The sequence below is a fragment of the Mus caroli genome, unplaced genomic scaffold (assembly GCF_978045245.1).
Source record: "Mus caroli unplaced genomic scaffold, Mus_caroli_1 scaffold_15, whole genome shotgun sequence".
Classification (NCBI taxonomy): domain Eukaryota; kingdom Metazoa; phylum Chordata; class Mammalia; order Rodentia; family Muridae; genus Mus; species Mus caroli.
This window is the reverse complement of record NW_028227270.1, coordinates 6104991-6681706: the sequence shown is the minus strand read 5'-3', so window position 1 is coordinate 6681706 and position 576716 is coordinate 6104991. Positions and strand designations below refer to the sequence as shown.

General features: G+C 40.5%; 4 protein-coding genes, 1 long non-coding RNA gene, 1 other non-coding gene and 1 pseudogene across 11 annotated transcripts; 3 read left to right on the top strand and 4 right to left on the bottom strand.

Moving 5' to 3' along the window:
• The first annotated feature begins 103434 nt into the window (after positions 1-103434).
• Mocs2 (molybdenum cofactor synthesis 2) lies at positions 103435-114461 on the top strand. Of its 6 annotated transcripts, XM_085830809.1 has the most exons (8): positions 103486-103528; positions 104587-104708; positions 106015-106159; positions 110242-110369; positions 110875-111025; positions 111859-111982; positions 113126-113183; positions 114020-114461. In XM_085830809.1, the coding sequence occupies exons 3-8, from the start codon at positions 106062-106064 to the stop codon at positions 114028-114030; spliced, it is 570 nt and encodes a 189-aa protein (XP_085686935.1). In that variant the 5' UTR covers positions 103486-103528; positions 104587-104708; positions 106015-106061; the 3' UTR covers positions 114031-114461. The 6 variants fall into 6 exon arrangements, 5 of the variants coding, with proteins under 5 accessions (XP_021035825.1, XP_085686936.1, XP_021035823.1 ...); XM_021180163.2 differs by lacking the exon at positions 113126-113183 and having other exon boundaries at positions 103488-103528; XM_085830810.1 differs by lacking the exons at positions 106015-106159; positions 113126-113183 and having other exon boundaries at positions 103440-103528.
• Positions 114462-121925: 7464 nt separating this feature from the next.
• Positions 121926-214878, bottom strand: Itga2 (integrin subunit alpha 2). The gene is made up of 30 exons (XM_021180415.3): positions 214716-214878; positions 187526-187643; positions 172792-172901; positions 170657-170748; positions 167199-167313; positions 166817-166944; positions 164005-164153; positions 161845-161995; positions 161444-161609; positions 159634-159710; positions 156910-157048; positions 155465-155610; positions 154492-154635; positions 152249-152452; positions 151408-151544; positions 148459-148598; positions 145714-145865; positions 143114-143224; positions 142498-142580; positions 141972-142113; positions 140142-140234; positions 139609-139685; positions 139439-139522; positions 134982-135084; positions 133613-133723; positions 130430-130534; positions 128112-128225; positions 124974-125063; positions 122559-122675; positions 121926-122028 (listed from the first exon to the last, which is right to left on the bottom strand). The coding sequence occupies exons 1-30, from the start codon at positions 214771-214773 to the stop codon at positions 121948-121950; spliced, it is 3537 nt and encodes a 1178-aa protein (XP_021036074.1). The 5' UTR covers positions 214774-214878; the 3' UTR covers positions 121926-121947.
• An 18625-nt stretch (positions 214879-233503) lies between these two features.
• Itga1 (integrin subunit alpha 1) lies at positions 233504-395135 on the bottom strand. Its single transcript, XM_021179797.3, has 29 exons — positions 394629-395135; positions 341872-341992; positions 321904-322016; positions 317565-317653; positions 317341-317452; positions 316474-316601; positions 301571-301719; positions 297786-297936; positions 292612-292777; positions 288125-288198; positions 287411-287555; positions 281002-281144; positions 277887-278030; positions 276410-276667; positions 274205-274335; positions 271725-271891; positions 270257-270393; positions 269138-269248; positions 266789-266998; positions 264887-264967; positions 261352-261428; positions 259336-259425; positions 257840-257942; positions 254197-254310; positions 251917-252021; positions 251662-251766; positions 249955-250047; positions 249035-249151; positions 233504-242179 (listed from the first exon to the last, which is right to left on the bottom strand). The coding sequence occupies exons 1-29, from the start codon at positions 394687-394689 to the stop codon at positions 242135-242137; spliced, it is 3540 nt and encodes a 1179-aa protein (XP_021035456.1). The 5' UTR covers positions 394690-395135; the 3' UTR covers positions 233504-242134.
• Positions 381344-382973, bottom strand: Pelo (pelota mRNA surveillance and ribosome rescue factor). Its single transcript, XM_021179796.3, has 2 exons — positions 382188-382973; positions 381344-381950 (listed from the first exon to the last, which is right to left on the bottom strand). The coding sequence occupies exons 1-2, from the start codon at positions 382911-382913 to the stop codon at positions 381519-381521; spliced, it is 1158 nt and encodes a 385-aa protein (XP_021035455.1). The 5' UTR covers positions 382914-382973; the 3' UTR covers positions 381344-381518.
• Positions 395136-409596: 14461 nt separating the features above from the next.
• On the top strand, positions 409597-409703 carry LOC115029200 (U6 spliceosomal RNA). The gene has a single exon (XR_003834753.1). It is a non-coding gene; the product is annotated as a U6 spliceosomal RNA (small nuclear RNA).
• Positions 409704-412380: 2677 nt separating this feature from the next.
• Positions 412381-430737, top strand: LOC115029095 (uncharacterized). Its single transcript, XR_003834671.2, has 4 exons — positions 412381-412467; positions 412778-412883; positions 429115-429245; positions 430326-430737. It is a non-coding gene; the product is annotated as an uncharacterized LOC115029095 (long non-coding RNA).
• Positions 430738-457533: 26796 nt separating this feature from the next.
• On the bottom strand, positions 457534-458405 carry LOC110307752 (microfibrillar-associated protein 1A pseudogene; annotated as a pseudogene).
• Positions 458406-576716: the final 118311 nt, after the last annotated feature.

Genomic DNA, 576716 nt, shown 5'->3' with positions numbered 1-576716 from the left:
TATAGGAGTGTACCCAACACCTAGTTCTAACTTTATTATAATGGACACTAAAGGAGGAAGCATATAAGTGAGTTTGGGATATACTAGTCACAGCACACTGAGGACACTACCTGGAAACGTTGAATTTCTAAGCACTACTGTTTTCAACTCTAGATAGTGATGTGAAGTACTCATCTCTTTTATGGTAGCCAGGTACTAGGCACATACGCAAATCAACAGGAGCCTTAAGGAGAGAAGGACGAAAGCTTTAGGCCAAAGAGATGATCCGTCACTTTCAAGAGTAAAAGACCACAAAAATGAGATTTTCATAATCCCCCTATCAGGAACTGTATAGGTATGGACCTCAAAGCCTTAAGAATTCTTTGGTGGGCTGGACAGATGGCTCAGACATTAAAGGCTAGGCTCACAACCAAAAAATATAAGAATTCTTTGTTTTGCCCTCAAAAATATCTTATCATAGTGGGCAAAGAATCAACTGTCTTCCTTGTAAGAGGAGTGTTCAAATCTGAAACAAACAAACAAATAAAAAACAAAAAACAAACCTTGCTCATAGAGAGCAAATGTGTAACTCACTGAGACCACATGAACAGCTCACAATGTTGGCACCAACACACCCACTTCACAGTATTTTATGGTCCATGTTACAACATTGGCACCAGCACACACACCGCAGGGTATTTTATGGTTCCTGTACAATGTTGGCACCAACAAACACCCTCAGCAGTATTTTTTGTCCATGTTACTTTAGAGTTTAGATGCAAAAAATAAAACTTAGGGGGGCTAAGTCCACTGACTATCAAGCCATGGTTTATATCACATAAGCCAAGTATACAAGGTTAGACAGACCTATTTTTGTCTTTGTGTGTGTGTGTGTATACATGCCTAAAAATGTATGTGTTCACATTGTGTGAACACAGTCACATACATGCCACATATGTGGAGATCAGAAAACAACTTCTGGCATCACTTCTTGCCTTTCACCTTCTTTGAGGCAGGGTCTCTCATTGCTCACCGCTGTATTCTCATTGTTTATCCATAGTATTCTGGGTCCTCTGGGCTCTTAATGCCCATCTTGCAGTGGGAGAGCTGCAGTTACAGACACACACTATGTCTAGCTTTATATGAATTCTAGAAGTCAATTATAACTTGAGTCCTTACAATTATATGGAAAGTGCTTAACCTCACTGATCCATGTCCCCAGCCCCAACAAAGGCATTTCTCATTATCTACCTTCCTCTCCTCCTCCCACTAAGAGGCAGTAGAGGGGCATATATCAAAAAGAATTAGAGAAGAGCTTTTTGAAGCTAGGTGCTATCCCCTAAGCCTAAATGACCATGAGACCAGATCCTAAAATATGGAGCTAGATCAGATAGCTAGAAGTGTAGGCAGGACAGGCTCTCTGCTTCCAACAGAGGGAGATTCTCTACAGATCTTAAAATCAAAATTATACAAACATGCTCTTCCTGCAGACACCTGTTTGCCTCACACCTAACCTTCTGATTGGAAGATCTCATCAGTATTTCCAGTGTAGATGAAGAGTTCGCTGATCCCCGAGGAGAACAGTGCTCACTGGAGAACCCTAACTGAGTCTAACTGACAGCCCCGGTTTTGCTTGCATTGAGGCAACCTCCAGGAACGGGATTCTTCAACGGATAGTTGAGGATAAGCTGCAAGGTTTGACTGGATTTGCTGGAATACCAAATATAAAAAAAAAATTAGAAAAAAATATATGTTACTCGGCGTTCTGTTTCTGTGACAAATAGCTGAGATAAATCAAGTTATAGTCTGAAAAGTTTTGGAGCTTTTGATCTGTGACCCTTTGGTCCTTTTGTTTGTGCAGCTTAGAGCAGAGCATCATAGAGAGAGAGCATGGTTGAGGAAGCTTCCTGATTAGCTGTGAAGAAAAGGAGCAAGAATTCCCCTAATCCCTTCCAAGAATACACCCTGACTACCTAAACTGTTTGATTAGGTCCTTCACTACCTATTTAACACACAGGCTAGAAGCAAGCATTTGAGTCAGGGCCTTTGTACTTATCCAAGCAACAGCACCAGAAAGCACCAACACACAGGCTGTTGGCAGTTTTTAAGAATAAAGCTGTGTAATCAAAGCTTTGGATAAAGTAGTTACTATTAAGAAAGTATTGAGAACCCTTAATTCACCAAATCTTCATGAGTTACTTCCTTGGCTTAGCGCATTAGACATGTCCAGGCCCGTCTTCTTGGACCATGCAACCTAGAACCCATTGGAGTTGGACTCAAACAGGTCTTCAAACCAGGAAGGATGCTACAAAGCAACTGGAGCCTCAGCTCTAAGTGACTTCTGAATATAACTATCCCATAGCTGATATGAATATCTTAATATCTTTAGAGAGTAACCTGCTAGGAAAGTATTGATTAGCATGGGCCATTGTGCTGGCAATATTTCATCATGCTTTCTATTTCCTTTACTTATTTACTAGCGAAAGGTAACAGGGTGTAGAGAAAGCCTGTCATTGTTAGCATGCTAGCGGGATGATTGTGACCGCTGAGCCATTTTTAGTAAAACCGTAACAACTGGTGATTGACTACTTTAAAACTTACCAATAATTGAGATTAAAATTACACAGTAGAAGAATATAGGCAGGAATGAGCATAACTGTGCCTTCTCTGGGTGGAGAGCTAATGAATACACACAGTCATTCATTTATGTGCTATTACTAAAATAGGAAGTCAGAATGGTTGGGAGTAAATCTCTCTCTCTCTCTCTTTATTAGATATTTTCTTTATTTACATTTCAAATGTTATCCCCTTTCCTAGTTCCCCCTCCGAAAATCCCCTGTCCTCACCCCTTCCCCCTGCTCCCCAACCCAACCTCTCCCAGTTCACAGCCCAGGCATTCCCCTATACTGGGGCATAGAACCTTCACAGGACCAAGGGTCTCTCCTCCCATTGATGACTGACTAGGCAATCCTCAGCTACATATGCAGCTAGAGCCATGTGTTTTCTTTGATTGGTGGTTTAGTCCCAGGGAGCTCTGGGGGGGTGGGTACTGGTTAGTTCATATTGTTGTTCCTCCTAGGGGGCTGCAAACCCCTTCAGCTCCTTGGGTACTTTCTCTAGCTCCTCCATTGGGGACCCTGTGCTCTGTCTAATGGATGACTGTGAGCATCCACTTCTGTATTAGTCAGGCACTGGCAGAGCCTCTTAGGAGACAGCTACGTCAGTGGGAGTAAATATCACTAGGTAAATTGTGTTGCATGAGTGAAATTAGGTTAAATTAATAGTAGTGATCCCCCAAACTAGGGATATTGAATTATATGTTTAAATTTCTCAAATCTCTTAGCAAACATAAATGAATAATAATTATACTATATGATGTAGTATCTCACATATTACGGTTACGAATGCAAGGTTTCACATGTGTTGTGACTTGAGACAGAAAATATATCCTTTGAGATTATGTATCAATAATAAATACTGTCTTTATCCCCACAAGGAAATGCAAACATTTCCTATTTGTAGATACTGTATTGCATAAAATGGGTATAAATTCTACATCTACAAGCTTTTGTTAAAATATACATTTTTCCCCTATGTATTTGTAAAGGGCAAGAACCGGTCTAACAGTTGAGGTGCAAAGAGTTGGACAAAGGCATTTCTCCTTTGAGCAGTCATCCCAGGTTCTCCCGTTTCCAAATGCCAGCAGAACGACTAACCCTTTAGTCACTACTGGCCCTCCCTTCCACATTCTTTCTTCTTAAAATACCGTTTTTCTCACGAACTACAGGAAGCTTGAATTCTTATAGCCATGTAACATACTTCCAGGCATGGAGACAAGCTAGCAATGCTTTCACCACCAAAGGGCAAGTTTTTGGTTTTTCTCTATCCTGTCCAGGTGAATTATGTATGTCAGCATATTCCTGTTTAAAGGAAACATAATTTGGAAACAGAAACTGTCCAGTCACCTTAGTTTTAAAGCATGGACTTAATTTACACCAGAGCAGTTTTCCTCCAAATTATTCTCACTTAAGCGGAATTCCTATTTCCAGAGACCTCGCTGTACCAGCCGCATTCAAGCGCTTAATTACATTTACCTGTTCGTCCTCAGACACATGGAGGAGAGGTTTGAAAGGTCAGCCTACAGAGGCTCATATGTTTTAACCCTTGTTCCCCAGTTGGTAGACTTGCCTGGAGAGAATTAGGTGTGGCCTTGTTGGAGAAGGTGTGTTACTAGGGGTGGGCTTTGAGATTTCAAAAGAAGCACTCCATTCCCATGTGCTCTCTGAGTCCTGCTTTGCCCCTCAAGATGCGAGCTCTCAGCCACCTGCAACCAACACTCAGACATCAAGTATTCTATCTGAAACCATTAATTAAATTCTTGCTTCTGTAAGTTTCCTTGGTTATGCTGTCTAATAACAGCAATAGAGAAGTAACCAAGACATGCTGTTTGGTTAAAGTCATACTCATAGACTCTTCCTTCATCATTATGGTGTTATTTCATGGTATTATTACATTGAGAAAAAAATATGAGAAACATGTTACACAGTAAACTATGGTTGGTTTGGACGGTTGACTGTTTCCACAAACTACTCATACTTAGTATTCTCTCTGTCTCTCTCTCTGTCTCTCTCTTTCTCTCTCTCTCTTTCCCTCCTCCTCCCCCTCTTCCTTCTCCTCCTCTTCCTGCTCTTCTCCTCCTCTCCCTCCTCCTCCCCCTCTTCCCCCTCCTCTCCCTCCTCCCCCTCTCCTTCCTCCTCCCCTCCTCCTCCCCTCCTCCTCCACCTTCTGGTTTTCCAAGTCAGGGTTTCTCTGAACAACAGAGTCCTGGCTTCCCTTAACTCCTTTTTTTTTTCCCATTAACTTATTTATTCACTTTACATCTCGGATCACAGACTCCTCCTTCCTCTCTTCCCAGTCCTGCCCTTAAAGATCCCTCCGTCATTACTCCCTTCCCTTCTCCTGAGAGAAGAGAAAGACCCCCCCCCCCCCGAGTACCACCCCACCCTAGAACATCAAGTTGCTTTTAAGACCAGGCTGACCTCAAACTCATGGAGATCTGCCTGTCTCTGCCACCATGCCTGGTCTCATTATTACTTTTAATCTTACAAATGCTTGTAATTGAGTCCAATCCTCATGGTACCTCAGTAACCAAGTGTGGAGGCTTCTGGACTCAGTGCGGAATGGACTCACTTTCCTCTAGCTAATTCACTCCTTATTGTTTTTACAGTATCTGTGTCATAGGATGTATTTGTCCTAATGGCATCCCATGGAACTTCTCAGAGTACACTCCTTTAAAAACAATATATTGCTTAACAATTAAAACACAACTCAATTAAAAAATTGGCAATGCATTTGGATAAACATTTTTCCAAAGACGGTGTGTAAATTACTAGTAGGCACATGAGAAAATTTTCTGCATTAGTAGTCATTAGGAAATTCAAATCAAAACCACAATATGGCAACACTCACACCCATCAGGACACTACAATAAAATAGACAGGAACATGTGCCAGGGAGGATGTGAAGAAATTGGAGCTCTCCTATACTGCAGGTGCCACAAAATGCTGTAAATGTTGCAATCCATTTAGAAAAGAGATCGGCAGTTTCACAAAAAGCTGAATGTGGTGTCACCATGTGACCTAGCAATTGTATGTAACTAGTTATATGTGAGAGGGGAGCAAGTACCATGTCTACTCAAAAGTGTGTACACAACCAGTCACAGGCTCAAAGTGAAAATAATCCAATGCATAACAGTGGATGCGTCCATGAACACAGTGTGGCACAGTGCTGTCCGTACAGCAGAATGCTCTTCAGACAAAAGAACAAAACAATGTACAATCCATTCCTAGCATACAGGTCGATCTTAAAATAGTCTAACTGAAAGTTCTGAAAGGACAAATGAGGCACAATTTAACTTATATAAAATACTCATATATCCAGAACAAACAAGTTTATAGACAAGAAGTAGATTTTCTTGTTTTCAGGACCTAAGAAAGGGAGAAATGAAGGGTAACTGCTTAAACACATGGGCTGGTATGGGATAATAAAAGCACTGTAGAATGAGATAGGAGTTAGCTGTATTACTCCAGATATACTAAAAAGTATGGTTTAAAAAGTGGATTCTATAGTTTGTGAACTATATGACAATTTTAAATAACTTTATGCTACTGATAAGACATTGGACAATTATTTTAACTTAATATTGATAAATTGATGTTAATGAATTTTGGGGGTTAATGTAACATCCAGAATAAGGTAAGAGGCATGTCGCACATAAGGGAGACTTTGGTTAATTGAGTGCTTGCCTTTGCTGTTCCTACTAGTAACCACACATACACACACATACAGGCACTACATATTACATCCAATACTAGCTGCCACTCCATCCCACCACACACACACACACACACACACCACACACATCATACACACTCAAACACAACCCATCTAAACCAAACATACATGTACACACCCAGACCACATATCACTCATGCTACACATATATACCAATACCTCCATATACATGTATACACTGTGTACCACCACACATATATGGACACACTACAATACCACCACCACCACCACACACAGAGACACACATACATGTGCACACGCACACACACACACACACACACACACACACACACACACACAATTATGCACATAACAAACATATCTTATGTTCTACTTAACCACATTACAATGTGATCACTTCTTTTCAGATTAGTGTCCAAATTTCCTTTTTTCTTTTTTATCTTATAAAGCAGGGCATTCTTTAAGGGTTTCCATTAACATTTTTAAAAAGTTCTTTTTTTTCTTAAAATACTATGATAATCAAAATCCCTGATTTGGGTGATAACTTAAGAAACATTTGACAAAAAGTTTATTATTACATCAGGGCTCTGGAAGACATTTGGCCTATTTAGCAGAATATTTTGTAAATAGAAAGAAAGAAAGAAAGAAAGAAAGAAAGAAAGAAAGAAAGAAAGAAAGAAAGAAAGACAAACATTCCGAATTTATAGCTTCTCTTGAAAATTGCAGCATATCACAAGGACAGGTGTTTCACTATGTTCGTAGCAGCCTTATTCATAACAGCCAGAAGCTGGAAACAACCCAGATGTCCCTCAGTCAAAGAATGGATACAGAAAATGTGATACATTTACCCAGTGGAATACAATTCAACTTTTTATTTTGGTGTTTCGAGACAGGGTTTCTCTGTGTAGCCCTTGCTGTCCTGGTACTCACTCTGTAGCCTAGGCTGGCCTCAAACTCAGAAATCCACCTGCCTCTGCCTCCCAAGTGTTGGGATTAAAGGCCTATTCAGCTTTTAGAAACAAAGACATCATGAATTTGGCAGGCATATGGACAGAACTAGAAAATATCATCCTGAGTGAGGTAACCCAGACCCAAAAGAACATGCATGCACTCACTGATAAGTGGATATTAGCCATAAAATACAGGATACCCATGCTACAGATCCAAAGAAGTTAAACTAGAAGGGAGGCTCAAACGAGGATGCTTAGATCTTATTTAGAAGGGGGAATAAAATAGTCATAGGAGGCAGAGGGAGGGAAGAAACTGAGTTGGAGAAGGGAGGGGAAGGAGAAATGAGGGGCAGGATCAGGTGTGGGGGAGACAGGAGAGAAGCCCAGCTGGTCAGGAGAATGTATGGAAATATGCAGCTGCAGGGGTTGGGGGATGGGGAAAACCTGTAGAAAGTCCCAGACAGCATGGATGTGAGAGGATCACAGGATTCAATAGGGAAACACCCAACAGTGAGGAGATGGAACCTGAAGAGACCACCTCTAGCAGATAGACAGGATTCTCAGTGGAGGGATGGAGTCACCAACCTACCTTCAAAATTTTTGACCCAGAATTGTTCATGTCTAAAAGAATGCTGGGACAAAAAAAAAATGGAGCAGAGACTGAAAGAAAGGCCATCCAGTGTCCGGCCCAACTTGAGATCCATCCTATGGGTGGGCATCAAACCCTTACATTATTCCAGATGCTATGTTGTGCTTGCAGACAGGAACCTAGCATGGTTGTCCTCTGAGAGATTCTACCCACCAGCTGATTGAGACAGATGCAGATACTCACAGCCAAGCATTGGACTGAGGTCAGGGACCTCCATGGAAATGTTAGGGGAAGGACTGAAGGAGCTGAAGGGGATGGTGACCCCATAGGAGCCCAAAAGTGTCAACTACCCCGTCCCCTTAGAGCTCCCAGAGACTAAGCCACCAACAGAAGAGTATACTTGGGCTGATCTATGGCCCCCAGCACTTATGTAACAGAGGACTGCCTTGTCTGGCCTCAGTGGGAGAGGATGTACCTAATCCTGTAGAGACTTCATGCCCCAGGAAAGGGGAATGCAGGATGGGTGGGTGGATGAGAGTGGGGGTGGGGCAGGGAGGAGAGCACCCTCTCAGAGGCAAAGGGGGAGGGGAATGAGGTGAAGAACTCTGGGAAGGGGATGAGGACAGAAAAGGGGGGGCAACATTTGGAATGTAAATAAATAAAACAATTAAAAAAAATAAAATGGACTTCGTAGGAAGTTTTTTTTTTTGTTATTTTTGGTTTTTTTCTTGTTTGTTTGTTTTGGTTTTTTTTTTTTTTTTTTTTTTTTTTTTTTTTTTCCCAGACAGGGTTTCTCTGTGTAGCCCTGGCTGTCTTGGAACTCACTCTTTAGATCAGGCTGGCCCCGAACTCAGAAATCCACCTGCCTCTGCCTCCCAAGCGTCCACCACCAAGCCCGGCTGGAAGTTTTATAAAAACAAAAAAATTGCAATCAGAACCTGACAAAGAAATTTTTAATTAATTCCCAGAAAACAGCTGGATAAGGGTGAGATGTGTCTGTTATATTTGGCTCAGGGGAGAACAGTCTTTGCCTACTTTCTCCTTCTTTCTCTCCTCCCGGTACACAAAGTTTTGCTATGTAATTAGCTTAATCCGAGAACAGTTGATTTAGGCGTATTGATACCTTCCTTTTTCCTGTCAGTGTAGTCTATTTGGATAAGCTATGTATGTAGAAAGCGTCCAGCACGATCTCCTCCACGGTGATTGGGACGATCCTCCCTTCCTTTGTAGCATAGTATCAACTCTCTATAAGCTGCATTATAACGGTACTATAAAAGCACTTCCATTTCCTCTGATTGAACTGTATCAATCATTGTAATGGCCCTCTGTCACATTCTCCCAGCAGAAGCTCGGGGTAGAGATTCTAAGAGCCGGGAGTGACTAATGACTCTAATCACTCGAGATCATTTTCATAATTAGATGGTTGGCCCTGTACTTATGACCTATGGGTTTCACATTGTATACTGTAATAACGCAAAGGGCACCAATACTTGAATCTAAGAGGATCGTGTACTCAGTTTTATGGAAGGAGACTGGGACTCAATTCAGTGTGCGGGATGCTGGCTGAGGAAAGCGAGGGAACCAACTCCCCCTTCTATGGGTGGCACACAGGTGGTTGTGGCTGGCCCCACTAGGGCTCTGGAGCCCCAGATGTCTTTTCAGAGCTGTTTGTAAGATGGTCAAGATGGCCAGCGGACTTCCTATTCCTGAAGTAGTAAGCCATTCATTAGCTCACAGCTGCCTCAATAAAAGGTGTGACACCGTCGAGTGTGGTGGTACACGCCTTTAATCACAGCACTCGGGAGGCAGAGGCAGGTGGATTTCTAAGTTCGAGGCCAGCCTGGTCTACAAAGTGAGTTCCAGAACAGCCAGGGCTACACAGAGAAACCCTGTCTCAAAAAAACAAAAACAAACAAACAACAACAACAACAATAACAAAACAGAAACAACCAAACAAAAAAGTGTGGCTGCTCGGGAGGAGACTTTACAGGTGATACAGAGCCTGAAGAAAATGGCAGCTGTTGTTATCCGTGATCCTTCCTTAAAGAGGCAAGTGTGTGGTCCAGAAGAGTCACCACCAGAATCCCACCATGAAGGCGCTCTCGCTCTCTCGCTCTCTCGCGCTCTCTCTCTCTCTCTCTCTTGCTCTCACCTCACTGTCTCTCTCTCTCTCTTGCTCTCTTGCTCTTGCTTTTGCTCTCACCTCACTGTCTCTCTTCCTCTATCTCTGTCTCTGTCTCTCTTTCTGTCTCTCTCCGTGTGTGTGTGTGTGTGTGTGTGTGTGTGTGTGTGTGTGTGTGTGTGTGTGTTTCTGTCTCAGTCAGGTCAACCTCCGACATCCTCCTGCCTCTCCTTTGGCTTTGTCTCTTTTAAACTGGGGATGGAAGGTAAAACCAAGTCAGTTTGGAATGCCAACCAACAACATGTATGTCAACTTTTAGGAAATCGTAATTAGCCAGTCCAGGAATCCTCTCACTCAAATACCAACATCCTTATTAAGGCTGGGCAGGAAAACAAAAGGAAGCCAATAAAAGCTGCGCAGGGACTATCCCTGATCTGGAGACACACGCACATTTCAGCCTGTGTCTCAGTCCTGAGACATCTGCTTTAGGGCTCCAGGAATTGGGCCCGTGCGAGTCTGGGTGATGTTGAGCAAAGCAATAGCTTTCCTCAGCCCGCTCTGGGCTCCTGAAGCACACCACCGCCTCCATGACTTGGTTGAGTGATGACCAATGATTTCTTTGTTCCTTTTAACATTGTTTCTCCCTGTTTCCATTCACCATGATTTTTCTCCATTAATACACTCTACTATTTATTCTTGTTGAACTTGAAAATTCAATTAACTTAAAACTTTTTTTTTGTATAATCTTGTGTGTGTATTCTTTTATTTCCTTAGAAAATAACAAACTAAACAATTTTTCTCCTTCCCGCCTTTTTCCTTCACTTGAAATCTATGATACAGGGTTTTCTTAAGTAATAAATATGTTATTTTATTTCAAAATTGTTTCTCAGTGCATGGACTGTCTCTGCAATTGTTCTTTTACATAGAGTTGCTTCCTGTTGTATAAACTCTAAATGTGTACTCATGAATCAAAATTATGTTACAATGTGAAGTATTATTATGCTTTCTAAAAGTTTATATTAAACATAATCTGGATATTAATAAGTTCAAAATGTATATAGTCATTTAAAGTAGCCCCCAACATAGATTTAAAATCAAGTTTAAAACTCAAAAGCACAGTAAAACCTTAGACTATGAATTTAAGCCATATAGTATATACCTTATGTCCTGATCTTGAGCCCTCAGGTCCTTGTACATCACTAAATATGGATTTCATGAGTTTCCTTTTCTAATTTCAGTGCCTCTAATAGTTTTGAAAAGAATCTCTTTAACAAGTTCTATTCCTCTCCAATAGAAGTCCTTCCCCACACATTCCATTACACGTTACCTTGGCAGTCCAAAGTGCTTATGGATTTCTATTACTCCACAGTCTGTTCTTTGTTAAAAGATCTCAAAATTTTAAAATAGTGAGTCAGTTTAGACTACGCCTTCACCTTTGTTCTCGAAACATTTTAAATATTGACAGAGTATAATGGGAAACACTTTTGTTCACTATAAACATCCTTTCGTTCATATGGCTAGAATTCATCGTGTATGTCATTTATGAATGAGCAGGAGAAAAGAAAAGGCAGTATTAATTAAGTACAGATAAAAATGCCAATGGAAGCTAGCATGCTATAGGGTATTTGGAGGCAGCGCAAATTTAAATTTTGCCTGAGGTTGATGAGTGGGCTGAGCTGTTATGGGGACACATTGTGTAAGGGGAGTTGAAAGGCTGTTAGAAAATAGTTTAGGAATAGGGGAGCCAAATGACAAATAGAAATTGTTCCTCTATTAAGCTTTGTCATGCTCAAAGGGCAGCAATTTAAAACATGTTCATTTTATTACATCCGCTAAACTAGAATAACTTACTTTGCCGCTCACTCCACCACTGCAGTACCGTAGTTGAGTCTTTCCTCATCTTATGTTCAGGGAAATTCCAGTCAAATTAGGAGAACTGAGATCCTATCTTCTATAATCACTGTTCTTGGAGGGAATAGAAAGAGAAGAAGATTTATTGATGACCATAATTCCCTCTACCTAATCGCTGAGAAAATGTCTCATTTCCAGGAACACTGACACAAAGAGAGAGAGAGCTCATACATTGTGGATGAGTCAGGGTTGGGCGAGGAAGCCTACAAAGACCTTTTCCTGTAGTGAGTCATGTGGCCATGGCATGTTTGGAGGCAGGTCTTCTAATTGCTTTTCGTAATCAGCAGTTCCAGTGGGCAGCTCACACTTTGCAGACGTGAGACACATATTTGTGCTGTTACATAACAGTTAGAATTTGCTTCCCCTCTTCTCAAACCTCAGGGCCTTCGTGTCGTCTCTGTATTAGAAATGAACTTTTAAAACAACCACTACTTCTGCTGCGTTTTGTTCTCTGCTTCTAATTATAAACTTATGTGACTATTTCATTGTAGTTTATCTCAAACAATAAGTTTAGAATGCTCTTAAGTTCTTAAGTACTTTATAAGTAGGACCCACCTACTTCCATGTACTAGGAATGGTTCTCTAGAGGAATACAATCAATAGCATGGACATCCACTATAAAAGGACCCTTATTGGAGTGGCCTGCACAGTAGGGCTAGCTAGGGATTTCAACAATGACCACCTGCATCTTGGAGAGGCAGAGAATTCAGTAGCTGCTTTGTCCATGAGGCTGGATTTTTTTTAAACTTTTCTTTTCTTCAAAAGTCCCTCAAAGTCCAAGGAACTTCACCAGGTGCTTGTTCACTTCAGGGGACTCATCTTTCCTCGTCTGCATCATCCTGACCTAATTTCTCAGCAGTTTTGATTTTTCATCTTATTGAATACGGATCTTAAAGAGGGAAAGGGCCAATCCTGGGCCATGTCTAGAAAGCAAGCCTTCAACTCCCCACAGGTAAAATGTTTCCAATGGAGCCAAGAGTGGGATTGCTGACTTTGGAAGGAGGAGGTGCAGAGCCACCCGTACCTGTTTCAGAATTTTTTGTTTTTCACAACCTCAATGAGAACTGATAGCTCTCTGGGCCAGCTGGTGTATGGTACAGAGACATACTCACATGAGAAGTGTGCTTCTTCCAAAATCCATGTAGTCCCATTGAATGTGGCAGTGGTTGGTGGTTCTGACAAGGGGCCAAGTTCAATGAGTCATTTTGCATGCGCCACACCAGTGGAACTCTTGTACATTTTATTGTGAGTTATCATTCTCCACTCCTAGAAATTTTACTGATGTGGAGAGCTGTGGAATTTTTGGGTTAGATTTATTTCCCATGCTCTGATGTACAAATGCTTAACCAGCAAGGCCAGAGTGGAAGCTTCCTATTGTTCAGTGGATCCATTCATTGGAATGTCATCTATGTAGTGGATGCCTTGTAGAAGAGATAGACAATCATGATCCCTGAAAATGAAGTTATGGCACAGGGGTGTATAATTAATCAGCCCTGAGGTAGAATAATAAAAGGTATATTGCTGGCCTTAATAGCTTAAAGAAATTATTTCTGGTAGGCCTTGTGGACAGGTATGAAGAAAAGATTTTTTGCTGAACGGAAAGCTGAATATCAGAAGTACCTGGTGGGTTAATGTGCCAGGGTAAGAAACTACATCTGGTACAATAGCTGCAGTCGGGGTCATCACTTGATTAAGTTTATGGTAATCACTTCCATGTACCTTCTGCAAAGGCCAAATAAGAAAGTTCAAAGCTATGTATTGGGAACTACCACCATTGGTTTCTGCTAGCCTTTAAAGGTGCATTATTTATGCAAGTCCCTCATGGGTGCAATGTTAGTTTGAATCACTGTTTTTTTCAGGTAGATGCAGTGCTAGCTAATGGTTTCTATTTGGCCTTTTAACCATACTAGCCCTAATAAAAAGATCTGTCAATAAAATTCTTGCCGGGCATCTTCTTTTCGGAAGGTTACTGCTGTTGCCACAGATATTACTTGCTTCAGTCAAGGATGGAAATGCCAATACTTCGGGGATTGAAGGTGAAAGTAGGGACCCATCTGCTACTAAAGATGGAGATGCTACTTCCAAAGGCCAAAATAAACTCATCAAAATCTGGGAGTTCAATGCTGTAGACCTCACCAGGGTCCTCTCACATATCTTCACCTCTGGTTACACGGTCCAACTCTTTTCCAGTCAATGCCCCCAATTTAATGACAATGTACTTCAGCCAAACAAACAGAGAGACTTGTACTGTAAGCCAACGGATTATATAAGGAGTGCTTGAATTTGATCACATAAAGAGAGCTTGAGTTTGGTTTTTGGCAGCTTTAGACCTATGATCCCTGGAGAAAAGATACTCTACCAAGACACTTAGAGTATAACCACTGGGCCCATTCCAGAAATCACCAAATTATTTATACAAACTTATCTTTATAATTTTGTTTCCCTAGAGCCATTCTTGGTACCAAAGGCTGCATTAATTAGGCTACTCTAGAGAAATATAATGGATAGCATATATATGAATCACACACACACACACACACACACACACACACACACACACACCACACACACACACACACATCCCTGTGCAATGGAAAGGGATAATTCAACAGTGTCTGTCTGCATATTGGAGTGACAGAGAATCACAAAGCTCAGTCTATGCCTCCGAGACCCCTTCTAAAGTGTCATTGCTCCTGTGACTTGTATTGTGTCTAAGCAATGAGCAGACTTTTCAAATGCACATTAATGGATTATCTACCATGTTTTGAAAGTATAGGTTCTGAGCTTTTGTGCTAATATCCACTTATCAGTGAGTGCATATCATGTGTGATCTTTTGTGATTGTGTTACCTCACTTAGGATGATATACTCCAGATCCATCCATTTGCCTAAGAATTTTATAAATTCATTATTTTTAATAGCTGAGTAGTACTTCAGTGTGTAAATGTACCACATTTCCTGTATCCATTCCTCTGCTGAGGAACATCTGGGTTCTTTCCAGCTTCTGGCTATTATAAATAGGGCTGCTATGAACATAGTGGAGCATGTGTCCTTATTACATGTTGAAGCATCTTCTGGGTATATGTCCAGGAGTGGTATTGCTGGATCTTCCGGAAGTACTATGTCCAATTTTCTGAGGAACCACCAAACTGATTTCCAGAGTGCTTGTACCAGCTTGCAATCCAACTAGCAATAAAGGAGTGTTCCTCTTTCTCCACATCCTCGCCAGCATCTGCTGTCACTTGAGTTTTTGATCTTAGCCATTCTGACTCGGAATACCCAAGATTCAATTTACAAACCACATGAGATTCAAGAAGAAGGAAGAACAAAGTGTGGTTAGTTTGATTCTTCTTACAAGGGAGAACAAAACACTCATGGAAGGAGTTACAGAGACAAAGTTTGGAGCAGAGACTGAAGGAAGGGCCATCCAGAGACTGCCCCACCTGGGGATCCATCCCATAAACAACCACCAAACCCAGACACTATTGTGGATGACAACAAGATCTTGCTGACAGGAGCCTGATAAAGTTGACTCCTGAAAGACTGCCAGTGCCTGACAAATACAGAAGTGGATGCTCGCAGTCATCCATTGGATGGAGCACAGGGTCCCCAATAAAAGAGCTAGAGAAAGTACCCAAGGAGCTGAAGGGGTTTGCAGCCCCATAGGAGGAACAACAATATGAATTAACCAGTAACCCTAGAGCTCCCTGGGACTAAACCGCCAATCAAAGAAAACACATAGTGGGACTCATGGTTCTAGCTGCATGTGTAGCAGTGGATGACCTAGTCAGTCATCAATAGGAGGAGAGGCCCTTGGTCCTGTGAAGGTTCTATGCCCCAGTATAGGGGAATGCCAGGGTCAGGAACTTGGAGAGGATGGGTTGGGGAACAGAGGGAGGGGGAGAGGATAGGGGGTTTGGGAGGGGAAACTAGGAAAGGGAATAACATTTGAAATGTAAGTAAAGAAAATATCTAATAAAAAAGAGAAAAAAAGGAAATGAAGTGGAAAAAAAAACCCAAGACAGAAAGAAAGTGTAGGTTCAGTATTGGTCCATTTAAATCCGAAAAATCAAGAACTATTTTGGACATAGTGCTAAATATTTGAGATCATCTTCTCAAATTATCTCCAAGAAACTACTTTTCACATCATCTTCATTTTACATCTAGGGAAACTTTACTTTAGAAGAGTTCAATACGTTCCTAAAGATTGCTAGTTAGTAGATGGCAGAGTCTACATTCAAAGTGATGCAGGGACCATAGCCATTGGCTGCTGTCTTCCAGATCTGCTCCTTCAAATCTTACCCTTCCCAGGGTGCTGATTAGATCATAAGATAAACAGTTCCAGAAGAAAACTGGAAGGATCATGTTAGGATTTAGGTTAAAGTGTTACTATTAGGAATAAGGCAAAATTACAAACATTAACCAGCCATGGATTTATTTCTGCTATAAAAACTAAACCAGATGATGTTGTGCCTTGTTATGTAAGATAGAACTACATACTATGCTCTTGGAAGTGATATTTTTCAAACCAAGCAAAAAGCAACATTCATTTTTTTTTATTCTCAGTCTTTTTATACTTTATTAGACAAAAGTTCTTTACAAAATTACCTCATAGATAAAATGTTACACAAAGGGGGAGTTTCGAAGGAGGTCAGTAGTAGGTTGAATGCAGTGCTTCATTCCATAAGCTCATTATAAGTTCAAATCATTTTCCATGGTCTGTTTTATCGTGGTGCACACCTGTGGCTTTTCCCTTGGGCCTGGCCTCGAATGAATGTTTTCCTTAATCACAAATCTGTCCCAAGCATATTTCTCTTGTTAGTGCAATTTATGAAAGCTGATTGTACTCCTTTTTTCCCCTTTTTTCCCTTTTTTTTAAATTACGTATTTTCCTCATTTACATTTCCAATGCTATTCCAAAAGTCCCCAATACACCCCCAACTCCCCTACCCACCCACTCCCACTTTTTGTCCCTGGCGTTCCCCTGTACTGGGGCATATAAAGTTTGCAAGTCCAATGGGCCTCTCTTTCCAGTGATGGCCGACTAGGCCATCTTTTGATACATATGCGGCTAGAGTCAAGAGCTCTGAGGTACTGGTTAGTTCATAATGTTGTTCCACCTATAGGGTTGCAGATCCCTTTAGCTCCTTGGGTACTTTCTCTAGCTCCTCCATTGGGGGCCCTGTGATCCATCCAATAGCTGACTGTGAGCATCCACTTCTGTGTTTGCTAGGCCCCGGCCTAGTCTCACAAGAGACAGCTATATCTGGGTCCTTTCAGCAAAATCTTGCTAGTGTATGCAATGGTGTCAGCGTTTGGAAGCTGATTATGGAATGGATCCCTGGATATGGCAGTCTTTAGATGGTCCATCCTTTCGTCACAGCTCCAAACTTTATCTCTGTAACTCTTTCCATGGGTGTTTTGTTCCCAATTCTAAGAAGGGGCACAGTGTCCACACGTTGGTCTTCGTTCTTCTTGAGTTTCATGCGTTTAACAAATTGTATCTTATATCTTGGGTATCCTAAGTTTTGGGGCTAATATCCACTTATCAGTGAGTATTGTGTGAGTTCCTTTGTGATTGTGTTACCTCACTCAGGATGATGGCCTCCAGGTCCATCTATTTGGCTAGGAATTTCATAAATTCATTCTTTTTAATAGCTGAGTAGTACTCCATTGTGTAAATGTACCACATTTTCTGTATCCATTCCTCTGTTGAAGGGCATCTGGGTTCTTTCCAGCTTCTGGCTATTATATATAAGGCTGCTATGAACATAGTGGAGCATGTGTCCTTCTTATCGGTTGGAACATCTTCTGCATATATGCCCAGGAAAGGTATTGCTGGATCCTCTGGTAGTATTATGTCCAATTTTCTGAGGAACCGCCAAACTGATTTCCAGAGTGGTTGTACAAGCTTGCAATCCCACCAACAGTGAAGGAGTGTTCCTCTTTCTCCACATCCTCGCCAGTATCTGCTGTCACCTGAATTTTTGATCTTAGCCATTCTGACTGGTGTGAGGTAGAATCTCAGGGTTGTTTTGATTTGCATTTCCCTGATGATTAAGGATGTTGAACATTTTTTCAGGTGCTTCTCTGCCATTCGGTATTCCTCAGGTGAGAATTCTTTGTTCAGTTCTGAGCCCCATTTCTTAATGGGGTTATTTGATTTTCTGGAGTCCACCTTCTTGAGTTCTTTATATATATTGGATATTAGTCCCCTATCTCATTTAGGATAGGTAAAGATCCTTTCCCAATCTGTTGGTGGTCTTTTTGTCTTATTGATGGTGTCTTTTGCCTTGCAGAAGCTTTGCAACTTTATGAGGTTCCATTTATCGATTCTCGATCTTACAGCACAAGCCTTTGCTGTTCAATTCAGGAATTTTTCCCCTGTACCCATATCTTTGAGAAAAAGCGACATTCATAAGAGCAACTCATGCTTGTGAAAGCTCTTTGAACCTTCATGATTCTCTTTGAGCACTGATGCTTTTTTACATTAGTATCTATCTTATGTCGTTTTTATACCTATTGTCCACCAGTGCCTCACTACTAAGGCATAGATGAGGGTTAGGCAGAAATGAAGTATCAATTCTATTGTCTGAGAAACATACAAGATTGAGTGAGACGTGATACTCAGACTAGACAGAAGGAGTTTCTTCAGCCTGAGGTTGAGGCTTTCAGAGAATTTAGTCTATAGTCTCCTGGCCTTGCTGGGTTGGAGCTATGGTGGTACAGTATGTAACCATGGGGACACATGGTGGAGAAGACATGTTCATTTTTTTCATTTAAGAGACAGGGAGAGACAGAGGCAAACAGAGAGAAGGGGTAGAAAGGCAGGGAGAAGAGCAGAGAGTGGCATGTCCAGGATTCCAGTATTTATTTCAAATGTTTCCTCCAGTAACCCAATTTCCTTCTGCTATGCTTCACCTCTCAGGGTTCTACTACTATCCCTGGGAATCCCAACTGATACAGGTTGCATTGTTGGGGCATGGAATCATCTAGAATACCTTCTTGATTGTTAAGTATTTGGAGAGGGGTAAGGAGGTCAAGGAACCCATTCTAGACTTACAGCACCCTGCCACAGTTATTGGCAGGATGAGCCATGTGGCCTTGCCTAGCTCTAGAGTGGACTGAAAGATCCAGGAAAACAGATAGAATATTGTGAGGGGCCCTGTTACCTTTGTCTAGGCAAGACATTTCTGAGATATTTTTATGCATTTATATCAGCAAAGGGCATATTGCCGAATACATGGAAAATTCCCAGTTAACTCACGTCCATTCCATTGACTTTGTTAAGCAGTTGGATTCAATCATTTTGCTTGTGTTGTGCATACTGTTCAACAGCTTCAAGGGGCAAACCTGTCTTTTCTGGTGCCGTATTTTGTCTGAACAACTGAGCCTTTATGAACTAGGAACAAATGTTTTGAAACTGAAAACAAAGTTGAGGGAAGGGTGGTAACTGGCTCTCAACATGAAATTCCACCACTCGTCAACATATGGGAGCTCCCCCTTCTGCCAGAACAGCTGTTTGCTCTTGTGTCGACATGACAACTCCATTGTGATCTCCACTCAAAAGGGTGTCATTACATATTGATCCATACTGAAGGGTACATGTGGAAGCTTGTGAGACTTACTGATAGCTCTGTCACTGGGAGGTAACGCGTCTGAGAAATCCTCATTTCTGGGAGAAGGCTCGTGAGTGGAAACTCAGATTTACTCTAGGCGCAAAGACAGGTTTCTCACCAGACAGGTACAGGAGGAACCTAGTCCTTCAGATTGATAGGAGCTCATCTCTGACTGCCTCTGAGCGGAACTGGAAAGGAATTGGGAAAGAAAGGATTGTGGACACTGTTCACAGCCCCTCTGCTTGGAATGTCATTTCTGTTCTCTCACATTCTTCTGTGATCCTGCTTCTATTCTGACTTCTCTAACCATTTAAATTGCATTTTATTCCCTGGCTCTCCATCCTCAAGCTGTGAACTTAATGAACAAAGTCTCTACATCTGACCTATCTCAATGACTTCATGTGTTACCTCTCCATACATACTGTCTGTTCTGTAAACAACAAATGAAATATCCCCCTTGTGCACTATCTAGAATGCACTAGTATAAATCTCAAAGGGTACAAATCTGGTTCTGGTTGGGGTATTATCTCCTGATGTGGTCATGGAATAATTTAACCTCTCTGATCTTCGTTTTCCTTTCATTTAAGTGGAAATAATGGAATTTGCCCTGGTTGATCTTACAGAGCTGTTGTGAGGTTAAGTGTTGATAATGGTAAGAAAACAATTTACTGTACAACACCATAAAAATTACTCTGAATAGAACAAGAAAGAAGTATAAAGTCATTAGTCTGGCTGTACTCCTCAGATATCAGTTCTAAATGCCCCCCCCCCCCGTTTGCAGGGCATCTAGCCTTCAAGCACATTCAAGTCAATTCGATACTCTCAACAGGAAAGTCAACGTCTCTTTCCCCATGTTGTTAACCTCTCCATCCTCTTCCTTCTGCACATCCTATGTTCATGTACGGCATTATTATCCATGTGCTTTCCTCACTGGGGACCTCAGAGTTATCTGCAGTTTCTCTCTCTACTGCATCATCCCTATGCAGTAAGTTTTCACGTCTTACTTTTCCTGCAAATTGCTTCTTCACTACGCTAATCATTGTGTTCATACTGGTGTTGTTCTGTCCTCTCCAGATCCATGTCTGTTTTCTTCTTTGGGTCCATTATGAGCTCCTTAGCTCTAAAGCAATTGTGGCCCATCATGAGAGAATATCCGTGATATCTGTGGACATCCCGGGGTCTGTGTCTTCCGGAGCATCTCAGGAGAGAGTCTGTGGAAATAAGACAGACCAGGTAGTTCATTCCTTTCTGACAAGACTGCCTGCTTCATTATTTTGAGTAACAACAACCCTTTCTGGATAAAGTACAGACCTATTTTTAGGCTCTTGGTACAAGGTTTCAGAGCATGTTAGACAGGAAGAATATTCCTGTCACTGCAATCAACATTTTATCTGTAACTAAGAGAGCAACCATTACAAAGCTGCAAAACCTTACCAACAAACTTGCTTCCAAGTCACTAAGAACCATGAGCTGCAAATGGCAGTTTTGTCCACTTAAGGGCAAGCAATAGGCATTAGGTCTTAAGCTGTCCATCTGTTTTTCCCAAAGCATTCGGCATTGAAAAACAATCTTACATTTGCTCTGTGAGAACAGAAACAGAGAATGATGAGACACACGAGGTAGCTGCAGAGCTCAAGTGTGTTATTCTTTCCTCTGAGCATCTTCCACAAAGCCTTGGTTTCCACTTATTATGTAAAAACTTGTGAAGCAATTAAAAACATTAGGTCTCGGGCAGGCAAACGAAGGAGGACTTTCTTCTCCACGTGTTTTAAATTAATCCTATTTGCTCATCAGTGGAAAACAAACAGTAGACTGAATTCCTGGCATGGTGTAATCTAGAAAATATCGAAGTATTGAAAGATTAATACGGTGTTAAGACAGAGGCCATAAGCTCCCCTTTATTTGCCAAATGTTAAACTATATCACCATGGAAAGACTCAAGTGGAATTCCGACTAGTGCCCGTCAGCGTTCCTGACATGGTCAGATTTCCGGCTTGGGGTCTGAATGTACGAATGTGCAGGCACTGACCTTTCCAGTTTTGAAATGGTTGTGGTTACGTAACCATGGTGAAGGTTAAGTCCTTCTGCCTGAGAATGGTTCTGTTTTCTACGGGATGACAAGATTATAACAACTCATTATGGCTTTAGAAGCTCTTCCATCCTTTACCTGTGTGTACACTTTCTTTTTTCTTTTCTTTTCTCTCTTAAAGTTTTATGTCTACTCATTTTTTTTTTAGTTTTATATATACTATTTTTTCTTTTTTATTAGATATTTTCTTTACTTACATTTCAAATGTTATCCTCTTTCCTGGTTTACCCTCTGAAAACCTCCCTATCCCCTGCTCACCTGCCCACCCAGTCCCACTTCCTGGCCCTGGCATTCCCTTAAACCTGGGAATAGAACCTTCACAGGACCAAGGGGCTCTCCTCCCATTGATGACCGACTAGGCCATCTTCTGCTACATATGCAGCTAGAACCAGGAGTCCCACCATGAGTTTTCTTTGATTGGCAGTTTAGTCCCAGGGAGATCTGGTGGGGGGAGTCCTTTCTTTTTTTACAATTTATTTATTTATTATATGTAAGTACACTTTAGCTGTCTTCAGACATACCAGAAGAGGACATCAGCTCTCATTACGGATGGTTGTGAGCCACCATGTGGTTCCTGTGATTTGAACTCAGGACCTTCGAAAGAGCAGTCAGTGCTCTTAAGTCCTGAGACATCTCTCTAGCCCACCTGTGTACTTTCAAATCTCCCCCTTACAAGTCAAAGTTACAGTAACTCTGCAAGTGGACTCTGTTATACTCATGTATATGAAGCAAAAGCAATGAGACCATGGAGAAACCCTTCTGTACAAACACTGTGTTCAAACATAAAACTTCAAAGATGCTTGTTTGTTGTTTGTTTGTTCTCTTTTAATGACTAACCTCTTCATTCTTATATCTTTCCATTTGTTCATATAGCATAATTTATTCATTCGACAAATATTTAGGTGGGGATGATTAGGCAGATGATTCGGTACCTGAGTTTGGGTTCCCAGCACACATACTAAAGTTGGATAGAGTGGTGCTTTTCTAACCTCATTGCTGTGTGGAGGGAAATGGGTGAAGATGGAGACAGAAGTTGACAGTCAGCCAGACAATGAGGGTAAGACCCTCTCAGGAGATAAAAGATCGGAGGATACCTAACATTTTCCCTGACTACACATGCAAGTAGTACATGCCCATCCAGTCACACCCCCCCACACACACATGCATGCCCACCCATAGTCACATATGCATGCCCACTCATACTTACACAAGCACACACAGACACCCCATACACAGAGAGATTATATGACAAACCAGGTAGGTCTAGAGAGCAGAGGAAGGCCCATCTTGGTTGCAGAAGAGCTCATGCTCCAGTAAGGAGAGCGATGGACCAGAGCAAAGTGAGAGTGGTGAGGGAGTCAATGAAGAAGGTAGAACAGGGAATGTGGCAGAGCAGGGGAGTGGAGAGACAGGGGAAGGAACAGAAACAGGCCTGTCTGGCAGTACCACAGGCTTGATAAAGCTCTGGGTGTTGGGAAGTCAGCTGAGAAAATGGTTTTTGTATCAATTCCTTATTTGCCAGACACTTTGTGTGAGCCTTAATTTCCTTACCTATAAAATAGAGGTGATAGCTACATCAGAGGGTTCTCACAAGAACTGAGGGAGACAGAGTATGTGTACTGGGTTCCTGTGGCTGCTGTACGAACAGATCATAATTGTGTCTTGCCATAGCAGAAATTAATTTTTTAAAAAATAGTAATGGAATAAAAGTCTGAAATTAGTATCGCTGGTTTAAAAGCAAGGTGTTTTCAAGAACTGCCAATCCTTTCAGGAGGCTTTGGGAGAGAAGCTATTCTGCTCCTTGTGTCTTCCAGCTCTTGGAGCTTGCTAACATTCTTTAGTTTGGGAACTTGGTGCTTGAATCTCTGTCTGCACAACCCCCCTCTCTTAGGCTGCTCTCATGCAAACTCACCTATGACTGCTGACACAAGCCACCTGAACCATGAATGATCATTTCCCTTTCTCAAGACTTGTCAGCTAGCATCCCTTCCCATATATGGTAATGCCGAGTTCAGGGAGTAGAATCTAATATTTTGGGTGGTAGAGGGACAGAGGTGGTATTCTTCAGCCTACTGCAATGCATAAAGGATCTTGTTACATCAGAGGTCTTTAGTACATGCTAATTGTCACCATTTCTGCATTGTGCTTTTGTTGGGCCATCAAAAGGGCTTTTATCTCAATCGTCAGGATGTTTTATCCATTCCCTTTTCTTTCCATTTCTAAGCAAGAGGTAGACGTCTTTAGTCTTCCAGACAAGTCTGTCCCTATAAAAACTTTTTTACAAAAAGGATCCACAAAGATAAATAGCGCTGTGTTAATGCAGGAAATAATTTTTGTTTTGCTAAGGCAGCCTAACCCATTAAGATGATTGTGTTGAGGACCCTGTGGAACATTTCAAGGAGGACTTCTTTCTCACGAGTCATCTGGCAGACAGCGCAATGGGCTTTGTGCACAGTTTAGAGTAGTCATGTATTGATCTCTTCTCTTTCCCTCTAAGTGTTGCTGGTTCTCCTTTGCCCATCAGCACTTGGGAAGAGTCATAACGGCGGAGGTCAAGTAGCACTTAGGAGCCATTTGAGAATCAAAGCACCAGGCTGCAAGTCATTACTGCTTAACCCTACACAGACTCACCAACCTTCACATTTATTTTGACAGAGATACTTTCATAACCCACTGATCCTAAGTCAATAGGGCAAGTCCCAGGATGTGACACAAAATGTTTATTGCTCAGAATAAGTAAAGACTGGGATTCACCTAGAAAATTTTTGTTAATTGGACTAATGAGCAATCATATTTCCAAAATAACTAATGACTAAGGGAAAATAAAAGGTTAAGAGTGTGACAAACTGGAGCTTCCGGTTTGGTTGACTTGAGTGTCTTTGGTCATTTGATACGCATAATCACTTGTCTCCTCCAAGAACTGTATCTAGTACTCATGTCTATCAAATATAAGAAATTTGTTTGGCATTTTTACTACACCCATTTCTTTTTAATCAAATTATATCCATAAATATATCCTTTGTACCCTTGCTGTTCAAGAATCGGTAAACTTACTAACAACAAACTCTTAACCCATCTGAATTGAATCTCTCCCAGAATGGAGAAGCTGAGGTAAAAGGCTTGAGATCAGTAGTGTGTTTGGGCAACTGATTGCAAAGAGCCAGGGAGGGAAGTTGAGAAATTAAAACAGGAACTGAAGAACAGCCAATCCAAGGGTGGGGACCAAGCTATAGGCAACTTGAATACCATTTCTGTGAAGACCCATTGAGAACTTGTAAAGAAGACAAGGGCCCAGGACTCTTCAGCTCAGGGACAGTGCAGGGGACTGTTTATCCTTTGGCTTTTGTTCTCCACTGGACAGGGACCTCTCATACTTTCAGGATGACCCATGCTTCTGAATGCCTAGTACTGCAAGCCATGTTGACAGAGAGGCTCCAGAGCAGAAAAAAGGTACACACGGGGTAGGCCATCTTCTCCTAGTCGTAACTGATTGCCCACTGGAATCTGAACTGAGAAGATAGTCCACAAGGTGAGGCTTCATGGGAAACCTTTTTGGTTCCTTTATGTTACTGTGACAAAATGGCAAACCAGAAGTGGCTTATGGACCAAAGAATTTATTTTGGCTTATGACTGCAGTGGTTAAAGCTGAAAAGGGCAGGGATCCATGGCAGCAGGTGTCTGGAGCAGGGAGTAGAGAGATCATATCTCCAACAGCAAACACCAGGACCAGAGATCAAACTGGAAATGGGGCAAAGCTATGAACTCTCAAAGAGTAGACATGCAATACATGTCTTTCTTTTCTCATCACCTTGTTTCTCCCTCCCTTTAGAATCCTTCCTTCTCTTGATCTCTTTCCCATTATCATATCTTACATATAAATATAGACATACTCCATATATAAGAGGAAGCATGCACTACTTATCTTTCATCATCTGGCTTTATTTTGCTTAACATGCTCTCTAATTTCATCAGTTTTCGTCCCGATGCTAAGGTTCCCTTCCTCTTTATGGCTGAGCAAAATGTCATTGTGGATACATGGCACATTTTCCTTCTTTCTTTCTTTGTTGGCAGGTGCTTAGGATGCGAATAGTGCAGCAATACACACGGATGTGCATATATCTCTGTAGTATGCTGACATAGACTCTGTGACTGTTAACACTAATTGTCAACTTGACATAATTAGAATCACCTGGAAAGAGGGAATCGGCAAGGGATTGTCCAGAGCAGGTTGGCCTATGGCCATCTCAGTGTGAATTATCTATCTCGAGTTAATTGGCATGGGAAGACTGAGCTCGCTGTGGGCAGGACCATTCCTTAGACAGAGTGTTCTGAGCTATATAGGGGTGGAACTTTTGAGCTGAGTCCAAGCAAGCAGCATTCATGAATTCATTCTCTCTGCTCCCGACTGTGGATGTGGTGCGGCATCAATCAAGCTCCAGCTGTTGACTTCCTTGCAGGGATGAATTGATTCCTATAAGTGTGAGCTAAAACGAGCCCTTTCCTCCTAAGTTGCTTTCTGACAGGCATTTTAACATAGCCACAGAAATTAAACTAGTATATAGATCTAATCAATTATATGTTGAGGACTAGTCTAACTGGCTCATACCATGTCACCCATGTCTTGGTTTCGAGGAGCCTCGATATTCGTTTCTATAGTGGTTATACAAGTTTTTACACTTAGCATCAGTAAATAAGGATTTATCTTTCACCATGCATGTCACCAGTGCTTGTCATTCTTTTTCTTGATGACAATCATTCAGCTGAGGGAGGTATTAAATTCTAATGTAGTTTTGATTTGCATTTCCTGGGTGACTAAGGATGTTGAACATTTTTCATATCTTTATGAGAGTTCGTATTTCTTTGGTGGGGGGGAATATCTAAACAGTAACTTGTTCCACAGGATGCACCGATGTTGTACTGGTGAATTTATTCTCAAAAGACTCAAAGAAAGAGTGCAGATTTTTGAGGATGAAGTGTGGAGTGCATCAGAAGTAGATGTTCAGACAAAAAAGTGAGGCAGAAAAGGTGGGTTCGATCTGGACTTGGGGCAGAAGCAATGTAGTAGATATGAATCCTGTTTGTTACTTGATATCTCTCTGCATTTTGGGTAAGATCAGAATTCTCTCTAGACAATGACTCTTGTCCTCTTGGCCTATGTGCTGTGGCTTTCCAAAGCTTGTGCCATTCGCCTAGAGAAGCTGAAGCTTGGTGCTCATGGCCACTAGCACTGATGCATGACTTATGAAGAATTGCTGTAATAAAGTGGACTTTGACTGAAACGCCTAGAAAAGAGTGTCTCCCTTAAGTCTGAATTTACAGAAAAGTGGTGGGAAAATAGAGCACTGTAGAAGTCACACTGATCCTTCTAAGTCTGATGTCGCCCAGGGAGATGAAGTTGAAAATGGAAACAAAGGAACTAAAACTCAGAGAATTCCGAATCTCTACATCGCTCAGTGTTAGGAGTCAGCATTCACTGGTCTCCTCAAATATACAAGACAGTAATTTCTTTTCTATGTTTATGCCAGTTTGGGTGGGTTCTCAGTGGCCTCCATGATCAAAACAACAACACATTTTGTAACTTATCTAACTTTTGGGTAGCTTCCCCCCCACCCACCCCTTTCGGTTCTCTCTCTAATTTATTCTGTTTTCCTTAGTCTATTTTTAATGATCTCAGAATTTGATTTCTTAGTTCTTTTTCCACTGAAGAATAAATAGAGAAGGATGACTATAAGATAACACAAAGACTCAAAATAGAACAGGGCAATAACTTACCCCATGTGCGACACTGAGTGCGGTGGAAGGGACAAAGAGAGGATATGAAGTTGGGAGAGGGATTTGGGGGCAAATATGATCAAAATTAAACAGTAGATAAACAAAATAAAAATTTAAAAGACAGGACAATAAAGTTCACCCTGACACTTGTCTATTGAATTGTAGCAGGTAGATTTGTGTGGATGTCATTCTTATGTTTTCTGCCAGCATTATCATGTAGTTGAGTGGTTCACAGACTGTGTACTTCTTCCTTGTCTTTGCTAGAGTTATTCTTATAGATAATTGATCTTATATGCAAACTGTGAAGGTTAAAACACTGACCTAATGCAGGCCATCTTTGACAGATCTACCATTCCAAGTAGAATACAAAAAAAGTGAATCTGAGTTTGCAGAAGGAAAAAAAAAAAACATTTAGCTTGCATTCCAGAAAATCACCAAGTCAATCATAGGTCAAGGGTATATCTATCAGTTACACCTTCTAGACATAGTTGTGTATAAATATCTAGCTGTGTCTTACATTATTATATAATGGGGTATGGTCTATCTTAGTTACTTTCTTCACTGATGTGATAAAATACTGCGCCAAGGCAATTTAATCAAGGAAGGATTTGTTTTTCTCTCACTATTTGAAGGGAAGTCATATGGAAAGGATATCTATCATGATGAGAAGGCTTGACAACAAGAGTGTGAATCCTGTTCAGGCACACTCAGAGGGTTGTCTCCCAGGTGATTCTAGAGCCTGTCAAACTGACAATCCTGTCAAGTTAGCCACCACACCATCTATGATAAAGGTAACAAGAACACCAGGGAAGCAAACAGCTTTTCAAATAAAGCCAAGCAGAGCCAAAGGCCCCAGGAAGAAAACTGCAGAGAGGAAGGCTGACGGAAGGTGCTGAGGGCAAGAGGCCACCTCACTAACCTCAACCTAATCCCACTTTGGATTCTGAGGATGAACTCAGCATCGCGCTGCTTTGCGTTCCGCCACTGTTTTTATGCTCAGAGTTGTCAAAGCTCCACAGAAGTTCTGGGATGCTCTATACAGTCTTAGCCTTTCCCTGAAGTAGTGGGTTTCACTCTTGACCTATTAATGGGTGTTTGAAACCATATAAACAGCCACGTGTGCTGATCACATCTTATCAAAATATACTTACAGGGTGGGCATTACCTTGGCCTGAGATGGCATGAAAATGCAAACATTATATTAGTTTAAAAACAGAGTTTGAGTTAAACTGTAAGGATGGGCTTGAATCTTTGGTTCACAACCTTGGGACACCTGGTCTAGAAACAGTTGTCTAAATCACTTCCTGTTCACCATCTTCTTCCCTACCTCAAGTCTTTGCCAATACTAAGAGATCGCTACATGCTTTTCAGGTAGATAAATGGAGTGCTGTGAACTTGCTTTCTGTAGTCGAGATTGACATCATGCCCTAACATTTTCAATACTTTATTCCTATTTTATTTTAAAATTAGATGGAAGAGATATTTTAGAGAAAATATATGTATTTTTTTACTCTTTGTCCCAACATACAGATACTTAATATAACTCAGTTATTCCAAAAATAAGAAAGAGTTTTGACAATAACTTGTAAAACCTTCAAAAAGAGAATGTGGTGGAACACTTAGGCTGAAACTATAAGGTCAGGACATCAAATAGCAAATCTCCCTCTAGCTGTTGCTCTAAACTATCCAGGAGGTGGCCTGGTTAAACATAATGAATTAGATTTATTTAGGTCCTCAAACCTACTATGTTGACATAGGGAATCATTTTGAAAATTATTTGGGCATTCAAAATTGCTCAGTGAATTACTTTAATCCCTTCTGATGGGAGATTTCATGACATCTGAGAGAAGCTTGATTTCTGTTGAACTGTTGGTCTGTGCTTGGCCACATCAACCTGAGTGTGTGATTAGAGTGGAGAGAGCGCCTCTGCAGACCATGTCACTTTGCTACTGAACCATAGCTGCAGTTCCTCATTTGTTTCTGGATCACATCTGTTTACTGACAGTGGTCCACCCAATGTCCTCATTCCCTCACATGCAACCCCAATGTGGGATGTGCTTATGTTTCACAGTACATCTTGGCCCCAAATACAAGTGGAGCTGCTAGCATACTGCTAGGCAATTGGCCTGGATTTTATCCTCTCTGTCATAAAATCAACTCTCATCTCAGTTATTATGCCAAGGGCTTTACCTCCTGTGGGACAGAAGAAACAAATAAATGGTCACAATTTGATCTCCAGATCTCAAGTAGGTCTATTTTAGGTTAGCCGGGATGATGAAGTTTATCTTTCTAGTGAAGTAAGCTAATTTTGTGGGGAAGTTGTGATCTACAGGGTAAAGTGAAATATTTCCCTCAAAATGTATGATAGTACAGATTTATGTTCCACTCTCAGCACCCAGGAAGGTTTGTTTTTTAAATAGAAGGTTTGTTTTTTACAGTTTCCAGAAACAAAAGTGTGATATGTTGAACAATCTTATTTTTTTATATACTAATTTCTCCAAAAGTTACGAAGTTAAGGCTGAGTACCCTATTGGCGCGTCCTCACAGTGGGGAGCCACTCAGGGCTGATTACCTAGTGCTTATTTTGTCCCAGGCATTGTGTTAAGAGATGAGCCTAGAGTAGTTGTATTGGTTACTTTTATACTTGCTGTGACTGAAATTTTTGACAAGAAATGGCTTAAGAGGGCAATGGTTTATTGCTTACAGCTCAAGAGTACAGTTCATTATTGGAAGAAGTCATGGTCATAAGTGCTTGGTGCTCTTGGTTCCATTACATCCACAGTGGGGAAGCAGAGGATGCTGGGTGCTGATATTATCTACCTTTCTCCTTTTAATCCCTTAGGCATGTCAGCCTAAGGAATGGTGGTCTTCCTATCTCAATTTACCTAGTCATGATAATCTCACTGGGGTCCTAGAGGTTTCCTCGTACATGGCCCTAGATCCTGTTAAGTTGACCATCAATACTAAGCACTAGAAGAACGAATGAAGGAATTTAGGAAGATGAGGTTCCTACCACAGGCAATAAAGATGGAATATAATTCATGAATTTGAAAGGAGTAAAGCATGGTCAATTAATTGTCTTCTATTTGGAGTCTGACTATTGGAAACAGATGTTTTGTGGTTTGTCTTTAACAAAGAGATCTTAGGGACTGTCTCAGTTTATTTCCTTGTTGGTCTGTTTAAATACCTTGACCAAAGCAACTTAAAAGGAAATGGTATACTTGGGCTCACAGTTCAAGGTACAGTCTATCCTGGTAGAGAAGCTGCAGCAGCAGGAGGTCAAAGGAGCTGGTGATGCTGCATCTACTGTCAGGGAGCAATGAATGAGTCGATGCTACTGTTCACCTCCCCTCCCACAATTACACAGTTCAGGCCAGGGAGCGGCATGCCCATAGTTAATGTGGGCCTTCCAACACTGAGTAAAACAATCAAAATAATCCAGCATAGAATGACTAGAGGTCTGTCTCACAGGTGATTTTCTAGATTCTGTCAAGTTGATTACCAAGACTAACATCTTAGGGGCTCTCATCTGAAAGGCAAGATGGATGCTGCTTGCCTAATATTTGAATCAGGAAGATTACTAAAATCAAGAACAGAGCATTAGTATCCCCACACCAAAACTTTCTTTCTTCATACATTTTCTTTTTTTTTATTTTATTTTAATTAGGTATTTCTTCATTTACATTTCCAATGCTATCCCAAAAGTTCGCCATACCCCCCACTCCCCTACCCACCCACTCCCACTTCTTGGCCCTGGCGTTCCCTTGTACTGAGGCATATAAAGTTTGCTAGACCAAGGGGCCTCTCTTCCCAATGATGGCTGACTAGGCCATCTTCTGATACATATGCAGCTAGAGACACAAGCTCTGGGGGTACTGGTTAGTGCATATTGTTGTTCCACCTATAGGGTTGCAGACCCCTTTAGCTCCTTGGGTACATTCTCTAGCTCCTCCATTGGGGGCCCTGTGATCCATCCAATAGCTGACTGTGAGCATCCACTTCTGTGTTTGCTAAGCCCAAGAATAGCCTCACAAGAGACAGCTATATCTGGGTCCTTTCAGCAAAATCTTGTGAGTGTATGCAATGGTGTCAGTGTTTGGAAACTTATTATGGGATGGATCCCTGAGTATGCCAGTCTCTAGATGGTCCATCCTTTCATCTCAGCTCCAAACTTTTGTCTCTGTAACTCCTTCCATGGATGTTTTGTTCCCAATTCTAAGAAGGAGCAAAGCATCCACACTTTGGTCTTCGTTCTTCTTGAGTTTCATTGCTAACAATAAAAGCAATAGTTTGAATGTCTGGATTCCTAAACCTATTCCATACCTATTTCTACTTTTAGGAGACTCTATGATTAGTGGATATTTGATGCAGTCAAATGCTTTCTGCACCTATTGAGATAAATGTGTAGTTTTTCTTATTAGAATATCAATATGGGGACAGGAGAAATGATTCGGCAGTTAAGGAACTTGGTTCTCTTCTGGCTTCCACAGGTACTTACACTCATTTATATATGTACACACACACATACACACTCATTTAAAAACAAATATTTTCCAAAGAACACAGATGTTGTGAATCACATTGATTTTATAAAACTTAAGCAATCTTATGTTCCTGAAATAAACTTTGTTTTAATCATACTATATATAGTAAGACTTGGTTTGCTAATATTTTGCTGAATTTGTGTTTATATGTACATGGAGGATGTTAAGCTTTTGTTATCAGAGTAACACTGGTCTCACAAAACATGGGAAGGTTTCCCTTTTTATGTTATGAAATACTTTTTCTAAAATAAGTATTGTTTCCTTCTTAAATGTTTAGCAAAATTTACCAAAAAGGGAGGACATTTTAAATTATTAACTTGACTTATACATTTTGCATAACATTATTTAGATTATATTTCTGTTAAGATAATTTGAAGATTTTTGCTCTTTTGTGAGCTCACCCACTTCCCCCACACCACAGACTTATAATATAGTACATTATACAATAATATAGTAAACATACAGAGGTAGTGGAAATGTAGAAGTGGAAGGTAGTTACTTATTATTCTTGAGATGTCTTCAGAATCTACCGTGATGAATTCTTCATCCCTTATAGTTATAACTCATCATTCCTGTCTTCTTTCCCTGCAGTATTTTAAGGATAACACTCTCATATCCTCTGGCTTCTATAGTTGTTGAAAAGTAGTCAGCTGTGGTTCTTGTCTCATTTCTTTGACATAGTGAATATGCTTTTTATTTTGAATGCCCTTAAGGTGGCCCCTCCATCTGTGGTTGGCAGCAGTTTGTCTAAGGTGTACCATTTGTATTGGACTTCCCTTTGTACACTTCCTTCAAAGGTTTCTCCTAAATACTTGGGATCCATAACTTGATGGGTTCCACGAATTTGGAGGAAATGTTGCCTGTTACTAATAACTTAATATGGTCAGGACACAATTTTGAAAGAGAAGGACAAAAATTGAAGAAATCATGCTGTGTAATTTTAATATATATTACATATCTAGAGTAACCAAATAATGTAATACTGGGTGAAGAACAAACTACAGATCTTAAATCAGAACCCAAATTTGTAAAAGATTCCCAGATAGTTCCTGTGCATACTGTTAAATTTTGAGAAGCAATGGGCTAGAATAGGAAGCATCCATACTAGACATCTTCTAACATAGAATGGGTTCCATACTAGACATCCATACTAGATATCTTCTAACATAGAATGGGTTCCATTATAGTTTACAGCTCTTAAAGTGCCCTCACCATTTTCTGGTTCCTTTTTGGTGCAAACTTAAGTGTTATCCTTGGTTCTTCATTCCATCTCCATCTCCTTCAAGATCACATCTACTAGTACATCTTGTTGGTTCATATCTCCCAGTTAGATATCAATTCAAGATGGCACTTTTCTCTTACCTAATCTACTCTAAGATGCTATTTTAGTTTAGTTCCTCTGAGCTATTTTTTGCTATGGAGTCATGGTTCCTTGGCATTTCTCTGTTCCCCACAGACAATTCATAAAACATCTATAGTGATCTTAGAACTTTTTATCTTGATGGTGAGGACAAAGTAAATGCATTGCAATAACCATTACCAATTGTGATAAATGTGGTAAAGGAAATCAACACCGTGATGTGAAAAATGGGAAGGAGGCCACACACATCCTGTCAATGAGGAGCATCTGATGAGGATGCCTCAGCAAAGGCACAAAACTCATGGCTTAAGCAACATTCACTTTCTCGTAGCCATGGATGGTACCAGGCCAAAATCCACAAGTCATGGGAGTTGTTTCCTGGTTCTTCTTGCTGTGTTTTCCCATGATTTTACTTACGTCTTTCATCAAAAGAAGAGGAGAGGGGAAAGAAGAGGAGAGAAGAGGGGAAGAGAAAGAGAAAGAGAGAAGAGGTGTTAAGAGACAATTTGAGTCACTTCCTCTTCCTGTAAGGATACCTTCTAAATTAGGGCCCTACCAATTATGTCTTCCCTTAATGGTAAATAACTCCTTAAAGATCTTATCTCTTAACACAGTTGCATTTGGGGTTAGGACCTTGGATTTTAGGGAGAGTACGAGTCCTCCTGTAATAGGGAGGATGGGGAGGCTTTTAGAATTGACACCACACATAATATCTGGGACCTGAGTGAAGTAGCTTATTGAAGAATGAGAAGATGTGAGGCTCTTTCACATCATGGGTTTCGGTTGTCATTAGAAAAGCAAATAATTAAACCTAGCTCTTTCTTTTTTAATGGTAAGAGTTTTGTTTGTAATCAGTTCTATCATCTTCAGATATTTAGCCAAACTAGCATTTAGGTAACTTTGGAAACTTTACAAGGAAATTGATCAGAACTGAAGTTTTGCTTCCAAAGCTAACAGTTCTCTTAGAAACTGGTTCATTTGTACTGTGAAGGGTACGTTCTTGGGAGGTCTTAAGAAGTGGCCATATACCTGCTCCAGTAGTGGTGATTGGCAAACACAGAGGTGGATGCTCACAGTCAGCTATTGGATGGGTCACACGGCCCCCAATGGAGGAGCTGGAGAAAGTACCCAAGGAGCTAAAGGGAACTGCAGCCCTATAGGTGGAACAACAGTGTGAACTAGCCAGTGCCCTGGAGCTCTTGTCTCTAGCAGCATATGTATCAGAAGATGGCCTGGTTTGCCATCACTGGAAAGAGAGGCCCTTTGGACTTGCAAACTTTATATGCCCCAGTACAGGGGAATGCCAGGGCCAGGAAGGGGGAGTGGGTGGGTAGGGGATTGGGGGGTGGGTGGGTATGGGGGACTTTTGGGATAGCATTGGAAATGTAAACTAGGAAAAAAAAAAAAGAACATTTCCCAAAGCTACTATGAAAGAAAAAAATTCCCAGAATGTCCTAACAGTCTCCTTCACTGATAGGCATGGAGATTCTTAATCTCAGCCTCAGTCAACTGAAAAGGAGAATTGAGATCACATGTAGGCAGAATCTCAGTATGGGCTGCCAGTAGAGGCTTTCCGTGGTAGCTTTCCGCTGTTTACCCAAGGAACAACACCAGACAGATTATGGTTAAGACGTGTTCTGAGGCAGGAATGAGGAGTGTAAAACACTGAAATCCTTCCACAAGCACCAACCACACCCCATTTTCATTATCTTCAAGCAGGGAGGTGAACAGGGAGGACGACTAAGTACAATAGGCATGGTTTCTGCTTGATTCACTCTTTCCTACCTCAGACAGTCATTATCACATGCAGCAGAGAACATTGTGCCCAGCTCAAATCCAACAATCGTTTCCCTTTCCCCAGAGTGTTTAGGGATTGATAGCTGTCTCCTTTTCTCTGTGCCATCACACAGTGTCTATGGGAACATTCATTTTAGCCCTCACCTGATCAAGAAATCTATTTTGAAAATTTTATTAAAGTCCATAGCTGTCTGTTAAAAAGGTACACAGGGAAAATAATACATGCTGTATATCCTGCCTCCAAGGAACATGTGTTCTTGTCGGATGGATCGGCTCTGACACACATCCCTGGCATACAACACTACTGGGTGGTTTTCTCAAGTAATGGCCAAGGGAATCTGACATTTAACTTCATTTACATTGCATTCTGCACTGACTGCAATTCTGCAAACAGAACTAATTAAACATGAGGCATATCTACTTTTCTATGGTTTAACTTGTACACATAGCTTAATTTCCCTCAATGGATAAAATTGTAAAGGCTTTAAAAATTTCTATGAAAATCTATGTGATTGTAACTATTGCAGTAATAGGGGAAAAAGAATTAATTATACATTTCCCTTTGTATGCCATCTGTAGATACACAAAATATTTTTTACAATTTAAGTATGTATGTTTAAAGCACATATACTGTCCTTCCCACCCAGGTATGTGTGTGTGTAAGCTATAATTTCTGACGATTAAAGTCATTAAGAATTGTTAAAGCAATATTTAGTGGCCTCTCAATGCCAATGACTTAGGTAAACTATCTGCGTCTTGTAAACGTTTCCAACAAACCCTGTGAACCCTCCATCATTTGCTCCAAGGACTCACTTTAGGAACATTTGGTTTTCAGTTGGTGCTAATAATCTTTTCCCCCTTACAAATAATTCCACGTTTACTTTAGTACAGATGGTATCTGTCTATGGCCAAAAACACACTTTCTAAGATGCACCCTAGCTCAAGTAAGTGGTTCTAAAAAGCATCTTCAGCATAAACACACAGTCACAAGAGAGATGCACCAAACGCTAATCCCCCAAGAGCATCATGACTGGCTTTGCCCAATTTACAGGTCTGAGTAGGTTAATGTTTAAATATCAAATCTAGAAGACAAGTGTGTCAGAGATTGAAAACTGACCAAATGGTTCTACACATAATTCAGTGGGAACAGTAACTTAACAGATCCCCCAACTCCCAATTCCATGTTGAAAACAAGATCATGTATATATCTCAAAACCCTGCCAGATAGAAAGGATCACAGCCTTTAAACGAGCTTAGAGACCAAGTATGGTAATATGAGCCCCAGACACTTGATGGAAAAGACTGGTGAATTCATTTCTCATAATTTAAATATTCCCCTTAAATCCCTATTGGCATAGAATTAGCTTTTTAAAACTTGAATGCCAGAGACTGAGGAGATATTGGTAATACAATAGTGATGATAGCTATATCTGTACCTATGGACTCTGCAGTAATTGACTAAAATACATAAACATCTGGAAGCTAGTTTAGTTCTTGTTCATCTCTCATCAATTACATGGCCAATGAACTGTTGGTTTTTTTTTTTCTAAAAGAGACTATTATAAGAATTTATGAAAAGAACTTCAAGTTCCTTTTTGAAACTATTGTTAGCTGGCACTGGGAGGGTTGTTCTGAACATGTACTGCCACCCAATGGAGAGCTGTCCAAATGACACCAGCAATAAGGTGCCAACAGCCTATATCTTCTGCAGGAGTTCTCTCAAAGTGCCCTTCAGTGTGGTGACTAGGGTTTAGTTTGGCTGGTGTGCTCTGGGTCATGGCACAGAGAAGGGATCTTCACCTAAAACATATTTCTATAAATCCTAACCAATCAGCTTCATCCAAAATGTGATCAATGGTGACTGTAGTAAAATTCAATGTGAGGAACTGAAGCAACAGCAAGTAGGAAGAACCTCTTCAGGACAAGGTAAAGCTGACCTACCCAGGTCATGGAGAAATTGTATCACAAGGAGGTGAATCTGGGAAAAACAAACAACACTGGAACAAAGCACAGATTCCCTCGTCAGCAGTGTGCAATTTTTGGCCCTAGTTTCATTTTCCCAGGTTGATATATCGAGGTCAAGGTTGCTTGAAAGGATAATTAACTAGAATTCTCCATAAGATCCCATTGGGGTCCTCACTATTATATTGTCCATAGCACTACTTGAGTTTACAATGACAACAGAAGTATTTTAAAATGAAGGAAAGATGGCTAAACTTATTTTTTTTAAATTTCTCATAAGAGAGGTCTATTCTGCAAGGTTTGGAAGGGCCCTGATACTTCTTGCATCTTCATTCAGAGCTTGAGAGCATTAAAATTTTGTTCTATAATAAATTTGAGAGAGAGAAGAAGAAGAAGAAGAAGAAGAAGAAGAAGAAGAAGAAGAAGAAGAAGAAGAAGAAGAAGAAGAAGAAGAAGAGAGGAGGGGAGAGGAGGGGAGAAGAGAGGAGGGGAGAGAAGAGGAGAGGAGAGGAGAGGAGAGGAGAGGAGAGGAGAGGAGAGGAGAGGAGAGGAGAGGAGAGGAGAGGAGAGGAGAGGAGAGGAGAGGAGAGGAGAGGAGAGGAAAGGAGAGGAAAGGAGAGGAAAGGAGAGGAAAGGAGAGGAAAGGAGAGGAAAGGAGAGGAAAGAGAAAGGAAAGAGAGAGGAAAGAGAGAGAAAAGAGAAAGGAAAGAGAGAGGAGAGAGAAGAGAGAGGTGAAGGAGAGGAGAGAGGGAGGGAGGGAGGGAGAGAGAGAGAGAGAGAGAGAGAGAGAGAGAGAGAGAGAGAGAGAGAGAGAGAGAGAGAGAGAGACCTGTTGACAGAGGCTTGCTCTATGTAGAAAGTCATCATCAAGAAATACAAAAGGTGAATTGCTAATTCACTGAAATCCTGGTATACAACGCTTCTTTTGTTTGAAGCATCACTTCTTGGTCTTGAAGTAACAGAGGGAATCCAAGCCCTGGGTGGGACCCACACCCACAGGAACCAGAGGTCTTAAAAAACAAAACAAAACAAAACAAAACAACAAAAACAGTGAGAGTTGTCAAGAAGACCTAAGTTTAGCAAGATTGAGAATGCTTTAAAAAAAGAAATCCTCCAAATAGCAATTGTGTTTCTGAATTTAACATTTTTATCATCTTAACACACAATTCCAAAGGGAATAATTACCTAATAATATGTCATGTGACAAACTCCAGTTATAAAGTATGACAAGCAAGATTAAATTGATGTAATAAAAACGTGGTAATAATTTGTTTAACAAGCATCTCTGGTGCTCTGTGCTGATAACATGTTGTGGAGTGTGTATTTAAAAAAAAATGAATAAAAAGTCAGAAAGTCCACCAACTCAAGGAGAAATGCTACTCTGGCTCCACCAGCCTGTGCTGACTTAAAGGCTAAGATAGAAGTTACTTCAAGTTATGAATTCCATCTTCTTAGATGCAAGAGTAATGTGCTATTACACTATCAGATCAGATCGCCACATGGCTTTGTACATTGTCACTATAGAAAGACGTCAGTGTCCTGCACTGAAAAGGCACTCTTAAAATGTTAACAAACATGGTGACAAAGACAGCATCCTTTTTGACAAAAAAGTTCACTTGGCCAGACTAGACCAGCAGTAATAAAGCACTCTGCTAAAAGGTCATAAAAATTGTACACATGTAAGATACACGGTGAACTCTGCTAACAAATTAAACACATGGGAACAGAATTTCTCTGCTGGATCCTCATTAATAAATTTGTCTCTAAGAAAGTTGCTAGAGCATTTCAGGAGGGGGGAAGGGGGTGGAGTGGAACTCAAGATGCTGATCAGGACAAAACTCTTCCAAGCCTCACTTGGAACTCACAGGCACTGTGAGTACGTGGAGAAGGGCGTGGACATTCCGATCTTGCCCAAATCACAGAAAGATCTCTCCTGTCCCCTGATTGTCTCACGCTTGACCAGATTCTCCAAGTGGCTCCCTTTGAGTCATTCTCTTCTTAATTTTTACAAACTCCACAGGGTATCAGTTATCAATTCCACTCTCACATTAAAAGCTTTCAAACAACTTGGGAGTTGAAAAACTTCCCAAAAGGCCCAGCCATCTTCCAGGGAGTAATTTGCAGCTAGAAAGTCATGATTTTAATCAGCGTGGGACTCACTTTATAGACCATAAGGTGAGTTGATTAATAAACATCTTCACAAACTATTTATATTTTGTATGTTTATCTACAGGGATAGGGTCAAGTTCAATTTGCCTAATTTCATTCTGTTATCTATCACTTTTGTTATCTGTCATTAATAACCACAGTTACACATTATTTGTAGAGACCTCTGTCATCTTTCTAGTTTTCTAAAGCCTTTTAAGGGAGATATTTTATTTTCTTTTGTCAAAATTTATTTCTGCTTTTCTTGTCTCCAGTGGAGTGAGAAAACAAAGTGTTCTGTGGAAGAGAGGTATTTACTGTGCAGAGTCTGTCCTGTGACCTCATCTGGACCCTTTAATTTGAATAGTATACAATAAAAGATTTGATTGTTTGGACTGATAAAAACAACAGTGCTTAAAATAATGATTTTTTTTTGATAAATCAGTGCTTTATGAATGGGGAAAACAAATCCCAGAAGTACTTAAGAAAGGTGGCAGTCGTTCAAAAACATGTGGTACTTTACCCATACTTTAAGAACACAAAGAAAGCAAACATTTTAAGCATCTAAGATTCCTCCAAAACTCTCATCTTCCACTCCTCTACATCACTCTTAAAAATCCCTTTTCTTTTCTTTTTTTCTGACTTTGAAGCCTTTTCTGTATCTTTAAGACCATGCAATATTTCTTGTTTGTCTGTTCTTTCCCATGGTCATTGCCCAATGACACCAGGGCCAGCCAACTTCCATCCGCAAGGGTCTGAGTTTGCCCACAGCTATGTCTCCAACTGTCCTTGATTTCTGTTCTCTTCTGTTCTGTGTCCTCAGCTGCAGCTTGTCCCTGGAACTATTCCCAGTTTTAGGAAATAGTTGGGATAAGTTGACCCACAATACAGGAGGACTAGGAGAAAGATTTCTCCAGCCTTTTGTGACTCTTTGGACACGTGTGGAGTAGCAGGAGGAGTCAAGACCCAACCATGCCTTTCTGCTTGCTCCTTGAATCTTCTTCACTACAATCCCAAGAAGCAGATAATCCCCTTTACAGAGAAGGGAAATGAAATGCCAGGAAGTTAAATCACATACCCACAAGAATACAACCAGTGAGACTCAAACCCAAGATTGGAATCCCGGCATGCCTGGCCCCTAGAACCCTGCTCTATGATCTTGGCAGGGCATTGCATTGTAGACATCCAATGCTTACACACTAGAAGACAAATGAAGTGAAAGTCAAATGACTAATCAGTTGTATTTTACCTAACATAAGTAACCATTTGCCTTGTAAATCCATTGTAGCTAGTATTTTTTTAATAGCTATATGCCAGGTATTGGTCTATGTACTTGATCTCAAAAATATGATGTATAAAAAGCTAGATATATTATTATTATCATCATCATCAAAAACTAGAGACAGGAGTACAGAATTATTAAGTAATTTACTCAGGTTCAGAGATCTGAGAGAAGGCATGGAAGTGAAGTGCCTCGCACCCATTGCACTTTGGTTTTAGCTGACTCTACTGTTGGTACATTCTAAAGTTTGCACTGTGGAAAGAATTGTTTGTGCACTATTCACTAAGCTTTCCTATCAGCTTTGAGAGGAAGACTATTCCCTTTTTTTTTTTTTTTTTTTTTTTACAGCTGAAGAATTTTTCTAAAATGCCCCCAAATAACTATTCAGGATGACTGGAGAGGGTATTAATAACACCCCCCCAAATGAACAAAACCCAAAAAAACCTAAAACCCAAAACCAAAACCCTTCTCTTTGTTCTGGCAAGAACATTCATCTCTGGTTCCTCCTGAGGCTCCGTATCCCTTCTGTAGTATTTAATCATTGGAGGAAGGTAGTTATTGGACTGGATTCTGACTCTTGGTCACAGTTAAAGTATTTGTGGTATTCACATTTATTTCTATCTTCTCTTTGAAGGATTAAGAAAGCCATTTTAATGCTTTGAATTTTAATTGCACACAAGTTGACTGTCATAGACAGACCATTAAAATGTCTGTCAGCAGCCACCTACTCCATCTTCCTGGAGTACAAAAATGTTTCTAATGTGACTGGTTTCCAGTAACCTAAGGCTATCTGGTCGACCTGGATAGTGCAACTCTGCTGGCTCTCCTGGAAGTGCTACAGGCTCCTTCTGTGGTGGAATTAGAGGCACTCACATGACTTTGAACCTGCTGTACTCTGTTGTCTGTTTAGTCCTCACTCCACACCCTGCCTCAAATGCTCTTTGTCCACAGGTTATCTGATTTCTTCTCTTAGAAATGCCATATCCTGTTTGGGAATGAGCAGTCTCGTGATTTTTGTTCTTTTCTCTTTCCCCACCCCCTCTCCCTTTCAGGCCAGATTTTTGGACAATTTCCCTGTTTCATATTATAATTCCCAATTGTAACGGCATTCATATTTCCAAGTTGAACCTCACTTTGTGTTTTTATGCCATATTTCTAGCCTCTCTTTTCCATGGTGCAGTACATTTTTCTATTGTTGTAATTTTTAAACAGCTGCCAACTTGATACATTTATCATTCTAGCAGGGGATACTGATACTATTTATCCCTCACCCTTTACCAGAACAGAAATGAAGATATTAAATTAACCTGGTTCCACTCCAATACCATTGAGACCTTACTGGACACCTTCCCTGCTCCAGGGATAGCCATTTATCACTGCTTTTGGTTGTCATATCTTGGCTTGGTTTGGGCCTGTGTGACAGGGCTCCATAAGAATTAATCTACTTCAAGGGAGATTGTTTTTTTGTGTTGCAATCTATTAGCTGTGATATTAAAGGTTGGCCTTTTTTAGGTCTACTGAATTCTTTCCTTCACACTAATTTTGGTAATTCATTCAAAAGAGGGATTAAGTGTGCCTGGCATTATGCACACACTGTATTTTGTTTAGAGTTCCATTATCCCAGATGTTCAGAATAAGCAGCTGTGGGCATTTTCATGAGGAAAATAAAATATTCCCAGGCACCCCATTAGGTTCATAAATTTTAGAACTGGCAGATGACTATAAAACACATATTTTTGCATGTGCACATACACATAGTGATATGTCACTTAAGTACAAGGTTATATTCTAAGAAATGTGTCATTAGGAAATTTAGCCTTGGTGCGAACATTGTGGAATATAGCTAGAGTAGCAAAGATGACTCCAATGTCTCTAGGCAATATCTTATTGGATCAGCATGTGTGTCATCTGTTATTGAGAAAACTGCCATATGCAATGTGTGCTTATGTTTGTGCTGTGTCAGAAACATAGTGACGCATCAAGCTGAACTAACTATAGGCCAGGAGGCCCTAAATACCATGCCCAGGGGTGGGCTCTAACCTAAGGTAAGACTCCCAATCAATATAGCTGTCAACCCAATTTAACACAACCAATCTCATAGAGCCTTGTATATGAAGTACCTAGATGAGTAAATTTATTTCTAAAATGTATCATCTAGCATCTAGTTTAAATATTCTTCTTTTAATAATTTTCTTTCTTTCTTTCTTTCTTTCTTTCTTTCTTTCTTTCTTTCTTTTTTTCTTTCTTTCTTTCTTTCTTTCTTTCTTTCTTTCTTTCTTTCTTTCTTTCTTTCTTTCTTTCTTTCTTTTTAAATGTGTGAACAATGTTTTGAGATTGACTCAATAAATGCATGTGCTGTATCTGGTTCTGTGTCTCCTTTGAAGCCACAGAATAGGGAGCTCAGGCTTCCTTTGAGCAGAGGATATTTTATTCCAGAATCAAGCCACACATTGTTTGAGGATGAGGAGCTGTGGTACTAAGACTGGACTGAGAAGTTCACCCACCCTTCAGGTTGAACCTTAGGATCTAAGGGTCCTTAGAGTAAAACGAAGCTTCCTTGCCTTTTCAAATTTTCTGCCTTATAGACTCAAATAATTTTAGATGTAAGAAGAGACATGAAGGTCTACTCGCTATGCCCCTTGATTTAGAAGACCCCACCCATTTAACTTGCAGGGCAGGGCTGTCCTCCATAAGGGAGGGAGGAAGGGACAAGAAGGCACCACAGGAAAGTGGTTCTTTTCTTCCAGTGGGAGCTGAGAGTCTGCCTTACAGACTGAAGCAAGCACAAGGTACAGATGCATGTTTGGAGACCCTCCACCCCTCAAGGGAGTAGGGAAACATGGCAAGGCCAAGCCAAGTCTCTTTTCCCTACTTCTCCCTCCAAACTACAGAAAGGGAATTTGTCCCTCATCTTGGTCTTTTGTCCTAGGGTTTTCACCAGGTCATAATTTATAATTTAGCAGTAAGACAAATGTTCACGGCCTCCACTCTTGGTGTTTTTCTTTGAGCTTAGAGTTCAGTGAAAGCAAATAGGAGGACAACATGGAGAAGTAAGGGATCATGCCTGCCTCCAAAGCACAAAAGATTTGCACCAAAGAAAAGGGTGCACAGTATCAACATGCCATTTGAAAATTGTTTCCCAGGATAAATTACATCCATTTCTACTACCAATAAATTTCTCTGTCCTTTAATTAAGACATCTGCAATTCACAAAGTAATGAGACATCAAATATTGTGAAAATTATGTAAATTCCCTGCAATCCTAGATTCTAAAAACAGTTCCAAAGTAGTCAAGTGCTTGTGGGTTTTATGTAATTTAATACATCCTAGTTTCCAGAAAGGTTACAACCGTGTAAACTGAGGCTAAACAAGAGCTTGAATGTTATTTAGTAGGAAAGCCCAGTTGTTTAAAGGAAACAAATACAGAATATCTTCTATAAGATGACTATGTAGTTCTTCTTCTTTTTTGTTTTGTTTTTTGTTTGTTTGCTTGTTTGTTTTGTTTTTTCGAGACAGGGTTTCTCTGTGTAACCTGGCTGTCCTGGAACTCACTCTTTAGACCAGGCTGGCCTGCGACTCAGAAATCCGCCTGTCTCTGCCTCCCAAGGGCTGGGATTAAAGGCGTGCGCCACTACTCCCTATGTAGTTCTTAATGTACCTATATTTTAATTTTTAAAAACATTTTGTGTAATATTGGATGCATGGACACACACTTTGGCAGTATGTGGAAGTCAGAGAACAACTTGTGAGAAGACAACGTGGGTCTGTCCTACCGTGAGGTTCTTAGAGAGCCGTAGGTTGCTCGTCTTGGCGGCAAACTCCTTTACCCTTTGCCATCTGAATGGTGATGATTCCGTTTTTAATTGTGGCAAAATATACATAGTATAAAATAAACCATCTTAACCAGTTTGAAATTCAGTGGTATTAACCAGTTCTTAAGTTGGAGAAGCCATCATACACAAGCCATCATACACAGTTATTCTGAAACTATTTTCATCTTGTAACAGTGAGACGCTATACCCACTGAAAACTACTGTTGTAGATTTGGTTTAATGCTTATACTGTGTTAATTGGGTTCCCCAAATTGCACTAGAATCCCGCTTATAATACACTGAGGGCCCCTGCCCCCAGTTGGTTTTGATTGGTAAATAAAGTTCTCAGAAGCCAGTGGCTGGACAGGGAGACAGAGGCAGGACTTTAGGATTCACAGACAAAGGGACTAAAAGAGGAAGGAGGATTTAGAACCACCATGCCCAGAAGGCAGAAAGATAGGCCTAAGAAGTACAGGGGGTTGGGGTTGTAAGAGCCAGGAAAGAACGGCCCCAGTCCCCGTCCTCCAACCCCCGCTGGGTTCAGGGCGGCCAGGATGGAATATAGGTTTTAGTAAGTAATAATTCAGAAATAGTGGAGGGGAAGCCGGGCGTGGTGGTGCACGCCTTTAAATCCCAGCACTCGGGAGGCAGAGGCAGGTGGATTTCTGAGTTCGAGGCCAGCCTGGTCTACAAAGTGAGTTCCAGGACAGCCAGGGTTATACAGAGAAACACTGTCTCGAAAAAAAAAGAAAACACACACACACACACAACAAACCAGAAATAGTGGAGGGGAGAGTGTATTAGCCACATGGATGTTTGGAGTGGCTCAGCCATTGTGCTGATTAAGACATTAAATATAAGGCTGCACATGTGTATGTTTCATTCAGAAATCCAGAACATTGGGGCAGGTAGTGAGAAATTCACAGTTGTCTACTACCACAAACTACAACCCCCCTTGTCCCACTATTTTATCTGCTACCTTTATGATTCTCACTGTATATTTCATATATACATATGAATACATATACATACATATATACATATATTTCATATATACATACACATACATATATATACACATAGTGTTTCTCAGTGTTCACCTGTGCTGTGGCAGATTCCAGAAATTCCTCCTTTTATTGCAATTCAATAATATATTCTTTATGAATTCCATATTTGTTTTTTCCATTTACTTGTGGATGAACATTTGGGTCGGCACCATGTGGCCAGTAATGCTATGATCATAACTGTAATCTTTAGTGTTGTTAGCTTGGCAAGAATTTCGAATCACTTGGGAGATAAACCATCAGGAAGAATTGTGAGGGGACATTTAACCTCTGGGCAAGTCTGTGAGGGAGTGTGTCGATTGGAATAATTATTACATAATATTTATTAAATAATTGGAGACCCACACTGAAGGTTTGTTGGGTTTGGGTCCTGGATGTGTAATAAAGAGGAAGCTACCGGAACACAGGCATTCGTTGCACACCCTGCTTTCTGATTGTGATATAACATGGTCAGATGCTTCAAGCTCCTGCTGCTTTGCATTCCCCATCATGACGGACTCTACCCTTCTATCCTTGACCTGTGGGCTAGAGTGAAGCCTCTCTTTTAAGCTGCTCTTGTTAGGAAAAGAGACTGAGACAGTGGACAAGCTTCCTTTTCAGACTCTGCTTTCTATCCTTTTGAGTTAAGGGAAAGAATTGCTGGATTACATAGTCATTCTACTTTTTCTTTAGGTTCATTGGCAAGTTTTGTTTGTTTGTTTATTTGTTTTTTGTTTGTGTGTTTGTTTGTTGTTTTTGGAAGAACTGCTATTCCATTCTCTAGAGTGGCTATACCTTTTTACAACCTCACAAACAATGCAAGGGTTCCAATATATACACACTCTTAATGTATTTATTCATAGTATCCCTCCTAATGAATGTAACACGGTATTATGTGGCTTTGATTCATATTTCTGCAGTGGTGATGTATTTATCTTATACATTTGTGGATTTCTTGATCATTTGCATTTATTTGAAAAAATAAACCATCTAAGTCTGACCATTTTAAATCGAGTGTTTATGTGGTTGAATTTCAGGATTTAATATATTAATGTAGTAAATTATATCTTGTACGTTATCAAGTACATGCTTTGCAAATATTCGATGTTCTACTGAGTTGACTTTATGTCTGCTGATATTGACTGTCTTCTGGTATGTATAAATTTTTACTTTTCATGAAGTACAATGGATATTTTTTATTTTGTGATCTGTGTCTTTTGGTCATATCCCAATATCACTTTAAATAAAATTCTATGAAGCCTCCCGTGTTTTCCTCAAGAACTTTTATAGTTTCAGAGGTTTTGATCAAATTCAGTTTTGTTTATAATGTTAAGTGCCCAACTTTGGCATTTCAGTTCATTTTAGTTTTTGTTTGTCTGTTTGTTGTTTGGTTTTGGTGTTTTGGGTTTTTTTGGTTTGTTTTTTGTTTGTTTGTTTGTTTGGCTGGTTGGTTGAATATTTTGCACACAGCATTAGGAACATAGCTTTGATCTTTTATATGTGGGTATTCAGCTTTTCCAGCAGCATTGTTGAAAATGTCATTTTTTTTCCTATTGAATGGTCTTAAACTCCCCTTTTTTGAGGATTTTTTTGATTGAATATTTTCTTTATTTACATTTCAAATGTTATCCCCCTTTCCTATTTCCCCTCTTCCCAGAAATCCCCTATCCCATGCCACCTACCCCTGCTTCTATGAGAGTTTTCACCCATCCACTCACTCACCCCCCCCCACATCAATTCCCTATACTGGGGCATCTATAGAGCCTTCATAGGATCAAGGACCTTTCCTCCCATTGATGCCTTACAAAGCCATCCTCTGCTACATATGCAGCTGGAGCCATGTGTACTCCTTGGTTGGTGGCTTAGTGCCTGGGAGCTATGGGGGATCTGGTTGGTTGATATTGTTGTTCTTCCTATAGGGTTGCAAATCCCTTCAGCTCCTTCAGTTCTTTCTCTAATTTCTCCATTGGGGACCCCATGCTCAGTCCAATGGTTGGCTGCAAGTATCTGCCTCTGTATTTGTAAGGTTCTGGCAAGGTCTCTCAGGAGACAGCTATATCAGGCTCGTTTCAGCAAGAATTTCTTGGCATCCACAATAATGTTGGGTTTTGGTGACTGTATATGGGATGAACCCCCAGGTGGGACAATCTCTGGATCACCTTTCCTTCAGTCTCTGCTCTACACTTTGTCTCCATATTTGCTCCCATGAGTATTTTGTTCCCCTTTCTAGGAAGGACTGAAGCACCCACACTTTGGTCTTCCTTCTTCTTGAGCTTCATGTGGTCTGTGAACCATTTGTACATGTGAGTTTATGTCTAGTCTTTCTATTCTATTCATTGTTTGATATACTTGTCTTTATGCTAGTTACACACAATTTTTGTTCTCCTTGTATTTGGTTTTGAAGTTGGGTAGTATGAGTTCTCCAGTTTTGCTCTTTTTCAAGACTGTTTTAGCTATTGGGAGTCCCCTGGGACTTTCTTATTACCAGCACTCTGTTAAAAAAAATCACTAGAAGTTTGATAGGAATTTCAGTGACTCTATCATTGCTTTGAGTAGTACCAACATCGAAGCAAAATTAAGCTTTCTTATCCATGAACATAATATATGTTGATTATTCTTCTTCCTCTTTATATTTCTTAGTAATGTTTTGTAGTTTTCATTATGTAATGCTTTTACCTCATTGTCTATGATGAGTTCTGAGTATTTTATTCTTTTGATGCTAATTTAAATAGAGGTTTCATTTCTTTTTAAAGATTGGTCACTTTTAACTTATAGAAATGCATCTGAGTTTTCGTATGTTGATTTTGATTCCTGGTAACTTTGCTAATTCTAGATTTTTTGTGTTTTTTTTTTTTGTGGAATCTTGAGGCTTTTCAACATAGATAATTATACCGTCTGTGAAAAAGTAATTTTTGATGTCTAAACATTATTCACAATTTCAGAAAATCATGCTGCCACAAAACCATTCTTGATGTTTTTGTTCTCAGAATGTTTGCCTGTGTCAGTCAGCATATGTAACTGTCACATGTATGATTCAACATACATCTATGAGCATCTGGCTACTTTATTATGCCTTCTATTGTTTCAGGCATTTACTAATGGTACCTACAGTATTTTGTTATAAACTCCTTTCTTTTCATTTTTCTTTCATCACATACTAGGAACAATTCTCCTTTTGTCTTTTACTTATGTAAAGATCATACCTACCTATGAATTTTATTAATAAAAACATTGCAAAATATTTTTTAAATTTTGAAATTTAAACATTTAATTTTTTTATAAAAAATGGAGAATGAACAGCTACTACTAGCCCAACAATAATGTTACTGAAGTGATTTCTTTGTATTACTTAACACTTATAATTCTTTCTTTCCCTGTGAGCTCAGATATCAGCAAGCCCCCCTTTCTATCCACTTGCAACTCATTAGTACAACTGAAATTTATTGAGTAAGTGGGCCAACGGCACTAGATGTCTCAATGACTTTACTACTGAGTAAATTATAAATAATAAAAATGTACTTGACTAGCAGGTATGATTGCGAGGAAGCATGCATGAGACAGAGATGAAATGAAGGGGCCGCACAAAGCTGAGCAGCTCTGATATCATACTTATCTACTCCTGAAGGCTCAGGCTGTGACCTTGAAAGGCACATCTTTTAATAGGGTTGCAATGGCAATCGAATTTTAACAAGAATTTGGGGAAAGACCTCCAAACTATAGAAATTTTGGTGATGAACTGTTCATCATGCCATTTATAGTCTCAATAAATTATATGATTAACTGTTTATCAAAAACATCTTTTGATTGCATTGCTGTTGCTATTCTTTCATTTTGTTTTCCGAGACAGGGTGAATGAATATGTATGGAACGTGGGAACAGAGGATAGCCTGATGATAAAGGATTGGTACTTATGGATATATAGACAACACGGTATACCTGGTGAGTATGAGAACAATGAATGGTAAACCCAGTGAATAACTAAGAAAGGCAAGAGAGAGGATGCTGACAATGAAGAATAAGACATTTAGTCAACAGAGGAAAACGTCATAGAGGTCTACGAAAAAGCAGTAATTTGGAAATTAGAAATTTTTTATTCAATAGAAAGGATACTGTAGAGTTATCTAGAACAGTGTCAAAGGCCCCTAAAGCACAAGAGAGTTGGAATGTGACTGAGAATTGAAGAAAGGAATCCATTGAGCATAGACTGAGAGAGAATACATCATGCATTGTAGGTGAAGAATGGATGGTTTGTAAAGCAGAAAGTAACTATGGAGCTAGTTTAAGTGGAAAAGGTAGCCAGCCATGGGCATAAACACAGCTCATCGAACAGAAGCCAAGGGTGAATCCCACACATTTGCATTGGCAGCAATCAGTGAGAGTTATATGGTTTTTTGGCTTTGTGGGGAGGTGGGCAAGGGTTCTTGGGCAGAGACAAAGTTTGGAGCTGTGACGAAAGAATGGACCATCTAGAGACTGCCATATCCAGGGATCCACTCCATAATCAGCTTCCAAACGCTGACACCATTGCATACACTAGCAAGATTTTGCTGAAAGGACCCAGATATAGCTGTCTCTTGTGAGACTATGCCGGGGTCTAGCAAACACAGAAGTGGATGCTCACAGTCAGCTAGTGGATGGATCACAGGGCTCCCAATGGAGGACCTAGAGAAAGTACCCAAGGAGCTAAAGGAATCTGCAACCCTATAGGTGGAACAACATTATGAACTAACCAGTACCCTGGAGCTCTTGACTCTAGCTGCATATGTATCAAAAGATGACCTAGTCGGCCATCACTGGAAAGAGAGGCCCATTGGACACACAAACTTTATATGCCCCAGTACAGGGGAACGCCAGGGCCAAAAAAATGGGAATGTGTGGGTAGGGAAGTGGGGGGGAGGGTATGGGGGACTTTTGGGATAGCATTGGAAATGTAAATGAGGAAAATACGTAATAAAAAATATTAAAAAATTTTTTAAAAAGAACCAACCCAAGGTTTTCTGGCAGTCGTGTGTGCATGTCATGTCAATTAGCATGGTTCTTTCTTATCATCAGGAGCCTCACTTCTGCTTTCTTCTTCCAGGCTCCACAGCTGGTAAGAAGAAAGCACCGTCCCAAGAGTGATTGCCAACTCCCCAGGTAGCTTTTGCTGCCCCAGCTCCGTCTAACTCTGAGCTCTCACTTGTCACCTTATCCTGCACTATTGTGACTCTGGAGTGAAACTTGGTTCTTTAATGTTTTCACCGAGAGATCATCCGTAAAACAGAACAAGTTAATCCCTGTTTTTATAGAGTCAAACCTCACAGATGATTCATGGAAAATCAGAACAGTTTATAGAATGTGTTTATGTGTTTCCGGGAGAAGGAAGCCATGGTCTCAGTACAGGTGTACTTGACAGACTCTAAGATGTCTACCTAGACATAATGAGATCCAAGTTGGTTAATATTTTTCACAGGTACATAACAATGCAAATACAATTATTCTCTACCCTTAGAAAATCTCTACCAATTCAACTTGTGAATTGAATTATAAGAATGTGGGTAAGGAACCAAGAGTAATAAGTAGGTTTTTGTTGACAAACCAACAGATACAACATTTCCTACTCATGTTTACGTGAGATTATTTTTATGGAGAGGATGTTTTCTGGACAGTCCTCCAGTATTCTCTTATCTAGCCTGAAGAAACTGAAAAAGGCTAGACTGTCAGTGCCATGTATGGCCCTCTACAGCACTGTTATAGGAACAAAAGAACTTCAAAAAGTTTACAACTTTTATCCCGTGAAGAACTGGGAGAGAGAAAAAGGAAAAGATGTAACATCCAATTCTTCTAGTTCTATTACAGGGGATGATTACAGGGACTACATTTTGCAGCCACAATTGAGAGTTTGCCTAGTGAAATAAAGTGTTCTGTCATTTATCAGGACAGAGAAGCACACAAGGGAGTCTGTACTGAGAAAATCTATCTATTAAGCAAGTGCGCATTACTTTCAACTTCTACCCCAATAATCAGATTCCTCATAAACGAATCAGTGGTGCCTTTATTAGTTTACGTAGATGAATACTATTTTGGCAAATTATGAAACAGTTTGTTACACTTTTCAAAAAGCTAATAATACAACATCTGATTCTTTTTAACAAAAAGTTTCTTCCTTTGACTACTTTCATTATTATTTTTTGTCTGTGGATTATAACCAGTTTGTTATTTCCACTGAATAACCCAACTTTCCCAGTTTCTGGCTCCACCTAGCTGGGACCCAATATCTTTAATTACATTTAAAGAAGATTGGAGTTAAGTGGCTGAGCTCTGCCTTTGCTTGAGACTGAATGTAACTGTGTCTTGATACGCATTAGCTGCCCCGTCACTTCACTGGCTGCATACTGTAGGAGATCTCATCTGGGTGTTCTCGTGAAAAGTAACTGGGTAGGGTCCAGAAGAATACCCAACAGATTCCCAAATCATTAATCTTTGGATTAGGCCTTTACTTTGGCAACATGTGTACAAATAAACAGACATGACTGGAAGTAATTGATTGCATTCAAGAGACATCTGTAATTCTGCAGTTACTCTAGACGAAAGAATTAAACAATTTCATCTTTGACCATTTCCCTTATTTTTCAGCTAAACAAACCCACCTTCCAATATTACTCACATTGTCTCTTCCAGCTGATAGGAAAACAAAGGGCCTTATAATGGGCATTTGCATTTAAGGACATATAAAACCAAGATGACCAAAACAAACAAACAAACAAACAAACAAAAACATACAAGCCCATTATAGAGAGGAATTCAAAACTTATGCTTTCCTCCTGGAGTGGATCTTTCTTGTTATGCCAACATTGCCAGCACAAGCCAGGAGACAGAAGTTTGACCTCTGGTCTAATGGAGACTGATGTCATCTCATCCCTGTAGCAGCTCATGAGCCTGTGCAGTTAAATTCAACATGGCTTCATTTCAAATTCCCTTAATCTTTTAAATTTTAAGAAGAGTGGAACCATGACAGGAGAAACGTGAGACAGTATGGCAGCACCGTCACTCTTTTTGAGACTCAGCAAAGCTGCAGAGCTGGCTGGTGCCAGTACCAGCTTCTTTAGGTCCACGAAGAATAACGAAAGGCCATAGAATGGCCATAGGGTATCTAAAAGAAATGATGAGTCACATTCCTAATTGTATAACTACCCAGCCTAATGTTTAGGGGTATTATTGTGGACTCAGAAAGACTGATACTTCTCTCAAGTCAGACTGGTGACCGGAATGAAAAAGGTCCCCATAGGCTTATATATTTGAATGTTTAGTCCCTATTTGGTGTTTGAGAAAGAATAGGAAGTGTGGCCTTTTTAAAAGAGGTGTGTCACTGAGGGTGAGCTTCAAAGAACAACAACAAAAAAACAAAACAAAACAAAACAAAAACAAAAACACGTAGCTGTCTCACTGCCTCCTGCTTGTGGGTGAAGATGTAAGCTCTGAGCTACTGATGTGGCACTAACCCTGCCTGAATGCTGCCATGCTCCCCACCTGGTAGTCATGGATTCATGCTCTGAAACTGTAAGTCCCCAATAAAGTCTTTCCTCAGTCATGGTTTCTTCACAGCAATAGAAACATAAGTAAACAAGTCGGCAAAAATATTTAATTCCAAATGACTATGGGGAAAATGTTTATGGTTCTCACTTATGGTTACTAGAAGGCCTTTAGGAAGAAGGGGAAAGAAGTGAAAGGAAGAATGTTCACCCAAATAGTAGAAGAATAGAAGAAGAGAGGAAGCCATTCTATCATGAGAACTGTATAGGCGAAGGGAACGAAGACCAGTAGCCTCAGAAACTCAGACTGTTCAAGAGGTTTGCATGGCCAAACATTATCATTGATTTTCTTATTCTGGCTGGAGTGGACATTCACAGACAAAAAGATATTTTAAAGGATTTTTTTCTGTTTTTGCACAAGAATCATTTCATGCTATTTGGTACTTTCTTCAGAGTATGGGAAGAATAAAATTACTAGGACAGTATTCAATCCTGAATACCTATGATATACTTGTCCTTTCAGCAACCAGATGTCTCTTAATATCTGGATTTTATAGACAAGAAACTAAATATTCGATAAGTGAATATGTCAAGAAATTTCCTCAAGTCTGGTAAGAAAATAAAAGAACCACACTTGCTCTTGAGTTTGGCTCAAAATCCTGATTAGTGTACTGTGCTTCTTCCTCCAGTCACAAAAATTGTCCCCAGACATGAAGCAAATGTGTCTCATTGCTCAAAGTAATTAGCATTTTTGAGAAAAAATGATATTTAATTATATGCACTTTGCCATATTCCTGAAGATCAAAAAATGTCTGACCCAAAGAATTTCATTGTCTAGATTCATTGAGGAAAACCCAGGGGCGTAGAGGATGAACAGAGCAAAAAACTAATACAATAGTGTGGAATCATCTGGATAATTGCATGACTCTATTTGCATTTTAATTTATTTTGTCTTCTATTAAGCTTATACCACTAAAAAAAAATGTGAGTTTATATTGACTTACAGAGTTAAAAACAATTTGTAAACCATTCTAGAGAGGACATCAAGAATCATAGTTAGCTAAGTGTCTCCATGCTCACAAATCTCTCTTTACCAGACTCTCCAATCCTTTGGACCAAAAGCTGTTCCCCATCATTACCCAGTGGTGCTTGGTATGGTAGACAGCCAAGATCCATTGAATTCATTCCTGCTGACATTTTTTTGGTGGAATATATAAATGAGAAAAGCTTCTACAGAAAAGAATCTGATGGAAGATCTCACAAAAGAAATAGAATGTTTTAGCATTGTTTTAAATGCAATGATTCAAGTGTAATTCTTTTAATGAATTAGAAAAGAGCCCTGCTGGATCTTCACATATTAATAAGTCTCCTCAGAGAGAAAACACTGCTACATTTTAAATGGCTTTTATCTTATTTTCCTGGATCAGCAACAGTTATTGTTTTACTGTTCTAACAGTTATGAGTCTGCACTTTTCGAAGATGCACCGAGAGCGAACACAGAGGGCTATCTGTAAGGTGTGTGTTCTTCTTTGATCCATCAGAATGATGTAGGGGTGACTCTTGATCTCTATGGGTTTTGGCCAGTTGTCTGTTGAATGCTCTTATTAATTCTTTAAGAACAGAGGGAAGCAGAAACCGGCCTGAGTAGGGCCACAGGCCTCATCCGGCCGGATCAGCGCCGGGGTAGCTGGAGCGCAGAGTTGCCTGACACCCGCCAGCTACCCACGACCCCCGCCGCAGGATTTTGGGACTGCTGGTGAGTGGAACACAGCTTCTGCTCCAGTCCAATCACGCGGGACCTGAGACTGCTCTGGTTGGGGAGAGAGAAATCCGGCCTACATAGGGCCACAAGCCTCTTCCGGTCAGAAAAGCACCAGGGCAGCTGGGGCGCAGGGTCGGCTGACACTTGCCAGCTACCCACAACACCCGCCACAGGATCTTAAGACTTCTGGTGAGTGGAGCACAGCTTCTGCTCCAATCCAATTGCGCGGGACCTGAGACTGCATTAGTTAGGGAAGCAGAAACCGGCCTGAGTAGGACCACAGGCCTCTTCCGGCTGGACCAGCACCGGGGTACTGCCAGCTACCCACGACCCCCTCCACAGGATTTTGAGACTGCTGGTGAGTGGAACACAGCTTCTGCTCCAATCTTTAAACAGTGACAACGACAACAACTAACCCCAGAGATTACCAGATGGCGAAAGGTAAACATAATTATCTTACTAACAGAAACCAAGACCACTCACCATCATCAGAATCCAGCACTCCCACGTCGCCCAGTCCAGGGCACCCCAACACACCGGAAAAGCTAGACACGGATCTAAAAGCATATCTCCTGATGATGGTAGAGGACTTCAAGAAGGACTTTAATAACACACTTAAAGAAATACAAAGGAACACTGGTAAACAGGTAGAAGACAATAAAGAGGAAACACAAAAATCCCTTAAAGAATGGCAGGAGAACACTGCTAAAGAGTTACAAATCCTTAAAGAAAAACAGGATAACCTAATCAAACAGGTAGAAGTCCTTAATGAAAAACAGGAAAACACATCCAAACAGATGATGGAAATGAACAAAACCATACTAGACCTAAAAAGGGAAGTAGACACAATAAAGAAAACCCAAAATGAGGCAACACTGGAGATAGAAACCCTAGGAAAGAAATCTGGAACCATAGATACCAGCATCAGCAACAGAATACAAGAGATGGAAGAGAGAATCTCAGGTGCAGAAGATTCCATAGAGAACATAGGCACAACAATCAAGGAAAATGTAAAATGCAAAAAGATCCTAACTCAAAACATCCAAGAAATACAGGACACAATGAGAAGACCAAACCTACGGATAATAGGAGTGGATGAGAATGAAGATTTTCAACTCAAAGGACCAGCAAACATCTTCAACAAAATTATAGAAGAAAACTTCCCAAATCTAAAGAAAGAGATGCCCATGAACATACAAGAAGCCTACAGAACTCCAAATAGACTGGACCAGAAAAGAAATACCTCCCGACACATAATAATCAGAACAACAAATGCTCTAAATAAAGATAGAATACTAAAAGCAGTAAGAGAAAAAGGCCAAGTAACATATAAAGGCAAGCCTATCAGAATTACACCAGATTTTTCACCAGAGACTATGAAAGCCAGAAGATCCTGGACGGATGTTATACAGACACTAAAAGAACACAAATTCCAGCCCAGGCTACTATACCCAGCCAAACTCTCAATTAACATAGATGGAGAAACCAAAGTATTCCACGACAAAACCAAATTCACACATTATCTCTCCACGAATCCAGCCCTTCAAAGGATAATAACAGAAAAAAACCAATACAAGGACAGGAACCACACCCTAGAAACAACAAGAAGGTAATCCCTCAACAAACCTAAAATAAGACAGCCACAAGAACAAAATGCCAACTTTAACAACAAAAATAACAGGAAACAACAATTACTTTTCCTTAATATCTCTTAATATCAATGGACTCAACTCCCCGATAAAAAGACATAGACTAACAAACTGGCTACACAAATAAGACCCAACATTTTGCTGCTTACAGGAAACTCATCTCAGAGAAAAGGATAGACACTACCTCAGAATGAAAGGCTGGAAAACAATTTTCCAAGCAAATGGCATGAAGAAACAAGCTGGAGTAGCCATTCTAATATCTGATAAGATTGACTTCCAACCCAAAGTCATTAAAAAAGATAGGGAGGGACACTTCATACTCATCAAAGGTAAAATCCTCCAAGAGGAACTATCAATCCTGAATATCTATGCTCCAAATACAAAGGCAGCCACATTCATTAAAGAAACTTTAGTAAATCTCAAAGCACACATTGCACCTCATACAATAATAGTGGGAGACTTCAACACACCACTTTCACCAATGGACAGATCATGGAAACAGAAACTAAACAGGGACACAGAGAAACTAAGAGAAATTATGAATCAAATGGATCTGGCAGATATCTACAGAACATTCTATCCTAAAACAAAAGGATATACCTTCTTCTCAGCACCTCATGGTACCTTCTCCAAAATTGACCACATAATTGGTCACAAAACAGGCCTCAACAGATACAAAAATATTGAAATTGTCCCATGCATCCTATCAGATCACCATGGACTAAGGCTGATCTTCAATAACAAAATAAATAATAGAAAGCCAACCTTCACGTGGAAACTGAACAACACTCTTCTCAATGATACCTTGGTCAAGGAAGGAATAAAGAAAGAAATTAAGGACTTTTTAGAGTTCAATGAAAATGAAGCCACAACATACCCAAACTTATGGGACGCATTGAAAGCATTTCTAAGAGGAAAACTCATAGCTCTGAGTGCCTCCAAAAGGAAACTAGAGAGAGCACACATTAGCAGCTTGACAACACACCTAAAAGCACTAGAACAAAAGGAAGCAAATTCACCCAAGAGGAGTAGACGGCAGGAAATAATCAAACTCAGGGGTGAAATCAACCAAGTGGAAACAAGAAAAACTATTCAAAGAATCAACCAATCAAGGAGCTGGTTCTTTGAGAAAATCAACAAGATAGATAAACCCTTAGCCAGACTCACTAGAGGGCACAGGGAAAGCATCCTAATTAACAAAATCAGAAATGAAAAAGGAGACATAACAACAGATCCTGAAGACATCCAAAACACCATCAGATCCTTCTACCAAAGGCTATACTCAACAAAACTGGAGAACCTGGATGAAATGGAGAAGTTCCTAGACAGATACCAGGTACCAAAGTTGAATCAAGATCAGGTTAATGATCTAAACAGCCCTATATCCCCCAAAGAAATAGAAGCAGTCATTAATAGTCTCCCAACTAAAAAAAGCCCAGGACCAGATGGGTTTAGTGCAGAGTTCTATCAGACCTTCAAAGAAGATCTAATCCCAGTTCTTCACAAACTATTCCACAAAATAGAAACAGAAGGTACTCTACCCAACTCATTCTATGAAGCCACAATTACTCTGATACCTAAACCACAAAAAGACCCAACAAAGATAGAAAACTTCAGACCAATATCCCTTATGAATATTGATGCAAAAATCCTCAATAAAGTTCTTGCTAACCGAATCCAAGAACACATCAAAACAATCATCCATCCTGACCAAGTAGGTTTCATCCCAGGGATGCAGGGATGGTTCAATATACGGAAATCCATCAACGTAATCCAGTATATAAACAAACTCAAAGACAAAAACCACATGGTCATCTCGTTAGATGCGGAAAAAGCATTTGACAAGATCCAACACCCATTCATGATAAAAGTCTTGGAAAGATCAGGAATTCAAGGCCCATACCTAAACATGATAAAAGCAATCTACAGCAAACCAGTAGCCAACATCAAAGTAAATGGTGAGAAGCTTGAAGCAATCCCTCTAAAATCAGGGACTAGACAAGGCTGTCCACTTTCTCCATACCTATTCAACATTGTACTTGAAGTCCTAGCCAGAGCAATTCGACAACAAAAGGAGATCAAAGGGATACAAATTGGAAAATATGAAGTCAAAATATCACTTTTTGTAGATGATATGATAGTATATATAAGTGACCCTAAAAATTCCACCAGAGAACTCCTAAGCCTGATAAACAGCTTCGGTGAAGTAGCTGGATATAAAATTAACTCAAACAAATCAATGGCCTTTCTCTACACAAAGAATAAACAGGCTGAGAAAGAAATTAGGGAAACAACACCCTTCTCAATAGTCACAAATAATATAAAATATCTTGGCGTGACTCTAACTAAGGAAGTGAAAGACCTGTATAATAAAAACTTCAAGTCTCTGAAGAAAGAAATTATAGAAGATCTCAGAAGATGGAAAGATCTCCCATGCTCATGGATTGGCAGGATCAACATTGTAAAAATGGCTATCTTGCCAAAAGCAATCTACAGATTCAATGCAATCCCCATCAAAATTCCAAATCAATTCTTCAACGAATTAGAAAGTGCAATCTGCAAATTCATCTGGAATAACAAAAAACCTAGGATAGCAAAAACTCTTCTCAAGGATAAAAGAACCTCTGGTGGAATCACCATGCCAGACCTAAAGCTCTACTACAGAGCAATTGTGATAAAAACTGCATGGTACTGGTATAGTGACAGACAAATAGACCAATGGAATAGAATTGAAGACCCAGAAATGAACCCACACACCTATGGTCACTTGATCTTCGACAAGGGAGCTAAAAACATCCAGTGGAAGAAAGACAGCATTTTCAACAAATGGTGCTGGCACAACTGGTTGTTAACATGTAGAAGAATGCGAATCGATCCATTCCTATCTCCTTGTACTAAGGTCAAGTCTAAGTGGATCAAGGAACTTCACATAAAACCAGAGACACTGAAACTTATAGAGGAGAAAGTGGGGAAAAGCCTTGAAGATATGGGCACAGGGGAAAAATTCCTGAATAGAAGAGTAATGGCTTGTGCTGTAAGATCGAGAATTGACAAGTGGGACCTCATGAAACTACAAAGCTTCTGCAAGGCTAAAGACACCATCAATAAGACAAAAAAAACACCAACAGATTGGGAAAGGATCTTCACCTACCCTAAATCAGATAAGGGACTAATATCCAATATATATAAAGAACTCAAGAAGGTGGACTCCAGAAAGTCAAATAACCCCATTAAAAAATGGGGCTCAGAACTGAACAAAGAATTCTCACCTGAGGAATACCGAATGGCAGAGAAACACCTGAAAAAATGTTCAACATCCTTAATCATCAGGGAAATGCAAATCAAAACAACCCTGAGATTCCACCTCACACCAGTCAGAATGGCTAAGATCAAAAATTCAGGTGACAGCAGATGCTGGCTAGGATATGGAGAAAGAGGAACACTCCTCCATTGTTGGTGGGATTGCAAGCTTGTACAACCACTCTGGAAATCAGTCTGGCGGTTCCTCAGAAAATTGGACATAGTACTACCGGAGGATCCAGCAATACCTCTCCTGGGCATATATCCAGAAGATGTCCCAACCGGTAAAAAGGACACATGCTCCACTATGTTCATAGCAGCCCTATTTATAATAGCCAGAAGCTGGAAAGAACCCAGATGTCCCTCAACAGAGGAATGGATACAGAAATTATGGTACATTTACACAATGGAGTACTACTCAGCTATTAAAAAGAATGAATTTATGAAATTCCTAGCCAAATGGATGGACCTGGAGGGCATCATCTTGAGTGAAATAACACAATCACAAAAGAACTCACACAATATGTATTCACTGATAAGTGGATATTAGCCCAAAACTTAGGATACCCAAGATATAAGATACAATTTGATAAACGCATGAAACTCAAGAAGAATGAAGACCAAAGTGTGGACACTGTGCACCTTCTTAGAATTGGGAACAAAACACCCAGGGAAGAAGTTACAGAGACAAAGTTCGTAGCTGTGATGAAAGGATGGACCATTTAGAGACTGCCGTATCCAGGGATCCATCTCATAATCAGCTTGTAAACGCTGACACCATTGCATACACTAGCAAGATTTTGCTGAAAGGACCCAAATATAGCTGTCTCTTGTGAGACGATGCCGGGGCCTAGCAAACACAGGAGTGGAGGTTCACAGTCAGCTATTGGATGTATCACAGGGCTCCCAATGGAGAAGCTAGAGAAAGTACCCAAGGAGCTAAAGGGATCTGCAACCCTATTGTTGGAACAACATGATGTACTAACCAGAACCCCGGAGCTCTTGTCTCTAGCTGCATATGTATCGAAAGATGGCCTAGTCGGCCATCAATGGAAAGAGAGGCCCATTGGACTTGCAAACTTTATATGCCCCAATATAGGGGAATGCCAGGGCCAAAAGAATGGGAATGGGTGGGTAGGGAAGTGGGGGGCGCTATGGGGGACTTTTGGGATAGCATTGGAAATGTAATTGAGGGAAATATGTAATAAAAATATTAAAAATCAAAAAAAAATTCTTTAAGAACAGAAGATTAAGTCACAGGTTGGTTTTATTCTCATTGTAGATCCTAGGTGTGAGCACTATAACATTCAAGGGACAACTGCAATTCCACACCAGCTACATTAGCTGCGGCAGCACAAGGTAGATTGAAGATTAGCAATGGTGGCTTAAGGGATAATCTTTATAAACACCTCTTGTAGTCTCAGTTCCATAAGTCACTTGCTAGCTGTTCGTTTACTTTATATTAACCTCATATGCTTAAAGTGTGCAGTTGTACGTTGTGGACTTCAAAAATAATTTAGAATCTAATTCTAGAAAGGATTACAAGGATGTGGCTTGAGTCACAGTTAGCTTTTTATTTATTTACCTAGTTACAATTTTAAAATTCTATTGACCTATAGATCAATTGTACTGCTTTTTCATGCATCAGTTTTAGCATCTGAAAAGTGAGGTGATTTCATGAAACTGGGTGGTGTGAGTTAACTCACCCCTTCTGTCTGTCTGCCAGAGTGACAAGTTACCTGCATTTGTGTAAGGTACACAAATGAGCTTGGAATACAGCTTCCTCTGTCCTGTTTTTCTTAACCAGAGGCTAAATTCAGGGTAAATTAGATTAGGAATTTGTGTGCACTATTATAAATATTCTTCATCCTACAGCTGTCTAGGCTGAGTTGGGAGGGACTGGAGAATGAGTTCATTTGGGGGCATCATTTCGCTAAAGAGAGAAAGAGTTTCCGAAAAATCTCTGCTCATCCACAGTATTAAAGTAATTCTTTAAAAGCTCCGTAAAGCTATCAACAAGGGGAGGAAGTAACCGGCGTCCAGTAAAGTCCATCTGAACGCATACGCTAGGCCACAGAGAAGCAAACTTTGGAGAAACTTGAATCTTTATTGGGTTCCCTTCCAACAAATTCTTCAACAAAACATAGCTGTCATTTTTCGGAATGGTACAGGATAGTAGGTTATATGACTGCCAATTGTAATATATGAGCTGTGAGTCTGAAAATCACTTCTAAAAGATTGTTGATAACAACCTGTCATTATAAAGAACAAACTTACCCTGAGACAATGATTGGAATGGATATCTAGCATCACAAGTCTGTATGTCTATGTGTGGAGTAGATGGGGGGAGGCATAGAAAAATTACCTTATAAGCATTCAATATAATACAATACTCGTCACACCCCCCCTTCCTTTTCAGATGAACAATGTAAGATTTCTTTTCCTTTCTTCTATGTCTTCACTCTCCTTACAATAGTGATGCTTGATCAGTGACACATTTGTTCAAGAAATATAAGTGTATTAAAAAAGCCAGGCAGGACTTAGCAGCTCACACTACCCAGGGTACCAGAAAATATATTTCAGGTTTTCTGTGATTCTCGAGCACACTGTGGTTGTCCTTTTGGCGACAGCTAGCTAGCATTTTTTCATACACCCCACCAATATATGCAGATACCTTTATCGACTTACAGAAAAGTTTCTGGGTAGCCACTGAGTTAGCCAATTGAACAGAAAAGTTTGCTGTTTCTTCTGTCAGCTGACAGTAAAATGTTTGTTGATTAGTGTGGTCCCTGATGCTAATTAACTCTAGAAACTATATTCCAAACATATCTGTGCCTTTTATAGAAATCAGGATTGCAAAGAGAGTCGGTGTGTTTAGATTCGGTGTGTTCTCCTATTCACAATGTGAGAGTGGAAATTTGGAATTAAAACTTAAGTATTTAGGAGAAAAATACAGATAGCTTTGATAAATGTCCCATGGACAACTGAATATGTGGTTGTTTCTATCATGTAAATATAATTCTGTTGTAGTCTTTCTAATAACCTGATCTGGCACTTCTTGGTGTTGCCAAAAGAGGACTAAGCATGTTATACTGGCCAGTTTTGTGTCAACTTGACACAGGCTGGAGTTATCACAGAGAAAGGAGCTTCAGTTGGGGAAATGCCTCCATGAGATCCAGCTGTGGGGCATTTTTTTTCAATTAGTGGTCAAGGGGGGAAGGCCCCTTGTGGGTGGTACCATCTCTGGGCTGGTAGTTTTTGGTTCTATAAGAAAGCAAGCTGAGCAAGCCAGGGGAAGCAAGTCAGTGAGAAACATCCCTCCATGGCTTCTGTGTCAGCTCCTGCTTCTTGACCTGCTTGAGTTGCAGTTCTGACTTCCCTTAGTGATGAACATCAATGTGGACGTGTAAAATGAATAAGCCCTTTCCTCCCCAACTTGCTTCTTGGTCATGATGTTTTATCCAGGAATAGAAACCCTGACTAAGACACATATCTACAGAGGGAACTTCCTATACTGGAAGCCTGATTTTTGGAAGATTTTGTTCTCAAAGATTATATACAATTCTGGCAGTCTGTCTCATGAGGAGAGTCTCTCAAAGACAAACAAACCAAATAGCACTATCCAAAATTTGGTCACCAAGAAATTTGCAACCTCAAGGGGCCGAAGTGCAGTTAGGACTGATGAGTTATTGGTCTTATATCCAGCAAGAAGTCTGATCTTGGCCCAGGAGTAGGGGAGTCAACAAACACATATATCAGAACATGGATGAAAACAGTGATGTATGATAGAGCAAATAAGCAGGTGGAGAAATGTGGCTAGGTTGTACTTACCAGAAATTGTTTATGATATCGATTAAGTGAACCATAATGAGAAATAATTATTTTTATAAACATTCTTCCCAACTAAGCTTTACTTTCTCTATGTCTACAAGAAGAATAGGTATTCAGGATACTCTCAGGGCCTCATCAGGGGCAGATGCTGGAAATATTTTACGGCTCAGTGAAACTGGCAACAACTCTTGCCCTAGGGACTCTGCTTGTCTCTGCAGAAAAGTGTCCAGGCTTGGTTGGTACCCACAGCCATCAGATGAAACTTAGCTTGTAACTGCTGGTTCAAGCCAAAGAATGGCTCCTTCTGTTCACAGTGATATCATTGTAGGTAGAGTAAAATTATGGTTCAAGGTTATGTCGCATGCATCTGCTTTGTATAAATGCTTTATTTCACTAGAAAAACATTCAAATGTTCAAGAGACCTTTTTTTTCTTTTCTTTTTTTAACTGTTATAGTCAGACAAAGGACGCTTTGGGTCTTTCATAGATAATAAGGAAGTGTTTAGTTTTTTCAGGGATAATTTAAAAATGTCCCTTTTATTTATAGAAGATATGGTTATTGTAGAGGGCACATTTTGTTTGCTTTCTTCCTACTTGGAGCCAATATACATATCACTCTGATTTCCTGAAGTTTCTTCCTCCTCCTTTTGCCACATTTCATCCTAGTATCCTTGTAGAACTATATTTGACATCCACGTGCTTCAGGGAGCTCTCCGGACTGACCCTACCATCCTCTACATACTCAATATTCCTGTTGGATTTTCCTTTTATTTGTAAGACTTGTTGGCTCATTTAACATGTGGGTCAATCATAGACGTGGCACTTTATATACACATATATAAAGTTACACCCATCCAATTAATTTAAAAAGTATGAGGAAAAGGCTAATGTTATGCCAGGAGGTGATGTTAAATTTTTAATCCCAGCAACTGCAAAGTAGCAACAGGTGGATCTCTATAAGTTCAAGGCCAGCTTAGCTTTCAGAATGAGTTCCAGGCCAGCCACAGTAACTAAATGAGGTTATTTTTAAAGACTGGGATCCTTGAGTTGTCGGGATTTTGACTTCCAATTGCCTTTAGACCTGAGCAGTAATATCAGCCCTGCCCTGCATCCTCAGATTCCCCATCTCTCTAGTGAGCCTTGAAGAACTTGAACTCTGTAGCCCTCATAATATTGTGAGGCAAGCTACAGAACAAACAGTCAATCAATAAACATATTACTTGATGCATCTAAACACTCAGATATGCATCCTATTGTTAATTGGCTTTGATTCTCCGAGGAACCCTGACTACACAGAGAACCATACCTTGTAATAGTGATGGGGGTGAGGAGGTGGGGGGCATCTCCAGGAGGAGACAGAGACCTGGGATAAGGGAGGCACCCAAGAATCAATGGAGGTGACACTAGCTGTAACTCACCACATTGGGGAACTGAACTTGAAGAAGCCACCTCCTGTATCCAAGTAGGAACCCCAGTGAATCGATAGAGACACCAACCCACCCACAAAACTTTCTACCCAAAATTTATCTGTTTACAAGAATTGTAGTCGGGCGTGGTGGCGCACGCCTTTAATCCCAGCACTCAGGAGGCAGAGGCAGGGGAATTTCTGAGTTCGAGGCCAGCCTGGTCAACAAAGTGAGTTCCAGGCCAGCCAGGGCTATACAGAGAAACCCTGTCTCGGAAAACAAAAAAAACAAAAAAAAAACAAAAAAAAAAAAACACACAAAAAACAAAAACAAAACTGTAGACATGTGGGATGGAGCATTGACTGAGGGAATGGCCAATCAATACCGGCCCAACTTGAGACCCATTCCATGGGCAAGCACCAATCCTTAACACTATTAATGATACTCTGTTATGCTTGCAGACAAGAGCAAGTTGTCCTCTGAGAGCAGCTAACTAATAAAGATATAGAGAGCCACAGCCAAACAGTGAATGGAACTTATGGGCTGTACTGGCTAATTTTGTGTGTCAACCAACTTGACACAGGCTGGAGTTATCATAGAGAAAGGAGCTTCAGTTGGGGAAGTGCCTCTATGAGATCCAGCTGTGGGGCATTTTCTCAATTAGTGATCAAGTGGCTGTCAAAGGCTGTTGCCTGTCTGTGGGATATGTTCTTTTACCTGGGCTGCTTTGTCTTGCCTCAGTGGGAATGGAGGCATCTAGCCTTGCAGAGACTTGATGTACCAGTGTTTTTGGTTTTGTTTTTGTTTTTATGGGGGGAGGTTACCCAGGGAGTTCCCCACCCACTCAGCAGAGAAGGAGATGGGGGAATGGGGAAGGATTGTCAGAGGGGGTTACTGGGAGGGGGGAGTGAGCAGGATGTAAAGAGAATGTTACAAAAATGAATTCAAATTAAAAAATAATGAGCATAATAACTAGGTACAAATTAGGGGATATGAGAAGGCGATAGGTGTGAAACAGCACATAACAGAGCAGGCAAACAGGAGACTGGAATTGTTGATGGGAAACCGGTGGTTCTGCATACGAAGGAAAAGTTTCGAGAGACAATGTGATCTGAGGAATGATCAGAAGACACTGGGAACAGCAATGAGCACTTCAGGCAGTGCCACTAACAGAGGCAGTGGTCCTGAGGCAAGACTGTTGCTCGATGTGTCCCAGAAACAGCAAGAGAGCTGGAGCGGCTGGGGTGGCAAGCACAGAGCACTGAGTAGATGGGATTATGGGAAGAACAGTGATGTGAAGTCACCACTCTAGAGATGTCCGAGAGTTTACACTGTTGGTGGATTGATGATGTGATTGTTACTGTGTTTTTGGAAAGTGGCCTCTGTCTTCTGCACTGAGGATAGATGAGTCTACCCAGGTTATCCAGAGAGATGTGTCAGGAGGTTGTGTCCACTAGCTTTGCTGAGTTACAAAGCATCTCAAATTTTAGCTGCTGAAAGCAAGAAGCCCTATTTAGCTCACAATTGTATGGACTGGAAATTTCATCTGGATTCCAACAGGCAGCTCTTCTGGTCTTTGACAGTGAGTAGTTTTAACAGGAATTCAAACCTGACATGTCTAGAACCTGGTTTCTTCCTTCCTCCCTCCCTCCCCTCCCCCTCCCTCCCCTCCCCTCCCTTCCTTCCTTCCTTCCTTCCCCCATTCTCTCAGTTCCCCAGATCTAATCTGTAAACCACTTATTACTCATATTAAAGCCTTACTTCTGTACTATTTCTCCATTGAAAACATCCAGTAAACGCTGCTTTCCAGCAACATCCATTTGATCCCCACTCAGTGTGGGCAGGTTGGCTAGCACGGGCAACAGCATTTCCAGTTTTCCCCGTTGACATCCTCACTGCAAAGGCTGGAAAGGCTGCAGCTTTCTTTCCCTCTACTTCAGTCCATTGACTCAGCTTTGGACACTGTGGTGTAAGACTACTGGAGGACTGCAAGGAAGCCTTTGTTCTTCTCTTCAAGGAATATATGTCATTGCCTTTCTCCCATCCTAAATGTAGGCATGCTGCCTGAAACTTCTATCCTACAACCAAAAAGGAGACACAATAGAACATCCTTGAAAATGGCACAAGACAAGTAGAAAGCTTCAGTCCATTGGGATTCTGTTGACTTGCTGACACAATCCTGGGGTTGCCTAATTCTGGATATTTCTTTTTTACAATTAAAACAAACAAACAAACAAATAAAAATACCCCCCAAAATCATTTTTTGTGCTTTAATCAGGTTTCTGTTAATTGAAGATGACATTACTACTAATTAATTCAGCCTGCTATTCAAATACCTACACTACCTTTTTCAGTGCTTCCTTTCCACACACATCTACCTTTACCCTGATCCCTGTTCAGACTCTTCCGTGGTTTCCATTCCTGTAGTACTTCCTGCTCGCTTTCTCATTGAACCTCAGGCTACTGCTTCTCCAGGAATTCTTCTATCTTCCACCAATATCATCCACCTACTGTGTCTATAGTTTGCTTTCAAGTCCTCAATGTCCAATGAACATCAACCTCACCTCCTCCTGAAAACTTTCCAGATCTTTCCAGAGGTGATACCTTAAACAAATGACAAAGGTGGAATTCTTAGAAGCATTTGGCCTTATGTGATAGAGACAAAAAGAAAGCAAAGAACAATATATCAGGCTGGAGAGATGGCTCAGTGGATAAGAGCACTGACTGCTCTTCCAGAGGTCTTGAGTTCAATTCCCAGCAACCACATGGTGGCTCACAACCATCTGTAATGGGATTGGATGCGCTCTTCTGGTGTGTCTGATGACAGCAGCAGTGTACTCACACACACATACATACATACATACATACATACATACATATGTTTTAAAAAAGAACAGTATATCTATGCAACCTCATTTAACAAATTTTAATTCTTGACTAAAATTTGATATTTCTGCTTTTCCCCTTGGGATGGGATGGAAATGCTACATCCACCTCTGCTTTTCTCCTAAATGAGCCAATGAATGAATAAGGATAAAGACAATAAGTGTCTAAAATGTAAAGTTAGGTTAGAAGCAACAGAATCAAGAAATGGTAAAATCCACAGGATTCTATAGACAGGGTCAAAGAATAGAGTAGTCAATTGCTATCCAGAGGTCAGGGAAAGTTCCATGGAGGTACAGGACAGCCTAATTGACATTAAGGTCAATGGCACAGAGTGAAATAGCTCTTTGGTCTCAAGTCACATTTTGCTGTATGTGGTAAGCTTTTATGCATTGTTCCCATTAGCATTAATGGGAATTGGGTACATAATTCTATATATTGTACAAGGAAAACCAGACCATAAAATATTCTAATTAAAAATGGTATCCTTTGCTGCTTCATTCACATGTTTTCTTTGTATTATAACCTAATACGCTTGCTTAGGAAAACACATTTCATTGTTTTTGAGTCATTTCCCCATCTTGAGTTTATTAAACTTGAATTAAAATAAATTATCCTAAAAAACAAAGCTTTTTTTTTTTGCACTGGCACTTGAAAAACCTTTGAAACTAAATAAAGTTAAATTTCAAAATATAATTTAAGTTTTAAAAATGGTAAGTTCTTGTACATCACAAATATAGACATTCATTGTGGTCACATAAGAGTCACCTTTCTCTCCCGGTCTTTCTTAGTTAAGGCTGTTTGATTAGCATGATGTTAAATAGCTAGTATTAGATGATAAGTTACTTCATCCTATGTCTAGCCTCTTCCACCCATTCCTAGCCTCATCGGGTAGATGAGAATAAATAAATAAATAAATATTATAGATGTGTGCTTCAACATGTTGTTTATCTTAAAGAGAAAGAGAGAAAAATAGCTTTGGGAGAAATACCTCAAATGTTTCTCTCTCTCTCTCTCTCTCTCTCTCTCTCATGTTTTATAAATATGTATTACAGAAGAAAAGAATTCTCAGCAAATTAGGCAAGCCCACTAGGAATCCCCAAAGACTGTTGTCACTACTGGATCCCGATGACAGGCAGCATTCTGAAGAAATATATCTAAATTGTGGGATTTTTTTTTTCTGCTGGAAGTTAAGAAATACAGAAAAGTCATAGGTTCTGATTGCAGATTCTGGCACAATCTCAGCAGGCTTGTAGACATCATGTCCTCTCTGTTGTAAACCCACATATGGGCCCCTCTCTAGCCAAGTTTTCATGCAAGCCTGGAATCCTACCTACTCCTTTCTGATCTTTCAACAGTTTCAAGGAGTCAGCCTTCCTCCTTTCCAGAAAGCAGCCACCCACCCTTTCAACCCTGTGTCACTAACATTACTCATCACCAGAGGGGAATAGACTACGACGATTATGTTTTTAAGCGTTGGGAACACAGCAATGTTTTAAATCTCTCTGAATATTTGTCTAAGTACTTCCCCGGTCTCTGTTAATTTACTCAGATGTCATTCAATGTTTTCTTAATTTGCTCTTCCATTCACTTCTTCACTCAACACATATTTATCAAGCACCTACTATGGGCCAGGCACTGTTGTAGGATTAGGGGACAGAGCAGTAGATAAAACCCTAAATGAGGTATGCAGTCTCTTAGGGGGATAAATGGTTATATGAATAGATAAATGCAAAGAAAATCTGCCAGGTCCTGGTAAATGATCTGGGAGCCACAGTCATACTGATAGGGAGCAAGGCAGGATGCTGAGCTGCTGATAGGCACTGAGAGGTTCAGAAGAGGCTAATCTGAGCAAGATTGAAAAAAAAAAAATAAACTGAAGAAATCCAGTGGGTGGATGTTGGGGAGGTGGAGAGGACAGAGAGGGGATGTTGGACTCGTTCAGGACATGGCTGAGAGGGCAGCATGTCTGGCTCTAGCAGATGAGTAAGATGGTTAGGGATGAAGCAGATGACACCAAATAAGGAAATCGAGGACAGATAGGGGACCTTGACCTTTTAAAGGCTCTGGGATTGGTTTTTAGATGAAAAGTGATCCCTGGAAGTTTATAGCAGAGACAGTGATATAATCAGACTTAAGTCTCTAAAGTATGGCTTTGGTCTTGTGTTCAGAACTAAACTGTAGAGGTCAAGTTCAAATTCAGGGAGAATAATTAGCAGGCAACTGAGCAATGCCAATGCCAGATGAGTGTTCTCTTGGAAATACACAGGTCCCTAGATGGAAAGCTACAGGGAACTATTGGCTGCTGAGAGAGGGAAACTCAGTCTTCCTCAGGAACCAGCCCCATAGTTGGTTATTCAGTACTCAGCAGTCGGTTCTAAAATAAAATAAAGTAAGCAACACTATACAGACTTATTAGGTTACACTTGTATATTAATATCTATGTGCATGGCAAAATACTTTGATAGGGAGGTCACAAAGTGGAGCATAGAGGACTTGGAAGGAGTTGGAAAGAGGTGAAGGAAGAGAAGAAAGACTGTAAATACAGTACTCATTAAAATTCCCCCAAAATATTAAAACTAAGAAATGCACAGATCCAACTCGGTTTGATGTCCAAACATGATGCTCACCTCCTACTCGGTTTCTCCGAGTAGCATTTTCTTAGAACCACACGTAGTTGACTCTGATCTCATTTCTGTAAGTGGGCCAGCTCTTGTCCAGTCCACCTCCACCCAAAACACTGTCCAAGGAGAGGAAGACATTTGGCCTTTTGGCTCTAAATGAATTTTCTCTGTGCTTAAGAAAACTTGCATTTGTAATGTTTTCCTCGCCCAAGGTATCCCTGACACTGGAGGCGTTCATGGAATTCTGTCTTCTGCCTGGGTTTATCTTTTCACTTTGCATCCTCTTGGTCTTAACTGAGGTAGACCCGGATTGGTAACATGCAGGTCACCAAAGCAGATGCTTCAGCTGGCGCTTGGTCTCCCTGCCCATCCCAGGGATGCCTGAAAGAGGCATTCTTGCAGCTTACATGTGGTGAGTTACATCATCCTGGGAGTACCAGTACCTCATTCTTCAGCATTAGTAGAATTTGACTGGCTTCTCCTAGTTTTCAGACCTCCTACAATGTTCTTATTTCCAGCCCGGGAGTCGTCCAGAGCCCATTTAGCAGCAATAATGATCAACAATCCTGGAGCCTTCATCCCATATTTCAGTTCTGACCACCTTCTCCCATTACCTATGCCAGAGGCTGCTGGCAACCCACCAGCCATATCAACCCACAGATGTGCTTTGTTTGGCCGTGATAGTACTTGAAATGTTTTGAGTAGTTGCCAATGCTTAAAAATAATAAAATTTATATGAAAAAGTAAAATTTTCATTTATCTTGAGAAATTGGAAGACTTGGCTAAACCAGGTGTGATGTTCACATGGCAACAGTCAGCAGGAACGGAGTAGCAGCTGCATCCTTTGACAGGCACTCTGGAGTTCTCCGCAGCCCACCCACATCTTTTACATTCTGTCAAGATCCCAACTAGCTAAAATCTCCCTACATATTTCAATGAAACACCTATGGCTTCTTCTCTTATTGGGCCTTATCACATCACCCTTTCCAGAATTATCCCATGGTTCAGTGATCCTAAGAAAAATCACCAGGGATAAAGAGCATTACATTTTTAGAATTAGACTTTAAATTTTAAAAAATAATGTCTCCTAACATATAGAAAAGAACAAGAGACATAAATTACATGCAGGAAAAGTGGATTGTTTTCTCATGTCTTCTCAAAATGAAGGTCTGTATTGATTCTTGATTAGCTGTCCAAGCTAATGCATCCTGAGCAAGCATTAGACATACACTGTTATCTCTCTGTGGCCCTCTCTCAACCAGATGTCTCAGAAGACAACCAAGGCAGTGCAGCTGTGGATGGGAAGGTACCGGTGCCACATTCACTATGGCTGCTTCTAATCTGCTAAGGTTTTTGATTGTTGGACCATTTTCTGCTGCCGGAATGAAGGAGACGTTCTCCAGTATCCCCACAGAGCTGATGAACAGTTCGCTCAGTGTGGTATAAATACATAAAGGATTTATTTCTTCCAGTCACTGCCTTCAACCATGCCTAATCCATTCTTCATTTCTTGTCACTTAATACCATCTGGGATAGATCCCATAAATTTCCAGTCACTTTGAGCCACTAAAACTCATTACACTTACTTTAAAGCATCAATCTCAATTTTTATTTTAATCCCTTCCCTCCCTTGGGAATCTTTCTTGTGTGGTCTTCATACAAGTCAAGTCTCTGGGTGGGTTCTGGAGGACCCTTCTACTCTGTGGTTATCTGTCCGGGAGATCCAGCTCTTGACTATATGTCTTCTACTTTCACCCCTCATTGCCTAGTGCCACAAACCTATAGCTTCTTATTACCAGAATTTTGTTCGGAACAGTTACCACCATGAACAAGGGCAAGAAATTTGAAAGCTGGCTACTTTTTGTAATACCTACTTGGCCTACAGTCAGCTCAGTTGTCTTTGCCACAAGTGACGGTAGAGACGATCTCCCTCTTTGTTTGTCCCCTGTCCCTCTTCCTCTCCTCTCCCACCCCATTTCTCTTTGGTGGTACTAGGAATTGAACACAGTACATGTAACTTACCTATAGGTAGGTGCTCTACCATTGAAATATATTCTCAGCCTTCTTTTTACATTTTATTTTGAGATAGCTCTCCCTAAGCTACCTAGATTAGTTTTAAACTCACTTTGTATCCCAGGGCAGACTTTGAACTTGTGACCTTCCTGCCTCAGCCTCTTGAGAAGCTTGGATTACAGGCCTGTATCACAGATCTAGTCCTGTTGACTGTCTTTGGCTGTTTATTTCCCAACCCAGACAGAAACACGTGCAAGTTAAATAGTAGGGCTCACTCAGGCTTCTAGCCAGGGACTCTATCTTCTTCAAGAGTAAGAATCTGCAGGCTCCAGGCTCTGAGCCCTTCTTTTGAACCTTCTTGTTTTTGTCTCAGTGGAAGAGTACCTTCTTGTTCTCCCTGGCTAGAAGAGGTGAGTTATTCTGATCCCAAACTGTAAAGTTTCCTCAAAGATAAGGAGTCCATTGAGCCCCACCCTTTCCTCTCAGTACCCTTAGTTTGTAAAGACTAAACAAGCGGTTGCTTCAGATCTTCAGCCTTTATTTATATCCTAATTGATTGAGTGATGCAATTGACTGATTGTTGACCACTCTCCCTAGAGTCATGTCTGAGAAAGCACTGCTCAATAACTTCATAGATTGTTCCATTTGAGCGTGGTAAATGAACTAGGGCACTTTTCACTAGGAGGGACAGAAAATCTGATCAAATATACTCTAGTAGTGAGGAAATGTGTTTATTGCCTCACCTATCTTACAAGTCTAAGCAGAAAAATGAACTTCATGCGACAATGATTCCCATCTCCTAAACCCCTCCTTACATCTTTCTGTAGATGAAGAAATAGTTGATCAAAGAATCACAGGGCTTTTGTGGAGGCCCCCAAAACTCACAGCATCAAGCTATCCCTGTGTTCTTATAAATACCCTGGAATGTGACCTGGCTTTTGTACATGTCACTGACCACACTGCAGTGCTCAAAGATAAATTATGCTACCTCGAGAGTGAGTTGAAGTTTGGAAATTGCTTTCCTCCATCCTTCCCATCAAAGAAGGTCATGCATCTTCCACATCCAACCATGCCCAAACATATTCACCTAGACACATACACAGACAGCAATGCATTTAGCAGAATTTGGACACAAAACGGAGGCACTTAGTGCTCTTGTTTTGTTTTTGTGTTTAAAGCAATACTGTATTTGTCCAGTTTTTTATTTAAACAAATTCTAATATTGATAATCACGTTAATTCATATTTTTAACCTATATGTCCCACAGCAGCAGCAGGCTGGCCTGAAACTCACTCTGCAGCCAAAACTGGTTTCTAATCTTCCTGCCTCGGCCACCCAAGTGTTGGTGTTACAGGTGTGCACCGTCATGATCTGTTTAACATTTACCTTTTAAATGAGATAATGCCACATTTAAATTTCATTTTAAGCAATCCGAAATGTTACTTTGAAGGAGAGAATAGTATCAAAGTTAATCTTCCCAAGTAACTATATATGTGCATTGAAGATTGTGCATTACAGCATAGATACGGTAACAACTCACTATATCAAATTAATATTCTGATGATAAGATATCAACTAGCTCCCTCTTGTGGCACTGATTATTTAAGCTGTTGGAGAAGAAAAATCTATAAAACAGTAGTGAGGCTGTCATTTTTTTTTTTGAAATACTTTTGATGTCTTTGAATTAACTACATAGGTGTTTTAATGCAAAAAGTCTAGAAAAGGAGTTAACAAAGGAGGAAGAATGTCTGCACAGATTTATACTCTAAGCCTTTTTCTTCTTTTCATCTGGCATTATTTGACTGTCTTAATTCAAATTAGAGCTTGTTTAATTAAGTACACTTATATTTCATCTCGAAGTTGAACTAGATTAAATTCATTACAATATAAGTGGAATGCTTTATGAATCCTATGGTAGAGATTCTGTGGGGTCTTCATCTCTATTGTTCTCCTATAGCATCTGACCTATCGAAGATTCTCTTGATGCCCTTTTCCCTAGCGAACGGTTCTCACCGAGGGCTGAAGGAGTTCTCAGCAAGTGGGCAACCCTTCAGCAATGTCAGCAGCCACATCCACCTCCAGCTTCTTGATATAGAAAGAACAATCCTACTTGCTCAAAACTGAAAGTAATTTTTTTGACTGTAGAATTGTCTGGCATTCAAGATACTTGGTCAGATGCCCAACAGGTACTTTGGAGAATATATTCAAGTTCAGTCAGTTGTTTAGACTAGATAATCTTTCCTGTTTCAGATGATTCCCAACCTTACCTTTTTAACCTAGCATCTAACATTTGGGTGAAGTAATGTCTGTTGACATTGTTTTAGTCCTAACATGGTTAAGATGTTTCAAATCATACAACACAAATCTGTACCTTTCTCTGAAATTATCCCTCTAAGAAAACCCTTGGAATCTTGAAAGAGACATTTCTAGTGTACCCTGATGGCCAGTGGAGCATGGTAGTGATGGAAGATCCTTTCACCATAATTTTTAAGTGGTTGTACTTCAATGAGGTGTATATTGGCTGTCCTCGCAGCAAGGTTCCAGGTATGGATAAGGGTGGCATTTTAATTCAGACCGATACATTGGGCAATATGAAAGGTAGATGCACACTCATTCCAGGGCCACATGGGAACATCCTGGGGTTATGGGTAAGTGCTGCACCTGAAGCACAAATAGACCTGTGCTTTGTTCTTGTTAGATGAGAGGCCTTGAGTGTTTGCCTTCTCTCTTTTGCTTATAACATGTAAGCATGATCATCTCACCAGGCTTTTGTGAAATGTAAATATTACTGAAAATTGGCTGCACAGAGTATGGAGTCTGACATTTAAAAAAAAAGACTCTTTAAGGCGCTTTCTTCTCTTAGAGAAGGGAAGGAACAGTTTAAAAAGTGGGGTCATGGCAGGAAGTCCTTGCTCTGTCTAAGACAAGGAAGGCAGATGACACGCTAAACACAAATTTCTTGTATATGATTAGATTGCGTCCACGAATCTTCCCTGATAGTATTATCTTGTGAATCAAAGGATAATTCCTCCATCTTTCACGCTATTTTGTAATATTCTGCGCTGGGTTTACTGTTCGAGACACTTTTTCATCTATCAGGTTTGGCTTGGCACAGTGGAAGATCCTTAATTGCCCTGAAATTTCCATCTGTATGAACAGAATCCCATGTTTTGTACCTACCTTTCTTTGCTCTGGGAACAGCATTGAAAGACAGTAGCAAAATCTGTCAGGAAACCTCAGCTTCCAACTTATGCTCGTGATTTATCTATGACGATCTACTGGTATTCAAAAGATGCATAATTAAAGTCAAATTTTAGAGGCTAGTGTTTGCAATTGTTCATTGAAATGGTGCCATCATGTGGTGTGAGCAGGAACAACATGCATTCAGTAAGCCAGTACTGCAGATAGCAAGTTGCTTTTAGTTTTTTATATATTTAATTTCATGTGGACAACAAATGATAAAATGAACCCCTGAACCAAGTGATTAGCTATCAAGAATCCTGAACTATGTTCACAAAGCACTGTGCTGCTTTGAACTGTTTAGTAATTTGATTTTCTTCCTTTTCTTTTTATAGTTTATTGAGTGTCTTTATTTATTTATTTTTACTTATTTACTTTACATCCTACTCACAGTCCCTCTTCCCAGTCAGTCCCTCCCACAATACTTCCTCCTCTTCCTTTCTCCTCTGAGTGGGTGTGGGTCCCCCTGGGTATCCCCCACACCTTGGCACATGAGGTCAGACAAGGCATCCCAGCTAGAAGAACATAACTCATGTATAAGCAACAGCCTTTGGGATAGCCCCCCTCCAATTGTTCAGGACCCACCGGAAGACCAGGCTATACATCTGCTACATATGAGCGGGGAGGCCTAGGTTCAGCCTGTGTATATTCTTTGGTTGGTGGTCTAGACTCTGAGAGCCCTAAGGGTCCATGTTAGATGACTCTGTTGGTCTTCCTGTGGAGTTCCTATCCCTCTGGTGGTCGAAATCCTTCCTCCTGTTCTTTCATAAGAGTGCCCAAGCTCCATCCACTGTTCGTTTTAATAGTTTTACATTTTTTAATCAAAAGATAATTAAATCATTTGACCCTTCTCTTTTCTCCCTCAGATCCCTCCCACTGGTCCCTGATTTCCTTTCAGATTCATTGCCTTTCAGGTTCATTGGTTATTTCTATTACATTTACATAGGCATAAATATGCAAATACAACCCACTGAGTCCATGTAGTACTGCAGCACTCAGAGAGGAGCATCGCAGAAAATGACAGCTTGTCAAAATACAGGAACAATTGATCATGGGTGCCCTAACAGATACATCTACGACACAACTCCTGTACCTAAAGCTAAGGGGCAGAAAGGTTGTAAGGGCCAGAGAACCAGGAAGTCTGCTGCGAAATTGTGTCTCCTAGGAATGGCATGGAAGTTACACTCATAATCCTGTAACAATATGGCTACCTAAGTAAGACCCTAACAAATCATCACCATTAGACATGCTAACATGGAAGCGGGAAATGTCAAGTGACCCAACCCCTTCACAGAGAACTATGGCAAACTAAGGACTTTGGAAAGACAAGGAGTTAAGAGGGCTTGTCCCTGAAACAATATATCTAAAAACAAATTTATTAATAATTAACATAGTTGACCAACATTAAACACATAAGTGTGGTGTTCTGTGGTCTACATGATAGATTGACCATATCTTAATTTAAATGGCAATGAAGAAATTTAAACATATAAAGGGGAACCCCCTGGCAATGGGAAAGGTGAAACACCTGTTGTTGGTAGTGTTCTTATAGCAGTCAAGGGCAGAGCAGATGGCAGTCCCTTGTTCATCCTAGCCTGATGCCTGCTTTGGTGGCCAAAGCTGTTTTATGCCTGAGACTCATAAATATCAAGTTGAAGAAAATAAAATCTAATCAGACACAGGCAGCTCAGTGAGGGAAAAGGAAGAGAGACAGAGCCCTGTGGACCACCATGGCACCCACAGACCTGCCCTCCTGAGTTTGGCACAGGCGGGCCATTAACACCACTTACCACCACACCACAAAACGTGGATGGGGTGTTGTTACCCAGGGGCCACCAGCTGTGTGGCCCTGCTTGGAGCAGGAACCACCACAGTGTGCAAGTATGCTGTGGTCAGATGGGAGAGAAAGAGAAGAGAAGAAACTTGAGCATTATGAAGAGAGATGGAACTGGAGACTTGGGAATGAAGTAGCCTGTTATGAGTGGCCAGCCCTGCCACCTGGGGCCATGGTGAAGTCCCAGCTGAAGCTGCCTCCAAGGGCCATGTCTGAGTCCATGGCTCTGCAGTGCCAGGGGTCAGTGTTGATATCTGTGGCTCACATTACCATAAAGCTTCTTACATGGTCATGAGCTTGGAAGAGCTATCCTTGCCCTTCATCAGCTGCAGGACTTGGGGGAGCAGGCTCTGCACCCTACCTGGGTAGCACAAAAGGGCTGGCCATGGTCAAGGGAGCATGTGTGATCCAGCTCCAAGGGTGAGAGTATGGGAGAGTTGACCCTGCCACCCATCTGCTGTGAGGTGGCCTGTGTGTGTGTGTGTGTGTGTGTGTGTGGGTGGGTGGGTGATGCCCTCTTGCCCCTCATCACCTGCTGCACTTGGGAGAGCTGACCCTGGGGTCATGAGAGGAGATGATCTAGCCCTGTCCCTCACCCACTTACAACACTAGGAAGAGCAAGTCTTGCATCTTGCCTGGGCAATCCAGTGAGTCAGACCCAAGGGTGTGAGAGTGGGTGAGATGTCCCATGCCCTTTCTGCCTGTAGCACTTGGAAGAGTGGGTTCTCGAGTCTTGACTGGGCATCCTAGCAGAGCTGGCTTTGGAGGTGTGGGTGCAGGTGAGCTGGCTCCAAGGGCATGAGGACTGGAGAGCTGACACTGCCTCCTGTAGATGATGGCACTGGGTAGCCTAGCTGGAGCAGGTAAGGGAAAGCCCGAGTACTGACCAGCTCAGCTGCCACCCAGGCCCAGATCCAGGGCTCTGAGTTGGCCCATCCCAAAATCTGTATCATCTTCAAATGGTTGGGACTCATCAAAGGGCCGGTCCTGCTGTTCCAAAGTTTCAGGATCTCCATGACACAGGGCAACAACAACAGGATTGTTGTGAGGATTCCCAGTGAGGATCTGTGATGGTTTGTATATGCTTGGCAGAAGACCCCAGCATATTGGAGAGCCCAGTACCATGGGATAATCAACAAGAACAGCAGTGGCAATGGAGTGGCTCAGCTTGAGCTTAGAGTGCTACAGAGGGCAGAGCTAAGTGACACCAGCCCTTTGGAGGAGCCCAGAAAATCATGTGTGGATCTCAGACATTGGAACAAGAAGCTGTAACGTTGATATCTGCTGAGGAAAGATGCTAACAGGGAATGAAACCAGAGCAGGAGAGAGGAGTTTGTTGCAGTCATCAAAGATGAAAAAGGAGTTGGAGATCTAACGACCACTTTGACATTAGAAGGGAGATGAAGAGTTTGGAGTTTGCCCTGCTGATTTCTTGTCTTGCTTTGGGGATTATAGCTAAGTGATTGGATGAATCTCAGAAGAGACTTTGAACTTTGGACTTTTAACATTGTTGAGACTGCTAGAGACTATTGGACTTTGGAAGTTGGACTAAATATATTTTGCATTATGCTATGTTTAGGTATGCCTCCCCCAATAGACTCAAATGTTTAACAAGCCTATGGGGCCAGGAAGTAGAATGTGTTGGTTTGTATATGCTTGGTCCAGGGAGTGGCACTATTAGGAGGTGTGGCCCTGTTAGAGTAGGTGTGTCATTGTGGGTGTAGGCTATAAGACCCTCACCCTAGCTGCCTGGAAGTCAGTCTTTCATTAGCCGCCTTCAGATGAAGCTGTAGACTCTCAGCTCTGCCTGCACCATGCCTGCCTAGATGCCACCATGCTCCTGCCTTGATAATAATGGGCTGAACCTCTGAACCTGTAAGTCAGCCCCAAATATATGTTGTCCTTTATAAGATTTGTCTTGGTCATGTTGTCTGTTCACAGCAATAAAACTCTAACTAAGACAGGATCCAATATTCATGTTGTCACAGAAGCCAGAGATCTTGAACCAGACCAATGGTTTAATGCAATGAACATTTGCAAGAGAAAATGTGTGATCAGAGAAGTATACTATAGGACAAATGTGATACACTACAGCTTCCATGATGAAATACTTTCTATACTTTGGGTTGTTTTGTTGTTGTTGTTTCTTATTGTAGTTGTTTGTGTGTGTGTTGTGTTTTGGGGGAATAGGTTGTAAGGGTGAAGGATGTATATGAGTGGAGATGAGCAGGGGTTTGGGTGCATGATGTGAAACTCATAACGAATAATAAAAAGTTTTAAACAAAATAAAGAGGTGGGAGAGAAGGGAGAGACAGAGGGAGAAGTAGAGGACTGATGGGGGAGGGGAGAGAGTAAACAGGAGTAAGAATAAATGCTAGATGGGACATGGGACACGGAGGAATAGGATATAGTAGGTTGTGGCACAGTCTTGAGTATTTAAAGAGACACATACACTGATAGGGTTTTAATTAGGCCTCAGAAACCCAAAGCTACAGATTAATGTGCAGCTGTATAGGTTAAAAATGTAGTGACATCAAACATGGAGAAAGTCTAGATAGGGCCTAATAGAAGTCTTACCACTAACAGCTAGTGTTCATGGTTCAAGGCATTCTGTGTGCTACTGGAGAAAAAAGGCAATCCTATTCCCCCAGGTACAAACTCTGACCTGCCTGTGTACACTGGTGTAATAGTGGTACAAGTGTTATAGGAGTTAACCACTTTCACATTGGACTTAAGCCACATTCTATGAGACAGAAGCCGTACTTGACACTGTTACAGTGTCAAAGAACTGAGACTAGATAGGTCATGGGCCCAGGGAAAACTTAATTCTGTTATTCTGCTAAAATAATATGGCAATAAAATGACTCCTAATTACATACTGCTGTCTCATAGATCAGTGTCTTGCTCAACCACCACCAGAGAAGCTTCTTGCAGTAGATGGGAAAGAACAGAGACTCACAAAGAAAGTGAGAGACCTTGGAGCACTCAGCCTTACATAGGATGTCTTCGTCAAAGCCATCTCCTCAAGGCTCGGGGATAATATGGAGGAGGAGGCTGAAAGACTGTAAGAACAAAGATGACGGCTTATGTCCAAGGAAACAGTGTACTTCAGACTGACAGGACTGATGCACATATGTACTCACAGAGACTGTGGCAGAGCACACAAGACGTGCACAGGTTCAAGGCGGATGGAGTCCTGGCACTGAGATGGGGAAGTGGACACCAGCTCCACCAAGAAGCTGTATGCAACTGGTACTCAATAGCAAAGGAAAGATCAGTTTTCTCCAATAAAGTCTCACTGAATATATTAACCAAGCATCAGCCAAGGTCTAGTTGGCCAACACAACACAAACTCGGTGGTAACTTGGAGGCACTTGGTTTCATTTTATTTTGTTTGGGTATATTTTTGTTTTACCGGTCTTTGGCTTGTTTGTTTCGATTTCCGTTGTGTGTGTGTTTGTGGGGTTTTTCTTTGTGAGTGTGTCTATTGTTTTTGTTTGTCTTGTTGTTTTGTGCTTAAAAGGAGTAATAAGGAACATAAGGTTGAGTAGGTAAAGGAGGAGGTAGGAATTGGGGAAATGGAAAAACATGTTTAAAATATATTGTATGAAAAAGCAGGGAGTTTGCTGTTTGTCTGTTTCTTTGTTTTGAGAGAGAAAGGCTCCCATTGGCTCACATGTTTAAATACTTAGTCTCGAGGTGGTCAAACTGGGAACAATTAGGAAGTATAGCCTCATTGAAGGAGATATGTTACTGGGGGTGAGATTTGAATTTGCAAAATTCCATGCCATTAGTAGATCTGTCTATCCTCTATCTATCTATCTATCTATCTATCTATCTATCTATCTATCTATCTATCATCTATCTATCTATCTACCTACCTATCTCTGTCTATCCACCTCTCTATCTCTCTCTCTCTCTCACTTCTGAATTAGTTTTTTGAGAATTTTATACAAAGTATTTCAATCATATTCACTCATTCTCTAATCCCTCCCTGATCCAAGCCTCACCTGGTTTTGAGTCTTCCTCTCCCCCACCAAGTGTAATTTGTGTGGCTTGTATACAAAGGTGTGTGGCCTTACACCAGAGCTGGGATAGTCTCCCAGAGGGTCACATCCTGTGACTCTCCATCTCCAAGAAGCCACTCACTGCCAATAGGGCCTTAGGTACCGGTGAGACTTCATGCCTGCATCCCCATCCCCACTTTTGTCCAGCCTGAGTTTGCAAAGCTCTTGTGTGGAGAGCCGTGAGCAATCGCCATTACAAGATGGCACCGGCTTCCGCTGTGCCTAACTGATAAACAAGCAATGTGCGCAGGTGCAAGAGTGAATTCGTGCCAAGTCACTGCCCATGCCGGGGCATAGCAATGAGGTGATGGGCGAGCAACAAATCAGGTGCTGACACGCCACGCTAAGGTGTATATAAGCAGCACCATTTTCTGGGGTTGGGGGTCTTCCTCCTGATGAAGCAATAAAAGCTTTGCTGCAGAAGAATCTGTTTGTCCGAGTGTGTTCTTGCTGACGAGACATTAGCTCGGGACAATTGGCGCAGAGAACCCTGAACGCTATACCATCGCAGGTGCGGGGCGGATTCAGAACTGCAGGACCAGGTAATCTCTGTAAGGTATGTTCGGTCTTGAATTTTCTCCAGTGTTAGAGGCCTTTTTGATTGTTTTCACGGGGCTCGTTCTTTTTCTTTTGGTTGCGTTCTGCTTCCACCGGTGGAACTGCTGACTGGTTCTCAGTCGCGGTCAGGCACAGTTAGATAAAAGGGCAGTATGGGAACTTCCCACTCGGTGGTGACCACCTTACAGTCGGTCCTGAGGCAGCGTGGCCTGAAGATCGCCACTAAGACTCTAGAGGGCTTTGTTAAAGAGATAGATTGCATAGCGCCGTGGTATGCGTGCTCAGGGTCCTTAACTATTGTCTCCTGGGAGAAACTGAAAGGAGACCTAGTTAGGGAACAGCAGAATGGCAAACTTAAAGCAGGGGCCATGCCGTTGTGGAAGCTGGTAAGATCGTGCTTAAAATACGAGGAATGTCAGCAAATGGTTAAGGCGGGGCAGAGAGTACTGGAGGAGGTTCAGGACAGTCTATCAGAGATAGAGTGGGGAGAGAGGTTAGGAGTTCAGAGAAAACGAGGTGCACCTAAGAATAAAAGCCCTTCCGCGGACCTTGAGCCCAAGGAAGAGAGAAATAAGGGAAAGTATGCCCTGGGAGAGATTAGAAAAGGGGATGGGAAGGGAGAGATAAAGAGAGATCGAGCTGGGGAGGCCCCTAGGGAGAGGAGCCTCTATCCACCGTTAGATGAGTTTAAGGCTCTAGGTTTTTTTGTTTTGTTTTGTTTTGTTTTGTTTTGTTTTTTTGAGACAGGGTTTCTCTGTGTAGCCCTGGCTGTCCTGGCACTCACTTTGTAGACCAGGCTGGCCTCGAACTCAGAAATCCGCCTGCCTCTGCCTCCCGAGTGCTGGGATTAAAGGCGTGCGCCACCACGCCCGGCTTCTAGGTTTTGATAGCTCAGAATCGGATGAGGAGCTTGGCCCCTCTGAGGAAATAGACTTAGAGGAAGAGGCAGCTCGATATGAGGAAGAAAGATACCATCCAGATGAAAGATGAGCTAATCAGTCACAAAATAAGACAAAAGCAGCCAGAGACAAAAGTCAGCTCGCTGCACGTTCTCCGGGCCCTCGACCTCTGGGTCCTAGTGCACCTCCACCCTATGTGGAGAGGTACCATTCAGACTCATTCATTCCAAAAGAGGAACAGAGAAAAGTGCAGCAAGCGTTTCCGGTCTTTGAAGGCGTCGATGGCGGACGCGTTCACGCTCCAGTGGAGTAAATACATATTAAAGAGCTTGCTGAGTCAGTCTGTAACTATGGAGTCAACGCCAATTTTACTATAGCACAAGTCGAAAGACTTGCTACTCTGGCTATGACTCCCGGGGATTGGATGACTGTTGTGAAAGCTGCAGCCCCTAATATGGGAATGTATCTAGAATGGAAAGCTTTGTGGCAAGATTCCTGACAAGCACAGGCAAGGGCCAATGCCGCCATTGAAGGGGATCAAAGAACATGGACTTTTGAGTTGCTTACAGGTCAGGGACAACACGCTGCTAACCAGACAAATTACCATTGGGGAGCGTATGCCTAGATCTCAGCTGCCGCCGTTAAGGCATGGAAGGCACTCTCTAGGAAGGGAGAAGGAAGCAGACATTTGACAAAGATTATTCAGGGCGCCCAGGAGTCGTTCTCAGACTTTGTGGCTAGAATGACAGAAGCGGCAGGGAGAATCTTTGGAGACCCAGAGGCAGCTATGCCTTTAATTGAACAGTTGGTCTATGAACAGGCTACACAGGAATGCAGGGCAGCTATTACACCCAGAAAGAGCAAAGATTGCAGGACTGGTTAAAGGTTTGCCGTGAGCTTGGAGGGCCACTCACTAATGCCGGTTTTGCAGCCACCATTCTACAAGGGCAGAAGCTCCCTGACATGGCTGAGCTCAAACTCTGCTATAATTGTGGCACACCAGGACACTTAAAAAAAGACTGCAGAGCCCTTGTCAAAAGGAGAGCACCAGGACTGTGTACTAAGTGTGGGAAAGGATATCATTGGGCCAGAGATTGTTGCTCAGTCAAGGACATTCGAGGCAGGCCCCTGCAGCCAGGACTTCCTCAAGCAGTAGAGAATGAGGGCATTCCAAAAAACGGGTATCAGGGCCCCAGGTCTCAGGGCCCCAAAACATATGGGACCCCGGCAGGCAACAGGTGGACCCCACAGTCCACAGGGCAACAGAAGGCTCAGAAGGATTGGACCTCCATGCCACCACCCGATTCATGCTGATTCCCCAAATGGGGGTGCAGCCCATTCCTACTGACTACAAAGGGCCTCTGCCACCTGGAAGTGTTGGCCTAATACTGGGCTGGGCCTCCCTTACCTTACAAGGCCTTATTGTTCACCCTGGAGTTGTAAATCAAGATTATGAAGGAGAACTTCAAGTTCTCTGTTCCTGCCCTCAGGGTGTCTTTTCTATTTCACAAGGGGATAGAATAGCTCAGCTAATAATTTTGTCAAGCCTACATCGCTGTTTTCCCTCCTCTGGTGTCCCTCAAGCTGCCAGAGGGATTGGCTCTACTGGAAATGATTCTGCTTACTTAATAATGCCTCTTGACTCCAGGCCAGTTATAGAAGGGAAACAATTTAAAGGGATTTTAGATACAGGAGCAGATAAAAGTATCATCTCTTCCCACTGGTGGCCAAAAGCCTGGCCCATCACTCAGTCATCACATTCTTTACAAGGGTTAGGCTATCAGTCCTGCCCCACTATTAGCTCCCTTTCTTTGAGCTTGCAAGCACCTGAAGGTCAAATGGGACGATTCACTCCTTATGTCTTACCACTCCCAGTTAATCTCTGGGGGAGAGACATTTTACAGGCAATGGGAATGACCTTGACTAATGAATACTCGCCACAAGCTGTTCAAATGATGAAGAAAATGGGCTATAAAGAAGGAAGGGGATTAGGGAAAGGAGAGCAGGGTAGACTTGAACCTATCCCTCAAGAAGGTAATAATGGGAGACAAGGTTTGGGTTTTTCTTAGGGGCCATTGAGGGCTCCATGCCCATACCATGGCTTACAGAGGAAGCTGTATGGGTTCCTCAATGGCCTCTTTCCTCTGAAAAATTAGAAGCAGCCACAAAACTGATCTCTGAACAGCTACGCTTGGGTCATTTAGAGCCCTCTACCTCACCTTGGAATACACCTATTTTTGTAATCAAGAAAAAATCTGGCAAATGGCGCTTATTACATGATCTTAGAGCAATTAATGCACAAATGTGCCTGTTTGGGTCAGTTCAGCGAGGGCTACCATTGCTTTCCACCCTACCCAAAACTTGGGAATCTATAATTATAGATATTAAAGATTGTTTTTTCTCTATACCTTTATGCCCTCAAGATAGGCAAAGATTTGCATTTACCATCCCAGCCATTAATCATTTAGAGCCTGATCAAAGATACCAATGGAAGGTCCTACCTCAGGGGATGGTGAATAGCCCCACCATGTGTCAATTGTATGTGCAATTGGCACTTAAGTCAGTTAGAAATCATTTTCCATCATTACTTTTGATACTTTACATGGATGATATTTTGATTTGCCATAAAAATTCACAGTTATTGCAAGATGCATACCCTATATTAATAAAAACGTTAGGGCAATGGGGATTGCAGGTGGCCACCTAAAAGGTGCAAGTTGCTCGAATGGGAACTTTCCTAGGGTTACTCATTTACCCTGACAAAATTGTTCCTCAAAAATTAGAGATTCGCAAAGATCAACTAAATACCTTGAATGAATTCCAAAAATTGCTGGGAGATATTAATTGGCTGAGACCATTTTTGAAAATTCCATCAGCAGAATTAAAGCCCTTATTTGATATATTAGAGGGAGATACCCACATCTCCTCCCACAGAGCACTTACCCCAGCTGCATGTCAAGCTTTACAAACTGTAGAAAAGGCCTTACAAGATGCTCAATTACAACGCATTGACGAGTCGAAGTCATTTGAATTGTGCATATTAAAAACCGCACAATTACCAACAGCAGTCTTGTGGCAAAATGGACCCTTATTGTGGGTCCACCCTAATGCTTCCCCTGCAAAAATCATTGAATGGTATCCTAATGCAGTTGTTCAACTTGCACTTCAGGGGATAAAAGCAGCCATTACTCATTTGAGGAAAGAACCTCATATGCTAATTGTGCCTTATCCCTCTGCTCAAGTTCAAACTCTGGCAGCAACAACTAATGATTGGGCAGTCTTGGTTGCCTCCTATTCAGGACAAATTGATAATCATTATCCAAAACATCCAATCTTACAGTTTGCCTTAAGCCAAGCCATAGTGTTTCCAGTAATGACAGCCAAACACCCACTTGCGGATAGGGTGGTGGTGTATACAGATGGATCCAAATCTGGCATAGGTGCATATGTAGTAAATGGCCAAGTAACATCCAAACAATATAATGAGACATCACCCCAGGTTGTAGAGTGTTTGGTGGTACTGGAGGTCCTTAAAACTTTCCTGGGACCGCTCAATATTGTATCTGATTCCTTATATGTGGTTAATGCAGTTAATACACTTGAAGTTGCTGGTTTAATTAGACCCTCTAGCAAGCTTGCTCACATTTTTCAGCAAATTCAGTCTGCCCTGTTACATAGAAGACATCTTGTTTATATTACTCATGTCAGGGCTCATACTGGCCTTCCTGGCCCCATGTCTCATGGAAATGACTTGGCAGACAAAGCCACTAGAATTGTGGCTGCTGCTCTGTCCTCGAAGGCAGAGGCTGCAAGGGAGTTTCATAAACACTTCCACGTGACAGCTGAAACTTTGCACCGCCGTTTCACTTTAACCAGGAAAGAAGCTCATGACATTGTCACCCAATGTCAAAATTGTTGTCAATTTATGCCCACTCCTCATGTAGGGGTAAACCCCCGAGGCATCAGGCCATTACAGGTCTGGCAAATGGATGTCACTCATGTTTCCTCCTTTGGAAGAAATCAATATTTACATGTTTCCATTGACACCTGCTCTGGTGTTATGTTTACTACACCTTTAACAGGTGAGAAAGCCTCTCATGTTATACAGCACTGTTTAGAAGCTTGGAGTGCTTGGGACAAGCCCACAATCCTTAAAACTGGTAATGGGCCAACATATACCTCTACTAAATTTCAGCAATTTTGTCATCAAATGGATGTCACTCACTTGACTGGCCTTCCTTATAATCCTCAAGAACAAGGCATTGTGGAACGTGCCCACCGTACACTCAAGTCTTATTTTATAAAACAAAAAGGGGGAGTTGATGAGACTCTGCCCTTAGTGCCAAGAGTAGCTGTCTCCATGGCACTCTTCACACTTAATTTTTTGAATCTTGATGAGCAAGGTTGCTCTGCAGCTGATTGACATAGCTCAGACCCTGATAGACCAAAAGAAGTGGTGAAATGGAAAGATGTCTTATCTGGTCTGTGGAAAAGCCCAGATCCTATTTTAATAAGATTCAGGGGAGCTGTCTGTGTTTTTCCACAGAGTGAAGACAACCCATTTTGGTTGCCAGAACGACTCACCCTCAAGATATTAATCAAGGATGGTGTGGAAGATGCTGACCTCCTGAGGATTGCTTCTGATTCTGACAATGCTGAACTTGTCTCAGGTTCCTAGTATGACGGGCGAACAGAGATGGGCCATTCTTTCGGCCTTTCCTAAACCAATGCCAGTTCGCCATGATGCTATAGTTTTTCCAAAATTCTTTACTACTAATAAAAAACTGGATTTACCATATTTGCCATTTGACCCTTTACGGGTCCCGTTAGGAGAAAATCGCTCCCTCCAAGAACAGGGTTCCCTATGTTTTCAATTATCGCAAAAAGGGGACTGTATTCAGCTCAGTATTCGTATGTTAGGATCATTTAAGGATAGTGGGACTGTAAATCTCACCCAAACCCGAGGAAAAGGAAATAATAGTATTATTCATGTTGCATGGTTTTGGTAGCAATTGACAGTCTGGCTAAATGGTACATTCCTGTCTCCCAATTGGAATGAGACGGAGCGTCCTCGTCAACCCAGAATTGCTCCCCATTGCGGTGGAGAGGATGAAGGGGAGTTGCTGCCATGGTCAGACTGCCAGTCGTCTGTAGCCAGATGGATTGATGAGCACAAATATTTTACCTTCTTCACCAATATGTTGTTTGGGACTGAAGAAGAATTTGTAATGAGAACGGGCCTCTTTTTGCAGGACCGCAGAATGAGCCCTTACCACAAATGGCTACTTTGTGGGATTAATGGAAGCTGTACAGATCTTAATCCCCTTGTTTTCTTAAAAGGAGGTGCCGTAGGAAAGGCCATTTACACTGGTGTCTCCAATTATACCAGGATTGGGGTAGATGGACAACCAATGAGATATGTAATTCATACTGAAGAGATCTCTAGTTTAAATAAGACACAGATTGATCAAACCAGCTATATATCAAATCCAGTATGTGTCTATCCTCCCTTTTAGTTTATTTTATCTAATGATTCATTTGAAAACTGTGTAAATGATTGGATTTCTCAATGTTGGGATGCAACAAAAGACACCCGTGCCATGGTGGCCCGGATCCCACGTCGGATCCCTGTTGCGGTGGAAATACCCTCTATCTTATCCCTGTTTCGACAAAAAAAGAGATTTTGGCATTACTGCTGCCGTGATCATAGCAATTTCAGCCAGTGCAGTTGCTGCTACAGCTGCAGGGTTTGCTATGGCTGGTACGGTCCAAACAGACACAAAATTAAATCAGCTTTCAGTCAAAGTGACTGATGCCATCAATGTCCAAACTTCTGCTATTGCCCAGTTGAAGGGAGGGCTGATGATTTTTGAATCAGTGCCTTGATCTGGTTGAGGAACAGATAGGTGTCCTATACCAGTTGGCCCAGTTGGGTTGTGAAAGAAAATCGGGTGTTCTGTGTATTGCCAGTGTTCAATATGAAAATTTTACTCGTGCAGCTAATCTGTCTAGACAGCTTTCCTTGTATCTTGCAGGAAATTGGTCCGAAGGATTCGATGAGACTCTTGAGGCCCTGAGGGCGGCAGTTCTAAGGATCAACTAGACGTGAGTGGACCTGTCATTGACAGAGGGCCTCTCCTTCTGGATTTCATCTGCATTTTCTTATTTTAAGGAATGGATGGGGGGAGTTTTATTTGGTGTTGCCATCTGCTGTGGGCTTGTGTTCATGCTCTGGTTGGTCTGCAAGCTCAGAGCCCAACAAAAACGTGACAAGGTCGTCATTGCTCAAGCACTTGCAGCCATTGAACAAGGGGCCTCCCCCGAAATCTGGTTATCTATGTTGAAATAATTAATGTTGTGGTGATAAGTTTAGGAACATCATGATCAGCCCTTGCGCACCGCTGAGGTCTCCTCATTGCACGTGGTAGGGTGGTCTTGGATCCTTCTTCCTCATCACATTTTGCTTTGGCTAGCCTCTGATATAGAGTTCGCCCTAGGCCAATTCTAATCATAGCATAAGTACTGTGGTATCCAGAGACGGGCAACCTTCCTCGTGTGCGGACCAACCTAAGACATGGGGCCTGGTGGCGATAAGGTTTCCTTATGACGGGTAAGGCCGTAGCATTAGAGGAATGACCTAAAACAGGAGCCACAGCCGATATGCAGATCAACAACTCAGGCCTAGACTAGCTTTGATTTAGTAAAACAAACTCTTGCTTTAGTAAAACAAAAAGGGGGAGATGTGGAGAGCCGTGAGCAATCGCCATTACAAGATGGCACCGGCTTCCGCTGTGCCTAACTGATAAACAAGCAATGTGCACAGGTGCAAGAGTGAATTCGTGCCAAGTCACTGCCCATGCCGGGGCATAGCAATGAGGTGATGGGCGAGCAACAAATCAGGTGCTGACACGCCATGCTAAGGTGTATATAAGCAGCACCATTTTCTGGGGGTCAGGGTCTTCCTCCTGATGAAGCAATAAAAGCTTTGCTGCAGAAGAATCCGTTTGTCCAAGTGTGTTCTTGCTGGCGAGACATTAGCTCGGGACACTCTTGTGCATGCTGTCACTTCTGCTGTTAGTTCATATGTGCAACTCTTGCTGCATCTGGAAAGCACTGGTTCCTTGTAGTTATGGGGGAACCTCTGGCTTTTTCAATCTTTCTTCTCCCTTCTCCCACAGTGATCACTGAGGACTGAGGGAGGAGGGGTTTTGAAATAGATGTCTCATTTGGGGCTGAGCATTCTGCAACTGCTATTCTCAGCATCTTGGTCAGCCATGTGTCTCTGCTAATCACTGCTTACTACAAAAAGAAGTTTCTTTTTGAGAGATGCAGTAATATACGGATATAATGTCATTAGGAGTCTTGTTTAATACTATACCAATTTGGCAAAATAATAGCAGTAGGTTTTCCTTTAAGGCATATGACTTGTTTAGCCACAGATTCTTGGTGGTTTGAGTAAGAATGGCCCCCATAGGCTCAAATATTTGAATGCTGGTCACCAGGGAGTGGCACTATTAGGAGGTGTGGCTTTGTTGGAATAGGTGTGGCCTTGTTGGAGGAAGAAGGTCACTGGTGAGCTTTGAGGTTTCAAATGCTTAAGTCAGGTCTCGTTGGTTCTGTCTCTGCCTGCCTGCCTGCCTGCCTGTCTGTCTGTCTGTTGTCCCTGTCTCTCTGTGTGTCTCTCTTTCTTCTGTCTGTCTGTCTGTCTGTCTGTCTGTCTGTCTGTCTGTCTGTTGTCCCTGTCTCTGTGTGTCTCTCGTCTGTCTGTCTGTCTGTCTGTCTGTCTGTCTGTCTGTCTGTCTGTCGTCTCTGTCTCTCTCTGTGCATCTCTCTTCTAGTGCCTGCAGATCCACTCGCAGAACTTTCAGCTACTTCTCCAGCAGGTGGTACCTATGTTCTACCATTCTACCCCACCAGGCTGATAACAGAGTAAAGCCCTGAACCTGTCTGTAAGCAAGCCCTAATTAAATGTGCTCCTTTATAAGAGTTGCTGTGGTCCTATTGTATCTTCACAGCAATAGAACACCCACTAAGACAGAAGTTGGTAGTAGGAGCAGTGTATTGCTCTGAAAGGCCTGACCATGTTTTTGTGTTGGTGGAATGTGGACTTTGGTACTTTGGATTAGGAAAGCAATTGAACCTTTAAGAAGAGCCTAATAGTTCATACTAGTAGAAGCTTGGTACTAAGAGTGATTTGATCTGTGGGGGCCAGAGAAGAATGAATATTAGTGAGTAGCCTAGAGACCATTCTTGTGATATTTTGGCAAAGATTGTGGGTGCTTTTTGCCCTTGTCTGAAAAGTCTGCCTGAGGCTAAATAAAAGAGTTTTTGGATTTAATTGCATTGGCAGAGATTTCAAAACAGCTTAGTATTGACTGTGTTGCTTAGTTATTAGTGGCCTGTCTTATGCAGATCTATAATAAAAAAGAAAGTAAGTGAGGAAAAATACAAAATGTACAGTCTGAGGAGCAAAAGGGCACCACAGAGCTAAATCCTGTGCTCAAGGAGATAAACAGATTAAAGAAAAGCCCAGTGCTAAATGAAATAATGGCAGAGGTGACCTGGGGACCAGACTCCAGCCAGCTAAGCTTCCAACTTGAAAAAAAAAGAAATTAAAGAAAAGTTTATGGCTGGGTAGGGTGGCACACACCTTTAATCTCAGCACTCTGGAGGGAGAGGCAGACAGATCTCTGTGTTCAAGGCCAACTTGGTCTACAGACCAAGTTCTAGGACAGCCAAGCTTGGACAGTGAAGGAAACTGTCAAAAACAGAAAACTAGTGAAAATGTATTTGAATGATGGGGTCATGTTCGAGCCTCAGCAAGCAGCAGAACTTGGTAGCTTTGTTGCATGGTTTAGCTTTAGAGTGAAGTATACCAGACAGGCATTATGGAATCTCCCTCTGTTGCCGAAGAAAGCCACCAAGGCTAAGTGTGACAGGCGTATCCCTGTACAGAGGCAATCCTGGATCGCCTTGGAGACCCCCAGATGTTAGACATGCTAGAGTCGTGAGGGACCTGCTGAGGAAAGCTGCTAACAGGGAGTGGAATCAGACCAAGAGAGAGAAGTGTGTTGCAGTCAACAAAGCTGTAAGGAGTTAGAGATCCAAAGAGTCCTCTTGGCATTAGACATGGAGATACAGAGTTTGGAGTTTGCCAGGCTGGGCTTTGATCTTGTTTTGGTCTATTATTTCCTCATTGTGCTCCCCCTCCTCCCCTTCAGGATGGTAATGTGTATCCTGTCCATTGTGTGTATATGGTTTGCTTTCTTATGTTAATTTTACACAGGAAGATAAAGTTAACAGAAGAGACTCTGAACTCTGAACTTTCAAACTGTGTTGAGACTAATAGAGCACGGAGACTTATGAAGTTGGACTGAATACACTTTTGCATTATGATGTGGCTACCAGACTATGGGGGCCAGGGGATGGAATGTGGTGGTTTGAATAAGAATGGCCCCACAAGCTCATAGATTTGAATGCTTGGTCACCAGGACATGGCACTCTCAGGTGGTGTGACTTTGTTGGAATAGATGTGACCTTGTTGAGGGTGGGTTTTGAAGTGTCAAAATCCCAAGCTAGGCCCAGTGGCTCTCTCTTTCTTCTGTTGCCTGCAGGTCCAGATGCAGAACTCTTGGCTAAGTTTCCACTACCATGTCTGCCTGTGTGCCATCAATCTATGTGCCATGCCGATAACAGACTAAACTTCTAACCCTAAAGGTAAGCCCCAAAGAAGTGTTTTCCTTTATAAGAGTTGTTGTGGTCATCATTTAGCAATAGACCATTGACTAAAACACCACCTATGGGTCTCAACTTAAGGAGTAGGCTTTAAATTGAATCTGAAAGTGGCGGGTTCTTACCATGCTACTTGTCACTATTGTATAAGTGTTCATGTCTTGGCGGGTTGGGCACTATTGTAGTTCACAGGGCTCAAAGCTGGCTAAGACAGGTGATTGCCTTTCTCCCCTGGAAGCATACTTAGCACTTAAAGTACTATGAAAGCTACCCAGTATGATTGAAGTTTCCAGGTCAGCAATGATTTCTTCATGGTATATGACACAGGTATGTGGTGCCTTCAGCAATAAGGTCTTACTGTTGAGCCTGGAGGGTATCCAAGAGCGTTGTCAATAACCCATAATGTTTGGGGATCTACGGGACCTCATTGGCCAGCAACTCCAAAAGAGGCGGTACATTCCTTGCACTAGCCAGTGTAGGGTAACATGGTCCAACTCTAGCCTTCCAAAGAAACAGCTAGAAAGCTAGTCAAAGCCTTTGAACCATTGTTTCTTAGGATATTAAACATCAGGCAATCAGGACTAGTCTATCATGAAAATTGAGAAGCCATTGAGGAGTACACTAGGACAGAGCCTCTCAGAACTTTGTTAGAGCTTCTATATCAAAGCAAAGAAGGAGAAATCATGGCAGAAATCAATGATCTTCTTGGGTTAGAGAAGATAAAGCAAGCTAGACACTGGGATCCTATAGCATTGAACCCAGGCAAAGCAAGAGTCCTGAAGACCCACTCTGTTAAGCATTCCGTTGGATATTGATCAGTGTGTGTGTGTGTGTGTGTGTGTGTGTGTGTGTAATATGTGTATGATTCTCTAACCATATAGAGAATCACTATAGAAGATTAAAAGAAAAGATGCTCAGAGCCAGGGTGAGTATCTATTATACCTAGGCTACTGGGAAATTTAAAAATTGATTAGACAGAGAAACCCAAACAAAATATGAACATGTTCTTTCCTAACAATGCTTTAACTTGCCCAAAGTTAACATCTTTCCAATAATCCTACTTTGTTCCAGGAAAAAAAAAATTAAGGAGTATTTGTAGAAATAAAAAAAAAAAAAAAAAAAAAAAAAAAAAAAACCTCATCCAAAAAAAGTAAAATTCACTATCTGGCACCTAATAATAATTTTCAGATGTACTGGTGATTTTTACATTAGAGTGACTAAAATGCTTCTCAGAAACTACTTAAGGGAGGAAATATTTAGTTTTGCTTGTAATTCAGTGGATCCCAGTCCACTGAACAGGAAGCAGTAAGGCAGATAGAACCTGAACCTGAGCTAACATCTCCAGACCTGTCTCCAGTGCCTCTTAAGCCGACTAGGCCCCACCTTCTCAAGGTTCCACGGCCTCTCATAACAGCTCCACCACCCCAAACACCACCACTACTATCACCACCACAACCTGCCTTTCTCCTGGGTGTTTTTAGGCTGCAAGCTTGGGTTCTAATTGCTAAATAGATTCAAAATATGGAAGACATTACAGATTTAAACCATATCAGCAGGCTTCCAAAAAGATGTATATGGTAGGGGAAATATAATTAGGGAAAAATAAATCTATCAAATTAGCAGAAATGACTGAGGTGACAAATTTGACAAAAGAAAATCTTAAAGATGAAAAGTCAAATATTTGAAATGAAAAATAAACTGGAGTATATTGATCATAAATTGATATTAAAAATACAAAAAGTAGTGAACTTGAAGTATTAGTAATGGATACTGTCGAAAAGGGGGAAATTTAAAGGTGAAAAAGAAAAAAGGAAAGAAATGAGGAAGAAAGGAAGGAAGGAAGGAAGAAAGGAGGGAAGGAAGGAAGGAAGGAAGGAAGGAAACTAGTCAGTGATCAGAATAACAGTGGGCACAGGGGAAGCTTTAAGTATAACTAAATCAATCTTTTTATCTAATCATAGTCTACACAGGAAAAGGGGACAGGAGATGAGGAGAGAGAAATTATTTTTCATTAAAAAACTTCTAGAATGTCTAAAATCTAAATGCGACCAAAACTTCAAACCCAATTTCAATGAAGCCCAGTGAAACACGGGGACAAAAACAAAAGTGTAGAGAAAGTATCTTGTGTATTGTACAGATGCATCAAGTTTCAATTTAAAAACAACAAACAAACAAACAAAAACTATGGCCTACAGAAAAGGGTAGAATAGAAGGTGGGACATCCAAGAGGCAGAAAGAATTCTAGGATAGATCCAGGCATGGGAGATTCACCAGGGAAGATTTGACAAGATGGACCCATGGTACCTGAGCACAAGTAACCAGCCATGTGGCAGAATGTAGATTATAGTAAATGAGATATTTTAAGTTATATCTCGTCAAAAAATGAGTCTAGCTAGATGGTCAAGGTATTTGTAAATCTATTTTGAGTCTGAGTCTTATTTATGGAGGCATGGGGCTAGAAGGAAGAATAAGACCTAAAAACAACACAGAATGGGGCTTCTCCCAAGGGCAGAGCACAGTGGTGGCTGGGGGGTGGGGGGAGAGAAGACCAGGCTCTGGATTACAAATGGGCTGAATGCTGCTAACACAGTGGCAAATGACAGACTCATGGAGACTTCCTGGAGACCACATTTGATGCATAAGCCACTTCAGGTTTTCCCTGCTGGTCATCCCAGTCCTGTCTTCTGGAAATTAATGCTCAGGACTCATGGTGAGCAGAAATGTAGCTCTAGGTTGGCTGCTATAGCCAAAGTCAGTGGAAGGCCTCTCCCTATAAACTTTTCCCTGTAAACAAGGAGACAGGAGTATGGCTAGGTGCAGAACAACAGCCTCTGGGCTAAAATACAGCAGACACAAGAGACAAAGACAGACAGATCTCTAAATTCTAGACCAGCCTGACCTACAAAATAAAGTTAGAGGGTAACCCTCTGCTGATAGATAAAGCCACTTACAAACGACAGTCTAAAATGAAAAATGACACATTTTTTTCCTTAAAGATACTATATAGGTTTTTGCTTAATAATAAAAATAAGTAGGAATGCCCATACTTATTTAAAAAATAAATACACATCAACCTTAAATTTATATGAAAAGAACCGAGGATATAGGTTTATTTATCCACATACAGTGTGTCTATAATTTCAACTTGAAAGCTAATGCTTTTTCTGTTGCCAAAAAAGCATTTTTCCCAAGTGAACATCTATTCTGCTAGTCAGTGTAAGGACCCAGAGTTAGGGCTCAGACAGGGTTGTTTGCCCTTATCTTTTCAGAAGAAAAGCGTCCAACTAAGGAATCCAGAGACCCCCTGGACAAGAGAAACATCTAAAGAATAATACTGTTAAGTTTATTAGCTGTGTTGCACGTTAATTATCAGATTGGCAATACAGAATGCAAATGCCTTTTGACAGAGGAGATAAATAAATCAAATAAACACACCAGTCATAGAGACAATGAGATATTGTTTTACAATATGCTTGAGGGTACGCTTGGACACTAAGAAGGAACGGAATTTAAATAAAGTTGAATATGGGAAAGAATGTTAAATTAAGAGGGGGAAAAAAAGAAGGATAAATAAATCCACATAAAAAGCAAATCTCCAAAAAAGGGAGAAAGAGATAAAATCGACATAAATGTTTTCAAGAGTACAGAGATACTAAATAAATAAACTCATGACTCATATCCAATCCTGGGCAAACAAAGGCGGAGATGGATAGGTTTCTTGTGAGTTCAAGGCCAATCTGATCTACAGAACAAATCCAGGACAGCCTGGGCTACACAGAGAAACCCTGTCTCAATAAATAATAAAAATATATTTAATTTTAGGGGATATTTGGACTCCACACAATCTTGTTTTGAATCATCAAAATATCAAAATGAAAATGGTTGTATGTTCAATGGTAGGTAATATTGTACCTCTCTTTGAGAGAGGTTTACATGGGGCAGATTGATTGGATCAGTCTATACGTATAATAACTCCAAACTGCTGGACCAAATATATATATGTTATGTGGGGAGTGAGGCTTTTTGTTTCAGTCAACAAAAAAAGGAAAAAAAAAAGTTTTGGGTGCCCTCCAAAATAATAAGAATCAGATTTGATAGAGGGAGACCTCCTGAAAATTTTGGCTTCAGAAACAAAGGAGAGGAAAGAACATGGAGGTAGAGGAGGTCACCATGAGAGGAGATGGACCAGGGGCACAGCCAGGATTTGGGGTACACCACTGGGAAGTAGAAAAGCAAGCATCTAGAAAAGTGGATTTAGGGGTTATACCCCTCCCCAGTAACTGTCCAAGCCAAATAAAATAACCATAGTCTGAGTCTTATTCATTTGTAAGCTAGACGGGGAAAAGTTTATGTTGGTTCAACCACACAAAGGAAAACCACACTAAAACATGTTATAACTGACTCGCTTGAACAAGCAACAGGGGAAACCTTTTAAAAAGTATACAGGAGGGAGATGAAGCATTCTATGCAAATACATAAAGTGAAGTGAAGGTGGTTTATAAAAGAACGAATGAGAAAGCACACTGGAAAAGCACCCAAAAGGGTGGATATCATTAACCAGAAACTATGTAGTTGTTGGAAATGATATGTGTCAATTACATCAAGTAAGTTGCTAAGTCAGACCTGTATGCCCACTGGGTTTTGGCTCTCAGCTAAACTGTTGCAGATCTAGCTTTCCTCTTTGTTGCTGTGATGAAACACTATGATCAACTGCAACTCAGGGGAGGAAGGACTTTCTTGGCAAATACTCCCAGGTCACAGTCCATCACTGAGGGGTATCTGGACAGGAACTTCAGCAGAAACCACAAAGAAATGCTGCTCTCTAACATGCTTGCTGGCACTCTCCCAGGTTCATGCTTACATAGCTTCTTATTTAGTCCAGAACCACCAGCCCAAGGAATGGCGCCACCCACAGACCAACATGAGCTGGAAGATTCCTCTAGGAGACTGAGGCTTCTCATTTCTGATGAGTTCTTGAACATATCCCCCACTATCCATGGTGGATACATTTCAAGACCTCCAAAGAATGCCTCAAAATGTATAGTATCATATGTATATATGTTATATATTATATATATTGATAAGTTACCTTGCATATATAATATCAACTAACAATAAAACAGAAAAGTTTTAACTGCAAATTGTAATAAAAGTTTCATGAATATAGTCTCTCCCTGTCACAACTGTTCTGTAGTGACTTGCAAGTGACGAAGCAGCACTGTGATATCCCGACAGTCACTCTGATAACCAGAAAGGCTACTATGTGACTAATGGGCAAGTGGAGATATGCTGGCTGAGGGACAGTTTATGATTCATAGCTCCGGGAAAATGAAAAGATGACAAAGATTTCATCAAACTATTCAAAATTATGTACAAAGCAAAAAAAAAAAAAAAAAAACCACCCTGGAATCTCCTCCCATGTAATATTTTTGGCCTGCATGTAACTGAGATTAAAAAGTGAGGTCATGAATAAAGGTCACCATGGTGACCTCTCACTGTAAACACACTGAGGACTTTCCCCTGGGAAGAGGCTTGCTATCATCCCTGCCACACCCCCATCTACTATTTGCAGGCTGAAAATTTGCAAGTGATTATTTTATTTATTATGGGCTGCAATAGGTTTCTCCCTTGTTAGGCTAGTTCACATTTTATGTTTCTATGTTATGCGAACTAGCTGAAAAACTTACCCTCACCTACTTATTCTAATTTCAAGTTCTTCCCAAGTAGCTCCTTTTCTTTTTCCTCGTATTTTATGAGCTATTCTGAAAAGGTTATCAGAAATAGTCTGTGGGTCAAGTGAACTCCTCTTTTGTTTGTAGCTGCACTGAAAAGGCAATGCCTGTTTACTCCTCTTATGGGCACTGGCTGTTCTCAGACTGTAATAGCAGAACTGGGGTTGAGGAGACAGATCACGCGGCTTGGGAAGGTTAAATTCGTATGGTCTTATGCTTTACAGAAAGGTCTGCTGACCCCTAAAGTACAGGGAAGAGACACACCCACCTGCAATCTAAGAGCAGAGCAAGGGTAGGGTTGGAGAAACTGCCTCAGCATATTGGCTTCACGGTGTTTGTTCCAGCCTTTAAAGGATATTTAGTTCATCTGCCTCACAGTGTGCAGTTGCCCTTAGTATCTGTGGAGGTGAGGAGCTGAGCAGCTGGTTCTACAATCCTCCAAAGCTGCACAATGCTGTACAAGCTCAATTCCCTTATATAAATAGCATAGTATTTGCATATGATTTATACCAGTCTGGGGACAAGGCTGACTATATTATAGTACTGTTGGCTTATGAATAAAGGAAATTTATTGCTCACAGTTCTAGAGGCCAGAAGTCTGAGGTCTAGGTTCTATCAAGGGTCTTCTTCATGTTGTAGACTGACATCTTCTTGCTGTATCTTCCCAGGATAGAAAGAAACATCTGGTTCTGTAGGCGCCTGCCTAACCCCTTTAACAGGTTCCACTCTTGTATGATCTATTTATCTTCCATACACCTACCCCAAACGTCATCATCTAACTGGGTGCCGGGAGTGGGGTTTCAATGTAATGCATCTCGAGAGGATGCAGGCATGTAGTGCACAATGGTGGGCCTACGCTCTTTGAGTCCTGAGAGAAACCTGGGCTTCGGATGATATCCAAACTCTATACCTATTTCAATCTTTGGAGTTTTTTTTTTTTTTTTTTTTTTACCACATTTAAGGAGAGACATCCAGCTTGTGTTCTTGTCCTGTATTCCAGAATCAGCCACTGCTCCTGACAAAGGCTGAGATGTGTGCAAAAGGTGAGTGTGGCTTCCGTATGGAGCTGTTTGAAGACTTGGACTTGACATGAGCTATTCACCAAGACCAGACATAGCCTGTACCCTCCCCAGAAATGGCTCCCAATCCTGTTCTCTTTTATATCTTCTAGGAGAGTTGGTCTGCTACTTTTGGCTCATTGCTTTTTGAGTTTTCTTTTCCTCAACTCTCCCTCCTAATGCTTCTAAAAAGTCATTGGTTGGAGCTTTCTAGAATCCATACTATGGTCCTTAAAGATTTGGTTTTCATTGGCTAACAACTCTTTGACCAACCTCCTCTCTCCCCTCCCTTCCTTCCTTCCCTCCCTCCCTTCCTCCCCTCCACCCTCTCTCCCTCCCTCCTCCCCTTCCCTCTCTTCTTCCCCCCTTTCCTTACTTGTGCCTCTTGCATATCTCTATGTGCAAATCTTAGATTTTCATACAACAAAAATTTGAGATCCAGACTTCTGTTGCCATCTTCAACTGGAAGATTGTGTATTGGAAAAAAAACAAACTGTTTTTGAAAATGACCACAGGTGTCTTTAAGAGCTAGCTCCCTACTTTTTGAGGTGAAAGATGTGTAATAGAAATGACTAGCCACAAAGGCATGCTTCTTTTGACCTTACTCCTTGAATAAACTAACAAGGATATGGAGTTTATGTGGGGTTTATTCTTTACAAATTACTAATGAATAAAACAAGAAGTATAGCATAATTTCAAACACTCATTTGATCACAAAACCAACTTGATAATATGTATACACCTACAAGGTGTGGTGTGTAAGGCATTGTGAAGTGTGTTCAATAATACATGCCTTGCGCTGGACATGCTGCTTATAGCAGGCCTTAATAATAAATCTGTTTTCATAAGTCATTTGTGTAGATTGGTGTTGGAAGTTTTGGGTCACCTGTAAAGATGCATAATTTCATGTGGGTTTATGTAAAGCTAGCATTTCAAAGCATAATTACCATGTTATCAGTTTTTTAAAAATGGCATTTGAAATTCTTCAAAGACATTAGTGCAGTGTCTCTTTATCTTATACCAGCTCCCGATCATCTTCAGAAATATTTCTGCTGAGCATAAATTCTATTATACTCAAAGAATTGCATAAAGACTGAAATTTAAAGATCTACTTTATATATTTTTTCACATAGCATATGATCATAGGCTCCATGTTTTCCAATCTGTGAAGCCAAGTCACATTCCAAGAGGGGTCCTTGACAATGAGCAGTAGGTACCTAGGGGCTCTTAGATTTGAATTAATAACTAAAAACAGGTCGCAGAAAATGTTTGGACAAAAATAGAGATAGGCTGTGATGAAGGTGAATACACAAGACATCCAGATTGCTTGCTTGTTTGTTTTAAACCCCTGAAGTAGGCAGATAAATTGCCTTGTTTGTTTTATAAACAGAACATATTTTTTTTTTTTCACTTCAGGCTCAGTTCGAGTAGAGACTAAGCTGTTATTCTTGTTGTGAAAAAACACCCTGACCAAAAGCAACTTAGGGGAGAAAGGGTTTATTTGGCTTGTGGTTCCAGGTTACAAAGAGAGTCATAGCAGCAATAAGCTGACAACTGGTCACTCCACATTCTCAGTCAAGAGCAGAAGAAATGTGTGCACCATGCCGCCTGCTTGCTTGCTTCTGGCTTTCTCCAGACTTATAAAATTCAAGGCCCAGACCAGGGGACGTCACCAAGCCAAGGATGGCCAATTACCAATCAAGGCGTTCCCACAGACATGTCCACAGCGCCTGATCTATATTATTTTTAGATTGGAGCTCCTTTTCCAGTTTATTCAAGGCTGTGACAGGCGGACATTTAAACTAACCTGCACAGCAGTAATGTGCAGTAGTAATGGTGGGAAGTATTTACACAATATTAATCAGACAGGAAATGATGTTACCTGTGCATTCAAAATTTGTTGGCAAATCTAATGAACATAGACCCTGACAGACATTTTTTGGAAACATTTTGGAAAAGGGAATGAACATTTTTGGAAATCCAGTCATCCCTGAGATATCTTCCTCAAATCAATAGATCCTTTTGTGAGGAGCCAAAATGTTCCTACATTTCTAATATCAGAGCTTAGATTCTTTTTTTAAATCTAGAAATAAGGCGGAAATGTCTTTATCTAAATTTATGTCCGTATTTTTAACTAAATGGCATTTCATTTAGTACAGACTGAGAAAATAGTGACTAGATTTTTTTTTATAATAAATTGTAACTCAAGCAAAATAATAACCTCGCTACTAAAGAGGTTAGGCTATTCCTAGCAATTTATTATGTTCCATTCTAATTACCCACTTATGTAATTAATGAGTTTGTAACTAAAATAACATTAAAGTCTTCAGCATAACATGAAAATATCCTGGTATTAGTCTGGTTTGCAATCAGAACTTAAGAGAGGGCTGTATATATATATTTTTTTATTTGAGTAACGAAGTAAAAAATGAGTAGAAACTGGAAGTATTAGGCGCCAAAAATCTTGAAAAGACTCACTCCACAAATAACTCAGAAAAGAGACAGCATGTTTCCCCAACAAGATTTGGGAAGAGGCTGACAAAGAATTTTTTTTCTTTTTAACTAAGTCATTAAGTTAAAACCATCAACAGAAAAACTGCAGGAAAATGTGTGCCATTTGAAAACATTATTTATTTTAACCTGTAAAAGAATTTTTAACAATTTTACTGTCCAGTGCTGTGGATTGTGACTTTACACTAAGTGACATTTCAGCCCTAAGAATCTTGTAAAATAAAGAGGCATCATCATGAAAACTTTCATTATGATGTTTTGTAATTACATACTTCAATTCTGGGCAATTTTCATTAATATTTTCAAAATGAATGGCATTATCCTGATGTCATGGTCTCATAATTGGATTTTTAATATTTGAGTAGAGTAAAACCTTATTGAGCTTTGTCTTTGTCATTGTTAAGATTTTATTTCTTATGTGTGTGGGTGTTTTGCCTGTATGAGTGTCTGAGCACCGCCTAGGTGGATGCTGGGAATTGAACCTGCGTCCTCTGGCAGAGCAGCTTAGCACAGGCTTAACCCCGTCTCATCTCTGAGTCCACCAAAAGAAGTTTTTAGGAAGAGCTCTTAGGCAATTTTTGAGGTCCCACCTGCCCTCTCCGCCTCCGAGTAGGAATGATAGGCTCTAGCCTTTATATGCACCAGTTTGGTTGCAAAACCACATTGAACTATGCATTGTTTCTTAGCCTATTGAAGATATTGCTCATTGCTGTCAGTGGACACGACCCAGGAGCCCAGAGTGACTGTCAGTTTCTTTGTTTACCTAACAGCATGTGGACATAAACATTCAACCTTAATGTTTAGCAACCTTATCAAAATATATGTTGATGCAAATCATAATCGGGCTTATTACTCCCCTCAGCCCACCCTTCCCCTTCTGCATTTCTATTTTTTCCTTGAACTGGATACGCCCATCTTGCCAACTATTTTCCTTCTGGGAATTTAGAACCCAATTTTTACGTTCCCATAGCTTGACACAGAACGTGAAATGTCCTTTCCTTCCGTATTTGTTACTATTTTGGCAAATGTATTTGGCACAAGAATCTCCTTGGTGAGACTTCCTATAGCAGGTGACCCAGCCACGCCCCACCGCCACTCTCAACTAAAAGGTACGGTTTTTACTAAGATTACACTTGGAACACAGTTAACCCGGACTGAGCGCCCAGCGAGGGCCATTTAAATCCACGTACCCATGCGACAACTAAGGCAGAGATGTGTGCCTATAAGTCTGGATGGGGTCGCTGGCTCAGAAACTCCTGAGCGCCTAAAACACTGAAGTGACAGTCAGATACCGTCTCCACGCTGCGAATAAGAACCCGAATCCCACACGGAATGGAGAGGCCGCCTAGGTTAGCCTGGGGAAGGCCACCCTGCCTGGTCACACAAGAGGTCGCAGCAGTGGGATCCAAACGCCGAGCAAACTTTTGCAGGTGCGGAAGGCGGGGCGGGGCGGGGCGGGGCGGGGCGGGGCGGAGCGAAGTGTACGCAGGCGCAGTGTCCACACGCCGGGGGTTGAGCACCACCCAGAAGGTGGAGCATCCGGCTGCGCATGCGCCCTGAGTCACCGGCGCCTCTCGGGGTTGGAGAACTGGCTCCGCGGTGTGTAGCGGGATGGTTCCTAGGTGCCAGGTAAGAGTTGGTTCGCGCGGACGAGCTAGCCTGGGTGTGGGGCTCCACCACAGCCCGGCCCTGCTGGGGCGCCCCTTCCTCTCTAACTCCTCCCGGGTTCCGGGTCTTGCGCCTGCTGCTCGCTGAATGTCAAGTTCTGTCCCCGAACTCTGGAGTCCAGGTCATGGCCTTCACGACCGATTCCCTTCTGGAGGCTCCTAGACGGTTTTTTCCCCTTACCATTCGGGATGATTCATTTTGACACTTTTTAAAATTAAAACGCTCCTAGTTAGGAATTATTGTGAGGAAATGCGCATCACCCATGGATTGACAGGCTCAGGATAGTTTGCAGCAGCCGTGATTATTGTGGAGAGACCGAGTTGTACTGAGTGACAGGTGAGACCTTGTGCACAGTCAGGTCCCTTCGTTCCCAGGCTGATTACACGGGTTTGGCCTAGAAACTACCAGTTGATCCTGCAATTCAAGCCCATTTGCTTTGCGACATGTCAAATGTTCTGTGTTGTGTAACTTAATCGTAATGTAGGACGGAATCAAAGGTCATTTGACCACTGTGAAATGAAAGCTAGGCCTTTGCTGACTGGGTTATTTAATTTACTTGTGTAATCCATCCCCTGACTCAGACCTCTGTCTCTGCTTCGCGGCTGATGGAAGAATCGATTCCGTGTCAAGTTAAGTCAGACTTCGCATGTTTTCTAAGGAAATGTAGTAGGATTTTAATGCTGCTTGTGAGAGGTCTGAACGGTAGGCAGAAATCAGAAGTGATTTTAAAGCGTTTGTCTCAAATATGAATCTATAGATACATGGAAATGTTTTGTTTGTTTGTTTATGTTTTTCGAGACAGGGTTTCTCTGTGTAGCCCTGGCTATCCAGAACTACACTCTGGTAGACCAGGCTGGTCTTGAACTCACATAGATCTGACTGTTTCTGCCTCCCAGTTCTGGGATTAAAGACATGTGTCGTCACCACCAGGCCGATACTGAAGTTTTCTGAGCCATTGCATTTGGGAAGCGAGGAGACTTCTTGGTGCCGGCTATTTAGACGATCCTCTCTCCTTTCAGATTGAAGTGTTGTATTTTGCAAAAAGTGCTGAAATAGCCGGCGTTCGCTCGGAGACCATTTCTGTGCCACAGGAAATCAAAGCATCACAGCTGTGGAAGGAGCTCGAGAGTCTCCATCCTGGGTAGCTAACGTTGTAGAATGCATATGATGAACATGTAAAGGTTTCTAAAATGTGTAAATTATGTGTGAGTGTGCGTATGTGTGTTCTCACACGAGAGTACTAGTTCTTTAAAATTCTTGAAATTTTAAAACTCTGGTATTTAGAAGCATTCAAGTACCACAAGGAACATCACAGATAATTTACTAGAAAGACAGTCAAGTGGATGCCCCCTAGATATGTTTATGTAATTTACAATCATTTTTCTAATTTCTAAGACGGAAAAATGCAAGTTCTGCCTTTTATAGCCTAAGATGAAAAATTGAAAGATGCTGTTAAAAACATACATTATAAACCTTTCTGTCCTTTTCTCTCTTTTAAAATACTCAAAAGTTTCTGAGATAGAAAGAAAAATGAAGTATAACAGACCCTACATGCTTCTGAGCTTGGGTTTTATAATATTTGAAAATTTCTCACTGGTCCCTGAAAATCTGAAATGAAACTTATTATTTTTCCCTGAAGCCCTGTGGGGATGAACTATAGAATGGCTGGAAACTGTCCCAAGAACACCAGTGGTGCTGCTTCAGCCTGCGGAAAGAGGTTTCCCCCAGAGCTCAGCTCTGTGCGGAAGGTGCTACACTAGTAGCTCTCAACCTGTGGGTGGCCACCCCCGCAAGGGGTCGAATGACCTTTACACAAGGGTCACCTATTAGATAGCATATCAGATATTTTCATTACAATTCATAACAGCGGCAAAAATGACAGTTATGAAGTAGCAACGAAGTAATTGTGTGGCTGGGGGGTCACCACGATGTGAGGAACTGTATTAAAAAGGGTGGCACCATTCGGAAGGTTGTGCCACACTGTATGCTCAGAAGGACTGGATGCTTCTCCCTGGCTGGGAACCACTCAAATCACTCACTTCCTTGTGAAAGGTTGGCAAGCCCTTTGTGCTGTTTTACCTACCTGTAAGCCAGCAGCCGGCTTCATACGAAAAGGCTGTGTTCTGGTTGGGAAGTTTTTGTTTTGATTTTTTTTTTCTTTTCTCCAAAGTTTTGAATATAGGTCTGTAAACTTTTCTGTCCTTTTCTCTTCTCTAGAATACTCAAAAGGTTTCTGAGGTTAAAGGAAAAGCGTAGAATAAGTTTGTGATATTTGCTATTTTCCCACTGGCCTTGGCTTTAGAGCAACCTAACCTATGTTTGGGGTCAAGCGTGCTGTACACAGTGAGAGTGAGGTCAGTGCCTCTGTGAGTGAAGTATTACTTAATGCAGCTGAGGAGGTGTGAGGAGCAGCTCACAGGGTCTAACCAGGGCCACTTCTCCTTCAGGTTGGCTGATGTTAGAAACCAGGTGATATTTGCTGTTCGTCAAGAGTATGTCGAGCTTGGAGATCAGCAACTCCTGCTTCAGCCCGGAGACGAGGTTGCCATCATCCCGCCAATCAGTGGAGGATAGTGCATCTGAGCCGTCCGGGTATGTGGTGAAGGACCAGCCTCAGGATACCTTGCCTATGGTTTGCTCTTACTGTCTATTCTGTGTGAGTCTGACTGCACCAGTCCTTTGCCAAGGCAGCAGCAACTGGGATTTCTATACTGATGCGAGGTCGTGATGAACACTGTCTACCGTCTCCCATGACCCCTAGAGTAAGCAGTTTGATGTGTTCATTATATTCATTTAACATTTCTCATTGAGATCTTATAATGCATGTGTTTTGATGGTGGGAAAACAAACTCAGAGAAATTTAAAAAGACCTTGTCTTTAGGGACTGGGGAGGTGCCTCTGTCTGTGAAGTGCTTGTATGAGCATGAGGGCTTACATTAGGGACCTAGAACCCCTGTAGAAGCCAGATGTGGCAACACATTCTTTTAGCCTCAGCCCTGGAAGGCAGAGACAGATGGATCCCTAAGGATGTGCAGGCCAGTGAAGTCCAGATTAACTGAGAGACTCTGTTTCAAAACATAAGATGGAAAGCAATTGAGGAAGACACCCATGTTGCCATTTGGCCTCTGCCCAAATGTGCATGGTGTTCAGGTTCATGGACACACACACATACATGCACACACATACATGAACACACACATACATGCACACACAAACGAAAGCTTGCTTTGGCCACGTGTGGCCACACATGGCCTTTCCTCACAGTGGCAGGACCAGAATTTGAATTTACCTTTGTAGTATGACTTTTTTTACCTTTTAACAAATGTGGTTGCTTATACCTGATAATAGCTTCCCTGGATGTAAACTGTACAAGTAGGAAGTTAAAAGGATTGTCCCTGAAGAGACAATCAACTACTGTCCAGCACAGAGGAGCAGCTTCTCAGCTGTGTGGTCGTGGGACTCTAGGGTCAACTTAGTCCATGGAAGAGTGGGATGAGTATAAACATTCTTCAGGGTAGTGTGGGAGCGCCCGGCTAAGGATTGAGTCAGAACAGCTTGTTTTATTGTCAACTGAAGAATAAATACACTGCAAGGTAAACTGTTTTTGAATAAGAACTCTTTAAAGTATAGATAAAAAAAAGAGAGATAGAAAAAAAAGATATCCCAAAAGCAACAGTAAATATCCTTCACAGAGGCAAAGGTTCAGCCCCATTAAAGACAAGCCAGAGGGGTCTGTTTTCTCTGCCTCCCTTTCCTGGAAAGCTGTGCAGCAGATGCCAGCATGTTCACACTTAGGGAACTTTCTCAGGCCTGCTGTCTGGACACACTAGGATTCCCTGTGGAAGATGTATCTTAGTTTCATGATCATGTTCTGATCAGCCCATCTCAGGGAGTTCTAAGATGCTAATTTTCAGAGTTAATTCAGAGAGCAAGCATACTGCTTTTAAAAGCCCACGCGTGTGACCGCAGCAATTCGGAAAGGTGAGAGCGATTGTTAATAGGATTGTACAATGTTTGAGTGAGCTCGGCCTGAGTTATCTTGGCTGGTGTTAGAACCCGCAAGCCATGTTTGAGTTGTCTTTACAGTCAGAGGTGTGGGAACTCAGTATGGTTGGAAACACGATTTGGGTTTGGTGTTTTCAGAAAGAAACAAAAAAATGATGTGTCAAGCAATGGTTCTTGGCCCCTTTGGGATCAAACAACCCTTTCCCAAGGGTTGCATAGCAGATGTCCTGCATGTCAGATATTTACAATTTTTAACAGCAGTAAAGTTACAGTTATGAAGTAGCAACAAAATGATTTTATGGTTGGGGGTTACCACAGCATGAGGACCTGTACTGAAGTGTTAGGAAGGTTGAGAGCCACAGTGTGGAGGGTGTAAGTTCCTCAGGTGGCACATAGGGAAGGTGAGAAATCTGGGAGCCACATGCTGGTTTGCTTTTTGTTTTTGTTTTATTTTTGTTTTTTTGTTTTTGTTCTTTTTTTAGCTGGAGATAGAGAAACAAACACTGGGTTAAGACTTCTTGAATTCTCAGCACTTTGCCCAGGTCTCTGATAAACTTCTCTTTCGTTTTTTTTCTATTCAGATGAACTTTCACAGGACTTCTAATTATACATCTCATGGCATGTAGCACAAGGTCCCCTTTCTTGGCCAGCCTCAAACTAGCCTCTCTCCTTTACTCCCGAGCACATCGTATTTTTTATTGTCCTATAATCTGAAATTTGCCACTCCCTTTCATCACCTGCACCCTGTCTCTATTTATCCGTGTCACTTCTTATTGCTCAGATCTCAACTTTGAACATTACCTCTTAAGAAAGACCTTTGGGGTCCCTTTATCTGCAGTAGTCCCTAAGACCTATCACAGAAGTTTACTTATTTCCATTAAGTTATCTCAGTGTGGTAGGTGTGTGTGTGTGTGTGTGTGTGTGTGTGTGTGTATAAATGTACACATGCCACAGGGTGTATATGAAAGTTAGAGGACAGCTTATGGGAGTCAATGTTTTTCCTTTCACCATTTTATGTGGATGAAGCTTGGTAGTTAGCTTTGGTGACAAGGACCTTTACCTGCTCAGCCACTTTCCTGAACCTGTGGCTCTTCATTGGTTTGCTTATCCTATTTAAAGACAAGCGCTCTGAGGTCAGGAGCCTGAGCTTTTGGTACTTGCAGATCAGTGCCTAGGGTACGTCTGGCTCGTAGTCATTTGTCGTAGTGAGGATTTCTATTCCTGTGATGAAACACCGTGCCCAAAAGCAAGTTGGAAACTAAGGAGTCTATGTCTGCTTACCACTCTGGGTCACACGCCATCACTGAGGGAAATCAAGGCTGGATCTGAAGCAGAAGTCATGTTAGAATACTGCTTACTGGTTTGGTCCTCATGGCTTACTCATTATGGTTTGCTTCATCTGCTTTCTTATAGCACCCAGAACCACTAACCTAGGGCTGGCACACCCCACAGTGAGCCGGGTCCTCCCACCTCAATCATCAATAAAGAAAATGCCCCACAGGCTTCCTTACCTACAGACCAGTCTTTTGGCAGCCTGAGGTTCCCTCTTCCTGGCTTGTGTCAAGTTGGCATAAAGCTACCCACCATAGCATAAGCAGATGGCACGGGAATGCTGTTTAGTGAGTAAATGTAAAACTCCAGAAGACTTCATACCATACCTGGAGGGTAGGTGCCCAGTTTCCTTTTTCCTCTGTCACTTACTTGGCTTGAGCTAGGTTGTGAAGGGCTCATTGTTCCCGTAGAATAACCATCTCTCCCTTTTCCCGTCTCTCGCTTGAAGGAAAAGGCCATTCTGTGTGTACGACAGGCTTACGTCGTGGTTAGTGATGTCCTAAATGTGGGCGGGGTCCCTTACCAAGTGATTAGTGGTGTTCTACCTGTATGGCCTGCTTACACAGTGGTTACTGATGATCTGGGTGTGGGGCTCTGTTGAGGCTGGCCAGCGGCCCACATGTCTGGGTTCTAGCCTGGGAGGCATCTTGGAATCTGGAAGAAAAGAGGGAACTAGGTGGCGCGAGAAAGAATGGAACCAAGACATCAGTCTGATCAAGGTTCAGTTTTACTATTCGGAGACACCGGGTTATGAAGAAGTGGGAGGGACCCATTCTCGCCAAATCATCCTTGGAGTCCAGTTTCAGGTGACCACCTGTTGGCTCCGGAACAGCTAGGCGGCAGGCAGTAGCAGTGGGAGTGGCAGAAAAATAGGGTGGCAGGCTCCACCCCGGATGCTCTCTTCATGCTAACAGTCAAACCTGATCAGCCAGATTTCAGGCTGAGGAGGGGAGGTTACGGGGCTCCCTTACACAGTGGTTGGTGGTGTTCCAGGTGTGGGGCTTGGTTACACAGTCATTAGTGATGACATACATACAGCTATAAGTGGTGGTACTTTGTGTCATGCTGAGAGAGATGAGCAGCAGTTCCGTTCTTTGGTTATATTGGCCTATCCCGTGGACACGTGTGAGTGATGACGCTTATGTAGAATCCCTGTAGATTCATGAGGGGGTGTGATAATTGTTTTAGTTTATTAAAACCTTGGACTTAATTTTTATCACTCAAATCAAATCCTCGTCTTCCCACCTAATGTAGAAAAGTGGGCGTGGAAACAATGTGTAAGTCGAATGTCTTACTTCTGCCACTCTTGCTAAGGGTCGTTGACATCTTATTTCTAGGAAAGATGTGGACGATGTTCAGGAGGAACCTAAAGACATAATACAGTTCACTGCCGAGAAGCTCTCTGTGGGTGAAGTGTCACAGTTGGTGGTGTCCCCTCTGTGTGGTGCAGTGTCTCTCTTTGTAGGTGAGTTTGTGATTTCTGAACTTCTACAGAGTAGAAGCCAGTGAGTGCTCTCTATGTTGGATGTACAATACTGAGTGACAAGCCAAAACTGCCCACGGAGGGGACAGAAACTTCCCAGTTTTACTTTTATCTTAATTAGTTTTTGATTAACAAGCCATATTAAATTACAGGGATGACAAAGCATGATAAAAATCAACACTAAGAGAGAAATTTTGTACATTCCAAATGTTGAGATAAAGCATGTATTTATAGATATAACAAATGTTTTCCTTTTAAGTGTGAAGTGCTGCTGGTGAGAAGCCAAGTACAGCAGTCTGTCCTACGATGCTGTCAGGAAGCTTGCTTAGTTATTGTTATTATCATCTTGGAGCAATTCTTGTTTGCTCTCCTAGTCAAGTTTCTTTGTTAGAAATAATTCTTTTAAAAATATGTAAATGAAGTATTTCTGTTGTAGGGGAAATTTTATTCTCATTGTGTGATTTTTTTTGTTTGTTTTGTTTTTTAGGGACTACAAGAAATAACTTTGAAGGCAAGAAAGTCATTAGCTTAGAATATGAAGCATATGTACCGATGGCAGAAAATGAAATCAGAAAAATCTGTAATGACATTAGACAGAAATGGCCCGTGAGACACATAGCGGTATTCCATCGGCTTGGGTAGGATCTTTTTATCTTCTGAATGGTGAATATGGTTTTCCCTGAGGGCAGTGGAGAGGGCGTCCAGCATTCACCTTGATTGCAAGTTGGATTGCAGCTTCAGATGCCCTCGCCACCTCTTCTGCTAAAACGAAATGTGCCAAGACCTTCAGGTCCCAGCCTGAAGTGCCTGTGGGAATGGCTGCCTAAATCCTTGACCATAAGCAGTCGCTCTGGGCTCTTAGCGCAGAGTATGGTGAGAGTTGGCTCCAGATCTGAAGCCATTAAAAATAGTTGGCTTCTTATCCCACCAAAAAGAGTGGCGCTCCAGGATTTCAAAGAAGTCATCAATTAAGACATCTGTCATTGTTATTAGCTATAATTTTATTACTGACCGCTAATGCTACTGGGTGTTGCCAGTCCTGTTGCTTAAGATTCATTGGCATATATATATGTTTTTAATGCTGCGTTAAGTATCTGTGGTCACTGTGTAGTCTGTTTTAGACAGCATCTCATGTTGTGCCTTGTTTGAGTCAGGTTTATTGAATTATAGAGAAGACCTTTTTGTCTTAATCCCCATCAAAGAGTTTTTATGGATAGATGCTAATTTCCACTGAGTATAACTGAGATAAATTACCATTTTCTAGTTAAACTAGATATTTAAATACAATAAAATTACTATATATATATATATATATATATATATATAGTAATTATATATATATATATATATATATACACATATACATATATATACATACATATAATATATATAGTGTTTTTAACATTTTTAGTGGTTTCTTTGCTGTATGAGTCAGGAGATAATGGTAATTTTTTTCACCATCTTGTTAAAGTTTGGTTCCAGTGTCAGAAGCAAGCACAGTTATTGCTGTGTCTTCAGCTCACAGAGCCGCGTCCCTGGAAGCCGTGAGCTACGCCATTGATTCTTTAAAAGCCAAGGTGCCCATATGGAAAAAGGTGAGTGAGGAAAATACCTCATTTTGTCACAGGGAGATGATTTTATTCTTAGATAAAAGACTGTTCAGAATTTGGCTTCATATGTCTTGCTTACCTATAGAATCTTGTTCTTCTCAGCTGTAAAATAGCACATTTATGTAGTGACTGTTTTCCAAGTTTAACCATATATATTATATATATATATATATATATATATATAATATATGGTTATGTAACATATATATATGTGTGTGTGTGTGTGTAAATATTTGTACCCCAAGGAGCACATGGTATAGAGCAGGCCTCCACAAGGGCTGGTGGTTAGAATCTCTAATCCACACTATTTCCGTGGTTCCTAAGGTAAATGACCCTTCAGTTAGGATTTTATTCAACTAGAGGTCTTTCTTTGGAAAGTAAGAATAATGTTGGTTTCTTAGTCTCTGGCCAAAAAGCAATCCCTCAGGGCAAAAGAGCATTTGCCTAGTGGTTTTCTTTTCAGGGAGTAGACTGTGTCTGAGAAAATGCTTAATGGATGGATTAGAAAACAAATAGGTACCAGACACGGTGTCACTCATCCACATCCCCTGCACTGTGAGAAGAACACAAGTTTTAATCTGCCATAGGCACATAGATCCCATCTCAGAAATATATATAAAAATTGAAACCATCACTAGGACTTTCTGCCTTTACGTCAAGTCAATCAAGAGCAAGTCACTCTGGTTAAATGGGCATTTTGCATGGCCAGCCTCTGCTCCCCACAGTAGAGTAGCAGCACTGGGGGACAGTTCTGCACTTGCAAATGTGTACTTATGCATCTGAGTCTAAGACCCCCAAGTGGCCCTCAGCAGTGTGGCTGTTCCCAAAACCAAGCTCCAAGGTCAGAAGAAGCTCACACAGGGCCAGGACTATCCTGAAAGCAGTGGCTGCCTCAGTCAGTGGGAAAGATGAGCAAGCAGGACCGTGGTCTATGAAATTTAGTGGATGTCGTATTTTCTGAGTGGGCTAAAGACTTTAGGAACTACGTTGGAATTACAAGGTAGGGTATGTGTCCATGGAGGTCATGATTCTGAGAGAATATGAGGCAAGCCCAGACAAGGGGAAGGGGTTGAAATTGCTCCAATTGAGGTTCCACCCAGATGGCAACAATAGCTGTCTTTTCTGCAGAGGAGAGGACGACAGGGAGGACCGCAGAGGAGGCTCTGCCCTGAAGTGAGAGCAGGAAGTGAGTGAGCACACACTCTCACTTTATGCCTGGAGGGCTGGGGCAGTGCGGGTGCTCAGAGGCAGGCAGACAGGGCAGGGAACCCGGACCTTGTCTGGGAACAAACAGAACACTGGTGACCTACGCCACGAGGTGCAGCGCAGACCTGACACACCAAGGATTTCCATAGCGGCTGTGAGGAAACCCAGAAAGAAATTCAGCAGTTTAGCAGAGAAGAGACGGGGCGGGGCGGGAGGGGGAGGGGAAAGGAGAAGAGGTGAAAACCACAAGAACATTTAAGGGCAGTCGCACTTGGGTTTATCCCACTGCAGGAATGAGATCGGGCCAAGAGGTGTTGGCTTTCTACTTCCTGTTCAGAGCTCAGGCCGGATTCTTTGCCTGGCCCACACGTGGAGATCATCTGAGACACAGGAAAAGGGGCTGTAGGCAGGTTAGGGCACTGCACAGAGGTCACAGCAGACTGAAGCGCAGGCCTCTTTAATTACTTCCCTGTTCTCATGTAGCTTCATGACTGATGGGAATCCAGTCCACCCTTTCTCTTAGTGATGTTCACGTAGGTGCGTTTGCAGAGAAGTACAGTTTAAAAAGCTTATCCTCTTCTGTAACTGCACCATGTCTTGTGACAGCTTCTGGTCTGTCACCTCCTGATTGGAGTTAGAGGAGCCTGCGTAGGGGACATGTATTTATGTCCATGTTCTCGGTGCCTCATGTCCCTTATGTTGTTAGAAAGAGTGCACATCTACACATAGATGTGCTATTTACTGGGCTCATTTGTTCAGAGTATTTTATTCTCATTAACATGCATTTTGAATACCTGCTCTCCTTCTGGTTTTTAGGAAATATATGAAGAATCAACCTCATCTTGGAAAAGAAACAAAGAGTGCTTCTGGGCAGCTGGTGACTAGTCAAGTGTGGTGCGCTAAGTCTAAAATTTGATAATCTCATAGCTAACACAAACGGAGAAGTAGCCAAGTGCATGAGTGTGTGGGATGAGGGGCTGCCTAGGACCTAAAGATGGGGAGAAAGGGCTTGACCTAAACCTGTGATAAGGTGTCTGCAATAGACCCAGCCTTCTGTGACTAACTCCTAACTAGCCAGCTCGCAGTGTGCTGCAGCCTGCCTTTTACCTTCAGCTGTCTCAGGAAGACCTCGCTGTCCCAGAGTGTACTGACAGCTTCACTATCAGGCATGTATTACAAAAAACCTGGCAGAATCAGAAACTCATTTACATAACGAAAAAGTGAATCTAAATAAATCATGATTTAAACAGTCTAAAAATAGATCCTATCTCTTTTTTAGTCAATGATAATACCTAAGGGATTTTACATTACAGAAACTGCTGTGACTTCAAAATCTAATTATACAGTAAAGCCTTTTATATTTCATTAGTTGTCAATATTCTCACCACTGTACAGATTAGCATAAAATTGTTATAAAACTAACTAGCAACGAGGTGGTTTATGTTAAAGTGATGTATGTTTAAAAGTTGGCCCACAACTGCTTAAGGAGATTGTGCAGTTATTTATTAAAGTAGTTTAGATAGTTTTCATAATGTTTATGTAACAATAGCCTGTGTGAAGCTAATACTAAACAAATTAAATTTTCTGCAAGATATTTATACTAAGCATCCAGTTTTTGATTGGTGAATTTATCATGGCAGGTTTGAATATACAAATCTCGTACACTTTGTGTTTTCAGCTTTATTGACATATATTCGACAAGTGAAATAGACGTAGGTTCTATAACGTGGTGTCGTGATGAGATCATCACAGCCCAGACGGTTAACATGTCCATCACCTCAGACAGGTTCACTGGGAAGACTGAAGGTACACTCTAAGCTCAGAAAGAACTAAACTATAGCAGGGCTGGAGAGATGGCTCAGCAGTTAAGAGCACTGGCTGCTCTTCCAGAGGACCCAGGTTCAATTCCCAGCACTCACTTGGCAGATCACACTTGTCTGTAAGTCCAGTTCCAGGGTTTCTGAGGCATATATATATATAATAAATATATAATATCAAAATATGTAATAAATTGTGTGAATGTATACACACATACACACACATATAATCATTGTCATAGAATTATCATTGCTCACAATGAGAATAAAAACTACTTTTAAACACTTAGATTGAAAGGATTTTTCTCTTGCTTTGAAAGGTTATCCCTGTGATATCCAGGAAAATCACATTTTTACCTAATTAGCGCATATATTCAGGGACTGTTTTCAGAATGCCTATGCTCTGACAACCCTGCCCTCCACCTTTACTGTCATGGGAAGATCATCTGTCCCGAGTGGCTGTGAGTGACAGGACAGTTGTGCAGCTTCAGGAATCTCTCCGTTACTTGTCTGTGTTCTTGGTTCATCCCTAGGGATTAGGTACATAGGACACTGAGAAGAAAGAAAAAGCCCCATTTCCCCTTCTTTAGTGATCGAGGGCCATCTGTCTGCCTCAGCCTTCTCTCAGTCTAGAACCTTCCTGATCTTCCTCCGAGCCTTGGTCTTTATGTGAGGGATCAAGGGCTGTGGGTTGGAGTCACTTCCTCTACACCTGAAAGCAGATAAAGTTAGTAGACCTGTGTATATCATTAGGACTTCACAGCTGTGGCGCTGATATGTTGCTTTTAATGTTCATGTAAGGTGCTTTTAATTTTTAAGCTATCTCTACTAGAACTGGGAATGGTAATGCATGCCTTTAGTATTAGCTTTAGAGATGATCTCAGAGTGTGAAGCCAGTGTAGTCTACATAGTCCCAGAACAACAGGGCTACACAGAGAAACAAAACAAAACAAAACAAAGACAAAAACAAAAACAAACCAACCAACAACAAACAGATTGTCCTATTCAAATGTTCTTTAAAAGGACCTTATTGAAGATCATGTTTTTAAAGAACATAGAGCAATTAAAAATGGTTTTAAAGAATTGTGCTATCATTAAGTAGGCTTTATATAGTGTGGGACCCAGACTGTGCTTTTAAGTCTCCGGCATGCAGATGTAGGATGTGACCTGAGACGTGCTGGAAGAACCAGAATAGAACATGGTTGAAAGTTTGCAGGGCCCAGCACTGGAATCCAACAGATGATCCATTAATCCTTACCATAGCAGGGGTGGCAGAGTGGATTGGTTCCTGAGAGATTGAGGGGCTGACATCATCCTGACACGCAGCAGCTGCTAGTTGGCTCTTAAAGCAGGTAGAGGAATAGTTTTAAAAAGGAGCAGCGTCTTTTACAGATTGCTCGCTTTGGACTGTGGCTGTGGTTCTGAGGAGACTTCCCTCAGGAAACACGATCATCGTGAGCTCATGTTTATGCTCCAGATGCCCTTGAGTGGTAGAGAATGGACAGGCTCGTGTCTGCGCACAGTAGCAGATGTCCACTCATTGATGACATCTAGAGCCTCTAGATTTTTATCCTTTGAGTAAGGTCACGCAGGGTCACAATATGGCTTCAGAATGTTTTGAGAGAAGTGGTTACAAAGCTGTCATTTGGATCCTGGTTTTGACTGCTTGAGTGTGAATGCCTGGGCTAACAGGATGTCTGGGTGAGGCTTGAATCTCGTTTCTTTACCCACCCACCCCTTCATAGTCCAGGACTCGTGGATTACAGGCATCACCTAATGGCCACGCTGCCTCTACCACTTCCAGCCTAACACATCTTTCTAGTGAGGGCTTCTCACAGGTACTGGGACCCCAGGTCCCAGAGTTACCTCTGTGATCCAACAGAGTTAGCCTTCCTCCCAGCTCCCATTCAGCTCCAGGCTTGCTGCTTTGCTGAGGCTGGTGTGGGCAGGCTACACCTACCTTTCCTAGGTTAGTCTTCCTTCTGAGATGTATGTACCCTGCTTCTTGTTCTAGTCTCTGAATGTTATTTCTAAAGAGAGCCTTCACAGACTTCCTGGCATGAAAGTGGAATCCCGTCCATTTCCTCCGTCTCATATTTGCTACGGTACCTAATGCTACCTGAAGTACTACATGCAGTAGCTTATCACCTCCGTTAGCCTCAGCTGCACGAGATCAAGGGCCTAACCAGTGCATGAGGCTATAGTATGTTCTCAAATACTTACGGAATGAATACTTGTGCTGTTGGTTTCACATACTGTGTCTCAAATGGAACACACTTGACATGGAAGTTGTACCACATACAGATGTGAAACAGCATCTGATTAAATTTAATTGGGCAAGCATAGCTCTTCTAGACGACTGTGTGTTGTAGTTAGTTGGATCATCCAACAGAGGGCAGTAGATGCAGGGCTATAATTGTGACTGACTTAAATCCTGTATTGACTTGAAGCAAAAAGTTTAGTTAATTGTAGCCATTCTATAAGGCTGGAGTGGTCTTTAAGTGAGATCTAATGTCTGATCTTTAATTGCTATCTTATTAAAAAATGAAAAGTTACAATAGGGTGAGGGAGAGGCTGTTAAGGAAGTGTTTATACTTTTTAATACTAATATAGAATTAATAAGAGGAGTCACTTACCTTTTGCACATGAGTAAATATAAAATTATACAGCGACCTGTCTGGGACCAGATGATGGCTTTGACATAGGGTTTAAATGCCCGCATTGAGAAGCAGACATGAAGTCCCACCCTGATTGACCAGCCGTTTGCAATTGACATCTGTTGGGACATTAATGGACATTAATGGAGCGTCACTCAGTTTATCAACCACCCTCCAGGGCAGACCCTGTGGTGGTCAACACAGTGGATTCCATGCTTTTTTGTGTGTGTGCTACTTTTGTTTTATTTTATCTTTTTTTTTTTTTTTTTTTTGAGAGAGAGAGATAGAGAAACAAAATTAGATAAGTAGGGAGGTGAGGAGAATCTGGGAAGAGTTGGGTAAGGGGAAAGAATATCTTGAAAATACTTTATATGCAACTTTTTAAATTAAAAAAAATCTGTAAAGGAAAAATAAAAACAAACCCCCAAACCAGAAAACTAAAACCAAAACAACTTTTTCTTTCCTCCAACATTGTATCTTAAACACAGTTTCAGGGTTTGGTTTGGTTTGGTTTTGTTCAGGTAGAAGACCACATGAAAGAATGCCTGATACCTAAATGGGAGCTATTTTATCATTGAGGGGAGGTCAACACACTCAACCTTTTCCCGAATTCTGCAGCAGTCTGGCATGCACACAGTGAAGGCAGTCTGTAACTGTGTCCAGCTTTAATCTGCAGCATGCTCATTTCAGTGTGTGTAAGTTCTTAAGCACTTAAGCCCCTCCCCCCACTTAACATTCAAATGTTTAAATTGTGCTGTGCAGGTTGCAGCGCATCAGGTGCTTTCACTTTCTGTGAGAACAGAAACTTATGCTGCTGATGGCCTGAGTTGCCTAGAATTAGATTTTGAATGTGTGCTGAAGCGAAAGCGGTCCCTATATGTGTAGTGTTGCAGTAAAAACCCAAGGAGAGAGCAGCATACTGTCAAAACACTTTTAATGATATTTAACAACAGGGTATGAAAAGGACAGTTTACAGTTAAATAAGGCGTTTCTGTCTGGTTCTTGTGCTTTTCTTTATGTCAATTACTACAATTGGATTGTTTTTAGGAAGTCAGATAAATTCACCAAGTCGATGTACAAGCAAACACATCCATCTTATATACTTTTGGTGGAGAGAAAAATGACAAGACACATTTAATTAAAACCAGCAAATATTACATCTTACCAGGATTACTTATCACTTGAGAAATAGGACAGTTTCCTCTTTAAAAAATAGACAATTCTAAGACAGCTGTGCAATATATACATTTACGTTTCAGCTTCCTTTGCCAAAACCAAGTACAAACAATACAATCTCTATATTTACACAGTGACTATGTCTTTATACTTTAAAGTAGTAAATCTTGTACTTCCAACTTTCCCCCCACGTTTATCTTTTGCCTCTGGATGTTTTTCCTGCTGATGGCTCCGCCCTTCCTGAAAGTACATGAAGGGCGAGTCCTACGAGATGGTGTGTAGAGTTGTCCTCTGTGTGCACGGAGAGAGATGAGGGAGCTCAGCTGAGAATCCTGCCTTCTGTTCAGTGAAATCTTGGTGCGGTTCTCACATGTCGGGTTCAGCTATGTATCAGGAATAATCACTGAGGTGACTAGAGTAAATTGGCCTAGTTGTCTTTCTTCTTCACAGTTAAAAAGGCAAGTTTCGCTGTCGTGTAAAAACAACACTGCTAACTAGAAAGGCACCTGCCCAGTTAGACGTTTATAGTTTGCTGCTACAATGAGTGATATGTGACTTTTAAGTGAGTCCCATTTCTTTATTAGACTGTGTCACTGTGTTGCTGTTGTGTAGTGGCCATGCAAGAAGCCACTCAGGTTCTTAAGATCACATTTTATGATCTACCATTTATGAGATGTATCTTTCACCCTGACAACTTTGAGTCCTGTAAAGCAAAGCTGTGGTTGAATGGACCACATCATTTCCTCTCAAATACAGTCTACCTGCCCCCACCCCCATCTTTGCTTAAAATTCCTTGAAAAATACAGGTGTCATTTAGTAAGACCTGGGGATATATGTTATTGTCAAAATCATGGGAGAAGGAGTCAGTAGAGGCCAGGGATGACTGCTTAAAACCTTGTAAGGCATAAGGCAGCCCCTTCTCTCCTAAAACTGTCTGCTTCAAAATGACAATACTGCTAAGCTCAAAGCACAGAGGGTGGGTTGAGAAATGGCTTACAGGACTGTGTCTGAGTCTTAGTTGTAACCCAGGCTAACACAGACACACACACACACACACACACACACACACACATGAGTGTGCAATAAATTAACATACTGTGTGAAATATTCTCTAGCAACCTAATGACTGGTTTCTGCACCCTTTAAAATTTTGGTTAGAACGACACAGCCGTTAAAAGAATCTGGATCACGTAACTAAAAGAGTACCAAGCTGTTTTTGCTGTACCCCCCTGACATTTACAGCTAATATTTTTTTCCTTGTTTATTTGGCTTTATCAAGGCTGGAGTGAGCTGTTAAGTGGTCCAAGTAGCTCTGGACTGCCACCCAGGGGCTTGGCACGAAGGCAGTCAGAGCCATCCATCCACACATGGACAAGTTGGTTTTTTCTCTGACATCTCTAGGTCTTATCCTTGGAGGATATAGAACAGGACGTCCTTAAGGGTGGCTTTTAAGATTGAGTCACTGCCTAGCCCTAACCCTGACTTCCTCTTTCATAAGGAGAATAATGAAGTTCCTAGAGACCAGGCCAAAGCTTTTTGCATAAAGTGTGTGACAAAGTGAGTTTTACAGCGGTTCCTGAGCCCTGCTCTCCCCACTCTCTTCTAGAGAATGTATAGTCTGGGAAATGAGGGGCAAACAGTAGGAAAGGGCCACGCTTCCCTGGAGTGAGGTCTGTTTACATCGCAAGGACTGAGAGGTTGTTAAAATACAGGCTGTTGGACCTTCTGTCAACCCAGAGTTTCAAGAGTTAGGGCTGAACAGTTGTGCCCACCTGAATCCAGCACAGAGGATGCTCCTGCCAAGGTAGTGATCTCTGCTGCTGCTCCAGCTTACAAACCCCCGAGCCTTTCCAGTTATGTATTATTCTTATATCTAACAGGAAACAGCTACAAATTCAGGGGTAGTTTAATTACTTGTTTAGCAGCAAATGAAACTAGCTCCCTAAAGTTAAGGAGTGTATAATCACACAGGTGTGGGAGATAAACAGAGGACTTTCTCAGCCCAACACCTGGGATTGTGTGTGTGTGTGTCCATGCTGTAGGAGATGTAGATGGTGGATAGAGGAAAGTGGATAACTGCTGGGGAGAAAGGCAGGCTGCAGGGGGCTTCTGTCACAGAGGCAGCAGGAAAGGGGAGCAGGTTAGTTAAATAAAAGGTTTCTCTTGGTTATCTGAGCATTTCAAGCATGCTCATAGTAAGAAAGCATACCGTTTATCTACTTCATTTCTTTTAAGAAGCCACTAAACAAGAACTCTACCATTAAGCTAAGCCCTAGGGGTCATTTCCTCCTTTGCTTTTAGACAGGGTCTTCTTAAATCGTCCCGGATAGCCTTGAACTCATGCTACAGCTCAGGGAGACCTCAGACTCCAGGTCCTGTCTCAGCTTCCTGAGTGGTAGCTGAGATTACTGTCTTTTTTTTCTTTTTAAACTTAGTTAATAAATAAGATTATCACTTAAAGATATCCTTTAAGTGGCATCCTTTGAGGAGCAGCATACATTGAAAAACAATCTATGCTGGTTGTCTCTCTTGTCAACAAACATTCATTTTTTCATTACAATATTAATATATGTCTGAAGAAAGTACTCAGTATATTTATACATATACATATATACATACATATAAATATATAACCTATTATCATTTATGTCAAATTATATATGTTTAATATATATGCTATATTGATAATATATAACATATATATTATGTATAATATACACACCAGTTACTTTCCACTTTAAATGTTACTGATAAGCAAATTAAAAAGAACATTCCCCATGCACTTTTCCACCCCCAAATCTGAAAAACATTTCCATTTTCTTGAAGGTTTGTCATGTCTAGAAGTATCCCATCGCCCTGTTAGAAGGTAAACGCTGGACTAGCCAGTCTGAAAATAACTTTCCCCCTTTCTATATGATGTCTTTGGTCTTTCTACCCCTAACCACACCACCCACAATTTTATCATCCTCAACTGACCAGGCTAGTTTACCTATTAAATTTTTTAAAGGTGGACTTTAAAAGAAGTCCATTCACCACACCAGCGAGCCCTGGCAGGGATGCTGCTAGCCCCCACACAGTGGTATCCACCAATGGTTTAGCTGTTGAGTTCTGTGGTCTCATCCATTTCATCTGGATTTTGGCCCATTTTCTTATATTGTCTTTTGAAGAAGCCGAGCTGTAAGATGATAACATAACCTGTTACCAACCTGTAACTAGTTATGTTGATATGATCATTACCTAACAGACACATGCATCCACACCATACTGTGTCCAGAAAATACCCACAATTAAAGGAATGACATTACCACCCCTGGCTCATTCGGCAAGCAGGTGCCTTTGACCTGTTTTGCTGCCCACTTCTCTGCAGCCCCTCTGGAGTGCCTGGCGGTTTGGGGGACATGCACAGGTACTGACTAATGTCTTCACACCCGTGTGTTGGTGAAATTTATATCCAGAGAGTTAGGTTTCATTTTGTGTGAAACTGAATTTCTGTCATTCTATTTATTTGCAGCTGAACAAAATCTTCAGGGTGCTGAAAAACAATGCCTCTATTGGTTTTCAAAGACTTAAGTAAGAAAGTACATACAATCTTGTATTTCTTTTCTCAATGGTAAGAGGTACTATGCCGTATTCAGGTTGGTATTTTGTACGGAATTCAAAACAGGAGCCTTCGGGAGTGCCACGTTAGCCATGAAGTTTTCTTACCTTCCACAAACCTGCAGTCATCGCCAACAGCAAAAGGATTCCCGCAATTATGCTTCCTATGATAACCCCTGTCGGTACTTCTGCTTTCTCCGTGGGTTTCATTATCATGAGGGGAATCTGCAAATGAACACATGCTCCAAACTGAGTTATCTACTTAGCAGAAAAACAAAAGTGCCTAGTGCAACTCAATAATTGATAAATACAATCCGCAGTGGTAGAGGGGAGCCGTCACTTCTCCTGATGGCATTCACCCCTCAAGCATCATACAGAACACATTGTAGAGACAATCTAAAAACTCAGGGAAGCATAGCCTTTCTCCCTTCTCTTCCTCAGCCATATTAGTGTCTCAGGGCTATGCTGAGCTGAAGGCACTTTGTTTAAGGCAGGCACCTCAGTTTCTGGTGCACATTTCTGTGATCCAAGGAAATTAAAGCACCCTAAGAGTGGGGCAAAGCATGGTCTCTTTCAACCCTCCCTCCTCTCATCCAGTAACATTGCATTGGCTTGTTAAATACTGATTCCAGTTTCATTCAAGTTTGATATAAAACACTGGAAAGTAGAATGGATATCTCAGGGGTGAGGTTGACATTTTCAGTGGTCATATTGTCCTGGAATGTATTTATGACTCTATGCCCATGTCCCTTGTTGATCATTGTGGCAATTAGCATGCAAATGGCAGTCCCAGGGACTTGAACAGTGACCCTTCACATTCTTTTTCTTGATTTGAGAAATGGATCTTCATAATATAGTCTTAAGGGATTACAGAGCAAAAGGGGACAATAGTTAATTTATTTACTTGATAATATGTTAAATGTCAGTGACAAAAGAGCTGATTTTTAATAAGCTATGGAGCAAATAAAAAGCTACCCTCCGTGACTTTGTTTCTCCTTGCTTGTATTGACACGCTAAAATGTTCTGAATGAAATTACTATAAATTCCATATAGTTCACTGCTCTGTCGTAGCACAGTCCCTTGGCCATATTTCCGAGCTCATAGACTGGCTCTTGGGTTCTCCCTGCACCCTTGAGCACAATATACTTCACGTATCAGATTTCGAAAAGAACCTGGATATCTTCATATACGGGTGTGCCAATATATGATTTGGATTCCAAGTATTCCTCAGAATTTATCCAAATTATTGTTTGGATTACAGAATAATTTTGCAGACACACGTAGAAGTCAGCTTCTGGTACTAATTAGTATTGCCCACAGAGAAACCAAGAAAAGAAAAATTTGATAAATTCCTGAAAATAAAGCTTTGGATTTTCAATGACTATGTTCAAAGGCTGCTTTCATGAAAGAAAGACTTTAGTAGAGTTCACATATCACTCGAATGTGCATTTTCCTAAACAGAGCTTTGAAAGCAGGTATATTGCTTTCTCCCATGACTGGGTTCACGGCAGTTCCAGTTTAGAGTCTGCTCTTTCTTTGGCTCCATTTCTGGCTTTCCATGCCCAACCTTTGCAGAGAGGGTGTAGGCTTTTGCCAAGGTTCCCAATCCAGAGGCAGAAAAGCAGCCTTTATTGTGTGGATCATTTTTCCTGGGGCAAAAGTGGGACAGCAGTGTTGTGAACTCAACACAGGCATTGAGAAAGGCCCAGAGTTCACGGGGCCCTCCGCTTTCTAGCCGTTCTGTAGGATGGAGCACTGGACAGAGGCCAACTGTCCAGCTGGCCTTGGGGGCAGAGTCGTGAACTGGCTTCCAGTTCTTAAACAAAAGGCTTGGGAGGAAAATGCTCAGGGCTCTGCCAGCAGATTCGCTGGGTATGGAAATTCTGTTGTATCTAAAAATGGCACATGCTAACCAGAGGCTCACTGCGAAGGAAGGCTGCCTGTGCCAGCCTGTGGAACAGAGAGCCTTTGTCTTCTGTAAAGGGACACTTCTCTATAGTGCCCCCCCCCCCTTAAATGAAGGTTTCATTTGTAGTTCCCTAGAATGCAAGGCAGTGAATGGACATGTCGCTGTCTGGTTATAAGAAGCACTTTTAAAACGTTTTAAAAGATGCCTTATTTACATATATATTTACAGTGTTCTAGATCCAATTCAGGATTTTAGTCACAATGATGGAGGACTTATGCCTCAGGTCCTGATGGTTTCTCACAGCACAGGAAGAGGTGATCCTGCTTTAGGCATGACACATCACCATGGTATTCAAACACAGAGCCCCTCTGTTTGTTCCTTCTTGAGGGGATCCTCACTTATAGAAAGCCAGCTTTGCAATATGAGAGGCTGGGAAGAAGGCAAGCACGTCTGGACTTTCTGAATGTCAGACACTCTTACCAGATCTCAACCTAAGAAAGCCCAGACCTTGAGCATTGCAGTTAGAGCTTTCTCTGTGCACACAGATGAGAAGAATGATGGCTCGTGTTTCATGTACTAGAATGTCTGCCCAGGGAGGGACGCCACACACTCACCGTGACAGCATTTTCCTCAATCACGAAGAGCTGAGGGTTATGTGTATCGATCTCTGCTGCTGCTGTCAGCTGCACAGTCTGGAAAGTCGACTGGAACACAGAAAACCAATATTTTACCCTCCCAGCAAAAAGCACGGGAAACCTGCGATGTTTAAGATTATTTAGTTCCTGATGGAAAGTCACAAGAAGAAAAGCCAGGCCTGAAGATTTAGTCTTTTGCATGCTTGAACTTGCCACAAAGACCCATGAGAAGTTGCTGAGCAGCCTTTGAACTGTTCAATGATTGGAGCCTGTCTCTGCACATTAAGCCAAATTTAGGGTGACACCCAGACAGGAGCCTTGGAAACACATCCTTACATTTTTTCAAATTTGAAAATGAAGGCTTGTAAGACCTGGCTTTAAATGGACAAGCTGGTCACCCAGACTGTGTTTTTCCTTAAACTAAATGAAGCTTGATGCATAAAAGAAAATTGCACACAATAATACTCTTTTACCTGGCTCTGATCAAAACACATAAAGAAGTGAGAAAAGCAGCCTTTGCGTTTCCTCTTGGGCGCACAAACTCTCACTACCTAAGAGCATCGCTGAACTTGACAGCACGCGTTGGCAGCAGAGACCTTCAGCCTTCTGACATGTGACATCATCACATTAGGAATGATTCTTAGATTGGGACATGTGGAATCATTCCGATCAGATGGTACTGTCTGTGGAGAAGATGTATAGGAGGGACATGTATGTTTGCTGGTGCCATGAGTAAGAACATAAAGTAAGTTTCCATGTCACCATCAATGTCTTTACAGAAAAACAGTCTGCTCAATGGGAACACGATTGGCACGCATACAACACAAACTGTGAGCATCGTAATTATGTGAGGCAGAACCCAGCACTCAGATATTAGAGCCATTCAGATGCTCTGGCTATTAGGACTCTGTTGTTCTGGTTACCAAGGTACAACATCTTCATGAACTAATTTGCTGACTATACACAGGAGCCAGCTAGAGAGAACATATTTCCAAAAAGTGAGCGATTTCTTTCCTTTCTGCTGGCCCAGTCTCTGGTTCTTCTTAATTTTCTCAAGAAGGAAGATTGGGTCATCCATTACCCTAAACGCTGATCTTTTAAACATTATTAGAGGTGAGTATTTACACGGGACGTGTGTTTGGAGAGATGGCTCAGCTGGTTAGAGTCCTTACTGCTCTTGTGATAGACTTGAGCTCAATTCCCACCCGCACCTCCAATTACAGAAATTCCAGTCCCCCTTTCTGACCTTCAAGGGCACCTACATGCATGTATTACATACATACAAATTCATGCAGGCACCTCACACAAATTAATACATCTTTTTAAAGTTTTGATAATAGTAGAAATTTAAGTGGAAAGTGGCAGTGACATTACTATCCCCTGTAGACTGTGCGATGAAATAATTGCTCTTACAAAGCTAATCTGGCTGCCCATTCAGAGCTGGCTGGTCTTACACATACCAAATGTCCTACAATGTTAACCAACAGAAGCAGGTGTGCTTCACAGAGCCAGGAGAACAAAGTTGCACACTTGCTAGCCTTCACCAAGGTTTTCCACACAAAAGGCAGCCAATGCTGTTGTGAAGTCTGAGCAGTCAGTATGAGATCAGTCCTAGGCTGACGAATACTGCATCACAAGAAGGAATAAGAGGAGACACTGCATCGTGGGCCGAATACTGGAAATGAGACCTGAATCTCAGACTGAATCATCTATTTGGCTGTTAAAGTAAATCAAAGTAAATCTCAGGGGTCAGGAAGGGCCTGCTGGGCTTGACACCTAGTGACGCTGAGCAGTGCTTTCTTGGTTTACCAACTGTAACTATTGTGAAAAAGTAAATTCTCTCCCTGCTTAAGAACTTGGCTTCCACAAAAGAAAGGCTGCCTCTGAACCCGTTGAGGGGGCGCTTTCCACAAAGCCTGATGGTTAAACTGGTGTAGCTTCAAGAAAACTCCAGAAGACCCAAATACTTTTCACAGAGCTGGAGAGACGATACTTTCATGTGCAAAAGTCAGTTTTCCTTCCCACTTGGCAAAGATCGTAATGAAAATATTTGCTCCTCAGATCTAAGGAGCCAGGAACCAATTGGTAAGACTGAACACTAAGCTGCAGCAGCTGGCAGGGGGGCGGGGGGCAGGAGGTTGCATCCAACTCAGTGTGTCACATCTTAGGACACAGAGTTGTCCCAGAGGCTCCAGCGCCCATGCAATTGACCAGCAAACAAAAGAAGAGAAGGTTTTCAAAAGGAACCCCAACTCCCCAGTTCTGTAATCTTTCCCTAAACTTTCTGTTTTCATATTATATCTTGCCTCAACCTGACTGCGTTTTGACTCCAGGGCCAGTTAGGAGGGCGCTCTCTAATCAACAGAGAGAATGGAGATTATTGATGACTGAAACGGTGAAAAATGGAGGGAACAGAGTATAAAAAGAAACATCCACCGAGAGCCATACAGAGCCCGGGAGATTCAGACTAAGATATCTTGTCAACAATCAGAGCCAACATTGGAGGAAAGAGTCGCTAGTCATTCAGGCAGCCAGGATCACAGAGGCTGAGGCCTGCCCCTTCTTCTGTTGTCCCTCTTTACATTGTTGCTGCCAGACCAAGACACTGGCTTCTCAATCCACATTCAATTGTTCTATCGTACGCTCACACTTGCTGTCCAGAGAAACCATGCTAATTTTTTTTGGTACTTTCTTTTTCAATGAGATTGAAATAGCCTAAGAGCTGTAGACTTTCTGGATTTACTCATCAAATTAAAGCTAAACCAAGACAGTAGAGTACCTGCCTGTTTTCATAGAGGGAGACAGACCCTCCTGATGGATTTATCTTCTGCATGGTTTAAGAGCAATAATACACTTAGCTAAGAACCCAAGGATAGAGACAGGGGCATGGCCATTTTGATTCAACTGTAACTGCAAATAGAGAACTGTGGGGACATTGGGTGGGAGACCGAGAAGATGCTCTTTATGGCAAGGACAGCAAAGGCATCTTTGATACTATTCATGGAGATGCTATGGCTGGAGTGGCATCTAAGAGACAGACCTCCGGATGAGCTCTCCAGATGATCCTGAGGCAAAGCCAGGAAAAGTATGTGGACTTACTGTCTGGCTTGTACTTACAGCAGCAAAGGTCCTGTTCCAAACTCTGGTTGTCACGTTGATAACGTACTCTGCTTTCATGTGAAGGTCTTTCAGCCAGCAGGTGATGTTACTGCAGGAAGTGGTTCTGCAGTCCTTTCAGATTAGAGTCAACAGGAGAGAGGGGAGAGGGGAAGAGAGAAGGAGGGGAGAGACCGGTGTTACTAATGCTAAAACTTTACAAAAAGATCAGATGCAGCTCAGTGCTAGGAAGGACCCTGGATACAGGCACTGTCGGGCTCTATTGCAGTGGTGTGCAAGCTTCCTAATGCTGCAATCCTTTAATACAGTTCTCCATGTTGTGCTGACTCCAGACCATGAATTTGTTTTATAACTATAACTAATTTTGCTTCTATTTTGAATCATAATGTAAATGTCTGTGCTTTCCAATGTTCTCAGGTAACCTCCGTGAAAGGGGGTCATTCAACCCCAAAGGGGTCACCATCCGCAGGTGGGGAATCTCTGAGGTATTGATACGTGTAACTCTGCTTCAAGAGATTTTGGTATCATGTTTCAGAATGTAAAGAGAGTTGGCAGGTCCCCCACCCCCACCCCAGCTATTTCCTGTTCATACGGATACCTTTGGAGATAACAGGAATATGTGAAATGTAGGGCTCACCTGTTCGTTCTACTATTTATGACCATACAGGCAAAACACAGTAACTAACTCATGTTACCGGCAGTGTGTTGCTAACATATAAAGGCAAGCAAATTATTGAACAGAAAGAACAGTTAGTATAATTTAATTATTAAACTTAATAATGCATTTCTTAGATTAAGATATGTTAGTAAAAGAATCAGTAGTTATCAGGTGTTAGGGGAGAGAGGGAGATGTGACTACACAGAGCATAACAGATTTTTAGGGTCGTTAAGCTCCCCATGCGGTGCCATAATTAACGAACACAAGTTGTTATACATTTTCAAGCCCCATAGTGTGAACACTGGAGCCCCAGTGTAAAATGATTTCAGGCAAGGACATGTTAGTTCAGCTCTGTCACTTGTCACACTTGTGACACATGTACTACTCTATCATGGATTTCAACGGTGGGCGAATCCATGAATATGTGTCAACAGGAGGTATATAGGGAAGTCTTCTACATTCCACATGATTTCATGATGAATTGCTCTAAAAACTAAAGCTTCTTTAAAAGGGTCTATGGGAGCCAGGAAGATACCACAGTGGATAAGAGCATTTGCAAGCACTAGGACCAGAGTTCAAGTCCTCAGCATCCACATAAAAAGCCTCATCTGGCTTGTGTGCCTGTAACCCCAGTGTTGGGGAGACAGTGCAGGGACAAGTGGATCCTGAGAGCTCTCTGGCAATCTAGCCTGGGCAAAATGGTGAGCATCCAGTGCAGCAAGAGACCTTGTCTCAGGATAACATGATGGAGAGCAATCGTGTAGTGCCCCAACCTGTGAATCATTCACAGGCGAGCAAGTCCTTATACTTGTTGTGTACCATACAGCCACATATGGACACACAGACACACATCATGCACGCACATACATACATACATACATCTCTCTCTCTCTCTCTCTCTCTCTCTCTCTCTCTCTCACACACACACACACACACACACACACACAAACACACACACACACTCCACATGCAGGGATGGCAGAGAACTTGTTTAGAGTTTATTGCTCTCTTACCCAGTGACTGAGTCTGTGCCAAGAACCATGCTAGGTGGTACACTAACTCTTCCTCCGAGGGCAGGCAGAGATGGGGAGCAGGGTCAGTCATCATACAGAGCTCGGTTTTAAAGGTTAGCGGAGCAGGCGTTGGTTCTGCTGATCCTGCTTTGCTCACCATCCCCTGACCCTGTGCACCCTCCATGTTCTCTAGGCTCACTTTCACCTCCATATTAACCGCACGTGTCCTGTTGATGCTGCAAACTGCCGACCTAAGCTTGAAAACGTATTTGCTGTATCCTACTTCACACTTGCCGTTATAGCCAGAAGAACACTCTAGGGCAGTGGTTCTCAACCTTCCTAATACTGTGACCCTTTAATACAGTTTCTCATGTTGTGGTGGTAACCCCCAACTCTAAAATGATTTTTTGTTATTACTTCATAACTGTAACTTTCTTACTGTTATGAATCATAACATAAATACCTGATATTTCTGATGGTCTTAGGCAACCCCCATGAAAGGATCATTTGAGCCCAAATAGATTGCAACTCACAGGTTGAGAACCCCTGCTCTAGGGTATCAGCTGCTGAGGTCAAGTAAGAGTCACGATTCCAACAAACACCAGATCACTAAAGGCAAGCTTGGTGCAACATCGCTTTCTCCTCACCAATTCTTTCGTATGCCGGAAGTTTTCACTCTTGAAAGATACAGAAGAGGCGGTGTGTGGTAGCTTGAGTGGATTTATTTCTGCTGTGCAGCTGATGTCACCAGCCTACAGAGAAGAACACCACATCAGACTTGGAAAGCAAAGCGGTGGTTGTCAGTGTTTTCAGCCTGCCAGGAAATCCTGCTGACATGTGGGGTGCAGGGTGGGGCCCTTAGGCTCCTTTCTCAGAGGCCCAGTGGCCAAATCTTTTGTTCTTTCAGTAAAGGCTCAACTGTTGCAGTGAGCTGATGTGACCCGATAAGGCAGGCCAGCTTCTCACAACCTGTCATGATTTCAATGTGGTTTGTACTTCATAGTTCACCACATTAAAAGAGTAGTCCTACCCCATCCCCCCAGAGCCTAGCTAAATCATCGTCAAAGAGACCAGAGAGTCTTCATCCATCAGTTGATGGAACAGATGCAGAGAACCATGGACAAACATTGAGGAACTCTGGGAGTCTTGCTAAGGAGGCAGAGGAAGGATTGGAGAAATCAGAGGAGTTAGGGACATCACAAGAATATGGTCCAAAGAACCACCTGACAGGGACTCATGGCAGTTGCAGGGATCAGAGAGCCTGTAGGGGTCTGACCTAGGTTCTCTGCATATATGTTATAGCTGAGTTGATATGGGAATTCTAATAGTGAGAGCAGAGGCTGTCCTTGACTTTATTTCTGGGACCTGTCTCTTCCTACAGGATTGCCCTGTCCAGCCTTGATGTGATTGCATGTGCCTGGTCTTATTGTAGCTCATTATACTATGTTTGGTTGATGTTGTTGAGCGGTCTGTTATTTTCTGAGGTGGGAGGGAGATTCAGGGCATGGGTCTGAAGGAGAGGGGAGACAGGCAGGGGAGAGTGGGGGAGGTAGGGAACAGAAACTACAATTGGGGTATAATATATGAAGGAGGAATAAAAAGAAAAACTGTGGTCCCCAAAGTGGCAGTGTGGAGAGAGGATGAGACCTTTAAGAGTTGCTGGGTGGCAGAGGCAGGCAGATTTCTGAGTTCAAGGCCAGCCTGGTCTACAGGAAAAAAAAAAAAAAGAGTTAGGTCCCAGTAGAACATCTACCAGCTAATTAACTGGAAGGATGTCCTAAAAAGGGGAGTGGAGAATTCTCTCCAGTTTCCTACTTGGCAATGAACTTCCATTTCCCCTTTCTTTCTTATACCAACTACCATGAGACACTCACCAGAGATGAAATAATGCTGGCAGCTATCTCTGAATCTCAGGAACTAGGGGTTAAATAAGCCTCTTTATCTGTAAAGTTTGGCTAACCTTGGGCATTTTATTGTAGCGATGCAAAATGAACTAATACTTTGCTCATATGACATTAGATCAATTTGTAGTAAAAATAGATAGACAGACAGACAGACAGACAGACAGACAGGTAGGTAGATAGATAGATAGATAGATAGATAGATAGATAGATAGATAGATAGATAGATGAAAACATCATGAGTGATTTAGTATTCTTTTCTCTGGAACTATTTAGGACTTTAACTCCTTTAGGTCTACTATGCACATTACAGAAACAACACTATTATAAGACCAGCTAGGTGCCTAACTTAAGGTGAGCCAACGTTATGAGGTTTGGCTATGACGCACACTATCTCTTGGTCCAGGCTGCTTGGTCTGGCCTTCTATTTACATTCAGATTTCATTGCCTTGATGAATACTCCTCCATTGTTGGTGGGATTGCAAGCTTGTACAACCACTCTGGAAATCAGTCTGGCGGTTCCTTAGAAAATTGGACATAGTACTACCGGAGGATCCAGCAATACCTCTCCTGGGCATATATCCAGAAGATGTTCCAGCTAGTAAGAAGGACACATGCTCCACTATGTTCATAGCAGCCTTATTTATAATAGCCAGAAGCTGGAAAGAACCCAGATGCCCCTCAACAGAGGAATGGATACAGAAAATGTGGTACATTTACACAATGGAGTACTACTCAGCTATTAAAAAGAATGAATTTATGAAATTCCTAGCCAAATGGATGGACCTGGAGGGCATCATTCTGAGTGAGGTAACACAATCACAAAGGAACTCACACAATATGTACTCACTGATAAGTGGATATTAGCCCAAAACTTAGGATACCCAAGATATAAGATACAATTTGCTAAACGCATGAAAACTCAAGAAGAATGAAAACCAAAGTGTGGACACTGTGCCTCTTCTTAGAATTGGGAACAAAACACCCATGGAAGGAGTTACAGAGACAAAGTTTGGAGCTGTGACGAAAGGATGGACCATCTAGAGACTGCCATATCCAGGGATCCATCCCATAATCAGCTTCCAAACACTGACACCATTGCATACACTAGCAAGATTTTGATGAAAGGACCCAGATATAGCTGTCTCTTGTGAGACTATGCCGGGGCCTAGCAAACACAGAAGTGGATGCTCACAGTCAGCTATTGGATGGAACACAGGGCTCCCAATGGAGGAGCTAGAGAAAGTACCCAAGGAGCTAAAGGGATCTGCAACCCTATAGGTGGAACAACATTATGAACTAACCAGTACCCCGGAGCTCTTGACTCTAGCTGCATATGTATCAAAAGATGGCCTAGTCAGCCATCACTGGAAAGGGAGGCCCATTGGACACACAAACTTTATATGCCCCAGTACAGGGGAATGCCAGGGCCAAAAAAATGGGAATGGGTGGGTAGGGAAGTGGGGGGGGAGGGTATGGGGACTTTTGGGATAGCATTGGAAATGTAATTGAGGAAAATACGTAATAAAAATATTAAAAATTAAAACAAAGTAATTGGGGTGATTTAAATGGATAACTAGGCCTGAGCACTACTGGTCTTCAAGCATATGGCTTGAAGACCAGCTATTAATTGCAGCTTTCTAGACCTACTATGTGCCCATAGTAACCCGAACCTCTCTTGTCTTGGTTTTCTAGGAGGGTTCTGAGCAACTTGAATCACCTCCTACCAAAAACAGAATAATTGCAACCACCTCTGACCACTTAAAGCAGGTTGTCGATTTTTCTTAGGACATATGGAGTTTGATGTTAGTTTGTTGGCATCTGGGATGCATAAATTGTCTCTCTTGTTTTTCAGCTTTCAGGTGCAGACACACTCATCCATAAGCCTTGAGTCACTTCTATTTGTGTGGCCAGGTGTACTGTCCTTACCTGGTCTGTTTGTATCCCAGTCAGATACAGGAGTGGATTCTTTTCCTTGGTGTACTGAGGAATGTGAATGGTCACCAATGCCATGCTCACTGGAGCACTTCCTGCTGTTACCTATGTAGACAATAACATGAGATGCAAATGCTGTAAGAAAAACTATCCATGATGCTATCAGTGATGCTGTCCATGGTGAGGGGAATGGAGAATAGCAGTGTGGCTTGGGCAAGGAACTGAACCTCACTAAAGATCACGTTTTCACCCGAAGATTAAAGACCATCAAAAAGTCAGTGGTCATGCACTCCCAAGCTGTCTGATCCCACTGGTGGGAATTAAGTTGGTAGTGTGGAAGACACTTGATACAATGGCTCACACCTATATTCTTAATACTGTTATTTATTTATTTATTACTGTGAATTGATTAAAAATTGTATGAAGTATGTGGTGGCCTTCCTCACTTTCTGAAATAAAAAATCTGGATAACCAATCAAGATTCTTTACTCATTTAAAGACATGAAGCTGAACTTCAGGGCTGAAGCTGTTTCTGGACTAGTGGAAATGCACAGATGGAGTGGCGATTGGCTCAGGGAGACAGGCGTGTTCCTATTTACATTCCAAAGATTTTCTAGCATTCTTTTCTCGATTAGCTATTCTTTCATAACTCAATTTTACTCTTTCTTAGTCATACTCTGTGGTCCTCACTGGCTTTAAACTTACACCGATCTCACCTCAGCTTCCCAAGTTCCAGGATTACAGTGTGTTTTTGTGAATTTCTCTAAATACCTAATCTCGATCTTTAGATTAATAGTTGCTTATCCTTACAGTTATGTTATAGTGAATCCTCTCAGAGCATTTTTAGATACTACTTAGCATGACCATACAAAAGCCCTATTTGTACCATATTGATGAACTTTGCAAACAGGCCTGGTCTCCAGGCATAGAGTAGTGTAACGGACACTCCCCCCTCAGTAACACCGTTGTAATAATGCCTTGTTAGGTAATTGTATTTGCTTTGAAAATATATCATTTCTTCTTTACCTAGGACACACAACTAAACACAAATCCCTCAACTTATCTGTCATCTACCTTAAGTTCTCAGAATCCTTTGCACTGCCTGTGCTGCAGCATCTGCAACATCGTGTGGACTCCTCAGCAGCTCACTTCCTGGCTCACCCCAGCCCTTCTGTGTCAGACAATCGGGGCTGAGGCTCAGCTGTGTGTGCATGTTAATAAGCTCTCTCGGTGGTGTTACTGCACACTCAGGACTGACAGCCATCGGTACATTGAGACCTTACTTCACTTCTTCCTCAGCCTAGACTTCTTTGTTTCTCTCTTCCTCTTCCTGGATTGTCATCCTTATGACAAGTTTACCAACCTTGAGGGAGAAGATGAATTTAGGACCAATATCTTCAACACTCTTGATGACAGAAGGAGCGTTCTCATCCGAAGAGATCTCATAGAAGTTGATGTTGGTGGATCTGTTGGGTGACAGTGGTGAAGCCGATTATTTCGGTTCTTCTGTTTCCCTTGAAGCATCATATTTATTTTACTTATGTGTCTCCTAGCTTGTATGATCACCAAAACAGCTCACTGTTGCTATAGAAACACTGAATGAGTCTTCTACCTGCTCAACAGTGTTTTAAGATTCCACATGAGAGACTATGGATCTGTTTTTCTGCTTGACTGGTGTTGGGGGAGGCTAGAAATAGCAGTGCTACCTATCCTAAATATTAGCGGTATACATCATCTTTATGTCAAGCCCCATACATGTGTAGAATTATTAATTAATATTGTCATAATACAAAAGTTACTAAATAAATCAATATAAAAGTTTTGAAAAATACTAAAATTACTTCAAAGTACTTCCTTTCAAGACATACGCCTTCACTCTCTTCCTGAGGAAAGTCCATGTGCTTATCAGTAGCCAAGTTTATCTAACTAGGTATGAAAGTATTATCTTAGAACTGACAATTGTGTTAGTCTCCCGACTGCTGTTACACCGGCAAGTATGTTAATAAAGGTAGACACTCCAGCTTTGGTGGTTGGATTGGATTTGTGAGCTCAGATTTTTCACTTGTGGATGTAGTAGAATGATGTGTAACCAGCTACTGGCTCCTGCAGTGTGCATCACTAAATGTCTTTCAAACGGAGCATGGGTTGATTTTATGAATCTTTCTCTTGTTTTAGACAAATTCTAATAGTTGACAATAAGTTGAGGGTTGGTCTAATTTGTTTCCAACATTGAAGGACCACTCTTTTGTTTGTTTGTTTGTTTGTTTTTGCTTTTTTTTGTTTTTCAAGACAGGGTTTCACTGTGTGGCCCTGGCTGTCCTGGAACTCACTCTGTAGACCAGGCTGGCCTCGAACTCAGAAATCTGCCTGACTCTGCCTCTCAAGTGCTGGGGGATTAAAGGCATGTGCCACCACTGCCAGGCTGCGCAGGACCACTCTTAAAACCCAAAACTTTTATTATGATTGATCACACAATTTAGGGTTCCTGACTAATGCCTGCAAGCACAGACAGGCCCAGGCCAGAGGATTCCCCAGGAATCCCTTGCAATGTGTGGCGTGTGAAGGAGCTCATAGCCAGAGTAGGATTTTGAAAAGCACTCTGCATTGCTTTCCATATATTTCCAGGGGACATCTATAATTTATCTAAATTAAAGAATATTCAGTTTATTTCCCAAAAGAATGGACTAGAGATTTTCTGAGACAGAATATTTTTTTTAATCTTCTGGGCACCCCCTTCTCTCCATCTCTTCATCTCTCCCTTCTCCCCTCTCTGACTGCCCCCATCTCTCTCCCTCTTTTAAGAATGTTCTTCCAGATTTTCAGAAGGAAAACCTGTCACATAAGAGTCAAAACTATGTGGGTATTTGTCAAGGTTTTGTGTGAGAGGAAACAGTGATGTGTTAGCTTTGTATGGAAAATGGGAAAACACAAGGATTTAAAACAGAAAACCCAGCTATGATATTTTCTTTGCTTTCCAGAAGTTTATGTAATCCCCTAAACAGAGCCAGCTCCTAAATTGATGGATATGATCTGCTTTTTATTTTTATTTTATTCTATTTTTTTTTTGTATTTTAAGGAGATCTGACATTTTTCTACTTCACATAAGTTTTCTCAGCATTACTTATGTGTTACAGTATTAGTGTTTTAAACTGAAGAGGGTCCTGTTCAAAATAATTCTATTTGTATTTATTATATGCATAGACTATAGCTGTATTTATACAGTATTTCAGTAGCTGCTAAGAGTAATGCTTTCCTCAGAAGTTTATAAAATATTAAAGCTTTTTTTTTTACAGTATTGGTTTTTATGGTTGCACAAACAAAAAAATGTAAACCAACCAAATATCTAATGAATACTGGAGTGGGTACATGAACTATGACTCATCCAGTCATAGAATAAATTAGATATGTATATCTTGATATGAAAACAACATGAAGATAGGAAATAATATTTAGCATTGCATATGAGTAAGAAAAATGAGGACATGTGTGTATGTATGTGTATAACCTGCAGATGGATGAACTACTTGTTTGGAAGATACTCTAAAATAGCCTTGTTAGTCATTTGTGGGGGCTGTCACCAAGCTGGTGGAGAATGCTAGCCTCATTTTTCATTTTGAGTCTTACTGTAATGTTTGTATTTTCCAAATCCACACATGTAATGCTTTTACAAACGAGTCTCGTGGAAACCTATCTGGGTGTAGGATCAGAAGTCCTTACTTTAAACATCTCCATCATGAAAACTTTGACTATATACCTTCACATCGTAAGCACATACTATAGATGCTAGTCCTAGACTACATTAGAATAAATTGCGATCACGAACATACATAGCTAAGATGCCAATATATGCCCCAGTACAGGGGAACGCCAGGGCCAGGAAGCAGGAGTGGGTGGGTTGGGGAGCAAGGTGGGGAGAGGGTATAGGGGTTTTTCAGGATAGCATTTGAAATGTAAATGAATAAAATATCTAATAAAAATTGTTTTTTTAAAAAAGAAAAGTCTTATTTTAATCCTCTATTTCCTGTTAACATATGTGAAAACACATAGACTTTCATCAAATGTGTTTAAGAGAAAATAGAATCCTAAACATTAGAAAAAGTTTCAGTGAGATGGGAATTCACATCATGGTAGCTTTGTCATCAATCCTTTTTTGTTTGTTTGTTTGTTTTAGCAAAGAAACTTTTTCTTTTCTCTTTTCTCTTTCCTCTTTTTCCTTTCTTTCTTCCTTCCTTTCTTTCTTTCTTCCTTCCTTCCTTCCTTCCTTCCTTCCTTCCTTCCTTCCTTCCTTCCTTCCTTCCTTTCTTTCTTTCTTTCTTTCTTTCTTTCTTTCTTTCTTTCTTTCTTTCTTTCTTTCTCTTTCTTCCTTCCTTCCTTCCTTCCTTCCTTCCTTCCTTCCTTCCTTCCTTCCTTCCTTCCTTCCTTCCTTCCTTCCTTCTTTCCTTTCTTCCCTCTTTTCTTTTTTTTGTTTTTTGTTTTTTTTTTAAACTGTAGCTACTGAGTGTCTCAGGACTGGATAACATGGGCCGTGTTTTGTTTCAACTTGTGTCTTTGTGACTCACTTGGTACAATGTGTTGTTTTTACCTTTGCTCAGGTGTCTCCAGCTTCAGACAGGATAGCACACACTCCTTTTCAGGTTTGTTTTGTGGTTTATTAATGAGTTGTATGCTCCATGCTTCCCTGGACTGGGCTGGCGAGGCCCTAGTCAAAGAATGTAGTTACCCAGAGAATTACTGGGAAGCCAGTATTGTGCTTTTTCAGGGGTCTTTGGTTTTCAAGAGGAAGTGGCCCTAGTTCTCAGAGTGAACTCAGATGGTCTGTAGCCCTTGTTAGATTTGTATATCATGCATTTCCCAAGACACCTGCTCCTTGCGACAAGTCAAGCTAATTGGTGTCTACTAGTTACATTTTAACCACTGTCCTCCCGTTGACCTGTGTTTGGAAGACAAGAAAAGGGAAGAAAGCCTTTCCTCGTGGATGCCTTCCTTTGGAAAATCCACCATTTTTTCCTGGTTGGAAGAAATCCACCATCAGTCATGTCTGGGGTTTTCCATTTAAGGAGCTAGACTTAGGCCAGTTTCCATATCAGCTTATTCGGCCTGTGACTCTGTTTTATATTATTTGTGCTCTGTCTAAGATGTGGTGCTGGGGATTTCTGTGCCCAAGAGCAGGTATATGGCTCAACATCCAGGATGCATTTAATGATCAGGGCAGTGAGAAATACAGGCAATTGTCAAAGCCCCAAGGGTATGATTCGGTGTCTAAGGATCAAGGGTATATTGTTTTTTGTTTGTTGGTTGGTTGGTTGGTTGGTTGGTTGGTTTTTTGATACAGCTCAGGCATCTCACCACCTTTAGGGGGTGTTGACATACGTTACAATCATAAACATATGTAGCTAAGATGCCAATGAAAGTAAGGCCTGATTTTAATCCTCTATTTAATGTTAACATAGGTGAAACACACAGACTTAAACCTTGTATGTTTAAGAGAACACGGAATCCTATACATTAGAAAAAGTTGCAGTGAAATGGTGATTCACATCATGGTAGCTTGACCTACATGACATATGTTGACATATGTGACAAAAACATTCTTCCTCTGCAATCCTGGTGCTATCCTGAGTCAATAAACCTCAAAGGTCAAAATGTCCCTTGGCATTGGTTTATCTGCATATTTGTCATCTAGTTGACTGGTGGGAAATAATGTCATAATCTAAGACTGAATAAAGAGAGGATTGTCTGTGGTAATGAGCTAAATGGTTTACGTACCAAGGTGCTCTCAGGGGTAAAAAGCTACCCACCCAAGTAGCAGTCTGCACCTACCGGGTTAAGTGAAGTTCAGCATCATACAGGAGAGGAATCGTGAGACTGACCGAATTGTCTGCTTTGTTTGTTTCTTGGCTCTCACTATTGAAACAAATATTAAACAACACTTAAAGAGAAATCTCATAAAAAGCTCCCGACCAGGAGTTTATGATTCCATTGCATCTTACCTGAAGGCTTTGAAATTGATGGCCGCCTGGTTCTGGAGGTTTTGAAGATTAAAGTCGAAGTTAATGGTAAACGTCACCTACACAGAACATTCAAATCCATCAATGCCAGGAAAATGTTCTCTAGCAAGATAAACCCATTCTGGCAGAATTCTTAAGATTGTCTTAAGATGTTGAGTGGCTTTAGCTTGTTGATCTGAGAACAGAGCTTAACTTCTCTCAGATACACGCACTGTGGAGCTACGTTTGTCAGAACTGCCAAGTTTTGTGCTGACCTGAAAACTTCACTTCTAGCACTTTGACTAATTAATATTGGTCACCATAGCCACACAAAAGAACATTCTGTGTTGTATGTGCACACGGGAAAAGGTACATGTAGGAAATGCGACCTTTGCTAGCCATTTAAGCAAAGTAACCTCAGCGAGGGAACCCTGTCCAGGTATGGAGCTGCTTTGTGGTGTCTGTTAAATGATGATGTCCAGGAAGGATAGCGCTCTCAGCTGTGGAGGGCATGGACTAGAGCATGCACACTGTACCTGCTGTTCACTCTTTAAGGCAGGGTATCCCACATCACAGGTAACAGATTTCTGCGATGAACCAACCTCACATGTTACTTCTGTTCCATCGACCTGAACAGGACCAAAGAAATAACAATTAAGTGTGTGGTGTGTGTGTATGTGTGTAGTGTGTATGATGTTGTGTGTATATGTGTGCATATATATGTGTGATGTGTGTATGTGTATATATGTGTGGTGTGTATATGTGTGGTATGTATATGTGCAGTGTGTATATGTGTGTGTGTATATATATATATATATATATATATATATATATATGAGTGTGTGTGTGGTATGTGTATGTATGTGTGTATATATGTGTGTATATATGTATGTATGTGTGTGCATACCCACACTGAAATGTATACAAGGACATCTTAGTGGTGATATTGTTTTTTATTTAAATATTTTATTGTTCTCAAAGACTTGAATATCTTGTAGTATCCAAATGGTTAGCATGCATTTCTATTGCCAACTCTAAAGGTATACTCGAGAAGCCAAAGGATTGGCAAAATGCACACTAAGAAGGAGATCACCTTTTGTCATTCAGGAGCACAAATATCTTTAATATAACAACCAGAAGGCTTATCTTTAGTAATACCTTCTCCTTAATACTTTTGAAAAGCATATTTTCAAAGGAAGAGAAATACACATTGGTATTTGTAGTATATAGATATATGTATATGTATATATATACACACACATATATATACATATATACACATACATATGTATACATATGTATGTATGTGTGTGTGTGTATATATATATATTTTTTTTCCTGAGACAGGGTTTCTCTATGTAGCCCTGGCTGTCTCAGAACTCATACTGTAGACTAGGCTGGACTGGAACTCAGAGATCCACCTGCCTCTGTCTCCTGAGTGCTGGGATTAAAGTGTGTGCCTCCACTGCCCAGTGGTATTTGAATTATAAATATCTAGCAGATTTTGCCAGTTTCCTTACTTCATTTTGTGTTTAATGTAAGAGGTGCTATGTGACCAGGCCATTGAAGCATGGGGTCAATATAAGTTTGGATTTCTAAATCTATAAAAGTTGACATTAACTTAAGATAGGAAGAAACTTTTTTTATAACATTTAATCAAGCAGTCTACTTGGAAAATAGCTTTTCCTGGTTTTCTTTTTTTCCCCTTCTCTCTTCATGCGTTGAGAGCAGAGGAACTAGGGCTCTCTTGGTGAAGCTTATTCCTGGTTTAGTGATCAGGTCAGCTTGATAGAATGGCTTTGCAGGAACATGTCATCTTGGCAGCAGAATCCTCAGCAGCATCTGCAAATCTAGGACTAAGCTGCAGGACTCACAATGGCCCTGAGCAAGTGCATCGTGTCTGTCTAGCACCAGGACAGGCGGCCTCCTCACACAGATGGCTGGAAAAGCTATGAGCTGCTGCTGCCAAGGCCTGGGGTAAAGGAAAAAGTGACCCTCACTGGAATCAGAGCCGCCCTAGATCTAGTCGGAGCCAGACTGCGTTCTCTGGAGGCTTAACTAACTGGAAGCCACGTGGTGGCTCTGAGCACGCCCAGGGTCATAGCTGTTTTGTTTTGTTTTGTTTTGTTTTGTTTTGTTTTGTTTTGTTTTGTTTTGTTTTGTTTTGTTTTGTTTTGTTTTGTTTTGTTTTGTTTTCAGACAACTTTGAGGACATAGAGGGATGAGTATCAGGGACAGTGATTGTCAGGGAGGAAGGAGGGAAGAAATGCTGTGCTGGCTTGGGGGGTGGTGTGGGGCATGAGTGTGTGTGTGTGTGTGTGTGTGTGTGTGTGTGTGTGTGTTGAGGCAGGGTTGTCCTCACATACCGGCATGGAGAAAGAAGCAAAAAACAAGTTCTCAGAAAACTCAGCCAGGACCACAGTGTTGTACGCGCTTTCCCCTCTGTTTTTCAGGATGACTGAAAATGTTAACCTTTTGTTTTTGTTACTGACAATAAAGGGTTGAGTTCTGTGAAAACAAGAAAAGAAAGATAAAGCCACCGAGGTTAAGACGACCCCACTGTTGAAAAAAATGTCTTCGATTCAACAATTCTTTGCATTTACTTGAAGATTGTTTAATAATGAGGAGGTAAGGAAGCAAACGCTGCTGGCTTGCGTTCTTTGTCGCTTCTGACTACACTGCAGGGACAAGAGCTCCGCAAACCCAGCCAGTTAGCACTTCTCATTGCTTTGCTCTTAGGGGAGTGGTAGAAGCTAAAATTCAGTTTTGCAATGTTTTAACTACATTCACAATACTTCTTCTTTAAAGAAATCCAAATTTTTATTCTGAGTGGGGAGATGTCATGGGCCTTTTATTTCTATATTTTACACGGAAATGTAAAGTCAAACATACTGAATGGCTGGCAGCTGTTGGACATCCAGGATCAGGTCAGAGATGCAAATTCCATCGCTGCCACACTCCTTATAGAAAGGGATCTATACAACAAAGGAAAATGCGTCATTCTCTTGGGTGTGCTTAGGGGCAAAACAGAGAGATTATATACACTACTATTATTCCATTTACATAAAGGCCAAAGCTATGGGAAGCTGAACAAAGTTGTAGGAGCTTGTACATGGTTACATAATCCTAAAGAAAAATTACTGAAAAAATACAAAATTCAAGGTAACAGTTCGTTTATGGAGACCTAAATTAAAATAGGCACAGTAGAGAGAGATGAACAACTTTACAGGTATCTGATATTTTTTAAGTGGATGGTGAGTACAAGCAATTTGGCCTATTTTATTATTTATTTCTTCAAGATGCATTTTTTGAACTCCCTTGGTTACTTGGCACCACTCTTGGGCCCAGAAGCAGAGCGGAGAGGAAGCCATCTCTGCCTTGTAGAATTGATATGCCAGTGAACTGTGTGCATCATTTCATTCAGGCTGCATCCTTAACATCTTTCCCACCATACTGACTATGGAAGCTGTTGGCCAACCTCTATTTGGGAAGGGCAAGCCCCACTCACACTGAAGACTTTGACAGTTTCAGAATAGGCTTCAAGGGCAGGGCTAGTGCCTGGGTTTTCCAAACTGATGTCCACACGCAGATCCAAAGGGTTGACAACATCAGAGGGCTTCTAAATACAGGAGAGAGATTGATTACTTAGTCATAGTAACTTGTAAACAAAGTCCATCCACAATTGCTCGTAATTAAGAGGACCATCAGTTTCAGAGAGTCATCTCTTTCTGACTGATGACTTTGGTCCCAATTCTGCTGTTAGCCTCAAAATTAAAAACGACCTAAGGTGACTCAATTACAGTAAAAATCTGAAGCAGCAATTCCTACTGGGATGGTAAATAATCTCATTGTTTACACACAAGCAATTGTAAATATTTAGATGATATATCTGGTTTTTTTCAACAGATGGGAGCTATATCAGTGCCCAGCTCTTGGGTGGCCTTGCTTCTCATCCCTAGCTTCATCATTCCAGCGATGATTCCACAGAAATCTGTAATTCCATGAGTAATTTGATCCCCGTCTAGACAAAGTCAGGGAAGAACGGAAGCTAAGTTTCCTCGCTGCCTCCTCTTCTCCTTCCTCCCTCCATTCTTATTCTATACTTCAATCCCCTTTCCCCTTCTCTTTCGTTTTACATTTGGGGTGTGTGTGTGTGTGTGTATTGTGTATGAATGTTGTATGTGTTTTGTGTGTGTTGTGTGTATGCATGCGTGCACATATGTGTATGTTGTGTGTATATAATGTGTGTGTTGTATGTGTATGTGCATGTGTGTGCATGTTGTATGTGAGTGTTGTGTGTGTATTGTATGTATTTTGTGTGTATGTTATGTGTGTGCATGCACGTGTGTATATTGTGTGTATGTATGTTGTGTGTGTGTGTTGTGTGTATGCACACAAGTGTATAGTGTGTGTATATATGTGTGTATACATATAAGGTGTATATGTATGCGTGTATTTGTGTGTGTGTACACGTGCATGTATATATGTTCCTGTGTGGAGACCTGAGTTCTACTCTGAGTATCTTCTCCTATCAGGTTTTATTCACAGTTGCTAAGGAAGGAGGAGATGTTTCTTTTTTTTTTTTAATTAATTTATTTTTTTATTAGGTATTTTCCTCGTTTACATTTTCAATGCTATCCCAAAAGTCCCCCAGACCCCCCCCCAATCCGCTACCCACCCACTCCCCCTTTTTGGCCCTGGGGTTCCCCTGTACTGGGGCATATAAAGTTTGCAAGTCCAATGGGCCTCTCTTTGCAGTGATGGCCAACTAGGCCATCTTTTGATACATATGCAGCTAGAGACAAGAGCTCCGGGGTAGTGGTTAGTTCATATTGTTGTTCCACCTATAGGGTTGCAGTTCCCTTTAGCTCCTTGGGTAATTTCTCTAGCTCCTCCATTGGGGGCCGTGTGATCCATCCAATAGCTGACTGTGAGCATCCCCTTCTGTGTTTGCTAGGCCCCGGCATAGTCTCACAAGAGACACATAACTTAAAATAACTTTCTGGCTGGAAAATTTCTCCCAAGAAGCATTTTTCATTAAAGATTTCCAAAGTCTATAAGAACTCTAGCAATTATGGCCTAATGTTAGAACTAGCAATCTTTGCGACACAATCTACCAACATTCATTTAGTATAGCAGTTCTCAACCTGTGGGTCATCACCCCTGGGAGGTCACATACCAGATATTTGCATTACAATTCACAATTAGCAAAATTATAGTTATGAAGTAGCAATGAAATAATCTCATAGTCGGGGGTCACCACAACATGAGGAACTATATTAAAGGGTCACAGCATTAGGAAGGCTGAGAACCACTGACCTACTACTGTAAAGCAATCCTAGAACCCACAGTTGAGATTTTCATTCTCAGGAGCTTAAAATGGATACAACTTTTACCTGACTGAAAAGATGTCAAAATAAACTTGTCAATGGTAAGTTCACCCTGTTAGTCATTTAAGAAACACTGTTTTTCACTTAAAAAAATTAATCTACTTATCTTCTTTATTTAGTGCATGTGTGTGTGTGTGTGCGTGTGTTCACCTGCACACATACATGTGTGTGCTGTATGTGTACATATATGTGGAGGCCAGAGAAGAAAATCAGGTCTTCTGCTTCGTTATATTCAACATTTTTTCCCATTGAGACAGAATATCTAGATGATCGTTGAATAAAGTCTGGCATCCAGCAGGCCAGCCCCAGAAACCATCTTGTCTGCTGTTCAGAGTGCTGAGGTTGTAGGCACACGTATAGCCACACTTGGCTCTTTTACATCGGTGTTGGGGATTTGAACTCAGGTCCCATTGCTTATGCTGCAGGTGCTCTTACTTGCTTGGCCATCCCTCTGGCTCCAAGCCTTCCATTTCTTTAACAATCTTTTAGGCCTTTTGGTTGCAATTCCTAATAAAATGTCATGTCACCAACACATATAAAATCTGAATGTGACCATAAGTATTAGTATAGAAGAAATGTGCTTTGTGTTCACAGAGTTAGGCAAGACATAAGGTCATTAGAAAGACAAGCATCTTCTAACAGATAGATTCCATTTTAGACTTCCTGTACTCATTCATCTTTTAAAAGAAAAGCAGGGTTGGGAACCCAGAGACCTCACCTGTATGGTAATGTGGTGCTCAGAACACTTCTGCACTTCGTTTACCACCATATTCTTCTGCAAGAATCTCTCACTGTTTTCTCTGAACATCCCCCTGGAGGTTACCCTGGATGAATGTCCGTCCGCATCAAGTGTCATGTTAAACAGGATGGCTGTGATAAAACCACAAACAAATCATGTCAAGTATGCTCTGAAGAAGAAAACATCATTGTTTCCATTGGATCCGATTGGAGGAAGCCCCTGATATCAAGAAGATGGGAAGACTATCTCTATATCAGTGGTTTATGTACAAGGGAAGACTATATGGCATTTGTAATTTCATGGGATTTGGTCTAAGTGACTGTGAACACACCACACCACACATACACACACACACACACACACACACACAAGCTAGCCAGAGAAACATGTCTTGTAACAATTAAACCCAACACCTATTGGGCTATTGGGCTTGCCCTGGGAAATCTATTGGATAAACTTTGGCAAATTCGTCCCTTTCCTGTGTATTAGTTTCATCTTCCATAATGTAGGGCCCATGCAGGGAACACGCGCAGGATGAGTGGTGTTAAATGGAGAAATTCCAGTTGACCTCATCTTCATATGCTAAGATCTCTATACAACACCTGTACAGTGGATACTCTGATGCTATTTTTGAGGTTACGAACTAGATTAAATGAGGCAGAATAATTGGCATGAGTTCACCCAGCTTGGACAAGGTCAGAAATAAAACTTAAGGAAATTTGTAATGAAAGTCCATGTCCTTTCTATTTCCATGCCATTACAAGGACTAAGTGTTACTATAAGAATGAAGTGTGACCGTCGAAAAGAACACGTACTCTGCCTGACACAGTCTAGATGCTTACGTGGAGAACGGCGTGCGGCATTGCAGCACCGAGCTTTGAGTCAGACATTCTTAGACTGGGCAGTCATTTCACAGTTTATGTCCTCTTTGACTTGAGGACTCTTCCTACCCTCTTTGGATCTCTGTTTCATTGGCAGTTTAATAACAACTCAGGGGAGTAGAAATGAAAAACTACCGTGTGATAAAAAATGATGACAGTAACTGAAGTCCAAATAATCAGGCCAGCTGCCTTTAAAAGAATCCATTGGCCACTCAGAAATTCAGAGCTAACCGTACTGCTTAGGGCAGTTGCCTTATGGGGAATTACTTTATCAGATTTATTCAGGATTTGAAAGTTGAATACACTTCCTAAGACAATATATCTGTTACTTTTAATGTATCTATTAAAGAAACTGGAATTTCTGTACTTCAGTGACTTAATGAGACCAATAAACATATCAAAAACATGAAAAAGATTGAATGGACAGACTAAAAGTAACTGATAAAAAAACATATAAAGGGAAAACTAGTAGAGGGGACTAGGTAGCTATAAAAAAGGATGAAGTCCGTAAGCAACACATATTTTTCATGTAGCTTGAAATAGATGTATAGTTTCATAGATTATCCAGTTTTAAAGATGAGATTTATTTCTTATGTGCTGTTATTGCCAAGCAACGAAGTGAAAAATTATGGCCATCTCATCAGGGTGGATCTGGACACAGCAGGAGAGAGTCAAAGGGACAGGTTCCCAGTGGCAAGAAAGGCTCCCACATCCTCACCAGACAATCAGCGGGAATGGAATTCTCTGGAAGTCCAGGTTTTTCAGTGTTCGCCAACATAATATATGAAGAACATTCAAAAGGTGGAAGATCCACAAGGCACATTCATGCTTTAGGGCCAAGACAGCTGGGCAGCCAGCCATGTCTGCCAGAGGACTACATTTTCCATTTTAATCTTTTATGCAGACTAAAAATGTTTGTATGGTGATGGTTTTCGACTTGTGATAGCTCCTCAGGTGGACGTGCGCCTCAAGGCACACACAAGTGTCATACAAACAGCTGACCTAATTGTTTTCAGCCTTTAAGCTAATTTTCTTGCAATTAACTGAAGTACCACTAGGAACTAAGAATTCTGAAATATAGAGCCAGAACCTTATGGAGGAGAGATTAGAACCCATTGACCAGGAACAAGGGAAAATATGCAGGTTTTAATGAAGTATTGCTTGGCTTGCTGTCTGCAGAGGATGTTGAGATACCAGAGGTAGATGGTTACTTAGAAATGGCATCAAAGAGGATGCAGCATCTCAGCCAGGTCCCACAAGATTGTCTGGCCTCTTGGGAGACAGAGGATGACAGTTTCTGCTGGCATTTGCCAACAGTCCTACCTGGGCTTTTTCCCATCTGATGGGACACACTCAGACTCATAGGTAGAAATGGCAATGCAATGGAACAGATTATATGTTCTTTTCTATTTTTCTCACTTCTTCTTTGGAAACGGAAATAACATTTAGTGCTTTACTAAGGACACCTATACAGGGAATGGCTTAGACAGTAGGTAACACACTCACTTAGAGCTCATAGCAGCACAATAAAATCTGTGTGTGCTAAGCATCTCCAGAAAGGATCTGTGGGTAAGAGAGACTCAACAACAGAGCTCGTGATTATACTACAGTGATTAAAGTGTTCTCCAGGAGAATGCCAGAATCTAGACCTGAGCAAGGATGCTTGCAACAACCTCCCATGCCTAATGAATGACTCTTGGATACTGCATGTGTGCAATTTAAGCATGTCATGTAAAGATCCTTTTTTTTTTTTTTTTTTTTTTCCTGGTCTGCAAACCAAAACTTCTAGCTAAAGCTATCAAGGCAAACCCATCAGTGTACAGGTTATTTTAGGTCTACCTACCTACTTGACTGTTTTGCCCAGCAGGTCTAAATGCTGCTCTGAAGCAGAGCTTTAGGGTTATCTTAGCATCCTTGTTGAGCAAAGTGATTTTGTCTGGAGTGAACGAAGCTTCTATGGAAACGTCAGCAATGCTTTGTGACCTGAAAGACAAATGCAAACAGGGAAACAGATGCAAATTATTGCCCAGTATACATATACAGTTTACATAGAGGACCTGGGGTCAATATTGTTGACCTTTCTCTCCATTGTCTTAGAATTTGAGAGCATTATTTCCTATTTGAAAGCAAACGATGGCAGTGAGGTGAATGGATTTTTGGTTGATAACTGTATAGCACACAGAATGAATGACTCTATCTATCTATCTATCTATCTATCTATCTATCTATCTATCTACCTGTCTTCATAACACTTGAACCTACATAGAATAAAAGCATGGAGCCTCTCTGCAGATAATATGTAAAGTCACAACCCGTCTATGTCTTCCCAACTGGGGTCAGTGTTACTCTCAGTCCTTGAAATGGCAGGAGAGAGAAGGAAAGAAGTTGGAGGTGGCAGAGCTGATGAATATTGCCATGACCTGTGATGTGCTATCTCCATGGTTGGCATCACTGGTCCAAGATGGTAGGAACTAGCATGATGGCTGAGGAATCCATCACAGGGTACCAGAGTTTTCTACCTTGGTGTGGCCCTTCGTATATCTAAGCCACAGTCTTATTTGCTCCTTCAGCATTGGTGTAAAAAATACTTATTAATGAAAATATCTGAGACATGGGTACTTGGAGGCTTACCACTTCACTGGGTACTTGTCAGTGAGGAAATGGATCCTACAGTCTGAATCCCTCCATTACTAGAACTTGAACTTCAGTACAGTGACCCCCTTGTAACCTTCCCCCATCTCTAAGGTAGCAAGCAGTTATTACAGATTTCACCCTTTTGAAAAGTACCACAAACAGATCCAAAAAGCATGTCTTTTTATTTTCTGGCAAGGCCATTTTAAAGGTTGCTATACATCTGGATTTCTCTTAATCACCAACCATGACACGAAAAATGTAACACGGCTCCAGGTTTACAACCATTTGTCATGATTCAGTGAATCTTAGGCCAGTTTTTGAGAGACCGAGGATCATTCTGATACAGGTGACATTGATTTGCATGTTTTTTAAATGTATTAGACATTTTTTCTCAGAGTTATCCAGAAAGAGCAGTTCAGCACTTTGTAGGAATGTGACCACAGAATATTAGCTTAGTGGGAGCAGTCATCTCAGCACATTCATTTGGTCCCATGTTGTTGACTTTTCTGAAGAATGAAATCCACCTTTGAAAACAGCAGCTTGGTCAGGCCACTGACTAAACTATATCATAGTACAGTAAATGTCGAGCCACTGCATGGGAAGCCTACTGAGGCTTACACGGTTCTCTTTACTGTCAGGTCTCTTGTTTTCTTACGTTATTTTAAATGAAGCCGAATAACTAGGTAACATTCCAAGTATGCCATTCTTGAATTATTTTACCCAGTAAATGTGTTTTTCAGTTTTTCAGTCTTAAAGCTATCCTTGGTTTTCCACATAACAGTTTCATTTGTCAAAAAACTCACTTTACTACTGAAAAGCATAATTCAGATATAATAATAATATATGTATAGAGTAATAATATGTATAATAATATAGAGTAGCATCAAACTCAGGAAACATAAAATATCAATGGACTGTGTTTCTGTCCCCAGTATGTTTAGACAGTTAAAGCATATATTTTCAATAGAGAAGAATGAATGCATAAGTATTCTTGACTGAATAATCAATTAATTTTTAATTCCAGTAGCTCACTAGATCATACACCTAAATGTTTGCTATTTGTGTGTATGTATCTGTCTGCTTGTGTGTGTGTGTGTGGGTGTGTGGGGGGGTGCATATTTATGTATGCATGTGTACCTGGATGCCAGTGGTCAACCTTGACTGTTAGTCTTCAGGCACCCTGTTGCTTAAGGCATGGTATTTACTGCCCTGTAACTTGATATTTAGTCAAGGCTAGCTAGCTAGCGAGCTACAGATATTTTCTCTGCCTCACCATATGGGACTATATGTACGTGCCACCATGCCTAGTTTTTTGTTTGTTTATTTAAATGATCTAAATATATAGCTACAGCTGATCTGGAATACTCTATGTTTGAGGCTGGCCTCCAACTCACAGATATCCACCTCTGTCAGCCTTCCAAGTTCTTGGATTAAAGGCATGAGCTAACTCACCTGGGTATGTCTGGCTTTTCAATATGGGCTCTGGAGACTGGACTCAAGTCCTTAGGCTTACACAGCAGGCCCTCTAAGTAACTAAGGTATCTTTTCAAGGCCTTCATAGACCTGGCTTTTCAAAGCTTGAACCATATTACCTTGGAATCCTTTCTTGTTCCCTCATCTTTGATGCCTATGGAGGTTAGTGGAGAGGTCAGCACAGCCAAAATAATGGTTCTCCTTCATGACTTAGGATTTTAATGTGTGCCTTGTAAGCACACAGGAAGTTTTACTTTGTGTTTTGTGAGTGTGCTCTCATAAGGTTTCCTAACTGGAAGCTGAAATGAGGCTGTGTATAAGAAGATAACATTCAGAAATATGCAGGATATCATTTAGGGTGGTTTTTCTGCACACTGAATCTTTTCACATAAGGAGAAGAAAAACTTGACTCTCATGACAAGGATCTCTCTCTCTGAGAATTTGTGTATGTGTGTGTGTATGTTTCAAAGATACATGCTTATCAATACCTCTCTCTCTCCCTCTCTCTCTCTATATATATATCTATATATATATATAATATGAAAACAATGAATATCCCTTTCTTTATGTGAACAGTAATAAATACATTTCCTACAGCCTTATAGAAAACATTGGGCATGATACACACTACACAATAAAGCAAGGCGTTTGTTAACTAGTCTGAGTCTCACACTTACTGACTCACCAGAGTTGAATCACTTGCCCCAAAGCACCAATGGATACATCAGTGATGGAATCCCCGTTTAAATCACCATAGCCATCCAGGGACCTTCCAAAGAACTGGAGATGGCTCCTAAAGGCTCCATCAGATCCAAGGATTTTCTGAAAGAGCAGAATTAATGTGGCGTTGTAGTAGACACAGCGGAATCACAGAACAATGGCCTTTATCTTGCCCTTTACATTCCCTGTAGTCATTTTTCAGGTTGTCTGGTCCAGGAAACTCCATCCTTTTCTTCAACCACATTCTATCTGATCTCTTTATTATTATTACTGTTTTTTTTAAAACAATGATTCCTCCATCAAGGAAATAGCATGGATTTTTAGTTCATAATCACAAAGCAGCACAAAACGGTGAGAAGTCCATGGGCAGGGAATGAGCTGAGACAAGTTCAGGTCTTTATTCCTGACCTAGCTAGCTCTCCTCAGAATGAACACAAAATTGCCTAATAGTAAGAAATCCTCAATCATTCTTCAGCTATCTGATACCCTCCATCCATGAAATTTACCCTTACTTGAGTTTAATGTTCTTAGGTTTGATTCTTGACCTTTGTGATAATCTATACCACTGCAATTTATTTCTTTTTTCATATGTCCTCTATTGGAATATAAGGTCAATTTTGTCTGTCTTGCTCTATATAGCATTATCAGCATTAACTAGAATAATGTTTGACATATCGTGAGGCTTCACTAAGTTTTTTTTTTTTTTTTGATGGAAAGAAGGTGGATTTAAGAGGCATGGATTGGATGATGCGGTCTAGCTCCAGCATTTATGTGCACAATACATCATCACATTGTGCATGGGTTACCTGGGAGTACTTGGTGCGAATGGTACCCTGGTGACCGTTGTAAATGTACACAGCTCCAGAGTTCTCATTCTCTACAGGTGAACCGACAATCACATCATTAAAGCCATCCATGTTGATGTCTGACAGGGCTGCAATTGCTGAACCAAACCGAGCATTTCCAGTGCCTTCCGGACCTTCAAGAAACTGGTGCTGATTCAAGATGCCCTGGCAAAGGGGAGAGGGACCGTGACAGTGAAACTCTCAATGTGTATCATTAAAATTCAAAGCAGCTATGTCCAGACAAGATTTCAAAATGTGGATAGGGTTTTAATCTTAGTATTGATGATTCTCCATGTGTAGTGAGAGTTATAAATAAAGATTTTAGTGATTAGGGTCATGAGATATCTGCTCCTAAACCAAGATGAAAGGAGATAATAATCCTTTTTATTGTATGAAAAAAAAACCTACATAAAATGTCCATCCCTATCTCCACTTTCTCTCAGTATGAGGATCATCATCTCTTTCCAAATCTTTGACTTAAAAGTTTTCTAGTAGGAGTCTAATGACATGGATGAAATTAGGATAGATAACAAAACTCAATGAAACTTGATAATCTAGATCTTACTTAAAAACTGCTGCACAGTGACATAATTATATTGGGGTAAGAGGTGGAAAAAGAAGTCACTAGCATTCCATAACAGGAAACACTAAATGACTCTGCAAAGGAAAAGACATTTCCTTATAAAACACAGATTTTCCTTCTGAGTTTGTGCTCTAGTATGAAAATATTTAATGGCTTTGCAAGAAATCAAAGTGTCTCAACCAGGAAACTAGGTCATTGTAGATTCTTTCTACTTTATAGTAATTTATGAAGATTAATTTTTTTTACTGTATTAGAGAAAGCATTAAGAGAGAATGTTACTGGGGCTGGAGAATTGGCTCCATGGTTAAGAGAACTTCTTGTTCTTGCAGTGGACCTGGGTTCATTTCTAAGCATCCACATGGTAGCTCACAACCATTACTACCTCCAGTTCTAGGGATCCAACACCCTCTTCTGGTCTCCTTGGTCATACAAAATGTACATGTGGTAAACATATAATCATGCAGGCAAAACAGTCATACAGATAAGAAAATAAAACAATCAAAACAAAATTTAAATAGCTATGTTCATCAACAATTAACGATAGTTCAGAATAGTTTGCAAACAAGAAATTCAAAAGAAACTAGAGACTTAAAAAAAACCTCTTAAGAAGGGACTATATAATTCTATCTGCATGTGCTTCTACATTGTCTATGTAAAGTTGTAATTAATTTAGCTACTTGTGTTAGGCGGTCAGTTTTTACATTAACATGTAGCAAGCATCCAGCATATAAAACGCCCTAACAACTAGATAGAACTTTGCCTGCACTGACTTCTCTTCCCCTACACTTGCCTGGTGTTTCATGTCAGCCGCTGACTTTCTTTTTTTTTTTTTTTTTTTTTTTTTTATTCGAGACAGGGTTTCTCTGTGTAGTCCTGGCTGTCCTGGAACTCACTCTGTAGACCAGGCTGGCCTCGAACTCAGAAATCCGCCTGCCTCTGCCTCCCGAGTGCTGGGATTAAAGGCGTGCGCCACCACGCCCGGCTCAGCCGCTGACTTTCATTTGCTTTTCTTTCTGTTCTCATTGAGCTCCAGAGTCCTAAGGAAATGAATGCAGAGTTTCGACTACATACTGGAAAACCCGTGCCTTGTCTTTTTGAGTGAGCTCAGTTTTATGGCAAGGATCTGACATTCCATGAGTTGAACGTGCACTTAAATGTGACACTAACAGCTGGAATTTTCTGACAAACTAATGTAGAAAGCACTCTAGGTCATCTGGGGGTTGTGGGAGTTGCTGGGACGATGACTTTTACTGTGAAATGCGGAGGTTAGAATGCCCAGTGACTACTAGCATTTCCTGTGAAATGATAATGATAATAACTAATATTTGTATGTACATGCATGCCATTCATTATTTGTGCTCACACTGGCTTTATTTGCATAGGAACATATATCCAAAGACCTCTCATGGAAATGGGATATACTATATATTAAACTCCATCCCTTTTAATACATTTAAAAATGATAATGATGGTGATGTCTTGAGTCTGATTAAACATATGCCACACTATGCATGAAAATAAGTGTCTTTCAAATTTCAGGTTAATTTGCTTAACAGTACTAGAGTCAACTTATTTATCAGTGCTTAAAGTACTAAGCTGTTTTCTTAATGTTTATTTTTACCTTTGTGATGGTAAATAGGTAGACTTTTCCCTCTTCTTTCTTGAGGTCGTTCATGTATGTAGGAGCACCTACCAGGAGCACATCTGTAATGGTGTCTTTATCCACATCAACTGAGCACAGCACACTGCCAAAATAGGAGCCAATCTAGAGGAGCAAAGCAAATTAATTTGAGGAGTTATATATAGTCACATATGTGTTCTAGGTATTTCTGATGCCAGTGAGCCAGAGCTTATGAGAGGAACCCTTATGAGCTATGTGAGCTCTGATTTAGAGAAAGACAAGAAGGATCAGGCCAGGTAAGGACAGAGAGTAAACATGTTACCATGGAAAACAAAACAACACAAAACAAAACAAAACAAAATATTGTAACAGACACTTTATCAGAGTGTAGGGAGCAGGTAGAAGGCTCAGGGAGAGAAGTATAGCATCTTCAAGACAAGTTTAAATAACATCTTAAAGACAAAAGGAGTGTTCTAGGTGGAGAGAAATGCGGGTAACTAATGCCAGTGTCATGGTCCAGCACAGTTGATGTTGCTGCATAGAAAAGGTAAGAGAACTAGGTAGAGATGAAGTCAATTAGAAGGCCTGAGGCTCTGAATGCCATCCAATTCAGCAATGTTCAGTGAGTGTTGGTGTAACATCTATTAAGGATTTAAAAATTAGTAAGTGATTTCCTCTGTAACACTGTCATTGTTTTTCTCTCAGAATAGACACCCCATTCTTTATACTACTAAAAAGAAGGCAAAAGTATGGTATGAATGTTAGTTTGTGGTCTCCTTACCCCTAGAAAATCAATGGCAATAGCAGGATCAGACTTAAGCCCAGTGAACCTTCCTCCATTAGGGTTTGACAGATATGAGTAAATTGAGATGACTTACTCAAATACATTAGAGCCACTCAGTAAACACGTTTCTACTTCACTTGGCCTGGTTATCCATAAAATGAATTTCACTTACTTAGTAATGATATTTACCTGGTCCCCTCTGTGAGACTGAATCACAGTCACATTGCCTTGCTTGTTAACGCCGTACAACACTATCTGGCCAGTATAATTTGCTCGAGGAGCACCAGCAACAAAATGGACACCGTTTTCAGTAGAAATTGCAGCCACAGAGTAACCTAGGAGAGAAGTAGTTCTAGATAGAATATCACTGTCTCAGTCAGAGAGAATTTTCAAAGGTAACAGAGATGCCCAGAAATCTTAATGTTAGATGTTATGTCTATTCATGCTCCTGAAATGAATTTTTCTGCCCTTCATTTATAGTTCTAGGTAGCATAGACAGGACGTATAAAGCTGCCCCTCAGTTCTGGGTTACTCTCTTTAGCTACTTACTTACAAGCCTTGCTAATTGTTCATTTTAATGGTCAACTTGACATAATCTATTATTACTTGGGAAGAGAGTCTCAGTGAGGGGTTGTTTAGATTAGGTGTGCTCATGGATATATCTATGAGGAATTAGGTTGATTGCATTAACTGAGTAATTGGGATGGGAAACCCACTGTGGGTGGCATCATTCCTTAGGCGGGGGATCCTGAACTGAGTAAGAGTAGAGGAAGTGAGCTAAGAGCAAGCACGCATCCATTAAAGCACTTCTCTCAGCTTCTGACTGTGTATATTATGTGAATAGCTGCTTCAAGTTCCTGTTGCCTTGATTTACCTGCAGTGACGGAGTGCAACCTAGAATTGTGAGCCAAATAAGCCCTTCTCCTTTGAGTTGCCTTTGTCTCTATATCTTATGATAGCAACAGGAAACAAAACAAAGATACTGTCCTTTAGTTTAATGAATCAGCGAATGAAATTAAGTGATGTTGCTATTTAACGGAAAGAATACAGGCCCTGGAGTTAGGGGTCTGGGTTTGAATTCTGGACTGGTCCTTTGCTAGGTTGTTGACGTTAATAAACATTATTAAAGTCACTGGCTCTGAAATGATTTTCAAATCCTTACTTATAGAATATAAGTAATTTCCCTCAGGTACTGAACATCACTGGATGCTCATCATATGTGTACCAACAATAACAAACACCCTAAGACCTCCAAAACGACAGGTGGCTACTGCTCAGTGTATTATGTTTTAGGAACAACTTCTGTTTTGGAGACCCAACTCTGCCCCAGGGATATCTGCCTGGACAGACTTGTGTGGTTTAGAAATATTAGTGTTAAGTAACATCATAGATCACATGAGCTTAACGGGCATCTACACGAGATTTGTGGGGAAGGCTCAGCTTTCCTTACTTGTGGGCTGAGGCCTGACTGGCCAAGAGGTCACTACTGGATTAAAACCACACTAATGAGAGGAGAGAGCTCACTGTCTGAGCTGAACTGAGAGTTCAAAGAGGGAAAAAACAAAAACAAAAGCAAAACAAAAACCAACCAACCAAACCCGGAGTTTTCTGAGCCAACTATTGCTGTGCCTCACCTAAAAACGAACTGTGGTTTCTATCCTGCAGAACCTGGTCAAAGGCTTGTTTAGGAAAGATCACGGGCTTGTGAGATGTCTCCTGGACAAGAGTTCCACTCCAGTCAAAAGCCCCCACTGCACCTAACATCAGAATATCCTGAAAAGATTGGAGAAATGAAAATTAAGACAAATCACCTTTAAGGCAAAAGAATTCAGGTGAGTCAAACACTGAAAGAAACTAACAGAATATAAGGAAATTTGCATACTAAGTTAAATATATATCTTGGAATTGTTTTGTTTTTCAAGCTTGCCATGAGCTGTGGCATCCGTTCTCATCTGTGGATCATGACCCCTTCAGGGTCCAATGACTCTTTCACAGGGGTCACCTAAGATCATTCTGCCTATCAGATATTTAAACTACAATTTGTAATGGTAGCAAAGTTACCACTATGAAGTAGCAATGAAAATAATTTTGTGGTGGGGCCATCACCACAACACGAGGAACAGTATTGAAGGGTTTTAGCTTTAGGAAGGCTGAGTGACACTTGAGCTATGCTCTCTTGGAAGAACTTACTATAGTTCATTATGCAGAAATCTTTGCAATAGGCCATGGTACAGGATGGATGCATAGTCACTTTCAATTCGAAGGCAAGCATTTGCAAGTGCTGAACCTTTCAGAGCTTACAGATGAATCAGACGAGAGCTTCTCCTCCCACATATTTATAGGAAAGGCTCAGGATGAATATGAGGCACGCTAAAGCAACAGAAAGTGCTGACCCAAGAGGAGTGAGGGAGGGCAGCTCTTCCCTAGCATGTCTTGGGAGACCTTCTTCTGACTGGCTGTATTTTCAACTCTCTTCCTCGTATATTTGTGGTGTGTGTTTTATGCTGGGATGTGCAGGCTCGCGCACACAGAGACCAGAGGTGCTCTGCTCCGACACTCTCTGCCTCATTTCCTTGATGTGGGGGTCTCTCACTGAAACTGAAGCGAAGATGGCAGCCAGAAAACTCTAGTGATCTTCCTGTGGCTGCACTCTCCACATTGCTAGGGTTACAGGTACTTGGGCAACCATGTATTCCTTTCCACACTGTGTGTGCTGGGATCTGAACTCAGATTCTCTTGTCACAAACTCTTTTAGCTTCTGAGGTATTGCTTAAGCCCTACAGTTCATCATTCTTTTTTTTTTTCTGTTCCTTTCAAACATTCTGGCATCTATATCCCTTAATCCCATGTGTTAAATCATAGCACAGCTACAAAACTCACTTGTAGCTGTGACAGTCGACATAGGGCGTGGAAAGTCAGCCTAATTCAGAGATGGATGGGGAGGCCCAAGCTGTGCATGCTCTTGTGCATTGACTCAAACTCAATCTAAATATCAAAGGCTTCAAGTCCTTAGGCACACAGGCTTGGTCAGGATGAAAGATGTTATTGTTAAGGGTTTTTTTTTCCCCTTATATATAAGGAAACAAGGATATGATGTGGGATTAAAGTAAAAAATAGGAAAGACAATGCCATTCTGTGTAAAAAATATTAAAAATTTGAGAATGGTGTAATTAACATAAGCACAGACTTTAAGCTGAGGACATAGGAGTGGCCTCCAGGGGATGGCAGTAACCTCACAGACTTGTGCAACAATAATTCAGTAATCTTTTCCTATGGGAAAGGTTTTTAACTTTTGTCAACATCTCTAAGGGTTGTTGAATCAGTAAAGTTAGCATCTTTTAGTCTAGACTAATGGTTCTCAACCTGTGGGTCGAGACCCCTTTGGGCATTGAATGATTCCTTTACAGGGGTCCCATAAAAGAGAGCCTAAAGATAAGGTATTTACATTATAGTTCATAACATTAGCAAAATCACAGTTATAAAGCAGTAACAAAAATAAGCTGATGACTAGGGGGGGGGTCACCACAACACGACCTGTTAGAGGGTCACAGCGTTGGAAAGGGTAAGAACCCCTGCTCTACACTTCCTGATCTTTAGCTCTGTGTATTGCCCCCTCTGGTTTCAAATTAATCCCTAAATATTTCACAGAATCTGGTCTCTTTTGGTTTTGCATCCTTCCATGTCCTGGGGAAGAGTTAGAGTCCAGACCTAGAGATTGTTCCTAAGAACACCTATGGACTGATCCCCTGAGCTAGGCAGACCGGGGACCACAGACACCCTTCAGATTTCATGAATACCTCATTTCCAACAATTTTCTGTCTCTGCAGTGAACAGTATGCTATGAAAATGTAGTCTGCGACTCTGTCAGGGATACAGTGGTCTTGTTTCTCTGACAGATGTTTCAAGTCAAGTAGTTAATTGATTGCCATGAAATTCTTATACAGATGGTGCCTGGAGTTAGTATAGCGTCTTTCCCTTGGGAGCTCAATCAAAGTCTTTATTGTAAATGATATTTTTCTGTTACATAGGAAAAGAAAATTTTAATTGTTTTTCATTTATTTTAATTAATTAATTATTTTCAAGACAGAGTTTCTCTGTGTAACCCTGGCTGTCCTAGAACTCACTCTGCAGACCAGGCTGAACTCAAAATTCGCCTGCCTCTGCCTCCCAAGTGCTGGGATTAAAGGTGTGCGCCACCACGCCTGGCTATTTTTTTTTTTTAAACTTAGTAGCTGGGCCCAGGAATCTGAATCATTTCTCAGGGGATATCTGCTTTTCCTTCTTTATGTCTAAGCTGCTGTGTCTGTGTGTATTCTGGCAAGCGATAGTATTGGCTTCAACTTATCTGATGTACACACATTTTGAGGAGTGTAATCTGCACTGAATCCGACTTGTGCCATTTCCATCTGGAAGTTGTCTCCTCCTTGAACAGTGCCTGTAGAGTACCATTTTCAAAAAAGATATTATTGTCAGCAATCAAAATTTCAAATATGGACACATTGAAAAATCTTTCCTCCAGCATACACACACACACACACACACACACACACACACACACACGTGTGTACACACACACAAATGTTCTTATATCAATGTAAAACTATAGCTTGGAGTATTCTAGGAAGAGGAAACCCCAAAACAAGTCACCAAAGTAGTGTTCAATATTGGCTTTGATCCCCACTAAACATTAATTAATTTAATGAAGTATTTATGCTATTCCTGATATCAAATTAGCCTCAGCAAAATGAGAGGATTAGTTAAGGTGGAAATTGAGATGAGAGCATTGTTATAAATTCATAGTTATTGGCCAAGGAACAATTTGGATTTTGCCTTTAAATATTGGCGCCGCTAATGCACAAACACTTCAGAAGCAATGGAAGAGCATGCAATTACTTTGCACCATAGACTGGAGAGAAGGGAACCTGTGCTAGCCAACGGACACCAGGACTCAAGGGTAAAGTGGCTGGAAAGTTGCTTTAGCTGTACTTAAGTATCGGTCGCTGTCTAACACCACAGAGTTTTATTGGTGGAGATGTTATTTTCAGCATGATCAGAATGGTTCCAATAATGTTCATAAAAAGCAAGCCAAACTCCTACATAGACACTGTAATACGATAACAAAGTGTACCACTGTGACATACACTCTTCCTTAGAAGATATAATTCACACAGGCTGTATGCAGACAATTTAGGGGAGAAATAGTGTTATGCTCCTCGAAAGTCCTCAAAGATAATTTCAAGGAATCCCTAAATGACATTGCACCTATTCTTACTCATGGACTTTGAGCAAATTTTCTAGTACAGATGTCTTCGTAGTTTCCAATTGTTGCAGGAGGCTTTAGTTTTTGGTGATGATTTGAATAACTCAGAAACACTACACTTGAGCAATTACATTTGCAGCAGGATAGAAATTTCTCTGGCACCACCAGAAGATTGAGGCTGGACTACAAAATCCAGGTTCTAAGACAGTGTCTGATATGTAGGTGAACAACTAAACACCAGCTTTATTGCTAAGAGATACTTGGAATAAGCACCTGGAACCAGAATTGGATCTCCTGTTACTTTTTTTTTTCTTTTTTAACCAACTGGGAAAAGTGTTCCAATTCTTGAATCCTTAGTGTCTGCTTGGATGACAGTTCTGCCTGGAGGGTGTTCCCAGGCTATGGAAGCACATCATGAGAGCTGCAATAAGGAAAGCCTTTCCTGCAGTAGAACTGCTGGATATCATCACCAATGATATATGGTGTATTGTCACCATTTTAAAGGTATATACAGTTATTATAAACAAATTGGAGAGTTTCTGTTATTATGTAATTTATAGAGAAAAACAGTGGTGTGCTCTCTCAAAAACTGTAAAAAAAATGATCATCATATCAACCATGTATGAGCTTCTCTGCACCTCAGAGGTTTCTGGAAAATCAAACCGTACTGATGTCTCATCTTTTGGGCAAAACACAAAAGTGGTTGGATTCCTAGTTTTCTCCTGCTTGCTAATGCCTTACATTTTCCCTTATAAGCTATGTATGCGTGTGCTTTGTCTATCTTTCTTGGCAACATAACCTGAGCTGGTTTTTCTGAATGGTTTATGAATTCATATCCATATGACAAATTATACAAAGTTACAAATTCTCCAAAAACTGGCATTTGAAAGAAAGTGCTGCCTTCTTACCTTCAATGCTGAATATTTGCTCCCCTAGAGTTCCAGCCTTCTCCAGAAGAGCCGCTTCGTCAGCCACATTGAAAAAGTATCTCTCTGTTGGAGTACTAGCAATTGCTTTTATTTCTTTGATTAAATTTTTAGTATCAAGAGCATTTCTGTTTAAATACCCAAGAACCTCGAGAAAAGAGAGAGCAGGGGGCAAAGGTCATGTTTAGCCTACATAACTTCCCCCATCTGTTCATTTCATCGTAAACTTTCTTGCACACATTTCTGCAGCCCTTTATTTAGTTGGCATGACTGAAAATCTGCAGGAAACAGAGAGACAGTACAAACTGCAGACCTGGAAAGTGTCAGCATGTAGGGAGGTGTACCCATCAACTGACAGACAAATCCAAACAGAAGTCACTTACTGCTATGCCAAACCTCAGAATCTTGTCATCATTGCATTGCTGGATCACAGTTTTCAGCTTCGACCCATCATGGGACTCGCCATCAGTCACAACGACCATGACTTTTGTAGCACCTGGGCGCCCGCCAGAAGTCTGTGAATAAGCGTAGTTTCTGCGATGGATACAATTACTCATGGTTAACAGAAGCTAACAGATAGACCCCTGCTTTGAAATAAAAATGGGAAATTAGCATTTTTAAGCACATCAAACATGAATGATGTCTTATTTTTTATGTCAGTGTTCTTCTGTGTCAATGCCAGTGGCCCGTTTAAGAGCATTCCTCTATCTGTAGCTTCCTCAGAGAAATATAAATTATAATTCATGTTTAACAGTAATTTCAGTAATTTCATGGTGTGTATGTGTTGTGTATGCATGCATGCACATGTGTGTGTCTGTTTGTGTTTGTATGTCTGTGTATTCTGGGTTGTGCTGGTTAGAATTTGGGTGAATTCTAATTCTTGTTCATTTGGAAATTACAGTGGTAAAGGAAAAATCCAGGCCTTTAAAAAGGTACTAGAAGCCAGACAATCCACACCTAAACAAACAATAACCAGGCCCTATTTTGGAACACTTGCCAGGACCCCAATTTTTTCCCTAGGGGATAGATAGGCCCCAGCTACATTCCCTGCTGAAGGCAGGCATCCTCCAAGGTTATTTTGACAGCATTCTTTCCTCAGTCTGGGTTACTGGACTGGAAATGGCTCTCCACTTAATGACAAGTGACTCATGTTTATGGCCTTCAGTTTATGACGTGGTCCAGCCACCAAAGAGACAGAGACAGGAAGGATGAAGCCAGTCACATCTTCTCTTATGGACACTCTATTTCGAGACATTTGAAGAAAATCTTACCAGTCAATGAAAGCTTCTACTTCAGTACACAGAAAAATGAAGGGTCAGATAAGACAGGGAATGGCGAGACAGACATGGCAAGTGTGGGCCAGATATGTATCTAAGAGGGAGTGGGAAGATGACAATGAGGGTTTTGTTCACCTGATGACTGGGTGAACAGACACCAGTATCATAAGCAGTGTGGGAAAGGAATTGGGCTGGTTCAGGACTTACTGAATGTGTTAAGTGAGTTGGTACTTGCCCAACAGAGATGCTCATCTTCAGTGAGAGTTGACTGATGACTTTGGGGAGAGAGTTAAGAGATGATATAAAGCAATGGGTAGCCCACACAGGGCTGGCACTCACAGCAAGGATAGGGACATTATTCTTAATGGAGCGGACAGTGGAGGAGACGAGAGAGGGCTTTGTTCAGTGAAGAAAAACCAGAAGATGGAGTCAGTGAAGAGGCCAGAGCTGTTGAGAAAACATTGGTGGGGATCTCAGAAGTCTGTGGTGTTCAGTGAAGACTGAGTTCATAGCAGCGTGTCTGTCTGTCCTTATCAAATGTTCAGAGTTGCTCAGGACAGTGGGGCTCAAGGGGGAAGTGCTAGGATAGCTGATGGAGACACCATGTTCACTTAGTGGCAGAGCTACAACGTTCAAGGAAGAAGAGGCAAGAAGATGTAGGCAACTTGTTTTAATGGTGTTTGAAGGAACAAAACCAGGAGATGGACAAGGCTGGGATCAGGTGTAAGGGCAAGCACATTTGTTCTCATCTTTTTAAAAAAATGACAGGCGAACATTTAGTAAAGGACTATTAAAGCTTACAGAATTGAAAAAGAGAAACTGAGGTAAGAAATGGGTGGAAGCCATGCAGCTGTGAAGGTCACACTCCATGTGGGTTGCAGCAGACATGACAGATAATCTCAACATTCAGATTCTTATGTGTATTATCCCATGAGCTTCATTAGTATGTATAAAATACCATATTAGCTTAATTTGTTTGACGTTAATATGAACAGTGGTAGATTGTTTCATCTATAGTATTTTAACCTAAGGCCTTTGCAAAATTGTGCAATTCATGAAAAAAATCATATAAACCATTCCATGTCTGGCAGTCCCATGACTATGGTGTGTAGCTTGATTTCCTCTGGGTCCTGTCAAGGTGAGCAGATCAGAAAGCTCAGGCTTGGTTCCACCCTTGTCACTCTTCTTTTGCCTTTTCCGTTTTCTTTTCTTTCTATTTGTCCTTCCACGTTGTCAAAGTTTTTACCTGATAGCTGCAAAACTTACCTTGCAAATTCGATAGCTCCAAAGGTGTTTGTGAGGTCCCCACCATGTTGGCGCGTCTCAGATGTGGCCTGGACCATATCCTCTTTGGTTTCGAAATCGTTCAAGTTAAATATAATTCTCGGGTCATTGGCATACTGAATTAATGCCACCTGGAAAAGAGCAAAAGTTTATGACTGCAATTAGCTTATAAACATCTCATACTTAACCAATATAATAAGAACTCAAGGTGAGTTTCAATGTGGGCCAATAGCTTAAAGGAACTCATTTTAATTCTGGGCTTGACAATTATTCCTCTTTCTGTGGAATGAGCTTTGTTCAAGGCCATGAGTGTGTGACAGGAGCATGACTACCAAGCAAGATAACCTGTTACAGTTTACACTTTTGGTTCAAAAGTAACTATAGATTCTTAAAGCACTTCCTTAGTGTATTTAATGCAAATGAATATTAGGCTCAGGTTTCTAACACAAATATTAAAACATATACAAATAAATAAGCTCTTTTGTTATCAATGGGTAGAACCTCGAAAACAGCTATAAGTAATCGGAGGTGGAGACTAGCACCTCATTAGTTGAGAGTAGTTATGTAACAGAGTCGGAGTTGAATTGAAGAGAACCTCACACACCCCTAAGTAATGTACTCTATTTGATTGATGGTGGTTGGAGTTCCCCTACTGTGGGTTTGAGCATTGTCAGAGCAAGGGTGTTGGATGCACATATGGGGCAAGGAACTTCTGACCTTTAGAGGATACAGCATCAGAAAAAAAACTTACTTGAGAGAGATAACAGAAAGATAAACTTCTGAGCAGGATGTTTGGGGGAGGAGCATAGTCTAATCCTTTGGCTTAAGAAACATACATATTTCTATCAATAAGCCTGTTCCTGAGCATTGAAAGTATTTTCCCAGCCTAGGAGATGTGTAACCAGGGAATAGGAATGAGGGGCAAGAGACTCTCTAAGAGACACAAGAGTCTCTGAGGTAAGGATATCAGGGCTGTCGCCCTTGATTGTTGAGTCCAGTTTGTAGCATTGCCTGGGAGGTGGTATGACAGCCTCGGGGTGAGGGGGGGGGGACATGAGAAACATACTGATCATCCTGTGCATCTTTCTTTAAGAGAAGATGTGCAAGCAATTCAAAACTGACTGATGATGTCAGCCGCATGTGATCCTCTGGATGCAGCCGAGGCCTGAGTGTCAGGAGAGGAGGGTTTATTACCTATGGGCTTGAGTGGAGAGACAACTCAGCTTCCTCTAGGCAAGGGGACAATAGAGGGTGGCAGGAAGATGAATCTGAGAAACGTCCTGAAAGCTGGCGACTGTCGAATCAGCTGTGACAGGTGTGATAACTGACTCATAGGCAGAAGAAACAGACAAGCGTGAAAGCTTTGTACTTCAGGAGATTTAAAAGCACTGTTCTCCAGAGACCAGTGTGATATGTAGTCTTCATAACTAGAAGGTTCTAGTGAAACTAGTGGAATTTCCATGGTCTCCGAAAGCAGTTTGCTCACTCCCCTGTCATAGAAAAGCAATGCCCTTTTAAAAAATAATACCTTAAAGGGAACCAGAAAAGTGAATTTTCAACTAAAGATATCTTCAAAGAATAAGGAAAACTGTTGCAATAGCTGTGACTAGGTGTGAGGTTTCAACCTATCAGATGCCAGCGAACTGCTCTCCGGGGATGCTGCTGCTCGGCCAGAAGGACCTATGAGTAGTAGATTGAGTCAGACACCGGAAAAAGAGAAGAGGATGGTGATGGTGATGGTGTTGTTGTTGTTGTTGTTGATGATGATGATGATGATGATGATGATGATAGTGAAGAAAAAAGCAACTCAAAATATCTAGGAATTACCCCTCACTGTTCTCTCTCCTTCCCTCCCCTACACTCTCCTTCCTTCTAGGTTTTGCTCTGTTGTCCAGGCCTGTTTCAGAATCTTGGGCTCCAGAAATGCTCCTGCCTTTATCTAGTGAGTAGCTGTTATTTTTTTTAAAGTGTGTACTATTTAGTCATGGGGATTATGAAACTTTTGTGCCTGAGTTTTAGGTCCATACATCAAGAAGATATAATAGCATCCAATTAGAGACTTCTGAAAACATATAAAACAGTTTCAAATCATTGAAAATACTTGCTCCTATGTTAAAATACAAAGCAAATTAGTCTAGATTATAAACTAAAGGCTATAAACTAATGTTAGAATTATGTTTACTAGATTATTGTTAAATTTCATACAATTCACATAATTCTTTTTACCAGAAAGGTGTAAATAAGAAGAATTCACTATTGGTCAAAATAGGTATTAAGAAAAAATATGTGTCCAATTTAAAAAGTTATATATATATATGCACATGTATGTGAGTTTATGTGCATCATGTATGCACAGGTGTCGGTGGAGGACAAAGGACCTTGAACCTCCTGGGACTGGTTCTGTAGTCTGGGAACTAAACCTGGTTCCTTTGCAAGAGCAGGATGTATTCTTAACCTCCAAGCCATCTCTCTATTCCCTTAAAATGTATTATTAATTACCTCATGGGTTAAAAAATTTAAAAAAGCAGCTTTGAAAGAGACTTAAATGCTATACACTATTTTTAATGCCTCTGTCAAATATAAAACTATAAAATTAACAACATTGAACCAAGTCATATAGGTAGAATACTGACCTTAGAAATATATAGTTCAATTAATTTTCCAGGTTACCATTACATTCATTTAATATGAATATTTTGACAAATGAAAATTTAAAACTTCATATCTAACATTATTTTCTCCGAAAGCAAGCTGTGAGCTTGTTTGTTTGTTTGTTTGTTTTTGATGTCCTTACCTGTGTCTTTTTAGGCCCTATATGCAGGCCTTTCACAAACTTTACCAAAAAATTCTTTACTGCTTCCCAGGGATAAATACTGTTTGATTCATCACATACAACTACAACATCTACGAGGGAAGGGCAAGCTGTGCAGAAAGAGATGACAAAAACACATTTTTTTCAAAGATAAGTCAAATGTCACAATCACATAAACTTCAGACTCACAGAGAGGTTGGGTGGGCCTCCCCCTTTGACTGTAACCCCTCCCACTTTGATTGTAACTCCTCCCCCTTTGACTGTAATCTCTCCCCTTTGATTGTAGCCCCTCCCTCTTTGACTGTAACCCCTCCGTCTTTGACTCTAAGACATTGCTCAGATCTCTTTGACATTCATGACTTACCCTGAACTGCAGGTGAAAAGCTGGCCAAGAACTGCAAGTCTGGACTAACATCAGAACAGATCCCAGTTGCATAATACTGATTTCCACACTGATGTGCCCAGAGAGGACCACAGGTCTTCAAAGAAAGGAGAAAATAATATACACACAGGCAATGTAACTTTCTACCTCTACTTTTATGGAATTAAGGCACCATATTTTCCCAAGATTCACCAAACATATAAGTGTGTGTGTGTGTGTGTGTGTGTGTGTGTGTGTGTGTGTGCATTTGACCTGTATACATTTTTGTCTATTACTTTTGTGCCCAGTGCCTTGGAGGCCTGAAGACAATGTTGGGTGCTGGGAATTGGGCCCAGGTCCTCTGGAAGGGCAGCCAGTGATCTTCACTGATGAGACATCTCTCTAGCACCTGATTTGCCAACTGTTAAAACTAGTGAGTCAAAAATGCATTTGAATGACTGGAGAGATGACTCAGTGGTTAAGAGCGCTGGCTGTCTTTCTAGAGGACCTAGCTTCAATTCCCATTCCCCACGTTGTAGCTCACAACCGTCTATAACTCCAGTCTTAGGACATCTGACACCTTCTTTTGGGTTCTATGGGCACTACTGGCATGCACCTGGTGAGCAGACATACACATTCTTGTGGTTGAAACAACAACAACAACAACAACAAAACCCTCTCCTCTCAAAAACATCTTCTTAAAATGCTTTTGAAGGAACATCCTCTGGGAAGGCTGAGAGCACAGGAGAGGGCATCAGCTGTGCTCCCACGTGATGGGACCATTGAGGGTAACTTTCAACGGACAGAGAGACCATGGGGTCCCTCACCAAACTACGTCTAGAAATGCCTCCCAGGGAGAGTGAACGCAGAGTGGGCATTTTGTCTCTTAGATATGTGGGTCTCACATGGCTCGTTTATAAAATGAAGGTGATCGTGCCGCTTTTGCTTGTAAGCTTGTTGTGATTATCGATGTTCGAAGACCATAATCATAAAATACTCAGAAGTCAGGAGAAGAGCAAGTGCTGTGCCCGCACGTCACCACACTTGTTTGAGCATCAAGTGTCCTCTTGTCCACTCGGTTTTTAACAGGAATCCAAACCCCAGCAACCTCTAAGGACAAACAGATCCTCAAGCCTGCCTGAGCTGTGTATAGACAGCATGGCAAACAAAGAACACACTTCTTGCATTCAGGGGTGGGCCACTGTGTCCCTGCTCACCCAGTGTTTCAAAACCATTTCCCCCTGAGATTATAAAGGCAAACTTTGAGTAAAACCCTGTGCTTGTAAAGTCTATTAACACACTAAACAACACCAGTGAGGTTGTGCACTGCTGCCTTTTAGCCTTGCTATCAGCTATTTCTTCACTTTGAGCTCCAAGGTCCCTTATTTCCACTTTCTATTTATTTATTAAGCTAGCAAAGGTGGCTGGTATTTATTTCCTTGCTCAAAGCGTACCTATTCTAACTCAACCTCGCCATAAAGACAGCACCAATTCTCTCCTCGGCAGCTCTCTGATAAATGAGATCTGCTGGTTCAGTCATGACTCAAGCACATGGGAGACATTAATATTAAGTTTTCTGGATGAAACGAGGGAGCTTAGAGAGACAGAGTCAGAGAAGGGATAGGTCAAGTCTAAGGATGCTATAAGCTACCTGAAGAATTCTACATGACTAAAACAGTGATCATAGAGCACTGAACTTATTAAAACTGAATAGAGGTGCATGGAAGTCATTGGAAAAACAAAAGGGATTTGTGTGACCCGTTTTAACTGTTAGTGGCTTCCTCCTAGCTGCTGTGCTCATATTTCGTGATCAGTGAGCAAGCCTGGTTTTCCTCCCATAAAACCAGAACAGTTTGCCAATCAGAAAAAAGTCATTGTTGCTTCTGGCTAGTACACACACACACACACACACACACACACACACACACACTCACTCACTCACAATAACAATCTTTGATGGCCATGTCTGCACCTTCAGTTGTTTTATCACCACAGAAAATAGCTCATCAAGTGTTAGAGCATTGAGGTTCTTTTTCAGAAGAATTGGAAAAGAGCATTTAAGAAGCTGAAGTTACAATATGCCAATTGCTGATGCCAGAACATTCTTGCTTTCAGCCCAGAACTTAAGAAGGTTCAGAAATATGTGATGAGCGCCAGTCTTTTCCACATTATTCTTCAGAGGAGCTCAAGACTCTGACCTTTTGAATGTTTAAAGAAAGTCTGGTCTCTCCTCTCAGATCCCTCCCAGGGACTACTAATTCTCTTATAGATTCTTTTTACATCCAGAATTAAGATCAAACAATTTAAAGTACAGCTATAGTCCGTAATTTTCAAGATATTCTTCTGACCTAGGCAGCTGCAAAAATAAACAAAAACCATGAAATCAACCCTATTATAAAGATCGCCAAGGATATTTAACTAAGTACAGAGACTCCTTTCCATAGTCATTTATGCCCTGATAGGACAGACATGATAACCAGTATTTCATTTGCTTAGTGGTAATTAGGTTGTAAGAATGTAAATATATGTTATTCTAAATGGAAATGATATTAGCTACATTTTTTAAAATCCAGTTTTAAAAAAGCAAGACTTCAGGTTAGCCTGTCAGTAGCACAGACAAACTAGGCTTTTGAAGAGCTGTCAAATCTTCCTAATACTGTGACCCTTTAATACAGTTCCTCCCAACCATAAAACTGTTTTTGTTGCTAAAACTGTAATTTTGCTGCTATTATAAATTACAATGTAAATATCTGATATGCAGGATATCTGATATGTGACTTCTGTGAAAAGAGTTGTTCAACCTTTAAGGGGTCACAACCCCACAGTTTGAGAACCTCTGAACTAAAATATTCTTATATGAGCCAGAGGAAATTTAAAATATGATTTTTTTTTTAACTGATATTCTAACTTTGGGGGCTTGGCATGTGATTTTTTTCACTTTTTATATAGTCAAATATTTTAAATAATTTCCTATATTAAATCTAAGCTCAGAAATTCTTCCCTTTAGAAAATTTCCTTTCATAACACATTAGGAAATAAGTGAGAGGACCCGCAGATGTATGACATGAGAGACAGTTTCTCACTTCACATAGGATCAGCTTAGCCAGAGCTTTGCTTTGAGCCCTGCCGGTGGAACCGAAGGGCCTCGCACATGCTCCTTGAGGAAGCAAAAACAAGCTGCGAGGTTTTGATGGTTTCCACACCTACTCAGCACGCTTTCCAAGGGCTAAAGACTTCTTACTCTTCCCATTTCATTCAAAACATTCATCGTTTTCGCGAATAATCAAGAAGGCTCTATGCAAATACTGTTGTTTTTCCTTGGATGTCCAAATAGCATAGTTGGTCCAAAGGCAACCTTCAGTGATTAAATTTCCCGATTGTATTTGATAAGGAGGATGGCAGGAGGACACTGACCACAAATTCTCTCCTGAGGAGTGAGGATCTGAGAGGACAACACTCACTAGAAAGCCTCCGGTCCCCGGATTCCTGGTGAGGGTCAAGCCCAGGCTCATGTTGGTCTTTATCTCGGTAACATTTGAGATGCTTGATGAATCTTTTGGAGAGAAAGAGATGTTATAAAGTGTCAGATATTTACCATTTACTGAAGGCTATAATAAAGGATCCAGGCACACTCGGGGTTTTACACAGGTTGGAGTATAGTATAGCATATCCCGGAACAAGCATTATATAATGCAGGGTGGAGATGTGGATCCTTCAGCCATTCACGGCTCGCGCTGGTGTGTGAGGCCTTCAGGGCATTTAAATATGTATTTTTAAAAGAACAATGTTCTGATCAAGTAAAACCTACCTGAGGACACAGGTGTTTTGTCCTTTCCTCGTGGTTTTGTCTTTTGTTTTTTGTTTTTTTTAAATCAGGAAAACAAAAACAAAAACAAAAACAAAAACCTCTTAATGATCACCATTTGATAGACTCCGGCTCAAAGCAGTAGGAGAATTAAAAATAAAAATTAAAAAAATAAAGACTAGTCAGGTAAAATAATAAATCAATCTGCACCTCCAAACTAAGACACCAACTGCTACCTGACTATTTCCTCTCCTTTCTCCTTGGTATTCAATTTATTCCTGTTGTCTAGACTCAGGCAAGCCACAGCCACTTTCATTACTCCTTAGCTGGGTTGCTTCTCTCACTTCCTGGGGCAACAGCTCTAAGACTTGTCTTCTTTGACCTTCAATGGAACCCTCATCCTGTCAGTGTCCTGGAGAAGCTGCACACTGTGGTGCAGGCTCACACTCTTTGTGACCTTGGCTCCTCAGGACAATGAGGGTCACTGCTGGAACACTTCCCTCCCTGCTTCCTTTCTGTCTTAGGGAAGGAGACTTCTCTGAAGATTCGCTCTCCCAGGCGCCAGGGAAGCTGCTCTGGGCAGCTTAATGCTGCACTGTCCTTGGCTAATACCCATTTCCTTCTTGACACCATTTGATACTCTGTCTTTTCCTGGAAAGAGTTCTTAATCTTGCTGCCCAATAGAGCTGTTCTCCCACTTCCTGTATTATCTAACTTCTAGAAATGGCGGCCGGATCTCAATCCTCATACTCCTTTCTTTCTGAATTCTTTCTTCTTCTTCTGTTTTACCCCCTCACACCCCACTGGACTTAGAACTGTGTTAGTTACAGATGGTTTGGAAGAGTACAGAAAGAAAATAATGGAACTTCTATGTTTATGCTCTTATTTTTATGTAAACATCTTGTTACTAAGGCAATGTGCCAGGGCATGCGTTAGCTTAAAATTAAATATGTGTGTGTGTCTTCTAATCTCCCATGTTTTATTCAAAACACTCTATGACTGTTTTGCTCAATATCCAGCTACACATCAACACTGTTATTTTTCCTCTGCTATCTATACAATATAATTGACCCCAAAGCAAACTCCAATGTTGACATCTCCAGGTTTTCTTTGATAAGAGGAGTGGCGGAAAGACAGCAACCACAATTTCTCTCCAGAGAAATGTGGTTCTGAGAAGACACTTTACTGGAAAGCTGCTACCTACAATGGATTGAGATGATACAATAAAAATTGTGGTTAATTATTTTTCCCTGTAGAGCTGAAGATTAAACCCGGGCTCTCACATATTTTGGGATCTACCATTCCGTTATCTCCCCAATTGTTATAATAAAAATTCTGAATATCAGTTCCATATATGGCGGGTGTTTAGGACTCTGATTACCCACATCCCTTTTATGTCAACTGAAAACTTTTGCTTCACACTTCAGTCTCTAGCATTTGCTGTCACTGACCACATGACTCACTCCAAATATGCTTTTTAAGCACCTACTGTGAGCCAGATATGGTGTTACAAATTTCTCATACAGAGATATACAAGGGCACTCCTGCTCTTTCTTTCTAACAGGGGTGTGCCTACACTTGTTCCCATGCACGTATGTTTGTGTTTGTTCAAACGTATTGAAAAATTTGGATGCAATCTGGTGTCCATATGGTTAAATAAAGCACAAAGGCATAAAGCTATTTACATTTCTTAAGACAAAAATCAGGATCTGTTTTGGTTTTTATTGTCTGAGTTTATGACAAACGATATTTTGCTATTTATAAAGAATCCCGTTGCTAAGTACAACTCACTTTGCAGATTCAGCTTTTCACAGGTGGCAGTGGGTAGGTCCACAGGGCACTTGTACACATCTCCCATTCGGTTCTCAGGGAAGCCACTCCACGGTGAACCAACCAGTAGCCTAGAAGTAGGGTGTTCTAATGAGTCACAGCATGGTGTGGACGACTTATTAAAGAGAACTGGCAAAGCTTGGCAAGATTCATCCCATTTCATGTTAATCTTATATAAATTCATAGTTCATATGCATTCATTTAAAAGTTGACTTGCTTCCTGTCATCAAAGCTGACCAGGACACTTTATGAATGTCTGTGGTATGACTACTTTATAGAACACCCCTAGATGCCTCATTACAGCAGGCAGAGAAGCATAATGCATACCACAGTATGAGCCATACAAGAAATTTCAGGTTTTTACTAGTCAGTCATATTAATACAATAAAAGTGACAGGAAAAATTGATTTTAATAATGTATTTTTAACTTCACATGATACAAACCAACATACAGTCAGCATAAAAATATTCAATAAACTATCTTTAATTTCTCCCTTCAAAGTCTTTAAAATTCAGTGTATATTTTATATTGAGAACCCATATCAATGTGCAAGCAACATTTAAGGACCCACAGGGCTCATATGGCTACAGACTATGCTATGTATAGGCATACTGCTGGAGAATGACATCATGTTCACTGACACCCAAGAGTGACAACTGACATTTTTAGAGTACTTTTTATGCTTTTAGTGCTGCCACAGGCTATGTCATTTAAGCAGCAGGTGAGTTATCAGGGTGGCTTTATAGAGAGGATACTTAGCAGAAATATTGAAAACATGCATCTTGCAGATCTCCTTACTGAGATCAATAGTGGGTGTGTATCTCAAATACAGGATGAGTCTGGTATTCACATCCTTCCTCGGGTCAGTTTCGTTTCCTTCTAGAGCCTTTGCTTCTTCTTCCAACCCAAAGACTCATTAGGTGTTTATGGTCATAGGGTAGTGAACAGAAAGAGACCATGTGCTGTTCAATCATTTTTCTCTTATGCATGTGTGTTCATATGTGTGCAGATGCATGCATATGTGCACGTGAGTGTGCATGTGGAGACCAGAGGATGGCCAGTTTTGAGACAAGGTCTCTTATTGGCAAGGAGCCCCTCAGTGAGGCTATGCTGGCTGAGGGAGGCCAGGGAGGCCTATGTATTCACATTCTCTGCCTTCCTAGCACTGGTAACAAATGGGTTGCCATGGCGAGCATTTTTGCATGGGAGCTGGGACTCAAGGCAATGAGAGAAACATGTTACCAACTTAGCTGTTGCCCAACCCCACCAGCTTGATCTTCAGAGGTCACAGAAGGTTATTGATTGCGCAGCATCCAGTTGCTAAGGAAGTGCATTTGTTTTATCATCAGTTGAGAAGATTATCTATGAAATGTTCCATGCCTCTTCTCTGCTAAGTATTCCTCACTATCAATTACACTTGTGCTCCAAGCTAACGTAATGTACTAGATAAAAGAAAAGTCTAAGGCAGATTACTGTCTACGAAACCCAGCATACCTGTTTAACATACGTAGCCAGCAAAACAATTACATGAGAGGGATGAAAGACAAGAATTAATCTCTTCTGTGAAACAAATGTGAAAATGGTCAAAGGATGCAAAAATAGACAGGAAGGATGAAACAGTTTGTAGTAAAATCATTCTTAGAGAGCATTCTGAGTATTTTAATTCAATTATGTCTTATTAAGGTCACAACTGAAATTTTTTTGTCCACTCATAAACAGATAATTTAGTATCACTTATTAAAATGTTACTGGTACTCAATGTTTCAGTCATATTAAGCACATAGATTAAGGTACTTGAACAGTCAGAAATCTGCATTATGGGTCTAATGTTGTTCCCATATTCACTTTAATGGTGGGGACTGCAGGGAGCATTTGACATGCATGTTTGAGCATATCTTGTGTTCCTCATGACCACTCAGAGGGAATTAGGAATCTCCTTTGTGAAAACTGTCTCACAATGGCTCAGCCTTCTCCATCTCTAGTAGCCTCTAGTATTCCCTTACAGGGGGTCCACATGCCATTCTTCTAATTTGGGTACACAGACATATCTTAAGGAAGCAGGTAATATGGCCTCTAATTTCCTGTCTAGCTCTATCTCATCCCTGTATTTTCCTGGGATTGAAGAGTCCAGTCTTATGGAACTCAGTTCTCCAGACCAGAGTCTCTTCTGCATCCAGACCTTCATATATGTGACACCAGTCCAGCAAAGGCAGGTTCTACTAATCAGCTACATAGCCTGGTGGTTCATCCTCCTCCTCTCCAAACTCTGAGGACGAAACCCTCCAGTATATGAAGGTTGATGAAAAGATTCTGTGCTTGAAGATCTAAATATTTCTTAAACAAATTAATGGAAAAAATAAGAATTTTAATTATTGATCAGAAGAACTGTCTTGGAAAGGTTAATTAATGGTCTATAATTATCTTTTAGTCAAAGAACATATTTTTCTTGTCTAAGTAAAGGTACAATTAAAGATCTTTTATATACATATACACACACACATATATACATATATACATACATATACATATATATAAATGTGTATGTGTGTAGATAGATACAATATATGTGTGTATATATATTCTATATACATATATATGATATATACACACATATATAATATATATACACATATGTTATATGTGTATATATATATATATATATATATATATATATATATATATCTATATCTCCAGAGCCAAGAGAAAGGAATACATTGTGACTGTTCTGTCAGCTATTTCTGATTCAGCATCTACATCCTACTGTATATTAAAATTCTACTTGTAAAAGCATATACATAGTGTTTTAAATCTAGTATTTGAAAATTTCACGCACATGTACAATGTGTGCCTTTACAATATGTCTTGATCTTAACCACCTCCCACTCACTCCCAAGCCAACGCCCTTATTCCCAGTCCATCCTCTCAACTTCCCTTTTCAAATAACCTACTGAGTCCAATTAGACCTACCCATAAGTACATGGGGGTAGGATCCTTCACTTAGGTTTTGACAAACCTACCAGTAGCCACACCCCTGAAGAATATACGTTTACTTCCCCAACAGCTGTCAGTTTCCCATAACTCTTGACCAAGGCATGAGTTGTCATCTGCCCTTTCTCCATCTATGATGGACGGTTGACTGCCTTGATCTTGTGCAGATAACATGGAGATAGAACACAGCTGCTGGGAGTTGATGTGATCAATAACCATGCAACCCAAGAAGTCGTCATTTCCCAGCTGAACTTCCCCTCCAGTGACTGTTACGTTCCATTGCCTCCTCCCCATTCTCCATGGTTTCTTGAGCCTTAGATAGTGAGAAGCTGATATGGATGACCCATGCAAAGCTCAGCGCTCAGTGGGACTTACACTTGGCACTTTCACAAGTCATGAGTCTCCGTCCAAAATGAAGCTTCCTTGCTCAAGGTTTAAAGCACAAAGAGGACGTCACCCTGGTTAATCTTCAGAGTCACACTTGATTGGACTTAGAATCACTGTGGATTCACACCTCTCGCTTTGTCTGCACAGGTTATTTCCCAGAAGGTTGGCTTGAAAAAGGAAGACCCACCCTAAATGTGGGCAGCGTAACCCATACCTAGGGACTTTGATCCCACAGAAAGGAGAAACATAGGTGAGTTCTAGCAGTCATGACTCTCTGCTTCTTGACCATAGGTGAAATGGGACAAGTTGCCTCTTGTTCCTGTCCCCATGCCTTCTTCCCACTGTGAACTAAAGTGAACCATTGTTCCTTAAAATATTCTTGCCAGGGTCACAATGTGGAGAACAGTAACTGCTAGAAATATCTAAAGATATGGGTCATAGAATGTGTGCCTCTGGACTTCGGCATTCTGGGAACTCCTGTTAATTCTAGTAAATATTATAGTTTAGAGTGGGTGTAAGGTTTCCCAAAAGTTTTCTTACTTGATCTGCAAAACAAATCTGAGATTACACAATTGTCATCTTATAAATGGAAGCACCAAGACAGAGATATGAGCAAGTCACTCCTTATCAAATGGCTGGCCAGTGTCAACTGTGACCTTTTTGAAGGCATGGCTTTTACTCTTCAGGGAATCCTCTTTCTTCTTCAGTGCAGGAGGCAATGCAACAGTCAGTGGAGTGGGGAGTTCAGCTGGGAAGTGATGACTTCTTGGATTGCTTGGTTTTGAATACATCAACTTCCAGCACCGTGTTCTGTTTGTTCTGTTTGTTTTGTTTTGTTTTTTCGAGACAGGGTTTCTCTGTGTAGCCCTGGCTGTCCTGGCACTCACTCTGTAGACCAGGCTGGCCTCGAACTCAGAAATCCGCCTGCCTCTGCCTCTCAAGTGCTGGGATTAAAGGTGTGCGCCACCACGCCCGGCTTCCAGCACTGTGTTCTATCACCACATGATCTGCACAAGATCAAGGCAGTCAACAGTCCATCATACATGAAGAAAGGGCACATGAAAACCCAGGACAAGGCTGGGAAAACCCTGTTAAGAGATGATGTAAGTTCTACAAATCAGATTGAGTAGAAACTGGAAGCAGAGGGCCAGCTCACACTTACTGGGACTGGGTGATGACTGTGTTGTATTAAAGGGAGCCAGGATTCTGACACCTGATGTGGTCATCCCTGTGGAGCACATGCAGACAGCAGGGGGGAGGCCATGCTGTTTGCAATGACTGTCCAGGACAGAGGATGACCAGTAAATACCAGATTGAATCATACAGGTGACTTCTATTAATTTATGTTTCTACACCTCTTTGCCAAAGCCTATGAGAGATAGACTGAGAAGTTAAAATTTAGCATTACTGAGCTAAAGTATTCTGTTTCTCAGAGACATGGCACCAGCTCTGTGCTTATCTCCATGAGAAGAAATAAGAGGAATTCACTGCTTCCTGTCCCACTGGGAACCTTGATGGGCAGCTCGCTCACCTCTCCTAAGAATTCATAATTAGTTACCCTTGAAATTAGAGAGGACTTAAGATGTCATTGTTATCATTGCTACTGGAAAGGTGGCTCTTCTAAGGCAAGCAGACACAAAGAAGGAGAGGCATACTCTCCTTCTATGTGTCCCACTCAATAAGGAGTACGTAAAAGCACTAAAAGGTTTGGAAAAACCCATAAGCTTATTTTCTTCATCTTTTCTCTTAAAATCCTAACACACAACAGGAGAAAACAATGAGAAACCTCCCATTTGAGGGACACTTGACAAAACACACAGACTCATTCTATAAATATTATAGCACATCAGGTATCCACCTCCAGGCCAACAATCCCAGGGAAACTTCTAGACCACTGCCACGGCCTTTACTGGTAACATTTTCCCTCTCTGCAGCAGACACCTCCTCACACCAACGGGTTTTCATGGAATCCTGTTCCTGACAGCTCACCCTCACGAGAGGAAGCTGTGAAGTCACCAGAGGCCACTCCTAGGGAATCATGACCTTACACTAACCAGAAAGGAAGTTAAGGAGACTGTCACAGTCAATGGTAAACTGTTATGTACATATAGCTGTAACAGGGAGAGGTTCACCAGGACAATTGCTCCAAAGGGAGGGATGCCTTCCACAGGTGAGAAAGCGATGTTGAAACATGACAGGAGTTCTTTGTAGCTATAGATTTCATTCACTCTCAATAAGAAAAATAAAGTTGTGTGAATAGCCACGAGTGCTGATTATCCAAACGTCACAAAAGCCATGATATAAACTTCTCCTTCCCTACAGTGAAACTGGGAATTCTTCCAAGACTATCTTAACTAACACTTACTGTTCAATTATCTTGTGGGAAAATAGTGATTATGCAGACTCCCAAAACGTAGCCAATTTGCCCACCTCCAGTGGAATTCAAAGTGCTTTGTTTAGTTAGTAAACAGTATTTATGGTGGTGTAGGTCAGACAATTTTAAACCCACAATCCAGGAGTGCTAAAAATACCCATCTTTGGTCTCTGAATCTCTATGCTCTCCGGGCTTTCTTCAAAAACAGTAGGGGATTTTTTAGCGATTGACAGTAGACATGCAGTTAAAACAACATAGTATCAAGAAGTGTTTAATGAATGCATATGGAATGGACATGTCCCACAACTCCATGAATCACCATTCTCATGTAAACTGTGTGCCCTGGCCTTGTACAGTAGACCACCTGGAAGGAAGGTTGTGTATGGTGACAAGACCTACTTTGTTAGTTAGGGGTACTATTGTTGTGATATCATACCATGACCAAAAGCAAGCTGGAAAGGGTTTATTTGGCTTCCACATCCACTTCCTCACAGGAGGAAGTCAGGACAGGAACTCACACAGGGCAGGAACCTAGAGGCAGGAGCTGATGCAGAGGCCATGGAGGGATGCTGCTTCCTGGTTTGCCCCACATTGCTTTCTCAGCCTACGTTCTTATAGAACCCAGGACCACCAGGCCAGGGATGGCCCTTCATATAATGAGCTGGGCCCTCCCCCATCCATAACTGATTAAGAGAATGCCCTACAGGTTTGCCTACAGCTTGATTTTAAGGAGGCATTTTCTGAGTTGAGGAGCTCTCCTCTGATGACTCTAGCATGTGTCAAGTTGACATGAGACAAGCCTTTACACCTATGATGGACCATACTCTATTGTAGGATACCTTAGTGAATAAGTCGCTAAAGAAATACCAGCCTCGGATTTTATGTTCTAGGGAGAATATAGATAATAAATCTAGTAAGTGAACCAAAAGATGAGTGAAAGAGAGGTAGGGGTGTGAGGTGGAGTGTAAGAAATCTTTATTTGAATGGTTAGAGAAGGGGACGGACACACACACACACACACATACACGGTGATATTCAAGACTAAAAGAAAAACAGTCAGGAGATTGGAGATTGGTGAAAGAGTAGCCTGGGGGAGGTGAGGAAAACACAAGTTCAGGGGCTGAGGGAAATGGCAGGGGGTGGAATCAGTTTGGCAAGGGGACCTGATCACCGATAGAATTGTGTTCAATTAGAAAATCCCTGGCTTGTTTGTTTGTTTGTTTGTTTTTCTTTAAGTAAGAAAGGCCCCCGGGGTTGTTGAGTGAGTAATCATAATGTGATATATTTTGGGAACTGTGACAGAAGCTTCATCAAAATGTTTGTACTGGAGCCACGGGGAAGTAGGTCACGTGTTTGGAAGGAACTTGCAGTCTCCTAGGTAAAAGGGAGCAGAGGCTCATAAAGGCTCAGAGAACGGCAGGTGGTGAGCACTGGTCTTATTTAACGTAGTTTGTCAAGGTAGGGCCAGCAGGATTTCTTTAGGTTGGCTTTCACAGAAAAGTTAAACGGAGGAAGGACGAAAGAGGGGCAGAGGGACCAGAGGGAGGAGTAGGAGAACTAGGGATGACCCTACGAGCTGAGAAGTTAAGTACAATGAACATCATGAAGGATGCCGTCAGTAGAGGAGGATTCTACAATAAAGAAGAGCTCAATAACTGTGTGCAGACACCTTGAGTTGGAGATGTCTTTTAGACCCCAAAGGGGATACCTTCGTTGTGACCAGAAGCCTACTCTATGTAATATCTAAATGAACATTAGGAACGTCAAAGCCCACACTGCATGAATAAGACCATCATTCTCACCCTAGGCTATTGATAATACAGAGATTCCGGCAAGTTCTAAATAGATCCTTGCTTCTTGCTAGTGAGTGGGAAAGGTGTTTGTGAATAAAGGAAGTCGTCCATGAAATGTTGCCCCTTAGGGAAGGGGTCCAGTCTTGCTTTTCCAAGCTCAGTAGTCAAACGCCTTGGCCTAAGTTAAAGCAATGTTATCATGTCAGCCTCCTTATGTGACCACAGACTCTCCAGCTTCCAGCCTGTTTCCTGAAGTGGTTAGGTGGAAAAGCTTGCAAGGTCTTTCAATGTCACAACATAGCCCACCAACCTCACTATTGCTAAGGCATCTCACACCTGTTCTGTTTCAGAAAATCCTTGGAAATTAATTTTTCTTCCTGGAAATAAGAGAGTGAATAGACACGGGTTATTGCCTCAACTCATCCTCCATGAAGTTTTCCTGAAGTTAAAACCAAAAGCTGAGATATTCACCATAAAGCATTACGATGCTACAGATCTCACTTTTACCCATTGTACTGGCTAGTTTTGTGTCAACTTGACACAGCTGGAGTTATCACAGAGAAAGGAGCTTCAGTTGAGGAGATGCCTCCATGAGTTCCAACTGTAAGGCATTTTCTCAATTAGTGATCAAGGGGGAAAGGCCCCTTGTGGGTGGGACCATCCCTGGGCTGGTAGTCTTGGGTTCTATAAGAGAGCAGGCTGAGCAAGCCAGGGGAGGCAAGCCAATAAAGAACACCCCTCCATGGTCTCTGCATCAGCTCTTGCTTCCTGACCTGCTTGAGTTCCAGTCCTGACTTCTTTGGTGATGAACAGCAGCATGGAAGTGTAAGCCGAATAAACCCTTTCCTCCCCAACTTGCTTCTTGGTCATGATGTTTGTGCAAGAGTAGAAACCCTGACTAAGGCACCCATCCAATATGATTTCTAGGATTGCTACACTTCAGATGTCAAACCCCAGTTCTCTCCTGGCAATGTTTTCTTCTTAATTCAGAGATAAACACTGGAATAGCGACAGCATTGTAAACCTACATTATGGTTTATAAAGGATTCATATGCATTTTTTTCATGTGGTCCTTATCATTGCCTGTGAAGTATTAGACCTATTCCTGCTTTTGTATGAAGACACTAGCTCTAAGTGTCTGTGCTGGTTTGAGTGAGATGCACCCTCCTCACATCCAACTCAGGCATTTAAACAGTTAGTCCACAGTTGGTGGTACTCTTTGGGGGAAATTTAGGATATGTGGCCTGATTAGAGAAAATATGTCACCAGAGGCAGGCTTGGAGAGTGTATATCCTCACCCTACTTCCTGCTTGCTTTCTCTTCTCTCTGATTCTGATTGCGATATGACCTCTTAGCTTGCTGCCCCTTTTGCTTGCTGCCATGTTTTCTCATCATGGACTCTAGTCAGAGCAAACTCTCCTTCCCATAGATTGCCTTGGTCATGGTATTTTATCACAGCAACAGAGAAGTAACCAGTCTCTATGACACTCTCCTTTCCTTCCAAATGCTCAATTCTATCATGCTGGGTCCATTTAGAACTCTTTTAGACAAGAACTCAGTACTGGCTTATGATAGGGTACCTAAAAATGTGAACAACTACCTCTCATCTATGCCACTTGGCCCTTCTTAAATCTATGTTCTGATGGAGGGAAATGTTTGGATGACTGGGGACCAGAAAGGTATATGTGTAAAAGCTCTTTGCACTTGTAAATAAGCTTTGTTCTGGAGCCAGTAATCAGTATTATCATGGAGGAACCTCTGACAGGTCTTGGGATCATGGATGATTTCCCAAGATATGTTCCAAACACTCTAGAATAGCAGGCATCTTCCAAATATGAGTCACAAATGTGGTATGCATGTGTGTGTTTGTGTGTGTGTGTGTGTGTGTGTATCACAAATTCATGTCCAGAACAGATGATGGGAAAAGCGATTTAAAGCATAGGAAGTTCAATAACACACCCTTTTAATATCTATTACAAAATTGAATCCCACTTCTATAGACCTTTCTATTTAAATTTCTTCCACAGAGACATTCATTGGGGGGGGGGCTATCATACTTATAGTAAATAAAGACCTTTAATAAAATTTATTAACCAAAAAATTAGAATAGTAATGTGCCCATACATTAGATGCAGCAGATTTTCTCTCTGATGCTATATTCATTCATAGTTCTTCTCTCTTTATAAGGAAGTAGGACGTACCAGTCCTTGAAAAAAGAAGAAAATACATTTTCATGACTGGAAATACCCCTTATTCTTAGTCAGTCTTCATCTAACCAGTGATTTTAGTTACAGTGCTTTTGAGTCATAGAATGAACTCAGATTGTTCTTGGGGCAAGCCTTCAGATTACACAAAGAAATAGTGCAAATCACAACTAGTTCCAGGAAATGATCTTAAACATGTCTCCAGCCCTTGTAGATTGCTTGTGATAAGGATTGCATCATCTACACTGAACATCCGGTGTAGGAAATTCAGGCTGGAGGCAGGCTGGCTCGCCTCTGCTGCGCTGAAGGAGGAGACGTTACTCTTATCCAGAGGGCTGCATGGCAGCCCTACTTGGAGGTCACCTTGCTTTTGAAAGGATGCAGTTCATAGGAGACAGTGGGAAAAACTCAAGAAGTAATAAAGAGATGTCATGAGATCATTAAAGTAAGAGTCTAGAGTGTAATAAAAAAATCCAATAAACAAAACTACTAAAATAGCCAAGATTGCTTCATTGAAATCTAGTAGATCTGGTAGTAAAACATGCCTATATTCTTGGAAATGCAGGACACACCGGACAGCTCAAACTGGACTCTAAAATAACAGTTTAAGAACACTTGGACTAGAACCTTGAGTGTGTTAGAAGAAAAGAGATGGAGTCACGTGTAAAACAGATCATTAAGAAAGTTCAACTAAGTGGAGAAAAACGGTGGCAAAACCTGCTTCACCATAAGCAGTGAAAGAGCCATGAGCTAAAGGATGTGTGTGCGTGTGTGTGTGTGTGTGTGTGTGTGTGTGTGTGTGTGTGTGTGATGTGCTGACTCAAGAACAAACACAATTTATTGAAGGAATTCCTAGCAAAAGTTAACTTCATTAGTATCAGAAGGAAAGTTAATGTTGAAACGGTTTGCCCACATCTGCTACTTCCATAACGTCTGGGCAATGGTCATAAATTACAAGTGGAGAAGGGCACAGCGCCAATTGTCAAAACAAACAGGCAGCTCTGGAGCCCAGGGCTCGTGCTTCATTTTTCCTCCTTGGTGTGAAGGCCACTGACCGAGGACTGCCTAGCATTGGCTTGCTGTCCCCCTGGGAGACTGACTAGGTCAGGCCAATGACGTAGGCCATGAGGAAATCTTCTATCACTATTGTCCCTGCCCTTGGAAAGGAAAGTTGTTCCCTTACCATTGAGTTAATGGTGGTAGAGGCAGGGAAGCAACAACAGCACCAGCGATTTAAGGCCTGGCACTGAATGAGCCCTCTTATCTGAGCATTCCCAATCTGCATACAGATCTTCTCCCTAGACTGTTCCACACTCCAGAGGGCAGGCCCCATACTCTGGATTTTCTGCACCCCAAGTAGGCACATTGGCCAGTCCATGGTGGATTAGATAATTTTGTCCATGGCTTAGTCTGTTCTATGTCTTTTCTTGGTAGCATTGAGACAGTGAGAGGATTCAGACAGGCTGACCAGCCCACAGTCCTCTCTTCCCTTCTGTTTTTACCTTCCTAGGATTCAGCCCCTTAAACAGACAGGAATCCTCTCTTTTCCTCCCTCTGCTGCAGTATGCCTGTGCAGGCTGGTGGGTTTAGATACTGGTTAAAGGGAAGAAAAGTGAGATCCTTAGCTAAAAGCTGCACCTTACCAGAAAGGTCCACATTGGTATCCAAGGCACTAACCTAGCCAATTATAGCCATTGTCTCATGCTTACAAGAAATGTTATAGGAAGGCTAAGGCAGGATTTAGATATCTGATTATCTGATATCCCTGGTTTTGACGTCATCGGATCAGCTCCAGAGTATCAACGTAATCTGCTAGTACAAATACCTTTTAACGGTGTCTTGAATTCGTATATACTGAGAGAAGCCATGGGGATGACTCTCTTTCCCAGGATCCTACCTGTTCTGTCCCTGTCAGATCTTTATTATTTTAGTCTTATTCAAGGTCCCACTGCCACATAGCCAGTGGATGAGTTCCTCTCCAAACAGACTCACCACCCCTAAGAATATCTATTATAGATGGCGGCTTTTTCTCTTAGATTTATTTTGCCTCAGAAAAGTTGAAACTGAGTACAAAACAGAACACCCACCTTGAACTCAATGCCAGACTGTTCTTTGCTAGGCTGTGCCTTTCCAGTAGGCAACTGGCATTCCTGAGGAGCTCTGCCTTAGCCCCTACATCTCAATGTTGTCTCAAATAGTTAACTTCATAGGCTAGCTGTGGTGAATCACTTGTAAGTAGGCCTTTCATTAAGTCATTCAACAAATGGTTATTCTTTTAAATTTTCTAAGGTGTATTTTAACTATGTGTTTATATCTGTGTGCAAATAGGTGTATGAGAATGGAGGTGTCAGATACCCCTGGAGTTGGAATTATATGCCATTGATAATCATCTTATATGGGTACTGGGAACGAAACCCTTCTTCAAGAGCAGTATGCACTCTTAAGTTTGGAGGCATTTCTCCATCCTCCCCTCCCCCCCCCTTGCTGCCTATCGCCAACACATCCTATGAACTACATCTCAAAGTCAAAAGTCAGCCTGCATCACCTTTATAGCTTGCTTTCTTCTCTATGATAATCCAAGAAAAAAGTGATAATGGGCAGGACTTCAGTTCTCTCCTGTACTCCAGATGATTACAGTAAGTGCTAGGCTTTGTACTTCTAGCCTGATTCTTCTCCTCCCTCAGACTGACAAACTATTTCAAGCAGCAATTGTTTTCTGGATCTCCTTGCAGCGAAGTTGTCCAGGTTCTTCTCCAACCCACCAGTCTCCATCACTTAAATCCCAGCTCAATTTTGCATCCTCTAAGTGCCTTCTGCTAGGAGCAATGATAGCTACATTTTGTTTCCTCGTCAGTGAGATAAACAGGTCCCAATGTAGGAACAACATGGATTTAACATAGTTTTTTTTTAATTCAATGGATTAGAGAATTAAACATAAGTTCACAACATGAAGGTAATACATAGTAGTCCCCATGTGAGAAAGTCACATGAAGCCCATGTTATTGTTTAAAAGTATCGAGAAGGTAAGGATCAGGACCTAAAGCTCCAGGCTGAGCCGGCAGATCTTAAGTCTTTGTGCCACAACAGAGGTATGGTCCCAAGGGTATGTCCACAAATGGGCATCAGATTGGACGGAGGTGAGATTTTCTTTCCTCAATATGATTTTCCAAGTCATCTGATTTTCTTGAGTTTTTCTATTACTTTTACAGGAAACTTAAATTAGCAATAAATGGATATCTATATCTATATTTATCTATATACCCAAGCAACATATTAATATATCTATATATCCCTGTTTATCAAAAGTAGTCACTTTTCACAAGAGAATAAAGCTCTGGTTTGTAAATGTAATCCTTTGTATTAAAAGCCTTCAGTACTGTTCTGGCACAGACAGTAAAGCACTGTTTTATGTCAACTTGACACAAGCTAAAGTTATCTGAAAGAAGGGAGCCACCATTGAGGAAATGCCTACATAAGATCTAGTTGCAGGACATTTTCTTTTTTTTTTTTTTGGTTTTTCGAGACAGGGTTTCTCTGTATATCTCTAGCTGTCCTGGAACTCACTTTGTAGACCAGGCTGGCCTCGAACTCAGAAATCCGCCTGCCTCTGCCTCCCGAGTGCTGGGATTAAAGGCGTGCGCCACCACGCCCGGCTGAGGACATTTTCTTAATTAGTGATTGATGGGGAAGGAAGGGTCTAGCCTATTGTGGGTGGTGCCATCCCTGGACTGGTGGTCCTGGGTTCTATAACAAAGCAGGCTAACCAAGCCATCATGAGCAAGCCAGTAAGCAGTACCCCTTCCTGGCCTTTGCATCACCCCCTGCTTCAGGTTCCTGCCCTGCTTAAACTCCTGCCCGATTTCCTTTGATGATGAAGTGAGATGTGAAAATAAAAGCTGAGTAAGCCTTCCCTTCCCTGCTTGCTTTGGGTTATGGTGTTTTAGCACAGCAGTAGTCATCATAATTAAGACAAGCACTTCATGGCAGAACACAGTGCTGAAGGAAGGCAAATTTGTATGTTTTCTATGGATTGATCTAAGGACTCTTGCTACCTGGGACACTGAAAGCTGACTCAGAGCAGAGGGGGCAAAGCCCTGCAGAAGGAGGATATTTAGGAAGTTGTTCTGCCTTCCAGAAAGGACATCAAAATAAGGTCAGTGAGATGATTACCTTTAAAGCTCAAGGAAGATTAGCTCAAAGCTTAAGGAACGAAGGCGAAATTCATCTGTCTATTTTTTTAATCTACCATGCTAATTATCAACACTGGTAGTAGAATTTTTGGAGGAAATTTTCTATCTGGGCTTTCTCCCTACAAAAAAGTATCACTATGGTATTGTGGGAAGCCACATACGCCATTACAAGGTGGCGCTGGCTACCACTCATAAGTTTGGGTAAATGACCAATGTGCGCATGTGCGGTAGAGATTTTGCCAAGTCACTGCCTGGCCCAAGGCATGCAAATGAGGTACTGAAAGCATAACCAATCGGGTGTAGACACGCCTCTCCTAGGCCTATATAAGCAGTGCCAGTTCTGGGGCTAGGATCTTTTCGCCTCTGCAATCAATCTCTTCCAATATACGTGTGCAGAAGGATCCTGTTGTGGCATCTTTCTTGCTGGCGAGTCGGACGCTCGCATGCTATCCCATTAATTATCAGTCCACAGTTATCAATAGTCAAAGGAAATGATTTTAAAAAGAGGAAAAGCAAACAAAAGAACAAAAGAACCAAGTGCACTTTAAGTCCACCCAGCACATCTTGGAGAGAGAGGCAAGCATATACCTAAGGGTTCTGGGCCAGCCAGAGTTACCCAGTGAGACTGTGTAAGAATGATTTTAAAGCACTATCTATTAACAGTATATTCATTCAACTATTTGGATAAACAAATGGATTCAAATATTCCATTTTACACAATCTTTTAATTGAAACAGTGAAGAGGAGAATAGTCTTACCAGTTGCCTTGTGGGTTCGTAAGCTGCTGCACTGAATACCCAAACTGTTCACTTGAAGGCCCGGAAAATATTTTCGCTCCTGGGAGGCCAACATTATACGCCAGACAACTCAAAATACCTATTCAAGAATTAAAAACATAGTCCATATTTACAGGTTTTAATGTAAGGGCATAATATATTTGTTACAGATGAGTTTTTAAAAACCAACCTTGTTTGACATGATAACTAATCTCTTTATCAGTGTTGATAAAAAATAATAGGCACTTCATCTAAAGTACTTATGTGTGCCCTGGCACTGGTCTAGATACTCATATGCACAATTCACTGCCTTCATCTTCCTCAAAGCAACCCCTGGAGACTGTCACCAATGGTACCTTCACTTCACAGAGATTTTTGAGGTTCCAGGCAGGTAGGTCTCTCATGTTGAGTTGTAAGGGAAGGCTCTGGATTTGATCAAGATGCTGGGCTTTTACCTAGTTACTATCTTATAGAGTGGCTTAAATTCTATTTGTCTTTGCTTACAGAGTAAGATTCTAAGCTACTCGTGCACATGGTTTGAAGGGTGCCCTGTTCTTGACATGGTTTTCATGTGAAATGTGTGTTAAAAACTCCGTGATGAGGAGGGAGGAAAGTCATAGCCCAGGAAATCAGTATCATTTTTCCTTTCAGAAAGCAATGCTTTGTAGGATAGAAGGTTAAGGGGATGATGCATTGCTTTAAAAAAAAAATTCTAGATGAAACTGCCCAAGCCACTTTTGCATTTTGATTTTTCTTCCTTCATGATCAATAAATGCCAACCATGAAAAATAGAACAAAGACCCAAGAAGACAACAGCTAGTGGGCTTTTTTGCTTGTTTGTTTGTTGTTTCTGTTGGCAATGGGGAGAAAAATAAAGGGTAAATTCTTCTGCACCTACAGCGTTAATGCCAGAGGAGTGCTTCACTCTATAGAAGCAGGGCTTTGTAGATTGGGTATGGCTTTACTGTTTATCTTTGCAGAGCCTAGACTCTTTACACTTTTCTCACGGCGCCTGTACCCTGTGCTTTCACAGAGGAAGATTTTACTTTGTGGGCACCCTGCTTCAGCAGGGTGATTTAGAAGTCTGTTGTTCTAGGCACAGGGCGCCTGGATGAAATGGCTTGTTTTTATCATTGTGCTTCTGAACTTATGGGAGGAGACTCTACAGTCTTCTCCCAAGGAAAAGTGAAGTCAGCGACAAAGCTTTGGGAACTTGAAGTAGTCAATGTGCCTTTTCAAGTGCCAAAAATACTCTACTGGGCGTTTGCTCACTCAAAAAGGGGAAGAAAAAAAAAAAACAGCCCAGCTCATTATTTCTTAGAAATATAAGCTTGCCAGGACAAAAAGGGCAAATATTAATTTTGAAATACTCTGTGACATAATCGGCACAGCTCAGCATTTGCAAATTTGACCTGTAACTCCTGTCTCTTCATAGCAACCTCTGTTCCTCTTTACTGACGAAATTCAATGCCAAAGAAAATAATAGCAATTTAAGCAGAATACCAAACTTGGCATTGAGAATGCTGGTGTTTCTAATCCATACTTCATCTTCACCCCATGGTGCAGAACTTAGCAAACACTGTTGGAACAGTTATGAGTTTTTAAGTATATTATTATATTATTTAAAGTTTGAAGAGGTAGTGTCAAACTAGTGACACTTCAACATATCCAACACTGGAAAGAATGCATGTGAATATGCGATAATGCAACTCCCTCCCACTACTAAACTAAATTTGGCAAATCACGTATTTAAATTAACATGCATTTCTAAGTGACAACTTTGAGTATAAAACAAAAACAAAAACAAACCAAACCAAACCAAACCAAACAAAACAAAACACCTAGGGGATAGATAGGACAATCTAGAGTACCATTCCTCACATGTAAGTGAAATAGTTTTTTAAATATTTCCTCCCAATATTTTTCTCTTTATAGTTTAAGTCATAGACATATTCTGCTATCCACTATCCCACTGGTCATCAGCAGCCATAAAAGCCAGCTATGCATCAATATTCATATCCAGGGAAGGTACAGCAATGACCAAGGCACAAGGACACTATGAGGACAGCAAACATTTTCATTTCTAGGAGAACAGTGTTCAAGGTTCAGTGGGATACTCTGTTCTCACAGACTGCAAACTCAGTGCCTAGGCACCCACACTCCTTTGTGTTATATGACTGAACCACAGGAAATGGTACATTTACACAATGGAGTACTAATCAGCTATTAAAAAGAATGAATTTATGAAATTCCTAGGCAAATGGATGGACCTTGAGGGCATCACCCTGAGTGAGGTAACACAATGACAAAAGAACTCACATGATATGTACACACTGATAAGTGGATGTTAGCCCCGAAACTTAGAATACCCAAGATACAAGATACAATCTGCAAAACACATGAAACTCAAGAAGAATGAAGACTAAAATGTGGATACATTATATATTTTATCATATAGAATTTACATAATATATTTATATTTATATACTTATATATTTTAGGCGTTACATGTAAATTATATATTTATATATTTATATGTAATATGCAAACTACACACACATTACAAATAAATTATTATGTATAATATAAATATAAAATGACATAAATAAATATCTTATATGTAATATATAACATAATATAATATACAAATAATATAATAACCCTTTATTGTTCAAGTACTCTAAAAAATTATTCCATTATATTTTGTTTGTACTCCACTGACAATTTTGCTCAACTCAGAGATGACATTTGGAAATTCTGCTCTTTGACTTTGCATCCAAACTCCCAAGACTGTGTTCTCAGCCTTGGAGACCCTGCCATCTAGAACTGAGTAGGTTGTGTTCCAAGATTCTTCCTTCTCCTGGCTTGCCGGGTTGTGGTCGCATCCTCCCTTCCTCCATTACATACCTTGCTCATCTCCCCTTTATGTACGCACGACCACCACTTTCAATCTTAAAGTTATTTTAAACAATATCATATGTGATATATGTTTTTTAAACATCAGTGCTGGGAATGAAGGGATTTCTCTGATGTTAAGAATTACTATTCTTGCAGAAGACCCAAGTTCAGTTCCTGGCATCCATGATAACAACTCACAAACCCCTGCATCTATTGTTCCTGGAAACCTGAGGCCCCTTTCTTGTCTCTGAGGATGCCTGCATGCACATGGTGTGCATAAACGGACAAACACATCAACACAGATAGAAACTATAACATGTGAACGCTATGACTAATTGCTATTTGATGGAGGAACGCTTATATAGCTTATGGAAGAACTATCTTTGTTTAGGAGACTTCATGATTAACTGCTGAAGAAACAGAAGTTGTAGAACAGTGACAACAGAAGCAGAGCTAGTGAGGAGACAGCCACAGGAGTGTGGAGCCGGTGAGAGGGATGCGGAAGAAAGAGAAAGAGCGGCAATGGAGGGAAATGATGGAAATCATATAGGAAGATGGATGTCACACATGGGAGCTCAGTCTGCCATTGCCATTGGCCTACCTTTTGCCTTACCTGTCTACACACAAAGATCCGTGTGAAAGACTGCCTGAGAGGTCAAAGGACTCAAGATTTTAGTCAAGATAAAGCAACTAGCATAGGACTAGTGTTGGAGGAGACAGTCTCTCTGGGTCTCTTGTCTTTATGTGCATAGCCTATGGATATATTCCATTCCTGTGGCCACAGCAGAAGGTTAACACAAAGCCAGTGGCTTCAAACAACAGAAATGTGTTCGTTAAAAAATTGACAGCCAGGGTGTGAGCAGCCTGTGAGCCTTCATGGGGGCTCTGAAGAAAAATCTATTATTTCCTGCCTCTTTAGCTTCTGGGGAATAACTGCACACTTCGACTGTTGCCTGAATTGTTCTAATCTGCCATAATGTTGCTTAAACTCCTTATTCCTATCGTATCTGCCTTTGCGCCACTCTTATAGGGACACTTACTGTTGGGCCTGGGCCCTTCTAAGTAAGAAAGGATGCTTTATTTTAAGAGCCATCACTTAATTGCATATGCAGAAGCCTTTTACCAAATAAGGTAGGACTCGCTAGTTCTCGTGGTTAGAACTTTGACACATTTATTTTTTTCAGAAATGACCATTAAGTCTATTACACTCTCTTGCTTGCCTCCTTGCCAAGTCACACCCATGCTTCATGCAAAAACACCTCACATTTCTCGAAAAAGTTCTCACCCACTCTACACTAACTATAGGCCCCAGATCTCACCTATTATCAACCCATAGTCCCAAATTTATCATCCAAATCAGAATTGAGTGATGTTTCCTTGCTCGTCCTAATGGTAGCATTTCTACTGGCACAACATCCTTAAAAACTTTGTAAGCCTGTGATACTCATCACAGCGATCCATGCCAATAGGTAAACAATCATTAAGAGTTCTTTCCTGGGTATCATCTTTTGTGCTGGATAATCTGACTGGAGAGATGGTTGAGGGTTCATGAATTCTATCCTAGACTGTCTCAGCAAAACTATGTCTAGCCAAACATTGGCCTTCTTGCTAGGCATGTGTTTGTAATGGTGAAATTCATAATATTGCTTTGCTTGGACTGCTATTTCCAAGCCTGGGAGCTCATGCCTCATAGTTCTGAAGGCTGGAAGTCTGACATGGCGGGGAGGGGGGGCTGGCATGGCTAGGTTACAGCAAGAGCCCTCTTCTAGCTTTTAGATTGCTGAGTTCTTGTTCTTTCTGGTTCACTGCAGAAAAAGAACAAGCTAGTTGTCTAATCTCTGTGTAAGGATACCAGATCCTTACATGAGGCCTCCTCCTTATATATATATATAGGTTATATTATATAACCTATATATAACCTATATACCTCCCATAGGCTCACCTTACACCATACACACCACACACACAATCATACACACATACTATTTCAATACACAAAACTCAGAGGGACAGACCCACTCTGAAGATTTTGTTTTGCCATCTGCTGAGGCTCAGGATTCCCTGGCTCATCAAGGATGATGGTTCTCGGTTCTTCTTCAGCTTGTCTCTTCTTTTCACAGCCGCTATGGTTAGCAAGGACAAGACATTCAACATTTTCCTCAAGAAACAATACAAAGAGCCTCTTCTCAATTAAGACAATTGTCTTAGGATTTCTATTGTTGTGACAAAACAATTGTCTTAGGATTTTTGTTGCTGGAATAGCCAAAAGCAATTTGGGGAGGAAAGGGTTTATTTTGCTTTTACTCCCTCATAGTTCATGTGTAAAGGTCGTCAGAACAGAAAACTGGAAGCAGAAGCTAAGTGGGGACTTATTTTTGAGGAGTTACCATTCAACTTAATAAAATTGGTCCAGTGAGAATATAACACCTTTGGTCTTGTTTTTCACAGGGTGGGGCTTATAGTGAACCCATTGGTAGATAAATATATCCCCTCAGGACAGTGAATATTGCAAACCCTCATAGTGAAAAAAAACAACTTCACAAGTTCATTGCCTCTTTCCTGTAGACAATGCACTATACACGCAGATGTTCACCTAGCTGCTATGAGACTAGTGGTAGTGGGTGAAGGGGAGCCGATGTCAGTGCAGTCAGGCTACTTGCTAACCTCTGAGTGGAAGCATCTTTTCTCTCTGGTTCATAAATATTTGTTTGCAGCGAATGCATAATGTATTGCACAATTACACTATGATCACATGAGAGAAATAGCATCACTCTCATGATCAGAAATAAACATCTAAATATATTATCCAAGCTCAGGAAATGCTATGGGCTTCATTCAATAGTCCTGCAGGGAACCTTTAGCTTCCAATGCGAGTACAATTAAAGACTGACAAGGACTGTCAGGAAGTGGCTCAAATTGAAAGGGGCCATCACAGTGGAACGCTAATTCAGCATGACCAGCGTCCTCCCAAGATAGGAGATACCGGAGCTATCTCTCTCAGTGTGCTTACCTGTGTGTGTGTGTGCATGGGCACGCACACATACACACACACAAACACACACCCACACACCACACCACACACAAGGGAAGGGCCATGACAAGACAAAAGGAGAGGATGGCCATCTGCAAGAGCCCCACCCACTACAGTACTTGTCCCCAAAGCATTTAGACTGCTGGCCTCTGAAACTATTAGAAAATACATTTCTGTCATTTAAGCCACTTTGTCTTCAGTGTTTTTTATGTTGTGCTTGCAGATTAGTGAAAGGAAACTCTAATTCTATCGGAAAATTTCAGTATTATTGCTCTAGGTTTCAAAGATTCTACTCATATAGGCACACATATAAATATGAAGAAAGATATAAATGTATACCAGATGTTTTACATCATGTTCATTTTTTTAAAAAACATTCAAAGTGATGTGTGGTGTGTGTATGTGCACGTGTGAGTGACACTGTGTGTATGTGTGTGTGTGTGTGTGTTTAGGGGATTAGAGGAGTAGCAAGGAAGGAGAAAAAGAGAAGAGAAACTGCATCAAGTCGCAGAGCATGTCTGCATGTGCTAAGAGCTTTTCAAAGCCTTTTCACATTTCAACAATTCGATTTTGAAAGCAAGAACCATCTCAAAAGTCATTCTGTAATTGTTTTGTGCATCCATTTACTGTGACTTGGTGCCGTCTAGCAAATCTGATAGATTTTCTTCATTTTCAAAAGGGATGCAGGAGGGCGAGCTACATTTGGCAGACTCTCTGTCTCCTGACAGTTGTGTTGGAGACAGTGGAACAGTCTGATTGGCCCGAGAGTTGCTGGGAGATAGCCTTCAAATTCCTTCATCCAAGTTTGATGTTTGTTTCGACTTCTCCCTAAATGCCTTCTGTGTGGAAGAGAAACCCCTTTCCAGTCTGGTCTCTCTCCCTACATCTCTCTACCTCACACCCTCATGGCGTTGGCCAGACGGGCTGTTACTGAACTTGGTCATCGCAAAGTGCGTTTCCCACAACTGCAGGCAGTAGATGATGAACTGATCATAATTAAAATGAGCACTACGTGTTAAGTTAAGTTGTGAGTCACGGGGCACTGCTCTAAAGTCTTTTTAAAAATAATTTTTCATACAATATATTTGATCCTACTTTCCTCTTCCAGTCCTCCTCTCAGGCCCTCCTCACTTCCCCTCCTTCCTAATTCCACACCCTTTCTTTCTCTATAGTCTTTTTTATTTAATTATGTTAAGATCATACTATAATTACATTTCTTCCTCCCCTCTCCTGCAAACCCTGCTATATACCCTTCCTGTTCTTTTTCAAGTTCATGGTCTCTATTTTCCACTAATTTTTATTGCATCAACATATGTATATATATGTATATAAGTATATGAATATATGTGTTTATAAGTATAAATACATATTATACATACATACACATACATATTCCTAAAATATCTTCTTCAGTCTGAATAATGTTACACACACTGTGTGTATGAATGTGTGTGTGTGTGTGTGTGTATTGTGTGTGTATAGAGTATGTGTATGTGAGTATGTGGTGTGGTATGGTATATGCGTGTGGTATGTGTGTGTATGACTGTGTGTGAGTGTGTGTGTGTTTGTGTGTGTGTGAGTGTATGTGCATATGTGTGTGTGTGACTGTGTTTATGGTGTGTGTGTATGACTGTGAGTGTGTGTGTGTGTGTTTTCAGGGCTGACTCTTTGGCACTTGGCAATCAATTGGTGTGCTCTTCTCTGGGAAACCAGTTCTTGCTCTCCCAGCTTCAGTCGCCCATGATTCTTTGAGTGGTTTTGAGGCCTGGTGGACTTCTCTCCATCCCCCTTCACCTGCCCATTGCTGTCATCCTTGTTGAGATCACAGTTTGCATGCTGATGATCTGAGCCTTCCTTCACACACCTTTTAGTAACCCCTTCATGAGTCCCCACTCTCCAATAGCATCCCATGAGGCAGTTTGTCTCACAGCTGCTTGCATACCCATTCTCTACCCCCAGGACAGTGGTTCTCAACCTTCCTGATGCCACAGCTCTCTAAATAGTTGCTCATGCTGTGGTGACCCCAAACCATAAGCTTATTTTTATTGATACGTCATAACTGTAATTTTGCTACTGCCAGGAATAGAATTGTAAATATCTATATTTCCTGATGGTCTTGGGTGACCCCTGTGAAAGGGTCATTTGACCTCAAAGGGGTCGCAACTCCCAGGTTGGGGACTGGTGCTCTGAGACCTCTCCTCCCACTGACCTCAAGCTCACACAGCTGAGAGCCTGGCTCCCTCACACACCTGAGCTCAAGCTGCTCCCTTGCCTTCTGTGAGCTTTTTTCCACAGAGCCATGTCTTCGCATTCGTTGCCTCTCCACCATTTTCACACACCAACCTGGCAGAGTTTCTCCCCCCATCACCTGTGGTAGACAGACTGTAATGTTCCCTCTAGTGATCCCCCATCTCCTGACAAGCGTGCCTTTAGGTCAAGGTAAGACCGTCAGCTTCAAACATATGAAGATTAATAGCAAAAATAGAAGCAGATGTCACGGTTAATACCTGCCATCAATATGAGGAGCAGAAAGGCAATTATTCTTCAGGCTGGCAATCAAGTGAGATCTATCTCTACCCAACACCAGCAAAGCCATGTCCAGACTCTGGTCCTCAGAATCTCAGTAAAGTGCATAATATTGTGGTAATTATCATACCATAAAATAAGTAATACAGAATCTATTCACAACATATTGTCCCGTTTGTAGGAAGCATTCTCTGCCTTCTTCATTACATTCTATTTATTTATTCATAATCAAGTAAAATTTCTATGTCATATGCCTTTATTATCTGCCTAACCCATGGAAATGGGAGACATGATGTTTTGCAGGGATAGAAGCTTCTAAAATTTAAGGAAGGAAAGTTCTTCAAGAAAACAAAATGATTTTTCCTAGAAAAAATTATAGATAAAACATGTATTTGAAATGAGAAAAGCAACACTAGGGATTTTTTTTTTCACTAACAACAAAATCAACTCGGTCTACAGTAATCTTTTCCCACAGTTTATGGCTGCACATTTTTTATCATGTTTTCAAATGACAGTTTATATAATAATTGTTTAGAGGCAACAGCATGATTTTTTTTTAAGCAGGGTAAAAGTATACCATTCAAGTATGTCCCTTCCCTCTGTACATTTTTTAAAAATGTCACATAAAGGTCTGGAATAGTTTCCCAATGGCATAAGAGTTAGGACATTTCAAGGAATTTAAAGTTTTCTTTTATAGGAATTAATCCATAATTCTGCACCATAAAACTTAACTATGCCCTGGTGGTTGATGTTTTTGTTGTTGAAATATGTTGGAAGGGAGATCAGAATTTAGCTTTTTGCATATTTAATAAAAATATCAGGCTGTGTAAATGTGTGGGACAAGGTCTGTACAGATATCTCTAAAATTGAAGCTCTGTGTATTTTATACTTAGTCTTCTTTGTTTATAAAAGTAGGGACTGTGTTTAATTTATTAACTGCCATATGGCCCAATACTTAGAATAGTCCTCAATCAGTTGTAATTTTTAAATGAAAAAAAGCCAATTATTTTGCCTTTCCTCCAAACAATAAATTTCTTACATAATCGTGGATGGACAAGAAAGACCTTTTTAATTAAAAAATGACTCAGCGTTCTGGCTGGTTCAAAACAAGGGCTGGGCATGCAGGGTGCTCAGCTGATTTATAGATAGAGAGATTCACTAATGACTATGTGCTGTGTAGTATTCTGTATAAATAAAATTTAGAAATGCATGCATTAGAAGTATAAACTTCATATCATATGTCCATGCAAATATACATAGTTTGTTTTCTATTTAGAATTCTATGGAACAGTGATTCTCAACCTTCCTGAAGCTGTGACCCTTTAATACTCACGGTGTGGTGACCCCCCAACCAAAAAATTACTGTGTTGCTACTTCATATCTATAGTTGTGCTACTGTTATGAATTGTGACATAAATATCTGATGGGCAGACTATCTGATATGCAACCCCTAAAGCGGTAGTGACCCACAGGTTAAGAATATGCCGTAGCATATCTAACTTCTTCTTATATAATTTCAGAAGACCCCCCAAAAGAAGATTGTTCACATTTGATGGTGGTAGCATGGCAGAATTATGCCATAGGTAAGAGTTAATTTTTTTTAAAAGTGAAAAATAAAATCCACTAATGGAGCAAAGATGATGGTACACTATGGGATCTAGGAGCTGTGCCTGTGGGGTTTGAGCAGCCTTGTGATCAAGCTTTTTAGCCTATGACAGCTGCTGCTTTCTCACTGTAAACTAGCTCAACACGTGAGTCTCCTGTACTTCAGATAATGCACGAGAAACTCTCAACGAAGTGCCTAACGTGTGATACCCACGTAGGAAAGCAAGCCAGTTTCTCACTGTTTTTACTCTTGGTATCACTGCACATGCAGAGGCTAGCATACACTTCTTGGCTAGCACACACTTCTTGGGAAATTTCACAAACCATACTACTTGGTTGGACACACCCACTTCCCCCCACAGACAGAAGAGCATATCCTGAACTAATTTGCATTTAATTTTCTAAAACTGCTGCCTCATGAGTGGCCAGATGATATGTGGCTGGTATTTTGCTGACACACAGAAGAAGCATACCATAAAACCCAAGAAAATAGTGTCACTCTGTGAACCTTCTCAGGAAGCCACACTGGCAGGAAGTGGGTGGTGCAGACCCTACTACGGAATTGAGCAAACAGACTTCAATTCCAAGTGCAGGTAATCATTACCCAGAGTACACATGGCTATCATCGGGAATGGTCATAGGTCACATGAGATCTACACACACACCACGGCAGGAAGTCTGCTTTTCAGTTGCATAGTCTTCAGGATGAGAAGGGTCATAAGGCATCAGGTAGACAGGACACTTCCTTCTCACAAAAGCAACCAAGTGAAGTTACAGTCTATTGGAGATGAACATGGGGCATGGACAGCTGAGATGTGGAATGCTTGTACAATGCACACACACAAAAAGAATACAAGTTACAAGTGGGAAATTATTCCTTCAACTGCTCGTGAATGTAGCAGTATAACCTGTTCTTGGCTTTCATGAAGAAAGAAAAATGCATCGGGAGAGTGTCACATCCAATAATCTTAGCATTTGAGAGGGAGAGACTGCCTCGGCTCTTCCAGTTCCCCAGTGTTGGACACTCAAGTGAAATATGATAAGCCTACCATTATTTTAATGTTCCCCTACTAAGTAAATGAATGATAATAAAAACTAATGAATAAGTAAATCAATAAATAAATTAAGAACAACAGCAACAATAATAATGAATGCCCAGCTATGGATTCACAATATACAAAATATTCACCCCTTTATAAAAATTACACTCGATCCTCCTTGTGAATGAACAACGCAGAAAACAATGTGCTTGTGATTGATCTAAAGTCACCTACAGTGACAGCCTGGAACTTACTCTTCACAGCTCAGTTCTGTGTGGCCATGACCAGGAAATGCTCTCACCACAGGCTTCTCTTCTTCAGTGGCTTCCCCTCGGGGGACATTTGGTAAAGTCTGATATATTTTTGATTGTCACACTGGGGCTGCTCTATCTAGTGGGTGGAGGCCAGGCACACTACACAGTATCCTGCACTTCTCATTCCCCCCACCCCACCCCCACCCCCAGCCTAGAAGAATCATCAGGCCCCAAATGCCAGCAAAGTTGGTGTCTGAACTGTAGTCTAAACAGTGAGTGAGGTCTGGTAAGCAAGGTTAAGTTGTTTAAGTTTCATCGGTGAAATATTTTGATACTCATTCATCAGGGGGTAGAGTCTCATCTTCCTTCCCCTGGTGTGAAATGGTACTTGCTCATTGCTTGGATGAATAGAGGCGGTGGTGTGGCTTCCAAGTCAAAGGCAGTGAAGGCCACAAATTGCTCGCAGCATCTCTTAAAGTCTCTATTACTTTAAATTGTGTGTCTACGTGTGCCTCTGTGTAGCTTTATACACATCCGTGAAGGTGTCCTTGGAGGTCAGAGGTATCTGGTGTCCTTGGATTGGGTCTCCAGAGCTGCATCTGGTTATGAGCCTGTGAGTCACCCTACGTGGTGGCTGGGAGCCGAATTCAGGACCTCTCTGTGAGCAGAATGTTCTCCACACCACCGACCCACATCTCCCGACTTCCTTCCCAGTATGTTTCTGAGAGAAGTCACCACACATAAAGTCAAGTTACTTAGTAGGTGCTTTGCTGTAGAGAAAAATGGATGCCCCACGGGAAGAGCAAGCTGCTTACCGTCTGACAGCAGCAAATGGCCAGAATCTCCAGCCGAGACACCCCTTAAAATCCCAAGCCAAGAACTATGAGAGAGTAAATGATAGATAAGCTGATAGGACCCTGGCTTTGGGTGACTCTGCACAGTAATGGCAAACCAGTGCAACCTGTAGACTCTTCACCATCGTGAATCACTGTGGCGAACAGAATCTCTTCCCTCCCTGCTCAAGGTTTCTAAGCCACAAACGTGTGATGTATCCTCTTTGAGTGACAGCTGTTGGGCCTGTGTGTGCCAAAATAGAAGTTTTATTTTCAAGGAAATTTTCAGAGGGCAATCAAGAGGCATCTTGAAAACACATAGAGAACATTGCAGGTTGGGCTCCTGTGCATGTGTGTGTATGTGTGTGTGTGTGTGTGTGTGAACTAGATGAGCTTTTGAGATTTCTTTTGGGCCCATATCAGAGGACACTAGCTCTAAGTTCTTTGACCTGAATATATATATATTTTTTTTTTCACAAAATACACTTCCAAAACTGTAACATAGAGGCAGTGACTCTTTGTGAGTAAAGAGGATGAAGGGACCACTCCATATCTAACCAATTACAAAAGAAGATGAAAAAGATAATGTTGGGGAAACTGATACATTTCTACATCGCAGATGGCTATGCTACTGAAAATGGGACAAGAGCAAACACACATACACAGAGACACAGAGAGACACCCCCACACACATTTCATACCCACATACCACACACATTTCATTACATACATACCACATACCACATCCCATACACACACTCTACATACACATACACACACCACACACACACACACACATTACACACACATACATACACACCACATGTACCATACACACACATATGTACACATACACACACATATGTACACATACACATACCACTGTACACATACATAAACACATCAACACACCACACACACAAACTCACAAATACAGACACACATATAGACACACATGCACACACCACACACACACATATGCACTCAAACATGTACACATACCCACACTACACATACAAACACACACACACACACACACACACACATGAACAAACACACGCACACACACACCACCTTTGGCAATGTACTGCTGCCTTGGGAAATCATCCAAGAGGAAACAGGAGGAAAAATGTGTATAATGACTTTATAGTGCCATTATATACAGCAGGGGTGAAGGAATTCCCACAGGAAGCAACCTAAATATCCAACAAAGGACAATAGCCTGCCTGGAGAAGGCAGGATATACTGATTCATGACTGAAGGAAGAGTGCTTAACATACAGATTTTTTTTTTCCTTAAGATGTAGCATTAACTCTTTCATACTTAGCCTTCAATAAAACTTCAGCACTGCTTCTGGAGGCAGTGGTAACACAACAAAGTCAGCTAAAAGCCAAAGATACACACACACACACACACACAGAGAGAGAGAGAGAGAGAGAGAGAGAGAGAGAGAGAGAGCTATGTGTATGTATGTGTACATATACACACATATACATATTACATATCAAAGAATAGTGTGTGTACTGTGTATGCTAGGAGAGCTGAGACAAAAAGGCAGAATCCTTCCCTGCTGACTCAGTTGGGAAAATTGCATGGGGAAACCCAATGTTTTGCTTCCGTGTTCCTGTCCTACCGCTAAACTTCCTCTAATATTGATTTTGGGGTTCTAAATATAGCGGCTCACCCTCTTCTGTAGTTTCTCTTTCACAGTTTCACATTCCCAATGGGAATTTTTAGAAACAGCGTGTGATTCTTAACTTGCATGCTAGTCTAAGTAGCCCAAGGAGTTCTCCTCCTCTGTGCTCCAAAAATATAAATTATCCCGCTCCCCAGCATAGACAAGCTACTTGCCTGCTAGCCACTCTGTTGCCATCTCATTTGTGTCTTTCATGGCCTTGCAGAGGCTGTGTTCAGGTCACCCTGCAGCCGGATGCCATATCATAGTCTGTTTATTAGTCATCTCACATTGCCCATCACATAGACATTGCATCATCTCAAAGGAAAAGGTGGAGAGATGCTATAAGATATTTGGGAGACCACTCAACTTTAGTATAGCACTATTATAAAAGTTCCTTTTTATTATTAGGTACTGTTCTTAAAGTATTAGTATTTTCTGTGCCCATTTCTTCTCTGTTTGCAAGAAGACATTATTGTCTCAATACATCATGTAGAGGGTGACTCAGAACTCTCTCTTTCTTCCTAAGTGTTGGGGATTTCAGGTGTATACCACCATAGTGGTGCTTAATTTATAAATAAAACCACCATACATATTTATATAGAAGAGAAAACAATACACAAAAGGTTTTGTAATAGCTGTAGTTTCAGATGTCCCTGAGAGGTATTGAAATATGGATGGCAGAAGACACTTTAAAGGAACATCTGGCAAGTTTGCAAATAAAAGATTGTGAGAAATGGAACATCAATCTTATGTGTGACTGATGTCAAAGAAAGAGGGAATGAAAGAAAATGGGGCTGAAGAAATATTTTAATTTCATGAGGAAAAAATAAGGAAAACTATGAAAATGAGACCTCAAGTTACTGCAATGCACGTAAATATAACATGGAAATAGTAAGTGAAACAGAACAATTCTTCTTTGACATAATTTGACATAACTATAAATTTTATAATCTCCTGATGGGGCTGATCAGGAAGAAGAGCAGCAGTGAGTAGACATGGCAGACATTACACTAATTAAAAGCCGAGGTGATGAAAATCATTCCTGTCCACTTAAAAGGTTATGTGAACAGGGTTATAAATAGGAGCAACTTGTAGATATAAGGAGAATAAAATATCTATCCAGCTGGATTTGGCTCTACAGCTCAGCTCTGTGGCCTCCACATTCTGCACCTCACTTCTACAGGTCGACTCAACCCTAGCATTTGATTCAACCCTGTGACCCTGAAGCTTGGTTCTGCAGCAACCTCTTCAGCACTTCTCCAAAAGGGTTCACTACCTAACTGTCTTAGTTAGGGTTTTACTGCTGTCAACAGACACCACGACCAAGGCAAGTCTTATAAAAACCATTTCATTGGGGCTGGCTTACAGGTTCAGAGGTTCAGTCCATTATCATCAAGGTGGGACATGCAGTATCCAGGCAGGCATGGCACAGGTAGAGCTGAGAGTTCTATGTCTTCATCCACAGGCTGCTAGTGGAAGACTGACTTCCAGGCAACTAGGGTGAGGATCTTAAGCCCACACCCACGGTGACCCACTTACTCCAACCAGGTCACACCTATTCCAACAAGGCCACACCTCTAAATGGTGTCACTCCCTGGCCCAAGAATATACAAACCATCACACTAACCTCCCATGAAGATCCTATGTGTGTATTTGCCAGCACTTTGTCTCTGACGTCTGTAAGGCATCTTGAATTCTGATGAAGCATCTTTAGCCATACTCAATAAATTATATGGATATAATTTTCTGTGTAGTATGAAATGTTGTGGAGGTTTAAATGAGACTGGCTCCCATAGGTTCATAGATTTGAATGCTTAGTCCTGAGTTGATGGAACTGTTTGGGAAGGATGAGGAGGTGTGGCCTTGTTGGAGGAGGTGTGGCCTTGTTGCAGAAGGTGTGTCATTGGTGGTGGATTTTGAGGTTTCAAAAGAACATGTAATTCCCAGTGATCTCTCTCATTCTCTCTACTTTGTGCTTGTGGATGAAGATGTAAGCTCTCAGCTATTGCTCTGCTGCCATGCCTGCCTGCCTACAGGTCGCCAGGTGCCCTGTCATGATGGTCATAGACTCACTGTAATCCCTCAACAAACTCTTCTATAAGTTGCCTTGGTCATGGAGTTTTGTCACAGAAAAAGAAAAGTAACACATTTGAGAGTTGAAGTCAATAATTAAGATTGGAATAATTAATGATAATAATAATGACAACCTTCTTCTTGCTAATAACCAATTAGCCAAACTCCTTATCAAATGACAACCAACAAAATTAACATACTTTATGAATTTATTTTTACTTAAAGTCTGACATAGTGGAAAGAAAAAAAATTATATGGCAAAAGGTCGATAAATATTAAACGTTCTAAAACTAGTTCTAATATCTACGTTGTTATTTAAATTTACACACTAAAAATGTAAGGAGAAACAATTTTCCCAGAGCTTCTTATCAAGACTATGAAAAGAGGGCTTGTGTCATGGCTCCACAGTTAAGAACACTTGCTGCTCTTCCAGAGAACCTGAACTCAGTTCCCAGGATATAAGGTGGATCACAACCCTGGCCTTCAGGGTGTGTACACACACACAGACACACACACACATTTTAAAAAGAATATGAGAAAAATAAGCTACATTTACACAACTTTTTTATAGAATTGCGGTCTATGTGCACTTGTCCATGTGTGTCTGCATGCACATGTTCAGGACACAGTAGGAATGTGGGAGTTGAGGACAACATTCAGAAGTTGGTTTTCACCTCCCCCCTGCAGACGCAGGATCTACCTTGTTGTTTCTGTTGCTCTCTCTATTCCAAGCTAGCCAGCCTGAGAGCTTCCAGAATATTCTTTTTCCCACTTACAATTTCCCAATAGGAGTGCTTGAAGTTACAGCTGCAAGTCACCACATATGGCTCTCTGTGGGTGCTGGGGATGGAACTCAAGACCCTTGTGTAGCAAGTGAGCCATCTTATAAACTCACAGAATTTTATTTTTGAGAGATTCAAAACAGAGGAAATGGATTCCAGTTTATAGTAATAGTTCAGTCTTGATATCAAAATCCAAAAGAGGAGTGCATAAAAATCTAATAGAAGATAATCTCAATCATGAACTGTAATCCAAAAACACAGTAACAATGTTGATCAGGATGGAGACAGTTCACTAATACAAGGCTTTCATCATATCTAAAAAGCAAACGGTCTAAATTGCCATGTTAATGGATTTTAGAAGGAAATGTATATTATCACCAAGATGCAGAAATATATTTATAAAATCAAATCATTTGTCAATTTTAATAAATACCTTGGCAAAGTAGCAGGGAAGAAGAATCCAATGATGAAAGAATATGTGTGAATAGCCCACAGTAAACATCACCCAGGACTCTGAGAGGCTGAAATCCTCTCACAGTAAGCAATCTTCTCTTCCCTTTTCTTTTCAATATTTAACACAATATTTGTTACTTTGTATTTGTTACTGTATTAGAGGCCCTGCTTAGCTCAGTATGGCAAGAAAAGGTTGATAAAAGGAAAACAAAAACAAAAGTCCAAACACACAAAAAAATCCAAACCAACCAACCAACCAACCAACCAACCAAACAACCAAACAAACAAACAAAAACATTTGGGAATGGAATAATGCATACCTGAACAACTAAAACTAAAGAGAATTACAGGGTGCTAGAACAAACGAATAAATACACAATAATTTTAGTATATATGTGTATGTGTGTTTGTGTATGTTTCTGTGTGTGAGAGAATGTGTGAGCTTGTGTGTGTGTGTGCATGCAGAATGAATAAATGTGGCTAAGACTATTGCTTGCTTGTCTGTTTTTTTTTTAACTCCTATTTCATGTACTACAGGAAAATGTAAGTCTATATGAAAATACCAAATAAATATTGTTTAACGGACTGCAGGAGAGTATCTTTATGGCCATGAATTAAGGAACCTTCTTTGAAGTTATATTTAAAATAAAATGAAAGCAACTGAGCACAAAATCTAAGTTCCACGATATTGACACCAAGAATGTCACCAGAACACATCACTGAGAATAAAATCCACCAAGTGGAAGACTGTCTTTGGATCACACGTAACTGGGTGATGACATCCTGTACATCAACACAAAGATAGTCAGCTCTACAGTGGTTCTCATATTCATTTGTGTTTCACAAACAGGATGTCAACAAGGCTAGCAGCAATGTCCGCAGGCTAAGACTCTTGGTGCCAAGCCTGGCGACCTGAGTTCCGCACTCAGAACCCACATGGTGGAAGGAGGGAACTGAACTGACTCCCACAACTCCTCCTCTGATTCACTGGTGCCTTGTCATTGTAAAGCTTACAGGTTATCAGCGCTAACAGGGATCAGATGTATCACGTGACAGCTACTGGAAGAATCTACGTGAGAAGTGGCACTAAATTACATGAGGGATGGCAATGTGTCCTGAGACATAAGTACTTCAGTGAAAGAGAATTAGATGAATTGCAAAACAGAAGTCTAGAGCTTGAGGATATCTGAACAGCAGGGGGATGGAGGGGAGGGGAGGCGAGGGGAGGGGAGGGGAAGGGAGCGGAGGGGAGGGGAGGGGAAAAGGAAGGAAGGAAGAAAGGAAGGAAGGGAGAGAGGGAGGGAGGGAGGGAGGGAGGGAGGGTGGGGGAGGGAGGAAGGAAGGAAGGAAGGAAGAAAGGAAGGAAGGAAGGAAGGAAGGAAGGAAGGAAGGAAGGAAGAAAGGAAGGAAGGAAGGAAGGAAGGAAGGAAGAAGGAAAAGAAAGAAAGAGGGAAAGCAAGCAAGCAATCATAGGACTGTATGACACTAATAGTGTCTTAAGTCCTCAACCCTTTCCCCAAAAATACCGTTAAATAATATCACAATGATACTGTTACAGCCTGATCATTTGGGGACAAACATTAAGCATTGTAGTAATAAAGGAATTCCTCTATTTTAATTACTATGATATTTCTATAGATCTTTTTCAATCCTGTACTATGTTTTCATCAGGACTATATATTACATTTTTATTCTAAAAGAAAAAAAATCACGTAAGTCTTATAATTTCCAGGCTAAACTTTTCTTTTGTCTTCATCCCTGCCAGGGAACTACACTAACAAACACCTAGAAAACCGAATCAATTAATGTAAAATATCTGTGTCATGCACCAAGCCCTCACAGCGAGATTTAGAAAGGGCTACAAAATCCGAAACAGTCTTTATTCCACGGAGCATCCAAGACGCTATGGCTTAAAGGACCTGAATGTGACTGGGAAAGAGTCAGAATAGAGCTGTCTGGCTGCTCTGGCTAGACTCCAGCTACAGTTCAGTCTGCATGGCTACATGGTATCCATGGAAATGAACTCAGGCCTGCACAAAGACAAACAAAGGCCACCTCTCGGTGAATGACAGCTGCCAGTGTCCAAGGTGGCCACTGGGGCACTGGCTTTCCTCATGCTTTTGAACAAACAACGGAATAATCTCAGACGCTGACAGCACAGCCTCTAATGTGCTTTTATTAGCCTCGCTCTGTTTAAACATTAACTTCATTTTTACACAGAAAGCTTCTGGAGTTAAAACTGTCCCCATTCATTGTGAACTAATAGAAGCAAAAAAGAAAATTGCAGTTGTGGGTTTAGAACATGGTATGATAAGGCAGGAGTCTGCCTACAGCTTCTTTTAACTATGCGGGCCATGCAAGCAGACCAATCTCCAGGGAAAGCTGCAATATACTTAAAATGATTGGAAGCCACAGTATTCTGTGAACTGAAAAGGCTGGGAGAGACTTCAGATTAAGTGTGTACATCATAGGGGACATACCATTTCTGTGCAGGAACCATCAGGCATAGAATAAACCTTCAACATAGGCAATCTGCAGGAATTATAACTCTCACAATACTAACAACGGGGCAGAGGAGATGGCTCTATAGATAAAGTGCAGGGCAGGGGAGATGGCTCTACAGATAAAGTGCCTGCTTCATAAGACAAGGACCTTATTCTGAGTTCCCAGCATCCATGTAAAGGGAGCTGGGCATGGTGATGGACCTCTCTATATCCATCACTTAGGTGGAAATGGGAAACAGAGACAGGCAGGCCCTGGGCGGTTGCTGGCTAGGTGCTCTGGTTGAAACAGGAAGCTCCAGATACAGGAGAGACCTTGTTCAAAAGATTTCAGGTGGAAAACAATAGCAAAAGACACACAACGCACATGCCAATCCTCTGCACGCATGCCCATGGGCAAGAGCACAAATACTTGTCATGTACACACATATACAAATCACACACACACACACACACACACACACACACGTCTAAGATCCTTTTATAGACACTAAAGCTGTTCCCATTCACTCTTTGGTTCTGGATGTCTGAAATCCACAGATGCCAAAATATGATTTTGGAAAAATTGTACATGTACTGTGCAGGATTATGAACACAAATTTTGAGATCCAGTTGTCATAGTTTATATCCACATGTTTCCATCTTTGCTTAGATCAGTAGATCTCACCCTGTGGGTCATGACCCCTTTGGCAAACCTCTATGTCCAAAAATATTTACAATTCACAATGGTAGCAAAGTTACAGTTATGAAGTAACAATGAGAATGATTTTATGGTTGGGCTCACCACAACATGAGGGACTGTACTAAAGGGTCACAGCACTAAGAAGGTTGAGATCCACTGGTTTAGATGTTGAAAGGAACGTCTCCTGTCTTACCCCTCTCTCTGTTCTTCCTCCCCTTTTCTGCCAAGTGTTCCTCACTGTCTACAGGACCTCGAGACACTTACTCTTCAGTTCTACTTATTCACTGCAGAGACTGGAGACTGCCATTACCCAGGCAGCCACACCCATGTGACTTCTGCAAAGTTGTCTCTCTGTGCACATCTCACTCACTGGACTGATCATAAGGCCACAACACAACACTGTGGACTAACTAAAGGGTACCCCTAGATGTCATCACCTCATTAGCACCAAACTGATAATCTCTTTCCTACAACTTGCTTCTTTGAGCACTCCTTGCCTTAATAAATGACTATACATTGCATTTTACGTAACAGAAATCTAAACATCTGCTTTATCTGCCCTCCCCCGAGTGACAAAATTAAGTCCATTACCAAATCCTGTCTTCTTTTCTTCCTTCATAGCATTTACATTTCATCTCTTTCTCCTGGTGTGGTAAACTAGCACTTAACCTGATTCTCTCCTAGATGCGCATGGTGTTGTCTGCCTGGTCTCTATCCCTCTATCCTCGTCCTTGTCCTATGGTGATATGGCAGTGAGCAATTCTGAGCTTATTGCTTCCCTGTTTGGGTAGCTTCAGGGCCTTCCCCACCCTCAAGGTAAGACTCTGAGTCCACCATAGTTGAAAAGCCTTTAAGCCAGAGGATGGCTTACCTCTCACCTTTCATTCTCTGTCAAAACCATGAGCTTGAATGTTCTGCGTCAGTGTTCCTTTGTGATCTAGGAATTAGACGTAGGTCCTCCATTGGCAGAAGCTGTGTGTTACCTCTGGGAACAGTGCATCTAGGAACCTGGCTGCATGCCGTATGTTGCCATAATACTGCTTCCATCCAGATAAAATGTTGGACTAGACTCCATGACCTGCACAGTCCTCCATGGAAGATCTAAACTCTAATGACCCCTGTCTTCCTGGAAACTTGATTTTTACTGTCCCTATGATATTTCCTTCTCCAAACTCAACATTTTTGTTTGGTATCATTCATGAACCATATGCAAACATGATATTTATCATGCCATAGGATGACTTTATAATTCTCAACTGTATAAAACATAACTAAGTTTTAAATTATATAAACATTTTTAAAGAAATTGAGAGGAAGATTAGTAATTCCTTTGGATAATTTAGAAACTCAAAGATGATTCCAGGCGCTGATTTTCTCTCCATCTTTCTTCGGTGCTACCTATGGTTTACCTGTTTTTATCTTTCAGTAGCTGGTTGGCATCATGCTTACAAGACTGCTCAGCCTCTCTGAACCTGGTACCGAATGTGACAAAATCATATTGTCTGAAAAATGAAGATTCTTTTTCTGGAAGCCTCCTAGTAGATTGTCCCATATGCATAATCTCCTCATACCCTCAATCTCCAGCTTGTGAGGAGAGGGCACTAATTTGATAAATATAAGAGGAATGATGTGTTGAAGTCAAGTTATATATATATTTTAGGGCCAAGGGAACTTCCTTTCTTCATGTTTGGACTCATATACAAATAGACCTCTCTGTATCATGTGTCATGCTTTCTCTGACTTGATACTGTGTCTGCCACATGCCTTTAGCCAAGGAATCTCTGGTCACATGTTGGCTCATGGAATTTATTGTATGCTGCCGGATTGGCAGAGCTTCTGTGCGTCATCAAAGAGGGACTGGGAATCACTGTCATCTGCAAAATCTATTTTCTCTGGACTTACGGCATCTGTCAGGACTCTTAACTATTGTGAGCCATTTCTTTCTCTGCTTGCATGGGAAGACTTACTGTGGTCATGATAACAACAGGGAGAAACAGACAGCGACTCTCCACACCTTCGATTTGCAATTAACAGGAAAACATTCCACGGTTCCTCATCTTTGGCGTTGTCCTGAGTCTAAGTATTAAGCTAAGCAGTCTTGGTGGTAAAGACTGAAGCTCATGACACTGGTGGTTATATTTATATGATGCTGAGATAGTTTCAGCCTCTAAAATTTCCCCATTATCTCTGAAAGTTTTCAGTTTTTGTATCTTGGCATGTATTATTCTTTTGCTGAGTGTCTAGAATCCCATCGGGAGAAGCTCATCTGTACCTAAGCACGCTTCTCCCTCTTAATCTGCCCAGGATGTTAGCACATGAAGGGAGAGAGCATTTGCCACTTAGAAGGAATGTATTGAAGCTGATGTGGTCATTGGCTGCCTAGCTTGGCAGTCATTTCATAAGACAGGCAACACTGAAATTTTAAAGAATGGGAGGAGACAATGATAGTGTTAAGCACTAATGATAAGCACTAGCTTATAAACCCGAATGAACACCTGAGAAGCATAAAGATTTCCTTTTAAAATATGGAGTCCTGAGACCAAATCCACACATCTCAAACAGACTCATGAGCCAGCACAGAGCCCTATTGAGATGGGTCAGGTTGTACCGCTCTGCAATGGAGGAAGAAAGCTAATTCATCTAAGGGTGATCTGAAACCACTGAGAAACTGAAGTAAAAAGGAGTCTGGACTGGTTCTTAGAATTTAGAGATTACCCCATGCTTTCCTTTTGGGCTACGGAATAAAAACTGTTCTAGTTTATAATTATGTGTGGGGTTGACTCTTCTAGGATTGGAGAACTAGCCGATCAGAAAAAGATGAGAGAAAGGGAAGAAAAGTAACAACCTAGTGAGGTTAGCGGGAAGATAGTCTGGGAACAGTTTAATATAAACTTTGTCCATTGTGCTTAGACATAGGATGGTGCATGTGTGTGTCTATAAGGTTTGAAACGTGTACATCCCATGCATGTATGGAGTTCCCGTGTGTACTTATATGTAGGATTGAACAGTAGGGTGGAACGGTTGGTAGGGAAAGCACAGTCAGCCAGGAGAGGACTTTTATGAATGTCTAGAAATGTGGACTTTGCCCTATATTAGATGTTGCAGGAAACAGTGAGTGTTTGAAGTAAGAGTGTGGATTGATAAAGCAGATTACTGCTTTAGAAAGGTAGCAATAACAGGGTCCCTTCAGCAAAATCTTTCTGGCATATGCAATAATGTCTGGGTTTGGTGGCTGATTATGGGATGGATTCCCTGGGTGGGGTAGTCTCTAGATAGTCCATCCTTTAGTCTTAGCTCCAAACTTTGTCTCTGTAACTCCTTCTATGGGTATTTTGTTCCCTATTCTAAGGAGGAATGAAGTATCCACCCATTGCTCTTCCTTCTTCTTGATTTTCTTGTGATTTGCAAATTGTATCTTGGGCGTTCTATGTTTCTGGGCTAATATCCACTTATTAGTGAGGGCATATCTAATGACTTCTTTTGTGATTGGGTTACCTCACTCAGGATGATACCCTCCAGATACATCCATTTGCCCAAGAATTTCATAAATTCATTGTTTTTAATAGCTGAGTAGTACTCCATTGTGTAAATGTACCACATTTTCTGTATCCATTCTTCTGTTGAGGGACATATGGGTTCTTTCCAGCTTCTAGCTATTATAAATAAGGCTGCTACAAACAAGTGGATGCTCACAGTCATCTATAAGATGGAACACAGGGCCCCGAATGGAGAAGCTAGAGAAAGCACCAAAGGAGCTGAAGGGATCTGCAACCCTATAGGTGGAACAACAATATGAACTAACCAGTACCCCCAGAGCTCGTGTCTCTAGCTGCATATGTAGCAGAAGATGGCCTAGTCGGCCATCACTGGGAAGAAAGGTCCCTTGGTATTGCAAACTTTATATGCCCCAGTACAGGGGAACGCCAGGGCCAAGAAGTGGGAGTGGGTGGGTATGGGGAGCAGGGAACTTTCGGGATAGCATATGAAATGTATAGAAAGAAAATATCTAATAAAAATTAATTAATTAATTAATAAAAAGAAAGGTAGCAATAAGAACAATAAACTAGAAAGACAAGAAACAAAATGGGAAGGCCAGGTTCAAAGTTACAGGTGTTCTGATAGGAGAGAATGAGGGATTGACCTGGGTTGACCTGGATCTAGACGTTGTATAGATGGGTAGGAAAAACTGGCAGAACTGTAAGTATGAGGGTGAGACTGAAAACTTGGACAGAACTTTGCCAACACTATTAATTAATAGGTAGACAAGGAGCCTCTGAGATGGAGTGATGGCAAAGAGGAGAGAGAAAGAGAACAACAAACCAGGGGAGTGGGGTTTTATAGAGGAAAGCAAAAATCAAAAGGAAGACATTTAGAGCGGAATCTACTGATTAGTTTACAGATGAAGGAGGCTATTAAGAGGAAGAGGGTCGACCTCTCAGAGGGCAATTAAGAAGCTCCAATTCAGAATCCACATGGAGAATTCCTTGGCCCATGAGCCAGCTGGAGAGTGTGTGACTCCATCCATGTAAAGGTTACAGTTGGTTTCTTCTCTGGGTGTGCACTTAACTTACAGATTTCCTAGGTGTCATATGATCTCTGTTCTCCACCCTTGGCCTCCCCGTGAACAATGAAAAGGGATATGTATGGAACAAAACGGAGTGCTTGTTCCTCTTATCCACTCGTGAGAGGATTATGGAAACAAGAGATTTGAATCTAAAATAAGATCCAAGATGAGTTTGCTTCTAATGTTGTCTGCCCCTGTGCTGTGGAGAATGTAAGGTATAGAGACACACATTTATGCTTGCCTTTACATTTTAACTTCTGTATATATTTGCATCACAATTGTGCATGTCTGTGATCTATAGATATTAATAAGTGTGCCTGTTTAGTGCTAAGTTCAAAATGTTCATATAGGGAGGATAAAATGAAAGTTTAAAGTACCAGGGACCTAGAACTTTCAGCTGCATGTCAACCTTAGATACCCAAAATATCAAAAATTATGTTGCCCACTTACGAATCTCCATTGCTCTCTTAAATGGCAAAACTTGATTGTATGATTTTATTTAATTAGATGATTAAAATAAAGAGAAGATGTGGTCCTTAGATATACAAATAACTGAACCAGAAAGAGAGAAATAAACATGTGGAGTCATTTTATACAGGTGTCATATAAATCCTGTCTGCTTTCTGACATTGAATCATCCCAATTAACTAACTGCAGAAGAAAACTGGGTACCTGACTTCATGCCTTTCGGCAACACATTCCACCCAGGTCCTTCTCAAGGGCTCCTCCCAGAACAAGCCTCAACATTTCAAAGATCACAAAATGGTGCTGTGCTTCAGTGGCTCCTTTTAATAATACCGACAATTAAAAAGAGATGAAAAGCCAGGGTTTGGGTTTCTAGTTCCTTTTAGGAGAGAGAGTTCCAGAGTCTGAAGGTCAGAATCCAATCCAACTGTCTTAAACCCCTAGATTAGACCCGATGGTTCCTCAGATCAACTGTGTTTCTCTAGGACAGAACATGTGTGAGGCATGGGGGCACAGGTTAGCATCCCAACAATTAACAGTGCTCTGTGTCTGCCATAGAATCGGGATAGGGACATATTTCTCTCTTCTCCAACAGACAAAATATTCCACAAGGCTAACCTGGACTTGTTTTCCTCAACCTTAAAGAAAGGTGAACCTCAGAGAAGCACAGATTAAGGAATACTTTCTGCTGGGGCATGGTGGCGCACACCTTTAATCCCAGCACTTGGGAGGTAGAGGCATGCGGATTTCTGAGTTCGAGGCCAGCCTGGTCTACAAAGTGAGTTCCAGGACAACCAGGGCTATACAGAGAAACCCTGTCTCGGAACCCCCCCCCCAAAAAAAAAAAAAGGAATACTTTCCTTCTTTGTAAAAAATAAGTGACAACCAGTGACCACTTTGCTATTTTGTTAGCTGTTTAATACAATCCCCTCCACACACTGTCCCCTCCCGTCTCCCCTCAACTACCTTAAAATCCTTTATCTTGGGAATGACCAGGCTGTGGATAAAGGTGGAGAGAAAGTTCTCCTGAGCCTCTCAGCAGCCAGCCTTCCCCACTCTCCTTCCTCACTTAATGCAAAGGAAATCAGGTCAGGCAGCCTGGCACCAGTCTCAGCTAATCCCCTTGCCTTGTGGATCAAGAGAGTGGAGAGAACCAGCCTAAGTTTACTTTCTTTGAAGGACGTTACAACAATAAAAGGAAGGCAGGAGGGAAGGAAGAGTGCCCCTCTGCCTAGTTGATTGGCTTTTCTTCCTCCTATGGAAAGAAACACCAGTGCTCCTTCCTGAAATAAGAATAGGGGGCATTGTGCGCGTGGGGTGAAAAATACACATCAAAGTTTCCTGCAAAGCCACCCTTTGAGAGCTGCAAGCTGCAGCCTGGAGCTGGGTCCCATGTTCCTGGTTCACAGCTAGTTCAGCACCTGCTGGGGATCTGTGGGAAGCTGGGAGGCTGGATGCGTGGTCTGTGGGCCACCCACAAACGCTCCAAATCTGTGGGTGTGGGAACATCTCTAAACCCAAAGCTCTTAGAAAGATGACTTTGAAGGATGCTTGATCGGGTGAAACACGTCTTAATGAGGATGTGGGGTGTGTGTATGTGTGTGTGTGTGTCTGTCTGTCTGTCCTGTTTGTTCAAGCGGCTCCATGAAGCCCAGATCCCCAGTCCACATGGATGCAGAGCAGACATCGCCAGCTCCAGAGCCGCACTCGATCCCTCCCTGGTCTTCTAGGACCACTGCGGGTCTCTCCAGCCTCGGACGCGGACGCGCAGTGGAGTTCAGACTTACCTTGAACTAGCACTAGCAGCCGCAGCAGGAGCGCGCCCCCTGCCTGTCCTGGTCCCATCTTGGGTCTGCGCTGGGGAATCTAAAGTGCTCTGGGGGTGCACACAGTATCCTCGATCCAGGGCTCCCAGAGGCTAGACTTTCCAGAAACTGTACGGAGGAGTTCTCTCCAGCCTGAATGAGAGCAAGGAAAAGTTGCTTTCTGAGCTAGGAACCGCCCCTGCCTGCCCCTCCAGCCTGGGCAAACTCCGGATCTGTCCTGCCACGCCCCACGGAGCCCAGCCCCTCAGCGTCTGTAGCTCCTCCAGCGCTCTGAAAAAGGAGTCAAGATCCATGGACGCCCACGGAGCCCTCAGCATCTTACAGACAGTGTAGACGCGACTCCAGCCTGGTGGCTTTTTCCTATCTGTACCAAACTGTTCTAGCTCACCAGACCCAAGAGCTCAGGATCCACCCACAACCAACATCTCTTCGTCCTCTGTCCACAGGAAACTAACTCCTAGGCAGTTCCCTCCACTCCCCCCCCCCCCCCCAAAGCAGTTGTATCAAGCCATAGCCCTCAATAGCTCAGCAGGAGAGCCAGGGGACCTGAGCAGTGTGTTCCCTTCTCTGCTTTTCCTGAGTGGGTGGAGAAAGGGACAGAAATAAGCTCAGAATGACCAGGTTCGACACTAAGTCATCAGAAAGAGCTGCTCTCAAGCTATGATTATCCCTGAGGTACTATTTTTGCACCAGAGAGGGGTGTGAGAGGAGTGGGGGTGGGGTGGGGATTGTTCATTTCTGAGACGCTGATGAGTTGGATCACTGAGTTTACCTGATTTATTTCAGGACAGGTGAGAAGAGTCAGGAGTTGACAGGGGCTCAAACGCAGCGGTTCTCAACCTTTCTAGTGCCGCGACGCTTTAACACAGTTCTTCATGTTGTGGTGACCTCCAAACATAAAATTATTATCGTTGCTACTTCACTGATTCTGAATTGTTATGTAACATCTGTGTTTCCCAATAGTCTTAGGGTACACCGATGGAAGGGGGGTCGCAACCCACGGGTTGAGAATCTCTCCTCCTGAGCGTGTGCCTTGCCGTTTCCCAATCTTTCAGGTTCTGGAAAGACAGCATTCATTCATCTGGGTCTTTCACTTTTTAATCCAAGAAATAGAACATGCACTTTTAATCGTCTTTAAATCCAATATCTGCAAAAGCTCAGTCGCAGGTTCCTGCCTATTGACGAGGCTAGAATTATTCCAGTGACTACTTTCTGAAGCACTCAAAAGGTTTCGTAAAATAGAGAATTACTTGTCTAATGGCTATTGCTTATTCAAAATCTTTTGGGAGCAGGCCTCTGAGCAAGAAGGGACTCCCCAAGTCCGTAGAGCAAGCAAGCAACTTCCAGGTGGAACAGACGTAACCACTTGGGAAAAGCCAAACGCTTTAAATCTATTTATAAAATGGTAGGTAGAACTGGAACCTCCACTTCTTTGTGTGTGTGCATATGTGTACAGGTTTATGTGTGCTGATGTGTGTGTTTGTGTAGACACACATGTATGCCTGCCAAGGGACAAACCTAAGTGTTGTTCCCTACAACCATCCACCTTTTGTGTTGCGATAGTCTATCACTGGATTGGATCTTGACAAATAGGCTAGACTGGATGACCAGCTAGACTCATGACGGTCCCAAGTTGGAGCTCACCGGCCGCTAGAACTTATGATTAATATCCTATATTCAGCACCCTCGAACCTCATAGCCCCCAGGCTGCCTCTCTCACCCACCATTTCTTTGCTTACACACCCTAAAAGACACTTCTGACCTTCGGTGCTCTGAGTGCTTAGTAAGACCAGAGAGCTCTGAGGTGACTGCTCACTACCCCTGACACACAGCCGGGCAGCTCAGACTCCTGGTGGGAAGCCTGCCAGGTTTCAAGGAGATGACTATCTGCCTGTTCCCTTCTGACTCACTGAAATGTGAGTTCTGTTTGGAGCAGACTCTTGTTTGGGAAGCAGGGTGGCTCTTCGTAATGTGTTTTGTCTGAGTTGGGGAGAAGGAATCGTATCTTTTGGGGGCGTGTTGCTCTTAGAACAGGATAAATGAGCACCACACTGCTATTGGACACAGGTCAGATAAGGGGCTGTAGATTTTCTTTCAGAGCAGGCAAAAATGTTAGGAAACAAAGAGCAAATTTGTGGGTTACAATATTTAACTAGCATGAAGGAGCTGAGAGAAAATAATTTTGGCAGTCTTACCTAACACATACCTTGCCTGGGTTAGTTGGTTTGGAAACCACATCCCCATCAGGAAATAGGCAAGGGCTGGGCTTTCCCACTGTAGCCTCAGGTCCTTTTTATGCCATTCAAACTATTAAAGAACTTTTTAAAATTACATTTACCATATAAAATATTAAAACAGAGAATTTTCAGATATTTGTGTATTAATTTTTAATACCAGAAACTATTACATATTTGCAGAAATGTCATATATTTAAGAAAATATTTTTTTCATTGTAAATCAAAAGAATGGCATTGCTCTATATTTTTGTTAATTATTCTAATATCTGTCTTTTAAAAAAGACATGTTAGCCGGGCGTGGTGGCACACGCCTTTAATCCCAGCACTCTGGGAGGCAGAGGCAGGTGGATTTCTGAGTTCGAGGCCAGCCTGGGCTACAGAGTGGGTTCCAGGACAGCCACGACTACACAGAGAAACCCTGTCTCGAAAAACAAAACAAAACAAAACAAAACAAAACAAAACAAACAAACAAAAAAAGACATGTTAATTCTCATATCTGGCTCAGCATGTGACCCTGTTGTTGCATGTCCTTTGAGTTAAATCATAAGGCTTAATGTATTGTAACACAGAACTATATAGTCTCTAAACCTGTGATGATTTTGCATAATCCTCTAAAATTGTATAAAAATTTAATAAGCAGTATTTTCCCCCCAATGGTCCTTAGTTCTTGTCTTCTTATTAACTCATACACTATCACTTGGTTCCTGGTTTGTTGGAGCAGTTAAACAGAGAACGCTTGCCACGGTAACATCTGTCAATGTGGACAGCCATAAAAACCCCAGCGCCACCCTCATCAAAGGATGCTCTTGATAAAGGTGATCATGTTTGCCATTTTCATCCATTCTCCTTCATTTCAGTTTACCCCTATTTGTCTGCTGCTTATTCTTCCTGGGACTGGTGTGAGACTCAGGAAATCTCAGCACAGCATGCAGGGTGAGTTCCTTTTGATTGCAGTCTGATGTACCCCCATCTCCCAGCTGGTTACCAGTAAAGACCAGCCCTTTACTGCTCATCAGGGGGAATCCCTTCCATACCCTGGATCTTGCCCTTTCCATATTGTGTAGTGTCAGAGACTTCAGTCTTGAGACCAATGATCTTCCCAGTAAAAGGTTTTGTATGAAATCTTCATCTTGGCAGGGAAGTTCCATTGCGGATAGAGGATTAGAAAAAGGAAACCCAGTTTCTTTAAAACTAGTTAAGAAATCTGAACACGCATCAAGGCCTCTTCCTATTCTGCAGCATTGATGTTCACTGGTCCCTTGCTTCCCTCCACGCTGATTACCATCACCCAATATTTGTCTTATGATGTCATTGGCAGAGGCGACTGACCCATCAGTATTGTTGTGAACGTAATTTTGCCGTCACTGAGCACTTGGACGGGTCTTTGGATCTGAAACTGATGGTGGATGGAAGAGGCTTTCCTAGGTCTTCTCTTCTCTCAAAGCTGGACCAGAATTTTGTTGGATGAGGGGGGGAGGAGCCAGAAGCAGCTCCTCATGTTCCTTTCTGACATCCTTTCTCTTCTAAGTCACCTTGCTTATTTCATACGATACAACCACCATTCTAGAAACCTCTCTTCTTCTCCTCCTCAGGGCTACCACTAGGACACCTTATTACCAAACCAGCTCTGTACACCCTGTGCCATGAGCCCTTGTTGCTTGTAAGATTTCTTATCAGATGACAGTTTGAATCAATATGGCCCCCACAGGCTCATATATCTGAGTGCTTAGTCACCGGGGAGTGGAAACTGTCTGAGGTTAGGATTAGGAGGTGTTGCCTTGCTGGTGTGGGGAGTGTGTCACTGGGGTAGGCTTTCAGGTTTCAAAAGTCAAGTGTTTCTCTCTGTGTGTCTGCTGCCTCTTCAGGATGTAGCTCTTGACTACTGCTCCAACACAATGTCTTCCTGTCTACCTGTCATCCTGCTCCAGACCACAACAGTAATGGACTAAACCGCTGACTATAAACAAGCTCCCAATTAAATGTTTTTTTTTTTCTAAGTTGCTGTGGTCGTAGTATCTCTTCACCCCAACAGGACAATACCTAAGACAACCGGCTTCTCATAATCTCTGTACTTCCTCCTTTCTTGTCTTCCCTCTGCATTTTATACTTGCCATTACAATTGTCTTTCAGAGATGTGAGCTTGCTTGTTATAAAACTTTGGATATGAGCTCAGTAGGCAAACTCAAGGATATGAGGTTGGAGCTATAGCACCCACACACAAATAGAGTGTGGCAGCATGAATCTGTAAGTCCAGTGTTCGAAGGGAGACACAGGCAGATCCCAAGGGCCCAGTGGCCAGCCAGGCTAGTAAAAATGATAAGCTTCAAATTCAGTGAGGAATCCTTTCTCAAGAACTAAGGTGGAACAGAAATGACACGATCATCTTATTAGATTCAGAAAAGACCTTAAACAAAAATCCAAACTCCCTAACGATAAAAGCACAGGAGAATCTAGGGACACAGAGGATGTATTTTAATACAGAAAAGGCAATATACAATAACCCCACTGCTAAAATCATGGAAAATGAAGGTAAGCTCAAGGCATTTCCATCAAAATCAGGAATATTTTCTCTACTCCTGTTCAACACAATGCTTGAATTATTACCCAAAGGAGTCATGGGGGGGGGGGAGGAGATAAAGGGAATATAAATAAGAAAGAAAGAAGTCGAAATACTGTTATTTCTAGATGATATGATAAAAGATCCCAAGGAGTCTATTGGAATTCACATATAGCTGATAAACATACTCAGCAAAGCATAAGAACACAAAATCAGTAGCTCTCTTGTACGCAAACGACACACGTACTGAGAAATAAATCAGGGAAGCAATTTCATTCAAATAGCCCCAGGGGGAAAAGGTCTTGTAATTAATTTAACAGAGAAAATAAAGGACTTGAACAATGAAAACTTTAAGACATGGAAGAAAGAAACTAAAAATGATACCAGAAAATGAGAAGTCCTACCATACTCATGTACTGGTAGAATTAATATAAAATTTACCATCTCACCAAAAGCAATGTATGGATTCAATGAAATCCCCACCAAAAATCTGAGGTAATTATTCACAGAAATTGAAAAATAACCTCAAAATTCATGTGAAAATAAAATGGCTGAGAATGGCCAAAATTATCCTGAATAATAAAAATATTACTTATGGTCTCCCTATCCCTGAGTGCAAATTATACTACAGAGTTGTTGTAGTAAAAACAACATGAGACTAGCTTAAATACACTCATATTGATTGATGGAATAGAATTGAGGGCCCACACATATGCCTGGAGTCTTATATCTGAGTTTTTTTGACAAAGTGAATATATATATATATATATATGTATATATATATATATATATATATATATATATATATATATATACCTTTAAGTCTGTATAATGCTACCTGTAGTTATGTTTTAAGACAGACCCATTGGCACTGGGTAAGCAGTTGCTGTGATCTTCCCTGGGGAAAGCCACCTCTCCTCTTCCCAGCCTTCCCCAGTTGCCTACAGTTCTTTGTGTGGGGTGAAGGCCTCTGGGCTTTTATCATACACTGTGGGATGTTCAGTAGTGTCACGATTATCCAGCTCATGTTTCAGCAATCACGTTGACGAGATTTTATGGCTGTTCCTTCTGATGCTACTAGGAGACACAACCTCAGAGCAAACCCCTTGATCTTTTCTTACAATCTTTCTGCTCCCTCTTCTGCAGTATTCTCTGAGACTTAGGCTTGGGCGTGTTTCATAGATGTAACCATTGGGATTTGGCTCCACAACTGTGCATTTTGATTGGTTGTCCTTCTCTATAGTGGTCTCCATGTGTGGCAAAGAGAAGTTTCCTTCCTGAGAGTTGAGGACTATACTTATCTGTAGGTAAGAGGGCAAATGTTTATAGATTATCATTGGGGAGTTGTACTGGCCAGAACTGACTTGAATGCACTCTTCCTAAGGACTAACTTCATGTTACCAGAAGGTGTCATACAAGTTTCCAAAAGAGGAGGGCAACCAACTGTCCTACCCAGCTATGATACCTATGAATTTCATCAATGACCAGCATGGCACAATAATCCTAAGGCTGAAGTCATGACATATCCTGGTGCTAACCAAAAGCTCTCCCAATGAGCTTAAGACCTAGTCAACAAGAGAAATACCATGCCTGATACTGTAAACTTAGGTACCTACTCAGTGCTAGTGGAAGTCATGTTATTGAAGGAAAGTCTTCAACCATTAATTTGCAAAAAAGGATAACTATAGAGGGCACACGGCTCTGGTGATCACAGAGAAGCACCGGAGAGTCCAGCAATGTTAAACATACAGGCTTGTCTCTTTGACGAAAGAGATGTATAGCCTGTTTTCCACCCAGAAGGCTGGGAATGGATGTAGTTAAAAACCTGATTACCTGTGCTATCTGTAGGACCAGGCCATACCTGACTCCCTCAACTCTTAAGTTTATCCTGGACTCTTTCTCTGTAGATCCTTATTTTGAACAGTGTTTTGCAGTTGACAGAACCCATCCTATGGTAGATGTCACATGTACTTTACAAATGGATCAGAGTTGGTTGGCAGCCTGGTTGCCTCTGCTCTATTTGAATGGCTAGATCACATCTGTCTTCCCCAGACTTTATGTTTATCTCAATCACTTTTCCTAGATTCTTATTTTGAGGATTGTTTTTCAGTCAATAGAACCCATCTTTATGGAAATGGTCATATGAACCTTGAAAGGAGTTTCAGTCGAATCATGTCTTGTTATAAACACAGGATTGAGTCAATTGTCATCCGGAAACTTTTTTTTCCAAAATTGTGCTATGCTTAAATGTGCCTAACATAGACTGCCTGAGGTCAGACTCCAGAAATTTGAACCAACACTTGATACTTACTTACTGAGTCATGTTGAACTGGATATTCTTATAGCCTATCAAGGCTCAAACTCTGCTGGCCATGGTGTTTGCAGAGATCTGCTACATATAACTATTTAGCTTTTCTCCACAATATCTATTATAATCATATTTTGCCCTCCCCCATCTTCTCTCAAGTCTTCTCTACCTCATTATCCACCCGACTTCATTCTCTCCCTCCCTCTTCCACCCTTTCCATCTCTCTCAACAAATAACAAACAAACAAAACCAAAATTCAATAAGACAAAAATACTAAAACAAAACACAGACACACACACAGGTGTGTACACACAAGCAATATGAAGTTCATTTGTGTTAACCAACTACTTGTGGGCATGGGGCTTTCCCTGTAATGTGGTTGCTATGATTGCTAAAGACATTTAAGTGGAGAAAAAGGATTTTTTTCCCTCTCCATGCAGGTATCTGTTGCAAATAACTTTTTGGTTAGGAGTGGACTCTATGCCTACTTCCACTTCTGTATTCTGGGATTTGTCTAGTTTGCACCAATGCAGTCAAGTTTTGTGCACGCTGTCACAATCTCGGTGAATTCGTGTGTATATCATCCCTGATGTGTTTGGAAGACACTGTTTATGTTGTGATCACCACAACCTCAGGCTCTTACAATCGTTCTGACTATTCTTCTGCATGTAACTCAGATCCTTGAAGGGAGCAGATAATCAAGGCATAACACTTAGTTCTCCAAAGTCTCTCACTCTCTGCATCTTTTTCAGGAGTCTTTGTGTTAATCACCAAGTGTTGCTAGAAGGAGCAGTACTTATACTGCTGGTGGGAGTGAACCCTTGTATAGCCACAAAGAAAATCACCATAGGAACACCATAAAAAGTCAGAATTAGATCTATCATGGGATCTATCCAGACCATGCCTGGGCCTATTCCCAAAATAGTCAATATTCATTGCTGTTCTATTCATTATAGCCAGGAACCCCAACAACCTAGATGTCCATAAATGATCAACGGGCAATGACGATGAGCTTCATGACACAATGGAATATTATTCAGTTGTCAGTAAAAAAAAGAAAAGGAAAATGACATTACAAAATTTGCTGTTAAATGGAAGGAGCTGGGAATTGAGTTTTCAGCAAAGTAACCCAGATCCTTATGTTCTCTCTGACATGTGCATGTTGACTTTGAATCTTTAGATATGTGTGCTTCCATTGGAGTGCCCATGCAAGGCAGGAAACTGAGGGAAAGCAATGTCAGGGAAAGGGAAACAGAATGTAGATAGTATAAAGAGCAAAGGAGGAAGAAACTAGAAGGGTTCAATGGCATTTAAGATGGGAGGACAAACAGAGGAGGGAGTGCTACATTAAGGATAATTAATGCTAAAGACCTGTGGGAAATGCCATGTGAAAAGCTACTGTAGAAGCTCACTAAAATACATACATATACGTTATAAATGGGACTTAAAAGGAAGTAACCTATGGTGAAGGTAAAGTGCCTTTCCACATATTGTAAGCTATAAACTGAAACACCTGTACTTATTTGAATTGTAGTTCAATGGGATGCTCTGGGCACTTCAAACATTACCAGCTATTGCTGTTCTTCTTGCTTATCTTCTAGAACTTGATGGTAATACCATATTGCTGGAAACACCACTTATCTGAGTGACAGGACATGAAGATACCAAACTGGTATTGACCTGGAAGCACCATCCCTGGAAGTTGGCATACTTTCATAGTGCTGAAAGGTTCTATGCATGTTGCTGGGGCCAGGAGAAGTTCATTAACAGCCTTATACATCTGTGAATAATGGAAAGTACAGTAGTGACTGGCCTGGTGAGATATGCCCACTGGTGTGTTAATGGCATGGATGTTATGGGAGTGACCAATCATTCTGATTGGATTTAAAGCCTGGTTAAAAAGGAACAACTAGTTTCTGGAGAAGAATAGAAACCAGAAACAAAAACAAAAGCCATTGCTGGGTAGATCTTAGACCTTGGGAGACACTAACAACATTTGTTAGTGGACATGGAAATAAATTGCCCTCTAAGTTCTTTTCCTATACATTTCTTCATCTTTAAACCCTCATCATAGAAGCTTTTAAGAAGTTAAGTTTATTTTAAATTCCATACATGTGTACTATATTTACCTTACTCTCCCCACATCTCCTCCAGTACTACTTGACTCCTGGCTCACCTGGGATCTTCTGAGAGAAAGACAGAGATCAAGTCTGAGTTCTGTGTCTTCTATTTCCTTTTTTTCCAGCTATGTGGGAGATCCATGAAATGTGCCTGTGTCCTCTTAAGCCTTCTCATGAGGTGGTTTGAACAGGTTTCTTTTTTTTTTTTTCATTTTTTTATTAGGTATTTAGCTCATTTACATTTCCAATGCTATACCAAAAGTCCCCATACCCCCCCACTCCCCTACCCACCCACTCCCCCTTTTTGGCCCTGGTGTTCCCCTGTACTGGGGCATATAAAGTTTGCAAGTCCAATGGGCCTCTCTTTCCAGTGATGGCCTATTAGGCCATCTTTTGATACATATGCAGCTAGAGACAAGAGCTCCGGGGTACTGGTTAGTTCATATTGTTGTTCCAACTATAGGGTTGCAGTTCCCTTTAGCTCCTTGGGTGCTTTCTCTAGCTCCTCCATTGGGGGCCCTGTGATCCATTCCATAGCTGACTGTGAGCATCCACTTCTGTGTTTGCTAGGCCCTGGCATAGTCTCACAAGAGACAGCTATATCTGGGTCCTTTAAGCAAAATCTTGCTAGTGTATGCAATGGTGTCAGCATTTGGAAGCTGATCATGGGATGGATCTCTGGATATGGCAATCACTAGATGCCATATCCTTTCGTCACACTTCCAAATTTTATCTCTGTAACTCCTTCCATGGGTGTTTTGTTCCCTATTCTAAGAAGGGGCAAAGTGTCCACACTTTGGTCTTAGTTCTCTTGAGTTTAATGTGTTTAGCAAATTGTATCTTATATCTTGGGTATCCTAAGTTTCTGGGCTAATATCCACTTATCAGTGAGTACATATTGTGAGAGTTCCTTTGTGATTGGGTTACCTCACTCAGGATGATGCCCTCCAGGTCCATCCATTTGGCTAGGAATTTCATAAATTCATTCTTTTTACTAGCTGAGTAGTACTCCATTGTGTAAATGTACCACATTTTCTGTATCCATTCCTCTGTTGAGGGGCATCTGGGTTCTTTCCAGCTTCTGGCTATTATAAATAAGGCTGCTATGAACATAGTGGAGCATGTGTCCTTCTTACTGGTTGGGACATCTTCTGGATATATGCCCAGGAGAGGTATTGCGGGATCCTCCGGTAGTACTAACTCCAATTTTCTGAGGAACTGCCAGACTGATTTCCAGAGTGGTTGTACAAGCTTGCAATCCCACCAACAATGGAGGAGTGTTCCTCTTTCTCTGCATCCTCGCCAGCATCTGCTGTCACCTGAATTTTTGATCTTAGCCATTCTGACTGGTGTGAGGTGGAATCTCAGGGTTGTTTTGATTTGCATTTCCCTGATGATTAAGGATGTTGAACATTTTTTCAGGTGCTTCCCTGCCATTCGGTATTCCTCGGGTGAGAATTCTTTGTTCAGTTTTGAGCCCCATTTTTTAATGGGGTTATTTAATTTTCTGGAGTCCACCTTCTTGAGTTCTTTATATATATTGGATATTAGTCCCCTATCCGATTTGGGATAAGTAAAGATCCTTTCCCAATCTGTTGGTGGTCTTTTTGTCTTATTGACGGTGTCTTTTGCCTTGCAGAAGCTTTGCAATTTTATGAGGTTCCATTTATCGATTCTCGATCTTACAGCACAAGCCCTTGCTGTTCTATTCAGGAATTTTCCCCCTGTACCCATATCTTCGAGGCTTTTCCCTACTTTCTCCTCTATAAGTTTCAGTGTCTCTGGTTTTATGTGGAGTTCCTTAATCCACTTAGATTTGACCTTAGTACAAGGAGATAGGAATGGATCAATTCGCAATCTTCTACATGATAGCAGCCAGTAGTGCCAGCACCATTTGTTGAAAATGCTGTCTTTTTTCCACTGGATGGTTTTAGCTCCCTTGTCAAAGATCAAGTGACCATAGGTGTGTGGGTTCATTTCTGAGTCTTCAATTCTGTTCCATTGGTCTACTTGTCTGTCACTATACCAGTACCATGCAATTTTTATCACTATTGCTCTGTAGTACAGCTTTAGGTCGGGCATGGTGATTCCACCAGAGGTTTTTTTTATCCTTGAGAAGAGTTTTTGCTATCCTAGGTTTTTTGTTATTCCAGATGAATCTGCCGATTGCCCTTTCTAATTCGTTGAAGAATTGAGTTGGAATTTTGATGGGGATTGCATTGAATCTGTAGATTGCTTTTGGCAAGATAGCCATTTTTACTATATTGATCCTGCCAATTCATGAGCATGGGAGATCTTTCCATCTTCTGAGGTAGTGTCTATCTTTTTCTCTGAGATGAGTTTCCTGTAAGCAGCAAAATGTTGGGTCTTGTTTGTGTAGCCAGTTTGTTAGTCTATGTCTTTTTATTGGGGAGTTGAGACCATTGATATTGAGAGATATTAAGGAAAAGTAATTGTTGGTTCCTGTTATTTTTGTTGTTAAATTTGTCATTCTGTTCTTGTGGCTGTCTTCTTTTAGGTTTGTTGAGGGATTACCTTCTTGTTTTTTTCTAGGGCGAGGTTCCTTTATTTTTTTATGTGCACATGTGTGTGGTGGCTTAAATATGCTTGGCCCAGGGATTGGCACTATTAAGAAGTGTGGCCTTGTTGGATTAAATGTGATCTTATTGGAAGGCGTGTGTCACTGTCAGGGTAGGCTTTGTGACCCTACCCCTAGCTGTCTGGAAGACAGCAGTCTTTTCTTGTTTGTCTTTGGAACAGAACTCTCAGCTCCTCCAGTGCCATGCCTGCCTGGATGCTGCCATGCTTCCTGCCTTGATGATATTGGACTGAGCTTCTGAACCTGTAAGTCAGCCCTAATTAAATGTTGTTCTTCATAAGAGTTGTATGTGTTGGACAGAATTTGGAGGTCAGAGGACAACCAAAACTTTCATTTGAGATAAGGTCTCTCTCTCTCACTGACTTGGCTCTTTTCCATGTAGACCTAGATAGCTGTGCCACATTTCCAGGGATCCAGTTCTTTGCCTCCCATGGCCCCTATTGTCCACCACGGGGAATACAGGCATGTGCCATTGCACTTGGGCTGTGATGTGGGTTTTGGAGACCTGAACTCAAGTTCTCACGAGTTACTATTGGGCTTCATTGCTTGAGGTTCATGTAGGATTAAAGTATGGAGTTATCTTTCCATATCCATGGTCTATGGTGGCTCCAGACTTCATAATGCTAGATCTACTTGCAAGTCTGGCTTACAATGAAGCTAAGCCTTCTTTCAGACTGATATCTTAAGGAGACTTGCTTATACCTGGATGTGTACACACATCTCTGTGAGACTCACCTCTCGCCATTTCCTATCCCAGGTTCACACATATGAGGGCACCTACATACATAACTCTTAAAACTTAGAAAATTAGGAATGGAAGCACAATTTTCTCTTTCTTGTCTTGCCTCTTGTCTAGCTCAGAATTTTTCTATCATATTTATTTGCAATTTGACCTCTCTGTTCTTTTCCATTCTTAACCTCCCCTTTCTAACTGCCTAATTCTACATGATTCATATGCCTTAATGCCGGCTCTGGTACTAACACAGCCTCCTGTTTTGAGTAAATAATTTTAATAGATGTTATTTTTTCTTTGATATTCATTGAACTTTAATAAACACACAATAGTTACTCACGCTTAATTTGCACAGTCTGGCTCAGTTTTGTATTACATATTTTGGTATTACATTATTTGCCTAAAGTAAATGATATTAAATATTTTTAAAACACTCATACATAACTACGTACTATTGAGGTGGGAGGCATGTGTGTTCAGGTGCGTTGGTATGTGTAATAGTGGGGGCATTCACAGGAAGCAAGGTAGTTAGAGGGTTCAGACAGTCTGCATGTCTATGGAGACCATGCATCTATCTGAGGTGTGAATCACTCTGGGAAGGGCTAAAGTGTGAAATAATGACTCAATGGACAAGAAATCTTCAAGAAGCAGGACTAATTTGAGTAACAAGGTCTAATCTCTAGATCATAAGAGAGAAAAAGAACCACCTCACAGAGTAAATATTGCAAGAGGGGAAAAAACAAAACAAAACAGGAAATTGGTAACAACTGTAGAATCATCCAGGGATAGTTACAATGAAGTGCTGCACTTGGGTCAGGATATGACGTGTTAAGTAGGTGCTTTCCTCACACAGTCTCATATATTACTAGATGATGAGTCAGAGGAGGGACTGGCTCCAAGTGAGAGATCACAAGCACAGAAGAGACTTAGAAGGAAGGGTCCATCTAGCTCTTAGGGAGTAGCTGAACCAGAGAAATCTTGTTCTAATATTACCCTGTACCTCCAGCACGCTTCTATCTGAGACTCCAAGGCTTACTGGAGCCTTCTGGCTATTACATATGGTTGCTTACCCAAGACTATTGACTATTATATATGGTTGCATATCCAAGCCTATTGGCTATTATATATTGTAGGACAGTGGACCTTGTCAGGAAACTTGCTAAGGCAGAGCCAGTCTGAGTCCTCAGCACCTCAGCATTCACCTTATGTGAAAGGCGGCTCTCTGTTCCCTGCCAGCGTCATGGCCTGGAAAATGTGCCACACTCCCCATGTCAGTCACACAGTACAAAACAGAGTTCTCAATGCTTAGGAGGTGCCTAGAGGCCCTGAGCCAATATGCTCCCTTTCCAGACATTCCTTCCCACAAAAGGTATTCAATCACTGGTCCACCCTGAGAAGTTGGTATGCATCTGTTTTCCACAATGAACTATCAATAAACAGTTTGGAACCAAGGACTGTCTCTTTCATCGAAAACCACCATGGGGAGCATTGAGAAGACCTACGACTACTAAATCTCCCGTGGGATGCCTCTCTGGGCTTCTAGACAACCACACCCAAGCTAAGGACGTTCACCGATGAGTTAAGCCAGAGCTCCCATTTCTCCTGGCCCCAGGCTAGTTACCATCCTCTGCCCCTGATTCTCCTCCCAACTCCACACAACTCAGTGATGCCTGAATGTCAAGGAGTTTGGAGGCACCTTGAGCACCCCGCTCCCTTCTTAGACTGCATCTTCCCACTCAGAGCAGTGTCTGGTGTCTTGGTACTTCCCTAAAGTCTAGCACCTGACACAGTCAAGCACTCCCCATGTTCCCCCCACCCCCAAAGGCCATGTTCAGCAGCTGGGCAAACATGGACCCATAATATATGGTTGCATATCATTTGCTTTTTATGGTTTGCATATCATTTTGTTCAGGGTCTATTTTCATGACCATTTTTCAAATGAGGGTTTCCTGATAAGCAACTCTTACCATTTTTGTCAAAAGCAACAGCACTTCTGTCATATTTGGTTGTGAGTTGCAGACATGAACATGATGGCAGAGGTAAAGAGAGGTGACTAGTACCAATGGCCAAGAGTCAGGTCAGTTAATTCCATCTAAGTACTAATGTATGCGGTTTAGTTTGAACCTAAATGATAGCTTGTTATTTCTACGTAGTTATAAATATACAGGTGTTTACTATAAATTGTGACTAAAGGAAACTGTGCACATTTTTTTACTGAAACTAATAATACTTATTAATTCTTATAGTTTTGGTTGTGTCCTAGCCTTTAATGGCTGAGTCATCTCTCCAGCCCCTCATTAATTCTTACTGCAATGATAGCTATAGCGAGCTGGTTAGATTTTGTTTCTATGACATGAGTTACTAGAACCCAAATAACTTTTTGGGTTGCCTGGAATTATTATAGGATTAAAAGAAAACTACATCCCGGACTAGCAAGTTGGCTCAAGGGATAGAAATGCCTGCTGCCAGTGCTAATAGACTGAGTTTGATCCTTACCCACATAATGAAGGAGGGAAGCAAATCCATTAGCTGTCCTGTGACGTTCACATATGGAATGTGCATGTCCTCATGTACAAAATAAATAAAACATAAAAAAATCCCCTATATATACTGAACAGCCTAATCTGTATGGTGTTAAGGATAGGGTACTGAGAAACATAGTTGGACTTGGAGGCTGACATATCTATCTGTTACTATTTTAAACTCACTTTATTCTGGCTTCTCATAAGGAACTTATGTGGCAAGCATTACAAGTTCCATTGTAGGAGTGAGGAAGCTCTGTGTAGGAGAGATGGATTCCAGCAACAGGTCTAAGCATGAGAGCAACCTATAAATGTCAGGGCAAAGACTCGGGCCAACTCTCCAAGTCTCATTTACTTCCTATTACATTATAGAGCCTAGTTATACTATGAGATATAAAATTCCAGATTATTCTTTTCAAAACTACTTTATTTAGAAAACAGCCATGCGAATGCAGTAAGACATAATGTAGCACATCTGAGGGAGTTTCCGCCTGGGCCGTTAAAGGCCTGTCAGTATGTTCAGTCCTAGACTGGACTCTCTCTAGGACCATATTGCTTCACATAAAATACAAGATGAAAAGTCCACGATTTTCCAAATCTGTAACAAGTGTCTTTTCATCCATTATACACACAAGTATTGCAGACAGGAAAACAAACAAAATATATCTATGAAATGAAATACTACTCAACAGCACAAATGAATGAGCCATTGAAAACTATAGGCACAGAATGAGTTGCAAACCTCACGAACTCATTAGCATGGCATATTTTAAGGGGCAAAGCTGAAGACACAGAACTCACATGAATTGAGCAGGCTGGAGATGAGAGAGAAACTGCAAACTTTCAAAGGTGATAGACTGATAGGGATGCACATTTTCTAAACTCATAGAACTTTGGAATTGAAAAAAAAATATATTTTGCTATGTAATCCCAGCTTCGAAATTTGAGAAATTCAATTTAAAGGGAAAATAAAAATCTACAGAAAAGAAGGTAAGTCTGAACTGCACCAAAGCCATCTGGGTGGACCTGACAAGTCAGTTTAAGGAAACAAAACGCTGATATTTTCATGCCACAGTGTCTAGGAAGGGAAAGAGACTCATTCTTCATATTTAATCACTTACTTAAAAGGCATTTTCAATCTATATAAGCATATTTTCCTGCCTTGAGTAGAAACTGATAAAAGAGAATGAATGTTCCTTTTTATCACCAGTGGAAACAATATTGAAGCATAAAACAAATGCCTGCCGGGAGAGCTAAGTAACCTCTAGAGATCCGAAGCCACACCTCCTTCCTGCATTATTTCTGTCCAAGGATGCCTGCCCGACAGTAATATCAAAGGCAAGTCAATCAATATTTCCTGGGGAGATTTGGCGCTCACTCTCATTTTTGACAATGCCAACTTCAGAAAGAGAGAGCAGCAGAGTGGTACAGGTTGTAGTACAGAAACAGGAGGACTCCATGCATCGAGACATAGCCATTTCTTCACACTTCCTGCTCCATCCAACCTATAAGGTATCTAGGGACTCTTGCTGTGACCACTGCACATAAGGTAGGGTGAGGATGAGGCAGGGCTGCAATGCATCCTGCCATCAGCTTCAAGCTAAGACACACCCACGCAGTAAGAGAGACTCAGTAATTATAACTAATAAGCCCTTTGATTTTTGCCTAAGCTGTTTGATGCCCTGGCATGGCAATCTTGGCTCTACTGTACTTTTAACAGTATGATGGCCAACTCAGATGCTATTCCTTGCTTATGAGGTAGAAGCATTTCTGTTCAGAATGTGATTCTAGGCTATGGTGCGGAAATGACGTTGTTTCATACACATTCAGTTGGAGGATACTACCATTCAAAGAAGAAAAAGCAGCAGACCAAAATGCAAACATAAGAGCAAACCCTTACCTCTTATCAAGTCAATCCAGTACTTTTCAGGCAAACACCTGTTTTAGAAAAATTAATCACTTTTAATTAATCATGGTGGACTGCAGTTTCCCCTTTCTCCTCTCCTCCCAATCCTTCCCTCCACCGATCCAGTCCTCTGCTTTCATTTAGAAAAGGGGAGGTCTCCTATGGATAGCAACCAGCCCTGACATATCAAGTTGCAGTTAGACTACTTTGGATAAATGAGGTTCTCCGGGAGGAGAAAAGGATCCCAAGGGCAGGCAACAGTGTCAGAGACAGTCTCTGCTCCCACATGAAAACTACACAACAGTACTATGTGTGGAAGCCCTAGGTCAGTTCAAAGCAGGATCCCTGGTTGACATTCAGTCTCCATGAGTTCCGATGGACCAAGCATAGTTGATTCTGTGGGTTTTCTTGTAGTGTCATTGACTCCTCTGGCTCCTACTCTCCTCCCTCTTGTCTGCCTAATATTTGGCTGTGGGTCTCTGCATCTGTTTTCATCAGCTGCTGGGTTAATTCTCTTTGATGACAATTATACTAAGGCTCCTGCCTGCAAGAATAGAATGCCATTACCCTGTCAAAGGTGGGCTCCCTCTCATGGCATGGGTCTCAAGCTAGACCAGTCATTGCTTGGCCACTCCCTCAGTTTCTGCTCCATCTTTATCTTAACCTAGATGTTCCTCACCTGAAGAATGGATAAAGATATTGCGGTACATTTGCACAGTGGAGTATTTCTCGGTTATTAAAAAACGATGACATCATGAAATTTGCAGACAAACGGATGAAACTAGAAAAGGTCACCCTGAGGTAACCCAGACCCAGAAAGACAAACATGGTATGTTCTCACTTATAAGTGGATAGCAGCCATAGAGTACAGGATAATCATGCTACAAACCACAGACCCAAAGAAGCTAAGTAACAAGGAGGGCTCAAGGAGGAGGGGGAACCTCATACATGGCATTGAGAAGAGAAAATATAATAAACATAAGATGTATGGGAGAGGGGAATTGGGAGGGGAGGGGTGGGGGTGGGGATGAGAACCAGAGGGATCCCGTCTGGGGAGGACAGAGGGAGAAAGTACTAGGAGAGACAACTGGAATTGGGTGGGGGAAGGGCATCTCTGGACAAGCTAGAAACCTAATGCCATGGAAACTCCCAGGAATCTAAGAGGGTGGCCCTAGTTAAGACTCCTAGCCATGGGAGATAGACAGCCTGAACCAGCCATCTCCTGTAACCAGGCAAACCTTCCAGTGGAGGGATAGGAATACCAGCCCAGCCACAAAACCTTTGACCTACAATCTGCCTTCACAATTTGTGAAGGTTTGGGGTCCTTGTATACATCATGGTCCAGAATTGGTTAGTCCCATAGATTCTGCTCTAACTCAAGTTTTGTTTCCAAGTATTAATGGGGCCAGTAAGGCATTAATGTCTATACAAGCAAGTACCTAAGGTTTTAATGAGATTAGGATTGACTGAGCAGTCTCAGTGGTGCTGAATCCAGCTTAAAGTTTACCTTATTTGCTGTCAATAGGTCCACTCCAGTTCTCTTAGAGTTTGCACACCCGATGCTTTGTCCACTGTCTGCATTCAAAATACTAGCTTCTTCTCATCTGAACTTCAGCTCCTTTAGAAAGTGTATTGCTGAACTCCTTTAAAAAAAGTCTGAAAAATATCTTTTTATATTGGGGTTTGTATCACTCATCATTTTATAATTATTAATGTGGTCAGCAGAAGCACATATGCCATGTGACTGGCTGTTCTTTGTCTCCTGTCTCATTTCTTCTTTATTTCTGTCATTGTCTTCTTCTTGCTGCTTATAATACAATGACCCCAGTCTTTTCTTTATGGCAATGATCCTTTCATTATGACTGCCAATACAACAACAGTTGGTATTGCGTGATAACTGGGGTTGTGTTTGCTAGACTCTCAGTGAGATTATCTTTTGCCTTGCACCATTTGCTCTCTCCCTTACTCCACTTCTTGAAGAAGTGAGTGAATAAATAAGTCTTCAATATGTGGCTTGTGGAGAAATCTAGAATAGTATGTGTATATGTGCAAAGCAGTTACTGCCACACACAGAGAAAATGGAGGTGACACTATTGTCATTTCTTTATCTAGGGAAAGTGTTTGCTTATTATTTATTTACACTCAAGAAAATTTAAATATAATATTTAAACCTTTAAAATAAAGACATGAAGTGTGTGATTCTGATACTTCCATGTTGGTTGCTTATAAACTATTTATTGTGTTTAAAATTTTTCTATCCTAAATGATTTTTCCACTTTGTGAGGCAGAGTACCTGGTCAGTAAAGTTCACTGTGGAAACACAAGAAACTGAATTTGTATCCCCAGAATCCACATATAGATCTGGTAACAGAGGCCTTGAGCCTGATAGCCTAGAGTTGTGGAGGCAAAAACAAGAAATTTCTTGGAGCTACCTGGCTATTTAATCTTGACAAATTGGTGAACTCTAGGTCCACAAAGAGACTCTGTGTCACAAAAAGCATATAGAGTTATAGAAGACATCTGAAGTTGATATCTGATCTCTCATCCATGTATGTTGTGTATGTACATACCTACATAAACACACACACACAGCAGAGAACAAAAATTAAAAGTTAAAAACATATGCTTATTCTTCAACAATTCAAACATATCCCTAGAAATTATTCCTCTTCAGAGAGTTCATACTTCATAATGAGGAAGAAGGAATGCTAAAAAATTTAGACAGCCCTGTTGTATTTCCCAATCTACCTGATTAGTAATCATGCTACGCAGAGAAGTCTCGGTAATTTCCCACAGGACAAAGGCCAGAAAGCTAGACAAATGGAGGTTCTTGCGGGGTGAAGTGCCCAGAGAGACTTGGAAGCTGTGCATGCCTCCTCCCATACCTTGTACGCAGTATGCCTTCATCTGTGCCTTGTGAAATATTCTTTATAACAAGCCAGAGTATATGAATGTTTCTCATATTACCTGAACATCTTGAATGCAAGGAAGAGACTGTGGGAATCATAACTCAAAAGCTGCTTGGTTAGAAGCACTGGTTAAAAACGCTGGTGTTGTGACTACATCAATCCAAGAACAGTCTTGACCTGCCATTACCTCCAGGTAGATAATGGAGGCCCTGCACTGAATTGGAAGATGCTCAGTTGTGGCTGCTGTCTACCCCAGAATGGCTTGCCTCTGTGTGGAGGCAGATCCCTACATTTCAAGGTCACAGAAGTGATATGTGATTAGATTGTGTTGGAAACACTGTGATTCATTCTATTTCCTCAGTGGTCTAACCTTTTATACAGTAAAGGATTTATTATTAAAACATCACATTAGGAGAAATCATGCAGTCGTATAGATTCTGTGGCTTTTGTCTTAAGTTTGCAAGACAATCCCGTTGCGTCTTGTACAGGAAACACTACAGACAAGCTTAATTAGCTCTTTGTTTCTTCCTTGAAGAGCATCAGAGTAAAGGCTGTTATGGAGCTTTAAAAAAAAAGTTGATACTTTGGAAGAAGCCACACTCATTTTGGAGAAATCTGTATTTAAAATAACAGTAATCACATTTTTTTTTCTTTGAGACATTTTTTTTTATTTAAGACATAAAACAGGATGCTCATTTACCTTGACGTAAATCACACAGTGGGTGTACAAGATAAGAAGGAATTATACAAAAATATCAAACCTTTGACCTCAGGACAGTGTGCAGGATATGGCGTACATAGCGCATTCAAAAGACTCTTTCACACACTCAGCTAATTCTAATTATACCTCTCAAATGACTGTCCCCTGGCAGCCAATCCTATGAATTTCTATGAGAAGGGTTGTGCTTCTTTTTTCTTGAATGTCAACAGAGCATTTCTTTTCTTTCACCTAATCATTTTCTACTAAGTCTACGCATATACCCTTATGTCGTCCCTTTGATGAGCTTGAGGTAAGTTAGCAAAATGAGCAATATGATACCTTCATTTAGGCGATGTGGCATGGGGAGCCGGAAGTGGAACTGATGCTCCAGGGAAGTAGTTCCTAAATGCAATGTACTTCTTTTTTTTTTTTTTTTTTCATAAAATGGATACGGAGTGCACACTGCCTATTAACAACCAGGACAGCTTCACAGTAGTAATACAGCAGACCATCCCTGCATGTTTCCTGCAGCCAGGAACTGCTGATTCCTGAGTGAGGGCAGCAGGCTTCTCAGATCCAAAGGCTGACTACCAGGATCTCCTTTGTGGACCGGCTCCAGAATGCAGAATCTCCAAAGTGTTTCAGACACTGGTTTTCATATAAGGCTGGGGGGTGTTAAGCCCAGACACTTAGCCTGGGGTAGCTCATAAGTAAGAGTATACTTTTGCTCTCACAGTGCCAAGTACATCTGGGACTGCTGTGGGTGGAACACAGGCGGTCTCAGGAGGCTTTGGCCATTTTCATAGATTGGGTTGTTAGAAATCAGATAGGAGTTTTGAGTCCTTGTCTACCCCAGTTTCTTGTATATGTATCAAAGCTTAAGTTATCATGTTACATTGAATCTACATGTGATGGCTTCCCTTGCTGTGGTTGCTCTAAGGAGGAAGAGATGAACAATACTCCTGTCTCCTCTGCTCTCTCAACTCCATCTCTCTCTGCCTCTTAGAATACAGATGTGGGGATAGACAGTATCTCCAGGGATTACTCATGAACACAGTGGGTTTTCACTCTGATGCCTTCAGAATTTTTTTTTAAGATTTTTGTTCTTAGTTTATATGCATAGATCAAACATGTGAAAGATCAGATATCCGGCCTCCAACGGTAGTATAAGAGCCTCTAGACCCCACACTCCTTTCTTTAGACCTGGACCTTAAAACACAAATGCCAAACGTAGTCACAGTGCTGAGTGTCCTTGGCCCCTGCTTTATAGTCATGATTCCCTTGCTGGGATACGTGAGGGATTTCTGAGTCTTTGGTCACAAACTCTAAGAGGACACTAGCCAATCTGCCACAAGAGGCATGTGGCAGGGGACAACCCTGCTGAGGAAGCCCCAGATCAAAGCATCTCCTGGTGGAGGGAGGGAGGAGGGCTGCAAACAGACTCTGGTTCCTGTCATCTTCTACCACCCCAATCCTGCAGGCCATGCACAGAGGATAAAAAAAAAGGAAGTCTTGTCTCATGGGGTGGGGGTGGAGTTTGCAGTATGCAAGCAACAATGTAAACAAACAGAGCTGCTCTCAAAACCAACAGTGATAAGTGAGCCTCAGCCTTGCACATCTTTGGTGCAGTAAAAGTTTCACCAAGAAATGCTTCTTAAGTGTGGCTGAGGTGGGGGAACTGAGCCTTGGCTGTGGCGGGCCAGTGGAGGCTCTGAACTTGACCCTTGGTCATGGTAGATGATCTATTTCCATAGGTTAGGGGTCCTGTACGCCCCTGGTCAGATGAGTTAGGGCCCTAGGGCTGGGACTTGCCTGACTCACCAAACTACTCTGTACCTTCCTCAAGGTGTGTGGTTAAATCTCTTACTCCGAACTTCTACCTTCAAGTGCAGTTTTAATACGAAGATGAAAGACGCCCGTTAGCAAACAAGACACAATGCTGTAGTTTAATGCCATAGCTTTTTCTCCTAAGATTTCAAAGGAAATTTGTGTATTTTTTTTAAAGCAGTGTTGTACCAGAGTACTTCCGTTTGAGGAATGGTGGCATGATCAGGCTCTTTCACCTTATGCGGTGCTCAAGTGGAAACCTAGGGCCTTGCATGAGTTCGCTCTGCACTCAGACACTGGGCTATACACCCAGCCTTGCATGTGGCCTTTTGCAATGGGCTCTGACTTTCCTTTCAGTACAGAATGAATGGGTAGCGGTGGTTTCTGGATTCTGAGTAGATGGAGCTGTGGGGGCCACTGTCCAGTTGGAAGTTGGAGCCCAGGGGACTCATTTTGAAGTTGTGTCTACATTTAAAGTCTTTTATAGGCAATTAATTTGTAGGTCACGATTTTAAAGCAGCATCAGCTTGAGCAAAATGCCCTTCCTTCAGGTTTTAGAACCGGCCCTTGGCTGAGGACAGGGGATGTAGGATACTTAAGAGGTGTAGCCGAAGGTCTAACTCCCTCCTGTTTCTCCCACAGAACTACAGAGAACAGTCACCCACGTGGTTGCAAACGTCTTCAGGAAGGATGCTGCATCTCAGAAGTACAATATACTGCACACCAACCCTTTGGAGTGTCATTATGGGAAACTGGGTTGGAAAACCTGCATGAATGATCCGTTCCGTGAAGTTGGCATTTGCAGCAAAAGGAGTACTTGTCTTAGTGACAGGTACCAATGCAGTCTTCCCGAAACCTTTATTTGAGAAGAGTAATGGGGGAAGGATGCTTGGGAGGTCTGGGCAATGAACGAGAACTGCCTACAATGCTATTTTGAACATCTAATTTTCCAGAAGCCACTTTATTGCAGAACAGGATAGGAATTTCATGTGAAACTGGTGGTATGTTCGGCAGAGAAGTTGCTATGGAAAAACACATTCCATGGCAACCAATGGCTGCCATTCAGTGTGTTAACTGTGGACCTACTATGAGTTGACCCCTGGCTTTCCACACAGCTTCTACTGCAATGCAGTCCTACTCCATCACAGACCATGTTTTTTTTTTCCTTTTGGTACAAACTTGCTTTCCTAAAATTGAGCCTGGACCTTGGTTTATTAAAGAAAAAGTAAACGATTTCCTATGAAAATATATGCACATCATATATGTCTATTTATAGATAAAATTATTCTGGCTGCCTAAGCATCAAATTCATAAAAATCTCTTTCTACAAGTTTTTTTTCAAGTATCTTTATGACAAAGAAAATATTTAGGGTCTACATTGCCCATGATCCTAGTGCCTGGGAGCCTAGCCTGTCCTTCTGGTATTTGGGTTCATTTCCTTGTCTTCCCCAATTTTCTCCCACAGTGTATAGATCATTATTTTGCCATCATAAGAAAAGAGACCTGATTGTTGCTCAGTCAGAGTAATTTTGCCTGGCCAGGGCATGTTCCAGTCCTACAAGTGTAGAAGGGCACTTGTGACCCGGCCTGCAGTGGAACGTCATTTGTTTGGTCCTGCGTCCTGGGAAGCAGGTCAACTGTTTTGTCCTGGGGGCAATAAAGGTTATTAAGCTAAAAAGAAAAAAGAAACCAGAAAAACAAAAAAGAAAACTAATTTAACTAATTTCATTGTTGATGTTTAAATTGGACCACAGATGTTAGAAATATTTGTCAAGGAAGAATTTTTCCCTCAGGCCACTTTCAGGCCTATGAGTTGGGTGAGGAAGTGGATCAGTGTGTGTGTGTGTGTGTGTGTGTGTGTGTGTGTGTGTGTGTGTGTGTGTTGTGCCTCTGAGTAGCTCTGGCTCTCAAGAAATGCAACCCCTCTGTATTTTCTTGCTTTTATTCCCTTCCTCCTTCAAGTTCATATTACTTTATTCATATTAAAGAATGATTAATTTTAGATATTAAAGCTAAAATATGACTAATCTTCAGCAATCTAACTTCTGGGACTGACTTGGCCAGTATATTCAGCACAAGTTGAAGTTTGATTGTAGCATGTGCTCATGTGTGTTAATAGACTCTGAACACTGGTCTGCATCTCTATCCATCAATTATTCTAGTATGTAGAATGTAGCTTATGTCAGGGGTCTGCTACAGTCTCTCAAACTAGTTAGTAAGGCCTGATGCACGTTTCTAGGAATTCTGTAAGCTGAATAGGGTCATACTAGCTGCCTGAAAGTGACTTTGAGGAGAATAAAAAAGCCACAAAAGTTATATATCGGGGTACTTTTTCCTCTTGAAGAACAAGTTGTTGAGTAATTTATTTGTGTTCCATTGTGTGGTTCCTCAGGAAAGAGAAGGCATGCAAAGTCCAGTTAATAGTGGAAGCAACAGTGCTTTAAAAAAGTTTCAAAATATTTAGTTTAATTGACGAGTTTGTAAATAGTCTAAAGTATCAGTCAATTTTCTTATTGCCTTAAAATAACATTATAGCGTTTAATATATTTCTTAATTATTTATATGTTCTAGAATATTCCCATAAAGTTAATCTGGGACATCTGTTAACATTTTTAAGATCAAAGCCTCTGCATTTAGGTTTTTAGTTTATGAAAGAACAACTAAACTTAAATATTAATAAGAGTGAATATTGTATGAAAAGCAAAGGAAATAAATGTTCCTAATTGGGGTAGCTTTGGTGTGATTTCTTTCTTTATGTTTTATAAATTCTACCTTTTGGTATTCTTCAATTGCTCTGGATTTAAATGGTATGCTTATATGTGTACATAAAACTACATACACATACACACAAACTCAATTATGTTTGCAGAGAAATGAGATATCTGGTTCCTTATTTCCTACTAACCAGGAATAATTTATGCTAAAACCTGGCAGGCAAGTGGCTTTTAACATCTTTTTATCTGGCCAAACAGCTCTTCCTCTCCTTTCTTAAAAGTTCAAACTATCTTGATTTCTGCTTCCCCACTGCTCAACAACATATTTAGTTTAAAATCTGCCCACTTAGAGCTCCATGTGCAAAGTTCAGTGCCTTTTAGCCCCTCACATAAGAGATGAATCTACATGTATTCAATGAATTTCATTCCTAAAGGCACGGAGCTAGGAGTGGGGCCGCTGGGCAGGTATGTACTGGAGTTGGGCAGCATGGTACCTGAGCAAGAAACACCCGAGTTCTGTTGGGCAAAGCACAGGAGGAAAGTATGACTTCCAAAGCTGGCGAGAGAGTGAAAATGGGGTGCATCTTTCTTCTAGCTTCCAGTCCACCTCTCTTCCAGCCAGGGATGACTGTAGCATCATCCATCCTTTAGCCCTTAGGATCTGACACATAAGGGTGGAAAGCCAAGAGGCTGAATCTGAGCCCTAAGATAATTCTCAGAAATAATTTTTTTAAAATATCAAACCAATAGCATTTAATTTCTCTGTTGGCTTGCTGAGTTTTGAGGAAAGCGGAGCCCAGCTCTTTCTGGATACTGACAGGTCTTACAGTGAGCAATCAAGTGGAGAGGTGGCTTTGGGGCAGGAGGATCAGCACATTTTACAGCAGTAGTTCACACATGATGATACCGTACATTCATTCATGGTAATTGAAATGGAGCAATCTGGAAGCTTATGTTACAGCAGAGTCCACGGGCCTCAGGGATTATTTCAGGAAAACAGAAGTGCAAACAAATGAGTTGTATGTCTCAGTTAGTATATGTTTTCAAGATATAAATTCTTTAAATTACCTGGTTTTCTATTTAAATACTGATACACCATGTTCGAAAGCAGTGAGTTCTTGGTACAATATAACATTAGCCGGGGAGACTGCTTTTTTCAATAACATAAAATGTGGTTAGAAAATTAAAAAAATTAAAATAAACAGTCATATTTTGTGGTTTTACATGATCCCTATACAAGAGTTGAGAAGCCCCCTACTTAATGAAACATCCCAGAAGCCCTAGCATTAAATAACTACTCAGCAAAGGTGACATCAGCTTTATTGGGTCATCTATGTATGCTCACGTTTCATTAAGAAACCCTCTGGGCATCACACACATGGTGTGGCTTTTCACGACTTATCATTGTTATGCTACACAGGCTGCTTCAACTTTATATATAATATATATATATATATATGTATACATATATACATTATATATATTATAAAAGAGTTTTGTGTTCTAGAGCTCAATATAAATTAAGCAGTTTTACTTTCTGTAAAAGTTTAAATTAATAGTTTCAGTGCGCTCATGTTTAAATAAGGACTCCATCTTGACTGTCTATTCTACATAGAATTTAAGCTCAACTGCACTATTTTCCAATCACACTGGAAAAATACTCTTTCCACCTTATGGGATCCACAAGGTCACTGAGTGTCACCCGTGACTTAATTCTATTTTCAGTCCATATTGTATATGGGCTTGGCTAAGGAAAGTTTTTCTCATTTGAACTGGGAGAGCCTTTTCACCCCATTCCCGTGTTGTCGTTTACCAATGCTGAGCGTCACTCTGAAGATGTAACCAAGGGGAGACTCTTTATTTACATGGTGCTGAGAGTAACTGCTCCACGGAGTGCCAAGCTCTGTCTGTGCATCCCTTAAGATGCTCTGTGTGGCACGTAAACACATAAAGGTACTTATACGGACGATTCTTCTTTAAAACACTTTGTCATTTCACTTACTCAGCAAAAATGAGTAATTATTAAAAATATTTCCCATTGCTTTCTACACTGTATCTTTGGGTAGCCTTTCTGGGTCACACTTGATCTGTCTCTTTCCAAGTAAGCAATCCTAGATGGATGATGGAGTACATAGAGTTATGCGACCACGTCTTTGGCTATATTTCTGAATTTCTTCTCACATGATTGAGGCAAACCTGAGGATAGGTTGTTGAATAGTTGTTATTGGGGTTTTTTTCCTTAAATATTTCATTTCTCCATTTTCTTCTTTAGTGGCCTTTTGAAGAATCCAATCTGTTGAGAAAATACAAATCATAACACAATTAATTACTTTGATTTAGGCAATAGATGCCAATCTATTTAGATATAATCTAATTTAATCATGAGTTAGGAGATCTGGACATGTATTTAATTCAGAGAACTGATGTATATTTTAACTGACCGATTACTATTGTATGTAATGTAGATGACATTCATCAAGCTGCTTACTTCACCTTTGGCTATATCACTACACTCAGTTAAGCATCTCTTCCAGTAAAAATCCTGCGTGTGTGGAACAAGCAGGCTTCTGAGGCACATTCTGTGAGGCTTTTTCTCATCATCAAATTTCTTTTTTTTTTCTTTTGATAAGAATTAAAATTTTTATTAGTTAATTTCTTATTTTACATTTCAAATGCTATCCCAAAAGTCCCCCATACCCCCACCCACTCCCACTTCTTGGCCCTGGTGATCCCCTGTACTGAGCCATATAAAGTTTGCAAGACCAAGGGGCCTCTCTTCCCAATGATGGCTGACTAGGCCATCTTCTGCTACATATGCAGCTAGAGACATGAGCTCCAAGGGGTACTGGTTAGCTCATATTGTTGTTCCTCCTATAGGGTTGCAGACCCCTTCAGCTCCTTGGGTACTTTCTCTAGCAAATTTCTTTTTATTTATTTATTTATTTTTATTACGTATTTTCCTCAATTACATTTCCAATGCTATCCCAAAAGTCCCCCATACCCCCCCCACTTCTCTACCCACCCATTCCCATTCTTTTGGCCCTGGCATTCCCCTATATTGGGGCATATAAAGTTTTCAAGTCCAATGGGCCTCTCTTTCCATTGATGGCCGACTAGGCCATCTTTCGATACATATGCAGCTAGAGACAAGAGCTCCGGGGTACTGGTTAGTTCATCATGTTGTTCCAACTATAGGGTTGCAGATCCCTTTAGCTCCTTGGGTACTTTCTCTAGCTTCTCCATTGGGAGCCCTGTGATCCATCCAATAGCTGACAGTGAGCATCCACTTCTGTATTTGTTTGGCCCCGGCATAGTTTCATAAGAGAGAGCTATATCTGGGTCCTTTCAGCAAAATCTTGCTAGCAAATTTCTTAATAGACAGAAAAATTTCCATCCAATAAACAATGGTCACAAATGAAGATTCTTAGAGTTCACAGCGAGCTTGCTAGATGGCCATAGACAGGTATCAGGGAGATGTCTGAGTTTTCTGAATTCATCTAAGTAGGTCAGAATGCTGCACATAAGGTTGCCGGAAGTTTCTCAAAAGACCCCATGTCATTTACTTATGAAAATAGAATCATTAGGCTCTGCCAGTGCCTGACAAATATAGAGGTGGATGCTCACATCCAACCATTGGACTGAGCTCAGGGTCCCCAATGGAGGAGCTAGAGAAAGGACCCAAGGAGCTGAAGGGGTTTGCAGCCCCATAGGAGGAACAACAATATGAGCTAGCCAGTCCCCCCACAGCTCCCAGGGACTAAACCACCAACCAAAGAGTATACATGGTAGGACTCATGGCTCCAACTGCATATGTAGCAGAGGATGGCCTAGTCGATCATCAGTGGAAGGAGAGGCCCTTGGTCCTGTGAAGGTTCTATGTCCCAGTGTAGGGGAATGCCAGGGCCAGAAAGCAGGAGTGGGTGGGTTGGGAGGGGAGAAGGGGTTGGGGGTTTTTGGAGGGGAAACCAGGAAAGGCGATAACATTTGAAATGTAAATAAAGAAAATATCTAATAAAAACAAAAACAAAACAAAATAAAAAATAAAATAGAACTATTGACTCTAAGGGGAAAAAATCATGTAGTGGTTAACGTAAGTCACATTTTATTGTTCTTTGTTATTGAACCATCAGCAAAACTTCTCAGTCTTATATTTATTTCAATTATAGAGAAAACAAAGACAATTGACACTAGATAAGCACTTGGAAGTTATCTAATCTTACTTTTTAATTTATTGAATAAATTAAATCCCATTTAAATAATTTAATCTTCTTTAAAACCCAATGTTTAAATTAAAAACAAAGTCCTAGGGAAGTAGCTTTTAAAAATTGTGTGCCCTAACTTTTTTAAAAAATTGAGTGAGTTAATTATTTGCAAATGAATTATATCCATATCACATGGATCTACAGGTCTGTACTGATGTGAACACACATGCTTCTCTGGATGTTTGGGGAGAGGTGGTGAAATCTGCTTGCAGGCAGAGGCCAGAAGTCAAACTTGGGCATAGTTCCCTTTGCTTTTGCAGATGGCATTTTTTTTCATTGGCCTATTAGACTAGCCAGAAAAAGCCAGAGAGCCTGAGGGTGGGGAGTGGGGAGACAGAGAGGTTGTGGGTGTGGGTGGGGACCTTCTGTCTCCACTTTCAATGCTGGGACTATAAACACATAACAGCCACATGCCAATATGCATAACCTTTAAAAAAGATTCAATTTCTTTGTGTATAAAGGTGTGTCTCTGTGTGTGTCTGTGTGGGGGACCACACATGTGAGAGCTAGTGCACTCAGAGGCCAGAAGTATGGGTACTGGAAACTGAACCAGGCATGTAGAACGCAGATGCTAAGCCATCTTTCACCAGTTCACCAGCCGAACTGGAACTGGTTTTTGTGTGTCCTGGGCGGGCACGCGGGGTGTTACTTGACTTGTAGCCGAGCACCTTACTAACCGAGTGATCTCCATAGCCGGGGACTACACACTTAATGACTGAGCACTGGAGGGCTTAAAGGAGCAAATGATGAAAAATATGCATTTCCATGTTAGGACGTTAGTCAGGGCTGTGGTCCGCCAAGACGTAGTTGCTAGAAGACGAGGTAAGGGGTGGTATGAACAAGTGATCGTGAAAGCTGCTGTGACTTTGTGTTTTCCTGAACACCGGTCATTTCTTGGGTGGCAACCACAGAAGCTCCGCACCTGCCCTGAGGTGAGAGTAAATCAGAGGCAGCTCCAGAGGGGAGCCAAGTATTTAAGATCCACCTTCTTCCGGTTCTCCCCAGCCGTTTGTCAATTGGCTCGCCTTCCTCTCAAAACCCGCCCCTTCCCAGCCGCCTTCTTCTTCTTCTTCTTCTTCTTCTTCTTCTTCTTCTTCTTCTTCTTCTTCTTCTTCTTCTTCTTCTTCTTCTTCTTCTTCTTCTTCTTCTTCTTCTTCTTCTTCTTCTTCTTCTTCTTCTTCTTCTTCTTCTTCTTCTTCTTCTTCTTCTTCTTCTTCTTCTTCTTCTTCTTCTTCTTCTTCTTCTTCTTCTTCTTCTTCTTCTTCTTCTTCTTCTTCTTCTTCTTCTTCTTCTTCTTCTTCTTCTTCTTCTTCTTCTTCTTCTTCTTCTTCTTCTTCTTCTTCTTCTTCTTCTTCTTCTTCTTCTTCTTCTTCTTCTTCCTTCTTCTTCTTCTTCTTCTTCCTTCTTCTTCTTCTTCTTCCTTCTTCTTCTTCTTCTTCTTCTTCTTCTTCTTCTTCTTCTTCTTCTTCTTCTTCTTCCTCCTTCTTCTTCTTCTTCTTCTTCTTCTTCCTTCTTCTTCTTCTTCTTCTTCCTTCTTCTTCTTCTTCTTCTTCCTTCTTCTTCTTCTTCTTCTTCTTCTTCTTCTTCTTCTTCTTCTTCTTCTTCTTCTTCTTCTTCTTCTTCTTCTTCTTCCTTCTTCTTCTTCTTCTTCTTCCTTCTTCTTCTTCTTCTTCTTCTTCTTCTTCTTCTTCTTCTTCTTCTTCTTTTTTAAGGTTTCTGAAAGTCTATGTTCCAGATGAAACTACCTTGATCTTAACTTTTCCACTCAAATTCTCTAAACATTAATTTTACTAGGGGAAGCGAACTAAACCAAGACGATCTTAGCCAAGAATTGAAAAACGAAAAGTAAGTTTGTGACCCCCCTAGACCTTCTATGGGGTGTTGCTTTCCTGTTTTGATTTCTGTATTATAAATTCTCCTTTATAGAATTAACCTAGTTCAACACCCTGTGGCAAGAAGTAGGTGGTCAATGCATAATGTGGTATAAGTGTCGAATAAACAAATGAATACCGACTAATAAAAGATTAAAACGTAATGCCACACCAGTCCTCCTTATCCACAGGTCTGGGTGCCTGAAACATGGCAGTGGCAGTAATGAGCGACAGACATGAAGTTTTGTTTTATCCTATTTGTACATTTTGATGATGAAAGTGATATAAATTAGTAAGAAATTAACAATAATGACTAATAAAATAGGCTCTCATAACACTGTGTTGTGATGAAAGTTAGGCAAGTGAATTTTAAAAAATTTCCCAGAGTATCTTATTATATACTCTGCATTATATTTTGATGAGCAGTTGATGGATCCTGGAGTTATCCAGAGAGAAACCGACTATGGGGAACTACCATATTCCCTTCAATAAGTTACGCTGGGTGGGTGACAAAGGTGTAAGATGAAGACTCATCAGCAATGGGACTTGGACATTGTGTGAATCAAATAATAAAAGGCATGTCCTTGCTTCTCATGGTTTTTCTTCCAACTGCAGTATTCTGTTTTATATGTTCTCTGAATTTTTTTTTCTGAGCCAAGTATTTTACATGTTTCAAAGAAATCGTGGCCCTATACCCTGTACTGTTCAGCCAAGGAATTTATTTTTAAAAAATGCAGAGGTTTTAGAAACAATGCTAGTTGTATCTAGTTGTTCGCTCATGGTTCACTAAGTCTCCTTACCTTTTTTTTTTTTAACATTTGCAGGTGTAAAATGCAGTTACAATGTATTGCTATAAAAGTTGTAAGGAACACAGAATGGAATCAGTTAATATCTACTCAAAATCTTATTCAGAATATTACTGCCTTTGCGGCCCTGAAAAACATGCAAACCTTGTCTGTAACTTCATTTCCTCATTTAGAGACTGAGGTGTTCAGAGACTATCTTGTGTCTGTATGGATGTGGCACCTGTCAATTAAAAAAAAAACCTATGGCCTATTGGAAAGGGTAGACTAGAAGGTGGGACATCCGGGAGGCAGAAAGAATTCTGGGATTTAATGCTAGGCAGGAGATTTGCCCTGGGAAGATGTAAAGAGCTGGATGCATGGTACCTGAGCACAGGTAAGCTGCCACGTGGCAAAGTGTAAGTTAAATGGGTTAAGTTATGATCTAGTCAGATGTTATAAATATATTTTGAGAGTGGGTCTTATTTCTGGGAGGAAGAAGCAGGCCTAACTTCTACACTAAGGGTCACAATCGCAAGGATGCTCGGAAGCAGGGTGCTTAGCAGAGTTCCTGGGACACGGTAAGCACTTACTGAGAGCTAGCTCCTTCTGTCTGTCATAGGAGTCAGAGTGGCGATTGTGCAGCCTTTCCGGAAGGTGTTTGAACTAACTAAACGTACACGGCAAGACAGCGCAGAGTTTGTTAGCTGGCCGTTGGTGGGTGGCAAAGACAGTCTTAGAAGCTGTAAGCAGGTATCAACACAGCACTTTCTGGAAATGTTTTTATTTTTATATCTGGGCTTTTTCAAACTAGGGAATTAGAAACAGGTGGGTGGAAATTCCCTTTTGTTTGTTTGGTTTAAACAGAGGTATGAAGTCAGCGGAACTGATCCTAATATCAGCCTGGCTGTCCTTGAGCCCTAACGTCATGCCATATGAGCTCAGTCAGCGCTCACATTAACTAGAGGGACATTATCACATTAACTGGGAGGCATCGTCAGGCACAGGGTGAATCAGAGGCCCTTCTAAGCTGCGGAAACCGGTCTATGTGCCAAGCACAACGTAGAAGCCAGGCCTTGGGTACCACAGTGTGGCCAAGCCAGGTACTGCAGAGAACATTGGCCCCTAGGAACTTCAGAGGAGGAAAGGATACCATTGAGTGTCTTGGAGCTTCGCTAGGGAAGGATCATAGATTCTGTTTATGGAATCCAAAGATGCTTGGGCATATTCTCCCTGGAGGAAATCTCCCAAAGAGGAAGTTTGTCATCACAGAAAACTCAGCAAGGGTGATAACTGTTGTAGCTCAGCAAGAAAAAAAAAAAAAAAACCTCACTAGATAAAAATAATTCTACTGTTCATACAATAGAAAAATGAGTATGTAGTTACAGTTTTTAATTTTTGCATGCTTTATTTAAAAAGGCAGTAGGTAAATTATGTTAATGCAAGAAAGAATTCCAATTCCACATTTAACTGAAAAAAATATTGAATTCAACTTTTCTCTGTTATCTTGTTTTCTGATAAATTCATCATAAAAGCTATCATCATGGCTTGTTTGAAAATAATATGTTCTTACATTTCTCACCCTAAACCATCTCAGTAAATAGCTAAATTAACTTGAAAGAAAACAAATTACCACCTTGGTGTTCCCAAAGGATTTTGGTATAGGGGGTCTCTGGACCTTATGTTCTTCATTATACTATTTTACTATTGTATTACTTGTTCCTTATACAGCCACACAAAAGAAAATGGGTTGTTTTTTCCGTTTATACACCAAAGAAGCATTTTATTTTTAAGACACACAGAGGGGCTGAAGCAAGACCCATCTCAACTATGAGTCTAGTCCTCGTGTGTCCTTCATTGATATAGGACTTCAGACTGCTTTTGCCATAAAACTAGGTTTTTGTTTTCCTTACTTTAAAAAGTAATAAATAGACGTATTACAATTTTAGGTAAATGTTAACTTAAATGGCCCTCTGTAATCTTCCCCAGTAAAAAGGACGCCCAGGGATTTTGGATATATGTATCCCCAATTGAGGCACACGGTTTTTCCTTTGTAAAAATGAGACTCTGTAAAAATGAGACTCTATGTATGAAGAGTCATTTAAAAAACATCTCTCTTCTCACATGAAAGCTTGCACTTTATTATGTACGAAAGCATCAACAACTCCTAACTTATTTTGCCCATTGTCTCTTGGTGATTGGAATAAGCATGCGCAGTAACCATGACGCTTACCTTCCACAGGGCTAATATAAGCAGCATTAACAGCAGGAGTCCCGCAAAGGCGCTCAGGACGATAACCCACAGCGGCACTCGGCCTGGGAGCCCGTCTTTGGATATCTGAATAGCCAGCTGAAAATTATTAAACACGGTTGTTAACGCTAATAAACACCCGGCAGAACTCCTGGAACAGCGAGTTCGGGTGGGCTTTATTTTTCTACCAAACAGTGTAATTAATCTCATTATTGTATACAGAGAAAACATTTGGTTTACATTTGAGAATGCCTTTCATTTACTCACAATGTCCCATAATATCAAATTTATTATGATGGAAACGTAGAGCAGTTCGAAACAGAGTTTTACAACTTAAATGGTATGGCTCACCCAGATGGGATTTCTAAATGTTCCCAGGACAGGATGAGAAAATCATGCTTTTGTCTAAAATAAGTCCTTCGGCTTAATTTTCTAAAAAGTCAAGGATAAAATACGTGTACTTTTACCAAGGACTCAGCTTGAATGACTTCATCTTTGTTTTGGATTTTCCAATGACTAAGTGAAGGAGTTTTAAAAACAAATTGTGTGTGTGTGTGAGAGAACATACATACATATATAGTTCTAAATATATACACATATATTTAAATACACACACACAGAAAGACACACACACAGAGGCATTTTCTGTAAATAGATTTTACAATGTCTTCTGAGGAGGAGACGATAAAGTCAAACATGGCTGGTGAGTTGTAAACATGACGGCTTTCCTAGCTTCTAAGGAATAAGACCAAGCCTGAAAATCACATTAGAAGCCAATGGAAATCAAATCCATGTCTGACATGAGCGTCCGTTCAATCGCTGCTTACACCCCCGTGCCAGAACACCCTGGTCAAGTCTGCAGTTAAATGCCGTAATGTTTCCAGACGCGCAGCCGCACTTACCTCTCGTTTCCGGTTGCTGCTGCTTAAAGTCAGCGATGAGTTTTCACTCTGAAGTTCTCCCCGTATGGTAAGATTTAAGCTGGAAAAATGTGCCTGAAAGGCAGGTGGGGTTCGTGATTAATGCTCCGCGCTAATCAAGATGACGGTGGTCATGTCTGAGCCGCACAGTTACCACACCTTCTGCAGTCCCCCATGTAAGGTCGGGCAAGATCAACCCAGCTAAAATTCCAGTACGGACTGGGAGAGGCTCCCGAGGTCTCACCTCTAGCTAAGGAACTTAAGAGGTTGGGAAAGTCACTTTTCTTTCTTTCTTTTTTAAAAAAGATATATTTTAACATAAAAATATAGTTCCATCATTCCCCCGTGCTCCCCTCTTTCCAGCCCTTCCCATAAACCCCCATTCCCTTTCAAATTCATTATCTCTTATTCTTGATTGTTGTTATAGATGAAGAGAGATAAAACACAGTCTGGTAAGTCTATTTAGTATGGCTATGCATGTGGCCAGTGGTGCCCCCCGCGTCTCGCCACCCCTGACTAAGTAGATGACCTCAGATCATGCATATGGTGCGCCACAATTGGATTTGGTAGATTAATAAATACAAATAAATAACAAGTTATAAAATGAAGACAGGATGTCTGGTGTAGCTCTTGTACGGGCTGGAAGGGGAGCGAGGTGTAGATAGCATCAAGATCTATTGTGCACTTGTGTGTAAGGTTTGAAAAAGAAAAGAGAAGAAAACTGAGATTGTTCTGTGAGGTTAATACACTTGTGACTGCGGATACCTCTTTCACTTCCCGCTGCCCCCATCAGACCGTCCCTTAGATCCTCTTTATAAAATGAGAACGAAAACTTCAAAATAACTTCCACTCAGATTTTTCTCTAGAAAAGCGAACTTCGGACTTACCTGCATCTAGGTAGGTATGGGATAGCTACATTCCAGTGATGAGGACTGTGCATAGGTACTTATTAAGGATTGTGCATGACACAATATTAAACCTTGATGACTTACATTGTCATCTTCATAGGGAAAAACCTCAAATTCTTAGATCTATACGATCAACTAAATATTTCTTTAAAGAAATGAACAGCCGGGCATTGGTGGTGCATGCCTTTAATCCAGCACTTGGGAGGCTGAGGCAGGCAGATTTCTGAGTTTGAGGCCAGCCTGGTCTACAGAGTGAGTTCCAGGACAGCCAGGGCTACACAGAGAAACCCTGTCTCGAAAAACCAAAATAAATAAATAAAATAAAATAAACAAAAGTTACAAAGTATAACAAACTATTTTAAAACGGCCTGCATTCGGCTGGATGTGGCTTTGTAAGGGATAAAAGAAATACTTGTATAAACAGTCCAAACAGAAATCACCACTCTTATGCAGTCAAGCTTTCTACTTTGTTAATCACACCAAGGAATATGATCATATCATCCTCTGAATCCTAACTCGGTCCCAAACTACTAATAAGATAAGCACAAACCTCAATAATGGAGTACAGTGCAAAGATTAGCGATGAGAGAGCCCAAGAGCTTTGCATCTGACGGGGAACTTTGGAGGAAGCTTTATGATTGGCAGATGGGGAAGATGAGCCCCGCCCAGCTGGCGCAGGAGAGCTGGTCGTAGCTCACATTCTTGGACACTCCCAGCCTCCTGTTCTTTCCACGGCAATGCTGTGACTTACCCAGCTACTGCATAGTGAACTAGCACTTACTTTTATGAAAGTTGGTTTCCACAAGATGAGTGAGACATTCACTTGACTCACATCGGAGGGGAGGAGATGACACGTGATGGTAGCCATCTTGCAGGTACTGCAGTCCTGTTGGATGGTTAGGGATACACGTTACGGTGCTTGCGGTCTGATCACAGGCTCTATATTAAAATGCTTCAGATATATGTTTCTAGGTTGGCATGGGATAGGCTGCACTTGGAAAGCGTAAAGAAAAAAAAATAACAGAACTTAGTTTACCTGGATTGTGCCTCTTTTGAGAACCTCAGACTTTGATATTGTCATTTTCTTCCCAGAGTTGATACCCAAAGGGTCCTCAAGGCTTCGAGGCCTGCAGTTTACATTCTAAGAAAGGAAAGATTTCCTCATTAGACACTGCCCAAGGCAAGAGAACAAGGTAAGTTGGTGCAATAATATGAAGGATCTGTGAATGACAGCCATTGAGATATATATATATATATATATATATATATATATATATATATACACACACACATATATACACACAAACATACATATACATATACATACACATATATACATATACATACACATATATACATATACATACACATATATACATATACATACACATATATACATATGCATACATATATATACATACACATATATACATATACATACACATATATACATATGCATACATATATATACATACACATATATACATATACATACACATATATACACATACATACACATATATACATATGCATACATATATATACATACACATATATACATATACATACACATATATACATATGCATACACATATATACATATGCATACACATATATACATACACATACATATACATACACATATATACATATACGTATATAGTCTATTTGTGAGTATGCAGCACAGGAGAGGCAGTAAGGCATCTTCCATGTGTTCCTACCCCAGGTAATAATCACTGTCTTCATGGCCCTTGCAACTGCAACAGAGCTCACAATTATCGATTTTATAGTTTTTCAAAGAAAATCTGGTAAATTTCCACAATGTGTATATTCAATTATAGATACTGTATTATCTATGCATTATGTACAGATATTTAAATTCATAGATATGAATAGACAGAGACAGTAACGTAATGTGCATGCATACATTCTGCTGAGGGAAAGGAAAGCACTAGCATATGGTGCTCGGTGAGATGCCCGTTTTCTTGACCTCAAGGGAAATTCCAGAGGTTTCTTTATTCCTTGCCCTTAGTAAAATAATTAAATGACTTCCACAGCAAATAATCCTGTTGTTATGTTTTTATTTTTAATTCTGAGAATGCTTTAGTGTTGAAAAACTGGGTGAAAAGAAGGCATAATGTTAAATGTTGAACCCAGGCATTCACTAACTTAACACTGAGTGGCTTTCTGTGGTCTAGACACAAAACAGCGAATGATAATAACAACAACAATCATAAATACATAATAATAGTAATAAGCAGAACAGGGTCTATTCAGTGTTATAAGTACAATGGGGCCACCATGCTGGGACAATTTGGGGTTAAGTAAGTAGCAATGTGCTCTTTTGTGTAGAGCTATGTATCGTTAGACAAAAACCATGAGGCTTCTTTATTGAGTCGACTCCCTCAAATAAATTAAACAACAATGAATAATCAAGTATCCATCAGCAATCAATTACCTAATATCTACTGAACTGCACCGTGACTCCTAAAGGGCATGCCTGAGTTTGAGCATCCTGAGCCTGGGACTACAATCTTTTCTGCAAGCTCAGTCTTTGTGGGTGTGATTAAATAGAAGTTTTCCAGGTAAGAACATCCCACATTTCAGGAAAATGCAAGAAGGGATGCACAAAAACATCGGGACAGAAATGAACACAGAATCACAGAAGGGATGGAGTCAAGGGATACACAGAGGTACCAGCAAACACTAGATGCTGGGAGGGCAAGTGTGGCCCAGAGGGCATCTCCGGCATCAGCACCTCCACACTGGACTGCTCTCCCTCAGCATTACTGAATAACAAACTAGCATGTTTAGCTCCTCGCTTTCTGTAGTTTGTTACCAGAGCACTGGATATTGAGCTTATGCATTCTGTCATTGATAGGAGTAGTTATTAATTTTTACTTGCTTCTCCATGTTTTTCTTTAACAGAACCACACTCATGACAAGTGTCATACATAACCCAAGGCTTACATATCAGCTGGAGAGTAGCAGTGGGCTGCAGAGATGGGCTTGGCTGGTAAAAAGTGTTCACCGCTATCCCAGTGACTTGAGTTCTGTCCCAGGGCCTCTGGTGAAAGGCACTTGCTGCCAAGCCTGATACCCTGAGTCACCAAACTGCAGGGACCACATGGTGGAAGGAGAAAACTGACTACTACAAGTTGCTCTCTGATGTCCTCTGTGTACTATGGCCTGTGCAAGCTAACCTCCTCATACAAAATAAATAAGTAAATGGAAATGTAATTTTTAACAGGAGTTTTGAAAAGAAAATTTGAAAAGAAACTATAATGATAAAAATTCAAAACCATCCATGACTTACCTCAGAAGATGACCATCCAGTCGGGTACAGTACAGGATAGCCATCTGACGTCAGATTGGGAAATGAAATTGCCAGCCGAAGTTCTGGCATTGGGAAATGCCCTCTTTTTCTAATCTGTAGGAAAACAAATACACATATAATCATTTTCGGCTCTTTCCAAAGCATCCTCTCCATTTTATATAGGACTTGGGTTCTTTTCTTGTTTGCATGTTTTTGTGCACGTGGTATATGTGTGTTTGTATGTGTATGTTCACATGCATACGTAAATACATAGGCATGTTTGCGTGGGCAAATACTACCATGTAATATCTGCATGGTGCTTTCAGGATTGACGCTGGACATTCATTTTATAGGTAGTTTCAGCCTATTTGCTCTTTCTAGCAAATGGTTATCATAGCATTTGCATAAAGTATGCACTGCTCTGCATCAGAAGCATGAAAAGTATATAACTTAGCATTATAGCTATATGTTAGTTAAGCTGTTTGTATGGAAAACCCAAGGCATGTAAGGTTAGTTATTACATTGTTCTCTTATGGGCAGGTTAAACAAGCACGCTGAATACCCACTAGGATAATACACTTCCCAGTGTATTATCAACCTGGGCTAAGCAGTCCAGTGAAAACATTAGTGGGAAATCAGTATTGAAAATTAACACTATTGCTAATCTCTTGCCATGCCTTCTATCCGTGTGTGTGTGTGTTGCATGTATATAAAAATGTAAGTCTGTTTGTCCCTGTGTATGCAGGTCAGGGGAGGTCAGATGTCTTCCTCTATCACTCTGTGCCATTTCTTTTAGACATCATCTTTCACTAATCTAGACTTTCATCATTTAGGTTCGGCAGGCTAGCCAGCACACTCTCAGGATCCATGTTTCTGCTCCCCAATGCTAGGGTAACAGGCACACACTAGATTTTCCTTCCTTCCTTCCTTCCTTCCTTCCTTCCTTCCTTCCTTCCTTCCTTCCTTCCTTCCTTCCTTCCTTCTTTTCTTTCTTTCTTCCTTCCTTTCTTTTTTTTTTTTAATGTAAGTGCTTGAGATTGGAACTCAGGGCCATGTGACTGCACAGCGAGAACTCTTGCCCACCAAGGGTCTCCTAAGCCTCTATCCAGAGTTTCTGGAGGTAGAGATCATTTCCTTGATCCACACAAGAAAAACTTAGCACATGTTTTTTTTTGTTTTAACCTAGTTAACTGCAATGCCCAGAAGCCCTAAGTCGTCTATCTCTAGCCTCAGCTACACGGGACCTGCCTGCCATCACTGTTTGGGTAAGATAGGCATCCACTATCTTCCTTTCACCACTGTATCACAAGCTAGCGATACTGTACCCTGGTTACTGATGCCCCAGTCTGATGAGCTGAGTGACTTCCACCTCAGTTCCTATGCGTGTTTTACCCGCTAACTCTGAATCGGCAATTGATGTCCTGGAATCGGGACCACTGGATGCCGTGTACCCCCTGGATACAAGCATACAAGCATGATCTCCAGCTCCTATATATTAATGGCTCCTTAGTGATGTTTATTTAGCTGTATGGGAACTCTTTAATCATCACCAACAGATTCCAGGCCTGCCTAACTAATAAAGCCTCCTCTGTGAAGAGCTGCTTAGATCTGCAATGGTCCTCCACGGTTAGTGAAGGTCACATCACCTTCAGCCGTGGGACTGTGGAGATTCCTGTCTGTACCTGGCCTCTTACATATGAACATGGTCCGCAACCATGGGAGTTGTAATCTACCCAGGGCTTGCCTGCCACAGCCATTCAGTTGCACGCTCTCTTCTTCTGACATTCAGTCAGGATCATCTATTCTGATTCATCATGGTTTTCTTACTAAGAAGAAATCTTTCTAAAAACACGGGAAAAATGTTGAGAACAAGCAGAAAACCGAAGTCTTCTACAACCCACCCACTTTAGTTGCATTTTACTGCATAAACTTATCTTTGTTATTTAAACATATTATATCATAACATTTATATATTATATATACAAAAACAAAACTCCAAATGTTCATTAAATCTATTACGCTGTTTCTCAGTGGCATACTGGTTAGTTGAGAATACGACCTCTAACAGCAGGATAACAAATATCTTTCAGCACCTGTCACCTGGGTGAAACTTGGTGTGCTAATCTGGTTTGCAGTTTTGCCTTAGCTTTTAACTCTAGGAATTAGAATCTCATCTCTGTTTTGTTCCTGTGCACCAAAGGGAAAACAATAGAAAACCAAATAAGCTTGGAAAACTGATAACTAGCGAATGTAGCCAAGATATTATAATATATTGTCTTCCCATTGAATATATAACATTGTCTTTACCAAATGAATGACAGTTTATTTAAGTAATTTCATAGTGTTAAGACTTAAAAATTTAAGCACTTTATAAGAGTGCTATTAAAATTTTTAATCATTAGTAATTTCTTAGGGAAAATTACCGATAGTAAGTCACTAGGACTCGCCTAAATATGTTGTTTTTATTTTTAGTCAGGCAATTTATTCTAGAGTTAATTTTAACAGTGGGGGTCTGTCTTGCCCAACCATTGATGGCAGGTCTCCAGTTAATTTAATACAGCGAAACTACAAGAGATACACTGTGTTATTATCCATGTGAACATTATTTGTAAGAGGGAGCTCCTATCGCAAAGCTGGAGCCTAGTAAGTTTCAAAAAAACTACAACAGTGAAGTTTCTTTTTTTTCCCTTTTCACTCTTTTTGTTTGTTATGGTACAAAGAGTCTGAATTATAAAATCATATTCCAGAACTGAGCAGGGAGATTGTGTTCATGTCAATTTCCAGAATGGAGCTAGCTGGTCACAGTAATTCTAGCAAAGAACTCAGATTCGTCTCCAGAGCGTGCATTCATTTCCATTTTGTAAGAGAACTTCATTCCTCGTTGCTGACAATGCTCCCACAGCTTTAAGGCTGCCTTCATTGATAAGGGTGTTGTATCACTTGGTGGCATATATACATAAATCGTCCACTGGAATTGGATGCTCTTTTCTTCTTGAATAATACCAAGTCTATAAGGGTTACCCAGACTGAAGCTCTGTGACAGCCTGCTCTAAAGCCTAGGTAACGTTTTCAATAAAGAACTTAAAATGAACAACAACAACAACAACAACAACAAAAAGTAGTAGAAAATATCACTTACAGAGGTTGCTGTGCTAACGTTGGTAATTTACCACATAGTCCATATGAGAGCAATAGACAGACAAGAGACAGTGATTCACTGAATAAAGGAAAAGAGTCCCCAAAGGGTTTTGAAAAAATTCATTTGTGAAATTGTTAAGATTCTGTGAAACATGACTTTCTTGGCTATACTAAAACTAATATAAACTATATAAACCTTGTGTTTGTAATAGCTACTTGATACCAGAGTGATTTTTTTTTTCTAGGAATTTATTCTAAGTTAATATGCCTTACTATAAAGAAATTAGAGACTTTGGCTTTTAAAATTGACTTAAGGTATAATTACCAGTTTGCACTTAATCTTAGCCTGAAGGTCTAGAAGTGATTATCAATTTGACAAATTATTCTAACAGTTAAATTACAAAGAAAAGTATGCTAGGATATGGACAGCAAATGTTGAAATACTTTCTTGTTTTCTTAATACCAATAACTTATTCACAACATTGACTTAGAGGCGGTTTCTTACCGTGTAGAAGACATTAATTTCATCCCCAATGTCCTTAGTGGAATTAATCAGCTCAGGAACAGTCTCATTGGCAGCAACTGAAATGTGGTGTTCACTCGCAGAACTTAGAAGAATGAATTGGAAAAATAAAAATAAAACACAGTAAAGTTAATTTTATTTGACTTCATTCTTTTCTTTCCCTACCTCATAGGATTCCATAAAAATATTTGTAGACTTCAAAACATAGAGTGATTCTTTTATACCCCCACCAAAAAAAACCTCAGTTAAATATTTGAGGATGCTAAGAAGCACTTAGTTCAATAGTCACTGTTGCTTACGTGATGCCAATATGTTAAATTATATGTAACTTTCAAAATATAATTTCATTGTTAGCAAGTGAACAGTTTCTATGAATCCTCCAGCATTTAAATTTAGAGAAAAATCAGACCAAAATTTGATATATTTAGTATTGCTGAATTGAAACAAAACCAGTTTTTAAAAGAACATTTACATTTACATAATTTTAAGGCACTGTGACTGCTAGATGGAAAACCCACTCTCCCAACAAAGGTCACAGTCCTTGGATGACCCTGGTAGAATTAAGACCGTCTCTCAAAGCAGCACTTCAGCCAAGAGAAGACAAATAAAAGATATTTATACATGCGTGCCAAAAATTGATTTAAATTAAGTGGAGAACTGTTGGGGAAATCTTTGTGCCGACAGAAGCGGATGCAGCAAGTCAGACAACAGACAGCAGACTTCCAAGGCAAGGACAAAATGAGTGAGTCTAAGTACCTAGCCTATGACCCTTGCTTTCTGATCGGTCATTGCCCAAGAAAAAGTGCCATAAGAAACAGAACAAGACAGCGTTAGACTAGGCTGACCTTGGCACTGACTCTCATATGTTTATATGCATTGCACAAAGTTACATAGAAAAGCTTGCGATTCTGCTTCAGGAAGGGAATTCATGAGCAAGGGACTCTGTGGAGTGGAAGTTTACAAACGGGACTGGTATTTGAATGGAAAATAAGGTCTGAACGGAAAGAATGGTTTTTGGATAGTAGAAGAAACTAACGGCTGACCAGTGAGAAAAGCTTTAGCTGTGTGTGACAGAGTGGGCAGGTGGACCCCAGCCCACAGGATGAGGAAGAACAGTGACCAGAAATATGCTGCTGACCTGTCAGAAAACACTGCAGTTTGTCAAGGATTTGGCTTGCTAAGCTCCTACTAACTAGGAGCTAAGACCTGTCATTCACACATTGTATTTCAATATTTAGTGCACACGGGTACTCAAATGTTGGGGTATATGTGGATTATATGAGAGATATTTGATATGGCTGCTGGGCCCCTTCTATGCTTGGCAGGTCTGAAGGGGCACTGGATTGCCTGCCCCTTTAAGCATCCAAGTATCTGTTCCTTTCAGCATCCGAGAGGTGATGCTGTCAGCCCTGGACCACACTAGCGGAACCATTTGGTGATCAGAAAGCTCCCAATTAGTAAAGGTGGATTCAGCCTACCTGTAAAACTGCAGTCCGACTTCATATTTTACTGGGATGGAAATATTTACTTCATTATCATAAAGAGATTCCAGGGGCTCTTCACTGTCACTGGAAAACAGCACAATCACACTAACTGTTACATTTGCTCACTCACCCACCACCTCCATGCACTTGAAAAAGATTATCTTGGCAACTTAATAGAATACAAAATCGTAGAATTCTTGGTTTGTTTTTACTGAGAGGAGAGGGGAGACTGGAGCTGGGCATTGCTAACGTTCCCAAGCTGTTGACTTAGAATGGAAAATCACACTCATTTAGACTACATTTATCTAAATTGTCTGAAATAATAAGAATTCGCAGGCTTAATCATTAAAATGCTGACACTGCTGGAATTCTGTGGCATAAAGATTTGGACACAAATTACCTTAGTTTATCTATATCATGTATGAAGCCCTTGTACAGAGACTCAACAAGGCTCATACAGCTAATTGTGAATCTAACATCTTCTTATGTTGCCTTTAATAGTCTTTCCCAATTGAGTACTCAGTATGCATGTTGTTTACATTTTTAAGTATTCTTTGATTTGAGTGTAATTATCATGATATCTGAAATTTATTTATATCTATACACACATATATACTAAACACAAATATGCCCCATATATTAATGAAGAATGGAGAAAAAAATAAAATGTATATGGCCAGATGATGGGGAATGCAGTTGTTCTTGAACTTTACATTGAGTTATTTAAGTTTTCTCTGCCTTGGTTTTTCCATCTACAAAATGGATATTTTATTATTAAATTTTCTATAGTAGATGTCAAAGAAATAGATGCTGAACTAAACTGAATTGATTCAATTAATTTATCCATTAACTCATCTTGTACTTGTTAACTTATTTTCCATCTCTATAGCAGTGATTATATGCAGGAAGCATGCTGGGTACTATAGCCAAGCCACTTGACCTCACAGTATATGTTCTGGTGAAAATCCATCCTGAGCAGGAAGCTAAAATCCCCTTCCAGTTCTGTATTAATCTTTTGCTACTTTTAAAAATATATGTAGTAGTCTTTATTTAACCAGGATGAACTGAACTTAGCTAACAAACAAGTAAATACTTTTGTTCAAGATAACACCTAATTTTCTTTTTTAAAATTTATTTTCCCCTTTTATTGAAAATAGATGCATTGTGTGAAAGAAGCATAAGTTTAAGTAATATTTTTTTCTCACATAATATATCATGATTGTGATTGTAGTTTCTCCTCCCTCTGCTTCTCTCAGTTTCTCCCCATCCCCATCCTGTCTGGATCTACTCTATCTCTGTCTCTCACTAGAAAAAGAGTTTTCTAAAGGATAATAACAAAATATAATAAAATAAAAATGAACACATTAGAGTTTGGACAAGACAAACAAACAGAAGGAGAAACCCAAGAGAAGGCACATGAACCAGAGACCCACTCATTCCCACACTCAAGAGTCCCATAAAAACGCTAAACTAGAAGCCAAGGTAAATCCACTGAGGACCTGGTGCAGACCCATGCAGGCCCTGGGCCTGCTGCCTCAGTCTCTCCCCATCTGGACTTTGCTCGTGTTGATTTAGGGCCTGTTTTCTTGCATGTGTTCTGGGATGCTGTTGAAAAGCTGTGAATGACTCAGATAAAATTTATTGAAGTATAAAAGGGTACCATGAAATTTGAAGACCGTGTGATTATTCAGTTGACCTTGACAGGTGGCTAGGAAATGCTTAAAATTAGAAGATCCTGTCAACTATAAATACAGTTTGGCAGATATAAGTGATGTGCAGTTACAAGATAGTCTACAGCTAATATTATCAACGATTTTATTTGTTTTGAATAAGAATTCTTCTACTTTTGCTAATTACCCCCCATGGTATTTTTTGTGGACTGCTAATCTCTGCTGATCTTATACAAGCTTCAAGAAGCTGCCAGTGACTCTACGAAGCAAAACAACCAAATTTTACATGAAAGGCATGTGATATGCATAAACACATATATGTTCACACACATATACCAACCTTGTTGCACTTAAATGAATAATTGCATTTTCTGAGAGATGTGATGTATTAAACTGGAATATTATTTTGAAGTTAACCTATGAAATGAAAATAGATATCTTAAGTAACAGATGAGGAATACATCCACTTTGAGTAAAATACAGTTTATATAAAATCTCTACTTAAACAGAAATTATTAAATTACTTAAGAAACATTGGCTTACAACGTACAGCCTCATCATAAATACATACAATAAAATATGATATGCATATGCACTTATAAAGGTGAATATGTAATATGCTTTGCATATTATTATGGTATGAATGCTTTATTCATTCAAAGGTTATATGCCCAAGTTTACTAATATTACGAAATGAGAGGGTCAGTCCATTTGTTAGATAACAGGTCTTGAGCATCCACCCCAGTTGGATTAATGCCTTTGTGCAAGAGGTACCAGAGAGCTGCCTTTCCTGTTCCCAGAGGATGCAGGAAGGAGACATCTTTGAACCAAAAAGTGTGTCCTTTTCAGACACTGGGGCTGACATTGTCTTGATCTTGGATTTTTTCAGCTTCCATATCTGTGAGCAATAAATTTCTCATCCATGTGCTGTTCCCTTACAACTCTTCTTCCAGCAGTCTGAACGTACCAAGACACATGCCACAGTGAACTTAATGCCTTATCTAAGTCATAGTAACAGAAAGCACGTGTGCAAACCACAAGTCAAGAAGAACCATTCTACTTATTTGACTTCCACAACTTTCCAGGTAAGAGCAATGAACATAATTGTGGCAGGTTAATAATTAGAGTCTCTTTAATTCAGAAAGTCTACCATAATAAAACAAGGAAAATGTATTTGATTTGTTAACTTGGTAGTATAATATTTTTTTGGACCACTACAGGATAATGTAAGAAGATAATGCAAAATGGCTCAGCTATTTTGAACAGGTATTTTGAAAAAAACATTGAGTTTTGTTTGTAAGACTTTGCATAGGTAAAGCAATATTAAGAAACAACAGGCAGTGCTGCTGTACAAGCATCGCTCACAGACAGCTCTCTTTTGAGAAGCTCTGACTACGCGCGGGCTGGATATGGATGCCAACAATTACTCTAATGTGTAATAAAAAAAAATCAGAGATAATCTGCAGGTTCTTGTCCAATGATCTCATCACAGCGCTTATGAAATTGCATTTCTCAGCCTCAAAACTAATTTCACGTTGTGCTAATCGAAATATTTAAAATTCGGGCCAGGAAAACTTTCCAGAAATACCTAATGGAAACCACTTAAATAATATCTTTATGTTAAATGTCAAATAGAAAAGCTGTGGCATTCACAGCTTGTGAACAATTGGTGCTGTTCACAGATGGGGTGGCAGGGACCTTAAGGGTCACAAGATTAGCATGGCATGTAACACAGCACATATGGAAAACATTGTTTGTTTTCTTCTCTCCCATACATAATCTTAATTTAGACTGAAAAACGGCATAAAGTTCTTTTAAGAAAGATGTTTTTTCCCCCTTGCGTTGGAGTACTGATCTCTAGTCAGTACAGCAGTGATTCTCAGCCTTCCTAATGCTGTGACCCTTTACTCTACTTCCTTACATTCTGGTGACCCCCCAACCAAGTTTATTTTTATTGCTACTTCATAACTCTAATTTTGCTACTGTTTTGAATTGTAACGTAAGTATCTGATAGGCATGATATCTGATATGTGTCCCATATTAAAGGACTATTCAACCCCCAAAGGAATGGCGGCCCATTATTGGATAGAGTTTCCTTTTTTTTTTTTTTTTGGTTTTTTGGGTTTTTTTTTTAAATTTTTAATATTTTTATTACATATTTTCCTCAATTACATTTCCAATGCTATCCCAAAAGTCCCCCATAGCGCCCCCCACTTCCCTACCCACCCATTCCCATTCTTTTGGCCCTGGCATTCCCCTATATTGGATAGAGTTTCCTATCTCTCCTTAACCCCCATAGTTAGCCTAGACACTTGGGTCTTGGTATTCTCCAGGTCTCTGTGTCTACAGGAAGATTCTGGCAGAGAAGCATGCCTGAGGGAGCTGCTTACTGTATATTCAAAGGATCCTGAAATACTTAAACTGAGAGTCTAGATCTAGAACCCAAGAATATTCTAAATGTGAAACCTAAGTTGAAATTGCCTACAAATTCTTCCCATTCACCCTTTGTATAACCTAAGAGTTGTTTTGTTTTAAACTTTTATCCCAAGCAAAAGGAACTGCTGGAAGAGAAGGAACTATTTCATTCCAGTGCCTTCCTCAAATAGTGCAGAACAACTGCATATTCAGATGCAAGTGGGAGTTGGGCTCTGTTCAGTACACATAAGTTTGAAGTTTTACACATAGATCAGAGACCTAGATGTAAGAACAAAAATCATAAAATTCTTGGAAAGACACTAAAAGTCTTACAGGCTATTTGAAGAACTCCTACAACATAATAGTACAAACGACAGCCTAACTTAAATGCAGGTAGAGAATGGGATGTGGAATAATCCTGGAATTCCTAGCTCACACCTGGAATCCTAGCACTTAGGAAGCAGAGGCAGGGGGATTGCTGGGAGTACTTGATATCATGGGCTATATCCTAAATTTAGGGCTAGCCTGGGCTCAAAGTGAGACCCTGTCTTAATTTTTAAAAAGGATTGTAGCATATATTTCTCCAAAGACTGTGGTTTCACACATGTGTGCATGCGTGCATGTGTGCATATGTGCATATGTGCATGTGTGAAAAGTTACTCAAAACATCATCACTTCTTGCTGTTGGGGAAATACAAATTCAACTTACAGTAAAATATTGCTACGCATCCACCAGAACAATAACAACAAACAAACAAACAAACAACAAACAACAACAACAACAAATCAGAGCTGTCATTTACTACCAGCAGGAATGTGACATACAAGTCACTTAGCTTTTGACTATGTCTTGTCTTCCTGAGGTTCTCTAACAAAATAACTTAAGACTGTTAATTCATGGAATCCAGAAACAGCGGAGGGCTCCTCCTGACAGCTCTGGAGTCTGAGTGTTATGGTCTCCTTCTCTCTGGAGACACTGTGCATTGTATGATAGATGGAATAAAGAAACCCCCTTGAGCCCCTTTTATGAAGCTACAAGTCCCAAAGGCACCACTTCCTAATGCTATCATATTGGGGATTAAATTCCAATCTTCAGATTTTTAGAGAGAGAGGCAAAAGTAGCAAATATAGGCTGGAAGCACTTTGTATTCAGTGTTTATCATCATAAATTACCCCTAACAGCAGCAGTTCTCAACCCTTGGGTTGAGACCCCTCTGGGGGTCAAATAACCCTTTCATAGGGTTATCCTATGATATCCTGCATATCAGATATTTACATTAAATTCATAACGGTAGTGAAATTACAGTTATGAAGTAGCAACAAAGAAGACTTTTGTGACAGGGGGTCACCACAACATAAAGAACTGTATGAAAATGTCACAGTATTAGGGAGGTTGAGAACCACTGCCTTAGGGTTCACTCTGAGCACATCACTTCTCATTGGCAACGACTGCTCCTCACCACGTCTCCTGTCCTCAGGAAAGGATATCCAACTCTACACGTGATATTTTGATTGGATTCGCAGCTATCTTTTTGGATCTCCTAAAATGAAAAAAGAAACAGATTCAGAAAAGAACTGCAGGCGAAATATTTAAATTCATCTTTTTAGAATTTCCCTAGCTATGCCATTAGGAACTATGCTAAGACTCTTAAGAGTCACAGCGCCTGGGGACTGCCTACTCCATAATTCACTGACATCTGAAATCAACACTAGAGGGCGCTCTTGGGACAAAGCACACTCGACCTGCAGGAATAGACTTGGGGTGGGGGGGTGGATCGGGGGAGGAGCACTGACAACACCATGCTCTGGAAGCTGCAGTGGTGGATGCTAACCCTCACATGGGCACCAGCAGAGCATCACATGGAACCAGGAGTCTGGAGTCCTCGACAAGAACGAGGCTGTAACCTGTAGCCATTAGGACTCACCTCCTGATTCCACGGAGCACATAATACAAGTCAAGAGAGGCTCCAACACTAGGACAAGGACCTCCTTGAATTACCAGCCATGAGCTATGGGTATTCCTGCCCCTCTGACAAGTCCAGAAAGCCAGCAGGAGAGAATACAGGCAGTGCCATTTAGCATAGTTTCCTTTCCAGAGACAATTCGGGTGAAAATTAATGTCTCTCCGCATTACTCTTACATTTTGCATTTCTACAATTATTTCATATTCATAATATTCTGAAATAAAATGTGTTATAGTAACAAATGATCCTTATATGGGTCTATCTTTGTTAGCATGTGTCCAAATGATATCGGAACAAATAGAGTGAATTAACAGTAACAATTTAAATTTATGGAAACTAGACAACAATGCTTTAATACTATGTATCAGTGTGTGTGTGTGTGTGTGTGTGTGTGATATTTTACCCAGTGTCTCACACATAATAAGCATATAATGTAACTATAATGTAACTATATTCCTGCACCCAAAGGTGTTAGTTTTTAGTATAGATACAAATATTCATATAAGCATTATTGATTTTAGCGTGAATCAAAATACTTCAAATTTATTCATATAAATATATACAGGATTTTAACTTGGGGGATACATTTGGGAATCAGAATCAAAAGCTAAGTTCAAATCTGAAAATGTTGACAAATGATCCAGCATTCTATGCAGGGGATTATGGTCAAATTAATAAAATGTCTGATATACAGATGTTATTGCCAAATAGAATCCTTTTATTATAAATAAATAATACACCTTTCCTAACAGCAATCTTGGGCTAAAGATTTTTTCATAGGAAGGAAAGGAATAGTGTCTTGATTTTCTCAGTGGAGACTTTCATCACATAAACTCCTCTCTGTGTTTCTGTTAATGGGTTTTAGCTTTATTTTTTTTTTTCCTGGCTGAATCTTAATTTCAGTGGCTTGATGACTCTGTGAAACACCAAATTTTGTACTATCAGCTATCTTTCTTAAAATACAAAGTCTGAGAAGAGACCTGCCTCTCTAAAGAAAAAAAAAAAAAGCTTAAAAAAATCCAAAGCTTGGTGGGGGTGTGGGCTGGAGAGATGGCCCAGTGGTTAAGGGCACTGGCCGCTCTAGATTGTTCTTCCAGAAGAATCGAGTTCATTTCCAAGCACCCATGTGGCTGCTCACAATGGTCTGTAACTCTAGTCCATGCATCCAATGTCCTCTTTTGGCCTATAGGTATAATACTGCTATGCATAAAGTAAAATAACAAACGTTTTTAAATATTTTACAAACTTGCAACTACAACCATTTGTGTATCCTAATATTAACAAAACAGCTCTCTACTCTACTCAAATCAATGTTATGAAATTAATTAGCTCGGAAGCACAGAAAAACAGGTTCAATAAATAGTCATTAAGAGAATGAACGAGAAACACTATGTTTACCTCAATTCCTGAAAAAATCAGATTTGGAGAATACTGAACCACTGTCCTGGTGTTGTACGCACTGTCTCCCTTGTTTTTGACGGTGAGGCTGAGATTGAACTTGTCATTCTGGGATCTGACAATCAACAGGTTCTTTTCTGTTGTGGACACATCCAGGGTGAGGTCTGAAACGCATCTTTCCTTGTTCCCACAGTCTTTGGCAAAAGGAATCTGCAAGAGTACACGGGAACGTGGTATTCATAGCTCAGGTAAACTTCACTGAAAGCTACCGAGTAATTTGTGTAACAGAAATGCTATGGCATCCGAGCAAGAGAGACAGCTCAATGGGGAAATTGACTGCACTGGTGAGACCTTAAGGGATGTTACATTTACTGCTGGCTTTATGGGGGGGGAAAGAATAAATGTCAACGTGTCGTCTTAATTTCCAAGTCCTTTAAAGGAGGTAGTTCTCACAGATGTGCTACACTAGTATCTGCTTCCCAATGAAGGGCAGCTTCGAAAGCTCAAGCCAAGGACTCAAGCTCTAAGTCTACACCCCTGCATTTCTATGATTTCCTAGTAAAAATAATGAGGTGTAGAGGAAGGCTGCCAAGAGTCAGGGAAATGATCTAGCCATGTATCTGGAAGCTTCACTCGGTTCTTTTTAAATTCCACCCTCCCCTTACTCAGTCTCTCGTCACACATACCCTTCCTTGCCTATTCTCCGTATCTTCCAAGTTCCCTGTCACCTCTCCATCCCTTCTATACGTTAAAGAAGCCCCTTGCACTGGCATCTAGCACCTGTGTTTCCTTCAGTTATTTATCCTCTTGTGGCAGATGTAGTCTTTAAGACAGCATCTGTCTGGTGCCCACTGAGCTAAGTGAAGTCGACAGCACCACATTGTCCTTTAGAACGTTTATAGTCTGGGTAGTGGCACCAGTCCCCGAAGATCTCACTCTGGTCTTCTGAGTCTGGCCACAATGCTGAATCAGCGGTTTCAACTGCAGGGCTGGGTTTGTGTGGTTCTTCAATGGCTTAGCATCTTGGCAGGCACCATCACCCACCCGCACTGTAGACAGGGCGCAAAGTCATCCATTCTTGCAGGGCTCGACTCAAGAGTCACAACCACGTGCGGCTTTCTCTGACTCCCCAGACTAGATAGAACATACTGCAAAATCTAGAATTCTTCACAGCACCCACAGCATTTAATTACTGCCGAAGGCCCGATTCCTAGGTGAGACCGTGCTCCATGTTTGGTTCGTGTAAGATGATAGGTATATTTGGAAGGCTGTGGGGATATGGGCAGATGGACGAATGAGAACACTGGGCTCTGTGCCCCTATAGTTCTTCTCCACTGTGGCTGTCATTGTGGTGCCCCTTCCTCTCTGCCCCCTCACTCACTCTCAGATAGGTGTTGGTGAATGTGAGTTTGGGAACAGAGCAGCCCAGTTTAGTCCCTTCTCTCTTTTGTTCTTGGGATAATGTTGTGCCCACAGGAGGCATGCGTGCTGCTCTGCTCCTTCATGTTACAAGCTGTGCTGGCTTGAGTGAGAAGGGCTCCCATAGGCTCCCACTATTCAATCTCTGCTCCTCAGTTAGAGGAACTGTTTGTGACAGATCAGGAGGTGTGGCCTTGTTGAAGTATGTGTGGCCTTGCTGGAGGAAGTTTTTGTCACTTGGGGTGGGCTCTGAGGTTCCAAAAGCCCAAGCCAAGCCAGTGACTGACTGTCTGTCTGTCTCCTCTCTCCCTCCTCTTCCCCCTCCCCATCTTTTTCCCCTCTCCCTCCCCCTCCCCCTCTTCCTTCTCCCTCCCTCCTCTCCCCCCACTCCCCGACTGCTCCCTGCACAGGGATGAAGCACTCTAGTATCAGGCCTGTCTGTTTCCCACCATGATGATCATGGACTAACCCTTGAACACTTTAAGAGAGTCCTCAATTAAATGCTTTCTTTTATAAGAGTCACCTTGGTCATGATGTCTCTTCACAGCAATAGGACAGTAACTGAGACACAAGCTTTATATCACAGGCCTCTGCATCTCAGGAACTGCTGACTAGTGGTTAGTTATACCCAGGTATGTGGTCCAGTCTAAGCACATCCGTTATCCTTAAACTATGACTCATAACTTAGTGCTTGTTAGGATAAACACCTTTTCAGTTGTTCATTTACAGTCTTCCTTAAACCCAAGTAAGAGGAAGTTAGAGGGGCCAAAGAAGTCTAGAGTGATCTGATTCTCTCTCTGTCTCTTCTCTCTCTCTCTCTCTCTCTCTCTCTCTTCTTTCTCTCTCTCACACAATTAGATTAAATTATGTGTCTGTGTGATTTTAGTTTCCCTAATACATTCAAAAAGAGACATTGTAAATTCATCTTACATGTTCATGGACTGAGTTTGGCAGAGCGTCATCGAGCACGGGCCCATTTTCTGGATCAGTGAGATTAAAATCCAAAGTCACTCTCACGGAGTCCTGAAAGTCATGCTTATCCTACAAGGTGAAACAACACTTGTCACTGCTGTCATATTCACTGGATGCTATGACTCTGTTGTGGCATCCCTCTGCCGCTGTGGCATACCGGAACATTCTCATCGTGAACCTAACCTGACATCATCCTTCAGCCAGCCCTTGCTGCACTGAAGTGGTATGCCATGTTTGACAGGTATACCTGTTTGACAAGGGTTATAGGGAAAGTGGAGGCACTAGACTATGACAGGGAACTCTCTCGAGCTCCCAAGAGGGACCTGATATCTCCCCTGCCTGGATATACCACCTAAGCTATGTGGCAAAAACGTTGATTCTCTTGAGACCTGGTGCCAGTCATCAGTTTCCAATACTTCTGGGAAAGTGGCTCACTTTAAGAAGGGCAAACTCTGCAGATGAGTACTTCACTCATGTATATCTAAACCTATGGAATTTTCCAGTGCATGATAATATGGAAACGATGGGAATGTGATTAGTATATTCCATTTCAGTAAGAACCATAACCTGTCATGTCAAAAACAATGATCTTTATACATACATACTGCTGTGAACTGCCTCAGTAACCCTATGACAATTTTTAGTTTATTCTGATCCTCTGAGACTAAATGAATTCTCCCCCCTCCCCCAGTAGTACAGAACTCAGGGACGCAGGGATACAAGCTGTAACCCATTCAGCTCCAGACAAAATGGTAAAATAGCCAATATAAGGCAAAGAGATCTTGTAACATTTGAAACTAGGCGATTTCTTTTGTCATTGGTCCTTGGACAGAGCAGACATGCTGACCTTGTACACAAGGCTGCAGTCACCGTCAGCAGCCTGCAGCCAAATGTGTCTGATGCTCATCAAATTTTATACAAGTCCTAACTCATCGGTTCTTGGTTCTTGTTCTTAATAACCAAAGAGAAGGGACGACTTCCCATGCGTGCACACTACACTCGCACGTCAGCGGAAGGCAGCGTGCACGTGACACTTGCACATTGGCGGAAGGCAGCTGTAACACAGGATTTACTTGCCAACATGTAGAAGGAGTGCCTGATGCATTCTGATTCTCGAACGGTGATGTTTCTTTGAATCCTCCTTTCCTGAGTTCCAGAAAAAAAGCTCCGTGATATCTGCCTCAGCGAATCAAGGGTGACACGGTACTGCAGATCTACGAAGAGGAAAGGAAAACTGATAGACACTCACCTGATCTACTGTGTCAAACTAGCTAGCAAAAGCTCGAGCAAGTGAGTTACTAGGAGATCCTACACAAAGAAGACCTACATTGCTACCATAAAGAGATAGAAGCTCTCATGGGCATAACCTCAAGGGAGTCTATAGAATGGCTCTCAGACTTAACCATGCACTCAACATTTACGTTATAATTATGTGTAATATATTTATGCACACGCACACTCACATAGACATACATGTGAACTCTGATTTATTAACTAAGTCTTCATTTACTCAATTTTTGTTTTAAATAATTTTTATAGTTTAGAGATACTGGAAAACTGCCTGGAATACTGATTGACTTCAAATTAATTTCAATAGAAAAGAAAATAAACAATGACCATTTTTTACCATCTTGTAGGAAATGCGTCAATTAGATTATGCCCAAAACACTAGGAAAGTCCATAAAATAAGCAAGCCACAGTAAAGAATGTGAGTGAGTCCTTTTTCTTTATAAGAGGACAACAAATCTCCTTTAAGTGCTTTATTAAAAAATATAAAATAGTGTTGCATACGAAAGCCTAAGGCTTTATGGCTATCTCTGCATTTCATTTGCCTTTGAGTCAAAAGACTATCAGAGAGGCACAACCAGAGAAACTTAAGACAATTTAATCTTAATGATTAGTGAGTTTCCTTATTGCCTTTGTATTTTGTTTGTGGAGTAAACCACTCTTCTGTAGCCAATGGCCCTCACAGTTTGACCCCAACGTATTTCAACATCAATGAAGACTGTCTTAGAAAGCTCAGAACACCAGGCAGAGGGGACACACAGGTTGACACAATACATCCAGCGCCACCGCCACCCCCCGCCACCGAACTATAACCCCCCATATGTGGCTAAAAATAGAAGTCTGATCTCAGTGGGAAAAGAACATTGGGATCAGGGCTGAGGCTGGGGAGGTGGTGGGGCAGGGAGGGGTGTTTGTCATTTGAAATCATCAAGTCATCTATAATACCAGCCTTTCCCAGGAGGGGGCAGTAGAAGGGAAATGATTCTTTTTTAAATGCTATCTGTGAGTGTTTATAAACATATGGGGAAGCACAGGAAAACATGGAATTTTGAGATCATTGTGTTCAAATATCTATTTTCTGCTGCAGAGTTGACTAGGCTCCCACTATTGTTCCTCCTAGAGCAGGAGTGGTTTCAAGGGTGGACACACTCACTGGGCAAATGTCATGAGCAGTTTATTATGCTTGGGAGAGGCCATCATCCTGGAGCCAATGAAGTCTCCGCTGCCCCAAAGTGCACGCGACAACCATAATGCTTACCAGCCTCGTAAACTGAGTCTTCTTTAGACTTCAATTTCACATGAAAACACATTGTAGCATTTATGCATACTGTTTCTTTGCCCTCCACACGGCAGTTTTTCTTTTGAATATTCACTTTGTTGGGTTCAAAATTCATGGTCACTTTAACTACAGCCACATCTCTGGCCCTGCAAACACATAAACAATGGGATTACTCGCACATTGTTGCATTTAACTTGCTAGGGTAATGTGGGTGCATCAGAGGACACTCTGCTTTGTATATTATATGTGCTTTCATGACTATTGTTCTGTAATGATTGTTTGACGGAGAAAAGATTTTATCTCATGTCCTAGGAGACCCCTGCTGTTTAGAGCCATCTCAGATGTTTAGTTCAAAGACAGAAGACTTGGACCAAGTGGCCGGGTGCGAGCTCGGAATCAAAATGGTATTTGGGGGATCTGTGAGTTAAGTTTCCAATGAGGAAATGGTTCAAAGGCATCTAGAAAACTAGTTGTCCCTCCAGCACCTCCCCCCCCAACCCCCCCACCCCCCGGCTTTCCCTAAAACTATAACACTTCTCTGTTCTTGGTGATACGGCCTTGCTTTTGTTTCTTGGGAGAAGAATGATGTTTGAAACACTGAGAGTGTGTGCTGTTTCACGTAACTTCCAAGTTACTTTAACACTCCAGGAAGAAAACAATCATGTTTTCAATTATGTACTGTCTCAAGTAGCATGATCAAACCTTTAATGTTCCCGTTGTGTGCCTAGGGTGTGAACCATCCACTGTCCAAAGCGTCCAGCTTTACAGTTTAATGGCGGTCTGCTATATCAGCAAACGCACACATCATTGTTGTATTTATTTATTTTTTTTACATTTCTTTTCTGGTTTTTTTTTTTTCCCACTCCTTGTGTGTACGCATATGCACGCAGAGAGCAGCGGTTGATGTTAGGATCTTCCTTCATCAATTTCAGTTGCTCTGTGTCTGAAGACAGTCTTTCTTTGGATGGAGAGGTCACTGATTCAGCTAGGCTGCTTGGCCTGTGAACAGAGGGCTTCTTGTTTGCCCACCTCTCCTGCCCGGGGTACCAGGTGCATGTTGTCACGCCTTCTTTAACGTGGGCGGTGTGAGTGAGAGTCCCTGGAAAGAAGCTGTATCTGCAGAGACTGACTGACGGGAGCTGCTCTGGTGTGGAAAAGCTGCCATCCTACAAGTCCACAGCCTGATTACCTTAATTTGGCCTAGTTTTAGCTCAACTCTGCTTCATAGCTCATGTTCTGTAACTAAAAGATTTTGGGAATCTACTAACTAAGAGGTCCGGTAGCTTCAAGCCTACCTAAAAGCTAAGCATGTCCTCAGATGGTATCTGAGGCCTACAGGGGAGATTCTCCACTTTGCTGTAATTGCCAGTCTGAGATACCTGGATTTATGACTTTGTTCTCTTACTGTAAAATTCCACAAAACTGCTTCCACATGGAAACCCATTCTGTTAGGGGAGAGTTAAATGACTTGAATTCCCAAGACTCATATTTGTTTCAAAATAAATCAAAATAAGTCTTTAACTCCTCTGAAGTGAGAGCTTTTTCTTTCGTTGACAGTGGAAGGAATCCACACTGGGGCCCTCATGCGGTGGGGCAAGCCTTACCGCCTGAGCCATCTCCCCAGCTCCTCTCGTTATATTAGAAAATGGTTATTGCACACAGTGCTCTGGTGGGCCTAAAGATCGTACTTTTAAAGGGATATTTATTTCTGCGTTACTCCTTTAAACTGTTTTGGGAAGCCAAATGCTTTAAAAGCAAGGCAATCCCACGATTTTGAAATGCTTTTTGACACACACTTGGTGAGTTTTAGATAGTTTACTCCCCACCAGCAATGTTGGGCATATCTAGTTTCCTTTTGGGCAATATGGATTCTCCAGGTAGGACAGTGCTTTGACTAATGTCTACCCTACTCACTCTGTCTTTCCCAACTGTATCTTTATGGATGTATGGGTGGCTGTTCCATATCACTGCGCTCTTGCTATCTGCTCGTTGGTTGTGCCTGCTCATCTGTCTGCCTTCTGTATCCTGTTGCAACTGCTCCTCCACAAGTGCCAAAGCCTTGGTCCTTATGACCTGGACCATGAAAGGGCATAGATTCATTTTTGTGGTTCAGGTAAACTAACAAAATAAATTATCTCTAAAAACTTAAACACAACTCAGAGGAATATTTTCTTATTTCTGCATATCTTCTAAAGATACCACCCATGCAAAAGAGAATACCTGTTTTAGTTGCATGTACATAATTGAGAACCAAAGGAAGACTTCATTCTATCCATTCCTATCCAGCTTCTTTGTTCTTAAGATTCACTGATGCCTCAATCTATTGAATTACTTGCATCTTGCCAGGACTTTATGAGAGGAAATAGATATTTAATATGTCAAGGGTTCTAATCATATTGTGTGGTCTGGAATTATATGGAGAATCGTGCCAGTTTAAGCAGATGTCCTAACATACATACCAGAAGAGGGCAGCTCCTCCAAGGCCTCCAATGGTCACGTCAGTCAGACCATCGCCATTCAAATCCATCTCTCCGTGGATAGACTGGCCAAAAAATTTCAGCGTCTTGCCATCCCCACCTGAGGGAATGCGCTGTGAAAAATCCCAACAGACAGGTTGAATGTCAGAAAAATTCACTCAAAATAGTTCTGAATGAATCTGAGAATTTGGATTAGTGAATAAAGCGAAAAGAGAAGATCTGGGAACTGAGAGGGCCGTCAGTGGAAACACACACACACACAGAGGCATATATATATATATATATATATATATATATATATATATATATAAAATGTCAGTATAATATATTGACAAATATGTAATGTCTAATGCTCAAGAGAAATCTGAATAACAGGCTCTATTTCTGCTCCATTTTTAACTCTAATAAGCAGATATGCATAAAGTACTGGAAACTTGGAAAACATCCCATAGATGCAAGAAGAACAGATGATTTCATAGGACAGTTCAAACCATTGTCCTAAAAGATCCATCTCCACTCACATTGAAGGCAGCCTTAATGTAAGAAGGCATAGTAAAGCTGGAGTTCTTGAAAGCTCACCTGCATACTTCACCTTACATGGAAAGTGATCTTTTTGTGCTCCGTAGCTTACTGTTTGTCTGAGCAGATTATATCCTATAGAACCTGCTGGCAAGGAGACAGGACTAACAGACCCTTCCTAAGCTCTGGGTATTCTCTGCCTCCTTGATGCCTTTTAAGTGACACAGAGGAAGAAGTCAAATAAGGGAAAAGCGACATGCAAGCATTCTGTGTCCCCTTGACTAACACCCCATAATATTTCAGCAGGCAAACCGGAAGATATGAGCCTAGTTAGCCCTGATGGAGGTGATGCTGCTTGGTGCTGCGCCGTGCTGCATTTCTGGAAATGGAGAATTGCCTCTGCATCTGTCCCTGGCAAAGCACACCCCTCTAAGAAAACAACCTAACTCCAACACTGTCTTGTTCATTTCATTTAGAACCGCATCTTGACTTCCCACTACGTTAAAAACTGCATCACTTATGACAATTAATTCCACTAATCAATTAAAAATCTTTCTTTGCTTCAAATGCTATTTATTAAATGTGCAGGATTCATACTAGAAGAACAAAGCAACAAAATATAAGGAACCTCTCTGTGTGCCCTTTCTGGTTCACTAATGCTCCAATGGCTAATTCTCCTGCCATCAGTTAAGTTTATAATCCTACAAAGACTTTTAACAGAAACAGATCATCTGTCAAACAGACAGGAGTGTTGTGACTTATAGAAGCCTTCTATTTTGTTCACTATTAATGTCATTACAAAATTTTACATGAACAGGCTTTAAGAGTTCTGTTGACTACAGAAATAAAAGAGACTACTGAAATCTCAAAAGGAAAAGCTAATGTCTGTACTCTCTTCATGGTTTAGATACTAGAGAGTGTTGAGGCAAGTGTTGAAATCTAAGATATTTATTCATAATAGCTCATTGCTTATGATTATTTAAAAACTCTCCACTATGACTTCTCTAAACTCTCTTGTGTTTATGGTGCAGTAAATATTTATGTGAATGAATATTTTTCTCATGTTCTAAGAAGTTAAATTTATAGATTAGTTCAATGAATGTGGAACTGCTAAATGCCAATAAATTTAAAACAAGAACAAAAGAAATCTTGGGCAGGTCAAATTAACAATTCACATGTTTCCAAGAAGTATTACTTGAGAAAAAAATCATAAGCCCCAGAAACCCATATTCATTTGATGAAAATACATAATATTAATTCATAATTATAAATTTAATGTAATTTTGCTTAAAAACAATATGGACACTGACTACAAAAACCCACAATCTCCTTTATACACTAAATCACACTATTATCACCCTATTACTCTTTAGGATTAAAAGCACTGTAGATGTCAACTCACCCCATTACCAGGCGTTGTTTACTATTATTTTACCCCTTCATGTGATATGGTCCAAGAAGGCAGACTAATAGTCACAGAAAAGAAGCTAGAGAAGAGTCTAACTGCGAGCTAAGTCTTCTAAGAACAGACACAGGAAAAAAATCATAAGTAGTTTCCCAAAGGAGTCAGAATAGATTTAAAAAGTAAATTATAAGCTTTAAAGAGTAAGACAGGTGAGCCCACTTGGCATGGAAGGCTGAGGCCCTCAAGAAATCTTGGTGTCTTACTTGTGCATACTCTTTCCTTATGGTCTTGCCACTGCCATGATAAATGTACACAGCTCCTGCGTGGTCGTCTTCCAGGGGAGCTCCAATCACGACGTCATTAAAGCCATCCACGTTGAGGTCTTTTACAGCAGCAACTGCTGTTCCAAAACGGGCCCCACAGGGCTCATTCTTGTTTTCTTTTGTGCATGAATTATCCTTCAGGGATGAACAGCAGGTCTGCTTAATTGGTTCCAGGCTCATTTGATATTCAAACCTCGTCTAGAGAGAAGATAAACAGAATACTTAAAAGTTTCTCACACTGCTACGGGGCGGCGTAGGTTTGTTTTTTAAGTGCACGTCTAGCCAACCTTATGAAGTAACCATTTGCATACCAACAGCAGACCTGTAAGATATATGAAAAAAAAAAAAAGTGGGAATGCCAAAGGAACCTCGGGAAGTAGACATGCTGAGAATTCCAACAGACTCTTCTTGATGAAGCTATGGATATAATTAGTTGCATGTTTTCTGACTTACTAAAGAAGCAAAAATTAAGTCCTCCATTGTGTGCCCGGGGCCCTGCTTCACTACAGCATGCTTCTTGGCTAAGACTCTTTGTTCATTCTCTACCTAAGAGAATGACAAAATTTACTCTGTTGAAACAGCAAAGGCTGCCTGGAGTGGAGGAAAACAGACACTGCTAAGAGAGAACATATTTTTCTTGGAGAAGAGAGAGAGAGAGAGAGAGAGAGAGAGAGAGAGAGAGAGAGAGAAACAACACAGTTTCTTTCCTCAAATAATCACACAGGAGAAAGCCAAGGAAAAGATAGGATGAAAGGTATGCAGTCTATGATTTAAAATAATTACTATACAAGAAAAAAATTAAACCAAAACAAACAAGCAAACAGAAACACAACACAAACCTGGCCACTGACCTGTCTGTAAATTGCAACTATCCTTTTAATTAGTAAGGTAAAAATTACTTCACACAGCAAATGATGTCTAAAATTAGGACTGAAATACAAATCTCTCTCCACCTGGCTACCAGTTTCAAAACCCACTGTGTCTCCCAGGAAGGACCTGGTATCACTGCTACTAAGTTGATTCTGACTCTTGCCATGGTAACCATGGATGCTCCTCAACCTATGCAGGCTGGAGTTCATAAATAGGTTATGAGTAGAATATTTACCACATGAGCATTATTTGCATTTCTGTTACTTATCTTTCATATTCTGGTAAAATAAAAAGAACAAAACTCTATAGTAAGAACAGAAACAAAAAAAACATATTTCATATGTTGAAGCAAAACAGAATTAAGGTCTGAAAGTAGTTAACTTGGATTCTAAATGTTTCTTTTGAAACTGTGAAATCGAATGGGCCTAGCAAAACTTCTTAGATCTTTTTTTTTTTTTTTTTTCTACCCACAATGCATTCGAGCAGCATTAGTGGAACTGGGGGAAGGAAGGCATTTTCTCGATTCACCAACCTCAGATGTCATTACCTGATTCACAGTGTACACGTACACCTTGCCCTGTTCCTCTTTCTCTGTCCCCATAAACATGGGAGCCCCGACGAGAAGCAGATCAGTGTAAGAATCTTTGTCAATGTCAATTGTGGTTAAGACGCTACCAAAGTAGGATCCGATCTAGAATACAAAACAACAAGCGGGCATGAGATCTCCGAAGCTCACCCGGAAGCGGAAGTCTGCGGGTCTAGTCATCATCCTGGTCTAGAAGAGATCGTGAGAGCTGGTGTCAAAGGCAAAGCTGGTGTCTTATAAAAATAATTGTGCAAACCAAGTTTCCTCTAGGATGAAGGATGAAGGGTCCTGACTCTGAGAAGGACAAAGGGCGAAAGATTTTAGTCTAGACGTTAGAGACATGACTACCTTTACGTCTATTGCTACTGTCTTTGCTTTTCCACACATCAGACCAGTACTACAGTGAAAAAGAAGAGATTGTCAGAGGTATTCTGGTGTCATCAGTGTGTAAATACGGTAACGTGGGAAGGTGCAATAAATGCGTGGAACTAGCTAAGTCCTTCTGCAAAAGTGCAGAGTATACTGCATCTTGGTCTCTAAAGAGTGCTTACTCTGAAGTGACTATGTTGTGGTTCAACAGCTACGAGGGATAGAAAAATAGGAAAAGATTGCATGGGCGATCCTCTTGAACAGCATTTCTAAGAAAATGACTTCTTTTAGCAAAGAATTGGCATCACACTATCTAAATGTTTAAAGCTCTTTTCACGTCTTGGCCTGCATTGAATACTTCACATTCTTCATGTTTCTCTTACAGATATTCCTGTGTAAGTGTATTTTTGTCTCTGCGTGTATAATTCTGCATCTGTGCCACATATAACTTTTTTTGGTGGCCTGTGAGGGATTGAGACAAGGTCTTCCTCTGTAACCCAGGCTGTTCTTGGACTTGTGGCAAGTCTCCTGTCTCAACCTCAGACCACTAGGATTAGAGGTCTAAGCTACCATGCTCACCATAGACAGCACTAGTTTTCTATCTCTGAGAGCCTCTTTCTCTCCTCTCACCACCTTAACAATGTCCTGTCCCAAAGGGCAGACCCGTGCTTTCTTTGCGTTCTCCTCGTCTTGATGAAGATACTTCTGCCATGCTCTCACTACTTTGCTACTGCACACTGGTTGTCTCTTGGCTCTTGGCTCCAAGCTGGACATAAATGTGAGGAGGGATTTTTTTTTTTTAATGTTCTTTCAGTGATTCTCTAAGGTACCATTTCACAGACATTTGAAAGGCTTACAATTTTCTTTTTAAATTTAAACTAGTTAATAATGATGATAATAATAATAACAATAATAAATGACTCTGTGCGTCCTCGCTCCGCTGGACATCCATCCCTAGTGTCAGTGGTATTCTGGAGCTGAGTGTGAGCTCATGAGCTGCCCCCGTCCAGTTTCCCTCTTCTTCAATCTCAGCCCCAGCAGCTTCTGTCATTAGAATTTGTGTTGTCACAGGGAACAGGTCGAAGTATAATAATGTTCTTAAATCACCACAACTTCATGAACGATTGAACTTCTAAACCTGGAGCAACCTTTTTTATTTTATTTTATTTTATTGTCTTTTTTTCTCTTCAGAATCTCAACAGTCTCAAAGAAGTTATTGCTTTAAAGCAAATGATCTGCATTCTCTTTTACTTGCATAAAAATGTTCACATGTTTTACATTCCCCTATGCTCACAGACGTCTTCAGAATGCTAACAGACTTGAGTTGTCAACAACAGGATATCATTTTTTTTCCTATTCTGCTTCTCTTACACTCATTGACTCCCATCTCTTTTACCTCTTCTCTTTCAATTTCATAATATTAATTAACCATTTTAGGTTCTTTGTATGTCACATTTGAGCTCTACCAGTGGTCTATTTTATTGTTGATGAGTTTATGAGATACAATGAGTTTAGTAAATACAAGTTAGTACATACGGCTAAATTAATAAGAATGCTTTGACCTGAATATGAGAGACTACCTCTGACCCCTCTGAGATTCCCCTGGAGTCCGCTGAGGAGAGTCTCCCAGAGCTGCTGAGTGATGCTGATGTAGGTGAAAAGAACTTCAATTAGAATGTGACATTCTAACTGGGTGGAGTTAGAAATGAACTCTGTGTACTTAATGGGGCTTCTCAGACTGTGGTGGCTCTTTGCCGAGCCCCTGTGAGTTATGGCTGTGCTATCATAAAGGACACTGGTCCTCTAGGGCCCAAGCCTGTAGCAACAGGGCTGCCTGTAGACCAGTCTGACTCTCCTGATACCTGGGCTACAGGTTAGAATGGCTGCATCCAGGATTCCCACAGAGGAGGAAGACCTCACTCAGCCTTGCCTACCAAAACCTGAGCAGATCCTGCCTACCACATCCTTGCAGATGGTGGGATGAAGTTAATGAATTCTCACTGTGGCATGCTTGGGAAACCCATGAAACTAAGGGGGAAAATAGACAAAAATCTATTTACTATTCAAAACTAACTGCAGAATAGCATAGTTAGACATTTTTCAGTCTAAAACACTATACGTATTGACATTTGACTATTGTGTGTATAGTTCCGTAACTAATTTTAAATATTTAAGGGTATTTTAAAGAATTTTCCAGTTTTACATGGTGCATACAATTTCTCATTCCTTACAGCCAGATCTGGTGTTTTGAGATGGGTATTTCAAATTTGACCCAGTTTAGTCTTTCAAAGACTGAAGAACTTCTTGTCTACATCCTTCCTCTCCTTTTCAAGTCAGCAATGCTCATCTCATGTGACCTTCCTGAACCAATCCTAACCCAAAACTTCTATTTTCTGAATGCACCACCAACACAGTTGGCACTTTTACGCTTCTTGATGTTTTAGACCTTAACATTTCTTATATATATTGAACATAACTCCATGAGACATCTGTTAGCTATCCTTATCTGCCTCTGCCTCCTGCCAGAAGAAATGCTTATGCCATCAAAGATGCTGCCACTTCACACTCCTCCAAAGGATCAAATAGCCTTCTTCACAATGGATTTTGAATATTTGGGTTTAAAAACAAAAACAAAAAAGCCCAACACCTTTAGTTGAAAGTTACCCAGAATACGCAAAGATGACAGAATGACTCATGTCCTGTTTACCTGCTCTCCACTGAGTGTCTGCAGAATGTTGACGTCCCCATCCTCCATCTTGTAGATGACAACCTGGCCGGTGTGATTGTATCGAGGCTGCCCAGCAATATAGAGCACATCTCCAGGGATGGTGGCAGAGTTCACTGTGTAACCTAACCAACGAGAAATTCCAGATGTGGACCTGGACTCATAATGGCCTATGTAATATATTAGAATTACTTTAAGTGGTTGTGCTAATCATTTTTGTATTTTTCTTTGTATTGTGTTGGTGAAACGCCTTTACTGTGCTGCCTGTTTCCACCACAACTGAACAATTCTGAAATGATAATTCCCCCGAACACAACTGTTCATTGTTTAGAGATGCAAATGATAAAACAGAGATGACAGGAAAGGGGGAAGAAGGAACCTACATGGACTTATGTACACTCATGTAGCCTACCCCACAACCCTCCAGTCACCATTGTGGCACAAACTAATTCTATCTTATTTAAATACAAGAGTCTGTACTATCAACACTAACAGGTTTTTGGTTGGTTGTTGGTTTTGTGTGTGTGTGTGTGTGTGTTGTTTTTTTTTTTCTAAGACAGGGTTTCCCTGTGGGTAGCTTGGCTATCCTGGAATTCACTCTGCTGAAGAGGCTGGCCTCAGATTCACAGAGATCCACCTGTGTCGGCCTCCTCCGTGCTGGCGTAAAAGATGTGCTCCACCATGCCTGGCTAACACTAATAGTTATTTCTGGGTGACAGAAAACTTAATCCCCTCCTGTGCTGCTACCCAAGGTTTTAAGCTGCAGTTTTATATGGTTGAAGGTTGTTAGTCTGAGTGTCTCATAAAGGGATTGCATTACTTCCTGGCTATTTATTGATAGAATAATAGAATTTAGGTGGGTTCCATTATTGTTTTGTTTGTTTTAGCATTTTTTTTTTTTTGGTACACTGTTTGAGATGTCAGAAGCAATTTTGAAGACTGTTTTTCTCCTTCCTTTGAATATTTTTGACAATAAACATCAAGCAATAGATTACTGGATCAATTTTGTCCTCCTGGTTATATTGTCAGGTAAGTTGCTGCTAGAATATTCATACTAAGGTTATGCTATGAACAACTGTTTGAGAGAGATTTGGTCCCGTTAAACCTTTGCAAGCATTGTATGTGAGAACTATGATTTATATCTGCATATGTTTTGATGGCTGGTAAGTTATCTAACAACAGTGGTTTGCTGTGATTTTGTCTTTTTTTTTTTTTAATTCAAGCTGAGATGTTTTTTCTTACCTCTATCCTCCCGTGTTTTAGGCTCTGTGAAATCTTGTTTTCTTTCTTTTTTTTTATTTATTTATTTATTTATTTTTTATATTTTTATTACATATTTTCCTCAATTACATTTCCAATACTATCCCAAAAGTCCCCCATAGCGCCCCCCACTTCCCTACCCACCCATTCCCATTCTTTTGGCCCTGGCATTCCCCTATATTGGGGCATATAAAGTTTGCAAGTCCAATGGGCCTCTCTTTCCATTGATGGCCGACTAGGCCATCTTTCGATACATATGCAGCTAGAGACAAGAGCTCCAGGGTTCTGGTTAGTACATCATGTTGTTCCAACAATAGGGTTGCAGATCCCTTTAGCTCCTTGGGTACCTTCTCTAGCTTCTCCATTGGGAGCCCTGTGATACATCCAATAGCTGACTGTGAACATCCACTCCTGTGTTTGCTAGGCCCCGGCATCGTCTCACAAGAGACAGCTATATTTGGGTCCTTTCAGCAAAATCTTGCTAGTGTATGCAATGGTGTCAGCGTTTAGAAGCTGATTATGGGACGGATCCCTGGATACAGCAGTCTCTAAATGGTCCATCCTTTCATCACAGCTACGAACTTTGTCTCTGTAACTCCTTCCCTGGGTGTTTTGTTCCCAATTCTAAGAAGGTGCACAGTGTCCACACTTTGGTCTTCATTCTTCTTGAGTTTCATGCGTTTATCAAATTGTATCTTATATCTTGGGTATCCTAAGTTTTGGGCTAATATCCACTTATCAATGAATACATATTGTGTGAGTTCTTTTGTGATTGTGTTACTTCACTCAAGATGATGCCCTCCAGGTCCATCCATTTGGCTAGGAATTTCATAAATTCATTCTTTTTAATAGCTGAGTAGTACTCCATTGTGTAAATGTACCATAATTTCTGTATCCATTCCTCTGTTGAGGGACATCTGGGTTCTTTCCAGCTTCTGGCTATTATAAATAGGGCTGCTATGAACATAGTGGAGCATGTGTCCTTTTTACCGGTTGGGACATCTTCTGGATATATGCCCAGGAGAGGTATTGCTGGATCCTCCGGTAGTACTATGTCCAATTTTCTGAGGAACCGCCAGACTGATTTCCAGAGTGGTTGTACAAGCTTGCAATCCCACCAACAATGGAGGAGTGTTCCTCTTTCTCCACATCCTCGCCAGCATCTGCTGTCACCTGAATTTTTGATCTTAGCCATTCTGACTGGTGTGAGGTGGAATCTCAGGGTTGTTTTGATTTGCATTTCCCTGATGATTAAGGATGTTGAACATTTTTTCAGGTGCTTCTCTGCCATTCGGTATTCCGCAGGTGAGAATTCTTTGTTCAGTTCTGAGCCCCATTTTTTAATGGGGTTATTTGACTTTCTGGAGTCCACCTTCTTGAGTTCTTTATATATATTGGATATTAGTCCCTTATCTGATTTAGGATAGGTGAAGATCCTTTCCCAATCTGTTGGTGGTTTTTTTGTCTTATTGATGGTGTCTTTAGCCTTGCAGAAGCTTTGTAGTTTCATGAGGTCCCACTTGTCAATTCTCGATCTTACAGCACAAGCCATTACTGTTCTATTCAGGAATTTTTCCCCTGTGCCCATATCTTCAAGGCTTTTCCCCACTTTCTCCTCTATAAGTTTCAGTGTCTCTGGTTTTATGTGAAGTTCCTTGATCCACTTAGACTTGACCTTAGTACAAGGAGATAGGAATGGATCGATTCGCATTCTTCTACATGTTAACAACCAGTTGTGCCAGCACCATTTGTTGAAAATGCTGTCTTTCTTCCACTGGATGTTTTTAGCTCCCTTGTCGAAGATCAAGTGACCGTAGGTGTGTGGGTTCATTTCTGGGTCTTCAATTCTATTCCATTGGTCTATTTGTCTGTCACTATACCAGTACCAGAAATCTTGTTTTCTTTTTGCCTACTTTACTTTTGTTAACGTGTATTTTATGTTGGCTTTTCTCATGAGCGGTGAGTTTTGTGGATTTTTTTTTGTTTTGTTTTTTCTATTTTTCTTTTTCTTCCACACTACCTCCGCTTAAGGTTTAAGAGCACACTGTGTTCTCTGTCAGTCAGAATCACGGGTTGTGACGAGAGCTCAAGCATGGGTGGGTCTGATCATGTGCTTTCAGGCCTTCAGCGGATGAGTGTGCGCTTGTGCCTCTGTTGATTTAGCTCCCTAACCAGGGAATACGTAGACAACTCCCAAGTCTGGCATTACCTTATATACTTTTACACATGTGCAGCTATATTTTTGCATCCTTGTTGGGAATCTACCCAGTTTCCAAGGCCTTAGGCACACCCACAAGTCCATCACTGCTGAGACAGAAGGATCTATTCTAGATAGAAGTCACCATTCAGATTTGTGGAGGGTTTTCAGATCCTCATATCCTTGAAGGCCTGAGAAGTTTCTCAGATGTTATTAAATGTTTTGAGTATCTTGATATTCATGATTTTGTGGGAAGTTCTAGCTCAAATGCACAGCCTACCATCTCCAGACATCAGTTCTGTATGTTAAGGAAAGAGCTTATATCTGGCTTTGTCAGATTATTTATTTATTATTAAAGATTTATGTATTTATTGTATGTAAGTACACTAACGCTCTCCTCTGACATACCAAAAGGGGGCATCAGATCCCATTACAGATAGTTGTGAGCCACCATGTGGGTGCTGGGAATTGAACTCAGGTCCTCTGGAAGAGCAGTCAGTGCTCTTAACTGCTGAGCCATCTCTCTAGCCCTTATTATTATTTTTTTAAGGGAAAAGTTCTGTATTTTGCATCTGATGTGAATGGAGGTAAATCAATGGGTAATGCTCACAACATGCAGGCTTAGACTCTGCAGAAGGAAGCAATGCTCTAATTTCTAGGAGCAGCTTGTTAGTGCAGTAGAAGACAGAGTAGTACAGGACATCACAGAGAACTAACTGGAAGAGATCATACTGTTAACTTAAGCAGTATTTACTATAAGGTAATAATTCTACTTTTATACAGATAGCATGCTTATATAAGAAAATCTGTGAGGCATGTTATCCTTTTATGAATGCTTCCAACAGTTTTCAGACCTTCATATTTATAAAGAATGAGCACTGTCAAGTCTCTGGACGTCTTGGAAGAAGCATGTGCTTTGGTGGTGGAGTAAGAAATGTGTGACTTAGCTTCCTTGTGTGGCACTGCCTCACTTCATGTTTCTTTCAGCTTGTCAGGCATGATTAGAGCACAGCAAAACATGGATGAGGGGACAGAGAGTGTAGGCTCACCTCGATCCTCACCGCCAAACCCGATAGCTAAGCACTATATTGAGGTAGGCTATGGGTGATAAGGATGTGGGTGGGTGACTCTATCCTGGGATGCCCCTGTTTCCTTTCACACTTCCTCCTTCTCATTGATTAGCACAGGCATTTTCATAGTGCTGCTCGTTCACTTTGTGCTCTTAGAAGACTTAACATGGCCTCACTTGCTGCCTTCCACCCAGATTTCAGAACTGCAAGCTCAGTCTCTTTGCAGTTTTATAATCACCACAATGACATATTGGAAAATAATATTTGGGGGTGGGTTAGGGGAAGCACATGAAAGGCATCTTACATCTACTAGATATCTGTTGGCAACTAGTTTACATCTTCACTCTTGTCTAAGACAATGAAATGAACAGAAAATACATTAGTGTACTATAGAGAGCCTATGCAAATGTCTTCCTTCCCTGAGCATAGAGGGACCATAAATATGCACATCTATCTACATATATTTGTGTATATACATTGTCAACTTGTAATTTTTTCCAGTTTCATTGAATTGTAAATGATAAGAGGGGTCATATAAAGAAGTAAGGCTAAGTTAGTGTTTTCTCATGTAAAGTGCAGTCTTTAAATTTTAAATTATTTAAGTAGGCTTTAATCAACAATCAATTCAAACTTTAAGGAGTAACAGATTTGGGACTTGGTTTGTTTAAAGAATTTGATCATAGACTCCTAACCCAGAACACCAAAAATACTGCCTTGTTAAAGTAATAATTCGAATAAGGGAATACGGAGAGAGTAGTGACCGCGTCAAGTACATGTGTGTTCTTCAGTCAGCCTTTAATTGTCTAAACACCTCGTAGCAATAGAATCAATGTTAGCAATAGAGAGAATATTTAACTTATCTGTATCGATTTTCTATTCATGCTATAAGAAAGTATTAAAATTTGACAGCTTATAGTATCTATAGTATCCATTCCAAATGTCTTAGTTTGCGATTCTGTAAGCTAGAAGGCCTCCTTAGCTCACCCTAGACCATAGTGAGAAGCAGGCAGGGAGGGCTATGCTTCTGTCTGGAGACTGTGGAGAGATCACACTTCTCTGTCCTCTGCGATGGGGAAGCTCTGTGTTCTCACCTCCTTCTTCATCGGCAGCAGCACTGTATCTCTCTGACCATCTATATACAGTACTGTCTCCCTCTAAACCCATCTAGGGAAGATTTTTCTGGTTACATCACTTGATTATATTGGACTATAGCAATATATCCAAGCATAATCTATCTCAGGATCCTTCATGTAGTTCCAGAAGTCTTTTTTGCCTTATAAGGTAACACACAATTAGGTCCAGGGATTAGGGCGTGGACATTAGGGTTTTTTTTTGTTGTTGTTGTTGTTTTGTTTTTTGTTTTTTTTAGGCTAAGGTGAATTTCTGAACATAGTGTGATCCTTTCTGTGGCTCTTTAAATCCACGATCACCTACCTTTCTTAGGAGTTATACAATGACATCTATTACATATGAAAGTAAATATCCTATAATTGGTCTATCTGGGACAGAAAGAAGGGTTAGGTAAAGCTGGTTCTTGACCCCAAGGTGTTTTACATGTAGTGATCTCACAGAACCATAGGTTATGAGGAGCTTTCAAAACTGAGTGAACTCCCCCACTTCTGTCATTTCCATCTTAGCCCATAGACTTCTAAGAGAGATTGCTTATTTCTTCATTTGTTTCTCATCTAAAACAATGCCCATTGTTCTGCCTCATCCATTTTGCTATTTTGAATTTGCTTAATGTATTTGACACAACATAGGCACTCAGTATTTGTGACTGCTTTCCCATGTATCCCAAAATCGGGTATTTTGGTGCAGTGAAATGAAGACTAGTGTAAGCATCAAGATTTCACCCATGCCTTACCCAAGTAAGAGGCAAGAGGCTCGTTCATCTTGGTGGGCTCAGTTTGAAAGGTGGTGTTATGAGGGATGACAATCTGGTTAGCCTTCTGCATGACCACAGTTCCGTTCCAGTCATAGGCTCCCACGGCTCCAAGCATGACCCAGTCCTAATGCGTGAGTACAGAGGGTAATAAAATGGCATGGGCACTTACCACTTATGTAGCACTAGGAATACGATGATAGTTCATATGTATAGGAATATAGTTCAAAGTGCTTTATATAAATTAATTCACTTAGTTCTTACAATAACTCTATAAGAATCCAACATTACAATCCCCATTTGATTGAAAAGATAAGCCAAGGCACACTATGTATCTGCCACACAGAAACGACCATATATGACACGCCCCTTTAAGGACTTTTAGCATAACACAACCTTAACCTTCTATGTTTTAAGCAAATATCTTAAGTATTTCACTTCATTAGATACACAGGTACATTCATCAGAGCTCTGACTGTCTTGTTCACATCTATCAGTTGGTAAAATGTTGGAGTGTGTGGAGAAAGCCCCTAATAAGCAGCTTGTGGGATGCCATTTTCCTAACCCTGAGACAGCCTGCAGAGCTGCCCCCCACCATAAACTTCAAGGCTATCTTATACACGTGAAGCCTGGGCATTGCTTGGGGGAGGAAAACTTGTAGAAAAGGAATTTCTTTCTTGCACATGGTCAACATACCTGTGAATAATGAGCACTGAAGCCGGTCTGAGACATTTCCATTTCAAACGAAGCTGCTGACTGGTCAGCTGTAGCTGTACATAGTGTAAAGATATCACAGTAAGTGACTAGCCAGGTTTTTTTAGGCTGCCATTGACCTGCTGGGACCCGGAGACTTGCCAAGCAGAACTATGGGACACATCAGGGAATTCTCAGCCATGCACTTCTCAAGCAAAACTCCTGGGCAGGGCTGAGCATAAGACCAGTTAGTGAAGTCAGCCTGACCATCAGTTCCATGCTGTAGCGACCCATGATTCCATGGTTCTTTGAAAAACAGAATTACTACAGTAGAAATTAACTATCTTGCTTACTTGACCTGGGAACCCCATCAGAGCTAAATTTGATACCTTATAAACTGAAGAATCCTTCGCTCATGTATTGAAAGAGATTCTCAACTCAATAGTCCCACCTACAAACACCTGGGGCCCTGCATCCTTTCAAGGTACCATGGTGTGATGATAGCCTTAAGGATTCCAGCTCACGTTGGTCCTAATGCTGTATGTGGGGCTCGTTCAGCTCTGTAGGTGACTTTCTAACATAGCTCCAGTTTGAGTCCCATCTGAATCTATACTTTTTTAAAGGAACATCATATTTTTAACACACTCACCCCACCCACCCAGTTTTGAAGCTCATGGCTGAAATACAGACAAGGAGGAACATTGATTGGAGCTGCAGGCTGCAGTCTTCTCAAAATATTTACAGACCCGAAGCCACAGCTTCCTGGGGGAACTGAGCGAATGTTGATCTACTTGCTTCCAAGGAGTGACTAGTCTATTTGGTCTTAAAAATAAGTTAAAAAAAATAACGTAATTGTTTTGGCCAAGCCAGGCTGTCAATTGTGTCAACTGAAGCATGAAAATCATTAGATTTGTGAAATTAAATGGGCTTACTATTTATTTACCGCGTATAAAGAATGCATCTGTAGTTGAGCTTTTATAGGGCTAGAGTTAAATGTGGCAATCAATCAGGAATCTGAATGTATCATTTCAATCTCTCATACAAATGTCCCTTTAAATGACTACGATGCATTTTTACCTTAGATTAAAGTGTGGTTTTGATACCTAATGATTCAAGCTACGTCCTTGCTTGTTTTTACAGGACTGATGGCAAAAAACAGAGTAGTATATATCAGCACGCCATCCCCCTCCCCCCACCTTACCCCCCCCTTCCAACACCAACGCCCCGCCCCCCAGCCTCCCGGCTGGGCTGGTGCTGTGTTCTCAGTTGAGGACAGAGAAAGGAGCCACATAGCTTTCCCCGCGGTTTAGGTCCCTTGGTCAGTTGGTCGTATGCCAAGTTTCTTACTTTCAACCCTGACAGACAGAGTCATGGGGAGTAAAACGCCCACTTTGACCCTTACTCTGTTCTCAGTTAGGAGCCTTTTCCCTGATAAAACAGGGAAATCCATACCATTCCCTGACCTATGTAGTCCATGCCCAGGCATGCTTGACTCACTAGGTGGCATTGTGCCTCACAAGGCAGACTTTCCTAACTGCAGCTGCTTACCATGTGACATAAATAGTGACAAGAACTGGAGATTTCCCAAACAAGTTGGGGAAAAGCCTTTTCCAATCTCATTATGAAAAGAGTAAGGGCAAATGTACTCTATGTACCGCCATTTGCTGTTTGGTGCCAGCCCCAGGGAGGCTGGAGTGGCAGACCAAAGCCAGCAGATCCTTGCCTTGCAAACAAAAACAGAAACAGCAGACAACCCAGGTGGCTTTTAGCCTTGATAGTACAACATTTAAGATGCAAAAAGGTATTTTAATCTTTGGAGAGTTTTATAGAATGATACCATATTTAGATACAGAGATGTCTTGAAGCATTTGAACATTTTAGTAAGGAACTTTAATAGGGCTTTAGTTAGGTTAGAAAAAAAAAATCTTAAAATGTCATTTCAGGCAAAATAAACTATGCCCCCTACAGTGTGACTACATCCAGCCAATTATAGGTTATTTTTGCTTCCTTACTTAGAGAATATTAAGAAATGACACTTACTGTATTTGACTAGTGTAATAGTAATTACAGAAAATCCAACTCATACAAGTAACATTATACAGACCAAACAGCTTATATTTAAAAATCTATATGATGTATATGTGCACACACACATGCAAGCACACACACACATATTTAATAACAATTAATGGAAAAGGAGCATGAATTTGAAGGATAGCAGGGAGGGTTACATGAGAGGACCCTGAGGGCAGAAAGAAAAGGAGGAACCCTAATTATACTCTCAAAAATGTCTAAAGGAAATACAGGGACAAAGAGCAGGGCAGAGACTGAAGGAAAGGTCATCCAGAGACTGCCCTACCTGGGGATCCATCCCACATGCAGACAGCAAACCCAGACACTATTGCTGATGCCAAGAAGTGCTTGCTGACTGGAGCCTAATATAGCTATCTCCTGAGAGTCTCTGCCAGTTGCGGATGCTCACAGTCAACCATCAGACTGAGCATGGGGACTCCAATGGAGGAGTTAGGGGAAGGGCTGAAGGAGCTGAAGAGGTTTGCAACCCATAGAAAGAACAACAATATCAACCAATTAGACCCACCAGAGCACTCAGCAACTAAACCACCAACCAAAGAGTACACATGGAGGGACCCATGGCTCAAGCCGCATGTGTAGCAGAGGATGGCCTTATCTGGCATCAATGGGAGGAGAGGCCCTGGCCCTTCAACAGCTTGATGCCCCAGTGTAGGAGAATGCTAGGGTGGTGAAGTGGGAGTGCGTGGGTGGGGGAGCACCCTTATAGAAACAGGGGTAGGGGGTAGGGGGCTTGTGGAGGAGAAACTGGGAAAGGTGATAATATTTGAAATGTAAATAAATAAAATATGCAAAAAATCCCTTTATAGATTCTTTCTTGGCCTGTGTTATTAACAGTTCAAAGGGCACAATGATTTGGAAGACTGTCCATATTAAATCTAGGCAAACATGGCTGCTAAATAGCATCCCAATGGCTATTGAAAGGCTAAAGCCGTGTGACAGAGACGTGTGCTCAGAACGCAGGACAGCTGAGCCATTCAGACACTGCTATGACTTTAGAGTGATAAGGACTCAAGTGTTCTGTCTCTGGAGGCATTTCAGAGAAAAGGGGGCTAGAGAGCCTGGGCTCACATTCCTCATCATCCCGCAAACAAACCAAGCTCCAGGGCGAGCGAGCGAGCACTGTGACTCAGACTTGAAAGGGCGAGTGAAGCCAGTATCACTTTCGCTGAAAGAGAATCGTCAAGCAGGAAGAGATGAGAACTGCACAGTGCACTGTATATATCAGCACTGTCATGAGTCGTACTGGCTTTCTTTTTATAGGCATGTACATGTGTGCGCTTGGTTGCAAAGCAAAATGTTAGTTAGCATGGGCTACTCAAGAAATACTGAAACCTCAAGTTTTCATCACTTTCTTGAACTGGAGATATAGTGAAGTTGTAGAGCAGTTGTCTGGCATATATAAGGTCCTGGGTTCAGTCCTCACCCCCCCCCCAACACACGCACACATGCACACACATGCATACGCATATACACAAGTATTTTTCTCTATATTTTTCTTGTTCACTGAAACTCGGATACTCACTCAACATAGTCTACCCTTTTAAAAGTCAAGTCTCATCCCCATATTCTCTTTCATTTGTTATTAAAAGGCTCTGCTGGGAAATTTGAAAGAGAGCTTTTAACAGCTACAGAAGTGACACTTTGATAGTGCCCTCTTGTAGACAGTCACTGGAACAAAGATACCCAAGAAGGGCAAAAGAACTCAACGTGGTTTCTCCAACTGGCTTCTGAGGCTCCAGCCTTCAAAAATGTGAAAAAGATGTTACCAGTCAGAGAAGATTAGTCATTTGTTACTGACACTCCCACCTAAGGGACTGCATCACTCAGTAGCCTCTTCAGCCAGTTACCACAGAAAAACTCAAAAGAAAAAAAAAACCTCTTCAGAGGCGTGGCATGGTTAGAGAACCATAGCAGATGGAGTATTGCAGCCAAAGGACTTGAGGCAAAACTCTGAGAAGATCTTTAGAAATGCACAAAGGGCAAATTACAGAGGAAATGAACACAGAAACAATTGCATCAGAACACTCTTGAAGCGGCCCCAGGGACAAAGGCACAGTGGGAAAAATAAAAGTTGAGCCAGTGGCTTCACATTCTAGACCTGTGTCACAGACAAGGAAGAAGGCGTGCTGGGGCATTTGCGTTCTTGCACACGTCTATGCTGGCTGCTTTGCTCCCCAGCCCCGCTTGCTGTGCATTGTCACAGCCTAACAAAGTCAGCTTCTAGCCGACATGGATCTCTGTAAAGTAGTTCCATTCATATAAAAGGGAATTATTTCCCGATGGTTGTTGCACACAGTAAAAATGAGTTAGTAATGTCCTGAGAATAATATCCCAAACCCATTACAATACGTTTGAATCTTACATAGGATATGCAGGATTAGGAGAGAAGATCATACCTTCCAAAGCAAATATCCTTTCTCCCAGAGCTTTAACAATAGTGACCAGGGCCAACTCATCTGAGACATTGAAGAAGTGCTTTTCGGTGGGCTCACTTGCGATCGATTTTATCTCCTCCACAAATTTTTCGGTGCTTAAGTTCCCCCTGTTATAATGGCCAAGGATCTAGGGTCCAGCAAAAATGGCGAGAGCATATTTTAGCTTCTGCATGTTAAATATGTATCTCAAGCATATTTTCAATAAAGAAGAGCATGCATGCTATCTTAGGACAGGGAATGGTTATGAACTTATGGGGATATTATGGAAGCTTTCTGGGGACATGGTTCACATAATATTGACTCCTGCAAGCATTTATCTTATTTTTCATTAGACGTGTTTGTGTCTGGTGGTTGTGTGTGCTTGAGTGCCGGTTCCCTTGGAGGCCAGAGAGAAGCCCACCTGAAGCTGGAGTTACTGGCAATTGTTTGTGTACCTGTACATGCTATACACGTATGCCTGTATACATGTGCATGTTTCTTAAAAACTCGTGAAAGTTCTATGTGCACTCTGCCATTAAGTCTTCTATGTGCGTTTCATTTTCTATGAGAAGTTTAAAACTTTCATGAAGTCACGCTAATCACGTTTTATCTTTAAAGCATGTGCTATTTTGCCTGTGTAAAAATGCCCATGTTTATAATACTATGTAAATTTGAAATGAAAAATCCCCAATACAAAGATATTACCTAATTTTATACTTTAAAATTACATAGCAGTGTCAGTATCAGGAAAGAGAATCAAACAAATTAGTACCACAATTATTTTTTATTTCTGCTTACAAGCTGGTATATTTCCATTCTTGATTTGCCTGCATATATATTTTCCATTTATTTATTTATTTACTTACATACTTTACATCCTGATTGCTGCCCCTCCCCCCAAGTGCCCCCTCACATAGCCCCTCCCCCTCCCCCTTCTCCTTTGAGAAGGAGGAGGCCCCCTCTGGGCACCAATACACCCTGGCACATCATGTCACTGCAGGACTATTGCCTGCATATGGTTAAAGACTTTTCTCTTTCATAGTGAAAATATTCCTCTTGTAATAAAACATGTTTAGTCTTCATTTCATTACAAGTGACACTCGAAGATTATTCTCACTTTTAAATATTCATGCTTCCTTTATTATTCCCTGATTATACTGTCACAAACTGAGAACAACTTAAAGGCCTGTAAATCAGGGTGCATAGGTGATGGTTGATTCCTATGGACAGCATAATAAATATAAGGAGCACCAGCATAAAAAAGTAGCATGTACCCATGTGTCTTGCGTGACAAGCAAAACACAAAAGAATCCACAATGTGTGACTGTTTCCATGGGATCCAGAATCAGTAATGTAAGTAAGTTATGGGGGTGGTTGCAATAGGAGATCCGTATTAGAAAAAAAGAAGGTACAGGGAACTGTCTGGAAGTGAGAGGAATGGATGCTAACAGGTGTGTTTGAAGTCACCCTTAGCATGGACACGCTTTTCGCTGCCTGCAAATGTTAGCCCGACTTCTAAAAGGAACTGAACCGTATGAACATACAACATCAACGTAAATATATTAAAAGTTCTAACGACTATATACGACATAGCAGCCTTTATATTCTATAAAGTTAAAAACAATAAACCATTATTGAATTTCATTTTTCAGATACATGGACACTGATGCCACAAAAATTTTTGAGAAGACCAAGGGATTATGAGTGTGCAACTTGGGCTGATGGTTATTCAGGCATATACATGTGGTTTTAAAGTGAGGTTTGAGATGGTAGGTTACAGAATAATATTTTGGATAAGATATATAGATAAATACTTACAAAAATGGGGGGAAACCCAAGTTACCATTTACATAGTTCTTCCTATGACCTATGACCCACAACAGACTTGCTTGCTTCCCACTAGGAACAGTGGCTGAAAGCAATGGCGGCATCACTCTGCTGCACACTAAGTGTTAATGTGAGAATTATGAGTTGAATCTGCCCCAGTCAGCAGACACATGAAGGCTTTGCGTGATGTGCTTGCTCCTTTCCCTGGGGAATGTCAGTGACCAGCACAGAAAATGTCACTTTTCAACAGCAGAACACTTCAAGCCAACTCTCTCCTCTTCACTTTTAAGACCCCAGAGACCCAGTCCAGCCTAGCTCTTTCACAGGTTTGATGTACATGCAATGAATGACACATGGATATCTAGGAAGGACTGCCCAGTGAGTTGGGAAATCATGTGCCTAGGAAACGTGGAGCTGGTAATGAGGTGCCCTGCGTGGCACTTAGGTTCGGAACTCTGTGGGTTCCTCTGAGTTCCCTACTGGTTTACGTTGTTTATAGATTTTTTTTTTTTAACATCCCGGGATATCAAACCTTCATTGTTCCTGTTTGCTTCTTACCTAGGATGTTCTAGGCTAACTATTGGGTCAATACATCAGCTCCCTTTCATCTAAAATTGATGAAGTTCAAAATATTCGTAAGAAAATTTTAATAGGTGAGTGTTAGGGCATGCGTGGTTGAAGTTGTTGATTGTGGAGTGAATTGTATCAGACATTTTTTGGTAAGTGTAACAGGAGGGAGGCAAGTGAATCTATCTAAGTAGGAAAAGTACCCACATGGTATATTTAAAGAAAAAAGATAAAACAGGTAAGTACAATGCTGGAGAATATACTCAGATGCAGGAGTTAATGTGACCCCCATATGATCTTGAACCATCTTATATCACGATGAGAACAACGGCAGAAGCCTATTGTAATCTTTCACCCAAGAGTCTGGTAGCTTGTAAAATATGTTTTCTATGAAAATAAATAAAAAACTTAAATGATACAGGTAATATTTTTTTACCGCTTCATACATCTCAAATCTGTGGACCCTAAGCATTTTAACTCCGCTAACATTTACCTGAAAGAAGTGTTCACAACTGACATCTCCTTGAGGCAGAGATGTCAAAGTAAACGTACGCAGTGCATTCATGTGCAGCAGCTTGTCTTTCATTTGAAAACATAAATGGAAGGCTAAGATCCTTACGATGCCTCATCTACATCTGAGTGCAATAAGTAATTTACACCTCTCAGCCATTATCACAAAGAGTGGTCTCTGCATATCTAATGACGCCCGATGGACCAGTCTAATACTCTCCATGGACAGAAGTGGATGATGCAGAGCCAACTCGTGACCTTTCCCAATGGGAAAATTTAACAGGACACATTTGAATCTTTTAAATAGGGAATTTATATTACCAATATTTAATTCTCTGAGGGAGCCATTTCCTGTCAAAATACATTTCTGTGTTGTTCGGGATCAAATACTGGGAGACAGACAGGGATTAGTCCGGACAACTGAGACAGAAGAATAGTGCACACAGCACATGAGGTGGAGTTTCTATTTGTGTGGATACATGCAGCAGACTCTGAGATTCCCTAAGACTTTCTGTATTGTTGCACAAACAAGAGAAAGTAGCACACGTGTCTTGTTTTCTAGTTTGGTCTCAAATAATATCTTTTAATGTAAACGTGATATACTAGGGAAAAGAGACACAAATTAGGAAAAAGAATAAATAATTATCGTTAAATGAAATTTTCTTTTTCTTTTTTTGTTTATACAGCTCTCAAAAGCAATTTGATAATAACTCAGTGGTTAAATAGGAAACACATCAATATATGGTTCTCCATGAAGATGAGTGGGATTTTGAAATCTCCTTTTGACTAGATGAGAGGCAATGCATGACTATCAAATAGGATTCCAAACAAGGAAAGCAATTTAAGGCAAGGAAAAACTGACCATGTCACCAGACATGATGCAAAATGCCACTGACGTTGTCATTCTGGGGAAGCGTCCTTAACATCCGGTTGTGTGTGCTAGTGTGTGAGTATTGGGTGCTCCCACGAGGGCGGCATGCAACCTAGGCTGAACTACACCCTCAGCACCAACACTGTTCATTCTGATGATGGCTAACACTGTTTATGACCTGCATCCGTGGTCCTTGGGATGCCGATCAGTTCCTCTGGGGAGAGCAGAAAAATGAGATCATCTCTGATATTCAGATTTCTGGAGTCAGTGAGCAAGCTCTGGCTTTATATACTGAAGAAAGAGGCCAGCCATAGACTAAATGTCACTCATTATTTGGACACTTTCCTGAGTAAAGGCAAGGGCATCTGAAATTATTCTCAACCATAGATTCAAAAACAGTTACACTGTAGCAGCAGAAGAGGTAATAAAGAATTTGATAATAATTGGCAAATGAACTTTCATACAATGGATCGTCTTGTTTATAAAATGGAGTGCCTTGCCTCTAGAAAGCTAGGAATCAGGTCCTGGAACATTTTTCTGTGTATGAGTGCCCCCTCTCACTTCTTAGCATCAGTCATGCTTTTGAAAGAAAAAGATAAATTTATTAATTGCATGTTGAAAGCTAAGGCAGATAACATATAATTACTGTTTGTAGATTTCAGGCTGAGCTCTTGGGGTTTCAAATCTTTCCTCCTTGCTTATATATATAAAACACAATTAATTAAATAAATTTTAGTGAATGAAAGAACAGTTGATTTCAGAGATGCCTCCCCTAGACTGAAGGCACATGCAGGGCTATGAATTGTCAGCTGAAAGGAAGGGCCAGATGTGATGTATGGGGGAATTCTCTGAACTAAGAGGAGACTCAGGTCCCTTTCATCTCTTAAACACAGGGCTCTTAAGAGCTCATGGTTGTGAACACCTCGAAAGGATGAGAGGCAGAGATAATGTGTATTGTGGCCACTGGTGTCGTCATGTGGTGAGAAGGGCAGACAAACTGACAGAAAAAAAAAAAAAAAACCACAATCCACGGACAGAGAAAGACACTGAAGCCTGGAGTATTAAGAACTTGCTTGCCTGTCCCAGAGATAATATGCAGCAGAGAATCTGTACAAAGGTGTGTGAGGCCCCGTCACAGTGTCCTCTGTCCCTTCCTACACCCTGCCTTCCATTCCCTTTACACCTGGAAAATGTGACAACCTGGGACAGCGTAAGCAGACAGATAGAACTACAGAAATACCACGACTGGCTTGGTAGTGGATGATTATAAAAGACATCTTCTGAACCTGGCTTCTCCAATTTCAGCAACTATTACTGAGAGGTAATGCTTATTGCTTTAGGATCTCAGGAGTTTCCAAACCCTGGCTAACATGGTACTTACAGCTATGGAAAATCGCTGAATGTTTTCATCCTCACAGTCTTGGATGACCTGTTTCAGGCGATAGTTGTCATGTGATTCTCCATCAGTCACAATAACCATGACTTTTTTCACTCCCCTTCTGGCTCCCCGAGCTTCAGTGAATGCCTCTTTCCTGAAGGGAACACAGACGAAAGGGAGGCTGATCAAACTCAGCCCAAAGTTCGATAAAATGAGAAAAACCCAACAAGAGTATAGCCATTCTGCACAGCCTGGTGCGTCCCTGACCATGGACTTTGCTGTCAGAGGTAAGAGGCACGGTGATCTTGTCTGCCATAGTTCCACAGGGTTTGCACAGGATGGCAACTCACCATTTTAACTCTTACCATGTATGCCCACACTTTAAAATCACTCTAGCGTTTCCTTCTTTGGAAACTTTTAAGGAATGTTATGACCAGTATCAGTGTGGAGAATACTTGTGTCCAGTATCAGAAGTGAAGCTTGAACTGAGACCATAGAAAGAGGAACTTTTCCTACTTCACTTACCTTCAGCAAGAACCAGGTCAAGTTGGTCTAGCATAAATCCCCCAACTTACAGGATTTCTCTAAGTCAGTTTTTATGCCCCCCCCCACACTACACACACACACACACACACACACACACACACACTTTCCTACATAAAATCTCTACTTGTCCTTGTACTAACAAGCTGAGCCACAGGGAGTCGTGGAAGAGTTGGGGGAAGGACTGAGGGACCTGGATAGGATAGGTACTCCATAGGAAGACCAACAGAGTCAACTAACCTGAACCCTTGGGGCTCCCAGAGAGTGAACCACCAACCAAAAAGCATACATGGGCTGGATGCAATACCCCCTCCTGCACATATGTAGCAGAGGTGCAGGTTGGTCTCCATGTGGTTCCTCCAAGAACTGGAGCAGGGGCTATCTTTAATTCTGTTGCTTGTCTGTGATCCCATTTCCCTAGCTGGGCTGCCTTGTCTGACCTCAGGGGGAGAGGATATGCCCAGTCCTGCAGTAACTTGATGTGCCAGGTGAGTTATTACCCAAGGGAGAAGGGGAAAGGGGCATGTTGGGAGGGGCTCTGGGGAGTGCTGAGAGGTGAGGGGGGATGTGATTGGGATGTAAAGTGATAAACAATAAATTATTTCAGATTTCTTTAAATGTTTAAACAAAGGTGGAGACATATATCAAAAGCTTAGTTTGTTTTTCTGGTGGTGGTGGGGTGTTTGTTTGTTTGCTTGTTTTTGTTTTTTTCAGGATGGTTTTTCTGTCCTAGAACTCGCTCTGTAGACCAGCTATCCTGGAACTCCTAGAGATCCACCTGCCTCTGCCTCCAGAGTGCTGGGATTACATGCATCCACCACCTCTGCCCAGCGATGGCTAAGTTTTAAACGAAGTTTGGGCTGGAATATTGCATGAGATTTAGACAATTCTACTTCCTCAGCAGATCACCCAGATTTCTATCTGAAAGACCTAAGTCATGGCTGAGCTTAATGAATCTCAGCTCAAGGAGACAATTAGCACTTTTAGAGAAAGTCTGGTTGCCCTGAAATCAGAGTTGACTTTCTAGAACAGAAAAGCAGCCAGCTGCAGAACTGCAGTGTCTACCCTTTCCATCCCAAGTACATCCCTGAAGGAGTTATCCCGTCTAAAGCCCAGCACCCAATGTCCTTTCTTGGAATGAAGTATCCTCCTCCCCATAGGCCTTTAACATTTTAAGAGTCTTGGGAGGGTCACTTACTTTGGGACAGGAGAATCCAGATTTTATAAGTAATTAAATAATGCAAGCCTAGTTACAGGAATGAAAAGGAAGGGAACATTCAAAACTATAACAAAACGACCCACTGTGACTGAACTCACTGAAAATGGAGATAACAGATTCCAAAACATTCGAAATATTTTTCTGTAGCTGGCCCCTCCTAGAGGGAATAGAACGCAATCAAAACTGAGCTTACTAGTGAAAAAATGGATGTGGGAGACAAACAGTGCTGCGGCATCAGACTCTTCCCACAACCCCCAAGTCGGGGAGGCCCTGTGAGAAACGTGCGCAAACCCCATATAAGGCCATGGTATTTCAAGTGGCATTTACACAGGAGTGGAAGCAGCTATGGTGACTCTTCCATTAGTTACAGAGATAAATATTCATTGCAGGCAGCTGCCTTTGGAAAAGGCACAACTCTTTACAGGCTCGGTGCTTTCAAATCACGCTCTGACTTACTCCGAATGTCTGTTCACATTCCATCAGTGGTTGAGAGCACATTCAGAATACCTACACTTGTGCACTCACTGTGCATGCAAATCTGCAATCCTATAAACAGAGATATGCACAATTACTCCAGCTGTGTGTGCTGTGTGTGTCTGTGTGTGTATCTGAGAGAGAGAAAGAGGAGAGAGGAGAGAGGGGAGAGGGGAGAGAGGGGAGAGAGGGGAGAGAGGGGAGAGAGGGGAGAGAGAGAGAGAGAGAGAGAGAGAGAGAGAGAGAGAGAGAGAGAGGAGAGGAGAGAGGAGAGAGGAGAGAGGAGAGAGGAGAGAGGAGAGAGGAGAGAGGAGAGAGGAGAGAGGAGAGAGGAGAGAGGAGAGAGGAGAGAGAAAGTGTGTGTTTTTCCATAAAATTTGAACCATGTGCATTCCTAGCATTAATGACTGTTGCTGGCTTCCGAATGGAGTTGCTTTCCAGGCAGGTGGACTGTAAACATGATAAATTAGCTTTTCAGAATCAGCTGAGCGTCCAGAGGTTGGAGCTACTCAACAGAAGAATTTGTTCTATGACTCAAATCCCTTGACTTAGGGTTTGCTGAAACGTTTCCTGGATTGATAATAGTGGCAGAAGGAAGCGCCAGAGATAAGAACTAAGTGAGACTGGAGAACATAGAGGGTGAGTTCAAGGACAGCCAGGGCTACATAGAGACACCGTGTCTCGAAAAATAAAACAAAGCAAAAAAAAAAAAAAAATCTTATATGGGCACCAGGGCCATAGCACAGTCACCTCAAATGCACAAGCATACACACACACACATACACACACACACACAGTAAGGACTGAGGTGGGGATCTATTTGTTACTACTGATCATGATCATCAGAGTTACAGGAGGTGTTAGGCCTGTCCCCACCCCCACTTTCCCATTGGCATCTGGCATCAGCTTGTCTCACAAATCTGAGTGTTAGTAGTTAAAACTGCTGGTGTTATAACTACATGACTGAGCTCAGAATCAGAAAAGTAGGGTGGGGGGTGCAGTGGGGTGGGGGTACAGTGGGGATAGTCACAACCCCCAGGTTGTTTACTGTACAGGGCTTTGTGCCTTGGGCCAATAAAATGTGCAGTTTGACAGGGGTGCAGTCCTGATCTATAGGAGAAAAGGATAGCTTTTAAAAATGAATGACCTGTTTCAAATCAGCATGCTGGCCATGTTTGGCTTCCCTGTATGCCAGCATCCCTTTCTGCAGAATGACATATTAAAAACTGCTTCATTTTCACTAATTTCTTGACTTTGTTATTACTTTATTTCCAACACTAGCACACACACACACACACACACACACACACAAACACATTCTTTAAAAAAAAAACCAACCCTGCACACTCTGCATAATGTTTCTTGCATGTATGTTCTCAGGGCTGACCAATGGAAACAGCTACAAAACAGCTCCTGTGCCTAAGGTTCAGGGACACTGCAGAAGAGGAGACAGAAAGGTTGCAAGAGCCAAAGGCTCAGGGAGTTTGCTGTCTTCTAGGAATGTCAGAAGCTCCACCTGTAAAGTCTTACCAATAGGGTTTTTAATGCCTACCTGGCTGTGTCTATTCCAAGGGCTGTCATCGTCTGGAGACCACCCCTGCGGCCTATTTTGTTTGCTGCCACCAGGACCTCTTCTGTGGATGAATACTTATTGAGGTTGAACTCATGTGTTACATTTGCTCCATATTGTACAATTCCAACCTGCAACAGCAAGCCATCATTGAGTCGCACGTCTAGCAAGCTTCCCTGCTTGCTCATTTCTCTTGTGTTTAAACATGCAGGGCCAGAAGAATAGCTTTTAGCTTTTCAGGCTCAGGGTCAGAACTGATCACTATGTAAAGCCTTCTACCTTGATTGCGATAACCATAGCCACTCTGTGAATATAAACTAAAGCCCAAACTAAAACAATAAAATTCCTGTTTCTTTCTATCTAATCAAAATAATTTTTTTTTTACCCAAATGATTCCAGTAGGCTCACAGAGCATACTCCACTATATTTTAACATTCTTTTGTTTTATTTTCTTCTAGGACCAATTCTTTCTTAGTATAGTAACAAATTAGCACATTTAATAAATGAGGAAACAGAGTCTTAAAAACTAATTTAAATGGCTGGGGGCAGGGTATAGCTCAATGGTGAAGGATGTGTTTCACGTATGCATGGGGCCCTGGGTTCAATCTCAGCAGAGAAGGAAACAAAACAAAAGAACAGAACGATATCAAGCTCATGTTCCCGGGAAGAGGTAGAAAGAGGTGTAGTCTCAGAATTGTCAAAACCATGGCCCTCCACGAATTCCCCTATTCTCGTTACCATGTGCTGGCTGCTAGCTTCTAGTCATTTAAAGGAGGTGATGAGCTCCAGTGGTGTGAATAGACTGACAATATTTTGAAAAATAAATAGAATATACTAACTCTCCCTTATAGTTGTCCAGCCAGTCATGAGGTTAAAACAAGGAGCTGGAGAATCTATGTAACTGTGAGATGAGCCCTGTATTATAATCTGAATGAACATGAACTCTGCTTATTCTAGTCTAGGATAACCTTGTTCCCCCATGCATGAATGTTCCCCCCAATTCCTCTGCTACACATCCAAAGACCATGGGTTATTACACTGGAATTTTATTCCTCGTGGGAATAAAGGGTAGGACTTAGCCAACTAGTTACACGAAAGATTAAAAATGAATGAGAACAAAAACATGGCTGAGATTCAGGTTATTTCCTTGACATAATTAAATATGATAGAGATTTTATTTCATTTTAATAGATTTAAAATTAATTTCTCTAATAACAGCATAGATTTAGATTATCAATCTTGAGGGGTAGTGACCTCAGGAAGAGGAACCCATGAGCCTTTTTCACTTGTTGCCTTTATATATATGTGATATGAACAGAAATAAAATGCTTTGCCAGTAAGATATTCATCATACCTAATCCTGAGTACCATGTCTCACAAGCACTTCCATGGCGTCATTTGGGAATTTAAGTCATCTCACCTCACTTTTATTCTCACACTTTTAGTTAATTAACCAGGAGTCTAAAGCGTGAAGACTCCCACTCCCATTGTTCTTGTAATAGTGCGGCACATCCTCCTTTCGCCTGCCTTTGACCTCCTGAGCCTTGAGAATCTTTCCCTCCGGCTTGTGACTGACACCTCCCTCAAGGGCCTATTTCTGATTCTAACATCTGCAAGAGCAATAACTCATCAGTCTCAACCCCATGGTTCTCCCAGCTGGCCATCAACATCTGCTCATCTGTCTATTCCATCCAAGTTATCAGTGACTTGTCCACATCAAGACCTCACAACTGCCAGTTTCTTCAGTAACCCAGTATTTTAAGGTGAGATTTCATACTACAATGACTGTAATCGTTTGCTTGCAAAAAATCTAACTCATTTAACTTCTTTTCCCTTCACTAACCCACCTGACTAACTTCCAACTCTAGCTAAATCCACGATCTTCTTTGTGTGTGATTCTGCAGTGTCAAATGTATCTACACAAAAGTCACCAGGCTTGTATATTGGTCTCCCTCTAAAGTTATGTCTATGACTCTCAAATGGGGCCTCACATTTGAACCCCACCCAACAGCCATGCAACTTGCTTCTAATGGATGTAATTTGTTCTCATTTATTGATTTCAATCAGATTTCTTTGTCAAGAGCTGCTATCTCTCCCAGGGGAAAGTATTTATTGCAACTGTGCTTAAAAAAAGAAGTCACAGGAAAGGGACAGAAATCTTGCCAACTATTCAAGGCCGCTGGATGCTACGTAAGTGTTAGTGCTTCACTTTTGCAGCACAGTTTACATGTCTCCAAAAACCTGCTATGGATGTTGGATTGTCTGAATAAATTATCTTCACGCTAAAAACTAAAAAAATTCAAAAATCTTGGTGTGGTGGTTTGAATGAGAATGTGTCCCACAGGCTACGATGCTGCAGCACTTAATCCCCGGTGGGAGACACTGGTTGGGGAGATGTAGGAGTTGTGACCTTTCTGGAAGTAATGTGTCTGTCATGGGAAGTGGGCTTAGAGAGCTAACGACTCACAGCCTTTCTAGTTCATTCTCTGTGTTTCACACTTGTGGTTCAACTTCTTCTCTAGTTGTCACAGCTGCTGCTTGCTGTCATGTTTGGGTTCTTATTCCCCTGGAATCTTAAGCCAAATACACTCTTTCTTTTATAAGTTGCCTTGGTTGTGGTGTTTCATCACAGCGATAGAAAAAGTACTGCATGCAGTAAGTCAGAGATACGCTTTTTTAATGTTGTTCTTATCTATTTATCTATCATCTGTCTATCTACCATGTATTTTTCTGTGTCTTTGTTTCTATCCTCTATCTATCTATCTATCTACCTACCTACTTACCTACCTAATCTGTCTGTTGACAACCTTCTTGTTTCTCTCTCCTGTATGTATGTATGTATGTATGTGTGCATGTTTGTATCATCTCTCTGTATGGTTATGTATCTCTATGTATCATATATAATACATAGATATATAATACATCAGTGACTATTTATACATATATACATATATACATATATACATATATACATATATACATATATACACATATACACATATACACATATACATATATACATATATACATATATACATATATACATATATACATATATACATATGTATACACACACATATATATGTATGTATAATCTGCTTATCATCTATGGTTAATCTCATAACACATGTCCTAATTTTGAACATTTGTAAATGTTAAGATACGAGTGAAATCGAGAGTAGTCATTCCTTCACCTTTTCTAGGTGCCTGACTTCTAACTGCCCTACCTGAGGCTGTTTTCAGCTGACTGTCTTTAGGGTTGTAAGCTGTTTTGCTTAAAACGTGGTTCATTTACACAATGGAATACTACTCGGCTATTAAGAACGAGGACATTTTGAATTTTGTAGGTAAATGAATGGAACTAAAAAATATCCCGAGTGTGGTAACTCAGATCCAAAAGGACATGTGGTGGTATTTACTCACTAATAATTTTTTAGCCAAAAAAAGTACAGAATACCCAGGATACAATCCACAGAACTCAAGAAGGTTAACAAGCCAAAGGGCCCAAGTGAGGATGCCTCAACCCCCCTTGAGAGGACAGAAGAAAGCAAACATGGGGGCGGGGGTCAGAGGGAAGAACCTGGGTGGGAAGGGCAATAGGAAGGGGAAGAGGGGAACATGATCAGGCATTGGGTGGGTGGAGGGGACAAGACTGAAGCCCCGAGGGTCAGCAGAAAGAAAGCAACCAGGAAACCTAGGGAGATAAAGAGATAGGAGAGAGGGGGGCTTTAGAATGTACCAGAGAGCTGGGAGATGAGAGACTCAAATCGAGGGACTGTAGATGAAATGCCCTACAGTAGGAAGAGGGAACTTGTAGAGTCCACTCCAGTAGAAATACAGGGCACCTAGAGGAGGGATGGGGTTGCCACCCCACAGTTAAAACTCTGACCCAGAATTGTTCCTGTCTGAAAGAACTGCAGGGACAAAAATGGAGAAGAGCCAGAGGGAAAGGTGGTCCAGTGACAGGCCCAAATTGGGGTACAGCTCAAGGGGAGACCCCTAGGCCTGACAATATTACTGATGCTATGGTGTGCTTACAAACAGGAGCCTAGCATGACTTCCCTCTGAAAGGCCCATCAAGCAGCTGAAAGAGTCAGATGCAGATACTTAACACCCAACCAATGGACCGAAGCTGGTGACTCCAGTGGTTGAATTAGGAAAAGCTGGAAGAAGCTGAGGAGGAGGGCAACCCTATTGGAAGGCCAGCAGTCTCAACTAACCTGCCTCCCATACCCCCCAGAGATCTCCCAGACACTGAGCCACCAACTAGGCAGCATACACCAGCTGCTATGAGGCCCCCAACACATATACAGCAGAGGACTGCTGGGTCTTGAGTCAGTGAGTGAAGATGCGCCTAACCATTGATATACTTGCGGCTCCAGGGAGTGGGGAGGTTGGTGGGGAGGGGGTGAGGGTGGCCACATCATCTTGGAGACTTGGGCGGGATATGGGATATGTAACAGTCAGAGGGCAGACTGGGAGGGGGCTAAAGACTGGACTGTAAAAAAAAAAAAAAAACGATTAAAGAATAAAAAAGAAAACAAAATTAAAGAACCAGAACTTCCAGGAACTTTTCTCTGCCCCAACCCATCACCCTCCTTTAGGCAGCATCTATGAGCAGAGGACAGCAGACCAGCGCCTAAACTTAAGCTCCACATCCCTTTCAGATGAGGCAGAGACCTGGGCCTCACTACTCTGCTTTCTTCCCCCAGATCCTTCCTCGTTTTCTACTGGAAGTGCTCCCCTAATAATCAATACAACGGGAATCCTCCTTCCATAATCTGCTCCTGGGAACTGGGCCTCAGGTCTTGGCTGTGCTTCTCCCTTCCTACCTAAGCCCAGGCCAGACATCAGGGCCTTGAACCTTGGCCACAGCAGTGGTTGTTCTCAGAGTGTGCACCCTCAGGTCCTTCCAGAGAAGAATGGGACAATAACTGAAACACTGCAACCACCGTTTCAGTTCCCCATTCAAAATCCCCAATGGCTCTCCATGCTGAAAAATGGTTGGACATAGTATTTTCACCAAGATAAAATGTATTATTATTGAAATGCCAGGTTCCTTTTTTTTTTTTTTTTAAAGGCAATGTGTGGCGCATGCCTTTAATCCCAGCACTCAGAAAGCAGAGGCAGGCAGATTACCATCTGTTTGCTCTCTATCTATAGGTTTGAGGCCAGCCTTGTCTGCAGAGGGAGTTTCAGGACAGTCAGGGCTACAGAGAGAAACCCTGTCTCAAAACACCAAAACATATATATATATATCAGTAGTGTGGCTTTCTTTATGAATTCCATCTTCAGTCATCCTTAGAGTGAATACCACCTCTCTCTCTCTCTCTCTCTCCTTTGTTTCTTTATTCACTCCATAAGACTGAACTCTCCTTGCAAATCGTTTTCACTTAGCTATCAACAGTCTGTCTTGTGACCACTGACCTTCCCCCTTCTGAGGAACTCAGAGGCGAACTTGTCTACACTTAATTCTTCTCAATGGTGCTGCGTGCATCTCTTATCTTTACCAGCGTATTGAAGTTCCCAGGGGTCGGCAGGGTAGAGAGGTACAGATGATGTCATAGCCTCTCCAGGTCCTTTATCCCTTCCTGCTCTTCGCTTTGCTCACAGTTGCCCCTCATACATTCCTAACAGATGACTTAACCGTGGGCAGAAGCAAGTGGAAAACTGAGATAGCAGAGAAACGATGACAAGCAGAGCAAGAGGGACTCCCAGAGTGTGGGAAATGAGAAACCAGGAGAAACTCAGATCCTGTGTGGGCGGTGACCTTCAGTGTTGACTGATGGCCAATGCTAGATGCCTATTTCCTTAGAAACTAGACAGGACAAAGCCCTCTGTGGGTCTTCACTGGGAAGGGGACATTTGTTAACTTTTATCACAAGACTCAAGTAATAATACACAGATGTAATATTGTGTTGAGTGCTGGTGAGTCCCAATTCAATACAGATGATTTCAGATCAAAACTAACTTCTAAATTTGGGGCAGATGAAACAAGTCCATATTAGCATGGTGTATATGAGAATGTAAACAAAGTAAGTCAATATGAAAATTAAAGACATAAAATGAGCTAAGCGACCAAGACAGGTCCTGGGAGTCGAGGGACAAAGAAGCTGCATATTCATCACTTCACGATGCAACCTTCCTGGAGGGGCAGCTGGCCAGGTGAAAACTACAAAGCAGATCAGAAAATGTTATGGAAAGGAATAAACTAGCCGAGATCCCGGGGCGTAAGTCTCAGGGGGATGATGAGAGGTATCTCAGCTATGTGTGCAACTGAAGATAGGAAAACCAACCAATGGCTATACTTAGCCTGAAACTGTCCAGCTAGCTGCATTAGGATAGAGAGAAGCTCAAGAGAATTTGCATACGGAACTGTAATAAATAGTTCACATGGGAATATTCTAGGTATTTTTGCTAAGTTGGGAGGGGGAATAAGTAAGGATGATTCACAGCTGAAAGAAACAAGTGAGATCATTGTGACACTCTTTAAAGGAGACAGGCAAGAGCACAGGGCATCAGCAAGAGCAGATGACTATAGTCACCATGTGCTCTAGTACTACCAAAGGCTGATAAACAGTCACAGGGCACAGACTTATTCAGAGATCATTGGAAGAGTCATGGGTAACACTGCGGAGATGTGCCTGACCCTCTTGGTTAAGTACAACTGAAGACCTGATGACAACCTTGACAACAGTGTAATCTCGACATTCAAGAGGTGGGGAAAGCAAAGATTAGGAGTTCAAGGTGACTCTCCTATGTGCAGTGAGTTCAAGGCCACACTTTCCTACATTAACTCCTGTCTCCCAAACAGAACGGGTGCACAAAAACAAGCAAAACAAACAAACAAATAAACATACAAAAAAAACCTTGAAAACTAACAAGCAAGTAAAAAATAATTTTTTGGTTAAAAATAATTATGTAAAGCACTGAGTAAAAAGTGAAATCTGTTTCTTTACAGCAGGACCCCGCCATCTCTACTTGTCTCTTTTATGCTTAATTACAAAATGCTTAAATTGTAAAACGGAGAAAAGCTCATTTGAACAGGCACATGGCTACAAGAAATTGAGAGAGTGAGATGGGGAGCGAAAGGGAGAGAGGGACGGAGAGAGAGTTTTCTCTTAATTCTGTCTTCAGTTGCACTTCAGATTCACAAGCAGGTTATTTTGAAACTATTCTCTTTGTCTTTGATATGAAAATGTGTGTGGTAGAACACATCATGACATGATTTCTATAAGGCATAGTCTGGAAAACACTGCTGGGTAAACGATAGATATATATATAATATATATATTTTTTTTACTTTTCATGTCTTTGTATGTGCTTATACAAACCTGTTTCCCCCTTGTATTACAAAGTTGCTAGTTGGTTTTGCTTGTTTGTATCCGAGCAGAAACATAATTTTTGTGTGTTTTCTTTAGTGCTTATGACACCTAATGCAATATTTGGCCAGCTAGTACTTCTCAAATACCTACTGACTCAGAATAAATGCGTGGTCCACGTGGTTTCATTCCTTTGGAGCTAGAGGAAAAGGCACCGCTAAAGCGGTAGAAAGAAGAGCCATTCCGATTGCTCTGTCATGAAATAAAGGCTCATGTGAGAGTCTGTACTTCCAAACTAACAAGGGGATTGAGGAAAGAAAAATACTTGAAAGTGGTTATTAATTATGTCCAGTCAATTAAATGTAACAGGATTTTCTTTTTAAAAAAAAAATCATAAGTATATGTGTGTTCATATGAGTGCTGTACCTGTGGAGGACATTGAGATCAGGTCCCCTGGAGCTGGACCAACAGGTGGTTGTGAACCACCATGGATACTGGGAGTCAAAGCTGGGTCCCTGGAACAGCAACTCTCACTACGGAGTCATCTCTAGCCTGAAGTCGAAGGAGCTAAAGGAACCATCCACTCACTCCGAAGACTATCATTGTTGCTGAGTCATTTGTACCAGTGCCTAAAATTTAACGCTTAGTGTGAACTATGTTTGCAGGCTGCCATTCAGCAATGAATATCAAATCAGTAGCGTCTTCAGGAAATGAGTGACCGATAAAAACCATGAACATTTCCATGCTTCCGAGAGCTGCATAACTGTTTAATATTACACGAGTTCCAAGTTTGTTGTCTAACCAATATATGGTTTTGTTTGTTTGTTTGTTTGTTTGTTTGTTTTTTATCAAGTGTGTAGTGGCTATTCCTGGTTGTCAACTTGACTATATTTGGGATGAACTACAATCCAGAATTGGAAGGCTCACCAGTGACCCTTATCTGGAGGCTTGGAGATAGAAGTTTCTGATCTGGATCTTGGTATGGAGAACTTGAGGCATAGTGGCTATGGAATTCCAGAAGATTAAATCTCCGAGTTCAAGGTCATCCGGGATTAAAGGTGTGGTGGAACACACCTTTAATCTGGGCTACACCTTTCATCTGGGATTAAGGTTGTGGTGGAGCACACCTTTAATCTGGCTACACTTCCTGCTAGAGACAAGATAAGGACATTGGAAGAAGGGAGTCTCGCTCTTGCTCCTTTGCCTGCTTGCTGTGTGAGACTGAGTAACTGCTAGATCCTTGGACTTCCATTCACAGCTGCGACTGAACCATTGTTGGGAATTGGGCTGCTGACTGTAAGTCATCAATAAATTCTTTTACTATATAGAGACTATCCATAAGTTCTGTGACTCTAGAGAACCCTGACTAATACAAAGTGATACCACCAATGCCCTGCCCTGCAACCCGCTTCTTACATGATTGCATTGGGCTAGAGATGGGATGATAATACAGGCTGCAGTTGGAGCTGCCTGTCACCACAAACCTTGCTGGGACTGTTCGCCCAGGCTTAAGTGTTTGTCAAACTGGACAGGGACACAAATGAGACCCATTCAAAGACAGATATGCGTATTTCCTAAGGAAACAAGTCCTTAGAAACACTAGGTGACTGATGAAGATGGAGATCCCAGCAAAGGGGCATCTTTAACTCGATTGTTGCTTGATGAAAGGGGCTTCAATGAAATCAATGCAGGCAGGAAACTGCAGACTAGTGTAGTCAAGGGGCAAAGTCTAAGGGACAAATCACGACTGGGACAAAGTGGGGCCAGATACATGAATACTTGCTAGGCAAGACTGAAACACTGTAAGCTCACCAGGGTATCACATACAAGTGTTTTCCAGCTCAGTGTCTAGTCTGACTTCATAAATCAGAGTGAAAGAAAGACGCTACTAGAGTAATGTTTTGATTTTTGGTTTGGCTTGATTTTGGTTTGTTTGTTTTTACTATGGGACAAACTGCCAGGATTCTAATTTTTTAAAAAACAGGAATGACTTGCTTATATATAAAGCCCTGAACAGCTCCCCAGAGATAAGAGAACAAAACCACAATCTGTCACCGGAGAATTCTCAGACAGCCAGGAGACACAGACCCATAAAACATATTGAAATGCTATAGATAAATGGGAACAATGGGTGAGGATATGCGGACGCCATAGAATCAGGAAAGGAGGATCGTGTGGGTGAGGGCATCCCAGGAAATCACACAGAAGAGACATTTGAAGACATCTAAGAAATCAACCTAGCATACAGGGCTAGGGTAGGGAAGCATGTTCCAGACAGAGCGAGTGTCAAGAGTCTGGCACACCATTCATAGAGCAGGGCGGGGCCAAGTGGACCCTGAAGAATGAATGAGGTGGGCATCGCTGAGGAGGCAAGACTCGTTGGGAATGACTGGCTATGCTGTCAGTTGCCTTGAAGTACTGCGGAGAGCGTGTATATTATTTAAAGGGGGAAAAAAGAGATTTTTATGTAAGGAAATTGTCTGAATTTTACTTTGAAGTGATCGAGTGCCTGTTGGAAGGAGATGGGGAAGAATGGAAACCAGGAGACAAGCCAGAGTAGATGCCTCTCTTGCTGTATGCCGTAGGCACAAACTCCACTGATCAACAACGCAATGGCTATTGGACTCACTTGGGCTCCATTTGGGACATAAAACCAATGAATCAGGTGCCACATTTAAGGCTTCTAGGAAAATGGTCATAAAAATGTGCAGTAAAAAAAAAGATAAATAATATTCCTAAAATTTAATTAATCTCTCTCTCTTTCATTTTTTCCTACTTCAGTGCCACGCTGTGCTCCTGATGGGAACAATCTAGACATTGTTCCATTAGTATATTTCACTTTTATATCAAGCCTCACAATTTACTGGTTTTATTTAGGGTAATGCACTTGTATTTGACATATTTACAGCCTTCCCATTTATTATTCAAAACAATGCTATGCTTAGGTATTGAGAATCAATAAGACCTCCATAATGTTTATACTGTCATATCTTTTATGGCAAGCTCCAAGTATTTCAGGTTTGTTTTTATGGGTGGTTTTTCGAAAAGGCAATTTTATGGCCTTTACTCTGCCTTAGGTAAATGACTGGTTGGCAAAAATCCCTTGACTATGCTTGCAGGATCTTAATGGGGCCACACAGAAGCAAGGAGGAAATTGTAACTAGTTAAAGTGGTGTTTCCATCATTCTGATGCAGGCCCCTCATGTATACAAATTGTTACATTTTCCACACAAGCATTTTTGTCTGCTTTCTTCCATCCCTCCTCTCTTTCCTTTGTCTTTATTGGAATAAGTTGATTTTTGAGGACTATTTCATGTCGTCTTGAGACTCTTTGCTTGTTTGAAATTACTAAATTTTGAATCTGTAACTGCAGATAAAAAAAAAAAGGGCATCACTAATCTTTTTACTGAACCAAATGCAATTGCAGTTCCGATAACAAGCAAAACCTCATCATGCAACATTCCTTTCTGTGGCTCAACACCCCTTTAAAGCTTACTTGGGGCGAAGTACTTCTGTTGTCCCTGGATGAGCAGAGATGTCTTGGGACTTTTCTAATTCTTCATTTAAAATGTCTGATTTATTTTGAAAAGGTACTGTATTTTAAGTTAGATTTTGCAGGAAGGCACTGTATCTGTGGGCTTGAGTAGGAGCAGCCTTTTACTCGGCTCTATTCCAGTCAAATAACATGAAGACAAAACACTGACGTCAACCCACACGCCGCCCTTTCTTCTGCCTTTACTCGTGGAAGTAAGGAGCCTGCAGTCAAGTACGGGGCATGGAGTGCTTTTCCTAAAACAAGGGCTTCCCACTTGCTTTACTTAGGTTGTTTACATCATTTCTGATAAACAGACACAGGGTTGAGAAGACAAATTCCTACTTGACTGCTATTATTCTTGGACACGAGCTGGGTTCTCATAAGCTTTTGTGGGTCCCTTGGAGAATTCCCTGTATACAGATGTCTTGCTACATCTTCACACGGAGGTAACTGTATTCATGATCTCCGTTTCTAGTGATTACAGATGCCTTGGGCTTTTCTCAGCAGATACACTTACTCAATTCCAGAGGCTTCTTAGAAAGTCCCTAGCATAAGCCCATGCTGGATCTTGGCGAGTAACCAACATTGATCCATGGGTAACACACACATTCTCCACTCTAACAAATTCATAGAAGAAAGGCAGATCCCAGTGCAGACACCTCTGCTTTGACTTGACTGGCAGAAGAGCAAACACAATTATTGTCTCTATAGATACTTTAGGGATTAATTCATTATGTGTTCCAATTCTATAAAGACATCAAAATCACCATAGGACTTTGTGGAACATGTGTTAAGATCACTGTAGGGCTTAGGTTAATCTGTACAGAGAAATCTTCACAGATTCCATGAACTCCATTCTTTTCATATTATTTTATGTATGTGCATTGCATGTGGCGTATGTACATATTTGTGCAGTTGTGTGCACAGGAGATGGAGGGTGCCCCACACACATATGGAGGATAGATACTGACATCAAATGCCTTCCTAGATTGCTTTCCATCTTGTCTTTTGAGACAGGATCTCTTATTCAATATAAAACATATCAAAATTGGCTAGGCTGGCTAATGAATAAACTCTAGGGAATGTGCCTCTCTTCATCCCTCCAACCCAATGCTTGAGATTACAGACATGTGCCACCATACACAGTCTTTATACAGGTGATGTGGATCTGAATTTGAATAGTCAGGTCTGAGCAACAAGTACTTTACTCACGAGGAAATCTCCCCAGTCCGCTCATTCCATTCTTAATGCAGTTATACCTTTGATAAATGTAAGACGTCTAAGAATTCCTAGTTGTTTGCTCTTAGCTACACTGATTTCCAACTTCTGTAAAATCTATCATATAACCCATTTCATTTTTTCTTCTTCTCATGAATGGAGGTATAAAGGATAAGGAAACAAAGGAGAAGTTGCAGAAAGTTAATTCTGCAAGTCACTAAGAATTGAATGCTCTAATCACAACAAAAGCAACCCACAAATCAGATTTCTTTAAATCACATCTGTAATGAGTCAGAAAAATAAATGCTTGTCAAAACAAAGTTCTGTGTTCTAAGGGATTTGCTTGAGACCATGCGAGATATGATCATGCTTTTCAGCTCCTATCTTTGAAGAGGAAATATTTTCCAAGTCTTATGTGAACTATTTTCTGAAGGGAATTCAAAGGGAAGTCAAATTTTTAAGAGTTTAAACATGTCATACGTAATGTGTTATCAAATGCTTAGCAAATGTAATTGGCTGAATGTGACCTTCCAAACCCCTTTACTTTAGAAAGGTATTAATGGACCTAGTCATTGATATATCTTAAATCAGCATGGAAGACAGTATAGACATCCAAGACTAAATATGCTTAGGAGAACATTAAAAAATGCTGCCTGCAAAAGGATCCCATTGAATACCCACCAGCAGAGAAAAATACAGCAAAAATTGTGATGTGTACATTTATTCTCAACCATTCCCTGAGGTTCATCATTTCAGCTAATTGTGGACTGGTGATGGGAAGATGAGCCACTGTTTGCTCTGGAGTCAATTAGGGACACGTGGACATCAATATAAGCACAGAGCATTTGGTGTTCCCAAACTTGAATATACTTAAGAATCATATAAGATTTAAGTTCAGTGTTCCCATAACAGATTCAGAAAGTTTAATTTGGAAAGTCTTGGATATAGTCCACATATCTCAGGCATTCTGAAGCAGGAATTCCACAAGGTGTGTGTGTGTGAAGGAATGCTGCATGAGGGAAGGAAGTCCACTGAAGGAGAGTCGTATCTCATTTCCCACTATGAACCATGTCCTCACCCTAAGCTGCCACAGAGCACACATTCACCAATGATTCTGAATAAATACCTAAGTGAATGTGGTTAAGCTGCACCATGCATGGTACAAGTGAACTGTGATGTGCAAATTTAGAAATATAGTCAATTTCTCTATTGTATTTTTGTAGGCTACATTACTTCTTTGAGACAATGTCTCTCTGTGTAGCACAGATTAGACTGGAACTTGATGTGTGTTACCCAGGTTTGCCTCGTCACAGTGAGGTTTTTGTCTCAGCCTCTTGAGTACTGGGTTTATAGGCACACACTACCACACCCTTCTCAGTTTGTCTCTTTAAGAAATAGGTTGGCTTGGGTAAAGCTAGAAGACACTACAAGTGACACTGGATACAATGCTGTAGAAGGAAATATCTGTGGAAAGGAACTAAGTGGGTGTGACTCCATTCTTGGCTGCACAGAGAGTTCATTTCCCATTAACTTGTAGTATCTGGTCCATTCTGCTAAATAGGGTCATTGTTCCAACCAAGAAAGACTCACAGCTCCATGAAACCCACCCTGGCAAGCTGGAGACTCACAGCTCCATGAAGCCCACCCTGGCAAGCTGGATTTCCTCTGATGTACAAGCAGACTAGTTCCTCTGGGAATGCTAAGACAAATTAATATATTCTAGCAGGGAAACCATAAGAAAATTGTAACCGTTTGCATTGAATGTGTAAGCATATATTTTATATATAAACTTTTATATAACATATAGTATATACTCATAGTACAGTATTTATATATACAATAGCATATACCACATAGTTATATACTATATTACTGTATCTATAATATATGTATATATATATTAGAGAATATAGTATATATGTACTATACATGCTATCTAGTATATACACTATATATAGTATATACACATATATAATATATAGCATACACATATAATATTAATAATATAATAATTAGTAATATAATAATACAGTAAAATACTATTAAAATATGTTCTAGTAAAAATATATTATATATATATATATATATATATATATATATATATATATATGTATATATATCCTCTCCTAGTTGCAAGACTTGAAAAGATCAATTACATGCTAAAAGTTGCATTTAGAAAAATGTACATTTTGTGGTAGATTAAAAACCTGTTTTCTAGCCGGGCGTGGTGGCGCACGCCTTTAATCCCAGCACTCGGGAGGCAGAGGCAGGCGGATTTCTGAGTTCGAGGCCAGCCTGGTCTACAAAGTGAGTTCCAGGACAGCCAAGGCTACACAGAGAAACCCTATCTCGAAAAACCAAAAAAAAAAAAAAAAACCTGTTTTCTTTTACTGATTTCAAGCCATTCCAGTGAGATATTTACAACCTCACCTCTCTAGTAGGTCTGGATATGGAGTTTTCAGCTTGTTTTATCTAAAATGTGAGCATTTTGTCTTTTTAAAAAATAAGATCACTTTGATTTTTTTTTTTTAAACTTAGTCTACTGTGTAGCTTTGGCTGTCCTGGAACTGGCAATGAAGACCAAGTTGGCCTTGAACTCACAGAGATAAACCCGCCTCTACCTCCCAAATGCTGTGACTAAAGAAAGGCATATGCCAGCACACCCAGCTAAAAATCATTTTGTTCCAGTTAAGTCATAAGTAAAAACAGCACACAGCTAGTTTCAGGGAGCTACTCAAACACTTGCCCAGTCAAAAACTACACATTATATATTCTTTAGGAAGTAGGAATGAAAACACAGGGTCACATACCTGTGTCTGTTTAGGGCCAATGTCCATCCTCTTAAGCAGGTCGTTTAAAAAGGCAGTGACACTTTCCCAGGGGTAGATGCTGTTGGAGCCATCTAGGACGATGACAATGTCCAGCTGTGTGCTACATTCTGTGACAGAAGAAAGTGGTGTGAGGGTTACACATCTACCTTCTTAGGAGCAGGTGAGGTATTCTCTGGGCTGGAAGAAACCCATCCTAAAAGATGCGCTCACTGCACCTATTGTTTTTGAATTATTTTTAGAAAAATTTCAGTGAAAAAATATTGTATTTTTGTTATAATCAGTTTGGAGTTTGTATCATAGAACACCACCCCCACCCCCTTTCCTTTCTTCCCTCCATCCTCCTCTGAGAAGCCCCAACTTTCTTGGAACTTGCTTTGTGGAATAGGCTGGCTTCGAACTTAGTGATTGACCTGCCTCTGCCTCCCAAGTGCTGGGATTAAAGGTGTGCACCACCACTGCCTGACCTACTTTAATTTCACACACACACACACACACACACACACACACACACACACACACACGGGGATTTTCTCATCATCATACTGTTTTTATTCTGTACATCTCAAAGGAAGTTATTCTCTTCAGAGAGATTCACCATTTTCATACAACCAGCATGATAGTATTAGCTGTGAAACTTAAACATAATCCTCAAGGTTATTTACACTAATATCAATTCCAAAAGTAGGAGCAAAATTTGGTTCTATACTAGCAAGTCAAACGTTTGCCTAAGTGGGGAACGATGGTAGGTGAAATCCAGGAAGCCTTTTGGTGCACTCTTGTGTATACATGTAGCTCATTCATTGCTTACGGTTTCAAACATGCACGAATATTGTATAAAATGTGTACCTTGTACAGGGGCGAACGAGTTCACAACTTGAAATGTAGGGCTGACATCAGAACATATGCCAGTCGTATAATGCAAATGTCCACATCTATAGGCATACAAGGGTCCACATGCCTTTGAAAAATAAAAATGCAAGCTTTTAAAACTGAATATTATACAACAGGGTTCAAGACATAAATGATTACATTCCCATCTTTATGACACATATTACACTTTTCTTTCTCACCAGAAATCCTCCCTTCGGGTTGGTGACTAAAGTTGATCCAAATGTCATGTTTTCCTTTATTTCTGTGACATTAGGAATCGATGTGTTAACTACAAAAATAGAACAACAAGATTTCATGAGTGTGAAAATATGTTTCATAATATGAAATTAAGTGTCTCCTCATTAAAACATTCTATTTGCTTGGCTCATCTCATAGCACATTCTTGTTCTGGTTCAACTAAATAGACTTCCCGGTACTGGAAAATATAATGAACAAGTTAAGGCTGAAGAGCTGGCTCATGTCCCGGAGACTTTGTCTGTATCACTGGTTCAAATAGTTTGGCTGGACGTTGAAAGAATGCAGAACTAGCAGGGCAACGAGAATGTGGGATTGGTTTTCACACGTTTTTGTTAATTAAAACAAATGCAATATTCAGTTGCATAAGAGTATAGCTAGCGATAATTGATGTTCTTTGTTATAAACAACCAAGGCAAAATGTAACTTCTGGAAGGAGAACCAGCTCTGCATAGAGCAGGGAAGTCAAACAAAAATGTTTTTATCGTGACTTTGAAATTCACAGGGATGTCAGGAGAGCTGCAAAGAAAGCTGGGTCAAGATTAGAGAAGTGTCCAGGCAGGTTGGATGAAGAGACTACAGGAAAGGGAGAACTTTAGACAGTCCAAATAGGAACCATGGGCCATCGCATTCCGACCTGACCAAACTGGCGAAGAACACTGCTTAATCATTCACGTTCAAAAAGAAAGACTTGACAAGGAAAGGGAAGGCTCCTAAATTCTGCTTAGACTGGAAGAAGCATAAATAGTTGAAAGGGGCACAGTTTGAGTTCAAGAAAGACTCTTAGCACTGTTCATGTCTGCGTACGTCCTCACCTACAGACTTACAGTCAACAAGGAAATAGATACCTGGATGGTCCATCTCACTTTATGAGAACTGGGTTCTGATCAAGGATTTGGTCAGCCTTGCTTTGAAACCATTTTTTTTCTATTTTTTTTCCTATTGAAAATAGATATTTTTTCAAATATGTTCTGTTTGTGGTTTGCCTTGCCCAGCCCCTCACAGCTGCTCCCTGCCTCTCTTTTCTTCTGGGCAAATCCACACCTTGTCTTTCTCTCATTAGAAAGCAAGCATCTAAAGAATGATAATAAAATAAAGAATGATGATAAAATAAATTAAGTAAGATAAGATAAAACACAAACAATCAAATCAAGCCAAATAAAAGACACAAAAAACGTACATAGGTTCAGAAACACACACATTCACACACAGAGAAATGCATAAAAAACAAAACCAGAAAAACATAACATATGCACAAGGGATTGTGATATTAAAAAAAAAAAAAAGCCCAGACAAAGCATTATGAGTCAAAGGATCTTGAACTGGGCTACTGTGTACATTGGTATCAAAAGATCTAGATTTGAGACTTTAAGGGCAGATTGTCCAGAATCAGCATTGCTATGACAATTAGAGGATATTGAAAATGTTTCCTAGCAACCTGAAGAGATCAACTCCAGTAGTCAGTTAGGAACCCCAGTGGAGGGATGGGGACACCAACCCACCTATAAGTCTTATCTACAAGAAGTGCAAGGGCAAACCCAGCAATGACTGGCTTAGCTTGGGATCCATCCCATGGGTGGGCACCAATCCCTGACACTATTACTGATGCCATGTTGTGTTGTGGATTGGTTCTCATGTTGTTTGTGTTAATTCAGCTCCTGAAATGACAATGGAACCCAAACATCTTCACTGAGGGTCCATGTCCCCAGAGGAAATAAAGTTGCCAGTGGCTACTGGCTGGGCAGAGAGACAGAGGTGGGACTTTTAGGATTCCCAGACCAAAAAAAAAAAAAATGCAGGAGACAGGGAAAAGAGGATTCCGCCATGACAGGGAGGTAGAAAACCGAGGACACTGGAAGGTGCAGGAGGATGGGGTAGACGAAATGTAGGTGCAGGGAAAAGAAGCCCCATGGGGCTGTGCAGCAGGGTCCAGGGCAACAAAGATAAAACATAGATTTAGTAAGTATCAACTCAGGAATATCGGAGGGGAGTGTGCTAGTCACGTGGAGGTTCAGGAGTGGTCCAACCATTGAGCTAGTTGAGTCATATTAAAAATAAGCTGGTGTGTGTGTGTGTGCGTGTGTGTGTGTGTGTGTGTCATTTGTGAATCTAAAACACTTGGGTGGGTGTAGAGGAGTTATGAGCACCTGCCGGGAGCAGAGGGTTAATCATTTACCACAACAATGTTGTGCTTGCTGACAGTAGCCTATCATGGCTGTCCTCTGAGAGGCTCTACCAGCCAGCAGCTGAGGCAGATGCAGATACTAAAAGCCAAGCACTGGACTGAGGTCAGGGACCTATGAAAGAGGGGAAGAATTGAATGAGGTGAAGGGAATGGCAACCCTACAGGAAGACCAATGGTATCAAGTAAGTCTTATGCCTTGGAGTTCCGTGAGACTGAGCCACCAACCAAAGAGCATACACTGGTCCGAGGCTCCTAAAACATATGTAGTAGACTGCTGCCTTGTCTGGCCTCAGTGGGAGAGGATATGCCTAACCCTGTAGAGACTTGATGCCCTAGAGTGGGGGAATACAGGGAGTGGAAGCACCCCCTCAGAGGTGAAGGGAAGATGGGGAGAAGAACTCTGCAAGGGGAGACCAGGTTTGGGGAGGGCAAGATTTGGGATATTAATAAATAAAATAATTAATTTTTAAAAAAGAAAGAAAATGTTAAAAATAAAGAAAGAAAAGAAAATGTTTCCAACTGTTTTTGATGTAGTTAAAAACCTCTGCACTAGTTTGGAAACTATTCTAGTTTCCAGGAATAGGGGACCAGTTGCTATCAAAAAGAATTATTTTGTAAATAACAGTATAAATCCTAGAGGAGGAGGCAAAGATGCATAAAGCAACCATCTGAGGGCGTTGTGAAGTGACCTCACACGCACAGATGCTACATAGAGTCCATACTCGGATTGTGAAGTGACCTCACACGCACAGATGCTACATAGAGTCCATACTCGGATTGTGAAGTGACCTCACACGCACAGATGCTACATAGAGTCCATACTCGGAAGAGGCCGCCACTGGGTTAAGTAACTGGTTTGGTGTTTCATTTTGGTTTTATTTTTCTTTTTTTTCCTTAAAGAAATAGCTTATTAGGTAATAAAATTCAAACAGGAGTTCTAGGTTTACTACCTTGAACAAAAAGAAGATAGAAATTTAGGGTCAATGACAGCATCTTTAAAAGGGAGCAAGGAGTATCTTGGAAAAGAAGCCATATAAGGGCAATTACAATATATGTTTATGTACTCTGTCTATGTTTCTGTATAGCTTGAGTGGGCCATGTGAGGAGTGGACTCCACACAGCCTAGTGGAAATAGAAAGAACCAAATACAACCTTAACAATTCTAACTCAAAAAAAAAAAAATCAGAATCGGGGAAATGTGCTCTGCCAAATAAATTGCCTGCTAGTATTTAAAAAAAAATGAGCATTCAGAGGAATATAACAGATAAGAATTTCTATACTTATAATTAAAATCCAGTTTATATTTCAAAAATATGAATAACTAAGGAGAAGTTGTGTGTGTGTGTGTGTGTGTGTGTGTGTGTGTGTGTGTTCTCACCTCAAGGAAAGGTAGCAGACAGAAAAAATGTTGAGTATCCTTGGTGCTACAGTGATCAGGCACCAGGGTATTCAAATATCTATGGTAGCTGTGTTCATGAATGTGAAGGAAAATGCTCATAATAAACAAAGAAATTAGAAATTGAAGACAGGAGAACTGAAAAAATGCACTGTCCGCAGTGAACTTGTAGACATAAATCATTTAATCATTTTTAATGATTTATGGATACCAAAGAAAGCTCTAGATCTCTCTAACTTTAGGGGTAATTTTCTAGTCATACCACACTCAAAGTGCTATTTTTATCAAGACATATTTATTTTGATATACCTATGTTTCATATTTTAAAAAAATCATTAATATACCTAATTACTGTAATTTCCCTCATTCAGTTTATAAACTTGGGTACTAAGTTGCATTTTGTGTGAGGAATGTGGTAGATATGTCCATTTGGCAAACCACTTGCTTTCAATGGATACTGAACAATGAATGGTAAGACGTAAAGTTACAAATCAAATAAGCTATTTGAATTCTATGGCTGTTTCCTGATGAGTTACTCAAATAAATTAAGGACTGAGGGAGACACGATGTCATTCCATATGCATTCCAGATGTCAAACGCAGAATGATGGTTTATGACTTTAAGTATTTTCTTGGGTCACTTGAAAGTTGTTTGCAGTGAGAATATGGGCACAAGTTAGGATGGACTGTTGAATTTTACACACCTGGTAAATCCAACTTCACGCAAGGCATTGATCTCTCTCTCCCAACCGGACACTTATAGACATCTCCAGTTCTTGCTTTGGGTTGGCCAACTAAAGGAGAACCAATAAGGACCCTGGAATTTGAGAAGAAGCAATTGAAAATCTTTTTTTTTTTTTTTTTTTTTTTTTTGGTTTTTTCGAGACAGGGTTTCTCTGTGTAGCCCTGGCTGTCCTGGCACTCACTTTGTAGACCAGGCTGGCCTCGAACTCAGAAATCCGCCTGCCTCTGCCTCCCGAGTGCTGGGATTAAAGGCGTGCGCCACCACGCCCGGCTGCAATTGAAAATCTTAAGCAGAAGAATACATTTGTTTTAATTATTTTAAAACAAATTATTTGGTAAATTCTAAGACAGTCGACGTTTGCTCCCATACACGTTACTAGATCACGACCCTGTTGGTAATTTAATTCTATCTAAATTAAGCAAAGTGTCACCCTCAAGTTACAGCTTGCTAGTGTTGCTGTAAATCTTAGCAGTCAGTAATGGCTATCATTAAGAAAACAAACAAGAATTGCTAAAAGGAAATCGGCATAGACTGCATTGCCTACAGCTACTCCAAATCAGTAAAGCTTCTTCCTAAATCAGCGATGAGGCTGGAGAGATCACTCAGTGGTTAAGAGCACTGGCTGCTCTTGAAGAAGACCTGGGTTTGAAGTCCAGGATACACATAGTGACTCACAAACATCTTTTATCCCAACCCCAGGGACTCTGATGCCTTCCCCTGGCTCTGAGACCAGTATGTGCCCACTGCATACATACAAACATAGATAAAACATCCATACACATAACATTAAAATAATAAGTATCTTTAAACATTAAACAAGAAGTACACATTAAAAAATAACCACAGGCTGCATTATCATGTGGTTCAGCTACTCCATTCTGGGGTATACACTTGAAGGATTGTAAGCCAGCATGCAACAGAGATGATTATACGTTTGTGTTTCTTACTACACTCTTTACAATAGCCGAGATCCATATCTTGGCCTTGATGTTCCTCAGCAGATAGAGTAAAAATATATAGTTCACACACACACACACACACACACACACACACACAAATGAAATTTTCTTCAACTGTAAAAGGGAACGAGATTATACCATTTGCTGGAAAAGAGAACCAGATATTGTGTGAAACCAAATAAGACAGATTCAGAAAGACAAGCATTTAATATTCTCTTTTTTATATAGAAGCTAGATTAGAATCATCTCTTTATTTATACAGATTTAGATATATGACACGAAGGTCAAGGGGGATCCATGTAGGGGTGGAGGAGAATTAAAACAAAGAGGAGGGAAATGGGGAGAAAGACAAGTATCTTGTTTTGTCTAATAGGCAGAAGCTAGAGTTAAAAGATGCGCACGTGACTTGAAAACCGCCAGAGGTTGACTGGGAGGAGTGCAGTCATCAGGATGGGCGAGGAGAAAAGGGGAAGAAATAAAGCCACGTGAGGAAAAGTAGATGATACACATAGATAAACAGGGCGTAAGGAATCATTTTGTGTACTAACAAAAATAATTTAAATAATTAAAATGATGTATGAGATATCATAGATTTCGCTTTACGGTCTTCTCCATCACTGCCACACTAAGCACCCCTAAGCCTGCGACTGGGTTGCTTTATGAAGCACACAAGTATAAGTGGATTTTTTTTCCCACGAGAAACTGCCAATTTCAGAGAAAGCAGGAAACATCAACATGAGCTCATCCTGGGATTTAGTGTGAGAAGGTCTTAGCTTATGACCACTCGGGAAGCCAGGAGAGTGTGAGACCCAGGGTCGAAGCATGAGAGTTGTGAGACCCAGGGCCGATGCATGTGTCTTTTGAGACAACATAATGAAATACTCCATCATTGATGAAGACAACTGCCATGCTTTAGCTCCTCCCCACTGCAGGCTCGGTTCAGATCTGCGCATTCACTTAACAGTCTCCCAGAATATCGTCCGGAAAAGGCATTTCACTATACAGGATTTGTAAGGCCCTTGGGTGGATCCTATCCGATGATGTGTTGATGTCTAAAGAAATGTAGCTAGCCTCTAGCTCTCTATCACAAACTGTAAGACTCTGAACTTAAAGATTGTCTGAGACTATGTTCTTATGAGTTCAGAGAAGACACATTAAAAAAAAAAACATTAAAGTATTCTAAAACCATATCTATATATAGCTGGGAATAGAAATCTTTCTCAATATTCTAAAATAATAAATATAGATTAGCTGATGTTTAATAGGAACTTATGTAAATAACTTCACCAGACTGCACATTACTGTCTATATTCGTACAGGATGTGGGAAGCCTTATTTAATGGGAGTTCATGTGAAAAAGTCATGGAGGATTTGGTTGACAGCATAACAGCATGAGCCAAGGGTGTATTTTGGTGCCAAAAATGCTAATGTGACCTTAGGCTGCATTGCTGGAAATAGATGCTCTGGTCAAAGAAAGTGATAGTCCCTCTGTGCTCTGCCCTGGTCATGTCTGGAATCATCACATTAAGTGGGACATGGGCACAATGGAATGCATTTAGTAGACTGTGACTCAGATGGTGCAGAAGCAGGCAATTTTGTCAGGGAAGAGATGCTCAGGACAAAATTGGGAGATTTAGTAATAGGGAAAGGGCCAAAGAAGGAACAAGAGCTTATATAGGGGTATAAGCACTTAAACAATTTAAACACTGGGAAAACTGTCACACTGACAAATGATGGGGTTTATTTTCTATACATTCTTTGTAAGAGTTCCTATTAATATGAATAAACTTTTGAAAATTATAAATACCAAGGTATTAAACAGAATTCCTTATACATATAGTATGTTGTATCAGCTAAACAATTGCTGATGTAGATAAAGAAAACTAAGAATATTTCAATCTTTTAGGGTATAGTTCTTATTTCTAGGAAGTTGTCATTAAAAGTATTCTAAAATAAGGAAGAAAAGTTTGATACATAAAAGCAACGCTAAGGGAAAGTTAAGAAATAAGGATGACAGCAAGAGCAATTGGTTATTGAAGGGCTATTCTGTAAAATCTTATGTTGCACACAAACCAGAAGTTATTGAGTGGACACTCCAGAATGAAAATATATCTGTGGCCTAATTCCAAGAGAATCCCAGCTAGTTAAGTGAAACACTGGTCTGATTTAAAGGAGATGAAACCAAATTATTAAACTCATTATAGTAGCACTGATAATGTCTACCATTTATTGAGTTTATACCATGTGCCAGGCACTGGCCTAAGTGCCTTCCATATATTAAATAATTAAATTCTCTCTTTAAAAGAGCATGAGCTTAGCTACAGTGCTAAGCTTTGCGAATTCAAAGTGTGGCTTTGGTGTCTACTAGATATCTGGTTTAAGATAAGACTGTTTGTGTCTTAGGATTTTTTTTGTTTTTGTTTTTGTTTTTGTTTTTGTTTTCCCATGAATCAAATGAGAGCACATACTCACCTCACATGATCATCACAAGTGAGCTAAAGATGAGCTTAAGATGTGAGCTTAAGATGTGCTAAAGGTGTAGAAAAGCATTGAGGTCATGTGAACCTTAGCATTCGTTCTTTCTGTTGACGATGTTTCTTTACTTCAGATTACTAAACAAATAAGAACTGTGTGACACACTATTGAAAAGAGAGTGTGTAAAACCACGACACAGGGGCGCAGGGTCTGCTGACACTCGCCAGCTACCCACAACACCCGCCACAGGATCTTAAGACTTCTGGTGAGTGGAGCACAGCTTCTGCTCCAATCCAATTGCACGGGACCTGAGACTGCATTAGTTAGGGAAGCAGAAACCAGCCTGAGTAGGACCACAGGCCTCATCCGGCTGGATCAGCGCCGGGGTAGCGGGAGCGCAGGGTTGCCTGACACCCGCCAGCTACCCACGACCCCCGAGCAGGATTTTGGGACTGCTGGTGAGTGGAACACAGCTTCTGCTCCAATCCAATTGCGCGGGACCTGAGACTGCATTAGTTAGGGAAGCAGAAACCGGCCTGAGTAGGGCCACAGGCCTCACCCTGCCGGATCAGCGCCGGGGTAGCGGGAGCGCAGGGTTGCCTGACACCCGCCAGCTACCCACGACCCCCACCGCAGGATTTTGGGACTGCTGGTGAGTGGAACACAGCTTCTGCTCCAGTCCAATCACGCGGGACCTGAGACTGCTCTGGTTGGGGAGAGAGAAATCCAGCCTACATAGGGCCACAACCCTCTTCCGGTCAGAAAAGCACCAGGGCAGCTGGGGCGCAGGGTCCGCAGACACTCGCCAGCTACCCACAACACCCACCACAGGATATTAAGACTTCTGGAGAGTGGAACACAGCTTCTGCTCCAATCCAATTGCACGCGGGACCAGAGACTGCATTAGTTAGGGAAGCAGAAAAACGGCCTGAGTAGGACCACAGGCCTCATCCGGCTGGATCAGCACCGGGGTACCGTCAGCTACCCACGACCCCCGCTGCAGGATTTAGAGACTGCTGGTGAGTGGAACACAGCTTCTGCTCCAATCTTTAAACAGTGACAACGATAACAACTAACCCCAGAGATTACCAGATGTCGAAAGGTAAACGTAATAATCTTACTAACAGAAACCAAGACCACTCACCATCATCAGAACCCAGCACCCCCACTTCGCCCAGTCCAGGGCACCCCAACACACCGGAAAAGCTAGACACGGATTTAAAAGCATATCTCCTGATGATGATAGAGGACTTCAAGAAGGACTTTAATAACACACTTAAAGAAATGCAGGAGAACACTGCTAAACAGGCAGAAGACAATAAAGAGGAAGCACAAAAATCCCTTAAAGAATTGCAGGAGAACACTGCTAAAGAGTTACAAATCCTTAAAGAAAAACAGGATAACATAATCAAACAGGTAGAAGTCCTTACAGAAAAACAGGAAAACACATCCAAACAGATGATGGAAATGAACAAAACCATACTAGACCTAAAAAGGGAAGTAGACACAATAAAGAAAACCCAAAATGAGGCAACACTGGAGATAGAAACCCTAGGAAAGAAATCTGGAACCATAGATACGAGCATCAGCAACAGAATACAAGAGATGGAAGAGAGAATCTCAGGTGCAGAAGATTCCATAGAGAACATCGGCACAACAATCAAGGAAAATGTAAAATGCAAAAAGATCCTAACTCAAAACATCCAAGAAATACAGGACACAATGAGAAGACCAAACCTACGGATAATAGGAGTGGATGAGAATGAAGATTTTCAACTCAAAGGACCAGCAAACATCTTCAACAAAATTATAGAAGAAAACTTCCCAAATCTAAAGAAAGAGATTCCCATGAACATACAAGAAGCCTACAGAACTCCAAATAGACTGGACCAGAAAAGAAATACCTCCCGACACATAATAATCAGAGCAACAAATGCTCTAAATAAAGATAGAATACTAAAAGCAGTAAGAGAAAAAGGCCAAGTAACATATAAAGGCAAGCCTATCAGAATTACACCAGATTTTTCACCAGAGACTATGAAAGCCAGAAGATCCTGGACGGATGTTATACAGACACTAAAAGAACACAAATTCCAGCCCAGGCTACTATACCCAGCCAAACTCTCAATTAACATAGATGGAGAAACCAAAGTATTCCACGACAAAACCAAATTCACACATTATCTCTCCACGAATCCAGCCCTTCAAAGGATAATAACAGAAAAAAACCAATACAAGGACAGGAACCACGCCCTAGAAACAACAAGAAGGTAATCCCTCAACAAACCTAAAAGAAGACAGCCACAAGAACAAAATGCCAACTTTAACAACAAAAATAACAGGAAACAACAATTACTTTTCCTTAATATCTCTTAATATCAATGGACTCAACTCCCCGATAAAAAGACATAGACTAACAAACTGGCTACACAAACAAGACCCAACATTTTGCTGCTTACAGGAAACTCATCTCAGAGAAAAGGATAGACACTACCTCAGAATGAAAGGCTGGAAAACAATTTTCCAAGCAAACGGCATGAAGAAACAAGCTGGAGTAGCCATTCTAATATCTGATAAGATTGACTTCCAACCCAAAGTCATTAAAAAAGACAGGGAGGGACACTTCATACTCATCAAAGGTAAAATCTTCCAAGAGGAACTATCAATCCTGAATATCTATGCTCCAAATACAAAGGCAGCCACATTCATTAAAGAAACTTTAGTAAAGCTCAAAGCACACATTGCACCTCATACAATAATAGTGGGAGACTTCAACACACCACTTTCACCAATGGACAGATCATGGAAACAGAAACTAAACAGGGACACAGTGAAACTAAGAGAAATTATGAATCAAATGGATCTGGCAGATATCTACAGAACATTCTATCCTAAAACAAAAGGATATACCTTCTTCTCAGCACCTCATGGTACCTTCTCCAAAATTGACCACATAATTGGTCACAAAGCAGGCCTCAACAGATATAAAAATATTGAAATTGTCCCATGCATCCTATCAGATCACCATGGACTAAGGCTGATCTTCAATAACAAAATAAATAATAGAAAGCCAACCTTCACGTGGAAACTGAACAACACTCTTCTCAATGATACCTTGGTCAAGGAAGGAATAAAGAAAGAAATTAAGGACTTTTTAGAGTTCAATGAAAATGAAGCCACAACATACCCAAACTTATGGGACGCAATGAAAGCATTTCTAAGAGGAAAACTCATAGCTCTGAGTGCCTCCAAAAGGAAACTAGAGAGAGCACACATTAGCAGCTTGACAACACACCTAAAAGCACTAGAACAAAAGGAAGCAAATTCACCCAAGAGGAGTAGACGGCAGGAAATAATCAAACTCAGGGGTGAAATCAACCAAGTGGAAACAAGAAAAACTATTCAAAGAATCAACCAATCAAGGAGCTGGTTCTTTGAGAAAATCAACAAGATAGATAAACCCTTAGCCAGACTCACTAGAGGGCACAGGGAAAGCATCCTAATTAACAAAATCAGAAATGAAAAAGGAGACATAACAACAGATCCTGAAGACATCCAAAACACCATCAGATCCTTCTACCAAAGGCTATACTCAACAAAACTGGAGAACCTGGATGAAATGGAGAAGTTCCTAGACAGATACCAGGTACCAAAGTTGAATCAAGATCAGGTTAATGATCTAAACAGCCCTATATCCCCCAAAGAAATAGAAGCAGTCATTAATAGTCTCCCAACTAAAAAAAGCCCAGGACCAGATGGGTTTAGTGCAGAGTTCTATCAGACCTTCAAAGAAGATCTAATCCCAGTTCTTCACAAACTATTCCACAAAATAGAAACAGAAGGTACTCTACCCAACTCATTCTATGAAGCCACAATTACTCTGATACCTAAACCACAAAAAGACCCAACAAAGATAGAAAACTTCAGACCAATATCCCTTATGAATATTGATGCAAAAATCCTCAATAAAGTTCTTGCTAACCGAATCCAAGAACACATCAAAACAATCATCCATCCTGACCAAGTAGGTTTCATCCCAGGGATGCAGGGATGGTTCAATATACGGAAATCCATCAACGTAATCCACTATATAAACAAACTCAAAGACAAAAACCACATGGTCATCTCGTTAGATGCGGAAAAAGCATTTGACAAGATCCAACACCCATTCATGATAAAAGTCTTGGAAAGATCAGGAATTCAAGGCCCATACCTAAACATGATAAAAGCAATCTACAGCAAACCAGTAGCCAACATCAAAGTAAATGGTGAGAAGCTTGAAGCAATCCCTCTAAAATCAGGGACTAGACAAGGCTGTCCACTTTCTCCATACCTATTCAACATTGTACTTGAAGTCCTAGCCAGAGCAATTCGACAACAAAAGGAGATCAAAGGGATACAAATTGGAAAAGATGAAGTCAAAATATCACTTTTTGCAGATGATATGATAGTATATATAAGTGACCCTAAAAATTCCACCAGAGAACTCCTAAGCCTGATAAACAGCTTCGGTGAAGTAGCTGGATATAAAATTAACTCAAACAAATCAATGGCCTTTCTCTACACAAAGAATAAACAGGCTGAGAAAGAAATTAGGGAAACAACACCCTTCTCAATAGTCACAAAGAATATAAAATATCTTGGCGTGACTCTAACTAAGGAAGTGAAAGATCTGTATAATAAAAACTTCAAGTCTCTGAAGAAAGAAATTATAGAAGATCTCAGAAGATGGAAAGATCTCCCATGCTCATGGATTGGCAGGATCAACATTGTAAAAATGGCTATCTTGCCAAAAGCCATCTACAGATTCAATGCAATCCCCATCAAAATTCCAAATCAATTCTTCAACGAATTAGAAAGTGCAATCTGCAAATTCATCTGGAATAACAAAAAACCTAGGATAGCAAAAACTCTTCTCAAGGATAAAAGAACCTCTGGTGGAATCACCATGCCGGACCTAAAGCTCTACTACAGAGCAATTGTGATAAAAACTGCATGGTACTGGTATAGTGACAGACAAATAGACCAATGGAATAGAATTGAAGACCCAGAAATGAACCCACACACCTACGGTCACTTGATCTTCGACAAGGGAGCTAAAAACATCCAGTGGAAGAAAGACAGCATTTTCAACAAATGGTGCTGGCACAACTGGTTGTTAACATGTAGAAGAATGCGAATCGATCCATTCCTATCTCCTTGTACTAAGGTCAAGTCTAAGTGGATCAAGGAACTTCACATAAAACCAGAGACACTGAAACTTATAGAGGAGAAAGTGGGGAAAAGCCTTGAAGATATGGGCACAGGGGAAAAATTCCTGAATAGAACAGTAATGGCTTGTGCTGTAAGATCGAGAATTGACAAGTGGGACCTCATGAAACTACAAAGCTTCTGCAAGGCTAAAGACACCATCAATAAGACAAAAAAACCACCAACAGATTGGGAAAGGATCTTCACCTATCCTAAATCAGATAAGGGACTAATATCCAATATATATAAAGAACTCAAGAAGGTGGACTCCAGAAAGTCAAATAACCCCATTAAAAAATGGGGCTCAGGACTGAACAAAGAATTCTCACCTGAGGAATACCGAATGGCAGAGAAGCACCTGAAAAAATGTTCAACATCCTTAATCATCAGGGAAATGCAAATCAAAACAACCCTGAGATTCCACCTCACACCAGTCAGAATGGCTAAGATCAAAAATTCAGGTGACAGCAGATGCTGGCGAGGATGTGGAGAAAGAGGAACACTCCTCCATTGTTGGTGGGATTGCAAGCTTGTACAACCACTCTGGAAATCAGTCTGGCGGTTCCTCAGAAAATTGGACATAGTACTACCGGAGGATCCAGCAATACCTCTCCTGGGCATATATCCAGAAGATGTCCCAACCGGTAAAAAGGACACATGCTCCACTATGTTCATAGCAGCCCTATTTATAATAGCCAGAAGCTGGAAAGAACCCAGATGTCCCTCAACAGAGGAGTGGATACAGAAATTATGGTACATTTACACAATGGAGTACTACTCAGCTATTAAAAAGAATGAATTTATGAAATTCCTAGCCAAATGGATGGACCTGGAGGGCATCATCTTGAGTGAAGTAACACAATCACAAAAGAACTCACACAATATGTATTCATTGATAAGTGGATATTAGCCCAAAACTTAGGATACCCAAGATATAAGATACAATTTGATAAATGCATGAAACTCAAGAAGAATGAAGACCAAAGTGTGGACACTGTGCACCTTCTTAGAATTGGGAACAAAACACCCAGGGAAGGAGTTACAGAGACAAAGTTCGTAGCTGTGATGAAAGGATGGACCATTTAGAGACTGCTGTATCCAGGGATCCTTCCCATAATCAGCTTCTAAACGCTGACACCATTGCATACACTAGCAAGATTTTGCTGAAAGGACCCAAATATAGCTGTCTCTTGTGAGACGAAGCCGGGGCCTAGCAAACACAGGAGTGGATGTTCACAGTCAGCTATTGGATGTATCACAGGGCTCCCAATGGAGAAGCTAGAGAAAGTACCCAAGGAGCTAAAGGGATCTGCAACCCTATTGTTGGAACAACATGATGTACTAACCAGAACCCTGGAGCTCTTGTCTCTAGCTGCATATGTATCGAAAGATGGCCTAGTTGGCCATCAATGGAAAGAGAGGCCCATTGGACTTGCAAACTTTATATGCCCCAATATAGGGGAATGCCAGGGCCAAAAGAATGGGAATGGGTGGGTAGGGAAGTGGGGGGCGCTATGGGGGACTTTTGGGATAGTATTGGAAATGTAATTGAGGAAAATATGTAATAAAAATATTAAAAAAAATAAAAAATAAAAAATAAAAAAAAAACAATAAAAAAAAAAAACCACGACACAGTGTGTGAAGAGTAGGCTTTTATAGTATTTTGTTTTATGCAATATATCTGCATAGATGTGTTTTATGGTTTAAAACAGTCTATAGAAATTATCACTCTTATTGAAACTATTTAGCATGAGGTTAGATGAGTTAATGTGCATTTAAAATGGGGCTGGAGAGATGACTCCGTGGTTAATAGCACTTGCTGCCCTTCTAGAAGGCTCGAGTTCAGTGCTGAGTGCCCACATCTTGTGGCTCTCAACTGCCAGAAATACAAGCTCTTAGAGATCCCATACCATCTCTGTCCTCTGCAGGCACTGGCACACATACTGACATGCGCTCATACACATACGTAAAGAGAAGAGTCTAGCTAGGGGGTGCATGTCCTGGTGCTTTGGTGGCATCAGTAGGAAGAACAGGAGATCACAAGTTCAAGGCCATTTCCCATTACAAACTGAGCTTGAAGCCTCCTTGAGCTATTTAAGACCTGACTGGAAAAAACAAAAACAAACAAACAAACAAAACAAAACAAAAGCTATGTATCTGACATTTAACCAGGCCATGGGATAATGATACAAAAGAAATAAAGGACAATATCTCAAGTGTTTTAAAACTGAAGCATGAAGCAAATTGTGTGGATCACAACAGCGCATGAATCTGAACTTAGCACAAACTCAGTAAAGTCTTAGGAAGAAAGCATCACTTGGTTGCTAAGTGCATGGAGTTCAGTGTAGCTGGATAGAAGCTGAGGCTGAAGAGTTAGATGAAGTTCAAATCATGGATGTTATTATGGATTGTATTAAAAACTAAGTTTAAATACCATCAAACTTGTATGTATGTATGCATATATGTATTCTTCCATCCACTCATTTTTGAGGCAGGACCTTACTAGGTAGCCCAGGCTAGCCTAAAATATGTGCTCACCCTGCCTCCTCCTCCCAAGTGCTGGCCTATAGGTGTGTGTCACCATACATGACTTCCATTTACAGAGGAGTGTCATGTGGAACCTTTTTGTCTACAATGTTGTGGGTAAATTGGAGGAAAGTGAAGTGAGAGAGACAAGATGAAAGTTCAGGTGAGATATGAAACAAGGAAACAGAGAGGAAAAAGAACCAATCTCATGCATAAATATTTAAGCTTTAAGCTGCTTAGTCTTGAGTTCCTTCCAAAAAAGAGCTAAGAGAAAAATAAATGGCTCAAAGAGATCCTTTCAAGCTATTTCTAAGTACACATAAGAATGGAGTTAGAAGCAGAAAAACATAAAGGGGATGAAAGTAATCTTGTGAATAGAAATAAAAAGAAAAAATGAGTAATGGGTTACTTCCATAGGCAGCTGTGATCAGCTTCGTTGGAGAACATCTTAGAACTCTCACCAAACATATCAAAACTAACATGGTAACCAATCAAAATTGTACTAATGTCACTGCTTTGCTCCTACTAATCATATTAGAGGTTTCTTAATCCTTCAGGAGAAATTCTCTTAGCCCTGCATAAAAGGGGGCCAATGAGCCCCTCAGGTGGTCGCCATTTTGATAACATGCTGGTAATTTCTGCAGAATAAATGCTCTTTGCCTTTGCATATTCTTTGAGACAACGACTCTTGGACCCTAACAAAACCACATGAAATATATATATTATGTATGTATGTATATAGTGAGCCTGGAAAAGCCTATAGGTAAATATTACCTCCTTGAAAGAGTACAAAGAAAGAGAGGCCTGAAACCTGACATGTTTGTGGAAGAAGAAAATTAGGTAAGAGTGACCAGAGATAGAGAGAGGGAGAATGCAGAACCAGGGATGTCACAGAAGTCAGAGAAGGGAAAAGGCTCAGAGTGACATGAGAGAATGGAAGCTCTGACCTGGTGTGTGTCCTCGCGGCCTCATTAGGGAAGAATGGGCTACTTCATAGCATAACTGCTTTCAGTTTCCCAAAAGTGACATATGTTATCTGCAAGTCCATCAGTTTCATTTCTATCTACTTCATTCGTTCCACAAAACAAACAAACTCAAATTCAATGGGTGAAAAGTGATCATTTTCTTCAAGCAAGGAAATTCAGAGCTCCATCAGCGAAGTGCAGAACTCCAGCCATCTGTGGAGCTCTCCTACCTGGGCTAGCTGGAGTTCTGAAGTATAGCATCCCTCATTTTAAAGACAAACTTGTTCCTTTCTGCACTCCCTATGCAGTCAGGGACTCTACTGTCTCTCCAGGAACACGAGTTTTTCTGCCTTCTGCCTCACAGTCATCACACATAAGAAGGTTGACTCCATGGCACATTTCATTTTCTTCAAACTTTGTTGAAAAGATGCGTTCAAACTTATTAGCCCAGCCTCATGCCCTTGATTTTAGCTCCTTGAAATAAATTGGCTGCAGACTCAGCTTCCAATCTCACCTGAAATAAATTGGCTGCAGACTCAGCTTCCAATCTCACCTGATATTCTGAACCTATTTCCTTCTCTTGATATCTGTGACACCATGATTTTACTGACACAGTTCACATGGCATGACTTATATGAGTTAAGCCACGCTGGACTATGTGATTGAGAAGCCAAAATACTAAAGCTAAACGAATAAACTCAAGGGACAGGAGGAAGCCATAATCCTCAGAATCTTGAAAAAGTACAAGAATCAGTGACTCTTTCTTTACGTCAGTCAGTATTGAGCTTATTGGTTGTGCAGCAACAATAGAAGAAAACAGGAAATAAGTTCCCTGTTCCTCTGGCCCTTACAATCTTGCTTCATCCTCTTGCAGAGTGATCCCTAAGACGCGGGTGTCTGCAGGAGCTGTGTTGTAGACACATCAGTTGGGACTGGGCTTCAGAAATTGGTGGTTTGAGCAGTTGTTGTGTTCTGTAACTGTCTCTGTTGCAAAGAGATGTTTCTTTGATAGAACATACGAACTACATCTGTGGGTAAGACCCCCCAAAGGAGCAAGAAGCTTGATGTGAGATTGGGTGTTGTTGCCTAAACAGGAGTTGAACAAAGACAACAACAATAAACATGCTAGTGTGGAAGGGTAAAGCTCATGAGGCCCCAAGCCCACAAAAAAAAAAAAAAAAAAAAAAAAAACTACAGGCAATAAAGGGATGCTGAGAACAAGAGAAAGTGTCTTTTCCAGGGAAGAGCACACCAAATGGTTATCCAATACTAATTAGTAGCACTGGGAGGGGGCAAATTACACACACACACACACACACACACACATGGACTGAACATGTTGCACTTATATATTTAAGAACATATATGTGTGAATATGTATGTATGCACAAGTGTGTGTGCATGTGTGTGTGTGTAATAATAACCAAAGAAAGAGGAGCTGAACATAAAAGTGCATGCCTTTTCCTGCCCTCAGGAAGCAGAAGCAGACAGATCACTGTGAGGTTGAGGCCAGATTGATCTATAAACTGAGTTCTAGGACAGCCAGAACTACATAGTGAAACTCAGTCTAGAAAAAAAAAAGGAAGAAAGAAAAGAGAGAGAGAGAGAGAGAAAGGGAGAAAGAAAGGAAGAAAGGAAAAAAGGAAAAAAGGAAGGAAGAAAGAAAGGAAGAAAGAAGGAAAGAAGGAAGGAAAGAAAAGAAGACAAAAAGATATGAATTTGAAAGAAAGCAATGTTAGGGCTGATACATGGGAAGGATAGGGGAGGAAAAAGTAGGGGAAAATAATGTAATTTATAATCTCAAAAACCAAAAAATTATATAAAAAAACAAGAAGAAATTTTAAGTTTAGGACTCATATCCCCTCTTCCTTCTTTTTTAAATATCTATACTCATTTTGGAGAAATTAAGGGACAGGCAATAGAATAGTGCAGTTGCAAAGTGACTTCAAGTGACAGAATCCACTCAGAATTAGCTGACTTTGCACAGTCAAGTACATTTCTATAATGGATGGGCTATGCAAATTCAACATCTCTTCTGTTCCCCAAATTCCATCATATCGATGGAACAGATATATTGTGTTTGGGTGAACCCACTAGTAGTAAAATACAGTATTAGCCTGGTAAATCTGCACTAGGGATGAAAATGGAGTCCTGAAAGGCATATTATGAACAAAGAGGTTGTGGATGACAAGATGGAAGGAGATGGAGATTGTGAACAGCCCAGGGAATGTGTGGAGGCAGGAGAATGAAGACCAAAAGGACAAATGATGGGAGGAATGAGTGCTGGCAAACAACTGGATAAAGCTACCAGATCACAAGGGCAGGTGGGTCAAGATAATGTTTCGCCCCTAGCACAAGAGAAACTAACCAGCAAACATAAGGACCTGGAACCTGAAGATATAGCATTTATAGACAAGGTTTACTGTGAATACTGAGGGAAAAAAAAAAAAAAAGGAAACCAAAGTGTTAATATAGAAAATGGTAGAAAACCCAGACAGGAAGTTTAGGGGTTGCAACCAGTGGTAGAGAATGCACCAGCAGGATATAGCACATAGAATGGTTGTTTACTTTCTTGGGGGCCTGTTTCCTCTGGCAGCCAGCATGTTCTTCTTGAATCACACATAGCTCACCACTCTAAGCCTAAGTAAGCGTCGTTTCCCCCAAAGTGCCTAAAAATAGCAAGATCCAAGAAAAGTATCAGTGGAGGATTCCTGGAATTCATGCTATCCCAGTCTGGACTACATTGTTCTTTTGTCTCATGATACTGACCACCTTTCTGTCATAAAGTATAGCTTACCTCGTTTAAAAATTGATCATCTGTTTGGTGTGCCTCCTTCTCCAGCTCCCCAATATCAGCAATTTTTGCTCACTTAATGCGGGTGATGGTTTTATTTATAAAAAAATGGGAATTTAATAAATATTTTTAGCTGAATAAATAAACGTTAATTTATAATAAAATTAATAAATTAATAACTTGTAACATTAATTATTAATAAATTAATGCCGGTTTGTTTAATTGATTAATTAAAATATTAATCAATTTTTTTAGCTGAAAAAAATGGATGACTGACAAATAAGTGGATCTGATTGTATGTTTTATGAAAAACTGAGATTCTTGGATTGCGAAGGCTTTTTTGCTCAGTTTTCTGTTTTAGAGGGTACTTTGCTTCTAGAATGTTCATATAGGACTCTGGGTCACACAAAGCATTCCGTCAACTCAAGGTTCTAGGGATTGCTTCTTAGGAGAAACTGGGCTGAGTGTCTGAGGGTGTTGTGTCCCAACCTGGTCTTGTCATATGCTTGCTGTATAAACCCTGTGGCCATTCACTGTCTTAGTTTCCTGTCAGTGAGAAGACTATCACTGCAGTATCTTTCCTGGGGTCAGCACGAAAACCTGGGTCACAGAACTCTTGACTCAAGTCAACTTGTCACACTTAGGTCTACTAATTCATTTCTTTTTTTGTGTGTGTGAGTGTTTTGTCTTTCATTTGTGACACATTCTCATGCTGAAGTCCTGGCTCTCCTGAAGCTCACTATGTAGACCAGGCTGGCCTAAATTCACAGAGATCATCAGCCCCCTGCCTCCTGAGTGCAGGAATTAAAGAGCACACTATCATGCCCCCACATATATTTTGGGTTTATATACAACATTTTGAAATGAATTGTTTGTAGGGGAAGAGATAAGATGTGTTGGGGCTCTCCTTACTGATCTCCACAGAAACAGCTAATGAAGTCAAGAATCACGAAGGCTAGAGAAATATATTTTCTCCATGTAAAAGTTCCAGTTATAATAAAAGTTTAGTGGGCTAAGGAAAATGTGCTATTCCTTAGTCACTCTGTTTCCTGCAACCATGACCATATTTATTTGAAGAGTGGGTGATCTCTGATGTCATTCTACAGGGAAAATTCATGGAGAGGGTTTTTCCATACTTATGTTATTCCATAGAACTTTGTAAAACCTAACTCTTGATTGATGTGTAATAGACCCAGCCAAAGTCACTCTCAGGCTGTCACAAACCTCTGTCAGCCAGGTTTTGCTTTTCTTTCATGAGTGGAATGACCGTTTTGTGATCTCAAAAAGATGAAACCTGTGCAGTGACCCTATTAATTATACTGATCTTGATTTTTTAAAAGGCAGAAGGTTGGAAATGAATTAAGCAAAAAAGGAGAAAAAAACAAAAACAATTTTAGCAAAGAGGAAATGTCAGTTTCAAGACTGATTATAAACAATGCAAAGTAAATATTATGCTAAACTCTATAAGAGAAGAACTTTAGGAAGTCTTTCCCCTTCCAGCTTGAGTGAGTTTTATCTAAAAGATATTCATATTGGATGCAGAATACGAGTCACACAAGCCGTGGTACCCTTGCCTAGCATATTCTAGAGTCATCCAGGGAGAATTCAAAGGACAGCAGAGTTTTGCTACACATTGAGCTGAAGATTGAGTCTGGAGAGATCTATTTACTTCTAACCTGATATCCAGTAGGGGAAAACATGCCCAGTAAAGTCACAGAAGTCTCAAAGACAGGTAGCCTGGACATCAATTAAAAGGCCCATCATCATCCTCAATCCTTGTTGCATTGTAGATGAAACGGTCTCCAGTTGTAGACAACACATTTTTACCTTTGCTATTTTAAATTTTCATTAAAATTTGTTTGATTTATGCAAAAAAAAAAGGGGGTCCAGCGCAGAAGAAAAAGACTGGGAGGGAAGAGTGGAAAGCCCCAAACAACATCTTGTATTTTCCCTGAATGCCTGAGACATTGCTCTTCCACAGAGTCTGGGAATCTGGAAAACTTATGTGGGGCCATGCATATTTTAATCACGTTTCTTTCCTGTGAGACTCTTAAACCAATTTGGCTCTTCTGGATTCTTGTGAACTACAGAGCAATCACTTGGATGCTGAAACTCACGCTAGCCATTGATGAGCAACACTGATCTTAACCAGAGGGATGAATGATGTATCTGTTACCAAGAAAACACGTGGTTTCTGGGCAGATGTCATAACGCAAGTTAGTCTTGGCGATAAACTCTTGGGAGGTAAAGGGGACATAAAGCTATGCTCCTGTTGTTTTAATTCTTTCAACAGGATTTAAACAATGTCTTACAAACATGTGTAATGACCGCAAAGGAATTCCTTCTTTAGGCATGATACAGTCAAGAGGGAAGATGAGTCAAACTGTTTTTTGTTTATGTCTTGTTTTTTTTTTTTTTTTTAGACCTAAGTTGGATACGTTTCCAGAATGTGGGCTGTAAATATGACTTATGAAGCTGTTTATCCCTGCAGAAATTAAAACAACGGAATCCACCTTGCTGAAAGTGTGTGAGTTACTCTATAGTATATTTCCCAGAGCAAGACTGCATTCTGACTGATGTGTTCTGTATAAATATTTGCAAATATCCAAACATGTTTCTCCATCACCAATGTCTGGTTCTCTTAGAGCCACTGTTGGCCACCATGTCACCTGTTACAGCTCGGACATTCTGGGGTGGAAGTCTTCTTACTTTTAAATTCATTTATTCATACCAATTATGTCATTGGGAAATAAGGGTTGTTAAAGTAGAAACAGGTAGTTGATATCCATATACTTCCCAAATGCTAACAAGATCTCACATACATATTGATACGTAATTCACGGTGCTAGCCATGAAAATGGCCATTATCGAACTTTACCTTTTAATGTATTTCTTTTTTTTTTATTAGGTAATTTCCTCAATTACATTTCCAATGCTATCCAAAAAGTCCCCAATACACTCCCCCCCCAGTCCCCCACCCACCCACCCCCACCCCTTGGCCCTGGCATTCCCCTGTACTGGGGCATATAAAGTTGGCAAGTCCAATGGGCCTCTCTTTTCAGTGATGGCCTACTAGGCCATCTTTTGATACAAATGCAGCTAGAGACAAGAGCTCTGGGGTACTGGTTAGTTCATAATAATGATCCACCTATGGGGTTGCAGTTCCCTTTAGCTCCTTGGGTACTTTCTCTAGCTCCTCCATTGGGGGCCCTGTGATCCATCCAATAGCTGACTGTGAGCATCCACTTCTGTGTTTGCTAGGCCCCGGCATTGTCTCACAAGAGACAGTATTTCTGATAAAGGGAAAAGCCCAGGGAGTCTTGAGATGCATTTCTAGCACTGCTTTTCCCCTTTCTCGAGGAGAGCTACTCTTTATTTACTTTTATGTAGTTGTGTTTCATGGAAGATTTAGCTGTCTGGTCAATAGGTAATGACCGTGTGCATAATAGGTTCATGTCACCTCATTAGCAACATTTGCCTCACTAGTTTGTTCTGTCTCTATCTCATCTAGATCTTCACCTCTGAGAAGGCACAAAGACTCTCGGAATGAGACGCATCATAGCGGCCAGACCCCATTCAAGAGTGACTCAGTTTCTCAATCATTGGCCCCACAAATAAAAGGTACATTAAAAAGAAGCTTTATAAAACATTTTGCCAGTATTTGATTGTCCTTTAAGTAGGTATTTTTAGTCTTCAAAGCTTGATGCTCACTGTAGCTTTCTTTAATACATACATGAATGTACCAATCAGTGAGAGGTAAAAATCAACTTTTAGATATGTTCATGACATAGCAAAAAGAAGCCTGGCTAATTGGCCTACTCAACATTTTCCCCCATATGTTGAGCTTTTGTAACTGCAGGCACAACTTTCGGGAAAGTGTAAGTGTCTGGTGTCTAAAAGAATGACTTTGTTCAACTTTAAAAACAGCATGGGGTCAGGTATGGGGAGTATAAGAAAGAGGATGTAAAACTTCATAGAAATCTTGACAAATTTCTCAAAAATAGTAATATATGCATAGAGTACAACATTCATACTTAGAAAATGTGAAAACTCACATTATTACTTTTGATCATCTTTAGGGAATTATTACCAAACTTAAAAAGTCTAGAGAAGGAATCAAAAAATGCATTTTGTCTGTAAAATAATTGTGAACTGGCACATTACTGTTATCGTAGACAATACTAGTCTCTTGCTAGGAAAAAATGGGCTTTTACAAACTAATAAACAGAGACTTAACTAACTCATACTTAGTTCTCTAATATATAAATTTAGAAACCTGTGTTGACTACCATTAGATGGGATGAAAAGTAAAAGTTCTATTTTTTAAAACTATTTATTTTGTGAAACTATTAAAAGTTAAATAAACTCTAACTTATCTATAATAAAGTTAACCAAAGGTTCACAGTATTAAAAGTATATATTAGAAATTTAGTACGGTTCACTGTCATCCACACACAAAACTTAGTATACTACCAAAGCACAAAAACAAACAAACAAGCAAACCCCAAAACAACAGCAACAACAGCAACAATCTCCCCCAAAAAACATAAACCTAAGCCCTCAGCAACTACAGTAATAGTCACCCATTCTGGGCATCTGACCTCCCATCTTGTCCTTCTTAATGAATCAGTCAAGTATTCAAGTAACTGTAGAATAAGAATTAAACCAGGAAGACTTATCAAAGCAACCCAGTTACCGAATACTGGGATAAGAATCTTCCTTGAGGTCATTCTAGGAGTTAACCCTCAGAAATCTGTAACCACTTCCTTTAAAAGTGGTTTAAATTTCTAAGGAATGCTGCATCTTTGACTGCATGTCAGCTTCCATCACTGACCCACTAGAACACATTTTCTAGCTCAAATGAGTCATTCAGTTAATGTTCCATTCATAAAACACACTGAAAATATATTCCGTTTCTGTGTGAGAGAGCTGGACAACAACAGAGCCTGTTTGCTTACCATTTGCCTTCTTCGTTTTCATACTGTTGAACTGTGTACCCAAACATGTCCTCCACCGGACCACTGAAACTCATGGAGTTTTTCACATCAACGTTGAAGGAGATGCAGACGCCTAGGATAACTTTGAGAGGGGAAAGAAAGTCCCGTTACATAAGGTTGGCATTATGTCTTGGATTATGGAAGGCATTCTTAGTGTTAGCAATGAAAGCTGTGCTCTTTTGAAAAAGAACTTTGAAACCAATAAGGATCTGTTAGGCTGTTGCTCATTGAGCATCAACAAGATGGCTTTAAAGATGTTTAGAAATTAACATCTGTACCATTTGCAGAAGTGAAATTCCAGGATTGAGTGGGAGTCGCAGAAACTAAAGATGACTAATGAGTTTGCATATACTCTCCCAGAAGTGATTCCTACAGTAAATGTGACCATCAGCAATCTTCATAAGCATCCTTTCCCCACTGCATGTTCTGAAGATGCAGGCAGTTGCATTTTAGCCTCACTGAGATAGCTTTCTCCATACTGGTTCTGAAAGGAAACTGCCTTTCCTCTGGATGGTCTTTAGAGGGTTGTCTACTCAGCCCTGAGATAAATTCTGCTTCTCCTATGGAATCAAGCAGAGGATGGAAGTTTGTAGTAATACAAAAATACCTCCATGCAATAGTGTGGACTATGATAATCTCACAAACTTTTTAGATTAAATTAAATAATATTCTCTTTAGTCCATGCCCAATAAACATTATTTTTACATTGATAGCTTATCTCTTTAATTTCCCTGTGATACAGGTTTTTGTTTTTGTTTTTTTAAGTTTTACAAGAAGAGTAACCATGTACAAAGGTTCTGAAATCGCAAGCTCAGGTGGAGGGTACCAAATTCTTCTTTTGATCCTAATTTTGAAAATATGCTTACAAATTTCAATATCCAGCTCTTAAATGTAACTGACAATTCTTCTCAACGATTCCCCACCTTATACAATAACAGCACAGTCTAAGATATATTAGGAAATGATTAAACTCAGCTTCTCAAAACTGGATTCAATCACGCAGATTAGGAAACTTCTCTGTTCTATTCCTCTGGGCTGGGTAGATTTAACATCTCTAATCTCCTGGCTCTTATTCACTCTAAACGTTTTCATAAATATATTCTAACTCCAGCTTATTCTAACACAGTTTTCAAATTGCAGTAACAGCAATAAGTGTTTATGTTTGCACAGGATTCTAACTTACTTTAGAGAAAATATTTGCAGAAGAAAATATCCATGCTTTTCATGTGTAGATTTATCTATATGGTCTTTCTTGATCTTTGAGTTCCTAAAACCTCTTCATTGATTTTTAAAGAAACTTCTTACCAAGATAACTATTAAATACTATTTATGTTATTGTTATCTATTAGAGATTTTGCCCCAGACTGTGAAAATCTTAAACTGGGGACCATCTTTCTCATTTTTTTATCCTTTATAAAACTCTGGCACAATTCCGCATGCACAGATGGGCAGTCACACATTTGTAGTTTGAAAGATAACGTGCTGTAGAGGGAAGGATGTCAGCTGTGGCTGGTGAGGCGCTGGCAGCCATTCATCCGGGTGAAAGAAGACTTTTTGAAGTTCTAAAGCAAAGGGAAGATGGATGGGACTTGGCAGTGAGAAGAAAATTTCTACCCAGGATTTGGGAGAGTCTCTGTGAGTAGTAAAACACACAGGACAAATATGGGTGTGAAACATGAAGCAGTCTTCCTGGCTGGCACGAAGGAAGTAGACAGAGAGTGGATGGCCAGGACGCATCCTTTTATGTACATTTCCCCTTCACTCCTCAAGGGCGATGGAGCATAGCTGGGTACCATCCCCTACGTCCTCTTTTAGATAGATATTTTCAACAGTGATCACCCTCTGCTCTAAGCCCCTAGTGCATGAGTGTACCTGTTATATTTAGGTTTTAATGTTTTGAACAGTTTCAACAGATTATCTCTTTTACATAAGAAATACACAAAATATTGCTTCCACAGTGTGGTTTCTTACCCTTGGCACTACAGGCGATTTTGTCATAAGGGGCTGTACTGGAAGGCGTTTAGTTATATCCATAGCCCCAATGGACATGATACACTAGTGGCACTCCGTAAGCTATGACAGTCAAAATGATCTCTAGACACTGCCAATGTCTTGTGGTGTTGAAATTGTCCATAACTGAAAACAATCATGTAAGAGATGTAAGGACCAGAACACTACCACCGAGGACTGTACGCCCGCTGTAGCCATCACCCAGGGGCTACACCCAGGGGCTACCACTGAGGACTGTACGCCCGCTGTAGCCATCACCCAGGGGCTTGTGGCTTTCAGCTACCACCAGGATTTCATGAATCAGATCGCCACGGGCATATTCCTCTTCAGGTTTAAGAAGTAAGTATCTGTGACATTGCTTCTTTTTCACCATGTCCATGCAGGCAGCAGAATTGATCAACACTCAAAGGAATCAACAAGTGTTAGACAAAATGGGGAAAGCATTTCTTTTATGGTCAGGGTCAATTTGACTCCTTTGATGGATTCATATTTCCATCACATTATCTCTCTCTTTTTTTTTTTCTTTTTCTTTTTGAAATTCTCTCCTAAAGGTGACTGACTTTGTTGCTCCTCAACATGAGACCAAGAGTGTTTGGTGTTCCTGGGTCTGTTTATTCTACGTGTTGCATGGAATTTCTAAGGGTGGGTGCTGCATCCCTCCCCCGCCTCGCCCCCCCCTCCTGTTTCCTGTCCTTAGAATTCTACAGGCAGTTTGCTCCAAGTGATTGTAAATCTGCCCCTTTTATGTGTTCTGAGGCACCAAGGAGCCTGTAGCACAGGCGATCACATTAAAAAGATGTAGTTTACAATTTGTCCTTACGATTTAAAGAACGGGTAAAGAATGAAAAAGCAGCATCTCCTAACTTAGCCCAGTGCTCATTTTATTATCGTAGATATTCTTGGAACTTTATGTTCTAGCGGCGAGACAGAATGGCACTTAGTCTCAACGAAAAAAACGAAACCTGACAAACAAGAAACATAAAACAAAACAGGCTGAAAGGCTTGAAAGTTCAGACAGGGAAAATATTGAAAGTAACTAGACTTTCAATCTAGACTCAGATGTTTACAGGGAACGCTAGCCTCAGTCACGTGACCCCCAAGAATTTGCTCTCTAATAATTATACCTGGTGCCACGTCTTACTCCTCCTGCTTCATTCTACTAAACCTGCCAACAGTCCTATGGGTCCCAGTCGCATCAATATCAGGAGGGTGAGCTTCGATACCCAAGAAACAAACGTCCTCATCTTTTCACGGGATTCCATAATCTCATGGAAAGCCTCGATCACTGTTTATTTTTCTCCCTAAAACTAGAAAAATCTTGGTGACAGGTAACCCAGGGACAACTTCAGAAGGAAGTGAGTGTCTTTGCCTTAACAAGAATTAGTTCAAGTAGTTCTGGCTCCTCGGAGAGTGGGAGGAGGTGGAGGAAATTCTTCTTTGGTGGCAACTGCCTGAGAAGGATGTTCAAGAGGCTGGTATGGGAAAGTAGTCATGGCAACAGAGCTCGAACCAAACTTCTTGGAAGACGTCATGCAAATGCATGTTTTTAGAGACAAGAAATGAAGGAGTCTGCTCCTTTTCAAGCACGGCCATATGTTATGTGTATACTACTTAAAAGAGGAGGAGGGAGATGAGGTTGTTGATATTGAAGGTTATCTTTTGTAAATTAAATCATTTTCTTTATTTCTTTTACTCTCTCTCTCTCTCTCTCTCTCTCTCTCTCTCTTTTACTTTTTGCTCCAGAATGGGAGAAACAGATACATAGCTTCCAGGTCTGGCTTTATTTGCTCTAAAATAGTTTTCCATAGAAAGAACATATAAGCAATTGGTTAGATGGGGTGGCAGTTTTTACTTTCTATTTGTATGTTAGGAAATTGAACCTCGGAAAGGTTGTCTAACAGGAGACCTAGGACATCAATTCGGGTCTCCTGAGGTCAAATCATGGACTTTCTGTAACTAACTATTGAATTGGTCAGACTAATAAGGATGAAAAATATGACCCATCTAAGAAGGATGTACAACTGGCCAATGAAAGTTTTTAACCCTGTAGAGCTTTGGAATATTTGAGGGGTGAACTGGAAAAGAAAAAGAAAAAAAAAGTCCAAATGAAGGTAGAAGATTATGGGCGTTTCCAGATACTGTGGTCTCTTGGAAATCACACTTCATGTTCCTCTCTTTCCCAGTTCCAAGAAGAGTCACTGTGGCCTGTGTGCTTGGTCCTTAAATAGGAAAGTCTGGGCTTCAACATCTGGCCCAGCACTGCTGATCTGTTGTCATGCAGATGGGAATACATAACAGCTAATGACATTTCCTACCTTGCAAATTCTGAGCTCAAGGCAAGTGAACATCAAATCAATGGTGGCAAGTAAAATGTATTCTAATGCCATTACTTTCCTTTAATAACTTCTCATGGATATTGTTCCAACCTAGCAACAGGGGAACTCCTAACTAACATTAGCTTCAATCTAAAGACCGAAATGACAACATATAAAATGAGAGGTGATAATAAAGTTGTTAACAGGAAATTTCCGACTTCCAGAATAAGTCCCTTCTTCCTGCCTTGTCGCATACAACTTTACAATATCAAAGCTTTGTCTCTGAAATCTTAATTAATTTACCCTTCATGCCTTAAGTAATTGGATCTTAATTTTGAGGTACACAGATGCCATAAAGAACTGGGAAAAGGGCTGGAATTGTAACAAGATCTGGCCAAAACAAAGATAGGATAACGTCTTTGTAGTCAATCTGAAAGTTGAAAGGATTATTTTTATGGCTTTCTGGTTATGAAAATGATCGAAAACTCTCTAATAGCAAAGGTATGGGAAATCAATGAAGAAAATAGGACCATAATGGAGCCTGATCAGAGAGAGTCCAGAAAGAAAGGGTCTGGATACGACATCATCACTTCAAACACAGAAAGACCATACTTGCCATAAAAAAATATGTCTAATTCAGGTTCCTTTTCAAACAAGCAAAATGTCTCCATATAATGATATCAAGAAAACGCCATTTCCAGTCCTTTCATCAGAAATGATAGACTATGTCAGCAAGGTATCTCCTTGCATCAGCAAGAGCAGAAAAGCCAATTCAGTCACCCTGATATTCTCGAGGTTTTCGCCTTCACCCTGGGAGGCTGTTTTGTGACTTCAGTTTGCTGCGGTAAGTGAATTGTTTTGTCTTTGCTTCTAAAGTCCATGACCTCTAGTTGTTAACAAATGGCATTTGATCTTCAAAGTGCTGTGTGTACATGTTGGGGGTGGTGTAGGGGGACAGGGGCAGGACACAAGGAAGCATAATGCTTAACGCCTAAGTGTTTTCTACATGGTTGTTTTAAAGGACAGAATGAATAGAAAAGATTAATGATTTTGAACAGAGAGGTCATCCTGACTACGAGAACTTGTTCCCTTTCAGAAGTGCTAGCGCTACCCAGAATACTCAATTTCACAAGGGTGTTCCCAAACATCGCTGTTTAAAAAAAAAAAATCCCCCTTTAAAGTTTTCCTACGTAAGTCAGCTCTTCAGCAGTGTTTATTTCCCTTTGTAGTATCTGCAGACATCTGTTCATTGCCCGTATCCTCCCACCACAAATAATCGCTTGCTTCACCGGCTCCTTTCAGACTGTGTCTACTCCGGTCTTGGAAATTCTTACTCTCAGAACCCGGCCCCCTTCCATGTCTGCATCATTGGCTTTACAGGATAAAAAAGCTGCAGGACCTTAGGAGTCCCAGATCCCACTGTGGGAACACAACTCGTGTGTTTGTGCAAGCAACAGGAGCAAAGGGCTGGTGTCCAGCTGCCCGGACATTGTGAGAGTTGAACTCATTATTTCCAAGATGGCTCAGTTGTGTACTGCTTATGGAAAGGCGCATTGCACTTCAAAACAAATTGGTGTGGCTGAGTATTGGGCAGAAATGTAATATGACCAGTCCATAGATATGGAAGAACCTGACAAAAAAAAAAAGAGTTCTAACTTTGTTGTTGATGTTTGTGCAATGGATTTTATTAACATAACACCACTCTCTTCCCACTCCTTTGTGTGTGAATGCATAGGTGTGCACGCGTATGAAGATGTGTGTGCCGTCGCACTCCTGTGTGTACATCATAGTATACTGAATGGTCTCCTAATTCTCTGTCTAATTTCTCTGAGACAGCTTTTTCATTGAACCTGGAACTCAAAGCTTTCTGGAGAGGCTGATGACCCACAAATTGCATGGTCCTGTTTCTGTCACCACTTGCCCCTTCTGTGCTGAGGTGACAGGCCCTTGCAGACAAAACTGGCTTTTTACCTGGGTGTTGGATCTTAACTCAGACATCTCCTGGTCCCTAAAGGTTATTGTTGGTGGTGTGTGCAACAGGAACTTCTGAGAGTCAGAAAGGCAAAGTAAGGTAAATAACTTCTCTGACTTATCCAGTAGCTTTAATTGGCAATTTAAAATTCCAGACATTAAGAGATTCCATTACTGATTTTCCTAACCTAATAATTAGCATTTTTGATGTGAATGGTGTAGGGGTTGAGAGATTTCTTTTTGATTTTAGTTTTAATAAACCCAATAGCAGTTTTAAACCTCCAAAAGAATTTGTGTATGATTTTCTATGCCTTCCTGACCCATGAAACTTCTTGTGTATATTAATACAAATTAGCTTAGGACTGGTCACTTACTTTGGGTTATATATCTCATTGAGAAAGAGTCCTATGTAAACTAATAAAATCTATTTCAAAGAACCTTTTAGTAAGGGAACTACAAAGTTTTGTTTAAGCTCTTTCCGGTAGGGAGTCTGTCAGCTGACAGAATGCACGTGGTATGTGGCTAAGATTTGATCCACAACCTAGGTGGGGGGTTATTCTGTCCCCTGTTGTGCAAATAGCACAAGAAGGTTCCAAAGTGCCTCTCCCTTTCTCCAATTTCAAGATTAAAGCTAAAACTAAGCAAAACTATACTTGGTCCTAACAAGAAAATGAAGTATAGAAGGATGGAAGCGAAGAATGAGGGAGAGGGTTTTAAGATACACAGTATCTTAAAGCATTTATTTAGGTTGTTAAAATGTGAGTATTAATGCTAATTTTATTTCAGTGTGGTCCTTCCTGTTGCTATATCATATCACTTTAAAAATATAACACCTTGTTCCTTAGAAAAATTCCAACATGTGGAAACTCTACTAAACTAGCTTGTTATTGTTTAGATTACAAAAATCATTACAGGCAGTCTGAGTTAGCTACAACATTTTTTTTCCAAATCAGGAATAAGCCTAGAGTTTTAAAAAATTGTTTTATTTAGAAATGGGCTTGGTGGCACATACCTATAATCTCAGTACTCAAGATACTCAGTACTCAGGAGGGTCACAAGTTCAAGGCCAGTCTGAGCTAATTAGTGAGTTTCAGGCCTGCTGGAACTATAAAGGACAGTGGTATTGTAAATAAATAAGCTAACAGACAAAAACAAAATTTTAAGTAGTGTGCAAAGTTTTAAAGGAACGATGGAGACATAAGTCTACTTGCATTGTATTATGTCTTGGACACCAAAGGAATGTTAAGTTTTGCACATCAAAGTTAGTTTACTTTCCTTCCCCCTCCCTCTGTTTTGTTGTTGTTGTTGTTGATTTGCCATATTACTTAGAAGCAGGAGGCTGAGAATATAGATTGACTATGTCATTCTTGATAAAATACAGCTTACCTACTTTCTGCTTTAACTCACAGGGGCACTTATTAAGCTCCATAAGCACTTTCTAAAACTGAAATTTGAAATACTGTGCAAACTCTGATAGCACAACCCACACCAAAACCAACACGTGGAGGGAAGTCCCGTTCATCCTAAGACTTGCTAGCAGTCATAACCAGCAGGTTTGAGCTCTGTGTACAGCACCTGCCGTCGTGGGTCTCCCTATACCACACAGCAGGCTACTTTATTTTTGGATGGCTAGTATTGCTTTTAGTAATCCACTGACATTTCAACTAACATGACTGCATATTTTTCCTCCCTTCTCAGCTACTAGTTACAGAACATTTCCATGATATCACTTACTACCAAACATTCTGTTCATTTAAAAGACGCTTGGTGTCTCCTCTCAACTCCAAACAAATCCAGACGATCAAAAGGGAAAAATGTAAGCCAACGAACTGAATCTAATCTATTATCCACCTGAGAACTTTTAGAAAATAAATCAGAAACTGTGTTAAAGGACATTGGGGTTTCTGGGAAATGAAGAAGAATCTCAGTAGGCTGGAATTCTGACATATTTCAGAAAACAGGGGTCAGCAGTGAAATGATTCTTTTCACAGGAAAGAGATAACTTTTTGATTCTTGCTTTTTTGGGGGGTGCTGGAGATAGCTCTAAATGTTGTTTCCTTAGCTATAATTGTTGCCAAGATTACTGAGATGTCTTAGCATTTAAGACATCAAATGAACAGGGAAAGTCCTTGGATCCAAACTCTACTACTATCTGATCGCAGCATCTTTTACATTCTTTCCATTAGCCCTCTAGAGCATCTCCGAATGCAAGTGAACACAGATGGGATAGCCAATATCTCCAAGACCTACAGTTGATATTTCCCTTAAATGGAAGCATTCTGATGTTTGGAACTCTACAGCAGTTACTAAGTCCTTGTTATTTACAAGAGGCTTAACTGGAGGTGGGAGCTTTTCTCTGAACTGGGAGGAGAGGATGTGAATGGTGTTGAAACGAAGATTAAAAGCATGGCTTTAAATTTATAGTTCAGGGCTAAGGACACAGCCCAGTGGTAATAGTCTTCATCTAGCATGTGTGAGGTCCTGGGTTCAAATCCCAGTAACACACACACACACACACACTTTAGGGAAATATGTTTATTCCTATTCCTGATGTGTCTTCCCATGTGGAGAGTGTTTTATTAGCTGCACATTGATTTCTTTCTACACCCAGTCTTCTTGTTTGTTTTTTTGAGACTGGGTTTCTCTGTGTAGCCCTGGCTGTCCTGGAACTCACTCTGTAGACCAGGCTGGCCTCAAACTCAGAAATCTGCCTGCCTCTGCCTCCCAAGTGCTGGGATTAAAGGCGTGTGCCACCATACCCGGCTTTACACCCAGTCTTCTTATACTGTTGATTTGGGAAGTCCGGAAGGAGAAATTGCATGGGTAGGCTAGGCTTGTCACACTCACTTCCTTTTATTCGGAAGTGAGCCTGGCTGCAGAAAGAACATGCTTTTCCATGCTTCTCTGAGTCGGCTTTGCAGCTGGTTCTACAAGATGAGATAGCCTGGTCTTCACTTGAGTAGAAATTTCACTTGCTGGTTAAGACCCATCTGAATTCATTTCCCAGTTGGTTTTAACCATATATGAGGAGGAAATATTCTCATTATTGGGCTCCTCAAAAATCTGGGTGAAGTTTTAGTAAAAGAAATTATGAGGAAAATGTTCATGCTTTTCAAAGTCAACATAGACCCATTGCTCTTTATACAAGGACACAAAAATGAAATAAACTGAAAGTCTGGTTGCTATTATTTTAATGCATAACTTAATTAGTCACTATAGTCTCAATACTTCTAGGAGATTGAGAACGAGACAAAGGACTAGCAGAAACATAAGCAAGCTTGACCAGGAAAGGGACATCCTGAGGTTACTTCAAAGGCAAAGGAAAAGAACAGCAACCTGGTAGCAATCTGGCGAAGAGAGGGTGTTACAGCATCTGTCACTTCACATGGTCATCTCTGTGTCACTCAGGGACAACCAACAATGTGAACAAAGCAAGATTTGAGCAATAAAATACTATGACCAGCTTTCATTATTCCTTTAAAGAAATGTCCCTTCCCTTAAGGATAATGACTACGAGAGTTTTCCGTCAAAACCTGTACATAGTCTGTTTGCTTATTTCATGCCTTAGTTTTGTGCAGTTTAGTGTAGATGGAATAGATGTTTCTCCTGGGGTAAGGAACTGTGAGCTGCACTAAGAAAGAAACTTGGATTTATAATTCCTTACCCTGGAGGAAGTTTAAAAGCTATCAGGAAGTAGGTCAACACTTACCGATGCTTCCTGACCCTCTCAGGACAGCTCTATTTTAGGAATGCTAAACACGCAGGAACTATGCAAAAGAAACATATCATCACTCAACTTAGGACTTTCCACCATGCTAGAAGTGGCTCGAACACTTATTTCCAAAACATTGTGTCAAAAATAGTATGGGGCTGGAGAGATGGCTCAGCAGGTAAGAGCATTGACTGCACTTCCGCAGGTCCTGAGTTCAAATCCCAGCAACCATATGGTGGCTCACAACCACCCATAATGAGATCTGATGCCCTCTTCTGGTGTGTCTGAGTACAGTATACTCCCTTATAATAATAAATACATCTTTAAAAAAATAGTGTGAAGGAATATCAAGGAGTCTCTACAATTATGAGCAAGATTCACTGGGTTGCAACCAAATTAATGTAGAAAAATGTGAATGTGTTGGGTAATTTCCCTAAAAATGTACATTTTTAATGCACATTTCTGACTGAACTCAATTATTTTTATGTAGATTTTCAAACTGTCTGGTGTTAACTTAGTATTCGTAACTTTAACGAGGCAGAAACTGTCATAGCCAAGGAACAAGAACTATTATCCCTTGTCACGTCAGAGGAAACTGATACTTTTCCTTCAAAGGGGTGTTTATGTTAAAATATTCACACATGCATGTGCACACATACATGGACATTCATGTGTACACACGCACACACACAGAGTCTATGATCATCAGTTAATCTTTTTGCCACCAGAGGGATACTTTTAGAAACTTGTCATCTGGCTATAACACACCTTATTCTGTAAGTGCTCTTTCAGACTCTAACACATGTCTTCTCCCTCTCATAGTGGTACTTTAAACCTATTTAAATCAGACCTCATCCCTCCTTGCCAATCCCATTCTCCCAGACTGAACATATCTAGTTATGGCATCCTCCAGTATTTGAAGTTCCTTGAAACACGCTGAATTCTTGTTTGCAGAAGTTCTCTCCTCTTCCTTAATTTCTTTCTTCCGTTCTTAACCTCACATGTGCTCATCCATCTTTTGAAGGTAATTTCAAAGTCACCCTCCTCCACTCTCGCCACTGATAGCCTTTCTCTGTGTTCCCACGAAGCTTTTATGTTTATTCCAAAAGCATTGTGTTAAATTGCAAATAACTGGCTTATGTGTGCAATTTCATTGTTCTACTAAAGTACTTAATGATATGCTAAATTCCACGCAAACAGTCTGTTATCCTCCTCTGGTGTCTATTTCTCCTTTTTGAGAGTGATATAGTACTTCTCACGCAGCAGTAAAGCACGTGTCTAGATGGCACCTGTAAATATGTATACCTCTACTATATATGACCCAATAAAAAGCAGAGATGCATGAGTCATCTTGGGGAGCCCCTTGCAGACCTGACTCCACTGAGAGACTTGCCTCGTTTTGTCCTCCAGCTTGTCTTTTGTCTGTCTACTCTCCTCCTTCCTCAGGTGTGAGCTTCTCTTTTATAATCAGAGTTCTGTTTGGACTCTACTGTATCCCGTCAAAATAGCACTGATGCCCTAATTTCCAGTGTGGCTGCACTGGTCAACAGCACTCCTGCAGAGGTAATTATGGTCAAGGGAAGTCATAAGTATGTGTCTTTCTAGCGCAATAGGAATGGTGTCCCTATAAGGGGAGGAAGAAACGCCTGTCTGAGCTCCTGCTCATTCTTTCTTTGTCCATTCTCTCCCTGTCCCCTATGCACAGAGAGGAAGACATGATGACAAGAGACATTTATAATCTATAAGGAGTTACCTCCAAAGAGACTCTGATGGTTTGTATATCCTTGGACCAGGGAGTGGCACCATCTGAACGTGTGGCCTTGTTGGAATAGGTATGACCTGGTTGGAATGGGTGTGTCACTGTGGGTGTGGGTATAAGATCCTCACCCTAGTTGCCTGGAAGTCAGTCTTCCTCTAGCAGTCTTTAGATGAAGACATAGAACTCTCAGCAACTCCTGCGCCATGCCTGCCTGGATACTGCCATGCTCCCACCTTGATGACAATGAACTGAGCCTCTGAACCTGTAAGTCAGCCCCAATTAAATGTTGTTGTTTTTTTTTTTTTTTTTTTTTTTTTATAAGACTTGCCTTGGTCATGGTGTCTGTTCACAGCAGTAAAACCCTGACTAATACAGAGGCCAACCTAAGGTCCATTGGATATTGGACTTGCAGCTTTCTGAAGAGTAAGAAACACATTTCTGCTGTGTAAGCTAGCTGGTCTTGATAGCCCACCATGGCAGCCTGAGCAAGACCATCATCAGGAACAACTGCCACATCGTACTAGAGGTGAACTTCAATGGAGATGATTCCCTGGATGGTGGAACAGCATGACAGAAGAAGCAGGGAGTGACTGACAATGAGCCACTATAACGTCCCTGTGCCCTTCTCCCATGTTACGTTTTCTTCTTTATTTTGCTGCATTGTTTAAAAGTTATTTTATAAATAATAGCTTTGTTGGTTTCAGGAAAATTTAATGGCTATATTGATATATAGTGACTGTTCAATAAAACCTATTGAATGAATAGAAATAAGACAAGAATAACATTTTTTAAAAGGTGTTTTGCCCTGTGACGGCACTGTCTTGAGTAAGTCTGTAATTTTATACAACATTAGAAAGACATAATTTTTCACCCTTCCTTCTTTCTTGTCTGGCTTCTCTTTTGTATTCATTGGTGCAATTCAACTAATCTAAGTTAAAATACTTTCATTTCAGGTAGCCATAGCAGAGATTTATCTTACTTTATATTTCAGTTTAGATACACAATTTTTGGGACAACTTCCTATTTTACTCCTAAATAGACTTGCAACAAATTAGCCTGCTCTAAACTATAACTTTATGATAACAAAGAGAAAAAAAAAGAGGCTCATTCTCTACAAATTGGCTCAGGAAACATGTTGCTAGTTGTTATCACATAAACTTTCAAAAACTCTCTAGGAAAATCAAGGTAGTAAAACGAGACAGGTAGTTTAAGAGAAAGGTAAAGCATCTAAAATGTGAACATTTCCTAAGAGTGTTTTCCACACACACACACAAAACATATTGCTGTGTGCTTTATGGGACCCATAACCCATCACATGGTATTATGAGGAGACTTTTTTAAACCTGTGGAGATATAGAGAATGTGTCTTGAAAACTGTACAGATAAGTAAGTGGCGTTAGACTTGGATGTTGGCTTTTATAAAGCGATAGTGAGGATTCTGGGGGTTTCCCATAGCAGCTCACTCTAGTAAAAAGCCATTTACCATCCTTTCAAAGATAATCTTGGTTGTCTTTTGATATCATATATACGTAATCATAGTTTATCTAAATGTGTAAACAATACAATTATCAAGAGAGAGAGAGAGCAGAAGGAAGGAAGGAAGGGAGGGAGGGAGGGAGGGAGGGAGGGAGGGAGGGAGGGAGGGAGGAAGGAAGGAAGGAAGGAAGGAAGGAAGGAAGGAAGGAAGGAAGGAAGGAAGGAAGGAAGGAAGGGACCTATTGTAGTTTATCAGGCAGGGGGTTAAAATTTCTCAGAAGGCTTTACATTTAAGGCTGCAAATTCAGAATATTATGTCTTTGTTGAAAACTCCACCGAAGTGTAAAATCAATGCAGAAGGATAATGAGAAGTGCACCGGCTTTCAGCACTAGGTTAGATTAACACGGAATTCTTCCACTGTGCACTTAAGAGTAATTTTTTTTAATTGATACAAATGAGCAAGAGGTGATGTTATCAAAGAACAATCTTGGCTCGGTATGAGGATTTTCTTATTAAGACACAGCTAAATGAGGCACCCACTAACCCATGCACACAAACCAGCAGCCTGGCTTGCTTCTTAGAATGAGAGGTACCAGTTTCAGCTGTACTTTCGTTATTTCCTAGAGGAGCCCCATAGCCCATTACCCTCAGATCTTGAATGTCGCTACTATTCCCTGTCACGATCAAAGATCATCAACACAACTCAGACGGTGCCTTCATAAATACTTGGCTCTCTGCTAATTTAATGGTCTAAGGGGGCTTTGTGAAAACTGAAAAAAATTGAACTCCCTTAACTTTCACCATTAACCAACAAGTAACGACTTTCTAAATAAATCCTGATTAGTTTAGAAAAAAAATATGTTATTTTCTTAAAACCATCTGTCAGGTGGTTTTCAAAGCAAGGCTTTAAAGAAAAAAGAAAGAAAGAGAAAGAGAGAAAGAAGGAAAGGAAGGAAGGAAGGAAGGAAGGAAGGAAGGAAGGAAGGAAGGAAGGAAGGAAGGAAGGAAGGAAGGAAGAAAACCGGGAAACCATTCTCCCTGGTAAAATAAGTTTAGACTTTCTCTCAATACCCTGACATTTATAAAAGATTCTAACATTTGTCTGTGAAATCCTTTACTGTGGAGTCACAGTTCAAGAATGCAGTAAGACAAATCCTGTCATCATTTTTTAACAGCACTTTCCAAGAAAAATAAAAGGTTCCATACTTGCTCTGGGGCTCAGTAGGAGCTTCTGCAATTTCCATTTCTGAGTAAGCCACTGGACATGGTCTTGGATTTCTGCTTGCATATTGAACTGATTTTCACAGTTTCCACATCCTACCAGGGATTTTACATCCTACTAACTTGATTCTTAATACATTGAATCATAATCCTTAGAAAGAAAAGATTGATTCACTTCCATCATATGAAATGACACCCTAATAAGATTGGATATAAGCTGCATGTCATATTAAAATAAAAAAAATGCTGGAAGAAATGTTGGGTAAAACACTCTGTTAAGGATAGGGATCCCTACTTGGTTGAAAACAAGACCAAAGCCAGGGCTTACAGTAGTAAAAAGGCTCGGATACCAATATAATTGATTTAAGGATGCGTGCAGAAAGCACAGAGCACTGATGATAATGGCGTGAACAGAAATTTTACATATACCCTTGTGATATTTAACTAAGGCCACCTGCTGATGGAAGCGCATGCAGAGACCTACACCATACTTTATTAGGTGGAGCTTGAGGAAACTGCAGAGAGGTGAGGAGGAAGCACAGTGGGAGCCAGAGGGGTCAAGGACAGCACAGGAAAAACCAAGAATTAACCAACCTGAGCTGAAAGGGCGCTCTCAGAGACTGAACAACCAGGAAGCCCTCATGGACTGGCCTAGGCTCTCTCTGCCCTCCATTACAGGTGTATAGCTTGGTCTTCTTGTAGGACTTTTTTTTTTTTTAATATTTTTTATTACATATTTTCCTCAATTACATTTCCAATGCTATCCCAAAAGTCCCCCATACTGCCCCCCACTCCCCTACCCACCCATTCCCATTCTTTTGGCCCTGGCATTCCCCTATATTGGAGCATATAAAGTTTGCAAGTCCAATGGGCCTCTCTTTCCAGTGATGGCCCACTAGGCCATCTTTCGATACATATGCAGCTAGAGACAAGAGCTCCTGGGTTCTGGTTAGTACATCATGTTGTTCCAACAATAGGGTTGCAGATCCCTTTAGCTCCTTGGGTACTTTCTCTAGCTTCTCCATTGGGAGCCCTGTGATACATCCAATAGCTGACTGTGAGCATCCACTCCTGTGTTTGCTAGGCCCCGGCATACTCTCACAAGAGACAGCTATATTTGGGTCCTTTCAGCAAAATCTTGCTAGTGTATGCAATGGTGTCAGCGTTTGGAAGCTGATTATTATGATGGATCCCTGGATATGGCAGTCTCTAGATGGTCCATCCTTTTGTCACAGCTCCAAACTTTGTTTCTGTAACTCCTTCCATGGGTGTTTTGTTCCCAATTCTAAGAAGGGGCATATTGTCCACACTTTGGTCTTCATTCTTCTTGAGTTTCATGCGTTTAGCAAATTGTATCTTATATCTTGGGTATCCTAAGTTTTGGGCTAATATCTACTTATCAGTGAATACATATTGTGTGAGTTCCTCTGTGATTGTGTTACCTCACTCAAGATGATGCCCTCCAGGTCCATCCATTTGGCTAGGAATTTCATAAATTCATTCTTTTTAATAGCTGAGTAGTACTCCATTGTGTAAATGTACCATAATTTCTGTATCCATTCCTCTGTTGATGGGCATCTGGAGAAAGGAACACTCCTCCATTGCTGGTGGGATTGCAAGCTTGTACAACCACTCTGGAAATCAGTCTGGCGGTTCCTCAGAAAATTGGACATCGTACTACCGGAGGATCCAGCAATACCTCTCCTGGGCATATATCCAGAAGATGTCCCAACCGGTAAGAAGGACACATGCTCCACTATGTTCATAGCAGCCCTATTTATAATAGCCAGAAGCTGGAAAGAACCCAGATGCCCATCAACAGAGGAATGGATACAGAAATTATGGTACACTTGTAGGACTCCTAACAGTGGGAATAGGAGTTGGCTCTGACTCAGCTACCTGTCACTGGGACCCTTTCATCCTACAGGGTTGCATGGTCCAGCCTCAATTCAAGGGGAGGTGCCTAGTCTGACTGCAACTTGATGTGCCCTGGTTGGTTGATATCCACGGGAGGCCACTCTTTTTCTGAAAGGAAAAGGAGGAGTGGGTGAGAACAGGGGAGAGGGGGCTTCAGAGCAGAGGAGCGCAGAGGGAAGGTGGGGAAAGGGACTGGGATGGGAGAGGGAAGGGAACTGCAGTCAGGATGTTAATAAAGGAAGAAAGGGAGGAAGGAAGGAAGGAAGGAAGGAAGGAAGGAAGGAAGGGAGGGAGGGAGGGAGGGAGGGAGGGAGGGAGGGAGGGAGGGAGGGAGGGAGGGAGGGAGGGAGGGAGGAAGGAAGGAAGGAAGGAAGGAAGGAAGGAAGGAAGGAAGGAAGGAAGGAAAAGAAATGTATTTATGAAAAAGTGAGTAAGATATAAAGTGAAAAATTATCTATGGATGTCTTTCACAAAAACAGAATTAAAATCCTTGAAAGAAAAAGAAAATAAAGCCACATGTATTTAGTAGTATTAAAACCAGTCTTTACTATATCTGTAACTATGAAACTATTATTCTTAATCACTGTCCTCAAAAATAAAAGATAGCACAGAATACTCATTGATAAACTCATTTAAAAACTTTTCAGAATCATAATTAGTAAAAACGGTTTTCAAAAACCAATTAGGTTTCTGCTCTTTTTCAGGTCTCTGGGGGTTATTGAAACTTTAACTTGAATATACTGTAAACTTAAAACGATCCTTATAAGCTTCAGGAAATCCACTTGAATCCACCTCTCACAATGGAGTCAAATGGACTCCGGATAAGTACAGTTAGTGAACAACCTGTTTTCCTCCCCACCTGACTATTCCCGAGCATGGGATCTACTCCCCATTCCCCCGTTCCAGGAACCACTCTGCCAACTAGCAAGACCACGGACCTAAAAGTTTCCAATGTACACCCAAGAAAAAGGTTTGCTCTCTAAACTCGTTAACTTTATTTTCTGCCCCTAACATCTACGGATCTGCTCCAGCATACCGCCAAATCCAAGTGTCCCCTGCATCCAGAACAGCTCCCAAGTGGTTACCTGCCCACAGGTGCTCCCCTGGTTGCCTCATAAACTGCTTCAATTGGGCCTTATGTCCCTAGTCCCAGATGGTCCTCCAAAGCTTGGACAGCAGCCTGCTCTTCCCGGACCTGGCCTACATTCCAGCTTTCTGGACCTCCTCTCCAATAATGACGCCCCGATGCCAGCAGCAAATAGTCATACATTGCCCTTATTCACTTATTATCAATAAAAGGCTGGGATGTTGGGATTCAGATCCAGGACATTCAACGGAGGTGCGTATTTAACATACTAAAGTGAATCCGGCCTCCAGGTTCTCCCAGCATCCCTCAGTCCCTGCCCACTGCCGCGACCTAAGGTGCAGAGAGAGAAGAGAAAGAGACCAACATGTCTCCATTACATGAACTTCTGGGGAAGGGGAAGCCCAGTCTCTAGGCTGAAAAGTTCAGGACGGAGGGCTGGGAATACCAGCGATGACCTGCAACAGGTAGGGACTGAGGGATGCTGGGAGAACCTGGAGACCAGTACCACTTTGGTGTTTTAAATAAGCACCTTAGCTGCTAGCACAAACTACAAAGGCAGTGACTTATCCTTTAGAGTTTTCAAACTAACCAGCTCTTGTCACAGCTTGATTTGGGGCTTCTGGTTCTCAGCATAGTGACAGAATAAATTTCTGGTTTTTAAGCCATTTTGGTTTTGGTGATTGTAATGGTTTGTATATTCTTGGACCAGGGAGTGGTACCATTTGGAGGTGTGGCCTTATTGGAATAGGTGTGGCCTGATTGGAGTAGGTATGTCACTGTCGGTGTGGGCTTAAGACTCTCACCCTAGTTGCCTGGAAGTCAGTCTTCCACTAGCAGCCTTTGGATGAAGACATGGAACTCTCAGCTCCTCCTGCACCATGCCTGACTGGATATTGCCATGCTCCCACCTTGATGGTAATGGGCTGAACCTCTGAACCTGTAAGCCAGCCACAGTTAAATGTTGTTTTTTATAAGACTTGCCTTGGTCATGGTGTCTGTTCACAGCAGTAAAACCCTAACTAATATAGTGATTTAATACAGTAAGCCCAGACAATGAACACATTCAGAAATATACATAAGGATACAAATATCACAATATAAACACATCCTTGTCCTGAAGCCTACAAGACAACAACAACAACAAAAACAAAACAACACTTGAAAACCTCTTGGGTTCATTTCCTCTTAGCATAGTGATTGAACAGAGAAGGGATTTGAAAGGGCATTTCTCCAGTAAGTTAACACAAGTAGCCAAAAGCTCTCGTAACAACTGCTTCCCGTTTCTTTTTTTTTTTTTAATTTTTAATATTTTTATTACATATTTTCCTCAATTACATTTCCAATATTATCCCAAAAGTCCCCCATAGCGCCCCCCACTTCCCTACCCACCCATTCCCATTCTTTTGGCCCTGGCATTCCCCTATATTGGGGCATATAAAGTTTGCAAGTCCAATGGGCCTCTCTTTCCATTGATGGCCGACTAGACCATCTTTCGATACATATGCAGCTAGAGACAAGAGCTCCCGGGGTTCTGGTTAGTACATCATGTTGTTCCAACAATAGGGTTGCAGATCCCTTTAGCTCCTTGGGTACTTTCTCTAGCTTCTCCATTACCCATGGAAGGAGTTACAGAGACAAAATTTGGAGCTGTGATGAAAGTTTGGACCATCTAGAGACTGCCCTATCCAGGGATCCATCCCATAAGCAGCTTCTAAACGCTGACACCATTGCATACACTAGCAAGATTTTGCTGAAAGGACCCAAATATAGCTGTCTCTTGTGAGACGATGCTTCCCCTTTCTAATCACCAGAATGAAGTGCATCAGAACCAGAACGAGGTGCCGCTTTACCCTCAGTCAAAGGAGCACACAGAAGGGAAGTGTATCAGAATATACGCTTTGAAAGTATGGGAAGTACCTAGAAATCTCATCCACGGCTGGTGGGAATATACAGCGGCTCCCTCATCGTGGAAACCTCTCAAAAAGTCTGGCCATCTCTCAAAAAGTTAAGTATGGAAAGAAAGAAGACGTAACCAAACATGCTCACAGAAAAACTGGTAACTGATTGCCGGTAACAGCACCTTTCACAATAGCCAAGAAGAAAAATGCAAACACCTATCAGCTAATGAAAGGATAATAAAATTATATATATCTCTGTCTTAAAGATACCATTCACACACACACACATATATGTGTGTGTGTGTATATATATATATATATATATATATATATATATATATATATAAGAATGATGTCTTGATGCATACTATAAAATGTATAAGTCTTGAAAATACTACATAAGACTCTAGAAGCAAAAATCAATACAATACATGCAACTCCATTTATACCAGATACCCGGAGTTGGTATATTCATCAGAGTAGGAAGCAGATTTGTAGGTTCCATGTAATAAAGAGAAGAGGGGATGGGGTGATTCCATACGAGATAAGAGGTTTCTGTTAGGGGTAATGGCAGAGCACAGAACTTCATAATGCTACTGCTAAAATGACACTTTTTAAAGAATATTATACCAGAGAAAGCACATGTTTGGTTAGCCTACTAAAGTATGTAAAATGCATTTTCATTAAAATTAAACGTATTTTGAGGTGATATAAATACACATGCATTTGTGACAAATAATACCTTGGTCTTAGTGTCCTCTATGTTCTCTTTTCAAGAATCTTTTAGACTCGTTACCTCTAACATACGTAGTAAAAGTGTAGAGTTCTTTCTCTTTGGTGGCTAACATAAGGCTGTGTAATTGGTTATTCTGTAACTAAGATTTCCTTCACTCACACTGGGGAAAAATCCAGGCTCTTTTACTTGGTTACTTGTCAGCCCACTAAGAGGGAGTCACCTTCTTAGTTATTTTACCATTAATGGGGGACAATGGGAAGAAACACAGATAAGGGTGGAAATTCAAATTTGAGTGACTTGAGCACATTTTAAATTGCACTTTCCACATTTAATTTGTTTGTTATATGTTGAATAGTCACTTGGCTTAATCATTACCATATCCATGTTTACTTACTATTCCTTTTTAACCCACGGAACTAAGCACAGTTACAACTCTAAACAATCAGTTCATGGACCATTAAGTATGAGAACATAAAACACATAGAATTCTTAAGTCAGTGTGCATTTTGGTCAAGCTAAAGTTCTACACACAGCCGAGAGACCAACCGTCTCTGGACAGAACGTGCTAATGATAGTTTTTGTGTTTATGAAATAAGTCAGCGACCACGATAATGTGTGCAATATCCATTTTTGTATTACCACACATAAAAACAATCTTGTCTACTTGGGAGGCAGGTAGGGAAAATTAAAAGGGAATTCTAAAAGCACTTCTGCATTTTCCTTTTGTGTTCCCGTAGAGTTCTCCATGACCTCTCTTCCGCTTTTATTTCACCATTCTTTCTGTCTCTGCTGGGATAGCTGAAATCACAACCACAGGCTAAACCCTGACCAACTAAAGAAACATTTTATTGTTTATGAGATTTGCCTTTTTCAAGACCATGGGAATCAAAACCCCAGACTACCAGAGATCTCAAGGGTCAGCAGCCTCCATTTTCTAAGGTGGCAAAAGGCTGGTAGGTCAGAAAGCAGTGTTGTCCACTGTGTATGTGTGTGCTTCTAAATGATGGTGATTTAAGTATCTGTACTCAAGTCATGTCATGATCATAAGAGGAGGATGAGGCAGACTTTCATGGGACATTTGAAGGTGCTTGTCTTCTCATATATAAGTGAAATTTTGAATTAGTCCTAAACACAGCTGTCTTCTTTATTACCGGCTCTATAGCATAAATATAGTGGTTTCAGCAATATGTTTTCTTATTAATCACCCTCTTGTACAATGCCTAAGTACTCCACCTCAGGTCCCACCTTGAACATTCTCTATCTACCTCCTAAACTTCTCTAAGGTTCTGAAGAACTTCATGCTAGTCAGGTTTCACTGAGAGTTCTTACTAACCACTGAACTTGGCGATCCTGGTTCTTCGGAATCCTTTTATAAGCACATGTTTTAAGAACTCAAGTGTGCCTGAGAAGTTGGCTGGAGAAGTCTTTAAATTAAGCTACATAATTAGCCAGTACCCCAAAATGGAGGGGAACACAAAAGGTCTATGCCATTGTGCTAATGTATGTAACATGGCATGGCAAGTTTATTGACCATCCAAGAACAGAACAGTGTTTCTTTGTTCACTCTCCTACACAATGAATCTTGAGGAACAGTAATGAGCCATCTTGACAATGCATCCTGGGGTGGAAGTGCAGCTCATACAAGACAGAAAGATTGGTAGTGCTGGGTCTTCTACTGTTCTTTCTGCCATGTTTCCTCTGGGCAAGACAGTGTTAGAAGGAGAAACCAAAGGGAGGAGTAGAGAAAGTAGAGCCAAGTGGCAGACTTCAGTCAACATCGTCCTAGACCACTTGGCTGGGAGCCAGCTAAAAGCCCCATGCCCCTGTGAGAAAGAATATAGGACACATGTCAATTGTCCAACATAAATGCTAAGAATTACATAGTTAGACCAGTACTTCATGTGTTCACTAAGGAGCAGAGAGTTTTAAACACAGCAAACAACATTAAAATGGGAAAGAAGAATGCATCAGACATTCGACAACTGAACCATCTCAACAAAACCAAGTCAATGAAAACTAAGATGATATTAGCTTATGTTAATTATCATTTGACTGATATTTAGATTCATCGTTAATATACTAGGTTAATGCTTCCAATATTTTCTGGTCTTTCAGTGCTGAGCAACTGTGCTTTAACGCTACATGTTCCCTCTTATTTCCCTATCTTCCTTGCATGTTGGTGGGGCTAAGAAGGCTGCTTTGCCTCAAAAGATGAAAATCAGACCTTAGAATGCACCTTCTCCACCTTTAGTTGTAGCACTTGGGAGAAGTCTTTCTACCTTCCTCCACCCTTGACCTGTGACCTTGGGTTGTGTGTTTGCAATGGTATAAGAGAGACTGGAGTCATCCAACCTACACTGGGAGATGAGAAAGATGAGCAAAATAAACCTCCGCTGGTGTTAAGCCAAATTCCAGGGTCTTTCAGGGTAGCTAATAGGTTTGAGCCTGTTGTTGACCTGGGGACAGGTATCTGACTTTTAGATACTATCAAAATAGAATAATATAAAAATGTACAACATTAAAATCTTGAAACGGTAAGAGATTGGAAACGCGTCTGATGTGTGTGTTGGTACCGGATGCTTCATATGTGGTAAAGACTGAATCGGTTTATTGGACTGTTAAAACCCAAAAGGGCACGGTGTGCTCCAGCCTCTTGGTCTCATTAATTCTCTCAGAATAGAGGCATTTCACTGTTTTCTCTCTTCCCCTGCAGAAAGCAATCAAACAACATGTTCTTTTTTTTTTCCCCCACTTTTTAATTAGGTATTTACTTCATTTACATTTCAAGTGCTATCCTGAAAGTTCCCTATACCTCCACCCACCCCCACCCCTGCTCCCCTACCTACCCACTCCCACTTCTTGGCCCTGGCATTCTCCTGTACTGAGGCATATAAAGTTTGCAAGACCAAGAGGCCTCTCTTCCCAGTGATGGCTGTCTAGGCCATCTTCTGCTACATATGCAGCTAGAGACACGAGCTCCAGGGGGTAGTGGTTAGTTCATATTGTTGTTCCACCTATAGGGTTGCAGATCCCTTTAGCTCCTTGGGTACTTTCTCTAGCTCCTCCATTGGGGGCCCTGTGTTCAATCCAATAGCTGATTGTGAGCATCTGCTTCTGTGTTTGCCAGGCACTGGCATAACCTCACAAGAGATAGCTATATCAGGGTCCTTTCAGCAAAATCTTGCTGGCGTATGCAATAGTGTCTGGGTTTGGTGACTGATTATGGGATGGACCCCCGGGTGGGGCAGTCTCTGGATGGTCCATCCTTTCTTCTCAGCTCCACACTTTGTCTCTGTAACTCCTTCCATGGGTGTTTTGTTCCCAATTCTAAGAAGAGGCGAACTGTCCACACTTTGGTTTTCGTTATTCTTGAGTTTCATGTGTTTTGCAAAAGAACTCAAGAAGATGGACTCCAGAAAACCAAATAACCCCATTAGAAATTGGGGCACAGAGCTAAACAAAGAATTCTCAACTGAGGTATATCAAATGGCTGAGAAGCACCTGAAAAATGTTCAACATCCTTAATTATCAGGGAAATGTAAATCAAAACAATCCTGAGATTCCATCTCACACCAGTCAGAATGGCTAGGATCAAAAATTCAGGTGACAGCAGATGCTGGCGAGGATGTGGAGAAAGAGGAACACTCCTCCATTGCTGGTGGGATTCAAGCTTGTACAACCACTCTGGAAATCAGTCTGGTGGTTCCTCAGAAAATTGGACATAGTACTACTGGAAGATCCAGCAATTCCTCTCCTGGGCATATATCCAGAAGATGTTCCAACTGGTAATAAGAACACATGTTCCACTGTGTTCATAGCAGCCTTATTTATAATAGCCAGAATCTGGAAAGAACCAAGATGTCCCTTAACAGAGGAATGGATACAGAAAGTGTGGTACATTTACACAATGGAGTACAACTCAGCTATTAAAAAGAATGAATTTATGAAATTCCTAGGCAAATGGATGGACCTCGAGGGCATCATCCTGAGTGAGGTAACCCAGTCACAAAAGAACACACATGATATGTACTCACTAATAAGTGGATATTAGCCCAGAAACTTAGAATACCCAAACAACATGTTCTTAAAGAGCACTGTGCGCAGTGAGTGACGGACGTAGTAATAAGAGCTAAGCTCACACCCCAGAGGTTTGGTTCTTGCAGGAAGTCCTTTACAGCACAGTGGCTCAGGAGCTCCCAGTTAAACTCTGCCTAAGTACACTTCTCAGGACACGTGCATGTTCTGGATCTTCTTGTCATGAATCTGAGTCAATTTTGAAATAGTTTTACCACGAGCGTGCGCACACACACACACACACACACACGATAAACAGCAATTCCATTAAAACCTACTGGTGCAAATGAGTTCTAGTGAGGTGCAATCCATTTTACCATATGAGTTCTATACTCGCACCTCAAGGGAGCATATTTACAGAGCTATATATATATATTTTATTTTCAACTCAGTAATCCACTCTAGAAATACTCTTTTCCTCATTAGACATTACTATTCATCTTTGGCACAGACAAAACACAATTATCTAAGTCTCTAGATTTATATAATTTAGCCATTTCAAAGACATTGCAGTTTCTTTGAGAGGAGGATAAGCTCTCTATGGCCCAGATGCAAACTCTTAGAAATAATTCTCAGGTAATCCTTCTTACACGTGCAGTGCCCACAAACCTGGAACAGCTGTTTCCATGACAACACATTTAGCCTTTCCTGAGCATATATTGTGTAACCTCCCCCATATTTCCAGGTGATATTGTTCTTTATATAAGAGGCTTATGTAATAGTTTAGTGAGGGCCGAGGTAGTAGCAAAATCCAGCCTTGGCCCTGGCTTTCCCAAAACCAAGCCCAGGGCACGTTCTCCCTTACTCCTTTCTTGTATTCAGTCATCCTCGTCCACTAAACTCCAAGTGACTTTTATGAAAAACTAAGGAGACCAAAAATGGGAAAACAAGTTTTAGAAAGATTAACATCTCAGTAGGTTTAAACGAGACTAAATGTTTAACAGAATAAAATTCCTCAGATATGATTTCTTAGTGAGTAGCATTAAAGCTTTATAATCTATCAACCATGAGAAGTTTTAAATAGCTCTAAACTGAGTCCAAATTGATGCAAGTTTATCGTCGGCGTGCTTCTTTTTCCCTTTCTATTAGGGCGCCAGTTCCATCAAAGCAAAGGGATCCAGCTGTTGGGTGACACAACTTGGAAATGGTGCTGCCAAGAAAACCCCCACCTGCTGTAACCAGTCATAACACAAACTTTTATGTGATATTTTTTTCCACTTGATTTTGAGCAGAAGTGAAATGACATGGAGCGGATAGGCGCACTGCTTCCCAGAAACTCGCTGGAAAAGATGGTTCTTACGTGTCCTGGGCAAAAACCTCTGAGGAGCTCTGGGGGAAAACCTGAATACGACGAGCTTAGAACAGTGCTTCTCAACCTCCCTGAGGCTGCAGCCCCTTAACACAGGTCTTCATGTTGTGGTGACCTCCATTCATAAACTTATTTTGTGGCTTCTTCATAATTGTAATTTCTGCTGCTCTTATGAATTATAATATAGGAAGGCAACATGAGAGCCATTTGCGGTGACTTGGAATGATTCCCCTGGGCTAATGAAATAAACACGAGTTTCATGTATGGAGCACCTAACTATAGGTGCTCATTTAACTGTCATCCTTTCAAAGAAAAATTGTCTGTATTTAAAAACATAGATACGAGCTTTGTTTCTGCTGGCATAATAGTTTCCTTTGAGAGTTGACAACTCGACATTGAACGACACTTACTGAGACCTAGGGAGATTTTTAAACATAACAGGTAAAAGTGTTTTGAGTATTTATTCTGGGCCAGGCCTTTTTTTAACGGAAAATGAGTTTTTATGCAGCACATTCTGATCACAGTTTCCCTTTCCCAGGTCCTAGCAGGTCCTCCTCCCACCAACCTAACTCCGTCATTTCTTCTCTCTCTCTTTAGAAAACAAACAGAGATCAAACAACAACAACAATAATAATAATAATAATAATAATAATAATAATATAATACAAGAAACACAAACACACACACACAAAACAAAACAGAAAAACCCACAAAACTATAAAATACAGAATGAAAAACCATAATATATAAGCAAAAGACCAGTAAGCAAAAAAAAAAAAAAAAAAAATGCCCAAACAACATTTATCTTACTTTGAATGGTGACTCTGAGGCCCCAGGTTACAGCAGCAACAAACTTGCTTGTTTAAGACAAGGTCTCACTTTGTAACTCAAGTGGACTGGAATTCACAAAACAGTCTAGTCTGGCCACAGACTAACAGCAGTCCTCCTGCCTCAGATTCCCAAGCTCTATGATTACAGTCACAACTCACTGTGCCTAATTCAGTTTTTTAAAAAATCCAATAGTACACACAAAGTATTTTATAAACAATAACTCTGAGAAGCTGGAATGCCTCCTCCTTTCTCCGATGAAGAACTCCAGTGTAAGAGGGGAAGCTGGTGTTGGCCAGGAATTCTGACCCGGAAGCTGTCTCCATCTAGCTGTGTTCTTCCTTTCGCTCCTCAGTTGCCCCAGCAGCTTCTGGTACCCACCCTGTGAGATTTTTTTGGAGATTGCATTTGTGGGAACTGACGGGGATCAACATATAGGAGCATTTCCTTGATCCTTTGTAAAGATCATGACCTCATGACCTTCTGGCAGTGTTGGAAGACTTTAAGGAGTCAGAGCCCACTGGAAACCCAACTTCACAGGCAGTCCAGCCAGGGGTGCGGAGGAGTGAATGAAAATCACAACTGCCTCGTGTGTGCAAGCAAGGCTGGGATGACAGGTCCGTTTCAGCGCAGCATCCTCATCCTCTGCAGGATGTAAGGCTAAGGTGCATCCTAAGGGACCTTCGTGTCTTTGCAAGGTGTGGCAGGCACAGTACACCTCAGGCCCTCCCCTGGAGCACAGCACGCACTAGGGCTGAGCTGAAAGAAGCTCAGAGACTAAGCTGCTCTCCCATTACCCTCTCAACCCTTGCTTTGTAAGACTTTTCCTCAAACACCATCCTCACCTCCTCTGGCTAACCCTGAGCAATCTACGCTCCTCTTGAAGGACCTCTGCCCTTACTCTTGTGACTTCTACCCTCCTCTCCCTCCTCCTCCTCCCCCTCCTCCTCTTCTTCCCCTTCTTCCCCCTCCTCCTCCTCTTCCTGTTCCCCTTCTTCCCCCCTTCCTCCTCTTCCTCCTCCTCATCCTCCTCCTCCTCCTCCTCTTCCACCACCTAGCCCCATTGGCAGCACTGGCACTAGGCCACCCTATACCCACTGCTCATGTGGCTTTTACCACAGCAGTTTTCCTTCTACTATCCTGTCCCCTCTCTTCTCAGCAGGCATTCTTACTATAAAATGTTTGGTTCTAGACAATGCTTAACAACCCTCTTAGCTCTGAGGAGGTACTCAATGTGTCTGGTTGGTCTTGTTAAGGAGATGGGTCCTGTCTGTCTCCCCTAAGATAGAAGCAGATCACAGAAGACCCCAGGGCCTTGTGAGCTTACTTAGAGATTTTTTTCCCTTCCATAGAAGCCCACTGAGATCGCCGTTTCTCCTCCTGTTCTTTCCTATTTCTTCCCATTGCCCCTGTCTTGAGAGTACAGGAATTAGTTGTAGCATCTGTCTCCCAGATGCCCTGAGAAGTGTATAATGCTGCTATCCAGAGGCTGAGGAGGTAGATGAGGTAAATCACAGAACTGTGACTTGGACCTTACTTTGCCAGGTTTTAACTTAGTGTCACTGACCTTGAAATTAACAAGAGTGGTCACAGCTTTAACACATAGAAGTCAGTGGTGCTACTATCTGGGCAGGGAAACCGAAGTTAGTCACCGAAGACTAATTGCAGCATTGGGCCCAGATACTCTTATTTCAGAGACTTCCTTCATCCTTGGCTACCATCTTCTTAGATGTTGCCTCCCTACTTAGGAAGTTTGGGGGTTTTAGTTTTTGCTAATGATACATTTTCAATTAAGCACCCCCAATTCTGTTGAGATCATGATCCAGTTGGAGTTACTAATTTTATTATGTAAAAAATTTCATATTATTCATTAGTATCATAAACACAAAAAATAATCCTAGAAGTGTTGGACTTAGGTTCCTCTTTTGAATACCTTTTTGGGTTTGGTTTGTAAAGACACAGTCTGATGATATGATAATGTAGGCTTGGCTGGACTGGAACTTACTATGTTGATTATGCTATATTCAAACTCACAGAGATCTGCCTGCCTATGCTTCCTGAGAACTGTGATGTCCTTCAAGTAACAGTATTTTAAGAATCAGTGATTGCTAAATAGGTAGTCATTTACCTTCAAAGCTATTACTGAAGGTTTTCCAAGCATGGGGAAAGAGTGTCCCTTCTCTTCTTGTTCAAGAAAGGCCCTGAAACTAGAGACACCTGTAATCCAGGAATACACCCTCTAGTGCAGTGATCCTTCCAACACTGTCCTAGGCAAAAGTCTCTCCTGCCTATGCCAGTTGTGGCCAACTGAGTCAGAAGATGGACAAGTGAATGGAGAGGTGGTTTCCAGGTAAATGTACATCCACTCCAGTAGTGACAAGCGCGACAGGCCTCGAAAAACCTGGGCGCTGTCCCGAGGCAAAAAGTTCACAGAAACTTAGTCTCCTGGAACTGGGGCATCCTGCATAACGAATGATCCAATGTCCTTGCTTTAGTTGGTAAACGGATTTGTGTGCTTTCCCTTAATATTGCTTTATTATAAGTGCCTCTATTTGACATATAGCTAAGTTAGATTCTAGGCAGTCCTTGAGCCAACCCTGGGCATGGAGAGCTAAGTCACTGCCTTATACAGGAATTTACCATTATCTAGGAAGAAGGAAGTTTGTGATCTATGGAGGAACCAGAGTAGATACTTAGAACTATAGATAGCTGAGTTACACCCATACACAGGTATTTACAATGGCCTAGGGGGAAGGTGGACTATACAATAGACTAGAACAGGAACTATGACAAGGGCATGAAGCCTTCTAAATTTAAGCTGACCTTAGGTGGGGCTGCTTTTGAATCCCAGTTGTTAACATTAAATTTTATCCCAGCTGATTCCTGCCAGTCCTTCCGTGTTTGCATTCCTCTGCTTTATGTAAGAATCTGGTAACCTCTCATTGTACCTTGCCGGTGTGTCACCTAACTTCCTTAATTTCTTCTGTATAAAAAGTTTCATGCTGGACTTGACAAATTACATTCAGATCCAGCACACTCCCTTGTGTAGAGTCTGTTGGTCGCGCCAATTCCCGCCAACTCTATGCCCATCTGCCGGAACCCCTGATGCCCACGGATTAAGGGGGCCTGATTAGGCCTAGTCGATGGCAGGTAAACATCTACCAGGTAGATTTTAATTTCAGATAAACAAATGATTTTCTAGAATTATATGTCTTATTCACTGTTTCTCCGATGCTGGCTCTAAATCTGGCAATTATAGGAAGGTGGAAGGAACACATGTTTGCTATAGGCTTTGTTAAGCTGGGTTGATTTCTAATGATTTTACATTTACTTATTGATTTATTGATGTGCTCTGTGTGTGTGTGTGTGTGTACATGAATGTTCACCATAGCTAAAACATGGGGGAACAATTTTGGGAAGTCAATTCTTTCCTTCAAGCACATGTGTTCCAAGAAAGGAACTCAGGTGGTCAGGGTTGGTGACAAACACCTTCACCTCAGTCTCAGAGCCATGCAATTGGCACCTTAATTTTATATTTTATTTTAGGGGAGTATAAATTTCAGTAGACCTTGTTCTTTTGGGATAAATATTTGTGTATTCACACTTGATATCCAACAGGAGATGTGGACATGTTTGCTGGCTGATTCTTCAAACTGTACTCAAATTTAGATAGCTGGATTGGAAGACAATTTGTAGGTTCAGAACATGTTGTGTGTTGAGGATCGGGAGGTTCAAAATCATCTTCCTCTTCTCTGGCTTCTGTTTCCCTTGGGTCCAAAGGACAGAAGCAGAGTTGAGAGATGCAAAGTGGCCTTGGCTGACCCCAAGCCAAGCTGAGACTGTGGAGCAAGGCATTTCCTGCGCTTCCTGCACTTACTTCCTGATGCTTCAGACTAATGTCAAATTCCTTGCCCTGATGTCCTCATGCTGAAAATATAAGAGAGCAACTGACTCTGAGTATTTAAAATGAGCCTCTATTTACAATCTACCAATAGGACAGGTACTGTTGGTGGACCAGGCAATTGTTCAAACTCTAAATTGTTCTAATTGTTCTAATTCTAAAGCATCTTGTGGTCAGACAAGGCAAATCTAATGCAAGTGTGCAGAAAAATCATATAAAAGGAGAAGTAAGGTTATATTGATTATTTGACTAGTGCACATGGTTGGATAATTTCTGTTCGCTATGCAGGTATGAAACCTGCATTAAGACTGGCCTCAGCTTGGGGGTCACAGATGACTCAGCACCAGTACCACTTTCTCTAGCAGGAGCCTGAGCTGGACCTGAACACCCTTGTCTGGCCACAGGGTTCTGACATCAGTACAATGTATGATGAATGCCCCAACACAGGACAATGCCTGGCTTTGGCAAGGCACCTCAAGAATGGTAGTCCTCTAGGTTTCCTGTTTGAAAGAGGTAAATGGCTGTTTTCTTAGGGTTTGTATCCTCAGCATCTACACCCTTCCCTGTGAGGGATGGAGACTAAATACAGGCGATGGAGTGGAAAGAGACACAACACAGGCTGTGAGTATGAGGCCAGCTTCCATCCTCCCTCCTAGACCCTAGAAAGCGAGAGTGTAACCTCTGGAAGGCTAGTCTGATCGCTGCAAATCATAGATTGCACTCAGAGGCTCTGGTTTAGGTTTAAGCCCAGAAAATAGGTGATAGGTCAGTCAATGAAGGTGGTGCTTCCCACATAGATGATCTCAGTAGCCGAGTTCTGACTATGTTTTCCCTTCTTTCCAATTGAAGCTTCATCTTCTAAATATTGCTTTAATATTTACATTACCAGAGTGGATTTCTACACACGACTAAAAAATAGGAGGGAAATTGTGGTTTGTTTCTGACTTACGAATGCCTAAAATATCCAAGGAAAGATACTGAGAAGTAGAACAACATTCAAATAATAAACATACCATAAGAATTGATTAGTTTACATGGAGTGGAAGATGATGTACCTTCTAATAAAAGAATTAACATTAACATCACTTGACTGAACTTAATAATGGGTCAAGGCTGATAAAGAACCTGCTTCCATGCCATGGGTTCACTGGTTTCTATTGTCCATTTCTGTCATTATTGGGGTCTAAAAGAAGGTGGTGATCACACTCTCTCTGTGCTCTCAGTGACATCTATCAGCTATGATTATATGATGTACCTATCGTGAACATCATAACTCAGAGGTGGTCTGCCATGTCCCTCCACATCAGTCACCAGAGTGAGCGGCTTCCTCTCCTTGCCCTTTGTACTGTGAGGTGAGACATACTTTTGTGCCCAGCCATAAAGGCCTGAAAACTGAGAACTATGTTGATATCCCATCCCCATCTCAACCTAAGTCCCATGGAGGCCTCCTACTGATCTGCTCCATACACTGCCTTTGATGGAGACTTTGGTAAGAATTTCTGGCAGAAGAGACACAAGGCACTTTTTGGCACATTCCCATGGCTACTGTGTTATCTCGATTGTATATGTGGTTTTAAAAAAGAGACAGCAATAGAAGGAACAAAACTCAGTTAATTGAGCTCTTATCAATTCCCAGTTGCTTTTTTTGTAAATATGTTTTTACAATTTTTTTTCAATTCCTAGGAAAATTGTATTGTTATTCCCTTTTATAAACTAAAGCTCATGACCCTGAACTTGAGGATTGTGAAGGCAATGTGACTTGCCCAACATTCTAGAGCCCACAGCCAATGTCCTCACCACACCAAGTTAGTAGAGAAATATTTAAAAGCTGGACTGGTACCAACAACCATTTTTCACATGGTTCCGAACAGTTCTGACACTCCCCTGTTCCCAACAAGACTGTTATCCATTCTATGCAACAGAAGAGTATTATGTTCTTGTTCTATGGGACGAAATTCTTGCATCTTCAAAATATTCTAAGTTCTCTCTTTTGAGGAATAGAAACTTGTTTCTCTAGTTTTGAAACCCCCCTACTGTAAGTCACATGTACAGTAAAAAAAAAATTATCGTTATTTACAAACTTCTCAGTATTACTCTTGGGAAGATATTATAGCAAATTAAAAAATACATAGAAGCAGCCAGTTCCCATGAGGGATTAAAGTATGTTCCTCTTGCCAAGTGCTTGACGCTGCCTTTTCTGCAATGTTTGTGTCCCCTTCCCTTTCCTCACCAGAGAGCTAATTCACGCTGAGACCACACAGAACATATTAACGACATCTGACTTGTTGGGGATGACACCTCCCAGGTTCAACTTGGGCACAGATAAGAAGCAATTGCAGAGCTTTCAAAATATGTAGGTGCCTAGGCTCCTTTTCCCAAATATTCTGCTTCATTTAGGCATCAGGATGGTTGGAAAACTCTGTAGGTACCTGATCCGGTCCACTTTGAGAAATCATAGGTCTACTGCAAGGAACATTGCAATCAAAACCAAGCCATGTGTTTCCCCGTGGCCTGCTTCTCTGGGAGAGCATGCAGAGATGATAGGGAAGAGAGAACAAGAAGCATAGAGGCAGGACCCTGCAGCTTGGCAGGTCAATGGAATGTGGCAAACTATTCAAAGAAATCGCTGCAAACCTCAAGATTCTTGCGTGCCAGTTGACAACTGGTTTAAACAACTTTCCCCTTCATATTCGAGTTCAAGTGCCCCCCAACAGCTTTGGAAACATGGGAGTGTTTGGCAAAACATTCCAAGTCACTGACCCCCCAGCCCTGGAATTTGCTCCTAACAGGCTCTGCTCCTCTGCAGCCAGCCAAACCCAAAGCTTGGCAGCTTTTGGAAAATGGTACAAAACAGATTGTTTTTTAAGTCTAAGTCAGTAAAATTTTATTTTTACACAGCTTATAAAATAACCAGTAGTTACTGTTAACTGCTCCAAGCATAGTCAGCGAGGCCTTCAAGACCATGAAACCAAGGGCCACTCTTCTGTATGCATACCCCTCCCCTCCTTGGTGATAGCATCCTTCATTCATAATGATTGGTACCAGTCATAGAGCCCCACACCAGCACACCCACAGTGATGTTCTGAAGGTGGTATAGGGCTGGGCATAGCCTACACTAGTGATGGTGCTGCTTGAATTGAGGCCACAGTAGCCAAATATTCCCACCTTTGTCTAAACTTATATACAATCTTGGGGTGGCCCAGGGCACCACCTCCTCTTTCACAGGTTGTAATCCAATGGGCCACCTTATTCACAGGCTGCTCTCCTAATAAACCAGTGACAAAGGTCTCATTCAGTTCTGACAGCCTACAATCCAAATCTTCCCATAGTCCTTGTCACCATAGACCCGGCTGGTATATAACTTTCTCCCTGTTCTATGACAATTGGACTCTGAAATCCTGTTCAGCTCTGGGGAAGAGCCACCAACCAACAGGTCACCACAGCTGCCACACTGCCAGTCTATTCATTTTTTAAAGGTGTGTGTGTGTGTACATTGACATGCAAATGCATGTGTGTGTGTGTACATTGACATGCAATTACAGACATTAGCACAGGGAGTCAGGTCCCCTGAAGCTGGAGATACAGTTGTAAGCTGCCTGATGTGGGTGCTGGGAACCTTTAGTCCTCTGCAAGAGCACAAAGCTTCTGAGTGTCTTAAGACTCGGCAGAAGAGTCATCTCCTCTTTGCTGTGCTACCGAGAAGTAAGCCAAACTCACTCTTCTAGTTTAGGAGGGTGTGTGTGAGTCACAAGCGGGTAATGGCTATTATAATAACATCACAAATGTCACAAAAGGTTTCCACATAAGTCCTCTGAGCAATGAGCGCTGATACTCACTTTTTACCCAACTTTAACCATTTCCCTCATCTTTGAGGGTGGGACTTGACGTGACACTTGTTTTTCCACATCTCCTCTTCTCAGTTTGTTAGCTAGAGTGTAAAAAATCAAATATCCAGAGAAACTAAAGACTAAATGAACCACAACTTAAACAAATCACCAGGGATGCATCCCCGGGCTTTAACAGGAGCGTCCTCCCTAGCCTCCTCCCTAGCCTCCCTGACCTCATCTCTAGAGACCGCTGTGGGATGCTTGTGGGCTGAAGTTTCAGGTCTGGCCTCATGTCCTCATGAAGCTAGGCTGGGGTAGGAGCCCCTCTCTCTGGGTTTCCTGATTGATGAATTCCCATTGAGCTGTGGAAGGGACTGTGGTCTCCCTTCCCTTTAGAACCTTGGGAGCTAACAATGTACTGCCGCACAGTTGGCACTTGGTAAGTGGCTTAGCAAATAGGCAACCAGGGTGTGGAAATGGAGACCTGCTTTGAACATCAGAGATGATGCTCAGGGAGAAATTACCCTCCCTAAGAAGAAGAGTAGTGGTCAAATAGGGGGGTTAAAGGAACACGAGTCCTGAATCATGTACTATGTCCTTACCCCACCCAATAAACTCCCAATACATGCCGGGAATAGAAAAATGTGTTAGAAGTTGGAATGGGATAAATCAAACAGGAATGTAGAGGCTCTGAAAACCTCCTGTTTGTGTGACTTTGAGCCTGGTGGCCTTCAGATTATACCTTCTCTATAGAGCTCCTTTCCAACTGAACCTCTTGGGATGCTGAAAAGCACCTTCTGCTGACGTATACTCGAATCTTTCTCTCCTTGACCTCAGTCAAAACCACTCTTGCACATACTTGTAGAGGAAAAAATCAGCTATAAATTATGGTGACAAGAGCAAATGAGCTGAAACACAAGATTAAAATGTTTTATATCCATGGAGCCATCTTTCACAACGGTGTCAGGCCGAAAGTTCTGGTCAATGTTTACACGGAGCCCTGATGAAAAATTCCAGACATAAAATGTCTGCAACCAAGACTTGAACTCAGAAGGCCCTCCCACCTCTGAACACATTTCACAACTGGAATTCAGTGGCAACTGCCTCCCTTAACGGAGGTCCAGGTTCCAATCTGAACTTGAGTTTTCTTAGTGAGACTTATTGAAAACAACAACAACAACAACAACAAGCTACATACTAGTTATCTGAGACTGTCATCCTAAACGTGACAAGTAAGGATTTACCAGTATTATGTAATAATTTTAGATAGAGGAATGGGGGTGAGACATGTAGCATAGCAAGAGAGTACTCACCTGACAAAGAGGCACTGCAGTCGTCGTCGTCATCATCATCATCATCATTACATCATCATCCCCACCACCATCATTTTGTAGACAAACCATTTTGAAAGACATACTATTCCCACTACTCCCTTGACTTCTTTAACAGGATCTGTTCATGTGTCTCAGTTTTTTTCCTCACTGCAAACACTAACTGCTATTTCACAGTCGTAACCCTAGGCCCAGACTAAGCATTTCTCTTTGGTTGGTGTCTCAGGATTCACCCAGGCTGTAGTGGTTATTTCCAACAGCTATCGTGACTTCCCTGTAAGCCTGACCATCTGTGGTGTTTGTTCTCCAGTATCTCATTTTCTTAAGCCTATGTCACAAATGTAGCTACAAAGATGCTTAGTAAGTAATTGCATGTTGGAGTACTGGCATTTCATGATGATAGGCTTAGGGGATGGAGAGAGAGCTTCGTAGGTGGAGTGGTTGCTTTGACAACAGGAGAAACTGAGTTTGCCTGGAGATTTCAAGTCACCATGAATACAATGCATTCATGACAAGTGGCAGCCTCAGCAATGAGTACGTAACAAACGTACTGATCACCTCTTCTGCAAAGATTTAATCCGCCATGCAAAGTTAAACACATATACGTCATTTCTCAGTAACTTGCCCATCACGTTTAAATAATACGACAAACATTGTTTAAAAATAAAATTAGTAAACGTTTGACTTATATCCTGATTTCCATATGTATAAAAACGTATTTAGGTAGTAGTTGGGGAATCTGCTTCAGAGCATAGAAACCAAACCAAAGAGCAGGGCTTAAAGAAGTGAATCAATAGCAAGTAAACGATTTCACTGAGAATTTTTTAGCCTAATCTGAAATACAGCTTATTTTTGAGACAAGATCTTGCTATGCCACCTAGGCTAGCCTAGAACTCACCCTCCTCCTGCCTTAGTCTCCTGAGTGCTAGGTTATAGGCAGGAATGTGTTAGCCTGTATTCATGATTCCTGTTAGTCATTTTTTAGCTCTTCACTTTAGGTGCTTTTCATTGTTGGAGAACTCATTTAATGACAAATATGTCAACAAAACTGTAGGTCTACTCAAATAAAATGTCAAAACAAGTATTTTCTATTCTGACAATAAAAATAAAACTTGACAAAAAAAAAAAAAAAATTCCCCAAAGAGGTGAAGATTGTGAGAGAAATCTAGATGCCTATCATGTCAGGCAGCATGAAGGCCTTGGGCAGTGAAATAATCTGTTAGCCTACATTATAGCTTATAGCAGTGGTTCTCAACCTTTCTAACGCTGCACCCCCTTAACACAGTTCCTCATGTTGTGGTGACCCCCCCATTCTCAACCATAAAATTATTTCTGTTGCTATCTCATACTACAGTTTTGCTGTTATGAGTTGTAATTTAAGTATCTGATATGCAGGCTATCTCATATACCAGCCCCGTGAAAGGGTCATTCGACTCCCAAGAGGGTCTCAACCTATAAACTGCCTTACAGCTTGTTAATGCTTGCTTGCAATGAAGAATAATGAAAACAACTTTTAGTAAATTAAATCAGAACACTCCAGTGCATTTTTTTTTTTTAAGTTATGGCTTTCCGAGGCTGATGTGGGACAATCTTACTGAGGCCCCAACCTCAACTGACTCGGAGAGCACTCCAGGTGTCCCAGACACTTCAAACTGACATAAACTATTTCTGCTTCCAAGTCAGCGTCTGTCTTTGACTTCCTACTTAAATTGTTGCTTTATCCTAACCCACCAAAACCCCTGACATTTGTCTTCAGATTCTACTCTGTAACTCTGAAAAGTGTGCAGCCAAGCCACGTTGACCCTCTCCTGACATTTTTTAATGGCGTCCTTTGATATGGACTGGAGGGTGTATGGCCTCCTTACTGATGCTATTCCTCTCAGTGGCTTCCAATGCACCCTTTTAACCGGTCTTCCTGTTTACACTCTTGTCTCTTCCTGTCCATCGCAGATGTGGCTCAACAGTGATTATTTATAAAACAGTTGCTCTTCACCCATCTGCCTGATTCCTATTATGGTAAATCCACACTCTTCCGGAGACACGTCTGCACTGAGCCCACCTGCTCCCGCTAGCCCATATCTCAAGTCCAAGGGTAAGACGCTGCCGTTCTTCCTAAGGAACAGCAGATGAACTCACTGAGTTTCTAACACTGAAGGCTCACTCTGACCAACAGCAATGACTAGAGTTTTTAACTGAATTGTTTTTATCATTACTTTTGTCCCTATGATAAAGTATGAATTATACTTTGGATAGCAATGTAAACTATGACTTAAGAAAAAGAGTTAAGATTTCCCACATACTTTATATACATAAAAACTTGCATTTACTTAGAGGTGACATAGCTACCTTAGTATAGTCAGTTGATCTGAAATGTTGACACGCAGCCCAATGTCCTGTCGAAAGGCTATCACCTACATTTGTGCTGGATTTTACTCCACACAGCAATCACCTGAAGACTCTGGAACAAGCATCTTCTCACTCAGAGCAGAGCAGTGGATTCAAAGTGCTAATACAGCTGCCCGGGATGCTGTCCTCCTCAACCCACCTGCAGATGGCAAGCTCTGAACCCAGTTCTCACCTCTGTGGTCTACTGTAATCTGCCGCAGTAACTTATGTATCTTTAAGACTGGATCTCATTACAAAGGCCCAGGTCTCCTTGAACTCACAGAGATCCACGTGCCGCTGCCACCCCAGTGCTGAGGATAGAAGGCTCAGGCTATCATGCACAGCACTTCCAGGGCAGAACAGCTGTTTGATTAGTCTGGGCTGCAGCTTAGCCACTCATGAGTTCCCAATGAGAAGCTATGACGGTTCCACAGTGAACCCTTGCTCTAAAATGTATTCACCAGTGATTAGACTTCATTTTAGTGCTAAAGACACTACAGCAGCAATGTATGTCCTGAGATTAGGGTTCATCACCAACTAGGTCCTACATTTAAAAACTATAATGGCTTCCTCTGTATTCCTATTACGTTATTTAAGAAGATACTTTTAATACTGCCTTAAAGCTAACTATTAAAACGAAAGGACAACCTGAGTTATTTTTAGGAAGTAGATATAGATATATCATGAGTGTATCAGTTCCCAGCATCATTTATCCAAAAATAACTAAAACATGTTATATACCTCAAGGAAGCCAGTAGATAATAAAACCTTAAGTATATACGATAAAGACATCTGTGATCCAGACTTCAGACAGAATTCCTAATCATGTGCTACACTGAGGCTTGTAAAAGATTAAGCTGCAATTCCTAATTTCCAAGGTTCCCTCTCTCTAAGATCCAAGTTATGTAGTTGGAAATATTCTAAATGATAATTTGTAGAAATTCCTCATCTACAGTAAGGATTACTAGACTACAACTTCATGAATCAGTCAACTCCTTGAACATGCTTTGTTCAAACATCGCATAGTCCAGTAAGAACGTGAGCACAGACTAATGCCACAGGCACCCTGGGAACATGAAACACTGACAAGCCACAGTAACTAAACACAGCAAGATATGGTACCATTTCCATGTCAAGAAACGTCCAGTTTCCCCATTCATCAGCCACACAGTAAGCAAACCACACTTTCACCTCAGCTGTAGAGGCCTGATGAGACTATGCTGAGATATCTAGAAGATCAAACCTCTACTGTCTGAAAATAATTTCTCTACAGAAAATAGAACCACAAAGAGCAACAAGCAGATCTTTAAAATGATGTTTAACCAATCTCTGAGAGAAAAATAACATTTAGACTGGCTTTATTTACTGTTTGGTTACCACTTCAAATCGTGAATGTAGTCAAAATCTTGCGGGGGGTGGGGGATGGTGTAGGGAGAGGGGAGGGGAAAGCTAGAAAGAGGTGAAAAAGAAGTGGAGCACGAAATGAAACTTGGAAACACCAAGTCGAATGGAAATAAATGTCAAAAGAGATAAAAGCCTTTTAGGAGGAAAACCAAGAAAAGTTGGTATGTGGGGTTTCATTGTCAAACCCCCAAACAGCCTTTTTTTTTTTTTCTTAACTACACAAGTTGCTGTTTCCAGGTATTTAAAAAACAGTAACTCGAACTAGAAAACATAAGCTTGGACATCGTTGTGATTTATTTAATTTGAATACATGTCCTGCCGACCAAATCATAAAACACTTAATGTGAACCCAACACACAAGAAACCCCAGCAGGATCAACAAGCGCCGCTCTGGCACCTGCCAAGGATGCTGAGGAAACCAGGGAAGAAACTATTAACTGCCATTCTTAATCCTCTTCAGAACTCGAATCATCCTCTTGGTCAGAAAGTTCTGGCACTGGGAAGCGGAGAATGGCGGCTACTCCCGTCAGCTGGCCCAGCTGTTCCCCCGACACATGGAGACTAGAGAATATCCTTACGGTGCCTGCATTCTCCTTCACACTGTCCACCAGCCTGACATACCGGCTCCGGGTGGCCACATCCTGATGCCGGAAGAGCTCATCACTGACGAGCAAAGTGTCTATGGCCAGGGCTTCATTGGCCCTCTCCACCTGCTTGAGTCCATAGAACGCTCGGTCGGGCTCGTGCTGTAACATTTTGTAGAAGTCATCCAAGGCTTTTACTTCGCCGGCTGCCTTTGTGTCTGAAAGGCGGCTCGCTACGGTAGGGTCGCAGAGGGCCTCTTTCAGGGAGTACTTGTGTCCAGAGGAGGCGTGCACCTAGAATCACAATTATAAAAGACAAAGAATTTCTGAAAGTATCCATTAATCAGCCCACGATGACATCAGACAAACACATGAATAAGGCCTAACCTGTTTAAGGACTTGGGCAACTTTTTAAAGTGCTAGATACTGCAGGGTTCAGTTCTTCCAATCTCATTTATAGTCCCAGCTAAGCCTTCTGCTCCTCCCCATTCTAAAACATTAGGAAACTCTCTCTGGGTAAGACTTTTTTACCTGAAGGAATTTGGAGCGGTTTTCCAGGAGCACTTTATTGTCCGTCTTCACAGCTTGCTGAAACATGTAATCGCAGAACTGCTCTCGCACGAATCCAGGGCTGGCCACCAGAACGCACTTTACAACCTCGAAGTTTATGTGGCGCTGGATGGCCTGGACCACCTGTTCATAGAACCGCTCCAGGGCCCGGTCATGCTGGGAGCAGTTGCCTTTCCGTTTCCTGGGGATGTTCACCTCCACCTTGGCCCGGGTAAGGGTCATGCTGGGCGTGACTAAGCAGACGTGGGCCAGGCCCTCCTGCATGACCACAGCTGCCACATCAGCGCTCCACGCCGGGTCGCAAGCCTGCTCGATGCGTTCCAGAACCACACTGTCCCACTGTTTCTTGGCCAGGGTGAACTGGCGGTTGGGCTCCAGTTCGATGGTGTGGTAAGCCCCCATCTTGACATACTCATTCTCTTGGATATTGGTCCCCTTCACCCGCAGCTGGCAGGCCTGGGAGTCAAAGTCGATGGCCTCCACGCAAAGGGTGAGGGTGGTGCGGACACGGTTGCTCCCCACGCTGCCCGTGGAGGACTCGGTCTGGACCTTGCGGATGGTGGAGGCGCGCAGGCTGTCGCCCACCTGCACTAGATTGTAGGTGTGCCACATGTCCTCGGGCTCCTCGGGGACGAGGGTGACCTGGCCCGCATTGTCCTTCTCGATATCCTTCCTCACGAGCTTCATGACCTCAGCAGGGGCTCAGTTCAGAACAGAGGAGGCTCGGGGGGAGAGGGGGGGACCCCAGGAGGGGGGGCGGGGCAGGGAAGGGGCGGCGGGCTCAGGCCCGGAAGGAAACACTACCTCTGACTCTTGCAGCTCCGGACAGCACTTTTACCCCACGCTTTTTCTCAAGTCTCCGCGCGCTGGCCCACGCGCGGCGCGGCAAAGCTCACGCTCAGCACGAGTCAACTCTCGGGACTTCCAGTCGCCCGCCCCGCGAAACCGGCTGACGCGGCGGATCGCGCAGGCGCAGCCCGCCTCCCGGCGCAAGTCTGTTGTGGGTCCCTACCAGAGAGGCGGGGCCTGCCGGCGGCGCGCGCACGCAGGCGCAGTAAAAGGAAAGGCTCGTCCTGGGTAAACGTCAAAGGAGGCGGTCAGCGCTCTTAAAAACCGAGCTTTACCCTCCCGGCGCATCCCTGTGTGCGAGCACGTGCCGAGTACGTGAGTGCAAACATATGCATTTAAGCTGGGTTTATCATTCCGCACCTTGGCGTGAAGCCAGCTTCAGAACTTATGTAAAAGTGAAAAGCGCCCTCAAAAGTTCAGACTTGTCCCCCCCACTCCATCCCCCGCGAAGTTCAAACTCTGCCTGGCTTTGCTCGCTCTTTCCCTACCAGCACTTAGACCGACGCGCTTGTTGGCTCAGAGATATCCAGAAGCTGTTTCTAAGAACTAGTCACGTACAGTCTGGGCTCAGCAACGTGTCCAGCTGTTTTCTGCGCCTGTTACCCTGTTTGCACGATCCAGTTAACCCAGATGTTAAAGGACAGGGCCCAGAGAGAGCAGTGGAATGCGTGGAATGTACCCCTGGTGGACCTCTATGTAGCTTGACCTGATTGATGTCCTGGGAATCCCAGAATCCAAATGGGCCAACTCAGCGCAGCAGTCTCTGAGGCGTTCAGTGTGGGAGCCTGACTGCAATAGATTAGCGGTCGATCTTCCCTGCCACTGACTGGCCAAAAGTTGAGGATATGGGAAGTAAAGATAAGCTAATCTAATATGACCACCCCAAAAGAAGAGCCAAAGAATTGGTTGTAAAGGAAAAGAAAAGAAAAAGAAAAACAAACAAAAATCCATTCCGTTTCTCCCATCCCCTTTGGTACAGTGGCGATGGAAATACAGAGAACTCTCTTTCTGAATGAAGACAGTGGGGGAGCAGAGAAATCCTAACCACATAGGCTCGCTCACTGCGTTTTGTTGCAGAGCTCCCTATCCTTAATTGAGGAGAGGAGGTTAAAGGGAGGCTTAATCGTGTTAACTGATGTCAGCCATCTTTCTTAGAGGTTGGTGTGTGTTGCGCGGGGGGAGGGGGCTGGGGGGAGAGGGGGGTCCAAGACTACAGTATAGCTTGCTTTGTATCCTCTCCCCCCCCTCCGCGTCCTCCCCCCACTCTCCCCACCTCCATCTAACTTACCATCTTCCTATCACAGAGCCTCTAACTCACATTGCTTTGTTCCTCTAAAGCCTTTCACCGAACCAGGCACAGGTCTCACTAAAGCAAGAAGGTAGACCTTCCTGGGCTCTTAATGAAAGAAAGGTTTTCCCTGAAATACTGTCAACTTTTGAAAATTTCTCAAGCACTTTCTCACTCTTATAAGGGAAATGCTACCCTCATTTGAAACAATAAATAAATAAATAAATAAATAAATAAATAAAATGAAGTTAGGAGGAAGTTAACAAATGTGCTCAAAATCATGTAACTGGCATTCAGACCCAGGCCTGATTACCCCCACCCACTACCACCATAAACAATCTGTCCTATATACATAACGGTCTCTGCCAAGCAAGCTATGTGCTGTTAGCCCCTGCTGCTTCCTTTGATTGACAGCTTTGCCTGTTCACTGGAATCAACCTAGAGGGTTTGGAATGCCTTGACCCCTCCCCGACACAGGTTACACCTTAAAGTCATTACATTCTTCAGCACATAATTTTGTTTCTATCAAACTTAGGTAATCATTCATTTGGATTTTACTTTAAAAAACTGAGTACATTTATTTCTACATGTGTTACATGGCAAACTCATAATGACTCTTATTTCATATTCCATGACTTTTTTTAAGTTGTAAGGCAAACATCTTTTTTTTTTTGGGGGGGGGGATATGGGGTCCCATGTAGCACAAGATGACCTCTAACTGGATATAGAGCAAAGGATGACCTTGAACTTCCAACCCTCTTGCCTTCATCCCCTAAACATTGGGATTAGAGGCAGGTAGGGCTTCACCCTAAGGCTTTTAAGAGGCTCAAATTTGGGGCTTTGTAAACATTGTTCCTACTGAACTACATCCCCTGCCCTAAGCTACTTTGTAAAATGACATTGTTCTCAGTGATTGTACATGCTACAATATTTCTCAAAGAGTTAGTTTTGTCTGAAACACCTTTCCAGCTAGGAACTTTTTATTTATTTGTTTATTTATTTATTTATTTATTTATTTATTTATTTATTTATTTTGTAACTTGGGCCAGTGTTGTGTGATCAGTGAGCAGATATTCACCTTCTCCTTGTGTTACCTTTGTTATATATCTAAATCAATAAATGACTCGTTTAAGTTATTTGGGATTGTAGTTCCTAATATAACCCCCAAGTCCTTGCATTCAAACCAAAGCACTCTGTTTTCAAATCCTGCACTCTGGTTTTTGGGGCACATTTTATGTCACCAGAATAACCTTTGTTCTGAATACATCCTAGGAATTTTTATATGGTGCCTCAGCTCATCCTGTTATCGGGACTTAATAGTTCACTTTACCTCATGTGTCTGTCTGGAAGGGCTGAAAACCACACCTCAGGACAACTTGAATGCTTTATCTGGCCTTTTTGAACTCTGGATGTTTTGTTCCTTGTATCTTCCCATAGTCCCTGCAAGGTCCTTTGCCTGCAGTATCATATGTAATCCTAAGCTAGGCAGGGTAAAGCGACAGCCACATTAACCTGACAGAAGCTTCCTAACACTCTTTGTTTTCAAATTATAATTCATTTCACTTAAAGATGACGACTAAAACCTATCGTCTTAGGTGACTGTATTTTTATTCTTTCCTCAAATAGCTAAGTAAAAAAACTAATGATGAACTAAAAACCTGATAATAAAAAAGATCATGATTTACTAAATCTATTGTCTGAGCTTGTCCTTTGTACTTATTGGAGTTTGGAAACAGATCCCTTCCCGGGAATGTTTCTAGTGATATCTCCTTTGCCTATCACACTTATATTAATCTTTCCAAAAGAAGACAACCCGTCAGTGTTGCCTGCAAAAAGCTTTTGTCTGTTGTCTTGGGGACACTGAGAGTGGAGAACTGGGCTGGAAGTCAAGAGAACTGCGGCTCTCGCCCTCCATGTGTTTTCACCGTGACTTTTGGCACACTCAGTCCATTTGAAACCCACTTTTCTTCTACTTGACAGTTGAGGGACTTGAAGTCAATCCCACAGATTACAGCTGTAAAACTCGGCTGCGTCAACTTAAAGAAACTAACACCTATGGTATTTGTTTTCAACTATGCATACGTTTAAATTCGACTCTTTTTAAAACTCATTCTAGTGATTTAGGGTTGAATGCTTTGTGCATTAAAAAAAAATGGTATAAACTAGGCCCACAAGAGAAAGCTAAGTAGGTATTAAGGTCCCTGATACCAAACCTGAGTTCATTCTCCAGGTAGCAGGAGAGAACTGACTACAGCAAATTGTCTTCTAACCTCCATACTCACTCTGTGGCACACTTGAGCACCCAGACATACACACACAAAGTAAATAGTTGTTAAAAAGTTAAGAAATAAAATAGAATTGGTAGTCTTGAGTGGTCTTTCTTAGCTGGAGTCTGTCAGTGCTAGGTTCTGGGTTTTATTCTCTCTTTATGTTACAGACACATTGTTTCTTCTCTTGTCACATGGGCAGTCTTTATGACATTGCAGCAGGAGCATGCTCTGCATAGATCTCTAGAGTCCTGGAAACAAGACACTCTGGGAAATCTCTCACGAATGCCAGACTTGGAGCCAGAAATCGGAATCCCACAAACTAGGGGCACACATTAATTTGAACAGGATCATATTGGAAATAACTGGCTTGGGAGAGTTCCCTGGAAGAAAGCAGGTTGTGTGCCATTATTTCCTGCAGTGTATTTCTTCCTAGCCATACTAGGAAATGAAATGGTTCATGTTTGTGTAACAGCAACAAGGATAATGGGTTCTTGAAATATGGATGTCATGTTTGAATACTTGGTACTTAGCACTCCATCTTGTTCTTGTTGTTCAACTAGGTGGGGGCGGGGGGGCATTGTTTGTGGTTATTTCTGGCAAGACTTTACTGTGACCACAATCTGAGTTTGTCATCTTTTCTTAAAGCCTCCCTGGGAGTATATCCCAACATCACTTCTCGGTGTGTCTATTATATCTTCCAGACCACAAGTCCCTGAAGGGCTCAGCCTACCCTCTTTATTCCCCAGCACAAGTAATATGCACTAGCATGGCACATATGAAAGGCTGAGCCGAAATCCTCCTTTAATTTATAGTCTCTAAGTAGACTATCACAGAAATCTTAAACACAAGAAATTAGGTTGCATTTTATACTCTTGCCAAAAACATAGGCAAGACTACACTTAAGGTAAATATCTATAAACCTATTCAGTCTTAAAGATATCTGGGAGTCTACAAGAAAACTGGGAGTTTGACCACATATTCCTAACAGAAAGTGTTACCATCTTTTTAAATAATAAATGTCAGTGATGTACATGATTCGAAATGTGATCATTACAGCACATGTTAAGCAGTGAGTGCTCTTATTATGAACATCTGGGGACGGATACTATTTTTAAAAAGAACATATGCCAACCTTAGGCTGTACAAAGGCTCCTGGGTGACCTCTACAAGCAAAGTGAAGTGTGTAAAGGGGACAGCTACTTAACCAATTATTGGGGGAAAAGGGGAAAGGCAGAACGGGGAAAACTTTTTTCCAAGGAACTTCTTGTACTCATTCTCTGAATTTCTTTTTGACTACAAATGCTCATGTGGCAAAGCCAACAGTCCCTCCCCCCCAACCAAACCCCAGCGCACCAGTGCCCCATGTGTCTCAGTGTGCACAAGTGCCATCCACGTGTAAGCATGTGTCTGTCTGTATCTATCTATGTAGTATAGGGAGATTTTGTCAAGAAGTAGTATAATAAAATGTTTAACAAATACTTTAGGAGCTAAAAGTCCAGCTGGTCAAAGCACAATTAACCTGGCACTAAGACAATTCGAGTACTTGGGAGGTAGAGACAAGAGAGTTGGGGATTCACTCACCCTCAGCTACGGAGTAAGTTTGAGACTAATTGCTCTCCACGAGATCTTGTACACACATAATGTAATTTGTAGCAAAATATAAAAACCACCTCAGTCATTTGACCTAATGCAATTCAGATGCTCTATTAAAAATTAACCATTGGCATTTATTTCATCAGATCTCCAATAATGCCCACAGGTATGTGTTGTTTTACTCCTGGTATTTAAATTATCATAACTTTTCTATGAATCCAGGTGTTGTAGCTGTAGAAGGCAGACACTTGGAGAAAGCAGACTTTGGACTTAACAACGCACACATTTCTATTTCTCATAAAACATAACTGACAGAAAAACTAAATAAAAGATAACTAACTTCTTAAAGTTTCCTTTTAAGTCATGGAAAAGATCAGATTACAAATAGGCTTGTCATACACATCAAGCGCTAATACTCAGGAGCATGACAGAAAATTCAGTCTGCCACCACTGGGGACAGACAGACAGACACACAGACAGACAGACACACACACACGCACACACACACCACAGACTCCTTACATCATTTCACCTTTCTCTTCATCCCTCCAAAGGAAGCTGTTCCCAGGAAGCTTTGACTAGGGGAAATGGTAAGGGTAGTGATGGCAGAGAGACAATTATTCCTCCAGTCAGATACAGTCTTGGCTTAGAAACCAGCTGAGAAGAGGGGCAGAGGCCATATCTGTGTCTAGAATGGCTGCTATATCAGCCTCCTGGAAATCCTAGGATACAGAGCTCAAGTTTAATTTTTCTTTTTCTTTTTGGTTTTGGACATTTTGTTTTCCTTGGGAGAGAGAGTCTCACTATGTAGCCCTCCCTGTCTGGCTTGGAACTAACTCACTATATAGACCAGCCTGGCATGGAATTTGTAGAGTCAGCCTGCCTCTGCCTTCAACGTGATAGAATAAAAGGCACGAGTCACATGTCCAACAAGATGCAGTTTGCAAATGTACAAATATAACTCTGTTGTTGATTGCAATATTCAGATGTGTTTCTTTTGCACTTTAATATGTCCCTAATAGGATGCTGCTAATGACCTAGTAAACAAACTGGTTGTCTTTGGTGCTCATATTGTCCAGTGCTATGTAAAATATTGCAGTTTTCAACTGGTGGGTGAAAGAAAATACGAATAAAAAAGGAAAGTTCTAACTGCTCCTAGGTATGGTGGAGGAGAACGTTTATTGTTGATTAAAGGGAGCATAGCCATTCACAGAGAAATCTGGCAAGAGTCCAGAGTGAACATAACCCTGAGCCAGGCCATGTGAGGAGAGCAGCAGAGGCGAGGGGAAAGCCAGGAGATGAGGAGACCAAAGAGGCCAGGAGGGTAAAGGATAGATAAAAGGGCCAGGGAGCCAAAATGGCTAGATTACATAGGGGGAGGCAGATGAGGAAAGGGCAGCCCAACTAGGTTTAGGGTAGGGAGTGAAGTATGCTAGCCATATCCTGTGACAGGGAGAGAACTGAGGCATGCTGGGGGAGCTTGGGGGTTAGGTCCGCTTTGATATGTTAAATAGACACCTCAGTTAGCCATTTGTCTCCAGCAGGGAGACCAACATGGAATCATCTATTCAATCAGATAAAAATATAGGCAAGAATATATTTACAGGACAAGCTAATCTTTTAAGTAGTTTATAAGTGTGTCCACAGTCCATTATTTCATAGTTTATTCAATAAAAAGTGTCCATTGTTCTTAAGTACTAAGGATAATTGAAGAAATACACAGTCCTCAGAGAGCACACAGCATGCAGGAAGGCAGACAGCTACATATTTCATTAATGCCTCATATGGTGTGCTGATTTATAGAAACAAGGGTGCTAGGGACACTCTGGTGTCTGGGGAAGGACAGCTAGTCCAACTCATGGACTCACTTGGGAATCACATTTGTGTTGGAGTTACGGATCTATAATGCCTGGAGTAACTGCTTATGTCAAGGCCCAGAGGCAACTTGAGAAGGTTGACCCAGTAGGGCAGTCTGAAGGAAGCTCAGAAATCTTGAGGAAATGAATATACTCATCTCATTTGCATCTCTTGACACTCTGCTCTACTGTGGTTTGAGAATGGAGACAATTCTCTAGTCACAGAGAGCCCTGAATAAGCAATCTATTCTGTCTTTAGTGCTATGGCAACGATTCCACAATAGTTTTCATCAAAGTTGCATAACAGGAATGTAAACACACTCTTTTGTGTCTTCCGTATCAGAAGAGCAGTTGTAGAGAATAGTGTTTGGATCCTAACTCTAGGAAAATGCATCCAACAACTTATTTATTCTATTAAAATATTCTAAGGGGCACATGAAAGTTCAGCTAGTTAGAAATCTCAGTGGGGAGCTTTAGGGTTTGGGGGTAGAGGAAGAAAGGCAGAGGAGCACCCATATTTACATAGGTCAAGAGGTCAGCAGCAATCAGACATGACTCTAGAGCTCAGACATTGTAAAGCTAGATGACTACTACATTATTTGCCCTTCTGCGTCCTGGGATGAAATACCTAACAGAGACAACTTAAAGGATGAGTGGTTTATTTTGGCTCAGAGTTACAGAGGTGTCAGTCCACAGCCAGTAGGTCATGGTAGAACATCAATTCACACCATGGTGGACACGAAACAGAGGTGGTAGGCAAGATACAACTCCCAAGGACACCTCTCTAGGTTTCCTTTACCCACACAGCAAATTCCACTACCTCTCATTACTCTGTTCAAATTTTATATCCATCATTCAATTAAACCACTACATTAGAGCCTACGCAATCTAATCATCTCTTGAAAATGTAGCCCTGAGGGACAGTAGAGAGGTTTTATGTTTTTTAATATTGACCATCAGTATTAGTGTCAAGACCACATAGAACATAACAACATATTGAACATATATGAACAAAACAATATGTATATATATATATGTATATATATATATATATATATATATATATATATATTTGTTACTCTTGTTGCCTTACAACTAAGCAAATAAACAAATCCCCATGGATTCACCACTGTATTTATAGACATTATAGTGAGTAAGGAAACCCCTCCGTCATAACTCCTAATACATGTTGCCACTGGAGTTCATTTATTCAGTTGGACCAGTGACTGTCTCCCCTTGCTCAGCCATCTCCTCACTGTAGTTCACTTTGTATAGGAGATACTGGCTGTAGAAAAGAAGGCTCGAAAGATGACTCGTGCTTCTAGGTAAGATTCTATAGAACAATATACAGCTCAGCTGAGGCTGTATGCATGTCCTGTTATTAATGGAGATGATAGAGTGCACTATCATCTAATTTCACTATATACCTAACCATCATGGAAATAACGCTGGCTTTATTAACTATATATGTATCCTTGTTGAAGTAATTTAGCCGTTCGTGCTTGCATTTTACCCACAAGGTCAAGCGATAGAGGACAAGGAGCATGTACAAATTAGGCTTGTTCCACGGCAGGAAACTTGAGGTCAGAGGTGTGAATTGAAGTAATTTGTCATTTACTAGCTGTGAGACTGTGGACAAATGGAAAAAAAAACTTCGTGCTTTTTGTTTTTCAATTTTCTTTCTTCTTCAAATTATGGACAAAGTATAAGCTTTCACTTTTTAAAATTAGAGATAAAGCGCCACAAAGTTCTTGGCCCAGAGTCCACCATACAACAAGTTCCAGTATTAATTCGTGCTACTTATAATAATCATCTATGTGGAAGGCTGAATCTAACCACTGGATATTTCCAATGAGAGCAATAGGTACGTTATAACAAGGGATAGGGAGAAGGTATATATTCCCTCTCTTCCTTCTTGGCTGAACATCAGTACTGACTCAGCTGCAGTCTACGTGTCCCCATACGGAGATACAGCAGCCTTCTTCCGGTCATTAGGTTCCTCAAGGTGTATGAGCAATCATGGCCTCTTCTCCCACTGTAGCTTTATGTGATTTCTATCTACAGTTCCTTATCCCACATGCTCTATCGTTATTGGCTCCCCTAAGGCCTCCTCCAGGCCGTCTGTTTACGAAACTCCTTTCAGGTGAATCCTCTGTGTATGTCATATATTACACCAGGATGTTGACCTGTCTAAAACAATGACAAGGACTTTATTTGAAGATTAGTTAGGGAGGAACCTTTTTTCTTGGCAAATTATTTAATATATGTTGGGAGAAACTAACATAAGGAGTTGTAAATCCTTGGGAAGTTTATTGGAAGGCTGGTGATTTTTAAATGATATATGCACAGCATTGAGAGCTGGGTAGAGTTTGTTCAGAAAGCAGGGGGTAGTGGAATGGAAGGGTGGGGTTACTTTTGTAGAGGTATCAAACAACAAGAACGAGCAAGAGGATTACGAGGAATGTAAGGAAACTATACGGGATGTGATGGCTGTTCTGTTTAAGGGTTGTGGTAGGCAGAGTAACAGTGTGGAGCCACCAAAGATGCCCTTGCCCTAATCCATGAAAGTTGAGCATATTACCTTTGATGAGAAAGCAGACTTGGCAGAGAGATTGAATGGGCATTCCGAAAGAGGTACCAAATAAATGCAGGGAGGGACCCAGGGCAGGTAGACCTGGAGAAGATGTGACCATGAAGCGGGCCAGAGAGGAAGACTGAAAAACTGCATGTCAATTTTTGAAAGTAGCCTCAGGAAGTGGAAGGAAACGCCCTGGTGGGGGGAGTGGGGGCATGATTTTTATCACAGTGTGACTTAAAACCTATAGAACTATAAAACAGTAAATACCTTGTTTTAAGCCAATAAATCAATGGCAACTCATTGCAGCAGCAATAAGAAATGGATACAGGGTCCTGGATTTGGGCAATCTGTTGAGAAATTTGGATTTTTATCTGAGAGGGCAATCTCGAACTACTACAGATGATCTACTTCAAATAGATACAAGAAAAATATTTGGTAGGTGGGTCTGAGCGACAGTTTAAGCTCTGTAGCATCATTCCTAAATGGAAATGTCTGTAAGACTCCATCCACATTAACTGCTGAGTCCATGGTTTTTAAGTATGAGTAACTGATAAGGAAAAAGTCAATCCCGGGACACTTAATGCCTTGTGTCTTGTGGAATGGACATAAATACACTAAATATAAGGAACCTATCCGCCCTGGGTCAATCATGCTCTAAATATTATACACTAAAAACTGGAGCATACTTTATTCAGCAAGGCATGTCATACCAATGTATATGTGAAACTGTAGCTTTCTCATCCCCACCCCTCCTTTTAGAGGATATGGAAGTTTCGTTTGCACACTGACTGAATGTTTGGGGAGGAAATGGGGAGGAAAAAAAAAAAAAGATACAGCTTGAGTAATTAGTAAACAATTCAGATTTTGCAAAACATCAAGATACGATCTCTGAAAGTTTGGGTTGGAAGGGACTCACAAGCCAAGCTTGCATCAAGGGTCAATGCAAGAGCTGGTAGGTTAAAACCACTCCTTGGCCTATAATGCTGTTCAGAAGTCACGGCTGTTTGGCTTCCTGGACATTTCCTGAAGAGTGGGAAATGTTGGGATGAAAGCCCGCAGCTAGTTAACTGCCCACACCACTTTACTATGACAGAGGATGGGCTTATTAAAACTCCATTTGGAAGTGAACACAAGAGTTCTTGTGCTTAGCCGTTTTACTGGCCCTATGTAATAGTCAAATGTGAAATTAACTAGTTAGGAATGCCAACAGTGAAAACAATCAGGCAATTGACTATCAAGTCTTGTTAAAGACAGCTACTAATTGAAGAACTAAAGAAGTGATAAACTGTGCTTAAACCCTTTCACTTGGACACCAGCTCAATTTCCCTCCCCAACTGGTAACTACAATAAAGGCTGTGAGCTTAGCTACTGTTAGGGAAATCGGAAATGTCCCCACATTTCTCTCAGTGGAATAGAACACTGCAGTACCTTTTAAGAAGGTACTGCACCTTCTTAAAAAACGCATTTGCATTTGAAAGACAGCACTGCGACATTTGGGTGCTAAACATTCAATTTCAAAATGTTCTGCCTCTTAGGAGCTAACGGTCGTAGAAACGTCATATTGGGACAAGAAGTAGATTTGCCTGGCATGCCTGTCTTTCCTTGGTTTTTGGCAGAAAAGGTCATAAGTATTAAAAAGAAAGAAAATGCTATCAAGTTCACTTCTGAGCAATCCTAGGGCAGGAACTTTGCACACTAATCAGACGCCCGCCCTCCGGTTACTCTTTCCCTTGCAATAATTCAAATGCCTAAAACACAACGCACAACTTAAAAACAACTTTAATTAGAAATGCCAGTTGTACTTGGAAAGTTCTCAGCACCTCCTCCCGCACGCGGGCGCTCCCTTCAGTCCTTTGAACTGACAGCTGTACCTGAGGTCCCCTCCGGTTTGCCCCTCTGCTATGTGTGTCACCCCTCACCCAAGCCCCAAGCCCCACCAGAGATGCTCAGGAAAGCAGGGTCGCTTACCGGTGAGAAGCCAGATGCAGGCTACAGTGACCTCTAGGCTGGCAGGGCGCCTGGGGACCATTGCTGGAGTGGTTGCTGGAACCAGCACGTCGCTGGTTCGTGGGCAGGAGCTGGCAGGAACAGGCAGAAGCCAGACGCCGGCGACTTGCGCTCTGGGTCACTCGGTGTGGTCTCCGCGGGTGTCCGGCAGTGGCCCCAGCGGCTGCAGCGCCCTGGAGCGGTGGAAGAGTAATTTCCTGTGTTTTGGTCGAATGCTGCTAAACCCGCTCCACGCTTCTCAGATCCCAGATGGATTGCCACATCTCCCGCCCCTTTGCGCGCTCAAGTCTCTGAAATCTCACTGGCAGCCACCCAGGCTCTGTCCGAGACATGGACAAATAAAGCCAACTTCGCGGGACCGTGTTTAGGCTAAAGTCCACAGGCAGCAGCAAAGCAAACCTTAAAGGGACATCTGCCTTTCACTGAGAGGGCGATCTTGCTTCACGAACTAAATCCCAAAGGTGGTGGGAAGGCGGGGCTGGACATTCAGGAGGGTGTCGTCAGTCTAGTAGCCCCGCCTTCGCACCCCAGGACTTCTCCCGGATCTGGGTAGAAAGGGCACTTTGAAAGTGCCCGGGCTTTTACTCCTTGAAGGGAGGCTGCTTTCCTGTGTCCAGCTGCGCAGAATGGATCAGACCCGCAAGGAAGTTAGCCCTTTTATGCCAGCGGACTCAGGAACTTGGCCTTGGAGCCTTCTCGCCTCCAGGCGTCCTGGCCACCAGCAAGCTTCTCTGAGGGCTTTCCTTTAAGTTACAGAGAGCTTGCCTCTTTTAGAAGACTCCTGATTAAAGGCAGTTGTAGATAAGGGGTTTTGATGGGGGAATCACAGTAAGACAGCCAGGAAGAAGGGAGAAACTAGACTGGGGGTGGGCAAGGGAGAATTAGGGAAAGAGGGTGGGAGTGGGCAGGAAGGCAGTCTCCCTTGAAATGGAATGTGGGCTATTTTGTCTAAACTAAATTAGGATGTTTGAACGTTGAGAACTTGCTCTAATAGAAGCCAAGGTACTGTTTTAGGTTTTGTTTAGCTTTCTTTCTTCTTCTTCTTCTTCTTCTTTCTTCTTCTTCTTCTTCTTCTTCTTCTTCTTCTTCTTCTTCTTCTTCTTCTTCTTCTTCTTCTTCTTCTTCTTCTTCTTCTTCTTCTTCTTCTTCTTCTTCTTCTCCTTCTCCTTCTCCTTCTCCTTCTCCTTCTCCTTCTCCTTCTCCTTCTCCTTCTCCTTCTCCTTCTCCTTCTCCTTCTCCTTCTCCTCCTCCTCCTCCTCCTCCTCCTCCTCCTCCTCCTCCTCCTCCTCCTCCTCCTCCTCCTCTTTCTTCATTGAATGCGTATTAAGTCAGTTCGCGTAATTTCTGTTTAAGAGAGGTGGGCAGGAGTTGGTTGGCTTCCTGTGCCTGGTCACTCATGATCCCTATTAGCTTCAATAAATATGTGTCATTTTCAAGTGGCTTAGCACTTTTGAGAATTTCAAAGAAGAGAAAGGAATGAATGAGTGGGGTTTGTGGTTAGAGCCCTTTGCAGAAATCAGTCCAAGTAAGTAAATACTGGGACATCCCTGTCCACAGCAGGACAAAGTAGGAGAAGGGTGCCACCCAAAGGAGGACCCACTGTCCAGACTACAAGGCAGGGATCATAGATAGGGACTGGGAGTGGGGAGGGCTGGAGAAGCACACAGGCATCACTAAGTAAACTGCCAAATAGAGAAATACAGAAGCAACAAGGGGAAAGGACAAATGTTAAAGAAGTCTGGTGGCGCACGCCTTTAATCCCAGCACTTGGGAGGCAGAGGCAGGCGGATTTCTGAGTTCGAGGCCAGCCTGGTCTACAAAGTGAGTTCAAGGACAGCCAGAGCCATAGAGCTATGCAGAGAAACCATGTCTCAAAAAATGACGACGACGACAACGACGAAGAAGAAGAAGAAGAAGAAGAAGAAGAAGGAGTCTGAATATCAAGAATAGGGTGAGCTATCCAGGCATGGTGGCATATGCCTGTTATCCCACCACTGGACAACCTGAGGAAGGAGGGCTTCAGATTCAAGAGGCACTTGGGCCCTAGAGTGAGACCATGTCTCAAAAATAGACAACACACACACGAGAGAGAGAGAGAGAGAGAGAGAGAGAGAGAGAGAGAGAGAGAGAGAGAGAGAGCAAACAAAACAGTGAGGAGGACTCTGAGGTCACAGGGTACCTAACCGAATTACCACAACCATTAGTCCATTAGCAAAGAATTCCCTTTCTGTGGCGGTTTGAATATCCTTGGCCCACTGGAAGTGGCACTTTTAGGAGGTGTGGCCTTGCTGGAATAGGTGTGACCTTTTTGTAGGAAGTGTGTCACTGTATGTCACTGGTGGTGACCTTTGAGGTTCCAAAAGCCCCTTTCCCACTTAGCTCTCTCTGCCTTGTGATTGGGGCAGTTGAAAGCTCTCAGCTACTGCTTCAACATCATTCCTGCCTGCCTGCTGCATGAACCCTGCCTTTATGGGCAAGAACTCTAACCCACTGAAACTGTAAGCCTCAGTAAACCCATTCTTCTGTAAATCACATTGGTTCAGGTGTTTTATCACAGCAGTAGAAATATAACTAAGACAGTTGATAATTCTGGTGAATAGTCTTAAAGAGAAACACACACACACGCATTTTACACTGAAGTTTGTGTTGGGCCTCATTTAATATACTGTAAAACCACTAAAGTTCTGGAGTTAGGATGCATCGATGCGAGTTCTGGAATCATAGCACTGTAGCTGTATGACATGGAAGAATAGCCTAGGTTTTCTTCTTCTTCTTCTTCTTTAAATTTATTTATTATTCTACATTAAGTACACTGTAGCTCTCTTCAGAACCCAGAAGAGGTCATCAGATCCCATTACAGATGACTGTGAGCTGCCATGTGGTTGCTGGGATTTGAACTCAGGACGTCCGGGAAAAGCAGCCAGTGCTCTTAACCACTGAGCCATCTCTCCAGCCTTAGCCTAGGTCTTTCTAATGATGAAACTAGCTCTGCTCCCTGAAGACTGTGTGAGGACAAAATGAGACAACTTCCAAGCCTTTAGCACAATGGTTGGACTGAATTAAATGCTCACGAGCTACTAAATATTCTTCTTCCTCATGGTAGAAGAATTGTCATTAGGTCAACAACAGAAACTTAGGCCTTCCCTATGTGTGATGGACCCTATAGAAGGCAATCACACTGTGATCACCATCAGGAGGGGAAAGTTGGGATTTTTACCCCAAACTCTCCATCAACTCCTATTATTTTTTAAATTACCTTTGGCATATTTACTAGAAATTATGGAACTATCCGTTAGACATGCTTACAAAATGGGTATACATTAAGGTACCAAACTATTATAACACTGGCACAGTTTGCTTTTCAAATTGGCTATTTGTCAAATGGATTTAAAAAAAAACAAACCTAAAATAGCAAGTGTCATGAAGATTTGGGGAGTAGGAGGGTTCCTTTGCAAAGACGAAGCCTAACACCACAGAAGGTGCTCTCACCTAGAAGGTGTTGCAAGATTTGCTCCATAGTAAATAATTTAAAGTTTGTTCCACAATGAAAAAAAATCTAAGAAAAAAATTAAATGTGTTTTTTTTAAAGAAAAGTTTATGCTGAGCCTTCAAATACTTCTTTCAGCTTCATGATTTTTTTTTTTTCATTAAAATAATTCTTTGAAAAGTCTGTACCTGTAAATAATGAGTTCTGGTCACCCTTTACCTCTCCAACTCTGCTGAAACCTTGAACCCAGTTAGCTCCCCACCCCCATATGCATATGCTATATGTGTGACATACTGAGTTTAATTATGGTTGCTGCATAAACTTGGGCGGGGTCAGGTTTTACTGGAGATATGGCAACTTATCAATGGCTATACCACTGGGGAAAAAATTGTACCAGTTCCTCCAGTACTATTAACTGCCACATTTTTAAGGTATACAATCAAAATGTACCCTCATCTCACTCCTTGCCCACCCTAAGGATTTAGTGGTTGATAGCATGCCTAGATCTGCTTCTCTTTCTACAATGGATCCATAACATTTTATTTGTTTAATATATATGTATATATATATTTGGTTTTCACACTATCTATCTATCTCTCTATCTATTTTAGTCAGGGTTTCTTTGCATGGCCCTGGCTGTCCTGGAAGTTGCTCTGTAGACCAGGCTGGCCTCGAACTCAGAGATCCACTTGCCTCTGTCTCCCGAGTGCTGGGATTAAAGGCATGCGCCATCACCACCTGAGTAATAACTTTAACTTGTAAATTTTGTTTGTTTTGTTGCAGTGCTAGGGACCGAACTCAGGGCCTTTTCTTTGCTAGGCTGGTGCTCTAGCACTGAGCTACATCCCTAGCCCCAGAGTCTGTAACACTTTCCATGTTATCACCTTCACCTCTAAGCAACCAGGGAAGTGTCCAGGCAATGGTGCTTGCTAATAGGGAGAACCTACGAAGGTAAAGGGTGTGACTGACTGGTTTTTTAGGTTCTGCTGTGGACTGTGCTCCAACACTCTTTTCTTCTGAGGTGAAACTGAGCAGCAAGGTTGTTATTCTGCTGTGAATCTGCTGTCCATTAACATCTTTTCACTTATAACTGGAAACAGAAAATAACTGGCCTGCCCTCAATTCTAACATTGGCATGCTTTGTTTTAAGCCCATTATGTTATGCCGTCTAGATTCATTGATGTTGTTACACCTTGAAAATTCACGATTGTTCCCTCTATGACCAAACCAAGCCCCAGCAATGGAGAGTTCAGACTTCACCGTTAGCCAACCATTTGTTTTCTGTTATTGCGTAATGTTCTTGCGTGAGTGTTTTTTCACTTAAATAGGTGTTCCTCCCTCCCCATTTCCTGAACGTATTTGTGCCAGAAACCATGTCCAAAGGCATTTGAGCCACTGGTACAAAAGGAAAAAAAAATCTTTGGCTTTAGAATCCTGATGAGGGTAGTTTAGCTCTTGACACTGGATAAAGCTTCCCTTGACTGCTTGGCTGGCTTCACCATGAGTGACACACTATGCCGTTGAAGAGAGGCTGGGGCAGGGTGGTACCCTGGCAGGAATACTCCACTCGTGGCACTCTCTGACTCAGAATCAAAAGCAATGATGGTCAGAACCAGTTGAGTTTCTGTATCCCTTACTTTGAAATACAAGTCTGGGTGATTTTATTACACTGTGCATTTAGGCAGTTGTAGAATGATTTGCTCAGGTTGGCTTAGCTATTTCTTCTCTTATCAACTTCTACAAAGTTAAATAAAGTATATTCAAAATAATCTATGATATCAAGAAAATAAAGCATCAATATTCCTTAAGGCAGGACTAGGTCATCAAATACATCTGCAGGGAAATACCTTTTGTCTCTAAATTTTAAGAAAGTAGGTCAAGGGAAGGGAAGTTTATTTTTTGATCCTGAAATGACTGCTAAATAGTTTGTTTTACAAGTCATAATATGCTGTAATATTCTAAAATCTATATCAAGACAGTCAACCACTGATGTTTGCCCTCCAGCATTTGACATATAATCCACTCCAACATTCATCAAGTTACTTTAGTCCATCTGGAGGCCTCTTCTGACTTAAGGACTCAGAGATGTTTAAGTGTTGGGTCCTACCAAATAAATTCAGAAGCTACCCAGAAATACATGTGTGGGATAAACGTTCTAATTATATCAGACCCGGGAACATACGATAAGTAAAAAAATCAACAGAAAAAGACAATAAACACAGAAGTCTAGAATTGGGGGAAGTGAGGGGCGTTTTACAGGGCAAAAAAGAGCATAGGACACTTTAGAGAAGGACTCCATGACCCCCTCATGCCTGCATCTTTCACACACATGAATGAGGGTGCCAGATTCTGCTGCCAGCTCAAGTAGCCTGGCACCCTAGGGACACAGTTGCCCAGTGAAACGCTACCCAGGGCAGTTGTTCCTTAGCAGGAAACCCCTTCAATAGAGTTGTCCATTTGCATTCTCTCTCTCCTCTCAGATGACTGGATTTTCTCAAGATGGAGACATCAGTCGATGAGGTCTTGCCCTCAAGGCACCTTTCCTCATATTGTCTCAGAGAATAGTGACTCATTCTTTCCTTCACCCTAATCTGTGGTCACAGATGCTTTACTCATGTCACAAACTCCTGTGCCTTTCCTTGACAAACGTCACAGTGTTCTAATCCTGTGTTCTACTCTTTGCTCTCTCTCCCACTGAAGAATGAGCAGTAACTGTGACAGAACCTGAATGGTATCCCGTCTTGGAATTTCCTCTACTTAACTATTCCATCTATAATTTTCAAATTCATCCTCATTCAAGTTTTCAGAGCACAGGCCGAATTTGCTCTTTACCAGACTATCATCAGAATTGCCCCCAGTTCTTTCAAGAGTCCTCATCTTCCTCTCTATAGACCAGGTTTCTACTGCCCACATTTCTCTCAACATACTTGTTGTCCAAACATGCATACAATTGGCCCACTAAGCTCTGCTCACAGCATTCTTGGCTGTTTCCAGTTTAAAGTTTCAAACTCTTCCACAGGCTCCACACAATCCGATTCCAAAGCTTTAAGAAACACGTGATCTTGTTTATAACATGAATGGCGCCATTTCTCAAGACCAATTTTCTGTATTCCCCTTTCCCATTATTATGACAAAATTCTTGGCAAGAATCAACTTAAAGGAGCAATGATATGGTTGTAGTTAGAAGTGACAACATATAGTGGTAGGGACAATGTGGTGGCAGGAGTTAGAGGACTGTTGGTCACACTGTAGCCACAATGGAAGAGCAGGGAGCTGTGAACATTAGTGCTCAGGGAGCCCTGCCCACAGAATGGTACCACTCACCATCAATCCAATTTATGAAATCTGTCCAGACTTGTACACTGGACTCCAAGAAGATAATGCCAAGTTGCCAATCAATATAAGCCATCACAGGTTCCAATATTAAAATGTAATTGAGTGCTGTCCTCTCCCTTCCCTGTCTCAAATTTTTCTTTCATGCAAGCTTTACTGTGATGTGAAAGGAAACCGTAAATAAACAAAGGAAGAGCATGTGACTAAAATGGCAAGTTCTTGCAATAAGAGATACACAAAGTTCTTGAACCTTGTCAATCAAAATCAAGAAAAAAGGAAAAAAAGAAAAAGAAAACTTGGATTTTCCCTCCTCCTTTAGTCTTTTTTTTTTTTTTTTTTGGTTTTTCAAGACAGGGTTTCTCTGTATAGCCCTGGCTGTCCTGGAACTCACTTTGTAGACCAGGCTGGCCTCGAACTCAGAAATCCGCCTGCCTCTGCCTCCCGAGTGCTGGGATTAAAGGCGTGCGCCACCACCCCCCGGCCCTCCTTTAGTCTTGACTCCCTCTCTTCCTTAGTTAAAACCTCCTCTTGACTAATGTGCTTCCCACGTCATCATTTCTTGTTACATTCTAAATTCTATTCTTCTACCCATGTATATCTGTAAATACCCACATTGACTAAGGAAGCCTCTCTTTACTGAAAATGAAGACCATCACAAGAAATGGCAACTGGCACATTGCAGAGACTGACAGATCATCGGGAAGCCATCCCCAAAGGTTGTATCTGCATCTTAACTCCTCTATATACGACTCAGGGAACATCTCAGAAAGAGGAGGAGAGAAAATTGTAAGAGCTAGAATACCAGGAAGTCTGCTGTGAAAGTCTCTCCAAGAAATGGCTGCATAAAAAAGACCAGAAAAATGGCAATATCAAAGAATCTTCTTCAACCTCCTATTCATGATTGTACCCTTGGCTATGTGGATAAACAGAAAACATCCTTTATAGCAGGACTCAGTATAGGTAGCTTTTATGTTTGCCTATATATGACCTCAGTTATTGTACTGTAATACCATTAACTACAGCACAAGTTTAAATACTGCAGGCTGCCTGAAGCATTCTAAAGATCTGCACATGTGAATAAGTCAAGAGGAAAACACTCATTTTCTTCTGCCCCCTTAGTTTTTATATGACTGACAAGCCCTATGGAGCTCTTCATCTGAGTCACAACTGAGAAAAAGCAACCATGATATGTTTACTAAAAGCCAAAATATGTTTAACTAACCTGGACATGATTATTTGGTATCTCACAAAAATGGACATTTAAATGCTTAGAAACAATGCCTGCAAAGCTAAAAGCAATATGTGCTTGGCACTTGACTTCATTCTGTTACTGGAACCTCAGAGCACGAGCTTAGTTGATCTCAACTATTGTGAACTTCTATCCAATACATGTCAATCAGAGAGATGACCAGTGGTGAAGTACAAAAAGAGGAGACTCAGTTATCCAGACCTGACATGATTACTTTCAGGCTCCACGGAGCAAAGGCAACAGGCATGAGTTGGGGATTTCTATTAACTGGGGAATTTTCACAGCTGACACTGAAGGCAAGCTTGGTCAAGCTTGACCTGGTTGATCATTATCTCAAGACTGGTTCTGCCAAATTCCAGAAGGCAGAGATCCTCCACTGCTTGAGGGTCCCTTTCGTTGTCCTGGGGTAATTGAGCTGTTCTGCCTGATCTCATCAATGGGCTTTTTTCCCCCATTAGGGCTACTTCAGTCCCTTGTTATAAACATGCTTATCAGCCAAACTTACCACTCCTAGTGTACAAACCTGAGGACATGACAAAGGAATGGTTGACCGGAAGGTCTTTTATTACAGGTATGAGGGAGAATACAGCCAGAGGCATCTGAAAGAATCCAGAGCAGGAAGAGAGCGTAGTAAGTTGAACATGGCTTGCAGATAATCTATGGGTGTGTGTGGGGGCAAGAGAGGAAGACTAAAGGGAGAGAGAGAAGAGAGACAGAGACAGAGAGAGAGAGAGAGAGAGAGAGAGAGAGAGAGAGAGAGAGAGAGAGAGGATGAGACTATGGCAGAAGTGTGAAGTATCAGGTTTATATGGGAAAGAGAGAAGCTGGAGGAAGGAATCCCAGGAGCTGGAGAAGTTTAGTGTTAAAAGAGCTGAGAAGAGTTGAGAAGCGACAGGAAGTGCAGGAGGTTGGAGACCAGCATACACTTTGGTGTGCTAATGGGGATCCCAGCCTAACTTTCAAGTTACTTACAAAAGAGGTGACTGGAAGCAGGAGCTGAGAGTCAAAGGAACAAGGGAGGTATTTGGGCCAGTGTTGAATCCCTCCTTCAAGAACTGGATATTTATGTGACTCTTTCATAAAACCTTCTAGCTCATTTTTATTATCCTTTCCTTAGCCTAGTCAAGAATCTCCTGCTGACTTCACCTGGCCAGGCTCCCTGGTCCTTGGGATCATTTTTGAAGTAATTCACATGAGATCTACAGAGTGTAAGAGTGTAGATGACAGGTAAGATTACAAGGTAACAAGAAACACCCCAAAATGTGGCTCTGTATGTTTAGATAGAGTTTTAATTAGCAGCCATACTTTGATGTAGCTGCTGGACTTCTGATACTCCTGCTCTGTCTCCTATGAGTTCTGCAGTTGTTTACTTCCATATCCAGAGGCCTTATACTGTTTTCTAGGAAATATCTGGAACAGATAACTTCCTGAAGGGTGCTTTTCAGTCTAGGTAATTGACAGGCCCATTTGGATTATCTCTTAAAGGAGGGGAAAAATGGTATGTCTTTGTTTTTCATCTGAAAGGCTCCAGCTAGATAGTAATATTATAATCTTCCTGGCCATTCAGAAAGTTCTATCTCCACCCTAGGCCTGAGGTATGAGCTCAGACTCCATTTTTTTTGACCAGCAATCAGGTAACCTTGCAAACTATTGGAGTTATTAGAAAAAAAATGAATAAAACTATTAAAACAGGTTTCACGAATAATTGAAACTATTTACAAAGAAATTTTATTTGTTTGTTTGTTTTGAGACAAGTTTCACAATGTAGCCCTGGCTGGCCTGGAACTTTCTATGTAAACTAAGCTGGACTCCAACTCATGGAGATTCACCAGTCTCTTATCTTCCTACTGCTGGGATTAAAGCTATCTGCCACCACATACAACAAAGAAACATTCTTTAAAGTTTTAAAATTCTAACAAAAATGCAATGAATAAACATAGGGAATGATGTTTTACTAAATATGGAATATTAAAAAATATAATAATAGAAATTAAAAAGTCGAAAGTTTGAGGCTTGAGAGATGGCTTGGTGGTTAAGAGCTCAGTACCCATATCAGACAGCCCAATGTCTTCTGTAACTCCAGGTCCATGGGATCTGACATCTCTGGCTCATAGAGCACCTGGATGTGCTTGTGTAGATACATACACCTCCAAATCTTCAAAAACTGGAAGTTGAAAGGTGTAGTATCTACAAAGAAATAAAACACTACAAGGGAACCTCAACAACATTTGAATTATCAGAAGAAAAGAATTAGTCAGTTGCAAATAGACCAACAAAGATTATTCGGTGTGTGGAAGAGAAAAGAGAGAAGAAGCAATCAAGAAATAAAGGAAGAAAGGAAAAGAAAGTGACAGTATTAACATATGTGATGAGAATCACAGAAGAGGGGAGAGAAAATTAAAACAGGAAAGTATGCTTGAAGAAATACAATCTGAAAACCTCACTAAATAGGATGAAAAGTATTAAAATTCTTATTTTATGTGAAAACCAAAGAGATCCACATCTTAACTCACAGTCAACTGTCCAAGGTCAAAAAGGAGGGGACATAATAAATTAACAGTTACACTCCTGCTACATAAGAAGCCCCTAAGATGAAGAAAAGATTTCTCATGAGACTCCATGGTGGTCAGAATAGAACAGATCACCCAACCTTCTAAAAAAGAAAGACTTTTAATCAAGTGAAACAAGATAATCTAGGAGTGGGGTTGAGAAATTCAGATGTTCTTAGGACTTAGTAAATTCTGAAAGAAACTATTGCTAGTCTCCTTGTTCTATAAAGAATGCTAAAGAAACCCTCCACTCTGAAAAGACATTTGGCAGTAACTCAAATTTACATTAAAGAATAAAGAACATCAATAAAGAGTTCCACATTCATGAGTGTGAAAGACGATAAAGCCTGTTTTTATTTACAAATCTTATCGGATTCAAGAGACAACATATGGCATAGGATCAGTGGACACATCTGTAATGTCAGAATTTATGAAACAGAAGTATTACATAATGGAGACCAGAATGCTCTAAAGAGCCAGTTCTGATCTATTTACTGAGGCCATGTCGAAAAACAAACAAAACAAAGACCAAAAAGGTAAGCAGCAATTATACTGGATAATAATTATAAACCTATCAATGTGCATAAATTAATACAATTTGTATGACAGTAATGGTGTGAAAGAGGGGATGGAAATAGTGAAATTTCCATTTCACTAAAGCCAATGAGCATTTGAGCAAAGGTGTTATATAATACTAAAACTCACTCAATTTTTCAAGAGAAATATTAAAAGAATAGATTTAAAAGCATGTAAAAGTAGACACAAAGCAAATACTATAGCATATTATAAACTATAAGACATGAAGCTATAATGTAGGAATAGAGGAATTTTCTTAAAGCATCTACAATATTAACTCAAATGAATCATAAACATAAACATAAGAACAACACTAGAAGATGGTTACTGGAAACATGGTAGTAAATCCTCACTGGTTTGGATTAGTTAAGAGTTTCTTAGATTCAATGCCAGGAGCACAAGTGATAAAGCAAATACAAACGCTCTTTAGTAAAATTTGGAAAGTTATACTTCAAAATCTATCACCAAAAATGTTAAGCAAACAACAAAGCAAATGCATGCTACACTAGGGGAGAAAAATGTTTGCAGAGCACTAATCTCTAAGTGTCTAGTAATAATCTTTACTTTATAGTCCCAGAGTTTAAAAAATATCATTTAAATATTAAAGCTATAAACATGAATTTTTACAAAGAGAAGACAATTATCAAAAAGCATGTGCAAATATGTTAAGATTCTATAATTCTCTATTGTGAATAACTACCACTTCATGTCCATCAAGCACGCTTATGAGACAGTAACAAGAATAGGCAAGGGTGTAGAAAAATTACCACACATACACACTTTTTAGATTTCTTTTATTTATGTGTTTTACGTATATTGGAACTTTGCATGTAATGTCAGAAGACAGCATCAGACAGTTGTGACCTGCCCTATGGATGCTGGGTATTAAACTCTGGAGCAATGATTGCTCTTCATCATTGAGCCATCTCTATGGTCCCATAGATTCTAAATAGTACAACCAGTTTAGAAAAGTCTCCTAGTTTCTCAAAGTTCCACATAAAGCTCACATTCTATTTTCATACAATCAATTAATTCCACTCTTAGTATATACTCAGAAGAACTGAATATGTTCTGCCATACAAAGTCACATCAGTACTATGCACAAGGATGGAACATTGCAAACAATGCCTATATGCACCAGTAGATGAATGGGAAAACATGGTATAGTGATATAATGTACTGATATTCAACCGTGAAAAGAAATAACATTCTATCATATGTTTCAGCATGAGAGAACTCTAGAAACACTAAGAGTGAAAAAGCTATGTGTACAGGACAGGCCATGCATCTTTTCACTCCATGTACATCATTAGGGAACTCTAAAAAGAAAGAAAGTGAGGCTAGAGACATAGCTCAGATGGTGAAGTCTTGCTGCTCAAGCATAAGGACTGAATTTGTATCCCAGGCCTCCCTGTGAAAGGTCAAGAGCAGCAGGACATACCTAAAATCCCAGCCCTGAGAAGTGGAAACTGGAAGGTCCCAGTCTAGATAAATCAGTGAACTGCAGGTTCAGTGGGAGACAATCAGTAAAGGACTAAATACTCAGAAATACAAAGGGAGACATGACAGCAGGAAGTGAGGAAATTCAAAGAATCATTAGGTCTTACTTCAGCAGCCTGTACTCTACACAACTGGAAAATCTTAGTGAAATGGAGGATTTTCTAGACAGATACCACTTACCGAGGTTAAATCAAGATCAGGTAAACTATTTAAACGTCTTATAACCCATAAAGGAATAGAGTAGTCATTAAAAGTCTTCCAACTCCCATCCCCCCAAAAGCCCAGGATCAGATGGTTTTAGTCCAGAATTCTACCAGACTTTCAAAGAGCTGTTCCACAAAATAGAAAGAAAACTGCCAAACACATTCTATGAAGCCATAGTCATCCTGATATCTAAACCACACAAAGACTCAACAAAGAAAGAGAACTTCAAAACAATTTCTTTTATGAACATTGGTACAAAAATACTCTATAAAATATGCACAAACTTAATTCATGAACACATCAAAAACATTATCCATTGTGTGTAGGCTTTACCCTACAGATGCAGGGATGATGGTTCAATATACAAAACCATATAAACAAACTAAAAAAAAAGAAACCACATAATCATCTCATTAGATGATGAAAAAGCCTTTGACAAAATCCAACACCCCTTCATGTTAAAAGTGTTATAGAGATCAGAAATACTAGCCACATACCTCAACATAATCAAAACAATATACAGTAAGCCAATAGCCAACATCAAGCTAAATGGGGAGAAACTTAAGTCAATTCCACTAAAATCAGGAACAAAACAATACTGCCCGTTTTTTCCTCTCTCTATTCAATATAGTACTTGAAGTTCTAACCAGAGCAATAAGACAACTGAAGAAGATCAACGGGATATAAATCTGAAAAGAGAGAAGACAATGTATTGCTGTTTGTGGATATAACAGTATACATAAGTGACCCAAAAAGTTCTACCAGAGAACTCCTACAGCTGATAAACACTTTCAGCAAAGTGGCTGGATACAAAATTAATTTAAAGAAATCACTATCCCTTGTTTATACAAATGATAAACTGGCAGAGAAAGAAGTTAGGGGAACCATGTCCTTTACAATAGCCATGAAGAATATAAAATACTGTGGTGTAAATTAACCCAAACAAGTGAAAGATCTATATGACAAGATCTTCAAGACCTTAAAAAAAAAAGAAAAGAAATTGAAGAAGATCTCAGAAGATGGCAAGATCTCCCATGCTCATTGATGGGCAGGAGGAACAGCATAGTGAGAATAACCCTCTTACAATCCACAGATTCAGGGCCATCCACATCAAAAGTTCAACACAATTATTTTTCATCCTCGAAACTGCAATTCTCAACTTCATATAGAAAAAAAACAAAAACAAACAAACAAACACAAACACACACATACACACACACACACCAAAACAGGATAGCCAAAAAATCCTGAACAATAAAAAAACATAAGGAAGAATCACTATCTCTGACCCCAAGCTGTCCTACAGAGCAAAAGTAATAAAAACTGCATGACACTGGTACAGAAAGAGACATGTTGATCAATGAAATTGAATCAAAGACCCAGAAATAAGCCCTCATACACCTCTGGACACTCGATCTTTGATAAAGAAGCGAAAACCATACAACAGATAAAAGAAAGCATCCTCAACAAATGGTGCTGGTCTAACTGGATGTCTTCATGTACTAGAATGAAATAGATCCATATTTGTACGCAATGCAAGTCCAAGGGGATCAAGGACCTCAAAATAAAATCAAATACACTAAATCTCATAGAAAAGACAGTGGGAGTTAGCCTTGAACGCACTGGTCCAGGACAATTTCCTGAACAGAACACCAGTAGCTCAGGCTCTAAGATCAACAATTGATAAATGGGACCTCATGAAACTGCAAAGCTTCTGTAAGGCAAAGGGCATTGTCAATAGGACAAAATGGCAGCCTACAGGCTGGGAAAGGATCTTCACCAACTCTACATCTAACAGAGGGCTAATATCCAAACCTTATAAAGAACTTAAGACGTTAGGCAACAACAAAATAACCCAATTTAAAAATAGGGCACAGAGCTAAACAGATAATTCTTAACAGAGGAATCTTGAATGGCCAAGAAACACTTGAAGAAATGTTCAACATCCGAAGTCGTTTGAGAAATGGAAATTAAAATAACTCTGAAATTCCATCTTACACCTATCATAGTGGCTAAGATCAAAAACTCAAATTGCTCATTTTGGCAGCACATATACTACAACTGGAACAGTTCAGAGGAGAGTAGCACAGCCGTCTCTCAAGGATGACATGCAAATTTATGAAGCATTAGAAAAAATAAACTCAAGTGACAGTACATGTGTCAAGGGTGTGGATGTGGAGAAAGAGGAACACTCCCCCATTGCTGGTGGGATTACAAACTTGTACATCTGCTTTGGAAACAAATTTGGCTAGAGGTAGAACTATTTGAGGTAGAACTATTCCTGGTTTTCTAAGAAACCAGGAATAGTTCTACCTTAAGACCCAGCTATACCACTCCTGGGCATATACTCAAAAGATATTCCATCATCCCTCAAAGACGATTGTTCAACTATATTCCCAGCAGCAATACACATAATAGTCAGAAACCGGAAACAACCTAGATGTCACTCAACTGAAGAATGGACAAAGAAAATGTGGTCCATCTACACAGTGCAATACTATTTAGCTATTAAAAACAAAGGCATCATGAATTTGGCAGGCAAAAATGGAACTTGAGAATATCATCCCTAGTGAGATAACCCAGAACCAAAAGGACTTACATAGTATTTACTTACTAATCAGTGGATATTAGCCATATACAGGATACCCATACTACATTCCACAGACCCAAAGAAGCTAAACTAGATGGAAGTCACAAGTGAGGATGCTTGAATCTCAGTTAGAAGAGGGAATAAAATAGCCATAAGAAGCATATGGAAGAAGGGAACTGGATAGGAGAGGGGATGGGGAAGGGAATGGGGGATGAGGTGCTTAGGACCAGATGTGGGGTGGGACAGGAGGGATGGCCAGATGGCTATGAGAATGAATGGAAATCTGTAACTGACAAGGTTGGGGAGGTAAAGGGTATCTCCAGGAATAGACAGAGACCTGGTGTGATGGTTTGTATATGCTTAGCTCAGGGAGTGGCACTGTTAGGAGGTGTGGTATATCACACCTCCAACCTGGGATAAGGGGCAGGGGGTATTCAAGAATCAATGGGTGTGACCTTAGCTGTGACTCACAACTTTAGGGATATGGAACCTGCAAAGGCCACCTCCTGTAGCCAGGCAGGAACCTCAAGGGAGTGACAAGGACACAGGCTGACCCACAAAACTTTCAACTTAAAATTCATCCAGTTACAAGAAATGCAGGGACGCGGGGATAGAGCAGAGACTGAGAGAACAGCCAACCAATAACGGGGACAATTTGAGACCCCGACAGTGGATGGAGCTCAAGGACTCTTATGGAAGAATAGGAGGAAGATTGTGGGCCCCATAGGGGTTAGGAACTCCACAGGAAGGATAACAGTCAACTAACCTGGACCCTTAGGGCTCTCAGAGACTGAACTACCAACCAAAGAACAAATATGGGCTGGGCCAAGACCTCCTCTAACATATGTAACAGATGTGCAGCTCGGTCTTCTTATGGGTCCTGAACAACTGGAGAGGTTGCTATCCTAAAAGCTGGTGCCTATATGTGGGATATATTCTTCTAGTTGGGCTGCCTTCTCTGGCATCAGTGGGAGAGAATGCGTCTAGCCCTGCAGAGACTTGAAGTGCCAGGGTTGGGGGATATTCAGAGAGGCCCCCACTTGCTCAGAGGAGAAGGGGAAGGGGAGTGGAGGGAAAGGATTGTAGCTGGGTGTGACTAGGAGGGGGCCAGTGAGCTGGATGTAAAGTGAATATGTTAAAACAAAAACAAAAACAACTCCACCACCACCACCACCACCAATAACAACAACAACAACAACAACAACAACAACAAACCCAGACTAAATGGAAAAACAAAGGGGGTGGAGAGCAAATGAAGAAGACACTGGATGTTGGTATCTGGTCTACATCCATCATAGCCAGATACATCTCACACACACACACACACACACACACACACACACACACACACACACACACACACACATACACACATACACACACACCCCTAACCTACCGTAGCACACAAGCCACAGTAAGCCAGTGGTCCATGGATGAGCACAGCTGGGGTCCTTTGAGAATACTCACTCACTCGGTTATGTGACAATTTGCAGTATTTTAGCTCTTTCTTCCTACTGTCACCTCATCATAGACTTTTAAGTGAGTTTGTCTTTTGCCACTCTGCAAAGACTTAAAATTATTTCCAAATTAAAGAGCAATTATGACACTTCATAAGGTCTCACAGGAAAAAAAAAGCAGTACTATAAGTACATGTGATATTTCAAAATTAACTCTGAATTTATTCTATCAAATTTTAAGTCTTTCCCAGGTTCCCCATTAGAAATAAACGTTTCTGACTTACTATACCTTTAAGACACTGAGTGACACAAAAGCAATCAATGCAATCTGGACTGGAACTTGGCTTTGGAGGTTTCATGTTTTGTTGTTTAGTCTGTGAACCGACAAGGTGGGAACATTTTAAAGAGAATTTCTTGTACAGAATTTGCATTCTGTGGGTAGCTGGTATTTTAATTCTCCGTCTGGAGTAAATACCCATAAAATATTTAAATAAATCACTAGGACGCATCTGTTTCCTGTTCATTGTGTACAACCTGTTGGAAGCCTTTGGAATGAAAAGTGGCGTTTGGAAACCTCAAGAAATGACAATAGCAGTTGTGTCGATGTTTTGCATCGCTCCTGGCTGATGCAGGAGCAGATGATCTCAAAGACCCTTAAGAAATCAAGCCAGCTTTGGGATATCTTTGTTTAGAAAGTAAACTTTGAAAGGATATGCCTTCTAATAGTACTGAGTGGAACTTCAGGAAGGAACTTTGTTGATTATTCTGTTTTTATTTATAACACAGTCGTGGTAGTAGATATTATTCTTCCCTTTAGGGAGCACAGCTGAAGCACCCGATAGCAACTCTAAGCAGGTGAGTGGGTTTTTAAATTGTTGCATGTTATAGTCATGTCACTGGTTTTTGATCTGGAAGAAAGTTTATTAAAATCTATCACTATAAAGTCATCAAAATAAGACTTTCCCCTTCTTTTTGTATTTTCATTTGTTTGTTTTCTTTTCTTGGACGGGCATCATTTTATGTACCTCTGGCTGAGCTTGAGCTAAGTTAGAATCCTGTCTGATTTTAAAAGTTTTATATATTATTTATTTATTTATTCATTCATTCATTTAATGTGTATTTTTGGTTTTCCTGCATGTATGTATGTGCACCCTGGTACCCATAGAATCAGAAGATGGCACCAGATCACCTGGAATTGCAGTTACAGACAGAGATGAGAAACTATAGACAACAGGGAGACTGCTTATTCTTCAATACAGATGTTTATAGAGGTAGGTGGGAATGGGGAACAGTTGGATAAAAATGTTGGGCCGAGAACTGCTCTCATTCTTAAGCCTCAGAAACGGACACATTTGTAGGCTCTTAGTTTCATATATAAAATAACTTTTTTTAAAAAAATGGGTTCAGAAGGAACCTCAAGGACAATTTTATTAGAGAAAACACAACAGGACAGAGGAGCTAGCTGCAGCTCTGGATAGCTGCTGGGTAGAGATGAAGGAAGAAAAAGGAGCAACAGTCATCCTTGCTGAGTCTGAGGTCCAAAGGCAGACAGGTTTAGCAATGGAAGTTTGTAAGCAGCTACATCGGGTGAGATGGAGGGAGGATTCCTTTAGAGATAGAGAGTAAGAGTGGCCAAGCGACAGGGCGAGGAGGCGTAGGCTTTTTGCTTCTGGAAAAGGCGGATGGAAAGAGTAGGGGCAGCAGATTCCACAGTGAGGGACTGCAAGTGACCGCTTTGAGGAATAATTATTTCTCCCATCTTATCATTTCTTCAGGGGCACCGGGCTTCTTTTTCTCCTCTGGCTTCAGCCTATCCTCTTGAGCTTGTAATACAAGGCTTTACTGCAGGAGGTTTTAGTTCTTGTCTAGGCAAAAGAAGCTACTCTTTTCTACATTAAAAGTTATACCAACTACTGACTAAGCCATTAGTCATGCTTTTTGTGGTACTCAAGCGTCTCCCAGAGGTCTCCACACATGGGTGGCATCTGCTGTCTGCATCAGAAAGGGCCAGAGATGAATCATGCTATTCTTACTTAGTGTAAGCAGACATAAATGGGAAGCACATCTCAAATGGTGATTGGGAAGATGGCAGTTTCAAAAAGTTCTTTCCTTCCGACTAGCACCCCAAGATATATGGGTTCTTTTTTTTTAATTAGATATTTTCTTCATTTACATTTCAAATGTTATCCCCAAAGCTCCCTATAACCTCCCCAACCCACCCACTCCCGCTTCCTGGCCCTGGCATTCCCCTGTACTGGGACATATGATCTTCACAAGACCAAGGGCCTCTCCTCCCATTGATGGTCAACTAGGTAATCCTCTGCTACATATGCAACTAGAGACACAGTTCTGTAGGGTACTGGTTAGTTCATATTGTTGATCCTCCTATAGGGTTGCAGACCCCTTTAGCTCCTTGGGTACTTTCTCTAGCTCCTTCTTCAGGGGTCCTGTGTTCCATCTAATAGATGACTGTGAGCATCCACTTCTGTATTTACCAGGCATTGGTATAGCCTCACAAGAGATAGCTATATCAGGGTCCTGTCAGCAAAATCTTGCTGGCATATGCAATAGTGTCTGGGTTTGGTGGTTGTATATGGGATAGAGCCCCGGGTGGGGCAGACTCTGGATGGTCCGTTCTTCTGTCTCAGCTCCAAACTTTGTTTCTGTAACTCCTTCACTTCGCTCCTTCTTAGAATGGGGAACAAAATGCCCATGGAAGGGTATATGGATTTTTAGTATCTTACAGGGGAGGATGAATAACACTTTATTCTGTAGGTACTCATTGCCCACTAAAGACATCAACCTTGCCTCTGGATCCATGAGATGCAATATTCCTTGTTCACTGAGGAGAGTAGACACTGAAGCAAGGGAGAAAGGGGCTGTCAGTGCTAGATCCAGATAGCTTGGCATCTGCTGTGCTGGTAGAAGGCACTGGAACCTGTGGTGTGAGTAGATTGCTTGGATTCTGAGACTTGGCATTTAGGGCCAATGCTGAAGAGAAATATTAAACCCTCAGCTGCTTCATAGCTCCAGATGGGAACCCCTTATACTTACCTTCAGTGTTATGGAAAACAAGGCCTTAACTTGGAAAGATGAAGCCAGGTAATGACTTCCTTTAACTCGATAACCAGGGAAGTAGGAGGAAGCAAGACTCAGTGTTGTTCCTTTTATATTTGGGGAGAGCTAGTGGGATGGGGGCTGTAGGATTCTTGTGGCTGTTGCTTAAGCCTATTAGTGTGCATTACTTTTTATTTTTAATGGCCAACTTTACTGGTGCCCATTTAAGTACACTGTGCAATAGCTGGCATGACATTGCTGTCACCATCCCGTCTAGCTCTTTTTCTGTTTTGTGTTACTATTAGTCACTCAACTCTTCCTGCACTTTCATGCTGAGTACTTATGACCACATAAAGAGCTACCAATTCTCCTTTGCTTTTTAAATGTTACAGGGAGTCAATGAGACTCCTTGTAAGTTACTTTTGGGGACTTCTCCCTAAGGAGCCTCTACACTCCTGAGATTTTTCTCTTAGTAGTGACAACTACTAGGACGAGTCAGAGTCTCTTTTACCATGTGGCTTCCCTTGGAAGTTCTAAGGACATTTTCCTCTGTAATGAGATCCTCTCTGGGACCTCTCAGCATCTCCCTTTGACCCCTTCCATCCCTTGTTACCTTTGCTGAAAGAATTCACCTGAAACACAAACTAATCCAGAAACCAGGAAGAGCTTATTTACAGAATAAAGCATGACACCCTAAAATGGTGAGAGAGAGAAGGACCAGACAGACCTTTGAGCCAATTCACATTTCAGACAGGCCTTCACTAAACTCCCTAGAACAGACAGTTTTCCTAAGGAGAATTTGCCTGTCTAGGTGAGGGGCAGACTCATTTGAAGTGGCTGTTAATAAGAAGCCACTGGTTTGTAAAGATTGATAGGTATAAAGTTAAGGGTGCTTGTAACCAGATTTAGATAGCTATCAATTAATGAGCTTCTGAGAAGTTCAGGATGTCACGTTTCTTACTGGGACCAGAGAAGACTCATGCCCCATACCTGTAACCAGTAACATGTGTTTTATTGTTTTAATCACTGGTTTTATAATCTACATGCGAGAGGCTCCATCCTAATGTCCCTTGGGTCTGCTAGTGCCTAACTCATTACCTAGTAACAGCAGTGAGAGTCAAAGCCTGGGAAGAGCATTTCTGTTCAGCTGATGCTGTCTTTACAGTCCCAGGCAGCCTTCCGTGCTAGAATGGGATAAAGACCTACAAGAAGAGACTCAGCAAGGGCATAAGAAACACCTTTCTCCTTTCCTTTCTAGTCTCCAATATCCTGCCAGTGGCTCTTATTGTCTTAACTTTAGAGATCAAAGGAGCCTAGATGATACCATTCATAGGATTCAGTTTCCCCTATAGCACACAACAGGGCAGACAAAGGGAAAGAATAGACAGGCAGACAGGGCAGCATGTGGAGAATAAGCAGTTCCTCTCATGGGGGTTGGTTTTTCTGCAGTGGTTTTGATATTTGTTTACATATGTAAGGATTTCTTCCTAAAAGGCTGGGACAACTATCCATGAGGTCATAAGACTGAACTGGCCAAGGCTTTCTATTGGCCCTGATTTTTGTCTTCTATACTTCAGAATATTGGTAATGGTGCTTGTACCAGTTCCCTCTAAACTTCAGATCTTTGTAATCCAGAGGTCATTGAGTGGAATATGTTTAATTCAAGACAGAAGTCATTTTAGAGGAGATTTCTGAAGGTGCCTATATGTAACTAGCAATAGATTTACATCCCCAAAACCATGAAGTCCCCCACATGACCCTTAACTCCGGTGAGCCAGAGCCCTCTCAATGATCTTCAGTGAGGTCAAGATTTGGTTGCCATGTTGGCCCACATCCTGAAATAGACAACAGCAGACAGTTGGCTACACATCTCATTGACCAATTAGATAAGAATTGATTTTAGTAGAAGCTCATTTGTCTAAAATTCTGACAGTGTTTCAATAAAAATAATTCTATAAAGTGAACATGTTGTAAAATCAAACTCAGTTTCTCATCTTGATGAATCCACCACATTTTCTCCAATATGCCCTTAAAATAAGCTGTTCTAAGTTACATTTGTGGGAAGATCTTGTTCTCATGTTAAGAAAGAAACCATCTTGTCAAAAGGCACTGACAGTGTCCTCAAAAGCACATGTGTTTGGCAGCATATAAACATGGGATGGCATTAAAATAGTTTACTATTATTAATCCCCTGTGAATTTGATTTTCCTGTATTTTAAAGTTGCATATACATTCACCTTCCTTGAAGGTCAAGAGATGTATTGTAGCCCACCTAGGGAATTAGCTACTATATTCCACCTAGTGACACTGTTGATTGAATGTTACTTCACAGAACAGTTTCCAAAATACTTTCAGAAGATGGAGAAAATTCAGAAACAGTGAACAATTATTATCACGATACTATGCCCCTCTGTAGCTACTTTTACTTCTTTTGTCAAAGTATCAATAAAGTTGAAGAAGAAAAGAAAATCACAAAATCATGCTTTAAAAGATTTGAAACTTACAAACAGGAAATACAGGCATCAGAGCATTCTGCTATAGAAAGGGCATTCAGTGACTAAGGTTCTGCTACCTCATGGCACAGTTACTGTATCTCTCAAAAACTATGTAGGGTCACGAATTCTCAGCTGGAATACCTTTGTCTTTAGAAATTCTCATGGTTCTTTAATCATCACATACTCTGAAGCCCCCCTTTCAATTGCTGGGACAGCCAGAGAGAGTTGTAAAGAGCAAGAGTATGCTAGCCTGTGAACTGAGCTCTGATGTCTTCGTGAGACAAGTCATTGAGGTAGGTAGGGATTTGCTCCACTTAGAGGGAATCATATTCTTCTAAGACAATGCAAGGAAAAGAATGTTTGGGAGATTTCAGTGTAGCTGAACCAGAAGGGTTCTGAAATGCTCACACACACAATAGTAGGATCTGTAACTCTTCAGTTTTTGTTTCAGTTTTCTGAAACATCTTGGGTCAAGGGGAATATCAATCAGCACATTCATTTCTTCTGGCTGAGCTGATAAAAGGACTACAAGGACAGGGAGAAGTGACAGCAGGGCAGATGGCCAGGGACACAGGCCCAATCATGATAGAGAGAGGATGTAAGGGAAAGAATGCCCTAATCTTACTATTGTTTTTGACTTGCAACTACCAACCATATGATCTGCTGACAGTAATATACAATAAACCCCTTAAATCTGTTTATCTTTAGGATCTGCCTCTTCTGCTATTTAGGCACTTCAAAACTCTTCAGAAAAGAGACATTAAAAAACCCCCTTGTGTTTCAATTTCCTTTTGCACTGGAATAATACATAGATAACACACACACACACATACATAATTTATAATAATAATTCTTATGAGTCGTGACTATGTGCTGTCTTACTACATATAGATTCATAAATACTTATCAGTCGATATCAAGCATCTTCTTTTCTTTAATAATCTTTCATGTTGGTATGATTACCAGCTACTTGATTACATATTTTTAAAAAGAAAGAAACTTTGATGTGCTCTATGAAGATAACCTTCCTAGAAAAAAATAATCCACGACCTGCTCAAAAATTTTTGGATGGTCACACTGTGACACAAAATCTCAGACTTACAAACAAGGGTTTCTGGAAGTTCGATACACAAGGTCCTCCACCCATTTTCCTGTCACACAGGATGTATTGGCTTTTGTTGAAATACAGCGTGACACTAAATAGCTGGCGACCACTGAATGTGTTGCTTATTATTGGGATCACTCCATAGAGCTGCATTTACAGGAAATCAAATGACCTTTCAGATAAAATTTCGGATGCCAAATTAAAAAAAGACAATTTAAGACTTTGTTGTGACATTTTTCAGGCATAGAGCTTGAGTTTTATATATGCCCAGAAAACTTTTGTTCTTAAATCCTCACAGTTACAGTTAATTTAGGTACAGTTTTTAATAAACAAGATTTATGACCTTTCTTCATTTACTTCATGCCTTCTAACATAATATCTGCTAGGGTTGAACCATAAAGGAGCAAAGTAACATTTTAGCAATGGTGCTAACTTCATGGGCATGTAATTAAACACTTAAGCTCAGTAATTTATGAAGTTATATTGCCTTTTTCAGAATATTTGTTTAAGATAAGTTTTTAATATCCTGTTCATGAGGATGTAGGACTACTGTAGGACATAGTATAATAGCGTTATAGACTTTGTACTGTTGGTTAATAAAACCGATCCATCATGTCTAATTTCCTGTTGACATTGACTATGTCTACAATTGTGGTTCTCAACTTGAGGACTAAAACCCCACTGGGGGAATGCATATCACTTATTTACATTATGATTAATAACAGTAGCCAAAATACAGTTTTGAGGTAGCAACAAAATAATTTTATGGTTGTAGTTTACCATAGCATGAGGAACTGTTTTAAAGGGGCACAACATTAGAAAGGTTGAGAACCACTGGTCTAGAAAGAAATAGCAGGATTGGGTAGAAGGAAAGATCATTCCCATGGCTGTCTGAAGTCTCTCCAGACAGTCTAGTGGCTCTTGCTTTCAGAGAGGATACACTTACTGTGTAGCCCAAATAATTTTCAGCAATGTAAATGAACTAAAGAAGGTCCTGTTCTCCTGAAACTTTTTTTCCCCCTTTTGGTGGATGGAGTTGGGAGAGAATAAGCAATACACAATAAGTGAATATTCACACATGAATAAATGTAACAGACATTATTACAATAGAGTGGCAGTGGCCACCATTCGAATACTGAAAGAAGAGCCTCTTTGACAAACGACACACAATGTGCTGTATGACTGACAAGCTTGTGTCCATCATAAGGATCATCCACATGATATGGTATGATGTTGCTAACCAACTCCTCTTTCAAGCTGGGGTTTCTCTATCTTTTGACTAAATCTAAGTGTGGAGCCGTCATACCACCAAGACCTGTTAGGAGCCATTCTCCATTTCAGAGTCATGAGAAGTACAAAATAAAGCATGTGCCAATCTCCTTGGGTCACATATTTCCCACTATTCATCCAGTGAGACTGTGTACAATTTGCTCAAGAAGTCTGGAGGACATACAGATAATAAATACAAGTGTCATGAGAAAAAAAAAAAACAAACTAATTGAGATTGGAGGGATGGCTAAGTGGGTAAGCTCACAAGATAGCTGCTCTTACAGGGATCCAAGTTCACTAGATAGCTGCTCAAGTTCAATTCCCAGCATCTATGTGGAGCAGCTGGAAACCACCTATAACTTCCTATCAAGGGGAAGCTAATACTTTTTTTCCTGGCCTTTACAGCTATCTACACACATGTGGCATACTTGCAGATACACATATGTTTCGGATAGCTCTGGGGCTAATTGTATTTGATGTTAATTCTGCTCTCCTGTGAGAGGTTGTGAATAAGGAATGAGTCAGCACTCAGGCGATTAGAGTGAAGTGGAGCAGAAGCACCTGGCCTGGAGAAACCACAAGTTACAAGGGGTCTCTTATATGGGGAAGATGGTAGTGTAGTGGTAGATCTGCCCAATCTAGGCACACAGCATGTATTCATTTTAACTGAGTTGTGTTTTCATTGACTGGGCTTATTTGTGTTGGAGATTTACTGTAACACACACACACACACACACACACACACACACACACACACACACAGACCCCTTAAAAAATAAATAAATCACTCATTGAAGGGCAGCTATTTGTAGAGGCAAATATAAAGTAAAACCAAACCTGGATGTGAGTATGTAGAAGTTGTATGAGAAAGCAGAGCATGAACAGCTACCATTCCTTTCTACTTCTTATGTTTCTGTCTACTGGACTGTGAAAGTAAAGTATTATTAAAGGCAGGACTCAAAGGAATAGTAACACAATTCGTGCAGGAAGTGCAAGGAATTGATAAGACATCAGACCATTTTGTCCATGGTAAGTAGACTTAGTGATAGTACTCTACCTTAAAGAAAAGATGAGATTGTTTGTTTGTAAGGTTAATTTTGTGTCAAATATCAAGGTCAGGTTAGTAATAGTCCAGTTCCATGCATCTAGACTCTCCTTCAGTATGGCTTCCCTCCCCCTCTCCTTTCTCTCCTTTTCTTCCTTTCTCCCTCCTTTCTTTATTTCCCAATTAGGGTGCTGGTATGATGATGCTAACTCCTCTTTCAAGCTGTGGTTCTCTATCTTTCGAGTAAATCTGAATATGAAGCCTTCATAACATCAAGACCTGCTAGGAGACAGTCTCCATTGCAGAGTCATTAGTAAATAGTTCTTCCTAATTGGAGAAAAAAAAAACCTTTCAGCAACAAATCTGATCTAATTAACTCAAGCAAGAAAAGGTATGAGCCAACAGCTTTCCAGTTCATAACTTGTGCTGTACAAACCAAAGCAAATAAACAAGCAACCAGATGAGTTTCTGTGCATTCAGGGGTGGGCACTGTTCCAGAAGATCCAGGGAGCTTGTACTTGGCATTTAGGAATGGCATGTAGCATACATTAGGATTTTGAGAACCCCTGGGTTTCATTTTAAAGTTCCTTTTCATATGAATCTTTTACCTCCTGTAACAAGGCAAGATTTCCAATGGAGAGATGGGGACACCAACCCAGTCACAAAACCTTCAACCCATAATTTTTCCTGCCTATAAGAGGTGCATGGATAAAGAAGAAACAGAAAATGAGGGAAGGGCTAACCAATCATTGGCCCAACTTGAGCCCAATGCCATGATAGAGAGTGAGCCCACCCCGATACTATCAATGATGCCCTGTTATACTAGCAGACAGAGGAGGCTAGCATAGCAGTCATCCGAGTGGCTCACCCAGCAGATGATGAAAACAGATGCAGAGACCCACAGCTACACATTAGGCAGTGCTCAGGGAATCCTGTGGAAGATGGGGAGGAAGGATTGAAAGAGCCAGAAAGATCAAGGACACCACAAGAAAAGTTATAGAATCAACTAACCTGGGCACTTAGGAACGCATAGAGACTGAAACACCAAGCAGAGAGCATGCACAAGATGGACCTAGTCCCCCTATACATATGTAACAAATGGACAAGTTGTTCTTCCTGTGGGACTTCTAAGAGCAGGAGCAGGGGCTGTCTCTGACTGTGTTGCCTGCCTTTGAATCCCTTTTCCCTAACTGGATGGCCTTGTCCAGCCTCAGTAGAAGAAGATGCACCTAGTGCTACTGCAAGTTGATAAGCCTAGGCAGGTTGATATCCCTGGGAGGTGTGCTCTTCTCTGAGGACAAAGGCAGAGAGCATAGAGGGAGGAGAGGAAAGAGGGGGAAGCTCTGTTTGGGATGTAAAGTTAATTTGTTAATTAATTTAAAAGAATCATTTTCAAGCTAGTTTTTTTCCCTAAGAAAAATGAAAAGAATGGCATTATTATCCGAAGCAGAAAAGTACACATCTTGAGATAATTAACTTTATAACTATGTGGATAGTCTAGAAAGATAAGTCGTGGAGTATTTTTGAGTCATTTTATTGAATGAATGAGAATGTATTGGTTAATTCACCAATTATCTGAGAAAAATGTTTGCTTCAATAATATTTGTCCTTCCTCTTCTGAGACAAGAAATCTATGTTCAATATAAATATAAATGTTACCTAATGAAGCTAATGTGTAGTCTTAACATTACATGATAACATGTATTAGTAACAGTTACAATCCTTGATTCTTATTTAGTGCAGTGTGGATATTTATAAAAATTTGGTCATACTATGCTTACTATATTTTTTGAATCTATTTTTTATCATTATCAAAGTTTACTACTATAATTTTTGTTTTAAACACAGGTTTTCACTTATCCTTGGCTGACCCACAACTTATAATTTAGCTGAGAATGACCTTGAATATCTGGTCCAACTGCCTTCACTTACCAAGATCTGGGAGCACAGACATGAATCACAATTCCTGGTCATTCCTATATTAACTTACATTCGCACTGTAAAGTTTGATTACTATAGTTCCCTGCAGGTGTTTCTCATGCCATCTTCTGCTGGTCACTTTGGACCTTTCTATCTTTGTCATAATGAATAATGACATGTTTATGTGTCTAGCTAGGGGTAAGCAGAGTGTAATAAAAGCATATGATACAGACAGTCCGCTTTGAGGAATCAGAAGCTGCAACCTCAAACTTGAGTTTTAGAAGCTGAGGTATGGAAAACCCATCTACAGATGATGAGGAAGATGAGCAGACCCAAGCTGAACACCACCTGCCTTTATTCTTAATCTCTCTGTGATCATTAATTGAGTGGAACAATTTTGAGATGGTTTCTTGTTCTCTGTGACATCCAAAATTAAACAATAAGCATCTGACTCTCTTCCCCTTTCTTTTACTCTTTCTGTCTTCCAAATAAGACTGTCATTTGTGTGAGCACAATAAAATATCTACCATCCCTGGTTTCCAGGTATAACCATCACAATGATTATGCCACTAAATTATAGTAAGATATTTGACAATAGTTTGATTTAGTCAGCTCCAATGAGTTGAACATTAACATACAAATGTTATTCTTTTTGAGTAGAAGAGATGGTTATGAAGCCCTATTGGAAAGTGGTCAAATATCTGCTCTGTGTTCAATAAGTCTACAAATATTAAATAATGCCACCTTCTGGCATCCCTTCCTGCATGTTTGCAGAGTTTTGAAGAATGAAAGTCTATTTTCATTGCTTCATCTTTCCTCAGTAAAATGATAACTACCCATTAAAGCACGTCTCTAACATTATCTCCATAGCAACAAAAGAAGTGATGGTGAGGCACAAGAAGTATAAACTGTGGCCCTTGAGCATGACCCTGTAGTTAGAACTTTAAAGACAAGAAGAGAAAAACAACAAATCAACAACATGACAGAATAGAATTAAATTGCAGATTTAGCTGTGGGCACAAAGGAAATAAAGACAAAGTGAAGATTCAACAAGAAAACCAAGTTCACACACTGGGACATGGTTGTAAATAGGGCCAGAGAAAATACAAGTGACAGATGCAATTTCCAGGTCTCACACAGTAGTGTGGGAATAGACTGGCTTTAATATGGTGGTTTTGCCAACCTTTACTTGAGTGATGAGTCAAATAGGGATTGTGGGTAAAGTTACAATAATATTTATTATATATTTATTTAGTTTTCTCTCTTCCACTTATTTTTATTCATTTCTTTCTTTATTATATTATTATTAATTATTTATTAATTACTGTGTGTATAAGTGAGTATGTGTAGGATTTACATGCCGGATCCATATGGGAAGATCAGAGGATGACTTTCACGAGTCCATTCTCCTTTAACATGAGTTTTAGAGAATGAACCTAGAGAGTCAGGGCTGTTCAACAAGCACTTTGACCTGCTAAGCCATCTCGCTTGTCTGGTTGATGAGAATTTCAACAGCTGGTCTTAGGGAACTAGTGACATACATGTTACTACTCTTGTGTGTTGCTTATACTTTGAATGAGGTGGTTGGGTACCATTGTCTTGTGACAAGCATGAATTACAGCATGCAGGATCCTGAGCCACTGAAAGTCATGAGAGGGAGGGATCAGTAAACAGAATCTGGAAGCTGGAAGAAAATAACTTCTGGCCACGTGACTCCTGTCAATTGTTTTTAAGATAGGGTCTCATTCTGTAACCCTGACTGGCCTGGAACGCACAAAGATCTAGCTGCCTCTACCTTCTGAGCGCTGGCCCAGAAGGCCTGTGCCACCATGCCCAGCTCAGTTTAGCAGTATTTTAAGAACAGTAGAGGGCTATAAATTTCCAAGAGAAGGCCGGGGAAATAGAATAAACTATTGGTATAGATTAAATTTAAAATTCAGGAGATAAAACGAGACAAGGAGAGCTGTACTTCCTTTAAGGAAGTAAGATTCTCAGACTTGTACACTGAGTCTGTGTATTCAGTTCCTGTCCATGACTAAGACTGCAGAAGGTACCTGCACTGGCCAGATCACTGTAGAGGAAGGTCCAGTTGCAGATGCTCCCAAGCAGCAAGAAGTATGAAATCCATTTAAGTGTTTTTAGAAAACAAACCTCAGGATCTTTCTAGATAAACAGAAGAACGTGGCACACCTGGAATGCAGTTATACTGGAATGTTGGAGCTCTGTATCAGTCTGCAATGAACAAAATCCCCCTGCATCAAAGACCTAGGAAAGAGCTAACACAAGAAAACTAAATGTTATATCTGCTGTTGTTAACGAAAACTTAGAATTGGGATAAGAATTTGAAAGACATCTGCAGCCAGCATTTGAATACAAACACAGCCCTCTCCTTACTGATCAAAATATGTCTCTTAGAATACCCTCAAGAGACTGGAGGCCCCAGGGCGTGGGGAAGTATGACAGGAAGGGGTGGGGGTGGGGTGAGAACATCCTTGTGGAGACAGGAGTTGGGGGAGGGGGGAAGGAGTTATGGGATGTGGAGGGTGTACTGGGATGGGGATAAAGTCTGGACTGTAAAAAAAAAGGATTAAAAAGAAAACAAAAGAATAAGGTCAGTTTAGATACTCTCATATTTAAGAGATTGAATGAACATACATGGGCTGGATCTAGGCCCTTGCACATATGTAGCATATGTGCAGCAGGATCTTCATGCTGGACCCCCAACAACTAGAGCAGGCGAGTTGTTCCTAAATCTGTTACCTCCCTGTGGATCCTGGTCCCCTAACTGGGCTGCCTTATCTGGGCTTACTGGGAGAGGATGTACCTAGCCCTGCAGGGACTTGATATACCAGGGTCAGGGGTATATCTAGGGGGAGCCCCCACTCCCTCTGAGGAGCAGAAGGGATGGGGGAGGGGTTGTGGGAGGAGGGGGACTGGGAGGGGAGGGCAGAGATCAGGATGGATGTAAAGTGAGTAAGTTAAATAAATAAATAAAGATTTAGTAAATAACACCACTTTAATTTGGCATGTTTTGTACCTTTATTGGGTTTGATTTTATGAACTTTATAAGTGAATACTCATGGTGCCTACATTTGTGGATATCTGGCCACATAATTATTGTTGGAAAATATATGGAGAGCAAATCTGGTTGTTTTAAAGGATAATCGGGCCACGCCCTGCCATATAGTCCTTGAGCTTCAGATCCTGTGGGTTAAGTTATCAGCTAGGCAGAACTTAATGCAGGTTCACTAAACACGTGGTTTCTGGGGTTTCTGTAGGCTCAGATGTATACATGCTGTGGGGGAGTCTTAGTGGCTCATAACTTTCAGGTGATAGGAAGGACAGGAAGCCAGTGGCTTTTAGTTGCTGTCTGTAAAGTGTGCTAGTCATTGTGCCTGGACTAGATAGAGAACTCAAAGCTGAAATCCCTTCTGCATCGTTTCCACCCAGATATACTTAGTCTGCAAGATCAAACACACATGGATATTTTTCATGTAAACTTAAAAAATATAAACTTGCTCATTCTGTTTCAATTCAGCTCTATCTTTACATTTGTCTCCCTTTCATCCCCAGCACTTTTGATAGTAACACTGGGAGGGAAAATTGTTTTAGTGTAGTAACATATAAATACATAGAAAATTGGGTGCTAATTAAAACCTAACATTTGTGCATGAATAGAAGGAAGAGAATCTGTAGGACAGTATAGTTTGCCTCCTAAAACAAATGGCCGAGGCTGAACTCAGCTGCTTGTTGCTTTTCAGGATATGGGGTGAGGGTTAGAAAATTTACTGGTGTTTTACAAATAAATTAGGACTTTGTAATATTTGGAAACCATCTAATTCATGGTTGTTCTCTCCTAACCAAAAAGATTCAGAGGAAATTCCCCAAACAATCTCCAGAGGATTTGAAGCAGCTCACAGGTCTACAGTACTCACATGTAGAAGATGGCAGAGAAATCACCCACTTATATCTTTAGTAGCTTATTAACATTTTCTTTTTGTAGTCTGTGTCCATGTATGGGTTTATGTGTGTGAGTGTGTGTGTGTGTGTGTGTGTGTGTGTGTGTGAGAGAGAGAGAGAGAGAGAGAGAGAGAGAGAGAGAGAGAGAGAAAGAGATGTCAGGTGCCTTTGTCAAACATTTCTCTACCTCTATCCCTCTCTCTCTCCTCCTGTTTCTTCTTCCACCTTTGCTACTTTCCCTCCCCATCTCTGTCATCTTTTAATGTTGGAGAATTGGAGAAGGCAAACCTTTGCTCTTGATCAAGAGGGTGTATTCAGAAGAGTGAACACAGAGACAGAAGTCTGATTGGATTTTTTTCTCAGTTGTTGCTGACGTCTTTTCCCTGTTGCCTGGAGTCCGATCTCACAGCTTCTCTTATTCAGTTGGCTACTCTTGAATACTTGCAGCACAGGAAATGAAGGCTGAAGGGCAAAGGAGTCAGTGTTCCAAAGTGGAAATGTCACCGCTCCAGGCCATCGAATTACTGGAATGCAAATAAAGGTTTTACACTGTGTGCATGCTCTTGTGTGTGTGTGTGTGTGTGTGTGTGCTAAAATATTTATATAAAAGTCTTACAAGGTGGGGGAGATAAAAAGGTTTGAGTTTCTTGTTCTAAACACAAGTTTTATGATATCTGATAGAAAAGATACATTTGCTTTTTTGTTGTTTTGTGCTTGTTTATACACACACACACACACACACACACACACACACACACACACATATATACATATATATATATATATTTTTTTACAAATACCCCCTTTCATCCCTAAGCATTCTTCAAACGCATTAAGATGTTGACTTCTTTTCTGTCCTATCTTGGAATAAGAAGCTGCAATAGGGAAGGGATACCTGTTTAAGAATTTTAACAAGCATTTCTCTATTGAGTTATTTCCTGGACTTTTCAAACATCGATTTTATTAATATTTTGCTATGTGCTCATTGTCTCTTTCAAAGGCAACACCATGGTAGTGACCCCATGTACAGTATAAGAACATCTTGTATTTTCTGTAGGGTTTACCAGGGAATTTTTAAAGCCCCATAGTTTAACAACATGTACCAGGTGAGGTTAAAGTATTATGTACGTCGTAGCCTTTATTCATCACAAGTGCCATCTTCATAAGAGCATCTGTGACCATTCACAGAAGATGATCATCTCAGTTTTTTATTTTATTATTTTTTATTTTTGAGAATATAATTACATTTCTCACTTCCTGTTCTCCCCAAACCCTCCCACAAAACCCTTCTGGCTCACTTTCAAATTCATGGGCTCCCTTTTCACTATTTGTTATTGCATGCATATACATGTACACACCACACACACACACACACACACACAGTGTTACTTGTATGTATGTTTTCAGGGTTGACCATTTAGTATTGGTTAACCAATCTGTGTTGAGTGTCTCTGCACTTGGAACTCACTGACTGGTTAGACTGGCTTGGCCGTAAGCATCAGGGATTATCTTGTCTGCTCTCCAGTGCTGGTATGATAGGCACACTGTCCCCACCAGCTTTCTAAATGGAACTGAGAATTCAAACTCATGCCCTTACCCTAGCAAGGCAAGAACTTTAATGACAGAGCTATCTTCCTAACACCCCATAACATTTTGTCTTTTTAAGAAGGATGAAAATCTATTTTATCAGATATTAGGATAATGACATGACACCAGCTTGAGTCTGGTCCCGTTTGCTTGCAACACATTTTTTCCATTATTTCCACATTGAAGTGGTACCTGTCCTTGAAAGGAGGATGAGTGTTTTTTTGTTTTTGATTTTGTCAGAAGCACATAGATGGATTGTATTTCTTAATATATTTGTCGAACCTATATCCTTTGTTTGTGGATTTGAGGATATTTAAAATTATTAATGATATATATATATATATATTTCTGTTGATGAATGGCTTTTTTCCTGTTTGAGTTCTTCTGTCTATTTCATGTTTCAGTAACTATAGCGTCACTTTCTTTCTCTGGTCTCTTGGCAATGTTTACTCCTCTTTCCAGTCTGAAGTTTGCTTCCTGTATTCTCTGAAGGCTTGGTTTGGTGACATAAATTTAGCCTATTTGTTTTTCTTTCTCTTTAGACCGTGGCAGATAGTTTTGTTGAGAACAGCAGTATAGGCTGGCATCTGAGGTGTTTTAGAACTTAGAGTACATCGCTGCAAGCTCCTCTGGCTTTCACAGTTTTCCTAGATAAACCAGCTGTTATTCTGGTGGGTTATCTTTTTCTGTGACTTGTAGGTACCCCATCCACGTTTTGCAGCCACATACTCTTTGTTCTGTGTATTTAGTATTTTGACTATAATATGCTGTGGGGAGTTTCTTTTATGGTCTTATCTATTTGATATTGAGTGTGCTTCTTGTATCTGTGTGGGTGTGTCTTTACTTAGTTTGAAAAAAAGTGTTCTCTTATGATACTCTTGTAGTAGGTATGGTCTATGCCACTGACCTGAGATTCTTTTCCTTCTTCTAGCCTACAGTTCAAAGATTGAGTCTTTTAGTGGTTTGCTAATGCTCCTGTATATGCCTTTTGTGTGTTAAAAAACATTTTTTCCAGGGTTGGAGAGATGGCTCAGTGATTAAGAGTGTTTGTCACTCTTCCATAGGATCCAGGTTTGCTCTCCAGAATCCAGATGGCAGCTCACAACAAGTCTCTAGGGAGTTTCAGGAGATCTCATGCCCTCTTCTGGCCTCTGTGGGCTCTATACATGCACAAGAAACAAAGACACACGTGCAGGTAACACAGTGCACACAAAACAAAACAAAAAAACCCCAAAATAATTATTTTTGAAAACTATTCTTTGCTTGCATAGTGCTGTTCCTCTACTTTGTCTTCTGTTTGATCCACTTTCCTGGTCAGCTTCCCCTTGAGTTAACTAATCGGGTTCCTGAGGTTTTCAATGCCGGCTTCATTTCAGCTTAACGTTTGTCACTACTTCTATCTCTACCAGTTTCAGTTTTCAAATTCTGCATTGCGTTCCTCATTAATTTTTGCTGTATATTTGTGCTTTATTAGAAATCACATGAGAGTTTTTCTGTCTCCTTTTAAGTTTATTGAGGTTTGATTCATATCTTCTTTGGAATCCCTGAATTCTTAGATCACAGCATATATGAATGTGTGTTCCTATCATCTTCCATATACCCAGTCTAACCTAACCTAATGTCATCTACCTCTCCCTTCCCTTCTATTTCTCTAAATCAGTGTTTCTCAACCTTCCTAATTCTGAGACCATTTGGTACAGTTCCACATGTTGTGGTGACTCCAAATCATAAAATTATTTTGATTGCTACTTCATAACTGAAATTTTGCTACTGTTATGAATTGTAATGTAAATACCTGATATGCAGGATATTTCATAGGCAACCTCTGCGAATGGGTCCTTCAACCCCCAAATCAGTCACAGCAGATAAGTAGAGAACATACTTCTCTAAATAATCCTGGAAAGTTTACATAGAGATCTGAAAAATGAGCCTGTTTGAGGAAATAGAAAAATTGCATACCAGGGAAGCTGTACTCTTCAACAAATTGATTTTTAGTAAGTATTCCTCATATACTAAAAGATATAACTAGAACTTAAAAATAAAGTAATTGGAAACCTAGATATTTGAAATAAAGTAGTAGGTGAGCAAAAAGACACTTTCAACTTACCCATATTTACAATCAGCAATGTGACTTTGAAAGTGTGTTCCTCACGCAGCACAGGGATGGAGCAGAAAGTGAGGCAATGGCCAACCAATAACCAGCCCAACTTTAGACTCATCCCATGGGCAAGCACCAGTCCCAGACACTGTTAATGATACTTTGTTATACTTGCAGACAGGAGCCTAGCATGGCTGTCTTCTCAGAGGCTAACTCACACAGCAGCTAACTCATACAGATGGAGACACATCCAAACAGTGGACGGAGCTCATGGAAGAATAAAAGGAAGGATTGTCGACTCCACAGGGGATAGGAACTCCACAGAAAGGCCAACAGTCAACCAACTTGGACCCTTGGGGCTCTCAGAGACTGAACCACCAATCAAAGAACAAACACAGGCTGGGCCTAGGCCTCCCTGCACACATGTAGCAGATGTGCAGCTTGGTCTTCATGTGGGTCCTGATCTACTGGGGCAGGAGCTATCCCAAAGCTATCGCCTGTTCCTGGGATATGTTTGTCTAGCTGAGCTGTCTTGTCTGGCCTCAGTGGGAGAGGATATGCCTAGCCTCACAGAGACTTGATGTGCCAGGGTAGGGGAATCCCCAAGGGGTCCCAACCCAACCCTCTGAGAAGATAAGGGGAAGAAGGGATAGGGGATGGATTATGGGAAGGGGTGACTTCGAGGGGGGACAATGAGTAAATGTAAAGAGAATAAGCACAAATAAATTGAATTAAATTTAATTTTAAAAATGTGTGTTTCTCTTGGGTATAAGTTGTTGAGTATATGTTGCCCTGTCTGGGATGTAAAAAGCGATCAGAGAAGCAGCAAATAGAACTTTATTCTCTAGATATCATACATTAAAGACAATGTCTGTATAGAATATTATATCCATTAAATAAAGTAGAAAAACTGTACTAGTAGAAAATAAACTTATATATCAACAAAATGTAATCATAATTATCCTCACATGTCTATGATTAATTCAGCATTACAATAAATACTTCTGGGTTTCTCTGTTTCCATCTCTTTGCTCTTTGCTTGGGTAGTCCTTAGTGCTTATGAGTTGATACGTGGGTATAATGCCAAAAGTGTAGGAGAAATATTTAGAGAAAAAAAATTTAATTGATTAAAACATTTGTTTTGTCTATTGGCTTAATGTTCAGAGAATTGTAAAAACAAAACAAAACAAAACAAAACAACCATACAACTCAGTTTTATGGTGGGAAACAGACTGTACAAGGGACCATGTCACGAGCAAATTATGTTCCTCCATTTACAATATCAGAGGAGTCTTCAGGGCGCTAGAATAGGTGCTTCCTAGCTCTTTGCTAGATGTCCCATTCTATGAGTCTCAATTTTTGAAGTGTGGCTAAACAAGATGTGTGTTGCCAGATGGAAAAAAATTCTGTTAAAACCAAAACCAAAACCAAAACTTGCACTGGACCACTTTCTCATCATTCAAATCAAGGGAAATAAACATTGGAGGGGAAGTGAAAGAGCTTGAATGTAAGGAAACTTTCTTCCTACAACAGAGCTCCGAAGTCTTATCTAGCTTCCTACTAACCATGAGAGAATGCTTTCTACTCTGCCATATGAATTTATGTCAGTCTCTATTATATATTACTGCATATGTCTGGGGGATATAGTAAGGAACAAGGAAAAGAAAACTCATTTTTAAAATGAAGCTTTGATTTTGGTGGAGAGAAATAGGAAATTAATAAAAGGTGGGAAGTAACATGACACCTCTTATCTTTGCCAGTCTAGGTTACTGTAAAAAAATGTTATTTCAAAAACAATGTATTGTAGAATTTATTTAATCCCAACCTGAGGTTTCTACCCTGCCTTTGACAATTCAGTTCCTAGACAAAAGGCACACAACTTTTATTATTTATAATAAAAATCATAATAAAATAATTGAACAGCACAAGAACTGGGCAGATATCTACCCTCTATTTGATTGTTTCTATGCTATTAGAATCTACTTTCCTATCGATATTACTATGTTTCAAGTTATTACTTATTATGTTTCATTTGGGTTGCTCTTAACTCCAATTGGGCAGCTCTCAGGGCCATGTTTTCTTGATTTCTAACCCATGTTATCTCTCTCTCTCTCCCCCTACATCTTCTTCTGCCACTCATTGTTCTCCTCTGACCCCCAAGCTGGGGAACCCTAACCCCTGCCTATGCCTCTTCTCCCCAGCTATTGGCGGTCAGCATTATTATTCACCAATCATAAATAATTTGGGGGCAAGGTCACATAGTGTCACTTGGGTCTACCGGTAGACTCTCTTGTCTCTGGGCAACCAGGTTCTGAGGAACCAGTATTAGGATTAGAATATAAGCAGCATCAGGCCAAGCCACTAAGCAATGTTTCTTACAGTTTTGACCATTGAGAATGCCAAGAACATGGAGCCAGCAGATCCAGTTTCTGATGGATCTTTTTCTGGTTTGCAAATAACTATCTTGGTTTTATCTTCATTTACCACAGTGCTAGGGAGAAAGGGTCCCATTTCTCTACCTCTTTTTATATGGCTGCTTATCACGCTATGAGAAACTCACCCTCGTGAGTGATTAAAATACCAGCTATACCCACCCTCTCCCAACCCTACTTCCCTTTGCCACAATATTAGAAGTTGTGCATTCAACGTAAGGCTTCCCTGGAGAGGCGTAGTCTATGGTAGTCTATGACATCCCTGTGTTCTAGAAAGCAAGGGTAAGATGGCTGTAGAAGAAGAACAAAGCATCCGTGGCATGGTTAGAAAACTGTCCTATGTGAAGTGAAAAGACGGTAGCAGAGCCAGGCAGGAGATGTAGTCAGACTTTGTAGAAGCTTGTAGTTCATATACAGGACTTGTATTTCATTCTGAGATGTAAGCCAGTGGAGGATTTTTAGCAAAGACATGATGGAATCATCTGACTGAGCATCATGGGAGCATCCTGTGGTCTTTCAAAGCAGACTACAACAGGGCAAGGACGGAAGCAAATCAGGTAACGAGAAAACAAATGTGAGACGCCCAGTGCAGCATGACAGTAGGTTGGGTTGATGTGAAGTTGAGGGAGGGTTGTTGCGTTTTGATTGTTTCTTTCGCATACAGTTGGCACTTTTGGTGGTGAGAGAATAGAAATAGAATTGTCAAGTGTGACTTCAAAGTCAAACACTTCCTCACATAGCAAAGAGCTTACTCAGTGTATTCTTTGTTCCACTTCAGAAGATTCACCAAGCTCATGAGTCATGCGTAAAAGCCTTCTGATTCTTGGGATCCCACTGTCCTCACCAGATCCACAAGATAATTTGCTACATGCTGCTTGCACATGGGTACCCATCACAGTCATCCAAGAAGTTATACATGACTAGGAGCTACTGATTCGACACTGCAGATTAGGGAAAACCATGGTGACTGCATCCGTCCCGCTGAAGGGTTCTGGGCCTGACTGCAGAGGGAGGAGCTGAGGCTAAGACCTAAATGCACAATTGTTACACACTGATTTCTCACCTTAGGGGAGCTGTCCTACCTAAGTTACTCATAGATACTGGAGGATTTTGAAACTACTAGTCGCTATACCCTAAATCTCTCAAGACTTCCAGAGTCTTTGGATCCTTAATAGGTCACTTGTAGGAAATGAGGCACATTCACAATATTGTGCGCATATGTGCACATGGGAAACCAGAACCTCATGTCACAATCCCATGAGATACACATTTTTGGCTTTATATCACTCTTAGCCTTTTTCAAAAGACTGCTGCCTGAGCTTAAAAGAAGTTAATGTACATTTTCCAGGAAATGAAAACCAGATGTTTTGATATGTTTATTCTGATTCTTCCAGCTTTTCATTTGAAGAAGATGGGTGGTGTCTGAACAAAATCTTTAGGGATTTTCAAATGAGGTTTGATATTAGTTTTACCCTCCTGCAGAGGAAGATGCATTTGCTTATGGTCAGCGATCACAAATATCCTAATGTTTTTTTATCTTGCCATCAAAGCTGGGATTTACTTAGAGTGGGTGTCAAGTTTGGCAAGAGATAGTCTTTAATTCATGAGACTCAACCCACTAAATTTTTTTATTTTTATTTTTTATGGACAAAGAACAGTCTTGCCTGATTTAGAATAAAATGTTAAATGTCTGATTATAAATGATTACATTTATAAAAATTTCAAATTTCAAGCTATAGATTACATGCAAACTATGGAGTTTCTTCTAAAAAGTATACTGGGAGCTTGGCAAATATACCACCATTTGTTCCTTTGACAATGAGGCAGTGAACGGGTGGTTTACTTGTATAGGAAGTATTAGACAACTTTGGGGAACATCTAAAAGCATCTAAAAGGGCTGGGGAGAAGGTTCGGCAGTTACGAGCACTGGCCCCAGGTTCAATTTCCAACACCCCCATGGCAGCTTACAGCCATCTGTAACTCTCATCTCAATGATTTGGTCTCTGTGGAAACCAGGAAGCCCACCCATGCACATAATATAAATAAATACATATACAAGTAAAAAGGAATGAAAATGAAAACCATGTAGCACTCTTAGGCAACACAAAGGATAGCCATATCTATGATAGTGTATCCCATGGCCTGAATAGTCTGGTAATCTCAGATGGGCCTGTGTTAGCTCAGAGTTTGTCCAGTAATATGTGGCATTCAAAACCTTAGCACCCACCCCATATGCCAGGATGTTTGGCCAAGAATATCAGGTCAAAAATTGTAATAAAGAACTGCAGAGGTAGTGAAGCTTATTATGTTGAATCTCCAGATGTTTAAAAAAAAAAGCCAGGTGTGGTGATTCACACTTGCAATTTCAGCACTGGGGGAGCAAAGACACCAAGATAGCCTTATGACCGCCACAGGCATGTGCACACACATGTATACACACATGTACATACAAGCGCACCTACACAAACAAAACCAGAATGCACATAAAACATGTAATAAAAATAGTTGCTAGTGCACATTATGAACTCACCTTATACCAGTTATTATGTAAACACTTTAAAATGTTAATCCTAGCCTCTGCATTTGGGGCTGCTGGTGGAATCGCACTACACTTGCTCACTATGTTGGCCTATCAGGCTGTGGGAAATGCATGCTGTTCTTGTCACTATAAACCCCTTGAGGACACTCTCCTTCACTGGGACAACTGTTTCAAAGCCCTTACGTCTGAAATCTGTCAGTTAAACAACTCTTCTTTATTGGGCTATTCTGATTCCTAACTTCCATGTTAAAGTAAACTCGTCTAATATGCCCTAAGCTTTCAAAAATGTTAGTTTTTTTTCACTTCTCTTTTTCCTTTTTGTTATTCATTTCAACCTAAAACTAAATTGAAATTTTGTGATTTTTTTCATTCTAGTGTAGCACAGAGTACTAGATTCTCCCTTTAATTAAAATTCCATTTCTAAACAGTTGCAAATTCCAGGGAGTGATTTCAGGAAAGTTATTGCAGTTCATTTGAGGATAAAACCATCGGCATTTGAACGTTTGATGCCATTTGTAGCATGCTACAGTTTTGCAGAAAAACACGGCCTTGTCAAACCTGCTTTCCTAGTCAGGGTTTTCTATAAATACTTTGGTAAGCAAACTAACTAAATAAGAGCATTGGTATGATAGTAACTGTTTTGTAGTCAGTAGATTATTGGCTAAGCCTACAGAAATATTCCGAATCATGTGTAATGCAGAATGAGACCAGTGCGTTATCTAACACACTGAGTGTTAGATCCCCATGCTTTTATTTTGTTTTCCTTCAAGAAATTTGAAATGTTGGAGACACTGTCTCATTTTCTACTTGTCTTTACCCGCCTATCTCTCTGAAATAACTCTACTGAGCTTCTGATCCTTGCAAATTAAAAATCCCAGGGAAGACAATGATAGAAAAAAAAAAAAACACACATCAAGTTTTGAAGATTTAAAGGCAACTTTCTTTATGCTGGAATTCTCCAGCTCTATACTTCAAGATATTACTTTGTTATCACATTATATTTTTGTTTATAAAAATTGTATCTTTTGTTCCCCTTTCTAAGGAGGGATGAAGTATCCACACTTTGGTCTTCCTTCTTCTTGAGTTTCATGTGTTTTGCAAAGATCATATGCCTCATACAGGGGAATGCCAGGGCCAAGAAGTGGGAGTGGGTGGGTTGGGGAGCAGGGCGGGGGCGGAGAGGGTAGAGGGGACTTTCGGGACAGCATTTGAAATGTAAATGAGGAAAATTTCTAATAAAAATTGTTTTAAAAATTGTATCTTTTGTGTTTCTAATTTGTGAATTTTTAAATAAATTTCCACATTCTTATTGTGCCTATATGTCTAGATATTTGCCATCTACTTACCTATCTATATAGATCATTTAACTACCAATCATTACCTGTCTATCTATCACTTACCTACCAATCATTACCTATCTATAGATTGTTTGCCTACTTATCATCATGATGTTGGCATTTTTGTTTTTACTTAACCCATTTTCCATTGTTTTTCAACAAAATACCTTCCCATGTCTAGGAAATTCAGTATTGACTTTGCATACAATTTGGCTTCCAAGATGTGACTAGGCTTTGTAATCACAATTTGAAATTACTGCACCTATGGAATGTTTGTGAACATGTGCAATCCTGGTTGAAGTGAAAATGTAATTTGTTGAAATTCAAGAGCCACATCTCCTTAGCACTATGCAGCAAGTCTATGACTCTGCTTTCCGTGTTCCTCTTTCATGTGAAAGAGGCTCATCAAAGCCATAGTTACATAGAGTAAGTGAACTTAGGTCCTCACTACGGCAGGATTGCTTTTACTGGCTCCTCTTTCACAATTACTAAATGCCTTGCCACAACTGCAAACCTGTGAAACCTGGGCTGTCACTCACCCCTCTGTTTCTCTTTCATTCTCATTCAAAAGGACAACAGATACCCATTTTTATACTTGAGGTCAGATGTGGCACGTGTGTGTGCAATATTGTACCCACAAGTGTTATTTGTTTGGTTCACATCTTGAAGCCTAGAGCCTGAGCATCTTACTGTCATGGGTGCTTCGTTTTCTTTCCTAGCTTTTGGAAACCACAGCTAATTACCAGTGCTTCTGTTTCCTCCCCAGCAAATAATTGTGTTTCTATTAATCATCAGATTTCTGTTATCAAGGTAACAAAAGTGCTCTTGTCAAAGTCGTGGGTGACGTCTAACTGGTCTCCATGTTATGCCATTGGCTATTGGTTTTGGTTTCTTCTTTTCGTTTATTGTTGGAATATAAGTCTCTTAAACAACTCTAGTGAGCTTCTGTTCCTTGCAAACTAAAAAGCCTAGTGACTTCCTATCACATGACTCTGGGGCACATTTGATTGAAATGGCTTCATACATGGGCACGTGGTTTGTATACTGTTGTTCTTCTGTTTTTAGCATAGTCTTCCCAAAGTGTGTGTGCTGGTCTTAGATCCCAATGATAATCAGAGATATTCCCATCTTTTTGCACATATTACTCCTCTCCCTATCCTGAAATGTCCTCCTGTTGCCTTGTTCTAAAACATTTCTAATCTTCCCCAGTGCCAACTCAGTTATATGAATGTATCGCTTGAGGGATACTTTTCCTATGAATATTCAATAATAAAAAAATACTCAAAGCCCCCTTTTACAGTATGGAGAATCTAATTATGGATGGAAATACTCTGAGTCAAAATAAGGCCTTCATATGAATGATGCTTTTGAAGAAGATAGACATTAATTAAGTGAATAGCAGATAATAGAGTTGTGTATGAGACCAACATGATCAGTCTATTATTTCAACCTGCATTTAGGAATTCAGTTATATGGATATTTCTTTGACATTCTCACAGAAATAAACACCCCCTTTCCCAGAATTATGTCCATAGTTCTGTTGTTACAATTCCCAGAGTCAATTTAAATTCATTTATTTCTACATCTAATTCTGTTACAAAACTGTGAGATTCTTGTCCATTCTTAATCTCTGTCCCAAGAAGAATATCTGTGCTTGGTGGACACAGTGAAATATAATCAATAAGCCATTTGATTTAACACATAGTTTAAGACTCAGATTATACAGTCATATACAGGAAACAATTATCCTTATTATTTGCTTTCTCTTTGAATTGGGCATTTAATATTTGGTGTGTTTGCAGAGAAGAACACTGTTTTCTAATGATTATAAAGTTTTTAGCAATCTTATAGGTCACAGACTATTCTAGCTGTTACTGGTTAACTCTGAGGTTGAAAAATAAGGGAACAGCACTCAGTAGTTTAATTATGAATCACTTCAAAGGTCAGTGCCCAAGAGCTCACACTGGACAAAGGACTTTCAGAGAATGGAAAGCAGTGAATGTCTATTTGATGAAAACAGTATTGCAATGAGGGAAGCAAAAATAGCCACACAACTATAGTAAACATTTCTAAAATAAGCACAAGAATACTTAGGCCATGTTTAGTAAGTGAGTGATTTCTGATAATACCTTTTAAATATTGTAATCTTTTAAATGTTGCTCAGTTAGAGAGTGAGTTAGAGAGACTAGCTAGATGCTAGTCACAACTTTACATGAATCTAGGTAAATTAAACACAGCTCATGCAAAACCAAAATTATTTCCATTCATTTCCACCACACCCTCTTCCTTTACTAACTAGGTCAGAGATAGAAATAGCATTCTGGGTTTGGATTTAGGCTCCCTTCTTTGAGATCTGTGGCGTGACTCCCCAGGCAGCAGCTTCATACCCTGCGTAGCTCAGAGCTAGGATCTGAAGCAGCTATGGAGAACTAACAATGTGGGACTTATATTTTATGTCTGGACACAGACTTCTGATTTGGGGCTATGCATAACAGTGTCCATAAGCTAAAAATAGATCAGGGATCCTTGAACACATTCTTACTTAGTACTATGACTTGAATAATGGTTTCTCTCTCTGAATTTACATGAAAGCTCTACTTCAACAAAACATCATGGATGGGTGTAGCTTGAGGAGGTCACCAAGTGTCAAGTGCTTTGCACTCGTAAATTGTATTAGGTGTTTTTATATATTTGTTTGATGGGAGTAATTCTCTCTATTTGCCTTTCTGACTTGCTTTATGTGAGAACTCAGCAACAGACACCTTGGGAGTAGAGAGAGAAGTCTTCATCAGATATTAGACCTGTTGGCACTTTTGCTTTGGAATTTTCAATTCTCTGGGTTGTGGGAAATAAATTCCACAATTTCTAAGTTTTCATAGCAAGGATAAGACACCGGGCCAGCATGTGATCCCAGTACACTACCAAAGAGCATACTGAATAGTTGAAGTAAACTGGACTCAGGTTAGGTTTGAACCACATTGTCACTCACTTGCAATTTTGGCATATGGTAAATTTTGTGAATTCTTCATGCCCCTTTCTAGAAAAAATTCAAAATAATGTATAAGAGCTGTATTGGACATCATATACTTAACTCAGAAATAACACATATGCAATAGATATAAAGCTCTAAAGTAGGACACAGGCACATATGCGTACAGTTGTGTTCTTATTGAGAAAATTTCTCATTCTTACTTGCCAGTGGGAAAGCTAAATTTATGCTGGGGTCAAAACAGCCTGATCTAGTAGCTTTTCACTAACTATGCTTGAAACTAGCTGCTGCTCATGGGTATTCAGTAACATTCCATTATAGTTTTGTTGTTTATATCAATCATTTCTCTATCTTCTTCCCAGTTTTTTCTTCTGACTTAAAGAACCACAGGACTTGTGCTGTAAGATCAAGAATTGACAAATGGGACCTCATAAAATTGCAAAGCTTCTGTAGGGCAAAAGATACTGTCAATTAGACAAACAGGCCACCAACAGATTGGGAAAGAATTTTTACCAATCCTAAATCTGATAGGGGACTAATATCCAATATATACAAAGAGCTCAAGAAGCTGAACTCCAGAAATTCAAATAACCCCATTAAAAATGGGGGTACAGAGCTGTCTCCTGTGAGGCTTTGCCAGTGCCTGGCAAATACAGAAGTGGATGCTCACAGTCATCTATAGGATGGAACACAGGGCCCCCGATGGAGGAACTAGAGAAAGTACCCAAGAGCTGAAGGGGTCTGCAACCCTATAGTTGAACAACAATGTGAACTAACCAGTACCCCCCAGAACTCATGTCTCTAGCTGCATATGTAGCAGAAGATGGCCTAATTGGCCATCACTGGGAAGAGAGGACCCTTGATCTAGCAAACTTTATATGCCCCAGTACAGGGGAAAGCCAGGGCCAAGAAGTGGGAGTTAGTGGGTAGGGGAGCAGGGCAGGAGGAGGGTATAGAGGGCTTTTGGGATAACATTTGAAATGTAAATGAAAAAAATATCCAATTAAAAAAAAAGAACCACAGGCCTGCTGGTGAGGATACCAAGAAGAGAGAATGATGTGGTTCTGAGGGATTCAATGAAAATTTGGGGTTGGGGTTGGGTAGGCATGCTTCATTGTACTCTGTCTCTGCTGCCTTCACTCTCTACAGATATGTACCAGTCTTTCTCTTTCTCTTTCCCCCACATGGCTTCTCTGAGGGGTTTTGGACATTCAGCTAGCCATCACTTTAGCACCCCAGCTCTGAGGGTTATAAAGAGAAAGGAAACATCCTAATCTCTTGACCTCCCACTAAGATGATCCCACCAATTCTTGGAGAACCTAGGTCTCCCCATAATGTCAATATTTAGTCAAGAATACATAGAGAGGACTCAAACACACACACACACACACACACACACACACACACATTCCACTAAACACCATTAGATATATTCTGTGTTCTATAAGCATTAATTTTCAAACTCAACCTGGTAGTGAGAGTATCTTCCTAGTAGATAGGCACCTTTGTAAGACATGCTTTGCATCATTATGCAGGTTCTCTCAGGGTGGCAGAGCCCATTATCCTGATGCTAATATTTTAATGGCAACGCTTAGCCAAGCTGTCCTCTAACCCCTAGTCCCCAACTTATGAATAATTACAGCCTGGTATAGACACTCTTGCCTCTTGCCTCAAGGCAATCTAGATATAGGGTTTTTTGAGATGTAGGTTAAACAGCATCTTAACTAATCTCCAGGTCTCTCCCGCCTCCTCCAGAGAGGTCAGTACAGGGACATATATCAATACACTTCCTGCAAATATTCATCTCACAGGGTGTCTGAGAAGCATGCCAAAGATGACCTCAAACTTTACTCCAATTTTATGAACAAACAGGAAAGGAAGAGATAACAGTGAAAATGGAGAAAGTCAGCACTTTGCAAACCAGGACACAAAAGCTTTTGTTTTTAAAAACCTTAATAATACCTCCCAAATTTATCCATAACTGGTTGACCAACAAGCCAGCTCTATTTTGTATGTTTTTGATAATTGGTAGAAAGACAGGATGCTACTATTGTTTTTATCCTAGCAGATAGATTTTTTTTTTTTTTTTGCTTGAGTTGAGTTGGCTTCTCTTAATACAGACCATCTACACAAATCCTTGGATGAAGAGAAGACAACTAAAATGGAAATCAGCCTCTGATGGGCTTGTTCACATAAGTCATTAAGAGCACATGGTTGTTATCAGATGAGACCCCATGAATATCAATGACTGGAGGGCAATGGAGGAAGGAAAGGCACTGCTGGGGTCATTGGGTATGAGCAAGTAGATGACTGATGCTCAGTCCAATAGGCCAACGAGAATTTTACTCACATGAGAGTTAAGAAGTAGACGATTCAGTAGGAACCATTGCACGTGGAAAAGTAGCCATATGGAGTGTGTACCCATGGATACCTTCACATAGTTTAGCCTGGGTTGCATGTCTAAACACCCTTTGAAGGAACCATGCAACCACTCCTCTATAACTCATCTTTGGTCCGATTACTCATTGTTCAGATATCAATTGTGTTATAGGACTATTTATCAATACACATCCCACAAATATTCATTACAGTTGCATCTCCAGAACCCGACTCTTAATGGTAGTTTATTACACAAGCTGCATCCCTGGAGTTTCTTCCATGGCTTTAAGCTTAGCCAATCAGAAAGTTTTCTCACCTCTGCACTGGTTAGTGTCTGTATACCTTGGCGATGGGCTATTTAGGTCTTGTAAACTTAAGGAGCTCCCTAAGACTTCTTAGTTTTTCTTTACTTCCTGAGTCCTCAAAGTTCCATTATGTCACGAGTCTTAATAAGTGTCCTCAAAGAGGGACTGGTTCAATTCAGAGGAAATTGCTATACAACACTGCAGACGACTCCAAGTCATTTATATCACTTGACAGTCCCACTTCAGTACGGATGGTAACTTGGGAAAGTTTATCCTTGGAACTCCCTGTATTCACCACAGGCTGCAACATGGCTGGCTGGAGAGTCCACTTTCCAGAAAATGTGGGTGGTAAGTTTCAGGGGTTTCCTGAAAATTGTGACGTTTGTTTACTTCCCTAACATTATAAATCTCGCTTAGTTCCTGAGCCTTAAAGAGTCAAACTTCTCTCCCTAGAATGGAATTTATCAATCCAGATAAAATAGCCACACAATATAGAGGTCTCCTTCGTAATTTAGGCTGCATCCTTACAGTTGTGCACAGTGGTATCTCAAGGTTTCCTGGTAAGGTATGTGATATCTTTATTTTATATTACCAGGCTTCAAGGCTGTTTGTAATCTTTGTGCAAGACTTGATGTTCTGTGGTCCATTTTCTCCTGACATTTGTGTTTCTAAAACCTGTACATGTGTTTGGTGCTACCAAATTCTATTATCTGGGTTACAGTTGCATCCACTTCTGTGCAAGTTCCTTGGTGGGTTTTTGTTGTTGTTGTTGTTTTTTATTTTAGCAGAGAATTCCCAGGGCACTATTCTAAGTTATTTTGGTTCCATCCTTTTCAACCACATTTGAAGAAGTGTTTCTTAGGTCTTGCCCTCCATGCACCTTCCCTATGATTCCAGTGAAGAACCCAGTTTTGTTAATAGAGCTACTTTCTGTTACTATTGCAGATGTTTTGGCAGCAAAAGTTGTCTATATCTTGAGCTATTTTTGTTTTTTGTTTTTCTACTTGTCTTGTTTCTGTTTCTCACTGCAGACTCAGATGACAACAGTGTACAGAAACCATGACACATTTTGGATGTCTTAGATTTTCTTCACTAAAGATGTTAGTCCATTGATTTGAATTCATCTTCACTCATCTTCACTCAATGGGAAGAATATAACTATATTCCTTACCAGAACATAACACAAAACATCTCTAGACTATATCCCATTTGAATTCTTGTTTCTCTGAAACCCTATAAGCAGTGTCTCTGTTGTCCATAATTTTCTTGATTTGCTGATCTTCCAGAATGCCCCTAAAACCTTTGCTATGGCATTTGGGGCTTTTCTAGTCTGTGATTCCCAACTACTTCACATCCCTTTTGTGAACTGGTATCAAAGGTTTATGAACCTTTATCCAATTTATCATAGCAACAGCTCCACTCCTTCACACTGGTTTTCTATATTAATTACCGTATTTGATAACTGTGATCAAATACTTGACAAGAAGCAACTTAAGTGGGGAAGGGCTTGTTTTATCCTACATTCTAAGCAAGGATAGAATCTGTTGTCTTGGGACAGGCATGGCAGTCAGAATATGAGGTGTCTGGTAACATTGCACTTGCAGTTAGAAATCAGAGCAAGAACAGGAAAGTGGTACTACACTAAGAAATGTCCCAACCCAATGACCTCTTTCTCTATCAAGCTTCAATTAATGGTCCATTTCCAGATTGGGACTGTGTGACCAAAACACTATTTTATAGGGGATAGATATTTCAACATTAAAACCACAATCACTAAATAGACTATTTCCTCTTTTGACTTATTAAATTTATTGCTTATTTAGTATTTACAATAGCTGCTCTCATTATGACATTTTCATAGAGTTTAGATCATTGGCATCCACATAAATGCCAAGTACAATGAGGATACAGCTGTAAACCAGCACCAGGGAGGCAGAGGCAGGGAGATCCTTAGAAGTCACTGGCGAGCCAGTTCAGCTGAATCTGTGAGTTCCATGTCCTATGAGATGCTCTATTTAAAAAGCAAAACAAAACAAAAGGCACAGAGTGACTGAAAATTCACCAAGCATCAACACCAGATGGCCACAGACACATAATCACATAATCACATGCACTTACATACACACATGCTCGCACACATGGATATATGCACACACATATATGTTACACTCACTCATACACATGCACACTCAAGGACTCGTATTATTTTCTGATAATATGCCTAGTAATGAGAATCAGACCTATCTGGATATCAACCACTGAACTTTATCTATGTTAGAATATCAAATAAGCATCCAGTATTCTGAATTCACAAGCTCCACTCTAACAGAATGAAAAAAAATCACCTTGAATATATTTTACTCTATTTCCCTTTCTTACTGGTTTGACATGGCTTTGCTCTGGCTTTGGCTTCCTAAGAATGTGACTATTTGGCACATCTCCCAGTTACATTTGGCCTTTTGCAAGTTGAGTGTTCCTTAGAACTTCCTTCCTCTCCGCCCATGCCAATTAATCCAGCAAGAGTTTACTAAGTAACATGTCTGTAGTCTCCTATGTTTTGTCCAACAGCTACTTTTAGGGCATCTATGATAGCCAGACCCCATTCTATTCCCTAGAAATTACAGAAATGAACAAGATAGTATTTCCTTTAATGAACCTTCTGGGCCTGGAGAGATGGTCAGAGTACTGACCGCTCTTCCGGAGTTCTTGAGTTCAATTCCCAGAAACCACATGGTGGCTCACAACCATCTGTAATGGGATCTGATGCCCTCTTATGGTGTGTCTGAAGACAGCTACAATTGTAAACTCATAAAAGTAAATAAACCTTTAAAGAACCTACTGGTGTTGAGGTCCATAAAAAGTGAAACTTCAACTCTGTTGGCCTACTTCTATATCACTTGCTTCCAGAATAATATCTCAACTATTTCAGTAACCTAAGATATGTAATTCCCTTTTTTATATTTAATTTTTGTTGTTGTTATTGTTGACATGTGTGTATGTATGTGAGACCCGTGATGTATGAGTGTTAGAGTATGTATGTAAGTTCTATGTGTGCATGTGGAAATGCTTGTGAAGGTCAAAGGACAAACTTCCAGTGCTGGTCTTCAACTCTCCACTTGAGACCAGGTCTCTCTGAAAGTGCATAGGTCAAGCTAGCTGGACTAGAGATTTCCATCTAGTTGTGTGAAGCAGCCTATCACATCTTGGTTGGTGGCACTGGGGTTTTAGATGTTGGGCTGGCTTATGGGTTCTGAGGATCTGAACCCAGGATGTCAGGCTTCTGTAGCAAGTGCTGTTTAGCTATTAAGCTATGCCTTCCCAGAAATTCTCTTGTTTTAAACCAAGTGAGACATTTAAAAGTTGGAAAGGCTGGAAGTTTCCTGTTAAACACCTGCAGTTTCTTCTTCCCTATCTAGCTCAGTTCCAGTTCCATGTCCAAGGGTGTGGTGTTCAACTTTTGTAGTTTTTCCCATTATCTCCTTAATATTTTTAAATAATATTTTAAAGTAATATTTTGTTTCCATTACTGTTTATTATTAACTTTTAAATTATACACACTTATGAAATTCAGTATGATATTATCATACAGATGTATAATACTCACAGATGGAAGCCAAATCCTTACTGTCAACTCTTGCCTGGTTCTCATCCTCCAGACATCACTAGCCTACTTTCAGTTTAACATTTTTTTAAGCTTCTTAAAAAAATGAAAGCCAACATGACAGCCTACAAGTGGTGCTTGCTCTTGCGTATCTAGCTTATTTTATTTAATGTAATATTTTATAGTTCCATCTGTTTTGTCACATTGCAAGATTTCTCATTTATATATATATATATATATATATATATATATATATATATAGTTGTTCATCTGTTGATGGTTACCTACATATCTTGATCAGTTATTTGAGTAGGACTAAAATAGATAGCTTGTTGGTATTCTTCTCATTTCTTTTGGAGATATGCCCAGAAATAGAGTCTCTGGACCAGACAGTAGGCTCACATTTAGTATGTTGAGGACCCTCCATTACATTCTTCATAATGGTTGTACTAATTCACATCACTGCCAACCGTTCTCTTTTCTCCAGCTCTTTGATGTCATTTTTCTACAACTGTCATTCTCTAATACCACAGCACAGCATCTCCCTATAGTTCCACTTTGCATTTCTGTATTGCTAATAACATTTAACTCTTTTGCCATATAGCTGGAAACTTGTATTTCCTCTTTTGAGAACTATCTACTCAGATTATTACCATTGTTTTCTTGCTAAGTGTATTTAGTTCCATATATATTTTTGGTAATAGCCTTTTGTCAGATGAATTTTGGCAAATGTATTCCCATATTCTGCAGGTTGGCATTTTCGTTTCTATAACAAGTATTAGAGAAAACCATTTCAAATAGGAGTTTCACTCCATGGTCAATTAATGCTACTGTATTTATGCTTGTGTCAGAACAACAAAAAAAATCATACAAGAAGGATATGGAAGAAAAAAAGCTGTTTTCTTCATGGTAGCCAGGAAGCAAAGAGAAAAGTGGCTAGAACAAGGAATTCCCACCTGGCCAGATATCAGCTTCTTCCAAGAAGGTTCAATGTTTGCCACTCTACCACCTCCTACTCAAAGTTTGAATCAGTGGGTTGAACCGTTGACTAGAGTAGAGCCCTTATGATTGCATTTTCTCCTGAAACACACTCACAGACATCCGTAGACATGTGCATCATCAGTACATTAATCCAATCACCTGTTAATGTAACTTTTTTTTTATTTTTATTTTTTTGCTTTTGGGTATTGGTTCCCATCATACTGAAGTGTTTTTCCTATAGTTCATCTTTCAGGGTCATAGTTTCTTGTATTGCATTAATGCATTTGATTCATTTTCGTATTTCTAGTTGGCCAACACTATGAAGTTTTAGCATCTTTTTGTGGTAATTAAATTTTATGCTCTCCAGTTTCCCCTGCTCACATACCTTCCCTCCTTTCTCCCTGTACATTTCCATCTCACAGGCATGTTGTCATGACTATGCTTTTGCAAATAATGACCATTTATGTCATAAATTGATAGACAACATTTAGCTTTTGTATAACTAATAACTATCCTCTTAAACCCCATTAAGTGCGTAGACTTTGGGTTTTTATCTGTGTGCCTTTATATATTCCTGTCTGTCTTGATGCATGGAGGGCAGACTTCTCATGTTCCTCAAGGGTTGATGAATCCTTTGGTCCATCTTTGGTGCTTCCCCTTTGCTGGGAGGTAGGCTCTTGCTTTCTTGGCTCTATGCAGTCAGTGAATTCTACATCTACTTTCTGTACTGTAATTTTAAAGACACTTGGGAATAAGAAGGGTAACAGGTAGGCTCAGCAGTCCAAATATTTTCTATATAAAAAGGCATTGTTTATTGGGTTGGAGAGATGGCTCAGTGGTTAAGAATACATGATGCCTTTTTATTGGGGAATTGAGTCCATTGATATTAAGAGATATTAAGGAAAAATGATTGTTGCTTCCTGTTATTTTTGTTGTTAGAGGTGGAATTATGTTTTTTTGTGGTTATCTTCTTTTCAGTTTGTTAAAAGATTATTTTCTTGATTTTTCTAGGGTGAAGTTTTCCTCCTTGTGTTGGAGTTTTTCATTTATTATCCTTTGAGGGAGTTAGAGAAAGGACCCAAAAAAGCTAAAGGGGTTTGCAGCCCCATAAGAGGAACAACAGTATGAACTAACCAGTATCCCCAGAGCTCCCTGGAACTAAACTACCAACCAAAGAGTACACATGGAGAGACTCATGGCTCCAGCTGCATATGTAGCAGAGGCTGGCCTAGTTGCTCATCAATGGGAGGAGAGGCTCTTAGACCTGTGAAGGCTCTATGCCCCAGTGTAGGGGACTGCCAGGGCCAGGAGGCAGGAGTGTGTGGGTTGGTGAGCAGGGGAAGGGGATAGGGGGTTTTCGGTGGGGAATCTAGGAAAGGGGACAACATTTGAAATATAAATAAAGAAAATGTCTAATAAAAAAAGAAAGAAATACATGATGCTCTTCTGTGGGACCTGAGTTTGGCATCCAGCACACACATGGCACCTCACAACTATACTTTGAGTTATATGTTATAAATGTTTGCCTACATGTATGTCTGTGAACTTGTGTATCTGGTGCCCACAGAGACCAGAATAGGGCATTGGATCCCACGGAACTGTAGATAAAGACAGGGTGAGCCACCTTGTGGGTGCTGGGGACTGAATCCAGGTTCTCTGAAAGAGCAGCAAGGGGTTTTAACCATGAACCTATCTCTTCTTCCACATAAAATCCCTGTTAAGAAATGATACACATCAATTTTGTACATTCAATATTGATAGATCTTACCAACTTATCCTTGAGGCAGGCTCCCTCATGTGTTATCTCACGTTTAGAGTACAATATGCTATTATTTTCTCTCTTCATGTCTGTATCTCTCTTTCTTCTAATTATTTTCTTAGTGGTTTTAAAGTTGATTGAAAGATATTAAATGATATGATATGTTCACAGAGTAAAAGTTGTTACATATTTAAATTCTTACATATATTATATTTATGAGCATATATCATATATGCATGCATACTATTACATACAGGTACATGTGTTACATATATCCATATATGTACTTGTTTTCCATGAGAGGGAAATGCCAGCAACTTCCTTTAATCACAGTTCATTCACAATTCTGAACTGACAAAGTAGCACACACTATGCCAGAAAGAGATGAAGCATTCCCAGATTCTGAGGTATTCATCCGTCCTCACGTCATTGTCACTAATGACCTGGATTTGCACGTTAATATATCTGGTTAATTAAATGAAGTGCCTATTTTAGAAAGGTACTGTTATGTCAGAGAGATGGCTACTCAGAATGACTACTCAGCACAATTTAAACTGTTGGGAAGAAATATCAGCATCTCAAGGTTGACATCCCTAGACTACCATATTTCTAATTTCTTGCTTGACATATGTGTTGTAACAGGAATCCTGCTAGCATACAGGAAAGGACTCTAGTTACAAATTACAGCTGGCAAAAGCTGTTACTATTTACAGAATAAGTGTAGCACTAAGGGCCAGGTGGTGGTAACACACTTCTTTAATCCCAGTACTTGGGAGGCAGAGGCAGACAGATCTCTGAAGTTGAGGCCAGCCTGGTCTACAGAGATATTTCCAAGATAGTCAGGGCTACACAGAGAAGCCCTGTCTTGATAAAAACCAAAAGAAGTACCATTAAGATCACCAGTGTTAGCTGGTACACACTATTAATCTCAGAAGTAGAGGCAGGTGGATCTCTGTGAGTTCTAGTCCAATCTGGTTTACATATCAAGTTCTAGGCTAGACAGGGTTATATTGTGAGACTTCGTCTCAAAGAAAGCAGTGAAATAAAAAACAAAATGAGACTATCACTGTTCATGTTTGAATATCTTGAAGAATATCTTTCTGTTTCTCTCTCTCTCTAGCATAGGGATTGACATCTGGAATTGAAAAACTCACTAAAATTGGACAACAGGTATTACTTAATCTAACCTAGGCACAAGGTGTTTTTTTCTAATTGAAGGCCTCTAAACAGTTTGAGTTCCCCTCCCATGGCAACATAATCCCATTATTAAGGCATTTTTCCTACCTCTCCTTTATTCATGGAGAGAAAAGGTAGTGAGATTCCCATAATAGTCTGATGCCAGTAGTTGCCCATGAATTTTAGAAACAAAAGAAAAACAAACAAACTGTAAAATGTGGAGATTAAGGGTAACTTCTGAAGAGTCTCAGGGCCAGGGATGATGGAACCAGCCTGTCCAATGGTATTATTTCTCGTGGAGACTTGGATCTTGAAGAGCAGTTTGAAAGCCAATGGGCAAACACCACCCTCTTTTTTGGGTATATCATTAGGTTCAGCTTGAGTCCTAGTAAACTGAAATTCATTATTACTACCCAACTCAAAATTATTGCTTGGATATGATCCTGCCTGTTCTCTACTACATCACAGATTTTGAGAAAAGGAGAGACTTGGTATTTATTAAAGTGGAATACATTCTTGGAAATTAGGAAATTAGGCCACGTCAAAGGGATTTCTCAAGCTCAAAACAGTATTGCATTTCAGGGTTCCCAGCAATTTGCAGGTACTATTCCCCAACCTTTTTGAGGTTCCAGAACTTAATACAAAAAAGTAGCAAAACAAACAAACAGAATACACACACACACACACACACACACACACACACACACACACACACACTATTGTTGTTATGGAGATGGAAAGTGGAGAAGGAGAAGGGCACTGGCTGCTTCTTTGAAAGACCCCTGCGATTTCCAGTACCCACACGGCAGCTTACACGTTCTGTAACTCCAGCCCCATAGAATCTGATTCCCTTTTTCTGGTCTCCTTGGGTACTGCATGCATATGGTGCACAGACATACATGAAAGCAAATAAATATATAGTATTAAATAATACACATATAGTATTAAAGTTAAAACAGTTTATGCTAGCAGACTAGGTTTAATATACAAACTAGGGTACGTTATTTCAACAAGGTAACATCCCAAATTGATATCCAGGCTTTTGATCATGGAGATTATATAATAAAAGCCTGTGTTAGTATATTTCTATATTCTCCCCCTACCCCAAATAGAAACAGTACTGAGCATATCCTGGAAGGATTTCAGAGTTGAGTCTACGTTAGTTTTTCGAAGCAAATGCATAGGTACCACGTTGACTGTTCCAAGATTATTCCCACAGTTTGGCTTGTCTTTGACTTGTCTTCCATCTTTTATCCCTGGACTGTGATAGAGAGATTTAGTGATGGAAGAAAACACAGAAAACCTTAGTCATTAGACTGCCTGTGTTTAAATGTTGCATTGTATCACCTCCTTCTTACATTATCTAGGCTAGAGCACACATTTCACCAATGTCATCCCCCTCCTTTGCAGAATTGGGGCAGAAGTATCCATAAAGGTCATCGCAAACACAAGGTGAAAAGGTATGGATGAAGTACACAGCACAAGGCCTGGCACATCCAGTGGCTAAATATATGTCAGATTCTGGGACACCCATAAGGAAAATGTAAAGTCTTGGCATTTTGCCATTCTGAAAACAATGTAAATTTATCCAACACTCTGGGCTAGAGGAACACATGGACATCATGTGCAGACGTGGCCTCCACACTGGAAGCAAATCACAAAACCATAGCTGCTTCCTTCCATTGAAAAAGAAAATGCCCAAAGAATTGAGAAGCAATTGTCTGTGTGAGCCATGAGATGTTGATTCACCTTATTCAGGTTTAGTTTTTCCATCTGTAAAATTAATATTTAAATTGTGTGGTTTTTGTGTCCTTTCCTATCCATATGTTTAAAGTGCCAGGGCACTATTTAGTCATATTACAATTTTAGTAAGTATTGAGGATATTAAATATCAATGTTAGGCTAAGGACACTAATATAGTCATGTGTGTTGGACAGAGTGCTTGATAAGATGCATAAAATTCAAGAGTATTTATTTTTTATTATTCTTATACTTAAAAATTCTATCATCCAGAGGGATAACAAAAGCTTTCACTTAATGCAGTCCGTATATATGAGGCTTACTTTCTCTCCTCAATACCCTTGTACACATGATCTATCTATATCTATCATCTATCTATCTATCTATCTATCTATCCATCTATCTCCCCTCCCCCAACCCTCCTTTGTCATATGTTCTACAAGAAGACCTTTAACTTCAACAATCGACCTTGATTAAAAGACAGTGATTTTTTTAAGAAGCCCATGAAAAGCCATACGTGTCTTGCCTCTCTAATAATGATCTTTACCTTTAATGAGGCATAGTGTCTCTTGTAAGTACTATGTGACACAGGGTTTTAGCTACCCCAAAGATATTAGTACTGTCTAACTTTTATATCTTCCAATCCTTCAGAGAGATCTCTAATGAAAACAATATTCAAATGAAACATATATTTTTTTTAAAAAAAGTGTTCATTTATTTTTTATGTATATGAGTATGCTGTTGCTGACACACAAGAAGAGAGTATCAGACCCCATTACAGATGGTTGGGAACTACCATGTGGTTGTTGGGAACTGAACTCAGGACCTCTGGAAGATCAGCAGCCAGTGATTTTAACCACTGAGCCATGTCTCCAGCCCAAGCATTCTTAAGACCAAAGCAAAGTGGTGGATTTCTTTTTTTAAATTAGTTTTGAGTGCAATGTGCTTTCTAATTGTCATGAGTGATTTATTTTACTGGAAGTAGGGTCTGCACTTCTACAGTCACCTCATGTTTTGGATGATGACTCATGGAAAACCAGGGTGGTAGGTAAAGGAGTGGGGTTTGACAGCAGTGTTTTGGGAATGAAGTACAGGTTCGACTAGATATTGTTGGAGAATGCAAAACAGTAATTGAAGGATCATGCACGCAGGGGGATGGATGTATTATAGTTAGAGAAACTGGAAAGTACCTGTCTTATAACTGCTGGCTAGCATTTTATGTAATGTTTAATAATTTAAAAACTCCTACCAGATGCTTGATCACAGTACCTATGAATTTCCAAGGCTAGGAAACATGTAAGCACAAGTGTACATCTTTGATCAAACTGTCTGCAAAATGTTAGTAAATTTCCTCGTCTTTTTGTTAACTTGATTTTTAGCCCTTATTTTTACCACTATTTTTTTCAGTGCTGGAGATCAAACCCAGTGCCTGTACTGCCAGCTTGATATTTCCTTTGTGTGTGTGTGTGTGTGTTTGTGTGTGTGTGCACTCACGCATATGTGTTCATGTGGGTCAATATATGTATGCATGTGGAAGCCAGAGGTCCTCCTTAGATATCTTCCTCAATTGTTCCTCTGTCTTAGGTTTTTAAGACAAGCTCTCTCACTGAACCTACAGCAAACCAATTTGGCTAGTTTAGTCAGTAAACTCCAGTCAGGGTGTAGAAAGAATGAAGGTTTTAAGCTGGAAAGAAAGCAAGAAAGGAGCTAAAGGGGGGTCATATGGAGAGAATCTGAAAAAAAGAGGTGGGGGTTGGGCTGACTCACAGAGGGTGCCGCTGTTATTTAAGGCTAAAAATCCAAACCAGCAGAGACAGAACAATAAGCATACAAAAAATTTAGATGACAAAAGACAGGAGATTATAGTTGAGTCAGAGGAACAATAAAATTGGTGAAACCCAGAGGCGGACATCAGGTTGCCTTTACAGAATTAGCAGGCGTGCAGCTGCAGATGGGAGCTGGAGAGATAAGAAAGCCATGAACCCAGGAGCAGGCCACTTGGCTGCAAATGAGATTGCAGGCTGAAGCAGGAAACAGATGATGTATTTTGTAGAATAGCTTCCCAAGGCCTGGAGAGTTAATATCAATGTCACCATCTTAACCGGTCCCTTTAGAGGAGAGGAGTGAGCAGAGGATTGCCTTTGACTCTCCAATCTAGTCAGTCATCTTCAAGGCATAATATTATGTTCCAAAGGAGGAGGAGTTAGGGCTTAGCTTATACTGTGGTATGGGGTCTGAGCTATAAGAGAAATGTTAAGTGTTAATTTCATCTCAAAGATTCCAAGCTGAACAACTGCTACAGTTATGAATTGGGCAAATGTGAAGAATGATTCTTTTTCACAAAACATGAATAACTATCTTAACAAATATTAACTCCAGACTCCCCCAGAAGTGATTAAGGCTCCAACAACATTATACTAAATCAAACACATCTAAAATTAGGACAGAATTGCTTGGGTGAGTGATCATAGCCATAAAAACAAGAAATTCACTAAAGTAGGAAAAGTTTGTCTTATCTTTACAGAGCATATCTGCCGTCGGAATACGGAGTACTAAAATAATAAGTGTTAAGATCCTATTATTGAAAACGTATAGAAGAGTGAAAATAAAGTCCTGTGTGTGTGTGTGTGTGTGTGTGTGCATGCATGAGCAGAGGCCATAGGAAAACTTCAGGTGCTGTTTTCCATTTTTTTGAGACAGGGTCCTTCATTGGCAGGGATCTTGGTAAATAAGTTTGATTCCCTGGCCAGGGATCCCTAGGAATCCACCCATCTCTGCCTCTCCAGTGCTGGGGTTGCAGTGCGTGGTACAAATGTTGGGTTTCAGACCCATGAACAAACAGCTGAGGGGCATATTTAGGAACCTAGTAGGGTGTCCTTCTAGGGAATGTATAAATCTGTCATTTTGCTTGATACATGGTCCATTTAGATTATAATATATCCTTCTTAGATCTCTGAAGGGGTTGAATATTAGACTAGTGAAAGAAGTAACTTTGTACTGTTCCTTTCAACAACATGTAGCTTTTTGTTTTTTAACTGTAGAAAAGCACCATACCCATTGAATCATCTCATCAACCCCCATAGATTGATTTTTGATCCCTAAAATGATAAATTAATCTGAGGCCAAATAATATGGCTTAGCAGTGTTGGATCATGCTAAGCAACCTCCAGGGTTGTATTTTGAAAAAGACCTTTTAGTTTCAAGTTTCATTGAGCTAACAGAGCAAGACTTCCGTCGGGTGCAGTTTGATCAGCAGCCAAGAGTGTAATGGTTTCTACAAAGGGTAACCCTTGTGAAAACCCCACTGTGTTCTGAGAGTGTTTACTAGCAAGTCTGGAGTGCAGAACAGTGAGGCAGTGTAGGAAGGGGAATGCAATCAGGATTGCCTAGTTCTACAGTTGTGGTCAGTTATTTAGAGATAATTTAAAAATACTATTTCTGAAAAGTGTCAAACAAGCCAGTCAACGGGCCTTCAACCCGTCTGGTGATGGAGACAAGGAGCATGTCTTCCTCCGTGAAAACATCATGTGTAAATACAGACTTGCCTGGACTGTGTTCATAGACTGAGAATAAAAGGAAATGGCTTTCAAAGCAGTGCTCCTTTGAACCTAGGTGGTCAGCAGTCTGGTGAACTGATGAATGTTTTCTGGGTTTAGCAATGTTGAAAATCCTTTAAACAGTCTCTTTTACCTCAATGCAGAAGTAGGTTGGCTTGGGCTCACTCTGATCTATAGGGAACAGAGGAAAATGTGTGGTGTTTGCTATGATCAATCTGAATAGTATCTGTCTAATTCAGGGAATAATACCTGCCCAAGGTAGAACGGCTTCTGTTTAAGGTGGAATAGGTCCTGCTTAAGGGGAAATAGCTCCCACTTTAGATGGAATAGTTCCTGCTTACGGTGGAATAGCTCCTGCCTACAATGGCAAGGGCAGCTTCAAGTGAAGTGTCTCATGAGGTGTCACAGAGGCTGGTTGCTCTATAACCAAAGATGTGCTTCATTTAGCCTTTTCTTAGATGGCTCTCCGTATGACGGATCCTGAAATCAGACCACCCAGTAAGCACCTCAGCTGACACTTCCTGAATTAGAGGCTTGCAATGAGTGGTGCTCCCCTCTCAGTTTTTTGAGAGAGACTCTGAGACTGTGTGACCTTGATTATCTTGATGGAGGAAGGGAGCTGTCAAGTGAACGTCTGTAACTCTTTAGGATACTGTGAACTGGAACAATGACAGGCTTCCTGTGGAGGTAGGTATTGTGCTTATTATTATCATTATTATTTATTTATTTTGTTGTCAAATTGACACAAGCTAGGGTTATTGGAAAGGAGGGACCCTCACTGAGAAAATGTCTTCGTAAGATTAAACTGTAGACAAGCTTGTAGGACATTTTAAAAATTGGAGATTGATGTGGGAGGGCCCAGCTTATTGTGGGCAGTGCCAGCCCTGGGTGGGTGGTCCTGGGTTCTATAAGAAAGCAGGCTGAGCAAGACACACCGGGAGCAAGCCAGTAAGAAGAAGCCTCCATGGCCTCTGCTTCAGCTCCTGCCTCCAGGATTCTGCCCTGTTCCTGCCATCAGTGCATTTGATGACCCATTTCATGGAACTGTGAGTGAAATGAGGCCTTTCCTCCCCACGCGACTTTTGCTCGCTCTTTCATCATCACAAGAGTAACTCCCAGGCAGTGTCCTTCCACAGGAGGCTGCCTCTTGGCTCCTGTTGGTGGGAGGCTGACACTCTAGGTTAAGATGAATTATGTCTCATTGTCTGGGGGTCACAGGTTTCCTCTTGACAGTTTATATCACTTTACAGTGAGAGATAGAATTTCTAAATTTCCACTCTCCCTTTTTGTTAAGCACTGCTTCATATCAATATTGTCAAGACTTTGTTCATTTGATGGCTAAATATTGCTGTTTGCTGTTGCATTGTTTTCTGGACCTGTTTTCTCTATTTAGTATTATGGAGATTAAAATGTAATTATTCTAAAAATTTTCTACCGATTTTGAAATGTGTTTTTACACATTTTAATTGAAGTATGATTACATCACTCTTCCATTTCCCTTTTTCCCTCCAGCCTCTATTTTTAAAATGCCTATTAGAAGTTCACTTATCAGTGACTTTTCAATCTGAATTCCTGTTATTTTAAACAAGTTCCTACAAGCAGTGCATCTTTTTTTTTTTTTTTCTTTCACAGCAGGCTTTCTGGCTGTTTATTGAGGAGAGACCCTGGCCTTTGCTTCTGTTTCTTTTCATGCTAGGAGATAAGGTGACATGAGGGATGTCACTGTCCCTAATGACTCTGGTGCTGGCTTTGGACTCTGCAGTACTGGGTTTGCTCTTATTTCCTCTTGTGTTGCACACAAGCCCTTTGAAAAGCATAACTTCCTGAGCCTGCCTTTTCTGCTTTCTCTTCCTTTTGTTTTTCATCTCTTTTTAATCTTTCGCGGTTTTAATATTAGTGATAGGACTAGGCAGTGGTGAGTCCCAATGAGAAACACACCATGTGACAGGTCTCATGTAGTTTAATGGGGACAGAGATACAGAGGTAGCCTCTGGGAGAGAGAAGGAAGAAGTGAGAATGGGGAAAGGAGACTGTGACTTTTTTTTTAACAGATCAAAAAGTATATTTACTTAGAAGAGTAATTTCAACACCCCAAATGCAAAAACAGGTCAGACTGAGCTTGGATTTCCTCAGAGCTCTAAGGAAGAAGTAAATGCTCCATCCATTCACATGACCAGGTAGGTCTCTGATCAAGGCTGGAAAAACAAACTCAGAATAGTCCCAAGTCGATATGGGAAGCTATGGTAGAGAAACCTGATTTCTCAGAAACAGTTTTAAGTGGGAAGTCTTTAATCCTACCTGTTTAGTGCTTTTCTGTGAGTTTCTCAGAATGAGTCCAAACCTCTTACAAAGTGCCTTAAAACACAAGTTATGGCCGCAAGTCTGGAAAGTTCTATACAAGAATTACGTTAACGATAGTTAAAGAAAATTGAGAACCAGATCCCCCTGTATCCCACAGTTGGAATAAGTAGTTGAAGTCTAGGTGGTTTTCTTCTTCTTGGCAGAGGGTCATTCAACTACATCTGGGACCCCTGCTGCCTTTTGTTTCACGAATTTTGTGTTCTGCCTACTCTCTTGGCCCCATGCAGAGTCAAAGGAAGTGGTATCTTGATCTACAAGGTGGGTGTGCACCGAAATTCTTGACCTGCATTGCGTTTGGAAGAATGGTTTTGTTGAAATGGTCCTCAAGAGTAGGCACACTAAAATCTCTCTTGTAGACTTCTTCATCTTCGTTCATGAAGAAGGTACCTCGGTGATAATACTTAATAATATTTTCATCATCGGTATTGAGTGCATCCAGGGCCGCAAGGGACCGCTCGTTCTCCTCTAGCTCTTTCTTGGTTTCTTCTACAATTTTGGGTGTGTACTTGCGCAGCTCCTCAGCCATACGCGTTGCTTCCTGTTCAAGCTCCTTCTGTTTCAGAGCTTCAGGTTCTCGTTCTTGAACTGTCACCCGATCCTTCTTTCAAATGAAGACAGGCTTATGTCAAGGCTCCATTTCACCTTCGCTGTCTGTGTACTCCTCAGACTCTAACGACTCAGACTCCTCCCGAGAGCGTCCCTCATCTTCCATCTCCATGCCTTTCATCTCTTCTTTATTTTCTCTCCTGTGCTCGCTGACACGTCATGTCATGGTACCGCTCTGATCTCTCCTACTACTTCAGGTTCCACCATTTTTCTCTGTCGAGCCAATCTCTCCTCCACATCTTCACTAATGTGGTTCTGTAAACGCCGAAGGCAGGGGTCACTGGATGCATCCTCCTCCTGTTCCTTGGGCCCAGCTTCTTGTTCCGTAGCTTTCTTAATGAGCTGAAATTCTTCATCCTCTTCATCTGAGGACTTCATAGGGCCATAATCTGGTCTTTTTCCGGACACATAACGCTTTACCTTCAGTTTTTCCATTGAGATCTCACCTTCTCCATTGCGAACTGGACCGGGACAGGTCCCAGCCGCTGACTTCATGAGTGTGCTTGGGACAGTCGTGGTGACAGCTGCTGTGGAGACTCCCCCAAATGGACTGAATCCCAACAATGAAGAGCAAGGAACAGAATACTGCTTCCCACCAAGCTTTGCCAGACACTGCTGCACGACTTACTGAGACCTTTGTTGGGTATTTCAGCTAATGTTATCCCTGTTGGGTCCTGGGAGCCTCTTGCTGGTTTGCAACCCCATAGGAAGAACAACAGTATCTATCAACCAGACCAGACCCTAGAGCTCCCAGGGACTAAACCACTGTGATGGTTTGTATATGCTTAGCCCAGGGAGTGACACTATTAGTAGGTGTAGCCTTGTTGGAGTAGTTGTATCACTGCAGGCATGGGCTTAAGACCCTCACCCTAGATGCCTAGAAGTCAGTCTTCTACGAGCAGCCTTCAGATGAAGATGTAGAACTCTCACCTCTGCCTGGACCATGCCTGCCTGGATACTGCCATGCTCTCACCTTGATGATAATGGACTGAACCTCCGAACCTGTAAGACAGCCCCAATTAAATGTTCCTGTAAGAATTGCCTTGGTCATGGTGTCTGTTCATGGCAGTAAAACCCTAACTAAGACAACCACCAACCAAAGAGTAAACACTGAGGGACCCATGGCTCCAGTTGCATATGTAGCAAAGGATGGCCTTATCTGGCATCAGTGGGAGGGAAGGCCCTTGATACTGAGAAGGCTTGATGTCCCAGTGTAGGGGAATGCTAGGGCAGTGAGGAGGGAGTGGGTCGGTAGGTAGGTGAGCACCCTCATAGAAGCAGGGGTGGAGTAGGATAGGAGGTTTTTTGGAGGGAAAACCAGGAAGGGTGATAACATTTGAAATATAAATAAATAAAACAACCAATAAAAATTTTAAAAAGAGAATAAATATTGCAGCTTATCTGGAGTCTGGCAGAAGTCTTCTTGAAATACCACATTCAATTGGAGTGGTGAAGAGGGTTCAGGGTTTTCTTAGCATAGGAAGCTGCTGTCCACAGTAGATCTTTTCCCCTGCCCCTCACAATTAAAGTGTCATGTTTAAGCAATACGTAAGAATTAGGAAATAGGTTCCAGAGAGTATTTTTTTTTTGAGACTGAAAAAGTTTTACTTCATCAAGTTAACTCACAAAAGTAAATTCTATTGGTTTCAATGATTTACATTTTTCTAATACCTAGGGTCTTGTCTAGTAGATTGCTCTAGAGACTCGTAGGCATTCATCATTCGGGATGTCATAGGATACCTAGAATGCAGAATAACTGCTAACCATGCTGTTTTATGATAAAATACAGAAGTCTCACAATGGAACAACTGTTCTCATAGTTTGACCAACCCAAAGTTTAAACTTGGCATGCATTTTAAAAGGCTTTTGCTTCTGTTTGAGCACAGTGCTTTCTTGTTTTAGCAATTATTTGGGATGTCTGACTCATTTATATTAAGTTTAGCCTTAACCTGTTTCGTTGCTACATCATTAAAGAAGCATTTGGAATTATGTAAGCCCTGATAAATTTTGAATCCTGTAATTTGAGGAGAAATACAACTGAGCTGTTCCTTAAACAGAAATGGGCTCTGTTTGCGTTCATAGGCAATTTACAAGATGCAGGAAATACTGTGCATTTATCTGCTTGCCTGGGTTTTGTCATAGGGCAGACTCAAGGTAAGTAACAGCTGTCAAAGATAAGCAGCATTAATACTAGAAGATTAGCACCCGGTGTGATAGATAGCACATGTGCGCATACTCACTGTTAGGCAAGTCCGTAAATTGTAAATTGGATACATTGTGTCACAGTACTCAGCAGCCTTTGGCCTTTGCATTGAGCTCAACATTGATCTTCCAGATTCAAAAAGGACAGTGGAAATCAGTGGACCTGGGTACTCATAAGCCAGTGTAAATGTGATGTGACTTCAAAAAGAAGAGGAGGTCTCCTCAATTTAATAACTTAACTGATGGCTTTTGGAGAACCTATGACATGCCAACCACTGTTTTAGCAACTGAGAACACAGACAAAAGTCTCTTCCATAAGAAATCCTTTTAATATAATATGTCGCTCCTACCAAATGGAAAACTGCTTCGTATCTTATTCTCATGAGCACATTTTTTTTTAATTTTTAATATTTTTATTACATATTTTCCTCAATTACATTTCCAATGCTATCCCAAAAGTCCCCCATAGCGCCCCCCACTTCCCTACCCACCCATTCCCATTCTTTTGGCCCTGGCATTCCCCTATATTGGGGCATATAAAGTTTGCAAGTCCAATGGGCCTCTCTTTCCATTGATGGCCGACTAGGTCATCTTTCGATATATATGCAGCTAGAGACAAGAGCTCCGGGGTTCTGGTTAGTACATCATGTTGTTCCAACAATAGGGTTGCAGATCCCTTTAATGAGCACATTTTCTTGAAAGTAGTGTATCATCACTAGAAGCAACAACGTACTGCATCCAGCTGACTTCATAGGGAAACCACAGTACAGACCCAGTGGACCTGCTCACCCGTGGGGCGCTTTGACAGCTGACATAGGACCAGTGCTCTGATGTTCTTGGTGCCCAGTAGCTATTGACTGCAGCAAAGGAGTTGAATGATCTGTGACTTTTCATCCCTGCTTTCTACTTATATTGATTTCCATAGTATTTCACCTGCCTTGAGCCTTGAAAGCTTCATACCAAGAACTGGGAATCCAGTCAAAGGGATGTCCTTAGTCAGTAAAGCTGAGTTTCCGTCACTAGATTTGTAGAATGATGAGATTAAGGTGAAATTCATAGGGTATTTTGAGAACAAAGCACTATTATGTGTGTGCACAAATAGATATTACTTGGTGTAATATATTTTACTATATGCATGTTAACTCTTAGTGTCACTGTTTATTGTATAGCTTTACTAAGCCTCTGTTTTGACGCCATTTCCCCAGTTTCTAGCAATTATTCCCTGTCTCAGTTAGGATTGCTATTGCTGCAGAGAGACACTTATGACCAAGGCAACTCTTACAAATGAAAGCATTTCATGGGGGCTGGCTTACAGATTAGAAGCTCGGTTCCTTATTGTCATGGCAGTAACTGTGGGGACACTCAGGCAGACTTGGTGCTGGAGAAGGAGCCAAGGATTCTACATCTGCATAGGAAGGCAGCAGGAAGTGAGAAAGAGAGACACTGGGTCTGGTCTGTGCATTTGAAATCTCAAAGCTCACCCCCAGAGACACCCCTTTCCTCCAACAAGGCCATAGCTCCTAATAGTGCCACTTCCTAGCAACCAAGGATTCAAATATACGAGCCTAAGGGGGCCATGCCTATTTAAGCCACCACACTCCTCTTATTTTTAAATGGATTGTGATTCAAATAGTGACTATTGAGATTATTAAATCTGGGGAGATGCTGGAGGTATGGTGATTTGTTACTACAGAGTATAGAGCTTGCACTTTGGAGTCTAGTGGCTTGGGTACCAATCTGGGCTTTATAACTTGAGGCTTTATGCACATCTGAATTCTGAATAATCAACCTATGGCAGCTTTTCTATGAAATAAAAAATATAAAGGATTTATTTTCACTGTAAAGTAATAACATGTGGATTGACTTCTTGGAGATTTGCCATCTCTATCCCTTTGAAATGTAGACCTAGTCTTGGGTAGTCTAGAGTTCTATGTGGCCAAAAGGGAACCTAACTGATCTCTGGTCTCAAGAAGACTCAACCCCCTCTTTCCTGTGGGACAAAGGGGCAGCTTGCAAGGGTAGTCACAAGGAAGGCCTCGGGGCTCACCCTCATCCTCAGCATCTCTGACTCAGCTCTGTCTTTTGGTTTTCCTCAGCTTTCTCACCTCGAGCTCTGCAGCTACCCTGCAGACAGATGACAGCCCTGCAGCCTGTGCTTTGCTGTGACAAGAGACATGAGCAAGACCTCTCTAGTGATCTGTCAACAGAATATGTTTTAAAGAAAGCTTGAATACCATTTGTAGAAAAATACATCTATATGACAGAAGGTAAGGAGGTGCAGTCCAAGTGGCATTTACCTTCTTACTCCATAGCTTTTGGCAACTGTCTTTTTATTTTAGAACAGCTTTGCTGTTTTTGTTTCTCCTAAGAATTATTTTGTACAAGTAATTGTGTGCTTGTGTAAAGATACATAATTTTGCATTTTATCATTTCCATTAGGAAAGGTTTGTAAACTTTTGTTAAATTTAAAAACATTAAACCGTGTCTTACAAATGCACTTTATAAAATGTTCACATGGCTGATAGCTCATGAGGTAATGTGGGTAGCAGTTTACATAAAATAATAATTGATTTAGCAAAGGGGGAAAATGCTGGATTAGAAACCTGTAGCATCTGGTTAAGCCTGCACAAGACTGATGTCACATTGTTATGTATTACATCGGGGAGAATTCAAAGGGTGGGACGAGCATGCCCAAGCCTAAAGGATAAAGGTAATGATAGCTCTCCAGAGCTGACACACTCTGTACGAACTGATAATGCCAACTTCTCTACCTTCCCGAATGAAATGGATTTGTGTATTCTGTATTATGCAAGTCTTTTCATGTGTCAGAGACACACTGAAGTGTCCCTAGTTTGAGGCCCTTCAAATCTTTTCTCACAGTAAGTGGGACTTGGGAGTATATTTACAAGGATTGTGTAGGAAAATTGAGATGTATTATATATGCTTCTATTTTAGAGAATTACAACATTCATCTCTGCTTACATTGTAGAATAATGCATCAGGAAAATATATCAGATTTAGCAACTGTCTCCTCCTTCCCTCCTCCTCCTCCTCCTCCTCCTCCTCCTCCTCCTCCTCCTCCTCCTCCTCCTCCTCCCCCTCCCTTTTTCTTCAAGACAGTTTCTCTGTGTAAGCGTTGGCTGTCCTGGAATTCACTCTGTAGATGAAGTTAGCCCTGAACTCAGTGATTTTTCTACCTCTGCTTTCAGGGCACTGCAATTAAAGGTGTGCATCAGCAAACCCAGCTCAGACAACTCTTTATTTGCCAAGGTGTGTGTGTGTGTGTGTGTGTGTGTGTGTGTGTGTATGTATCTGTCTGTCTGTATGTTTAAGAAACAAAGACGTAGATGGTAGGATTTTCCCTTTTAAAAAACAATAAACAGAAGCAAAAAGGCCAACACAGAGTCATTTGTGGGTCTCCCGACTTGCTAGGGTATGGGACCTCATGTCATTTAAAGTAGGTATTTTTTTTCACTCTTTTTTATTTATTTTTTAAAAATTTTTTAATTAGGTATTTTCTTCATTTACATTTCAAATGTTATCCCAATAGTCCCCCATACCCTCCCGCCCCACTCCCCTACCCACCCACTCCCACTTCTTGGCCTTGGTGTTCCCCTGTATTGAGGCATATAAAGTTTGCAAGACCAAGGGTTCTCTCTTCCCAATGATGGCCGACTAGGCCATCTTCTGATACATATGCAGCTAGAGACACAAGCTCCAGGGTACTGGTTAGTTCATATTGTTGTTCTACCTATAGGGTTGCAGACCCCTTTAGCTCCTTGGGTACTTTCTCTAGCTCCTCCATTGGGGGCCCTGTGTTCAATCCAATAGCTGACTGTGAGCATCTGCTTCTGTGTTTGCCAGGCACTGGCAAAGCCTCACAAGAGACAGCTATATCAGGGTCCTTTCAGCAAAATCTTGCTGGCGTATGCAATGGTGTATGCGTTTGGAGGCTGATTGATCAGCCTGATGGATCCCCAGGTGTGGTAGTCTCTAGATGGTCCATCCTTTTATCTCAGCTCCAAACTTTGTCTCTGTATAAAGTAGGTATTTTAAAAGAATATTAGCCATTCTACTTAGTGTCGAGGGGTTTGTACATTGTAAACATTTTATGACATTTTTATATGTTGAATATCAAACAACTAGTATTCACCATTGAACATTTGATAATATCTAACGGAGAAAGCTTATAAAATATTCCATGTATTTTAAACTTCCCTTTGAATTTAGATGAATGATTGTAATTTGAACTGATATGCCAAAGACTTAAAAAAAACTTAGGAGCAGGGGGAGTTTTGGGATTAGAAGGTACCAATATCACAATAAGATCAGACTCTGAGATCCAAGCCACAGAAACCAGCAAGGCCCTTCCCACTCTGTTACTGTAAGAAGACGTGGGGAAGGCGTGGGAAGAAGCACAGCGCATGTCCTGGGAAAGCCCCACCCACTTGGGAGACCTAGTTATATGTTTTTGGTTCATTTTAAGACATGTTAGAAATGCAATCCATGCCAGAAACATCATAAAAATGGATTGAACATCAAGAGACACACATCTCCATATAAAAGCTGGGCAAGAAGCCTGAAGAGAGGTGCCCAAGTTCTTGTGACTGGCAGATGGGCACATGGATACTAGGTTTCCTGCATCACGTCCCAATTCATCCTTTGTTGCATTCCCATGAGTCAAATGGTTTTAGTGTAGTCAGAGTCTTCTGGGTGGTAAGTCATGTGTTTTGGTTTTTTAAAAACACACAGCTTCTAAACTAAGTAAAGAAAGTAATTAAAGTTATGGAGACAGCATCTTTGTCCCAGCATGGCTGCCAAGAGTTGTTATGCTGTCTCAGCCTTAATTTGGAGAGACTGGTACTTAAAACGAGCAAGTCATGTAAGTTTAAGTTTACCTAAAATGCAAAAGTCCAGGAAGTAAATGGAGAATACTTTCAGAAGGACTCTTCTTTTTTCTCTCTCTTTTTTAAAGCATCATAATTTTAAGCAGCTGGAACCCGTTTGTTTTGTTGTAGTCTATCTACCCCACGTTCTTTTTCTTTGCCAACCCAGAATGGACATTTCCAAGAAGTCTGAACACATCATCCTGTTTGAATGTCCAGGATGGCAGCTGCTGGGGGAACCAATCCTGATGGGGACCTTGGCCCTTTTGTCTGCCTCCTGGTTTAGAGGCTTTACATTAATTATATAAACACTGACTGGACGTCTGGCTGCTTTCCAGGACACTGTTGTTTGTGGCTTGTCCTTTAACTTAACAGTCTATTCTGCAGTTATTGAAGCAGTTGAACCTGATCAAGAGTTCAAGTGTGTCTCATCTCTCAGGTCCATGATGTACTGGACGATCTCAGACCTGCAGACAGGGACAGCCCAGACATGGAAGACAGAGGGATGTTTATTGACTTGAAAACATAGTAAGAAAACTTTTGTTAAGTGCAGGAAATGAAAAACTGGTTGCATACCTCTGATGGTTTGTGTTTTAGGCCACGGCATCCTGTATGAAGACAGACTTCCCTTCAGCAGAGATGTGAGAAACCGGACATGGGCTTCTGTGACTTCCTCACCTCACCTTTATCAGACTGAATCTGAAAAAAAAAATAAAACAACAGGAAGTTTTGCTGGACAGTTCAGTTGGCTGGGGCTACCTAGCAAGCAGCGACCTGCAAATGTCATAAAAGAAAGCCCTGACCCTGGCCACTCCCTTGGATCGTTGGGTCCAGAGAAACACTAGGATAGTTACCTTCCTGAAGCAGAGCCTTAGCATCCATCTCTGTCCTGCTTTTCAGGACATGTGGTCACTGTGTAATACCAGCACATTAACACATTCCTGGGTACAGGTTGATGTACAAGTGAATCTTGTTCAGGTGTTCTTTGTTGTTTCTTTCCTTCAAGTTGTGCTCTCATATGTAGGTTGATCTGAATGGAACAACCAGCCCTAAGGCATTTATCCATCAATGCAACCAATACCTACTGAATGCTTGGCTGTGCATCAGTCTCTCAAGACCGTAAAAAAATATATATCATCACCGAGGGCAGTTAGATGAAACAGTACCATGATCTCTAAAATAGCCTTTCTCAACAGCGCCCCCCCCCGCCCCCAGGAGGAGTAAATTGTACAGAAAGGGATGTGATGGACCTTTACAATTCATTCTAGAAAATTTAGTAGAGGTGGTATTATGTGGCACAGACAAGGTAACCTGACTCATCACACACAATGGGTACCTTAGGTCACCAGTACTTAGCTGGCTGATAAGGCATTTAAAAAGGGGAATTAAATTATTATTACTTATGTTCTTTAATCCTTTTTTACAATCCAGTCTTCATCCCCCTCCTGGTCTGCTCCTGACTGCTCCCCATTCCATACATCCTCCCTCTCCCTGTCTCCAAGAGGATATTGTCCTCCATCCCCCACCTCTACCCCACCAGACCTTCCTACTCCCTGGGGTCTCAAGTCTTTCAAGGGTTAGGGTTAGGTGCATCTTCTCTCACTGAGCCCATACCAGGGCAGTTCTCTGCTGTATATGTGTCAGGGGCCTCATATCAGCTGGTGTATGCTGCCTATTTGGTGGCTCAGTGTCTGAGAGATCTCAGGGGTCCAGGTCATTTGAGACTGCTGGTCTTCCCATGTGGTCACCCTCTTCCTCAGCTTCTTCCAGCTTTTCTCCAATTTAACCACAGGGGTCCCCAGCTTCTGTCCTGGGCTGGATGCTAGTAGCTGCATCTGACTCTTTCAGCTGCTTGTTGGGCCTCTCAGAGCCATGCTAGGCTCCTGTCTGAAAGCACACCACAGTATCAGTAACAGTGTCAGGCCCCAGGGACCTCCTCTTGAACTGGATCCCAATTTTGGCCAGTCACTGGACCTCCTTTCTTTTAGTCTCTTCTCCATTTTTATCCTTGCAGTTCCTTCAGACAGGAACAATTCTGGATCAGAGCTTTTGACTATGGGATGGCAACCCTACCCCTCCACTTGATGTCCTGTCCCTCCGCTGGAGGTGGACTCTGCACACCTTCCCACTGTAAAACACTTCCCTCCCTTTGAGTCCTAAGAGTCTCTCACCTCCCAGGTCTCCTGTACCTTCTAGAGGGTTCCCCACCCTTCTACCTCCTGAGGTTGCTCATTTCTCTTCTTTCTGCTGGCCCCTAGGACTATAGTCTAATCGTCCATCGTGGAGGGAATAAGTACAAGTTCATGACAGTCATTGGTCCCGCCTCCACCAACAGGTGGCCTTGGGGAGAGAAGGGAGTGGTTAAAGTGGGAGGGGGGGTCTCTTAATTAAAATAGCCCTCAATGCTAAGCAAGTAGGAAGAATTTCTTGAGGGAAGTTGTGGTTCAGAGATGGGATGCCATCAGATGGCAGGCTGCACTGAATTCCTATGGGAAGGAAGGGCAAAGACCAGCTAAGAGTTTAAAGGACTGAAGTCAAGGACCTGGCATTTGATAATGCATTTCTGAGTGCCTGGTGGACTAAAATTCTTTTTAGTGTTTTTGAGAGATGCAAATATAAATAAAAATGTATATTTCCCCATATTTATTTTACTTCACTCCATATTTATTTTTTTAAAGCAGCATGTATCTGGGACTGGACCACATATATTTGATTTAGGTCGTTCTGCCGTCAGGTGTAGGAGCTTGTAGGTGTCTGTGGTGTCTGCGATCTGACTCTAGGGTATTGATCTTTCCATGAGAGTCTCCACCTCTTTTATTTCAGATCCTTCAGGATGGATCACCTGTGCATCTATTTTGTTGTTCCTTCAGTCTTACTGAAATGATTGTGTTGCATGCAATTGTTTTTTTTTTTTTTTTTTAGATTTATTTACTTATTTTATGTATGCGAGTACACTGTCACTCTCTTCAGACCCACCAGAAGTGGGCATCAGGTCCCATTACAGATATTTGTGAGCTACCATGTGGTTGCTGAGAATTGAACTCAGGTTTTCTGGAAGAACAGTCAATGCTCTTAACCGCTGAGTCATCTTTCCAACCCCAACAATTGTATTTTTTCCTCCAGCTCCACCATCTATTTCCTTGAAAGCCTGCCCTGTGCCCTAAACATCACATGTATTTACCAAACAGCTCACTCATACTTCCATCTCAAAGAAACACCAAGTTGGAAAATTTTATTTATTAAAATTACAAATATCCTTTTTCAGCTTTCATATAGGTTGATGATAAGGACCATCATTTAATGAATTATAAAAAATATTGTAAAATTATGTGCATACATGTGTTTCTGCTTGTGAGTATATGCATATGTGTTTCTATGTATGAATAAGTGCTTGTGTGTATTTCTGTGTGTATGTGCATGTATGTATATCTGTGTATGAGGACATTGATGTGTGTGTTTTCTCTGAGTATGTGCATGTGTGTGTGTATGTGTGTATGAGATTGCACATGTGTGTGTTTTTTCTGAGTATTGTGCATATGTGTGTTTCAGTGTGAGAGTATGCATGTGAGTACAACTGCTCCAGCAGATTCAGGAAAAGTTTATGTCAACTCCATACAATTGCTTCCAGATGTCAGGAGTAGGTGGATTCTCTCTAGCTGATACTACAAAGCCAGCATTACCTTAACTCTAAAACCAGCAAAAGGTATCACAAGAAAAGAAAGAGAAAGAAAAAAAAAAAAGGAAAAGAAACAGAGACCCTCATCTCTCAGGATATAGAGGAAGAATCCTTCTTGAAATATTAGAAGAATTGAATAAAAATAAAAATTCAGACACTACAATGAGTAAGATTCACTCTATGTATATATGGCCTGTTCACTTTTCAAAAGCAATGTCTTGGATCAGCAAAGGCTGTCAGTAAAGGCACCTGCTGTTCAGCCTGACGATCTGAGTTTGATCCCTTAGACCCAAGTGATGTAAGAAGAGAACAAAATCCTAAAAGTGGACAACTGATCTTATGCAGATGCCGTGACATTTGTATTTCTCCCATAAAATAAATAAATGCATTTTAAAATCAGTTCATTAAGCTCTTTACATAAACAAGCTACAGGAATAGAAACAAGTGATGATATCACCAGATCACTGGGCAAAGGGGGATGAACACTTATTCATATAACAACCCCCAGCTAATTTGTGATATAGGCAACCATAGTCATCTTGATAGAGACTATCTATAAAGAATATAGTTTTGATTATATATTATATATAATTTATATATTATATATTTTATATAAATTAATTTTGTTATATATAAAATTATAAATTATTTTATATAGTATATAAACATATACTATATAATACTATATATAATTTTATACAGTATATATATGTATATATATATATATATATATATGTATGTATGTATATCTCAACTGGTGGCCTACCTGTTCTTGTGTAAACCTATTTGAATGGGCCAAATAAAACCAGACACCAGTGATTATTGAGGAGGGTGTGGCATCAAGGAAGTCTCATAAATTATATAAAATATATATAATATAAAATTATATACATAATACATATATATATATATATATATATATATAATTGTTCAGGGAGATTCAAGACCCACTCTCACTAAGCTCAGGGATACATCAAAGAGATCCACACTCACAGACCTTTTTGAAAGTTAAACTGAAAACCCTAGATAACACAATCAAACAAGCAAAAAGAGAACAAAATATGGATGGTGAAAGAAGGAAAACTTGCCTGCTCTCTGACAGCACTGTGATGATGCATGTAGGAGATCTAGAAGGTGAACCCCAAACCAAGTGATTAGAAATAATAAATATCTGTTACAAGACTGTTGGATGCATAGATAAAAGTCAACCACTTCTCCCAGTCATGAGTAAGTACAGCTTGGATGTATAAACATAATAGTACGAGGGTGTCCTATAGAGTTAAAAAGTTAGGTTTAAATCTGACAACATATATGCAAGTCTTATAAATATCTAGTAAAAAAACAAAGAAAAATTAAATAATTGGAAATAGATGCAAAAATACACTTAATATAAGGAGACTCATTACAACGAGGATAGTAGTTTTTCTCCACGTTGATATATAATAGGTGCAATTCCAGTCAAAACTCGAGAAAATCTCCTAGATTTACATTCTAAAGTTTACATGAGTGTCCAATAAAACTTTGAATAGTTACCATAATTGAAGAGCAAAGTTGGGAAACTAATAAAAACTGGTTCAAAGTTTACCAGAAAGATACAGTAATTAAGATGGTGTCATGCTAATGGAAGAGAGCTACATCTATGGGACAGAGTAGAGCTATCAAGCCATGGAAGGATTTGGAGGAAATTTAGTGACAATGGCTGAGTAAAAGAAGCCAATCATAAAGACTGTGCATATTGTGAGTCCCATCACATGATACTTGGGAAAAATCTAAAACTAGGCAGACTTTGAACACACAGGACTTTTAGGGCATTGAAACAGCTCTGTATGATATTATAGAGATGGATACATATAATTTATTCTATATTTGTCCAAACTCATAAAATCCAAGAGCAAACCCTAATGTGCACTATGGTGTTTAGGTAGACACAATGTTTGATTTGATTTCCTTCGGTAATGAAGTCACCATGTTTTGGTGTTGGTGATAATAGGGACCCAGGGTAACGGTTTTCAGAATGGGAACTGAAAGAGGATATTCTTGATGAAACACATTAATTTGAGACTTCAACCAACATGAGAAAAAAAAACTCTGAAACCACAAAACCCAAACATCCCAACTGTAGAACAACACTTTAAAAACTATCAAATCGCAGACATTACAGGATCATTATTTCGTTATTTCCTTCTTCCCACTTATAAAAGGTATGTTGCCTTCAGTTACAGCAACAATGTGACTCAGAATCTTATGGTTTTCATTACTGTGTGTCATATATACAAATAAAGCATGGATTGTTTTTAAATATGCGTTTTTAAAAGAAGTTCCTTTGGACTTTGAAGTGGAAATTTTACTTTGAAGTTTACAATGTTCAAATCATCAGTTACAAAATACAAAGAGAGCAATTGCATAACCTGCATGAGAAAGCATTTCCAACCCTTGTCACTTGCCATTCTTTGAGCTATGCCTGAGGTCAATTAACAATGCTTAAAAATCATTTTTGAGTAAGAGATTTGAATATGCTGATCTAAAATTTAGCAATCTAAGTCTGATAGTAAGTTATGCTATATTTATAGTATGTTGTATGGCACTATTATTTGGAAATGTGAAACAAACATCTATTCACCCAGATAAGGAACTGACAACAGACCAAAGAATTAATATCATCAAAGTGCACTGAAGTCTAACCTGAGGAACCATTAGGTTTTTGTTGGGTTGTCTATGGAACATAGCCAAGGGGTCACTTACAGGAGAAGAAATGATAAAAACAGCTGCATCACCAACATCCCATTCCAAAAGTAATGACAGTTTATGCAATCTGGGTACATGGAGCACACAGTCCTTCCTGCAGGCAGCCTTATAGGTTGACAGTCGTCCATTCTTGGGGGTCTAGATGACCTGAGCCTCTTCTAACCAGCTTGGCTTATATTTGTTTGTTATGTGTTATCCAGGCTGTTGAGCTTGTCTGATGGTGACTGTCAGCAGTCTTCTCTGCATATACATTCTCGAGGAGAGGGCTAGTAAACCTAGCAGTTTCAGGGACTTCCTGCCTCTACTTTGAGTTGCTTACTTCCTGCCTTAATGGGCTTCCCTATAGAATAGAGTGTTTCACCCACACAATTGAGCATCTTGTGGTTCACCTTGTTATAAACATCCTGTGCTAGAATATACTGTTGTTTAGCTTCTCTTTTTGTTTCCTATGTATTATGATATATGTTTCCAGACAAGATTGAAGGTTCTATTCTTGGAGGAAACTACTGTGTAGTCTAGCCATGCTCATTTATTGTGCATCCTTTTTACTTAGTAACACTTTCCTACAATTATGTGTGGAGTGACAAGGACCAGGGCTGAGAATCTGAGGACCTTGACTGTAATTCAGTCCCTATTACCTATTTGCTAAATGGGTAGGTGCCCATGAGGGCATTAGATCCTCTTGAAATGGATTTATACAAGCAGTTATCAGCTGCCCAACAGGAACTAGTCGTGGTTCCTTTAGAAGAAAACTGGCTTCTTCATAGCAGTGGTTCTCAACAAGTGAGTTCAAGACCCCTTTGGAGATCAAATGACCCTTTCACAGGAGTAGACTAAGACCATCAGAAAACACAGATATTTGTATCATGATTCATAACAGTAGTAAAATTATAATTATGAAGTAACAACAAACATAAGTTTATGGTTGGAGGTCACCACAACATGAGGAACTGTATCAGAGGGTCGCATTAGAACATTAGAATCACTGTCCTACAGCAATTTTGGATCTAGAGCATGGTTCCCAGCCGGCCTCATGATGGTTTCCGTATCATGTGTGATCCCAGAACATCTCTTTGTTACATGATGAAAGTATGACATTAGTCCATGTCTGTCATAAGCTCTGAAACCCATCCAAATAGCAGCTGACAAGAGAAGTTTATTTGATTACACTTTCCTCTGAGGTGATATTGCTGTACAGATCTTGAAAATTTTGTCCAAGTACACAATAACCTTAAAGAGGCTAAAAATTCAAATTCTTTATGACCAAATTTCGGGGCAAAGCCTAGGTTGTGCCATGTTTACAGTTTTGATTCATGACCTGTGGATCACAATTCAAATTTTCGTTCTTGTGGATGAAACAAATTAGAGGTAGTGGTCATGGTAAAGAAATCTAATAACTTTGCCACATACGGTGTGTTTACAAGTGGTAGGGATGTCCCACGAGAAGAAGAGAACCGTACACTATAGAGTATCTTCATGGAAACCATGAACAGGGAGGCTAGCCCACTCTGAGTTCTTGAGATCAGAAGCAGCCAGTGGGTAGATTTAGTGCTGTGGAAAGGAGTGCTTTTTATATTATGTACTGTGTATGTGTAAGATGGAGTGCTTCATAGGGATGTATTGGGTGACAACTGAAGCTACAGGATGGACTCAAGAAGGAGGGAAGGAAGGAGATGATGGAAGAGGTCCAAGTCAGGGTTGGGGTTGTATGTGATGAGAAAAACAATGACAAGGAGAAAGGGGCTCAGATAATATATATATATGTGTGTGTGTGTGTGTGTATATATATATATGTTTATAGATACACACACACATATATATAATTTATATATTTAATACATATTTAATCTATATAATTATGACATCTGTACAGCATCTTATCTTTCAACATAAAGATGAAAATGTTGCTAGTACCCCTCCTTAGAACTGTCAGAAAAAAATCAATAGATTAAACTTTAAATATATTTATTAATATCTTTATATATTTAATATTTATTTATTTATAACATGTAACTTTATATACATATTATATATAATTCTTATATGTTATAGCATATTTAATATATAAGTATTTATATTTTATACATGTATGGTTTTGAGGTGTGATTGATTGGAGCTTGGGAAACGTGATTCCTAGGAATAGAGTGTGGTTATTTCTGAAGGTGTCCTGCCTGGGTACTGATCTCAATGCCAGTCTAGTATTTCTGGTAAAGAAGAGGTTGCCATTCTTGTGACAATTGGTAATCACATCGTGAACTATTTGCCTCACAGAATGATTCATGCTGTATTACCCATCATGAGGCCATACTGCAGGATATTTGATCACACTGTGAACTGGGAGATTGCATTCTTTACTAGAAAAACCTGTTTCTCGTTGTGGTGTGGCTCAGCCCTAGCACGAACCTTTAATCCAAGAGCTTTCTGTTTATTGTAAACAGGATTAAACAAAGTCAACTAGTTGATGGGGAGGTGAACATAGGAAAAAAATCATAGAGAGTAAGAGGAGTCAGGAGGATGAATAGAGAGACACACGGGAAGTAGTGGGGAGAGACACTGAGTTTGCAGGGTTTTTGAGGCAGCATTGAGGTGGAGTACCTTCTTTTGGGATGTCAGCTGTTTGCTTCCTCTGCCTCTCTGAGCCAGCAGGCTTTCACCCCAGCATCACATAGCTCCCGAGTCTATTTGTAAAACTGAACATTTGAGATCAAGGCCACACTATGACATTTTGTTTGGTGGAAATACATAGAAGTAATGATACTGTAATATCTACATTGTGTGATCCACTGAAGTTCTCAACACTCCTATGGAGGGATACTAGGCACATTCCCATCTTCATGTCGAGAAAACAGAAGCTGTGCAGACATCACGGAAACCTGCAGAGAACAAGAATCTATCCTTTGTCTGCTTTTGTAGTCATACAGTTAAATAAACATTGTTGACAAGTCTGTAGTGTTATATGTCATCAGGCTTACAGACCAGATGAGACAGACACAATCATTTTTGCTATAGGAGTATTTAAGAAATATTGAATGAATATTAAGCACTGTCACAGATCAGAAACTAGGTCATCTGATAGGTATCTCATAATGTACAAACCCAATAGAAATCCATTTTCCACTTATATTCTAGTTGGGGGAGAAATAGTTAAACAAAGACAATGGCATTATAATATATTATGAAGTAATAAGTCTATAAAAGAAATGAAACATAATAGAAATAGGTAGAAGGAAACATCAGGGAAACAGTCCTTTGAAAGGATTGCCCTTTGATACAAATGAATTTGAACTTTCTACCAGTCATGCCTGAAAATAGCTAGGGAAGCCAGAGAGAGTACTTAAGAACAGTACAAATTGCTACCTTTGCCCATAGGTGTTAGCCTGGGCGGTGGAGCTAAGTGCAAGTTAAACTAGACTGTGATGTGCATACCTCAGTCTTAGAGTGGGTTTCTACAAAGTGAACATTGGCAAAGTCAGGAGACCATTGAAGAGTTGCAAAGATGGAAGAGCTACAAGCGCCCTGTCACTGTCTGTTGGGTCACATTTATACTCTCTCTCAACATCACATGTCCTCTAATGGTCTTGTCTCAGTAAAATATCACTAGAGTCTACTTTAGCAAAACATCACGTGAGTCTGCATCACATGACATAACCAGAAATTCCCACTTCACACTGCCCCAGCAGTGGGCTTGGTAAATAAGTGATTTTGTTCATCTCATTCAGTAAACTATTTGCCTTCAGGGTTTGTAGGGTTTTTTCCCTCAATGTGCAAAGGCTTATGGGTGTATGAGAGAGAAACAAAGAGCTCCCTTGTGTTTTGCTTTTTCAGGATGTAACATAAAAATAAAGAGGAGTTATTTATCTTTCCTTGTTCCTCCGAAACTTCCAATCAATCTTATTTTTTTACTCAATGACTTAGGATCCTTCTCTGTCCCACACTTAGGTGACACGAACCAAAGATCACAGAAAGGAGTTGAACCTATTTTGAATTCTACAAAGTCTGATTAACTGATTTGAAGTCCGTTAATTGTGGGGTGTTGCAATGTTACTGGGTCAGAGCCAAATTATTTTGGGCTATCTTAGACTTCTTGAAAAGCAATGTATTACCCACCTCTGAATGTTAACTGACACTCTGTGACTTTTAGACAAATCTTTTGGAATGTATAAACAGACTTCTGGCTTCCACCAATCCAACAGCTAAAAATGTCAAATGGCACCTGAGGCCCGCATCGCAGATTACATCAAAGATAGCTACTTTGCTGTAACCTTTCTGCCTGATGTGCTCACCAGTGTATTCTAAAATTGGTTTGATTTATGGCTTTATCTCGTTACTATAAAAACATAATAAAACTGTTAGCACAGCGGGATATGGAATTCGAGGTAACCAAAATTTGTGTTCCCAGGGCATGATCACTAAGATTTGACTCCAGAATAAACTATGGATTATCCTTTCGGGTGAGAACTGTGGTTTTTAAAATTGACAAGAAATATATCCCCTGCCTAGGACTCACACTGAAACACTCAGTCAATGCTTCTCTGGGTGAATTTAGAGTCTTAATTAGAATCTGGCAGCAATTCACCCGAGCTTCATAAAAAAAATCCATGTTTTGGGAAAAATTTGACATTTAGTAAATAGCATGTTTATTTTTGCCCTTGAAGGACCAAATATCTTAATTATTAGTACAAATTAGCTTGCAATACCACCCACCCCCTCTTCTTACATATCCACTCTTATCTTCTCTACTGAGTCCTAAATGTCTCATTTATTTCCGGACTTAGGGTTGAGGTAGCATGGTAGTAGACCAGAATACTTCAGTTTCTTTCAATGTAAAATAAGCTTTCAGATGGAAAAACATCAAACTATATAAAGAAGGAGGGGATTCTGTTCTATTAGTACCATGTTATACTACATGCTCCATTGTATTTTTTCATTTATTTCATATGAAACTACTACAAGCCTTCCCTTTCTCCCCATCTTCCTCCTTTCAGATTTCTCTGTGTTCCCAAAGACCTCTAGATATGAGTTCTAAAGTTAGAGGTCTATGTGTCTCAGAGTAGATCTCTGGCTTGTGGAAATGTTTTGTGAACATTTTGGGTAAAGTTAAAGAGTAAAACTAATTCAGTGTACAGCATGAAAGGTTTATAATGCAGACATAATGTACTGAAAAAGATTTTCTGACTCTTTTCTCATGCAGGACATGAGGCCACAGATAATAGCAATTCCGTTGACCTGGGGAATTTAATTGACTGAGAAATTCACTACAGCAAAAGTGTTATTCAAGAAAACCTGACGTGAACTTAGATGGCATGATTAGATGAATTGTATCTGGCCCACGCTAACTCTGGTAGCTACAGTTTACAGGAGTAAAGAAGGATCAAACCCAAGCTTCATGAAAGGAACATTTTCATAATGAGTTTCTGGAAGGAGAAAGTTTTCCTGTCATGTAGCCAGAAGCTGCCATGATTCAGTGGAAAAAGGAACTTTCTAAAAATGGGGGCTATCAACAGTTCTGAGTCTCAAGTAATATTCAAGGCGGGGCTCAAGTCACCAGGAAGACTATAGCAGAAAGTCTTTCCCTTAGAGCTCTGAGTAAGAACAGAAGTGTAAGTTAGGTCACCAGCAAGTAGAGCTTCTTCTATAGCATTGACAGGGCAATGGCTTCCAAACTTCTGATTCATGTTATAGACAAAAGCAAAAGAGACCTAGGCGAATAGAGATTTCAGATATCCTACAGACGACTTTTAGAATATTTATGTCCAAAGGAATAGGTAGAGTATACTTAGCTTCCCCAAATTAATTTTTATATCTGCAATTCAAATTTAGCATGTTTTGTCTGACATTCATCTTTTTCCCTTGCCAACTTTAGTCCATCCATCCATTGGTCTGTCTGCCTGTTTTTCTCTTTCTATCTTTCTCTTTCTCTTTCTTCCTTCCTTTTTCTTTCTTCCTCTCTTTCTCTTTCTTTCTTTCTTTCTTTCTTTCTTTCTTTCTTTCTTTCTTTCTTTCTTTCTTTCTTTCTTTCTTTCTTTCTTTCTGTTTTGCTTCCTTCATTGTTTCTTTGTTTCTACTCTTTCTTTCCTTCATTTTCCCTTCCTTCCTTCCTTCCTTCCTTCCTTCCTTCCTTCCTTCCTTCCTTCCTCCTTCTTCCCTTTCCCTCCCTCCCTCCCTCCCTCCCTCCCTCCCTCCCTCCCTCCCTCCCTCCCTCCCTCCCTCCCTCCCTCCCTTCCTTCCTTCCTTCCTTCCTTCCTTCCTTCCTTCCTTCTTCCCTTTCCCTTCCTTTCTTCCTTTCTTCCTTCCTTCTTTCTGGCTCTTCACTGGCTGGTGCTCTTCGCATGTACTAATCTTTCTTCATCAGTCATCTGAACATCTCTCCTCTCATTCTGTAGCAACTACTTCACTCGGTTTTTATAACGCAAACGCAGACACAGAGACTAAATCAGGGTATCTGTGCTCATGTTCCAACAACTCTTCATACATCAAAACAGGCACTAGGCTGAATCTGGCCCGTGGACTAACATTTGCTGACTCTGATCTGGATTTGTTTTCTTTCTCATACTATATTGGCCCTAAAGGTGCAATATACTCTATTACATGAAATTGTCTCTGAAGAGAACAGTATTTGGTACATGATACTCCATGACAAGACCAAACACAGAGAAAATTTATTTGCATCAGAAAGGCAAAGGGCAGCTGTATAAGAAACAAAGAAAGGAGATTATGTCATAGGCATGGCCCACAGGCAAATGGAAGTGTATACAGGCAAAAAGGGAAACCCCATGTTAGGATGAGGTCATTCTTTCATTCACTCACTCACTCACTCACTCACTCACTTTACCGTCTCTCAAGCCTCCCTCCCTCCTCTCGCCCCAGTCCTATCCTCCCACTCCATTCCACCATCAGTCTCTTCCCTTATTCCCAGAGAAGGAGACTGCCCCCTCCCTGCACCAACCCTCCATGGCACATCAAGTCCTGTCAGGACTAATTTCATCTGCATCCTTTCCAGCCCTGCTAGGGGAAAGGGATCCAAAAGCAGACAACAGGGTTTGACTCAGAGACAGTCCCCAGTTGTTATACTTGCAAACAGGAGCCTAGCACAACTGTCATCTGAGAGGCTTCATCTAGCAGCTGGTAGAAAAAAAAAGATGCAAAGACCCATAACCAAACATTACATGGAGCTCAGGGAGTCTTGTGGAAGAGTTGGAGGATGAATTGAGGGAGCCAGAGGGGTCAAGGGCATCACATGAAGACCTACAGAACCAACTAACCTGTGCCAGTGGGGTCTCACAGAGACCGAATCACCAACCAATGAGCATGTATGGGCTGGACTGAAGCCCTCTACACATATGTAGCAGCTGTGCAGCTTGCTCTGTATGTGGGTCCCCCAACAAGGTGTGTTTGATTTCAATGGGCAGGTTGGTGGATTTCAGCACTGTGATAGTCGAACCTTGGTAGTTTACCTTAGGAGGAGGAAGTATTGAAATAAGGGAATAGATCTTGGCGGCTAGCTTTAAGACCGTAATCTAACAGTTTACAAAGCTGGATTCAGTTTTAAAGCAAGTTTAAAGCAAGGCAAGGGGAGTAGGGAAGGGCAAGGCCTACCGGAATATCTTCGCCATGAGTCCCTCCAGTCTCCATTTTTTTTCCCTATCATTTTAAAGCAACCATATTGCTACAGCACAGTGTGTGAGGGAAAGAACTACCATTGAAGCCAGGCTAATGCAGTCTTCTCTAATGGCTTGAGGCACTTCCTTGTTAAACTAAGGAGGAGAATAGTTGTTGGAAGTTTACTCAATTCACATTTTGGTTGAAAAGAAACCCTTTGTCTGCCATCTTGCTGTTTGAGAGACTTGATTTGGTTGCTTATGTGAATCTAAGCCTTCTGTGGTTACCTCCCACTTAACAGTCCATGTGAGCACAGAGAAGAGAGGAGAATGTACGGTGACGCTGGCTGAGTTCTAAGAAGCCCTTGACCCACATTTAGTGTGATTCTGCCACGGAAAATGTATGTGACAAAAATACTTCTATATGTTATGCTCTGAAATGCTAGAGAGTGCAAATATTTGACAAATGCCAGACTTTATGATGAGAAGTTTTATATTAAACTTTCTTAAGGCTTATGAATTCGTGGTAAAAATCTAAATGTGAGATAGTTGTATTTGCTCAAAAATGTCATAGCGCTAACTGGTTCTGTGGAGTGTGTTGCATATTTTTCTACTATCTTATCTGTATTCCTTTGTACTTTGGCTGAAAGAAAAAAAATGTAGATTTTTTTCCAACAGGAAAGGGGTGTATTTTTCTCTTTTCTAGTAGATAATAAAATGGAAGTATAAAATGAGGACAATATTTAAAACTAGCATCTGACTTCTTATGTTGGGCTTGGCTACATAACCAGGCAACAATAATCTGAGCTATGCCTAATATCAGAGCTTGTTCCGTGGTGCAAAAGCATTGCTGTGGTTTTAATTCAGGATACAGCATGGTGATTTAGTCCCACAGCATGGTGATTCCCGTACATCCTAGGCTGCCAGCGCTTTTGCCTGAAAGATCATCTCTTCCCTAACATGTCTTCCCAGATAGCTCCTTCCTCCAGACTGGGCAGTCTGCCAGTAGCAACCTTGACCAGCAATGGCTACCCCTTCCTATGATTGCACTAAGTTTGTGTTGCTCCACCTTTGTGATGGCTGATGATAAGAGTCTTCTGTCTTGCACAGACACAGCTGAAATACCTGCTTAGTCAAGCAAGAGTATGAATAAGTATACTTATGTGTTGGGTAGCAACTATGGATATGACCCATTGACATACCGTGTGATTAGTTTGAATAACATGTAGATTAGAACTTTTTTATTCTTAGCAAAACTCCTTACTGCATTGACCTTAGAGATCACGAACTGTTCGCTCTCTGGGACACAATTCTGTTAGCTTCTTACAGCACTTAAAAAATACTACTATTAGAAAGTACAACCTTGCTGGGCAGTGGTGGTGCACGCCTTTAATCCCAGCACTTGGGAGGCAGAGACAGGCAGATTTCTGAGTTCAAGGCCAGCCTGGTCTACAAAGTGAGTGAGTTCCAGGACAGCCAGTGCAACACAGAGAAACCCTGTTTTGAAAAATAAATAAATAAATAAGTAAAATAAAATAAAATAAAATAAAAAACCTCTTAGGGCTTTTTTTTTTTAAAGGAATCAGGCTTATTTGCCTTTTGAGAGGGGCTTGTGAACAATTCAGACCTCTAAAAACACAAACATACAGCTAGAAATAACTGAAGGGAGGGAATTCTCATGGGGTTTCAGATACTTCCTGCTCTGGCTTGGCCATAAATAACATGAAAGAATCATGCCTCTGGTATTTGAGCATTTCCATGCTCAGCTGTGAAGATAATTGGAAGTGCAGAGGTGTGAGAAAAATGTCTTTTCCACAGTGACCATGAGCTGCCGTGACTCTCATTCATACCTGAATTTTGTTTCACTAAGGGCTTCCTGTTTTGATTCTGGTTTGTTGCTTTCTTGGTGCTAATGTATGGAGAGTTAGCTTACTTTAATTGGCACGAGTCGTGTATGAACACAGAGACAAGGTTCAGTCAAGCTTTGCTTGCTCCTTTGTATTAGTTTAAAAGAAAATAGCATCCAAGGCAAAGTTTTAGAGCAGGATTCTCATAAATCCTTTGTTTTTATTGATTTTTATGTTCCCGTGCCCTCCCATGTCCCCCTTTCCTGCCCTTTGGCTTTCTTCCTCCCCCATCCCCATCCCCAGTTGTCTCTCTTTGGCTTTCCAATTTTTATAAGAGTGTTTTAGCATGTGATACTGATAGATCTACAGAATGCTGGCAGTGGATTCACAAAACTCCCAGCTAGAGGAGCCTCTGTGTGTCACTGAATTCCACCATTATTACAGGTCTAACGTATGACTCTAAATTGGTGAATTCCTGGTTATGATCCTCGTCTGGGCAAGACTGACAGATCTTATGCTCCAGTGAGGACTACTGTGCCCGTAGCTGAGTTCCCATACGGCTCTATAATTAGAAACTGGAAGTTCCAGTGACCAAATGAGCTTCTTTTGACCAAAGCATACTATTGAGTTGATGTGCAAGTGCATGTGCTTAGTCTATATTGCTGAGCTTGTATAAAAGCTATTCATAGCCATGAAAGGTACCTGGTACAGTGAGTTGTCACCATTAGAACCATCCTTTCTTCGTCTAGGCATTTTCCTGTTACCTAAGCTGTTATCCTACAGAGAGTCCTGTGAAGGACACTTCTTTTAATTGTGCTGACAGAATTACCAGATAAAATTTATGCTATTAAGGATAAGGCCGCTTGTATCCAGTCATTTTATGCACTAAGGGCTAAGTGGTATGTGTGGTGAATTCAGCCAGACAGCGGAGAGCCCAGAGGAATGTAGGTCTCTTATTTATCAGATGGCATGAGCCATCTTAGGAGGGAGACTTTGTCTTTGAGAAATCTTTATATCAAAAATTAAATATCTGCCTTCCCACATTCCTTCTGTATTGCTTTTCCTTTCATTGAAAATAGATTTATTCATTTTTTTCACAAAATATATCCTGAGTACAGTTTCTCTCTCTTTATTCCTCTTAGTTCCTCCCACTTCCCCTCCAGTGCAGATCCATCTCTTTCTGCCTCTCCTTAGAAAACAAATAGGTTTCTAAGGGATAATAATAAAATAAGGTAAAATAAAATAAAATATAACAAAAGAAGGAAAAGACACAAGAAGCACAGACCCATTCAAGATTCCCATAAGAACACTAAACAGGAAGATCATATCCTCTAATCATTTACAAAAGAAAACCAGCCAAATATTTTTTTCAAAAATATCCTCTGGGACTGTTGCCTACATAAAACATCATTGGTGGTATTTATGTGGGAGAAAGACCCTTTCTTTCCTTTATCCCTAGCAGAAAGGAGTTCATTTGCAAACTCTGAACAAAAACAAATGCCTGTGGGGGAAGAAGAGCTGAAGGAAGTTAGGTCAATAGCACATTCTTTTGTTGTTTTCAATATGCCCTTACAAAATCCACTTTAGAACTCCCAAAGACTAAACCACCAACCAAAGAGTATACATGGAGGGACCCATGGCTTCAGCCTCACGTGTAGCAGAGGATGGCTTTATCTGGAATCAATGAGAGGGGAGGCCATTGGTCTTATGAAGGATTGGGAATGCTAGGGTGGAAAGGCAGGAGTGGGAACACCCTCATAGAAACAGGAGAGAGGGGGATGGGATAGGAGGTTTGTGGAGGGGAGACTGTGAACGGGGATAAGATTTGAAATGTATATAAATAAAATAACCAATAAAATTTATTTTAGTTTATTCTGTGGTAGCTTAATTCAGAAAAGTCCCATTGATTTTGATCGGTGCCTCTCTCTCCACCTTAATTTCGCTCAGCACCTTGTTATGCCTTAAACTGTCTTATGGCTCACCATTTATCATTATTATCCTTGCATTTCTAGAGCTGAGCTGTCTGGTACAATGTGTCACGTATATCTGTGAATGCCTCACACTATAGTTGCCAGGGCCTTTCTAAATAGAGTATTAACCTATAATTACAGGAGATCAAACGTGTAGATAGAAACAGGGCTCCTAAGATGTTTGAAATTATCACTGATGTGGTCTTTGGATGATCAGTCATTAAAACTAAAGAACCTAAATCCCAGCCCATTCCAAATGTCAAGAAATAATTACAGCAGAATACCGGCACCTGAACTCCAGGCAGAAAAGAACAATAGAGTTGCTGGGAGCGTTCGGAATGGCCATTCAGCACTTTAAGCTGTTGACCCTGCAGCAAATAATCACAGTGTGTGCTCAAGTTATGAAGAAATTGCAACCTACCTGAAAAAATGCAGCTTTCTGACATCTGTCAGAGGACAGAGTAACAAGTAAGAAGGAACGTGTGCATACAGATCTCATTTGTGTCTAAGACTACATTTTTATATGTGACTACATTTACATAGTAGTAAGAAGCAAACTTGAATTTCCCTTCCCACTCCATGTGGGGCTATGCAGGTTTGACAGGTTAAGCCCTCAGTGCATTGGCAGGACTCCCCCTCTTTCACACTGTTACATATCTGGGGGTTCCCCTGAACATACTTGCATAAGCATTGGCTAGAGGGAAGGCTACTCTTAATTATTTGTTCCACCGATTAGTTTTGGGGGAATGAATCCTTGTCATTAGGTAATGTGAGATATGACACAATAATAATTACAGAATATATTTACATACTTTCCATAGAACAGATTCATTGGGCTAATGCTATAAGAAAGCATTGTTAAATCAATCAATCACCACACACACACACAGACACACACACAGACACACACACAGACACACACAGGCACACACACACAGGCACACACAGGCACACACACACACAGACACATACACGCACACACACACACACACACATACCACACGATTTTTTTCTAGGGTAGAAGAAAACACTGACATGTTTTTGCCCATGGTGAAGATGGTCTAAATTGTCTTCTGATTGTTATAATAACCACTAGAATTGTGGAATACGAGAGTTGAATGAATTCAGCCTGCTTAGTCAAAATATTGTTGAGGGAGTGGAGAGAAAACCAGTATTGTGGGGTGAGTATCTTGTGGTTTGTTTGAGATTGATCTGGGATCCTAGACACTTTGACATGGAGAGGACCCCATTAAAGAGTGGGAGAGTGCAGTAAAATGCTGACATTAGCTTATTTTACTGCAGAAAGTTTTGAGGAACTAGCAGAGTCCATAGCACAGGGAATTCTTAGGTTGAACTGACCATCTAGCAGTGTTAATGGAAAGACTTTTGCATATTATTGTAGTCATTAACTGTAGGGTGCCTGCGTTATCAAACCTACTAACACTCATAAGCTAGCCCTAAACTAATTAGAACAAAACCCAGCCATAACTCAAAACTCAGCTTCTCTTGGCATACTTGGCATATGGCATGAAGAACAGAGTAAGGGGGGGGGGGGGGTCCATGTTTTTATAACTAGGGAAATAAAAAGAACTTATTCTTTAGACACTTAAATATATTAAATTAGTGTTGTTGTAAAATAAAGCAAATGGAAAAAATACTGAGTAATACTAAAAAAGGAAATTATATATTAACTTTCAAATTCATTACATAATATTTTAAATGAAATTGTTTGTCTTTATTCTGTGTGCATTTTTGTCCTATGCTGCTATTTTTAAATACCTTCTCTTTTTTCCTATGTAGGTAGGAATTTTTGTGTACATTCCCCATTTTACCTTGATGAAGAGGGTGAATTCTCTCTAAAGAATTATGGGAATGAATGAAGGTGACACACAGTATCTTACTAGTCCTGGAAACTTCAGCTTGCGAGAAAAGGATCATGCAAGACACGGGGCCACCTAAGGGTTCTAGTCTAGACCTGTGTGACCAGTCCTGTGTGGGAGGCAGGCTTAGTAGAATCAGAGTGTGACATTTCACCGACGTGGATGTGTTTAGTATATACCTACAAGGTGCTTAAGTTACTAAATGTCATGCAAAGTGCAGTGTCAGTATCATAGAAATAAAAATCAACCAAATAGCTAGAAGAATTGCTTCAAAAATTCACAAATCAGCTCAATCAACATGAAGTAAAAGTTGAAAACACGCAATAAGTAACCGAGATAAGAAAATTTACTTAGTGCTTGTGATGATGTAAAAGCATTTTTTTTTCATTTACATTATTTCAGTATGTGGAATCTGTGAGAAAGGGAAGCAAGCACATTAAAAATAGACTTAGTCCATTCCCATAGGAGTTGAACTATTTGCACAGCTACAGTTCCTCAATATTGGGCATGTTAACAAACTGTTTCCCATTTGTTTCTTTAACACCAACTTAATTCAAACTGATGCGTATAAATACAGAACAGTCACTGAAAAGGTAGAATTTTTTTCTGTTTTGATTGCGTCCAAGTAAAGTCTATCATTACAGTTGAGTTTGCTTTTTATTAGTACTAATAAATTCAGTTCTTAAGAATTTCTTTTTGAAAGAACTTTAAAATTATATGAAAAGTTTTCTTTCTGAAAAAATCGTATAAGGGGCTATATAAGGATAGATATAAATGTTGCCGAGTTTATAATCTACTCCCACATAGTATTTCAGGCTGTAACATATTCATTCAAAATGGGATGTGAGAGGCAGTGATTTTAGGGAGTAGGACATCAAATAAATAATTGTCTATATGGGACCATACAACGGCAGTTCTAGTCTCTCAAATATCAAATATGTGTTTATATGCATACGCTAGGTATGTGTGGGGAGCTGTGGATTTTGGAGAGTTCCTGGAGAGAACAATCTTAGTAGACTAATTTTAGAAAGATCTCTAATTCAAGACCAGTGTGACTACATAGTGTCCTAAAGTTAGTGAGAACATATCTCAATAAACAAAGAAACAAACCATACAAGGATTAGGGATGTAGCTCAAAGATAGAGTATTTGCCAAGCAAGCACAAAGCCTTGAGTTCTGTCTTAGCACTACAATATAAATAAATAAATAAATAAATAACCAACTAACTAATGAGTAAATGACATAATAATAATAATAATAATAATAATAATAAAGGTAATTCTTTACAAGGTCAAACCTGTATAGACTTTCATTATGACAAGGAGAATTCAAGATGTTATCTCCCAACCAATGATGAAAACTGAGTTTCGAAGAAGTCATTGTTAGTAAGGAACACAGGTGGTGCTTATTAGTAGTGGTGGCCGACTTGACACAAGCTAGTCATTTGGGAAGAAGAAACCCCTAATTGTGAAAATGGCCCCATCAGTTTGTCCTATGTGCAAATCTCTGGAGACATTTTCTTGATTCATGGTTATCACCACAGGGCCCAGACCTCTGTAGGGCCTCCAGTCTTAGGCACATGGTCCTGGATGATACAAAACAGCTGAACAAGCCATGGAGAGCAAGCCTCTCCTCTATGGCTTTACTTCAGTTTCGGTATCCACGATTCTGCCTTGAATTCTCATTCTGACTTCTAGTCATGATGGTAAGCTATACAGTAAGATAAACCCTATCTGCCACCACTACCCCCTTTTTGTTTAGTCCTGATAGTTTTGTTCGGTTGTTTGTTCGATTTTGCCACAGCAATAGAAACCCTAATGAAGATGCAGTTACAAACATTTAGAGGAAGGTAGCAAACTATTGAGAAAACAATTGTTTAGGTTCCGACTCCATCTTAGAGATCCTGACCTAGGTCTGAACTCAAGTAAACTAACAGGCTGGTACCTAGTACTAGGTTCCAGGTTACCACCCCAATAAGACCTGAGTCTAGCACCAGTCTTCCAGTTGGTTATTTCTCTAACAAATCTGTACCCCCAGGTTACAAGCCCACCCCTGACACTTCACTTGCTAACAACCACCAATCAGGAGGAAAGCAGAAGTTAAGTTTATGGTGTGGCTCCCAGCACCAGCCAATTATGTTAAAGTCCATAATGGCTGCCCAATTGGATATACCCTGAAAGGTGGTACCAGGCTGGATACCCCCTCCTGGCATCTATAAATGCTTGCCTAATACTCAGCTCAGGACTCCACTTTCCTGTCGTGTCAGTGTTGGTGGGGAGCCCAAGCATGGACATGAATAAAGAGACCCTAATGCGATTGCATTGGCTTTGGCTCCTTGACAGTCTTTTGGGGTTCACAAATGTTTCATGACACACCACTATATTTAAAAAATAAACAATATGCCTAAAATTGAAACAGCTAGAAGATGGAGGCAAGGAGATGATGAATATCAGTCAGCTTGGACTGCGAGTTGTAGTTTGAACAAGCCTGAATTACTTAGTGAGATACTGTCTCAAAAATCTAGGAAATCAAGGACTGGAAGATGGATCAGTGTTTATGAATATTGTTTTGGTTTTTTCCCCCCCAAAAGACCTGGGTTGGATTCCCAGAACTCACACGGTGCTCACAACTCTCCTTAACTCCAGGGGGAGGGGGGGATCTGATCTCCTTTCTTGCTTTCATGGTCCCCAGGCACACATGAGACAAAACACATAAAAGAAAATAATAGAAAAATAAAAATAGAAACCTACAAAAATCAAACAAAGCAACAAGGACAACAAGAGTGAGTGAGTGAGTGTATGTGTGTGTGTGTGTGAGAGAGAGAGAGAAAGAGAGAGAGAGAGAGAGAGAGAGAGAGAGAGAGAGAGAGAGAGAAATGTAAATTAGGAAAAGATGAAGGAGCTGAAATGCACAAGGCAGGTGAATGACCTAACTTCCTTTCAAATGGTGACTGTGAGCTTCTTGCTTTGAAAGTGCCAGTCCCTCATGGAGCCCCATAAATCTGTGCCTGGAATCCTTTTAGTCAACGTTGTGTTGGTGAAAAGGGAAGCACAGGGTTTAGTCACACTTCCCACAGAAGGCACTGCTACATGCACGGAAAGGGAGCCATATTTTAGGGGGATTTCTAGGTGCCATGAGGCTAGAAGCTATAGAAAAAAAAAAAAAAAGGAAAAAATTGGAAGCACAGCGGAGCGTTACTTAAACTCTTCTTGTCTGTGAGTGATAAGGTAAAAGGAATGTATTAATAATGGACAAAAGAGAGATGCTCACAGGTTCAGAAGTGAAGCCTGCTGAGTGGGTTAGCAGCCAAGGGTAACACTGAACAGCAGGGTGAAACAGAGATTAGGATAGGTAAGACAAAATAGAAACTGCAATGCTTCTTCTGGAACATTCTGACTCATCAAGTGGTCATAAATTTGGCCCTCTTAATAGGTACCGCCTGGTTATCTTTCCTGAGTTTATTTTATTACAGCTTTCCTCTTGGTTATTATATCTACCTCAGAGTGCTGAGATGTATTCCGCATGAAATAGTCATTGGGTTTAGAGCCTTAATCTTAAAAGTACAAGCTGCAGTAAAAATCCAGTACAGGGGAACGCCAGGGCCAGGAAGAGGGAGTGGGTGGGTTGGGAAGTAGGGTGGGCTGAGGGTACAGGGAACTTTCAGGATAACATTTGAAATGTAAATGAAGAAAATATCTAATAAAAAAATTTCAACTATAAAAAAATCAGGAATAAAAAGAGTTTTAGAGTCTGTGTTATATATACACACAAGAACATGGCAAGCGGATAAAGGAAGATTCAGAGCAGGGTGGGAGGTGGGGGATGGGTTCTGGGGGATGGGGTGCTAACAGGAAAGAACTATTTGGGAAGATATTAAAAGCATAGACTCCTTTGAAAATGGAAGTTGGGAACATGGGGGGAGAAATGAAAGGGACAAAAGTATGTGAAGAATTGAAATCTGTTAGGAAGAATCCAAGATGTGACTTCAGCCATCCAGTGTGGGAAATTACCACAAAAGGAAATGGACAAGCTCGAAGCCTCTGTCTGAATGGGGAGGGGAGACCAACCCTTTAGCATCATCACTCAGGCCAATATATCAGTGAACAGAAGAGCCTAGCAAAGAGGGCCTCACAAAGAGACGGGCTTCACGCTGCTTAGCATAATCAGTGTCACAGGTGGATGTTGCTTTTCCTTATTCATCTGGTAAATGGTGATGGTGCTGCTCAAAAGCATTCTATTTAGACTAGTTTTCACAAACGGGGGTCTCATACCTTATATCCTTAGGCTGTCTGTCTGTCTGTCTGTCTGTCTCTCTCTTTCTTTCCTTTTTTTATGTTCCTTTTTGGACAGTCTCATTATACAGCCATGGCTAGCCTAGAACTCTGGAACCCACTATATAGACCTCTAACTTATAGAGTTTCACTTGCTTCTGCCTCTTGAGTGCTGAAATAAAACATGGGCTTCCATGCCTAGCTCATAACTTTATTTAGAATATAGGAGCCAAGAATGACAGAGACGACTCCAAGCTTATAATATTGTGCAGAAGAGCTGAGCAGGGTGATGAGACCATCTTGCCATACCATTATGTTGCCTCTTTCCTAACCTTCTATTAAATCTTCCATAGTTCAAAGTGTAAAGCAATTAGTATGTACCATCCTCACCACACAGTTGATATCTTTGATGAGAAATGAATGTTCCACTAACAGCTAGTTTAAATGGGTTAAAAACTATAAGGGTCTATTGTTCATCATCTAACTATTTGGAGGAGTAAATGGGAGGGGAGATGGTTAGGGAATAGTGATCTTTTCCTGGAGACATCTAGGGAGTGGCATGATAGGTCCCATGAAGCTGTGGTACTCAAGAGTTCTCAACCCTGCTTTTCTTTTGGAAATCATGAAGAGCTTTGAATAAATGCCTGGCAATGTTCAAGAACATTTGCTATACATGTTGTGTCTAGTGATATGACACCCATTCTAGCCTCCAAACAAACAAATAACACTTCTCTGTGTCTCCCCAGAAGTCAGCATGGTATTTATGCACAATTGGATGCTTAAATTGCTATCCAGAATAAATGTTTAGAAAACAACTTACTGCACAAAAGAATAGCGAGACTTAGGCAGCCTTTGTCCTTCAGAGCACAGGTACCCCTGAATGCTTAACATTTACACTATTTCCAGCTCATTTTCTTCTTTCTCAAACAAACAAGCCTTGGCAGAGTTGCACATCACCAAGTTTTAGAATCAAGAGTGATTATTTGTGGTCCATCATTTGTTGCAAGTATAGAGCCCAGATTTGAAAAACATCATTGGTTTCCCAGAAATTTTCCTCTCTTTAAAGCATTTTGGCTCAATTAGATCTTCGGTTAACAAGTGAAGTTGATGCCTGGTGGCCATATAGGCAGCTCACCACAGTGCCAAAGAATATATAGCTTTGGAATGTGATTGTCTTTCCCTTTATGTACCCCAGCTTCCACATGTATCCCATACCATGAGGGGTAATCATATCTTCTTCACAGGGATGTAGCAATGGTCAAATGAATCTGCATATGTGAAGAACAGAGAAGAGAGCCTGGTCAATGTTAGGTGCCATGCAACCAGGACCTCCTATTTCAGGGAAGATCATCTCCTCTCAGGGAACATTCTGGTCAATTATTTTCTACAATTTCTATGGAAGAGAAATATTTTCAACCTGTTACCCTCTCATTGCAAGGATTTAGAAGAATGTGATAAAGAGAATTTTTAGTTGCTCACAATGCAGGCAGCGAAGATGAATTTGGCTCCACCATTCTTTACTCTGACTATTTGATGCTGATGCCAGCTTCACTGGAGAAAATATGTGACCCAAATCCTTGTGGATAAATTGTATAATCTACTATTAGGATTGGAAAGTAGTAGTGAGAAAGGCATCAGCATCCTTCCTTGGTCACTGTTTCCTTTGCTGTCTTCATGCTTCTGAACAAAAGCAAGACAATAAGAGCAGCAGACAAAGCTTGCAGAAAGAAGGTCGTGGGCCACACAGTGATTCTGAAGATGGTTACATCTCATTTCTACTTTCTAAGGCAAGAGGATGCAGGTCTGAGCAGGTGCTTTTAAAGAAAGCATAGCAGCCGAGGACTAGGTATAAGGTACGGCATCTGAAATTCCAGGACACATCAAGGTTAGAAAACACACAGGGCTGTTTGTCAAATTAAAGATGATAAAACTTCAGCCAATAGGAATCATTTACACGAGTGGTATTAAACTCGAAAGGCTACACTATAAACCTTATTAAGGATGGCAAGGTACCTTGAGTTGGTGTTCCAGGTTAGAAACTTGAATGAATTCATGTGCACTTAGTGCCTTACAAGAGTCGGATTCTCAGCTAGATAATAAATTAGATGGTAGAATTCAAGGATTGAGGGATGTTTATTCTGGGTTTCCAGCTGTGATTTTTCTGGATTTCAAAAGGACTGTCTTGGTATTTATTTATTCTCTTGGGAAAAAAGGGAAAAGCCTCTCTGCTGCATTCCCACTGTCTAGGATATTAGCTGTTACATTTCCTACTGGTTGACCTTACGATAGAGGACACAGCTTTTGACCAGCTCAGCGTTTCCCTCCCAGGCCTCACTGTGTTACTGTGTAGCTCATACTGGATGTTGGATTCTTCTCTGCGAGCACTGTAACATGACCCTCACAAAGAGACAAGTAACTCCATGTTATTTCCTTCCAGGGTCCAGTTGGCAGATATCCCCACGCATTGTATTACAATTCCTTCTTGTAGTTTGCTGGAAGATGCTTCATCTGGGTTTGGTTTGGAAAGAATCAGTCTGCCTTTTTTTTTTTAAACCAAAAAAGTAGAAATAATTGGACATATCGTTTTTTTCATGTAGTCTGTTGCTACTTTACAGGGACTAACACAATATAAAAATTAGCCATCTCAGTTTGTGTTGCTAAATGATGAACACATGCTTTGGAGAGCTTACAGAATGATGGAGATATCATGGAAAAGAAACAATGGTTTCTCTCTATTGAAGGAGTGAGGCCAATGCTTGTATTTTCTGACTTTAGGTCTCGTATCCCTCACCTCATTCCATATTTGTGTTGTGGATCACATACACGGTACAGCTGAACTCTGAACAACAAGGAACTGAGGCACAAAGAGACACACATCTAAACAAATGCTCTGGTATAGCCCTATGCATTTAAGATTCTGGCATCAGGATTGTAGAGTTGAGACAGCTTCAAATACATTGATAAGGCCCTAATGTGAAGTTAGTAAATCTCAGAAAAAGAGACACAAAAGCAGAGAGTCCTGAATTAAGAAGCAACTCAGAAATATTCATTCAGTTGTTAGTATTCATAGCATGAAGTATATGTATCTTATGTGAATATGAATGGAAATGTTGCAGATTCCCAGAAGTAGACAGCCTTTACTTCAACTCTCAAAAGGTAGCTCGCCTCCATAATTAATTCAGCTTACTAGAAATCATAAATATTTTAAGCAGAGGGAGAGATGTATCCCCTTGATTGAAATATTTTATTCATTTCATGAATGAATGTCTAAGGCTTAGGAATTTCTTCCAGCCTACAAATAAGGATTGGAAGACATGCATTATGGACATTTTGTAAAGTGTGTGCCCTTAGACCCCAAAATTTGAAGGTTCTGGGTTTGTATAAATATCTGGTCATACTTAGCATCAGGAAAAGCCAATGGGGCTGAAATGTAGTTTATTTTTTTTACTTTTATTTAGGTTTAGAAATGTAGTTTAGAAAGTCTGGGGTTTAGCAGAAGTTTAAAAAAAACTGGAAGAAATATCCAATTGTCCATCCTGTACTGTGGGAATACATAGCAGAGCTGGCTTTGTAGACCATGACTCCAGTTGTCATACTGTAGAACTTCTGCGTCATTCTCCTCGCCTGAATCCATGGGGGCTTCCGGGGACTTTTCTGTTGTGTTACCATAGTCTCTGTTCCCAACTTTTCCAGGAGTAAACTGACAAAGATTTATAGCTTGGACACTGAACTTTGTAAATAGGAAGCGCACTTTGGGAATACCCTGGACATAAGCCCAGGGTATATTTGTCAGCCATTATGAAGCATCTAGAGTTTTTTTTTTTTTTTTTTTTTTTACAATAGTTTATGAATAGTTAAAATTTAAAAATAGACTACTTGGTTTTGCAGTCCTATCTTGACCCTTAGAGGTATGCATAACACAATCATGCTGTAGCCACTTCCCTAGAGCGGCAACTCCTTCACAAAAACAAGAGTTTGGTAATGTCAGTTCTCCCAGAGTCATTTGAAATACATTTTATAGACATTAGGTTACTGGGTGTGTTATATTTCTCCAGTGAGACATTGGTGATGTTGATGATTTTTGTTTAAGTCAGTGATGGGGAAAGTACTGTAGATAAATTTCTCTCCTACTCTTTCTGTGAAAAATTGGAGTCTATATTTTTGCCCAGAAATGAGATATGGGAGCTCTGAAAGTATTCGATAGGAAAAAAGACATCACTTTGGGGGCCTTGGTTGACAAAAGGGCAGCTTTCCTTTCTTTTTTCTTGGAGTTCTCACTTGGGAAGTCCTGATTCACCTCAGAAGATGGTTGCCTATGCTTTGTAAGAGAACATTGACCTGTTTCTCATGAGCTAGTAGCTCCTCCATGCAACATTTGAAAGCTCCAGTCTGTAGGACTGAAAGCATTGTAGAAGATGTAAGTGTGTCAACTTAAGATATGTTTTGTAGCTTAATAAATTTAAGCAATTGGAATTACAGTTTCATTTGTAATAGTGACTGAGCAGTCAAATACTTAAATATGTGGTTTTTTTAAGTACGTTTATTTTAGTGCATTGAGTTAATGGTTTTGGAAATAGGTGATGATAAGTTATATTTTGTAACAATTTTACTTCACTGCACACTGGGGCAATTAGATTTCTTACACATTACTTCCTTGTGACAAGTCCAAGTTTGTGAATAAGAAACTGGCATTTCATTGTGTTCTATTGTCCATAGAGTCAAAGACACTGGCAAACATGGAGAGCAAGTGTAGCCAGATATCTCCTCTCAATGGAGGCAGCAGAAAATATAATTTTTATAAGTTTTGGATTTTTTAGATATGGCCTTTGGACCAGCAGTATTAGCATTAGTTGGGAGTGTGATTTGAATACAATTCTTTAGGTTTCAAGACAGACACATATTGGATCTAAAACATAGGTATAAGCGAAGAAGTCTCTTTTTCAAGTCTTCACTTGTACAAGAACATTTAAGAACCTCTGATTTTATTCAACATTAAATGTAAATGTATAAGCCAATTTTCAAAGTGTTTCAATGATGTAAAATCTTATACAATATTTTCTTGAGGCCTTTAACAAGAGCGGCGAAGGGTTTTAGCAAATGACACTGCTCAAGGTTCCATAGAATATCCTTTATTCATCCATTTTTCTTAAGAAATATTTTGTAGTTTAATAAGTTTAAGGAATTGGAATTACAGTTTCATTTGTAATAGTGACTGAGCAGTCAAATACTTAAATATGTGTTTTTTTAAAGTACTTTTATATTAGTGCATTAAGTTAATGGATTTGGAAATGGGTGATGATATGTTTTCTAACAATTTTATTTTAAGGATAGTATATTATAATTATGATTAATGACTGGTGGGTGATTAAGTCAATAAGAGTAAGATACATTGTTGTGGAGGACTCATTAAAAATCCCAAATCAGCTTAGGAAATCACTGAGGTAGCCACGATTACTATATTGTCCTCAGAAAATGCCTGCATCCCAGATATTTGAAGGTGTTTTTTCCAGGACCGTCACTGGACACACACTTGATCTCTAGTGATGATTCTTACAAGCTGAGCAACTGCTCCTAACTTTGAAAGAAAATAAAAGATTGTTCTGTCTGCTTCCCACTTTAAACAAAAGAATCAGAAATCTATAAATATGTGAGAACTCTCTTTTGTTTTGAAATTCTCTGAGATTTCCCCCCTTTTTGTACTTTTGCAGAAGGAAATTTTATTATTATCATCATAGCCAATACAGTTGGCTACATATGTATATATAGATACATAGCCAATCCATTTTTATTGAGCATATATTTTTTAAAAAAGAGTAGAATTTTATGTTTTAAAAAACATAGCCATTGACTCAGTTGCTGTGTTGTATCCTTTTCCCCTAACTGTGTTGCCTTGTCTGGCTTCATGAGAAGAATATGCACCTAGTCCTACTGCAACTAGATAGGCCAAGCAAGTTTATATTCATGGAAGGCCTTCCCTTCTCTGAGGAGAAAGGGGGTGGGCAGATATAGAAAGGGGAGGGGAGAGGGAGGGACTGGGAGGAAAGGAGGGTAGAGAAGCTGCCACTGGGATATAAAGTAAATAAATCAGTTAATGAAAAAGGTATTTAATGAATACTGCAGTGTCCCGAGCTTGTGCCTTGCCAGCAAGAACACACTCGGACAACCAGATTCTTCTGCAGCAAGCTTTATTGCTTCATTAGGAGAAAGACCCCGAACCCTGGAAAATGGTGTTGCTTATATACACCTTGGAGTGGCATGTCAGCACCTGATTTGTTGCTTGCCCATCACCTCATTGCTATGCCCTGGGATAGGCAGTGACTTGGCACGAATTCACTCTTGCACCTGCGCACATTGCTTGTTTACAAGTTAGGCACAGCGGAAGCCGGCGCCATCTTGTAATGGCGATTGCTCACGGCTGTCCACACTGCAGTATAGGCAATATCCTGCAATTTACTATAACTTATTGTTACCTTGTTTACTCATGATATATGCAGGTCTAATCAATTTATTTGTAATTCTGATTAATATTCAATGTTATCAATATGCCACAATTTATTGATACTTTTCTCTATGAGAGGAAGAATATTTTTATTTACTGCCCATTCTTGAACATTCACACTCATTTACACATACATATGCACCATTGTACAAGTACATTCAGTTATATGCATGATCCATTCTAACTACACTCTTTCAGATTTTGTCTTTTTTGAAGACAAACTGTTGTTCCTTGGTCTTTATTATGCTTTCTGTTAGCATACTATCACTTTATTCTGATTTCTCATTTCTTTTTCTAGATTATTTATAATTTATTTATCTAAAAAATTGCATTTAAAATACATTAAAGAACATGAGGTTCTTTGTAGCTACCACATTAGCTGCATCACATACAGTAAGCAGTTCAAAGACTTCACAAATTTTGTGGTTCTCTCTTCAATGCATTCTTTTTTGTGTCTTGGTCTAGGTTGCTTAGAAAAACCTAACGAATAAGTCACATATAAAAAGATAATATTAAAGGAACTAGTCATACAATGAAGTCATATACATAAGTCATACAGTTAAGAACAAATTTCATGTATTCGTGTAAAATAAACCCTAAAAACTAAAGGAAAATAAGTAGCATGTCTTTGTGTCTGGAAATTGAAGACCCCAGTGGTATTTTCTGTGGCCAAAGATCTAGGAACCTGGGTGATCTGGGATACAGAGGACAGGGCACTAATTTTTATCCTGGAGTTTATAGTCCTAGCACCTGAAGCTCTGATACTGTTCAAGACTTCTTGAGGATTTATTAGAGATTATGTACCCTATCTCTTATATTTAAGTGTAATATAATAATATATAGTTTATATATAGAAAGAAATGTGCTCAGGAAAAGAAAAAGATATACTCAATCATGCATTTTTGTTTGTCTGTGGAGATCTGATGTTTGAGAACAGGAAGCAGTGAGTTAAGAGTGATATAACTACCCACCCAGCTGCTTATAGTGGTATGGGGCATCTTTACTATCCCCAGACATAAATGTCAGTATCTTTAAGAACATCCTTATGTGCCGCAGACCCTCTGGGTCCCTGTGTCTGCGTGGAACGGGGTCTCTCGATGCGGGTGGGCAAAGCGTGGATGAATGAGTGACAAACAGACACACACAGGAGAGTTCGTGTGTAGAATCTGAATGTAATTTTGCAACTCGAGCATCAGAGTTTTTATGCAGAGGACAATAAGGAAGTTGGGTGACATATTCGCAAGGTACAATTGAGGTAACCGGAATCTTACATAAAACAGAGGAATGCAAACACAAAAGGTCTAACGGGAACCACCTGGGATAGAATTCATTGATAACAGCTGGGATCAACAAGGGCTCCACCAAAGATTAGAAGCTCCACTAATCTTAGAAGCCAGGGTCAAGGGCTTCTCGTCCTTGCCATAGTTCCTATTTTAGTCTCTTGTATAGTCCACCTTCCCCTTAGGCCATTGTAAATACGTGTGTATGGGTGTAACTCTGCTATAGTGTCTATTCTGGTTTCTCCTTTGGTCGGAAACTTCCTTCTTCCTTAGTGATGGTAAATTCCTCTGTAAGGGAGTGACTTAGCTTTTACAATCTTGCTGAATTCTAAGCCCATGATCTTGCTCAAGGACATTTCTAGGACTGTTGGAACACTGGTGGAAGGCTTAAGCCATGTCAGAATTCAATTTTAAAAAGCACGTATAATAGGAAAATACGGAAAGAGAGCACGTGGATCCATACACTAGACTAACGCGGGAATGGAACTTGGCAATGAAAAATTACTGTATGGGTAGGGAACGGTAGACTCCAGGAGGAGAGCTTCTTTGAAACTCTTTTGCCTCATGAGTGACTTTTAAGCCTCTCGGCTTGTCCAGTTGACTCGACCGGGGTGTAGCACTTATGGACATAGTTGCAAATAATATCATCAGATAACTGGGTATTGCATTATTCTGTTAAGCTGAGTCATAGCATTGTCCAACACACACACACACACACACACACACACACACACACACACACATATATATATATACATATATTCATATATATGTATTCAGAATATATATATATATATATATATATATATATATATATATATACATATATTCTCTCTCTTTCAAGACACATAGAGTTACAGGGCTGGTGACTTACAATCACTTGGTAAGCAGTTGAGAATAACCTCATAGAGAATTGCTCTCCAGAGCTCCTACCTAGAACTAAGGCACAGTAATGACTGTTTGTTTCTTAGCCAAAGGGACCAGAGAGAGAGAGAGAGAGAGAGCCATTCACTGAAGCTGCAAGTGACCTCAAAGTATACAATTGAGAGCTTAGACCTTATATGATAGATATGTCAAAATATCTCTCCCAACCCACTCTTTCATTTGAATTCACTTCTTCCTGAATCACTTCCTTTAGTATTTCCTTTAACCAAGACCTACCAAATTACGAACATTTCATCTATTTGTTTGGCGGTGTCTGGGTTTTGTTTGAAAAGTCAAAACTATTATCTCCATGAAGAGTCTGAGTCACAGATTAGCTAATTAAATTTCTCAGACAGGAAAACTCATAAAAGCTACCAACAAAGTGTGCCCGGGGCCATGGAATGACAGGACTTAAGGGGAAAATAACTGTTCTAAAAGTCCATTCATAACTGACAAAATAGCAAATGCCAAAGCTGGCAGGAGGCAAGAGGGACTAATTGCTCTGTTTTCTTAGACAATTAGTCGCTTTCTCTTTGGTATGGTGCTTGCATCCGAATTGTTTGTGGCTGTTTAGGTAGGGCTGGGTATGGGTTGGTTGCTCCTGTGCTGATGATGAGTTGATCTTTAAGATGGAATTTATGTCCTTTAGAATCTCAGGGAATGGCAAGAACCTTCCTCTATCTGCTTCATCCTTAACCAGCTTTTTCTAGGAGGTCCTATGATTCTAATCTCTTATTTTGGTTAACTCGTAGTGGAATTCTAGATGTTCTTGGGTTAATCTCTGAACTCCTTTATCTTTTTCTTGTGTTGATCCCTGTGTTCAACTCTTTCACTGATTTATTTTTAATATTTTAAATGTATCCAGGAGGAGGTTAACCCTACAGCTGTTCATTTCTTGGAGTTCACACTCCCCACACTTCGGAATTTGCTTTTGGACAGCTCCAGAACTGCATTTATGTCAAGTACCTATTTGTTGTCTGTGGGGCTCATATGTAATAGCTGAAGTTGGTCTTGAAGACACTGCATAGCCATATGATGAAGACTTGGGTAGAACCCTGGGCCCTGGTCTCAAGAAACTACCCTGATTTACAGTTCATTATATTCTACCACATGAGTCCCTGGTATAATTAAGCACCTTTGTGTGACTCCATGGAGACAAGACTTTAGAGGTATGCACCTCATTTGATCTGGACTTTATTCTTTGTGTTTATTTAATTGCTAATGTTTAATCTGCATTCTTCTACTTTAATAATATGTAACCATAAATGAAAGCTTTTCCTGTGATCTATCTAATAAATCATTAAGCTATGGATGATCTCAAGGACTTTTTCACACATAAAATATGTATCTTTTGCATTGGTACTCCACATTATTCTTGTTTTATCATTTCCCTATTGCTGTGGAGATATGTTGTTTCTTTTTCTTTTTTTATTAAGGTACTTAAAATTTATCTGTTTGAAGTTTCTTTTTGATTTGGAAAACTTTGGAGAGTCAGGTACAAACTTTGCTTCCTGTTGAGCCTACAATTGATCTCCCATGGTGGCCCAGTAGTGTAGCCAATTAGTGGCTGGTGACAATTTTAACTCTAGTAGTCTCCCACAGTCACCTAGAATACATAAGGGGGGTCACCTTGGCACCTTTATGCATACTTTAATCTCATTGGTCTCCTGTTCCCTAACTCATTCCCCTTTCTCTAGCAGTTCTTCCTGCTCCCAGTGCACGGTTCCTTCTGCTTTATTGTAATGTACCATTACATTGTTCTCTTTATTTAATGTACCATTACAGTGTTCTCTTTATTTCCTTGTCCCTCCTTTAAAATCTCTTCTTCTTTTTTTAATTGGATATTTTCTATATTTGCATTTCAAATGTTATCCCCTTTCCAGGTATCCCCTCTGCAAGCCCCCAATTCCATTCTACCACCCCCTGCCTCTATGAGGGCGTTCTCCTCCCCACTCCAGCCTCCCCACCCTGGCATTCCCCTACAAGGCATCGAGCCTTCATGGGACCAAGGGTGTCCCCTCCCATTGATGCCCGACAAGGCCATCCTCTGCTACTTATGCAACTGGAGCCATTGGTCCCTCCATGAGTACTCTTTGGTTGGTGATTTAGCCCCTGGGAGCTCTGGGATGTCTGGTTGGTTGATATTGTTGTTCTTCCTATGGGGTTGCAAACCCCTTTAGTTCTTTCAGTCCTCCCCTTTTCCAGTACCCTTTTTAGTTAAATGACCTATTTTCATCTATTTATACAATATATTTGAATACACATACTCACAAATGCACACACACACATACACACCACACAAAAAGAATATTATTGAGGATCTTGTAAATTTTCAGGTGATAAAATTGCATAGACCTAAATACACATAAATACACATGTGAAGGAAAATAAAAATACTATTGATTTATAGCCAGGAATTCTACATTGTGTAGAGATTTGGTGAGGCTTTTAGAACCTCTGCTCTTACAGTTTGATTTGAACTTACAGCTACTTGAAAATAACCAGCAAGGAAAGTCCTATCATTGCACACATAATTGAATGTTTTGAGTTTCACTTTGTATCTTCTAATGAAGTAGTAATATCAACAAGATCACAAATTGTCTGGCACCTCCTCCTCCTGACCAATTAGATGTTGCATTGATTATGATTCTTCAACTAAAACTATCTTGACATGCTAAATTATTTTTCAGCCGTTTAGTCATCCATTCTGACAATCAATACATCTTTACTGAGAGTCTATGATGAATCAACCACTTTGTTAGTAATTGTAGCTATGGGGATGATAATTGTTCCTGGCTTTAATATAGCCTCTTTGCTTTTCAGAATCAAAAGCAGTTATGAGTATATTTAGGCTGGCTGAGCTTATCAATTCAGTATACTGCATCTGCTTGCCACATTATTAATACCATGTTTTTATTCAAGGTGTGTCTAAGAGTACTCTGATCTTTTCAAATCAATGAGGAGATATCACTATTAAATATAAACTCCATGATCTGTTAATTTTTGAGGATGTGAGAAATATGGGGAAATACTAGTATTGCAGTCAGCACAGATTACCCAAGATAAGCATTACAACAGAACGAGTCTCTAAGAAACAGTATGACTTATCTCTTCCCGTTGACTGAAGATGCTCATCTAAACCACAGTTGACAAGGGATGGCATTCCATTCAGTTCTTAGGTGATGGCACACTCTGTTTCTAACCTAAAATAACCTTATTGGTTCACCTGCGGATATATTAAACTATATTTCAAACTTAAATTGGATAGATAAAGGATGAAAAGAATTTATATTTATTTTAAGAGTGTGCCCAGAAGACTAAAACAGAAGACAATGTCAAACTAGTTTCTTTGTGATTTAACAGATTTATTCATATGTCTGTTTTGTAAGTATGAATTGGTGATTCAGAAACCAGAAGTTGTGGTAAAGTTGAGGCTGTGGCTATATCTACATCTGGGCTTGTACATCCGGGTTTCCAAGTTTCAGATTGGAACTGAATTGGGGTTTGTTTTGTAGAGGTGGGGGACTCTGTCTTGCAGAGACACTTTAGATAAGGAAGAGTGAATTTTAGCAGTAACAACACTGATGCTGTTTTCATTGACCCATTCAGAATGTGGGATTAATATAATGGGCATACTATGCTGGTCAAGAAATATGCTGGTTACTGTTAATAATCATACATATGAGATGTGAGGAGTTGTCTTTACTCTCATACCTTCCTCTTCTTTTCCCGCAGCAAGTCTCTGAAGGCTGGGTGTTGGAACCTGATGTCTCAGGAGTCAGAGGATCAAGGTCAAGGTCCTCTAGCTTCCACTGTCATTGCTCTGTGATTTCCTGAAGATGTGTATCCTTCCACATTCCCAAACTATTACAATTACAAACTGCTCTCGGCCTTACTCTCTTTTTAAGGTGCATTATGTGTTTTGTTAGGAAGGCTTTATATTTTTCCTTCTTTAAATCCTTTAATTTTTTTTTCTGTCTGTCAAAAAAACAAACAAAAACCAAAAACAAACAGAAAACTACTTGAGTCCAGGAAAAATCTATCAGACTTTTAATCTTTTCGATGAAAATATGAACAATAAGATCAATAACACTAGAAATGAAAAATTTAAAAATTACAAATTAAAAACACACACTTCTGTTTGTGTGTATACTTTGCTGATCCTGCAGCAGATTCCTGAAACTAGCTTTGCAGAACCCGGTCACTTAGCGTGATAAATCAACAGCTGAGAATGACGAACAGGAAACTTATGGGAGCTCAGACTGAAATGCTTTTCAGCGTTTCCTTGGTTACTGGAGGTGGCAGAAGATGGTGACTTCTGGCAAGGGGCATGAAGATACATATAGTAGCAATTACTCCCATTTACTTGAGTTCTGTTTGAAGTCTTCTCAGTCTATGACAGCCTGCATTCTCTTTCACTGTTAGCCATAAATCAGAACCAACCTGTACTATGTGTGGGTGGAATGCCAAGTCCCAGTCTGTGGAGTCTTAGCTGTGCAATACCATGCTATGATCATGTGACCCTGCATGTATAGACTAAAATCTTTTTCTGTGAGATTGCACCATTGTTGTATTGAACCCGCATTATGCATCCTAAACACATTTCTCCTGTGGTTTGTCCTTTTCAAATAGAAAAATATATTCACTTTTCTCCCAGTATCTGTCATTCACATATCTTTCTATTCCAATTTTGATTTATTCATGTTGCTAGAGTTTCCTGGTTGCTATCACATGTAACAGCCTGTTCATCGGAGCATAAACATTTGTATAAGATGGAAAAGTTGAAGTAATATAAATTTGTCCATTATGTGTTCCCCTGATGTGACTTCGGTGTCGCTATCCTACTTCAGCCCTACTCATTCATTGGTTCACTGCCTGCCTTTTTATGGCTCCCAGGAAGGCTTCATACCTGTGATTAACGGAATTTTCCAGGTTGACATCTGTATTTAATCACAAGTTATTACCCATTTCCTCGGCTGCTCAGTGTAACATGTCAACCTCTCCTTCCTTCTTTCTCCACTCATGTAGTAAAAGACTCAAAGTCATCTCGCCTTTCTTTCCCTCTATAGAGTTGCCCTTAGATACTATTGAAGAAAATTATATTTCTTCTGAAGTAGTTACAGGAAGCACATGCTTAATGTCTATAAACAGAAGGGAGAGAACTGGCTCACTGCTTGGGAAGCCATTGTTGATTTATTGAGAGCTCTTATATCTACAGAGCAACATTTACCTCTGAGAGAAATCAAAGGCTATATTGGACCCCGGAAGCCACACTACTACTGTGTGCCCACATGTAATTCAGAGAGCAAAATTCTTCACTTCAGGCTACCCTGATTATATGGAAGGGATGTAGTCCAACGAATTCATGAGCAGTCTCTGTATTGCTTTAAACAATCCTTGTCTGGGCCTCCAAACTCTCTGATTTCTTAGTTATACATCATGGCAAATAGAGAGATTAGCAATTTGACAGGTCCCTCTTACCCCCATGACCAATGTTGCCATTCCCAATCATTCTTTTACATTGCTCCAAGATCTCCATAAACCTCTCATAAACAATCAGGTTAAGGAAGAGGGATCATATTAGAGCCTAGCAACCAAATGGTTGATAATGTCTGGCCACTGGAATTTTTGCAGACCTTTAATGAATTCAGGTCAAACTTTATATTCCTCCCAAGTTTTTGCTTTGGAGGGTAGAAGATGGGCGGGCCATATGCATCAATGCAGGTATTTTATTTAGATGAGATCTGGGATATAAAGGATATTCTCATTTTTTTTTATGAGAGAATATCACATTCTCTTTGAATTTTTCAGAGTGAATTTTTAAAATTGGAGTTAGTATTTTAATCAAATATATAACCTAGTTATCCTCAAACATTTAATGATCAGCACAATAATTGTTTTAAGAAGTTTGGAGATACAGCAGATGTAAAAGTTCACAGAATGACTCTAAGTACTGTCCTTTTCTCTTTTTTAATCAACTCACCTAAAATCACTGTAAATTTTGTACTCGCTATGCACAAGACCTTCCCTGCCTTTCAGTTCGAAGTCACATCTTGCTTATAATTTTACAATAAATGTCAAATGATTTATGATGAGCCTATGCCTAAAATTCAAGGGGACTGAACAGTATTTGGAGCTGACTACCAAAAAAAAATTTCCATCTTCCTCTTCTTAGTTCCCAATTAGTAACACGAAATTAATGAGTCATTTTTCTAGTTAGTATCAGTTCACTGTTTTTGTCTACTCTACATGGAGATGCACAAAGCAGAAAAACATCAAGATTAATTACTTTGCCTCATTAGTCTTTGTTTTTTTCATACTACCTTCCACCCATCATGACATCAATGGCCTTAATAAAATTTATCTTATTTAACCTTTCCACTAATTGGTGATGATACCTTCAACAGGCAATGTGCCCATCCTTTCAAACAACAGCAGGCTACAATGATGGCAATACTTTCTTTTCAACTTTCTTCTTCTCTTACCTCTCCTCAGCTACCATTAGTGATGCCCAGCCATCCCAGGCTTGCTGTAGGACACAGTCTTAGTCAGGGTTTCTATTCCAGGACAAAACATCATAACCAAGAAGCAAGTTGGGGAGGAAAGGGTTTATTCGGCTTACACTTCCATATTGCTGTTCATCACCAAGGAAGTCAGGACTGGAACTCAAGCAGGTCAGGAAGCAGGAGCTGATGCAGAGGCTATGGAGGGATGTTCCTTACTGGCTTGCCTCCCCTGGCTTGCTCAGCCTGCTCTCTTATAGAACCAAGACTTCCAGCCCAGAGATGGCACCACCCACAAGGGGACCTCCCCCTCTTGATCACTAATTGAGAAAATGCCTTACAGCTGGATCTCATGGAGGCATTTCCCCAACTGAAGCTCCTTTCTCTGTGATAACTCCAGCCTGTGTCAAGTTGACACAAAACTAGCCAGTAAGACACTTAAAATAATCTCCTCATACAGTCACTTGCCTGATATATTCACAGGCTGATCAGCTATGTTTCTTTCGTGCTTAGCAGGCAGAATCCTTCTCAGAATGCAATTTTTCCTTTCCTTAGGGGAAAAAATATTGTGGTCTACAGATGGTGAGAAAAGGCATCATCAGGTCAAGAAGTAAGTGTAAAAAATAACTGGGTTTATTAGTCACTTCAGCTTAACTGGAGCAAAGTACCCAAGATTACTGACTTATGAAGATCACATATTTATTTTGGCTTATAGCCACAGAAGTTATAATCTGAGAAGAGGCGACCCATTGTTTTGAGCCTCTGGCTAGGATGGTGCACCATGGCACTGGCACATGACAGATAGCTCAGTGTATGGGCTTAGAAACAGATAGGAAGAGTCTGAGGCCAGAATCTTCAAATTCCCTCCATAACATGTCTTCAGTTACATATACATCTTATGTAAGGCTCTGCTTCCAAATACTTCTTTGTAGTTCCATCTTGGGGAGCAATTCTTTAAAGGAATGGGCCGCTAGGAAAACATTCAACACTGAAATTATAGAGCAGTGCAAAGAACCACATGCAAGGAGAAATTAACCCGTATCTAGTGCTAAAGCCTGAACTATCTTGGCCGCTTTCATTACCTAGCCTTCATATTATTTCAAAGACTTTTCTGCCAGAATGAATTTTTCTATGCATGCACTACTTTTTAAAGACGTTACTTGCCAAATGTGAGTTACAGACTTGGAATGCAGGTAATACAACTGGGAAAAGAAGCAGAGCTTTGATTTTATTTGAAATTTCAGTAAGCATATGCTGCTTTAGTCACTCGATTCTATTAGACCTTGTCAATAGCTCCTTCATTCTGATGCCTTCACTACAGTCCGTGAGCCTCGTCTCATTATTTTTTCTTTTGTGATCTTACCTTGTGTTCTTCTATTTCTTCAACTTGGTATCTGCAAATTGCTTCCTGGTGCCTTTCCAACTCTCTTCTTTTCCTATATATTTTTCTCACATTAATGCTCATTCTAGTGTCTTGGAATATCTTTGTACAAATGACCAACATCTTTTTCTTCAATCAGAATTCCCTGACTTTTCAGACACCTCTCTTTCCCTTACTGAATATACTCAGCTGGGCATAGCTCTGTACCAAAGCATGCGACCCAAACAAGTCATCTTCCATTCCTACATCTTCACATCCTCCCTCCCTGTTTCCACTAATGACTGCAGCAGCCTTTATCTTCTGTGAGTTTAAAGGCTCTAATTCCTGGTGGGTGAATATCACTTGCATTTCTGGTTGTATGAAACCGACTGTAGCATTGCTAAAGGTATCTATCTAGTCTGTTCTTTCTGTTTTACTTCCTAGATATGATCTTGTTTATGAGACGTAGCTTTCAATTCCTTCAGAGTGGTTTGTAGGATATATTACAACCTTTCTCCAAATGACTTCTCTGAACTCAACAGTCATTGATTCATGTAAGCTTAATTAATGAGCCAAGCTCAGTCATATTGAAGCTTGCCTTGAGTGAATTCTTTTCTTTCTTTCTTTCTTTCTTTCTTTCTTTCTTTCTTTCTTTCTTTCTTTCTTTCTTTCTTTCTTTCTTTCTTTCTTTCTTCTCTCTCTCTCTCTCTCTCTCTCTCTCTCTCTCTCTCTTTCTTTCTTCCTTTTTTGATTGATTTATTTATTATATGTAAGTACACTGTAGATGTCTTCAGATACAACAGAATTGGACATCAGATCCCATTACAGATGGTTGTGAGCCACCATGTGGTTGCTGGGATTTGAACTCAAGACCTCCAGAAGAACAGTCAGTGCTCTTAACTGTTGAGCAATCTCTCTAGCCCCGAGTGTTTCTTTTCTTGTTTGTGAAACTTTGAGAGCTCTTCATTTGTTTGTCAGTGTGTTGACCTGTTCATTAAGACTCTCTTAACTCATATGTCCAGTTTTGCTTCATGTATAAACTCTTTGGTCTGTTTGGTTGGAAAAGTTTTTCTTTTTCTTTTGTTAATCTGATTTATCATTCCACTATTATTTTGATATTGCTATGTATTATTATGCACAGAGCTGTTGGGTTGTTTCCAGTACCCACTTAATGGCTCCACAATGTTTTATAGATGTGTGTATGTTACCAACACCTAGAATAATGATGTATAAATGATATGTATGTTATTTAGTTTGACCTTTACCTACTTTTAAAATTTTATTACTAGGACTTAGTGTAAACTAAATATTTCTAAGTCATTGAGAAAAAGAAGGTGAGTGGGTAGGGGAGTATTTCTTGTTATAACTTTTTTCCTAATCTATAGTAATTTAGATATTCAGAAAACCATTTGATAATAAAATGTAGTATAAATATATTAAAAATATTTGTCAGTAGTTTGGTCACAGAAGAAAAATTAGGAATACCTACAAAGAAGGCACAAGGAAAATTTAGTTAGCTAAGAAATCTTGAGAGGCCATTCAGAAATTAAAGGAAATTTTATGTTGTAGTCTTACAGTGATAAAATCCAGGAATGTGGCTTAGAGCTCTGAGCTGCCTTGAAGCTTACTGATAATTCTGAATAGTGAGAACAGAGGGTGAGCAATAGTTAAAAGGTAGTGGAATAGAAACGGAAGAAGTCAGATATGAAACCTTTGGTTTTAAGCACACACAGGGAATTTTGCTTCATTTTCTAAATCAAATTTCACTGCATTTTATTTTAGCTATATATGCAAATGTATGCTAAATGTGTCAAAGCCTGGCTATAGGGGTCAGAGGAAAATATGAGGAAGATGGAAATTGGTTCTCTCCTTTCACCATGTGGGTTCCTGGGTAAAATCTTAGGGTGTCTGACTTACTTTTACCTCCTGGCCCAATAGTTGGAGAATTTGGAATTCTATCCTGAGAAATTTCAGCTTTCTGCCTTGGCAAAGTCACTGAGGTTTTAAGAAAGATAGTTTCTTTAGATTTGCTTTTCAGAAAGTTGTTATTGGACAAAAGTGAAGTGAATCATTATTGGAGCTGGTAAGGTAATTTAGAAACACTGTTAAAATAAACTAACAATATAGAGGAAGGACAAAGTCCCAAGTGAAGACAGTGTTAGTGAGATTGAGGACACAGAGAATGACTGGTAGACTGGCGATAATGGAGCAGATGAAGATGTGGAGGCAAATTTCTTCCTTTTCTGAAGAAAAGGAGGGGGAAGAGGAGGGGGAGGAAGAGAGAGGAGGAGCAGCAGCAGGAGGAGAAGGTGATAGAGGAGGAAGAGGAAGAAAAGGAAGAAGAGGAGGAGGAGGAGGAGGAAGAAGAAAGAAGAAGAAGAAGAAGAAGAAGGAGAAGAAGAAGAAGAAGAAGAAGAAGAAGAAGAAGAAGAAGAAGAAGAAGAAGAAGAAGAAGAAGAAGAAGAAGAAGAAGAAGAAGAGAATGAACACTTAGCTCTCAGGATTGGCAGTTGGTGGGATCTCTGTCCATTCAGAATGAGTGCAAGAGGCAGGCAGACAGAACACAGAACTACAGAACCGATGGGTGGATTGGACCATAACATCGGTCATCATCCTTTAGGTTAAAACCTATGCATGTCTTGGAAAAACATACAAGGAGAAGCAATCCTAAGAATTCCCAAATAATTTGTCTTTTCATTTCTTTTCCTGTATGGTAAGCAGAATGTGTTTAATTAAAGAAAGCAATTTCACCTCTCTTTTCTTTGCCATGTAGGAAAGAAAGGAAAGACACAGCACTGATTGATGGTGCAATGCCCATTCTATTATCATGATTTGGTATGTGTTCATGCATATTCGAGGACTAATATATTTAAGCAGTTTTGATATGTGTTCTTGCCTATTTGAGAACTAATATATTAAAGCAGTTTGGGGACATTTTAAAAAACTTTTTGAGATTATAATTACAACATGTCTCCTTTCCTTTTCATCCCTTCAAACCTACCATCTACCCCTTCCAGCTCTCTCCCAAATTCATGGCCTCTGTTTTCATTAATTTGTGATTGCATGTATACAAAATTCCTAAATATAATCTGCTCAATCCAAATCATGCTCCTTGTATATATTGTTTCAGGGCTGACCATTTGGTATCAGATAACGGGTTGATGTGCTCTCTCTTAGATAAGACTATTTCTTCCTCCCATAACATTCCTCAGTTGCCTGATGTTCTTTGTGTAAGGTTCAGGATTTTCCCTGCCCAGTTTGGCATGTTCATTCCTACCGTTCTTTTTTGGCTCATGTTCCTGCAGTTATGCTAACGAGACTTTCTGGGTGTAGCTTCTGAAATCCCTAGGAGACACTATCTCAACATTTTTAGTGAAAGTGGAATGAGATCGTTTGTCTTCTAACTTCCATCTGTGGTGCTGTAAAGCAGGTTAAAGCTGCAAATATTTCTTGTATTGCTTTTATTTCTCCCTTAGGAATTTAAGACTTTCTCAAGACAAAAATAAAGATTAAGATGGTTGGAATCATTTTAACATTTGCTTACTGAATTCCAACTTTTCCCCTAAGCATAGGTGTTGAGATCTACTTATTCCTACAGATATTTTTTTTTCTTTTCTATTGTTGTCTATCAACCCTAGAAAACTCTGGGTTGATATGCTATATTCATATGTGTATATAAGATTCTTTGACTGTCTTCACCTCTCTACATATTCTGTCTTTATTTTCCTCCTCATTCTTGTTGTTTCTGGATCTCTTCCTATTTTTTAATATCCTATTTTAATATCCTATTTTTAATGTGATGCTTGTTTTTCTGCAACCAACCTATTTTTTTTTAAACATGAATGTCTCCAATTTCATCCATTTTCCCATAACTGACATTGTTTCTTAATTGGTGAATAATAACCTGAAGATATATGTTATGAGATTTTAATCTATTTACCTGTTCATGAGTACTTGATCTGATTCTACCACTAGCCTGTCATAACCAATGCTGATGTTAACTTGATAAATTTATTATATGCTGACTTTGGTGCCTTTGGGTATTGGTGTAGGAGAGATATAGTTAGAGCATATGGTACTTCTATATTTTAAGGATTATTGTACTTATTCATGTAGTTACTACAAAATTCCTCATATTGAGGACATACTGTGTGTCATTACACTTTAGATTGAGTTCTTTTCACTATTAACCTATTAAAAGGTATTAACTATCCTTTCTTTGCATTCTTTTCCATTACCACTAACAAAGGATTGACTTCCAATTTTACCCTCTTTGCTACCACTCTGTAATTATATAATTATACATAGGTATATCTTATGGCACTTCGCTTTATGTGTCTGTGTACTCCCCCAGTGTGACCTACATTTTCTCCTTTGTCTTTTATGGGGAGTCTAATGGGATATTTAGCATTTGTCAGAATGTAACATACTTGATTCTAGGGTTCTGCATGAAATTCTGGTGTAAAGAAAAGAAGGTATTTTTTGGAGGGGGTGAGAAATGCCCTTGGCCCTGGCATTCTTCATAAACTTCTCCCCCCTCCCCCACCCCCGGAGTCTGGGGTGTCAGTGTCACCATCACAGAGGAAGGCTTATCTGTTTTCTCAGACTTCTGCTCTTAGGCAGACATACAAAGGAATGCCAGGAAGCATCCAGGGACGGGCTTCCTGAGACATGTTTATAGCTTGACTCTGAGAAGTCTTATCCGCAGCTATTAAGATTAGGCATTTCACTTTCTTTAAATATATTTCATTACTGCATTTTGAGTGCATCTACTAGTTAATAAAACAGAATACAATATTCTCTTCCTTTTTATGTTCATTTCATAATCCAGCTAGAAATCTTAATGATTTATTCACAATAATAAGAGCAGGGAATTATTGAGAAGCTCATATTTACATATATGCATATGTATCACTTCAATCTCTAAAGATTTGAGCAGTGTTAATATTAATTACTGTCATTAATTTATAAAAACAAAGCTTGTTTGGAAATTTATATACTTCTATATGCTAGTCCTTGATTATTGACTATAAATAAACATAAATTTGTGTATGACATTCTTTTATTAATTGTGATATTTTGGTTTGGGGATTTAGCGGCAACTAAGAAAAGTCAAATATGCCTGTAATTTTAGTTCCACACATTCAGTACCCCTCATAAACAAAAGAATATCTGATTCCCTTACCACCTATTTTTGCATTACATTGTAAAAGTTGTTTTTCCTAAGAAAAACACGTATTTAATTTTATATTTTTCCTGTACTACAGCATGATCGTATTTCCAACATGTTTCCTGATTTGCTTAATAGGTTTTAGAAGGAGTTAAAATTAAGTCATTCTGCTACCTTGTGGCTACAACTTGAAATAACAAATAGTGTGTTTAAGATTTAAGACTTTAAGCTTGGCTGTTAAGATGAGAAAACAAAATCAATACCTACAAAGAACACTTGATCTAAGTAGAAATCTCAGTGGTTATCAATTTTATCTTCCTTTCTACCCAGGGAGACACCGAGAAGATGCCATTCATGCTGTAGAGTGACTGCGGATGGATTTAGGGCAGATAGCAGAGGTGTAACAGAGGAATAAAGGATTCCTTAGAGACACTAAGGAATTGAAGTCCTGGTAATTTTTCTCTCAGAAAGTCAGATTCTGGTAAATCAGAACAAATGCTTTCTAATCGACTACACAATGCATCTACACATAGGAAAAATCCTCTGTTCCTTTTCATTCAAGCTAAAGTTATATCAGCCTTTAGATTAGACCAGAGCCACAGTGTTATGAAGGTTTTCCAGGGTCAATTTTATTTTAGTTCTGGCAGAGAACCCTGTTAGAAAAGGAGAGGTAGGTTTCTTGAACTTCAGCCTTCAGCATTTTCTGAGGCTGCTGTTCTTCTTACCCGAGTCCCTGCACTTTGAGTCTATTCACGGGCTGGCTTCCATGTTGAGTGTGAGAATCTAGAGGGATCATTTCCCTGCCTCTACTCTTTCCCTGGCTGAGTGGGACTTGAAAAGAGGAGGAAGCCGTTTCTCATTATTACTTAGATCCTTAAGGCAACGACTCGGTCTTCATCTTGTGAAACAAATAGCTTGCATTTTTGTCTTCATAACTTCCTTTAACTCTGCAACTTGATGTCTTGGTTGTGAGCCTCGCCTTTAATAAATGATCCAGCTCTCGAGTCCAACTCTCCTACCAAGACACTTTACGTCTTGGGTTGCCAAAGATGCCTTTATAGTTAAGAAAAAAAATCTTTTATTTTGTGCAATATTAACAGCAAAGTGGATACTTTAAGCATTTATGCTTTTTTTTTTTTTGAGATGAAATGACCACCCTCCATTTCTTATATGATTGTATTTGATCAATGTTGTTTATGTGGCTGCTATAATCATTGAACCTTTATTCACTGAAGTTCTTTATAATCTAATCTACAAAATAGACACACATCTGTTCAGTTCTACCACCACCTTTTAAAAAACATCTTTGTCTTTGCAAAGCCCTCTATTTCCTCTGGCAGATGCTGAAAGTATTAATGGTGGCCAAGAGGCTTCTGTCTCTTAATGAGTAGCAGGTGTGGTGAGAAAGCCTTATTATTTATCACTTCCTCACCCAGGACACTGTTCTATGCTTGTAAGACATTTACGCTCTTCTCCATCAATGCTGTCTTTATTTCCTATGGAGTATCTCTGTGTCTAAAATGGATGTTACACTTCACACTAAACCTTGACATTCACCACCTCAGAGACTACCTTCACCTACCGTGCACAGTAATGGGGTCAGCTAGAGGAACTCTACTAATGTTTCCCAGACTTGGGATTATTTGAGGTCACAGGGTAAGGGAGTGGGTGGGAAGGGAGGCTACAGGGGAAGGAGATGACTATATTTCTCGATTGAGCTTTTGTTTCTGATCTTTGGTGTGTGAATAGAAACCTTTCCCATAGGTAGGCTGCTCCAGATGTATTGGAGCTGGTCCATTTGGTTTTCTTTGTTTGATGTTCTGCTGAGATTAATGAGAAAAACACCTCTTTGGATATCGGATAGTTCCATATCTTAAGGCTGAATCCAATGTCCCCAGCATGAAGAGTCATTAATTGGTATTAACTATATTTCTTTGAAACTGCAGAGTTTAGATTCTGATACACACCTGCCTAAGGTTCTCCCATTATGCTCAGACCTTTCAGGGATTATGTTTAATGGTACACACAAAATTTGAAAAGTTTTATATTTACTTCTTTCTTATGTTTATGTGTGTCTGCATATGTGTGTGGTATATCCATGCAGGCATGAAGAGTATATCATAACTACTGATTCTGGGATTATAGACAGTTTTAAACTGTTTACCATGCATGCCCAGAAATGAACTCAGGCCCTCTGGAAGAGCAGCAAGTGCTCTTAACATCTGCATGCTCTCTCCAGTCCCTTGCTCTATATACAATTTATAAAAAGAGTAATAATTTTAAATTGTAGAAAACTTCATTCACATGATCTCTGGGCTTCAGGTGTCCTGAAGAAGTCTAGGGTTTAGCGTTTAAATGGTCTACATTTCTTGGTTTGATCTCAAATAACGTTTGCAGAAAGTGACCTAAGGTTTTATGGCGAAGATAGTTTTAGATGAAGCAAGTGAAACTTCATATGCAACACTGACTTCATGAATGCCTCAAGACAGCTTTCAGATATGCAAGAATTGATTGGATTGCTGTTGCCTTTGTTCTGACTATTTTTCCATTCTGATTAATTATCTCATGCACATCTAAGGTATGCTTAAAAAACCATTTGCTATATAGGTGGTTCTAAGACTATTCAAGTGTTTCTTTACAAAGCAAAGATAACGTTTGTTAAAAGCAAATAAGAGTGAGCAGCAAAGTAGAAGTTTGGTGGAGGAGTGTGAGTTCACCACCTCAGGGCTGGGAATTCATCATCACATGGCAACGATGACAATGACATGTACTTTAAAGGTTGCTAATGTGTTCATCAGTTCAGTCTAATATTCATGGCTATCATGTATCTTCTCCATTATCCTATGAAATAATCTAAAAAAACATTTTAAACTTTGAAGTTTTTAATAGTTTTATTTTATAATATGAACAGTTACTTACTACTTTTGTTTCAGAAATTTTATGTATTATAGACTAAGCCTTTAGTTTTAACCCAAGGGATATGTTAATTTGAGAGTAATCTCTCAAGATGAGCATGTGACTGAAGGAATTCTCCAGATTCAATGCAGTTCATCAAAATGCCAATAATGGTCTTCAGAAAAGAAGAAAGAAGTACTTAACATGCAGAAAGAAACAAAATATTCAACCTAGTTAAAGTCATCTGTCCAAAATTGAGTGATGTAGAAAGTATTATCATACCTGTTCAAAACACACTGTAGAAACCAGTGACAGAGAAACATCACGATACTCACAGAACACTGGGCATTGAGTCCAAAGCAGTTCTCAGAACTGCTTCTGCAGACACCTGATTCCCACAAATACACCATGTGCATACATTGGAGGAAAGACAATCTTTTAATAAAACGTATTAAGAAAACTGGATATTCACATGTATAAAACTGAAATGAGGGTCCTCATCCCTCATTTTTCTAAAAACTTGATTAACTCAGCATTGATCAAAGTCCTTAATGTAAGACATAAAACTTAGAAGTACTAGAGGAAACATGAGGGGAATACCTGAAGGTGTGTGTGTGTGTGTGTGTGTGTGTGTGTGTGTGTGTGTGTGTTGATACAGACTCTCTCAGGGTAGTCCTGGATGTCCTGAAACTCCCTTTATCGACTTCTGGTCTTAAACTCAGAGATTCACCTCTCTCTGACTCCCAAGTTCTTAAAGGCTTGCACTACTATCCCCAGATAGTATTTGAAAATGTAAGTATAGTCAGTAACTTTCTATATGGATTGATATATGTGATTGTATTAACTTAAAAAATATACAATTCTGAACAATAAAGGAAAAAAAGGAGAAGAAAGAATGTGCGGGTTAGAAATTTCTGCCAGGTATTCATCTGACATATTTATATTATAATATATGAAGGGTTCAAAATTTACTCAGTAACAAGTGAGAAGATGAACAGACAATTTTCAAAAGAAGAATTACAAATTTCTAAAAATAATGAAAAGTTTAAAAATCAAGGAAGTTTAAACCTACACTGAGTATGTGCCTCGTTAAAACAGGAGGGGACTAAGTCTAGTCTGTGGTACATAGTTTAGAAATGCTTTAGTCCAGAGGGGAAAAGAAATCTTACCCAGGTCTTAGAGGCTTTGGTAATTATTCTTAATTGGAACATATCAAATAAAGTCAATTACCAAAACTGAATTCAGAATTTAGTGGGAAAAAGAAACACATTTAGTGACAGAACACATTTCAAGGGAAGTATACAGTAATATGGAGTTAATGTGCTATTTGTGGTAGGTGTTGGCACTTCATGAAGTCTATTCAACAGACAAATGTGAGATGAATGTTTGAAATCATTGCCTTCATCAAAGGTTCTTCTCACATTGAGACACAGACAGGCCATGTGTGGCCTTTTTAGGAACTTAGTAAAGAAGAAAACCTAAAGGAAATTTGCCACTAGCTGAAAGTCACAAACGTGGGACTCTGTGGCTAAGTGGTGGCTTCTCCTTTTCCAAGCATCTTTCTAACAGACGTGGCTTCCATCACTTCCAGCGGTCCCTTCTCAAGCTTGTAGGAGACCAACAGCCTCCCCAGAGGGTAGCCAAATGGTCCATGCTGCCCTTGAGAATGGATATGCAGTGAATGAAAATATGAACACTTAAGAAACATGGGAGGTGGGCCAGGCGGTAGTGGCGCATACCTTTAATCCCAGCACTTGGGAGGCACAGGCAGTCTACAAAGTGAGTTCCAGGACAGCCAGGGCTATTCAGAGAAACCCTGTCTCAAAAAAAAAAAAAAAAAAAAAAAAGGAAAGAGAAAAGAAAGAAACATGGGAGGCAGAGGGAGGGAGGAACCTGTGAGGGAGAGGGGAAAGGGGAACATTATCAGGTATGGGGGAGGGGAGGGGGATTCAGGAGAGAAGCCCTGAGGGCCAGCAGAAGGAATGGAAGTGTGCAACCTTGGGGAATGGGAGGTGTGTGTGTGTGGGTATCCTCTCAAAAGTACCTCGAAGGAAACCTGGGAGGTGAGAGAGTCTCAGGACTCAAAGAGAGGGACCTTAGGTGAAATGCCCAACAGTGGGGAGCAGAAACTCATAGAATCCACCATCAGTAGAAAAAGGGCATCAAGTGGAGGGATGGGGGAAAAAAGAGAAACATTTCTTTTTAAAAAAAAATTAGATATATTTTTTATTTACATTTCAAGTGTTATTCAATTTCCTGGTTTCCCCTCCAAACCCCATGTCTTCTCCCACCTCCCCTCTTCTGCAACCCACCGATTCCTGCTTCTTGGCCCTGGCATTCCTCTACACTAAGGCATAGAGCCTTCACAGGACCAAGGTCCTCTCCTTCCATTGATGACCAACTAGTCTCTCCTCTGTTACATATGTGGCTGGAGTCACGGGTCCCTCCATGTGTACTCTTTGGTTGGTGGTTTAGTCCCTGGGAGCTCTGGGGGGTACTGGTTAGTTCATATTGTTGTTCCTCATATGGGGCTGCCAACCCCTTCAGCTCCTTGGGTCCTTTCTTAGGCAAATGGATGGATCTGGAGGGCATCATCCTGAATGAGGTAACCCAATCATAAAAGAACACACATGATATGCACTCACTGATCAGTGAATATTAGCCCCAAAACTTAGACTACTCAAGATACAATTCAAAAACCACATGAAACTCAGGAAGAAGGAAGACCAAAGTGTGGAAACTTTGGTCTTTCTTAGAACGGAAACAAAATACCCATGGAAGGAGTTACAGAGACAAAGTGTGGAGCAGAGACTGAAGGAATGACCATCCAGAGACTGCCCCACTTGGGGTTCCATCCCATAAGCAACCACCAAACCCAGACACTATGGCAGATGCCAAGAAGTGCTTGCTGACGTGAGCCTGATATAGCTGTTTTGTGAGAGGCTCTGCCAGTCCCTGACAAAATACAGAAGTGGATGCTCACAGCCATCCATTGGACTGAGCACAGGGTCCCCAAAGAAGGAACTAGAGAAATATTTCTTAAGGTAAGAGCAAAACATTTATAAAAGGAATCAAGAAACAAAGTTCCCTCACCAACTTCTTGGTTGTTTGGGATGTATTTGCTTTTTCATATAAAATACAAAAATGTTATGATGCTCTCGATAATTAGATTAGTACACATCCCAGTGGCAGAGATCATAATGATAGTTACCCAAATGCCAGACTCATCATATAGCTGTAAGTTAGAAAGAATGTGAACCAGTATTCGAAGCCTTGGCATTTTTTTGGTGATCACAGCTGTTAACTCCTAGAGGAGAGACTTACATCATGCCTTTAATAGAGGTGGAACCCTACCAAAAGTTAGCTGTCAATCAAATTGGACTTGAAAAGAAACCTGCGCTTTCTCTATTCACACTGTCCCGCCTCTTCCTCTAGTTATCTAAAAACCATCTTATTCAACATCCTTTTAGTAAGTTTACAGAGCCTTAAGTTTAAGCCTTAGTTTGATGCTAAGTGTAGGGGAATGTTGTCATATACACTGGTAATGGGCTTTTAAATTTTTTTTTGATAAGGAAGTAAAAATACTAATGAGTCTAGATCTCTGTTAAGTCAGTGACTCCCAAGAGAGAGTAATACTTCTGAAGGACCATGGAATTATTCCTACAAGGTCCAGTGGCTGACCATATTTTATCTAGGTCATTCTCGTGTGTGTACTGCATTGTCTCCTTTCTATTTGTGAGTGTTCTGTCCACTGTCTCAAGACAGGTATTATTTGTTTTGTATCTCTCCCTCGTGCAGAGTGAATTGGGAATGAGCAGACATTCTAACAGTCCCCGTAGGTAATCAGATCAGACAAGTTTTACTAATAGATTATTTTTTTCATAATATAACCCTCCTGTTTGTTGTCAACATGTTACTGTCTCCACACTGTTCTGTAGGCATCCTTCTGTTTCTGAGAGCTTGAATGTAGATAGGGACATTCAGAGTTGACACCCCTACGTGCTTATGTATCTGTGTTATTCCGGTGCTATTCTTAGCCGAAGGAGTTAATGACATAATTCACGAAGAGAGCCTCGTGGGATTTGACAGAAGCAAGAAGCAGTGGTGTGCTAATTTGGTCATTGTACATATCGCAGCTTGGCATCTCGGTTTCAGCCATAGCCAAAGTGTTAAGTCATGCATGCAGATGTCGAAGACATAACCTCAGGGGCTCTTTCAGGCTGTGAAGACTATTATACCAAGTGCATTCTGATGCCGAGAGCTTCACTCCTCCGTCAGCAGCTAATTTGTACAGCTTGGGGCAAGGGTGTGTGTAGGAACAGACACAGTTCCTACAGTTAGGCTTTCAAATCGGAGTGTTGGTCTCTAGTCACAACTTATGATATTTTAGCGTCTAAACTGACACTTTGCTTGTATCATAGACACATGTGTGCATATAGTGTGTCTGGAGACCTACTTTTCGTAGATGTAGATTTATATTTATTGAGATATAATCATACATCTAAAACATACATGAATGAAAGTCTACATTTTAAAAATCAGCTTTCAGGTTGAGTAGATAGGTCAGTCGGTTAAACAATTGCCATGCAATTCTGAAAACCTGAGTTTGCATCCCCAGAAACCACAGGAAGCCCCACTTCTGCAGCAGCGTACATCTGCCCCTCAGCACCGGTAAGGTGAAGTGTCAGGCAGAGACAGAGGACGCCACAGCAGCCTGTAGGCTAGCCCATGCAATACGCACAGTGACGAATGAGAGTTCCTGTCTCAGACCACTCGGAAAGTGTCAACACCTTAGATTATCCTCTGACTTCAGCACTGAGAAGAAGTGGGAGACACAGACCCCTAAGCAAGACACTATTTGTGAATGATCCCTTAAGTGCAGTGTCACTTGGTATATCAGTCACACTCCAGCTTTATGTCCAGGATTAATTGGACAATACAAAATGGACTCCATTTAAGGGAGGGCTGTTCTATATCATTTTATATCATTGGTACTTTGTCTTACTGCCTTTTTGTGTTTGTTTTGATTTTCATTTTGTATTAGGACAGATTTGAAGAAGCAGGTGAGGACACCTTCGTGAGGTGGGGAAGAGCTGGGAGAATTGGGGAAGAAGAAAGAATGGGATCAAAATATGTGGTATGAAAAAATTATGAGCAAGAGGGTTGTCCTACAACTTTCGCATGTGCATGGACACACACCCAAAGAGAAAAATGAGCTTATTTTAAATTATGAAGATGGATTAAATTTATGTTTGCTATAATACACAGTGCTGGTTTCATTTAAAAATGAAATCATATTTTGCCTAATCAGGAAGCTTTGCCATGATGGTCAAAGTGTTTTATTTTATTTTACCATTCAAAGTAGCAGGTCCACTTGTGGCATTTTCAAACATATTTGATTTTGGTTGGTCTCTTTACTTCCCACAAAGTGCTTTTAATGTTAAAATATTAAAATGAGCTCAGGGTTTAAAAAACATAATTTTAAAAGTTTTTTCTTTTTTTTTATAAAAAAAGATGTATACTTCTAACATGAATTACTTAAAATTCAAATCTTATTATATTGGTCTAAGTAAAATTCTGTTTTTACTTTCCTTTTATTAGGGACACAGAGGGCTCTGTTTTCTTAATTTATAAAGATATCTCATTCAAATCAATTGTGATAGAAAAAAAAAAAAGCATTCCTACCCAGTAAGGCTAGAAAACTGGATGGTCAAACTCCACCCTTCCCTCTGTGACAGAGTGTGAAGCTAACTCTGGTTGCTCTAGAGTTGGGGGTGGGACAGACCAGGGCGAGCACCGAGGCAGCCATTGTTTCTCATTTCCAGGTGTGTAGCATCTGGGGAATGTTAAGGGACTGGAAGCACCCAAACAAGGAATTGTGACTCTTCCCTTTACAGCCATCTTTAAAAACGAGCATCCATATTCAGGGGCTCTTCATTCTAAGGAGGAGGCCTCGAAGCCAGTATCTCATCAACGGAGTTTCTGCCGTGGAGAAACTCCCACAGTCTTCTTCTGCCTCCTGCATTTGAGCAACAAGAACAAGTATGTTCCAAGGAGAAGTTTCCCCAGGTGTAACTTTATTAGTAGTGGTTGAATGTAGTGGGTGAAAAAAGAAAGGGGGGGGCATGGAGAAAAGCATTAATTGGGAAGGACTGTGATGGGATGGGGAGTTGGGGGGGGGATGGGGAGATGGAATGTGGGTATGACCTGAATGTATCGTATACACGTATAGAATTCTCAAAGAATACATAGAGGGAACCGGATACATAGGTAAAAGAGGATGGCCTTATCTGACATCAATGGGAGGAGAGGCCATTGGTCTTGTGGCGGCTCTGTGCCCCAGTGTAGGGGGATGCTAGAGCAGTGAGGCAGGAGTGGGTGAATGGGTGGAGGAGCACCCCTGTAGAGTCAAAGGGGGAGGGAGAGAGGGAGGGGTGGGATGGGGGCTTGTGGAGGGGAAACCTGGAAGATGGAGATCATTTGAAACAAATAAAATGGTTTAAAAATAAAAAGAAAGGTGAACATAATACATTTGTCTCCTGTTGTTCTAGAATTAGATGGTACAGTGAGCTGTGCTCTATAGCGCAGATATTGGTTCATTTTTTTTCATGAAAATTGTTAATAACATATTTTTTTCCTAGCCATTGAATTTTATGCAATACTCCCTTTGAGCTTGGATCATTTGACCCAAGACCTACTTACCGCACTTGTTTTGTATTCTGTGAAGGTTTTTTTTTTTTTTTTTCTTTTTAAACTGGCCTTTGACTGATCCATGCTAGCATTGTCACCTACTCATATGTTACAACATTCACACAGGAGCCAACCTCCTCAGAGGCGAACAGTAATTCGGACTCAGTTATGAATAGAGAAAAATCAAATTATATCACTTATTTTGAAAGACACAACAGAGAACATGCAGGACTCCGGTTTGAGACTACAGGTTTGACACCCCCGACTTACACAAGAGTAAATATAGTGTGATACAAGAGATGAGGTGAACTTTTAAGAGCAAAAAATGAAGCTTTGACACCACTGGGGCACATGGCTGTCAATGAGTAATATCCTTAACAACTTCTCTTGTTCTCGTTTGTGAACGTAGCCTGTGGGATTGCAGCTGCACTATTATAACATTTTATGACTTGTGGCTAAACAGGACACATCCCCTTGCGTTATTTTCATCCTTAAGATATTTTGCGTGGCGCCGACAATGGTACCTGGGACTGATAAACGATGGAGGTAAATGAATGACATTTTCTACAAGAAAGCCTGTTCACGGATGCTATTTCCAGATGCTATTTCAATCACGACCACCAGAGGGGAGTATTTACCTTGGAGTCACGCTTCTCTTCTCTAACTAGGCTGCTGGAGGATTTGAGCTCTGTTTTGTTTTGCCTGGGCTGCTGCTTTGTAGAAGTGGTTTGGTCCCTTGAACAGGGAGCAGTTTTAAGTGTTGTGTATCCGTCTGTACCCAGTCCACAACCGTTTCTTCTGAAAACTTTTGAGTTCCCTTTCTTCCAATTCTGTGTCGACATGATGTGTCTTGGGTAATGGGTTCCTTTTCAGACTTCATAATTGTATATGGAGATGAGAGTGAGAAATATACTCCAAAATTTTCACTTTGGTTGATGCAATTAGTGTTTTATTAAATAGGGACAAAATATCGAAGTGAATTGCTTTTAATAAATTGAACCTATATAATTAGACAATGTACTCTTAGAAAATAAGGAAATACTCTATCTAAAAGATAGAAAACACCTGAAATATATAAAATGAATACCATATATATATAAAAAATTGTACATTTTTCCTATTAATGTCCTTTGTTCTCCTGTTGAAGTCTATGGTGGGTACATTTTTTTTTTTTAAAGGAAAGGGCGAATTAACTTTGGAAGAACAAAAATAGCTTCAACACAAGAATGAAGCTTTAATGAAACCAAAGTTCCTTTAATTTAGCATCCTCTGTTGGGAGAGATAATTCCATGCAGAAAGGTTGTGTTTTTTTTCTTACAAATGGAATACAGCAATCATAAATCCAAAAAAGAAAAAAAATAAATAAAGGTCTGGGATAAGCTGGGAACAGAAAACAGCATAGATTCGGGCTCCTTGGCTTTCTGACTACAGGACAATGATTTATGCGAGATAATCTCTAATACTAGGTCTACAGCTAACCTTCAAGAATACTTCCAGTTGTTTTGTTCTCATGAATGTGGTTTATATAATTCTGGAGTTCTCACCGAATCTGTACAGAGATTACTTTGATACAGAAAAGAAATGGGCTGGAGATGAGGGTTCCGCAATTAAGAGTCCTCGCTGTTCTTTCAGAGGACCTAGGTTTGGGTCTCAACATCCACATGATGATGACTCACAGCTGCCTGTCATTGCACCTCAGACAATCAGATCCCCCGTTCTGATCTCTGAGGAAACTGAGCACGTGTGTAGTGCACATAAGTATGTACAGGTACCCACACATACACATCAAATAAAGTAAGCAACTCTTTAAAAAAGGCGTATCTTCTGTCCTTTTTGAGAGAGACTAGTTCCACCTCTACCTTCACCACATTGCTTGAAAACTGGTATTTGGTCTTGAACTTCCTACTGTCTGTTTTTATAAGGGAAGAACAGAGACTCAAGTGGACATGGTTTAGAAGTGGTCAAACGGTGGTTTTATATGTCTGGCTTCTGTTCCATGTTTGGTAAAAACCAAGCTAGTGCCTCAAACATTTCAAGCACAGAATGCACACATTTTTATGAAATTGTTCAGCCTTTAGAAGAACATATCTTCCTTGCTCTAGTGGCTTCATATTGTGGAAAATAAAAACTTCTTCTTCTTCTTCATGTGACTAATGTGTCGAGGGATGCCTTCCTTGCACTCTAATTTCTAGAGATAGTGTTTGAAGATACTCTTTGGATGGTTTCAAAACGAAAATCAGCATTTCTAGCCAAAGTAACCCAATATGTAATTGCTTGAGACCATACAATTCTATTCAGCAGATCAAATTCCATGCAAGAGAGCATTTGGCAAGCTAGGAGTAGAACAGAACGCTGCGCTCCACTGTTCCAAGGAAAAGTTACAATGATTTATTCTTCCCACACTCCATGGCACAGAGTCTTTGAGCTCTGATTATGCTCTTGTTAGTGGGTTGGAGCAGAACCAGAACCATATTCTGAGGAATTTATCTCTTTTTTTTTGCCAATAAGGGTTTCCGTGACCTACCTCAGTGTGGAGAGGGGGTGTCATCTATTCAGTAACATCTTCAGTAGGTGTTTTAATTACTACATGAATCCTACTCACTGATTATCAAAGAATGGGGTTTTTTGCTTTCAATCAGCAGCTCAGAATAGCTGCACTATAAGTTGTAATTTTGAATTTTATGCAGTTCAGTTTCTACCCAAGTCTTGGTTTGGAGAAATTATAATCAAAGAGGATTGGCAAAGCATGAGATTTATTAAAAAATCACATTGCATAAGCAGCTGAAAGAGTCAAATGCAGGTATTTGCACCCAACCAGTGGACAGAAGCAGCTGACCCCTGTGGTTGAATAAGGCTGAAAGATGCTGAGGAGAAGGGTGATCCTGAAGGAGGACCAGCAGTCTCAGTTAATCTGGACCTGCGAGATCTCTCAAACACTGAACCACCAAACAGACAGCATACACCAGCTGATATGAGGCCCCCAATGCAATACAGTAGAGGACTGCCGGGTCTGTGTTCATTCAGAGATAATGCACCTAACCCTCAAGAGACTGGAGGCCCCAGGGAGTTTAGAGGTCAGGTGGGGTGGGGACATCCACGTGGAGACTGGGTGGAGTAGGAGGATGTGTGGGTTGTGGAGCAGACAGAGGGTGGGTGGGGAGTTGTGGGGAATGGAATATATAGTGTAAAAAATAAATTAAAAATAAAATTAAACTTTAAAAAAATCATATTGCACTACCAGAATGCTACATATGAATATTTCAAATGTATAATTTTGAGCCTCCTTTAAAACTGATATTTAATCAGCTGAGGTGACAGATGTCATTAACTTGCGGGGAATAAGCAGCTATCCAGTATTATCAAAGGGACATTGCTCAGGAGATGATCAATTAAACCTCAGAGGATTCTTTTAGTGGAATTTTGTTGAAAAGAATTCATTCTCCTCCTTTAATATGATGAAGTCCATCTACTCATTGTGCTTTTTTTTTTTAACCTTGAAAGAGATCACCATAGCTTAGCATACATTCTCTGTCTCCCTAAGGCCTCATTCCGGGTCACAATTCCCACATACAGACCCAGTGCACATAGCAATGCAGCTTTTCTCTTGTTACTGAGTACCAACCCTCACTGTTTATATCCCATTCTATATTAAAATCCTTGCCACATAATATATAGGAAATAAAGATCTACTGAATGATTTTTGGTATCTTTTGCAACCAACGCCACATGCTGCTTCTGTGAAAATGTGCCTCTAGACCTTGAGGTCTCTGGGTCCTAGATCCAATTCTTGTGTTTCGAGAACAACTGAGAGGCGTAAGAAAGGATGAGTGTTCTTCTTCATCTACTCCAGAGTGTTCCTGAACCCAAGAGTTGATCAGTGTGATTGATGCCAAACTGATCTCTCATTACCTGCATGACTTTTGGTGTCCTTTGGTGGGGTTTCTGTCTTATTAAATGTCTCCTTCTAGTGCGCTGCCAACCAATTTAACAATTTGTAAACATTTGAGTCCTATGATTTTGCACATGTTCAATGGCTCTGCATTGAGTTGTGGGATGAAAGTTGGCATAGTCGGTGTTATCCGTTCTCTGAAAGTGCCATTAAGATCTGGCACCTGCAGTAACTTTGTATCCTATTTACAACGAACCTGAGTTTCTTCTTCCTGTGGCTGTATATTGCCAGATCCCAAAGAAACCTGAGACAAGACCCACTCAGTAGCTATGGGTCCTCCCAGCACTTCTTGCCCCACTCCTTAACCTAAACTTCTGCAGCCCAAGTACTGGACTTCCCTTCCCTTACCCTAACATCTCATTACTACACAACTCAGCATCCTGATCCTCCGGGTCCCCTCTCTTTTTTCTTCCTCGTTCCATTTCTTCCTCCTCTCTCCTCTGATGGCCAAGTTCAGTCTGGATCTTTCTAGATGACCCTGGAAGTAGATGACCCCCACATCTACAACAAGACCCTTCTCTACAACCATCGGTGGGAGCAGTCGTGCCAATTCATTTATGGATATCGACACCATGTATTACCATCTGCTTTCCAGATGCCATGCTCCTGATAAAATGTTTGAAGTATTTCTGAAGATTACAATTCTTTTTGAGACAATATATAAGTATATATAGTGTATGCTTATTATAGTCATATACTATTCAGAAAGTATGTGAGTAGCCTTCATGAAATCGTATTTGCAGACATGTGAAACTATATGATTTACATGTTTCTCACATCACAGATGTTACAATGAATTCTGTACACTGTGGACCACTGAGAGACTGTTATCTCGTTCTCTACAGTGTTCTGTACAGGTGTTTTCAGGGTCGTTGGTGCCACTGCTACATGACATCATTCACTGAAGTCTTACTCACAGATTACTGACACATTGCTCAATTTTGTCCTGAGGTACCCAATCTCTCAACAGCCCCGTGGTTTGAGCATGGTTCTTCCCATTGCAGTCTTGGCTCTTAATTGACTGAGCCACCAACTCATCCCTTTCCTGCCATTCCCACTTTTAGTCAGAGACCATGGGGCATGATGAGAAAGCTATTTCTATTTTTAAAACATTGGGTTTTTGCCCTAGGTGACGTGGAATGAGAATGAGAACTTTGGGAGTGCAGAATCCATTTGTCGTTTCCAAAGAAGCATCCAGAGTTGCTGCCGCACCCACTGAGAGAGATCAAGGATGCATATCAGGACAGATACACATTATGATTTTGTGACTTATTCAAGGTGCCAGATTAGTAGTGACCATAGCCAATTATTTCTCTGGGATGTTGTAAAGTAGTGTAGACATTTCTGTGACTTACCACTTAAACACTAATATGTAAAGACCCTTGAATGCATCAGAAGTGTTTTGATTTCTCTCCATTTTCAGAATAGGAGAGTGTTGGTTTAGATACTGTAGGGACTGCAGTAGGCAACTAGATTCAATTTATCTGGCATCTCAAGAAGGACTGACTACAATATCATTTCAGAAAGCAATTAACAGTAACCACTTTTTTTATTAGATATTTTCTTTATTTACATTTCAACCACTTTTAAACTTGTGCATTTCCATAAAAATGGTCTCTTGGAATTGAATACAAATATCCTTTAAGATTTTAGTGGATGCTAGAATATTTCTTATCAAATGCTAGTAGAAGCTATCAGTTAAGTATGACCTATTGAAGGATGTGGTATACTAGCATTGTGACGGAATTGCTTTATGATTTTTAACAATGGAAGGTAGAGCTGATGTAGAATCTTTGCCATGTTAAATGTTACTGACTAACTGCTCGGGTAATATCAAGTTTTTATGTGATTGCCTTTTTAGTCACATTATGGTTCATTCTTTTTTCCACTCATTTTATAGGTGTTCCTTTAAATGCATAGGTGCATATGGATTGAAACCTCGTGCCATATGGTATTACTTTTTGGCCATTCTTAGTAGCGAGATATAAAATGACTCAAAATTAGAAATGTTGGAGCATCCAACATGATGCCAGTAGTGAAAAATTCCATACTTGGTTTTATGTGACAGTCAAAACACAGGTTCACTAAAAAAAAAAAAAAATTGTAAAAATAACTTCAGGATCTCTGTATAAGATGCATAAAAACATCAGTTAATTCTGGCTTCTACAAAATGTATGTTGTTACATATAGGCAAATATTCCAAAATCTTAAAAATATAAAATCTCTAACATCATAACTGGAAACATTTTGAATGAGAGCTAATGCAAACTTCTATTGTTAGTAGTCAAAAATATACTGTGTTTTAGTGCCATAATCCTTTACATCTCACAAAATGCCTTCACTAGCTTCAATAGCTTATGAATACAGATATGATGATATAAATCAGCAAAACATGTACAGGCTTAGATTTCCTAGCTATTCTAAAGGCATTTAATCAGGCTCATTCACATTGAATTGTCTGAGGGGGTGGGGCGGGAAGCTCTTCACCAGGGAAGAGCTCACCAATAAGCTATTCACAACCAAATGGTCACTCCTGAGAACAGACACACAAGTAAAATTACTTAAACTGAGAAGACTGTGCTTATGTATTTAGGAATGAGCAATTAATGAAAAAAACAGGCCATACGTATGAAAAGGAGCAAGGAGAGGTATATGAGAGGACTTGGAACGAGGAAAGGAAAGGAAAAAGTGGTGTAATTATATTATACTATCAGAAAATAAAATAAAGAAGACATGAGGTGAGAAGAGGATACACTGGAGGGTCCAGGGAGAGTTAGGGGGAAGTAGAGAGCTGCATATGGTAAGATACATTATAGACATGTACAAATTCCCAAAGGGTAAATAAAATATTATTTAAAATAAAGTAATTGCACATTTTTACAAAAGGAAGTTGATTGGCAGTTAGGGTAGAATTCTGGAGCAGTTATTTTAGGAAAGCATCTCAAATGTCACAGTGAATTATCAAGGAAGTAGGGAAACAGAAGTCGGGTTTGTAGCCAGCAGATGGACACAAGGTAGTCAGGCAACCACTTAACATGGAACTTGGCTAAGCAACAGACATTCTCTTCAGTGTTTGACCCTCAGAGGCATGAAACATCACGTTCAGTTTTTAATTGCTATCAATATGCATTTTACTTAGACTCTAACATCTTGTTTTGAAAGTAATTTCAATATTTTTCATTCTGATACTAACGGCAGTTTTGTGATGTGGTGAAACAGTGTATGGTGGGTATTGCTGAGTGAAGCAGCACATACTCATGGTTTCTCTCTCTTTTTTTAATCTCATATTCTTTGTCTTCTGCTTAACATAGCTTCTCCTTGATGTGCTTCAGGGTCCCATCTATAAAATGTACCGCTGCCTATATTATTATTGACTTATCATGAGTAGACCAAAACCAAACCCAAAACCAAAGACAAATGTGTATACACCTATGTTCCCCAAAGCTTGACATTGTGTCTATGGTTACTTACATTTCTGCACATTGTATAAACAGAAGCATTTTGGCTCAAATTATGACTTCATCCCAGGGCTCCATTTCCTTATTCACAAAAGACAATGATTCATAGCAGTGCAACACGCTAGCCTGGGTCCGGATGTCCTCGAGATAGGAATCTCTTTCTATGGTAATGATAATGGAAGTGCAACTTCCTGTTGTAGATATCATGAAAATGCCACAGTACCCATGAGAAAGCAAGATTCTGTTAATAGCATGTGCCACACACAGACCTCCACACTGCTCCGCACTCTCCTCTTCTGAGGCTCTTGCTCTGTGTTCCTTGTTTTGTATCTCTGAATGGCACATAGGTGGCTTCTTATATTTGTCCCTTTGAAAGATCATATGCAGTCCTATAGCAAAAGGAGGGAAGGGGACCAAGACAGCTGTGTTTCCTTATGAGAAGGGTGAGGGGAAACTCCACTAAGGCATCTCAGAGGGATTGAGACATAGGACAAAGCTACTCCTCTTGACCTCTGCGAACATGCTAAGTCTACAGAAATTATTTCCATGATCAGTTGCTATGACTCTTGCAATTTTAAATTTAAAAATGCATTTTCTTTGAATGGTGTAAGGAGGCACTAAATGATTTAGGAATAGATCGTATGTAAAACCACTTGTTCAGCTCACCTAACTCATGGGTCCTAATGGCTCATGAGTGTGCTTTTAAAATCCTATTAAGATAAATGAGACCAAATGGCATATTTTGCTCTGCTATCTAAATTGGTCACATTTTTCTACATATTGCCTTATTCTCTTAATATTACAAAATAGGTTACAAAAGAAATGATTTAAGCTGTTACTTGTGCACCAGAATTTGTCCTCCTGTGATGGATAACACTCCTGTCCTTTAACAGAAAATGGAAAGCAAAAGACAACGAGGTAGATTCAGCAATGCCTCTCATTTTTCTTCTTCTCGTTTGGTGCTCATAGTTATCCATTTTTGGGTGGCTAATTGCTTCAGATCCACAGGCAAAGTAGGAAGCAGGAGACCAGGTCTTCTCGGAATTTGTTTTGCCCTGAATTGGTCCCTCATCCAATTGTATTAAAAATAATCCCCATAATGTCATTAACCTGATAGCTACACTAACAAGAGGAAAAGAATATGCAACACACACACACACACAAACACACACACACACACACATTTGTGTGGTTAAGCACCATATATTGTATACTTAGCCTCATTTCCTTCTTATGTTCCTGAGGTCAAACCTGTTACTCTTGATACATCTTATAAGCTAGTCAGCCCTCTCTCTCAAGATTCATTACTGCATACTTTTTTTCATGGCATTTTGCCTTTGAGTTCTCTTTTCATCCCTTTGCATGTTAAAAGGATGGCAATTATGATACAGAACATGTACCTCCTTGCAAAACCTTAGAGACTGAAAACTAGAGCCAGAAGGGTTCTTTAAAAGTGTTCCACTGTGCCACTGCTTTCTACATATGAAGTAAGCTGCCTATGCTAGCAGTCAAGGAGCTAATGGAAAGTCTTATGGAGCTGACAGCAAAGCTGAGATGCATTAGCTGATATCCTCAAATGATGCCCGTGGCCTCTGTACCCTGTCTTTTGTTCTTGCACATAGGATATCTCCTTCCCAAAACTTATCACAAAGAGTCTTGAAGTTCCTGTGGAAAGAACCTTGGACTCGATTTTTCTCATTGGCACATCTTTGTTTTCTTCCTCCCCTTGAGTTCCCCTCAATCTGTCCACCAGTTCTCCTCCCACCCACCTCACATGCTAAGTGCTACTGTGAGTGGATGAGGGTGGATCTGCTGGAACATGGGTAGTTTCTCAGGGGTCATATCTATGAAGAAACTGACTGTCTGCCAACAGCCATCAGTTGTTAATAGCTATTTCAACTAGGGGTGGGACTTCATGAGTCCCTCCCATGCTCAGGCTGGGATTTTTGCCTGCCTTGATTTTGGGCAAGCCTTGTACTGCTGATGTGTTTATGTTTTTCTCGTCTCAATATTGACCCTTATAGCATGATCCACGTCCTCTACCCTGTCCTCCAATTCTGAGTTCCTCCCCACACTGTCCTCCAGCAGCATGACTTACGCTACCTGTTAAGCTTTCCTCTCAGTTTTTGTTTGTTTGTTTTGTCTTGATTTTATTTTTACTTACCAAGTTTGTTTGTTTAATAATTATTTGTAATTTCCAACACACTATAGGTTGGGGTTTCTTCAGAAATTCTTTTTTTGATGAATTTTATTTTCTTATCTTGGATTGGCTTTCTTTTTTTTTTTTAGAATTAAATTTTTTATTAGGTATTTTCCTCATTTATATTTCCAATGCTATCAAAAAAGTCCCCAATACAGTCCCCCCCCACTCCCCTACCCACCCACTCCCACTTTTTGGCCCTGGCGTTCCCCTGTTCTGGGACATATAAAGTTTGCAAGTCCAATGGGCCTCTCTTTCCAGTGATGGCCGACTAGGCCATCTTTTGATACATATGCAGCTAGAGTCAAGAGCTCCGGGGTACTGGTTAGTTCATAATGTTGTTCCACCTATAGGGTTGCAGATCCCTTTAGCTCCTTGGGTACTTTCTCTAGCTCCTCCATTGGGGGCCCTGTGATCCATACAATAGCTGACTGTGAGCATCCACTTCTGTGTTTGCTAGGCCCCAGCATAGTCTCACAAGAGACAGCTATATCTGGGTCCTTTCAGCAAAATCTTGCTAGTGTATGCAATGGTGTCAGCGTTTGGAAGCTGATTATGGGATGGATCCCTGGATATGGCAGTCTTTAGATGGTCCATCCTTTTGTCACAGCACCAAATGTTATCTCTGTAACTCTTTCCATGGGTGTTTTGTTCCCAATTCTAAGAAGGGGCACAGTGTCCACACTTTGGTCTTCGTTCTTCTTGAGTTTCATTCGTTTAACAAATTGTATCTTATATCTTGGGTATCCTAAGTTTTTGGGCTAATATTGGATTGGCTTTCTTATTTCACCTTTTGTTCTTTTGGAGTATATTTACATTGTCTTTGTATTGTTCGATTGTGATTATAAGAATTCCTTTAATTCTCTGTCTGGAAACTTATTTTCCTATGGGCACATTAGTGTGGATTTGTAATTTTTGGAGGAGACACATTATCTTGTCTTTTTTTTTATTATTGTATCATGTTTTACATTTATTTAAAAATTGTGTCTATGTATGTGTGTCTCTATGGGTCTATGTGTGAGTAGGTATTCATGTGGTTACCAATAGATGCCACAAAAGGGACTTTGTATCTTCAGAAGTTGGAGTTATATGTAATTGCTAGCCATTCTCCTAGGTTCTGGAAGCTCAATGGATCCTTTGCAAGAGCAGCACGCATTCTTAACCACTGATCCACCTTTCCAACCACAACTGATTCACACTGTTTTTATTTCTGTACTGAGATTTGGGCATCTGAAGTTTGTTATTTGATCTTACTCTTTTTTTTTTAATTTTTATTTTAATTAGGTATTTTCTTCATTTACATTTCCAATGCTATCCCAAAAGTCCCCATACCCTCCCCCCTACTCCCCTACCCACCCACTCCCACTTCTTGACCCTGGTGTTCCCCTGTACTGGGGCATATAAAGTTTGCAAGACCAATGGGCCTCTCTTTCCACTGATGGCCAATCTAGGCCATCTTTTGATACATACGCAGCTAGAGACACGAGCTCTGGGGGTGGTGGTGTAATGGTTAGTTCATATTGTTGTTCCACCTATAGGATTGCAGACCCCTTTAGCTCCTTGGGTACTTTTTTTTTTCTTTTTCAAGTTTTACCTTTCTGTTTTCAGTGTTTACAATGTTCAGGAGGGGACTAACTCATAGGAATGTTGGAATGCTTCTTTATTTTGTTTAGTATTGAGGGTTATAGGCTCTGTCCCAAGTCTTCTCATGGTTACCAGCTGCTGTCTAGTGCTTGAGGCTGTTTAGAATGAGTTCCCCTACACCATGGCCTGATTCTGGCATCTCAAGGTCTCATGGGGCAGCTAGAGGCTCCCTAACAGGTAAACATCAGGATTTTGGTGGGTTCTAAAAGGAGAGGGGGTAGCCAGAAGATGTCAGTGGTCCATGGGAATCAGTACCAGGACTTGGGAATAATTCCAGTGGGAGACAGCAAAGTGTGGGTCTTTATTTTCTACCACAGTCTCTGGCTACCTAAGGTGGCTGGTGGGGTAGGTCCTGGGTGGGAGGATAGTTGTGCTCTGGGAGTCAAGATGAAAAGAAAAGGGGCCATCAGTAAGTGGCAGTACCTGGCAGGTATCTAATAGGCTGATTATTAAATGATTATTAAGAACTTAAGTTCCTGTGGTTATTAAATATTATTAAGATCATACCTTAGGGAGGAAAAGGGTTATATTATAACTCAGCTGAGTTACACTCCTAAATGTTTTTATGAAAAACTTTAAACATACAAAAATTCAAAAGGTTTCTACAAGTTAGACCTATTTTCTCTACTTCTATTAATTTCTTGATTAATTTTCCCACATTTGATTAATCGTATATATATCCATCATCCCTTTAGCTAATCATCAATCTTTTTATTCTGTCAAATATGGATGATTTTACCAATAAACACTAGAGTTTAATATTTGCTTATCATTTAAAAAAGTGTTCTGAACTGAATATACACAGTATTTGAGGTTTGACCCATGGAGCGGTTAAATTATATTTAAGTTTAGTGTTTGAAGTTGGACCAATGGAACAATTACATTATTCTAATAAATACTAAACCTGTGGATGGTATTAATGATGAGTTTTAAAGCAAGTTGAAAAGCTTACCATTATTAATAGTGTTCATCTTTATAGTCACCCTATCAGCAAAGTTTCTTTTCTTTTTCTCTTTTCTTTTCTTTTCTTTTCTTTTCTTTTCTTTTCTTTTCTTTTCTTTTCTTTTCTTTTCTTTTCTTTTCTTTTCTTTTCTTCTCTTCTCTTCTCTTCTCTTCTCTTCTCTTCTCTTCTCTTCTCTTCTCTTCTTTTTCTTTTTTTAATCTACATCTATATTGTGGATAGTAGCATTTGTTTTTTGTTATTTTTATTATTTTTTATTTTATTACATATTTTCTTTATTTACATTTCAAATGCTATCCCGAAAGTTCCCTATACCCTCCCCCTGCCCTGCTCCCCTACCCACCCACTCCCACTTCTTGGCCCTGGTGTTCCCCTGTACTGGGGCATATAAAGTTTGCAAGATCTAGGGGCCTCTCTTCCCAATGATGGCCAACTAGGCCATCAAAGTATTCCATGATAATACCAAATTTACACAATATCTTTCTATGATGTAGCAAAGTTTCTTTAGAATTAGAAAAGTCATATTTGTCCCAGTAGTCTGAGGTCAAGGTAAGAATTAATGGAAAGTATAAATTGTGATGAATCCTAGCGCTTTCCCAGCAAAGATTAGAGCAAGATGATGAAGTCAGAGAGACCACTTCACTGCTTTGAAAAGTCTCAGGATCGTTTCCCCCTATGCTTTCAATAGGTTATGAAACTTATATTCTTCCCATTAGTTGAAGAAAAGACTGTCTAAATCATTCAAAGTAGTGCATTGATATAACTGTCTTACCATATTTGTCGATATGCTTGTGCAAGCAAACCCTTGTGATTTTAACTGTTGCCTACCACTTGAAAGCCTTCATGGCTCACACAATGCTCATAGCATCTTAACTCTCCACTAATGCTCACATAAAAAGAGAGCAAACACTTCCTTATTCTGATGGTAATATGGTAAATTACTGGAAACTGCTTGATGTAGCATTTAGTGATCAAAATATGTTATATCTTCATTGTTTCCTCTTCTCTTTCATCTTTTCTCTTATTAGGAGGCAGAATGGCCTTCCGTCAGACTTATGACTACAGAGGTTTTTTTTTTTTTTCTTCAGTTTTTTTTTTCTTCAGTTTTTTTTTTTCTTCAGTTTTTTTTTTTTTTTTTTTTTTTTTGAGACAGGGTTTCTCTGTATAGCCCTGGCTGTCCTGGAACTCACTTTGTAGACCAGGCTGGCCTCGAACTCAGAAATCTGCCTGTCTCTGCCTCCCGAGTGCTGGGATTAAAGACGTGCGCCACACCCGGCTTTTTTCTTCAGCTCTTACGTGGGAAATCTTCACAATAACTGAGAGAGTTGAGAGGGTATATGGAACACACTTGTAGCAAGTTCTTGATAATGTCTAGATGAAACCTGGTTTGATTTTTTTCCCTCTATGAGTTTTTATCCTTGGTTATCTTGAGGTGTATTGCAGGGAAATCAATGCTACCTGAGTTTCCAGACAGCTGAAGCACAAGTGCAGAGCTTGCCCCAAAGATTGTGGATAGTAGCATTTGTTTCAGTTTTCTTAGACATAGAAAAAAGTAGCCAACCTTAAAGTAACATAGAGGTAACTGAACAATACAAGGCATATTTCCAAAGTTCTCACATTAATCTTGAAGAAAACAATGGCAGACTGTGGCTAGCATAGAAAGGATGCTACACGAGCAAAGAGGAACAAGATAGTTATTCTTTTCTCTACCTGTATTGTCTTTCTCAGAATACTAATGGGACCATAGTAATAGGATACATTTAAACAAGATAAGTCCTTGCTCTCGTCCTTGTCCTCCTCTTCCTCTTCTACCTTGGAAGCCTATAGTTGTTACCAGGGTTGTGTGGCCCCTCCTGCTTTATGGCACTCCACAGGCTTCGAGCTCCCCTTCTCTAGTGATAGAACACAGTCTAGATTAGCAATTTTAATACAAATTTGAGGATCTAACATTTTAATGTTGAATTTCAGGTAATTTTGGTTTCTGTTGAGTAAAAAAGGCAATGATGTGGCTTTCCATTTAGCACAGGACAAATAAAGTTTATAGGCTAAAGTCAAATGAGTTGTCTGTGGTGGATCAAGATCTAATTTGGAGACAGAACAGAAAACTAAAGTTGTGTAAATCTGTGTCCACACTTCTGTTGTGACTTACAGAGGGTTCTAAAGAGGCTAGTACATCACCCAATCTGGACAGGCTTTGCTCAGTGGCAGGCAGGAGATGATTAGCACTGAGTGTTGGAAACACAGGTGGTCATTCTTACAAGTGGCCAGCGTGGTAAGAGTTCATAGTCTGGAATCTAATTGTTCTTTGGTTTTATGACTGAATCATATTAATTTGGTATTTGGAGCAATCTGAGGTCTTTTACTTCAGAAGACAATACAGAAGATCAAGGTGAGGTGTACTGAGATAGTCCAAGGTCCTGGATCGCATTCCCCAGGCCCTGAACACAGGCGAACATAGCTGAACTCATATTTCTGGAGACCAATAGTATTGGCTTCCACTAACTAGTGTCTAAAAGTTACCATAGTGTTTTGAATATATAAAAATTAATATGTTTAATTAACCAATCTCTGGTATCCATGAATATAGACTTATTTAAAAATAGTCTTTGCAGATGTAAGTAACATTAATCTATCAATGTAAGATCATTCTTCATTTTGAATAAGCCCTAAATCTAACAAAAATTATCCTTATAAGTGAAGAGATGTATAGACACAGAGGGACACTATTCTATAACAATAGAGGCAGAAATTAGAATTATGCAGGTAGAAGCCAAATGCCACCAGTGTCTGCTGGAATGTACCAGGGTCTAGGTGGTTCGGCATATTGATTCAGCATTTCAAGAAGCACTATTCATAAACTTTGTAGTTGCCTCTCTAGCATTCAGAACTCACAGAAAACACATCCTTGTTGTGTTGAGCCACCTTGTAGTGAACTGAAGACCCAGGCCCTCTAAAGCTCTAGGAGTAAAATACAAATGGAAGTACCTTATGATTAGAATAACTATACATCTTAAATAGCACATTTACTAGAAAATATAAAGAAATTCAAACCTCTTCTACATTAGAATCAATTCCAATATTCACTCAGATTATTATTTACTCATTAATTTTTATTCAGTACCATCCAACTCTTCAGATGTTTATCAGTTGTTTACTTCTATTTACTTGGGAAGAGATGATCAATACAAAGAAAGGATGAGACAGCAATCCTGTCTGCACATATATGTTAGTATCATCAACAGGAGCCTTTAAAAATGAATCCAATAAATCCGTAATTGTAGGTGACAAAAGTGTTGATGACACTTCATCCTTTTCTCCTGTAGCCCCTGCGAGCTCATTTGATTCTTTATTATAATGACGATTGCTTGTTGTATAGAATAAGGGAGAATACAAATTGAAAAGTGACTCTATTTGAATGAAATCAGGTTACTGAAAGGAACCCCGTTGGATTCCACCTTGATCATGGCTGGCTACATCTACATTTGAGCTTTGAATTTACACTTAATGGGGAATCAAAGCAGTTCAATGCCCAACACAGATTTGTGCTGTCACTTGATACATAATTGAAAATAGATAACCTCAGTGGCATAGCCCCAAGCTTAGAATACTTAATGTCTTTTCCCCAGCAGTGCAAACTGACTTAGAAAGAGCTGGAAAACTGATTGTGTTTTGCATAGATTATGTAGAGGTACAACCACTGTGAAGAGGATTTTCATGTTGGAAATCTGAGCATCACAAAGACCAGGAATAAGTACAATGTGTATGTGCAGGTGTGTGTGTGTGTGTGTGTGTGTGCGCACGCACACATGCACGCACTATATTTTTATATTTTCCTACTTATCATTTGTGAGGTATCTAAATTATTACTGTAGCTGGCTTCATTTCTTTCTTAGATTACACTGTGACATCGGACAACATGCCCAACTTTTTACCTTCTCCAAATATATGCAGAACAGGAGCGACGCTATTTAAAACAAAATAATAATAAGGGAACCAGCCAGAAGCTTTGACAGGCAGGGAGACAGTAAGACTGCTTTACTTTGCAAGAAAAAAAATCTGTGCTATGAAGACCTTCTAGCTCTAGTTGTGAAACAGGAATTGGCTGGGGTCACACTAATGCCCAGCTCACTGCAGATAGTTCTGCAGCTCGGTGTGGAGGAATCTGGGAAGTACAGAGGATTGGACCTTACTAGAAATCGAAAAAGCCAAAAATGATTGGTTTAACTGCTATCTTAGACGAGTATTCTAGTGCTTAAAACAGGTTAAAAGCTTGTGGCTCCCACTACAGAAGCAATCAGGGAGAAGCCAGCTTGGGTTCTTTCACATAATGTTTGAAACTGTGTCATTAGAATAAGTCTGGGTTTTTTGAATGTCAAAATCTGTGAAAGAGCCATTTTGGTCAAAGACGATGCTAGAGCCCGTGAATAGGGAACCTTGTAGGAGACTCTACAGGTTTGTCTCTGTGGATTCAGCTCAGAACACTCCTAGAACTGGAATGTCTAACTTCATAAGCTCACCAGGGCTTGTCCTGGACTACCTACCCAAGCCTTGTTGGCACAGAAGGCAAACTTGTCTGGCATTTGCAGGCAGAGTTCCAACAGCCAACCATGAGATACAGGAAGGAAGGCCCCTGATGCTGCTCTCAGGCCTCAGGTTTCAAAGTTCAGAAAAAAAGAGGTATAAGTTAATATCACCTTTGTTATTTACAAAGAAACAAAAATATCAAAATTCTGACTTGAGGCCTTTTGAAATTCCATGTAGGTTTAGAATTGCTTATTTATTTAATACGTGGGTCTTCAGAAATTTTCTTTGGTAGATGGTAAAATCCTCCAGCCACTGAAGACAGCTTAAATGGATGGGTGGGAAAGAAAAATAAATCATTTTGATTATAGGTCCATTACATACTGTGATGGTTATTCTTGCTTGTCAACTTGACTGTAGCTGTTCTTAACTGAAACATGAGTAGTTGGGGTACACCTGTGAGGGATCTTTTCTTAATTAAATCATTTGATATGGGAAGACCCACTTTTAATCTGGATCTTTTGAGGTGAAAACTCCTACTTTTAGCCAGGCTTGGTGGCACACGCCTTTAATCCCAGCACTTGGGAGGCAGAGGCAGGCGGATTTCTGAGTTCGAGGCCAGCCTGGTCTACAAAGTGAGTTCCAGGACAGCCAGGGCTACACAGAGAAACCCTGTCTCGAAAAACCAAAACAAACAAACAAACAAACAAAAACCAACCAACCAACCAACCAACCAACCAACCAACCAACCAAACAAACAAACAAACAAAAAACCCAAGCAAACAAAGTCCTACTTTTAATCCAGTGCTTTTGAGGTGAGAGGATCTACATTTATTTGGGCCACACCGTCTGCTAGTAGTCTATATAAAGGATGTGAAATAAGGAAGCTAGATCTTTGGCTTCTTGTCTCCCTCTCACTGTTAAATAATGCATTCCTTCACTGGCATTAAAGCTTACTTCTCTGAGATCCTGACCCATACTGAAGACAGACTGACACATCCAGCTACGTGAACTGAGTCACTTGAACAACTACTGAGTATTTTGGGACATTCCGATGCAGAACAGCCATTTTTTTTTTTTTTTTTTTGGAACAAGCTGGATAACAGCCTGTAAACCATTCTAACCATTTTTAATAAAAAAATAAAAGATATATATGTATATATAACTTATATATAATAATTCTAATCATTCTATAATCATTCTAATATCTTATAGCATTTCAAACGCTATCCCGAAAGTCCCCTATACCCTTCCCCGGCCCAGCTCCCCTACCCACCCACTCCCACTTCTTGGCCCTGGCGTTCCCCTGTATTGAGGCATATAAAGTTCTCTAGCTCTTCCAATGGGGGCCCTGTGTTCCATCCAATAGCTGAGCATCCACTTCTGTGTTTGCCAGGCCCCGGAATAGCCTCACAATAGACAGCTATATCAGAGTTCTTTCAGCAAAATCTTGCTGGCCTATGCAATGGTGTCAGCGTTTGGAGGCTGATTATGGGATGGATCCCTGGGTGTGGCAGTCTCTAGATGGTCCATCCTTTGATCTCAGCTACAAACTTTGTCTCTGTAACTCCTTCCATGGGTGTTTTGTTCCCAATTCTAAGAAGGGGCAAAGTGTCCACACTTTGGTCTTCGTTCTTCTTGAGTTTCATGTGTTTTGCAAATTGTATCTTGTATCTTGGGTATTCTAAGTTTCCTGGCTAATATCCACTTATCAGTGAGTACATATCATGTGAGTTCTTTTGTGATTGGGTTACCTCACTCAGGATGATGCCCTCCAGATCCATCCATTTGCCTAGGAATTTCATAAATTCACTTTTTAAATAGCTGAATAGTATTCCATTGTGTAAATGTACCACATTTTCTGTATCCATTCCTCTGTTGAGGGACATCTTGGTTCTTTCCAGCTTCTGGTTATTATAAATAAGGCTGCTATGAACATAGTGGAGCATGTGTCCTTATTACCAGTTGGAACATCATCTGGGTATATGCCCAGGAGAGGTATTGCTGGATCTACCGGTAGTACTATGTCCAGTTTTCTGAGGAACCGTCAGACTAATTTCCAGAGTGGTTGTACAAGCTTGCAATCCCCCCATCAATGGAGGAGTGTTCCTCTTTCTCCACATCTTGCCCGCATCACGCCTTTCATCAACTTTTATGTATAGTAGGGAATGTAATTCATTGAGGGAAATACAAATACCTAGTTAATTCCACACATTTTCTGCTTAATAGTGCAGTATTAGGATTTTCCTCTGTAGCAATTGTGTTGTCTAAAATACAATGTTACTTCTTCCAAGAAGTATCCAAGAAAAGACCACTCCTGTAGGAGTAAGGAACTGTCCTCAGTGCTGAAAATGTATCGCTACCCTATCCCCTAACCCATTGCAGGGAGCTTTATGCAAGCTTGATATATATGGAAAAAGACAGAAAGTGAAAATAGAAGAAGTAGTTATTTTGGAGGTCTCATCATATCTGAGGCTTTCTAATAAGTGTGGTTCATGTATTTTTTAATGTGTGTGTGTCTGTGTGTATTGCATGTGTGAATGAACGTATGTTTGTGTGTGTGTACATGTATATTTGGTAAGCATGTGTGTATGTATGTGTGTGCATGTGTACATATGATGTATGTATATGCCTGAGGTTGATATCAGATGCCCTTTTCTATTGCTTTTGAAGTTATTTTGGGGTTGGATCCTTCCCTGAGCCCAGAAGTCACTGGATGGATAGACCGTCTGGACATATAGCTTTGGGGATCTGCTTTCATCTGCTCCCCAATGCCCAGCATTCAGCTTGCAGATGAGTGCCACTATACCCAGCCTTTTACATGCTGGGAATCTGACTTTGCACAGTGGGGACTTCACAAGAAAATTTTGATAATCATTTTTTGCTCTCAAATCGTTTCTATGTTTCTATATCCACACATATATATCCACATATAATTATTATGTGTATGTGTATATGCAGAAGAGGGAGTGGTGATAAAGAAAAGATATATCTTTAATAAAAGGGTAGAACATATTTCTAATCAGGGTGACCTTTGGTTAGATTTGGATATAGAAATAAAGAAAGAAGATTTTCCAGCGTCAGCACACTGAGGTGGCAATGTCTTTCTCTTGCTCAAGAACAGAGTCATAGGGGACAAAGAAGTTGGCTGCTCAGTACAGACAGTGAGGACCTGGAGGTATTGGAAAAATCAAACTGATAAAAAGTCTTTGGAATCTTAGTAAGAGTTTTGGATTTTGCTATAAATACTACAAAATAACTTGAAGAATTTTAAATAAAGAATGTTGCACTATCACTTATTTCAATTTTTTTTGAAGGGGTAGGGATTGAACCCCAAGATTTATGAATAAGAGATTGGCATAGGACCTGTAAGCCATAACCTTAGCAGTTTGCTCTCATTTACCTAATACTTTGAACTATTGTGACACAATTATCTGTTTGAGAACATCCCTTGTACGTTAGATTATTCAGAAAAATTTCACCCCGTCATTTTCTCTTCTTTCTGATAATATGAAAAGGTGGATGAATGTAGCCATAAACCTAAAAGCATTAACTAATCTCATGCTGTATTCACTTAACCATCTTAGAAAAAAAATGAATTCTATTTTGTTTTGAAGGATTTACAAATATGAATTGAAACAATTACTTTCGACTCTCATGGCAAACAGGTTTGTTTTCATGTCTGAAGACACTGTGACAAGTGTTCCTGATTCCAAAAGATATTTATGTCTCATCTCATGAAAATCATTTGGAAACCCATTCTCTGCCTGTCCAGTGAGACCAACCTTTTCCCCGTTAAATGCTATGAATATTTCAGACTTTTGCCTACCTTTATGAATGATCATGACCCAGAAGCAGAAATACTGACGTGTGTGGGTGGTGGTGCTTCTGGTGAAAAGATTTAAAGAAAAAGTCAACCAAAACAAAACACCAAACAACAGCAACGAACACCAGATTAAAGCATAGCCTGAAAGTCAGTTAGGCTGCAGCCGCAAGGTGACTGGGGGCACAGATCACAAGGAGTGCAAACTAAAATGGAAGACAAGCCGGAGTGGACAACAAGGACCAGAAAATCATAGCTCACTCTGGGTTTCTCTCTGAAGCGATGAGAATTCAGGATACAGAACCCCTGATGGTTGATACTAGAAACATTAATGTCACAAACAGAAAGGGAAGTTTACTGACAAAAAAAAGTTTACTATAAAGTACAAAGAATTGGAAAACTGGTTAAAAAAGAATCTTTGAGGAAATCATAATAAAATTGGTTAGAAAATCTGCAAATGGTAAAACTGAGACATGAAGCAGACTCTGCTCATAAATGAGGATAGTCTCAACTAACGTCACTTTAATTTTGATAGTTTATCTGCTTTAGATATTCAAGGTTCTGTCTGTGTTCTTCAAAGGTGAATTTTATATCCACTTTGGGCATGTAAAATCTCCTCATTTGTTTAATGTGTTCTTATCTCTTTGAATCACATAGGCTCTGATTCAATTAGGTAGATGGTGACTCCAGAGTTTCCTTTAGATTTATGGAAACCTATTTATCATTTTAAAAACAAATCAGATAAGGAAAAGTCTGCTCAATGAAACACAGCCATTTATCATTTTAAGGGGAGGGAAACTTGCTTGCTGTTTTATGACTGCTGTTAATCCAAATTATCTTACAGGTGTTTTAAAGATCTGTCTAGATCTGATAAGTCCCTTCTATTTGGAATAAATTGGTTCTATCCTCCCAGAGAGGATAACTATGCCATATGCCCCAACTGCACACAGACATCAGCAGACCCTGGGGGTCTGCCCATGAAACACAGTGGGCTGCTGAGTTTAGGCGAAGGAGTGTCTCCAGCTAAGATAGCTTTCTAGCAAGCAGATGATTATTAGTAATTATTTTAGACCTCGATGCTAATCATAAAGGAGGCTATTATCAGGTAATGGATTAAATGAGGTGACTCACAGTCATATAATTTTTTTTTAATGTGAAAGAAGAAAAATAGCCCATGGTAGATCAACTGTTGTCAAATCTTAATACAGCACAGAAGATACCCTTATATGGGGTCTGGAGGCTATAAGCTTTCTTTTGATTAACTATGAAAGGCTTGGGATGGCTTTCCTCTTAATTGGAAATGTACTCTTACATTTAAAAATGCAGAGATGAAACGATTTTGCTGCGGAAGGATTGCCACTTCAAAAGGATAAATGAGATGTGTGAAACCTTACAAGTCGTTGGTGTAACTCTGCGTGAAAACCCATCTCTTCCAAAGTGAGATTTCCCATTCTACTGATTGATGTCTGACTTTCTTCCCTCCATCTCATCTCACTGTACTCACTCATCTCATCATACTGTTATTTGTAGACTTGCAGAACCAATATGATAGTGACTGTGTTATATGGAATGGACAATATCAACTGCTCCAGGGGAGGATCTATACAGCTACTAGAGATGGAAGAAGTCTTAGTGTCATCTGAAATGACACCTGTAAAGTCCCAACAATGTGACAGTTCATATTTGAGCTGAACAAGGAGGACCTCAGTGAGCATGTTAAACTGTATGGGGAAGAGCCTACGAGGCCTCAGCTGTACACAAAGAACTACACACAACTGAGCAAAGCCAGGGGAAGAAGAGTGGTGGGAAGAGCAGACCCACCAAAGTGATTTGTCCAAAGCCAATGCTAGCTCTGAAAACACACATACAAGTAACATTATATAGACTCAACAGAGGTGTGCATGTGTGGCTGTGTGTATCAGATTCATATATATGTGAATATATATCATATATATGAATACACACATATGATGGGAGAAAAAGAAAGGGAGAAAAGAAATGTAATTAAAATATAATCTCAAAAATAACAAAAAGGAAGAATAAAACAAGCAATATATTACTATGTGTTTTAGGGTTTGTCTCAAATTTATGATCCTCTCTCCTAGCCCTGTGAGTAATGAGACTCCTGGCATGCATCACTATACTGGGCTCAGGCTAAATATTCTAAAATGATGAAAAGGGGTGGGGACTTAGCTCTGTGGCAGGTCGCTTGCTGACTAAGCATAAAGCTTATATTCTAATCCTGGGCATTGAAGAAAGAAACAACAGGCAAAGCCATGGGAGCTAAAGGGGTGAGAAGAGCATGGTAGATTACACTCACAAGAACCTGATTCTGTTTATCATTCTGTTTCCCAAACATTAAAAAAAAATCCCTGTCATTTTCAGGAAAATAGATGCAAGTGGACATAATGATATTAAGGAAATTAAGTCAGCTTCAGAAAGACAGATAGCATGCTTTTTCTCATTTGTGGCTCCTAGATCTTCTAGACACATAAAATTATACACGCCAAGGATATGAACATGGAAGCAAAGCTGTCTAGAGAACAAAGGAGTCTTGGAAGACTGCAGAAAAGGTTGTTGGGAATATGATCCAAATTATATCTTCATACGGAGAGGGGTGCGTATCACCCTTTGTAATAATTAAAAAAAAAAAAGATCTTCCTCACAAATGTGAAGTAAATGTCACATGGAAAACCTATGAGAGCTGACGGCCAGTGTATTGAATATGTAAACATGTCTCTGCATTTACTTCTCAGGATTCCAAATGGCACTATAAAGAAACCTATATTTTTTAATCAGTTATGTCTCCTATTTATTTTAATATTTATTTATACATACCAGTATTGCAGTAACAATTACTGAATATAACTGCATCACTGAAGACCCCCCTAGGATAGCTAAGCTAAGCTGTCTTGGCCCATTCATGGAAGATGTGAGCGAAGCCAATACTACAGCACTCTAAAGTTACTTAAAGAAATGGCAACTATAAAATCTGGAGGGATTTTGCTCAGCCCACTGCATGTGCTTTGTGTTGAGCCCCAAAGCTCATTATGGGATGGACACCCTCTGACCGTGAGCAATTTTTGTTCCTTGAGGCTCACTGATACCGGCTATGGTTCTTCCATTGATTTGAGCATAATCTGTATGTTGCATCTTTATTGGATTGCCAGGATTCATTTAAAAGGAAATGTTTTTTATCCTTGCTGACTGGCTTTCACGGTGACATGTGTGTGTGTGTGTGTGTGTAGGGAGGGTAGTGTGCAGCCTAGCAAAGAGAACACTTTTAGTACTGCTCTTGGCTTTATGGCTGGAAGGGAGGACAGCTAAGGCACATTAGTGTTTTTGCTATTCAGAGGTCTGACTGCTTTAGCTAGGGGGCCTGGATTCATGATCCATTTTCTGTTTCCTGTCCGGAATCTATTTGATGCAATATGCTCTGTGTCTCTTTTCATTAGCTGGGACCTAGATGATGTCAGCTGAGAAAAGCAGTTGCTGATGTTATGAAATACTCACAGTGGCATGACAAAGATCCACTCTGTAGCCCTTTTACTTTGTCCCATTGTATATTTTACTATTGTGTTTTATGCCTGCAGCTTGGCTGTATTGAAAGGAAATATTTCAATTGGGTCCTGCTGTGTTTTTTTTTTTCTTCTTTCTTTAAGTTGCTTTTGAAAGAGACATAACAATGACTTCAATCTATGGCAAACTGACATTAACAGACGTGGGACAAATAACCACATTGAGGCACATGACAGTGATGCAGATATTTTACTCCAAACCATTCGCATGAACACACACACACACACACACACACACACACACACACACAGAGAGAGAGAGAGAGAGAGAGAGAGAGAGAGAGAGAGAGAGAGAGAGAGAGAGAGAGAGAGAGGTGATCCAGTCTAAGGGTAAGTGAGGCTTAACTTAACTTGCATTTCACAGGTAAATCATGTTTGATGATTATACATTATATCCCGCAGCAGAGTGTGAGGGATGTCTGGAGGTTAGGGTCCTACATGGAAGAGGTAAAACCATCCACTCAAGGGAAGAAGGGAGCTAGGTTCCTCTGCTGTTCTTCAAGGAAAATGGATTAGGGTTTACAGTAAAACAAATCTCATGCTTTCTTCCCTTTCAGGCGAGTCACAGTACCAGCAAACATGTTACTGAACACGTTGAAGTTCAGTCTTGCACTGCTGCTTCAAAATGATGCGAGAGACAGCATGAGAACAAACATGGTTTCTGGGGTCTCAACGTTGAGAAGCAGAGAAAATGATGACATTCAGAACCTGGGAAGCCGTTTATTTAAAAGACGTGGTGGAGATGAAAAGAAATGCTCAATACAAGGAAACACATTAGTGGATGGAACCCTGGCTGGTACAATCCTTTGTCATCAAATTTTAATTTCTAAATGAAATAATCAATTCCATAAACAAAGTGTGAAATCATTATCCTTGTAACACTGCGGCGTGCATAAAGGAAACAAATGGAAAAAGAACTCCACACATTAAATCTATATTAGCAGTAAGGGTTGTTTTACCACAGCGAAAAAGACAATTACTTATATAATAGGCATCAATGCTGAATAATTTAAATATATTTCGAAACCATGTAATTAGCAATATTGAGCCTTCATTGTTTTCCTTTGTCCTTAATGACAGGATAGAAAGTTGTTATAATGTGAATAGAAAATGTCCCACAGAAGTTCAAGAGTTGAATTCTTGATCCCCAGATTGCAGTGATACTTCTGAACCCTCTAGAAATTTTAGGAGATGGAGTCTTCTTAGAGGGACATCACTGGGATTTAACTGAAACTTATACCTGATTCCTTGTCTAGGTACTTTGTTCTGTTTCCTGTCTGGTGGGGACAGTTTTTCTTCCTTCAAATGCTCCTGCTCTTATACCATTCTGTCTCACCAGAGTCCAGGACTTTGGGTGGAAATCTCAGGTTATCCTGTAATACGTCTGTCAGATAGTTTCTCACAGGGCCAAATGTAAGTAATATGAGTATACAAAAGACTTTCTAAATGGCAAAAATCTTTTAAAGGAAAATTTAAATCTTTATCTTGGAAATGATATTAAGTTCCTACATTACTGTAATCAATGCTCTAACGACAGAGGTCTCCCAATTGTTCAACAGCTGCTTGCAAATTGTTCAACATCCCTTCAGGGAAGGGTGGCTTAATCTCTTCTTACTGTGTGAAATACAGATTGCTGTGTTTAAACATGTGGGTCCAATATTAGGGAATCATACACAAAATTTTAAACACCATTTAAAGGGGTTAAAATTTATTGGGATCTGCTTTTGCATTATGTCCTGAGGAAACAGTCATTCCCAAGTCTACATTATTTGTGAAAGTACTCCATGAATGAAGATTTAAAAACCGTTAGTTGTCTTGTTTCTATGGAAACCAGCAGTAATTGACACTGATTACTGAACTCGGAGGAAGTAGAATCAGAAGGTACCATTATGAAGAATGTACCTCTCTATACTATAAAGCTGAATTAGCTGCCAGAAATAACCATTTTACTTTAGGTTCATTATCTGTGTAAAGTAACTTTCTGTACATAAAGCCCAGTTTATGTGCGACGTGGCACTAAAAAGCTCCCCTCCTTCTTCCTAGATAATGCATCTATTAAGGTATGATATGTGTGTCTGTTTGTATGAGTAAGATTAGTGCCATGCTGAGGGTTTTTAAAAATTTTCAGATATCAGTAATGCTCTACAATTTTACAGAGCCCTGGCGGGCACCATCAGCTTGGCTAATCTTCCATGCATGCTTCTGAAACTGGTTGCTTTAGGCTGACTACGAAATGGGACACTCTCCTGAGTTCATCAACGTAGCAGTGAGCTAAAAGGGAAGATAGCCTTGTTTCTGTTCCCTGTATGGCAATAAGGTGGAAGTAAAAAATTGAGATTTCTGGGAAAGGGCCATCTTGTCAGTTTATTTGAGGTGAATTACACCTACATTAAAACAACTTTTATTAATAGTTTAGGTTGGTTTTCTTAACAGAAAGAAGACATTAAAGGAGCAGAAGTAGTGATTTAAAAAGTCATGTTTCTGGGCTGGTGAAAAATACTGACTGCCATATCTAACAACCCCAGACTTAGATAGTGGGTTGGCCTCTGACCACCACATATCGGTCATGGCAAGTGCTTGCCTCCTATCCCAATACAAAACAAGATGAGATAAAAGATCACAGGTTAAAACTTTGCTTTTTAACAGCATCCCTATCAAAATCGGCTTCTTCTAATTTACTATCTCATGTGTAACATACACAGTATCTGAACAGAATCATCAATTTGAAAACAATGTATTGAAGCTTCAAACCCTTTTAGAGTTTTGTGACACAAAATTCCACGTCAGCACAGCCGCATGATGAACATCATGTCTCAAGGGGAAATCCTTTGACGGTATTATTCTTGCCAACAGGAGCTTTGTGGTTGATTATGAACCCCAAAAGTTGTCTGGTAATCTAGCCACATAGAATATGTGAACATTTCAACAAGTCATCAAGACTTTTATAATTGATAGGTAACCATATGCTGTGCAGTTTTTCAAGTGTGATCTATGAAATTCTAGGGAAACCTAATCCCCTTTTTGTTTTTGTAGAGACCCAATGCCCAAGTCTATTCATATGAGAACCAATACTTTGTTTTGTATGGTGTAAAATCTATGATGCCTGAAACTGATATGTCATCAGCAAAAGCAAATGTACAGCAAATGAGATGTGACCTACCACAGTCGACATTCCTTCTACCTGCCACAAGTTAACATTTTCTTTCAAAGGCTAGGTCATCTCCCCAGAGATGGAGCTCACAACTGTTTAGTTGACTGAGTCCTGGACATTTAGTATGTTTGTTTCTGTTTCCTAGACTACATGAGCAATCAGAAATGTGCATAAAGTAACTCATGCTGCATACAGAAGATCAATGATTCTTCTCTTCAGGGCAAAGGTGCTATTCTCACCTTTGAGTGGAGGCTAAATGATTTTCATTTTTATGTACGCCAAGATCCCATTTCACTTTAGAGAATGAATACCACATTGTAGTTACTGGGAATTGGGCTCCTGGTAAAGGAGAATATGGAGCCTAAATCAGCTATCTTCTGTAACCATGCTAGACTCCTCGTGGTGGCACTGTGACACAAAATCAGCCACAAAAATCTGTGACCCACAACTTGTCCTGCCTGCAAGTTTTGCTGGGACAAAGGTGACTTAGATCTTGTATGAGTGGCCAAGTAATGATTGGTCTAACTTGAGGTCTATACCACTAGAGGAACTCCGTGCCTGACACTGCGAGATGGCCAGGATCCGGAAGCCAGATGGCTCAGAGACCTATGGTAGACCCAAACACAACTGGAAACAAAAGTCAATGGAATGATTTCCAATAATATTCTGCTATAGCCACAAGTTCAGTGCCTAGCTCAATTGTCATCAGAGAGGTTTCCACCAGCAGGTGATGGGTTCAGTTACAGAGAAACCCACAGCCACACATTAGGCAGAGCTTTGGGAACTCTGTAGAAGAGGGGCAGAAAGGATTATAGGAGCCAGAGGGATAGAGGACACCAGGAGAATAAGTAATCAGGGACCGTAAGAACTCACAGAGACGGAAGCAGAATAACATAGCCTATATGGTTCTGCCCCATAACCTCTGTATACACGCTGTGGTTCTTTAGCCTGGGTTGTTTTTAGTGGGTGTGTCTCTGAAACTTTTGCTTGCTTCTGGGATCTATTTCTTCCTACTGGGTTGCCTCATCCAGCCTCGATATGAGAGTATATGCCTAACTTACTGCATCCTGTTGTGAGGAGTTCCGTGGATATCACTTGGATGCTCTCTCTTTTCTGAAGTGAAATGTGAGAGCTGTGGGTCTAAGGCAGAAGGGAGGTGGGGAGTATTGGAGGAAGAGAGGGAGGGAGGTCAGGGAGGGGAGGTGCTGGGAGCTGATGAGAGAAGAATAATAAGAATAGCAATCTCATCAATATTGTCATTACTATACTGGAGTCAAGACTGGGTAACTATCATTTTCTAAATTTTGCTGTGATATGAAAAAGGAACATTCATTTTTGTCAAAAATCTGATAACATGTTCTTTTTATTTCTCACTGCAGACTTGGGTGACATCTTACTTCCTGCAATTACACCATCACAAACATTTTTTAACAGATCAAGCTTAAATGAAGAGGTAGGCATCTAGCTATCTTTAACTAGAACTCATTAAGGAGGTTTGAGGAGCAGAGGGAAGACAGTGCAATCTCTTTACATACCTTTTAGGACAAGTATAGTTCTTGGTGTTATTTAAACACTATGTTAAGTGTTTGTTATTATGGTTTATGAGGCAAAATTGTAAATGTACATTTAAATTTTAACATTATTCATAGAATTTATAAGAACAATGAACAGAACTGCTATGAGCCAATGATCATTTGTGTCCTCGATAACTGTTCAGACTATAAACATTTTCCTAGACTAAAACACATTGAAATCTGAGAACCATACAGGAGTAACATATCTTTTTTTAAAATATTTTTTTTATTATGTATTTTCCTCAATTACATTTCCAATGCTATCCCAAAAATCCCCCATACATTCCCCCCCCCACTCCCCTACCCACCCATTCCCACTTTTTGGCCCTGGCGTTCCCCTGTACTGGGGCATATAAAGTTTGCATGTCCAATGGGCCTCTCTTTCCAGTGATGGCCGACTAGGCCATCTTTTGATACATATGCAGCTAGAGTCAAGAGCTCCAGGGTACTGGTTAGTTCATAATGTTGTTGCACCTACAGGGTTGCAGATCTCTCTAGCTCCTTGGATACTTTCTCTAGCTTCTCCATTGGGGGCCCTGTGATCCATCCAATAGCTGACTGTGAACATCCACTTATGTGTTTGCTAGGCCTCAGCCTATCTTACATATTATTCTAATCTAGTAGCTCTCTCATTGGACTTTATGTGTTGAAGTGACAGATTGCTCAATTTACATCAGTGATTTAAAGTCTGGACATACGCATTTTGATGTGCTCCTTACTTTTCTAAGTATACTTAATATTTTATATACTAACTGTGGAGCAATGAATGTTTCTTAAGCTACCTACAGTAAGCTCTTCTCACCCACATTACTGTTTCATCTACCCATTTGTTTTGTCAAAGAAGTTATCTGCTGTTGTATAAAACATTAGCTTCAAGATTATTGCCTTTTGATCGTGTGTTGGGGCACATGCCTTTAGTACGAGCTTGCGGGGGGGGGGGGGGGCAGATGCAAATGGATTTCTGAGGTTTGAGTCTGGTCTACAAAGCAAAGTCCAAGAAACTTTTTCATAGAAAAAGAAACTAAACAAACAAACAAACAAAACAAAACAAAAGCAAACAAATACCATCCCCCCATTCCTTTTGGAAGAGGAACTACCATTTGATACTTGGACCGCACATCCTGTCTTCTCCAGAGCTTAGCAATATTACAAATCTGGTGTAAAAACAATGCATATTATGGTTAATAAACCCATGAGTGTACACTGTACAGTAAGATATATAAGAAAACAAGATATCCCAGTTCATAAAAAGTAAAGATGAAGTTCAAAAATGTGAGCAAGATGTCAATCAACAGCACTCGTGGATGCTTCAGCCAGGGGAATCATCCAATCTGAGAAAACTTAACAGAGGCTAGTGGACATCTCCCTGGGTTCCATGACTCACTCTGATCACTTCATATTTAAAGGAAAACAACTTTTGCTGGGGATTTAACCATTTTCCATTTTCATTCATTCCCTCAATTTTGTTGTTGCTTCTGAAGCACAAAAGCCCTAGGTAAATGTGTGTATTACCCTCTTCTCATAAAGGTACTAAGAGATTCATAGCATCTTCTCTTTTCTTTCTCTTCTTTTTCATCTACTATGTCTGTTGACATAATTTGTATCTATTATTGCCTCTACTAAATACTAATACGAAAATCTTATTGTTGCTGTTAAATCAGTTTTTTTCTAAATTATTTTATTTATTTATATTCCAGTCATTGTTCCCCCTCCTGGCCCCTTTTCCCACAGTTCCTCATCTCATTCCTCCTCCCCCTTGCCTCAGAGAGGCTCCTCCCCTGACCAGACAACCCCCTTCCTGGAGGCCTCAAGTCTTTTGAGTATTAAGCACATCTTCTTCCACTGAGGCCAAACCAGGCAGACTTCTACTAAATCAGTTTCTTAATGAAAACAAACAAACAAAAAGCCAAAAAACAAAATCCTCTCAGTTCTACAGCATTTTCCTGTAAGCAATTGAATGGCTATTTGACAGTTTAAGGTAAGCGTATCTTTGCATTTTTGATTTCTTTTTGTTTTTCTGATTTATTTAAGATCAGAAAAAAAGAAAATATCAAACATCCTTATCTGATTTGGTCCTCTTCTCCATTAGCAATTTATAAAATAAATTATCAATACATAAACATGTATAATATAATGTAAGTAATAGATATATACCAACACACATAATTTTCAGATAAGCGAGTTTATCTTTGGCTTATTGATTTACTGTTTGACACTGAGCTAATAAAGATGAGGAGAAATTGCCACTGGGCTGAGATCTGTTTTCCCATTTAATTATAATCAATGATTATTTCTTTTATATATGGGAGCTATTCCTCATTTATTGAAAAGCATTACTATGGAGGGAAAATGTAACATTTATATTAAATGAGCTGTGGAAATTTTACTTTTTATATTAAATGAGTTATGGACATAAGCTAATTTTATTTAGCTGTAAGAGAGCTACAGTGCATGGTGGGAGTTCAAATGAGGACAGAGAAAGCACACTGGTCACTGCCAATGGAAGATCAGGATTCTGCTTTGCAATTGTGAGAATTATTTTGCATGAGACTGAACAAAATGATCTGTCTCTGATGAAAAAAGTATTAAATCCAGTGGTGCAGATGCTGATCATGATTGCAGGATCATGGGAAGATATTTAGCCCTCAAAAAGAATTTATAAAGAGAAAAGCATTCTTTGTTGAGTTGTACACTGTAGGGCAGGCCTACAATTTCAACCTACTAAGTCAGGGGCATGTTCCTAGAAGTCATTTTTAAAAAGTCTTAGCATAAATAACGGTGCTTTAATTATTTTTAATTAAAAGTTAAAAAATAAGAGTTCTGAAACATGACATGGGCATTTTCATGTAGACAGACCTCATGGGATAGGAGCAAACCTAGAGTTACAGATAAAGGCTTCAGATGGGGTGATGCAGAAACTATTGCTGGGCATTTGTTTACCAGGTTTCATTATATATTCTTCAATGAGAAGGAGCAGAATTGGAACAAGAATTTATTGTACGTTTTCATATTAATTGTATATCAATTAATTTAATTAAACATTAAATTACTATTAGGACGACAAGTTTGACCTTATCCACAAATTCTGCTGTTTTGTTTTGTTTGTTTTTTATCTTAATGAAAAATTGTTTCTAGTCTGAAAGAAATATGTAGGTTCAGGGAATTGTATATTTTATTGAATATTTTAATCAGAATTATGCCAGTTAGATGGTTAATAACACACAGTATTTGTTTCTTGAACATTCAGCATCTTTGACCCAAGATCCTTTTTTTAATGTGAAGCCATCCTTGGAGTGTGAGTTATCTCATAGTTCATTGTTTTGATAATTTCTTGCTTGAGAATGTCATATATTACCACCACACAGAAAACCACTGTTCCAATAGAAAAAAAAAAAAAGCTAAACAAAGCTCAAAGCTCTCAGTGGGATTTTGGCTGAAGCTATTTGCAATAGAGAACTTTCTTTTACATAACAAAGCATTATTTCCAAGATTTAATTTTGTCATTGCTTTTCGTTTGCTATAAAGACGGCTTGATACAAAAGGTCATGGTATCAGCAAAAACGTAGACAGATTTTTGCTGAATGACATAAACCTGTCAGAATGCTGAGCTTTGATGTTCCATTAAGTGGTCGATGTAGATTACTGACTTTTGGCTAAATGCTACTCAACCAGATAAGGTCAATACCTGTTAGTTCATTGGTGGAATAATTAATCAATCAATACAGGATGCTTGGAGTCAGGGAGAATTATTGCCAGGCTTGCATCTCTGGCTTTGGTCACAGAAATTATTTAAAAACATCCTTGCAGCATTAACCCCCTCCATGCAGGATTTATTGTAACATTATGTATAGAGAGGAAAGGAGAAGAAAACTGCCCATGGGCAGCAGTCCTTGTAACCTCAAGCTCCCCTGAAGGAAAAGCTTCTAACAAGCTGAGAGCATCATCACGACTTCTTCCTTTCACATCACCGCATTCTGCTTGTAAAATAATTGCATGCAATTTTTCTATTTTACAGTTGGACCACATGACTCCCTGTCCTTTTGCACAGCATCTCGCCCCTCCCCCAGACTGCCTGGCTGAAGGCTGGAACTGCTCACCTTTAAACATCTCAGCCAGAGGCTTTTATGGTGGCTGCTTGAGATATTTCCTAAGAGCTGAAAAAAAATAATCCATCTAGTTCACAGAGAAATTCTCTCTCTCTCTCTCTCCTCACCATTTCCTATGCGGCCCTAACTTTCCCTTCTTAGAAATGCAGAAGGAATTCTTTGAACTTTCAGGAGTGTATGTGTGTTGTAATTTCTTTAATGTGTGTCTTTAGAATAGTTCATACCTACTGAAAAAATGTGCTTACAGCTTCTAATTATTTCTTGCTTCTGGGTGTCCGCTGTAAAAATATGTTTTCAGAATAGTTTCATTTAAAAATTATTTGTTATTAGTATGTGTGTATGGGAATACACATGCCATAGTGTGTATGTGTGTGTGTATGTGTGTGAGAGAGAGGGGGAAGAGAGAGAGAAAGAGAGAGAGAGAGAGAGAGAGAGAGAGAGAGAGAGAGAGAGAGAGAGAGAGAGAGAGAGAGAGAGAGAGAGATCAGAGGATAACTTTGAGTTAGTTCTCTCCTTTCCCCTTTACATGTTTCTAGGGTTTGAATTCAGGCAATCAGAAATCTGTGGCAAGATTTTTCACTGAGACATTTTAGTGACCCTTTCTGCCTATTTTCCTAAACTCCTTGTTTTTTTGCAAAAGTAGCAAAAATAGTGATGATGCTTTCATTCATTTAAGAATATAGTTACCCGATACTGAGTGAAACTAAGGCATAATAATCATCTTTGCTGTAAAGGGATTTGCCCACTTAACAAGCACGCTGGGTCATCCTGGTGTACCATGCAAATTATTCCCCATCCTTTCTGCTCCTCTCATTGTGTTTAATCCTTCCATACTCTCTAAGAAAGGATAACAGATGCATTATTATGGCAATGTAACGATTAGAAAAACTAAATGCCAGAAGGTGTCATTTTTGCTAATGTCACTTATTTAGCAAATAACCCAGAAACAGAGTACAGAATCCTGGAGCTTCAGCAGTCTACCTTGAAATGATTGACAAATTCTACGTGGATGATCACATAAATAATATTCAAGATATGCTATGGTATGTGGAGCTTTGTTCACAAGGTTCTCTTTGTTCTAGATTTCAAAATCATAACATTTATTCATAAAAATATGAGGAAGTAAAAAAAAACTAATAGAAGTGAGGCTAAAATATTAAAATATTACCAAACACGCTAAAACAATCACACACTCAGCTCAGTTTCGGTGAATTGAGCTCTGAACACTTGAGCCTGTACTCTGGTTTATTGGCAAAATTCCTGAGTCATTAAAAACAGTATTAATCACAAAAAGAGTCAAGAGCCCTCCCTTTAACTGGGAGTTGAGATAGAAAATCCAATTGGCTTAGACTCTTCTCAGAGGGTGGAAGAGTTGTGACTACAGGACATTTCTTACACGTGCTTGTGGCAAAGCCTTGTCTTTTTGTGGACAAGGAGTCTATGCTCAATCCAAGAAGGTTGTGTGATGAGACAGAAGCAGGTTCCCTGCATGCAGTAAGACTCACCTGGAACTTCGCTTTTCCGCCTTAGCACAGTACTTTCCAATGAGTTAGTGTACGGCATCTTATTTAGAAAATCTGAGGTTCTGTGCTCCATTACAGTGTGTAACCAGCGTTTGCCTTGGAATGTATGTGTGTGTTCCCCTACAAAAATCTTTTCTACTTTCTTTCATTTCTAGGTGGAGGTCCATAAACTATCTTTTACTACCAACTGAAAACTGATGTCTAATTTTATGTAGCATTCTACATTACAGGCTGCCTTAGACTGTTTTCTACTTTGGAGGCAAACCATGGCCAAAGCAACTTATAATATTATTGAGTTTATGGTTTCAGAGGGACAGAGTCTATGATTGCAGATCTAAAGCATGATGTAACAAAGTAAGAGCTGTGAGTTCCCGTCTTGGTTCATATGCAGGAGAAAAAAGAGAACACCAGGGATGGAATGAATTCTTCCAAATCTCAAGCCTGTCCCAAGTGACACATCTCCAACAAAGCCCTATTTGTTTTCTTTCTTTCTTTTATTTGTATATGTTATTTATTTACATTTCAAATATTATCCCTTTTCCCAATTTCCTCCTAGCCCCAGAAACCCTCTATTCCATCATCCCTCTTCCTGCTTCTATGAGAGTGCTCCCCACCCACCTACCTACTCCCACCTCCCCACCCTCACACTCCTCTACAGGAAACCAAGGGCCTTTTTTCCTTGGCATTCACAATAGTGTCTGTGTTTGGTGACTGTATATGGGATGGATCCTCAGGTGGGGCAGTCTCTGGACAGTCTTTCCTTCAGCCTCTGCTCCACATTTTGGCCCCTATTTGCTCTTGTGAGCTTTCTGTTACCCGTTCTAAGAAGCACTGAAGCACCCACACTTTGGTCTTCCTTTTTCTTGAGCTTTATGTGGTCTGTGAATTGTATTTGGGGTATTTCAATTTTGGGGGCTAATATTCACTTATCGGTGAGTACATACCATGTGTGTTCTATTGTGACTGGGTTACTTCACTCAGGATGATATTTTCTAGTTCCATCCATTTACCTAAGAAATTCATGAAGTCATTGTTTTTAATAGCTGAATAGTAGTCTATTTTGTAAATGTACCACATTTTCTTTATCCATTCCTCTATTGAGGGACATCTGGGTTCTTTCCAGCTTCTGGTTATTATAAATAAGGCTGCTATGAATATAGTGGAGCATGTGTCCTTGTTATATGTTGGAGTATCTTTTGGGTATATGCTCAAGAGTGCCAGACTGCCAGACTGATTTCCAGAGTGGTTGTACCAACTTGCAATCCCATGAACAATAGAGAAGTATTCCTCTTTCTCCACATCCTTGCCAGTATCTGCTGTCACCTGAATTTTTGATCTTAGCCATTCTGACCATTGTGAGGTGGAATCTCAGGGTTGTTTTGATTTGCATTTCCGTGATGACTAAGGATGTTGGACATGTCTTTAGGTGCTTCTCGACCATTTGAATTTTCTCAATTGAAAACTCTACCAAATAACCCTATTAACAATGGGGTACAGAGCTCAACAAAGAGCTCTAGACTGAGGATCTGTAATGGAAAATGAAGTCCAGAAACTAATCTAGGCCATTGTCATCAACTTTTACCTATCAAGAAGAGATGGAGCTTTATAAAGAGTCACTAAGGTGCAGCTGCACTTAATAACATTTTATTCCTATGTAACTCTTGCCTTCCTTTACAAACATTTCTCTTGCTGAAAACTACACAGTTAGGAGGCTCTCAGACAAGGCCTTGTAGTAGTGCCCTATTGTATCATGCAGGTTACATCAATTACCGAAGAAACATATTTTTTTCCTAGTGGTTTTATATTTCATTTATGTTTCCAGATGAACTATAATTAATTTGGAAATGTGTGTTATTATTTTTAACATTTCTATTTGTCAGGGACATGGATTTAATCAGGAAGTATGATATTATTAATGCCCATAGCACAGAATTATTAAATAAAAACAGAACGCAGCCGTGTCTGATAATTTGTATTTGGAAATGAAACCCCTTCAAGGTAAATGTAAATATTTAGGAAGGTTTGTTTAATTCTCTAAGCTTATGAAGGTATTCTTATGTTCAAATAGAAATTTATGGCGGATGAGTCTTACAGAACAAAGTGTATCATTCCAGAGTATATAACACTTCATAGTTGTCTTGGGGCATGTGATTTGTCTTCATTGCTAGCACTTCATAATTTTCTAAGCATCATTAAGACATTTCAGAAATGCAACTATATTTTATGTTTAAAATGCTTTCTTTTTAGAACAAAAGGCAGAAGAGAAAGGAAGGGAGGAAGGAAGGGAGAGAGAGAGGGAGGGAGGGAGGAAGGGAGGAAGGAAGGAAAGAAAGAAAGAGAAAGAAAGAAAGATTGAAAGAAAGAAAGGAAGGAAAGAAAGAAAGGAAGGAAGAAAGAAAGAGAGAGAGAGAGAGAGAGAGAGAGAGAAAGAAAGAAAGAAAGAAAGAAAGAAAGAAAGAAAGAAAGAAAGGAAGGAAGAAAGAAGGAAGAAAAACAATGGCATCATCAGGAATGAGGTATAGAAAAAGCATTTCTAAACATGTAAAAACATAGGCCACAACTGTGGCAATCCTGCCAAGAGTTGTTATTACGTTTGAATGTAAGAAAATATGTCCCATTAGACCAGAAATCCCTACACATTCTGCACACCATACATCATGAACACTGCAGTGCTATTAGGGGCAATTCCATGCCCTCTGTGCTGCTCCAGGCTATCCTGAGGTGCTTACACTTTGATCAGAATGACACAGAATGACAGTTTTAAACCCACAAGAACCTTGAACTGGTAGCTAAGTAGCTGGTGGCAGGGCCACATCCCCCACTCTTGGCCTTTTGCTCTCACCTTTCTGATTCGCTGACCCTGAGTTTTCCCTGAGAAAGTTAGAGCATATGGCACACACTGGGATGCTATGGAAGGCTGTTGGGAAGGACAAGTTCCCAGTGCACAAATTTTCCCAGATAAAGGATCTGTGATGCTAAATCAAATGACAGATGCCACCCTTCACCTTATACTTTTCTTTTTTTTATGAAGGAAATACTTCACTTCTTATAAGAAAGACTCTACAGAATTAAAATCTCCAATTTATTCCACCATTAAATGCTGGCACGAAAGGAACATTAAACCATCTGATGCAAATTGTTTGAAACTTTCTAAAATCTGTTCATATGAAATTGGGTTTTAAATTTTTTCTTGATTCTATTCAATAGAACTTCAAAAGATAATATTTTAACTCTATAAGAATTTCCTATATGCATTTTGTTCATATTTATTTCTCCTCTTCACCTAACTTCACCCCCCCCCGACTCACCACCCCTCTTTCTCTCCCTTTCTAACCTACAAATTCCCGTTTGTACTGCTCATGTACTTGTCAGTGTCATTGGGTCACCCCCTGGTATGTACTCTTTAAGCCTTTATTATTGTATAGCTGGCTAAATAAACTTCATCTGCCTAAAAATGGCCACCATGGCTATGAGTGGTCACAAGTAGGACTTACATAGCTACCAGACACTGGGAAAGATCAGTTTGCACAACTGGATGTTGTTGCAGGCGAGGCAAGGTTGTTCTTAGACAGACTCCGGATCTAAATTGCTAAGGACAGCAGGAATGATGTTTTATGCATTCAAAGCATGCTAGGAGACCAGGTAAACATATAAACTAATGCTAAAGGTTTGCCCTCTTCTCTGTAGTCCCTGGCCCCATCCTTTGGACTGCTGGAACGCTGGTCAGTTGGTTGGTGATGCCTCTGCTCATCCTTCCTTTACTTGGAATTAACAAATCATTTCTACTCATAACCCATTGCTCAGACTTAGTCTTACACCTTTGTTTTCCTATAAAATGGTTGAAAACTGATGTCAAAGAGATCTATCTACATTCTGTGGCAAGCATGCAAATAATATTCACGAGTTAGTTACTCTAAGCAAAAAGCTAGGTAGGACAAAGCTGTGTTTTGGAGAGAAAGAAGAGTAGTGTATCCTTCCAGAGAAATTTTCTTTGAAATATTCTATATTTGAGAAGCAATTACCTTGTTTTATTTCAGATTGAAGGTTTGGCAGTTATGGCTATGTGAGAATGTGTTGATCTCAAGAATCTCTCCCTCTAAACCCAGGTCAGGTTCACTTCTCCCAGAGAAAGGGTACTTACAAGAAAATATGTGTCTCTGTGCATTCATGCATACCATCTGACCTGAGTGGTTAGACATACTGGCCCTCAAGAGAAGAGTCTAGAGTTGAACTTTTCTTGATGTTCATGGTTATTATGGTCAAGTTGCTTTGATATTTTTCATAGTTCCACCCTTGAAAAGTTTTTTTTAAATACTTTTCTATCTTGTCTAGACTGATTTCCCACCAACTTAAGTGTTGTCATTTTAATTATGAAAGGAATACATTCTCTTGTTTTTTATGTACATTTGTAAACATAAATATATTATATACTCAGAGATACAACATTTTTGACCATCTTCCTTGAAGCTAAATGCACTCAAATTTCTTGTTTTTTTAACAGTCATCTATCTATACGAGTAAATATAACAAAATTATCTCAATGTATTTGGTATTTATATAAAAATAAAATAAAAATCAAAACCAAGTAAAATACAAAGTAATGACCACATTTCTGTGGTAAAGAAAATACTGCAAAAAAGAAGTAAAGGGAGGGATACAGATTTAGCCATATTTATGATTATTTGTAGATGTACTGATATATAACCCATTATAGATAGATTGCCATATTCAAATTTGAAGACATATCACATGTGTGGATATAAGGTTAAAATTTAAATAAAAACCTGAATAAAATTTGAAGTGAAGGAAAAATAATATGAAAAGATATACCATGTAACTATGGAAAATGCTCGTGATAAAGAAGTCTAATTTAGAATGATGTAACTATCTACATATAATATGTATGTAACAACTATCAACTTCTGTATAATAAGATTCTGAAAACTATAAATAAAATGTGTAAGAATCTAGGAATTAAAAAAATTACATTAAATAAATAATTGGATAGTTTAAGAAATATATTTAACATCATATTTTATATCCATTTTCATGTTTTTATTACATATTTTCTTCATTTACATTTCAAATGCTATTCTGAAAGTCCCCTATACCCTCCCTGCCCTACTCCCCAACCCACCCACTCCCTGGAGCATATAATCTTCACAACTAAGGGCCTCTCCTCCCATTGATGGCTGACTAGGCCATCTTCTGCTACATATGCAACTAGAGACACAGCTCTGGGAGGGGGGGGGTTGCTGGTTATTTCATATTGTTGTTCCTCCTATAGGGTTGCAGACCACTTTAGCTCCTTGGGTACTTTCTGTAGCCCTTTCATTAGGTTCCCTGTGTTCCATCCAATAGATGACTGTGAGCATCCACTTCTGTATTTGCCAGGCACTGGCATAGCCTCACAAGACACAGCTATATCAGGGTCCTATCAGCAAAATCTTGCTGGAATATGCAATAGTGTCTGGATTTGGTGGTTGTATATGGGATGGATCCCTAGGTGGGGCAGTCTCCCAATGGTCCTTCCTTCCATCTCAGCTCCGAACTTTGTCTCTGTAACTCCTTGATGGGAATTTTGTTCCACATTCTAAGAAGAAATGAACTGTCCACACTTTGGTCTTCGTTAACTTCCTTATAAGTTAAACATTTTATAGGGAACAGAATAAGAATTAGTAAATATAAGATTAAAAGACTGAAGTCATTAAGCAGTGTATCTTTCACATTTATTAATGAAAACAAAGCAATTTAAGAAATAATTAAATAGTTGATAACTTTAAAACATTTGTCGAAAAATCCTAGGCAAAAGAAGAAATCAGTGTAGAAAGTTAAAAATATTCTAAATATAGTGGCAATACAAATACATGCTAAAATCGATTCCCAAGAGCCAAGCTGACATTCCTGTTATGCACAGCACTGAGCATTTATATGAGAGAAACTAAAACATCCCGAATTAGTAAGTTAGTCATCCTCTTTGAGAAATGGAAAACACATTTTAAAAGAAGATTAAATGCAACAATGAGCAGAGGAAGGAAAGACATAATTCCAAGTGAAAATTAATAAAATATAAGGGAAATAGTAGAATATTTGAACCTAGCACCTAGCATCTCATAAAACAAACGAGCAAACAAACAACACAGCAACACAGCAGCAGATGACAACACAATTAACAGGAAATTGTCCCAAGAGTTTAAAATCATTGCAATATCCAGATTCTGTGTCTTGTTCTAGAGGAATAGAAGAATAATGACTTGGTCATCTTAATAAGTGCGCAAAACAGCCATCGACAGACCAAACTGATATTTGATGATTGTCACACAGAATTCCTACAAAAGACAACAAGCATGATATTTAGTGGTGATTACAGAATGCTTCCCACATGAGTTTGGGGACATGAGAATTGTGTCACCTTTCACCACCAGTATTCAAAAAAAATGCTGACATTTTTTCTGGAAATGCAAATCAAAACTAGAATGCGACACCACCTTACATCCAATAAAATGACTACCTTAGAGAAGAAGGTGATAAAAAAGAAAGTGTTGACATGGTGATATGGATTTGGAGACATTGAAACTCACAGTTGGTCAGAATTAGGGCAGTGCCTCTGTGAAGAATATAGTATGTCTGTGTAATTCAGGAGTTTTCCTCTTGGGTACTTGTGTAGTGGAATTGAAAGCAAGACCTCAGTGATAACTTTATGCCACAGTAATCCTGGCAGACTTACTCACAGTGTCCAATATTTTAACTTGTGCTGAAACTTACATTTTGGATCTGTCTTGGAGAATTTCTAAGAAGATGCTGTATCCTATCAATGTCTGTCTGAAAGTGGTTAGCTTACATTGATCTTGAGGTCTTCTGTTTTCTTGTCAATCAATGGTGCACAGTCTATGGACAATTGCCTGTAGAGTACAGAAAGTGTCCTGTCCCCAAGTAGCCATGCTTCTTCCTTCATTTCCACTAGTATCCAGTTCCTGTCTTCCTAAAGGAGTGATTCTCTCATCATAAGATATATTTATTTGGGTTCAGGTAACATTTTTGTCCTGAGGATAATTTGTGTGGTATTTGAAGAACCTTTCCAGATCTCATTTGACATTTCATAGTTAATATAAACAAACAAATAAACAACAGGAATAAAAAACCTGATATGTGTTTTTATCATAATGCATATAATTGGCCCTCTGTTTACAGTCCTTTTGGCAATTTGTCTTCCCAGTAGAGTATATCATCTATTTACCTTCAACCTAATTATGGAGAAAGCAGAATTCACATTGGACCCTTTTCTGTGTTGCTTATGATCTTGGTCTATTTTGACCTTCAATTTACCCATTATTTTTTCATTATTATTACTATTATTATTACAATCATTGTTAAATATTATGTGTATATATTTGTTCTGTTTTGTTTTTCTGCTCATGCTATGTTGCATACACGGAGGTCAGTGCTCAGCTTAGGGGCAATATTTTGTCTCCTTGAATCTTTGTGGCTTCCAGGAATTGAACTCAGTTTTTTTTTTTTAATTTATTTTTTACACTCCATATTTTATCCCCTCCCCAATACACTCAGACTGTTCCACATCCCATACCTACTCCCCACCCTCCTGTCTTCACGTGGATGTCCCCACCCCCACCCCACCTAACCTCTAAACTCCCTGGGGCCTCCAGTCTCTTGAGGGTTAGGTGCATCATCTCTGAATGAACAAAGATCCAGAAGTCCTCTACTGTATGTGTGTTGGGGGCCTCATATTAGCTGTTGTATGCTTCCTGTTTGGTGGTCCAGTGTTTGAGAGATCTCAGGGATCCAGATTAATTGACACTGCTGGTCCTCCTACAGGGTTGCCCTTCTCCTCAGCTTCTTTCAGCCTTCCCTAATTTAACAATAGGGGTCAGCTGCTTCTGTCCATTGGTTGGGTGCAAATATCTGCATCTGACTCTTTCAGTTGTTTCTTGGGTGTTTCGGAGGGTAGTTATTCTAGGTCCCTTTTTGTGAGTGCTCCATAGCCTCAGTAATAATTTTAGGCTTTAGGACCTCCGCTTGAGCTGGATCCCACTTTGTGCCTGTTGCTGGACCTTCTTTTCCTTAGGCTCCTCTCCATTTCCATCCCTGCAGTTGTTTCAGAAAGAAACAATTATGAGTCAGAGATATGACTGTGGGATGGCAATCCCATCCTTTACTTGATGCCCTGTCGCCCTGCTGGAGGTGGGCTCTATAAGTTCCCTCTTCCTACTGTCCGGCATTTCATCTAAGGTCCCTCCTTTTGAATTCCAAGAGTCCCCCCCCCCCCCAACCAGATCTCTGGTGCATTTTGGAGGATACTCCCAACCTATTTCCCAAGGTTGCCTGTTTCCATTCTTTCTGCTGGCCCTCAGGGCTTCAGTCCTTTTCCCTTACTCAGTTTTTAGATTTGTGCAGCAGGTGCCTTTTCTTGCTGAACCATCTTGCCTCCCCTAATTCTTTTCTTTTCTATTCTTTTTTAAATTAAGTCTATGTTTTCTTGTGTACCATTTTACTAACATTGCCATTTTATTCTTTCTTGAGTAAAATTCTTAGTGCTTTGTTCATGAATTACAATTAACATTAGCCTAGAAAATGTTACTTGGAATTGATGGAAATGAACACCAGTATTGAGAAGAAATTTCTTTGATGTGGCTTTGTTCTTTTCTTCCTTCTACTGTGATGTTATTATTCAAAGGGTACCTTTACACATGTTCATAACACAGTTAAATAATTGCCTCTTTACACATTACTTTTTAAATCACACAAAATAAGAAATGTAATAAAGGACATTATACTCATAGCTGAGGCCTTAACTTTATGCAAAGAACTATATCAGCTGAAGAAAGCTGTGAGTGGAAGAGGTGGTCTTCCCCAAGGAAGAGCCCCTGCCTGAACTTGAGATAAATGAGGAGAGTGACTGTGGGCATTTCAATGGAAGGGGCAAAGGCCATGAGGCCTCAACCCTCACAAGGAGCTGCTGCGAGCAGGAGAACTCATCTTCGCCAGGGAAGAGCACACCATTGGTTAGGAAATGGTAAATGGTCAGCCCTGAAAACATAGGTCCAAGAAACATCGCACTGATTGATCAGGTTGCATTTGCATATTAGGAATACATATGAATATACATTTATATACATGTATGTAAAAACAATAAAAAAGAGATCCTGAATGTGAAAGAGATCTAGGAGAGGTAATATATAAGAGCTTACAGGGAGGGAAAAGGGAAATGATGTAATTATATTACAATTGCAAAATAAAAAGAAAATAAAGTATTATGAACAAATAAAAAATAAGCAAATGCATTCTTCTTATTTCCTAGAATCCACTCTAACACAGCTGGGTCTTCTTTGTTTATATAAAAAGTTATTCAGAAATTATTGTGATTCCATATGCAGTTATCTAAATACTTGAGTAATCCCATTGAGAAATCCTAGAGCTGAAATTATAAGTGTTATGAACTACTTCAACAATTAATCTTTTGACCAGAGGAATTTAGCTTTTATTTAGATACAGCAAAGTTCTTAAGTTTAGAATAACTTGGAAATGCTTAAGAGGAATTGAAGCGATGAGAACATTTCATTCGTCATAGAGAGATTCTTTTGGGTTGCAAGTTGTGACGGTTCATTGGAGGAGGAGATGGGTCACAGATCCTGACTGGCTAGGGACTCTGGCTTTATCCCTGGTAACTTACTGTGAAGGCCTCAGAACTTTAAAAATAACTCTCATAGCAGGGATTCTTGCTTTCACTGTGGCACGACAACAGGAGAGATAGCTGTCCTTAATATAGCCATGATAACAGTTAGTGAAATTTGAAGCAAAAATTAAATTATAAAAATACACCCAAGTAGGGCGGCTGGTGGATGCTGGTAATCCCAGCCCATATGAGTTGAGGCAGGAGGACTGTGAGATCAGAGCCAGCCTGGGCTACTAGAAAGACAATGTCTTAAAAAACGGAGAGAGAGAGGAGGGGGGAGGGGGGAGGGGAGAAGGTGGAGGGGGGAGGGGGTAAGGGGGAGGGGAGATGGGAGAGGGGTCAGAAGAGAGAGGGGGGAATGTGGAGATGGGAGAGGGGAGAAAAGGAAGATGGGAAAAGGGAGAAAGGGGAGAGGAGAGAGGGGGAAAAGGAAGAAGTGAGAGGGGGGAAAGGGCAGAGGGAAGAGGAGGGAGGAGAGGGGAGAGGGGAGAAGAGAGAAGAGAGAACTAAAAAGAAAGAAAGAAGATAGGGATAGAGGAAAGAAAATAGGAAGGAAAGAAAGAAGAGAAAATCGAGACAGTTTTTTGAACATCTGTGAACAGAAACCATGCTCCTTGCCTTCATACTTTGGGGTAGGCTTCTACTATCCAGCAGTCTCCCAGATGTTCTGAACTGCAGCAGAGCAGGTTGGGAAACCATAACTTGCTCTGCACAAAGTGAAGTGTTCGTGCAAATATACTCTATTGTTGTTAGAACAAGATTTATATTGTCACATTGTGGCAGACCTTGATGAGACTTGCCAGCAAGAGCTGGAGCTCAGAGCACCATAGATGAGACATTTAGTGCAAGCACAAGAAGTTCAGCTCACACAAAACAGGTGCATCATCTCCTTTTTCACCTCAGACTGGTCAATCAGAAAAAAACAAAACAAAACAAAAGAAAAAGTAAAAACATAAAAGCATCATATGTTGGTCAAATTTCTTAAAGGGGTAGATTTGAGATTAGGATGAGTGCATCCTAAATATTACCCTTTCCACCTGCTTTCTGTTTAGTCTTTAACTCTCTCTGGTGGTTCTTTCAATTGTGAAATGGTATTAATAAACGTTACACTATTTTTTATTTTATAGTGATCAGAAGTTTACTGACATACTGTTTCTCTCCTCGGTGGTCATTCCTGTTAGGAGTAGTGTCTTAGTCTTATGTCTGAAACGTACTAATTTTCAAAAGTAATCATTTCTTGTCATTATTTTTATTTTTATATCCATTTATTCTAATGAATAAAGTATGAGTTATCAAATGGACCACATCAATGAGGTACTAATGAGCATACCAACTTTTATATTAACAGAAATAAAGAAAATTACCATCTAGTACTTAGGCAGTACATCATCATGGTGCCTAAGAATGAGAGTCTTAATAATATATAGGTAGAATACAGGTAGAAAAAGTAAAATGGAGCATCAAGGGTTCCTTATCTTAAGACATGGGTCTCATGATACCAGCATGGCCCATTTCCATCCATAGGTCAGAAATCAAACATACTGACCTTTTGGGGCTTTCTTTATGCTACTTGATGCCCAAGAAAGTGTCTTGACATTATTGCTACAGAGATTGAGATTCTTTCCAGGAAAGGTCTCGACACCAACATCTGGGCATCACTCATTGTGACAACTCAAAAAGCATTGTCTTCTCTTCCTTACTAGAAGAAGCCCAGCATAGATTCTGTGGTCATGCAATAACCCCAGAGAATAATCACAATTAGCAATCTTCTTCTCCTTTACCCAGGGATTTATGAAGACTACATATAAAATTCAATTACGGGAAACTAACTTAGAGTTAAAAGTTAACACAGATAAAGTGCCTGCAGTACAAACGCGCACACCTGACTTTTTATCCCCAACACCTGGACAAAAGCCAGGCACTGAAGTATGTGTATATAACTCAACAGAAGAGTAGAGACACACAGATCTTGTCGACTCACTGGCCATCTAGTTTGATAAAAAAGGTGAACCCCAGGATCAGTGAAAAACTTTACCTCAAAAAGAAAACTGTAAGGTGAAGATTGACAGAGGAAAACACTCAAGGGCAAGCTCTGGTCTTCACGGATGCTCATATGTGCAGACACACACATGCACAGAATTTTTCCCTGATTTTCCCCATCTTCCTTTGTTTTCTAGAGCGCTACTGTGTAGAGATTTGAGGCTTGGTGCTGAAGCTCTCATGGTGACCGTGCACAAGGACAATACAATTCTACTAGATAAGGAAAGTGAAAACTCAGGACTGGGATCCTTGAAACATCAGTGAGCTTTAAAGAATGCCCTCACCACCCACACCTTTGTTTATTTATAGAAATTAAGTCATTGCAAAGCTCCATCCTCCAGTCCTATTGTATTGGCTCTGACTGTCAGGTGATGTAAATCATTAACTCTAACACTTAAATCCTGTGGTCCATTTTTTCTGTTGTCATTCAAATATTCTATTCTTTAATCAGAGCAGACAATCCAATCTAAATTATTAAACTTAAATATACTTAACTTAACAGAAATATATTAAACTTAAAACTGTACAATGCAATGTGCAAAGAAATATGAAAAAATGCAAACAAATAGGGTTTTCCCTTATACTCTCATTTTCCAATTCTTAATTGTATAAATGATAAAATACTCTGACAGTAATGTCTGAAATACATACTTAAATGTCATCATTTGATAACAGAATATTTAAAACTAATAAACAACAGAAAAAAGGAATACATGAAATTTTGTTTTCTAACCTTTATTTCATAGAACTTTTTTTATTATGAGTGGAGAATTTAATATGGCTATTGTACAATTGCCAACATCTCATAGAAAGCAACATATATACATAACTAAAAACATTTATTCAATAAAGTAATTTAGAATTTTCATTAGATTTAGACTACTGTAGAAGCTAATATATGCAATGAGGTCATTCAGTCTAGACAATCTCTATTTAATTTTCTTACCCCAAATCAAGCAAATTGCTTATCTACAGATCTAGGTTCACTCTTCACTATCCAATGTGGTTTAGTTGCACCTGGGTGTTTTGACTCCCACACGACCACATGATAATTTAGTTTCATTTATACCTTGTCATGATGACCTCCTTTTAAAACATCTTTGTTATCTAAAAATTAGACCTCAGATAATACAACTGTTGTCAATGAGTTGATAATTTTTCCTCAACATCTGTGTCAATATATTGAGCTAATCTTCTGAAATAACCATTAATGAATAAATTATGTGGGCATTTATATCATATATATTTGCATATACATGTAAAAATATTAAATGAGATGAAGGTTTGGATATCAGTAAAATACTTATCAATATTTATTCAAATGACAAGTAGTTTTGATGTGGATATTTTTAAAGTGTGAAATAATATAAAATTGAACTCAAGTGAAGATTATTGATTTTAAGGTTTTATTAAGTATGGAGCTAATTGTGTATTTTAATGACTATAATCTTTTTACATCCAGTATATAGTAAAAGCTATTGGTCCTTGCTGTTGTTGGGAATTATTGACAGATGTCCTTGAAATGTTTTAATGAAGCCAAGAATTTAACATTTTTCTCTATTTTGGGAATGACTAAAGTGATACTTCTCCCCCCACCCCACTCCAGGAAGTTACAGGCAGTAATTTATGCAACACATAGTGAAAGAGTTTAATTTTGTGAAAAAAGATTTCCTAAAAGTTCTTTGAAAATGATGTCAAAAAGCAGGGTCATCTAAGCACTAATCCTATTCCAGCCTAAAAATTTGGGGCCATGTTGGTGGTGCTCCAAATCCACTAATGCCTTCGTTTGCTGTTTGAGACTTGCACGTTGGGAGGATTTCATGATGATCCACATAAATTGTCCTTATCAGAGTTGCAAACAATTTCTCTCCAAGCCGGGTCATGCTTCTGAGAAATCTGACAGGTATCAGGTTCAACTGATGTTACCCATCTCAGCAAAAGCATAGACAGATATTGCATTTTGTTTATTTTTGCTGGTGTTGGCTTGTCTGGTGGTAGAAAGAAAAGCAATATTCTAATTGTAGGTTCATCTCAGATTCATTATCTAGCCTTAGAGGTCTCTACAGATTCAACAAGCATTTGTTTACCACCTTGGTTGGCAGTAATAATCTTGATTAATATTTTACATTTCCCAAATGGTTAAGAGTATAATAGAAATGAAAATGTACTCAATATTTCTCTTAATTATGGTATATTTAAGACTTGCTCAGGGTTTTTCATAATTGAACAATATGTTTCAAAAACAATTATGTATGAATTATGTCTATTTCATTTTATATACAAATTTGCACTTATACAACTATGTAACCATTTTAAGGCTTACATGAAAACTCAAACACTGATGAGAAAAGGAGTATTGTCCTTTGTTGCACTATCACCTAATCTGGATTTCATAGTAGTTGAAGCAAATCTACTTTTATTTAGTATGACACTAATTCTCTGCAAATTTAATTATGTGAATCCCTCAAATTTAAATGATTCTCCACTTATTTTCTTAGAAAAAAAATAGGTTGATTGACAGTAAAGCTTTTGTTTCTTCTGCAGTGTGGCAATGATAAGATGCAGACAACTGTTAAATACCAGAGGGTACAATAAGAGCTTGCTTTACTTACTTATTCCAAAAGAGGGCAGCACACGTCTGGTTTATATGCATCTTATATGGATTTATGTCTTTCAGTCAGTAGTTGTTTTTTTTTTTTTTCTGAGTATCCATTCCTATTTTTATATTATACATTCCGTTCTACTGCTAAAGTATGAAGAAAATAAATATATGATGAATAACAGACACTTGTGAAAATGCCTAGAAGAAATAAACAAAAATCTTACTAAAGAGGAAATATAAAAGTGACGAAGGGCAAAACCTCTCCCTTCATGTTAAGTCATGTTAAGACTTTCTGTGGCACACAGCAAAAGAAAAAATGTTCAATCAAAACTGAAATAGTTTTATTTCATTCTTCTCTTTTTCTCATATCATTAAAATAAATAATCACTGAAAAGATAGCCTGGTTATCCATAAAGAATCAACATCATGTGCTATAAAATCAGCTCTGTATTTTTTTTTAATCAGCGTGAATATAGTTTCTAGCAAAAATTTATCATGAAAAAATACTTTAAAAAGTGACAAGCGAGTTCTGAATCTCAGCCCAGTTCAAAGTGTCAGCAGATACCAGGTATGAAGGTCTGTCGTCTGCAGAGCATCTATCTGCTCTTTGTTGAACTTTTGAGCAAATCTAGACCTGAACGGACAGAAGAGGAAGCAGCAGGTACTTTTCCCAGTTTCCCCTTGCACAAGCTATACTTGAAACTCCTTTCCTTTACACACTTGAAGAGTTGTCCTTCCATACCTTTGTGCAATGGCTAATATTAAAAATATCGTGCCTGCAGTTGTACAGTTTCTTAGTAATAATAATAAAACAATAATAGTTTATTTTTAAAAATTAATCTATTCTTTACACTCCATATTCCATTCCCCCCCCCATCTGCTCCACATCTCACACCTCCTCCCCACCCCACCCTGTCTCCACGTGGATGTGGATGTCCCCACCCCCCACCCCACCTGACCTCTAAACTCCCTGGGGCCTCCAGTCTCTTGAGGGTTAGGTGCATCATCTCCGAATGAACACAGACCCAGAAGTCCTCTAATGTGTGTGTGTTGACAGCCTCACATCAGTTGGTGTATGCTGCCTGTTTGGTGGTCCAGTGTTTGAGAGATCTCGGGGGTCCAGATTAATTGAGACTGCTGGTCCTCCTACAGGGTCACCCTCCTCCTTTGCTTCTTTCAGCCTTCTCTAATTCAACCACAGGGGTCAGCTGCTTCTGTCTATTGGTTGGGTGCAAATATCTGCATCTGATTCTTTCAACTGTTTCTTGAGTCTTTCAGGGGGCAGTCATGATAGGTCCCTTTTTGTGATCGCACCATAGCCTAAGTAATAGAGTCAGGCCTTGGGACCTCCCCTTTAGCTGGATCCCACTTTGGGCCTGTCACTGGACCTTCTTTTCCTGAGGCTCCTCTCTATTTCTTTTTTTTTTTTAAAGATTTATTTATTTATTATATGTAAGTACACTGTAGCTGTCTTCAGACACTCCAGAAGAGAGCGCCAGATCTCGTTACGGATGGTTGTGAGCCACCATGTGGTTGCTGGGATTTGAACTCTGGACCTTCGGCAGAGCAGTCGGGTGCTCTTACCCACTGAGCCATCTCACCAGCCCTCCTCTCTATTTCTATCCCTATAATTCTTTAAGACAGGAACAATGATGGGTCAGAGTTTTGACTGTGGGATGGCAACCCCATCCCTCACTTGATGCCCTGTCTTCCTGCTAGAGGTGGGCTCTATAAGTTCCCTCTCCCTATGGTTGGGCATTTCATCTAAGGTCCCTCCCTTTGATTCCTGAGAGTCTCTGACCTCCCAGGTCTCTGGTGCATTCTGGAGGGTCCTTCCAACCTCCTATTTCCTGAGGTTGCCTGTTCCCATTCTTTCTGCTTGCCCTCAGGGCTTCGGTCCTTTACCCTCACCCAATACCAGATCATGTTCCCTCCCTCTTCCCATTCCTCCTCTCTGTCCACTTTTCCTCTCAGGTCCTTCCTTCCCCTTGTGACTGCTTTCTTCTCTCTCCAAATGGGACTGAGGCGTCCTCACTTAGGTCCTTCAGCTTGTTGATCTCTTTGAGTTCTGTGTACTCTATCTTGAGTATTCTGTACTTTTTTTTTCTTGGCTAATATCAACTTATTAGTGAGTATATATCATGCATACCCTTTCGGATCTGAGTTACCTCACTCAGGATGATATTTTCTAGTTCCATCTATTTGCTGGCAAAACTCAGGATGTCTTCATTCTTAATAGCTGAGTAGTATTCCATTGTGTAAATGAACCACATATTGAGTGTTGGTTTGCAGTAAATTGCTTTTATTATGTTAAGTATGGACCTTGAATTCCGGATTTCTCCAATACTTTTAACATGAAGGGTTGTTGTATTTTGTTGAATGCTTTTTCTGCATCTAAGGAGATGATCATGTGAATTTTTTTCTTTAAGTTTGTTGATTACGTTATTGGATTTTCTAATATTAGACCAACCTTGCATCCCTGGGAAGAAGCCTTCTTGATCATGGTGAATGATGGTTTCAATGTGTTCTTGGATTCAGTTTGCAAGAATTTTATTGAGTTTTTCTGCATCAATGTTCATAAGCGAGATTGGTCTGAAGTTCTCTTTTTTGGTTGGGTCCTTCTGTAGGTTAGGTATCATAATAATTGTGGTTTCATAGAAGAAGTTAGGTAGTGTTTCTTCTATTTCTATTTTATAAAATAATTTGAGGAAAATTGGTATCAGGTCTTCTTTGAAGGATTAGTAGAATTTTGCACTAAATCCATCTGGCTCTTGGCTCTTTTTTTTGGTTGGGAGGGTTCTATTTCCTTGTGGATATGGGCCTGTTTCGATAGTTTACTTGCTCTTGATTTAACTTTGTTATGTTGCATCTGTCTAGAAAACCATCCATTTCATCTATATTTTTCAAATTTTCTGAAGATAGAGTCTTATAGTAGTATCTGATGATTTTTTTGAATTTCCTTTGTTTATGTTGTTACATCTCCATTTTGATTTCTGATTTTACTAATTTGGATACTGCCTCTTGGCCCTTTAGTTAGTTTGGCTAGCAGTTTATCTATCTTGTTGATTCTCTCAAAGAACCAGCTTTTGGTTTTGCTAAGTCGTTGTGTTGTTTTCTTTGTTTCTATTTGGTTGATTTTGACCCTGAGTTGGACTATTTTCTGCCTTCTACCCCTCTTGGATGAGTTTTATTCTTTTTGTTCTAGAGCTCTCAGGTGTGCTGTTAAGTTGTTACTGCAAGATCTCTCCAGTTTCTTTACCAGGGCACTTAGTGCTATGAGTTTTTCTCTTAGCACCTCTTGTGTCCCATAAGTTTGAATATGATGTGTCAACATTTTCATTAAATTCCAGGAAGTCTTTAATTTCTTTATTTCTTCACCAACCAAGTTGTCCCCGAGTAGAGAATTGTTCAGTTTCTACGTGTATGTGGGCTTTCAGTAGCTTTTGCTGTTATTGAAGACCAGCTTTAGGCCATAGTGGTCTGATAGGATGCATGGTATTATTCCAATCTTCTTGTATCTGTGGAGGCTTGTTTTGTGACCAATTATATGGTCGATTTTGGAGAAGGTGCCATAAGGTGCTGAAAAGAAGGTGTATTCTTTTGTTTTAGGGTGAAATGTCATATAGATACTTGTTAAATCCATTTGATTCATAACCTCTCTCAGTTTCATTGTGTCTCTCAGTCTCATTGTATGCAGCAAAATGCTGGATCTTGTTTATGTATCAAGTCTGTTAGCTTATGTCTTTTTATAAGTGAGTTGAGTCCATTAATATTGAGATATTAAAGACAGATGAGTGTTGGTTCCTGATATGTTTGTTTTTGTAGGTGGTTTTATGTGCTTGTGGCTCTCTGCTTTCGACTTTGTTGTGAGATGCTTAATTACCTTTTCCTCCCTTTGGTGCAGGTATCTTCCTTGTGTTGGATTTTTCCTTCCAGGATTCTCTATGAGGCTGGGTTGGTAGATAGATACTGTTTGAATTTGGTTTTGCCCTGAACTATTTTGGTTTCTCCATCTATGTTGATTGAGAGTTCTGCTGGGTATAGTAGCCTGGGCTGGCATATGTGTTCTCTTAGAGTTTGTGTGACCTCTGAGCAGGCTCTTCTGGCTTTTATAGTCTCTGTCGAGAAGTCTGGTATAATTCTGATAGGTCTACTTTTGTATGTTATGTGGCCTTTCCCCCTTGCAGCTTTTAATATTCTTTCTTTGCTCTGTGCCATTTAGTGTTTTGATAATTGTGTGATGAGAAATTTTGTTTTTTGGTCCTATTTATTTGGTGTTCTAGAGGTTTCTTGTACCTTTATGTCCATCTCTTTCTTTTTTTATTAGATATTTTCTTTATTTACATTTTTAATTTTATTTTTTTAATTTATTTTTTAATTAGGTATTTTCCTCGTTTACATTTTCAATGCTATCCCAAAAGTCCCCCATACCCACCCCCCAACCCCCTACCCACCCACATTTACATTTAATATGTTATCCCCCTTCCTAGTTTTCTTTCTGAAAATCCTCTATCCCCTACCACCTCGCCCTGCTCCCCAACCCACCCACTCCTGCTTCCTGGCCCTGGCATTCCCCTGTACTGTCGCTTAGAACCTTCCCAAGACCAAGGACCTCTCCTCCCATTGATGACCAACTAGGCCATCCTCTGCTACATACACAGCTAGAGACATGAGTCCCACTATGTGTTTTCTTTGATTGGTAGATTAGTCCCAGGAAGCTCTGGGGGTATTGGTTAGTTCCTCCTAGGGGGCTGCAAACCACTTCAGCTCCTTTGGTACTTTCTCTAGCTCCTTCATTGGGGACCCTGTGATCAGTCCAATGGAGAATGTGAGCATCCACTTTTGTATTTGCTAGGCACTGGCAAAGCCTCTCGGGAGACAAGTTTATCAGGCTCCTGTCAGCAAAATCTTTCTGGCATCTGCAATAATGTCTGGATTTCGTGATTGTTTATGGGATGGATCCCCAGATGGGGCAGTCTCTGGATGGTCATTCCTTCAGTCTCTGCTCCACACTTTGTCTCTGTAACTCCTTCAATGGGTATTCTGTTCCCCTTCTATGAAGGATCAAAGTATCCATCCTTTGGTCTTCTTCTTGAGTTTCACGTGTTTTGCAAATTATACCTTTAGGTTGGGGAAGTTTCCTTCTATGATTTCGTTGACATTTTCAGGTCCTTTGAGCTGGGCATCTTCGTTCTCCTCTTTTCCAATTATCCTTAGATTTGGTCTTTTCACTGTGACCTGAATTTCCTGGATGCTTTGGGTTAGGAATTTCTTATGCTTTGAATTTTCTTTGACAGTTCTGTTAATCTCTTCTACCGTATCCTCTATATCTGAGATTCTCTGTTCTATCTCTTGTATTCTGTTGGTAATACTTACATCTGTAATTCTTGACCTATTTCCTAGATTTTCCATTTCCAGGTTTTCCTCCATTTTTTTTTATTGTTTCTACTTCCACTTTTAGGTCTTGTATTATTCAATTCCTTCGCCTGTTTACCTGTGTTTTCGTGTATTTCTTTCAGTGAGTTATTGATATCATCCTTAAAGGACTCTATTATTTTCATGAGATAGGATTTTAGAACAGATTCCTGATTTTCACGTGTGTTGGTTTATTCAAGGTTTGCTGTGGGGGGAGAACTGGGTTCTGATGATGCCCACATATTTTGGCTTCTGTTGCTTATGGTCTTGCACTTGCCTTTTGTCATCTGGTTATCCCTGGTGTTTGTTGGTCTGGGTGACTGTATGGAGTCTGCCTGTTTTGTCCATGGGTTGCTTCAGGTCTCCTGGTAGGCCTGTGACCCCGGCTGTATCCTATCTCCTGTGGGGCCTTCCAACTGGGGGCTCTTCACAGGGGCAGAGAAGTTGCTGATCTGTTGCCCTGGTTGGAGTAGATCTCCTTGGAGGCCTTCAGACAACTGCTCTGAGTGCAGCTGGTCCTCTAGGATGGATCAGGATATGGAGTCTTCACAGGAACAGACTAACTAGGGGTCTGCCCCAGCAGCAAGGACTGGGTGGATGGGTGGAAGAGACAGAAGGGGAGTGGTATTCAGGAGGGGAGGGGTTTGGAGGGTGATGGGTCCAGAGTCTACCAGGCTCCCAGCAGCAGCACTGGGACTCGGGAAGAAGTGTGTGTGGGTTCTTACCAACTGCTCTAAGTGCAGCAGGTCCTGTAAGATGGATCAGAATATGGAGTCTTCATGGGAACAGACCAACTAGGGGTGTGCCCCAGAAGCAAGAACTGGGTGGAAGCATTGAACAGCTTCTTAATCTGGGATTTGAAATGCGTGGGAAGTAGAGAAACAAATGCTGCAAAATATCAAGTCCTTCGAGTTTTGGAGAAGTGATATAAATTTTATTGTCATTGAATCTTGGATTAAAAGTGGATAGAAAAAATGTAGATTGAAAAGACAGTGGATTATAATCCACAAATCACTGCAAGGGCCTTGCCCAACAGTAGTTGGCCAACACAAAGTGCACTTAATGGTATTTTTGAAGTTTTGTACTAACCTCACAGGACTTTTGCTATATCATGGTTTCCAATTTTGTGTTTCTGTGAGATTGCTGTATGTGAGAAGGTGAGTGTCTCAAAACTTGGATGTATGTCTTATGCTTTTTCTCTGGCTAATTTTGTTTGTTTGTGTTATTTTATGACTTTTTTTTCTAATGAGACAGAGCAAAGAAGAGCATGGATTTGGGAGGATGGGGAAGAATAGAGGATCTACCAGGAGTTGGGGGGAGGGGAAACTGTAATCATAATACATTAAACATCCATATTCAATATTTAAAAGGACAGTAGATTATCCAGAAGTATATGGTCTTTATGAAAATGTTATTTTATACAGATGTCATTTATATTGCTTAGAATACAATCAAATTGTCATATTAAGAGAAATCATTGCTCTCAATTTTAATTTTAGTTTTTATAAAATTTTAGACTCATATTCTGTCCCTTACAGCCAGCCACATTCTCAGTTTGGAACCTGATTAAAAAAAAAAAAACAATCCCTAAATTGTTTTGTGCAGTAACTATTGCATATGAAGCTGTGACCGCTCCTAGCACACTTACTCATCCTTTGCTACAATTACTGCTTTCAAACCATCATCTTTTACCCCAGCATAAAAATCTGCTTCCATAAATCATTATTGTTAGTTGTGTGCTACAACAGGAAGAGAGCATAAGGTAGGATGACTGGTCCACCAGGAACTTGTTGTAGAGCCAAAAGCACAGGGAGTGTAGTCATTTACTGAGTGCCTATCATGGGAAGGCAGTATATGCTCAGTGTGTTGTGTGGAATCATATTACTTAATCCTTAGAGGGATAAAACTGAGGTTCAATAGGAGGGTGGCTCTTTGTCATGACGAGAAAAGAGTGATCACCACACATTTTAAAGCAAGTGCTGCTAATTTAATTGACATAGTAGCTAAGTCCACCCTTTAAAAGAATCTTTCATTTTCTCCTTTCCTGCTCCATGGCATATGCTTAATGCTGTATCTCATTTATTTTCATGATTTTCAATGTACTTTCTTAGGCATGACTAAAACTGTGGCATGTCCCTTGAAGGGTTGGTTCATTGTCCTCTAATCTATACTTT

Excerpts from the sequence above, each read along its gene's own strand:
- Mocs2 (XM_085830810.1), top strand. Across the intron at positions 104,709-110,241 it reads CTCGAGAGTCTCCATCCTGG|GAAAGATGTGGACGATGTTC; the intron begins GTAGCTAACGTT and ends TCTTATTTCTAG. Across the intron at positions 111,026-111,858 it reads GCGGTATTCCATCGGCTTGG|TTTGGTTCCAGTGTCAGAAG; the intron begins GTAGGATCTTTT and ends ATCTTGTTAAAG.
- Itga2 (XM_021180415.3), bottom strand. The coding sequence starts at position 214,773 with ATGGGACCAGGACAGGCAGGGGGCGCGCTCCTGCTGCGGCTGCTAGTG. Across the intron at positions 164,154-166,816 it reads TAGGGCCTAAAAAGACACAG|GTGGCATTAATTCAGTATGC; the intron begins GTAAGGACATCA and ends GCTCTTTTCCAG. Across the intron at positions 161,610-161,844 it reads TTCTGAGGTTTGGCATAGCA|GTTCTTGGGTATTTAAACAG; the intron begins GTAAGTGACTTC and ends TCTTTTCTCGAG.
- Pelo (XM_021179796.3), bottom strand. The coding sequence starts at position 382,913 with ATGAAGCTCGTGAGGAAGGATATCGAGAAGGACAATGCGGGCCAGGTC. Across the intron at positions 381,951-382,187 it reads ACCGCTCCAAATTCCTTCAG|GTGCACGCCTCCTCTGGACA; the intron begins GTAAAAAAGTCT and ends TTGTGATTCTAG.
- Itga1 (XM_021179797.3), bottom strand. The coding sequence starts at position 394,689 with ATGGTCCCCAGGCGCCCTGCCAGCCTAGAGGTCACTGTAGCCTGCATC. Across the intron at positions 288,199-292,611 it reads AAGGATATTTGCTTTGGAAG|CTACAGCTGACCAGTCAGCA; the intron begins GTATGATCTTCT and ends CACTATGTACAG. Across the intron at positions 270,394-271,724 it reads AGACTCAGTTTACGAGGCTG|ATCTGCAGTACCGTGTCACC; the intron begins GTAAGCATTATG and ends TCCTCTTCGTAG.